At 45.4% G+C, this 576,716-nt stretch overlaps 1 protein-coding gene across 1 annotated transcript; it reads left to right on the top strand.

The window, feature by feature from the left end:
- The first annotated feature begins 191,071 nt into the window (after nucleotides 1-191,071).
- EPC2 (enhancer of polycomb 2) lies at nucleotides 191,072-491,059 on the top strand. Its single transcript, XM_086957254.1, has 14 exons — nucleotides 191,072-191,572; nucleotides 351,714-351,873; nucleotides 396,919-397,064; nucleotides 402,393-402,599; nucleotides 415,005-415,153; nucleotides 422,601-422,733; nucleotides 431,885-432,076; nucleotides 433,296-433,382; nucleotides 443,365-443,510; nucleotides 443,598-443,953; nucleotides 478,756-478,892; nucleotides 484,950-485,109; nucleotides 487,051-487,384; nucleotides 489,782-491,059. Exons 1-14 carry the CDS (start codon nucleotides 191,420-191,422, stop codon nucleotides 489,852-489,854), a joined length of 2,433 nt encoding a protein of 810 aa, XP_086813380.1. The 5' UTR covers nucleotides 191,072-191,419; the 3' UTR covers nucleotides 489,855-491,059.
- Nucleotides 491,060-576,716: the final 85,657 nt, after the last annotated feature.

Raw genomic sequence — 576,716 nt, 5'->3', positions numbered from 1 at the left:
CGAACTGAGCGAGGGATGGCGCGAACCCCCTGCAGCATGTGAGACAGGAGATGTGCACTGCGCTGGGCTGGAGATGTGCACGGCGCCAGGCTGGACGTGCGCGCCCACAAAGTGAAATCGCCGAGGGATTCGCGTGCACATCCCCTGTCTCACATTCACGGCAAGTCGCTAACAATAGATGCCTCCACTGTGCAGTGCTTTGCACTTACACAGCGCGACCTAAAAACACGTAATAGGTGCAAACACGCCCCTTGTGACACTTGCACGTGTTCAAGCCATTCTCCTTCGAGCTATACTGGAAACAAAGAGCCTTTCAACCCGCCTAGACATTACTGTATTTTTCCTGTTTATTTCCAACTTAATGTTTACACATTGCACTATTACCGCTGCATTCACAGTTCTTATGGAACGATAATAAAGAATGCTGTAGCAGTTCCCATCCTTATAAGGATTACAAGATGCAAAGACTGTTGGTGCGAATAAGATCACAAAGAAATCAGATGCAAGCGGTTAACAGTAAATTGACGACAGACTTAATGTAACTTTATAGATTGGATCCGGTGTTTTGCATGCCTACCTTCTCTGCTTAGGGGCTTCCTCTCAACATACTGGCGGACATCATCTTCTTTGGAAAGGTTCAAGAGCTTGCGGACTCTACTCGCTCTCTTTGGACCAAGACGACGGGGGACAGTGTTGTCAGTCAGGCCAGGAATATCCTTCTCGCCTACAAGGAAAAACTAACATTATTAAAACATCCACATATTGGCATCGAAAGCATGCATTATAAGAAAACTTCTTTGAAAAGGGGCTGAATTAAAGTTTTCCAAATCCACACAAAAAGCCAAGCAGGTATTAAAGACGCTATACGACTTTAACCTCCATTCAGCACAATGATCCTGCAGAATGGGATCCCAACGTAAAATCAGGGAATTTAAGTCTGCATCTTTAGAAATCCGGTGTTATATGACCAAGCTTCTTCAAATCCATAACCGGTATTTCACTGCTAAAATAGGCACATGAAGGGTTCTGAGATCAGCAAGTTACGCGCATTAGAATGGAGACTGGTCAAATAAATACAAAAACAACTGAGTTGAATAAACAGGCAACACAAAATAATGTGGCATGTATTTAGGCACAACAAGCATATTTCACACACTCGAGGCTTTAACGAAAACTTTAATACAAAGATTTCGCTTCACTGCTTTTTAAGCTGTATAGAAAATGGAGCAATACTATGCGCAACACTTTGATCCCCAAAACAATGAAGTTACACATCTTCAACAGCACATGCGACCCCTACCCCCAGTGTTACTTAATCATGCACTCTGAGGGTCATTTGCAAAACTCCACAAAGCGCATAGACACGTAGTCTCATCTCACCTTCCACTCATCACCTAAGGGATCAGCAGGAACTTCGGTGGCCATGCGCTTCTCATAGAAAGTTCGGAGTTTGCGCTCATCATCAACTATGGCACGCACAAAAATAAAAACCAGTTTAAGGCTACAGCTCCGCTGCCAAATGTCTTCACCCCCTCGAGAAAACTCTTCTGGAAACCTCCTTCCAATTCAACGCACAGCAACAAGCATGCGCGCGTATATTACGAACGCAGGCGAGAGAGGCGGGCTCTGCTTTGATAGGCAGGAAAGTTCTTTTGAACCTGCGAGGTTCCGGGAGATGCCCCGCCTCTGTGCCAGGCTCGCAGTGACATAGCTCGTCCGGAGCGCAGCACCTTGGAGGCAGAGGGGTGTGGGTAGTGGAGAGCCCAGAAGGAAGCAGGGATCCCTGGAGTGCTGGCGTTCCCGGGAGACAGCAGGAGGAGAGAAATCTGGTGATGCGACGGAATGAAGGAGCCAGCGACAAAAGAGCCCAGTAAGGAGTGGGGAGTGTGTGCGCGTGTGTGTGTGTGTGTGTGTGTGTCTGCACGTGTGTGTGTCTGCGCGTGTGTGTGTGGGTGCCTTCGGCCGGCCTGCGTAAGCGCGTCCACAGAGCCTGATCAGCTCGTGCACCGGTCTGTCTCCCTTGAGGAGCAACTCGGCCACAATAGGTCTCCAGAGCAAGACCTAAAAAACAGAAGCAAATCCAAGCACTGAAATAAGTGGGGGTTGAGTGGCCACTAAAGGTTAGGTGCAGGGTCTGACCACTGCAGGCTGTGTTCAGGGCTGGGTCCTGCAGCCAACTTCCACTGCACATGGCCACAGCATGGGTGCGGTGACTAGGGCAGGATGGACACAGAGTCTGGTCACAAGCCAAGTACTGTGCCAAACCCCCGCTGCCACAGAAAAACAAGTAAATCAAAGAAAAAAACAATCAAATTCACAAAAAGAAACCACAGTTCAAAAGTGACTTATGTTTGAGGCTCAAAAGCCTAAAACCACTGAAATTAACCAGTTATATTCAGGAAGGGAAAAAGCCATTACTACGCTTTTTTTTACCACGCATAGCCATTACATTGCATGCGTTACAACGCATGTGATGTAACAAGTGTAGCCTTTACTACGCATACCATTACATCGCATGCGCTTTTATAACACATGCAATGTAATGGCTATCCACATTGTTGTGATGAAACTGAGGCTGTTTCCTCACAACGACGTGCACCGCCCCATAGACCACGCTGGAAGCAGGAACTGGGAACAGAGACTGCGACTCTGCAGAGGAACCACAAGGTTAGAGAGGTAAGGGGAATTGCATTTGGGGTGGGGTTACTTTTGTAGGGTTTAGGGTAGTGTCAAAGTAGTGTTGTAATGTGTGTGTTGTGTGGTGTTGTGTTTTACGTTTTAGTGTAGTTGTAGGGTGTTTGTGTAGTGTAATGTAGTGTAGTGTCAGTGTTTTAGGGTTTAGTGTAGTGTTGTAGTGTTTGTGTGGTGTTTTAGGGTTAAGGGTAGTGTTGTAGTGTTTGTGTAGTGTAGTGTTTTAGGGGTTAGGGTAGTGTTGTAGTGTTTGAGTAGTATAGTGCATTAGGGTTTAGGGTAGTGTTGTAGTGTTTGTGTAGTCTAGTGTTTTAGGGTTTAGGGTAGTGTTGTAGTGTTTGTGTGGTGTAGTGTTTCAGGGTTTACTGTAGTGTAGTGTTTGTGTAGTGTTTTGGGGTTTAGGGTAGTGTTGTAGTGTTTGTGTAGTGTAGTGCATTAGGGTTTAGGGTAGTGTTGTAATGTTTGTGTAGTGTAGTGTTTTAGGGTTAGGGTAGAGTTTGTGTAGTGTAGTGTTTTAGGGTTTAGGTTGTAGTGTTTGTGTAGTGTAGTGTTTTAGGGTTGAGGGTAGTGTTGCAGTGTTTGTGCAGTGTTTTAGGCACCTCTCCCATAAAGATCAGGGCATTTAACCAGTCACTTTGTTCATTTCATAGAAGCTATTTGGGTCAGCTATTCGTTGAATAAGAGATACCTTCTGAACATCAAAAATATTTTAGTGATAGTTGCCAAACAATTCTACCTTATCTGCTGCATTGGTGATTAGCTTAATCAACAACCCCCCCCCCTCATCCTGGGCTTTCCCTTCCCTGTCAATTTTGTCCATTGGGTTGCCAGCCTCCTAATATCTCTGTCTGAATCGTGATAACCAGCTTTCTACTTTGTCATTTGCTAGCACTTACCTCTGAATGCTATAACCTTTCTCATTGGATCTGTGAGGCTGCTGTTTGTGATTTGATTCCAAGGATGCTAATGTTGTGGACACCACCAGCCAACCAGGGTCCCTTATTTTCCATAAGTTACTCATTGCTTGCAACAAATGACCCTTGCAGCTGCTCACATGAAAAGTCAAACCATTCGTAGGTCTCAAGTACATTGAAATAGAAAGCACACTCTACATCCATCCTGTCGACATGGCATTCAAATGTAGCAAATTTGCAATGGTTTCAGTGCCATCTTATTCTTCCAGGGGTAACTGGTTTCCAAAGCATCCAGAGTGAGAGGGAAATCATCTAACATTACCCTTGATCAGCATCAAAGGCCCTTCCTTGTCTGTTAAAGTGTGTTAATGCTGAAATGTGAGGTGTACCTCAGTCAGTATGCCTAGCTTCCCAGTTTTGGTCTTGGCCAAGGCAAAGTAATGGACTGGGAACCCTTTAAAGAGGCTCTTCTGTGCTCCCTTCTCAAAATGTGAGTTTCTTGAACAAGTGCCAGGTCAGCTTAGTTGAAGTGCAGCAGATGCAATCTGCGGATTCCTACAGGCTGGGAATCACGGGGCAGTGTACTGAAGAAGTATACACTAACCATAATCATTATATAAAAGGAACCTAATAAAGTAGGGCACCAGCCACTTCCCTAAACAGGGTATACTCTACACTAGCAGCATTTGATCACTCTTTATAAATGTTTCAACAGATTCATTAGGAACCCTTGGCCCCGGAGATAACTCCATCCGACTACGCTTCACCCCTAATCAAACCCCTCAACAACCCAAACACCTCGGAGAAGGCCGTCCTAACTGAAAAACCACCTGCTACCCTCACTACCCTTATAGTAAACAAAACCCTTTCACCTCCTTATTCAGGCACCCAGGGGACCCACAAGGACAGCTGTTCATCATCAGTCAAAGAACAGAAGTGTTATAACCCAAGCCCTAATTCGTAGAAGATTGCACCTATACGGTGATAGTGTCACATGTGAGAGGCTTCCATATAGGCCCCAACTACATCCCTGTCCACCCCCATCCTGGTACGGGCAAATGGGGCCTAATGCTGCGAACATCCTTCTTTTATGGTTCAGAAAGAAAGAGCCAAATAAGTTACTCCATTATTAGTTCAAAAGACTACAATAACACAAGAGTATGAACAATAGCTGGCCCAGCACCCATCACAAGCCCCACGGGCCAGTGTCCAACACATCCAGGACATTGAATCTCCACAATGTATGTCAAAAAGGACATGCATCCATCAAACAGCCAATACCTGCGCAAGCCCAGGTCAGGTTTTGCAGGTTGAGGACCTCTGTGGTTCTAGTATTCCTCTGAGAACCCCCCCTCTCATACCAAACCGACTTCCAGGGCCACAGGGTAGGAAAGCTACAACCTGAACCCTCTGTTCTCTGCTTCAGACTGCGGCTCAAACCCAAAACACTGCATTTCTCTTGTAGCGAGATAGTGTTGTGAGTGATCGCATTTCATTTAAACATTAGCTAAAGGTAAAGTCAAGTTAATTCGAGCGATAAGGATCATGTTGCCAACAATTCTCGAAAGGCTCTGGCTCAGGGCAAAAGTCTGAGTGCTTTATATTGCGCGACGGGGAAAATACACTTCCCGTATTTGCTAGAGGTCTTTCGCACAAAGATTTCAGCATCCCTGCTCTATGGTGTTGAATTAATTGATTTGGGGCGATGGAGTTTTCTGCATATTGTAGAGGGAAAAATCCTCAGACAATTAGCCTCAGTTAATACTGCCTGTACAACGGCCGCACTTAGATTAGAGTTTGGAATCCGCAGTAGTTGGGTGCAGGCTTTAGCAGGGATTGTCCGCTGGGTGTCGTGCATGGCTCGGGGGGAACCTGGGACCATGCGGAGTCTCATGAAAAAAGAAATATTGGGATCCTTAAAAGAACACTTGAGAATTGTGAAAAATTTCAGAAAGGCGGTTGAATACCTTCAATTAGATGAATTAACTTTATTCACACTGTCCCCAGGCCAGTTGAAGGCTTTTTTTTAAACTGGCCACCTGGAAATTGAGTTTTAGCCTAGACAGGGAGGCAATTCTTGCTAAAAAAGGCCCCTCACCATTTATTGACTCCTGCCTATATAAGAAAATGCAACCGTACGTGTCATGGAACATACCTCACGGTATACGGCGTTTTTGGTTTCTTCTGAGGCAGGACCTCCTTCCTCTAAATAATTTAACATCTAGATGGTATGGGTCCCCTGCAATTTGTCATCTTTGCAATATGTCCACCCAGGATACTGTACATGTTCTCTTTATATGCCCAGCCTTGCGGACATTACGTAGAAAGTGGTTTAGACATATATGTTTAAAATTGGGTCTCTTGTCGGCGAGCTCTTTTTTAAATGCCTTGTACAATCCGCCCAATGAAATGTTCTGTTTTAATATATTCAACTTTTTTAAATGTTTTTTAGATATTTATTAGAGGGCTTGGGAACCAAATGTCTAATAGTATATGTTTTTTATCTTGTTATGTAAAGTATGTGTATGTATAAATATATGTTGTATTTCTCTTATGTGGATCTCTTATGAGTTCCAAGACATAAATAAAGAATTGAATTGTAAAGTCAAGCTGTACTTCACATCCTCTGCTCTCATTTCTTTGTAGAAAGGTCACCTGAGGGAGGTCTCGATAGAGCTGGACCTTACAATCGCACAATGAGATCAGCTCTGAATTTGTAGCTCTTTACTGGGCCTTTGCCGTACTTTTGTAGCAACGGAAAGTCATCAAGATATTGTTGTTAAAATTTTCATTTGTTAGCCCTTCAGCTCATACTGTTCACTCTGCCCAGTACCAAAACCCCACTGCCAGTTCCAGAAAGAAAAGCAGGCATACATCTCTTATGCTTGAGGTGATTTATTATCTTCAGTGCCCGCCTACACGTTCCTGATGCGAACGCTATTCATTCTGCAGCAGTTCAACAAACTTTTGCACTTTTTGATACAGTAATGCAAATGTACCTCATCTCCTTTATGGTGCTTTTTTGTGTTTCAGCATTCAGCATGAGCTTGGAGGCTGGTATGTCATTGCCTTCTCAACTGTGTTTATGTGTTTGATTAAACTATCAACTTCCTTGACCACTGATTCTAGTTTCGCCACGAGATCATACTCCAACATCTTGAGGTCATCTTTCATCACAACTATAAAAACACTCCATCTTCATGAATGGAGTTGAATGGTCAACCATGTTGGGTGAACAGGTTCCGGATGAGTCAACCAGTGTCCCTGAGATTCCAAAAAAACAGCCTCCTCCTTTTTCAGCTCAGTATTTATTCGTAATCTGCTGACAAGGACAAATAGGACAGAACCCAGTCCTTCTCTTCCACTCCACTAGAACAACAACATTATCACATTCCCAAAAGCCACTCCGCCAACTAGGGTGGTCTGTAACATCACAGGCACCTAGTGGGGCACTAGCTAAATGTAGACTTTTGAGAGGTTGGGGCCGAGCTGAGACGCAACATCTTAGGTTGGCATCCAGGCCACACCCAGCTGAATCACTTGTAAGGCACTGTGCATGACATAAAGTGTACGCCAAGAAATTGTACTGCAGTTCCTCCAACTAAAATGTCAGACAATTTAACAAACCCACTCAGCGAGAACCTCGCTACTCCTTCTAAGCTAGCAAACATCAAAGCTCCCGCCCCTACCCTACATAAGGAAATTAAAAACATTAACTTCTAGAAGGCTGCGGCTCTTCGAGATCCACATCAATGAGTGATTCTTAAACGTTCTATAAGACACCACCAATCAGCCATGAAACACAGCAAGTGACAACACAATAGGCTACTGAGAGCAACTGTAGCTTGATACATGAATTATTTTATTTGATGGGAAAATATATTTTTCCCTTATAGGTTCGATGGATGATTTAAGATCACTCATTTACCCTCCTAATCTAAAATGTGTGTTCTTGCCTCAAAGAGTTTGATTCCTAAGTTTGCACACACAGCAGTTCATTAGCATTCAGTTACAGATATGAATGTGTTCTACTTTCATTGGACTCAAGTTAGTTGCCTGTAACGTATTCAGTTTGTGTTTGACTAAACCAGAGGATTTTGTCAATGATTATCTTTTGCAGGTCTCCTGAGATACCATTCATCAACTATTTCTAGTGTTCACTTCAGCTTCACTGTTTATAATCTACTACATTGAGAAAAGATTTGCTTACCTTCGTGGTGAATAACTCGTGCTTCCTGCACCCTGAGCTCATGAATACTAATGGTATGTTAAAGTGGGATACCCTCCCTCGCCACACCAAACATGCACAGAGTAAGGCAGAAGCACTTCAGGTTATCAACACTGAGAGAGATAACCGCAGGCGAGTACCACAAATGTACTCAACGCTTCTGTTGCAGGATTCAGTTGGTGGAATGTGGAGTGGTCCTCAAGGCGCTAGGGGCCTCATGAGCCACCACAACCACAGCCATATAATTAGCTGGGTAACCTCCCGTGAGGGATTTACATGTGTGCAGCAATCACAACCTTCCCTGAGGCATCAGGGTCACAGTGGCTCAAGAAACCGATAACACAGATCCACCATCACCAGATCCACCCTCACAGGAGTACCACCGCTCTGTTTTCACACTGAGAGAGGATAGTGTGGCCATTATTCTAACCTGTAATTACAAAAGTGTATGCTAGCCTGTGTACCAAGAAGTCCTAACTACTTCTCCTCAATGATTGTGTGGTTAGAGCATTTGTCTCCTGTTCCCTATTTGATGGGTGATCTAACCCTGATACCGATAGTGGGGCATGGTTCATCATGGGGATCCTCCACTTAGCACTGGGAAAGCAACCTGAGATGCTTCTCATGACCATAGTCGGTGTCCACTTCTTAAGCCTATGTGCCTAGAGGGGCTGCTCTTAACCAGATTAAATCCTGTGGTGGACCTTAGGCAGTCGAAATTTCGGGGGCCCGAGTGAATGATCTCCTAATAATGTTTTTCATTTTACCTACCAACAATTTTAATAAACCAGTTTTATTACACAAAACTAAACATTAACAATTATTAATGTTATTAAAGAAGAATTCATTGGAAATAATTTAAGAAGGCTTGAATGTGATTTTCTTTCAAGATCAAATTAATATTATTTTGATCCGTTGCCGTGGGTCCCTAAAAAGAGTAGGGCCCATAGGTCAGTGCCTACTTTGCCTATTTGGTAATCGGGAACTGGGGCTGCTACTTTGTGACACATTTCTTATTACTAAAATAGAGTGTCAGGAGGAAACCTATTAGTGCAATAGTAAGTGTCCAATTAAGTAACTTAAAGGTGCATCACTGTAGATTAAATTAATGTATTAATGTCCTTCTACGTAATTTAGTGTCCTTCTCCTACGTAATTAAAAAAGAAAACAAGTGAGTTGCCATTTGTTGATTATTTTTTCAAAAGTATTGTCAACATGATTCGGCAATCATTATGTGCAGAGAGATAAGGCCCACTTGTCCGGACAAAAAAGGTCTGTGTAGTCCCACAAGTGCCACACAGAAGGTATAACACTAATGACCCTGACGCTTTAAAAAAGATAAAGGGCCTGATTCACAAAGGGCCTCCGCACACGTGGCAGTCGTGGGGGAGTCTCCACACTCGGGGCGGAATCTCCGCACTGAGAATTCTTATTGCTGAGATTCCGCCCAGTGCAGAGACTCCCCCACGACTGTGGGGCCACCGCCATGAGTGCAGAGGCCCTTTGTGAATCAGGTCCAAGGTGATATAGACTGCAAATTGCCCGTCGTTAGTCACTGTCTTTTTTTCCAGATATCCTGCGAAAAAGAGAAATAAGATGCATTCGTAATCACTGTTTGTCTTGAGACTGTTGTATTGTGATCAGACAAATAGTTGGAAATTCTAACTTCAAGCTTGCATTCAGAAGTATATGCACGTATGTATATAGTATTTCTATAGTTAGATCGTAGCATAAAGGCAACAGAGCGAAGTACATGATCAAAGACGAGTGTAAGGTTAGAGGTCAATAGGGAGGAAGATGTGTTGTGGATGGTTAGTGTATTGTGATATAATGTTCTTGATAGAGGTAAGTCTGCAACTCTTTCCAAAATTAGAGCAGCAAGGGGCAGTCTTGATGGATAAGGGGATGTTGTTCCAGGTGCTTAGATGCTGTCTTAGTTTTTTTTACACTTTTTAGTCTGCAGTCTGATGATGTACTGGCTACGGGCGTGCTGAGGACCACCAGAGATGGTGAGCCTGTCTGCAAGATAAGAGGGGTACAGGTTGTGATAAGCTCGTAAATGAGGCAGCTAGTTTTGAAGATGGTGCAGATTGGCAGGGTTATCCAATGGAGTTCCCGTAGTATGGGGGTTATGTGATCATATTTGTTAAGGTCTTGGATGAGACATGCCTCATTGCGTAGGATGTTCTTAAGGGGGCCAGAGTGAAGCCTCGAAGGCCAACCAGCATTGTAATACAACAATTCAGATGTGATAGTATAAGGGGTTCAACCACAGTTCTAAAGCCGTTTTCACGAAGCAAAAGGCTTACTTTCTCTAGAAGAGAGAACTGTTGCCAGGTTATATTTATGTTTTTTTAATGTGTTTCTTAAGGTTCAGGTTGGTGTCTAGGGTGAAAATAAGTGACTTGGCATTTAGTGTAAGTTGGGGTTCGAATGCAGCAAGTTTCATGTCATTGGTCCATATTTGGCCACAGAGATGCACTCAGGCATTCTATGATGTCATCATATAATGTAACCAAGCTGTGTAGTGGAAAGAGCTAAGAAGTAGTTTACTACACACCCCCCTTCCATAGGGAACAAACAACAAGAAAGAAGTGAAACACTGGAAACATCATAGTAAGAGTCACAAGAAAAGAGGGAGAAGGAGCATTTTCAAAAATGTACAAAATGATTAGATATATTACATCAGGAAATAGAATTACATCAAAATACAAGAAGCATTTCCAAATGTACATAGATGAATAAATACATTACAGGGGAAATAACATTCATAAACAAAAGTGTAAATATCATTATTCCATGCCCCATCCCCCTTCCTTAGGGGAAAATGGGAGAAATGCAACGGAGAGTAGGGTAGATGCACGCCCACCACTTCCCCGAAACACCAGAGTGTTAGCCCAAAATGGGGAAGCACCTGAAACTGGAACACAACCTCCCCAAGAGGAGTGCTCTAGAGACTAATCACTCTGGAAAAGAACAAAGGTTCCCCTGAATAGGGAAGAAGGCATGCTGACACCGAAAATTAGGATAAAGATCCGTTAAGGGTAACGGAGGAGGTTTAAACACTAGTGAGAGGCTTCTCACTCAAAGTCCAACGAACATTAAACCCTTGGCCACAAGTCCCATGCAGGTGTACTTCGACCGAAGCATAGTGTCAACATGAAAAGATACAGCAGAGAGTACTTAGAATAAAGCAATAAAGTGTCGCTGACCACACACACTGTCAACCCTTGGAACTGACAAAACTACCTCCCCCAAAATAGGGTAAACCTAGAAGGGTACACCGCAGGATACTCACCTTCGTAACTGATATGGGCCTTAACTACCCACAAACAACACACCCTCCCCTACGTAGGGTAAACCTAGAGGGTACACCGCTGGATACTCACCCTGGGAACTGATATGGGCCATGACTATCCACAAACAACACACCCCTAAGTAGGGTAAACCTATAAAGGTACACCGCAGGATACTCACCCTGGGAACTGTTTTGGGCCTTGACTACACACAAACACCACAACCTCCCCTACGTAGGGTAAACCTAGAGGATACACCGCAGAATACTCCCCCTGGGAAATGATATGGGCCTTAACTACCCACAAACAACACAATCCCCCCTACATTGGGAAACTAGAGGGTACACCGCAGGATACTCACCCTGGGAACTGATAAACGGTCTTGACTACCCACAAACAACACAACCTCCCCTACGTAGGGTAAACCTAGAGGGTACACCGCAGGGTACTCACCTTGGGAACTGATATGGGCCTTGACTACCCACATACAACACAAACAATGCAACCTCCCCTAAGTAGGGTAAACCTAGTAGGGTACATCACAGGGTACTCACCCTGGAAAACTGAAAACTAAAATTAGAGGCATTGACAACCTCCACAACCTCTCCAAAGAAATTGGTACACTCTACACTCAAAGACTAAATAGGGACACACCGTCCAATGATACACTACACTTGTGAGCTATACGGAATGCTCACTGTCCCACAGGACACTTGAATTGAAAACTGAGTGGGAGAAGTCTACACACCCACAACTTCCTAAAAGAAAAGGGTACACACTGCGTTAACAAGGAAAAAGGGGAACCACACATCAATACATTTTTCATATTGTTGTCTGCACAGTGACCACATCTCCAGGAGCGTAAAACTTACCCCTGGCAGGATAGACCATATATCAAACAAGACATGCATTATGTCAATTCGCTGTGTCCCGGTAGAAGAGCTGCAGGTTCCTGTATTGTCCGTCCTGTTGTCTGCACAGCCACCACTGCTCAAGGAACATTGTTCTTTCCACCTGCTAGGATAGGGAACTCCCCTTTCATATAGGAGCTAATTGGATGAGAGGCAATATATATATACACACACAGTTTATAGACAATCAGTAATAAAACGTTAGCAGTGAGTCGTTTCTGGTCTTTTATTTCCAGATGTACTTGATATGCAATTGATGGAACCAGCAAACGCATTTCGGGCAATAAGAGTTTGCAATAAAATAGATCTTCAATGATTGTAAATTGTCCTGTAGCCAGTGTGTCAGACTCTACCAGACACGCTGGCTACAGGACGCGTTCCGGACACAGCTCTGATCCACCCCTTGGCAACTTCTGAAATGGGGTACCTTGCTTAAACTGAGAACTGTTCTCCACCACGAGAATTCTATATCACGATTCAGAATGGCATTTATCCCCGTTTTTGATACAGCCATTGAAGATCTATTTTATTGCAAACCCTTATTGCCCTGAAGAAGCCCATATTTGGGCGAAACGCGTTGGCTGGTTCCATCAATTGCATATCAAGTACATCTGGAAATAAAAGACCAGTAACGACTCACTGCTAACGTTTTATTACTGATTGTGTATAAACTGTGTGTGTATATATATTGCCTCTCATCCAACTAGCTCTTATATTTATTTCTGTGGTCTACGAGCAGCAGACCATTTGAGGTGGGCAATATTTATTTTCTAACGTAGTGACTAGTCCTGGGGGTGCAGTCTATTAAGACCCAGCTGCTTTCTTCTGTGCATTTCTTTCAACTCCTCGTTTCATCCTTAGACTCCTGGTGCTGATCAAGCAATGCTCTTGCCGGTGCAAAATCGTATGTCAGCTCGACGGCGTTACTAACTGTGGGCATCTCTGGCATTCAATTGGTGAAATCTTGGAAGTTTGCGTGATGCGTATATACAGCAGCAAGAGCCTCTGTGAAGACAAAGCAAAAATGTGCCTGGCAGACAAGGACTGAAAGCAAACCATCCAAATGATGTGCTAAAACTAAGCACAAGATGGCGGCACGCTACATGACACCGAGCCGGGAGGTTAACGGCAACAGCGTGCAGCAAATCGTCCACAAGGCAGTACTAGCAGACGTCACAGAAGACGGCTGGAGGCAACACAAGACAGGAACGCCTGCGCGCGTGGGTAGTACACGCGCGGTGCGAGGCTCGTGTGCAGCTTGAATGGCAGCGGTTAAACTGGTACGCCAAGACAACTGCATGAGCATCTGATCTCGAAAAGCAAAATGCCTCTACTCACTGCGAAACACGCGGTCACATCCACACCCCTCCAAACGTGTGCATTGGCTGGCCAGAGGTACCACCTCTCACAATGTCAGTCAGCAAATTATAAAATAATTCCAATGCCAAAGTTGACACAGTCCAACCCAGATGGCCCACAGGACCACGACAGTCGAGTTGTGTGCTACACACCTTTCAAGTGGTGGACGGATAAAAACACACCAACACTGCTGCTGTCACAGCGACACTTCTGACGTAGATCGAGGGCCAACACAAAAGAGGGAACACACCAGGATGGGCAAGCCCCTTGTTGGAGAGACCACTGATAGTATAAGTCTTACAGTAGACAGAAAGGTGACAGGAGACTCACCAATAATGAGGTGTAAAACGCCCAGGCTTCAGGCTGTCCAGATGGTACAGGACACTGGTGGGGCTGACCAGGGCGTAACCTTTAGTTCTCAGGTTTCATTAAAGTCCTTGGTACCTTGTCTCTTAGTTCCTTGGCTCCTTGTCTTTTAGTTCCTTGGTTCCTTAGTTGTCCTTACTCCACGTGGTAGTTCAAGATCGTCGCCATATTGTTGTAAAGGAAGATACACAGACCGGCTGTATAGTTGAATAATTCTTTATTGTAGCTTGGTTGTAGGATAGATGAGTAGGATAAGATAGAAGGTATAGATGCAGCCCCACCAGGAGCATGCTCCTAGCTACTCAGCCTGGGTTGACCAACTGACACTCAAGCCACAGAGAGGCACTCAGGCATTCTATGATGTCATCATACAATCTAACCACGCTGTGTAGTGGAAAGAGCTAAGAAGTAGTTTACTACAGTTTGCACTATATTTTGTTTTGTTCTTAGCTAATAGCAGAAATTCTGTCTTGGTTGGGTTGAGCTTCAGGTAGGCACAGGGCATCTAGGTCTGGATAACGTGAAAGCAGTGCTTGAGGTGTTCGACGTCTGAAGCAGAGAATACTTTGCAAGCAGAGGTGTGTATCATCTGTTTATTGGTACATTTTGATGCTCTTACTTGTAAGTAGTGCACCAAGTGTTTCCATGCAAATGTTGAAGATGTCAAGAAATAGTATGGAACCATGGGAGACTCCACAGATGACAGGAATCTTATGGGACCTGGAGGTGCCCATCTGAACAAACTGGTGTTGGTTGGAAAGGCAGGAGGAGAACCAGTGAAGAACATTTCGGTAAATCACATTTGAGACTCTGGAATGCATATGAGGGTGGGATGATTGATTGTGTTGAAGGCAGCTGACAGGTCCAGTAATATCAGGAGGAAAGGGTCATCTTTATCAGTGGACAGTCAAGCAGGACTAGTCTATACTGTGTAAGGCAGTGGTCTTCGCGATGCAGTATGATCCGGGGCCAAACTGGTAGTTGCGCAAGAGAAGCTTAGCACTGATATGATCTTGGAGCTTTATCTAGACTGCGTTTTCAGTGATCTTGTTGATGAATGATAGGGGACTGATGGGCCAGTATTTGCCAAGGTGATATGGTTCTAGTGTACGTTTCTTTAGGAGTTGGAGGATCTGGCCTGTCTTGAGAGCTTCTGGAAAGAGGCCTTGAGTGAGGGAGGCATTGGCAATCATAAGTAGGGTTAAGAGAGCATCCACAGAGAGAGCTTTGATGAAGAATGTTAGTAAGATATCAGCTTCATAAGAAGAAGATGTCTTGAGAAATGGAAAAGATAGGCCTCTGAAGGCTAACCTTTGTGAGATTCCACATGTAGGTGATGGTGAAAGAGATGTATTTTCAAATTGAAAGAACTTTGTACAAATCCAGCTTTGCATGTTCCTCTATCAAGTTAATTGGAGTTTGTGAGGGCAGTCTGTTCATCTAAGGGGCTCCTCTACTTTCCACAAGGTAGTACTCTGAGGAATAGTCATATACAGTAACTCCACATCTAGAGACATGACAAGTTGTGTACTTGGGTCAAATTATGTCCTTGATACAATTTTGGACATACTTTGTATTCATAATGTATATAGGCATCTTTGTCACTTCAGGACTCAAAATGAAATTACAGAAGTCTGACAGTGGCTTGAGTAGTTACCCACCCCTGACATAATTGATCTACCTGCTGTTGGAATCTCCTCTTGAAGTGTGGGTATGGTACACATGTATAGCATTCTAGGGCATTCTGCTAGAAGGTAATCAGCCTTTTGTCTTGTAATCTAGCCTGCGATCTCTCCATCAGCCCAGATCCAGACTTTAAGTGGATGAGTAGGATCCTCTTTGTGGATGATATAACTCTGCCTATCTAAGAGCAGTGTAAGGCATTGCATCCATATAGCAGAATAGTCTGGCTCACTATAGCACTCCTTTAGCTGGAAGCTTGATAATAGAATTACCCCTTCTCCTCAATATCTGAACCTCCAGTCTTTCTTCATCTGAGATAGTCATATACATCTTGTCTTCAGAGCACTCTACTCCTTCAAGTTCCTTTGTTAATGCCTTTTCAAAGTTAGCCACTTCAGGTGGCCCATATATGCTGGTAGATTAAAATGTAATTTCTTGTTAAAACCTGTGCTGACGGACAAGTTAGAAGGATGCATATTGCAATACATTTGAACTAGATGTTGTTAAATATTTCTTGCAGTTCTGTTCTAGTCTGAAAGGAATCAGGTATGAGAGTAGAGACAAACCCCGGGCCTTTATAAAGTTAAAATACCGGAGAGTCACTGTTTTCTGATGCTTTCTTTCACAAATATTGCTATCATCTTTCTGTGTTCTATTATCCACTGTTGCACACTGCCAAAGCTTTAAAAGACATAACAGCAGATCTTCTGATGACAATTGCTGTCCTGGATTCCAGATGTGGAAGGTTAGAAGGAGGAGGAAGTTTGACTCTCCATGAGTCCTGTCTCCTAGACACCAATTCATGGGATACATTGATACAGAAGGATGCTCATAGAGGGCTAAAGAACTGAAATGAATAGTACTACATTTGTCATGCACACACAGAGACTACTGTCTTCCGGTGCTTTTTTAAATTTAGTGCAATTCAGTTAAGTAAGTTTACTGTAAATTTAACAAAAATGAAATTTAGAGATATATGGAGAGAAAATGCAAAATGTCTGTGAACGTCCTGATACCCTATGAAGAAGCTTTTGAAAATTAAGGGGCACATGCATCATTGCTTTTTGCGGTCGCAAAAGGGCAGATTTACAGAATCTGCCCCTTTGCGACCGCAATTTTTGCATTTGGGATGCATCATCCCAAATGCAAAAATCGCTATTTAAGTAATTGCAAAATTGGCGATTACTTAAATTGCGATTGCATTTAGGGAATCGCAAATTGCGATTCCGTAAATGCAATGCAACAACAACCAGAAATTAGCAGTTTCGCTATTAAGAAATGCAAATTACCATCAGCTTAAAGTTGATGGTAATTTGCGAAAAATTTGAAAAATGCCCAAAAGTGCATTTTTCAAAGTTCTATGTTGCACACATACATGCCCTTGGGGCATGTGTGTGTGTACAACATGTGTTTTAATTGCCCTGTCAGGGGTGCATCAGGGTGTCCTTTTGGCCCCCCTATCACCTTTGAAAATGCATGCACAATTTGCAAGTTCCTATCTGGTACTCGCAAATTGCGCATGCAATTCCCATTGATGGCCATGATCCTAGGGCCCATAGGAATCAATGCGAATCCTTCATGCATTGCATTTTGCGATTTTTAAATAGCGAATCGGTAAAATTAGCTATTTAGAAATCGCAAAATGCGGGATTGATGCATGTGCCCCTAAATGTTTTAATTTTGTAGACATCATTTAAGTTTGTGAACTTTGGAAAAATATAGAAGGACCCATGCACTGCCAAAAGAGTCAATATAACTTCACAAAGACATGTTGTTACCACCAATAGAATATGGGACATGAGGGTATGTTCATCACGTATGAGAATGTCCTAATGTTTTCACGAAAAAGCATCTGATTACTTTTCTTGAGGACTTAAAAGCAAAGGAAGTTTTTTAACGTTTAAGGAACAGCTCTCTGGCCCTTAGGTAAGAAAAAGGCTCTTGATTCAGACCACCTAGCCGGGGACTGTCCACCTAACCTAAAGATCCACAGAGACTTGACCGGGATTGATCTTCCCTGCTCAATCTGGTGCATCATCCATGCCGTTATTGGGCAGAAATATATGTGTTGGATACCTCACATAAATGGGGTGTTTTTTTTGGATGCACTAACCCATTGACCTGTAGATCATGGACTGCAGGGTCATAGGTTCCCAACAGGAGCATCAGATAGGGCTCTAACATCAGAAACAGTGCAGCACTGACTGCTCCTAATCAGAAGGAACTTTGGGTTTGGAGTTCAGGTGCTTCGCCCATTTACAGCAGGACTTCCTGTCTGCCAAGCCGTAAATGAGGCTCAAAGTGCTCAAATACCTCTAAATTTGAGGGCTAAATTTGAAGGCCCTCTTATAATATTGCTATTCCCCATGCGTCCAAAACTCCATCCCAATCTGGGTGTGAAAGGGTTCTCTTTCTTAGTGCCGCAAGGGGCAACCTTTGATATCTTGTTACCCTTTTCTGCTCCTGTTTCCAGCAGTATGCAACCCCATTCTCCTTCTCTTGTACATATGTGTCACCCCAGGTAGGTCGCTCCCCCTCTGCTGCAGCGCCACCAGTGCCAGTGCCACCCTTCCGCTGCCACCTTGCCTGCTTACTCATGCTCCTGGTGCCCCCGCACCTGGCTACCGATCCGCGCCGTTGCTGCCGCTTCTACTGCTGCTGTGTGCCTGTGCCCCTGCCCGTTCTTCTCTTGACACCCTCACCACCGCCGAACACATGCACTTCAAGATCCACACGGACCCGAAGACCGCCCTCAGAGCCACCCTCGTCTACAGACCACCCGGCCCACGCCCCCAATTCTGCAACTCCATCGCCGATTTCATCGGCCCGCATGCACTGACCTCCACCGACTACATCCTGCTTGGCAACCTGAACTCCATGTGGAAAACAACGACAGCATCTCCTCCATCCTGATCGACAACCTCGCCACCCTCGGACTGAAACAGATCATCACAACCCTGACCCACATCGCTGGCCACACGCTCGATGCCATCTTCTCCTCCAGCCGACACATTGCCTTCAGCCACGCCTCCGAGCTCACATGGACCGACCACCACTGCGTCCACTTCACCTTCCAGAAACCCGTCACACACCACCACACCCTACAGATCCCCCGCCGTCACTGGGGCAAAGTCACCAAGGATCTACTTGAAACACACCTCACACTAAACCCTCCGACCAGCCCCACCGACCCTGAGGATGGGGCCCGCACCCTCAGACTCTGGATGGAAGACTGCGCCAAAACCTTAGCACCAGTAAAACAACCCACCGACAGAGACACCAGCCAGAGAGCCAGCTGGTTCACCCCGGGGCTCCTGGCCTCCAAACGCACCTGCCGGAAACTTGAAAACATCTGGCTCAGCGATAGAACGCCCATCGACCACGCAGCCCACAAAGACGCCATTCGCAATCATCATCACCTCATCAGGACCACCAAAAGAGCCTTTTTCAAAGACCGCCTCGACAACAACGCCCACAACAGCAAAGAGCTCTTCAACATCATGAAAGAACTCTCCAATCCCAGCTCCTGCACCAACGACTTCTCGCCATCACAAACCCTGTGCGACACCCTCGCTGCCTTCTTCTACCGCAAGATCTCTGACATCCACAACAACTTCAACCCCCGGCTGAACCCTACGAACCCCGCCACGATGAACACTCCGAACCCCACCGACCACGACCTTCTGACCACATGGACCAACTTGAGCACCGAAGACATATTCAAGACCATGAGTACCATCCACTCAGGCTCCCTGTTGGATCCTCTTCCCCACCACATCGTCAACAAAGCCGTCAGCCTCATCGCACCCCACCTGCGTAACATCATCAACCTCTCCTTCGAAACCGCCACCTTCTCTGAAAGCTTGAAGCATGCCGAGACCAACGCCCTACTAAAGAAACCCAAGGCGGACCCGAGCGTCCTCAAGAACGTCCAGCCCATCTCCCTGCTTCCGTTCCCAGCGAAAGTCATCGAAAAGATCGTCAACACCCAGCTCACCTGCTACCTAGAAGACAACAGCATCCTGGACCCATCCCAGTCAGGCTTCCGTAGCAACCATAGGACCGAGACCGCCCTCATCGCCGCCACAGACGGCATCAGAATCCTACTCGACAAACGGCGAGACAGCAGCCCTCATCCTCCGTGACCTCTCCGCCGCCTTCGACACCGTCTGCCACCACACACTACGCACATGCCTCTACGACGCAGGGATTCGAGACAAGGCCCTGGATTGGACCACCTCCTTCCTCTCCGACAGAACCCAGAGAGTCCACCTCCCCCGTTCCAATACGGAACCACCAAAACCATCTGCGGCGTCCCGCAGGGATCCTCCCTTAGCCCGACGTTGTTTAACGTCTACATGGCTCCCCTCGCTCGCATCGCCAGACTGCACGACCTCAACATAATCTCCTATGCCGACGACACCCAGCTGCTCCTCTCCCAAATCCAACCTGCACCAGGGGACGAAGGCCATCGCAGATTGGATGGAGGCAAGCGGCTCAAGCTGAACACGGACAAGACAGAGATCCTCATCCTTGGGCCCAACCCCTCTGTGTTGGATGATTCCTGGTGACCAGCCTCACTGGAGCCCCCCCGGCACCTACCAACCACGCATGCAACCTAGGAGTCATCCTCGACTCTAAGCTCAGCATGACTAACCAAGTCAACGCAGTCTCCTACTCCTGCTTCCACACCCTCCGTATGCTCCGCAAGATCTACAGATGGATCCCGGCGGACACACGAAAAACGTCACCCACGCCCTCGTCAGCAGCCGACTCGACTACGGAAACGCCCTCTACGCCGGAGCCCCGTCCAAACTCATCAACAGACTCCAAAGAATCCACAACGCCTCCGCACGCCTGATCCTTGACATCCCACGCCGGGACCACATCGCCCCGCACCTGAGAGACCTGCACTGGCTCCCCGTCGACAAAAGAATCACATTCAAGCTCATGATCCACGCACACAAAGCACTCCACAAGATCGGCCCAGCCTACCTCAACAGCAGACTCTCCTTCTACGCACCCAACAGGAAACTCCGCTCCGCCGAGCTGTCCCTGGCCCGCCGTCCCGCGCATCCACAGAACCACTTCCGGGCGCAGATCCTTCTCCCACCACGCCGCCAAGACCTGGAACGCCCTGCCCCTCCAACTACGTCAGACCGCAGACCTCCTGGCCTTCAGAAGACTGCTCAAGACCTGGCTCTTCGACCACTAGCTGCAGCTCCCCCCCCCCTAGCGCCTTGAGACCCTAGCGGGTATGTAGTGCGCTTTACAAACCCCCCCTGATTGATTGATTGATTGATTGACCCCCATGCCTGCTCAGCAATACCATGATCCTCTACCTCCGTTTCCATGGTAATACCCTTATGCTCCCCTTGCTGCCCTCACTCATTTCCCTTCTTGTCATCCTAAACTCTTCATTCTGTCGTACAGAACTCCATTGCTTTCCAGCTACATCACCACTATATAAATCACATACACAAATATACACATTATAGTAATGCTATACTTAGAAGGGCAGACCATTATACAAATAAACCTGTTTTTAATATGCCAATGGAATAATATTCCAGCTACTCAAAAATTATGGGACAAAACTTTGGTTTCCATAATCATTAATGGGGATGTGAAGGCCAGAGTTATGGAAAATAGATTATCAGGTGACTCTAGCCTTTTCTGTTATAAGAGCTATTTATGTTTGATGAAAATCATCCCGAGCTACTACTGTTATTAGAGTTGTAATAAAGACCATATCAAACAAGATTACATAACTGGCCCAAATATGCGGCATTTCCAGCACTGATCACCTCAGTACATAAGGCACTATTGCAAGCAGCAATGTAAAAAATGCTTTGTCAATGTGGAATGCTTCTACGTGGGTAGTACATAACAGCTACTGCAATGCCTCTGGCACCGACTTAATAATATTAGTAATAAAGCTTCCCAACGCCCCATGATCTATCACTCAAATATCAGTTATAAATACTTTTGGAAATGCAGGCATTTTTCTCCAAAATCAGCTTATAAAATTTGGAAATATACACATTTTTGTCTCAAGTACACACTTTTCTTTGATTTTGCAAAGTTTTTATTAGGTTTTTCAAAACAGAACAAAGTCGACAACTATATGATAGCATAGCACGATACATAGCAAACAAGATACACACATTGGATCAGGTGATGACCTGTAAAATCTACCAAAACAGAAATTAACCCCTTGCATGCTGATGACGGCCCCCGTCCGTCATGCACTACGGCGCTCGTGTGCTGATGACGGCTGGGGGCCCTCATAAACCCGCCCACCTGCGATTTTGCCGCACAGGCGCAGAATCGCGGCCGCGTGCAAGGGGTTAACTCCCAAAAGTAAAATAGCAACATCCAGAGCACAGCATTAACAGCACAATAAGGAAAAAGTTAAGAAATTGAAGGAAATTAAGAGTGGTTCACTGAGGTACCCCTTAATGTCCACAAACAGGATGCTATTATAACGGCTGAGTTGAGTGATATATGTGCCAGAGTATAACACATTTTACCAGTGACAGTATAGCCTACTGAGTCCATATTCATACATAGTTCAGCGTACATATTTGGTACGCAGAGTTTGAACGTATGATCTTAGGAGGGTGACCAGCTGTCCGTGTCTTGGTTTCTGACTCCAACCCAAAGCCCGGGTTTTTAATTTAGGCACACGTGTAGTAATTCAACCAAACAAAAGCTTCAAATGTATTATGCTGGGCTGTATACAGGACAGTTACTTACAGGTAACTAGATAACTACCAGTGGTTCATGAACTACTCGTTGGAAAAGATGGTATTACATGATGACAATGACCTGTCTCATGAGCTCTTTGACGCTGCTAATGTTCAACTCGCAGCCTAAGTCCAAGGTGTTGCTACAGAGGGAAAATGACAAATAACATCTTTTGGGAGGCTCACTTGTAGGCCATTCCATGCAGACACATGTATTCATGACACCTTTATTGACTACCTTTTAATAGATATTGAACATTTATTGAACTGTGGGAGGTTGTTAGTCCTAGTATGGGGAGGTACAGCTCATTTCCCACTTGCCTTATGATGGGCAGATAAATATTAATTTTAATATTTAATATGAATCTACCTTCATTGAGTCTCTGGGCGATGTTAACAGAGATGCAGAATGAGCTGCCATTTAGAAGAGCAACAATCAAATAATAAATCGCTGTACTCTAAAGTAACTATAACTTGCGCCCTCACCATTCACTTCTAATTTCCAAACATTTTACATCACTCATGACATGTTCTCTGACATCATTGATGTTAATAATGTTGAAGGAACAACTCAATAATGTAAAGAAAATACATATCTCTATAATTATTTTCTAAAATGTAATGATATTTTTGTACAAGCAGTATAATTAAAAGAGTATTTTGTAATTTTGGTGCCTAATAATGTGTACCAATCATAGAATAATTCTCTATGAAAGCAATAAACGTTGAGCAGGGTATTTGATATGTTGTAGGTCTTGCTTGCCAGGTGGCTTTTAGCTGTCTGGTTGCAAAAGATGATTTGTTGTGCCATACCAAAAACTAGCAGTGGGTTTAGAATCTGGCCATTGCTTACAGTTGGCTTTGTCACACTAAATCGCAGCCTTCTTATTCATTGGCTTTGCTCTTGTTTAGCCCTCTCCTGGAACATTTACTCTACACCTTCAATGCGATTGGTTGGTGTGTCCTTCCACTGCTCTCATTTAGGAAACTGCGTTTTTCTTAAAGTGCTCCCCTCGTGAGAGTGCATGTGTTTTCAAGATCCCTCCCTCGTCTGATGCTTACTCCTGCATATCCCCTCCCTGAGAGCTCCTGGTCATTCCTTCCTCCCGCTACTTGCTGTCTCCATGGTTTGCTGCTTTTATTTCAGCATGGGCTGTGTTGCTCCCACTACCACCTCTATGCCCCCACCCACCACCATCTCGGTTGTTTCCTGATCCTCCTTGGCTTTTAAAAAATATATAAATTGCTTCTGTCTGGTGTTCCTCCCTTCTACTCTCCATTGCTTCAGAAATCAGTTTTCCCTTCACTTTTGCTAAGTAACTCGCCAACAGTGTTGCAAGCTCATCTATTTACTAGCCATCAAGGAACTGCAGATCTGTCTACCCTGTGTTTTTCTGTGCCTTCACGCTCCTGGATGTAGGATGTTTCATGTGGAGAACCTTGGGAAATCTACTCTCCGATGGCTTGATGTGGCCCAGTTCCTGGCTGGTAAGCATTCCCTCTCCTCTGGTCTTTGTGCCCTCGGTCTTTGAGAGAAGCCAAAAATGTGAAACCTTTTGACTTTAATGTGGTGTACCATGCTTCTGTAACGTCATCGACAGTACAAATTTGCAAACCCAAATAACTGATACAACAGAGGTTGCATTGATTGGTTCATTCAACACACTCTGGTTTGTTTTGTAGCAGTGCAACCCTCTGTCACAAAAATGGGTAAAAATACACCCAACACAACTGCATGCTTCCTTACGCAGACCTTGTACACAATACTTAACTATATATGCAAGAAAGGAAGGGGTATCCCCGACTAGAGTTCCTAATTCGGGATAAGTACAATATTTGAAAGAACAGATTAATTAGGAACTGGTTTAACTAAAGGACAAGACCTGACAAGAGACAGCAATGACTATAGGGAAACACCGTGCATGGTACAAAAATATAGGCTTAATTTTATTAGATTATGACAATTTCTTTATAGTTAATATAAAACCATTTTTACTTTGTTTTGAGTTTTTCTGTGTGCGTGCCTCCACTATACATGTGATGGTTAATCTACATATATATACACTAATACATAATTTGGTTCTTGGTACAGTTCAGTACATTTCAAAGGAATTCATGGTTTGAGAACTGTATGGAAGCTTATTTCAACACACTATACATTAAGATATAAAAACATGGCTAAATGTAACAACTACGCGCGTTTCGGCTGAGGGCCTTCATCAGGAAGCCATGCGAATGTCCAAGTGAACCTATGCACATAAAGAAATATAAATAATAGCAAAGCATGTCAGTGTCAGTATGTTGTCCTAAATATTTACATGTTAAAAAGCAAAGAAACATATGGTGCATTTATACAGTGATGGAAAAAGGAACAATAGTGTCCTATAAGTGCTCAAACCTGTCCTAATATTTACAATTATGTACAATGTATTGCCCATTCTAACTTGTACATGCGTGATTATATATACAACATACTTGGGTATTAATCCTAACTGGCTGTACATAGGTATAACTACATGGAATAGTACATTGCAGTACGTTTCATGGTGGGAAAGGTGGAAAAGGGGCACACATGATGATTATACATACAACATACTACAATATTGATCCTAACTAACTGTACACACGGACAACTGGTGTTGTTGAAGAGAAGATGGGAGAAGAAAGAAAGGAGAAGAAAAAGGAAAACAAGGAAGAGGAAAAAAAGGAGAAGAAGAGTGAAGACCAGGAAACAAGGAAGGGGGGAAGGAAGAAAAGAGGGAAGACTGGGGCGGGCGGGTGGGTGAAAGAAGGAGGGGGAAAAAACGGGGAAAAAAGGGAGGGGGAAGGGAGAGAGAGGTTCGGATGCTATTAGGGAACCAGCATTGTACCTGAGTGGAAATGGTGCAGATTCTCACAGGAATGAGGATCAAATTTGTCTGGAATGCAGGACTGTCTGTCTTGAAATGCTAATGGAAAATGACAATAAAAGAGTAGGTATGAAGGTGTTACTATACCAGATAGTAAATTATGTGCATGCCCAGTTTCAGAAAGGGACTGAAGATAATGATGAAGCGTTTACCTATCTTGAAAAGCCAAATTGGGTATGACAGACAAATTATTCGTATAGATGGTCCTAGAAGAGTGCGTGGGGTCCTACAAGGGTAGAAATGTTGGTTATTATGGTGACAGTACTCTAGAGGGGAGGATGGTATCGGGGGACCTGGGGGCAAATAATAAAGAAAATGAAGAGACCAGATTGTGACCGTCTCTGTATATAAATGGGATAAGTATAACAAGGGAGCTCGGGAGTGGATGAGTACCTTTAGTGAACGTTTCACTCGTTTTTCCGTAATGGGGTTTTCTGATATCTGCAGATCCAGTCAAATTTGAGGACTGCTGGGTACAGAAGGACATATGGTACAATTATAGTTATCAGGCTAATGTCCAGTCACTGTCTAATTGGTAAAGTAGGATAAAGCAGAAAAAAGTACCTGTCGGATTAATCCTACAATATTGGAGGGCTGCGAGCTCCTGTCGCCAATGAGATGATATGGAGAAAATCTACGTGCCAGAAAACATAGATAACGGCAAGATTAGCAAAGACTATTCTAAAAGCGGCTATACTAGCTGGTGAAAAGGGCCATAACTAAAATATGAAAGAACAGGTAGATACCTTTTGAATTGTGTCCACTAGTTCTCCGATTGGGGGTCTGTGGGCGTCTCTGCGAACGCTGACATTTACCGGACGGGTGCCGTCATGACGGTAATGATACGGAAGGGTTCTAAACACCAGGGAAACAATAAAGTCGAAGGTGTATGTTAAAGATATGTTAAAGAACGGCCATGGACGCTGTTCAGTAAAACATAACGGCGGAATTCGGGAGCCAATGCATACCTGATAAGAGGGTTCCGTTCGCCTTCTGATAAGGGGATCTGCCGACGTCTTTGTGGATAAGACCAGGTGTAAGGGTAGCTGAATGGCGTGGGGTGAGTTTTAAAGGTGGTGCTCACACGAAGAGACCAATGCGCGAACGAGATTGAGGTCGTTGGTTGGTTTGGCATAGAAATCAAGGACAGACTATATGGAATAGCGTCAATAGGCAATGCTGGAAATGGGCAGACATATTGGAATGGGGAAAGGGTGAAGCAGGCCCTTATGTGCTGGGTATTGGTGGAATTTAGATGCTGCGGGTGGGGAGCTGGAACGTCCGGGGGATGCTGGACAAAATCAAAAGAGGGGCGGTGTTGAGGCTGGGGAAAAGGGAACGAGCAGACGTTCTCCTCCTGCAGGAGACGCACCTCCAAGGCTCTAAAACCCTCAGCTTACAGCGGTACGGCTATCAGCAAGTGTTTCATGCAGGCTTTGCGCGTGGGTCCCGAGGGGTGGCAGTTTTGGTGCATCGCAGGCTCTCCTATGTGCATGAGACGCAATGGGTCGATGCCCATGGTAGATATGTGTTTGTTAAGGGTACGATTGGGATGAGCCGATGGTTTTTGGTAGTGTGTATGCCCCACCCCCGCTGCAAGAGGCGCTCATTGAAAAGCTGTTTGAGGTGTGGGTCGAGATCCCGAATGTATTGTCGATTGTGGGAGGTGACTGGAATGATGTGATGGATGGACGGATGGACCGCTATAGGCCCGGTGGGGGGCTCCCGGTAGACGCCCCTACAAGACTTAGCGGCTTGGCTCAGGGAATGGGATGGGTAAATGCGTGGCGATACCAGCATTCCCAAAGTCGCGAATACTCCTATGTCTCGGCTGTTCACGGGTCCTTCTCCAGGCTGGATTACCTGTTCATTCCGTCTCCCTGGATAGCGAGAGTTGCCTCCACGTCTGTGCTCCCTCGTGGGGTATCGGACCACTCTCCGGTGACGCTAGATCTTTCCTTGGATAAGAGGCGACAGCCCTTCCGGTGGCGCTTATCTGCATGGCACTTGCAACAAGACCACTACCGGACACATTTCCGGGAGGCCATTTCTCACTATTGGACTGAAAACGACGGTCCTGAAACGGACGCCGTGGCCCAGTGGGAGGCCCTGAAACCAGTAATCAGGGGTGTTGACATTGCCTGGTGTGCAGGAGCCCGCAAGACCCGTAAAAAGGATATAGAGGAAGCGGCGAGGCGGGTTGGGGACTTAGAGAGGGACTGTAGCACTAGCGACACGGTTGAGGCGGTCGGGCAGCTGCTATTAGCACAGCAGTCGTATTCGTCCCTGTTGCTGAACGAGGCGCGCCAGCTATGGCTGGCTACGCAGAGTAGAATCTATCAGTGGGGGGACAAATCTAGTACCATGCTCTACAGACTCTGCCAACACACTTTCCAGGCTCAGACTCTGCCAGGTATTCGCGATGAGCGGGGTAATCCCGTGTCGGCTCCAGAGGACATAGCGGCCAGCTTCTCACAGTACTATGCAGCCCTGTATGCCCCCCAGGAGGTTCTCCCCGTGGAGGACGTGGATACATTTTTGGCAGACCTTCGCCACGTGCGCTCTCGGACGAGGGGCGCGATCAGTTGGAGCTCCCCCTCACATTGGAGGAGCTGGGTGTGGCACTTGGGGAGTTGAACACTGGAAAGGCCCCTGGCCCTAACGGGTTCCCGTGCGAATTCATGAAGACCTTTCATCTCCAGCTGGAGGTGCGGTATAGACTGGCATTAGAGGCGGCCAGGGAGCGAGGTTGCCTCCCGGCGGACTGGCGACACGATGAAATTGTTGTCTTCTGCAAGCCCGGGAGACCCCCCGAACATCACTCATCGTACAGGCCGATTTCCCTTTTAAATTTTGAGGCGAAGATCTTAGCGAAGGCCCTGGCCAATCGCCTCCTTCCTTATATCACTAACTTAGTCCACCCCGACCAGGCAGGGTTCATGCCCCATAGGGCGACGAGACACAATATTCGCTGCGCGCAGGTAGTGGTGGAAACGGCCCGGGCTGCTGGGATACCGGCGGCGCTCCTGTTAGCCGACATTGATAGAGCGTTTGATTCCCTCAGTTGGGTTTATCTCCAGGCGCTTCTGTCCCGCCTCAATCTTGGGCCTCGCTTTCTTTCATATCTACGGCTGCTATATACGGACCTGACGGCGTCTGTGAGAGTGGCGGGAATGGTGTCAGCCCCCTTTTCTATTGGACGGGGTACCAGGCAAGGCTGCCCTCTCTCACCCTATCTATTTGCGTTTGCCATGGAGCCGCTGGCGGCGTGGGTGCGGATGGATGCACAGCTGCGGGGACTCGAATGGGAGATGGGCCCGTCAGATCGCATTGCACTCTACGCCGACGATGTCTTCTTCTTTCTTACGGACATAAATAGGTCTGGGCCTAGGGTATTGGAGATCATGCGCGTCTTCGGGGAGGTATCGGGCCTACACTTAAACGTACGGAAATCCACGCTATGGGTGCTGGGAGGGGGGAAAGGCAGGGGCTCTGGGCGTCTATGTTACAGGAGGCGGCTGGCGGAATTAAATACCTGGGCGTCTTTCTGACTGAAGTCTCAGGTGTGCCCTGGGCACGGAACGTGGTGCCCGTATGGGACCGAGTGCGATCAGACATGAAAATCTGGTCCAGGATGCCCCTGAATATTTACGGCCGCTCGGCGATATTCAAAATGGTGGCCCTCCCGCGCCTCCTCTAGCAGCTGCAAAACTACCTGTATCCCATTGCGCCGCAGTGGTTCCGTCAAGTGAACTTGGCGCTGAGTCAGTTTCTTTGGGCCGGAGGAGTGGCGAGAGTGGCTCTTCGCACCTGCTTTCTTTCCACTTATTGTGGGGGCCTGGCCACCTCGGACATTTTGTCGTACTACCAAGTGTTCCAACTGCTGGTACTAAATGAATGGTGGTATGGGGACCGCAATGACCCAGCCTACACCCTTGAACGATACCTGATGGACCCGGACACTTTGCATACTATTCTATATTCGGCGACGGTCAGGAAGAGGCTTCCCGTGGTCACCCAAGTGATCTTCCAGGTGTGGCGTGGAGCCCTGCGCCGCATGGGGTGGTGGAATAAGCTAACGAGAGAGACTCCGTTGTGGCAGAATGGGCGACTACCGGCACTAGCGTCCCTACGGGGATTTCGGGGCTGGGACGCCATCGGCATCTCCATGCTGGGGCACGTTAGGGCGGGCACAACCCTTAAGTCGTTCCAGGCTTTGAGTGAGGAATATGCTATGCCCAAAACCCAATTTTTCAAGTACCTGCAGCTGCGACATGCCCTATCCCCCTCCCTGGTAGGTCTGGAGTCATTGCCTGAGTTTAGTCCCATTGAGGCTAAGGTGTTTATGGGGGAATTGGAAGAAAAGAAAATTTCTAACATATATCAGACCCTGGTCACGCACTGCTCCTCTTCCCTTGACAAACTGCGCTCTGTGTGGGGGGGGATGTTGGGGCTTTCGAGGAGGAGGACTGGAGGGAGGCCCTGGAGGTCCCGAGGTGCGCGGCGATAGCCATGAGATTGCGATTCATTCAATTTAAATACTTGCACAGGGCCTATTATACTAGAGACCGACTGTGGAAGGCTGGTTTGATTGTCTCCCCTGAGTGTTTGAGGTGCGAACGGGCGGTGGGTACATTTCTCCACACAGTATGGTCGTGCGAGAAGCTGTCGAGGTTTTGGATGGGTGTCTGGGATTGCTTGTCTGAAGTGTTGGGCTGGGACCTCCCCCGATCGCCGCAGCTAGGCCTGCTACGTATCATGGAACAAGTTGGGGGCAACATTTATAAACGTCACCTGTTAGTCCTGGGCCTCGTAGTGGCCAAACGCGATATAGCCCGGGCCTGGAAGGATCCAAGAGCCCCCTTGCTGGAAGTGTGGAGGAGGGGTTTGGACTATTGTATGGGGCTGGAGCGTCCAGTGTTTGAGGCCAGGGGCTGCCCCCGGAAGCACTTTAAGATATGGAAGCGATGGGCGGACTATAGGGAGCTGTGGCTGGAGCCTCCCAGCCGCAAGACGTTGGAGCAGAACATTTACTAGTGGACCGTGGGTGAAACAGAGCACACACTGTTAGTGAAACGATAACTTATGCCATTGGACTATGTAGACGCTGTGTGGGGGTGCGGGGGGGACCCGGGAGGGGAGTAGGGAGATGGGAGTTGGGGGGGTTTTTCTATTACCAAATGCTGATCGGACAGAATGTATAAGATGACTCATTATTTGCTCACTGGTCCTTTGGTGTGTTGAGGGACAGTGTCCCGTATGTAACTCGTCAGCAAAATAACAATAAAATTTGTTCTGAAAAAAAAAAAACAGTACGGTATAGCTGCCATTTTCCCCTAATTATAACATCCCTCTAACCTCTGATTTTCAGTGAGTTTCTACGTTTTTCTCACCTAAAGTAACATACTATTAAAATTCCGAACTATAACCTCACTTTGGTATTTTCAGTGAATTTCATTTTTTTTCTATTTTTTACTTTAAGTAAGATATCAAAGTCCATGTCCAGTGTAGAGTTGGGTGCCCATTCCCACGATGAGTGGCCAACTCCTGCCACACAGCCTTTGGCCGTATTTGGTGTGGGTTTACCCGCAAGACCTGGCATGTGGTCAGGCCCTGCACCCAACATTGATCTGCAGTGCACGGCTGACTATGTCATGTAACAATATAGAGAGTGTCATTTTAAGTAAGACGGACCTACTGGCTTTGCAAAAGGGTCAAAATACAAAACGTGGTAGGCCTATTGGTTCATCAAGGAGTCAACGTTAAATATCTATGGGATAACCTTTTGTTCCTCAGAACCTGGGAGTCTTATACTATATAGAATAACAATTGGTCCTGTTGGATAGTTATGCAATTAATCGTATGCAGAGTTGACACAGAAAAGAAGGACAATGGAGGTCCAGTAACAAAATTACTGAGGATGATGTATGGAGGTCCAGGCAGCAACATTATTGAGGTTGATGTATATTTAGCTGATACAGCAATATACATTTTCATAAATTATGCTTTAAGGTGCTCCATAGATGATGGATGAAGGATGGTGCTTGTGCCGTACATCAAGGAAAAAGGTGCCCTTACATTTGCAAAACAATAGTTTGAAACTTTAGTGATCCTGTACAGGTTATCAAAGCTATGATCTCTCATTGGTTGGAACAAGTTCATCAGTTTATTGTTTGCCCAGAACTCAGAATTAATTAGTACATGGTGAGGTTAAAACTGTTGACGTTTTATCCCTCGTAGGAAGAGTGTGCTGTCTCTACACCATAGCAGGTGTTCATCAGGACTGTATATGGAACGACCTCTGTGTTGGAATGCATCATGTCAGACCTCATGTTTAAATGATTGCTAAAGACCAAGGCAAACTAAGAAACCAGGGTTTGACTCACCTGGAATCGGACAACAGCTATTTTTCAAAAAGTTTCCCCGTTTTTGCAAAAAAACAGGTTGTAATGGATCATAATCAAATAACGATCTCCAAGGTTGGTAAAAATATATGCAGACACTCACCTGTGTCTGTAAGTGGACAATTCCTCACAAAGTCAGGACAGACGCCAAAAAAAGACTCATCCATCATGTCCCCTTTTAGCCTCTGTGCACATAGGCAAAGTTCAGAGTGCTTTAAAAAGTATAGTAAGTTATTTTTGGGTCATGGATTTAACGACCTAGGAGACTGACTGTTTTTGTTATTCCCAGGGGCTGCTGCACCCCCTCCAGCCCCCAGCATTAATAAATGTTTGGTAGTGCACCTGTTCCTTCTAGGAGTACGACCAGCATCCACAAATATAAACAAATAACCCTTGCTGAGCATTATGGGGAGTTCCTTGTCTGGAGCAGTAAATAATAAGTGAGGGGCTCTTGACACTCATTTATTCCTCTTTACTTTAAAAAATATATATTTTTAGCTGCCTTATGCCTACCCGAGGCACCCACACCTTTTTACAATGTTGGAGTCTGAGGAGGGAGCCCCCTTGTTCCTTACCTCTATACACCTATAGTGTATTAAGAGCACACGAGTTTTGTAAACATGCTGATTAGCTGGACACATGCTGTTCAAAATAAGGTCGAAAAGTTATGTGGTAGTTATCTGCCATTATGTAAACTATAAAACAAACAAAGATACTCAATGGATGATGTCATGAGTGATGTCATCAATTGTCATTTGAGATGTCATCAGTGATGTAATTGAACATGTCATGAGTGATGTCATATGTGAGGTCATCAGCAGTGCATGGCAGGGGCGCAAGTTCTAGTCAGCTCTGCTAACTATAACTAGTGCATTTCTGTGTTTTTTAAAAGTTCAGAACGTTACTGTTGTCACTGATAAATTCACCTAACAATAACTTTACTTTAACCTTTGTTTTTTTAAGTGAATTTCTATTAGTTTGTTTGAACTTAAAGTAATATTTAATTTCGATTTGTAAATCTACCCCCTTCCCGCTGCGCCTTTGGCCATGTGCTACTGAACACTGGCCGCAGGGCCAGGTCCTGCGGCCAACCCTCCACATGCAGCCAATACCACGCTGTCCTTTGGCTGTGCACGGTGTGGGATTGGCCACAAGGCAAGCCCTGTGGCTAACCCCCCCCCACAGTAGCCAATTGTGCACAGCACTCGGCCACGCACGTTGGTGGTTGGCCACAGAGCCTGGCCCTGGGAACCCCAGCTCCACAGCCTTTTTTTTCAAGAGGAAGTAGCTCAAGATGGAGGGGGCCCACATGGCCCCCTCCCAGCGACTCATTAGGTCCTGGGAACCCCACTCTCCTATGCCTTATTTCTTTTAAATAAGAGGGGGGCCACATGGCTCCCCATTCCTTAGCCTCATTAGGCCCTGGGGACTTCGTCCCTAGTGCCTTTTTTAATAGGGCAGGGGGCCTGCATTGCCTTCCTTCCCCAGCCTCATTAGACCCATCCCCAGGCCCACTCTTTTAAATAAAGGGGAGGGGTCGCACATGCCCCCCCTTTCAGGGTCCATTTTGGCCCGGAGACCCCATCCACTGGGGCCTGGCGTGACTTCTAGGGGGAGGGGGTACATAGTCCCCCACCCTTGGCCGATTTCGGCCCCAGAGACACCATTTTCCAGGGCCTAGTGTGCTTTTTAGATGGAGCAGGGAATATGGCCCCCCTTCCTGGGCTGATTTCAGCCCAAGGGACTCCAACCTTTAGGTCTCTGGGGCCCTTACAGTTGAAGATGGGCACCCTGTGCCCACCCAGGAAGCCCACCATACTTTTGTTGGGGGCCCGGTCGAGCCTCTAGGCTCCCAAGGTCCAAGCCGCATATAGTGGGAGCTGGCATTGCTCCCGCCCACAGGGAGCAACTTAAAATGCTGCTCCCTCTAGATGGGAGCAATCATTTGATCTGTTTCCCTGCCTGCTTCAGTTTGGGCAGGTAAACAGATCAAAAGTCTGCTCCAAGTGGGCGGGAGAATTTTCAAAGCTCCTGCCCACTGAAAGTGGACTCTATGTTTGCTCCTGCTTGGCAGGAGTTATGAAAATGCCCCCACCAAGTGAGAGCAAACACGGGTTTCCTTGCCTGATTGCCTGCAGGCAGAGAAAACAATTTATCCTGGGGATGGGTTCCCTGGCACATAGCATCTGAGCTAACCCTGTGGGGTGGAGTCCCCAGGGCCTTTAATGGCTCCGGGGGGTGGGCCTGCGGCACCCCTCACCAATTTGTATAATTTCAACCCCGGGATGGGCTCCCCGGGGCCTTTGGAGGCTTAGGGAGGGGGCAGTCCTGCCCGCCTCCCTATATCTCAAATTGCAGCTCCAGGGGTATGCTCCCCAGGGCCTTTGGGGGCTCAGGGAGGGTGGCCATGCAGCCCCCATCCCCCTTGTGAAATTCGGCCCCTGGGGTGGACTCCAAAGGGCAGTTGCCATTCTTTTTCCAATCCCGAAACAGGATTGCTGCATTTTTCCCATTGTTTGGGGGGTAGGGGACCCAGGGATGGGTCTCTCTGGATCTCCTCATGGGGCATAGGGATTCAGGGTATCCCTACCCTTCTCCCTTATACTATTTTTTTTCCAGGAATTGGGACTAAGTCTCTGAGTGCCGTAATAGCTGCAGCAAAATTTTCTCATGTTGCTGGTAGCCACTCAGAGCGCTTGCTCCAGCTGGAGTCTGACTCCTGTGGGAGCGAGATGGCCGAAGGGAAATAAAGCTCCCTGGGCCAATCAGAATGCATCACTTTTAAATTGGTGGTCCTGACCCAACCGTCCAGATATAGAATTATATTTTACCCTTAAGTTTTCAGAAACTACTGAATAAATTCACACCAAATCACAAAAAGCACAATCTGCAGACAACTATCTAGCTGCCTGCCAAATTTGGAATAATTACATTCAGCAGTTTTTGCTGTAGCCCATCTTCAAAAAATCTATGGAAAATGCATGGGGATTTTATGTCTTGGAAACCCTCTTTTTCTGGCTGGATCACTCCAAATCTTTCCAGGAATGAGCTGATGTGGATGAATTTTGTGTTTGGAAAGTTTTGTGAAGGTTTGTCAAATAAAGTCAAAGTTATTAGCAAACCAGAAAACGCTCTTTCAATGAAAAAAGCAGACCTAATTATATATATTATCTACTGTCGGTCGTCAGTCAGTAGTTATGGTTAAGACCTAGTTTTCATAGGAAAAGAGTATTTTGTTTTGGTGCCATTTAACCAACCTTCACAAAATCTTCATAACTAGTTTGCCAGCCACGTCAAGCAGGGATGGAGCAAAGGAGGGTCCCCATACAATTTCCCATAAGGATTTTAGACAAGACTATAGCTGAACCGCTGAACGGAATTACACCTCATTTTTTTTTTTATTTGGTGTGAATCTGTTCAGTAGTTTTTGGAGTTATTAATGTAAAAGACATCTAGAGACGCAGATCCACCGCTCATCCTCTGAAATAGCCAGTTGGGTTTGCGGATCCATGCACCAACAGCTATGCCGTGATTGGCTGACTGTAACCTAAGAGGATAGTTGTGGCCACCATTTTGTTCATCACGCCGCGCTTCCCAGTCGGGAAAATGACATTAAAAAATGATCGAAGGGGTCAGGGTAGAGGTACTCTGATTCCATGGGACTGATAGAGGGGTCTGTGAGGTACAACTCATAGGCAAGAAATTGTGCAACATTTTTTTTTTAGCGTGTACGGATCCACAGACCAGCCTCGATCCTCCTGGATGTGATTGGATCCACAGAACCAGACCGCAATTAAAGAAAACAGATACATCCATTTGCAAACCCACACACCTACTCACACTGCACACACACACTCACTTACACATCCACACAACCACTCACACACCCAAACAGCCACTCACACACCCAGTCACAGAGCCACAAATCCCAATGACACACCTAGTCACAGACCCTTACACCTACTCATACACCCACTCACGCACCTATACAGACACTCACACACTCATTCACAGACCCACAAAAGCACTCACTCCCACTCACTGACCCACACAGCCAGTCACACATGCATTCACACACTCACCACACAATCACACACCCACTTACACAACCACTCACACCCAGGTTACAGAATGTTATAGTTAGGAAATAGCATTAAAAAACCTAGAAATTCACTGACGTTATAGTAAGGAAATACAATTTTTAAAACCTCAGCAATTCACTGAAAAAGCCAAAGGTTACAGGGACGTTATAGTTACGTTCAGATTTTACGCACACAAAACAATAGAAATTCAGCAGGTATCTCAAATAACTATAACTCATGCCCTAAGGTAACTATAGCTTGCGCCCTTGTCATGTACTGCTAATTACCATTTGCAGTGAAATTATTGATGCGAAAACTTTGGATGATATTGGCATAGGATATAGTTACCTTAGGGCACGAGTTATAGTTACTTGAGGTAACTGACCGACCTTTCATAACATTATTCCACAGATTTGCACGTGCACCTATCGTTGACCGCCGGCATGGCCAATCATCCTCAATACAAGGGTAGGCAGTTTCCTCGCATTTCCATCAGATAAGCACGGCATGTAACGTATTGGGGTACCATGCAAGGTCTTAAAAAGAGCAATTGAAATCATAGCGATTTAATGGGGGCATGACAATCTCTGCGGCAGTTTTGTCACCTAGTTCATTCCTTATGACCACTACTAACCTGTGACCATGGGTACTGTATTTTAAAGTTGTATGCATGCATAAATGATAACCACCCTAGGCGTGTGCAGCCTCACTCACTAGGGTGATGGAGAACCTATATGCACAGGCACACAGGTCTACAAAAGGCGCATTTGTGTGTCACTGGGCATCTTACACTGAGCATGCCCATTCACAAGAATACACGATGCATGAGAGCATCGTGCGCCTCACATCATGATGAAAATGTCATTGTTTTAACTTATATGTGTTTCTCTATTTGGCTCTGTTCTTTTATATATTCATTAGGTTGGAACACAGGATTCTATTGAGGATTCTAGCCAGTGCTATTACGCACTGTAACCAGACTGTAGGTACAGTAGGAGTATAGGGTGTCTCTTCCCTGATTCCTATTTTTATTATCACTCTATTTATCACTTTTGCACCTGGTCCTGACAAAGCGCTCTAGGATCCACTCGGGACCGTCCGTAGCGCGAAACATGTTGACCTAAACAACACTTTTCATTCACATTTTAAATCACGGATGCAAGAGCAGCAGTAAAATACTCACCCCTCCTCCACATTTGTTTTAAGGAGGATCTCCACATCCTATAGATATTTTAACCTTGTCTTTGGGACCCCTGAATAAAACTAGGTTCTGGGTATCACCGAAGATAATTTTAACCCACCCACTCACTTCCCTAGGCCCACACACCTGCATGCACAACTAGGGCGTCTCCTTAAAAGATCTCCGCTAAAGAGCCCTCTTACGGGGCCCGTGGGGGACAGCAGCGCCACCCCCACGAGGAGCAACACCCGATGATGAAGCATGGCACTCACAGGAGTGTGTGAGGGCACTAAGTCCAAATGGGAAATTGCCCCACTTTTTCTAATATCCAACCTTACTGAGAGATTCACACTTTCCCAACCATAATAGGTTGATCTATCCTCTTCTCTATAGGAACAGCTACCCCTCAGTGATTATAACTATAACTGCTGCAAATCTAGGGTTTTGTGTGTGTAAAATCCGAACATAAATTCAACGCCCCTGTAATCTTTTTTTTCCAGTAAATATATATACACACACACACACACATATATAAATTTATGAAAAATACAAAGATTAAAGCAGAGGTATGTGTAAGTCTTGTAATAATAAAGCAACTACCGTTTTAACACTAAGAGAGCTGAAATTCACCAGTTATACTTAATTGACATAAGCATAACTTGGTAGAGACCTACGGATATGGGACCTGATACAAAACTATACTCCTGAGGCCTCACCCTTTGATGAGGCCTGATGCGTGAGATCTCTTGGTGGACCTGGGCGGCCTCCAGCTGCCCCCAGGGTATAGAGAGATGAAGCGGCTTTGAGGGTAATGGGATCAGGGGGAATTCCCCTCCCCGCTCATTGATCATATGGAGCCTTCCCATTAACATCAAGTGGGGTCCGCAAGGCAAAGACCGAGGGAAACTGGAACTGACTGCCCACCTGCTGGAGATTCATAAAGTGGAGGCTACACTGTTGTGGCCCTGTAGGGGACCTTTTCTCTACTGCCCTCCTGTCTGGGCCCATGCCCACTCTGCAGTCACAACACTAACCGTGCACTTGGACATGACTATAAACCACAGCTCCACAGGAATGCAGCCCCACAACTGATGTGAACTGGCAATCATTCTACTGTATAATTGCCTAGACAGGCACCACAACAATGACAACTGACAATTGGATCGGACACAGATCGTTCACTTGGCCTTTCTGCTGGGTTCCATAGACTGGAGGGATACATCTCTGCTCATGGGAAAGGGGGGCACTGCTCCAGCCCCCAGACTCCCCGATCATAGGATACAACAAGTGATCCGGGGGCTGGGAGTCATGACCCCCTGGCAATAGCTGACGGTCAGTAAATCAAGAGAGAGGTGGCCCAACTAGTTACAGGGAACAGGGCTCTTAAAACAATTAAGCAGAGAAAAATCCCCGGAGGTAAATTACACACATCATTCACTCTACACACCTTCACACCACTGGCTGTATATTGTCTAACATGGAAGAAAAAGCTTTTCAATATTAAAAAGCTTTTTCTTCCATGTTAGACCGTATGCAGCCAGTAGTGTGAAGGTGTGTAGAGTTAATGATGTGTGTAATTTACCTCCAGGGATTTTTCTCTGCTTAAATATAGCTGACGGTCTCCTACACAAATACCCTGTTTGCCCTTGATTCTGAGGAGGGTCTGAATTTCAACCTAACCCTCCGTGGGGGCTTGTACACTCCACCTCAACATGGTCCCAGATAAACCAATGCACGCCTCCAAACAAATCGCCCTGGACAAATTCGCCAGAGTGGGCGCTCCATGGTCTGCCACCCCGACTGCAGCACATCAGGAAGGCTCTGTGCCGATTGGTGAGTACTTGAACGTCTCCAATATACACACAGAACACTTTAACCCATTCAATCCTCAAAAGAAACATTAAAAACTAGTATAGGTGATGTATTTCTATTGTGCCAGGATCTACAACAGGTAGGTTGTTAAATCACAGCAGTTGAAACTAGTTCAAGTTCAAGTTCAAGAATGTATATAGCGCACTACTCACCCAGAGGGTCTCAAGGCGCTTGGGGAGGGGGTTCATCATTTATCGAATAGCCAGGTTTTAAGTTCTTTTCTGAAGGAGATGTGGTTCTGTGTAAGGCGGAGGTGAGTGGAGAGTGAGTTCCAGGTCTTGGCCGCCAAGTAGGAGAAGGTTCTACCTCCCATGGTGGATCTTTGGATACGCGGAACTGCGGCAAGGCCTTGATTGGAGGATCTTAGTTGGCGGGTGGGTGTGTAGAAGGATAGTCGAGTGTTGAGGCATTCGGGCCCTAGTTTGTAGAGGGCCTTGTGTGCGTGGGTGAGGAGACGGAATGTTATTCTCTTGTTGACGGGAAGCCAGTGGAGGTCTTTCAGGTGGCCGGTAATGTGATCTTGGCGAGGGATGTCCAAAATGAGTCTTGCCGATGCGTTTTGGATGCGTTGGAGTTTTTTCTGTAATTTGGCTGTAATTCCGGCGTAGAGGGTGTTTCCGTAGTCTAGTCGACTCGTAACCAGTGCGTGGGTGACGGTCTTTCTTGTCTCCGTGGGGATCCAATGGAAGATTTTTTTGAGCATACGAAGTACGTTGAAGCAGGAGGATGAGACGGCGTTGACTTGTCTGGTCATCGAGAGGGAGGAGTCTAGGATGAAGCCTAGGTTACGTCCGTGGTCTGCGGGTGTGGGTGCTGAGCCCAGATCCGAAGGCCACCATGAGTCGTCCCAGGCAGAGGGGGATGATCCTAGGATGAGCACTTCCGTTTTGTCTGAGTTAAGTTTTATTAAATCAATGGGGTATCACCCATAGAATCAAAGGACCTGGTATGAATTGGTATAAAGAAAAACAATGGTCCTTGACTATTGATCAGAAAAGTCCTTATATGAAAATCATTCCTAATTTTGGAAATGCAATTAAATCTGCATGCTTTGACTCAAGCAGGTGGGGGAGATATATTCGATTTCACACTGATTTTGTACACATTAAATGCAAAAAGAAAAGCAGTACCCAAGATTGAAGAATAAGAGCAAAAGGAAAAGGATTGTAACCACACTTCGGATACTTGTACTACCAAAATTTACATATTTATTTACAGTTTCATAAAACAATTATAGTCATGGACGGTGCAAGGACAGTGAGGAAGAAAAAAGGGTGCTCAAGTGTTTAGAAAGAAAGAAGAAAAGCGTATTATAATGTACAATTCCAATATTTACAACAAACAAAGCGGGAAACCTTCCGCTTTTAGATTAGCCTGTCCACACGGTTTAGAGGAGAAAAGGGGTGGGACAATATAGGTACAGGCACACAAGTTGAAAAGCGTCGACGTTTCGTCCCTGGTGCTCTTGGGATATTTGGGGCCTCGGCTGCGGGTCTTCTTCAGGACAAGGGACAAGGATGGGATAGAAGGGGAAACTTGGCCGTGATCAGGCAAGTAGTCTGGTTGGAACACCAATGAAGCTTGTCAGGGGAAAAACTTTGCCCTGGCTTCCAGGGGGTAGGTCACCTAATGTTTTGAAGGTGATCTGGTATGAATTCACTTGACTGTTCAGCTTGTTCTTTAGGTAAAGAGACCACTATAGATGGTTGAGATGGAGAGTCCTACCGGCGAACAGCGTTCGGAAACAGCCGTATTCGAACGTTGTTCGCCGTTTGGAGTGCATCACGTTAATAACTGCTCGTGGTTTCCAGGCATCCCAACCATTCCTGCCAAGGTGACGGAAGTACCGGACTTCATAAAAGAAAAGAAATAAAATAAAATACAGAGGAAACGTTGGTAATTCCAACCCCTTCACCACCGGGCCGCTCGTGGGGGCGCCGGTAGGACTCTCCATCTCAACCATCTATAGTGGTCTCTTTACCTAAAGAACAAGCTGAACAGTCAAGTGAATTCATACCAGATCACCTTCAAAACATTAGGTGACCTACCCCCTGGAAGCCGGGACGAAGTTTTTCCTCTGACAAGCTTCATTGGTGTTCCAACCAGACTACTTGCCTGATCACGGCCAAGTTTCCCCTCCTATCCTATCCTTGTCCCTTGTCCTGAAGAAGACCCCCAGCCGAGGCCCCAAATATCCCAAGAGCACCAGGGTCGAAACGTCGACGCTTTTCAACTTGTGTGCCTGTACCTATATTGTCCCACCCCTTTTCTCCTGTAAACCGTGTGGACAGGCTAATCTAAAAGCGGAAGGTTTCCCGCTTTGTTTGTTGTAAATATTGGAATTGTACATTATAATACGCTTTTCTTCTTTCTTTCTAAACACTTGAGCACCCTTTTTTCTTCCTCACTGTCCTTGCGCCGTCCATGACTATAGTTGTTTTATGAAACTGTAAATAAATATGTAAATTTTGGTAGTACAAGTATCCGAAGTGTGGTTACAATCCTTTTCCTTTTGCTCTAATTCTTCAATCTTGGGTACTGCTTTTCTTTTTGCATTTAATGTGTACAAAATCAGTGTGAAATCGAATATATCTCCCCCACCTGCTTGAGTCAAAGCATGCAGATTTAATTGCATTTCCAAAATTAGGAATGATTTTCATATAAGGACTTTTCTGATCAATAGTCAAGGACCATGAGTTAAGTTTTAGGCGGCTGTTTTTCATCGAAATGGCTACTTCTTTCATTCCTTCGTGAAGATTGGTTTTGGCGGTGTTGGGGTCTTTGGTGAGGGAGAGGATCAGCTGGGTGTCGTCAGCGTAGGAGATGATGTTAAGGTTGTGTTGACGCGCGATGGAAGCGAGTGGACTCATGTAAACGTTGAAGAGGGTGGGGCTGAGTGATGATCCTTGTGGTACTCCGCATATTACTTCGGTGGCCTCTGATTTGAATGGGGGAAGTTGGACTCTCTGAGTTCTCCCAGTAAGGAACGAGATGATCCAGCCCAAGGCTTTTCCTTTTATGCCGATGTTGTTGAGGCGTTGTATGAGGGTGCTGTGACAGACAGTGTCGAAAGCGGCGGAGAGGTCGAGTAGAATGAGGGCCACTGTTTCTCCGTTGTCTAGTAGTGTTCGGATGTCGTCTGTTGCTGCGATGAGGGTGGTTTCGGTGCTGTGTTTGGCTCGAAAGCCGGACTGTGAGGGATCGAGGGAGTTGTTGGATTCGAGGAAGGTGGCGAGTTGGCTATTGACGGCTTTCTCAATGACTTTGGCCGGGAATAGGAGGAGGGATATGGGGCGGTAGTTTTTAAGTTCAGAGGGGTCCGCTGTGGGTTTCTTCAGGAGGGCGCTAACTTCCGCATGTTTCCAACTTTCCGGGAAGGTAGCAGAATTGAAGGAGCAGTTGATGATATCACGGAGATGGGGTGCGATGATGGAGTCTGCTTTGTTGAAGATGTGGTGGGGACATGGGTCGGTTGGCGAGCCAGAGTGGATGGAATTCATTAGGCGGATGGTGTCTTCAGTAGTGATTGGGTTCCAGGTGCTGAGGTTGTTAGAGGGCGGTTTGGGTTCTGAGGGGGGTGGAGAGGATTGTTCGTTGGAGCTGTTTTCGAAGCTGTTATGTATGTCGACAATTTTGTTGTAGAAGAAGGAGGATAATGAGTCGCAGAGGTCTTGGGAGGGAGTGATGTCGTTTGAGGCTGCGGTGGGGTTGGTGAATTCTTTGACGATGTTGAATAGTTCCTTGCTGTTATGGGCGTTGTTGTCGAGTCGATTCTTAAATGCTGATTTCTTGGTGGATCGAATCAGCTGGTGGTGTTTGCGGGTGGCTGCCTTGAAGGTGGTCATGTTGTCGGTGGTTGGGTTTTTTCTCCATGTTTTCTCGAGAGTACGGCATAGCTTCTTAGATTTCTTAAGGTCATCGTTGAACCAGGGGGCCTTTTTGCTGTTTTGTTTGGTGTGATGGTTTTTCAAGGGTGCTAATTCGTCAGCGCTGTGAGTGATCCATTGTTTGAATTTGATGGCAGCTTGGTTTGGGTCCGATGAGAGGGCGGGTGGGTTTTGGTTGAGCTATGTGAGGAGTTGGTCGGTGGTGATTTTGTTCCATTTTCTTCGGGGAATAGGTTGTGGGGGGTAATGGGTCGAGGTTGTTTTGTAGCTGAAGTGAACACAACAATGGTCCGTCCAATGGAGAGCTGTGGTGCGATCGAAGGAGATGTGTTTGCTGGAGGTGAAGATTGGGTCGAGCGTATGTCCGGCTACATGGGTGGGGGTGTCAACAAGTTGTTTGAGGCCAAGATTGGCCAGGTTGTCAAGAAGGGTGGTGGAGTTACTGTCGTTTTTCTTTTCCAGGTGGAAGTTGAAGTCTCCTAGTAGAATGTAGTTCTCGGAGGCCACGGCATGTGGACTGATGAAGTCAGTGATGTCTTCGCTGAATTGTTTATGGGTTCCTGGAGGCCTGTAGATGAGGGTGCCTCTGAGTGTGGTCCTAGGATCGGTGTGGATCTGGAAGTGGAGGTGTTCGGCGGTTGTAAGGTTAACGTCGGAGCTGGTCGTGATTTTGATGGTGTACTTATGGACGATGGCGATGCCTCCTCCTGTTTGGACGGTGCGGTCTTTTCGAATGATCTTGTAATTGTCCGGGATGGCAATGGCGATGTTGGGTGTTGATGATGCGTTCATCCATGTTTCAGTAAGGAAGGCGACATCCGGTGATGTAGTGTCGAGTAAATCCCAGAGTTCAGTGGCGTGTCTGTGGACCGAGCGGGTGTTCAGCAGGATGCACTTCAGGTGGTTAGAGTCGTAGCTGTGTTTGGGGTTAGTGGATGTGGTATGGGTCTTGACGCTGGTAAATTTGCAGGAGTGGCAGGCGAAGGGACCGTGGGTACGTCCTGGGGCAGCTTCGTAGCATTGTGGTGTGTGTCCGGGGTTAAGGACGAGGAGAGTGGCGGCGTCATACGTTACGTGAGTGGGGTGGGTATGGCTGGGGCCAGGGGGTCTGGCGCTGGGCGCGGTCCAGGCGCGGACGGGCGTAGACGGGCTTACCTTTGGCGCATCTTCGGCGCGCATGGGGCACGATCGCTGCGCGTGAACGCAGCGCGGAGAGACATCTGTCATATGTAGGTGTATGGGGAGGGGCGAGGCAGGGTCAGCTGGGAGGCGGGCGCGGGGTGGAGCTACGTCCTAGGAAGCACAACAAACAACAAAATGGCTGCAAGTAGGGGAAAACGAAACTGGGCGAGCCTGGGGGGCAAGCAAAGCACAATCGGGCAAAAAGACAAGCACTCTACCAACAACAATGTGCAGCCCCAACAGTACAACACAGTGATGATTGAAACGCACAATGCACAAATTCCAGATGATATGTGATAAAAACAATCTATGCAGGCAGCGGCAGTACTGCGGGGGAAGGACGCGCTGTGGAATCAGCTGGAAGGCGCTACGATACCGCAGGGTAGTTATCAGGCGCTCCTGTGTCACGAAGCCACCAAGCCTTGGGAGCGTGGAGGGGAGCGACCTCTTCCCAACAGGTCAGGCACAGGACGTCATCAAAGATATGCAACAGAAACTGGACAAGTTAACAGAAGCAATGCGCTCCCTGCAAGTTAGAGTGGAACAATGCAGAAGGACGCTCAAATTGAAATAATTTCCGCTTCCTTGGATTCCCAGAGAGCATGGACACTGGCGACTTGGGCCAATTGCTCGTGCAGTGGACCTGTTAATGGGTCCCTATGATGAAGCTATCCCATTGCCTCATCATCGAACTTGCCCACCTCAGACTCATACAGAAGCCACCCTGGACACTCCAACACACTCAGGGCCTCATTTATTAAAAGTGTTGCATTGGTGCATGAAAGCTGCAATGCAACACTTTTCAGTGCCTCCTCCTTGCGACACGATGGATGTGCCATATTTATTGTACCGCACACCATGTTGCAAGGAATGACAGATACGTCAGGAATCCTGATGTATCTGTCGGCGCAAAACACACATGTAGTGTCGTTCCTCGTTACAGACTGCACAGGGACTCAGTTGTAGGCATCAGCTATTTTATTCAGCTCCTTCCTCATACAGGGCTATATGCTAACTGACCCTTTGGTCTCCCCATCTCCTCCCTTTCCGCCCGCCCTCATCCCTCACTCGGGCCGGTCCTAGTGCCTGACCAGTTAGGTCACTGGGCACTTTTCATCAACATCATTACAACACACATTGCTGGAGTTGTGTTCGAAGCATGACGCAACTCCAACAGTGCATGGGGGAGGCCTATTCCCATTGCACTGCATCATCCTTATGCCTGCTGGGAGGCAGGTGTAAGATTGCGACGCAGTAGGGTCCTAGAAGTGGCGCTGTGAATTCTGATAGATTTCACAGTGCCACTTCTACAAGGTTTTTCACTTGGGAACGCCAACACTGCATACATTATACCTAATGAAAGTGTAATGTATTGTATTGTAATTGCATTTGTCTAGCGCTTACTACCCCTGATGAGGCGTCAAAGCGCTTTTTCGGCGAGTAGCACGCTACTCCGGGACCCTTAGAGGATTAGTGTTGAATTAGTATAGTGAAACATACAAGTAAATTTTAAGTGGTGGATAGGTTAACCCCGGCTAACCCAGGACCATCTCTCCTTCAGGAAGCAACTCAAGACCTGGCTCTTCGAGCAGTAACGTACCCCTCCCCACCCCAGCGCCTTGAGACCCTTCCGGGTGAGTAGCGCGCTATACAAGTGTCATGATTGATTGATTGATTGGTTATTTGGATTCGGAAAGATAGCAGAAGGATAGATGGGGAAAAAAGGTTTGTATTTATATAGAGCTTGTTACCCCTAATGGGGTGTTGAAGCACGCTACTCTGGAAACCCATAAAGGTTTAGTGGCGAATTAGTATGGTGAAATATGAAAGTAATTTGAGTGGTGGATATTAGTCAGTTATTTTGAGTGAGAAGGATAGCAGAGGGATAGAAGGAGAAAAAAGGTTTGCATTCATATAGCACCTGTTACCCCTGATGGGTGTTGAAACGCATAAAGGATTAGTGTTGAAAACTAGTATAGTGAACTATGAAGTAATTTGAGTGGTGGATATGTTATTCAGTTATTTGGATAGAGAAGGGTAGGTGGCGGGATAGAAGAGGGAAAGAGGTTTGTATTTATATAGCACTTGCTACCGCTGATGGGGTTTTGAAGCACTTTTTTGGGGAGTAGCACGCTACTCTGATACCCATAAGGATTAGTTTTGAATTAGTATGGTGAAACATGAAATTCATTTGAGTGGTGGATATGTTAGTCAGTTATTTGGATTGAGAAGGGTTGGGGAGGGGTAGAAACCCTGATGGGGGTTTTGAAGCACATTTTTGGCGAGTAGCACGCTACTCTGGAAACCATAATGATTAGTGTTGAATTAGTATGGTGAAACATGAAATTAATTTGAGTGGCGGATATGTTAGTCAGTTATTTGGATTGAGAAGGGTTGGGGAGAGGTAGAAAAGGGAAAAAAGTTTGCATTTATATATCGCTTGTAACCCTGATGGGGTGTTAAAACGTTTTATTGGCTGGTAGCACGCTATTCTGAACCCATAAATGATTAGTGGTGAATTAGTATAGTGGAATATGGAATTTGAGAAGTGAACATGTTAGTCTGTTATTTTCATTGAAAAGGATAGTGAAGGGATAGAAGAGTGAAGGATTTGTTTTAATTATTTTTTTTTAGGTCATAGCAGTAGGAGGAGGCTTTTGGGTGAGTAAAAAGGGTTTTTGAAGGGGAAGAGTTTAGAAAGGTTTGTTTTGAGGGGTTCGGTACAGTAAAAGAAGTATCAGATGATGCAAGGAGGGGTAGAGTAGGAGAGAGTCTAGAAAGGGTTATTTTGGGGATCATAGTAGTGGTATGGGTTTGGTATAAATGAGTGGATGTATAGGATATATTGATAGATGTATAGGGTGAGAGATAGGGTAACGCATTGGAAAGAATAGTAGAACATTGAAAGTATATAGATGCATAAAGGAGGTATCTATATGTAGATTAAAGATATGGATAGAGGTACAGGATGAGAAATAGGGTAGTGCATTGGATATGCTTTTTCAGGAGAAAAGTAACAGACACACAGATCCAAGTACATGGTGGTACATAGATGCACAACGAAAGCAAGTACATGTAGACCAAAGATGTTTTTTTTAACAACATAATTATTCTACATGTTTATACAAAGCAATACACAAAGATAGGTACATATCTATAGTGAAAATAAATGCCCATAAACAGAGGAATATGCTGTACATTTCTGTTTGCGTATGGTGCTTACGTGGGGTAGAGCCAATTCTTAAGTAGTTTTCTGAAGATAAGGTTGTTGTCAGTGAATCTTATGTTGGGGGTAAAGAGTTCCATAGTTTGGCTGCTTGAACTGAGGATGTGCCACCCATGGTTTTTTTCTTGTATCTTGGGATTTTGAGGCCAGATGCCCCTTTAAAGCGGAGGTTACTTTGTTGAATGTGTTTGGGGATTTTATTCCTGATGATGAGAGGTCCCATTCCATTTATTGATTTGTGGGTGATACAAACTAACTTGAACAAGGATCTTCTGGTAACCGGTAACCAATGTAGGGCTTTCAAGGCAGGTGAGATGTGGTCTTGCGGTTTGATATGCAAGAGTAAGCTGGCAGCTGAGTTCTGAATCCGTTGTAGTCTTTTCATAGTCGTTATAGGTGATCAGTGGTAGAGGCTATTGGCGGAATAGAGCTTGGACAGAACAAGGGAGATGGTAGCTTGGACTCTGTGTGGAAACCCCAAATGAGGGAAAATTTGTTGCAGCTTTTTTATAGCGACTAAGCTTGATCTTGCTAGTATGTCCACTTGGGCATTCATCAACAGCTTGGAGTCCATGGTCATTTCGAGGTTTCTTACTTCCTCTAATACTTTAGGTGGTGATCCCAGTTCATCAGACCAGGCGACAAGCGGGTCATAATGTTTCCAATCGCCACACATGAGAATTTCTGTTTTGGAAGCAATCAATTTGAGATGGGTCCGAGTCAACCACTGATCCACGGCTCTGAGACAACTAAAAATTGGGGATTTTTCAATGTCTTTGGGCCATTCCAGTTGAAGGAGTATTTGCATGTCATCTGCATAGTTATAGCATGTCAGGTGAAATTGATTGATCAGTTCCGGTAATGACTTCATGTAGATGTTGAAAAGCATGGGCGAGATGATAGGGCCTTGAGGGACCCCTACTGTGGAGTATGGTATGGACGAGAAAGGTGGCATATGGATGACATTAGTTCTGTTTCGAAGGTAGGACGCGATCCAGTCTAGAGCAGTTCCCTCTATGCCGGCTTCATAGAGTCTTTGTTTCAGAGTGTCATGGTCAAACCGTGTCAAAGGCAGCCGAGAGGTCCATGAGGAGTAGCACAGCAAACGCGTTGCGGTCTACTGTATTCCCAGGTCTTCCCAGATGGCAAGGAGGGCAAATTCAGTGCCTCTTCCCAGACGGAATACTGTTTGGAAGTCTGAGAGTATATGTAGCGCAGGCTATGTAGCGCAGGCATTTACAAAGTGACGCATCTGCTTAGATGCGTCACTTTGTAAATATGGCGCAATGTGGCGCATTAATAACGACGACGCTGTGTCACAAAAAGTGATGCAACAGCGGCGTAAAAGTGTTGCAAGCCTACATAAATAAGGCCCTCAGTAATTTCACAGATTCCCAACTACAAGGACAGGGACGTGATACTGGTGACAGACAAATAAAATGTAAAAAAACATCCTCTGTAACTCTCACCATACACTGATCTTCACTGATTACACTACAACTGTCCAATCTCCGCAAATCATTTGAGGAGAGCATATGAACGTCTGCAATATGCAACTTTACCCTGCTAAATTGAAATAACTCTTTTTTCTTAAAAAACTTGTCAAAAAGAATGGGAGTGGGTGGAGGAATGACCAAGGTTGGGAACCTCAGCACCCAGGACTGCAATGAAATGTGAGACCAACAACTGACCAAGAGAAAATCACCAAACTCAACGAGGCAGAAACTGAATGCAATATCCTGAGAGGGAGGACTTGAGATTCCCAGGATGGGAGGAGGATGCAGCTCTAGTTGGAGATGACTCCTGGGAAGGATCGAGCAACTCAACAGAAAGCTGAGAGCCTCCCCTCCCTTACATCTGAGGACCGTGACCCATCTACAATGGTGCTGCAAGAATGAATGAGATAACGCTGCCCTGATGAAACCAGACACACCACTTAACTAACACTTAACTAACACAACAGCCACCTGGGATCCAAAGGAAGACAGAGCTGCGTGTCTCTGGGTGACACCACCTATTGGCTCTTATACAACCTGGACTGTTCTTAATAATCTGGGTTGAAACGTTCTGAATGTGTACTTTTTTCTGGTGTTGTCCTTTTGCTTTTTTGGGAGTGTTCCAGGGGATTTGGACGGGGGTGTCAAGCAGTGCCCCCCCCCCCCCCCCCCCCCCGCACACACACACTAGGCACTTTCGCTACTTACCCACAACAGATGCTTCATGTTAGGAAGTATGGGCTGGTTTGTAGGGAAGTTTCAAAGTACATATGTCTATGTTTTCGAAGGTCATTGTTTCAAAGCTATCACTGACTGTCATATTTGAAAACAGAAGATCTATTAAAGAAATGCATTAAAAAAAAGGGTGTACTAAGAGAAAAATCTCTTGGTGCGATTGTATCGTCTACAGAATTGTGATTCAAAATGAGACACCATGAAATGGCTATCCCTTTTACGAATTTCCCGAATCTGACAGCGCAGATTATAAATAATGAGATTGAATATTGTCTGTTCGAGGAATTGTTTTATGTAGGAATCGTTGGCAAATGCCAACAAGTGTGTATTATAATTTAATATGATATAAATATTTTTTCTATGGGGCTCACGTTATAATAAACTTTATTCTGATTGAGATGATTTTCACTCGGGTGCTCGCTCTTATTCCTCTGAACCCCCGTAAACCTCTCTCCTTTTCCCTTTTCTATAATTTCCATATACCAGTCACCAGATCCTCTCTTCCCACCCACTAATTTGTATTCAAAGAGGAACTACCTAAGCAGTAAGCAACCCGGAGGATTGGCTTATTTGCTGTACATAGCAAGTAGGTGCACATATTCAGATTGAGGAATTTCCCAGATCAATCCCTGACAGTACTTGTTGCAGTTTGCTACATTTTAAGACCTTTCTCCTGAATAATGTGGCTTATGTTCGTACACGTTTGTGCTACCATGATATTGCAGTTGCTCTAACGCCCGTTTTATATCTTACACCCGTTTGTCTCGTGCTGCCCTTTTCCTTGCCCAGGTTAACTTTTTGTGTGTCTGATAGTTTTGCTGCACATCTTGTTTATTGCTTATATATGCACCAATATGCCTACACTATACTCAACTAAACAACAGTCCACAAATGTAAACCGTTGAGAAACACAATGAAGTTGCTTTCTGATAACACGCCTGCAACACAAGCTCATTACAATTATTCCCTAGGATAACAGTTGAGGAGAAGGTTGAATCAAGCATTGGCAAAGCCAGTAAAACTGATCTTTTACTTTTTTGTGCAAAGTATGAGGTGTACAAAGTAACAACGTAATAAAGTGTAAGAAGGCCATGCATGTTTGAAAAGAAAGACCTATAACAAAAATAAACTTTAAAAAACATGAAAAGAAAGAAAAATACAAGCTCTGCCACTGAAGTGCACTACTTTTTAGGCGGATGCACAAGCTAAATATCACCACTCACAGTGAGGAGAGCCAATGGATCAAGTGTGCTGAATGCTGACTCAATCAATCAGTCAATCAATCAATCAATATAAACTTTATTTGGTCTTTGAAATAAAAATCATAAAAGTAAAGCAAGCCTTCGGATACCTGCCATCGCATTTGTCTGATCATCCAGGGATATTGATGGACCTCGACTTGGAGCTGGTCCAGCATCTCTGAGCCTGGACTTTTGATCGAACTTTACTTTTAGAGGTGGAAGAGATGTCTTATCTAGCTAATGAGACTGAATATTTTCTGAAAGTGAATCTAGGCTTTTGAGGGGCCTAATCACGAGTAGGGTGAGCTTCCGTAATAAAAAATACAGAGGGGAGGTGGCACTCATGGAGGCGGAAATGAAGGCAATAGAGTTAGATCTGAATAAGGGGGTTGGTTCGGAGAGACAGCAGAAGGATATGGCCAAACTCAGCAAGTTAAGAGAACAGTTGGACACTATTCTCCAATCGAGGGTTATGAGAAGATGGGAGGCAAGCAAGTTGGCCCTTTTTGAGTACCAGGAAGGGGCACGTAAGCTAATGGCATGGAAGCTCAAGTCCAATAGGCTTCAAAACCAGATTAACCAAATCAATGGTGATGATGGGGTAACTCCTCTGTCGTTGGACGAAGAGATAGGAGAGGCTTTTTTTTATTTCTTCCAGGATTTATATCAAGAAGATCGAGTTGTGGCTAAGACGGAGGCCAGGGAGTGGTTGGGCAGGACCACTCTTATCCCCCAGAGCTCTATGCAGCAGGAAGATTTAGAGCAGGATATCACACAGGAAGAGGTGAAAAAAGCTATCTTTGCTTGTAAGAGAGGGAAAGCCGCAGGGCCTGACGGGCTCCCATCAGAGCTCCATAGATCTCCTGCTCTGGTGATAGCTCCAGCCTTAACTCAGTTATTTATTGTGACCCTATCTGATGGCCTTAAGCTTCCAGGGTCTTGGGGGGAAGCCACAATCATCCTGATTTTGAAACCAGGTAAGAATCCAGCGAGGTGTGAGTCTTATAGGACCACCTCGCTGTTGAACGCAGATTATAAAATCTTTGACGGGATCCTGGCGACGAGGCTGGGCCTTGTGGCAGGTGACATTTTACATTCTGATCGGAAGGGGTTTGTTAGAGGTAGGAATTTATCTGACCTCACCTATGAATTTATGGAGCAATAGACATCGCGTTTACCCACTCACTTCCTCTTGCAACCATGACACTCTATGCCACTAAGGCATTCTACAGGGTCAATTGGGTGTACCTGTCGGCAGTCATGGAGAAATTTAATCTGGGTAGGAAGTTGCGTCGAGCAATCCAGTTGATTTATCAAGAACCATCAGCTAGACTTTTGGTTAATGGCAACCTGACCAGATCTTTTAATATCACCAGGGGGACCAGGCAGGGCTGCCCTCTTTCTCCTCTCCTCTTTGAACTATACATCGAGCCCTTTGCTCAGCGGCTGAGGGAGGAGTCAAGCATCTTGCCATTTCGAGCATGGGGCTTGGGAGAGGAAGGTGGCCCTGTATGCAGATGACATTTTGATTCTTTCTGCTGACCTTGCCACAACATTCTCTGTTTTAATCAGATTGGCACAGGACGTCGGGCAGGAATCAGGCTACGAGATCAATGCCGGGAAAACCGAGGTCATGACATGAATCTTGAGGGGCTCCAGCATCAGACCAACGGTAGTATGCACTATCTGAGAGTCAGAATTGTTCAGGACATTGCCAAGGTTACAGAGGTCAATTTAGAGGCTGTCTCAAGGGAGTGCCAGAAACTGATGAAATCTTGGGCCCATCTCCCTTTAACCATTCTTGGGAGGGTCAATTTGGTTAAGATGGTGGTACTCCCTAAGATAACCTTCCTTTTTAATTATCTCCCCCTACACTTTGACAAACCTGCCATTGACAAGGTCCAGCAGGCTATTAACTCTTTAGTCTGGTCAAATAGGTCCACTAGAATCGCCTTGAAGAAGCTGAGGTGGAGGAGGGAGAAGGGTGGACTGGCTTTACCCGACTTGCAATACTTTGCATGGGCTTTCAAGCTGTCGTATTCTAGGATGCTTTTAAAAAATCCAGTAAGCACAGGGGTAGGGGCCATGTTCTCTGCAATGCTAAAGGGGGTCAGCCTATCAGAGGAGGCTTTCCTGTTTACATTTGGAGAACCAACATTTTTCAAAAAGGTCAAGCTTAAAGTTCTCCAGGCAATGGCCAGATCTTGGGCCAGTCTTAAGCGCCTTGCTGGTCTTAATTTCTTTTCTAGCCTTGCCCTTCTTTGGGACTCACCAGGCACACCAGAGTGCCTAAAGGATAGGTTGGCATTACCTCTTAGAGCAGCAGGTCTAAAGGTGTGGGGGGACTTGGCCCAGGAGGGCACACTTATTTCCTGGACATCACTCAGTGAAAGGGTTGGAATGGGCCTTTCAAGGTTTAAGTACATTCAGCTGCAGAGCTGGGCCCAAACTCTGAAAGCCCCCATAGGTAGCGGTCATATCTTGGAAGATCAGCTAGTGGCAAGACCAGTTGGGGGGAAGGAGGTTTATATATTTCTGGTACTGGACCATCGAGGAGGTTGCTGATGGTGAATTAAAACTGGCCGAAGAACTGTGGGGGGATCTTATACCAAATGAACAGTGGGAGTATTTGTGGCAAACCTTGTTTAAGACCTTAGTCACCATTGTAAAACTAAGGCCTATCTATCACTGCTGAAGTTGACTAAAATGTCGAGGGGGTCTCCAGTTAGCTTAGGAAATGTGGTCTGTCAGGAGTTTCAGATGTACATATGTTCAAGGATTGCCTGGTCATAGCAGATTTTTGGGAAGGAATAGGAAATTCTGTGGCGGATATTCTAGGCCTCCCAATCCAAAAAAATCTTGCTTTGATCATTTTTGGTCTATCTAAGGAAATTACAGGTTCTGCTAGATCATTTCTATTTTATGCTATATTATTAGCTAGTAGACAAATATTTAAAAGATGGATAGATCCTGCACCCCCCTTGTATTCTGACGGTTGACCTCGCTATTTGAGACATCTAAGATGGATCTGTCAATTACTCTGGGCAGGAAAAAGACAGCTTTCTGGGATCTTTTGTTAAAATGGCCTGTGGCTCAGTCGGGTGTGAGGGACTAGGGAGTTAAATAATTATTTAAGTATCTTCAAAACAGTCTTTGGGTCCTATGATTATGCCTCAGCACTCTTCTGACTATGTTGGGCATCCACAGGCCGAGTGGAAGAGTGACCTCTCCCCCTGTTACCCAGGGTATTGACATCTGAGCCTGTCATGGTACCTGTAGGCAGGGCATAGCCCTGGTACTAAGCTAATAGCCTCCATTTTCCATCATTGGGCTTTGGTACGGTCGGCTTGTTTGTGTAGTAAGGTCGAAGGTGAATGAGGACAAAAAAAAGTCAAGCAAGCCATAACGCAAATTTCAAACACATCCTCAATATATACAATTAAAAAATATATTAAAATAAATACACAGGTCAAAAAGTCCTACAAAATCTAAATGATGGCGACTGTCCTACACACCAAGGAGATTTAATCACAGTGTTTCTCTGCCTAACAGCAACTTTTAAAATGCTAAGAATGTTAAGAATGATATCTCCAGAAAGCATTTGCAAGTATTTGAGAGTGAGGCGAACCTGTGTAAAATTAGCCTATTTCAATATGGAGAATGTAATGTTTCCTGAGTACTTTGTAAAGCTACAAAACATAATAAAATGTAGCGTATCCTGGGGAGACTTACTGTCGCAGACGCAGGATGTAAGATTAACGCCCCTATTCCTCCCACGCGGGTAGGCTAAGAAGAAGGGCAATAGGTCCAGCCGGAACCTAGTAAGTAAAAAGCGGTCACACCTACTTTTAACACACAAAAGTTAAGGCTCAGTAGAGGGTACGGTTTTCAAGAGGACATATTGACAAACACTTCATTAAAGCGTCCCCCTCCCTGTCCAACGGCGGCCCCTCTAAAAAATGTTCTTTCGCCCATTTATGGTCCTGCTTACAAATACTGTCCGGATTCCTAAATAAATCTCCCCTACCTAAATTTAAAAAACAGTCCATGATATATTTAAACCAGGGAATATAAAGGGAATTATCTAAGGCCAGGCAGTCCTTAATAATTTCTTTGCTCAGCTGGATCCCAGACCTGGTCCAGATATTTATCCAAAGGGAGAGTTACCGAAAGGCGGTGAGATCAGTTAGCTAAGCCACTTTCAATTTTTCATGCACTGAAAAAGTTGGGGTACTTTGCAGGACAAACCGAAAATGTCTCAGAAAGGCGTTTTTGACCATTTGCAACTCCTCTGATTGGTGTATCCCTAGATTTCACTCCTGTAAACTGCTTTAGAGGCAGACTTAGCCCTATAAATCTGTAAGAGAGCACCAGTGGGTCTACTGCCTAATTGTGTAGCAAAATTAAATACAGTGGCATTCGTCCTGACAATGTCCTCTTTTTTCTTGTTAACCAGGAGGCGCCAACTCATGGAGGAGTCGAACAACAGACCCAGATAAGAAAGCTCCCTGGTCTTTGGCGCAGGAGAAGACCCAACTTTAAAAGTAATCGATTTGGTGGATCGGGGGATTCGACTATTACGAAATATTTTTTATCGTTCACCTGACTCATTTCTAATGCTGTGTTCTGTAGGTGGGCAGAAGCAAAATGTGAATGTCAGTTGAACATACCAACGGATGAAAAGGGTTGATGAATGCTACAGTATTTATATATAATTTAATGCACTTTCGTAATGATTTTTTTGGAAAGCATAAGACTGGCTAGATAGCTAAAGCTCCAGACCATACCTAAGAAGGGGTCATGGTTGCAGAGTATGGCTAGAAAATGGTTCCCATTAGTGAAGAGGGCAATGCCAATATCTAAATGCCATTGGAAATAATATATAAATGATAAAGGTTGCTTCAATTGCGCTTACTGCCACAAGTAGCCTCATATAGATGAGCTGTATTTGAAAGCTTAACGAACCAATGTCAATGCAGAGGTATTCTCCCTATGGATACATATATAAACCAGGTTATATTTCTTTTATTAGGCAACATGTGTTAATAAGGGCAATCATTTGCAGCTTCAGTAATGTCAGTTATGTTGTCACTGGTGATATCACAAAACCTACTGTTTGAGGTGTTATTTGAAATGCCATGTGTGTGGCTAGGAACAGTGTTTGGCAGAATTACGGTTGTGTAACTTGCCGTAACCGACAAATTTCAGTGGCGTTCTAGGTTTTGGAGCATAATAACCAATACATCTCTTCAACTGTGACCCTGTGGAGATATTTTGATAGTGTTGGCTAGTTTCTCATCTTGGTAGACTTTAATAGCATCCCTTAGTTTATACTCTGTTATGAACTTGTAGGGTTTTGTTATGATATTTTTAAGTACTTAGAATTTTACCTGTACTCTTACCTTGATCCACAACTAGTGTCCTTTCTCCTTTCAATAAAACTAGGAGCAGTCTCCCTACAACTGCCTCCTAGATAGAGGCTAGAGAGAGAATCAGAAGAAAAGGGGAAGAGAGAGAGAGAGGAGAGCGAGAAAGAAGGAAATACAGTGAGAGAGAGAGCACTCTGGATGCAAGTGTGACCTTCGACCACACCCTATGCCCAGGCCCTTTCCAAGAACCTACTGAGCAGGGTCTTTGGCAGTTGCAGTTCAGTCGTGAAAGAGCTCTTGTTAAGGTTTTTAACTTTGATTTAATTTACCCATCAGGGAGAGGCATCTGAAGTAGGTTTTTACACATTTTTAAAGAAAAAGTATATATTTTTTTCTCTGGGGAGGGTGGGCTGCTCTCCTCAAATGTTTTCCCTTTCACTTTTCGGGGTAGGTTGGGGCTTCCCTGAAATACGGTTCTTCTTACTCTTTTTAATGGTTTTCTGTGTACGTCCGTGCAGATTATTGCTTTCTTCCACCATAGTGGTGACCTGGGATAACTATCTAGTGTCCCAATCCTCCTCAACCTGTTCTTTATGCCTAGCGGAGGAGGACAAAAGTAACTGGCCTCATGTGCAAATTGGGAACCCAGGGCCAGATGTACAACCCTGTTTTGCGGCCGCAAACGGGAGATTCTCCCGTTTGTGGCCGCAAAAAAAGGGTAATAGCATGTACAAATGTTATTTTACGAGTCACTGACTCGCAAAATAGCATTTGCGACTCTCGCTATTAGGAAGGGGCGTCCCTTCCTAATCGCGAGACAACATGCTATGTACTAATGTTTTGCGGCCGAACCTACTTCAAGTGTGGGAAATTATTTTTTAGGAGCAGGTAGTGGTCCCAGGGACCAGTGCCTTCCCTTAAAAAAATAAAACTGAAAAGTTTCATTTTTCTTTTTTAAATGCATCCCGTTTTAAACTGCTTTATTAAAAAAGAAGTTACAGTCGCCTCTGCAATTACAAACGAGAGTCTTTGGCCCATATTTTATTCTGCTGCCCTGCCATGCGGCTAGTTCGCAGAATCCACCGCCAGGCCCATTCTCTACAACTGGGCACTCCTACAGCAAATGAGGCAGTCCATCGTCTCAATACGTTGGATACAGTGAAGCCAATGGCCAATTTCGGCAAATTTGTCCACTACACGATTTTGATGGACATATCCCCCTAGGCTGTCAGGCGGGCGTCCGCTGGTGCTGTTGGCTGGCCACAATTTAACAACAGATTTATTTCAACCCAAAAGACTGTTATCACTTGTACTGTTTTTATCTAAGAAAGCAAACGAGATTTTAATAATGTTTTGTACATATACTTGTTCTTTTAGATTTCTTCTTTTCTCTCTTGCCATTTTTATATGTTGTATTGTGTAATGGTTTTTAGTAACCATATAAATAAACGAATTCATTCACTCATTCATTTATTCATTAATTCATTCAAAAGCAGTCACAGACATGGCGGTTTGCTGACCCCAGCAGGCCACCCTCCCTGTGAATGCTAGCCATTCCTAAATGGGTCGCAAATTGCGCCTGCCTCATTAATATTAATGAGGCATGCAATTTGCAACCCCATTAGGAATCACAAACAGTGTCTGAGACACTGTTGTGCATTCCAATTAGTGAGTCGCAAATTGCGAGTCGCAAATGCAACGCAATTAGCGACTCGCTAATTGGTGGATCGTACATCTGGCCCCTTGTCTCCCACTTTAAGTCAGGAGACTCCCAGTAATATTGGTAAGTGGGAATAGGAAAGGGGGCCAGACACATTGCTCCCCACCCTTTGGCAAGAATAGTAAAGTGCAAAGGTGAGTTAGGGGGTTCAGATATTGCACAGAGTTAGGTTATGAAACACTACTTCAACTCAAGAATGCGGAAGGCCAGAGGGAAAAGGGTGAGAATCTTTTTTTTAATCCTCCTTGGCTGCCACTTCATGGTTGGGGAGGGCAGATATATGGGTTTTGGATGCAGAGGGCAGACTCCCTGGTCCATAGGTTGGACAGGGAGAATAGGATTCTGTGTCAATACCGGGGGTGAGGATTATGCTCAACCTTCAGTCCTTTATTCATCTAAACCAGACTTCAACATGTAGACAATATCCCATAAACCTACGGGAAAGGGACTACAAACATTGTAACCAATCAGTCTCTATCTGTCATCATAATGAGCCTCTCCTCCTAAAACCTCCTCTTTCTTTTCTGCTCCATGAGGCAGATAAGTGCTCTTGATCTTTACTCCAAGTTATACTATTGTATTTTGCCATTTGTATTGTGTTTTCTGCTGTTTGGCTATCTGCGCCGCTCAACAGGACCCTTCGGGTTCATAAATCCGGGGACCGAGCGAGTGTGGTATGTGAGGTGGCGCGTTAGAAGGTATATTTCGCTCTGGTGGCGCTCTGCCCATCTCGATGCTCCGCGGCGGATGCACACTTCAGAAATGCTTGTAGAAGCCATCATTGCCACAGAGACTTGTGCCTAATAAATCTCCATGTAGCACCTAGAAGCCTTGTATGCCCAGTTGGGCTCTGTGATTTGTCTTTGGCAATTAGCATGACGCCCGTCACTGTGCGGGTCTGTATTGATCAGTTTTTTCTGTCAGTTTCACACGTGGGAATGCGCTGATTGCAGCTACTAGGGGGTCTGACCCACACATTGCATTAACCCTTGTGAGACTTATAAGGTGTGTGGGCCCAGAGTAAACCTCAAACTGAGCATTTTCAAGTGTGCCCAAATTGTTACTGGCACCACTCCAGTGCCATACTGCAACACCTAAGGTGCTTGGTGAACATTCAGTGCAACATCGCTTTGCATTACCAACTTTAACATTATACAATGTTTGCCATAACTAAACACTCTACTTTCCAGTACTATGGAGGCAGAATTTGTGGAGGAGGAATACCTTTGAGTCCTTCTTTTGGACGACACATTTTGTGAGGCTATAGATGTGTCCATCCAGCACACAGTGGCCTCGGTGATTGCGCCTTTAGAATGGCACTTACTGCATATCGCATATTCCTGCCCAGCTCCCTGAACATTAGACTAGACCCACCCCAATCCAGAGGTCGCATCAAGTCAGATGCTGAGAATGCCAAGCACCCAAACTAACCCAGTACCAAAGGGCGGCCCATCTAACCCCTACTTACCAATCGGGGAAAATGACGATTACCATGGGATGACAATGCATGCCCTTCTCGGCCCTGTCACCCGTGCCCAAAATCCACTCCCACTCCCTCCAATGATGGCCAGGATAACCCTTCAGACATGCTGGACCCCAATGATCTAATGAATGTTTTAAATGGAAAGTTATAAATTAACTTGTATTTATTCATGAATTTTAAGTCACAAGTGTTTACGTGTTTTAGCGGTTAACCCGCTCTTTTTATGATTTAAACCAAATCAAATAAAGTAATTTACACACGCTTAATGAATCCTGGGTCAGCAGAATGGGCCCCATCCGCTAAGGTAGCCAAGTATGTGGCGGTGTGCATACAGCAACCCCTCGAGAAGGAGGTGCAAGCTCGCCTATGCACTGAATGCCCACGAGCCTAGCAGATAAGGTTTCCCTCACCCGGGATATAGATTCGCGTATGGCCACTTTCTTAGCAAAATATATTAGGTACCCCAAAAAGGGAATAGATAGGTCATGGAAGTTCTACCAGGACAAGCTCCTGGATATCTTGGGGCATCTACCGAAAATTGGCAGAAAAGGCGAAGCCTGTTGGTGCCCTGCTCCCACCGGAATCCCATTCTGACTGGGTGCAACACGCTATAATTTTCTAGGACATGTGAAATGAGCATTATCTGTAGAGAAACGGAGGTCACAATTGATAAAAGTTGATCCTACACTAGGAGATCTGGCCTCCCCTGATGTGGGGTCGAAGGCCTAAGGGGGTTTACTTGGAGACCCACTTATTAAAGAGTTGGTCAAATTCATAGTCTCATTTACCTCTTTGGATAAGGCTCTAGCCTCAGTAAAGAAAATATTCCATCATAGAATTTTTTGGGAGGGTCGGTCATGGCAGGCGGCGCGCAACTGGCTGCTTCTATGTACAAGCCTCCCAAATAGGCCAAGATACTGCAGGAACCAGTGGTGGGACCTGCCCAACAGGGGAAGTTCTTCCCCTCTCGGAGAGGCCAGAAAGGTTGTGGCAGAAGTTCTCAAACCGGCAGTAGAGTTACTTTGAGCGCGGGGGTCCATCTAATTTTCTACTTAGATGACCTTCTCCTCATGTATCAATGCCCAGTTAGACTACAGGAGCAGCTGCAGAGGACTGTTTCTTTGCTGGAAGGTTTTGGGTTTCATTATAAACAAGCAAAATTCCCTGTTGAACCTGTCCAAACAGACAACGGTTCTAGCTTTTGCCATCAATTCCACTGCCAATACACTTTTAGTCAACCCTCCCGAAATATGTCAGAAATTTGGAGAGATTTGAGGTGCACCCTGGCCTGCCCATCGAAGTCACTGCTCCAAGTAGCTTGTGTGGTAGAGCTTCTATTGTCTTCCATTCAGGTGCTTTTTCTGGGTCTCTTGCATTACAGGGCCCTCCAAAGGCTCACAACATTCCTCCTCTGACGGAGGAGGTCTGGGAAGAGATGCGCTGGTGGCTGGCGCACATGGGAGCCTGGAATTGCAGGGCCTTTTACGGCTCCGATCCAGATATTGTTATCGATTCAGACACCAGCAAATCCGGATTGGGGGGGTGGGGGCTGGGGTCAGCTGTGGGGACTCCTCCACCGGTGGAAAGTGGTCCGTGGAAGAACAGCTCCACATGAACTGCCTGGAACTAATGGAAGGTTCCATTGCCATACGATGTTGGACCAAGGACAAGATGAACTGTTCTGTCCTTCCAAAGATGGACAATATATCAGCCGTACGTTAAATTAACCATCTGGGGGGTCCTCGGTCAAAACTCCTAGCGGATCTGGCCAAGGAAGTTTGGACTTTTGTCTATCCAACTGTATCGGTCATGGTAGAATATCGTCTAGGAAGCTCCATCGAGGTGGCAAATCGCTGCTCGTGGTCAGATTTGAGTCTTTGGCAACTAGATCCACAGGTTTTCAGGCTGATCAACAGCCTGTGCGGTCCATTTATGATGGATCTTTTTGCATCTTGTCTGGACCATCAAGTGGACCAGTACTTCAGTTGGAGGCTGGATCCCCTGGCGGTAGCGACTGATGCTTTCCTGCAGGATTGGTTGGAGGGGCGGGCATATGCTTTTCGCCTTCGAAATGATCATGAGATTGTCCACACACATGAAATGTCACGGGACCAAGGTAGTTCTAATATTGCCATATTGGAAGTCGTAAGTTTGGTTTCCAGTTCTACTGGAACTTTCTTGTGATTCTCCACTCCATCTACCCCATGCTCTGGATCTCCTCCGGGATCCTCTAAGGAATCCTCACCTGTTGATCCTTCAAGAGCAGTGGTTTGGAGGATTACAGGCAATGATTGAGAGCCCCATGCCTTTCAGGAGAGGCTGAGAAACTGTTGGCAACAGCCTGGGCCAATAGCACCAACAGCATATATAAATCCGGATTAGCAAGATGGGTACGTAGGTGTGTACAGAAAGGTTGCAATCCATTGGGGTTGACTGTTATACGAATTGTAAATTTCCTAGAGTTTTTGGCTTCAGAAGGTTTGACTTATAGAACAGTCAATACCTTCTGGTCTACTGTTTCTACTGGCCACATTCCAATCCAGAGTCACCCAGTTTGGGAGCACCCATTGGTCTGGAAGTTGATTCAGGGGATTCGTCTTTCACTGCCTCCAGAACCGAGATATTCAGCCTTATGGGATGTTAACCAATTGCTGCATCTTTTTGTCGCATGGACACATAATGATTTTTGTCTAGGAAACAAATTTCTGGTAAATTGGCTGTTACTGTGTTTGATTTCGTGCTGCGGCGTTTTTGATGTATGTGACCTTGTTGTGTTCAGCAGGATATTCACCCCAGATGGGGTGACTTTCCATATTTCCCTCAGGACAAAATCCAGTTCTTGGGCAATCTCCTACCCTGCGTTTGATGGATAGCCAAAAATGTGCATGGTGTGGTATCTGAAGACATATGAGAATATGAACGAGAAGTTGAGACTTCTTGAGGAGAGACAGTTGTTCATATCCCTTAAGAAACTGTTCAATGCAGTGCCTTCCCCAACAATTGCAAGATGGATATGTTGGGTCATGCAAGAAGCTGGTATTGATATCTCACAGTTTGGTGCTCACTCTGTGAGGGGAGCCATAGCCTCGAAAGCGTTCAGTCTGTGAGCATGATTGGAAGATACCCTGAATACAGCTGATTGGCCTTTGGGCTCAATGTTCAAGCTGTTTTACTTTAAACTGGTTTTGAATATAGCATCTTTGGAGGTTGAAAAGCTTTGAACAAGCATAATCCTCACCTCCGGTCCTGACATAGAATGAAAAATTTCCTAGCAGGAAAGTTTCAATTCTATTAAGGTCACAGAGGCAAGGATTATTCCCATCCACGGTTTCTGGGGATACATCCCACCCTTTTGTGCTAGAACTTGGCAGGGTATATCTCTATGTGTTTGTGCACTGGGTTGTTCAGGAAGTCCTTGATGTTCATTTTCTCTTTTGATGTATGCTTTCTCCATGGCCATTGTAGGAGAGTAGGGTCTGCAATCCTATGATCACCCAGATTTTTTTGCTTTTGTTTCACTGTTTTACGACTTTCTCTGGCTCTGGGCCTGCCAATCAGACCCACAGCCTGGCTGTTCTCTCTCTAAATTACAACATGTACCCTAGGTGCATTTACCAATTGGTACTGGGCCACCTTATCAGACCCTGTAACTCAGGGCATAGGTGTACCCAGGGCCTACCAGGGGCTGAAGCATGTATTATGCCACCCCTGGCTGGCCTCCTAAATTTGACACAACTGGCTGCATGACAGCTGGGGCAAAGTCGTGTAATCACCCTTTGCTGTAGATATAGTATACCTATATCTAACCCTAAAATGGACACACAGATTCCTATCAGTCACTCCTATGGCAGGCCTTAACAATCCTGAAGGCAGAGTGCTTGGAATCGTGTGAGATGGTGCTCTGGCATGAGCTGAGCCTGTCTGCAGCTTGCTGAATCAAGTCCTAATAGCTGTTCCATGATATCGCATACCATATACTCTTAAGTGCATTATAATCCTCGCGGTTAAATGCTATCTTTGGTATTGCTTTATCAAAACATGTCGAGTAAGGTGTCATACGAATTGGAATACTAACCCCTCGCCAATTCTGGCGACGGGGTTAGCATTCCACCCTTCTAGAGGGACACGACATGTATGTAACTGTGAACCCCGGTTAAAGTTAAACGAAGCCTCAGCTCCACAAAATGGATGCTGCTACCACAGACACGAGTCTGACCCCCTGCAGCTGGGAGTCCTTCCAGCGAGGGGAGCCTGGACAAAGGGTTTCCTGTCAGGGGCGGTGCTAGCACCGTCCCAGACATGGTTTTGTGTATCCTGGGTAGGCAGGGCTTTACAGGAAGGTGACTGCTGAGTGGCACCCCGGTGCTCACTACGCATAGGCCGGTCAGAACCAGTTCCAGGGGCACACCAGCCCCTGGCCTGGGGAAAGTCCGGCATGGCAGAGGGGTGTAACCACCCCCCTCCTAGTCCCACCCATAGGCAGGACCTAGTCACCGGGTCAGCCCCCTTTTTTAGTATAAAGATAGGAGCGGGCCCCCTGTTAAAATTAGATCATCTTTGGAATCAAGACACGACTTTCTGCGAAAGACATCAAGATTTCCTTCTTCAAGATTCTCCCTTGTGGCTAAGGAGTAGTCACCCTGCATCAAGCGGGCACCATCCTAAGAACACTGCGGTCTGCTGCAAGTCCTTCTTCACGAATCCGACGACCCAGCTCGACGAGACCTGGCTTCCCTGGCACCTCTGACCTCTACTCACCTCTGCAGCAAAGCTGAGAACCGTGAGTGCGACGAGACCTCGAGGGACTGACGATCGCCAAGACTGCACAACTTCTTTGCAACAAGCCCACCGTGTGCTCCACTGGTGAGTGCTTTGGGGTCCGAGAAGCCCCAACCCTGAGCAGCTCCAGCACCGAAGATCAGCCCTCCAGCATCTCCACGATCTGCGTGGGGCCCTTCTGCTTTTGCGTGCTCACCGCGCTGTGTGGCTACTAGCTGGCTGGCTTGTGGCCTTCTTCACGACGCCCGACAACATCACTGCTACTGGTCTGGTTGCTCCAGACTGGCCCTTGCTTCCTTCTTCAAGAGAAGCACCCCGGACCCTCCTGGTCCACTCCAGACGCCATTTTGAGTCCACCGCGTGGGCTTGAATTTGCCAAGGCTTTGTTGCCCAATCCTGGGTCCAGCGACGCCGACAGCTTCATCCATCGTGGGACAGCTCGCTCCTCCATCCTGGTCGCCGACAACGCCTCCTGGTCCGTGAGATCTGCAAAGCACAGCGTCACCCACTCACCTAGCCGAGGTGACTACCATCCGGTGCCCTCCTGGTGCCACCTGACTACTGGCTAGTAGTCTCGAACTTGGTCCCCTCTGCTTTCAGGTGTCATCTTCCTTCGATCCAGGCTTGGATCCATCGAACTTTCTTCACTGGTCGCCTGCCAGCAACTTCTTTCTTCCAGGCTCCTGGTCCGTCTACGAGGATTCCCGACGTCTTTTGAGACCTATGCAGCTGCAGCCCCTGGGCTAGGTAACTTCGGCATTTCGGTGCCCCAGCATAGCCTCACTATCCAAGGGTCAGGATCCACTTTCGTTTTCCTCCTACCAGGTCGGGTTCGCCCGAGAACACTAACTTTGTCATTACTAGCTACCATAGACTTTGTCCCGCATCACGCGTGAGAGTGCACACTCTGCACCCGAGTCCCCTAGGCCTCCTAGAAGTAATCTGAAGATTCTATAGTCAAGTCCTAGCGATTCCTAAGCCTATTAGTACTGTACTTACCTGCTAGTAATTTCGCATTCCACTTTCAGAGTATATGGTTTTCCGTGCCTCTCGGGCATTTGTATATACTGTGCTAACTTAAGTATTTTCGTAAGAGTTTTGTTCTGTGCTAAGTACCCTGTCCTCATAAAGAGTACAGGGCTGTTGTGATTCTTAATAAATATCTTGTTTATTTTCATAACACTTGTGTGGTGTCCTTTCACTGGGTATTCAAGGGGTATACGTGTGGTAAACAGCTGGCTTAACACGCCCTCTCGAGTCTTTAGCCTTAGACTGCTCGTATCCATGCTACTAGGATAGCTGGTCTATAAGGTTGACTTACAACCAATCATCAATAAGGGTTGCTGGACTGATACATAGTGTTCACTAGAATAGTGAGCACTGCATATCAGGCCACCTTCTCCCATTGGTGAGCAGCGGTTGGGATTTGAGCTTGCTGTTGTTTTACCACACGTATCCTAAGAATATCTTGTTGAAAGATCACATAAGTACTTCAGGTACATATAACTTAGCTTAGAATACTCTGAGTTCTACTGAACCAGCTGTTGCAGCTCCTCAAGGCTTAGCACACCTTGGCTGCAGCTCTTAGCAAGGGATCAGTAGGCAAACACATAGTGTAGGTAGGTGCATCACTTACACCACACTAGAATCAGCATGTCAGACAAAGGAGGAAACTCTGAGTCTCCCCTTGTGTCAGTGGACCCTCCACAGGTCCCCACTTCCAGATATGCTGCTCTTAGCTTCCAGGAGATGAGACAGGTGTGTACCTCCAGGAAGATAAAGCAGGGGTCTAACCCCACAACTTCCTTTCTGATTGGTCTCTTAGAGACTTATGATGCCAGGAAAGCTGAGAAACTTCTTAGCTCTTCTAATCCAGATGGAAGCACGCCTCCCCTTGAGGGAACCAGAGGAGACCCCGACCTAATCCACCTCTCAGCTGAGACTGAAGAGGGGGAGGAGGATGAGGATCCCTCTGGGGATGAGGCAGATAAGGGACAGGTAGAAGTCAGCACACTAACCAGGTCCAACTTAAGCAGACATGAGATTGGTACTGGGGGACCCCTGGGGCCACTCTCAGGTCAGCTTAACATTGGGAATGGACGAGCCAGATCTCTATCAAGAGGCTCTGGCAGATCTATTCAAACCAATGGCTCTCACAACTCTTCTCACAGAGGGATGACTTCCCCTCAGAGGAGAGTGTATGAAGCTAAAGAAAGGGCAGTCAATCTGAGGATTGAAAGGGAAGAACTTGCCCTGGCCAAAGAGAGGCTTGCCTTTGCTAGAGAGCAACAGTTAAGTGGGGTAGTCCCCACTGGTGGCAGCACTGTACCTAGCAATAGGGAAAGGAGTTTTGATACAAAGCACCTGAATAAGATAATGCCCCCCTTTAAGCAAGGGGATGACATCCACAAATGGATTACTGCTTTGGAGAGAGCCTGCACTGTGCAGGGTGTTCCCCAGAGTCAGTGGGCAGCTATCTTGTGGCTCTCCTTTGAAGGAAAAGGTAGAGACAAGCTCCTCACTACTAGAGTGGAGGATGCTAACAATTACCAAATCTTGAAAAATACACTGATTGATGGGTTTGGCCTAACCACTGAACAATACAGGTTGCTGTTCAGGGATACCCAGAAAACTCAGTCTCAAGATTGGTCTTACTTTGTAGATTGTGCCACTAAGGCTTTGGAGGGCTGGTTGCTAGGCAGTAAGGTTACTGATTACACAGGATTGTATAATTTGATCATGAGAGAACAAATTTTAAACAATTGTCAGAACCAGTTGTTGCATCAGCATCTTGTTGACTCAGATCTGACCTCTCCCCAAGAATTGGGAAAGAAGGCAGACAGATGGGTCAGAACAAGAGTTAAGCAGAAGCAGGGCCAGAATCAAGGTGGTCAGAAGAAAGCAGACCAGAAGGGTAAAGATTCTAAAGGGGAACAAAATGACCAGAAGTCTTTGACAGGTCCCCAACAACCCAAAGAGGGTGGGGGTCAGGCTCCCCAGAAGAAGAAAAACCAAGAAGGCCAATCTAAAAGGTGGTGCCAATACTGCAAAAGTAAAACTCACTGGTTTAGTGAGTGCACCAAGAAAGGAGGAGGGCAGACTCCTGCCACTGCAGCCCCTAAGGCACCTGTGCCCCCTAGAACAGTCAGCAGTGGTAGTGCACCTCCCAAGGGTTTAGTTGGGTTAACCCTGGGTTCTGAGGGGGGTGACAACTTAGTTGGCACACTCACTCAGGCTGTCCTTGTTTGTACAGGGGATGTGGATATGTCCCCTGATATAAGTCCCAATACTTTGGGCAAATACAGACAGACACCTTTCATTAATGGAAAAATGGCTCAGGCCTATAGGGACACTTGTGCCAGTGTCACCATGGTGACACCTAACTTTGTGGACCCTGGACAGATCATGCCAGGTACAGATTTCCTGGTGACCAATGCAAGCAATGTCACTACCAATCACAGTATGGCAATTGTAGCTTTCTCCTGGGGAGGGGTAACTGGCCAAAAGAAGGTTGTAGTTAGCTCAGACCTCCCAGTGGATTGTTTGTTGGGCAATGATTTGGAGTCATCACAATGGTCAGAAGTGGAGCAGAGGACTCACATGGAAATGTTAGGCTTGCCAGCACATGTGTTTGCTGTGACTAGGTCACAGGTCAGGAAATGCCCCACTGAACAGGTGCTGGATCCTGGAACAATGGACCAGACACCTTCCAAGAAGAAGAGCAGTAGGGTTAAGGCTGTGCCTTCCCCCTTGCCCGAGGTTGTGGATCAAGTCTCAGAGGAGGCTGACCTACAGGAATTGAGGGAAACTGAGCCTAGAGAGTTTGAACTTGATCAAGTTGAATTCTTGGGTTCAGGGGGACCCTCAAGGGAAGACCTGGGGAAGGACCAGTTAGACTGCCCTTCGCTTGAACCCCTCAGACAGCAGGCTGCTGCTGAGGCTGCTGGGAACGCCACAGGTACCCACAAGGTATACTGGGAAGATGGACTCCTGTACACTGAGGCAAGAGACCCCAAGCCTGGCATGACCAGGAGGCTGGTTGTACCCTTGTCTCAGAGAGGTTTCCTCCTTACCTTGGCCCATGAGATTCCCTTAGCAGGTCACTTAGGCCAGACAAAGACTTGGGACAGGCTTGTCTCACACTTTCACTGGCCTCACATGAATGAGGATACCAAGGAGTTTTGTCGCTCCTGTGTCACTTGCCAAGCCAGTGGTAAGTCAGGTGGCACAACAAAGGCCCCCCTTATACCAATGCCTGTGGTGGGGTTGCCCTTTGAAAGAGTGGGGATTGACATTGTTGGTCCAATGGAACCCCAGACAGCATCAGGGCACAAGTTTATACTGGTGGTAGTGGATCATGCCACCAGGTATCCTGAAGCTATTTCACTTAGGACCACTACAGCACCTGTAGTGGCAAGGGCCCTAGTTGGAGTGTTCTCCAGAGTGGGCTTCCCTAAGGAGGTTGTCTCTGACAGAGGTGCAAACTTCATGTCAAGCTACTTAACTGCTATGTGGAAGGAGTGTGGTGTCAACTACAAATGCACTACACCCTATCATCCACAATGCAATGGGCTTGTTGAAAGGTTCAACAGGACCCTAAAAGAGATGATTCATGGACTACCTGAAAAGCTCAGGCGTAGATGGGATGTCCTGATTCCCTGCCTTCTGTTTGCTTACAGAGAGGTCCCACAAAAGGGGTTGGCTACAGCCCTTTTGAACTTTTGTATGGGCATCCTGTGAGAGGCCCCCTGTGTTTGGTGAAGGAAGGATGGGAGAGACCTCTCAAAAAGCCTGCAACCAACATAGTGGACTATGTACTTGGTCTCCGTCCAGGATGGCTGAGTATATGGAGAAGGCATCTGAAAACCTTAAGGCCAGTCAAGAACTTCAAAAAGCTTGGCATGACCAAAAGGCTGTCCTGACTGTTTACCAGCCTGGACAGAAGGTGTGGGTGTTGGAGCCAGTGGCCCCAGCAGCACTCAAAGACAAATGGTCTGGGCCCCACACAATTCTTGAGCAAAAGGGTGAGGTCACCTACCTGGTGGACCTTGGAACTCCCAGGAGCCCCCACAGGGTGCTCCATGTCAACAGGCTCAAAGCTTATGTCGACAGGAAGGACATGAGTTTGCTCATGGCCATAGATGAGGGACAGGAGGAAGAGAGTGACCCTCTCCCAGACCTGCTCACTCAGAATCCTGATGATGGGTCAGTAGATGGTGTTGTCTTTTGTGGCAGCCTCTCTGAACATCAACAGAAAGACTGTAAACAGGTTCTTCAGTCTTTCAGACATATGTTCTCTCTGACACCCAGTCAGACCAATTGGTGTACCCATGAGGTTGACACTGGTGACAGCCTGCCAGTCAAGAGTAAAATCTACAGGCAGCCTGATCATGTTAGAGACTGCATAAAAACTGAAGTGCAGAAAATGTTGGAGTTGGGAGTCATTGAACCCTCAGATAGCCCTTGGGCTAGTCCAGTAGTTCTAGTGCCAAAACCTCACACCCAGGGTGGTAAGAAAGAGATGAGGTTCTGCGTAGACTACAGGGGTCTCAATGCAGTCACTAAGTCTGATGCCCACCCAATACCAAGGGCAGATGAGCTTATAGATAGATTGGCTTCTGCCAACTACTTAAGCACATTTGACCTGACAGCTGGGTATTGGCAAATCAGGTTAGCTGAGGATGCCAAGCCCAAGACAGCATTTTCAACCCCTGGTGGGCATTATCAATTTGTGGTAATGCCCTTTGGTCTGAAAAATGCACCTGCCACCTTCCAAAGGTTGGTGAATCATGTCCTCACTGGGCTGGATGACTTCTGTGCAGCATATCTAGATGATATTGCTGTCTTTAGCTCCACCTGGGAGGATCACCTGGTCCACCTGAGGAAAGTGTTAGAGGCTCTGCAAGCAGCAGGCCTCACTATCAAGGCCACCAAGTTACAGATAGGGCAGACACAGGTTGTATAACTGGGCCACCTTGTAGGTGGAGGCCAGGTTCAGCCACTGGAGAGCAAAATTCAGTCAATCAGGGACTGGGCTCCTCCAACCACCCAGACTCAGGTTCGAGCTTTCTTGGGCCTGACTGGTTACTACAGAAAGTTTGTCAGGAACTATGGATCAATTGTGACTCCATTAAATGAACTGACAAGTAAGAAAATGCCAAAAAAGGTTCAGTGGACAGCAGGCTGTCAAAAAGCATTCGATGACCTAAAGCAGGCCATGTGCACAGCACCTATGCTTAAGAGTCCAGACTACTCCAAACCATTCATTGTCCAAACAGATGCTTCTGAGTTGGGTGTGGGAGCTGTTCTATCTCAACTGAATTTTGATGGTCAAGACCAGCCCATTGCTTTTATAAGCAGAAGGCTGACCCCCAGAGAGAAGAATTGGTCAGCTATTAAGAGGGAGGCCTTTGCTGTGGTTTGGGCCCTGAAGAAGCTGAGGCCATACTTGTTTGGCACTCACTTCAAGATTCAGACCGACCATAAGCCCCTCTTGTGGCTAAATCAGATGAAGGGTGAAAACCCCAAACTGCTTAGGTGGTCCATTTCCCTACAGGGGATGGACTTTACAGTGGAACATAGACCTGGTACTGATCATGGCAATGCCGATGGGCTCTCCAGATATTTCCACTTAGAACAAGAAGACTCACCTGGTCAAGGTTAGCTTATTGTCCCAAAGTTTGGGGGGGGGGGGTCATGTAGGAGAGTAGGGTCTGCAATCCTATGATCACCCAGATTTTTTTGCTTTTGTTTCACTGGTTTACGACTTTCTCTGGCTGTGGGCCTGCCAATCAGACCCACAGCCTGGCTGTTCTCTCTCTAAATTACAACATGTACCCTAGGTGCATTTACCAATTGGTACTGGGCCACCTTATCAGACCCTGTAACTCAGGGCATAGGTGTACCCAGGGCCTACCAGGGGCTGAAGCATGTATTATGCCACCCCTGGCTGGCCTCCTAAATTTGACACAACTGGCTGCATGACAGCTGGGGCAAAGTCGTGTAATCACCCTTTGCTGTAGATATAGTATACCTATATCTAACCCTAAAATGGACACACAGATTCCTATCAGTCACTCCTATGGCAGGCCTTAACAATCCTGAAGGCAGAGTGCTTGGAATCGTGTGAGATGGTGCTCTGGCATGAGCTGAGCCTGTCTGCAGCTTGCGGAATCAAGTCCTAATAGCTGTTCCATGATATCGCATACCATATACTCTTAAGTGCATTATAATCCTCGCGGTTAAATGCTATCTTTGGTATTGCTTTATCAAAACATGTCGAGTAAGGTGTCATACGAATTGGAATACTAACCCCTCGCCAATTCTGGCGACGGGGTTAGCATTCCACCCTTCTAGAGGGACACGACATGTATGTAACTGTGAACCCCGGTTAAAGTTAAACGAAGCCTCAGCTCCACAAAATGGATGCTGCCACCACAGACACGAGTCTGACCCCTTGCAGCTGGGAGTCCTTCCAGCGAGGGGAGCCTGGACAAAGGGTTTCCTGTCAGGGGCGGTGCTAGCACCGTCCCAGACATGGTTTTGTGTATCCTGGGTAGGCAGGGCTTTACAGGAAGGTGACTGCTGAGTGGCACCCCGGTGCTCACTACGCATAGGCCGGTCAGAACCAGTTCCAGGGGCACACCAGCCCCTGGCCTGGGGAAAGTCCGGCATGGCAGAGGGGTGTAACCACCCCCCTCCTAGTCCCACCCATAGGCAGGACCTAGTCACCGGGTCAGCCCCCTTTTTTAGTATAAAGATAGGAGCGGGCCCCCTGTTAAAATTAGATCATCTTTGGAATCAAGACACGACTTTCTGCGAAAGACATCAAGATTTCCTTCTTCAAGATTCTCCCTTGTGGCTAAGGAGTAGTCACCCTGCATCAAGCGGGCACCATCCTAAGAACACTGCGGTCTGCTGCAAGTCCTTCTTCACGAATCCGACGACCCAGCTCGACGAGACCTGGCTTCCCTGGCACCTCTGACCTCTACTCACCTCTGCAGCAAAGCTGAGAACCGTGAGTGCGACGAGACCTCGAGGGACTGACGATCGCCAAGACTGCACAACTTCTTTGCAACAAGCCCACCGTGTGCTCCACTGGTGAGTGCTTTGGGGTCCGAGAAGCCCCAACCCTGAGCAGCTCCAGCACCGAAGATCAGCCCTCCAGCATCTCCACGATCTGCGTGGGGCCCTTCTGCTTTTGCGTGCTCACCGCGCTGTGTGGCTACTAGCTGGCTGGCTTGTGGCCTTCTTCACGACGCCCGACAACATCACTGCTACTGGTCTGGTTGCTCCAGACTGGCCCTTGCTTCCTTCTTCAAGAGAAGCACCCCGGACCCTCCTGGTCCACTCCAGACGCCATTTTGAGTCCACCGCGTGGGCTTGAATTTGCCAAGGCTTTGTTGCCCAATCCTGGGTCCAGCGACGCCGACAGCTTCATCCATCGTGGGACAGCTCGCTCCTCCATCCTGGTCGCCGACAACGCCTCCTGGTCCGTGAGATCTGCAAAGCACAGCGTCACCCACTCACCTAGCCGAGGTGACTACCATCCGGTGCCCTCCTGGTGCCACCTGACTACTGGCTAGTAGTCTCGAACTTGGTCCCCTCTGCTTTCAGGTGTCATCTTCCTTCGATCCAGGCTTGGATCCATCGAACTTTCTTCACTGGTCGCCTGCCAGCAACTTCTTTCTTCCAGGCTCCTGGTCCGTCTACGAGGATTCCCGACGTCTTTTGAGACCTATGCAGCTGCAGCCCCTGGGCTAGGTAACTTCGGCATTTCGGTGCCCCAGCATAGCCTCACTATCCAAGGGTCAGGATCCACTTTCGTTTTCCTCCTACCAGGTCGGGTTCGCCCGAGAACACTAACTTTGTCATTACTAGCTACCATAGACTTTGTCCCGCATCACGCGTGAGAGTGCACACTCTGCACCCGAGTCCCCTAGGCCTCCTAGAAGTAATCTGAAGATTCTATAGTCAAGTCCTAGCGATTCCTAAGCCTATTAGTACTGTACTTACCTGCTAGTAATTTCGCATTCCACTTTCAGAGTATATGGTTTTCCGTGCCTCTCGGGCATTTGTATATACTGTGCTAACTTAAGTATTTTCGTAAGAGTTTTGTTCTGTGCTAAGTACCCTGTCCTCATAAAGAGTACAGGGCTGTTGTGATTCTTAATAAATATCTTGTTTATTTTCATAACACTTGTGTGGTGTCCTTTCACTGGGTATTCAAGGGGTATACGTGTGGTAAACAGCTGGCTTAACACGCCCTCTCGAGTCTTTAGCCTTAGACTGCTCGTATCCATGCTACTAGGATAGCTGGTCTATAAGGTTGACTTACAACCAATCATCAATAAGGGTTGCTGGACTGATACATAGTGTTCACTAGAATAGTGAGCACTGCATATCAGGCCACCTTCTCCCATTGGTGAGCAGCGGTTGGGATTTGAGCTTGCTGTTGTTTTACCACACGTATCCTAAGAATATCTTGTTGAAAGATCACATAAGTACTTCAGGTACATATAACTTAGCTTAGAATACTCTGAGTTCTACTGAACCAGCTGTTGCAGCTCCTCAAGGCTTAGCACACCTTGGCTGCAGCTCTTAGCAAGGGATCAGTAGGCAAACACATAGTGTAGGTAGGTGCATCACTTACACCACACTAGAATCAGCATGTCAGACAAAGGAGGAAACTCTGAGTCTCCCCTTGTGTCAGTGGACCCTCCACAGGTCCCCACTTCCAGATATGCTGCTCTTAGCTTCCAGGAGATGAGACAGGTGTGTACCTCCAGGAAGATAAAGCAGGGGTCTAACCCCACAACTTCCTTTCTGATTGGTCTCTTAGAGACTTATGATGCCAGGAAAGCTGAGAAACTTCTTAGCTCTTCTAATCCAGATGGAAGCACGCCTCCCCTTGAGGGAACCAGAGGAGACCCCGACCTAATCCACCTCTCAGCTGAGACTGAAGAGGGGGAGGAGGATGAGGATCCCTCTGGGGATGAGGCAGATAAGGGACAGGTAGAAGTCAGCACACTAACCAGGTCCAACTTAAGCAGACATGAGATTGGTACTGGGGGACCCCTGGGGCCACTCTCAGGTCAGCTTAACATTGGGAATGGACGAGCCAGATCTCTATCAAGAGGCTCTGGCAGATCTATTCAAACCAATGGCTCTCACAACTCTTCTCACAGAGGGATGACTTCCCCTCAGAGGAGAGTGTATGAAGCTAAAGAAAGGGCAGTCAATCTGAGGATTGAAAGGGAAGAACTTGCCCTGGCCAAAGAGAGGCTTGCCTTTGCTAGAGAGCAACAGTTAAGTGGGGTAGTCCCCACTGGTGGCAGCACTGTACCTAGCAATAGGGAAAGGAGTTTTGATACAAAGCACCTGAATAAGATAATGCCCCCCTTTAAGCAAGGGGATGACATCCACAAATGGATTACTGCTTTGGAGAGAGCCTGCACTGTGCAGGGTGTTCCCCAGAGTCAGTGGGCAGCTATCTTGTGGCTCTCCTTTGAAGGAAAAGGTAGAGACAAGCTCCTCACTACTAGAGTGGAGGATGCTAACAATTACCAAATCTTGAAAAATACACTGATTGATGGGTTTGGCCTAACCACTGAACAATACAGGTTGCTGTTCAGGGATACCCAGAAAACTCAGTCTCAAGATTGGTCTTACTTTGTAGATTGTGCCACTAAGGCTTTGGAGGGCTGGTTGCTAGGCAGTAAGGTTACTGATTACACAGGATTGTATAATTTGATCATGAGAGAACAAATTTTAAACAATTGTCAGAACCAGTTGTTGCATCAGCATCTTGTTGACTCAGATCTGACCTCTCCCCAAGAATTGGGAAAGAAGGCAGACAGATGGGTCAGAACAAGAGTTAAGCAGAAGCAGGGCCAGAATCAAGGTGGTCAGAAGAAAGCAGACCAGAAGGGTAAAGATTCTAAAGGGGAACAAAATGACCAGAAGTCTTTGACAGGTCCCCAACAACCCAAAGAGGGTGGGGGTCAGGCTCCCCAGAAGAAGAAAAACCAAGAAGGCCAATCTAAAAGGTGGTGCCAATACTGCAAAAGTAAAACTCACTGGTTTAGTGAGTGCACCAAGAAAGGAGGAGGGCAGACTCCTGCCACTGCAGCCCCTAAGGCACCTGTGCCCCCTAGAACAGTCAGCAGTGGTAGTGCACCTCCCAAGGGTTTAGTTGGGTTAACCCTGGGTTCTGAGGGGGGTGACAACTTAGTTGGCACACTCACTCAGGCTGTCCTTGTTTGTACAGGGGATGTGGATATGTCCCCTGATATAAGTCCCAATACTTTGGGCAAATACAGACAGACACCTTTCATTAATGGAAAAATGGCTCAGGCCTATAGGGACACTTGTGCCAGTGTCACCATGGTGACACCTAACTTTGTGGACCCTGGACAGATCATGCCAGGTACAGATTTCCTGGTGACCAATGCAAGCAATGTCACTACCAATCACAGTATGGCAATTGTAGCTTTCTCCTGGGGAGGGGTAACTGGCCAAAAGAAGGTTGTAGTTAGCTCAGACCTCCCAGTGGATTGTTTGTTGGGCAATGATTTGGAGTCATCACAATGGTCAGAAGTGGAGCAGAGGACTCACATGGAAATGTTAGGCTTGCCAGCACATGTGTTTGCTGTGACTAGGTCACAGGTCAGGAAATGCCCCACTGAACAGGTGCTGGATCCTGGAACAATGGACCAGACACCTTCCAAGAAGAAGAGCAGTAGGGTTAAGGCTGTGCCTTCCCCCTTGCCCGAGGTTGTGGATCAAGTCTCAGAGGAGGCTGACCTACAGGAATTGAGGGAAACTGAGCCTAGAGAGTTTGAACTTGATCAAGTTGAATTCTTGGGTTCAGGGGGACCCTCAAGGGAAGACCTGGGGAAGGACCAGTTAGACTGCCCTTCGCTTGAACCCCTCAGACAGCAGGCTGCTGCTGAGGCTGCTGGGAACGCCACAGGTACCCACAAGGTATACTGGGAAGATGGACTCCTGTACACTGAGGCAAGAGACCCCAAGCCTGGCATGACCAGGAGGCTGGTTGTACCCTTGTCTCAGAGAGGTTTCCTCCTTACCTTGGCCCATGAGATTCCCTTAGCAGGTCACTTAGGCCAGACAAAGACTTGGGACAGGCTTGTCTCACACTTTCACTGGCCTCACATGAATGAGGATACCAAGGAGTTTTGTCGCTCCTGTGTCACTTGCCAAGCCAGTGGTAAGTCAGGTGGCACAACAAAGGCCCCCCTTATACCAATGCCTGTGGTGGGGTTGCCCTTTGAAAGAGTGGGGATTGACATTGTTGGTCCAATGGAACCCCAGACAGCATCAGGGCACAAGTTTATACTGGTGGTAGTGGATCATGCCACCAGGTATCCTGAAGCTATTTCACTTAGGACCACTACAGCACCTGTAGTGGCAAGGGCCCTAGTTGGAGTGTTCTCCAGAGTGGGCTTCCCTAAGGAGGTTGTCTCTGACAGAGGTGCAAACTTCATGTCAAGCTACTTAACTGCTATGTGGAAGGAGTGTGGTGTCAACTACAAATGCACTACACCCTATCATCCACAATGCAATGGGCTTGTTGAAAGGTTCAACAGGACCCTAAAAGAGATGATTCATGGACTACCTGAAAAGCTCAGGCGTAGATGGGATGTCCTGATTCCCTGCCTTCTGTTTGCTTACAGAGAGGTCCCACAAAAGGGGTTGGCTACAGCCCTTTTGAACTTTTGTATGGGCATCCTGTGAGAGGCCCCCTGTGTTTGGTGAAGGAAGGATGGGAGAGACCTCTCAAAAAGCCTGCAACCAACATAGTGGACTATGTACTTGGTCTCCGTCCAGGATGGCTGAGTATATGGAGAAGGCATCTGAAAACCTTAAGGCCAGTCAAGAACTTCAAAAAGCTTGGCATGACCAAAAGGCTGTCCTGACTGTTTACCAGCCTGGACAGAAGGTGTGGGTGTTGGAGCCAGTGGCCCCAGCAGCACTCAAAGACAAATGGTCTGGGCCCCACACAATTCTTGAGCAAAAGGGTGAGGTCACCTACCTGGTGGACCTTGGAACTCCCAGGAGCCCCCACAGGGTGCTCCATGTCAACAGGCTCAAAGCTTATGTCGACAGGAAGGACATGAGTTTGCTCATGGCCATAGATGAGGGACAGGAGGAAGAGAGTGACCCTCTCCCAGACCTGCTCACTCAGAATCCTGATGATGGGTCAGTAGATGGTGTTGTCTTTTGTGGCAGCCTCTCTGAACATCAACAGAAAGACTGTAAACAGGTTCTTCAGTCTTTCAGACATATGTTCTCTCTGACACCCAGTCAGACCAATTGGTGTACCCATGAGGTTGACACTGGTGACAGCCTGCCAGTCAAGAGTAAAATCTACAGGCAGCCTGATCATGTTAGAGACTGCATAAAAACTGAAGTGCAGAAAATGTTGGAGTTGGGAGTCATTGAACCCTCAGATAGCCCTTGGGCTAGTCCAGTAGTTCTAGTGCCAAAACCTCACACCCAGGGTGGTAAGAAAGAGATGAGGTTCTGCGTAGACTACAGGGGTCTCAATGCAGTCACTAAGTCTGATGCCCACCCAATACCAAGGGCAGATGAGCTTATAGATAGATTGGCTTCTGCCAACTACTTAAGCACATTTGACCTGACAGCTGGGTATTGGCAAATCAGGTTAGCTGAGGATGCCAAGCCCAAGACAGCATTTTCAACCCCTGGTGGGCATTATCAATTTGTGGTAATGCCCTTTGGTCTGAAAAATGCACCTGCCACCTTCCAAAGGTTGGTGAATCATGTCCTCACTGGGCTGGATGACTTCTGTGCAGCATATCTAGATGATATTGCTGTCTTTAGCTCCACCTGGGAGGATCACCTGGTCCACCTGAGGAAAGTGTTAGAGGCTCTGCAAGCAGCAGGCCTCACTATCAAGGCCACCAAGTTACAGATAGGGCAGACACATGTTGTATAACTGGGCCACCTTGTAGGTGGAGGCCAGGTTCAGCCACTGGAGAGCAAAATTCAGTCAATCAGGGACTGGGCTCCTCCAACCACCCAGACTCAGGTTCGAGCTTTCTTGGGCCTGACTGGTTACTACAGAAAGTTTGTCAGGAACTATGGATCAATTGTGACTCCATTAAATGAACTGACAAGTAAGAAAATGCCAAAAAAGGTTCAGTGGACAGCAGGCTGTCAAAAAGCATTCGATGACCTAAAGCAGGCCATGTGCACAGCACCTATGCTTAAGAGTCCAGACTACTCCAAACCATTCATTGTCCAAACAGATGCTTCTGAGTTGGGTGTGGGAGCTGTTCTATCTCAACTGAATTTTGATGGTCAAGACCAGCCCATTGCTTTTATAAGCAGAAGGCTGACCCCCAGAGAGAAGAATTGGTCAGCTATTAAGAGGGAGGCCTTTGCTGTGGTTTGGGCCCTGAAGAAGCTGAGGCCATACTTGTTTGGCACTCACTTCAAGATTCAGACCGACCATAAGCCCCTCTTGTGGCTAAATCAGATGAAGGGTGAAAACCCCAAACTGCTTAGGTGGTCCATTTCCCTACAGGGGATGGACTTTACAGTGGAACATAGACCTGGTACTGATCATGGCAATGCCGATGGGCTCTCCAGATATTTCCACTTAGAACAAGAAGACTCACCTGGTCAAGGTTAGCTTATTGTCCCAAAGTTTGGGGGGGGGGGTCATGTAGGAGAGTAGGGTCTGCAATCCTATGATCACCCAGATTTTTTTGCTTTTGTTTCACTGGTTTACGACTTTCTCTGGCTGTGGGCCTGCCAATCAGACCCACAGCCTGGCTGTTCTCTCTCTAAATTACAACATGTACCCTAGGTGCATTTACCAATTGGTACTGGGCCACCTTATCAGACCCTGTAACTCAGGGCATAGGTGTACCCAGGGCCTACCAGGGGCTGAAGCATGTATTATGCCACCCCTGGCTGGCCTCCTAAATTTGACACAACTGGCTGCATGACAGCTGGGGCAAAGTCGTGTAATCACCCTTTGCTGTAGATATAGTATACCTATATCTAACCCTAAAATGGACACACAGATTCCTATCAGTCACTCCTATGGCAGGCCTTAACAATCCTGAAGGCAGAGTGCTTGGAATCGTGTGAGATGGTGCTCTGGCATGAGCTGAGCCTGTCTGCAGCTTGCGGAATCAAGTCCTAATAGCTGTTCCATGATATCGCATACCATATACTCTTAAGTGCATTATAATCCTCGCGGTTAAATGCTATCTTTGGTATTGCTTTATCAAAACATGTCGAGTAAGGTGTCATACGAATTGGAATACTAACCCCTCGCCAATTCTGGCGACGGGGTTAGCATTCCACCCTTCTAGAGGGACACGACATGTATGTAACTGTGAACCCCGGTTAAAGTTAAACGAAGCCTCAGCTCCACAAAATGGATGCTGCCACCACAGACACGAGTCTGACCCCTTGCAGCTGGGAGTCCTTCCAGCGAGGGGAGCCTGGACAAAGGGTTTCCTGTCAGGGGCGGTGCTAGCACCGTCCCAGACATGGTTTTGTGTATCCTGGGTAGGCAGGGCTTTACAGGAAGGTGACTGCTGAGTGGCACCCCGGTGCTCACTACGCATAGGCCGGTCAGAACCAGTTCCAGGGGCACACCAGCCCCTGGCCTGGGGAAAGTCCGGCATGGCAGAGGGGTGTAACCACCCCCCTCCTAGTCCCACCCATAGGCAGGACCTAGTCACCGGGTCAGCCCCCTTTTTTAGTATAAAGATAGGAGCGGGCCCCCTGTTAAAATTAGATCATCTTTGGAATCAAGACACGACTTTCTGCGAAAGACATCAAGATTTCCTTCTTCAAGATTCTCCCTTGTGGCTAAGGAGTAGTCACCCTGCATCAAGCGGGCACCATCCTAAGAACACTGCGGTCTGCTGCAAGTCCTTCTTCACGAATCCGACGACCCAGCTCGACGAGACCCGGCTTCCCTGGCACCTCTGACCTCTACTCACCTCTGCAGCAAAGCTGAGAACCGTGAGTGCGACGAGACCTCGAGGGACCGACGATCGCCAAGACTGCACGACTTCTTTGCAACAAGCCCACCGTGTGCTCCACTGGTGAGTGCTTTGGGGTCCGAGAAGCCCCAACCCTGAGCAGCTCCAGCACCGAAGATCAGCCCTCCAGCATCTCCACGATCTGCGTGGGGCCCTTCTGCTTTTGCGTGCTCACCGCGCTGTGTGGCTACTAGCCGGCTGGCTTGTGGCCTTCTTCATGACGCCCGATGACATCACTGCTACTGGTCTGGTTGCTCCAGACTGGCCCTTGCTTCCTTCTTCAAGAGAAGCACCCCGGACCCTCCTGGTCCACTCCAGACGCCATTTTGAGTCCACCGCGTGGGCTTGAATTTGCCAAGGCTTTGTTGCCCAATCCTGGGTCCAGCGACGCCGACAGCTTCATCCATCGTGGGACAGCTCGCTCCTCCATCCTGGTTGCCGACAACGCCTCCTGGTCCGTGAGATCTGCGAGCACAGCGTCACCCACTCACCTAGCCGAGGTGACTACCATCCGGTGCCCTCCTGGTGCCACCTGACTACTGGCTAGTAGTCTCGAACTTGGTCCCCTCTGCTTTCAGGTGTCATCTTCCTTCGATCCAGGCTTGGATCCATCGAACTTTCTTCACTGGTCGCCTGCCAGCAACTTCTTTCTTCCAGGCTCCTGGTCCGTCTACGAGGATTCCCGACGTCTTTTGAGACCTATGCAGCTGCAGCCCCTGGGCTAGGTAACTTCGGCATTTCGGTGCCCCAGCATAGCCTCACTATCCAAGGGTCAGGATCCACTTTCGTTTTCCTCCTACCAGGTCGGGTTCGCCCGAGAACACTAACTTTGTCATTACTAGCTACCATAGACTTTGTCCCGCATCACGCGTGAGAGTGCACACTCTGCACCCGAGTCCCCTAGGCCTCTTAGAAGTAATCTGAAGATTCTATAGTCAAGTCCTAGCGATTCCTAAGCCTATTAGTACTGTACTTACCTGCTAGTAATTTCGCATTCCACTTTCAGAGTATATGGTTTTCCGTGCCTCTCGGGCATTTGTATATACTGTGCTAACTTAAGTATTTTCGTAAGAGTTTTGTTCTGTGCTAAGTACCCTGTCCTCATAAAGAGTACAGGGCTGTTGTGATTCTTAATAAATATCTTGTTTATTTTCATAACACTTGTGTGGTGTCCTTTCACTGGGTATTCAAGGGGTATATGTGTGGTAAACAGCTGGCTTAACACGCCCTCTCGAGTCTTTAGCCTTAGACTGCTCGTATCCATGCTACTAGGATAGCTGGTCTATAAGGTTGACTTACAACCAATCATCAATAAGGGTTGCTGGACTGATACATAGTGTTCACTAGAATAGTGAGCACTGCATATCAGGCCACCTTCTCACAGCCATGGTGAGGTATTGTGCCACTGACCTCCTTAGTAGCTTCTGTGATGTTTTAAGAAAAGTGTCATTTTATGGGAATCTTGATCTCAGCACGTTGTTTGTATTTCAGGTTATGACAACAATAATGGGGAATCAAGAAGTTGCTAGACATGCCACATGTCGCAAGAAAGAAAGATGAGGTGTCAGGAGGAGCAGCTCGTTATGATGACAGATAGAGACTCTGATTGGTTAAGGTTTTTGTAGTCCCTTTCCAGTGGGTTTGTGTGAAAGGTGGTTTATTGTCTACATCTTGAAGTCTGCTAGAGATGAATAAAGGACTGAAATTGAGCATATTCCTCACCTACATGTTCTTAATAGAATTCAAAATTTGCTTTATAAATGGTAGGACATTTTTCATTAATCCCAGTTCCTGGGCAGGCCTGGGACGAGGGAAGTTGACAACTCTTTTGTCATGAGTCCTCAGCAGTTGCCAATCTATGATTGGGGAAGGTAGATGTGCCCCTCGGACGTAGTTTAGTCAGTGACATTCAGGTGGTGTGAATCTTGTATTTTCCAACCAAAAAATCATTGAACTACAGAGTAGAGGGGTGAGAATAGCAAGGTTCAGGATGGACTGTGTGGTGATCTGTATTATGCAATACTTGTTGGAACTCCATGATGTCACCTGTGGGTTCTTCTTGTACTGTGATTCTCCTCCAGTGTTCCCTGTTTGGCAGTTGCAGCTGCCCTGTCTCTCCTTCATGATGGACGGCTCTCTTCTCTTGAATAAATCTCCTAACAGCAGTTCCTGCCTCCGCCTCATCTTTACATTGGCGACTGAGGATGGTCAGCTGTTCCTCAGCTGTCGGATCTACTCACTAACTAACTCCCAGGAAAACGGTTTGGACTCCTGAACATTTTCCATACCTACGATCTACTTTCTTGTGAGTACTTTTTTTTCTCAAACATTTCCCCCACGTTTCACCTCAGAGAGCCGTCGCAGCCAACAGACTCTTTTTCTACCATTTGCCTCGTTTTGCGCATCAATCAATCAAGCAGCACACCCTCTAGCGCTTTGTTAACTGTTACCCTGCTTCGCGCTATCTACCCTTCTTTCTACTAGCGCTACGTCTTACCTGCGCTCCCTGTGCCTTCACCGTCTAAAGTCTAGTCCTACCGAGTGCTGTCTGTGTCTTCGCTGCTCCTCATCGACGCTGCATATTTCTCCGCTGCTTGCTCCGCCACCTTCGAGCTCCGCTACAGAATGATGACGTAGTGGAATCCCTCCATTCAGCGTCATCATGTTTCCTGTCTCCTAACAACCAGCAAGACGTCCAGCGCCAGCACGCGTTTCCTCAGCAACCAACTAGACGCCCAGCGCCAGCACATGTCTCCTCAGCAACCAGCAAGACGCGTTCTGTTTATGCCTGTCACCACGTCATCTACGTCATAAATCCTTCGCGTCCACCTCATTCCTGTCTGCTTTATCTTGACTTTGCCAGCTGTCGACTTCAACCTACACAGCTTACTCATACAGCCGCATGCCGATGCGCACAACTCTGAATTTCTCTCTACACTGATGCGCACAGTTTTAAATACTTCATCGGATTCATTCGCTTTCAGTCCACACAACCGATGCACGCTGACGCGCACAGCTTTAAATAGTTCTCTACGCTGATGCGCACAGCTTTAAACACTCTACACGCTGACGTGCATGGTTCAAGCACACTATTTAACAATTCGACAAGGAAGCAAATCTCGCGCTGATGCGCACAGCCATAGTTCAGCCTGATTTTCCTCAGTAACACGCCGGAGTATTCAGTATCTACACGCTGACGTGCACAGCTGCTGCACGCATTTTTCTCTACACGCTGACGTGCACAGCTGCTGCACGCATTCTTTTCTACACGCTGACGTGCACAGCTACTGCACGCAGTTTCTCTACACGTTGACGTGCACAACTTTTCTTTCTTTCGACACACTGATCTGCACGCACTTTACTCCTAATAAAAGACCAACACATCCAATCTGCCATATTTACAACATTTTTTTTTGTACTTAAAGAAAAATTGAAGATCTCACAATGCAAAATGTATCTCCTCCTGCTCCTTTTCTTCAAACTCCTGGAGACCCTCCTCTTGAATGGAAACTTTGGTTGAGATCCTTTATGGCCTACCTAGGATCAATTGATGGTCTTAGATACCGTGCAGAAAGAAAAAAAAGTTTAATGTATTATCATCTTGGTGTAGAAGGGCAAAACGTTTTTGACCATTTACCGGTCTATGTTCCACCTACTGGCGAAACTCCCGACGAATTTGAAATAGCTATAGCTAAATTAGACAAGTATTTTGTTAAAACCAAGAATATGGTTGTACACCGTTATAAATTCTTTACTAGAGCTCAAAAACCCGAAGAAAGCATTGATACCTTTGTTACTGCCTTAAAAATACTTGCGTCTAAATGTGAATTTGACAATTTCACCTCTCAACTTATCAGAGACCAGCTTGTTGCTCGGTGCTCTTGCAAACAAATCCAAGGGAAACTTTTATCCTGCAAAGATCCTTCTCTTGACAAGGCTATTGATATAGCCAAAAGTATTGAAACATCCTTAGAAGATTCCGAACAATTAGAGGTTTCTCTTTCTAACACTTCCATCTCTGGTGCTGTTTCCACTAAGGTACCTTTTCCCACCAAATCTCCCATTTCCATTTCTCGTGACTCTCGTGGCTATTTCAAAAGAATGGGAAACACCAGTTTTAGAAGACCTTTCACGCCTAATAGACAATTCAGCCAAAGTACTTTTTGTTATAGATGTGGCTCTTCTTACCATGCTTCCAATTTTAAAAATTGTCCTGCTGCCAATCAACAATGCACTCAATGTGGGAAAAATTGTCATTTTTCAAGAGTATGCATGAGAGGTAGAAGGGGTAATGTACGTAGTGTCATGTGTGAAAATGATTCCTTTCAAGACTCAAATTCCCTTGAGCTTTCAACTGAACATTCTGAATGTGATGTGACCAATCAGGAATATGTTGTTGTAGTGAAAGACAATGACACTACTAGCCGTACTTTTCTTGTCCCTGATCCTGAAGTTGATGCCACCATTGACAATCACCATATCCTACTACTGGTAGATACCGGTGCTCGCATCACTATCGTTTCCTATGAGAAATATTCTCACCTTTGGCAAAATAAATGTCTACTTCCTCCTGATGTCCTTTCTGTGGCCTTTGAAGGAAGCAGAATCAACCTTCTAGGTTATTTCTTGGCCGAAATCTCCATCTTTAGCAAATCCATCAAAGGGAAGGTCTATGTTGCCAAACGTGGTATCAATGTTCTAGGACTCATACATCAGGCAGAATTTGGTGTCACCATTAAACCTGGTTTACCCAACCCTGTATTCATTGAAGGATGCAATCTCTCCTCTCCTGCATCTTCTACCCCTGTTTGCAACATCTTTAATAGTGAATTCTGGGAGCACAAATTTAAAAAAAATTTTGAAGATCGTTTGGGCAAGATTACCAATTTTCAACACTTTATCAAGGTCAAAGATGGTGTTTCCCCAATCAAACACAAGCTTAGGAACGTTCCCCTTAGTATTAGAGAAGATTTGTCCAAACACCTTAAGTCATTATGCGAGCAAGAAATCATTGAAAAGGTAGAATCCACATTATGGCTTTCTCCCATTGTTCTTGCCAGAAAAAGGTCTGGCGATCTCAGGATGTGTGTGGACTTACGCAGTCTCAATGAAGCTATCTGGGTCGATGGTTTTCCCCTTCCTCGCATTGAGGATTTGATAGCTAAAGTAGGCTCATCCACTTGGTTTTCTAAACTTGACTTAAAGGCAGCCTACCACCAGATTGAGTTACATCCACTCTCTCGTCATCTCACTGCTTTTGTAACTCCTGATGGAGTTTTCCAATTTCGTCGCCTTCCCTTTGGGTTGGCGTCTGCCGCCGCTGTTTTCCAGCGTATTATGTCTGAAATGTTTGAGGAACTCTCTAATGTTGTCGTCTTCCAGGATGACATCCTTATCTTCACTCAAACTGAACACGAACATAATTTAGTCATTGACCAAGTTTTCAACATTTTGGAAAAAAGAGGTGTAACCCTACAAAAGAGTAAATGTGTATTCAAAACTAGAGAAGTAGAATACCTTGGTCATACCATTTCTGAATGTGGTATTAAGCCCAGGCCAGGTCTAGTCAAAAGTATCATTGAGGCCCCTGTTCCTTCTAACAAAGAACAGCTTCTGTCCTTCCTCGGTCTCTGTGAGTTCTACTCCAAATTCATGAGAGACTACGCCAAGACCACTGAATGTTTTAGACTTCTACTCAATAAAGGCGCCACCTTCAGCTGGTCTGATGAGTGTGAGAAAGGTTTCCAGCTCATCAAAGAACACATCACCAAAGCTCCTGCTCTTCAACCTTTCAATGGCAACAGAGAAACTTTTGTCACCGTTGACGCCTGTGAATATGGCCTAGGAGCTGTTCTCTCACAATTGGCCTATGGTAAAGAATTTACTGTGGGGTTTGCCTCCAGGACTCTCCGCCCTGTCGAGCGCAAATATTCTGTTATTGAAAAGGAACTGCTGGCCTGTGCCTGGAGCGTTGAAAAGTTTAAATCTTATTTATGGGGCAGACCATTTGTTCTCCAAACCGACCACCGACCTCTTGTCGACATTCTTTCCGGCAGAAACGTCAAGCGCACAACCGCACGGTTGGCTAGACTCTCCACTAAACTGCTAGAATACAACTTCAAAGTTGTTTACATTCCTGGGGGCAAGAACAAACGTGCTGACTGTCTTTCCAGGTTACCCATACAAGAACCTAACGAAAATGAGTGGGAAACAGAAATTGAAGAGTGTTTTGTGGCCAACATTTCACAAATTTCCATCTCCTTCGCTGAGAATGATTGGGTTAATGCTGTTGAGAATGATACTGTACTTAGGGATGTTGTCTCTTTCATACAGAAAGGTTGGCCCAAGGAAAAATCTCTTTCTCCTGAGCTTCAAATTTATTGGAAAATCAATTCCGAACTTTCCTTGGAAAGTGGCAAAATTGTTAGGGGCAATAAATGTATTCCTCCCTCTGTTTACCGAGAAAAAATTATTGCTGATGCTCATTCTGGTCATCTGGGTGCCACCATTACCAAAAGAAATGTCAGATCAAACTTTTGGTGGCCAAGAATGGACAATCAAATTGTGGATGCTGTCAAACTTTGCACACGCTGTAACACCAGCGATAAAGTCCTTGTTCTGGAAGGTGTTTGTGATTCTGTTGTTCCCCCACCCAGCAGGGCTTGGCAAAAAATTGGCCTGGACTTTCTGGGTCCATTCCATGTTCTTCCCAACACTTCCAAGTATTTCTTGGTCCTCATCGATCATCTCTCTAGGTGGGTTGAGGTCGAACCTATCAATGTTCCCAATTCAAAGAGCGTTATTGATTGCCTGACCAAAATTTTCCTGAGGGAGGGTTGTCCAGAAGAAATCCTCACCGACAATGGGGTTCAGTTTATCTCCAAGGAAATGAGTGTTTTTCTGAACAATTGTTGTATCAAACACACCAGAACTCCTTTGTATCACCCTCAGAGCAATGGCAAAACCGAGAGGTTCAATAGAGTTATTGTTGAATGTGTGCAGGCCGCCTTCAATTCCAATAGCTGTATTTTCCAAGCTGTGAAAGATCTTGTATGGTCTTATAGAATTTCCCCACATGTTGCTACAGGCTTCTCCCCTTTTGAATTGATGAGAGGAAGGAAAGCTTCTTCCCAAGCTTTTCCTTTTTGGATGGTTAAAAGTCTCCACAAAGGTTGTGATTTGGAAGTGGCATGGGATTGTGCCAACAAGAAATCTTCCAGTTCTCTGCCTTGTGACGTGGAACATGTTAAGAGGTCTTTTCATAGTATTCATGCTGGTGACTGGGTCAAGATTAAGAATCCTGTCACTGTTAAAAAAGGTCTTTCCAAGTTTCTTGATTCCCAACAAGTTGTGGAAGTTCGCAAAAATGCTGTCAAATGGAAATTGGTGGAGCACTTCTCGCGTTGCCAGAGATCCCTCTCGTGCTTCTCGTGCAACTGTTCCTACCCCCAATGTCCAAGTTGACAATGGTTTAAGGAAAAGCTCTAGGTTGATTGTTAGACCCAACAGATTTCGTGACTATGTATGATTTACTATTCATTGTAGTTCAATCTTGTTTTTTTTTAGAAAGGGGGGAGGTGTGTGGTGATCTGTATTATGCAATACTTGTTGGAACTCCATGATGTCACCTGTGGGTTCTTCTTGTACTGTGATTCTCCTCCAGTGTTCCCTGTTTGGCAGTTGCAGCTGCCCTGTCTCTCCTTCATGCTGGACGGCTCTCTTCTCTTGAATAAATCTCCTAACAGCAGTTCCTGCCTCCGCCTCATCTTTACAGACTGTTTCCAACGTGAGTCACATGGCTCACCACAGGGTCAGTACTGATTTGTATTAGGTGTGCCTCTGTCTAAAGTGGCACAGTGGGTGAAAAACGATCGATTGTAATGCTACCTTGAGAGATTGCCACTGCATTAATGCCATCAACGTTGAGTGTTTGATTGCTAGTTGTATGCTTGGAAATGTTAGACTGGGGCAGCTTTCCAAGCATACTACTGTCAATGATTGTGAATTATAAAAAGTAATACATTTTCACCCATTCAAGGAGTACTTCTATGGGTGCAGATTTAGAACTTTTTGGTAAACTGATCACTGTATATATTTAAAATCCAGATCCAAAAAATGAAGAAGTTAAAACTCTTAGTGAAATGTGTACAACGAGAAAAATGGACACTGACATAGCAGACTTGACTCAGGGCACCAGACACAACTACTAAACCAAGAATGTATTTTAGGGGTGTCACACCCCTAACACCCCAGCTGAAGCTGCCCCCTGCCTGTCCAAACTGGGTCTGGTAGTTCTCCCTGGAAACTCCTGACTATGGTCACGTACAACACAACGGCCTTGAGTCCCTGGGATCACGTATTTTAAATGTATTTTCAATGCACACACTCTTCTTCGTCTGTGCTACAATAAATCCTAATGTTAGAGTTGTCAAATTGGCGCATGTGGACAGGGCTCCATGTTTCAAGTCCTCAACTTTCACAGCTCATTTCATCAAGTGCCTGACGGCCAAATGTACTAAGGCTGAGTCACAACTAAAAGAGGGCGTGCAGGAAATGGCGAGTTGTCAGAGTCGAGTCATGGGTCTGGCTTGGCTCTAAGAGTCCCTTCACGAGCTGAGCCATGAAAATGTTTGGCACGTATACTGCTGCAACAAACAATGCATAAATATGATATCATCTCTTCAAAATTCGAAAAGGTATATTTCTTTAACATACAGTAGCATTTCACCTAAGTAAGATTATATCACTGCATAGACAGGCATTTAAAAAGATTCAAAGCTCGCCCCCTAATGACAATGCCATTAGTGAACTAGGAGGCAAGCCAATAGTCACATAAACCCTAAACGCATCCTCGATTCTTGTTATAGATTGAGCAACATTATAGTCTTCTACATCAAATGTAAGAGAAGCTTGTACAGTGCACATTCTGAACTTAAGTATTTAAAAGTGCACTCATATGTGATAATAAGGAAAATGGAGGCTCTCTGAAATTAAATAGTTGCCTAGGCTCACACAATTGGGACAATACAGTCAGTGGGACAAGGAAACTTCTCAACTAATCAGAGTGGTGTGTTGGAGATGCATGTGGATTAGAGTGTGGAGTCATAGTTTCCTTATATGTCTTTAGGGAGCCCCTCCACCACCTGGCAACTGACATCATGCATATGCTCATTTGCTTAGGAAATATACGTTGTTATTCATTTCCCATAGCTGATGTATTTATTTTCATTAATGTGCAATGATGTGCATGACACTTATCATGAGTTTTGATAGTGTGCTTCTATTCATATATATTCATGTATTCATTAGAATATATGGTGACTAGAACAAAGCACAGCAGCTTTAGGCTTTAGTATTAGTGAAAGGGAATTCTGGCCACCCCAAGGCCATCTGTGGTGTATTTGTTCATACTGTTTTTCTATCACAAATGCACAATATAATCTAGTCTTGCTGACAGGCCCACACTGCAAAACATATGAAGCTCAGGTTCAAATATGTGTTAGCTCCATTGAAATATTGGCAATCATTACGGAAAACCTTTTGATGTTTAGGGATTAAACATGCAAGGATTCTTAACAAAATACTCCATATAGAGTATGTTGCCTGCTTTTATAGCATTTACATTCCGTACTTGCACTCCCCCAATGATTTTCACAATTATTTAGTTTCATTTGATCTGCACTGAAATGGGCTTAAAAGAAAGCTTTCAAAACAAGAGTTCTGGTTCAAGTGCACTTCTTGCAAAAGGTTGCCAGAACTCATGACAACAATAAATAAATATTCCTATCAGTCTGCAGGATTTTTACGCGCCCAGTATACATTATCTCAAGGTAAGTGGAAAGAGGTGCTTGGGTCATACCCTGGCCGTTTCTTCTGCTCAGAGTTGGTCCATACCTGCACTTTACGAAGGGCGCAAACGAACTACAGGGTCATGTTCTCAGAATGATTGTAAAATGGTAAAATAGTACCTGCATGAGGCTGCTATGTGAGTACCCTCAGGGGACTCACAGAAGAACTTGACAATTATTACTAATATACTGAGTCGGCCGAAGGGAACGAAGAGAGAAAAATGCTGTCTGAAAGAAAAATAAACAAAACGTTAAACAGAAAACGCAGACTGAATCGCCACCACAGCAGGAGTCCAGTGCGGGTGGTTATAATTTGAGGGACAGCAATGAAATAAGAAAGGCCATTCATTGTACTGATAACTTTTCTACACATTTTTCACAGGACTCTGGGGATAGTAGGTCCTCAGAGAATTACTCACCAGTGACAGCTCCTCCGCAATGGCGGAGGAGCGTTGCCCCACTGGCTCAGAGCCAGCAGCTGAAAAATAAAACAATATTTTATAATCATTTTATTTTTCAGTTGCTGGCTGAGACAGCATGTATGGGGAGGAGCAGGGTCTGGCAATGGGAGAGAGGAGGAATGGAGAGCTACGTGCACTTCTAAGCTTGCATGTCTGGCCGACCGTCTTCGGCCGGCCAAACAAACATGCGCACTTAGGTTTCCCTAACCAGTCTGTTTTCTACAGCCGGGTGAAGAAACAGCACAGACTCCCGGTGCCTGAGCAGAGCGTCAACCCAGCCCACTCAGGCCAATGCCGGCGCTGATCTCATAGTATGAGAGTAGCGTCTGGATTGGATGGGGAGTCTGTCCCAGGGACCTCCGGGAGCAGCAGGAGAACGGAGGAGTTCCAAAGCGCGAGGCTGCTGCAGGATTAGGTATGTTTTTTATTTTCTTCTATTAATTCTAGCGGCTGCTCTGCTGCCCCACCACTGCATCTTGGCAGCAGCCGCGCCGGTACTCAGCAAGAACAAGGAGCAGCTGAACTGACTATTGCAGAAGAGACAAGAAGGCTGAGAAAGGACCGTCTTGGAATACTGAGCATATTGTGAAGAAATAGAAGAAAGGTTCGAAATCAAAAGCTCAGTATAAATAGAATAATGTGGCAGGTCTGACCATTAAAAATGAAAAAAAAAATGCCTTGGAGAATTAGGGGCATATGTATCATCCGTTTTTTTTGTCGCAAACACTGCGATTCGCAAAAAAACAGCGTTTGTGACAAAAAAAATGGAAAATGATATGTATGATTAAAATTGCATCGCAAAATTAAGGAATCGCAAAATTTGCGATTCCTTCATTTTGCGTCAGCAAATTGCAATTCCTTCAATTCGATGTATGAAGCACCCAAGTTGTGCGATTTCTCATTAAGAAATCGCAATTTACCACCAACTTGAAGTTGGTGGTAATTTGTGATTTCTTTCACAAATGCACTTTTTGGCATTTGTAAAGGTGCCATGTGGCGCATTTACATGCCCCTTAGCACATGTATGTGCGCCATATGCGCACACATGTAAATTTCAGGGGTGCATCAGGGTGTCCTTATGACACCCTTGCACCCCTGAAATTATTCTCAATTTGCGATTCTCAAATTGCGAATTGCAAATTGAGAATAACTTCCCATTCATTCCTATGGGCCTCCTGGCCCATAGAAATGAATGGGAAAGTATTTCTTAATTGCGATTCGCATTTTGCAAATCGCAATTAAGGAATATTAAGAAATCGCTAAAAAATTGCGATGTTTTACATACATCCCTTTTTACAATTCTCAAATAGCGATTTCCAAAAAATCGCTATTTGAGAATCGCAAATGAGGATGTTGATACATATGGCCCTTAGAGTCTTTCTAGGGTATGAGCCAATTGCAGCGTTGACAGCGCAGTGGAAATAACATGGTTTATCAAACCCTCAAGGAGCTTCCAGCGATGGCTCCATCTGGAGAATATATTCAGATGGAAACACCGTATGGATTATCCAGGCAGAGTATATAGTGTAGAAATAAAAGTGAAGGCTGACGTATTGCGCCCTACGTCTTCAACACCCCATCAAGGGTAGCAAGTGCTAGATTAATGCAAACCTTTTTCCCCCTCTTCTATCCCTCTACTATCCTTCTCAATCCAAACAACTAACTAACATATCCATCACTCAAATTACTTCCATATTTTCACTATACTAATTCACCACTAATCCTTTATGGGTTCTGGAGTAGCATGCTACTCGCCCAAAAAGCGCTTAGATGCCTCGTCAGTGGTAGTAAGCACTATACAAATGCAATTACAATACAATACAATATAAAATAAATTTAGCTTTCTGTCACATTTGTTGGATGCTTATGATATATTTCTAACTGAGGATGATTGATACAATACAATACAATATAATACAAATGTAGCTTTCTGTCACATTTGTTGGATGCTTATGATATATTTCTAACTGAGGATGATTGATACAATACAATACAATATAATACAAATGTAGCTTTCTGTCACATTTGTTGGATGCTTATGATATATTTCTGGCTGAGGGTGATTGATACAATACAATACAATATAATACAAATGTAGCTTTCTGTCACATTTGTTGGATGCTTATGATATATTTCTGGCTGAGGGTGATTGATACAATACAATACAATATAATACAAATGTAGCTTTCTGTCACATTTGTTGGATGCTTATGATATATTTCTGGCTGAGGGTGATTGATACAATACAATACAATATAATACAAATGTAGCTTTCTGTCACATTTGTTGGATGCTTATGATATATTTCTGGCTGAGGGTGATTGATACAATACAATACAATATAATACAAATGTAGCTTTCTGTCACATTTGTTGGATGCTTATGATATATTTCTGGCTGAGGGTGATTGATACAATACAATACAATATAATACAAATGTAGCTTTCTGTCACATTTGTTGGATGCTTATGATATATTTCTGGCTGAGGGTGATTGATACAATACAATACAATATAATACAAATGTAGCTTTCTGTCACATTTGTTGGATGCTTATGATATATTTCTGGCTGAGGGTGATTGATACAATACAATACAATATAATACAAATGTAGCTTTCTGTCACATTTGTTGGATGCTTATGATATATTTCTGGCTGAGGGTGATTGACCTTCATCCTTTAAAAGGGATACATTTCATGGGGAGGAAGTAATATTAAAAAAATTTTCGCCTTTGAGTCTGAGAATCTCACAGACAAATGTGCACACAAGCGAGCTCCTAAACGAGCTCAAGCATTGTATTGAAACCACACGGGTGGGATAAACACACTGTGCCACACGTAATTTTTTTGAAGTGTGAACCAGAGGTGCACGCTCAAAATCCAGAGAACCCGCAGGCTAAGTGCAATTTAAAAATGAGCTTGATTGCAGTGTCTGAGTGATAGCGCCTTGATGCTTCACCATGAATGCTGCTCTCTTTCAGGTGGTAAAAAAGACAGTTGCATTTTACTGGATTATGGAAGTTGTGATTGTTATACATGTACACATGCAGTGCACAAATCTCACAGTGCTGGACTGATTACTCAGTCAGGAAAAATATAAGACAACTCTAGACACGACTAATGGTTTCTTTAGTAAGGACATTGAGCCTGTATCAGAAAACCTACTGGCGTTCACATTTGGTGGTATGCTGCATGCTTGTATGAGATTACCGGATGTATTATATAACAGTTCTGGTCTGTTCACAGCAAGAAACATTATGCAGGGCGCTCCTGATGCATTGTCATGCATTGATGACGTACATTTCACTAACAATGACTTGGGTGAAAATTTAGAAAGGGCGGACACATTTTTTTTAGTCTGACATGCATATAAAATTAACACCCATAAATCAAAGATTGGCTTCTTAGTGTAATCTTTTTGACATAAGAATTATCGAGCGAAGACAAAGGACTTCATACAGAAATGTGCATTTTTTTAACACTCGAGTACTAAGATAAATTACAAGCCTTAATGAGATTCTTGAATTTTGAAAGGATTGATGTGCCACACTACGCTGAGTGAGTGAAGGTTTCTTGTTGCTTACCTTTTCTGAAAGCAACTGGACAGATGTACCTACAGCTTCCTTAAATGTGCAACACGCAGAAATGTTGGAGACGAAATATTTGCAAACATATGACAATGAGAAAAGCCTAGTTATCAGGTTTATACCAAGCAATTCAGGCTAAACATTTGTTTTTTTAAATAAAGGGCAGACAACACACATAGCTACAAATCACATTTACGTTTAGCAGCTGAGGAACAAGCTGAGGAATAATTTACTCCAAAAGAGAAAGTTCTCACTGCTGTACAGAGAACCGTTTTTTTTTATAAACAACTTTATTGTTTGTCTTTACAACAACATCCCACATGACTTCAAGCTGACACTGGCCGTTAGCAAAAGAAAATGTAGCATCATTATTTCAGTCAAAGCAACATGTCCACAATGAACACCTAGGAAACGGCCTTATCCATATAGTTATCACATCAAGCCTAGCCCAAAGTGGTCCTACCACTTACACCAGATTTTGGCATGTTTCTTGGGGCAACCCATGGCCTCATATACAGTTTTTTCTTGTTGAGCACACCAGTCCACCCCACAGTGCCACTGAGACATTATGGCAGGCTGGTAGACTTAAATCTACACCTGTGTCTCTTTTTGCCACCATGGCGGCCACCCCCAGTAAAGCCTGATCGGGTATCGCACTCTCCGTACCCTCAAAGATGCCCAGGATGGCAATATGAATGGTCTTAAAGAGATGGGCGCCATATAACATCCTCATCATGCCCTCAAAGCCTAACAAGGTTACCTCCCCCCTATACGCCTGGTCTGACCACCCTCCAACAAGCCGATAATTTGTGACTTGGCTTTGCAATGCTAAATATTAGTGATATGGGTTAGCCATGCCAAATCCGCCATCATAAGGGGCCCTTTGACACCATGCAAGAACCACCTGTGGCGTAGATTTCTGCCAGAGAAAGGACATCACTAGGGAGTCCATCTCACTGAACCAATGTCGATGTATCAACTGAGGGAGGTTTTTGAAGAGATATAATAATTTTGGTAAGACCATCATTTTATAAAGAACATTCCATCCCATCAGGTTAAGAGGGAGGGGCTGTCACCTTCTCATGTCCACCCTCACATTACGGATCAACGGAGTAAAATTTAGAGACCACGCCATCTCAGGATGGCGTGCAACATGGATACCCAGATAGTAGAAGTTCAAACGTCGCACCGGTATGGTGTCTTTCCACTTGATACACTCATGAGAGGGATGAAGAGGAACCAGCACTCACTTTGCATGATTAACCTGCAGACCGGAGGTTTTCGAATACAGTTGAAGGAGAGGAAGGCAACGTGAGCTGGTTTCCACAGGATTGGATAGATATAGGAGGACATCATGGGCATATTGTACAGTGTGATCATCGTGTTCTGTATCCCCCTCCCTTCCCTGCACTTGTGCATCGCTGCGTATGATTCAGGCCAGGAGCTCAATGGCTAGAGCAGAAAGGAGAGGAGACAGGGGGTACCCCGTTCTAGTACCCCAACCATTAGGGAATGGGTTGGAAACTACATCATTGATCTGTACTCTTGTAGTCAGGTTAGAATACAATAGTTTGACATAGCCACAGAAACGTGGTCCCAAACACCCCTTCCAGAGAACCTGAGCCAGATAACTCCAGTCCACTGTGTCAAAGGCTTTTTCAAAGTCTATCAAAAAGAGGGCAATAGGAGGTGTCAGGAGATCTTGATGGGCCAAGGCAAAGTGGAGGTGTCTGAGGCAGCGTCTTGTGCCTTTAGCTGGCATGAAGCCACACTGATCTGGATGTATGAGAGTAGTGACAATCGTTTTCAGGTGCACGGTATAGTGGCGATAATCTTTATCTCACCATTAGTAAGCAAGATGGGCCGGTATGCCGCACAGTCAGTATCTGGACGGGTTGACTTTGGAATGACCACAATGGTGGGCATGTCTAGCTCCTGCAGAAAGTGACCCATTTCAGCAGCCTCATTGTAGAAGGCAAGCAAGTACGGATAAAGGATCTCTCTGTATTTACTATAAAATGTGTTAGGGAACCCGTCAGGGCCAGGACCAGAGTAAACACAGCAATAACAAACTCCTCCACCATGAGATGTTGCTTTAAAGCCCATCTCCGAGTCCGTGGCATCTGAGTCAGAGTAGCGTCACTTAGAAGAGGGGATTCCAACTCCGCCTGTAGCCTCTGGATCGCTGTGTACAAGTGGTGGTAATAATCCGCAAATGTTTGGACTATGCCTTTGGTAGAGTGCTGGGGAGTGCCATCAGCGTTTACCATTTAAGGGATCTCTTGAGCAGGCAGAGGTCGGGTAGCCAGCCAATATAGTAATTTGCCATTCTTTTCACCCCATTCCTATACCTTTACCGTGGCTTCACACCATGCTTGTGAGAGAAGAGGAATCTCGGTCCGGGTAAACTAACCTGTCGGGCAAACAATCCCTGGGTGTCATCGGGAAGGCAGGAAACCATTTTGAAGGAGCAGCCTCCTGCACAAGGAAAACCAATTTTAATAGTTATCCAAATATCGACTTTAGAAGCAGCTATTAAAGCTAACATCAGGAATGAGCACGCATTACACTTGTGCTGGGTGCATTTAAAATTTGAGTACGATCCAACTTTCATAACACAATAATTCTTACAATGTCAACAGGTCATACCGTGGACTCCTCACATACTACTGATACATGAGTACAAGAGTATGTTTTACACGGACGGCACGGCACAGCCTGGTGTTGATGCTAAAGAAAAATATTATGCTGCCTGTGCAGCAGTGAAAGAAGCTTTCCTAGGTGGGGACTTCAAGTCACTACAAACCTACATAAAAGTAGTAAGCGATTCCATTGCTCTAATACCTGAGATTCTCCCTCCTTCTAGCCATTCAGAAGACAGATCCATCAGTTCCCACACTTATCACGTCAGACTCTGCTTTCTTTGTCCAAGGATACAATGTTGACCTAACCCAGTGGCACTTAAGAGGATTTAGAGATTCATAGGGTAAACTATAAAGTCTAAACAGCATGGATGCCAGTCAGGGGTCACCTGGGGTTACAGCTGTGACACGTGGCTTGCCCCTTGTGAACCCTGGCATTGCCTTTGCATCCCTGACCTCAGAGGTGGCAAAGGGGCTTCCAAAAACATCAAGGTGGATTGCCCTTATGCTTTGCCATCCCTGCTTTCAACATATTTGTTAAATTATACTCATAGTGTATAAGAAACTTATATTAAATACATGTGTACGTGCCGGTAATGAGAGTGTGTTTGTCTGCGAAAGAGCGTGTGTATGTGTGAGCATGTGGGTCTGTTTGTGTGTGTGAGTGAAAGTGAATGAGTAACAGATTGTAAGTGAGAATGTGTGAGACTGAATGTAAGTGAGCATGAGTGATTGAGTGTGAGTGAGAATGAATAAGTGAAAGAGTGGCTACACGTGATTGACAGTGAGTGACTGTAACTATTAGTGGGAATAAAGGAGAGCAAAAGTGCAGGCAAGTGAATGTAAGTGAAGAAGTATGAGTGAGTGAGAGTATGAGTAAGTGAGAGTGAGTTCCTATGAATAAGAATGAGTGAGCCAGCATGAGTGAGAATACGTTAATATAAGTTGACATAACTACTACTGCTTTTATCTCTTTTTTCCTCTCCTATGGTTTATCAACACACTTCTTGTTGGAGTATAGACTGTCAGAGCTATTAAATCATGCCAGTTTTTGGTACAAACAATTTTGGTTCCCAGTGCTGTTCTCTGATTTGTGGCACTATGTCATCTTCAAGGGAAAAAGACGAGCTACTCACAAGTATGAACAAAGAGAATTATATCAGGACATCTTCCACCTAATTAAACGACATAGTGCTGAATTATTATCAAAAATATGTTTTGATTTTGTTTTATATATTATTTTATCATTTTTTTCCTAAAATATCAAAAATACATAATTCTATATGTTTTATAATCACAATGTATCAACAACATATCACAATGCATCAACAACATATATGACGTAATCACATACATTTAAAACAAACATGATACTGGTGTCAATTGATACAATATTATTTCTTTTATATTTCCAATAAGGTCCAGATCAACATGGACAGAAAGGAGGGTCAGTGGCAGTTGAGACTAGGTGCGTTTCAGCAGGTTGCCTTCGTCAGGACACCGTCTCAACTTTCACAATTTGTAATAATTGGACAGAAAAGTCAATCTACTTTCCTTGTTTGTAACAGATGAAATGCACAGGGTCCCTGAGTCTTATTTGATGATCAGTGTATATTTCGAAACTCTTGGTTATTTTAGGTAGAATAGATACACCACAAGGATATTGTGGGTGTAGTCTTAGGATCTGGTACAATCGCAGGTATTTTACTCTGTATGTGATCCCTATATGGCCAAGGGTTCTAATCGGATAGTGTTTGATATACTCAGGGCATCTTGTGCCGGCAAAACGCAGTCATACTCCGATAGGGTGCAGGTATCCAGCAACCACTAAATCCTCTTTACACAAACACATAATGGTTCCACTGCATACCTGCCAGCACTAACCCTGGGCAAAGCACTACGCTTGTGTAGTTTGCGAAGTTTGCGCTACTTCGCACTATGCGTATTGCACGTAGCACAGTGCAAACACGCGTAGCGTAGTGCAGCGGTCATTTTCTGCTTGCTCGTGGTCCTCAACGTCAAGTTGGCAACCGCGAGCAAGCAAAATGACCTTCCGGCGAGACTTTTTCCTCGTTCGCGATCAGCAATATCAAGTTGCCGATCGCGAGCGTGGAAAATAAATCTCCAGGCAAGATTCTCAACGCGGGGAGGTCAGGTTTCTCATTGCGAGTGTTCGTGTATGCTCGCGACCGCTCACGATGAGATACTAGCAGTCCGCATTGAGAAAGCTACTGCTTGAGTAAAAATCTACTCGAGCGGCAGTAAAAGACAGCTCGCACTGTGCAAGAGGCCGTTTTCAATGATTGCACAGTGCAGACAAGCATTCGGCACTGTGCAATCATCGCGAACAGCGCACTACCCATTGCGCGTAGTGCTACGTGTAGCTCGCGAAGTGCACCTTGCGTAGTTGCGTGTAGCGCTACTTCGCGAACTACACCGAGGCTTAGCCAGCACCCTAATATAGGTGATGTCTAAAATAGGCATTTTTCAATGTTGTAGTGTTCTATTATTGATGCAGGTGTTATGAAACATTAACAATGGCAATGACTGTAATATGGCATCATCTCCATGGCAGATTCAGGGTCAAAGGTGTATATGATCTCACTTCCTGAGGTATAATTTCAGTCAAATTGCGTGTGACAATTCACCCTTTAAATTTGGGTGAATGGAAATCCATGCTAAACAGCTTTGAGAAAGGCATCTGTCCAATAGGATAAACTTCCTTTAGTCCATTTAAAGCATCTGATAAACCATATAGGTGAAGGTCTTCATGGTAAAGGGAACCGTGTATCTGATGTAGCTGCAGACAACTGTGGTAAGGCTGCTCCTTTAACTTGATTTCAAACTCAAATCAATGCAGGTTTATCGTAGCAACACCGGCTGTATTAAAGGTGATAAACCCAAAAAGAAGAATGACCTTTTTACTATTCCTACAGTTTGACTGAGGGTAATGTCCCTATGGTTTTTACACCTGGAATTGGAAATAAACATGTTCCAAGTGAAGTAGGCAGGCTAAAACTTCTGAAAGCAGTGCATGATGGCATTGCATCTGCCCATTCAGGCATCAAGGCTACAGTGTTAATCCTATTGCAACAATATTGGTGGCTTTATCTGTCCAAAGCATTTAAGATGTATGTTTAGCAATGTACTAGATCTTTTGATGCCATCTACCTCGACCATGTTGGCTTGTTGCCAATCACCAACCATTACAAGTATATCTTTGCTGGAGTTGATTTGTTCTTTAGATTCCTGTGGGCATGCTGCTGTGCTGTATATATATTTCCTTTGTTCATTTGTATTATGTTCTCTGGCACCTGTACGAGTCAACGCACGAGTCAGCACCTGCACCTCGTCTCACATTCTATTCTAGAGTGGAAGGTGGAGATGGCGTGAGGGCTGGACGAGTAAAGGTGCATATTTCTGTGCTCCTCTTTACCAGTGTTTCACTTTTACAAATAAAGTATCTTAACACTTCCCAGGTGTTAGACTTTACAAAGTGGCGATAATCTTGTGAAGCACTGGAGGACATACGCATTACTTGGATATTCCATGCCTTCACGGATTTTAACTGAAGTTCCTTCATAAGTTTGTATTCTGGGAAGTAGTTGTCCTAAGAAATTGGAGCAGCGCTTATTTCAGGAGTACCGAAACGTTATCCTACAGGTCGTATAAAACCCGATCCCTGGGAACGTTAGCTTGTGGTACTTTACCATTAATTAATTGGCTATTGCTTCCTGCATGTTTTGAACGCTTTGTTCCTGCTCGTGGCTTAGCGCAGGCATTGTTGAACCCACCTTGTTCTGTGGCAACCATAGTCATTCTACCATTGCGGCTGTGAAAGAGTGGAATTGAGGAGCCGCCAATTATAGAGTGTCCTTCTCTTCTTTTTCATTGCAATGCATTGTGGGGTGACTTCAGGCTGCTGAGAAGTCATGTTTCATGAACTTTGCGTGCCGCTATTTTGAAAGCAACTTCGTACTGTGCATTTCGCCTCTGGAAAATTTATGAGTGCACCGTTTCTTCAGCACGTATGGTTGTGATATTCAACGGCAAAGCGTGGTGACGCGCACACGCCTCCAAGACACAGCAAGTATTTCAGGAAACTTAATATTCCTTTGGTATCATCGTTTTTGCACATTGATTTAGTCCTCCTTTTGGTGAAGGAAGGACACTGTGTTAAGTTTTCACTTACAAGCCAGACAGTTTAAATTCTTTCATCGCATGTGTGTTTTTTCACAGGGAACTACTCCCTCGTCCTGGTGAAGAAAGGACACTGTTTGAGGCTTTCTTGTATGTATTCAGTATGGCCACTCAGAATTATTCATTACAACCACCCTAAACCCTTTGGCCTGCTGATGACAATCCTTGCATGAAATGGATTGAATGGAAAGCTTATTTTTTTAATTTCATGTACACTATTGATGAAGATGGAAAGATGACACCCGAAAGGAAGAAAATGATTTTATTGCACACTGTGAGTCTGGTGGTCTTAAGGCTTATGAAGAAATGACAAAGGCACTAGGGGGTGGAGATGTTAATGTTTTTGATACTATTGTGAATGGTTTTGATAATTATTTTGCACCTAAGGTGTGTATTGGAATCGTTAGGTATAAAATATTTCACCGGAAGCAAGAAGCGAATGAAACAGTGGATGAGTATGTGGCTGCTTTGAGAAAGTTGTCTGCAGATTGCAAATGTAATCACCTTCAGGACCAATTGATCAGAGATCAGGTAGTGATGCATGGTTAGGACCCTGCCATTTAGTAAAGGTCATGGGTTAATAGGGATGCTGAATTAAAGGATATTTTGGCTATCGTAAGGAAAGCAGATATGTCTAGCCGGAGTGCCAAAGTTCTTAAACAGGAGTCTAAGGAAGGGTCAGAGGAAGTTGTTGGCCAAAAAAAAGCTAAAGGTTTAACAAAATCTAAGATGGAGACCGTTAAAAGCCAAGAGTATGTTAAGAAAGGAAATTTCAGATGTTTTCGCTGTGATAGTGCCTCATATTTAGCTTCCAGCAAATTCTGTCCTGCAACCAAGCAAAGGTGTTCAGCGTGTGGGGTAGTTGGTCATTTTGCCAAGGTGTGTAAGAAAAAGGGGGCAGGAGAGTTAAGCGTGTGGATGATGTGGAAGATAGTTCAAGTCTGGAGGAGGTTAGAATTAAGAAGCTTACTCTTAGTGATCGTAGTAATGTGGTCAAATTCTGATTCTAAGGAATTGTTCATTTTAGACATCAGCGATAATGTGGACATGCATAGAAGTAAACCTTTGTGTCCCATGTCTATCGGTGATGTAGTTGTAGAAATGTATGCTGATTCCGGATCTCCATATACTATTGTTGATGAAGAACGTTCATTAAACGATTGGGTGACAAATTGTTGGAACCGGATATCCACCCTGAAGTATTTTCTGAAGAGAAAATTGATATGGTGGGTTATAGATCTTTAGCTTTTTGGTTAAAAAATAGAGTCAATAGGCAAATTGTAAGTACCCAAAAGAGGTCCTGTTTTAGGGTGGACAGATCAAGCAAATTTGGAAATTATATTTGAACCCCAAAAGCCTGGATCTTGTCATGGTTTTAAATGACAGTGAAATACTTTGTGCAAGAATCTTAAAGAAATTCCCCAAAGTTTCCAGTGGTGAAACTGGTAATTTGAATGATTTCGAGCATCGTATCATTTTAAAATCTGAAGTATGCCCTAAGGTTCATAAGGTGAACTATATTCCTATTTTACTAAGAAAGGATGCGGAAAAGGAATTGGAGAGATTGGTTGAAGCAAATATCATTGAACCTATTGAATCTGCTGAATGGATTTCTGTGGTCGTATTTGCCAGACGTATCAATGGAACTCTCAGATTGTGCATTGACTTAAGGCATTTAAATAATAACATAATTGTAGACAGATTTTCACTTCCGAAAATATCTGACATGTTGTCTCTGGTTAAAAATGCCACATGGTTCTCCTCTATTGATTTATCTTCTGCTTACCATCAGATTTCCTTAAGAGCAGAGAGTAAGCCGTATACAGCTTTTATTACACCTCATGGGTGTTTTCAGTATAAAAGGTTACCGTTTGGTTTAGCTTCTGCAACTGCCATTTTTCAAAGACTTTGCACCAGTTTTTTGGGAAGGACGAGAATATAAGGTGTTTCCAGGATGATATTCAAATTTTTGGGTAAGATAGACAAGAGCATGATAACATTTTGGAGGAGGTTTTAGGAGTCCTGAAGGCAAAAGGTTTGACGGTGAAGCATTCCAAATGCAAATTTGCTGTGAAGTCCATTACATATTTAGTTCATGTACTTTGTGGTGAAGGGGTTTCTCCTAAACCTTCATTAGTGGATGCCATCCATAATGCCACTAACCCAGAGAACAAAGAGGAAGTAAGATCATTCCTTGGATTAGTGGAATTTTATTCCAAATTTGTGAAGGATTTTTCAGCAGAGATTTTTGTATTAGACAACTACTCAAGAATAAGGTAAAATTTTTGTGGACTAAGGAGTGTATTAAAGAGTTTGTGAACATTAAAACAAGCTACTGGGGAAACCCCTGCTCTTAAAGGCTTTGCTCCTGAACTGGACAACATTGCCACAGTTAATGCCAGTAATAAGGGATTGGGGGTGGTATTGTCTCTAAATTAATGTGGATTGTAAAGAGAACATAATTGTGCACACTTCATGTGATTTGTCTCCCACAGAGGAAAGATTTTCTGTAATTGAGAAAGAAACTTTAGCATGCATTTGGGCTTTGGAGCATTTCCGCTCATTTGTGTGGCGAAAGTTGTGTGTAGTTTGTAGTGATCACAAACCGTTGGTCAAACTTTTGACTACTGAGGGGCTTTTCACTGCGTCTGCAAAAATTACAAGGATCTTAATGCGCCTGCAGGATTTTATTTATAAGGTTGTATATGTACCAGGGAAGAAAAATGTACTCGCTGATTTTTGTCATGCATGCCGACAGATTTGCAATATTGTTCTGATCATGACTGAGATCATGTCCAGATTGCATTAATACATGATCATGGTTTACATAATATCAAGGAAATAGATTGGGAGAAACAGTACACCCTGGACAAAGATTTACAACAACGTATGGGTTTTTGTGGAATGTGACTGGCCGAAGAAATCATGTGTTCCTAAAGAATTGAGACCTTTTTGGGAAATACATTATGAGCTATCTACAGTGAAGGGTTTTATTCATAGGGGAAATAGAATAGTGCCTCCTTTTCTTTTTTTTTTTTAACATTTTTGAAAACCTTTATTTGAGAAACTGGATGCATACAAATACGGGCCTACAACCCGGGGGCCGGCCACGGAGCAAAACTGGAAAGCACCATCATCAATTAAAGACACAAAGTGGTTAGACGATATTACCCAGCGCTGCAAGTCAATATTATCAGCTAACTAGAACCACTCGTCACAGGATTAGAGGAGGTTAATTTTATATATTTAAAGAATAAAGGATCGGACGTATAGATAGCAACCTGGAGTACATGGCGGGGAATAATCCAACTGTGTCGTTGCAGTACAACAGAAGAGCAGTAATCAGACAGGTCCATAGCATATAAAACATAGGTCCGCTTATAATTCCACAATGGTAGTGTCCATGCCCAACCACATGTAACCAGAGACTAACTGAACAGCAATTCCGCAGTAATAAAAACCCATCAGGGAAACAGATAGGCTGCAATCACTATACATCCCAACCCCAGAAATAAGAAAACGAGAAAACTAAAGAAGAAAAGAAGTAGGGGGACTCCACGTTATTATACCCACCCCTCAAAAATAATGGCGAGCAATAATACAAATAGCGAACGTGTTTGGGGGCTGAGCAATAAATCAGGAGAAACAGTGCCATGAGTATCATGTGTCGTAAAATACCTATTCCTCCCCTCACAGTAACTCACCCCTCGGGGTTACAAACAGTCGTGGAGACCCAAGAAAAGGATACAAAAGAGCCATAGAAACAAAGAACTACCTAATAGACCCTACACCACCCATCCCACCCTGCACCCCTGCAGAAGGCTACGGCCTACCCCCCCCCCAGCAGCGTGCCTGTCGCCCTAATAATGAACCCGAAATATAGAAAAAGAGAATATAGGGAAACGGAAAAGGAAGGGGAGAAAGGAAAAAAAGGAAAGGAAAGGGCCTGGGGAGAGGAACCATTAGCATATGGTACGGCCCCCGCCCCCGCCCGCTTACGCTGTGAGTAATGCCCAAAACGAAACTAGCAAGTATTCAGCCACACGCAAATACTAAGGAATCAACAAAGTATCACAATGTAAGGCAGTCCATAACTCCATATACCAATCAGTAGTCCTCCGAAAAGAACCGGGTTCATCCTAGTCCCTTCTTGGCCATCGTCGCTATGTACGTAGATCCAGTGGGCTTAGGACATGGTGATGAAGGAAGGCCATGGAAAAGTTGCTGGAGTATCAACGGAGACAGCCAATTGGACCCCCTCTCACGTGGGCAATGCAGATACTGTTCACAGCAGCCGTATATACCAATGTCAATGAACTCCAGCGGTTCCATCCGTTCATAGGTAGGACCATCGCCTCCCCAGCCGGGAAGCGGTGAACAATCAACGACCGCACCGGACACATCCGCATCCTCAAAAGCTGGCCCGGGAGGAATGGCGGCCATTACTTCCCTCTGCACGCAGGAATCCCGGACCAAGGTCGACCTCCAGGACTTCAAAGCTTGCAGGACGTCGCTCACCGTGGGTTCGAGCTCACCAGTACAGGCCCAGGAGGAGTGCAAAGGCAAGAAATCGGCATCCCGGGACCCTGCACGAAATATGGCAGCAGCCGCCATTTTGCGACAATTACGCCGTCTCTCCGGATTCGTTTCCAAGGGTGAGCTCAACAGCAGAACCCCGGCGGGACCCCCCTTAGGTGCACAGGCAGCACCCACAGCGCTGAAATAGTGATCACAAGGGAGGGGGACCCGCCGGTGACGTCGCTCCACCAAGGAAGGAGCCCGATACGGCCGGACGTCAACAAAGGGGGGAGCCACCAAACACGGCGTCCCCAACCCACAACTTGCCGCACACCACCTCTGGAGCACCGGACGAGTGTCCCAGGCGCGTTCATTTGCCTCCGGGCTCGTCACACATCGGCATCTTCCGGCTGGCCCCAGACCTCCACCCGAGGCCGCCGCCGACACCGTCTCGCCGGCAACTCGCTAAGGGCGAGGCCCCGGTCTCAGCCCCGGGTAGGCCGCACTTTCCGGGAGGGCACCGCTGTGGATCCACCGAACACCGGACCCACCGGGATGGATGGTAAGTTGCTGCAAAGCTCCGCATATAAGTTGTTGTCCGTTTTGGGCAGGATAATTGACAGGATATTGGATTTCAGGCAGGTAGGGCGGCGGAGCCGAGCTAACGTGCGGCCATCTCGTTGTCAAGCTTGGCTCCTCCCCAGTGCCTCCTTTTCTTAAAGAATTAACATTGTTAAGCTGTATCATGACGAACATTGCGGAATTGTAAAAACCAAACAAAACATGTAACAATGGTATTAGTGGCCTGGTATGTATGCGTGTATTGAAAGAATTGTAAGGAATTGCATGTGGTGTTCTAATTCGGACAAATGATTAGTCTCCTTAAGACCTAATTTGTGTGAGCACATCATTTCCAGCAAACCGTGGCATACGCTATAATCGGACCCATTGGTAAGGAAGCTAAATAGATCATTGCTCTCATTGATGTGTTTTCAAGGTGGCTTGTTTTGAGGGTTGTTAACAAAATAACTTCTGAGGTGGTTTTGAAATTTCTTGATGAAGTATTTAGCGAGAAAGGGTTACCAGTACAAATTATATCTGATAATGGTGTTCAGTTCCTGTTGAATGTGTCCAAGGAGTATTTTAATAGAGCAGGAATAAATATATAATCCATGCGGTAATGGCAATAGAGTACTAAAAGATTCCATACAAATGGATGTTAAGAATGGCAGTGATTGGGAACTTCAACATTTTAAAACATTGTGGATGCATAGAACTGCACCCCATGAGGTGATGGAAGTATCTCAGTTTAAGGTTATGAGAGGTTGAGGTGCGAGAACCAAATGTAACACTGAGTGGATGTTGGAAACTTCATATAGCACAGTTCCTATGGAGCTAGTGAGATCCAAAATTGTAAATAAAGACAAGAAATATAAGGAAATATTTGATCGCAAGCATGGTTGGAAAGGTGTAGAGATTAAGGAGGGGTGTTGGGTTGAAGTTAAAAAACCTTGGAAGGGAGAAAGTCAATTTACGGAACGTTTGAAAGTCACAAAGGTTTTGCGTAAGTAATGCTGTTCGGCTAAGTGAAGGTAAAGCTTGGAATTTGAGACGTGTTGTGATTTGCATATGGCCATGTCTGAACTGCGGTGGTGTGGAGTGCAAAAAAACAATGGATTTAAGCCCAGATCTCTGTACTGGGGTGAATGTATGACATTGTTCTGCATTCTGCCCATCAACTGTGGTTTTTGCATTTGTCACCCCGAGTGGGATGGGTATGCTCAGACGTGAGTCCCATGCTCTCCACACCACTGGAGTCAAGCTATCCTGGCTGAAGACGGCTGATAGCCAGAAACCAGTCCTAGGATGCTTGATTCCGGTCCAGGAAAGACATGGCTTGGCAGTTCGGGCTGGACTGTTCCCATGAGGCACAGGGTCAAGGCTGATTTGCATATGGCCATGTCTGAACTGGGGTGGTGTGGAGTGCAAAAAAAACGATGGATTTAGGCCCAGATCTCTGTACTGGGGTGAATGTATGACATTGTTCTGCATTCTGTCCATCAACTGTGGTTTTTGCATTTGTCACCCCAAGTGGAATGGGTATGCTCAGACGTGAGTCCCATGCTCTCCACACCACTGGAGTCAAGCTATCCTGGCTGAAGATGGCTGATAGCCAGAAACCGGTCCTGGGATGCTTGATTCCGGTCCAGGGAAGACATGGCTTGGCAGTTCGGGCTGGACTGTTCCCATGAGGCACAGGGTCAAGGCTGATTTGCATATGGCCATGTCTGAACTGGGGTGGTGTGGAGTGCAAAAAAATGATGGATTTAGATCCAGATCTCTGTACTGGGGTGAATGTATGACATTGTTCTGTATTCTGTCCATCAACTGTGGTTTTTGCATTTGTCACCCCGAGTGGGATGGGTATGCTCAGACGTGAGTCCCATGTTCTCCACACCACTGGAGTCAAGCTCTCCTGGCTGAAGACGGCTGATAGCCAGAAGCCGGTCCTAGGATGCTTGATTCCGGTCCAGGAAAGACATGGCTTGGCAGTTTGGGCTGGACTGTTTCCATGAGGCACAGGGTCAAGACTCATTTGCATATGGCCATGTCTGAACTGGGGTGGTGTGGAGTGCAAAAAAACGATGGATTTAGGTCCAGATCTCTGTATTGGGGTGAATGTATGACATTGTTCTGCATTCTGTCCAACCGTGGTTTGTGATTTTTAACAAGGGCACAGATTCTATTTTGGAAGTTGGAAGTGGAGGCAGCAGTAATGATGTTACTTTTGGTGCAGGAATGGATTTTGATGATTTTGTAAATGGAGTTGTTGATAAAGCAGGGGTACACATGGAAGACCTTGTGGATGGTGTGGATAATACTGACAGTAGGGAGTTGGAGGTAGTAAGAAGTGTTGATGAAAGTGTAAATAAAGATCGAGTGGATGAGGGATGCTCAGAGACTGTGGTTGTTAATGATGAGAAAGGCAAAGAAAGTCGTGACAGGCAGTTGCGTTCAAGACCCAAGTGGATGTCAGACTTTATTTGTGAAGACATGTTAAAGTACATTTAATTGAATATATATTTATTTATTTTAGAGGGGGAAGATGTGTTGTATATGTATTTATTTCATTTCCTTTGTTAATTTGTATTATGTTCCTGGCACCTGCAAGAGTCAGTGCACGAGTCAGCACCTGCACCACGTCTCACATTCTATTCTAGAGTCGAAGGTGGAGACGACATGAGCGCTGGACGAGTGAAGGTGCATATTTCTGTGCTCCTCTTTACCAGTGTTTTACTTACAAATAAGGTATCTTAACACTTCTTTTTTTTTTTAAAACATATTTTTATTGTAGCGAAGGTATAAAAAAAAGGCACAAAGCATACCGACAGCAACACTGTTGATATGCAATCAGTAAGAGTATGCAGCTTCAATGACACTACACTGCCATGTATGGCCCACATCTCGGAGGCTGGGCGGCGTAGGATTAGGGCATGTTTAACAAAGGAGAAAATTGCATTCGTGCTCCAAGGATATGAAACCTATCAGTGTCTTCGCCATTTTTGTCATTTCACATTCTTATATTACATAACAGTTTAACAACAACTATTTACCCCTCGAATGGCATCGCTAGTACTGATCCAATAAAGTAGGACATTTGTGGGAGGGCCAGCTAAGGCCCAGTCAATTTAAGGCAGTATGGACCTATGGGAATCACAGCTATATACATGCATACATATTAAGGGATCTTAGCGTGGCTACGGGGGACACCTACACCATCTCACGGCCCTCCCCTCCAGCTCCCTCCCCTCCACAGTCAGACTCAGAGGCATCAGAAGAAAACAACTCAGCGCTGGTGGCATCTGAGTCATCTTCCGCCAGTCCTTCCATACACAATGTCCTCCAGGCAAGCAAATCATCTTGCAACTTTCCATCCTTGCGGGTGTGTTGCATGTGAGTCTCCTCAGCCAAGGCCCATTCCCTCGCGTCCCTCAGCCACATGGAAATCTCAGGCGCCCTCTGACCCATCCAAGTGATAGCCACTCGTCTCCTCGCCAGAACTAGCAGGAGTTGCAGGAACTTATAAGATAGTCTCTTTTTTGGGGGTTTGGGCACCAACTCGAGGAGACATTGGAGTGGGTCTAGCAGAAGCCTAAGTTGCGTAGCTTGGACAATATACCTCACCACCCTGCGCCAAAATTCCTGAAGAAGAGGACATTCCCACGCCAAGTGCAGGAAGCCCGCCTTCCCCACTCCACATCTAGGACAATTGTGGCGTCTATCCGCCGATACACGATAGAGGGAGACCGGTGTCATATATGTGCGGTGTACAAAATGAAAGTGTATAATTTTAAAACGTGCATTGCAGGAGACCTTATGGGTCAACAGCCCAATCTGCTTCCTCTGTGCAGGCTCCAATTCCACCCCTAGGTCTGCCTCCCATGCCACCCAGGCCGGGGCTATCGGGGGGGTCGAGTCCCGGCGCATAGCGGAGTACAGAAGGGAGATCAGGCGTTTACCTCTCCCACAGGACATGATGATGTCGAGGGTATTAGTGAGTGGAGGCGCCTCCGGGAATTGGGGCCACGTTATCCTGGCCACATCTTGAAGACTACCGTAGTGAAGGTATTGTCCCTCACCTAGATCAAAGGACTCCATGGCGCCTTCAAAGGACACAAAGGAGTCGTTCAGGTAGAGGTCCGCGAGAGTCTCACAACCACCAGATCCCTACTCCCGAAAGGACATGTTTTCCTCCAGCCGGAGTATCGGGGCCAAGATCCAAACTGGGAGCTCCCTGTGGAACGGTGCGCGCTGCAGCACTTTTTCGACAAAGCGCTGCCAAATATTAGCTGTGTGGCGCACCACGTAAGGTAGAGTGTTGTCGGCTCCGCGACCTTGCATCAAGGCCTCCTGCAGGGCCTTATCATTTGCCGTACCAGCCAGCAGTGCCAGTTCCCAATTCTCATCTTCAGCGAACCATCTGGCGGCCGGAAGAAGCTGCGCCGCGTAATAATACAGGTCAAACCTCGGGGCTTCGAGGCCGCCTTCATCCCAACATCTCGTCACTGTGCGTAAAGCGACTCTACTGCGTCCACCCGCCCAGAGTAGGGAGGTGAGGAGAGAGTTCAATGTGCGGAACACTCGGGGAGGAAACGGACACAGGGAGTTCTGCAAGACATATAGGACCCTAGGGAGCATCACCATTTTGGCAATTGCCAGTCGCCCCATGAGAGAAAGAGGATCTTAACACTTCTTTGGTTGGATTTTACACATGGGCACAAAAGTCTGCCAGTCTTTTAGAGTCTGCTTCAATGAGAAAAAACTGCTCTGAATTATGGTTTCATTCACGAGAAAGAAGTGCTGAAAGATACATTTCTGTAAAAGGTAACAGTTTTTGAACACTTTATTAACACGTGTATACTATTTCTACTATCACTGCTCTGAAGCATTAGAGAGAGCAGAAACCATATATACACTATGCCAAGAACAAAGTCAGACATTGTGTTGGGCTTTGTATGGTTTAAATCGCATCCAGTGACTCAGCCCTATTTTGGTGAACTGCATCCAAAAATCTCAATGCATGACACTGTTATTTCACCACAAAGAGGCATTCTATAATATATATATATGAACCGCTATCTCTAAACCCTATTGTTTACAATTGTTATAAGCACACTTGCACTTACCAAATGCGTTTTTTGCACTTATAGTAGCAGATTTGCACAACTATTGAATGAAATCATAATATGAATGATGTATATTTAGATATGTATATATATGATTATTTATTTATTGTGATTTTACTATATTTATTCATTTGCGGATATTTGCACATATTATTAAGGTGTATTGCAAAGTGAATTATAGTGATATGCATAACAAAAGTGACATTACATTATGGGGTTTATGAAAGCGGGGTTTTGTCATTTATTGGGGGGTAGATCTTTTTATAGGCAACACTGTTTGCGTATATAGTTTGTTTTACTCCTCGTCTGAAATGTTACTGAAATCAGGCGGTAGTCTGTTGCTTATGTTCTTAGGCCCAGTGGTCATATGACTCATGAGTGCACTTTAAAAGGTGGTGGTATGTTTAACTATGTCATGTGATCAAGGGCTCAAGGGCCCGAAACGCGTCATGGCGGTGGTTGTGTTGCACAAATAAAACTTGGCAAACTACCTGATTGGGTCCGGTTTCGTTTTTCCTGAAAACAGCAGAGGAAGCAAGGAAGTTCTGTGAATATTTCTACACCAGTGTGCTTCTTGGTGTAAAACGGTCCCCTCCTGCGAATAGGGCGAAACGGCAGGAAGCAAGCTCCTGGTAACCCGGAAGCATCTACAGCTCTAGTGACGGAGCAGCTGCAACAGCCCCCGGCTCGCAACATCCACCCGGAATCGACAGATTCAGACAGAGGACTCTCGCTGCTGTGATCGAGTCCGTGTCAGAAGTAATTGCCGATTTTGAGGGTGATCGTGAAAAACATCGTGCCGGTGCGGGTGTAAGGCCAGCAGTGCGGGCGGCGCCAACGGAGGAAGTGGGCTCGCTCTACTGGGTGCATTTACATTGGTGAAAACGAAAGGTGCAACATAATGGCTGCCGTTGACGTAGTTAGAAGCCTAGAGGAGGCGGCAGTCGGCATGTTTGATGACTCCCCGGTATCGGAAGCTCAATTACAAAGGTTCCCGACACAAACTGAAGCTGGGGGCTGCAAAATGAAAGACCTATTCAAGCAGCTGGAAAAGGCAATGCCGACGGAGCAAGCCAAGTGGTGGGAGAAGAAGTCCCTCTCCCGGTACTTGGAGGTAGGACGTATCCCACGCGGCTTGCGAATTATGCTAGCTCCCAGCTTCGAGTACCCAGACCCCAACATGTTACTAGAATAGGCTGAATGCAACCTGGACTCCTCCAGTCGCCTGTTGAGGATTTTAATAAAATACGCTGAGAGCGATGGTGCGAGCCTACAGAACAAAATAACGGATTTAAATGAGCAGATTACGACATTGGGTGATGCTGCTTTGGAGAAAAAATATAGAGATGAGATGATTGTGAGACTAGTCAAGGAGGAAAACGTAATCAAAAAACGTAAAACCTACAAGTTCCAGCGGGATAAACTGGACTATCAAAACGGACGTATATTTACGTTTGCAAAAAGATATGACCCCCCCCAAGGATAGACCAATCCCTCAAGCCCAAAACTTGACTATTGGTGTGAAGGAATCAGCCGCATCATCTACGTCGCAGTCAAGCCTAAATTCAGTACCGGAAAGCGACTCCGAAAATTAACAAAGAGCGGCGAGTGAATGATTGGGGTTTACCAAACGGTCCTTAGCTCAGGAAGTGGAATGCCTGAGACAAGACCGCAGTCAGACCCTGAGGTCTCACACTCTAAATTCCAAGCAAGACAAAGGCGTAACATCAAACGCAGGAGGCGCAGGCAGCGCCGGAAAATCAAGCAGCGGGGAGAACCCGGCACCAAAGAACAAGAGAAATCAGAAGAGATGGAATCGTCGATGAAGGGACAAGTAAATAATGCAATGACAGTAATTAACTTGACAGACATAAAGTTAAGCCCAAAGGAAAAAACTACGCTATCATTAGGCTTGTCATACTGCCCACCTAATAGTTTTGACTATGCACGAACAAGGTTGGACTTATTTAAGTACATCAGGAAGCTCAAATTGAGAAAATTCCATCTTTTAAATAAAAGCAAAGCACGAAGCACATTGAGACCAGGTGACACTGAAACATCCAGCTCTGCAACAGTACTTGCTGGGGATTATGAGCTTCACTGTGATTTACAGGATTTACTCAGGGAAGGTAGCACAGAGGATAACATTGCAGGGGTTACCATGCCTTTAAAAACTAATGCCCCAGGATCAACACACTTTAAACCTAAGTCAACATTTAATCCTGTGCTTATTCATGATAGTATGGATGTTTTTAATGAACTGGTGACATCGGAAATCATGAGCCTACACAAGACGATGGTAACAAATGACAACAGAAACCGCAAACGCAACAATGCATATGGAAGTCTAATGAAGAAATTACAAAGTGAGAACAAGGTTATCATCAGACAAACGGACAAGGGTGGTAACAACGTCCTATGGCCCAGGAGTTTGTATATGGAAGAGGCCTTGAAACATCTAACTAATAGGCAATGCTATGGCCGCAGTGATTGGCCAACGGTAAAAGCGGCATGGAACAACTTCCACTCTAAACTACTAGCCTGGAAGAGCAGAGGTTTGTTGAGCATGGATGAGTTCAAGTTTTTAAAGACCAATTACCCTGTGATTCCGGTATTTTACCTAATCCCTAAGGTGCACAAAGATCCAGCTAAACCACCAGGGAGGCCGATTATTTCGGCCAGACAGGGGACATTCGAGAACACTTCCCGCTATATCGATCATTTTCTCCAGGAACAAGTGAGAGCCTTGCCATCATATTTGCGGGACACAGGGGATTTTCTGGAGAAGATAAGACCAATAATTTGGCAGGAGGATTATTTGTTAATTACACTTGACATTACTGCTCTGTACACTAGTATCAACCATATGGATGGGATACGAGCAGTGGAACACTTTCTGCGCAGCAGACCAGCTCTAATGTTAAACCACAATGTTATGATCAGTGAGATGATCCAAGCATGTCTTACCAATAATTACTTTCTCTTTCAAAACCAGGTCTTTCAGCAGCTAAGAGGAGTGGCGATGGGGGCCTGCTTCTCTCCCAGCTACGCGTGCTTGCACATGGGGCTGTGGGAGGTGCAGGTCCTCAGAACCACATTTGAGGAGGTCATGTCAAATAACATCATAGCCTGGTATAGGTTCATTGACGACCTCTTCATAATCTGGAGAGGACCAGAAGTGGATGCAGAGAAGTTTATCTCAGACATCAATATCAACAACTTGAATCTGAATTTTACTGGTCAGATTAGTAGGTCTGTGGTAAACTTCCTAGATGTGGAGGTCTACATTGAGAGAGGCAAAATGGAGACAAGGTTGCACCGGAAGGGCACAGCGGGAAACACAGTCCTGCACGCATCTAGCCACCATCCGGCCCATCTGATCCGAAGCATCCCCTACGGGTAGATACTGAGGATCAGGAGGATTTGTAGTATGGAGGAGACATGTATCCAAGCCCAGAATAGTAGCAAAGAAAGATTTCTTGAAAGGGGATATGCGGTGTCAGTGGTGAATAAAGCCATCACCAAGGCCAACCAGCACCCAGGTCACCTAAACCGAGAGGAGGAGTTGGGGGAGACCCAAAGTAGAGGTGTTGTAGAACCAGAACAGCCCAGACTAATTACAGCATATAGCCGGCAACATAAACAACTACAGAATATCATCCGTAGGAACTGGCCCATTGTCAAGAGGGACCCCGTCAATGGCAGAACTCTATCAGACAAGCCGGCAATTACATTCAGCCGAGCACGGTCGATGAGTGATATGTTAGTCAAGAGTAGTCCTGAGGTTGTCAACAGCAGTGACTGGCTACAAACCAGCAAGGGTTTCATTAGATGTGCCGTATGTAAGGCATGTAAATTGGGGAAGAGTAGAACAACATACATGACCCCATTCAGTGAGACACCAAAACCCATCTCCAAGAAAATCACTTGTAAGTCGGAGTTCGTTGTATATGTACTGGATTGTGCATATGACCTGCAATATGTGGGAAGTACCAAGTTGCAGGTCCACAAACGCATACACCAGCACATACGGGCAATCAACAACCATGATGAGGCTAACCCGGTGGCTAGACATATCAACTCCTGTCATGAAGGTGATCTTGGGAGCCTTAGCTACTTTGCAATAGATATGGTCCCACCACTCCGAAGGGGAGGGGACAGGGAGGCCCAATTAAGGTTATTGGAGACAAGATATATTACAGAGTTAAACTCCAAGACACCTAATGGTTTGAACACCACTGAAGACTTGCATACGTGCCTATGACGGACCAAGATGAGTGATAAGAGCTTACTAGGCCTGTAAGATGTTTATAAATAACCCCATGGAGTAACCTTAGTGGGGGGGAGGCTAATATGTTGAGAAAGGGAGTCATCAAAACATGAGATTGCTTTTTAGAAAGAATAATGGTGTGGTTATTGATCTATTAGACACACGAGGTGACAGGAAAATTTATTCTTAGTTTTCTTTTTCTTTTACTCCGTTAAGATTGCATGATAGAGGGTTTTTCCACGTTGAAAGGGCAATTGGAACGCAGTGATTTCAAGTATCTATAGAGAGCCCACGTGGGCTGTATTTGAACCGCTATCTCTAAACCCTATTGTTTACAATTGTTATAAGCACACTTGCACTTACCAAATGCGTTTTTTACACTTAGAGTAGCATATTTGCACAACTATTGAATGAAATCATAATATGAATGATGTATATTTAGATATGTATATATATATAATTATTTATTTATTGTGATTTTACTATATTTATTCATTTGCGGATATTTGCAAATATTATTAAGGTGTATTACAAAGTGAATTTATAGTGATATGCATAACAAAAGTGACATTATGGGGTTTATGAAAGCGGGGTTTTGTCATTTATTGGGGGGTAGATCTTTTTATAGGCAACACTGTTTGCGTAAATAGTTTGTTTTACTCCTCCTCGGAAATGTTACTGAAATCAGGTGGTAGTCTGCTGTTTATGTTCTTAGGCCCAGTGGTCATATGACTCATGAGTGCACTTTAAAAGGTGGTGGTATGTTTAACTATGTCATGTGATCAAGGACTCAAGGGCCCGAAACGCGTCATGGCGGTGGTTGTGTTGCACAAATAAAACTTGGCAAACTACCTGATTGGGTCCGGTTTCGTTTTTCCTGAAAACAGCAGAGGAAGCAACGAAGTTCTGTGAATATATGTATATATATATATATATATATATATATATATATATATATATATATATATATATATTAAACTGATTTTTATTGTTCGCAAAACAAGACCAGGTCTCAAATGCAACAAGACATGATTACACAATATATGTTAATCCATTAGTCTGATGGTCAAGGCTACCTACCCTTTTACTAGACTTGGTGTGAAGAAATATTAGTACAGCAATTTATAGGTATCATGCTAATCCAAATACATTCACAAACGTGGGTGCACTTTTATCCATATCTAGGTAGAGGTTTTCCGTAATATGTATTGCAAATCAATATAATAAACAACCTAGCCCCAACATTCCCCTCCAGGCGCGCCATGGCTGGGTCAGTTGTCTTATCTGGAAAAAGTCTATTGTTATCCTAGGAGATACAACATATTAATGGTGTAGGATAGTGACCTATGCAGACTCATGTTTTCTAGTCCTTTAGCCTCCCCTCCAACGTATCATGCTAAGGCAAGCTACGTGGCTTCAGAGCGGTATTCCACATAGTAAGTAGATGTTCTACGTACAACATCAGATGGTATCCAGTGCCTTCTCAAGGGAGGTAGAATCTGGGTGCTTCAGTTACTCCACCAGTGCCTCTCATGCCCTGGCAGCCTCCAAGGATCCTCTGCCCCTTCTGGACTCTCTCAGAAGTACAGCCCCTTCATAATCCGCCCAGCGTATAACCTCTCTTTTACACCCCTCTATGGAGGGCCCCTCTGGGATTTCCAATGTCTGGCAAACTCTCTCTTGGCCAATAGGAGTGTCAGGTCCTGGAATCTGCTAGTCACTTTAGTATTGGAGGCGTGTGGCAACCAATGCAGCAAACCATGCCCCAGTATACAGTGAACCTCCCTCCCAGTCACCTCGGCTAAGGTATCTGTCACAGCCCCGCAAAAGCTTCCCAGCTCTGGGCAGCTCCAAAACACATGCAGGAATTCGGCCCCTAACTCCCCACAACAGGGTAATTTCGCAGTTTCTGTCAGGAAGTATCTGTTTATCCATCCAGGTGTGACATTTGCCATGTGGAGTATATAAAAGTTGATCAATTGAAAGGGCATTCCTAGATACACTGGGGGAGTGCTCCATCCAGGTGTGACATTTGCCAAGTGGAGTATATAAAAGTTGATCAATTGAAAGGGCATTCCTAGATACACCGGGGGAGCGTTTCACAAATATATCTCAGACTTTTTCTTTGATGGGAACCCCCAAATTTCCCTCCCAGCATAATCGTGAATTACTAAGTGCAGGTAATGCCTCAGGCCGAAGCTGGCAGTATAAACAAGTGACTGCCTTATATGTCCCAGAGGAAGCCACTGGATATTGACAACCTACTGAGAGTGAAGGTTCAGAAAGCCCTGTCCCCCAGTGTTTGTGAATCGCTGTTGTGAGGGCTCTATGTAACAGAAAGTAACCCTACGGCAAATCATAACACTCTCAGAAGTCTTCAAATGATAACAGTGAGCCATCCTCATAAAGTGCTCCAAGTGTTGTTACTCCGGCCTCCATCCATTCCCTCAAACCGCACCAGTTCCGCCCATGGGGAATTTCCTGGAGAAATTCCAACTGAATTTCTGGGGAGTATGGACACCTAATTTTCGGCTTTTGTAGAGTCCTGACCCAACATTTGTGAAGTACTCAAAATTCAGAGCTGTCCTCCACCCCCGGGGCGAGCAATCACAACACGATGTGGGACAGACTCAGCACAGAGAGGTCCAAGTGCTCTGTCCTGTGGACCCTTCCAGCCACCCACTGCGTGAGCCACAGCAGCTGCGTGGCTAAATAGTAACTCTCAAAGTACGGGAGTGCCAGGCCACCTGCTGCTTTATGTCTCTGAAGGTTTGTGAGTGCCACACTACGCCTGCCGCATCCCCAATTAAAGCTCGTTATCATTGATTGTAAGGTGTGGAATACCTCTGTAGAGATCCACACCGGGAGCACTACAAAGAAGTATAGCAACCTTGGCTAGGCCACCATTTTCAGTAGGGCGACTATGCCAATCACCGAGAGGGGGAGGGCAACCCAGAACTCCATATTTATCTTCACACCTCGGATAGCCTTCCCGATATTGCCCTCCAGAAGCTCCGCCGGATCGTGGTAAATTTTGACCCCTAAGTACTGGATGTATCTAGGTTCCCATATCTCTTCACCCACTACAGCTGGTCTATCTCCACCCGCTGCAGTAAGGAGGAACATGTAGGGTTTTCTCCAGTTAACTAATAGTCTTGATACTCTTCTGAGGTGTGCAAGGAGCTCTCATGCCCCTTCAAAATCCTCCCTCGCGGTCTAAAGAAAAATTAAGAGGTCGACAGCGTATATCGTAATATGTTGGTGCCTACCCATTACCTCCAGAACTCTGTAGGGAATCCCAGTTCTGGCTCGAGCGGCCAGAGGTTCCACAGCTAGGGAAAACAATAATGACAATAAGGGACAACCCTGCCTAGTAACTCTGCCCACCTGGTAGCTATCCGACATCATTCCCCCAGTCCGTACTTTAGCCCGAGATGCCACTTATAGTAAGTAGTTCATTCTATGAAGCCATAACCCAGTCCTAACCGTCGCATCACTCTAAAGAGATAGGGCCATTCAAGGCTGTTGAAGGCCTTTTCTATATCCACTGTGAAGATTGCGGTAGCTTCCTTACAATATGAATCCGCTTCCAACACTCGCAGGAGTCTCTGAATATTAGGGCCCTTATTACGGCCTGGTATAAAACCTGCTTGGTCCTGATGAATAATGTACGGGAGAAGTCACGTGGCCAGAATTTTGCTCAGGATCTTATAATCCAGATTGAGCATTGATAGTGGCCATTAGGCTGTTTTATTGAAAGCAGGTTTCCCAGGTATTAACAGTGGCACAACCAGGACTTCACTCGTGGTCTCAGGGAGTCTACCTCCTTTCCTCGCTAGATTATAGAGTTCTACCAGCTGTGGTCCGAGCACCTCGACATACATCGAGAAAAATTTGACTGGTAAGCCATTGTTCTATTTTTTATTCTGGGCCATTCATTTAATGGCAGCCTTGACTTAATGTATTTCTATATCCCTTCCCAGTAAATCCGCCTTCTCCTCGGATATGATCGGTAGCCTTGGAGCCCCCAAAAATGAATCGATGTCTGCATCCATGCCGGACAGCCTGCTGCGGTACAAATCGGCATAATAATCGTGGAACGCTTTATTATTATCTTGTTGCAGAAAGAGCATAGGAGTGTGTTCATCCCTAACTTCCAGAATGACCAACCCTCTCTTGGCAGGATTGGCCAACCACTCTAGGAGCGCCCAGGAACGGTCTCTCTCTGCATGTTCTCGAATCATGTAATTCCTGTAATTAAAGCAGCTCAGTCTTTCAACTTGCTCTGCCACCTTTTCTTTAGCTTCCAGCAATGTCTCCTGCAATTCTCGATGTTCAGGTCTATTTTTCTTGATCTCTCTTAGCTTTTATGCTGCGGCAATGTCTCCCGGACGAATCATTACTTTGAAGGCATCCCATACTAGGCTCGATGCTGTACCTTCGTTCTCTGAAAATTAGTGCTTTATGGGCCTTCGTATCACAGACTAAAGAAACAGGCCCTCTAGGGATTCCGGCTTTAGTCGCCAGGTTTGTGTCCAACAGAATCCCAATAGAAGGGGATTATGGTCAGATATTGTTCTTGCTAAGTACTCACTAGTTATGATGAGGTCATGTAAATCAGGTGTACAAAGGATAGCATCTAACAGGACGTGTAGATCATGTAGGTGTAAGAAAAATGAATATTCCCTGTCTTCTGGGTGTAACGTTCTAGGCATTCCATAATCTGTTATCTGTCCCACAGGTTAAAGAATATTGTTTTTCTCTTGCTAATGATCCTAATTTAATGTGGTTGATAAATGGTACTATTTTTCGGTCTATTGCCACTGCTGACTTTAATGGTTGTACACGACAAACTCCTCCGGGGTACTTTACAATAATTTTTTTCTCATAGAAGCGGTCATCATAATCAGTCTGCTAAGAGGGTAAATTTGCTGTACTCATCTGAGCAGCACTTTTGTTATGTAATGGCTTTCCACTTGGGAGTCAAACTGCTCTTGAGTTGGGAGGCCCACTTGCCTCTTGATTTTCACAGGGTCCTTCCACTTGCTGCTAGACCTCACTTCCAGTGCTGCATCTGCTTTTATAAATTGTTCTAAACATTCTTTTAGAACATCCAGCTTTGCTTCCTGTGGATCCAGGGCTGGCTCTCAGGTGGTGCGATTGGTTCCACCACACAGGGTGCTGACTTGGGGTGGGGGGGTGTTATTTTTGAAATTATATTATCATTTTAAAAGCACCTGCTGCCACATTGCTGGCCTCCAGCAATTTTCAGGCATCAAATAATATGTCAAGATAACTCTGGGGATTAATCGTCTTCCTGGAAAGAGACCGGAGGTTTCTCTAGTGGAAGTTTTGACTCATCCTAACGTAGTGCAGAGGGATAAAATGCCTGCTGCTAAGAACATGTATCATGCAGATAACAACGTGCATTTAATGTAAATAGGTCAGTGGGTTACTGCTTCTGTAAGAGAGCTCCTTTTGTTACTTGGGTTTATAAGTCAAAAACCTAATAGAGAACATTGAGTTATTAACAGTCATCAAAGAGTTGCATGCAAACTGCAAGGTATATGTCAGAGCTTTATGTTGTTTGCCCAGTGTTTCATCATCCTAATCTTGCGAAAAGGGTTCATTTGGGTAGAAAACAATTCTTATTATTCAAGAGAACCCCTAACAATGGTATTATGTTTTAAATTTAGAATTTGTGCTTTTCCAAAATAAGGACTCTTAAACTATATTGCCTACCAGTATCGATGACATGTCACCCCTAAACTACACCTTGTAGCCCTGTCTGATGAAACATTTCCTATATACTGATTTACACACATATGATTGTCCCTGCGCAATGTGTGTGGTGGTGTAAAGTGCTCTGTCACCTTACACTGGTATGAGTGGTGCTATAAAACAAAATGAATCTGAGAGACAGTGGTTATGGATGGTTATGGTCTGGCCTTTAGTGTGACCTCAGGTTCTCCTCTTGACCCCCTTCCTCATAAAATCTGGAAATCATTTGGACGAGAAACCTTCCCCTGGTTAAGGCTGATCTGTAAGCAATCACTAGAAGAAGGAATTGTTCCGGACTGCTGGAAACAGGCAGTGGTGACTCCATTGATTAAAAAACCCTCCCAGGACCCGTCAACACCGGCAAGCTTCAGACCCATCTCTCTCCTGCCATTCCCGGTTAAGATTCTGGAAAAGGTCAGCAGCACACTATCTTGCTTTCTGGAGGATAACCACCTGCTCGACAAAGACCAATTTGGGTTCCGTCCAGGCCACAGGACTGAGACGGCTCTGGTCACTATGACGGATAACTTGCGCATGCGAGCCGACAACGGGAATGCCACTGTTTTAGTGCTTCTCGATATGTCAACCGCATTCGACGCGGTGAGCTATCCGATCTTGGTGGAGAGACTTAAGAATTTAGGAGTGAAGGGAAGGGCACTTCAATGGCTTCAGTCCTACCTTATACGGAGACAGCAGGTAGTATCTCAAGCACCATTTTCCTCCAGCAAATCCCCGGTAGTACACAGGGTGCCACAGGGTTCTGCGATTAGCCCTATTCTCTTCAACATATATCTGCAGCCCCTGCTTCCCATCATCAAGTCCTTTCGAGTCAGCCTTGTTAACTATGCAGATGATACGCAGCTGGCATTTTCCGTAGAAGGCAAACATCCAATTTCGATGGATACATTCCAGCAGTGTATGCGGCAGACGGGTGACTGGCTGAGAAGAAATTCCCTACAATTTAACAGCGGGAAAACCGAGGTGGTGTACTGTTCCTCTACCAGGGTGCCTAAACCTCTACCATTTGAGTTCAAACTCACCCCTGAGGAGGAACCACTAGCACCAGTTAGTAGGGTGCGCAACCTGGGGGTTCTGATTGACGACAATCTTCAGCTGGAGTCACAGGCGAATAAGAATGCTTCTCCATAATGCGTACATTAAGAAAAATACTTCCACTCCCGCCACAAGAGTCATGCTCATTGGTGGTAAGAAGTACACTGCTAAGCAGACTGGACTACTGCAATTCTCTGTATTTGGGGGCCCCACAATGCATAATTCAGGGATTGCAGAGGGTCCAGTCTGCAGCAGCAAAACTAGCACTTAATAGGCAGCGACGGGCATCTACCATGTTGGCGCTGAGGGATCTACATTGGCTGCCTTTTAAGGAAAGGGTCCACTTCAAGTCCTTTTGTCTGGTATTCAGAGCGGTGCACGAGTTGGGTCCAGTCCCACTACAGGAAAAATGTGCATGGTACCAGCCTAAGAGGCAGCTTCGCTCTTCAAGTGCCGGTCTACTGAAGGTCTCCAGGCTTAAACGTTCCAAGTCGGGAGGGCATTTAATGTGGCCGGTGCCCGCCTGTGGAACAAATTACCCTGGAACCTCAGACAGACTGGCTCTCTGCTAGAATTTCGCAGGAGTTTAAAACCCTGTCTCTTTCCTAAGGCTTAACCTTCGATCTCCGTTCCCCCTGCTCTGACTTATTCCACTCTGGTCTACTTTCTCAGTCTGAAGCGCCAGGATACCCGTAGGGTGACAGTATGCGCTATATAAGCATTAAATCAATCAATCAATCATGGAGACTCGAGAGGCAGTGTTAAATGGTTCTAGTGAGGGAATCTGTGGCAGAGGTGGTCATTGGGGGAGGAGGAGCCAACAAACATTTTCGCACAAGGCGCCACCAGTGTAAAAGCCGGCCCTGTGTGGCTTGCCTATAGCTGATCTTTCCGCAGATTATTCATTGTTAATTCTGATGGGCTTTGCAACTTTCCATAATTGCGTCTGCCTTATATAGTGCACGTTTGCTTCTGCCATATGTACCACCAAGGTATGGTAAGTCACTGACATCTAAATCGTATTTAATGGTTCGGACTTTCGAGTTTCTGTTAGCTCTGTGGCACCTGACACATGCCACCAATGACTTCCTTTTTTAATGCCTTATTCACCTGCTGTCTTTTTGATTGCAAGCTTAGGTCATCTTGTGCTGATACCAACGCTGATTGCACAATCTAATGCATCTTCAATTTCTTCTATACTTTTGATCATGTGCTTCACATCATCACCTCTGATCACTGAATCAGCATTCAATACTATGGACTTGGAGGTGCAAGTCCTTTCTATGACACAAAACTCATTTTAAAAACAGAAGGGTGTTCAGAAATTGCTGCTGTTCCTCTTGTAGTAATCTTTTTAGTTCAGCATCTAATTTCTTACTGACCTTTTGCATTTTGCTGCGTAGCTGAATGATAGTTAATATTGCAAAACAGACTTATGGCCGGGATGCCTGTCACCCCCTCCCAACACAATCCCCAAGGATGGGAAGACGGACACAGTTCTGAACTTTTGGAAGGCGGGAGGGAGTTACCCTCCCGGCCGTATTTATTAAAATATGAAACAAAATTAAAACATTAAAATAACAGTTTCATATCATGTACAATTTTTCATTTATTACATTACGATGCAGACACGTTTATTGGCTAACCTTAACAAATCTCTAATACAAAGGTTCTCCTAGCCGAGTCTAAACATCCTGCAAATGCATACTTTCTAAATAAAAATTGTACATCCTAACATTACGGGACAACGGCAAGGTTGCAACCGGTGTCAGATCCCTAATACCAGAACTCCCCCCTCACTTGTGAGGGGCGGGCGCACAGAGGACTGTACCTCTGTGCCAACTTCCAATTTCCCTTGTCTTAGCGGGAGCCCCTTATTTAACTCGACGCCATCTTAATGGTCGTCCGAGGACTCGTGTGAGGTGTCTAGAAGGTAGCGTGGACCCCCCTCCCACCCCACACTGCTTATCACATCCGCCGTCGCGGATGTCCTGGCCCCGGGAAATTCGTAGGAGGGGCATCTAGCCGCCTCCTCCCCTGGGAGGGGCCTATGACCGCCTTCCCTTTAGGCGACCCCATACTTAGTGGGTGCCGCCTCCCCGTGTGAGGGGCCAATGGCCGCCTCCCCCCGGGCGCTCCCATCCATAATGGGTGGCGCCCCCCCTCTAGGGATCTTGAAATTACTGCTCACCGATCATGACCTTACCGCCACAGGCCGGATAGTTGACCGGCTATCCGGCCCCCCCACACTCCTACTAAGGTCATGCTTTTACAAACCCCTTAACCATGCCATGAAGTCTCCTATGAGTAAGACATTCCCTCTCCGGGACAAATGGACCCCATCTTCAAGATACATGTGATCCCCCCGAATACATCCATGCGGAATACAATGCAACTGTCCTGAGCGAAACAACCTACTAAGCTTGTTATTGACTTTCTTTACTGAATGATTCAAAGCTGATACAGAGAGGGCCCCCCGCCACACCTTCCTGGGAATCATGTGTGACCATGCTATCGTGCACCCCGGAATCCTTCTCGCCAACCAGCTAACAGTAGATAGAACTCGCTCGAGTAGTACTCGCCGACCGAGTGTCACCAAATCATTGCCTCCCGGGTGTACTATGATTACAGACGGCGGTGACCTTGTCCGCTCTAACAGTCCCTCAACAAAACATTGAAATTGGTCAATACAGAGCCCGCCCCTTCCGTGGAAGGTCACCCTGCACCCGTATTCCCCAGCCGCGTGAATCATGTCACCTGCTTTGAATACGTCCCCGGCACGCCTCACGTATGAGTGGCCAACGACCCACACCACTCTTTCCTCAGCCGGTGATCTTTGACCGCTGGTCCCCAGGTGTCGGGTCGACTGCACAGTCCGCCCCGCATAGCATGCTCGCGAAACTGTAAACCAAACAGAAGACAAGAAGCGTGAGTGCATGACATTGGCTTCACAACATGTGCAACTGCACATACCTTTTATAACAGTTCGAGGACCATCGTCCCAATTGTTTCACCTTTTCCACACTCAGACCCCTGGCTGTAGCCTCTGTAGCAGCCCCTATCCGAAAGGAATGGGTCCCAAAATCGCCCGGGTCCAAGCCCGCTGCCGCGATTGCCATTGTTAGCACCCGCTGAAACTGAAACCTAGTCAGTGGGGTGGCGTCGGTGTGTCTCAGCAAGCTTCCCCCCCATGCTACCGCCCTTTGCGCTAAATATTCCTCAACGCATTTCACCGGGCACATGGGGGACCCTCGCATGCGCTGGACAACAATACTGTCCCCCATAGCACCCTGATCGGTCTTGGACCTGGCTATTGTGACTACCATTGAATCACCCTTGATCAGAATGTGTTCCCGACACAGACCTCCCCCCGTATCCTGCTTATTTTTGGCCACCAGCTCGCTCACCCGCATAGCCCCATGGAATGCTAATGCGAAAGCGGCCCGGAACAGCACTGCCTCGGACTGGGAGGAACATGTCGCTTGCTCCCACGAGGTCCTGTAATCCGGGGCACGAGTAACCAGAGAGCTTCGGGAAATGGTGCCGCCACTAGGTCCGCGGACGGTAGATAACCCCTGAAAGCCTGCATGTGGGAACGAGAGAGCGCATCAGCCGCCTGGTTCAGTACACCCGGCACGTGCCTCGCCCTAAACTGAACGTTCAGTCTCATACAAAGTAGTACAATTTCCTTCAGTAATCTCAATATGCACTTGCAGCGTGCTGCCTGATTATTTATACATTCGACTACGGTCATGTTGTCGGACCAAAACACCACTGTGCGATCACGAAACTCATCTGGCCATGCCTTCAGAGCCACAAAAATGGGGAACAACTCAAGAAACCCAATGTTACCTGTGAGCCCACTGGTGTGCCACCACGTCGGCCATGTTTGTGCCGACCATCGATTACCGAAGATGGCGCCAAATCCCACGCTCCCTGCCGAGTCGGTCCACAAACCCAGCTCCTCCGAGGATGCTGGTGACTTGCTCCACACGACTCGACCGTTGAAATCTGCCAGAAATGCCAACCATATGCGCATATCCAGGCGAACCTCTGCAGACAGTCTTGTGCGGTGGTGCCCTTCCTTGAGACCGACCATGGCTTGTGCAATAGAGCGGGAAAAGGGGCGGGCCATTGGTATCACTCTAAGGGCAAAGTTAAGCTGTCCCACTGCTTGCTGTAACTGATGGAGAGTTACTTTTTCTTTGCTAATGCACAGTTCTAGAGAGGCCCTGAATTTCACCACTTTTTCCCTGGGCAAAGGGAAGCATCCCTTCACAGAATCGAGCTCAATTCCAAGAAACTTGAGTGAAGTCGAAGGCCCCACCGTCTTCCCTGGTGCCAATGGCACACCAAACTGCTTCATGAGAGTGCAAAATTCCAGTAAGGCCTGTGCACATTCCGTGTCACCGGCTGGCCCCAAGAACAAAAAATCATCTAGGTAGTGCATAACCTGGGTATAGCCCGTGGCTCTGGTGAACGCCCATTGCAGAAAACAACTGAATTTCTCAAAATAAGCACAAGAGATGGAGCAACCCATTGGCATACATCTATCCATGTAATAGCGTCCCTGAAACACAAAACCTAATAGACGCTGATCCTGTGGGTGTACCGGGAGCAACCGGAACGCTGACTCAATATCCGATTTAGCCATCAGCGCTCCGGGCCCCAGGCGATTCAACATGGCGACGGCCTCATCGAAGGATGCGTACCGCACCGAACAGATTCCTGGGTCAATCGCATCGTTCACCGAAAGACCCCTAGGAGCCGACAAGTTATGAATTAACCTAAACTCACCTGGGTCCTTCTTGGGGACTACTCCCAACGGTGAACAAACAAAATTAGTGACTGGCGGGTGCCTATATGGGCCAGCAACCCGGCCACGGGCAACCTCTTTTGCAATCTTACTCTCCACCACCGCCGTATGCTGCTGAACCGACAGTTGGTTTTTACACAGTGATTCCCCCCGAAAATCCCCCGCCGGGATGTGGAAACCATACGAGAAGCCGTCTCGCAACACCCCAGCGGAGACATGATCAGGGTATTCATTTAGCCAGGGGATCATTGCCATGATATCTACGGGGGTAGGTAGCGGTACCCCTTGGTCGACATTAGACCTTTTTGGCCCCTCCTCTACCCCCTGTATCACCATTCTTGGCTCTGCACGAACTCTCAGGGTGTGAAGAGTGTCCGCACCCTGCACACTCATGCCTGAACTTACATGTCCCTTGTGGCCTCGTGCACTTGCCTCTGTTAAAGTTCCAACAAACCCCTTTTTTACCCCCGTTCCCACCACTCCTTGGTTGGTGGTCACCAGCGGCGCCTGCTCGAAAGGGCGCCGCCGATTGATGGCGGGAGGGCGCCGACCCATTCCCGCCAAGCGAAGACGACTTCTTTGCGCCCGGCAGGAGCTGCTTCTGCCAAGAGATGGAGTCGAGACAATCCCACGTCAGAGATGAATCGTGCTCCTTGGCCTTACGAAACTGAGTATTATAACCCAACCATTCATTGCCCTCATATGTTTCATAGAAATGCATTATACGTGTCTGATAGCAGGCCAATTCGGACAAAACCTCGGGCTTACGTTCCCCCATGATCGCAGTAAACATCGCAAATGCCCTGGCCCAATTTGAGATCGTCTCATCCACCCTGAATCCCGCCATTTTTGCACGCCACACATTGGGGTGCCACAAATCCTTCTGACTTTTAACATACTCCACCTCGTGATGGTCAGTCAAAAGAGAAAACATATTCACATACTTATCAGCCCAAATCAATTCTTTCGTGGCCAGCGGAATATGTTGGACCACCTTTTCCCTTCTTGAGGGTAACGTTCCCCCCCTCGCCATTGGCAATGGCTGCTTACCCGAATCCATAGCTGGTCCCACTGTTTTTCCAACGCCAGACGCCGGTCGTTCTGAGGGAACCTGTGGGGAGACAAGAGGGAGATTCGCCTTCGCGGCATCTCTCGATTGCCGCAACTGCTTCATTAGTAACCTGGCCTCTTCGGCCGTGTCTCCTGGTGCCGCAGCACCATCATTATTTTTGCCGAGCCATGCGGCTAACTGGGCGGCCAACTCCGGAGGCATATCCTCCTCGTTAGTGGGCGTAACTACAACCGGAATCGGTTGGCCCGCGTCGGGGATCGGAACCGGGGCCTCCACTGGACTAACCGGGCTTGCCGGGGGTGCCTCTGGAACTGGGGCCTCCCCCCCTGCCGCCCTATTCCTGGCCCTTTTACCTCTCCCAGCGGGGACTACTCCCGGCAATGCTGGTCCGATGACTTTCTTTGGTCTGCCCGCATTGTTCATTGCCGCCATCTGTTTTTTCATGCTCGCCATATCCTTCATCAACATGCGAAGCATCTGGTCAGTCCCAGCCTTCTTTCCGGCCTTCTTGCCAGGCATCGTTGTCGGATATTCGATCCTTGATGCTCCACGAGGTCCTGGATCCGAAGGTACGGAGTCGCTGAAAGAGAAACACAATAATTACAAGTTCTCAAAAATTGCTCCTTGTTCCGTCGAGGGCTCACGTGCAACGAGGGGGTGCAGCTTCCAAGCACAGGAACAAGAGGATGCTTCTTTGGATTGTTGCTCCTTTTATCCCTCTTCGGGAGGGCGTGTACCCTCCTCCGGTCCGCCCACAGGGCGTGGCCAACGGTGTAGGTGTCTAGGACAACCCTTCTTGGGCGGGAAAAAGGCGCGCTCCGGCTACGCCGCTTCGGGCATACCAGCCGTGACACGCCCCCCGCCCAGAATGGTTTCCCGGGGGGATCCGGGCCCCCTACCATACGTTTGGGGGGACCGAGTGGTCGCCCCTTTCCAAAATTATCTGTGGGTCTAGATAGTTACTTGGCGCCCTAAGGCATCCTAAACACAAGTAAAGTATATTGAATCTTACACAGGGAAACCCTAATTAAAGGACGGAGTCCCATCACTCACTAAAGTGACATGCTTGATCATCTGGGATCTCTTCCCAGCTGTAACTCCTAGTACAGCCGAGAGCTGCATCTCCCTCACTGTGAGGGAGGAGCTCAGGGATGTTTTCAATGTTATAAGGATATACTAAAATCAACCGGATGAAGAGCTAGAATTTGTTACTTGGTGATGGGTGCAGTGCTCAAAGAAAAAACGTGAAGAGGTGTACTAAAACTAACTACCAGGAGAAAAAAGTTTTAATATGTATCTCATGGTGTCAGGGTTAAAAACAGTGCTAGCGCAGTTTGGAAAAAATAATTGCAACTATCAAGTTAGAGGGTCGGTCTACATGTTTCTGCTATCATGACCCACAGTGGGTCTAGCATTCCTCAGGACCTAAAAGTGTTAGCTACTGCAGATAAAGTGAAAAAATAAAAATACAAAACACAGGTGTAACTGCAGAAAGGTACAGATACAGCCATCCATGCCAAACCTCTGTGTTCTAGGTGTGTGTAGTTGTCAAACCTTTGTGAGAAGGAATACAGATAAAGGTACAATTAGATACTTGTGTAAATATAGTAACTGAAAAAGAGTAAATATACTCATTACTTCAACTAATGATCAAATTTAGTGTGCAAAGTAAATTTTGTAAACTTGAAACTCACCCATAGTGTGTGGGTAAGAAACCACCTCACCTGGCAACTGCTCAGGACATGAGGCACCACTCTAGAAGAGAATAGAGTTGACAGAAGAACAAACTCGATACTAATTACGGGTTTATCTGTAACATAACAATGATAAAAACTGACTCGTCTATTCTAAATCTAATGGTAAATACTGATGATGAAATGGCTTTTATACACATGGAGCTAGATATTGCATTATTGTGCAAAAGAAGAACGGATCCCCTAACAAAAGGCCTGCTAACATCAGACTGTTAGTATACAGCAGTGATACTCAAAGTATGGCTCGGGCCGCTTGTGGACCTCTTCACCTTTAAATGCGGCCGCCTTGGTTACATTTTCATTTAGTGGTTTTTACTTATTTCATGATTTTTCAAAAGGCATTTAAATATATCCAACCATAAAGAATACTCTAGAACACAAAGGTTTGGCGTGGATGGTTGTATCTGTTCCTGTCTGCAGTTACACCTGTGTTTTGAATTTTTACTTTTTCACATTATATGCAGTAGCTTAAACTTTTAGGTCCTGAGGTATGCCAGACACTCTGTAGGTCATGATAGCAGAAACATGGAGGCCGACCCTCTAACTTGATACTTGCAGTTATTTTTTCAAAACTGCGCAAGCAATGTTTTTAATTCTCACACCAGGAGATACATATTGAAACTTTTTTATCCTGGTAGTTAGTTTTAGTACACCTCTTCATGTTTTTTTTTTTTAGCACTGCACCCATCCCCCAGCAACGAATTCTAGCTCTTCATTTCCTGGAATTTAGTGGATTTTAGTATATCCTTATAACATTGAAAACATCCATGAGCTCCTCCCTCACAGTGAGGGAGATGTAGCCCTCGGCTGTAGTAGGAATTACAGCCAGGAGGAGATCCCAGATGATGAAGCATGTCACTTTGGTGAGTGATGGGACGCTGTCCTTTAATTTGGGTTTCCCTGTATGAGAATCAATATACTTTACTTGTGTTTAGGAAGCCTTAGGGCGCCAAGTAACTATCTAGACCCACAGATAATTTAGTCTGTTTTGCGGTTTTTATTGGGAAAGCATCTGTGCAGGTCTTTAAATTTTCCCACGGAGGATCCTGCTATCCCCTGTTTTTTTATAGTTAATATTGCCTTGTGTGATCATTTGTTAATGCACATAGTGAGACATAATCCATTTATTCCCTAGAAAACTCACTTTCATTCTACAGCATCATACAGCTTGCCTTATATTTCTTTTGAGCTGCCCTAATGAGTTGTTGATAAGTTTGGAGGGAAGTTTGGCGTGACAGATGCTTCTGGGAGGAAGTATGGTGAGAGGATATTGGGGGAACTTCGGGTTGTTTAGTTGCCTGTTGGTTCACAATATGCATCAGGTCATCCCAAACCTGGTACACATTACCACACTCCAGATCCAATTCTACCGTGAGACCTGTTAGAGCCTACCACTGCAAAGTGCACTTGTACTCTCTGGGCATGAGAACTAGTGTCCAGTACTATTTCTCTTGTCTACCACATATGGCTAACTTTACAATTCTCTCTTGTAACGTGAATGGCCTTCTAGATCAAATTCAGAGGACAGCTGTCTTCCAGTGTGCCAAATGGAGGCACCAGCAGGATTGCTCCTCCAAAAGACTCAATTGCTAGGCACTAAGCAGCATATTTACAGGAATTTAACACCGCTGTAGCATCAATTTTTTTATGTTACGGCAGCTTTTTTTATCGCCTTAGTTACAAAGTGCCAGTAGCTGTGGTTAGCAGCACTTTTTCAGCGTAAACAGGAATTTCCAAAATCGTCACTTCTGTTAGCGAGACTTAACAAAAATTAGATGCAAGGTAGGCGTTCCAGCGAAAAAAGTAGGTATTACTCTTGCAACTTGGGGCCCCAAGAATACCACCACCACAGAGGCAGCGCCGCAGAAGAAAGCAGGTCTACTGCCAATGGATCACCCTGATACACTTGCGGCCAGAGGAGGTGATAGCCCATTACACTCTAAACAGGTACTCCATCCTACGCCGACTCAACCTGATAGCGCCAAGGCTGCAGGCCCCATACAGCACAGCATGAACATCCCTCCACAGACCAAGCTACTAGCTGTGCTGCACATGTTGGGCTCTGGTACCTTCCAACCAACCACTGCCAGAGTAGCCGGAGTCTCGCAGGCATCCTTCTCAAGGTTCCTCCCCACTGTCTTGGATGCCATCATCAGCCTGACGGTGCAGCACCAATGCTACCCCAACACTGCATAAGAACTACTTGCCAACAAGCAAGGCTTCTATGCTATTGCTGGTTTTCTGCATATGTTGGGGGAAATTGACTGCACCAATGTGCAACTTGTGCTTCCTGCGGACACTGCACGGATATACAGGAACCAGAAGCACACATACTTAATGAATGCGCAGGCAATTGTGGACCATCTGGGCCTGTTCATTAATGTCATCGCCAAGTTTCCAGGCAGTGTACATGACTCATACATCTTCTGCCAATCTTTCATCAACCAGTGGTTCCAGAATGACCTCTATAGAAATGGACTGCCTCTTGGTAAGTACAAAATGAACACAATACACACCTCAAGTCACCAATCATGTAGCTCAAATATGTGAAAATGCACATGCAGCAAATTGAATTATGCATACATTGAAACTGGGCCAACTACTATACACAAACACATATTGCCAAAGAACAACATGCAAGTAAGTAGACCCAACAAGGGAGTAGGCTAGAAATAGTCACACAAACTACTAACTCATCAGACAAAAATTGCAAGGAATCAATGCAGCATGTGCCACAAGAAAGATGCTTGTGCTGTTGTGTATTAATCCTGAAACAAAGACATGTGTCATGTGTACAACAAAATGATAGCTCACTCTGCTATCCCATGTGCTGGTGCACATTTCGTTGACATGCACAAACACAGGTACCGATACACCATGCTGCAAGGGTGCCTGCGTCGTGGGTAGGAAAGCATTTCTCCATGAAAGGACACTTAACTGCACACAGAAAATCACAAAAGTGGAATTACCGTAACTTCGGGTTGTGCCAGAATGTAGCATGCATAGAAAGAGCATACAAATAAGAGAAATGTACATCTCACTCCATGTTCAGCATCCCTACGCCTCCCCTGGTGAGGTGTATAAATCTGATGCATTTATAGGTCTAAAATGATTACCAGATGCACAAATGTAGCCAAATAAATGTGTGTTGAGTGGGAACACACACAGCAATATCAATGGCCTGCCCACAACACGCATACAAGCAGAACCAAAGTTACCATATGCCCAAGGACATAAATAGACATGTGCGTTGTTGTGACATGTCCCAGTAAGTCGAGTGCACCATGTAGCAGTGCTACTGCATCTCAAACAGTGAACAACATGGTTTGCAAGGGAGATGTAACTAACCCACTATGAGTACAACATTTAGCATCCAAGTACTTCCGGGGCCAGCTACCCACACTACAAAAACTCACAACGAAGTATCTTGCTGATGCACATACATAGTAATGTGCCAAAAGTCATGAGTGCATCCTTCCAAGCCTCAGGTACTACAGGTGCCTCATTTTCAATATGTGCAAAAGTGATGTACTGGTGGTGCAATGGACTTGTAAATCACCCCCAAGGTGTTCTGAGGTACCCAGACATCCTGACAGTTACAACATGGTGGTTATACACAGGACCTGGCCAATGGCATCATGGTGATGTGTACGCTGCAAAGTATAGGCTATTCAATGTCAGCAATGAACGTCAATTGTATGTACCACAACATGATGAAGTAGAAAGTACAAAGCTGCACAATGGACACAAAGAAGCCCACTCTGCAAACACATCATTCCAAAATACTAATGGACACTTCTCTCCATTTTCTGTTTCAGGTGATCAATGATATGCACTGTCACCATGGCTGATGACCCCCATCAAAGTTACCCACACACAGGCCCAGAGAGACTACAATGTGGCACTGGGACGCTGAAGGGCCATTGTGGAACGGACTTTAGGGGTCCTTAAATCTAGGTTCCGGTGTCTTGACATTTCAAGGAGAAGACACCTGTACAGGCCTGAACTGGTCTGCAAAATCAAACTGGCGTGTTGCATTTTGCACAACATCTATGTACAGACCAACACACCACTGCCAGAAGACCAGGAGTAGCAGGACAATTCGGAGGATGGCCAGGACTAAGAAGCTGATGCAAGACACATCACAGCTTCTGCAGCTGGAACAGCAAGGAGGGATGCCATCATCCTCAATTTATTTTCATAATCACAATTAACAAATGTCTTGTCACAAACAATACAACCAAAGTTCACAACTTGTGAGTTTGCAAAATGAAATATCACTACAACAATGTATTGTATGCTTGGTTTGTGACTTCAGAAGGTGAACAATCATGTAAAGTCACGTCAACAAAACAACAGTGTCACACAGATCACTCAACTTGCAGGGGACATGACAACAATTAAAGAAAGAGTGGGTATGGGACTATAAATTGGGCATCTGAACCTATGTCTGTGTATGGTTTCTCACGCTGTGTGTTGTGTTTTCACAGGAGCACATTCAAGTCAATTTTCACACAAGAGTGTAGTGCAACTTACAATGTGTGTCTGATGCATCACTGTAGTTAGGGCCACACAGCTTCAAACCATAATAAAAATTGAAAGGCAACATCTCTGTAAATTCTGTGTCACAGGAAAAAAGGTAACTGACAATAGTCACAAAGATGCATGACAATTGTGGACTGGATCCACTTAGGGTGTGGAGGACGAAGATTCATTCAAAGGATAGTATAGCCAGACTAACGGGTATACCATTACAGTGAATGGAATGCTTCTACACTAAGCATACTCATTCATTCAACATTATCAAGTGGCACTACCTTCATACCTGACAATTGTCACTATAATGACAAATAAGTACGTCTTGCATCACTAACACTGTGCATGATTCATCCATCAACACTACACTGATCTAACAATGCTATAGTTTCATAAAGACAAACAATGGCACATAGGTCAGCCATGGGACAACTGGCACGGTATCAGCAATCAACAACATGTGTGTTGGACTACAGACATTGCAATGTAATGATCAGAAAGTGTTGAGGTAGCATGCACAACAACATGATTGTGGCATGGCAATGAAGGTAGAGATTTGGCTACATCCTCATCAAATAACACATATTCTGTGTTGACAACCCCAAGACAGAGAACAGACATACACATGAGTGAAGTGCAACCGGGAAACCAATAAGTACAGCCAAAACATGCAAGTAACATACAACCAGTTATATCAGGAATGGACATTGTATTGGGTTAGACAGACCTGAAATAAAATGGTAGCACCACGAAGTTGCACCACCTCTCTCTAGATGGTCACTACAAGTTAACTTAGGCCAAATGCATGATGCGTGTAATTCATGGATTCATCACAACTATCCACATCTAAATAGCTACACATCTGCAGGCACAGTTGAACACAGATACAAACATGCATCCTAAAAGAAATGTCAATTTCATAAATTGCTGTATCTCTCAAGGAATGTACAAAATACTATTGAAAACACATTGTTGCGCTAGATGGCCACAAACTATATCTAGGATTAGAAAGAGGTCCGCTGCACTCCAAGGTATAAAGATAATGCGTAAATCAAGCATTCCAGGAAGCCTTCACATGTAGCGCAACTGTCCGCAATTCACACGGGGTCACCAGCTAGCACTATCTCTGTTCCAATCCACTTGCTAGATTGTTCACAGCATTGGTTCACGCACCACTTCCAGTATTTCTTAGCACTTTGGCGTTCAACTACGATTCTCTCCCCGTATTTTTTTCACGTCGGCTCTATCTTAGTGCATGTTTTAGTCTCTCTTTATTACTCATCGCAGTTGTCTACTCCCGGGCTCTGTATTACCCAAAAACAATGTCTTCCGTTCATTTTCTTTGTAGATTACGGACCCCCTAAGCTCGAAATGCATCGGGCTATTAAGATACCTATGTCAATGTTGAAATTATACGCCTTGTGGATATAATTGTTTGGAAACAAGATGACTTTTGTTTTGGATCATTTGATTTCACATTAATGAAGCCACACCTTTCGTTTGAAATTTGAAAGATTACAAAGTGAATAAACTTTGTTTCTCATCCTGGACTACTGAATTTGGCTGAAAACTTCGCAAAAATGTCTTTTGCATATAGGTGTGCTCAAGAGTTCCACCTTACACTTGTAAGGTTTTTTCCTCATCATAAACTATATCTGGCATGTGTTGCAATTCAGTGTGGCCAACCAGACCCTCAACTCCAGTCAGTTGCAGGCTAGACAGAAATCTCTGTCTAGATAGCACCAAGGGAAATCCGTTGTACATTCAAGAGCCCAATAACATGTATTGGGGAAAACAAGCACCACCCGGTTGCCTCCTAGATCCCAACTTTGGCAAGCAAACTACATGTTCAACATACCAGTCGTAAATCTAGGTTGTACAAGCTGAGTGCCCGTGGCTTTCGGGCAGATACCACACCCGGGCCTCCTCTCCTTCACACTCAACCATCTCCCAACCTGGACAATGACACCAGGCCTCAAACCGCACTGCCCTCTCCGAATCAGTGACTCAGCCAGCTGAATCCCCTGTCAGTCTAGATTACACACGCCTGGGTGCAGCAGGGTTCTCCGAGTAATCAGGGGTACCCACAGGTGCAGGAGAAGCAAATGGCCCCTCTAAGCTCCCCAGTCACTGGTCCTCTGCCACACATGATTTGTCCAGGTCAGGGACCTCACCCTCCACAGCTAGCGGGCAGCACATACTACTCTGGCATGATGATGTTGAGAGACGCAGCACAAAATAGGATGTCTCCCCTGTCATCCCAGTTTAGTGTTGGTGCGTGTCATGCAATGCAGACTATCCTTTGTTCCTGATGAGGAGCACCTTGATTGTTCACCACTACAAGGTGCACTATGCAGGCTTCTCATGTCAGCAATGTGTCTACATCTGCTACCAGGTAAGGGTCATTGCTGATGCATCAATGTCTACAGCCTGCGCCCACCGGCTTGTGCATGACGCAGGCATCACCTTCAACGTCACTCTGCAGTAACTCTGCAGTACCTGTATCTACCACTACGGGTTTCATACTAAAGCACAGTATGGCCTCAAGTTAATGGGACTGTCTGCGCTTACCGGCATTGGACGCGATGCTGTTGTAAGGAGTGCGCATTGTAAAATGCTGCATTGCTGTTTCCAGCCAACAATGTACTGTCCACTTGGGACTCAGGGTCTTCAAAATATTTTACATGGCTTTGTGTGGCTTGCTGACCTCTGTATATTTTGGTCATCACTGCTCCTTCCTGCATTTTGGTCCATAAATCTCTGAAATAACCATCAGGGGTGCCTCTATAAGCTCTTGTATCCAACACATGCTGAAAAGTGACACAGTGCTCACTCACATCAAATATATTCTCCTCTACCTGTCCAGCCATCACATTGTTACTCTCCTAGCTTCAAGCTGTGTATTGCTGTCATGCTAGACTGACGGGCCATTGTTTCTGACACAAGCTGTTCCTTCCGTCATGTAACAACGTATTGTACCTATGTCGCTAACATGACAATGGATCTGCTTGATAGACACTGTTTAAAAATATTTTCATATTTGCAATCTCTCTATTGTGTCCCACAACCACTTTCTATCAAGCCCATGAATGATTTTGCACTGCCCGTTGTAAATGTGCACATTTGCAACTACAGCAAAGAAAATACTCAGATGTGAATCTGTGGTCAAACCTTTGCATTGTTTGCTGCATTTCAATCTGAACTTCAAGTAGTGAATGGATGATGTTCATGTGTTTTGCAAGCCCGTAAACAGACATTACAGCAATGTGTAATGTGGCAGTCACATATGTGGTCACACATACAACCTACGCTAACCATAATGACTGCCCCTGATGCATGCATGTACAATCACACATGACTAGATGTAACAAGGGCATGTTGACAGCTGTGGATTACTGACACCATGACATATCAGAATGACGGAAGTCACCTACACCACACAGATCCATCCCATAGTCATATGGTGTCATTAGTCATGCAATTTCATGAAATATGGTACATCTGATGATCAACTTTCACTTATCGTTAAACATTTTGCAGCGTTAACACATAAGAGACAACTTTTTTCATAACCGCCATTGAAAAGAATCGCAAAATACATGTTACAACCATGAAAATTCCCGCTTAGCCCTTAGCAGGTATAATATCCTCGCACAGTCCAAAAACATGCTGCAAACCCCCAAGAAGTGATGTCAGTCTGCATCCTGTGTCATGGAGGAGTACTGTACACTTTCACTTTCTCTTTTAACCACACTGTTAGTATCTGTGGAGAGTGTTGGAGGTGTTTAGATTTGTGTGATGGTATTGTTGGAGCAGAGAGTTGTTTTGTGTCCTGTGAACTGTCCCTAGTGTCTCTGTCAAGTCATGTGTCTCAGTCTTTACGTGTTTTTAGGTCGACCTCTGCCAATGCGCTTGCGCATTGCAGATGGTCGATCTATAGTGGCCAAAACAGGAGCTGAACCAGGCGGCCGGATTTCGGCAAGTGCACGTGCTCGTGCACGAGCTTGCCATTTGCTCCACAGACGCATTTTAAAGGAGCTCTCCCCCGCCTCCTCTCCCCCGCCCCCCTCTGCGCAATGCCTTTAAAGGGATCACCTCCTCAGCCCCCTGTCGCCAGGCTCCCCTCCCACTCTCTCACTCCCCTGCTCCTTTTGGCTCCCACGCAAAGACCAGCTCACTGAAAGTCTTTACTAAAAGAAATGCTGCTTGCGGAGTGCTCTTTTAAAAGAGGTTTTTACGAAAGATGGCAACATTTGGAAAGGTCAAGCTCCAAAATCACACAAACTTTGGCATGGTGACAGTCAGCATTTGTGTATGAACATGCATTTAAGATAATATTACACTGTCACAGTTTTCAGGAAATACGTTTTGTCTTTGAATTGCAATATAATTCCTTTCGTAGGACATCTCCTTAACAGTCCTTCCATCGCAAGTTGCGCCTTTTTACATGAGTGAAAGGATGGTGTAGGGATACAGCTCTGATAACCTTTATCGCTCAATGCACGGCATTCCCTGTATGCTATGCTTTTGTCGGGGTGAGTGTGTTTATTGAAACTGCAGACAGCAGTTCACTTGGAGACACCTAGGCGGGGGGCTGGAAGTGACTCGGCTGGAGCTGGGAGTGTCAAGGTCTAGGCCCGTTTTCATGCAGAATTGCCTGGGCAATCGCCAATTCACACCTGTTCCTCGTACGCCTGTAAGACAAAAGAAGCCCTGGCTTGCATATCTGCGGGAGGGGGGACGGGCGCCACGGAGGATGGGGCACCTTCTGAAAAGTGCTCAGGTTTGCAGCCACGGGGAAAGGGGGCTTCGACTCTCAGACGGAATAAGAGCATTTCAGCACACTACATGCTCATTCTAAAAATAGACACTATTATTTTGTGGGAAATAATACAGAGCCCATCCACAGAAAAAATGCAAAATGTCACATTTGAAATCTGTGAAAGGTAAATAATACCATCTCTGCACCTGCATTAGCCACTGGGAATTTATGAAAAAGTTGATATTTAAGCTTTTAGCATGTGCTGTACATTTATTTACTTACAATACTTTTTTTTAAAATTTGAAATTTACGCGCCCAAACTCGTTTCTACTTTTTTATGTAAACATGCTCACATTCTCATTCACATTTTACAAATCACTTTATAGACAAACATCACTCTGGGGCAACACTCATGACCAACACCGCATTACTTAGGGACACCCTAACCTCACTCATGGACACCGGCACACTACTTACGGACACCCCCACGCATCAATAAGGGACATCACCGCATCACTCAGGGACACTACCACATCACTCAGGGACACCACCACATCACTCAGGGACACCACCACACCACTCAGGGACATCACCACATCACTCAGGGACACCACCACTCATCACTCGGGGACACCACCTCTCATCACTCGGGGACACCACCACATCACTCAGGGACACCACCGCATCACTCAGGGACACCACTGCATCACTCAGGGACACCACCACATCACTCGGGGACACCACCACATCACTCGGGGACACCACCACATGACTCAGGGACACCACCGCATCACTCAGGGACACCACCGCATCACTCAGGGACACCACGCATCACTCAGGGACACCACCACACCACTCAGGGACACCACCACACCACTCAGGGACACCACCACATCACTCAGGGACACCACCACATCACTCAGGGACACCACCACAATACACTGAACATAACATTCACAAACGTTTTTTTAGTAAAGTTTAAGATATTGCCATTATAAATTAAAATTACTTTTATTTAAGTATTAAATATTATTTTAGAAAATCAATTGTTATTTGTTATATCAATACATCTAAGTCACGTCAATACTAAGCATGTTGCATTACAAATGCGATAACACTCTACCCTCTCAACACTCTTTCCTCTCTACACTATCACTACTCTCCCCATTGACTACTCTCCCCTTTCACCACTCTCCCCTTTCACCACTCTCCCCTCTCACCACTCTCCCCTCTCACCACTCTCCCCTCTCACCACCCTCCCCTCGCCCCTCTCACCCGTCGCCCCTCTCACCCCTCGCAATGCCTTATAATATTATAAAAGGAATTGCCATTAACAATGCCAATAGCTCAAAATCTCGCTATTGGGAGACCTATTGCATTGTAAATGCTTGTTTGCTTCTTGTTGATTATCTTATCAGGTGTCTGTCCAAGGGGTATATTTATCTTTCTTACAGTTTCATGGTAATTTTATTGGATTCTATTTTTCTATAGTGGGATTAGGTGTGTGTCCGGAGATGTTGGGTGTGGGTAGGGAGGCGATGATGTCAGAGGGGGCATTGGAGAGTTTCCTCTAGCTCGTAAAGTTTTACCTACCACTGATGGTGGAGAATGGGGGACGGGTCCTGCAGGGTTATGGTGTCCGTGTTCGACAAATGAGGTGGGAGCATATCTGCAACAACTTGATGCGGATCTTCGGGGTGGACAGGATTGCCCGGGAAGTGAGGACGACCTTTTGGACCATCTGGGAAACATCTTTGGCAGGCAAGGTGGTAAGTATGTGACAAAAGTTTCATTAAATCACAGTGTGTTTTCCCTGTAAACAAATGTAGTCAGTGACACAATGTAATAAACGTTACAGGATGATGCCATCCATCTTTTACTAAAGCAAAGCTGCCTATCTCTAACACAATCACACTTGCATCATTGTGCAAGTTTGCCAGTGTTGATGATGTTGTTCGACCAGGTGCAGGAATACGTTCCCCCTGCACATAAAAAATCATAAAGTGCTGTGTCACGTTTCAATGCGTACTGCACAGTGCAGCATATTGAGATAGTGTTTATTGATATTTGTATGTGAGAACTCGCAATGCGTTCGAAGTGCTCATGTGAGCTGCACAATGAAGCACACATGACAAAACACACTGTATGATGGACTAACATGTCTATCCCCGTTGTGCAAGGGTCTAAGCATTTGTTAACAGTTCCCAATGTAGGCGCTGGATCCCATGTATGCCACACTATTAAATCTGCTACATTGCAATGTGACATGGGTGTTGTTGTGTAAGGTCCATCGCGAAACCCATTCCCACTGGAACATTTGTCACTTTTTTCTGTGTGTAAGTCTGCCTCATACACAAAGTGGGATCAGACCATGTCAATTTTCTCAACACACCCTTGTGAATTTTGCTAAGCACATATTGACTACCCAACATCTAGAATCTGACGGTGTTGCTGGAAACGGGGCCTTGTGAATGTGTCACTCAAGTGGTGTGTTACAAAATGATCACATATACCTGTAGGATTGTCTTGTAGCCTACAAGGCTGCAATGGTCATGTTTTTTGTGTCAGACAGGCAAAGCAGATCCCTTCATGTATGCAAAATGAACAGAGACAGAACTGTTACAGGCCATCAAATTGAATGTAACTGAATCTGATGATGAACATGACACATGTGGAAAGTCACGTCTGATACTAATTAAAGTTTTTTACACGTCTCACAGCTGGAAGACCACTGATAACTCAGGGTGATATATATGCCTTCATGGACCCACATGCCACTGGTGAGAGCATACCTCATATATGTTTTTGTTTGTGAGATGTAAAGATGTTATGGAAATGCTTCTGTATGTAGTTGAACACCGTCGGGTTGTGTATCACAAGAAACGTCACCTCTAGTGTGATGAGGCAGCCGTACATTAAGATGTATGCACACATTTATGATGTTGTGATGGAGCACAGCATTTGACTTCTTGAATTACGGTTGCACATCCCCGGAGTTTGTCAAATTCATCTCTGCACCATATTACCAAATATCCTGCTCATCACTGGCTTTCGCCCTGTCTCTTAGCAATTTTCACGGCATGCCAAACATGTAGGCACTCTGCCAAAAATGTGCGAGGGGGCCTGCTTTGGTGCTACATATAGCAAATGGACAGAGTTGTGTATGCAAATTAGTGTTGCCATGTTATAATGGAACCTTGTTTGCACAGGAATATATGACGTTGCAATGCAATCGTTTACATCGCTGTACGTTACATCGCAGTTATTACAACGCAAGTCGTTACACCGACTTGCGCTAGAGGCGCTGGACTTAGGAATAGTATGATTTACTATTCCAACTCCAGTGTGTGTAAAAGTAGGGAAGGTGTTGGAATAGTAAATCAAACTATTCCTTAGTTTAGAGCACCATCCAGCGCAAGTCGTTGTAACGACTTGCGTTGTAATGATCGCGATGTAAATGTATCGCGGTGTAACAACCACGTTGTAAAAGTTGTTCGCCTTGCTAACATGCATTAGCAACATTTCAGACCCTTATTCCCGAGATGGTGTTATCTCAATACAATACAACATACATTTCCACGGGTGCCCATCTGAAATATGTTCCATCAGATGTGTGATCCTATGGAATCCATTGTGTCCAAATTGCCTCTATTCTTTGTATGCTCTGGCTGTGGCTGCTCATCCCCAGATAAATGCTGTATGCAGTTGTCACACATTGTGCCAGCAAAATGAGTAATATCATGATATCAGGTGTGAATTCATGTCCAAATCACTAAGTGTAGATGCCTTCTTGGTATTGTGTCATGTGTACGTGGCAGCTTAGGCTCAAGCTGCATGTCTACATCTAAATTCACATGTCATTTGGTCAGTCTGTACTGAATCAGTCAATGAAACCTGTGAAATCACACAGACACGTTCACTGAGGCCTGAAAATCACAAGGGTTATGCCACTCCAGCTGATGCATGTGGATTCCACAGTGTACCTACAGGAGAAGAAACCTGTGAGTGATGTTGGTGATGGGAATCGCCAGACACGGAATCCATGTACAGCCTGGACAGAGATAGCTTTCAACGATGATCAATTCATTGTAGTAACACTTGTCAGTTTTCTGTCTCAAACACAAGATGAGAGCTGGTGTACATGAGAAATTAGTTGGAGTGGCATGAGCCAGAGTCACACCTCCTTTGGATGAGTCAACGTCACTGTAAGAGATAGTTAGGTGCAGACATTTGATTTCTGCCTATAGTCACTGTCTTACCTCTAATCTAGTGTATCTTTGACATGTTGGTGCATATTACAAGGAGACCATTGCCTCCACAATATTACTTGGAACAACATTGTGGTAGCAAGAGTGGTTTAACCTTAGTCACAATGCAGCTTTAAGCCAACCACTTCAGATTAACGCACAATAGTGTTTTGGACACCTTTTCACACTATATTTTGGGTGCAAATGGTGGGCAAACTCTACCTGTACAGCCAACATTTCAGAGGTCTGGCCCCTATCTACAAGCCCAGCGTGAATATGCTGGAGTGCGTAATGTGTAATAACCTGGCAAAAATGTAATAAAAAATGCGCAGAAATGAGAATGGTTTATTTAATCATAATCTCTGCTGTTCTAATGTGTGCTGCATTGTGAGGCACACATCGAACCAGCAAGAGACCATTGATTGTTCATGTGCAGGAAGGTGAGCCATACAGCCTTACAGCATATAAACTATCTTGGAAGAAAATAACATTTTGTAACTTCAATATGTGATGCATGAAGCAGCACATATAGAAGTGACAAAACATAATTTAAAGATTGTTTATGTGCAGGAAGGGGCACCCTTCTGCACATACCAATCTTCCCATCAACTCTGACACCCGTGCACCATGGTGCAAGTGTGCCTGTGTAGGCGCAAGGCTGCTAATTTTGGTAGCAGCATAGGGGTAAACACCATTCTGCACCATAGTGCTGTAGAAAGTGGTGCAGACCTGCGTTCTTGAAGTTGCAGGGCATGGTGTTAAGCCAAGGAGGCCAATGCCATGCTCCGCCACTTCCTTGGGGTGATGCCCCTATGTCTTCTTCTTGGAATGGTACAAAAGGGGTGGTGGTGATGGACGGAGCATCTGAATCAATCAAACACTCACACCCAGTCAAAAGATCTGGGTTTAATCCATCACAGTTCTTCTTGGAATGGCATGGCCTGGCCTGGCTCTGCAATGAGCCTGTCAAGCTGTCTCCTTGAGGTCATTCCCCTGGTAGACTCCGTCTGAGTCTGTGTCCGCACCATTGTTTAACTCTGCTAATCTGCTAATGTTGTGAATCTACTCTGCCCTTGATATGTCCCATGCCATATATTGACATGTCAGTTTCACTATCAAGTTGTAATTTGTTCTTTCATTCACAATGCATAGTTCAGGTCATGTTGGAAGTACCATGAGAGTGTAGAGTCCATGTTTTCATGCACTTGTGTTTCAAACTTACATGGTGAACTTTGTCATTTATCTTGGATCTTACATATTGTCCTTTGTATTATTTTTCAGACAACATGTCACCTGAGGAGGTACGTGAATTCCAAATTAGGAAGGAATGATACTTACATATCCGAGGTGTTGGCAAGGGATATCACACAATGGCTACGAGGTACCGAGAAGACTGTGCAGCAGGACGCTATAAATCACTGCCCGAGTTTGCTCGGAAAAGTGTAAGAAGGGACACAGAAGCAATGGCAGGCCATTCAGAAGTCATACATGGGTCAAGTCGTTGTCACCAAGCTGCTGCTCACAGTCAGACACCACATGTCCAACCTGCTGCACCTGCCTCAGTCAGGCAACCAGGTGCCACCTCACAACCTCGCCCCCAAGGCACTGCATCACTGCCAGCTGCACCCCGGACAACCATTGTTATTTACACAAACAGGGACCTTCATTGTCTATTGGACCTGAATGTCAGATTGGCACAAGTTGAGAGGGACATATCTGACATAAACACCCACCTCCAGGACATCAAGGGTGCCCAGGGGCTCACCTTTTGAGCCCCCACTTTGTGATCCTTCCCCCTTGTGCAGTCCCCCTATTCCTTTTTTAATACTGTTTATTACTTAGTGTAGGAATTTAGGTGTTTTTTTTTTAAAACAGATTTTATTGTGTGAACTCACATATTATGCACATCTCTGTCACCCAGAGACAAATGCCACCATCACAGTATCAGCTATATTTGTAGTCACATTTATAACAATGAATATCCATTAACACCCCCCCCTAAAGAGATATTGCCACAGGATGTAATCAAACATGCAACCCCCCCTTCTGCACCCTCCCTGCGTGCTAGCTCGCCCACCTGATGCATAAATTAGGAAAACATTATCATGCCATGTATGATCCATACCAACTGCCACTGTTTATAGTCCGTGTCCTCATGTCGTCAGGAGGCTGTCCTCCTCGGGTGGCGGGTCTAGGTCCAGACCCCGGTAGTCTGCCCACGTTTCCAGATTTTGAAATGCTTCCGGGGACAGCCCCTTGCTAGGAATATCGGTTGTTCCATGCCCATGCAGTAATCCATTCCATTCTTCCAAGCTGTGAGTGACGGGGCCTGGGGGGCTTTCCATGCTTTCGCAACATCCCGTTTCGCCAATGTAAATCCTTACAACATTAAGTGGTTTATACCTGTTTCCCCCGACCCCAGCCATGACATGCAGCAGTGCAAGTTTGGGGTCCCTCTGTATCTTCCAGGCTAAGACCTCGTCTAGGCAACAATGGACCCCATCCCAAAACCTTTGCAACAATGTGCAGTCCCAAATCGTGTGTAGTAATGTGCCAACTTCTAGCCCACAGCGAAGGCAGTCGGGGACGCTACCAGTCCCGCCTTCCACAGCCGCTGTCTGGTGTAATATGTGCGGTGCAGGTATCTGAACTGGATTAGTCGCAGGCGCCTGGATATGGCCGCTCCCCTGGGGCTTTCGAGGGCCTCAACCCAATCCTTCTCATCCAGGTCCCCGACGTCCCGCTCCCAATGGGCTTTAAGGCCACTCAAATCTGAGGAGCAATGCCGCACCAACGTCTGATAGATACGCGAAAGTTTTTTGTCTGGCAGTTCGCCCATGATGATTTTCGCTTCGATGGGACTGAATTCAGGGATCTGCTCCAGGCCAACCAGGGAGGGCGCCAGGGCATGGCAGAATTGGAGATGTTTATAGAACTGGGTGCAAGGCATCCCGAAGTCCTCTTGTAAGTTCGCGAAGGATTTAAGAGTATCCCCAGACAAAACGTCGCCCAGAGTGGAAATGCCCCTGAAGCCCGTCAAGGCATCTAACTGCGGGAGCCTTCCATTGCGCCAGAGAGGGGTTTCCAGTGTAAGGACATTCCACCAACCCGTCCGCCACAGCGCCTGCCTCCACAAGTGAAAAACCACCTGCGTGGCTGATGGGAGGGACCTCCGAAGGGGTGCCGCATACAACAGCGTATGTACGGACGCCGAGCCCATTAAGTGTCTCTCCACGGCATAGGCCGGGTCCCCCCGGTTGCCATACAATCAGTCATTCAATACCAGAAGATGCGCCGCCTGATAATACAAGAGCACGTCCGACGTAGCCAGGCCACCGGTGTAGGTTGACAAAAAACACATCCGTAGAGCCACCCAGGCCACACCCCCCTTCCCACAAAAATCCGCTCAAAGCTGAATTAAGCTGCTGGAACCAGCGGGGGGGAATCACATGGGGATGATTCTGTAGTTGGTACACCAGGCGTGGCAGCGCTACCATTTTGAAAAATGCAGACCGACCGAGAATAGATAACGGCATCCGCGCCCAGACCTTCAGGTCCTCGCATACCCGATCCCACACTTGAGTGATGTTGCGTCCCCGGGATATAGCTGTATCTTCGGATAAGAAGACTCCCAGGTACTTCACCCCATCCTTCGCCAACCGGAGGCTCGATGCCCAGTCCCCCACACTCCGCCGGTCACCCAGCAGCCAAAGCGTGGATTTGCCCGGATTCATATACAGGCCGGAGGTCTCACCAAAAATCAGCAAAATGCGCAGCAGTCGCGACCCGGAACGGTCCAGGGCAGTGAGAAAAAAACAGGACATCGTCAGCGTACTATTTTATCTGTAAGGCCTGGCGCCCATCGGAATCCTTTGAGTTGAGCATCAATGTGCACCCATGCTGCGAGAGGCTCCATGGCGAGCGCAAACAAATATGGGGAGAGGGGACAGACCTGTCGCGTCCCCTTCTGAACCGGGATCGAGCGAGACACCACGCCTCCGACCCGCACCGATGCCGTAAGACCTGTATACAGCGAGTGGACATACACCAAAAAGCGTGGGCCGAGATTTAGGCGGCTCAGCAGGGAAAAGAGATACGTCCAGCTGAGGGAATCAAATGCCCAGTCCATGTTTGCTAGGAACAACGCGGCCGGCTCCCCCAATCCTCTCCAAGCTGACACCGCCACCTGAGCCCGCCTGATGTTATGATGGGTGGCCCGCTGCGACATAAACCCAGCCTGATCCGGATGTATCAAATCTGTAATATGCGGCTTGAGTCTGGTGGCAAGGGCCTTCACCAAGATTTTGGCTTCGGTGTTCAGGAGTGATATTGGGCGGTAGGACGCATGGCTCTCCGGGGGTCTCCCAGGCTTCAGGAACACCACCACCTCGGAATGGCGCCAATCCGGTGCGAGTGACCCACTCTCGCATGATTCTTCAATGACCGACCGAAGAAGCGGGCCCAGCTGAACCGAAAACCTCTGGAAGAATTCACTGGGGAACCCATTGGGACCCGGCGCCCGGGTTTAGCCTCGCCCAGAGCAGCACCCAACTCCTCGTCAGTCAGAGGCTGATCCAGCAGGTCCCTAACCTCATCCGAGACGGCTTTTGGTGGGAGATCATCGATAAAGCGCTGAACAAAATCCATTTCCAAACACTCCCGGGGGGCATATAGAGCCTCGTAATACCCAGCGAAACTCTCTGCAATCTCCACTGGATCTAACAAGGGCTCCCCCTCAGGGGTCACTATCCGCGGTAACGGCTGGGCATGCATGATTCCCTGGCAAAGACGGTACAGCATTTTGCAGGACTTGTCGCCCCACTGGTAAACCCGACTGCGGGTCGCCAACCAGGCCTGCCTCGCCTCGTCCATCAAAACCGAAGCGTGTTGTTGTTGCGCTAGTACCAGCTGTCGCCGTGCCGGCCCGCCATCCACCTCTCGCACTCTGCGCTCCAGTATCTCCAGCTCTGCCTCCCGCCGCACTAAGTCCCTCCGTCTCTCCCTTCGGGCCGCCGCGCACCAGGATATGTCCACTCCACGCAAGGTAGGCTTCAAGGCTTCCCAGAGAGTAGTCGGGGAGTCAACTGACCCCACATATGCAGACAGATAGTGGTCTATTTCCACCGTAAGGTGCGCTTTATAATCGTCTTGGTTCAAGTGCCAGGCCGACATCCGCCACCGAAACGGCTGCTTTGCTGGGCCCACACAAATCGCCGCAAGCACCGGCGAGTGGTCTGACAGGGCCCGCGGCAAGATCTCCACCGAGGCTATGCAGGAGGCACACCCCCTAGGGATAAGAATGTAGTCCAACCTGGAAAACGAATCTCGCGCCGCCGAGAAGTATGTATAATCCCGTTGCGTGCCATGTTTGTATCGCCAAGCGTCTAGCCAGTCCAGTCCTGTGATTAACGCTGACAGTCTGGTGGTGGGTCCCTCACTACCCTGATCCTGACCCGCTGCCCCCTTCCACCACCTATCACAGCTTTTATCTACAACATCGTTCCAGTTCCCCCCCACAACAGACAAGGAGGCCGGCACCTCACTCCACAGGGATATGATCTTTTCAACCAGTGGCCACTGAAGTGGCGGAGTGGCATAGACACTACCAAAAGTCACCCTGTCTCTGCCTATCTCCCCCTGCACCACCACGTATCTACCTTGTGTGTCTGTCCAGGCGCGCTTATGAATGTATGGCACCCTGCGGTGTATAAGGATCTCCACCCCCCTTGATCCTCTCGTAAAGCCGGAGTGAAACGTCTGTGTGCAACCTGAACGCTGCAGGCATAGTGCTTTGGTGCCTAGCAAATGGGTTTCCTGCAACAGAAGAACATCCACGCCCACCCTTTTGGCATACTGAAACACAGCACCCCGCTTAACTTTGTCTAGCATCCCTCTCACATTCCAACTCATGACTCGTAGCGATCCGGGGCCTACCCACCCTTCCTCCCTAACAGTGGACATTTGAACAATACAACAAGTACAGTTCTAGAAGTTCCAGCATCCAGCCAGCATGGTACATGGCAAACAGCAGGCAGCAGAGCGCATGCAAGCAATGCCCCCCCCAACATCCCAAGAACACCCCTCCCCCCATCCTCTCCCCACCCCGCAAATCCCAAACATGGAAGCACCTGTCACGGATGGATGGCGGCCAAGCTCCAAACCGGGGAGCAAGCGCCAAATCCTCCAATGGATCCCCCAGTAACAACCCATAAGAACTAGGCAGTCACTCCCACCCTCCCATACTGAACAGGACGGGCTCCCAGCCTAAATCAACATTGAACCTGGGCTTCCATTAATATCACATACATTAGTCAACGTTCATGTCTCTCTGTCATCAAGGCACTTCGGGCTGCTGATCCTGTGTTGGGTCAGCCTGACTTGCGGCCGAGCCTGAGCGCGAACTCCCGCCTGATTGTGATCCCCTGCCTCGCCGACGCTGACTCCGTAGACCCTCCCTGGCAAAGCCACTCGAGGAAGAGTCCGATTCTCCTTCCCTGGCGGTGTTAAGCTGAATTTTAACCGTCTCATCAGTCCACTGAAACACTTCTTCTGGAGTGTCAAAGAATAGTGTGCGGGACTTGTAGACAACCCGCAGCCGCGCCGGATAAAGTAGCGCATATTGGAGCTTTAGACCACAGAGACGGGCTTTGGCGGCGAGGAAGGATTGGGGCTGCTGCTGCACTAGCCTTGTGTAGTCTGGGAATATCATAATGGTGGCGTTGTCGTGCGTGAGCGTACCTTTAATTCTCGCCTGCCGCAGGATAGCATGCCGATCCGCATAGTTCAGGAATTTGGCTATGATCGGTCTCGGGCGCGCACCGACTGGGGGCTTCTGCACCAGTGCCCGATGGGCTCTCTCCACCACAAAGCATCTAGACAGGGCATCCGCCGGGATCCAGCTCTCCAGCCATTGCGCTATGAAGGCCTCCGCGCCGCCTCCCTCGCACCCTTCCGGAAAGCCAACAAAGCGCAGGTTGTTGCGTCGGGCTCGCCCTTCTGCATCCTCCACCCTCAGGACCAGGCCCTTCTGCACTTTCTCCATGTCTAAAACCTTCCATTTAAGGGTAAACACGTAGTCTTCTACTGCGGATATTTGAGTCTCCGCACCTGTAATGCGCTCCACTGCACTCCTCAAGTCCTGCCGGAGAAGGGTAACGTCAGCCCCGACCGCCACTATCTTCGCGTCAAGCATATCTCTCGATTGCGTGATCGCGGCAAGCAACGCCGCATTGTCCGGAGCGGGCGCCGAGGGCCAGCCAGTTCCCACCGCCGCTGTGTATTTGTCAATGGGCCCCTGTTTACCCTGTCCCCCTCCGGCTCCTCCTCGTGTCATGGCTCACTGACAGCGCCGTACGGGATATGAGTCCAACCGGTGGCTTGATTATTGCCGGCTACAGACCAGGGCCGGAGGGTCAGGTGCAACCGCAATCAGCCAGTATATGTCAGGAGTCCGCACCCACGTGCACCGGCACAGGGTCGCACCGGGTCAGTCCCGGCCGTGTACTCAAGTGTCTCAGGGACCCTCGCTCAGGTGCCCCCTGCTCGGATTGGCCCTCCGCAGCGCCCCTCCGGCCGTACACCGGCCTCCTTCCCACCGGGGCCCGATCTGACCCCCGAGTTCCCAAGTGGCGCGCACGTCACTCACCACTGGTCTCCGCCGTCCAGCGACTCCAGGCAGGGCTGCACCAAGCACCTTCCTCTCCACCAGGGCTCTCCACCGCCGCTGCAATGGGCGCGTGGTTCAAGATGGCGGCTCACGTCGTCAGCCCCACCAGGGCTCAGTCTGTTCCACAATGAGGGTCTCTCCTGTCCTGCGCCGGCGGGAGCCGCCCGTTCTGGGCCTGTATGAGGGGTCCGCAGCTCTAACCACCGCAGCCGACTGGCCCCAGCCTTCCGCCTTGAGTCTCTGGTCATGCGCCACATCCGTCTGGGCATGGGGATGTAGGGTGGCGACCCTCCACCAACGCAGCTGCCCCCGCCGCGCCCTCGCCGATTGTCCGGTTGTGCGCCCCGCAGCAGTCCAGGGCAAGGGAGGCAATGAGGCGCAGGAGGGTCTCGGGCCACCGAGCCTCCGAGGGAGAACAGGCACCAGGTCTCTCCTACCGCGGCGCCAGTAAGCCCATCCAGGCCGGGCAGCGCCAAAATTGAGGTCCTGGCTGCGCAGGCCCCACAGAGCCCCTCCGGACCAGCTGCACTGCCCAAAGAGGTCGTCTGTGCGGGGGCCGCCACAGGAGCACCCTCGGCGGAGATCCGCGCTCAGCTCCAGGCACCGGCGCTGCACCCCTCACCACTCCAGCGGCAGCGGACATGCCCAGACCCAGCAGCCCCAAAATCGAGGCCCCGGCTGCGTGCCTGGGCCTCAACGGACCCTGCGGGATCCCGCCGCGTCTCCGTCTCCCGGGCAGCTGCAGGGCTGGAAATGCTGCCGAGTGTAGCCCAATGCGTCTGCCACCGATTGTTAGGGCAGGAAATCCTCAGTGAAGCCCAGGGCCAGGATAAGTGATTAGTAGTGTGTCAGGCTTGTCGGAGCTCAGGCTCTAGATGACCGCCATGTTCGCCGGCTTGGCCACGCCCCAATTTAGGTGTTTTTAGGTGTCGTTTTAGAGTAGGCATAGTTAGTGTAAGGTTTAGGTAAGATTTTAATTTTAGATGTTTTATTCAATGTTATATATTGTTAAGGGCTACGTTTTCTTTTCCTTTGCGTGGGGGGGTTGATGTTTTTTCTTGAAAAAAAAAAGAAATATATATATATATTTGTTTTGGATATATGTATAGTAAGTGCATGTTTATATTAAGCTGTCTTTGTCCCGTCTACAGATGTGCTTTGAGGGGAGGAGGTGGGTTAATGTCTCATATGTTGTTGAGTGTATAGTATTAGATAAAGTAGTTAGTTTAGTGCACAATTTAATTAGTCTAAGTTAGTTTTGATTAGGTTAGCTAAAGTAAATAGTAGTAGTTTAAGTTAGATAGTATTTTTTATCATGAATAAATTGTTATTGGTTTGTGATTTGTGGCAGCACTTATATCTGAAGTGATTTGATGGAGTGGTGATTTGGAAGTTGGATAAAACAGATTAACCCCCAAAAAATCATTTGGATGTCTAAGTGTGGTCATGACATCATCTTCTAGGGAAAGGCTACTGTCATACTGCTGTTGGATTATGATCCGAAAACATGCATGAATTTTAGGTTGGCAAAGTTGACTTATGACCTTGCATATTGATAGTCTGCTGATTTAGTTAACATCTTATGAGGAACTGACGGAGTTGTTATAAGGCTTCATCATCTTTGTGAATATGGTGGGGGATCTATCTTGAGATGTGGCATGGCATGCCACCCATCACAACATCTATTGTCCACACCATTGATTATGAGTATATCTGCTAAGTATGACTTGTTAGTAATGCGAGGTGAAGCTACTTCTTATGGCATGACACTGACTTGAATATTGAAACAAGTCCCTATCCACATCCTGAACATAGGGAAATGTGAACTTCATGGATAATGTAGTCTTTAAGATATGAAGTATTGGCTAATTCACACATATCAAGTCATTCCACTGCCTATAAGGGACACAGACTCAGCAGAACGTCTTTCCCAAAAGGCCCTCTGGATTTGTTGTGCTGCTGTTGCAGGATGAAATGACTCACGGGAATACGAGGAGAGGGTAGTGCCGGTTTTATTGGTTTGAGTAAACGCTGTCGGCGTACTATACTGCGGTAATATGGTAGAGGAGGTTCAATGTCTTTCTTGGTTGAGGAGAGTCGCTCCTGCCACAGCTCCAGTCCTGTTCTCCTTCTCTCCAGGGTGCTTCTGGGGAATGTAGGCGCCGGACCGGCCGTCGTTGCCGCAAAAGATAAACCAAGAAAGGAAAAATAGACTTGCTTCAGTCTGGTGCGCTACTTTTATACAGTGACAGGGAAGGGAGTGAGGTATCACACTAGTGTACAATTAGTAAGAGAAAACAAAAGTTCTTCCGGAGTGCCGAATAGTGTGGGGGATAGGGGGTGCAGGGAAACGGTTGAGTGCAGCCTCAGGGGGGTTTAAAACCTTTCTACCCGCCCAGTCTATGATACGATAACGTACCTGGGAAAGCCACGCTTCCCTTGAAGCGTGGCTGGGCGAAGCGCCTTGACGTTGGCCTCCTGGCTTCTTTGGTCGACGGGTCGCCTCCACTTCCGAGTCCTCTCCGACCTCCTCCTTCTCCAAACCATCTCCGTCTCCTCCGCTCACGCCTTCGTTTCCTCCGCAGCCTCCTTCTCGTCCGCTCACGCCTTCACTTCCTCCGCCGTCTCCTTCTCCACCTCCGGGTGTAACACACACTGACAGGATGGGTCTTCCGGTATTTACCTCATCCGCGTCACCTTTGGGGGTGGGGCTCTGTTCGAGCTCAGCCCAATTAAAGAAACAGTGTACCCCTTCGCTCCCCGGGTCTGGTAATGCTACAGCCGTGTCTGCCAGCCTCCAGTACTCGGATTGCTGCATAAAAAGAGGTGAGATGGCATTGTTCACACGTCCTTGGGGCATAGTACGAGATGTATGTCCGTCCTGCTTCCCCCTGTCACAGCTGCCTAAACTGCTCATGTGTTGATATGTTGAAACTTGAATGGCCACAGGAAACACACATCTTTGTTACTTTAGTGCTTTTATTGACATGTGATTTTTAGGAGTTAACAGACTGGCCCAGGTATTTGGACAACAGCGCCCACATTGTGTACATGGCTGGTGGAGGGCCAGACAGAGTCCTTGGGGGGGAACATGTCCAGCGACATGTTGAGGAAGAAGTAAACTTCAGTCAGGAGGCTGATTGTAGTGTCATTGGGGATCAATGGCCACATTGGCAGTCCATTAAACGTCAAGGTGAATGTAGTAGACTCAATCTGAGGACAGTGAAAGCTGATGCTCCGAGGTATGATGGTAAGCAGCTAAGCAGAAAGTGTCTCTTTGACACAGATGAATGCTACTGCTGGCTTATCCTTCCAAATGCTGGTTCATCCACATCTTCCTCCTCTGATGTGTCATGTGCCTCCCATGAGGGTGATGGTGGATTGGTGGAAGCACTGGGAGGCAGTGGTATGAGTTGGATGCTGAAGGTGCAGCAGCATTCATCTGTGTCACCTGATGAGCTACAGTTCTTGCAAGACTCCAGCAATGTCTCTATGGTAGGCAGCCATAGCAGCCATGTGGGAATCCTTCTTCCGCTCCATGTTCCTCATAATCTTGCGCATTTCACGCAATTCCTTGGCAACATCGCTGGTGCCACTTTGACTGAACAGTTGTTCTTGTCTCTGAGTAAGGACTCTAGCGATGTCACCCATGGAATGCTGGAGAGCATGGAGCAGACTGTGTGGCCCTCTAATGGCTTCTAGGTGATCCCTAATGTGACAGAGGCACCCATGCATCCCATCCAGTTTGGCCACAAGGCTATCCAACCCCACCCGCACCTGACCAGCCATCTTGCGCTGGACTTCTACCGCACTACGTTGGAATCTTACCAGTGAGTCCTGAAAGTCCTGGGAGACAGCTGTGGTGGTAGATGGTGCCTACTGTGTGTTTTGCACTGCTGGATCTTTGCTTTTCGGAGATGGGCTGCCTATGGATTCGGGCAGCTCATGGAGTGTGTCCTGGTCAATGGTTGAGAGGTCTTCTTCCTCTTCCTCATTTAAGAGTGGGACAGGCTGCTGAGCAGGAGGTGATGTTTCATCCTCTGCAATGTAAAGGGCAGATACTGTTGTATGTGTTTGTCCACTTTGATCAGGCATTTAACACCTTCAGCGCGGCGCAAATTTTCGCGCTGTGCTGAAGGTTCTAAGAAACGGGCGTGGCCGTGACGGAAAGGTTCCGTCATAAGCACAGCCCAACTGGCGCTCGTGACGGAACCGTTCCGTCACAAGCATCGAAGGGGTTAAGCCGTTGACAATCAGAGTGCATGACAATTTCTATTCTCAATTTTTACTTGCTACAACTATTACACACAGCTTTGTAAATCAGTGTACATCACTGATGTAACATTTGGGTTGATCATAGTTTTGGACAGTTTCTTTGTATGCCACCAATGCAGGGCATATTTAAACACCCATGTTGCACCTGGTACATCATCCGTTCAAAACTAACAGTGGTGCTGGTTGACTCACATTATTGACAATTCAGAATTAATCTGATTCATGTGTCTTTATATTGCATTGTGGATGAGTCACCCTTACTCAATCAAGTTAACATATTGGTTTTAGTCACAAGGTTTTGAGGTGTAGATTAGACTGCACCCCATCTTGATGTTGGCACTGCCACCTAATTAGTAGTGGGGCATGAGGAGGGCACTCATGCATTTAAGATCATAGATACAGTGATGTACACGATGAGATGAGAAGTAGATGTGCTTGATTTCCCATAATGTGACAAGTGTATATGTGTTAGAAGGTGGCCAAATCACATTGACACATGTCATTCCCATTGATGGATGTTGATGTGCCGGGAGGGACACCTTCTTGTTCATTGCCAGGCATTCCCTCTATCCAGTCACCCTTGCACTTTGGTGCATTGGCAATGGTAATATGATGCACGCAGGAGGATACAGGACTTTGAGGCAGGCTTCTGAAATTGTTGCATTGTTGCACAGCAGCCCTTTTTTGTACCTCACAGGGATGGGCACATGGATAATACATGCTGTTCTGCTCAGACTAATTGAATGCCTTTGTTACTGGAAGGAGGTTTACAGACGTCAATAGCTATGCATTTGTTCACTGCCACTGTTGACTTTACATAAGGGTCAGTTTCCATGCATGTCAATGTGTCTTGGACACCCAGAACCAGGACCATGTTGACAATGACATACTGCTAACTGAACAACACAAGTAGATACTTTGATGTGGGTGACTGCATTTTGATTAATTTTGTTAAGGAGACGTGTAGCAAAATGAGATGCATTTGTGCCACATTGTGAATAGGGTCCATTGTCATGCTTCACTTAACATGCACGTGACAGGGAATGTGTGGTTCAGGGAGCATCGCAAACAGAACAGACATGTTGTGATTTTAGGAAACACATTCCTAAAATACAGAGGGCTTACACTGTACTTTTAAATGCATATCTCTTTTACTCAAAGGTGAACAGAATGTTAATTTTTGTCAATATGGAATATAAAAATAATTGACACAAGTGGGCATATTTACAATAAAGTGGCGAAGCGTGCCGTTAAGTCAAGAAGGCTAAAGACACGCGTTCCCACTTTAGAAATGCTGGGCTGCACCATATTTACTAGAATATGGTGCAGCCCTGCGTTTCCCCCTGCTCTGGCGCTAACATTAGCTGTCTAGCGCCAACGCCGGCACCCTTGCACCATTTTGCAAGTGTGCCTTTGTTGAGGAGAAGATTGTGTATGTGCAGGAAGGTGCCCCTTCCTGCATATGATCAATCTTTAAATTACGTTTTGTAACTTCTATGTGTGTTGCTTGATGCAGCACACGTAGAAGGTGCAAAATGGCACTTTTTAAAATGATTGTTTATGTGCTGGAATGGGGGCCTTCTTGCACATAAACATTCATTGGCACTTTGCTATTTCTATGTGTGCTGCACAACGCAGCACACATGAAAATAGCAAACAACGAACAGAAGTAGAGCATTACTCCTGTTTCACCTGTTTAAGACCAGGTTTTCCCTGGTCTAAATTTTGGCACTGCCTCCTATTTACGCTGCTCATGTAAATAGGAGGCTGCATCAAAATCAATGGGTGTTGCGGTGGAACGCCCACCACAACACCCATTGTCCTCCCCTTTCACGCTAAGTGTAGGGTGCAGCATTAAGCCATGTTGAGTGGCTTAACGCTACCTTGTAATAAGGCTATGCTCCTATCGCCACCACAAAGTCACTAGAAGTGACATGGTGGAGATAGGGGCTGGTAAATATGCCCTAAAGTGCTTGCAATGGCAGTGCAGATTTGGATATGGGCAACATGGATAGATGTACTTTGAGGGAGGGGTCTCCACCAGTTTTGTATATAGTTATGTGTGCTTCATTCATCTGCACACATAAATGCAGCAGTTACAGCATTACATTTGCTTTTGAGATTTCAATAATACTATTGCAATCGGACCATCATCAAGTTTTTGTTTAGTGAGGGCATGCATGCTTCACAAAATTTACATGGCAGTGTTGACCCACTTGATGTGGTTTTGAAATACCTTCTAGAGAAAGCACCCTTTCATTATGTACCTGTGGTCCTATGTACAACCCTGCAATGTAACGCAACATTAGTCGTCTTGTATTGACACCACTCTCAGCTACTTCTGTGAAGCGGGGCTCAGACTTATTTTCCACATTACTTTGATGCATGGAATTTTGGCATGCACATGCATTTAATGTTGCTGGCTAGCCCCAAAGCAGACACTTTTTTACCATTGTGCATGATTGCCTGATTTTGCACTAGTCAACTACTTGGATCACCTCACCAATTAATTTTGTGGCACAGGACTGAGCCATATTGTTGTATGTACAGTGCAGTGCTACTTTTCAGGTGTGGCAGAGGGCTGCGTTGAGCGTCTTGGGCTGACATGATGCTCAGTGACTTTAGGGAATTTTTACAATCCCCTAAAACCACGGGTACATCTCTTAGATTTCCTGTGGCAATAGGTGTTTCACCTTATTTACAATGTAGTGTCAATGCACTTAACGTGGCTTAACACTTCCTTGTAGATTACGCACTTTCATGATGTACTTTGCATGAAGGGGGAGGGCAATGAGTGTTGCATTGTGTGTTCTAATCCAAAACCTTTTGATTTTGATGCTGCCCTTTATTTCAAAGGGCTGCATGGTTAGGCGGCAGGGTAAAAATTAAGACTTGGTAAGACCTGTTCACCAACATGCAAAGCGAGGGGAGATGTGTTATTTCTCCTTGTTTTGCTGTTTCTATGTGTGTTGCGTTGTGCAGCACACCTAGAGACAGCAAAAGGTCAATGATTATATTTGTGCAGGAGTGAGAGACCTCCCTGCACATAAACATTCTTTGCCTCAACGCAAACACCCTTGCACTGAGATGTGAGGGTGCCTGCATTGGTGGTAGGCTGCTAACTTTTGCACCAGCACGGGGTGAAATGCAGGGCTGCATCATAGTGTTGTCAATAAGGTGCAGCCCTGTGTTACCGGATTGGCAGAGCGTGGAATTGAGCCAAGGAGCCTAATGCAACGTTTCGCCACTTCTCTAGTCAATATGCCTCTTTGCTTGTTGATTTTTTTTTAATTTGTTTATTTATTTGATGAGTTTTATATAGCCTAGGCTAGACATGAAGGTATCAGAGCGCTTTACATGAGGTTACATTATCACAAGTTACATCAGTTACAAGTTACACATTGTTCCAAGTGTAGACATAGGAGAGAAAACATGAGGTTATACAATAATATGAGTTATCAGCGTGTACGATAGCCAGGAAAACACGTCTTATGGGTAAAGGAGGGTAGGGGGAGATGGTAGACAGGAGGAAGGGATGTAGATTGAGTCAGGCGGAAAGCCAAAGAATCAAGGAAGGAGGAGGTGGGGAAGGGAAGGAGACGTAACAGGGAGACAGGGAAAACAATGTCAGGTGTCCGGCTTGGTAGGTGACGACCGAGGGGGTGAACCTGAGCCAGTCTCCTCTATAGATGCATAGGACAGCTCCACCGGGCATCGGCCAAGGTTGCTCAGGCTCCGTGTTAAGGACAACGTTTTAAAAAAAATGTACGTATTCGCCTGGGGGGCATCATCATAGGTCATTGGGAGAAGGATCATCATGTCCTGGGGCAGGCCCGGTGGCGGGAGGGGGTATTGCTTCCTGCTCAATGTATCAATGTATCCTTAGGGCCCCCTGGAGGAGGCTGGTAATCCGTTCAGGCTATTGCCGGGGGAAGAGTTGGTCCTGGGGCAGCACACTGTCCTATCACTGCTGGGCCTTCTGTTGCTCTCGCTGATTGGAGCGAGGGGGGACACTGTTGCTGGCCCCACCTGGGCGAGAGGGTAAAAGACTGCTTGTCTTTGCGGTGGGGGAGGGTACGAGGGTATCCCCGCTCTCTTACCGCAAGCAGTCTGGTAGGCTCCAAAGAGGTCGTATCGAGCGCTGCAGGCCCGTCGAGAGGTCGTCTTGACCCCCACAGGGAAAGGCCGGGGTCATCGCCGAGAAGGTCTTACTTTTGGCTGTGGTCACCGCCCTGGTGTTGCTGGTGCTTGGTCTGAGGCCAGTGGAGCAACCCCGGGCCCCTACCCTGAGACCGCAGGTTAGTCTCCCAGGGGGGTGGAGGGGAGAGTCAAGAGAGCTGCCGCTCCCGCTGGGAGCTAGACGGGGCCCGGCAGACGCACCGGGCCACTCCGTCCGAGATGGGGAGAGGGACCGGTGGTCTTAAGCCCAGCCCCCACACGCACCCAAGTGCCACCGCCCCCACCTCCCAGCGGCGTTTCCAACCCGCTTACCCGGGTGCTTCATCTCAGTTGTCCAGCGTCTCCGATGCCCTCGTTGCAGCAGGTCCACCTCTCTCGGAGCTGCGCTATATGCCGGCAGCCACCGCAGCGGCAGTTTCAGTATACTTTTTGACTGGCCCTGCCTCCGGCTCGCGGCCTCCACAGTCATAATCCACTGAGCGCGAGCCGCTGGTCTTGTTCTAGGTTTGCCGCTGCAGTGGCACAGCAACAGCCTCGGTGCAGGCAAGAGTGTGCGGGCCCACTCAAGATGCAGCCATCTGAACACTCGCCATTCACTCAGAGGTAAGGTCTCGAGGCCTGATAGCGGGAACTTGACGGATTGGGAGGAATGCAGTCCACCAATCCTCCAAGTTGATGTAGCCCAGAGTTAAGAGACACATGTTTGGCCAATTATCTATTTATTTACATATTTATGTGTGCATGTGTTTTGGATTACAAATCACTTACACCACCATTATGTGTCTGTATATGTATTCAAAAGCTAAAGTGACATGTGAATATACCCCCAAGTACCTTTGTACCTAGGGTTTGGTGTGCACACAGTGTGGGGGGGCACTGAGACATGTTTGGATGAACAGCAGCAACATTACTCCCCACCCCCATGTCCCTGGTTGTTACTTACCCTTTTGCTGATGTAGCTGGTCATATTCAGCACTATCCTGTCCCTCAACACCAACCACCGACTCCTCACAGATGACTGCGAGCACCTGTTTTGCCAAAGCATCATGCTCTTCCTGTGACCCTGGACTCCCACTTCCAGTGTGCAGTGCTGCCTGCCGATTGTTTCCACATAGTGTTGCACTTGGCATCATGCCAGCGTTTCTTGCAGTCAGTCCTCTTGACTTCTGCTACTGCATTCGCCTTGCTGACAATGGACTGCCAAATGGCATTTTTGGTCCCCAATGACACCTTGAAGCTGACAAAGAGCTGGTGTTGATTCTCCATCACCTCCATAATCAGGATATAATTTTTCTGCTGATTGTATCTTGTTTTCGTCTTCCTCTTCTCCTGGGATTCAGGCTGGTCATCCTGGCTGTTAGGGGGGTTGTTGTCTCATGCTGAACTGGGCCCAGCATGCTCCATTTTGCTTCCAGGTAAAAATTGTTTGGGGGGGGGGGGGAGATTCACTAGCTTTTTGTGGTTTATTTTTCCTGCGAAGTGTGAAAAAAGTGTCTGGTCGCTGACTGGCCGGCCATCACTTTTTTCACGTTAGCAGCAATATATATTTTTTTTGTAACTCTTTTTTTATTGAACTTACAACAGCTGTACAACAAAGAGCATTAATGGCATGGCCGCAGTTATTCTTGTTATTACAGTCATAACCACATCATCTTACCAAAATACAGGAAAATTAATGATCGATACAATTGGATCAAATGGTCTCTTCTATCCTCAGTCTTGTTCCCTCCTTTATATACCCGAATATGCCTGCCGTGCCCCCTGTATTTTCTCTCCTTTCTCGAGGCAGCCTCTACTCTTATAGATTGTTAACTCTGCTTGCCAGCACCAATCCTTATCACGTTCCCAATCTTCCAATGTAGGGGGTGCAATCACTCCCCATGCTCTTCTGATGTTGCGCTTTGCCACCACCGCAGCCAGAGTTAGCCATTAGACGTGTGTGTCATGGCCAGTCCTCATTCGCCCCTGTTATCAAAAGAAACCATTTTGGGTCTGCCGGCACCACTGTGCCCACCATCTCTCTCATTCTCAGGGCAATCCTTGTCCAATACAACTGAATGGATGGGCATTCCCAGAGCAAGTGGAAGAAGGAGCCCTATGCCCCGCATTCCTTATGGCATCTCGTGTTTTCACTGTGTCCCATTTTGAACAGGGCTGACCTAGCATAGTAAACTCTGTAAGTTGTATCCGGCAGAATCGTGTATGAATCGCCACCTCTGGTGGACCCTACAATGCTTCCACCCACTGTTCCTCTTCGAGTGTGCCAACATCTTGCTCCTATGTTGACCTGAGTGTCACAATGGGGTCTGGGGCGTTATTGACTTTCTTTTTATAAAATATGGATATAGTTTTGTCCCTGAACTGTTCAGTCAATACCCTATCTTCTAGTGGCGATGCCTATGGCAATGCATCTACTTCTCTCATATATTTCCGTATTGCGTGTCCCATCTGAATATATCTCAACCATTCTCCCTTTCCCATCTCATAGTCTCTTTGTAGGTTTTTAAACTCTATATATGCTTCTCCTTTCCAGACATCACCCACTTTTTCCAATCCAATAAGCTCCCACTTAGCACACCCCGCTAACTTACTGACTTCTAGGCAGTCGCCCACCCATAGTGGGGTCATCCTCAATAATTTGTTTTCCCATCCCAGATATTTCGCTGACGTCTTCCATACTTTCACAACTGCTTTGCTGTGCGCGGGGAGGTGTTTACCTATCCATTTTGTATATACTAGACCCAGCGGGCCCTGTGTCCCCAAGGTCAATATATCTACTCTATACCCCGGCTTGGTCCTGTTGTCAAATATCCAACCATTTACGTTTACTAATTGGGAGGCCCCATAGTATCCTTGCATGTCTGGTACCGCTAGCCTGCCCTCGAATACTCCCATCTGGAGCTTACTCAGTGCTGTTCTGGGGGCAGCCCAACTCCATATGAAAACCTTGATTTCTGAGTCTATTCTGCGAAAAAGGGAAGGTGGGACCTCATATAATAAGTTTTGCAGCATGTAGAGCAGTCGTGGAAGAGCCATCATCTTAAACAACGCCGCCTGTCCCATCAGTGTCAATGGGAGCGTGCGCCAGTCCTTGGCGTCGTTTATGAGCCTGTCCACTTGCCGCCCTAGGTTCTGAGTGTAGTATTAGTCTGGGTCCTGGGTAATATATAGTACTTAAAGCCACTCTCATGGATGGGCACATTGCATCTCGATGTTAAAATCAGAGCTACTCCTGTCAGGGGGGGGAAGCAGAGACTTGTCCCAATTAATCCAATATCCTGAGTACTCGCAGAATATACAGAAAATCTGTAATATACAGTTGATTGTCACAGTTTTCTAACCTATAACAAAATATCATCTGCATAGAGAGATATTCCGTCTTCCCCTTCCACACCAATTGGTATCCCCCAGATTAGTGGGTCTTGCCTCACCCAAGCTGCCAGTGGCTCCAACGCTAGGTCAAATAGGATTGGGGAGAGCGGACATAGCGGCAAGTTTTTTATTGCTCTGACATTAGTGTTAGCAGCAACATTTGCATATGCTATTGCCATGTAGCGACGTATTGTAAATACGTTGGTACCATGGCGATAGTTTACGGCGGTTAGAAAATTGCAGCTAACTAACGCTAACGCTAGTTAGCTGCAATTCCTGTGGAGAAGTGTGGCTCACGGTGTAGAGCAGGCAGACCCGGAAGCTGAGGTCAGACCCGGGACCAGGGTTCAATTCCCGACTCGGCAGGGTCTTGAGCTCAAATATCCACGGACTCGATAATTCTCGCTTCGGTGCCTGCTCTAATCATGGGTTCTCACTCTGCAACTCTGGGCATTAAGCTTGCTTAATCTCCACAACGGCCCCCTGCGGCGGGATGCCTGGCTTTCACCTTGGGGATGCCCTGTAGGGGCTATCTCACAGGGAAAAGCCAGGATGGGTTCCCAAGGCAAGCGCCGGGAAACCTCCGGGTAGCTGTGCGCTCAATAAATGCAATAATAATAATAATAATACCCCTAAGTGTCTGATGCTGAGCCGATATGGTTATGATCAGGTCTTCCACTCAGGCTTTTTCACGGGCTCTGAATCAGATACACAAGGTCGATATGTAGGGGTCACAGGGACCTTGGTTGGCACACAGTTTAACTTTGTGAGTGTATACGCCTCGTCCCAAGCCATTAAACAAACACTGGAGGTGTGTTCTGCCTAACTTCGCCTCCCACCCGGTACAATGAGGTTTGGGAGACTTTAATGCTATACTGACCCAGCTGAAGACATGATAGTCACCCCAAGGACATCCATACTGAATATCGCAAAAGTGTTGTCATCATGGATGTCATTCCTGGTTCTTTGCGATGCCTGGAGAGTCAGGCACCCACACGTTAAGGCTTAAGATCACACCTTGGCTGCACACAAGTCCCAATTGCGTAATGACTTAATTCCCAGCAACAGATGGCCTACTGGCTTCTGTTGTGGAGATCCTTCCAAGTGGAATCTCAGACCACTCTTCCATTCTAATATGAATTGGGACCCAACAGGGACGCTGTGGTCTAGATGGCGCCTCAAAGCCTGATATTTAATGGACTCTTAATGCACCAACTTCTTATCCAAAGAACTCCAGGCTTATTTCAACACCAATCAAAGTTCAGTGTCCTTTGCAGGTACCCTGTGTGTAGCCGGTAAGGGGATGATTAGGGGATAGACAAAGCCTTCATCTGCAATACAGAGAAGGAGAATTTAGTTCATATGACCGAGTTGGAAAGAGGAATACTGGTGCGAGAAAAGGTATACCGGGCACAGCAATCAGAGTCTCTTCACTGGCAATTAACCCTAGACAGAAAAATACTGCAGCACTTCGCCCTAGAAAGGCCCGTCAATGCTGGAGGGCGACCCACTATAGGGTTGGGGAACATGAATATAAGTCCTGTAAATTGTTCTATTGGCTGGCTACCCAGGATATGACTTCCCGGATTATAACCAACATCCTTGATATCAAGAGAACACCACAGACATTGCAGAAACTTTTGCTGCTTACTATCATGACCTCTACTCCTCCTAGTCTCCTCTAGATAGTGATGGCAATAGGTCCATCCTTAATGTTATTCCACTGCCATCTCTCCCTGAGATGGCTCATAGGGCCCTAGTGGCTAAGGAAATTGGAGAAGCCCTTTCTTATCTGAAATCTGGGAAAACTCCTGGCCCAAACAGATCCACAGTTGAATATTACTATAAATTCTGGGATCACTTGACCTGCCTTCACTTTGCTCTATATAAAGAAGCTCTGAAGGTGGGAATGTTCCCAGCGGAACTGGATTGGGGTACCACAGTGGTTCTCCACAAACAGGGATACCCCCCTGTAGGAAGGTGGATACCTGACTATGGTTGCCCCCAACTTTTTGCCTGGTGTTTTGCTGGTTTTTCAACTTAGTTGACCTGGGACCCTGCTATTCAGGGCCCCAGGCCTACTGCTCTCTCTCTAAAATGGATTCCATGTACCTTAGGTACATATCCAATTGGTACTGGGCCACCTTATCAGACCCTGTAACTCAGGGCATAGGTGTACCCAGGGCCTACCCGGGGCTGCAGCATGTATTATGCCACCCCTGGCTGGCCATCTAAATCTGACACAACTGGCTGCACGACAGCTGGGGCAAGGTGGTGTAATCACCCTTTGCTTTAGATATAGTATACCTATATCTAACCCTAAAATGGACTCCCGTATTCCTATCAGTCACTCCTATGGCAGGCCTTGACAATCCTGAAGGCAGAGTGCTTGGAATCGTGTGAGATGGTGCTCTGGCATGAGCTGAGCCCGTTTGCAGCTTGCGGAACCAAGTCCTAATAGCTGTTCCATGATAACGCATACCATATACTCTTAAGTGCATTATAATCCTCGCGGTTATATGCCAACTCTGGTATCGCTTTATCAAAACATGTCGAGTAAGGTGTCATACGAATTGGAATACTAACCCCTCGCCAATTCTGGCGACGGGGTTAGCATTCCACCCTTCTAGAGGGGCACGACATGTATGTAACTGTGAACCCCGGTTAAAGTTAACTCAAGCCTCAGCATCACAAAATGGATGCTGCCACCACAGACACAAGTCTGACCTCCTGCTGCTGGGTGTCCTTCCAGCGAGGGAGGCTTGGACAAAGGGTTTCCTGTCAGGGGCGATGCTAGCACCATCCCAGACAGGGTTTTGTGTATCCTGGGTAGGCAGGGCTTTAGAGGAAGGTGACTGCAAGGGGCACCCCGGTGCTCACTATGCATCTGCCGGCTAGAACCAGTTCCAGGGGCACACCAGCCCCTGAGCTGGGGAAAGTCCGGCATGGGAGAGGGGTGTAACCACCCCCTTCCTGGTCCCACCCATGGGCAGGACCTAGTCGCGTGCCAGCCCCTTTTCCTAGTATAAAGATAGGAGCGGGCCCCCTTCCAAATTAGATCATCTTTGAATCCTGAAACTACTTTCTACGAAAGGAACTCTCGACTTCTTCTCAAGATTTCTCCCTTGTGACTAAGGAGTAGTCACCCTGCACCCGCAGGCACCATCCAAGAACACTGCGGTTTGCTGCACGTCCTTCCTCCGGAATCCGACTGACCAGCACGACGAGACCCGGCTTCCCTGGCACCTCTGACCTCTACCCACATCGTCAGCTCAGCTGAGATCCGTGGGTGCGACGAGACCTCGAGGGACCGCCGAGGGATCCTCAAGTGAGTGCTTTGGGGTGTGAGAATCCCCAACCCCGAGCAGCTCCAGCACCGAAGTTCAGCCTCCCAGCCTCCACGAGATCTGCGTGGGGCCTTTCTGCTCTTTGCTGCTCACCGCGTTGTCTGGCTACTAGCCCGCTGGCTTGTGGCCTTCCCGACGACGAACGACGACATCAACACCGCTGGTCTGGTTGCTCCAGACTGGCTCTTGCTCCCCTCCAAAGAGGAGCACCACGGACCCTCCTGGTCCACTCCAGACGCCATTTTAAGTCCACCGCGTCGGCTTGCATTTGCCAAGACTTGTTGCCCCAATCCTGGGTCCAGCAACGTCGACAGCAGATACCATCGTGGGACAGCTCGCATCTCCATCCTGGTCGCCGACAACGCCTCCTGGTCCGTGAGACTGCAGAGCCCAGCGTCGCCCACTCACCTGGTCGAGGTGACTCCATCCGGTGCCATCCTGGTGCCCATCTAATCACTGGCTAGTGATTCAGAACTTGGTCCACTATGCTTACAGGTGTCTTCCATCTTCGATCCAGGCTTGGATCACTTCGAACTTCAACACTGGTCGCCTGCCAGCAACTTCTTCTTTCAGGCTCCATAGACTGCAACGAGGATTCCCGACGTCTTTCCAGACCTATGCATCCGCAGCCCCTGGGCTAGGTAAACTCGGCACTTCGGTGCTCCAGCATAGCTTTGCTATCCAAGGGTCCAGATCCTTTTTCGTTTCAGCTCTACCTAGTCGGATTCGTCCGATAACACTAACTTTGTAATTTCTAGCAACCATAGACTTTGTTCCGCATCCCGCGTGAGAGTGCACACTCTGCACCCGATCTCCCTAGGCCTCCTGCTAGTAATCTGAAGGTTCAGTAGTCAAGTCCTAGCGATCCCAAAGCCTATTAGCGTAGTACTTACCTGCTAGTAATTTTGCATTCCACTTTTAGAGTATATGGTTTTTCGTGCCCCTCGGGCATTTGTGTAAATTGTGCGACTTTACGTATTTTCCTAAGAGCTTTGTATTGTGCTTAGCGCCCTGTCCTCATAAAGAGTCCAGGGCTGTTGTGTTCTAAATAAATATACTTTTATTTTCATAACAACTTGTGTGGTGTCCTTTCACTTGGTGTTCAAGGGGTATATGTGATGGTATAACAGCTGGCTTAACACGCCCTCTAGAGTTTAGCCTAAAGACTGCTCTTGTCCATGCTACTAGGATAGCTGGTCTAACGGTTGACTTACAACCAATCATCAATAAGGGTCGTTTGGAATGATACACAGTGATCACTAGAATAGTGAGCACTACATATCAGGCCAACTTCTCACATTGATGAGCAGCGGTTGGGATTTGAGCTTGCTGTTGTTTTACCACACGTATCCTACGAATATCATTGTGAAAGATCACATAAGTATTTAGGTACATATAACTTAGCTTAGAATACTCTGAGTTCTACTGAACCAGCTGTTGTAGTTCAACAGGGCCTAGCACACCCTGACTACAACTCTTAGCAAGGGATCAGTAGGCAAACAAATAGTGTAGGTAGGTGCATCACTCACACCACACTAGAAGCATGTCAGACAAAGGAGGAAACCCAGAAGCCCCCCTTCTGTCAGTTGACCCTCCACAGGTCACTTCCAGATATGCTGCTCTTAGTTTCCAGGAGATGAGACAAATCTGTACATCCAGGAATCCAAAACAGGGTTCTAACCCTACCATTTCTTTTCTGATTGGTCTCTTAGAGACTTATGATGCCAGGAGGACTGCCAACACAGATCCTTCTCATCCAGATGGGAATATGCCCCCCTTAGAGGGAACCACTGGTGACCCTGACCTCCACCTCCAGGCTGCAGATGATGCAGAGGAAGAGGAGGAAGAGGAGTTATCAGAGGATGAGGCAGACAAAGGTCAGGTAGAAGTCAGTAGACTCACTAGGACCAACTTAAGTAGGCATGAGAATGGGTTTGGGGGACCCCCAGGGCCACTCTCAGGCAGACTTAACATTGGGAATGGACGAGTTAGGTCTCTATCCAGAGGCTCTAACAGATCCATTCGAACCAATGGCTCTCAGACCTTTTCTCGAAGAGGGATGTCATCCCCTAAGAGAAGGGAGCATGAAGCAAAGATGAGGGAGACCAATCTGAGGATTGAAAGGGAAGAACTTGCCCTGGCCAAAGAGAGGCTTGCCTTTGCTAGAGAGCAGAAATTGAGTGGGGTAGATCCCACTGGTGGCAGCATTCTCCCAAGAGAAAAAGACAGGAGTTTAGACACTAGACACCTGAGTAAGATAGTGCCCCCCTTTAAACAAGGGGATGACATCCACAAATGGATGACTGCTTTGGAGAGGGCCTGCACTGTACAGTGTGTCCCCCAGAGTCAGTGGGCAGCTATCTTGTGGCTCTCCTTTGAAGGCAAAAGGTAGAGATAAGCTCCTCACTACTAGAGCTGAGGATGCTAACAATTACCAAGTCCTGAAGAATACACGGGTTGATGGGGTTGGCTTAACAACTGAACAGTACAGGTTGATGTTCAGAGACACCCAGAAAACTCAGTCTCAGGATTGGGCTGACTTTGTTGATTGTGTCACTAAGGCTTTTGAAGGCTGGCTACTGGGAAGTAAGGTTACTGATTTTAAAGGATTGTACAATCTAATTATGAGAGAGCAAATCTTAAGTAATTGTCAGAACCAGTTATTACACCAGCACCTGGTAGACTCTGATCTGACCTCTCCACAAGAATTGGGTAAGAGGGCAGACAAATGGGTCAGAACCAGGATTAGGCCTAAAAACCAGGGTGGTGACCAAAAGAAGGAATCAACCAAGCCTCAAGAGAAGGGTGGGAATAAATCTTCTGATCAAACCACATCAGGGCCCCAAAACTACTCTGAAAAGGGTGGGTCCCAGACTTCTCCCAAAACCCAAAAAACCTTATTGTCATACCTGCAAACAGGTAGGCCATTACAAAAGTGACAGTAGTTGCCCAAAGGCCAACAACAATAAGGAGAACATACCCCCAAATAAAGCTTCCCAGCCTCCTGTTACTACTAGTAGTAATCCCCCAGGTGGTGGGAGTGCCCCCAAGAATCTGGGTGCATTTTCTTTGGGAGTGCCTGGGGACTCTGGCCTAACCAGGTCCCCTGGCTTAGATACTCTTGTCTGTGAGACTGGCATGGGGTTTGCCAACTTCACAGCTTGTCCCAACACTTTGGGCAAGTACAGACAGGAGCCCCTCATCAATGGTTCAAAAGTTGAGGCCTATAGAGATACAGGGGTTAGCATCACCATGGTGACTGAGAGCCTAGTCCCCTCAAGGCAACTTATACCTGGAGCCACATACCAGGTAATGAACATTGATGGAGTGCAGAGAGATCATCCCATAGCAGTGGCAAATCTCAGCTGGGGAGGTGTCACTGGTCACAAGAGAGTGGCAGTGTCACCAAACTTGCATGTAGATTGCCTACTGGGGAATGATTTAGAGATCTCAGCCTGGGCTGAGGTAGAGCAAGAAACCCATTTTAAAATGGTAAACCTCCATGGTAAGGTTAGTGGGGCAGTGATAGCCACAGCCCCAGTCCAGAATGTCTTCCCTGAACAGGTCAGGAGGGCTGTGCCAGTCACAGCCCTATCCCAGAAAGATGCCTTTCCTGAACAGGTTGGCAAGGCTGTGATGGTCACAGCCCACACCCAAACTGAGTCCCTTCCTGAAAAGGTTGGTGGAGTTGTGATGGCCACAGCTCAAACTCAGACAGATAACAGTGTTGTGAAGCCTGAAACTATGGATCACTCCACTCAGACAGAGAGCATTGAGGAGGAAGAGAAATCTCCCTCCCACCAGACTTTAGATAAGGATCAGCCTCCTCAGGGAACTGGTCTGACCCCTTGTGAAGGAACTGCCCCAGAGGTAGCCAGGCCTAGCCTGGCAGAGCCCCTGATGTCAGTGGACCCTTCCAAGGTGGGACCCAGTCTGGAGCAGGTAACCTGCCCCTCTCTACCCTGCCTCAGTCAGCCCAGGGCTGAAGAGGTCAGGGAAGCCAGTGGTGGACCCCAAAGGGCCCCCTGTCCAAAAGAACTCCCCAATCAACAGATTAGGATCACTGAAGCTAGTAGACCTAGCCAAGTGAAAATAAAACAGACTCCTGAGGGATCCCCCTTAAAAGTAGTTAGGGACCTCCCACCAGTGGCGGCTGGTGAAGTTTGAGAATGGTGAGGCTAGACTCGCCCTTTGGGGATTGGAGCAGGTAGGGAGGCCTCTCGCGGGGTGCGGCATGGTATTTTCGGGGAGGCCCGTCACCATTTTCTGTGCAAGTCTAATTTTTTAAAATCTGATAAAATTATGCATTTTCTAATGCACCAAAGTTACAGCTGTCTTCTAGTGCCCACACAATACCATGGTTTAATGGTATTGGTGGCATTAGGCCCCATGACATTCATAGCTAAAATGCATTCACCATAAGCAAGGGGACTACCTGTACCATAAAATCTGCTCATTAGTGGCTGATTTACACAAAGTAAAACTAGAAATAAGGGATAATTCAGGGCTTACACAACCTAAATTATGTGATCTCAGGCAAACATTTTATGTCACCAAAGCTCTTTTTCCTCATTTTCGGGTATAAAAGCACACTAAATCAAATATGTATGTTCAGAATGCCAGTTGGACCAAAACCATTAGGACTGACTTCAGGTCGAGTTCTGCTGTCTCTTTATAAAAACTACACAGAAATGCACAAATAAGTAAAAACCAAAGGCTTAACATAAAGAAAGCCTAATAGACACTCAATTACTGTCTGATTTGTAAGGTGAAACCAGAAAATGTGAATAAATCAGTGCTTCCTTACTTAAACTGTGTGATCTTAGGCACATGTTCACCTTCAGAAAACAAAAAAGCATTATCACAAACGTATGAAAGCCCTTTCAAATATGTGCATTCTGAAAACTAGCTATACAAAATTCATCATGAGTGGATATGAAAGTACTTTAAAATAGATGCGTGGCCGTGAAGGCCAGTATTACATAAATCATTACCGTCAATCAAAGCACTTTCAAATGGGTGCGTGAATGTCAGTTGTGTAAACAGACCATTAGCACTACCTTCAAGGTGAGTTCTAACAGTCGCATTATAAAAGCTACAGTGAAATGCATAGAGAGGAAAAACTAAAGCACACAAACAATTGCTAATCTAAAGTTTTCAGGGGCAGACGGAGCCGTAAAATCTAAACCTCTCACCTCGTCGTGGTCCACTGGGTTGGGGGCTGCAGAGCACCATCTGGAGTCTCCAGACACCCTCCCGAGTCACACACAATTTTATTGCGCATTAGCACCTCCTTAGCTAATGCTGCCGCGAGTCTCCCCCTAGCAGCCAGAGAGTATTGCTGTGCAGTGTCATACATGTGTTTTATACCACCACTAAACATGGCCCTTACAAAATGCAGTGTGGTATCCGAGTCTGCAGGGTCTTCAAAAATAACAAACTGCGCAGACTCGAGTTTTTGACTTCCCGCCGGCCTGCTGCCTTTTTCCTGCCCTTTCCCAACTCGTCACAGGGTGGGACCAACCCTGTGACGAGTTGGGAAAGGGTGGGGGTGACTGTGCTCTCAATTCCCTGAGTGACATGAAGCCCTAGCACTGCGGGGCTTCAATCTAAAACGCCCGGGGGAAATTTTACTTGGACGTCCTCGGGGGGTGGAGCCTGGCCCTCAATGCTATGTGTTTACCGAGCTGATGACCTCACAGGCCTCAGGGCTGTGAAACCATCAGCCCGGCAACTAGTGGAAATTGCGCCCAGGCACGAAGTGTCATTCAGCGTGATTAACGGTGAGTTGAAAATTAGAAGTGTGCAGCAGTCCCGGCTCCTGGCCCCAGAAAGAAAAAAAAACGAACGCTTTTTGTAAATGAATGCAGCGTTTAAAGCCCAAAAAATAAATTAACAATGAGTTTGGTTTTAAATTAATTTGGAGATAGTGATGGGGGCGAAAGTAAAGGGGGCGGAGCCCCGACGCCCTAGACAAGAAACCGCCACTGCCTCCCACAGCTGGACACTGTTGGGCACAGCCAAACCCGGGGCCTAAAAACCCCAAACCTGACCTGTCCCTCCAGTAAGCCAAACAGAGTGACTCAGCCTCCAGCTTTAGGTAGCCAGAGGTTGACCCTGAGAGCTCATAGCAACTCAGTCATGGAAAGAAAGACAGATTTGGTGAGTAGTGATTGGAGGAAGTTGAGCCCAAAAGTAGTGGAGCCTCACTTCAGTACTCCATCCCAGCACCAGACTTTTACTTTGCCAAAACACCCCACAGGTAGTGATTCCCTATGATGGAGACCCTCAGATACCCTTAGGGTGAGGGATTGCTTAGTGGACCATGATACAGGGGGTAAGCATGCCAGTGCATGTACCACCTCATATGGCCACTCAGGCAATATATGTAAAGAGGATCCCCGTAAGGAGAGAGGGTGTTGTGTCAATAGACCAACACTAAAGAGTACAAACACTTTCAAAAGCTGAAACAAAACACCAAGAAAAACGCAGAGTAGTCTTTCTCGGAGGGTACTGTAATTTATTTTCAATACCTCACACTGTTATTTTGCAAAAAAAGGTTTTTTTTAAAACCAAATAACGATAATGAGTGCCCCAGAGAGAAAGGGGGTGAGGAAGGGAAGGGAAGTGCTCGAGGGAGTGTAAGGAATAAATGAACACAGAGGCGGCAATCTGTTGGCAGTACTCAACACCCGTGAATCTAAATGGATGTCCCTTCTGGACTCCATTAAAAACGGCCTGAACGAGCAAGACAGCAGTTTAGCACAGTTGGCAGCTTTAGGCTAATTTCTTTGAACTGATGTTATTAACTTCCTATGAGAATTGTCTCTCCCCTCCTGCACAATGGGATCAAGGGTTGCGAGTTCATATTTTGTGGTACATCCCTTCACAACCTCTTGTTCGAGAGTTGCAGGGGCATTGCCGATACCTCATTGGATATATTCTGAATAAACGTGGAATATAATCAGTTATAATACCTAGCAGGTATAGGGTCAGAGGTCCTTTGTCATGCTAAACCATCTATAGTATCGACAGACCCGCCTTCAACCTCGTGTCTTTCGAGAGTTGCGCGGAGTGCTAATTTGGCAAAACACATTCATAAACCCTTATTGAGATGTGAGTAGTTCTATGACTATGTTTATGATTATGTTCGTCCTTTTCCCAAAAAATTATGTTTTTGATGTTGTTTGATGTAACCTGTCGATTGTAGTAATCATCATTTTGGTTTTCCTTAGATGTTGTATCACTACAAAACATATTCTTAGGCACCGCTTTCAACCTCATGTTTGAGAGTTGCGCGATTGCCTTAATGCTCAGCACTGTTTAACATATGAAATGTTCATACCTCCTTGTTGAAGTATGCGGGTGTATTTAGTCAACCCGTCTCAATTGACGCTGAAATATTTAAATTCTTTCTTGAAATGAGTGACAGTGTCCGACACGGCATCGCATGACATTTACATAACCCACTTAAGATCCTCTTTACATGTACCAGATACCGCCCAGGTCCCCGTGACTATTTGGGTAAAACCCCCCTTTTTGTAATGCACTCAGGCAATATAGGCTTACCTGGCCAAGGATAGCCTTATCTCCTTTCGTTGGGGGGGGAGGGTGGGGGGGGGGGTTGTGTAGGAAGGTGGATACCTGACTATGGTTGCCCCCAACTTTTTGCCTGGTGTTTTGCTGGTTTTTCGACTTAGTTGACCAGGGACCCTGCTATTCAGGGCCCCAGGCCTACTGCTCTCTCTCTAAAATGGATTCCATGTACCTTAGGTACATATCCAATTGGTACTGGGCCACCTTATCAGACCCTGTAACTCAGGGCATAGGTGTACCCAGGGCCTACCCGGGGCTGCAGCATGTATTATGCCACCCCTGGCTGGCCATCTAAATCTGACACAACTGGCTGCACGACAGCTGGGGCAAGGTGGTGTAATCACCCTTTGCTTAAGATATAGTATACCTATATCTAACCCTAAAATGGACACCCGTATTCCTATCAGTCACTCCTATGGCAGGCCTTGACAATCCTGAAGGCAGAGTGCTTAGAATCGTGTGAGATGGTGCTCTGGCATGAGCTGAGCCCATTTGCAGCTTGCGGAACCAAGTCCTAATAGCTGTTCCATGATAACGCATACCATATACTCTTAAGTGCATTATAATCCTCGCGGTTATATGCCAACTCTGGTATCGCTTTATCAAAACATGTCGAGTAAGGTGTCATACGAATTGGAATACTAACCTCTCGCCAATTCTGGCGACGTGGTTAGCATTCCACCCTTCTAGAGGGACACGACATGTATGTAACTGTGAACCCCGGTTAAAGTTAACTCAAGCCTCAGCATCACAAAATGGATGCTGCCACCACAGACACAAGTCTGACCTCCTGCTGCTGGGAGTCCTTCCAGCGAGGGAGGCTTGGACAAAGGGTTTCCTGTCAGGGGCGGTGCTAGCACCATCCCAGACAGGGTTTTGTGTATCCTGGGTAGGCAGGGCTTTAGAGGAAGGTGACTGCAAGGGGCACCCCGGTGCTCACTATGCATCTGCCGGCTAGAACTAGTTCCAGGGGCACACCAGCCCCTGAGCTGGGGAAAGTCAGGCATGGGAGAGGGGTGTAACCACCCACCTTCCTGGTCCCACCCATGGGCAGGACCTAGTCGCGTGCCAGCCCCTTTTCCTAGTATAAAGATAGGAGCGGGCCCCCTTCCAAATTAGATCATCTTTGAATCCTGAAACTACTTTCTACGAAAGGAACTCTCGACTTCTTCTCAAGATTTCTCCCTTGTGACTAAGGAGTAGTCACCCTGCACCCGCAGGCACCATCCAAGAACACTGCGGTTTGCTGCACGTCCTTCCTCCGGAATCCGACTGACCAGCACGACGAGACCCGGCTTCCCTGGCACCTCTGACCTCTACCCACATCGTCAGCTCAGCTGAGATCCGTGGGTGCGACGAGACCTCGAGGGACCGGCCATCTTCAAGACTGCACGACGCTTGCTCAGCACGACCGCCAAGGGATCCTCGAGTGAGTGCTTTGGGGTGTGAGAAGCCCCAACCCTGAGCAGCTCGAGCACCGAAGTTCAGCCTCCCAGCCTCCACAAGATCTGCGTGGGGCCTTTCTGCTCTTTGCTGCTCACCGCGTTGTCTGGCTACTAGCCCGCTGGCTTGTGGCCTTCCCGACGATGAACGACGACATCAACACCGCTGGTCTGGTTGCTCCAGACTGGCTCTTGCTCCCCTCCAAAAGAGGAGCACCCCGGACCCTCCTGGTCCACTCCAGGCACCATTTTAAGTCCACCACGTGGGCTTGCATTTGCCAAGACTTGTTGCCCCAATCCTGGGTCCAGCGACGTCGACAGCAGATACCATTGTGGGACAGCTCGCACCTCCATCCTGGTCGCTGACAACGCCTCCTGGTCCGTGAGACTGCAGAGCCCAGCGTCGCCCACTCACCTGGTCGAGGTGACTCCATCCGGTGCCATCCTGGTGCCCATCTAATCACTAGCTAGTGATTCAGAACTTGGTCCCCTCTGCTTACAGGTGTCTTCCATCTTTGATCCAGGCTTGGATCACTTCGAACTTCATCACTGGTCGCCTGCCAGCAACTTCTTCTTTCAGGCTCCATAGACTGCAACGAGGATTCCCGACGTCTTTCCAGACCTATGCATCCGCAGCCCCTGGGCTAGGTAAACTCGGCACTTCGGTGCTCCAACATAGCTTTGCTATCCAAGGGTCCAGATCCTTTTTCGTTTCAGCTCTACCTAGTCGGATTCGTCCGATAACACTAACTTTGTCATTTCTAGCAACCATAGACTTTGTTCCGCATCCCGCGTGAGAGTGCACACTCTGCACCCGATCTCCCTAGCCCTCCTGCTAGTAATCTGAAGGTTCAGTAGTCAAGTCCTAGCGATCCCAAAGCCTATTAGCGTAGTACTTACCTGCTAGTAATTTCGCATTCCACTTTTAGAGTATATGTTTTTTCGCGCCCCTCGGGCATTTGTGTAAAATGTGCGACTTTGCGTATTTTCCAAAGAGCTTTGTATTGTGCTTAGCGCCCTGTCCTCATAAAGAGTCCAGGGCTGTTGTGTTCTAAATAAATATACTTTTATTTTCATAACAACTTGTGTGGTGTCCTTTCACTTGGTGTTCAAGGGGTATATGTGATGGTATAACAGCTGGCTTAACACGCCCTCTAGAGTTTAGCCTAAAGACTGCTCTTGTCCATGCTACCAGGATAGCTGGTCTAACGGTTGACTTACAACCAGTCATCAATAAGGGTCGTTTGGAATGATACACAGTGATCACTAGAATAGTGAGCACTACATATCAGGCCAACTTCTCACATCGACCAATGCTCTTCCGATAGACCTATATCTTAATTAATGTAGAATTGAAAATCTTCACAAAAATACTAGCCCACAGACTAGTTCAAATCCTCCCGGATCTGGTTCACCCAGACCAATGTGGGTTTATACCTGGACGAAGCACCTGACATGGCTTTGGCTCATGCCCACACTACTAAAGGTTATCGGGCTGTCCTCCTAGTGGACTTTGAAAAGGCCTTTGTATCAAAAGATTGGTCTTTTCTCAGTAAGGTTCTGGAAAGCATGGGATTTGGGGCATGATTTTGTCACGTTGTGAAGCTCTTACACAAGAGGCTCTTAGCACAGGTGTGAATTAACGGAGTACTCTTGAACCCATTTCCTATTCGAAGGGTTACCAGGCAGAGGTGCCCTCTGTCACTTCTTCTCTTTGCCCTGGCAATTGAAAATGTAGCTAGATTAATCAGATGCAACGCACAAATCCGACGTTAGGTTTGGGGGGGACTTGAGGAGGACAAAATTGCTTTATATGCAAAAAAGTCCTATTATACGAATCAAATCCCCTTGAGTCAGGACCACGGATACCTCATAGCCTGGTTCTATACGGGGAACTGTCAAGCCTCCAAGTCAACTAGACAAAATCACTGTTGATTCCAAATCATGAAATGGGAAACATGGGTGGGTCAACTAGATGAAGAGGATTGGAGGGATGCACGAATGTCCCCTTGTACTCTTGTCTTGTCCTCCAGGTTAAAAGCTATTCAGCTTAATTACCTCATCATTACGTACTTCACCCCTCACAGACTGTGGCAGGCGAACAGACGAGCCTCCTCAAACTGCTACCGCTGCCCTGAGACGTAAGCAGATTTTTATCATGTGGTATGGTTGAGTCTTGTTATCAAGACATATTGGACTACCATAGAGGTTGTACGTTCTCGGGTGCTATAGTAATCGAAAAAGCTGACCCCGAGAATTGCCTTGCTAGGCATCCTAGAGGACTTGTGATGACCTTTGTGAGACCGGGTCTTGTGGGCCTTGAAACCCTATTAGTCAAAAGAGACATCGCTTGTAACTGGACCTCAAATCGGTCTCTCGACTTGTAAAACAGCCATGGATTGGCGCACAAAAATGAAAGAGCTAATCTTTCAGGCTCGCGCATGCCTACGTAAACACACAAAAATCTGGGGAGAAGGTGGGATTACTTTGGCATGGTTAATGCAACACTTTAGGCCTCAGAGTTTCGCTGACCTCAAGTTTCTGTACTGTTCCATATCTGCCACTGCTGTACTTGTGGGACCAAGTATGTACTTTGTCATGGTATTTATAGACTGCTTTATACAAACTGAAACACTACTAAAATGTAGTTATAAAAAAAATTAATTAGGCAACTCCAATGTTATCCAACTGGGGAGATAGGTCTTGCAGTAGTGGAAAACAAATGTAAAAGTTTTTCCCTACCAAGACATGTAAAACTTAAAAAATATGTATTACTTTTTAAATACATTACCATCCTGCACTGAGGCTTGTCAAAAGCCTAACATAGGAGTGATGTATATGTATTAAAAAGGAAGATTTGGGCCTCGCAAAAGGTTTATTTTGCCAGGTAGACATGGCAGGTTAAAACTGCACACAAAGGCTCTGCAGTGGAAGGCCTGAGACATTTTTAAAAGGGCTACTTAAGAGGGTGGCACAAACAGTGATGCAGGCCCACTAGTAGAATTTGGTATACAGGCCTTGGGCACAAGTAGTGCACTTTACTAGGGACTTATTAGTAAATTAAATATGCCAACCGTGTATAAACCAATGTCATCATGCTTTGAACATAGACCATAAGCACTTTAGCACTCCTTAGCAGTGGTAAAGTGCGCAGTCTTAAGGCCAGCAAAAGCAAAGTCACCAAAAACAGGTCTGAAGTCAAAACGCTAGAGGGTAACAACGCCAAAGAGGCATGGTCTAACAGGAAGACAATGTTTTTGGACTCAACTGTAATAGTGTCCTTAGTGTGGCTGCTGAAAAAGTCAAATGTAAGGGTATTTTGAGGTGCACCATAAGAATAGATTACAAAGAAAGTGGTGATGCAGGGCTCTTGTGTATGGTTCACTATTCTGCCAATGGCTTTAGTGCATACACAAAGGGAAATCAGATGTTAATTGCAAATAACATTTTCCCTGGATAAAACACAAACAACAAGACAGGGAGGATGTTTATGTGACTAAGAAAGAAGACCCCATCCTCAGGGTCGGACTGGGACAGAAAATAGACCCGGGAACTAAAATAGACCACGTTTTAGTGTATTAGAAATGTAAAGATATGGCTAATGGTTGCAAATTAAGGCAGTTTTGAACTTGCAAGATGTGGAAAATCAAATGCAATTGAGCCTACTGCTGATAATGTTTGTTTATTATCAGGGAAATCAAAACTGAAATCCAGCCCAGCAGATGATAAATCAGGCTCACAAACAGCCAGAAAACTGGCCCACATACTGATCTGGGAGATAAGTCTAGTCTAGTCTAGAGTTTTCTTAAAGCTCATGGCTAAACGGAGGCCCCCCAGCGCTAAAACAGACATCGCAAGTTATCAGATCATTATAGAAGGAAGATTCATTCTGAACAACCACGTTTTCAGGGCTTTACGGAAGGGAAATTCATGCTCCAGTTGACCAGCCATCGGGCACTGCCTGATTGCCATATAGGCCAGTCCAACCCTGCCCACCCTTGGCTGGCCTCATCAAGAGAAAGTAAGAATTTGGTTAGATCCCATGGCAGATGTCATAGATTGTGAGGAAGATTTGATGCTGTGGTAAAAAAAAAGTGATAAGAATTCCAGTCCAGTGCTTTTAAAAACAGATGCAAGGATGATAAGAGTGAATAGTACATTAAGAAATCAAAAGAGAGAACTGGAGTTATGTTTGGTAATAATTAGTGTTAATAAACAGTACATAATATTAAAAGAAAATGCTATCCAATTCAGGGACTGGGTGAAGAATATTTCCCTACGTATAAGGGGAAATAGAAAAAAATAGAAGATTTATGTACGAAAAAGATAGTAGAATTGATTGACTTTTGTCCCAGGGTGGCTCCAGTAGTAATTTCTCTAAAATAGTTCAGGAGACTTCAGATTATGCATCAACTTGCATAGTTTCAAAGATGTGATTTGAATTGGTCGCTATTACCTTCTGAATATCCACAAGAGGTATCAACCCTGAATGGGAAAAGTTATTCTTTGCACTTGATTACGCAAGCTCATACTACCAAGATGAATATGAAGAGAAGTCTAAACCTCTGCCTTTGTACCTCCTGAAAAAATGCTTCCAAGAAGTCCTGATTGACAGGAACGTGATAGTGATTTAGGAGTCTTGGAAGCCCTATCTAGGAAGGGATTAAAATTGACAAAATTGAGCAAAAACAAGCTTAGTTGTGCTGAAGTGGCATAATAGGGACATGGCATCTCAAAATATGGCATCAGACTAAAAGAATATTAATTTGAAGATGATCCCGGAGGCACTCACACAATGAACTACCAATTTGATTATTTCATGAGGCTGACTCAATTGTATCTGACGTTTGTGGAAGGGTATGCCTGCAAGTTTAACCATTCTGAGTGCAGTTAAAAAAGAAATCTGACTCTGTGTGGAGTCACAAATAGGGAAGACATTTTTATAGAAACTGACCAGGCTCCTTGTTGAAATCTTTTCTTCGTGGGAGGGAATGTTGCAGTGGTAGCAGATGCAAGTAACTGTGGCATTGGTGCCTTTTTGATTCAGTGTGATGGTAGCAAGGAATGAGTGGTGCCCTATGGAACAAAGACATCGAGGGAAGTGGAATAGAATTTTACTGTCACAAAGACTCATATGTACTTGGGCCATTACAATGTATGTGCAAATAGGTTACGCATTGTACTAATATATATGTTTATGTAAAGTGACAGCAGAAATGTAAATGACATACAAAGGCTGATACAATTTTATGAGCAGGTAATCATTCCAAAAGAGGACAATGTTTTAAAAAGTTTGAAATATTCACTAACTTAGTAGAAGTGATTCCTCCAAGAATAGGCCAAGAATTAAATAAGCTTTGACACCGATCTTTCCTCTACCTAAATGTGAGTTTGACAGCAAAGTGCCTGAACATTAAGCAAACATAAAGATTGCATCTATGTTTCTTTCTATCTGCCTACTATTTGTTTACTCTCCTCTCTCACTATGTGTGCCTGCCTGGGTGCTGACTGCATCTGTGTTGAGTACATTTGCAGGAATGCCTGTACTTTTGCTGCCTCTATGTATCTGCCTATGGGTATGGTTGCTGGACATAAGTACCTGGCCCTCTATGACTCACAATGGTATTCAACACTTTACCATGATTCCAAACTCTCGGTGCAGTCCACATTTAATCACAGATTTTGATGCTCTCCATACCTATTCATGTATACTTCCTGCCCTCTCCAGCAAAATATATTTCTCTTCCACTTCCTCCTTGCCAACTAGATGTTTAAGGTTGGTCTGTCTCTTGTTCCATCCTTTCCTATTTCCTGGCACATGCACATGCATTATTTTGAGACAGCCTTGTAACAGCATACTGTGCTCTACAATCAACCAACAGCAAATACTACATGCTCCTTGGCCTGTGTCTAAGAATGACAGCATGTCAGGTGGTCTATGTGTATAGGTGACTTAAGGGTTGTGTGTAGGTGAAAGCATGTGTGTAGGTCTGTGTACACACGGATATCTGAGGCTACTGCATTGTACTGTATTGAAATTGCTATCATATAGCACTTACTACCCCTGACAAGTCGTTCATGTGCTTTATGCTGGTCAGAATGCTGCTCCGAACTCAAGGTTAGTGGTTAGTCTAGTGCTATTGGGTATTGTTGGTTATTGGGCTTAATCTTGTATGCTCAAGCAAAGAATATTTCATGCATTCGCTTCAATTTATTTGTGTAGAATAATAAAATAGGAGTTAAGTGTAATCATTAGTGAGGGAGGTATGGGAGTTCATGCAGGTAGTTGGTGAGAGTAATAGCTGACTGAGAGGAGTATAGGTATTGTTAGATTTCAAAGAAGGTATTGTTAAGTTTCAAAGAAGAAAGTTGCGAACTTTGTTTTGGGCAGTTTGCAGAAATACATAAATAGAGCTTATAGCAAAAAGGTATGTGACTTAAAAAAGGTCTTAAGTAAGGGTCGGATTTAATGCCGTATTTTAGAAATATAGAGGATACTGTTAATATTCCCGGGTTAGGCCCGTGCAGTGAAGCGGCTTATTTCTTACATTATCCTATTTTTCACCATAACATTTCGGCTGTGACCTTTTGCACATTTTTGCGTGCACTACAATGTTGGATTAGTTTCTCTGAAACTGCACTGGTTACACATCTAACTACGCACAACATTATCACAATGCCTCGAACATCATGTACAAGGCCTCGTTACACACTAGGTACAAATGTCGTTCTATCTTCATCCACGGAGCTATCTACATATCCAGAACACCACTAATCTTCATGTACATCGCAAGGCTGCTTTCTATTATAAATAATGAGCATCCTGATAGATTAGCAGAGGAGGCTCTTTAGTTGACAACGGGGGTCCCTGTATGCTGAGACTTCACCACACAGCAGTCTCACAGTGAGGGGGTGCCTACATTCTCTCCCGCCAGGTATGTGTTGGATCGTCCTTTGGGGCATTCTTGGCTTCACACTTTCATACACTCTATGTACACTTAGAGTACACTTAGAGCAGGGTTTTGCATAGTAGGAGTATGCCAGATTACTGCCTTGTTTATAGGCCTGCATATATTCACTGTTTTAGCACCATGGTAGAACTGTAACTATTATTTACGTTCTTGGTGCTTGTAATCACGTTTATCAGCTTCTGTCTACTGATTATCCTAGCACATATATTCTGTACAAGAATAATGGTGGGTCGATAAATATATTGAAAACGCCCCACTGTGTATTCTGTATATTTCTCTGAGCACGAGTAAGTATGAGTGACTGAGCGAAAGGTTCTGATCTGTTTCCAATCAGGGTTGTCATGTTCGGTGGTTGCCGGAAACTATTTGCTCCCTGGTAAGGTTAGGTGGAATATGGTGGCACTATGAGCTAGCTGGACTATAGGCCAACATATCCTGGGGTGCTCGGAACCAGTCTAGGCACCTCCCCCAAAAGTTATGATATCCAACAAACGTGCAGGTCCCATGGATTAGAGGGAACTACACAACAATACTACTTTAGATAACATGCAATTGTGAGGGAGCTAGACTGTAGAAAGAAACATTACTTGTATGTGAAGGTAGTACTATGTTAGGCACTTTAGATAGGCTTTAAAATCAGGTGAATAGTCTGTAAACTGCTAGGTTAGACTACCATTGTAGCACTCCTTCAGCAAAGGCAGCTGATCAGTTTAGGGGTTAGAAGAGTGAAGGGATGGCTAGATGCAAATATAGGGGAATATCAAGAGCATTGGGATACACTCAATAGAAGCAGTAACCTAAAGGCCAAAGCAACATGAGAAAATATATGAGCTAATAATGCAGACTCAAGCTTGGCTACACATATCAATTAGAAAGCAAAATGGGATACATTTTGACTGTCTCTGTTTTGACACTGCACAAGATGGAGGGTGAGGATAGCTTTTTTTTGGTTGGGAAACAGGGGACTCCTATATAGTGACTAGACTAGCTATACATAGGGAAAGAAATTGGTAGGAAAAGGTCTATAGCTTAGTTTGGAAAAACCAGACTTACTCTTTGTAACTGAGACATGGCTTCACGATTCCTCCCTTCTGGATATTTCTACCACCGTGCCGTCAGATTACAAAATATACAGGCTCAATCGTCCTGGCAAAAGAGGGGGGGGGGGCACTGCAATTGTTTTCAAATCTGATATGAAACTTTATGCTAATGACTCCTACGTTGAAACTTGGGGAGAAGTGTGCATTGCCACCATAACGGCTGGCCCTAGGGCAAGATGGAAGTTGGCCCTTGTATACAGACCCCCGGGAGTAAAGACCAATTTTGTAAACAAATTAATGGAAGTATTACCCCCGCATGTGTTGGCCATGGGTAATTTTCTCCTTTTAGGGGATTTTAATTACCATGCGGAACAAACTACAGACCTGCAAACGAATGATCTTTTGTCAGGCATAAATTCCTTAGGACTAAAAGTGCTAAGCTTGGATCCCACCCACATCGTGGGTCATTACCTGGACTTGCTATGCTCCAACTCCCCACTGGTAGAAATTGTTGAAAATCTCCCCGTTTTATGGTCGGACCATCATGTGATTAGATTCACTATTTCCGACCTCGTCACCAGACCTCGGCCCGGCAACTCAATAAAATGTTGTAGATCTTGGAGTAAGATAAATCTAGAGTCATTTACCACCCACTTTTCCTACCCCCGGATTACAGATGTTACTGATCCTAATACTGCAGCCATCGATCTGGACCTCGCCATTGTGAAAACACTGGACAGAATTGCACCAGTAAAAGCCTCAAAATCCCTACCTAAAACCACTCTATGGTTTACTCCTCACCTACAACGAACTAAGCGAGATGTTAAGGCAGTAGAAAGGAAATGGAGACATACTAAAGCACCTTCGGACAGGCAACAGTATATAAAGGTGCACAGAGAATACATGAACAGCATTGCTATGGCCAAAAAAAGCCATCTCGAGGCCAGAATAACCCAGGCAGCAAATTTGCATAAAGAACTATACAGAATCGTGAAAGAATTTACCAATCCTGTCGCCTACCAGTCCTCCCCTACCCAGACTCAAGAGTGGGTCACTGCGGTTTCAGAGTATTTTTTCATGATAAAATAGATGCAATACATAAAAATGTTCCTCAATCTATTCCTTTGAATCAGCTGGTCCCAGCTGCAAATAGGGTAACCACAAATAGGAATCCTCCCAGCCCAGCCTTAAGTGAATTTAGGCTCTTTTCTGAAACAGAAGTTGAATCAACTCTTAGACTTATCAAATCCGGATCGCCGGACGATCCGGTCTCGGCGCAGGTCCTGGCTAAAATAGCACCAGCCTTAATAACGGACCTCACAAAGATTCTTAATCTGTCTTTATGATGCGCCTCTGTCCCCACGGACTGGAAGCAGGCCACCATCAGACCAATTTTTTAAAAAACCTTCGGCTGATCCTACACTCCTTGCAAATTACCGGCCTATCTCGCTCCTCCCCCTGTTTGGGAAAATTATGGAATCTTTGATCAATAAGCAACTAGTCTCTTTTTTAGAGGATAATAAACTTCTGGACCCTTCCCAATCAGGTTTTAGGGCTCGTCACAGCACCAAGACCGCCCTTCTCAAGATTACAGACAACGTCAGAACCCTCCTAGATAAAGGACAATCTGCCATACTGGTCCTGCTCGACCTATCTGCAGCCTTCGACACCATCTCGCACCAAATTCTCATTAAGAGGCTGGTGGAGATAGGTGTCGAAGGCCCAGCTCTACTCTGGATAAGAAGTTATTTGTCCAATAGGCGGTCTAAAGTGCAGGCCGGAGTGTATTCCTCCAGTTACCAGGTTAACGATAAAGGTGTCCCCCAGGGCTCAATATTAAGCCCAACGCTTTTTAACCTATACGTATCCCCCCTGGCGGAAGTCATCAAGTCACACGGCTTCGACACTGTATCATATGCTGACGATACCCGGCTGTTGGTTACCATTGGCCCAGACCCCGCTGAAACTAAATTAAGATTACAAAAGTGCACGGTTGACATAGAAAATTGGATGACCAACAACTTTTTAAAACTGAACGCCAGCAAAACGGAGATTGTACTTTTTGGAGCAGCCGACAAACGCTGGACTAAGGAATGGTGGCCCACCACTCTTGGACCTTGCCCGACCCCCAGGTCCTCGGTTAAGAACCTAGGGGTTATAATTGACAATAGACTGTCCATGTCAGAACATGTCAATAAAATCTCTCAGATATGTTTTGGCCTGATGCGCAGTCTAAAGAAAATCTTTAAGTGGGTTCCCCTCCCCTTCCGCATGGCCCTAGTTCAAGGACTTATTTTGAGCCGCATTGACTACGGGAATGCCCTCGTTGCCTCAATTAATGAAAACCTTCTGTCTCAGCTGCAGGTGCTGCAGAACACCGCAGCCAGAATGGTATTGGATCTTCCTCCTCGTACTCCATCTGCTCCCTCTCTCAAGACCTTGCACTGGCTCTCCATTAGGAAACGGATCCAATTCAAACTGTGCTGCCTAGTCCACAAGACGATTCATGGACAAGGTCCAGCCTGCCTGGAAAGTGAGCTCAAACCCCACCTACATACTAGAACCCTCAGGTCCGCTGGAAAACAGCTCCTAATGGTCCCTAAAGTGCGCACTGTGAGATACGGTCCTTTAGTAAATCAGAGCCTGACTTCTGGAACGCTGTGCCCTTATCTATTAGGGTGCAATCCATCTACCTCAGCTTTCGAAAAAATCTAAAGACATGGCTGTTCTAGTGACTCCCTCTCCCTTAATTAATATCTCTGCTTTCACGTCTGTATGTTGTTGTGTCCAATGCAAGCGCTCTGAGACCTTCGGGTGATTTATGCGCTATACAAAAGACAATTTACATTAGTCAAAAGCTGTGGCATTCTAAGAAAACCCAGAAGAGTATATCACAACAATGCTATGGCCTAAACATACATTGCTTCAAAAACTCATGATTTCAGTCATTTTTTTAAATTTATTGTTATTTTTATATAGAAAAAGGATTATAGTTTTTACAATACAATATCAAAAATATTTTGCTACTTGATCATGATAAAGAATTGTTCTTATTATATAGTACAAGTACACAGTACAGAATAAAAAAAAGACACAAATGATGATGGCAAGGCGGTAGTGTAGACTACGCGCGTTCCGGCGAGGTTGCCTTCATCAGGTCACCGTCTTAGCGTACTGTAACACCAGAAAAAAGGATATAGTTCGAAACTGTAAAATATGTGGCTTTGATGTCCGAATGATTCGGATATATATAGGCTGAATGGGCGGAGAACTTGGCCGTGGTCTGACACATAAAAGAGGTTATCAATATGTGGGCGATTGCATTTTAAACCGTCGCAGATGTGTAGATCCTGTATAAACAGCAGACTCCACCGTATTACGATTAAAGATTGCAGCCCTTAGTTTAGATAGGATGCTATTTTTAAAACGACCTGGATGTGCAGATCCTGATATGGCAAAAATGTGGACATAGGTGTACTGTCCACAGTTATGTGCTGTAGTTCCTAATGTGCAAAGGCTGGGTCAGCTGCAGTAGTAGTTAAATAGTTTCACGATGTGATAGGGCAGTATACATTAAATAATGCATGATGGAGAGTCTGCAGCTCCGGCACAACGCCTGTTGGGATGATGGTGAGTTCTTAGTGACATCTTTATTGATGTCTTATGTCCAAACCTTACATCAAACTTTGCACCTTTCAGGTATAAATATACCAACGTTGCCTTAAGCAAACACACGGTGGTGGTTTTGGAGCAGAGCAGCTATCTACTTGCAGACAGCCCAGCTGATGCGAAAAGCCCGCGGACGCTGCCTCTCCTCTTTGACGCGCTGAGAAAGACGCTGTCTTTTCTCCTGCCGAGAAAATCCGGCTCCGGCGTTTCCAGCCTACCCTTGCAGGTTGCTGGGATATCAAGTCCTGAAAGAGAGATACCAGACCTCCTACATTCTATTCCCAAGGTACAGTGCTGACTAAACCCTTAGAGAGAATTCTTGAGTCAGATTCTTGGCAAAACCAACTTAACTTAAACCGCTACTTACTTACTCCTTCCCACGTATTAGGCTTAGGTCAGGTACACCGGGGTAGGCATATTTTAGAAGCAGCAGTTGAGCACGTTAGCCAATGTACATATATGTATGTATATATTTTATCCATTTTAAAGTGTCTTATGGCTAAGAAACCATACCAATGCTTTTACAGTATTATTTCATAATACTCCTTTTACTGTACATACTTTACTTTATATTAAGTATTGCAATTGTGGCAATTCATTTCTCTTGCATGAGAAGGAAGACTGCTCAATAAATAATACCTTTTATTGAAAACGCCCGTCTCTCCCTTCTCTGCACTATGGTGAAACTAAGAACGCACATTTGACTGAGTGAAATAGCTGTCTATTGTTTTCACACGACTCTAGAGATTTACTCTTATTCTGAGGGAGCAAAGTTGTCATGTTATATGGTTGTCGGAAGCTGAATCCCTTCTTGTCTGAGCCAGGGTAGCTGATTTCTCCCTATTCATTCAAGAAAGTTTCCAGTGACCTCTGAACTAGCTGGCGCAAACCTAAATTAAGTTTAACATAGTCAGTAGAGACCTAGATGACCTCAGTCCTATGTCTACACTGCTGTTTATGTTATTCCAATGAGCAGAGCCTATTGGGAAAATAGGAACTACACTACGGTCTTCTCTTGGGGATAGATTGATTGGAGTGCTGCTAAAACAAGCATGATTATTTTAAAACGTCTTGACATGTACTACCTCCTTTTCTTGAAATGTAACCAATGTTAATCCTTGGAGTTTTGATTCTTGATTTGCATTTCAATGTAATCTTTTCACCATCAGGGAGAAAAATATTAGCTTTGTTACTTCCATCCCATCGTTATCCAATACAAAGTGAACATATTGTAAACCATGTCCCTGAATTGTTTTTTTTCATCTGTTCCCGATATGGTATGATCTGAGGCTTCAAATCTTCCCCTTCATACAACAACTTCTGTTTTCTTTTTGTTGATTCTCCTCTTAGGGAATGTATTCATTTGCAGAGATGTGAGATTATCATCCCACTGAACCTTGTCCCTCAGATGGCCCACCAACATTTTTTATGTGTGCCTCTTTGTGTTGGGATGTTTCTCAAGCTTCTTTATGGTAACAGAGGGATGCATGATTGGGAGACTTTTTACTAGTATCTGACTTCATTAAACTTCTATTCAACATTCTATGCTTTTTTAGATTATTTTGTTTTTCCCCTTTATGGTTTAATTCGTTTTCATTAAAGTCAATGCATAGTAAATAAAATATTCACCGCAGGTCCAATTAGTCAGGTGCTGTGAAGAAGTGACATAAAAGCATATTTTCCCCCTTTAGCGAAATTAAAGGAGCTGAATACCCCCTACAAAATTTATGATCACTTTTTCTTTTAATTAAAATATGTATAAACTGAAGTATTATTGCCCACTCCTTTCCTTCACGTTGATGTGCCAGATTCTTCATCTCCTGATAAGTAATTATCTACCAGCCTAACCAAAATTGTCATGAATTAATTTATTTGTTTTAACTCCTCTGCTATATTCTTAAGTAAGCCTGTCTGAGTCTACATTGCATCATTATTTAAAACCACTGTTTTAAAATGCCATGTAAACTTCACTATATGAGAAGAACATCCAGCGTTGAAGATGACACCACCGCAGATTTGTCCAAACATGATACTAAGATCTGGCTTCTATGTCTGTGATTACCTTTCTCAGATACCTTCCCATCCACCATCTATGTTGTCAGATTATCCAAGTATTGTCATTAGGTGATTGTTTGTAAAATGCTTAGGACCCCCCTTGCTATCGCTATCAAGGATACGCGGGGTTCTAAGAACTCCATTACTGAGTTTGGGAATAAGTGGGTCAATTCAATCTCTGAGAGGGTAAATGAATCAGCAAGTGCTGCTTTATTTTGAGACACTAGCAGCAGTGGTTTAGGAGAGATGTAATTTGAGCTTTTTGGTTTGAAATGTTTCCTAATACATTTCTGGGAGAGTTCTGTATTATTTACAACTCCCCTTGTGTCCTTGTGACAATCAGTCACCCCAAACTACTTTACACGTTGTGCTATTTTGTAAATTTGATTCAATGTTGAGAAAATGCTACTTGCTGTCCATCCTCCAGGTGGCAAATATTCACTACTGCAGAGCTACTTTTATTTGTTTACTAACATTGCCCACTATCAAAATCTGCATTTTTGTTGCTGTGTATATTAAACGTACCATTAAGCAAAGGGCTACTGTTTTTATGTGACAATTTATGAATTTTATATGGGTACTCACTAGATTTTTGTGCATTGATTGTTGTGCCTTTTATCTATGTATTGATTGTTTTTATACTTTATTGTCTAATTAGACTGAATAAAGATATTTGAAAATAATGTACTGGAGTAATCTTTGCTCCTACCCGAATACTGATTCTTTTTTTTTAATGTTTTATGGTTTTTTGTTTTACAACAAGTACCCGGGTTTTTCTCAAAAAAAGTGCAGCACAGGATGGCTTTGAAGACCAGTTTCCAATGGAATGGCAACAACACTCAGGTAAGTGTAGTGTGCAGGATTCTCTTCCTTGAAGCATTTGGGGGTAAGGTACAAGAGACACACTGGTACTGCTCTGAATTCCTCAAATAACTGCTGTTGATTGTTCCTTGGGCATGCATTTAATACAAAGTCAACATCCCAGATAGTCACTAAAACTTGTGTGATCTCATGAAAGTTCAAAAACTTGGAATGAATGCTTGTTGAGCACATTCATTGATCGATACACTACCCTGCCACAAGCATCTTTTGAGCCAGGGAAGGCAGCGGCCACGGGTCAGTCGCATCGTGGGTGGGGGAACGGCAGTGCTCAATTTGTAAAAATTAAGTGCCACGGCATTTCTCGGAAAGCCACTGCAGCCTGCACCATACATTGCCCCTGCTAGCACTGCCAACGACAGTACCAACATAACACCTAACCATTGCAGTCCTATAATTGAGACAATGCACTATTTCAGGCCACGCAAAGCTATAATGATGGCGTGACAGGCTGATATTATTTATTTTGAATACGATTTGATTCAATAAACATTGTTGCTGTGCTCATCTCAAAATTAAACAGACAGCGCTACCATGTGGTGAACTGTCACTAGAGTTGGTGCTGACAATTAAGTGTCAGTGCCGAGCACTGGAAACCACAGCTCAAATTAAGCATTGGGTGAGGAAGCATGACCAGCAGGAGCCCAGTACCGACCTGACACAATGATGTCATACATGCCAACAGATCCTATTCAAACGGGAGACTCGCCATTTTTTAAGCCAGAAATGGCTTATTTTAACTGTCTCCCATCTCAAACAGTAGCTGCTTCAGTAGAAGTCAATGGTGAAAATGCAGTACTCCAATTCTCTTTTCGAAATCTCCCACTATCCTGTTCTAAAATGTTGGCCTGTATTTAGGGTTGTTGGGCTTGCATTATACATTACTCAATATGTAATATTTAAATTGCCTACTCAGCTTCACTTACGTAGGAAATATATATTTATTTTAAATCAGAAACATGTGTATTTAATGAAGTGAACTGACTGTACTGTATGATATGGTGTTCTATTTAAAAAACATAGAAAAAAACGTTCATTTGAATTATTCAGTTGTGTGCACTTTCAGTGCATATGTTTTTGACTTTTGGAAGGATGTTGTGCTTGCACAAGTAAAGATTAAGCAATTGCTCTGCAAGGACAGCTAATTCCTTAAGGAAGAAATTCTTGTGAATTCTGGGCTTTGAAAATACTGACATTTAGTGCATTACCAGTTGTGGAAATTACAAATATTATTCTTGTGTATTCGCTTGTATACAATGCATAAAACATATGTAAAAATAAATAACGTGCATTCATTATTATTAATTAGCCGAGAGATCAATGTAGAAATCGTCCTGTTAGGTCCGGTTACATCTGCTGGGGTGTATAGCAGGTTTTCCATGGGCTGCTATATTCGTTCGTGAACTGGGTTACCCATGACGGACAGTCGTGCGTGCATGGAGGGGGTTGTGTGCATTCTCCGGTAGCATCTGCTCTAGACATAGGCAGTATAGCTATTCGTATAAAAGAGTATGGCCCAGTTGGGCCTTGGTGCTGTCAGCCCTGTCCCTGTGAAACAACAGCATCTCACTGTACGCTGCGCGCGCACCCCCCTGTGCGGCCGCCGCCTCGCGCTGGCTGCTGGGATCGCTCGCGCCTTGGTAATGTCCGCCATGTTTGCCATGGCGCAGGCTGAGAATCGGCCGAGCGGAAGCCGGAGCTAGGAGGGGGAAGACGCCGGGGCCGCCTGCTTCCTTCAGCCTCCCGCCATCCCCAGGGCCCTCATGAGCGCGCTGGGGGCGGCAGCGTGCGGGTGCCGGGCCTCCTTGTGAGCGAGACTTTTAAGTGATTTTACCCCCCTCGTCCCCGTCGGTGTTATTGTGAGAGGCAGAGGGAAAACAATGAGTAAACTCTCCTTCCGAGCGCGGGCGCTAGACGCCGCCAAGCCGCTACCCATCTACCGCGGCACGGACATGCCCGATCTCAACGACTGCGTCTCTATTAACCGAGCCGTGCCGCAGATGCCGACCGGGATGGAGAAGGAGGAGGAATCGGTAGGTTTATTTCTCATATTATATTTCCCAATTCCCCACCACCATTTGTAAATAGGGTATTGATATTCACGAAGCCTGATTACGCTCATGAGACTTCGCAGCTGCTGTGGTGTCGCAGGGACTGTGCGTAATTAGAGTAGCGTAAGTCACTCCACTGACGTAGCCGCCATGTTTTGCGTCCTGTCTTTACGTCCTGTGTTGTGATTAGCTCGGAGGAGTTACGCTGGGAAAGTAGCGTAAATGATGTACTGGAATACTAAGTTGGTGTATGCTGTTTAAGCGCATGCGCGGTGCAATTTGAAGGGCTCAGTGGGACCCTGGCTGGAGTTGAACTGCACATTATATAATAATATTTTGTGCACTTGTTATTCTGTCGGGTTATCTACTGTCCTAGTCCTTAACCTCAAGTACTACTTGCACACCTACGCCAAACAGGAATGTTTACATCTGCACGATTTAAGTTATGCATTTAAATTCCGCGTCGATAAAACCACTGGTGTACTTGAAGCAGTTTACTCGCTATACCAAATGTTAACGATGTTTGCATGATACCGGGGTTAGTGTTTATTCACAACGTGGAATGCATGTCACAAATGACAGGGGGCCAAAACGATGTGTAGTTGCAATGTGGATCTGTGTGGTCTTGCAGATGCCTCTGTGCTGTAGAGACATCCGATGAACCAAATTACTTACCTTAACAACCATAGGCATATCAAGTACGTAATTTGTATTTTTCATTTAACTCGTCCCGGCGTTATCACGAATTAGAACCTCGTTGTTTTGAGTTGTATGTGATTTATATCGCTTATTATACATTCTTTTGGTTGTTGGTGGATAATTAAAATTACAGACTAAGCATGTTTTAGTCTCTGCGTACTTTTCCCACTTGTTGGGGGGGGGTGCGGATAGGTGAACTTCCTGCCGCACATATTTAAAAAATAATAATAATGGCTTTAAGTAAGTTAGAAAAGCTGACCGGCAGATGCATTATAATGTCATTTTCCTTTTATGCACCTCACCAAGAGAAACTGTGTAAACTGCAGACGTACTAGTACATTGAAAACTTGCATTACTCTTTATCTAGGATAGCTGACGTCTCAGAGCAAGGCAACATCTGACCATTATACACTAGATTTACTATTTGTTTTTAATATGTGCCTTATTGTTAAGTACCTATATATTTAAATGCCAAGACGGAATTCCACCCCGAAATATAGTTAATCTTAGCTAATGTCCTTGTTATGTTTCCTTTCTTGGGTAGGAAGATTGTCTTACATTATGTGTCTGTCTTGTTTTGACCACCTGTATGTTGAGGCGATAGGTGATCTTTGTCCGACACATTCAATGAGAATAAATCAAACGGCTGTTCGTTTGACACATGAGTTCTCGTGCTCATTGGGTTTGCTGTCAGTTTGAGGAGGGTGCTTGTCTGCTGTGGCAATGTTTGTGTTAAGATTTTCAGACACGTGTCACCTTTCATGCAGCTGTTAAATACATGTAATGGTTATGAGACGAGTAATCTACTACGTGGGTTTGTGACCAATATGTATATGTTTTTATTTATTTATTATTTTATGAATGGGAGAAAAAACAGAATTTGTAGGAGTCATTTTTTTCAGTTCCCCATAGGTATCAGACAAGGAATCTTTCTTATTTGAAAGAAACAAAAGTAACTTCCTACACATAGGGAACGTTTGCAGTCCTACTCATGACTTTGGCCATGAATAGAATATTATTTATGCTGAATGTACTAGGCTTGGGTGATTTAGGCGTTCAATTCAAATGATTTGGTTACTGACCGTAACAATGCATTGGTGAGAGTTGAAATCCACTTCCCCAGGCGTTTTTTCTGTAAAATTGCCTACCCCACGATATGTTGAATATACCCGTGCCGAAGCGTAGTGATGCTCCCTTACTGTTAAAATTCAACGTTCACCCCTGATGTGTATAGAGAGCAAAACATATTGATGACAGTGCATATGCAAACACATATCCAGAAGTTATAATTTATTTGTGCAGTGCTCCGTCATTTCGTCTCAGTAAAATCATTAAATTAGATTATCCTGCACACTTCGCGGAACGTCACACCTATGAGCCTTTTTAACTTTAAGTTAATTTTTACACGTGGTAATTTCCACTGGAGCTGTGCCTCCCTTAATCTAACTTGCAGGTATTACTTCATCACATTCTGCATGCTGCATTTGGTCACTGTCGCATAGCTTGTTTTCTGGCTTTAGTTGAATTCCTTATTACACATTTGTTCTGAATCCCTGGGTTGTTTGTCCGATGTGTGGGTAAAGGTGCATGCTTTCGTCACTGACTGCTTCTGGTAATTGTGTTTAAGGTACTTAATGGTTGCTACCCCGTTGCCACACTGTGGGGCATATTATTAAGAACGGCGTTAAAAATCTTCGCCGGTTTAGCGGCAGGAAACTGCAGCTAAAGCGGCGATAATGGTCTTGATAATATGCCCTTGGGAAGTCCATTTTCTGGTGTGCACATGGGCTTCTATTGGAATTCTCCAAGGCATATTATCAAGCCCATTCTCGCTTGTTAGGAAAGCTAGTGTTGCCTGGAAGGCCCTTCCCTGGGCGCTTTGGAGCATTCAGGATCCTGTATTGTTAAAAAAAAAATCATAAAACTTTTTTTGTTCTAGCCTTATGGGTTCTGTCTGCCTTTACCTTTGCAAGCGCCGGGACACTCTCCAGAGTAGCTGAGCACAATATAAATGTATTTAACATAACATATTATCGCCGCTTTAGCTGCAGTTTTCTGCCGCTAAACCGGCAATAATTTTAATGCTGTCCTTGATCATGTCCCTGTGTCGGTTAAATTCGTGCTCGTATCCAGTGTATCTTGATACTGAACATTTTCTGGTGTGCATGATTGTTTGTTTGACTTTGTTGGGTCGACCTCCTCTGTTTTGGAGTAAAGTGTGCAGCTCTCATTATCAAAGGCAAGAATATTCCTTTCTTGGATGTGTGCTGTGTTTGTCTTGGCTAGTGTTTGCCTCCTTTACTAGACTAGGGCACTTTATCCTCTGTCTCGTTGGTATTGATACCACCCACTAGAAGGCTGCTGATAATACCGAAAGGCCTGCTCATCTATGTGGTGTTGAGTTCTTTGTAACAGAGTTTCTCCCGCTTGTCCAAGTAGGTCATCTTAGTGTTGCTAATACAGTTGATTGTTTCTGGAGTGAATCTGTGTTCAGTGCTTCTTTGGGGCACTTAAGTACATGTCTTGGGTGTCTAGGTGTTACACATGGTGTTTTAACTACTTATCTTGAATTGTTTACTGTGCAGTGTGACATTTTTGCTGGACGGCTTATGATGCTGTGCATTGTCGAGTATCCTATTGATACACTGTCAACGGTGTCTCACAAAGGTTTGCAGGTGCTGCTGTATTATAAGATCTCGGCCTGCAGGCTCTTAGTCTTTGACGTTATGCAAGATGTTTCTTGATACAGGGTTTCTACGTGCTAAAAAAGTCCATGGTATTGCTTTCCTTTAGTTTTCGTTGATTATATATACCTTCAATGCAGAAGAATATTACGTTGTTTTTCTAAATGCATTCAGGCAAGCACATCTGTGTTGTGAATAAAACGTAATAAACTGGATGGACTGCCCGTTCTGACTGTTTCCTGTTCTGCAGAGGTTTTGACTATGCTGGACACCTCCTGTTTTCACTGTGTATTGGGAATTTTATCTTACTCGATGTACAGTGTAGGTCATTGGGAACCCTATATATTTTAGCTATGCAGGGTCTCGCTGCATTATAAGTAGGAATTAAGCAGGGTAACTGGCTGCGTGGGATCTCTTGCACAAAGAACAGTGTTTTATTCTGCATTAAGTCGTCGTTTTCAGTTGCACATTATTTGCATATATTGTTTACCGTTACCTAATTATGATATAGCGTTTATTATAGATATATATTCCCTAAATAAAGTAGCCTGGCATTCTTAAGGGAAACTAGTTACCAAACATGGTGGTCGGTGAAGAAGCTGATCAGCTAGCAGAAGCAAGCAATATACTGATGAGAATAACAATCTTCAGAACGCTATGTTTGTCGTGTCAAAATTAATTTTGCCTGATAACTTTATTTGGAACAACATATATTTACTATCGTTGAGGGAGAGACCCCGTAGTAGTAGGTTAATGGGCTTTTCCTAAATTTGAACCATGTTACAGTCTAAGATGTGAAGGTAGTCTGCTACCTAGTCAGACGATTTCTAATGATACACGAGTTCTGGTTACAGGCTAGTCGATGAAAAACTTGGAGAGAGACTTTTGTGGGTGGACTTGTTACTTGCTGGACAGGGTAAAATGTTTTAAAGTTTAATATTTTCTGGGAGTCACCATGCTGAGTCCGTCCTAGTTTATGGTCTTGTTCTTACACAATATGCAAGTAGTTCTTGTTGCTGCACTTATGTAGAAGTTATTAAGTTGTGCCGCTGGACTCTGTGCCTTAATATGCAGTGTCACTGCATGGACGGTCTCGCGGTTGCATTTTAGACAAGGGGTGGGCCACTAGTTGCACAGTATAAGGGATGCGGTGGCTATGTAGGGGGTCTTGCAGGTGCGTCATGGGCTCATTTCTGTACTCGCAGTATGCTACCAGTATCGCAAGACTGGTGACTTGGTGCACAGTGTGCGTCTTGTCACATTTCACTTCGTGGTATCGGTCGATGGCCGCTACTGTCAGTGTGGCACACAATGCTGGGAATCGCAGTCTGTCTGCCTTGCGCCTCGCTGCTGCTCCTAACGCTCTGTTTCTAGCTGCGGAGACGCTGGCGTTCCCTGACTCTTTGGTCCTCCCGCTGCGCGCCGTGCACGCAGTCTGACAGGTATGCTGCCTTCGCCCCGTGCTCCAGTTCCGTGTCGAGCAGCTGCTGTAGTATCTGAACAATTTCCTTGAATGAATGTCTCCACACGCGCTGCATTGGTTGTTGTTTTTTTATGCCGCAGGTGGATTGGCTGCAGCTGTCTGCCGCGAGGCCCGGTGATTGGCCAGCTGTCTCATCATGCCTGGCTTTTATTGGCTCACATTTTCCGAGCTGTCAAAAGTGTGACGCTCGGCTCTGTTGATTGGCTTTGCTGAAAGCCCTGGAGAGTGGGGGCGGTAATCTGTCAGCAGTGAGTGCCGGTACCCGGCTCAGCTGATACTATGAGTCCTCCTGTCAAGCAGCGCGCCTCTCGGAGCCTGCGAGTGCACCTCTGGCCGCGGCGATCTAGCCTCCAGCAGGGTCGAGGGTGTCTTATGTGCTTCCCTAACTCCGCATCCGAGCTTTGCGTTGCGGCGGCTGAGGCCTGAATGAGCTGCACACAACAGGCGGGTAGCGCTGAGCCGAGTGGAGGTGAACCAGCGGAGGCTGCTCTCTTTTCTAATAATAACTGTCAGCATTCACAACGGGACCAGACCACTTCTTGCATACGTTTGCGGCTGATACCGTAGCACCAGTCAGTTAAACACGTGTGTTTCAATATAAAAATACACAATGTACGATGCTTTTCTTTTAAAAACAGGTTTCCGTTTTGGAGACTGATTTGCAGCTGCCGCACGTTTAGTCATTATTTGGTTGTAAATTCATAGTACATTTTTGTGGTTTTACGTTCACCTTCTTTGCTCAATGATCCCTGCAAGTAACCTCTCACTAAAACGTTTCTTACTTAGGAATGTTGTTACGCTTCTGCGATTCTCAGTGATAACACCTCAAGGTTTTAGGTACATACTTTATTCGAGCTCCGCAGAACAGGAAATAGATGGGCTCGGCTCCGCCGCATAGAAGACTGTGCAGTGGAACCGTGCCCATGTAGCACCGCACTGGCATTCAGTGTCTCCTGCCACATCATATCAACATAAAGCATGTTAAACCACAACAAATGGCCTGCCGTCACAATCCAGCTTAGTTTTAATATGTGGCAAATAAGAACACCCAATTTAAAGTTGTTTTCATTATTGATAAAACAATCAAATTCAAACAAGCAGAGCGGGATATTTCAGTTATGAAATGACATGCATTTAAAGGTTTTATATTTGTTACTAGTGGTACGCCTGTTCCTCAACAAATGCGTGGTGGCCGTTTACGGGCCTGTTCTACATTTTTAACGCGTACTATTGCCACACTCCACTATAACAAACTTGCATCTGGCGTTTCATGCGAGGCAGCTCTTGTGCTAAAAAATTTAATGTTCTGACAAGTGAGTTTATTAATCTTTTAATGGGTAGGAAATATGAATATTGTGTTGTGGACGCTTCTTATGGTTGCGCCTAGCTGTTTGTCTAGCTGCCAGGGCTTACTTTGCATGTTAACTTTTTAAACAATCGTCTGGTGGCATGCAGTAATCTTGCATTGCACCTGCGACCTTACTTGATTCCATTCACCCCCAATGCTTCCTGGTACTAAGCAATTGGGGTTGATGTATGGTTTATTTCTCCTTATTTTGTCACATGGGTGCTCTTTGACTGCCAGTTTCCACTCGCCAACTCGTTGTGTAGTTCGGTCTTCTTATCTCCCGCTAAACCCCCTGGGCTTCTTTCTGTAATATAAATACTTAGCAGTTACCAAACAACTTTCATCATCTCCATTGCAGAATTCAATCATGACTTTCATGACTTTAGCCCGTGTATTGCCGGGAAACTGCCCAGCATAAAAACTCTTGTGGGCTGAGAGTTTGCTGTTTACATTTGCTTTAATCTTTTCCTTTTTTTTTTTTTGTAAATACACAAGGTAGTTGGATCAAGTGTTTTATTATGCGCATAGTAATAAATAGAACAAGCCAATAATTGCAATGCTTGTTTTGGCAAAACTTTAGTGTTTGAGGGAGCTGCCCGGTCCGTGCCTTAAACATGCGTTAATAGCAACATTATTTGTTATAAAAACCACACGTAATCTCCAGCAACAAAGTAAACTACTTTGTGTACAGATGTTGTGCTTGTGAAGGAGCAAAATGCTGTCACAAACAGTGAAATGAGTGAAGGGCAGACATGGGTTTGACCCCAATCTTGTTCCATGTTGTATGTTGTGGGTGGAAGAAAACGAACTGGCACAACAACTGAAAAACTCAGCTGGCTAAAAGCCCCTGTAATTATGCATATTACATATACAGATTAAAAAACAAAGGTCTTGGCAAACGTCAGGCCTAATACATGTCATAAAGTTAACTGCAACAGATACTTTGATTTGAAATATTATACCTTGGTAGTTTTAAATTGATTAATAAAAATAAAGGCAGTTATTTCTTTATCCCAGAACGCCAGTGTGTATTCATTTGTCCAACCATAATTGCTATTCTAATTTACTAACTTGGAAAACCTAACCAGGAATGCAGCGAAACAAAAATTAAAGCTACGTGCATGTTCACATTTTTTTTTCTTCTAATATGGTCTTTCTTACAATAGTATCATGACTGCAAGTACTACTTTTGTCCTACAGTCTTTTAACGGACCTCTTAATCCCTAGTTATGAAGTCTACTTTTATTAAGGTGTTGGGTCGATCCATTTTTTTTAATCTTATTTTTTCTATTCAATTAAGTTAGGTAAGAAATTGTCAGTAGTTTCACCTGCTGCTGTTTCACTGGCTTTGTTGTGGGGATTCTGCTCATACACAGAACTGTGCACAGAGACCCAGGACCTCAGTGAATTGTGGTGTACCAAAAAACTCACCTCCATAGCCAGAACCGACTAGCATCAGTGTCTCTTTAGCTCTCCGTCCTATAGCGAAGCTACCAATGATTAGACAACCCAAAATACTCTCAGGAATGGTGGGAATCAAGAACACTTTTTCGTTTTAATTCTCATACCAGTTCACAACATGAGTAAATAGAGACACGGAAAAGTTTAAAATGTTTATTTTAACGACGTGCTCTAAGATGCAGTATTTTTGCTAACATAAGGAGGCATATGATTAAAAATAATACGATCAGCATTGTTACAATTCCATAAAACACAAAGGGAGAAATCCATATTATAATGACAGTGGAAAAAGGTCCTATAGCGCCTTGTGAACCACCCTCCCATGCTAGCTACTCGGTTTTATAATAATAGAAGGTCTCTTAGGCTTGAATGGGGAACCTCATACCTCCAAGATCAGCAGAAGTAAATCACATCAGGATCAGCAAAGCTCTCTCTGACTGGAAAATTATTTTCTCCAAGTGTCTGAATCATGCATGCAGTGCAATATTAAAGGCACTAGAATTTCAGTTAGCTGCAGCTGTGTTCCTGTTATGTCTAGAGCGGGGGCTGATCAACCTGAATAACAGCATACATTGTTATGTTGACCTTGAAGGCTTCTGCACACAGTGTACAGACTGAGATCGCGATGTAAGTCTTGAGATGTTGAAAACAAGCCTTTCTCATGCGTGAAAAATCAAGCAGTTTAACTTACAACAACACTTATATGTGGTGTCGTGGGCAAAAGCTGCAAAGTGGCAAAATGGCGTTTAAACTTCTAATAAGCTTATGCTAATATAGCAATGTGTGCAATCAGGGCCCTGTCTTCACTACAGCTTGCTTTCTATATCTGAAGGTGATCATTTCTTGCTACTGCTTGTAGTTGGAAAATTTACACTAGCTTATGTCTTTCTTAGTGGAGTTGAAATATTATCAATCAGTTACCTGGTGAGCTTTCTTTACAACGCCCATTTTTGTAATGGCCCTTTTTGAACTCCACATTTACAAATACCTCAATTTAAAGGGCTCTTATTGTCCAATCAGGCCTCCTATGTGCAGTATTGCCAGCCACACAAAACAATAAATCCTATTATCTGTTGATAATACTAACCACTTCCATAACAGTCCTATAATAGCCGTGAACTATTTCATATAAATGTGGTATATGCTATATCCACAAATGTTGTAGATGCCACAATCCATTTTTGCACACAGCCATTTAGCTGCATTTTTTCTTCTTTTATTTTTTGGGCCTCCAAAGAATTTTTAACCATTTTCTCTAGATCTTGGAAAGGGCCGAAAATGCAAGCCCATAAGCAATTTGGAGAGGGATTTTATTTTTTATGTTTAGCTTTGGATGTTTTTTTCTTTCCCTATAATTTCACACCATAGTGACGGTAATTTTCAACCAAATATGTAGTTCTATTTTCAAATCTAGCATTGTAGGCTAAAGCCTTAAGAAGTGGCTCTTAAATGAAATGTTGGCACAGTTTAGACAAATATGTTACTACCTCTTTTCTAATCTTTGAACATTTCTGGATATATTTATTGTAGATACATTTCATTTTAAGAAAAAAAATTATAACCACTATTGAAAACTGGTCAGTTTTTTTCTGCTGTATATATCGTTGTCAGGATGCAATTCTCATCTACATCTGGGTAAAAATGTATTTATTTTTTTGAAAAAGTGGAGCAGCACCAGAGCTAAGGTCTACCCTACCTGATTTCTACTTCCTTATCTACAGTGCCTCCTCATCCTGCTCAAAAATAATATAAGGAACTGCTCATCTAATGACCCTTTTTACCTACCAGAAAGTTTCCTCTTCCCTGCGTTGTTACATCGATCTAAATGGGGAACATTGAATTGGAAGAGAGAGAATCTCTCTCGTATGTTTTGGTCCGAAAACATTCCTGTTATCTTGAACTAAGAATGAATAATTTACAAATGCTCCAAAAAACCCTTCGTTACCAGAGTAATAGTATTCTAGTGTTGGTAGGTAGTCTGATACAAGCCTAGGTTTTTATTAGCGAGTCGCATAGGAAAGCCTGCCAGTGCTCTTTAATCAATAAGTGTCCTTTTTTTTGTTTAACAAAAATAGGTGCCTTTTTGTAACGCAGGTTATCGTGAACTGCCACATTTCCTTTTCTGCCTCTACAATGGATGTGCAAGTATGAAATCAACAGCATCTTTAAAAGAGGTTGGACCGATTCAGATTGTAGAGCTACATGTTGCGCAAAGTTCTGCTTTCAGTCTTCATTGTGATGCACTTTAGACTTTCTGTGAATATTAGTTTGAAAGAGCCAAACAAGGCTTCATCAAATGATCTTCACCTTGGAAGAGATTATATGTGCCATGAAGTCAGGGTTGAGCACGGCTAAGGCTCTTAATGCAAAATGCTCCCCAAATTCATGGCTAGTTGTATAGTTTTAAATGTGTGTTTTTGTTTATCTGTAAACGTATATCTTCTCTCACCTCTGTATGTTTGCCCAGGTTATGCTTGGTCCTCTGCATAACTTCAGTGAGTGCTCTAATGATGATAAATTGCGGACCACTGAGTACAGTCTTTGTGTTAGTCAAGGTGATGCTTCTCCTTTCTATGGTGATGGAATACAGTATGTTGAAAGAACTTTGAAGCCATCAGTGGAGTTACAAATGGTTAATAGATGCTGTCCTAAGTGATTCTTGCAGCTAGCGTTGTGGAAATGGTTTTAGTAGGTGCACCGTGGAACCCGATTTCTGTTTTAGTATATATTGGATTGGTATCCCATTCCCTTAATGCTTCAACTGCCAAGCAAATCCAGATAGCACTGACGCTCAGAATATGGTAGTGGTGATGGAACAAAGGAGGTACCTTATTTGAATCTGTCCTAGTAGCACCAGGACATGAGCTCCCTCCCCATGCTGTGGTCAGAGCTGAATAAAGTGTTGACTTCACTTGGCAATTGCTTGTCAAAGGTTTTTTTTAGGGGCTTACCTTTTATTTAGATCAGCTGTTAGCTGTTTGTTGCTGTTAGTTTGACAATACCAGTGCTTGACCGCGGCGGCAATTCCGCGGCGGTTAAGCGCAGTGGGCCGGGCCGCGTCTGCCAACGGACGTGCACAACACTATGGAGTTAGCAGCCAAGTTGTTAAAGTAGGCTTAGATCAGCCCATTACTTGGCATTGCTGGCTTCCTTGTCAATCTAATTTGCTTGCTTTGTTGATCGCTTTTCTCCTGCTCTCGTCGTGCCCCACCCCCATATAGCTTGTTTATGATATCCCCTTCCCCTTAATTAATTTCCTGCCTTTTTGTCTAGTCATTTAACCAAAATCGGGATTCCCTGCAAGTGTGTGGAATTTTATAAAATCTTTCCTTGTCTAAGGGACAAATGCTTCAGAAATGTGCTTGTCCTGTAGATAATTCCTCTAGTCCATTTTATTGCCATGCAGTGATGTGACCAGCTTACTATATCAGAGGCCTGATAATATCCTCTGATTATTTCAGAGTTCATTTTATATTGAAGTTTGGATCTCAGCAAGGCTCTGATTTTGGCACATATCTGCATTCGAGGTCTAAAAGTGGAAAGGCGGTGGTAGATATTCAGGATTGGAATGCCCTAGGATTCTCTGTGCGCACACAAACTAGCATATTTGTAATGGTTTTCACTAACTCCTCTCGAGCTCTTTGAACATTCCAAAAGGTTGAAATTGACTTCTGAAAAGGCAGGGGTAAAAGTGTTCCAGGGTGGGGGAAAATTATGTGCAAGAAAAATGAATTTGCTATTGTTGCATACGTCTCACACGAGCAAGTATAAATATACAGTTGCTCATGCGAAAATTGAATTCCCTAAAGTTTACTAAGAGTAAGATTTTCAGGCCCACTTTCGAAGTTCACAGAAGTCCAAAAAATATACCTGCAGCTTTTGTAACGCTCTTTAAGAATTGTCCCAATTTATATTTATATCTATCTCCAAGCCATTCTTGTTTTCGTTTATTGGCATATATTCGGGGGGCATTTTAGAGAGCTCCAAATTGTTAGTTGACTGCACATTTTAGGTCTCGACTATTCTATCCCCTAAGGGATAAATAGACAAGAGAATAGAGGGCAAACCTCTCTCTCTCTCTGCGACTCCTTCCTTATTCTTTCCCTCTTTTTCTCCATCTTTCTCATTTCGAGCATGCCCGCTCTTTCTATCCGGTAGCTCTGTCTTGCTTTGTCTCGTACTCCGTCTGTTCGTCCTGGTACAGCCCCTGTTTTGACTACTTATATGCATGAAGCATTCAACAACTGGTTCAAATATGTTCTCTCAATATTTCAAGCTTTATTACAAATGTCACAAAAAGATGTTAATATTTCACTTCTGTTCTTGGATTTTCATCACGATCTTCACTAAAGTTATCTACAAAATGTTAAGCTATTGCCATTATAAATTACAATAAGTTTTATTTAAGTATTTAAAAAAATTAAGCCATTGTTATTTGTAATATCAATACATCTAAGTCACGTAAATTCAACACATATTGCAATACAAATGTTATAGGTGTCACATTTGTGAAAGTTAAAACTATTGGCGTAAATGACAAAGCTATTAATTTCGCTATTTTCTAAACCAACACATAAATAACATTGTCATTTACAGTACCAATAGCTCAAACTTTCCTAATGCGAGACCTTTTTGCATTGCAAATGCTTGTTAATACAGAACCCAATGTCAAAAATGTACACTGAGCTCTCAGTATTTTCTGCAAACACTCATCCTAACAGTAAAAGTTTGCCATTAATGAGCCATTTATACAAGTTTGAACTATTTACACTTATGAAGTCTTGCCTATTAGCATACATTACACTTTCGCAGATCCAGATTTTGATACTGTAGAATGGTAGTCTATCTGCAGGGGGGTTGGGGTTATTTTGCCCTGTGGACAAAGTGAGCAGGAACACTTTTTGGCTTTAATGCCAAACAATGTGTTTTGGCTGTTGAGCGCTAAAATTTCAACCCCCCCACCCTGAGTTAAAATTTCTGTAGTAAGGTAAATCCCCCGTAAGAGACCTCCTTAGTATTAAGAAAGTTGTTTCTACTTGAAAGGCCCTCAGTTTTTACAATGCCATTTAGTTTGGTTACCCTTGGAGCAGTCTCTACTTTCTGTGTTGTTTTCAAACACTAAACAGTAGCTCAAATCACAAAAGGCGATTTTGAACAGCTAATAATTTACTCCCTTAGGTTTACTTCCGTTTAGAGTAGATTTCTGGCTTTCTTTTGATTCCCAAAGAATCTCGCAAATACTCCTGGCAAACTACTGCAGTATTTATTGTCTTGAAGCAAAGCACCAAATTACTCGTGCCACGTTTCTACAAGGTGCAGAAACCTGAAGGAGGTAATGTGAAAATATAGACTTACACTTTTTTCCTTAAGTGTACTATTTTTGGTGCTTTATTGCAGCCGAACAAATATGAGCCAAAATGCACCCACCCCGATTGATGCATTATCCACACAGAATTCACTTACATATACATCGTTTTTGAATAAAATATGAAAAAAGCCCAAATACAAGCTTTAGATGTTGATTTGTAACACACCTGAGTTCTCTTGAAGTAACAGAGAAGCTGTTCCATCTGTGCACAGCAAAGCGTGAGAAAGCTGGTGGAAGTTTTGGCTTTATGAAATGCAGGAGTTTTCCATTGAATATCCTTATTGTACACCCTTCTCCAACTTTGATCCTGTCTTCTAAATAGCTTGTCGGGAAAAGCTGGAGGTCTTTTCAGGTCTCTGACTTTCTGCCTAAGTCCAGGTAAATGTTGTAGAAAACCTGCTGATCAGGCATCTGCAATTTCCAATCGCATGAACTAAGTATACACTTTTGTTTGGTATGATTCTTACTTTCACAGTATATTTTTTGTGGTACTGATAGACGGCTTATCAATGTTCCTAACAAGTGCTTAACTCCTAACTATCTTGACAGCTTACTCTAAAGACCGACTCCATGCATGCTGCCTGCAGTCACTCGTCCAGCGAGAACCCATTTCCAAGTTACTTTCCTTTTTTTAATATTAAGTTGAGGTAATTTTCGTTACCCATGTCCCTAACTGTAAACCACTATTTTGTGTAGTTCTAATTTTGGTTAATATTGCAGAATGTCTACCTGATATGCGAAAGTAAGAGCTCTGCAGTCGCATGAGTCTAGCCCATCTGTTTTCTCCACAGAGCATATTTGATTGGTTGTCAATCAGGAAGCATAACATGGGTGTTTTGCAGTGACCCCCCCCCCTCTGTTAAGTTTGTAATGTATTGGAAAATGGTGTCTGCTACACTCTGTACTGCCACCAGCATTTATCTTTGGTGCAGTTTTTTTTTCTGCATCATTATAATCCAGCACAGTTATGAAAATCTTAATAAGATATATTCTTTGTTTTATTTCTGCCTGCGATGGAAACCTGCAAAACAAGCCTTCATACCACCCTATGCCTGCCATACACAGCTTGGTGCTGTCATTCTCTGGCAACATTTGTATGTATTTAGGATTTGTGCATGTGTATATACAGGGCACTGAGACCAATTAAGGGTGCTAAACCGAGTCCAAACAAGACTGTATGTGGTTCACAAACTACAGCTAAGCTGGGCATGTAGGATTAACCTAGATATGGCATTTTTTCGAACCATTGTATGATGATTGACTTAATTGAAAGCCTGTTTGAGTAGGTTGGGTTTCACGAGTTTCTGAAAATTATTTTATTGCTGGAGGGCCCTTTTCAAAGTGGTAGCTGTATGTACCCTTAGACACAATCGTGTACAAGCTTTAACACCTTGCATGCTCATGACGAGGTCAGCTCGTCATGAGCCACGGTGCTCGTGTGCTCATGACGAGCTGAGCTAGTCATGACCGTTGGAACGCTCGCATGCTGGGCTAATTCCCCTGTTGTGCGAGCGTTCCACACAAACTGGTGTGGTCATGACAAGCTCAGCTCGTCATGAGCACACGAGCACTGTGTCTCACGACGAGCTGACCTCGTCATGAGCATGGGGGCGCTGTGCGCGCCCCCAGCACAGCGGGGGAATATGCCCCGCACGGAAGGGGTTAAGCCAGTCCTTGGTCACTCGTGTATTGGCATAATTTAATGTTATTGAATGGTTTATCAGAAGCTCTAGTGAGCTGGTGATCTGCTGCCCTTGAGTAGACTCATTTATTGCGAATTGGTGGTCTAATTGCTCCTCCAATTGACTGATTCTCGGTCTCTCCTGTACCAGCAACATAGAATGCTACTCTAGTAGTTTAACAATTGATGGGTCCTATGTTGCATAATATATGAAACCAAAGAGCTACCCCTAAATTACAAAGCTGACGGAGTAAACCACTGAACGATTACAATGTTGCGCCCAAACTGGGAGCACCTAATAAATGACGTGGACTGATAAGTTTGGTGATTTATCTATATTTTAAGTTAAAATATTCATAGTAAATTTACTGTTAAAATGGTTTTGTGTAATTTCACATATAAATAAGGCAATTTCAGAAATGCTCCTTTGTAGGACTGAATTGTTATACAAATTACTACGTGCTGAAACGCGGACCCTGTTACAAATGTATCGATGCATAAAGGCGAACATCATATTCATCCTGTTGGAACCTTTTGTCTTGTCAGTCAGTCACACAGCATTTACAGTGCATTGGTCTCTGCATTGTTAAAGTTAGAGCTATTGGCGTTGCTCATGACATTGTTTTTATTTATGTTTGTGTTTTTAAAACCTATAAATAAAATTTTGTCATTTACAATGCCAATAGTTTAATCTCTCGCAAATGCGAGACCTATTGCATTTGCACCCACACACAAAGCCACCCCCACCCTCACACACATACAGAGCCACCCACAGTCATTCACATAGAGCCACCTACACACACACACCGAGCCACCCTCACACACACCGAGCCACCCTCACACACACCGAGCCACCCTCACACACACCGAGCCACCCTCACACACACCGAGCCACCCTCACACACACCGAGCCACCCTCACACACACCGAGCCACCCTCACACACACCGAGCCACCCTCACACACACCGAGCCACCCTCACACACACCGAGCCACCCTCACACACACCGAGCCACCCTCACACACACCGAGCCACCCTCACACACACCGAGCCACCCTCACACACACCGAGCCACCCTCACACACACAGAGCCACCCTCACACACACAGAGCCACCCTCACACACACAGAGCCACCCTCACACACACAGAGCCACCCTCACACACACAGAGCCACCCTCACACACACAGAGCCACCCTCTCACACACAGAGCCACCCTCTCACACACAGAGCCACCCTCTCACACACAGAGCCACCCTCTCACACACAGAGCCACCCTCTCACACACAGAGCCACCCTCTCACACACAGAGCCACCCTCTCACACACAGAGCCACCCTCTCACACACAGAGCCACCCTCTCACACACAGAGCCACCCTCTCACACACACAGCCACCCTCTCACACACAGAGCCACCCTCTCACACACAGAGCCACCCTCTCACACACAGAGCCACCCTCTCACAGACAGAGCCACCCTCTCACAGACAGAGCCACCCTCTCACAGACAGAGCCACCCTCTCACAGACAGAGCCACCCTCTCACAGACAGAGCCACCCTCTCACAGACAGAGCCACCCTCACACAGACAGAGCCACCCTCACACAGACAGAACCACCTACAAAAAAAGCGAGCCACACACACACAGAGCCACACACACACAGAGCCATACACACACAGAGCCACACACACACAGAGCCACACACACACAGAGCCACACACACACAGAGCCACACACACACAGAGCCACACACACACAGAGCCACACACACACAGAGCCACACACACACAGAGCCACACACAGCCACACACACACAGAGCCACACACACACAGAGCCACACACACACAGAGCCACACACACACAGAGCCACACACACACAGAGCCACACACACACAGAGCCACACACACACAGAGCCACACACACACAGAGCCACACACACACAGAGCCACACACACAGAGCCACACACACACAGAGCCACACACACACAGAGCCACACACACACAGAGCCACACACACACAGAGCCACACACACACAGAGCCACACAGAGCCACACACACACAGAGCCACACACACACAGAGCCACACACACACAGAGCCACACACACACAGAGCCACACACACAGAGCCACACACACACAGAGCCACACACACACAGAGCCACACACACACAGAGCCACACACACACAGAGCCACACACACACAGAGCCACACACACACAGAGCCACACACACACAGAGCCACACACACACAGAGCCACACACACACAGAGCCACACACACACAGAGCCACACACACACAGAGCCACACACACACAGAGCCACACACACACAGAGCCACACACACACAGAGCCACACACACACAGAGCCACACACACACAGAGCCACACACACACAGAGCCACACACACACACAGAGCCACACACACACACACACAGAGCCACACACACACAGAGCCACACACACACACAGAGCCACACACACACACAGAGCCACACACACACACAGAGCCACACACACACACAGAGCCACACACACACACAGAGCCACACACACACACAGAGCCACACACACACACAGAGCCACACACACACACAGAGCCACACACACACACAGAGCCACACACACACACAGAGCCACACACACACACAGAGCCACACACACACACAGAGCCACACACACACACAGAGCCACACACACAGAGAGCCACACACACACAGAGAGCCACACACACACACAGAGCCACACACACACAGAGAGCCACACACACACAGAGAGCCACACACACACAGAGAGCCACACACACACAGAGAGCCACACACACACAGAGAGCCACACACACACAGAGAGCCACACACACACAGAGAGCCACACACACACAGAGAGCCACACACACACAGAGAGCCACACACACACAGAGAGCCACACACACACAGAGAGCCACACACACACAGAGAGCCACACACACACAGAGAGCCACACACACACAGAGCCACACACACACAGAGAGCCACACACACACAGAGAGCCACACACACACAGAGAGCCACACACACACAGAGAGCCACACACACACAGAGAGCCACACACACACAGAGAGCCACACACACACAGAGAGCCACACACACACAGAGAGCCACACACACACAGAGAGCCACACACACACAGAGAGCCACACACACACAGAGAGCCACACACACACAGAGAGCCACACACACACAGAGAGCCACACACACACACAGAGAGCCACACACACACACAGAGAGCCACACACACACACAGAGAGCCACACACACACACAGAGAGCCACACACACACACAGAGAGCCACACACACACAGAGAGCCACACACACACAGAGAGCCACACACACACAGAGAGCCACACACACACAGAGAGCCACACACACACAGAGAGCCACACACACACAGAGAGCCACACACACACAGAGAGCCACACACACACAGAGAGCCACACACACACAGAGAGCCACACACACACAGAGAGCCACACACACACAGAGAGCCACACACACACAGAGAGCCACACACACACAGAGAGCCACACACACACAGAGAGCCACACACACACAGAGAGCCACACACACACAGAGAGCCACACACACACAGAGAGCCACACACACACAGAGAGCCACACACACACAGAGAGCCACACACACACAGAGAGCCACACACACAGAGAGCCACACACACACACAGAGAGCCACACACACACAGAGAGCGCCACACACACACACAGAGAGCCACACACACAGAGCCCCCCCCACACAGAGCCCCCCCACACACAGAGAGCCCCCTCCCCCACACACAGAGAGCCCCCCCCCACACACACACACACACACACAGAGCCACACAGAGAGAGAGCCACACACACACACACACACACAGAGAGAGCCACACACACACACACACACACACACACACACACACACAGAGAGCCACACACACACACAGAGAGCCACACACACACACACACACACACACACAGAGAGCCACACACACACACAGAGAGCCACACACACACAGAGAGCCACACACACACACAGAGAGCCACACACACACACAGAGCCACACACACACACAGAGAGCCACACACACACACAGAGCCACACACACACACACAGAGCCACACACACACACAGAGCCACACACACACACACAGAGCCACACACACACACAGAGAGCCACACACACACACACACACACACAGAGAGCCACACACACACACACAGAGAGCCACACACACACACACACACACACACACAGAGCCACACACACACACACACACACACACAGCCACACACACACACAGAGCCACACACACACACACACACAGAGAGCCACACACACACACACACACACACAGAGCCACACACACACACACAGAGAGCCACACACACACACACACACACACACAGAGAGCCCCACACACACACACACACACAGAGAGCCCCACACACACACACACAGAGAGCCACACACACAGAGAGCCACACACACACACACAGAGCCTACGCAGGCTGAGACCTAAAAATGAGGCAACAGAACAGCATACAAATGGATCCGGTAGAGTTTTTAAAAAGTACATAGCCACTGCCTAAAATTGTGATACCTCAGGATTGGGAGTATGAATGTTTTTGTCTTGTGTAAACAGTGTTCATGAGAGAATTTTTCTCAGCAGCGTTTCAGTGGTTTTGATCCAGGCTTGCTACCCGTCTCAGGCCTTGTAATTTTCATAGATCAGTCAGGGCAACATGCTAATGATATTTCTCAGAAAAGTTTAAAATAGCTGAACTGGATATCTACACCACTCTAAATAGAACCTATAGTAAATTAGGCTTCACCTTCTCCAAGAATATTTCATGGATGCCAGCCTAAACCGTAGTATCTTTAAAGAACTTTTAACACAGCAGCTCCGAACACTGTAAAATGCCCTCAAAGTTTACTTAATTCTTAAGGCTGTTGATAAATTCTCCAGATTAAACCAGAACAGCACCTTATTTTTGTCTAATCTGGCATTTCACAGGTGGCCTTGCAGTAGTATGAGGACCCATATGTGGATGCCACATGTCAAACCATTGATGGTTTAACAGTGCCTCCATTGAGCCACTCTTGTCTCGCTCCGATAGGTTCCACATAGCCCTCCTTGGTGTTTTTAAATAGCATTGCTAAGATGTTGGTCATCCTTCACTTCTGATTGAACTCAGTTAGGCATTGCATGTGGTGTTGTACAGTGCCTAAACTGGGTTGGGTCAGTGGGTAGCAATGAGTGGATTCCATATACTCTATCAGTCGCTCCCAACCTGTGGTATGTGGACCCCTTGGGGGGTCTGCAAAGTCTCTTGACAAAGTGTATATTAAAGAAGCTAAATGTACAACTGAAAATTTTCAAACTTACGGGGGAGGATCAAAAACGAGAAACCCATACAACTTGTGCAGCATCTGGTTTTGCCAATATCTCAGGCTTTCCTTTCCTCCCTCCCCCGCTGAATCTAGGTTCACCCCTCTTTTGAGTTGTTTTCTCCTCTCTGCATGCATAGGTTTACGAGTAGGATGTGCCTTTCCACTATCTTTGTTCGCTCATTATAACTCTGTTGTACCCTTCTGATGCATATCTGGTGTGATTCTGTCAAGCTCTGGGTCCTCCATACTAATGTATTATTTAACTCCAGTGTGGAGAAGAACCGATTATTTTTAAACCGGCGGGCTCATGAGTGGGTGGTAATTCCCCTCCCTCAATAGGTGTAATAAACAGGGCCTTAATCTTTGCAGATTGTCTGTAGAGCAGGGCCACTGGAATTATGCGGCAGGAGAGGGTCAAATTATGCGGCAGGATTAAGTAAGTTATTCAGCAAGGAAAGGCAAATTATGCAGCACCGTGCCGCATATTTTCTAACCGTATTACTTCATTATTTTGTCACTTTAAAGCTTGGTAACACTGTCCGGGCCTTGTTTGCACCTTTTTTAGTACCAGTTTAGCACCAAATTATAGCAATAAGCAACCAAGTTGACGAGTCCAGCTTTTCCGAACCTTCCACTGCAATACCAGACGCTGCATTTCTAGTAACATTTGACCCGTTTGAGCTAGAACCAACTTTTTTTTGGTTAAAATCTGCAGATTATGTGCCAGATATTATATGGCAAACGCTGCAAAACTATATTTGGGCGAAAATCGCCACAGCCTCACAATCTCCTAAAACCATGCCCCCTGGTATAGGGTCTACGCTGTCTTGCCTTGGTTTACTCATGGGTAAAATAAAGTAACGTTTGTTAATAGTAACTGGAGCACAGATTGATTGCTGCAGTGAGAAACTATCATGTAATAGTCCTTGTTTTTTTTTTTTACGATCGTTACTGGATTAAACCATGGCTCACTCTCATTGCCCGGGTCTCTACTCAGAGCAGCTCTCCCTCCCTGCCTTCTTCCTATACAGAAACCAGCCTTTCACACCTGTCCGAAATACTGTCGTAATTCTACCTGTGACTGACTCGCATTATCTGCAGCACTAGCTAAACCCCGCTGTCTCCAACCTGGCACTACTGAACCGGCCGAATTTAAAGAGAACAGTATCGACAGTGGAACGAGCTCGAGCACCGCAACTAATAAGTACATCTGAATTCTAAATGGTTCCCGTGAAATTGTTGCTACATTCACAATGCTCCAATCATAGGCCTTTAGGCCTTTTAACACGTCCTCCCCCTCTCTCCCTCCAGGCAGTGTTTCTCTTTTGAATTTTTTTTTTTTTAACAAATTGAGCACCGTCTGTATTTTATTCTCATTCAATCTCCCATCATTCTATCTCGCTCCCTGCTTCCCTCACTGTCTGCCTTCTTCCGTCTTCCCTCTCCTCTCGTTTACTTCACTTTCTCCCCTCTCTGTTTCTATTGTCCGTCTCTCTCGCTTGCCGTCACTCTTCCTTTTCTGTCACTCTTGCATGTTGCATTACAAATGCTATAGGTGTCACATTTGCAAAAGTTATAACTATTGGCATTGTAAATGACAAAGCTATTAATTTAAAAAACAGCACATAAATAAAATAAATGTCATTTATAAGACCAATAGTTCAAACTTTCCTAATGAGAGACCTATTGCATTTCCAATGCTTGTTTATGCTTGTCAGCACCACTCATTAGTTTGAACGCCTTTCCTTTATTGTAGAAGTATGAACAGTTTTTGTTCCCCCTTGCAGGCCAGAATTGTTTGCTTTTGCTATTTTATTCTCTTATTTTCTCTGAAGTCCTTTAAGTTTATTTTATTGTTTAATAGGAAGCAAAATATTCCCCAGACATCGAGCTCACCCACAAGATATTTTCAGGTCTCTGACAGGATTTCTCCCTATTCGGCGTTCAAAGCCCCATGTGTGCTTTTGAAGGTTTTGACTGCACAACATACCCCTTTTGCTTTAAATGCTTTTTCATGTCTGGTGTGTTCAGGTTGCGTTGTTGATGCACATCCTTTTTCAATCCGGGTAATACTTTTTTCCGAAGCACACCCACCAAAAGCAGTAATTTGTTCATCTTTGTCTTTTACATACTAAAAAAAATAAATGTGTGTGTGTGTGTGTGTGTGTGTGTGTATATATATATATATATATATATATATATATATATATATAATGTTTTTTTTTAATGGGCTGATTAACTATATATTAAATTCTGTAAAAAGTGGTGAAAAAGTAAACTTCTATGGAGTTTAAAGTTGCAGTGTAAAGCAAGGCCCTTCCTTTCCTGGTGCTTGTGCCCTGAATAATCATTGCTGTCTAGAGCTCTCTTTTTAGTTTCTTTTCGCAAGACACATTTTAACTGCTGATTTATGGCTTTCAGGAACAGTGTCCATACAATCTGAACGCCACAGTCTGTCACAAAGTAATGTTGTTGACTCATCACTCTTGTGTGTTCATATATTTCACTTTGCTCTTATCATGAAATGTTGGGTTTGTTTTTTTGTGACTTGTTTTGATCAGACTTAATAGGGTACAGCATGACCCTGATAATGTAGGTTGTTAAGCAAAGGGCCCTACTCCCAGCTTACATGTTTTGTAGCCCTACATGTGGCACCCCCTACCCTTCCAAAAAAGTCAGTCCTAGAACATAAAGATAATGATTCCAAAGAGGGCAACACTGTAGTCTTCGATCACCCAGTGGAATTGAGTCTTAAAGCTGCGAGATAACAACACATTTTCTACATCTCTAGTGTGGTGTGCCCGGCAGAGTTTAGATGTTAACTGGACATGAAGTCTTAAACTCCCTAGCCCCAATTAAACATCTGTCCAATAAATCGGTGTCAGTCTAAGTTTTTCTGTGTGTTGGGAGGGTCGAAGTTGAGGAGTGCTAAAATATAACACCCAGTTATGAACATTTTGGATCGGGATAGCTTTCACATGCTGATTACCATGGTCTGAGTTGTGTATCACTAGTAATGGTATGATTATTTTTGTGAAACCCCAAGCGAGTTATTTTAGTTAATATTGGTTTATATGTTAATGTATTGGTACAATGCCTATCTTGTATCTAGATATCATATGCATTTAAAATTATGAACATATGAACATGAGATATAGAAACCAAATAAAAGTAAAGTCCGTTTGATATACAAGTTAGTGCATGGTTTTAACTTAGTATTGACATGATCCATACATTTGACCAGATCCATACATTTGACCAATCTACTTCTAATTACAAACGTTTACTACATATGGCAGGAAAGCACACCATCCCACCAATTGGACTGTTGTAGTTGGCTTCTCTTTATAGAAGTGGAAAGGTTTTTCACAACATTAGGTAAACTTCTTTAAATAACCCTTCTAACTGAAACCATGCAAATTGTATTTCAAAGAAACCTCTGCTCTGCACTAATACAAGTATATATATTTTTTTGACCACACTCACCAGATTAAAGTAATGCGGACAGCACTATAATAGTTGACTGGATGTATTCAGAAACAGCAACTGCGCTCTTTGTCTTCAGGGTTTAATATGTAAATTAAGATTTTTTTAGAAATCCTGGAGCTTGCTCAGTTTTTTTTTTCCCCATTAAGACCGCAAAATAGTTATCTAATAATAATTACGTGGTTTCTAAATGTTGGTATGCAGCTGATAGTGAATGTATTGAATGACCAAGCCTTCCTCGCACAAAAAGCCTCTGAGTGAATTTATATTATTTTACAGCTATGCAACATTTTGTTACTGCCAGATTGCCAACCTTTTCCTAAACACTTAAAGCTTGACTGGATGTCCTCACACCCCCTACCAGGTGTCATTCTAGAATATCACCACGCTCTCCAAAAATGTTTGTTCGATGTAGAGCGGGCCGGCACCCTGAAGTCAGCGAGGCACTTGTTTCAAACCTAGGATCCAGGTAATGGACTAAAAACCAATGTCATAACCCAGTCCTGGTTTTTACTATGTAGGGCACCGCTTGGTGTGAAAAATTAGGTGTGGAGTATTGGAGAATTAGTATCCCAACCCCACTATGATGTCAACATATTTCTGCTTAGCAGGTCATCCGAGTCCATGGCATTATTCAGGACGGTAGTCGGATCCTCTTATATACCCATCCTATATATTCAAATGTACAGGGGAATATAACACTTATCGTCACCCAAAGTTCATAGGTCACTTAGTTACCTGGAAAACAGTAATAATGTGCGTTACAATGTATTTCTCAGCCACTCAGCAAAGGGGCCTCCTGGTGTACTACTGGTTGGCCGATGAAGTCCCCTTGGTTGCTGAGGGTCATGGGAGGACCAAGAACACATATTGTTGCCACATGTAAGTCCCCCACCAGCAGGATTGCTGAGACCTTGTTGGAGGCCCGCCCGCTATCTCATCCACTCTTGAAAGGGTCCTTTTGGGGCTCTACTGGTTGAGGGATGAAGTGTAGGGGTGAGCATACATGTAAACTTTGTTCCGCTGGCAAATGGTGGAGTTTTTACCAAAATCCGTGTTCCAAGCTATCGCGGAGTGGCAAAACTCCACTGGCGGAGTCAACTGTCCACCCCTATCAGAGACTTGCACACCCACTCAAACACTCATGGTTATACCCACTTACAAACCCACTCATACTCTCTCATTCCCAATTACAAACCTACTCGGACACTCATTTATTAGAGCAGTCCATGTTCTCCTTTTCCTTTCGAACACCAATATTGAAAGGCTCACTTTTATGGAATATATATTATTTTAAAGTGTGAAATGATTTTATGAGAATTTTTTTTCATGTAGGCACTATCCAAATTCCCAATCCTGGTTCATGGAATAATTGATGTTTGTGAGAAATACTTGTTACAAAGCACTGCCATAATGTGATGCACTAAAAGAACAGTTTCGAAATTTTGAGTTATTACTCTATAGCTGCCACCCTTCTGTCCTTGTATGCATTGTAAAGAAATTCGTTTACATCATATCAATGTTTGACATATTTTGCCAAATTGGGAAAATATTTAATTTGACCAAAAAATTAACCCAAAATATTTTCTTGGAGACCGTTACAAAGATCAATAAAAAAAACATATATTTTACATTAACATAGGTTCTGTGACCTTTTCACACTGTTCTGGCATTTAGCGCCTTAGCTGCGGCCGTTATTTCGGCGCAGTGCTGGGCGTTCCAAAGAGTGGGCGGGGCCGCGTTGGCCGTTGAAAGTTCGCAGCACCAGCCAGGTAGTGCTCCGAACGGCCAACGGCAGCAGCTATGAGGTTAATGGTATGTCCCTCTTTGTTCTCTTTCCTTTCACCTTGTTTGACCCTACTCTCTATCCCTTTTTGAACCTGAAGGCACATGGTAGTTGGTCTCTTGAACATTATTATCTCTGGCTCTCTCTTTCTCTGTGGGGACATGCTGGTAGGTACTCACCAGGGTGGTTACACGATGTTACAAGGGTGAACTCTCATTAGAAAACCCTCTTGCCATAGAAGCGAACTCTTGTTGTAGTGCAGTTGATAGGCTGGGCCATGCCTCTGATACCAATTAGTAGGGTCTTTCTTGACCTGGGAAAGCTTCGGAATTCATAGATAATGGGGGCGGGGGGGAATAGTTCTCGGCTCTGTACTCCCATTATCTTGACACACTGAGGTTAGATTGGAAACGTTTAAACCACTTCTACCTTTTAACCTCTGCTGTCGATCTTTAATTTCATGTTTGCTCCTCTCCGCAACATAAAAAAGTGGCCACGCTGATCGCTTGATTAGATTATTTTAAATAATTTTCTCCTAACTTTTTCGAAAATTGTTAAATAATTTGTAATTGCTTAATGAAAGGATCATTATTTGTACCCACTGTGATACAAATAAAATGGGGAGTATGATTCAATAAAGGAGAGAAGTTAGTGGTTTAATAATCGACATGTAACTCTTCACTTACAATTGGAACACATTTAAAATGGTCATGGCTGATATATTGTTTTAAATTTTACTTTTGCAAACCACTGTTTTACAAGTCATTTTACAACTTTTCTTGCATCACGTCTTTCCTGACCTGTTGTCTCATAAGAGAGTGAAGTTAAACAAAGCCACCTAGTGTTAACTGCTTTAGTTTGTTTCCCAGCATATTATCAAGGAGCCTTCACCTCGTGGTTTTATAGCGGGCCACACCGAATGGAAAATAAGTCCTCTTGATCACCTGAATTGGTTCAGCCAGTTTTAACTGTCACTATTAATAGAAGTGTGTGGATATATAAGCTTAGTGCCAAGCAACCTGGTACCTGTTTTCAGCTTCATTGCTCCTTCCATCTGCAATAAACTCAAGAAATGTGTGTGTCAAAGGTTCTACACTGGTAGAAGTTGTATTTTGTGTGGCGAATAGCAGCATTATTGGGGTATTGCTCTGATTTGTTTTGTGCCTGGATTTAGTAATTTCTTATGTGGTAAATGGAGAGGGTCCGTCATTTAATTGTAGTGCTGCCACTAAAACGTACCCGAGATGGACATTTGTAGAATTCTTGGTGTAGACGGTTACTACCTGTTGTAAAATTGCAGCTGTTGGATCTTAGTTTGTGGGAGAAACAATGTCCCAGGTAGGCAGTTTAAGTTGTGCTTTTGAATTAAAAATAAAAAATATTTCTTTATTGGCATTTTCATATTGTTGCATTAATAATCCAGACACTAGTATATTATTGTACTTATGTCAGCACACAGGACAACCATAATTGCGATAACGTAACAGGATTGTAAACCAATACAGAGAAGCCAGTTGTGCGACTGCACATCAATTTATTATGCCCCTCGAACAAGGCAGGTCCCCAGGGTGAAAGCCTCTGCAAAGAAACAATAAAAACCATCTGTGAATCCGGGTGCAGACAGCGGGAGTTCAGTAGTATGATCGATATAGAGGCGAACAGAAGTGACATGGGGGAGGTACCAGGGGCATCTATGTGTAATCGTGTGATGGTCGGCGGTCTCCTTCTTGGGTACCACTAGGGCGTCTAGTGGCAGGGTCCTTATTGCAGAGGGGTAGGTCAGATCGAACTTCAGGGGTTTCCCTGAACCAGTCCTTTAGTAGCCATTTACCTTGCACAAGAGAAGTGTGGTGTCCCGACCCATATCCGCGATCAAGTAAAAGGCTTCTAATCTGTCCTACAGCTTAAGCGCATAAGTGTCCCATTGGGTGGAAGCATTCCCCACCCCCCCCCCAACCCCCCCCCCCCCCCCCCCTCACCCCTCTTCCCCACCCCCAATGTATTTGTCATGGGCCATGACATCAGCGGTCTCCCATTTATGCACAACCCGAAGCCAGTAGTCTTAACAAGGGGGGTTGTACTGCCTTCCATTGCATAGCTATTAGCAGCTTGAAGAGGGCCACTGCTAGGTCAGCCAGCCTCAAATAAGGCTTAGCGCGTTTCATGTGCTCGGTGATTCTCAGCAAGCAGATCGGGGGGTGGGTGGGGTGTCTGGCAACAGCTGCTCGCTGATCGCTGTTGAGGTATGTTCCATCACTTGCACCGTTATCTGCTCTAAGGAGGGGCATACCCACACCATATTAAAAAAGTTTGTGTCGCGGTGGCCACATCTGGGGCATACTGGGGCCACCCCTGGGAACATCCTGGGCGATCTGTGCAGTGTGAGATGGGTTTGCAGGTAATTGAACTTCAGACGAGTATGCCTGAACAAGAGCACTATAGGCCAGAAATTGCCCAGCTCCCAGGCCATGGATCTCCTGCAAGTCCTGAAAGGAGCACAAGTCCCCATCATAGCACAAGTCTCCCATGCAGGACACCTCTGCCTCCTGCCAAGATGCCGGGTCATGTGCCCTCAGCTGAGCCTTCATCCCAAGCATACTCAAGAGTGATAGCTGTGGAGCATAGGGCGGCAAACCACACCATGGGAGAATACATGTTCTGACCGTGTTTCTTGACACATGCCAGTCTGTTCACCACTCTAGGTGGGCCAACAAGTGACAGCAGCCAATCCAAAATTCCAGAGTCGCCCAATTCCTCCCTGAAATATCTACTCTTGCCCTTGCATCTCTGACCCGCCAGCTCAGTGGCCATTGTAGTTGCGCTGCTGTGAAGTAAAGCTCAAGGTCCCTTACTCCCAGACCAACTTCCATTAACGGCCTCTGGAGTGTTTGGATGGAGACTCGCTCGATACGCCTCATATTAGGTCAGAGTAGTCTTCTCAAATCTCCCACAAATGTTCTAGTGGGGACCACCAGCACTGCTGCAAAAAAGTATAGGAGCCGCTGGAGTATTATAATTTATGCTATGGAGGCTCTGCATGTAGGTGAACAGGGTACACTCATCCAATAGGCTAAGGACTGTTTAAGAGCTGCAAGGGTTCTACCATGCTTCCTGTCGAGGAGGTTCTTGTTGGCATGATTATATATTAACCCCTCTATTGGAACGCCGTGAACTGCTAGGGCTGACGGTCAGGTTCTGGTTCCCCCTCACTGTGAACTCCAACCCTGCTCAAGAGGAAGATTCAGCGATCCCCCTCTGCAGAAATGAGATTCTGATCAGTCTCACCGGTGCAGGGACACCCTTCTTGTCTACGGGTTCAATAAATGAGGAGCAACACTGGAGTGGAAATAAACACAAATCTATTATATCTCATGAGATAGCTCCGTCATACAGACACAAGTACCTGAGAGGGAACAAAGTAGAACAGCTTGTAGTCTGCCTTTTATACAGTCTAGACACCATAGGAGTTCATCAGAAAACCCCTTAGTCATGGTTACATCACACATTACATAACCATCTAATGAAATTTTTACATAACGCTTACACAACCCCTACATGCTGCACTGTAGAATCCTGATAAACCCCTACCCACGTCACTTTCATAGATAAGCAAGGGAGGTTACAGGCGTTAGTGGGCTAACAGTTTAAACATCTGTGCACGTAGGCCCTTTGGCAGGGCAGCTTGCTCTAACGCACAAATGTTATCAATGTGACCAGCTTTCAGTGAACACGCAATTTCTAACTTAGAAAGTCTCCGTAGAAACACAAAATGGAGCTGACAGACAAAATGGCAGGAAGCAGAGGCTAAGTTAACAGAATACTATGTTTTACCGTTTAACACCTCCACCCAATTCACTCTAAAGCCTGAAATATCGCAAAAGAGGTCTAAAAGATTGAAAAGAGCTGGCAGCTCTCGCCCAGGGTTTCGTAGATAGACCAGGACATAGTCCTGCGTACAGTATAACTGTGTGACCCCCCCACAGTACCATGCCCCAGTTAGGTCCCATGTCCGTAGCAGGGGCTCCATGGCCAATGCAAAGATTATGGGGAGAGGGAGCAACTGTTGTGTACCCCTGCAAATGTCAAATTGACACAATATTTGGCGTCCCGTTCACACCTTGGCCTGCAGTGCTGTGTAGAGTAACTTAACCCATCCCATGAACTCTGGTCCCATTACCAGGGCTTTGAGGACAAGTAGCAAATAAGACTACCCGAGAGTGCCGAAAGCTTTCTCGAAGTACAAGGATACTGTGACTGGGAGCTCCGCAGATTGCTCAACTGTACCCATAATTTGGCCCAGTATGCAAGTTTTATAGGAGGTGGCTCTATGAAGGATGAACCTGCACTGGTCGGGTGGACCAGCGCTCGGAGCATCTGTTGCATTTGATTCACCAGGATTTGGCTCAAGATTTTATAATTGGAGTTCAGCATTGATAAAAGGTAGTTATGGGTTCACCTCCAAGTGGCCTGCTTTGGGCAACACTGCGATGATGGCCTTCCGTAGAGAGTCAGGACCTACCCTGCTTGTGCTCTACTCCTGATATACCGCGAGTAACTTGGGTGTGAGGGTAGCCCTGAACATCACTTAGTATTCATCCGGGAACCCGTCCATTCCTGGGACCTTGTTGCGGGCCATAAGAGTTCCTGGAACTGCAGGGGCTTTAGGCTGGGAAAGGCAGCCCCAGTGATGTAGGACTGGAGGCACTCCAGTGCTGGGGGGGTGGGGCGGAGAAGGAAGAAGGTTCTGGGATTCGTAGCACTGGGCAAAGACCTCACATTTGGCCGCCTGCGAGTTTTCAATAGCACCTGTAATTGCAAATTGCTCCGTTATTGGTTCTAGTGACCGTAGAGCACAAACGCCACACAAACATGCGGCCCAGCTTGTCTCCATCCGATTGACAAGCCAGTGATGCCTTTTAATCGATATTATTAAGGTGGGGCGTCTCCTCTCTACATTGACCTCGCAAGTCTCGCATGAGCCTTGACCACCGTCGCTATGCCCAGTTCAGTGGTATGCAAGTGTGCCTCCAAGATGAATATATTTTGAAGGTGGAATGCCTATTCTCTCGAAGTCTTGATGCAGTGTCCCGTCTTGACCAATTACATGTCCAGCACCCCTTCTCAAAACCGACCAGACATTGGTCTAATCTCTACATCACACATTGGAAAGAAGCCCTACAGGACCCAGCTCTGAGTCCAGATGGGGACGCTGCCACCGTCTATTTGACATTTGAGGAATGGATTAAGTCCACATTAGAGGCGCTCATACCAAGAAAACTCTAAGTCTTCCTGAACCAGCCCCTGTGCAAAATGGTTCCCAGCGATTAGGGAGCTAAAGAAGGGATGCAAGAGAGTAGAAAGAAAATGGAGACTCCCAATATGATGAAGTTAGGAAGACTACAAAAAAGCTTTGAAACGACATCAGCACGCAATTAGAAAAAAAAGAGCTGTATTAGCTGACTTTGCTGACAAGATCAACCAGTCCTCACAACCCTCGAATAGATGTATGCGATTGTAAACTCTTTTGTAAAACCTAAAGTTGCAGGAGCCGGCCCGTCTCCCTCCAAGGAACCATGTGAGCAGCTAACCAACTTCTTGCATAGAAAGGTCAGTCTTATGATACTCCCTGGTAGGGCACATAGACCTGCACTCTATCATGGAGTGTACCACACAAAAAAAACCTCTATGGGCTTTTTAACCTTCCCTCAACTTAGCTGCAACATCATCATGGCAGCAGCTAATACAGACAAAACTGGCTCTGGCTTCCCTTTGGATCCGGCTCTCATAGATTTCCTGCTGAAAGGAGGAGATGCCATTCTATCTGCTTTGACGACCATATATAATCTATCACTGGATAGTGGACAGGTCCCCGACTCCTGGAAGCATGCAATTATCAGTCTGCTGCTGAGAGAGCCCTCTTTTTAGATCGTGATCAGGCTGAGAATTATAGATCAATATCAATGCTCCCAGACCTTAGCAAGATTCTGGAAAAACTCTTTAAACTGTTACCAGACTCATTTTTTGGGGAAACTCACAATCTCACCCCCCCGACCCAGATGCAGTACAGAGATGGTTCTCTTACTGGCCTCTGATGACCTGAAGAGGACCATAAATCCAGGAGGGTCAGATACGCACATTCCGCTCGATCAATAGTGTTTTCCGCTCTATTCTCTGACACAAGCTGGATGCGGTAGCAGGGGTGTGGAATTTATTGAAATATCTACTTGTCCATGGGGCAAGTTGCTTCATAAATCTACTTGTCCTGTAACAAAATCCACTTGTCCCTTTGGTGCCATGTGGTTCGGCGACAAATTATGGCAGCAATCTCATTATATAAGAACTCTTATATAGCCTCTCTGATTATGCCAGGGCTCTTACCATAGTAGTTTTTGAATACTAGCAATCCCTTTATGTTGCCACGTTTCTGCAGATCTACCTACTGGGACTGAAGGTAGTGGTAAGCAATAGTTCCAGGGTTGGAATGCCCTTTAAGTCTGTGCAAATCTACTAACTTGCATGTTTTAAGGATTTTCAACAACTCTTCTCTAATCTTTTCCCATACTGAGAAATGTTGGAAATTTACTCCCAACAATGGCAGAGGTAAACCTTCTTCCAGAGTTAAAAAAAAAGAGGTTGATGGGGAAAATGACCTTGCAAACACTCGGGTTTTCGCATGAGCAACTATACACATGCATATTTGCTCATGATAAACTGCAGTTTTCACATATTTTCCAGGAGTACATTTCTTGCCCTACTTCTATAAATTCTTGTAAATTCACGAAAGCCAAACAGCTACACTTAATGCAAGGACATATACCAAGGGTGCACTTTTGAGACTTTCTTTAATATTAGGGCCCCTAATTTGGTCTGGCGTTAACCACAACCTTTTGTGTATGTTAAAATTCTCTCTCCCTCTCTCTGTATGGGCTGGCTTCACTGTGAGTGACGGCATTAAGCTCTTTCACAAGGAGTATATTGGCACACAAAGTAGTTTTGTTCAGTGGCAGTAACTAATATGCCAGTGTGTGCTTTTTTTAGACTCTTTTTTTTTTTTGCTTTAGCCAATGCTTGTTATGGTGAGGGCCCGGCAGCTCTCACATCAAGAAGGCTTTACAAAAACCATGCCAAAACGTATTGGCAAAACTAAAAAGCTGATCACTAATTTGACCTACTGGCTTTGCTAATGCTTGTTTATTTTTATGTTTCTCATAATCTTATTGAAACTGGTTACACTGATTTTCCAATATGAATATTTTTGCGAAATACTAGCATGCATCAACACATTTTACTAAATGATGCTGCAAAGAAACTGTACCTGAAATTTCACAGTAGTTTAGCAAAATGGTTTTTCCTACTTTCATTTTTTTAGGAACATTTTATATTGAAAGCAGAGTCCTTAATCTTGCTCTCAAGCTTCTGCAAATATTTGCATCTAATCAGAGAGCATTCTGGGAGCATTATGCATAGCATCATATTGCTTAACTTTGAAACCATGAGTACACATTTTTATACTTTAACCACTATCAATAGTGCGATCAGAACCTACATTTACTTAGAGCGTTCACCCTAATAATAAAGGCTTTCAATTAATGAACCATAAATACAAGTCTGAACAGCATTAACATAGGCACATAAATAATAACTTAACTTCAGGCATTGCCCTTCCCTGGCCCTTAATGTGCTACTGCAAACTGGCAGCCAAAGGGTTTGTGCTGCAGGGGGTTGGGCCTACTTGTCCCAAGGACAAAATACACATTAAAACTTGTTGCCCTTGACCCCAAACAATATGTCCTGGGCGTCGGGCTATAGGAATTCCACATCCCTGGGTAGGCATCACCAGAGGGGTGTTAAAATGTCTAACCTCGTTCCTTGACAATAGAAGTTTCTACGTCTGCCAGAGGTTCATTCGCTAAAGTGTGGAGTGCCCTAGGGTGCCTTTTTGAGCCCCTCTCTTATGTGTTTGTTCGCCCACTAGCAGACATTATTTGCTCATCAGGCCTTACTGTGTTGTACGTGGACAACACCCAGATCGTCGTTTCTTGTTCACCCAATATCAGTCTAACATCGAAGAAACTGTCCCATCTGCGTGGGGCAGGTGAACAAGTGGATGGCAACTATCTGTCTTAACCTCATGCGCGCTAGCGGAATTCCGCTCCTACGCTGAGATTTTTAAAAGCGCATGTTACGTGACGAGCTGGGCTCGTCATCGGCGTGCGAGGAGGCTACGCCATGACGAGTCCAGCTCGTCATCAGCGTGGAAGGGGTTAAACTAAATGGCCATAAAATGGAGAACGCGTTAATTGGAAACAACCCATCTCTCTGGAACCCTCTCCTCTGGCTCCTGTTCTGGGTAACCGCCATTCCCCTAAATCTAAAGTGAAGAGCTTGGCAGTTTTTCTGGATAAAGATCTTACCATAGCCTCCCAAGCAAAGAAAGTGGCAGGCATGTGTTTTGGTCTCCAAAGAGCCTTCTGAAAGAAGCTCAGGTGGCCCCCTGTGTAAACCCAGAGATTAGTGTTACGAGGCCTCATACTTTCACGTCTAGCTTATGGCAATCCTCTGTACCTAAGCAGCCCGCCCTACGTTATCATGAAGATGCAATGTATTCAAAAGGCTGCAGCCAGAGTATGATAAGCCTCCATTGGTTGCCAATGAGCAAAAGAATTTAATTCAAAGCTATATGCATTGCACATAAGGTAAAACATGCTCACGGTCCACACATTCATAGTCTTCTTATTACCTCATATAACCATGTGCGAGAGTTAAAATGAGACGCGAGAAGTGGAGAGCGATCACTTACCTACTTAGTGTCAAAACTTTGGAATTCCCTTCCTATTCACCTCAAAACTAAATGGCAATCTGATAATTCCAGGAAGCATCTGGAGACGTAACCTTTTCGTGTAATCGGCACACCTTCACCCTCACCAACCCTGTTGTTGCCGGGAAGCTTATTTCTGGGTAGCTATGCACTCTACAAAAAACTGTAACGTAACGTGGCGTCTCACTCTACTACTTCATTCTTCTCAAAAAAGTGGAGCAGATTAGTCTCCAGGTCAGTATCGGCACCCTGTCTCACCCACCTCCCCTCCCCTGCAACGAAAGGCAACCTTAAGGAGTCCGTGAGCTGATATCATCCAGTCTAAATATTCAGAGTTCAGCACACAAGGCCTGAACTCGGCATTACATAAGAGGTCGTCTGATCTAGGCTGTATCTGGCACCGGTCTCAGTAGCTCACCAGCGCTGCCCGCAATTCTTCCGGGCCGTGATAGGGTGCAATGCGGCTCACCTCCTCTGCTCCCTGCTTGCTAATTGCTTGGAAACTGGAGACAAAGGGAATAGAAAAGTACTCTTATTTCCTGTTTCTTGCCTGAAGAATCTGATGGGCTCACTACTTCCTGTTTCTCAGCGGTTCAGTTGCTCCACACCACATTAGTTGAGGAACAAGTTCGACTGGGAGGCAGTGGATGCTCCGGCTGCTTTATACCATTCCATGACATGAATCCACAGTGTAAGAGTCCCTTCTAAACTTTCTCAGGATTCTAAGATGTTCCTTCTATTTCTGGGAAAGTTCTAAATTGCCCAGGAACAGAGGAAGCTTGCTACTGGAGGTGGGGGAGGAGATAAAAGCCTACTTGACACCAGGGTTTTCAAAATGGCTGCATAAATAAGCTTAACAATGGGCCTGCCTACCCTGGCATCGAGCCATACCCCCCAGGAGGGGCAATAGTCTTTCTGCCCTTTCCGTCCCTGGGGCAGGGAAGAGATTTGTACCGATTGAGAAGAATGGCTATAACCTTTTAATTTGTATTGAATAATGGGGTGAAGTCTAGCCCATTCTGCCATCAGGCCCACCCCTAAAGGCTCAGCCCGTTCTTTATTGCCCCCTGGTGAGTAAGCATCTTCCTCCCTGAGGCATTCTTTTAGGCTTGGTTTTTCAGTTTAAACATTTAAAATGGGCCAGCAAGGGTGGGGGTTCTAAAAATGGGTGAGTTTCGGCTCACTTACCATGCTGAAGGGCTACACTTTCCTGGGTCTAGTTGCCCTCCACCTGGGGAAACCTATTAAAGCCAGACACTTCTGAAAACTAGAGACCGGAGGAGTCCAGCACAGTGTGCCTCTCATGGATCCAGTGAAGTTTTGCTACCCATGTTGCCTTTGACTAAAATCAAACATTCTCCTTGCATTTCTGGTAGGTCTGGAATATGCAGGGATTCACAAGTTCTACTGCCCCACGTTTCCCCAACTTGTGCCTATAAAAGCACAATCCCACTTCTGGGGCTGGTGCCCACGACTTCAACACATTTTAAGCTGTGGGAGCCTTCACACTGGACTGCCCTCGCATGTCTAGTTTTTGGAAATGACTGGGTATGGTATGTTTCACTTAGTTGTGGTGAAATAAGGCCCAGAACCCTCACATACTTACATTGTTTAGAAAACAAAAACACTTTTTTTGCTGGGTGAAATGTATATCTTCTGGTTATATTTTGGGATGTTGAGTCGCAGGCGCTTGATTAAACTTAGCCACACAAGTGGGGTACCCTTTACAGGTTGAGGACCTAAAGGCTCCGCTTGCGCAGTCTGGGGTCGGAGAATTAATGCTGCTTAGTAGGGCTGTGGAACCCGCCTCCCTGCCCAGTCTCTCCTCCATTGGCTGGCTTCCTAAACGGAGGCCAGCCATTGGAGGAGAGATCCGTCACTCCGATTTAGCCCCGTCTCTTTCGGATTCGGGGGCGTAAGTTTTGCTGTTCCTTAGCTCGTGACGTCGTCCGTCACTTAGGACAGCAAAACACGCCCCCGAATCCGAAAATTTTCGGAACCTTGTGGCCGCCATTGTTGGCCAGAACAGCCTCGCTGCCACAGGTAACATTTCTTCTGCCCCGATTGTTCCATGATTGTGCCGTTTTTATTCAACTCCCTCCGAACGTCCCTGCGCTCTTTCCTCCGCCGGCCCCACATCCCTTCCTCCCACTTCCCCTTTCCTCTCTCCCTCCCCTCTTCCTCGCTCTCTCTGCCTGCCTCCCCGGTCGAGTGGTGACGCACCCCCTCTTGGGCCTCCCCTGCACATCTTTACGTCTGGTGTCCTGTGCTCTCCCCGGCCCGGCTCCTCCGCATCCTCCTCCACATGGCTTGCTGATTTCTAAACTGCTGGAGCCACCGACTCAGTCTCTTAACTTTTCAGTAGAAACTCATCGAACGCTAAAGGCAATTGCTTTAATGTGTGCACCTCCCCCTAACTTTTCTTGGGAGGGGGGGGGTGTCTATGGGAATGCAGTGCGACTGTAGCAGAAAGGAAGGAGACAAACAAGTCTGCTCTTGTGGGAGGCTCTGATCACTTTCACCCGCCCCTGATCGCCACCAACCCGCCCACTCCCCTCTCCTCCATGCAAAGCTCGCGCAGGCTTGCATCAGTCAGTGCTGCTAAGACAAACGCTGCTGACCGCGGTCACCCAGCGTAAGGTGCTGCCTAATTTCATCAGACGAGAAGGCATCCCGGATAGGTTCGGACTCGCGTCCGGGACACTGCCGGTGGCCGTATCACGAGTGGATTATGCGTTAAAACACGTAGCGCAATACAACACCACATTATATGCGCGTGACCTCTCTGCAAAGAGTAGACGTGCGGGTGATGTCGCTGGTTTAAGTAGAACAATCGCGTAAATTAAGTGGATGCATGAACTTGTTTTCTACTGCACTATGGGCCATGTAGAAAAAAATGTAGTTACAAACCAAGATCGTATTGTATATAAACGTTGCGCTTAAGACCCCTTTGTGCATCGTTGTTTGTTTTTCTATGTTCATGTGCACCACCAGTTACATTATTCTGTGCACCTTGGTTCTATTCAAAACTGCAGTGCTGCTTGTGTTTATGGAATGTTCCAGTTGTTAAACTCTTGTAGCCCTAAGCAATGTGCACAGACCAGTGGTTGTAAAAATTACACTCTGCAGCGAAAACAAAATAATATGTATGGGGGACACAGGGTGAAGTGCAAAGGTGAGGGTTTGCAGGGGTGGACGCAGAGGAAACACATGGTACTGTGTGCCAGGGCAGCACACGGCAGTGCACACCTAACAAAAGCCTTGGGTGATGTGGCACATTTGAGCACTGTGTGCATCGGTAGACCACTGAGTGTTGGCGATCAGGGGAATAATGAGACCAACCCAGCTTCCTTTTCGTTGGCTAAAGCAGGCATGTTGCAGGACTTGTTTCTTTTTCCCACTGTTCCATTGATTTTCCTTTGTCTCTTTCTTGCTATTTCCTTCTGTCGGTTTTCTTTCTTTTTTCTCTACCCTTTTTTTCTTGCTTTTTTACTTTGTTTCTCTTCAATAATTTTCGAGGCTGTTTGTTGTTTTCCCTACTTCCCTCCCGCACTTATAGTAAAGCACAGTGGCCCGAAGGGTGCATGGTTGCTCCCGACACCATCTTTCGAAATGAACATAACATTCTTGTACTAGCAGACAGCCTTCTCCCCTGAACATCTAATGTGCACTATGTAAAGCACAACATCCTGCCTCTGATGGTTACAATGAAACACCCAGGCTCCTTGGAAACACCAACGAATGCAGCCAGGATTGACATCCGTGCGGCCAATGGCCATCAAGCTTCCAATTAATCAACACCTTCCTGCACCCTAAAACACACTTTCTGCATGCATAATTCTCCCTGTCAGCACCGAAATGCACACAATTACCATGCGAGATACGCATTCTCCGTAAACTTATTGCACACCAAGTTTGCCTATAATAAAACTGTTCCTGCATGTAAACAGGTTTCCACCATCGAAAGGGTCTGCCTTGCTGCGAGTGTGCAGACTCCTTTATGAAGCGGCTACCAGGGCTTCGCCACCCCTCCTATGAAGAACACACAGTCTCCGAGACGAGCAATAATCCAGGCATTTACAGTTAAAGGAACCCAAGACACAGTGTACACACACACACACACACACACACACACACACACACACACACACACACACACACACACACACACACACACACACACACACACACACACACACACACACACACACACACACACACACACACACACACACACACACACACACACACACACACACACACACACACACACACACACACACACACACACACACACACACACACACACACACACACACACACACACACACACACACACACACACACACACACACACACACACACACACACACACACACACACACACACACACACACACACACACACACACACACACACACACACACACACACACACACACACACACACACACACACACACACACACACACACACACACACACACACACACACACACACACACACACACACACACACACACACACACACACACACACACACACACACACACACACACACACACACACACACACACACACACACACACACACACACACACACACACACACACACACACACACACACACACACACACACACACACACACACACACACACACACACACACACACACACACACACACACACACACACACACACACACACACACACACACACACACACACACACACACACACACACACACACACACACACACACACACACACACACACACACACACACACACACACACACACACACACACACACACACACACACACACACACACACACACACACACACACACACACACACACACACACACACACACACACACACACACACACACACACACACACACACACACACACACACACACACACACACACACACACACACACACACACACACACACACACACACACACACACACACACACACACACACACACACACACACACACACACACACACACACACACACACACACACACACACACACACACACACACACACACACACACACACACACACACACACACACACACACACACACACACACACACACACACACACACACACACACACACACACACACACACACACACACACACACACACACACACACACACACACACACACACACACACACACACACACACACACACACACACACACACACACACACACCAAGCCGCATATTAACCAGCTTCCGTTTAAAGCCCACCTTTTATTCATTTACAACACCATTCATTCACCACTATTTCTTCATTTCCCTAGTTCCTTCATTCAGAGAGAAACCTTTCATCATGTTCACCATTCCTTTGCACAGTGGTCATTAATTCTTCATTTTCGCCTCCCTGCATCCAGAGAAAGAAGGACCAATGCCCCGTATCCTTAGTCATTTCCACCATTTCTTCTCAAGTGGTCCCCGTTTATTGATGTTTGCCATTCCTCCTGTCAGAGTCCATTATGTATGGGTTCGCAGCTCCTCTGTTTGGTGGTCATTCTTCCTTCATGGCAGGGTTTACGGCACCCAGTGTTCGTTCCTTGTTCTCTTGCCTTCCTTCCAGTGGTCAGTTGTCCCAACTTCACCGTCCCATCATCCCGTAGTCGTTGCACATTTGTAATAATCAGGTATCCACTATTTCTTCATTTTCACCGTCTTCTTATTAATTTTCACCATCCCTTCATTCAGTGGTTAACCTGTCCTTGTGTTCGCCATTCCTTCATATAGTGGCCATTCCTCCTCCATGATAGCCATCCCTTCATTCATTAGTCATTATTCTTCGACATTATTTTTTCGTGTCCTGTCTATTCTTTCTTCGCCATCAGTATCCCACGTGATCCGTAATCACAATTTCTCCATCGTCCCTATCCCTTGATTTAGTTGCGTCCCCTGTCAGCGCTCCTGTGCAGTTCTATACACAATTATATGCCTTCATTTATATTTTTTCATTGTTCTTTACAATCACCATCAAACTAGTCTGTAGAACACCTTCACAGACATTCAATAAGCCTCTACAGGTCACCCCCTCTCCCATGCACCCTCCCAGGCATGCAGTACCCACCGGCCCCCCTCACGGTCCCTCCCGGCACAGGTGGCACTGTGCCCTGTCCCCCCAGGCTGCGGCCTACCTTGGGCTCCCCGTGCAGCAGCAGCCCCTGGTGGCTGTCGGTGCGGCAGCCCTATGTGCCTGCATGCTCCCTGCGCCGGCTCCTCCGGGGCGGTCCTAGTGCAGAGTGCAAAGTGCATGCAATAGGTCATGCATTGCGAACAATTATGCTATTGGCAATGTAAATGACTGCCATTTATTTAACGATTACGCTATTGGCAATGTAAATGACAATGCCATTTATTTAACGATTACGCTATTGGCAATGTAAATGACAATGCCATTTATTTATGAATAAAAAAAAAAATACCCCCAAAAAAAGTTATGAGCAATGCCAATAGCTCTACCTTTAATAATGCCGAGACCATTGCATTGTAAATGCTTGTTTTAGGTCTCGCCTAATGTTGCTGCGCCCATGCGTAGCTCGCTCGGCGAGATTTATTGCTCATGAGGAGTCTTAGAAAAGGGCTGAAGCCCCGCCTCTTATTTCCATTGGCTGGCGTCACCGTTTATGCTAAACGGTGGCCTGCCATTGGAAATGAGGTATTTGGGGGGGCCTCATTTTCGCATTTTTTTTAGTCCGGCAAATCCGCACTGGATCGCCTGCTTCGTGAAGCAGTTTATCGCAAGGAGGCGTGCTATGTAAACAAGCTGTGCGATCCATTCCGGATGGGCAGGACAAAAATGGAGACATGGCGCCGCATGTATATTTTTGCATCTCACTTTCACTTTAAAGTGAAAGTGCGATGCAAAAATAAACAGCGGGTATGGCGAGCGCCTGTTTAAGCAGTAAAGCTCTACCCATAAAAATAAAAGTAAAATTGAACAATGTAAAAGTAAAACCAGTAAAAGGGTGGCCGAACATGGTCACGTGACCTGAGCACTAGCTATATTAAGGCAACCAATGGGATGGCCAGTTATCTGCCCATGTGACTAGGGTTGTACGAAAGTCTTTGCAAGCCATAGAAACAAGACAACGGTTGGTTGCAAAAGGAGCAGATTGTAAGGAGAGCTGAGATTGGAGAATCACGGGCAGCGTGGAGTCTTGAGTTCTAGCTTGGTTTACACCGGATAGCTTTGGCCCGTTAACAATAGATGGCTGGTGCCCTGCAGCTGGATGGGACACTTCAGTGAGATTACAATTAATACTGCCAATTTGGCCAAGAAATCCTCAAGAACATGCCCCGCGGCTTCTTGGGCCGCAGTGAGGTAATAGGTAAGCGGAGCTACCTGCTGCACTCCTTTAGGTTATTGCAAAGTTTGGCTGCTGAGACGGAATGGACAGAGACTGCATGCCTAGTTCTTTGGTGCCGCCCTGTCTCTTCCCTAGTGGAGTGGCGTTTCCTCTTCGTGAAATCTTGGCCGTTCACGTGCGGTAAAAAAAGTTATCTGTATACGATACCTTGAGTAAATTATTAGGGGTGCTGGCGGTATTGCAGGTGTGGGAGATAGATGCTTTTTCTTTGATAAGTTGCTGGGTTTCAGCTGTGCTGAGTCAGTCGTCTCTTGCGCTACTTTAGTTGTGATAAGAGCCATGGTCATTTAGACTAGCCATTGGAAGAGATTGGTTGTCAATCACTCGTTCCCTGTCACAACGCGATTCAGGGGCGTTTCCGTGTCTTTTTTAAGTCCCGCCCACTCCTCTTCCCATTGGTTGGAATTTTACCTTCCAGCCAATGGAAAGGGGAGAGAACGAAAAACACGCCCCCGAATCCCTACAGGGCGCGCTGTGCTTTCGCTTGTTTATATTATTTTCGCATATGTGCTAACTTCAGTCCGTTCTTATTTACACACTTGTTTTTTACTTTTTTATCCCGTTGTGGCTTTGTTTAACATTTGATATCATTACCTCTTAGCGCCACGTTAAGATGGCGCCCCAGAAACCTATTATTTAGCCAGTGTCATTTTAACAATGTTACATGGTTTTGAGTCGGCGCTGAATTTCCGCGATTTAAACCTACGCGGTTGTTTGCTGTGTCGATTACATTTCTCCAAACCCGGTTGAGCAGACACGTCGTTCCTTCATCTGTTTCCTGGTGAGTGTTTCGAGTTCCCCCGCTGCCCTTTTGCTCTGAGAATACCTGTTTTTAGGTCTCGGTAATATCCGGTCTGCCGAAGGCAGACCGGATGTCCGAGAATTATTGTCAGTAAGAGGGATGCTTTATCCCTCCCTCTTTTTGGCTCTCCCTCCATTGGCTGGCTTCCTAAACAGAGGCCAGCCATTGGAGGGGAGAGCTGTCCCTCGGAATAAGCTCCGTCTTTTTCGGATTTGGGGGCGTAGATTTTGCTGTTCTTTAGACAGTGACGTCGTCCGTCACTCAGGACAGCAAAGCCACGCCCCCGAATCTGAAAAATTCAGAAGCCGGCGGGCGCCATTTTTTCTCGTCGCCCTGAGCTCTCCCGCCTCCCGTTCCGAGCTCCAGGCGTCACAAACTCTCGCTTCCTCGTTCTTGCCTTCTGCCCCCAGGTAAGCTTCCTAACTGTTGTCTGTTGGGAGTGTCAGCGGGTGGGGGGGGGGGCACTGTTTCATGTCAGCGGGTGGGGGGGGGGGCACTGTTTCACGCAATGTGGGGTGTTTTGTTCGGTTGTTTAAACCTACTGTTTGTATGTAAAGTTGCATGCACGCTGTTAGCACTTCGAAGCGGTTCTATATAGTGATCGAGATAGTGAACACTTTTCAAATGTGAAACGCAACATTCTAAGTTGTAGGTAGTTTCACAAGCAAGAATGCGTGCGTGTTTGTATGTAAAGCTGCATGCACGCTGTTAGCACTTCGAAGCGGTTCTATATAGTGATCGAGATAGTGAACACTTTTCAAATGTGAAAACGCAACATTCTAAGTTGCAGGTAGTTTCACAAACAAGAATGCGTGCGACAGCTACCCATGCGCTGGTGGTGGATGTGTGTGTCGTCGCCCTGAGCTCTCCCTCCTCCCGTTCCTAGCTCCAGGCGTCACAAACTCTCGCTTCCTCGTTCTTGCCTTCTGCCCCCAGGTAAGCTTCCTAACTGTTGTCTGTTGGGAGTGTCAGCGGGTGGGGGGGGGGGCACTGTTTCATGTCAGCGGGTGGGGGGGGGGCACTGTTTCACGCAATGTGGGGTGTTTTGTTCGGTTGTTTAAACCTACTGTTTGTATGTAAAGTTGCATGCACGCTGTTAGCACTTCGAAGCGGTTCTATATAGTGATCGAGATAGTGAACACTTTTCAAATGTGAAAACGCAACATTCTAAGTTGTAGGTAGTTTCACAAACAAGAATGCGTGCGACAGCTACCCACGCGCTGGTGGTGGATGTGTGTGTGGGCGTGTGTGCGTGTCTGCAGCAGCCGAGCACTGATTTTATGGGCAGTCCTGAAAAGAGTGTGACACTAAAGGTGTTTCTGTGTAGCAGTGAGCCCTGATGGTGTGTGTGTGACTGTGTTGTGTGTGTGAGTGTGTACACACCAGTAGCACGGCCTCTGGCTGTCGGTGTCACAGCATCACTGGACTGCAAGCTAGAATCTGTAATTAAAAAAAAGTTCGGAAACCTAATCCGAACCAGCACGAGAGCCCCCTTCACTCTCCCGCCGCCCAGACCGGACCGGAAGACCCCTCCCCAAAAGACACCAGCTCTCTAATGTATGCGGCTTTCTATAGCGCCAAGAGGCGGCGGAGCGCTGTACAGGCCCCTAAACACTAGGACTATTCCAGTGCTTCCTTGCTCTCTAGCCAGGTTTTTTTCTATACAAACAAACACACACACGTTCAAAGCAACCCCAGCACTGACGTGTGCACGGAAACACATGTAAGCAGCAGAGCGCCGGTATCTGCAGCAGCCGAGCACTGATTTGATGGGCAGTCCTGAAAAGAGTGTGACACTAAAGGAGTTTCTGTGTAGCAGTGAGCCCTGATGGTGTGTGTGTAACTGTGTTGTGTGTGTACACATCAGTAGCACGGCCTCTGGCTGTCGGTGTCACAGCATCGCTGGACTGCAAGCTAGAATCTGTAATACAAAAAAAAGTTCGGAAACCTAATCCAAACCAGCACGAGAGCCCCCTTCACTCTCCCGCCGCCCAGACCGGACTGGAAGACCCCTCCCCAAAAGACACCAGCTGTCTAATGTATGCGGCTTTCTATAGCGCCAAGAGGCGGCGGAGCGCTGTACAGGCCCCTAAACACTAAACATTAGGACTATTCCAGTGCTTCCTTGCTCTCTAGCCAGGTTTTTCTATACAAACAAACACACACACGTTCAAAGCAACCCCAGCACTGACGTGTGCACGGAAACACGTGTAAGCAGCAGAGCGCCGGTATTTTGTTTGTGTGCACACAAGCGTCTGCAGCCTAGCTCTGATGGTGTGCTGTGCACGCACTGGTATGTTTGCAGCAGTGAGAGCAATCATTGTGTGTGCACACAAGCGCCTGCAGCATCGCTCTGGTGGTGTGCTGTGCACAACCGGATCTGCAGCAGTCGATGCACTGTTTGTGTATGTGAACACACGTCTGCAGCAGTAAGAGCAGTTATTGTGTGCACACACCTGTCTGCAGCAGAGCCCCGGTGGTGTGCGTGCACAGACACGCGTGCAGCAGTCCAAACACTGTGTCAACACACACGCCTGCAGCTGTGAGATCACGTATTGTGTGTGTACAGGTGTGGGCAGCAGTCCATGCACCGTGTGAACACACACGCCTGCAGCTGCGAGGTCACGATTGTGTGCACACAATTGAGTGCAGCAGTTCATGCACAAAGGCTTGTGCACTGGGCGATCAAGCATAATGCAGTGGATAAGGACAGGTATAATGTGAATAAGGAGATACAAAGATTTTGCAGTTTCATCGAAATTGGCTTTCCTGAGCCTAGCAACGTTTTGCAAGATGATTTCTGGTTATTTAGGCAAGGCGGGTGCATCTTTCCTTCATGAACAAAAAACTCAATTTTCTTGATATACATGAATCCTTGTCAAAAAAGGTGGCATATTATGGTGTTAAGTGTGTTATTTGAAGCAACTGTTTGAGTGTCGGGCAAAAAAGAAAACAGTAAAAAACCTTGTAGGGTAAAGCTTGTTTGTGGCTGTTGGAGCAATAGCCTCAGTTATGTTTCTCATGCCTCTGAAGACGTGATACAGTCCGGGCCTCTGTTTCCCCTTAAAGCCCCATTAACTAGCTTGGGCCTTGCCTGTTCGCTGTGGTGCCCTGGTCCTTCTTCACCTCCTGTTTTGGGGTTTTGGGAATGTGTTTGGAGGAGATCACTTTACAAAAGGCGCTGCAGCCTCTGAGGGATCCCTCTAACCCAAGGCCTGCTCCCAAGTGACATCAGGCTCTCTCGATAGAGACAGGCCAAAGTGGGCCCTCCAACTCCCAGGGGTGCTCCCCTCCCGCTGTCCTTGTCTTTTTCCCGCCCCCTCCCGCTGATGAGGTCGCTGCTCTCTTTTCTCTTGTGCCTGGAGAGTTTGGCGGTGTATCAGGAAACTGTTGCCTTTTATTCCCGGTCCATGATGTGCAGTGGAACGAGCACTAATGAGCCTGGGATAGATTGTTCTTATTTCGCCTGACAGCTTATGTGTGCTGATCAGCGGCATGAGAGGTAAGTGCCGGTCTTGGGGTGGGAGGTATTTGTAGCATGTTTGTTTGTTGCTTATTGTTAGCATGCACTCCACATCACTCTCAAACACACTACCTCACAACTTTACTCTCTTTCTATCTCACTAGCTCACTTTATTTATTTCTATCTCACTATCACTACCTCACTATATCACGACTCACTCCCTCAAAAATTCACTACATCACTCTCTCACTAACTCACTCTCTATCTCACTACCTCACAACTTCACTCTCTCTCTAACTCACTACCTCACTCTCTCTCTAACTCACCACCTCACTCTCTCTCTATCTCACTATCTCACTCTCGCTCTATCTCACTACCTCACAAACTGTTTCTATCTCACTACCTCAGAACATCCCTCTCCCTCACTACCTCACTCTCTCACTACCTCACTCTCTAGCTCACAACTTCGCTCTCTCTATCTCTAACTCACTACTTCAATCACTCTAGCTCACTACCTCACTCTTTCTATCTCACTAACTCACTTTCACTCTCTTTCACTACCTCTTTCTCCATCTCACTACATCACAACATCACTCTATGCTTATATCTCACTACCTCACTACCTCCCTCTCCCTCTCCCTCACTACCTCCCTCTCCCTCACTACCTCCCTCTCCCTCTCCCTCACTACCTCCCTCTTTCACTACCTCCCTCTTTCACTACCTCACTCTTTCACTACCTCACTCTTTCACTACCTCACTCTTTCACTACTTCACTCTCTCACTACCTCACTCTCTATCTATGTCAATACCTCACACTCTCTCTCTCTATCTCACTACCTCACTCTCTCTCTGCTAATGCAGTAGGTACCACATATGCAAAAAAGCTAATGCCAATAGAAATTACAATGCCATTTATTTAGGGATACAAAAAAGATAAAAAAAATAATGAGCAATACCAATAGCTCTACCTATAATATTGCCGAGACCATTGCATTGTAAATGCTTGTTTAGCAGTAGCGGCATTACGCTTATTAATTGCGTGTTTCTTTGCCTACTCAGTACTTTCACTTTTGGCCGTCCCCTGTCTGGTATTTCACTTCAATTCTGCCTAACAGGACACCAGTTCTTTGTGGTGCTGGTGAGTGACTACTCTGTACGCTTTCTGGGTACAGCTTCAAAACGCATGCATAGTGAAGTGTTTATTTACGTGTGCTTTTATTTGTGCACTGACATGGTGTCTTTTTTTGTTTTATGCAGTTTCAGATTCCCCTCATCCATTGAGGTATTTCCTACACTTAGGGTGTTATGATATATATTTTCTTGTGTTTCTCAGCACATTTTGGTTGTTTGTGCTTGTTTCAATTTCCAACTAATGCAGCTCCTCCTAATGACGAATGTCCGCTGGAAGCACTTGTGGATAGTTTCCCGCACTAGTTTCTAGTGTCACTGGCAGAGCCTATTATTGGTAGCGTAACGGCTAGAGCGGACGACTGTGAAGCTAAGGAACCGGTTCCGGTCTCGGCGGGAGGCTCAACATCCTGTAAATCTGGACAAATCTCTCCGTGCCTAAAATGAATGTTTCTGCAACGCAACTGGTGATCGCATAGAGCGCATCAATATCTTCGGGGCAAGTTCGCGCTACATTAAAAAAACTGCAAAAAAAAGTATTGTATTTATCGACCAGTATTGCAAATAAAGTCAGAGTTCTAAGGAGAAAGGATACTTTCCATGGTTGCAGAGTATTTTCATGTTTTTTAAACTGTGGTGTTTTGTAAGTTTCCCAGAATGGTTCAAATTCCGGAAGGTTGGTGCAGCTATGCCAGGCTGTAAGTCACTGCGCACACGGGGTGCCCTGATAGCTCATACTGCCCACAGCACTGTCCATTTCTCTTTGAATTCATCAAAAAGCTCAAATGTTCTCCAAGTGCACTATCGCCCTATAAACCCCCCCCCCCCTCTCCCTAGCCCTCAACGAGGCATCTGCCCGTTTTGTTAATTTATTGAATGCAGTTTGATATAGCGCAAACTTTACCCAAATGTGTCAGAACATTTTTACAGTAGAACCAAGTAAGTTACAAAAGGTACACATGATATAATTTTCATCCAATAAAGGGTTCTGACACGTTGCAGAGCCCTTCACAGACAACATTTACTGTAGCGGGTGCTTCTAAAAGAAGAGGCTCTATAAATAAAGTAGTACGTAGTATGCAGGTCAGTCCTTGTTTTTATAATCACGGCATGCTTTATATCACCTTCGCGCTGTTGTTTATCCTTGTATCTGGATGATATTGTCCCAACAGGTGTTGGGGACTCTGAGCACGTCACGCTACCAGGCTAGCTGTGAACCCCTGAGTGAATTATAAGTGTTGCAGTGAATTGTTTGCACAGTAAAGGGGCAGTGCCCAAAGGATGGGGCCGGAGGGGCTGGCACGTCTGTGCCAAGTTGAGCCAGAAAGTATTCCAAAGGAGGCGTGAAAGTCAGAAGGTGGGGGTGGGGGGTGGGGGGGGGGGCAGTGACCTATTATCTGCTTTACACTCTGCCTGTGCCTCGGAGGTCTGCCCCACCGCCTGACGCTCCCCTGTCCCCATAAACTAGATTTCAAACTCAGTTTGTCCCCAAAACTCACTCTCTCTGTCTAATGCGTATTCCTTTTAAACCCAGCGTCCGTCCGTCCTCCCCAAAACTCTGCCCGACTCTCTTCTAAAGTTTCTATTCTTTCTCAAGCCCAAAAATCTGCCTCTGCTCGACAAACTCTATTCCTCAAATGCACGCTCCCAACACCTATCCCCCATACAAAACTCTGTCCGTCTTTTTTCTAGTTTCTCCTCTCCCTCACTACAAACTCTCTCTGTTGGTCTGTGTTGGACAGGCCACGTGAAGGGCCGCTCCCCCTCTGCCCAACCAGGCCCGAGCCCGGCCCCTCAAGTGTCACACACCACCACTTCACGTTTTCCGTCCCCTCCGGGACCCTTGCCTCTGAACATATCGATCTCGTGGGCCCGATCCACTACCGGCCCGCGCACCCAGCCTGGGCGCCATCTTGGACCCTCCACCACGAGGCCGCATGGCTCCCGATCGACCCCAACCCTGGGCCTGGCCAGGCCTCAGACATCCCGGCACCACCATCCACCCAGGAGGTGAGCGGACTACTTGGCAGGTCAATGGGAGAAAGAGGTGTCGATGGCTCTCCCCCGCCAGGTACCGCTCGCCCACAACCTCCCCGGGCGCTGGCTCCAACCCCCTGCTGGGTGTCTGGACTCCTTCATCCCGGACCCCCCGACCTCCAAGTGCGAGGGTCCGGACATCAAAGGGCACCAGCCCTATAACTGGGGCAGCTCCAGAGCAGGAAGGCAGTTGTATCTTGGAGTCGAGAGACGCAGAGAAGAACTCATCCTTGACGGGCTATTGGCGCTGCCGTAGCTCTGCCTTGCGAACCATCGTCCTGCCTGCTGGCGCTGCCGCAACCTTCGTAAACCTTCATCGTCGTCGGGACCTGCTGGCGTGGCCGCGGACCGTTTGTAACCACCATCTTCATCGGGACCTGCTGGCTCCGCCGCGGACCGTCGCTTCCTTCATCCATCTCGGGACCTGCTGGCTCCGCCGCGGCCCGTCCATCTAGAACGCCGAGCTCGAGGATTGAGAGCTATTCCATCTATTTGGTAACAAGACTGTCCCGCTACCCCTTTTCCCCATCCAGAGACCAGAATCGAGGGGACCCCTGAGTCCAGACCTCCTTGTATCATTTCACCGTACTTAGAGAATTGCTTATAAAGTATCGTTAAACCTTAACCTGGTGTGGTGTCCGTCTGTGGGGGGGAAGTTACTTGTCTGTACGATCGCTGGAGACGGCTCTCCCCGGAGACCTCTCCCCTTATCCTCGGCCGACCCTCCCGGTCCGTCTAACAGTCTGTATCTATGCTATCCTACTGCCCCACACTTTGTCCCTTCGCAGAACTCTCACCTATCCCTCCGTCACGCTGTCTCAAACACTGTCCTTCTAGTCTACCCAAACTGTATTGGCTTTTTATTCACTGCAGCTGGTCACCCCTTTTTATGTCCCCACCCTTCCGACCCCCTAGTTTTACATGCCCCCTAGCAGCTCACCCCCCCCAAACTCATCCCCCGTGTGTGTGTGTTCAAAGCCAAGACCTTCAGAGCGAAGTCAAATTTTATTTTTTTAGCACCGTGTGCAAGTAACATTGGTCTCGGCATCACCAGACCCAACCTTTACAATAGGTTTGGGGTTCTCCCAGCCAAACAAAACGCTTTGTTGTCTGGCTTGCAGGCATTAGACCTGTTGGCGGTGGCATTTCTGATTCTGGCTTCTTGAACTAACAGTGGCTGATGGTGCACTCTATGGCACACTCTTCCTATTTCCATTAGGGTCCACCTACGTGTGTGTGCAGACGAGCAATGCCCGCGGTGCCTCCACCCTTCAATGCAGGGTCTCCTTCCCCCTCGCGCAGCTCTGTGCAAGGCAGCAGCCATGGTAAGGAGTCGTAAACACACTTGAAGCTGCAGAAACGTCCATCTAACCATACTGTATGTTTTCAGTCTTAAATCAGCCAGCGATTTTTCTTTGGGGTGAACAAGCTCTAGAACAACAGTTTGAGGCCAGTGAAATAGATCTGACTGGCTATAAATGAGTTACATATCCCTTTTATGGAAAGCCTTGTTTAATGTTCCTTTGGGTAATGTCCGCGCTATATAAAACTGCCCTAAATAAAAATAAATAAATACTGCTTTGCTGGTCCTTTCCAATCTCCGACCCTGCTGCCCCTCTCCTAGTACCTGCGGAAGTCGTTCCTGTCCGTTGCAAAGCCATAGGCTGTCTTTGAGCTGGAGGGGCGCAGTGTGCTCTGGGCCAGTGGTTTTGTGTTACCTGTTTTCGTTACTTTTGGTAGATATATATATATATATATATATATATATGTATATATATATGTGTTTGGTGCCTGTGTTTAGTTTGTATTTGGTGTTTTGCCATACGTGTCTTGTATGCTCTACATTGGTTGCCCATAAAAAAGAGAATAATATTCAAGGCCCTTCTCTGGTGCCACAGAATTGTTCACCACAGAGCCCCCTCCTATCTGCTTGACTTAGCCTCACCCTATGAACCTTCCAGATCCCTTCGCTCGAAGGGAACAGGTTTGCTTAAGATCATGCGCCCAAAAAAAGCCAGACTTGGAGGTAGATCCTTTCGCATTCTCGCAGCCAAGGAATGGAATACCCTTCCTATGAATATCAGACAGGAAAAAAGTGAAACATTCTTTAGGAAACATCTAAAAACATATCTTTTCACCACTTAAACTGTCTGATGCTCTGCTCCATACAAGCAACACTCTTCTCCACAGCGCGGGGACACGTCGAGAGACGTCACCAGGCGCTCTATAAGCTCCTATAATAATAAATAATAATAATATGCTTAACTGCATTGGTGCACATTTGAAAGTTTATAATTGTGTTCAATGTATGTTTTGGGTATGTGCATGTCGTTTTGATATGTACATGTCTATGTGACATAAGGGTTCCGTGTGTGTCGAATGTATGAGTGATTGGTTGTGCTTCTATCACTGTGATTTGTGTTACATATGTTTGTAAGTTTTTGTTTGTGTTTTGTGGTTGTGTGCCTACCCCGAATGCACAGGAGTTTGTATTGTTATAGGCGTGCATGGTTTGATTGCTGTATGTGTGTGCTTCGGTGAAGTATTCCTGTAATTGTGTTTTGGGCTCACACAGCCTTTTGAGTGTGTGTACTTGGAGTGTGCGTGTTTGCGTGAATGTTGGGTGTTCATGCTGGTGTTGTGCTGTTTGAGCGCCTTGCTTCTGTGTCCCTGTTTGTTTGTGTGTGTGTGTGTGTGTGTGTGTGTGTGTGTGTGTGTGTGTGTGTGTGTGTATGTGGCAGAGAAAGTGACGCGGGAGCAGGGATGAGGTGTGTCTTGGCCCAGGGGCAGCAGAGCTGGCCTTGTTTCTGGCCCTGCAGTCCCCTCCACACTACCCCAGAGCTGACATTACCGCAGGCATTATCTGTGTAATTGGGTTTGCTCGGTCCATCTCAATGGGTTTAAGGAAACGCGATAACACAATGAATTGCTTATGGAGTGGACCTGGGAATCTTAAGATTAGGGACAGGGGTAATAGGCATAACGATTTGATTTCATTCCCCTGCAGGCAATGACACTTTGGGAGCTCGGGGTTGACTCCCATGTGGTAATTTGCTTCACACCTCTTATTTTCGCAAGGGAAACAGACCCTACAGCTCACATACAAGATTTGGTTTTGGTTTATGTTTGCTTCAGTGAGTATGTTAATGGGAGGCCGAATATGCCGGACCACCTAGCTAGAGTGGTGTACGCATTATTCACACATTCAAACTCTATTACACTTGTGCATTCTTCCACAAATGCACACAGGCACACACTTACACGAGTGCACATGCACGAACACACACACTTACATTTTGGTTTATGATTGCATAGATGAGCAGGAGAATGAGTTGCTGACATTTGTTGCATATTGACACCAGCCCTTCAAGGCCTTTTGCACACTATCTATCTCTTTCGCACACTTAACCTCACACATGCACGCACCACTTTCAACACATTGCCACAGATACAAACATATGCATTCTGACATTCACTTGCTTTCACTCACACATGCAGTAAACATTGTTTCTGGTCCATGATTGCCTCAGAGGGCATGATGAAAAAATCCTTGCAGACCAACGAACTAGAGTGGCACATATTTTCATGCCTTGTGGATCCATGCATATGCACACTCACTCACATGCGCACATTCATACACACTCGTGAACGTTCATTCACACAATGATCATGCACACACCCGTGCACATGTGCATACTCACGGGCACACACACCATCACTCAGGGAGCTCCTAATTGAATGTGAGCATTGCATGTCAGCAATATATATATATATACACACACACACACACACACACACACACACACACACACAGAGCCTCATACACACACACAGAGAGCCTCATACACACACACAGAGAGCCTCATACACACACACAGAGAGCCTCATACACACACACAGAGAGCCTCATACACACACACACACAGAGCCTCATACACACACACACAGAGCCTCATACACACACACAGAGAGCCTCACACACAGAGAGCCTCATACACACACACAGAGAGCCTCATACACACACACAGAGAGCCTCATACACACACACAGAGAGCCTCATACACACACACACAGAGAGCCTCATACACACACACACAGAGAGCCTCATACACACACACAGAGAGCCTCATACACACACACAGCGAGCCTCATACACACACACAGCGAGCCTCATACACACAGCGAGAGCCTCATACACACACAGCGAGAGCCTCATACACACACAGCGAGAGCCTCATACACACACAGAGAGAGCCTCATACACACACAGAGAGAGCCTCATACACACACAGAGAGCCTCATACACACACACAGAGAGCCTCATACACACACACAGAGAGCCTCATACACACACAGAGAGCCTCATTCACACACACAGAGAGCCTCATTCACACACACAGAGAGCCTCATACACACACAGAGAGCCTCATACACACACAGAGAGCCTCATACACACACACAGAGAGCCTCATACACACACACAGAGAGCCTCATACACACACACAGAGAGCCTCATACACACACACAGAGAGCCTCATACACACACACAGAGAGCCTCATACACACACACAGAGAGCCTCATACACACACACAGAGAGCCTCATACACACACACAGAGAGCCTCATACACACACACAGAGAGCCTCATACACACACACAGAGAGCCTCATACACACACACAGAGAGCCTCATACACACACAGAGCCTCATACACACACAGAGCCTCATACACACACACACAGAGAGCCTCATACACACACACAGAGAGCCTCATACACACACACAGAGAGCCTCATACACACACACAGAGCCTCATACACACACACAGAGCCTCATACACACACAGAGCCTCATACACACACAGAGCCTCATACACACACACAGAGCCTCATACACACACACAGAGCCTCATACACACACAGAGCCTCACACACACACACACAGAGCCTCACACACACACACACAGAGCCTCACACACACACAGAGCCTCACACACACACACACACACAGCCTCACACACACAGCGAGCCTCACACACACAGCGAGCCTCACACACACAGCGAGCCTCACACACACAGCGAGCCTCACACACACAGCGAGCCTCACACACACAGCGAGCCTCACACACACAGCGAGCCTCACACACACAGCGAGCCTCACACACACAGCGAGCCTCACACACACAGCGAGCCTCACACACACAGCGAGCCTCACACACACAGCGAGCCTCACACACACAGCGAGCCTCACACACACAGCGAGCCTCACACACACAGCGAGCCTCACACACACAGCGAGCCTCACACACACAGCGAGCCTCACACACACAGCGAGCCTCACACACACAGCGAGCCTCACACACACAGCGAGCCTCACACACACAGCGAGCCTCACACACACAGCGAGCCTCACACACACAGCGAGCCTCACACACACAGCGAGCCTCACACACACAGCGAGCCTCACACACACAGCGAGCCTCACACACACAGCGAGCCTCACACACACAGCGAGCCTCACACACACAGCGAGCCTCACACACACAGCGAGCCTCACACACACAGCGAGCCTCACACACACAGCGAGCCTCACACACACAGCGAGCCTCACACACACAGCGAGCCTCACACACACAGCGAGCCTCACACACACAGCGAGCCTCACACACAGAGAGCCTCGCGCGCACACTCGCACAGAGAGCCTCGCGCGCACACTCGCACAGAGAGCCTCGCGCGCACACTCGCACAGAGAGCCTCGCGCGCACACTCGCACAGAGAGCCTCGCGCGCACACTCGCACAGAGAGCCTCGCGCGCACACTCGCACAGAGAGCCTCGCGCGCACACTCGCACAGAGAGCCTCGCGCGCACACTCGCACAGAGAGCCTCGCGCGCACACTCGCACAGAGAGCCTCGCGCGCACACTCGCACAGAGAGCCTCGCGCGCACACTCGCACAGAGAGCCTCGCGCGCACACTCGCACAGAGAGCCTCGCGCGCACACTCGCACAGTTAGTTCTCGTGTCATTACAGATTCTGTTCATTTTATACAGTGCTCTGGTTGATCGTTTAAATACACGGGGGATTCCCCCTCCCGTCCCGCACTCCACACCCCTCCCCTTGTACTCACTCCGGTGCGATCATACATACGCGCCTCCGCCCAGCCATCGTCTCGGTCGCACCGTATACTCGCCCCGCAGGCTCGGGAACAGGATAGGCAGTAGCGAGGATCTGAGCGCCAAACACTGGGGAGCGCTGTCACAGACTGCTACCGGGGACAGGGTCTGCAAACTGGCCGCGGGGTCTGTCTCCTGGGGATCAGGTATGTGGACTAGGCGCACTGTCTGTAGCCTGGGGGTGAGGTCTGCTGACTGGGCGCGGGGTCTGTCTCCTGGGGATCAGGTATGTGGACTAGGCGCACTGTCTGTAGCCTGGGGGTGAGGTCTGCTGACTGGGCGCGGGGTCTGTAGCCTGGGGTGGACTAGGCACTGGATCTATCCTAAGCCGGCTGCAGTTGGGGGTCAGTGGACTGTTGGTTGGGGTCCGTGGATCGGCGCTTGATCTTTACTAATCAGGCTGAGGAGTGCAGTCTGCACGTAGGTCTGTAAAAGGAGCTCTGCTTTAATAAACTTGGCTCGGAGTGTGTATGTAGGCTGGTCTGTTAAGAGTGGCTTGGGTGAGTAGACGTGAGAGTGGGTCTGTAGACTGGACCCTGGTCTGTCAAGTGGGCGTTGGGTTCACGAGCTGGGCTCTGGGTTGGTAGTCTGGTCCCTGGGAGCTTACAGTAGACAGTGGCTCTAGAGAGTGGTTGTGTAGAATGGCCATTGGGATTGCAGGTTGCGCCGGTCTGTATCCTGGGCATTGCGGGCATCCTTCAACTCTTAGACTGGGTCCTGTGTCCTTAGAGTGGGCGCTGGGTCTGTAGACGGGACGCGGATGGACAAACTGAGCACAGGGCTCCTCGAATGGGCACTGTGTTTACAGACTCGGGACTGAGTTCAAAGACAGGCTGCTGGGTCTGTAAACTGCGGTACAAAAGGGGGTGATGATGGACGGAGCATCTGAATCAATCAATCAAACACTCACACCCAGTCAAAAGATCTGGGTTTAATCCATCACCGTTCTTTAGCCCACTCTGCCACCCCAGTTCAGACATGGCTATATGCAAATCAATCTGACCCTGTGCCTCATGGTAACATTCCAGCCCGAACTGCCAAGGGGTCTGTAAACTGGGGACTGGGTGTGCAGAGCTGGCGCTGGGAGTGGCACGGTTGTAACCCAGGGGAACCAGTACACGGAGGTTCATTGAGCCATGCAGTGTGACCCGGAACCACTGATACACTAACTGATTCATCGAGTGGGATGCACCCACTGACTGTCAGTGGCCGCAGTGCCAGCATCTTTCCACCTGGAGTGAGTGCCACGCACAGACCAACGTCAGACCTACCAAGTGGCATTCAAATGCCCGCTGCAACCCCTGCCACAGCCCCTTTCCTCCCAGGCATGACCTGTGAACCAGCCGAAAATCCATTGCAGGAGGGCAGCGCAACTAAGGGCAGCAGCAGCGGGCTTCCCCGACCACCGGCGACATAGAGGGCTGACAGCGGTGCACCAGAAGCGTGGCTCTGTGTGTGTGTGTGTGTGTGTGTGTGGCTCTGTGTGTGTGCGTGAGTCTCTGTGTGTGTGTGTGTGTGTGTGTGTGTGTATATGAGGCTCTATGTGTGTGTGTGTGTGTGTATATGAGGCTCTATGTGTGTGTGTGTGTGTATATATGAGGCTCTATGTGTGTGTGTGTATATATGAGGCTCTATGTGTGTGTCTATATGAGGCTCTATGTGTGTGTGTGTATATATGAGGCTCTCTGTGTGTGTGTGTGCGTGAGGCGCTCTGTGTGTGTGCGTGAGGCGCTCTGTGTGTGTGCGTGAGGCGCTCTGTGTGTGTGCGTGAGGCGCTCTGTGTGTGTGCGTGAGGCGCTCTGTGTGTGTGCGTGAGGCGCTCTGTGTGTGTGTGAGGCTCTCTGTGTGTGCGTGACGTTCTTCTTTCTCGCTAAGCCCCGTCCTTTTCAGATTGGGCTCCTTGACTTACGTTTGTGGTAAAAGCTTTATCTTCTTTATGGGGCCATCTGTTTCGCCCTATGCAGAAGAAAAGAAAGCATTTACCACAAACATAAGTCAGGCCAAGCCAGTCTCAAAGGGACGGCAGAAAGAGAGGAGGGCATGTCCTTGCAGGTACAACAACCAAAGAAACAATGGCAATATTGTATTAATATACAATATTACTGTATACATTATACAAGAGCAATATTCTGCACATTACTAGTTTCTCATATTGTGAATAATTATATTGCACCTATTTAATGTCTGATTATTGCTCTCCAGTCTGTTCTGCATTTCGTTTGAATCTGCACTGTAATCTGGGGACCATTTTGGCAGGGTAGTGTTGTGACTCTCTCCCCCTTAACCTTCTAGAGTAGGTTGTTCAGGGTGTTGGATTTAGGGAGCCTCCCAGTAAATCCCTACCAAGTACGTTGGGCTGGCAGAAAAATCCTGGCATGTACCAAAAAGTGGCCTGCTTGGACACCTAATTGGATTTTGGCTTCTTCAAAGTTAAACATGTATCCCTATTGTACAAGTTTCCTGCAGCCCCCAAATAACCTGTTTTGTTTGAAAACAGTACTCTGTCTAACCGAAAAAATCAGACATTAAATATGTCGTTCCAGGACCAGCCCTTTTGGGAATCATAAACTGAGTTTCAAAGGTGTACAGCTAAGATGGTCATTTTTGCAGTCTGCTGGTCATCAGTCACTTCTCTAAGGGCCTGATTGAGAGTCTGGTGTTGCTTGTAATTAGGCAGTCAGACCGCCAGTGCGGTGGTGGCTAGGCCCCCACTGCAAGTCTGGCAGTCTAGGGCCACCGGCTTATTCGGCCCGAAGTGTTGTAGATAGGAAGTCAAAAATAGCACCACAAATCTGGGAGCACAACTCACCTAATTTTAAGAGTTTGAGAAGTGGTCAACTTGTTTTCTTGGGTCCAAACCAGTCATATTAAAGATTTCAGCATTCGATTGATCTCAATTTGGCTGTTATGCACATCACACATCCTGAAGAGCATATGGGCATTGAAAGATTAACACAAGATATTGGCAGCGTGTTTTCAAAGGAAATAAAACACCACACCATTCTTAGATCCTGCTGATGTTCAAGTCCATGATGGATTTCTGGCAGGGTTAATATAGACCTTGATTTAATACTCTTGGTTGCCATGTAATACTCCGTTCTGGCAGTTTCTGTGCTACAAAGCGAACCTTTGTCCCTAGGAGAAAGCCCTGATTAGATCAGTTAGGATGGAGGCTTCATACTTCACCATATTCATCACATATTTGCAGCCTCTGAGGGATCAATTTGTAGGAAATGATATCTATCTATTATCTTGCATGATACAGTGTTCCAGTTCTCAGAAACTTCTATTCGTGAAGTATTAAAATAATGGTGTGATTGCCTTCATCCTACTCGGCTATCCCATTCAAAGCAATTTAACACCTGTTGTATCAGTCATTACTGGTTATGGTTTATATTTCACTGTTTGCTGTGTGGGTTTGGGTTTGCGATGATTTTACATAAGTTAGTGATTTATTTGTTCGACTTAATTGAGGTTAGAGGTAAGGGGGTGGGTCCTTATAATCAGTTGCTCTCTGCAAAGTTTTTCACGACTGAAATTGGAGAGGGTGTCTCTTTTTTTTCTTTGTTGTTCTGGCAATTGTTGAAAGTTATATATAGATATATATCCAGAAGACCCATCGAGTACATGCAGCACAACCGAATGTTAATGGACATGTTGGTTTTTTGTTTGGAAAACAATTACTTTTTATTCAAAAAGCAGATGTTCCAGCAAGTACAGGGTGTGGCTATGGGGGGGGGGGGGGGCAGCTTCTCCCCTAGCTACGCCTGTTATGGGCTGGTGTGCGGAGCTGGTCCTAAGGAAGCAATATGATTTAATTTATAGGGGGAAGGTAGTGTCCTGGTTACGATACATTGATGATTTGATTATTCTATGGAATAAAACTGTGACGGAAGCTAAAGAATTCATTGACCAAATCAATGTCAATATCACATTTACATCTTGTTTAGGTGACCAGTAGGTTTCATTCTTAGATGTAAAGGTCACAGTAGCTAATAAAATCATAACTACTTCCCTATCCCGAAAAGAGACAGCTGGCAATACCCTGCTTCATGCGTCTAGTGCGCACCCCCTCATTTTATTCATAGAATCCCCTATGGGGCGATGCTGCGGTGACGCAGGGTTTGCAGTAATATATCAGATGTGTAAAAACACTAATCTGAAAGCAAGATGCGTTTTCTGTAGCGGGGATACAGGGCAAAAACCATTGATGCAGCCAGCCGTAAATCAAGGGCCCTAGCCGGGAAAGATCTGTTGTGATACAAAGACACGTCTCACAAAACTCTGAACCAGTAAGACTCATCTTGATATTTTCCAGACAGGAACAGCATTTGCGCAAAATCATCCAGCTCAACTGGCATATAAAGACCCCATCATAGGCAGCTTCCTTCCTAGATTTCCCTCAATCACATAGAGGAAATCCTCATCCATGGCCAATGTTCTGGTAAAAAGTAGTCCAGAACATAAGGAGTGGGAGGGTTGGCTAACTGCAAGGAAGGGGGGTTCTTCAAATGTTCCAATTGTAAATCGTGTGCAAATGGAAGCAACAGAACATCTTATTTGACTGCTTTTAGTGACAAGCCTCAGATGATCAAATAACATCACACATGTAGAACTGACTATGTGATGTATGTCTTAGAATGCAGTTGTAAGCTGGCAAACATCGGGAGCACAAAGCTGGCAGCACATAAAAGGGTTCTACAGCATATTAGGGCAATTACAAACAATGACCCTAATTACCCGGTGGCCAGGCATTTTAAAGAGCACCACAACAGTAATTTAAAGCATCTGAGATATGTTATTGACACTTTTCCACCACAAAGGAGATGTGGAGACAGAGAAGGGAAGCTAAGATGCTTAGAGACTCACTACATCCTCGAGCTCGACACCAAACAACCAGGGGGCTCAACATGAGCGAGGACTTGTATACATATCTCTGAATAGTGAGGCCAGCTTCCCAATGAAGCAACATGATGAGAATAACCAGTTGTACTTACATAGACTTTCGTATATTACTAGATGCCACTTGTTGTTTGGTCATAAATTGTATAAGGAATATGTCCCCAAACTTCGCACCTTTTCTTCAATGAAACATTTTGATGTCAGTTTTAGAATGGAATAACATCCTTTTTAACATTCACGGTTTTTTATAAGGTTTTAGGACAACTGAATTATATTTATAGATTGTATATGTATGTATTTATTTAATTACATATTTAAAAAAATATATTTGTGATTGTGGGAATCCTTTGTCTGAATACTGTAGAAACTTTTTGGGATTAGCCCCCATAAACTCAATTTTGAACATGCTGTCGTTTGCACATGTTTCTTTATGCCAGAATAGTAAACTAAAGGATAATGTATTCACATTGTACTATTTTTAGGCAATAGATATGACGTCTTCTATTTTTGCACTAACACTTTACAATGGAGGCACTGGTGGGGCACGGTTATAGTATAAGTTAGAATTTAGCGCACTTCATTTAGCTTTATACTTTCCTCCTTTTTTTCTTTTTTCTCCTTTTTCTTTTGCTCTATTGATTAAATTGGTCTTTACATAGTTCTGATGGAGGTAATTGAGAATATTGCATTTGAGCTAGATATTCTTACCTCCAAAGAAGAAGTCTAAAATTTGATTGTTCAGACAAAAATTCCATGCATCATTTGTATCTTAAATGATTTAAGACATAAATGTATTCAAACATTGTTTAAGTGTATGCATTTAGGCGAAAAATTACAGAGTATTTCTTCTATGTTCAGTACCAAGTAATCACACTGTCACTTTAAAAAGGAGGTTACACAAGGCAATGTGTCATGTGATCAAGGCAGGGATCTGCCGAAACGCATCATGGCAGCTGTTGGTGTGTTGAAATAAATAAAATTGAACCAAACCTGGGTCTACGCTAGTTTGTTTTGAAGAAGACAGTAAAGCGAGGTTCGTGGCATATATAGATATATATCCTCCATTTTCTGGCTCCCTTGGTTTTATTAACTGGCGATCTCCCTGTGGCGCGGGATCCTGTGGTTGAGCCCAACTGCTAAATATTGCCACAACTCCTTCCCGGCAGGGAAGAGAAATGGGTCACATACACGAAGGCTTTTCTTTTGCACTTTTTATTCTCGCTTCTTGCTCAGAGTGAAAGGCCCCAGATTAAGCGTTTCGGTCTGACCCACAGACCTTAGTCACAATCACAGTACTGTTAACAGCAAGGCAATCAAATAGATTTCAACCAAATTATGTCATTTCCTGTTAATACATGTTAACAATACTGGTGTCTTATGGGAGATGTAGTTACCCATTTTTTGAGTTTTTTTTGTATATTTTTACATTTTTTTATTAAAAATGTTCATATATTATCACTGGTGCTTTTAAGATGTTAAGTGATTTAGTCCCCACAGAAACCATGCAATGTTATACAGTTCAAGTCGTCACTGATGGGACTTTGTGATTTTTAGGTCTCGCCTGAGCAGCGCATGCGCCGCCCTGGCGAGACTTTTAGTAAGTGGGCTCAGAAAATTCAACCATAGCCGGTTGCTGTTACACGCTCGCTTACGGGCAGAGGCGCCATCTGGCCCTCCTCTCGCTCTCCTGCGCGGGCGACTCGCTCTACCTCTGTTTTGCTCGCTTCAACTCCCTCCCCCACCAGAGGCCGCACACCGAGACATCAAGGATGAGCGTCGCATGCGAGCGCTTTGTCATGTTAGTGCAGGCCAACAAACAGTTTGTGTAGTGGGCGCTCTATATTACCGTTATCCTTAATTTTATCGTTAATTATACATCAACATCTGCATACCACGGATACATTTATGTAACATGCATTGAATGGGCATAGTGCTGCTTTCCTGTAAAGTCATTTTCATCATAAATCCTTTGGGTTTATATTGCACCGGAAATGCTAGGATGCTTTCATACCAACTAGTGAGGGGTGCGCTACGGCCTCCGGGTTCGTCGCAAAATGCCAAAGTGCAACCCCACCAACAATTCTTGACAAAGGGCATTACTGGGTGGCGGTCGAGTGATGCAATTGTGATCGGCAACTGCGTTGGTTGAAATACTTCTGCCGAGAGCCACCTGAGCTGTGCAGTATGTCATAGACATGTTGCTTCCTGTGACCGCTTCTAACCAAAAGCATCTTTTTGTGACACAACTTTTTATTCTGTGCTTGTGTAGCCGTTCAGCGAACCTATTTAGGGCCCACTCTGGCTGCCTCTTATAGTCAAACTTCACTGGTACTACCAGGAGGGTGGTGGTGGGTGTGACGTGCTGTCCACGCCACACCTACTGCTGTATAACTATAGGCGTGAAGGGTAGGATGGAGTTACGCTCCCCTTTCGGCCATAGAACATCAATTGGAGGTCCTGAATTTTGCATTTGTAGACATATCCTTTATTTTTAGGTCTCGCTACAGCTATAGCGTAAGCGATGCTTTGTGAGAATTAAGTAAGGGGCTTTTAAAAATGCTCCCAAAGTCTGTAGGCGGATCGGGTACAGTGCATTTGTGCCAGGCGCGCACACCATTTGTTCGTCTGCAGGCTTTGGGAGGACTTTTGCTTTCGCTTTCACTTTTGGTATCATCTGTTTCCACAACAATAACAACTGCGTGAATGTTTCCTAAGGCAAGCATGCATCATGCTGCATGACCGAGTGTGTAGTAACTGTATAGCTCTTGAATTCCTGAATAGTGTGCTGCATGGCTAAACCCTTAATAGGTCCCAAAGGTGAGACCTATTGGTTTTGCCAATGCTGGTTTCCTTTGGTGACCAGACTTTCATCTATCAGTCGCTCTCCTTGATTTAATACCCTCCAGTGGGTCTATGTTAATTATGGTGCCATCTATTTCGTCTCGTTGGGGCCCATTTTCCTGTTGGCAGTTATTTTCCTTCGTTCATTGTATTTTCTCTCTAGTTTCAGTTTCTTCAATCTTTTTGTCTTGACGGAAAGATTTTGACATGAGTTTCTCATGGGTGATTGTATAATTCCACACTCTGGTTATGTCCTTTGGGGGTTAATGACCTCATATTAAAGATATGCTGTGATTACTTTTGTGGCATGGATTTTCCCCTCACGAACATTGACCTGTACTGTCTGTAGTTTCCAATCGCTTCCATGATGCTCTTCCATGTGCTTGGCCACCTCATTTGTTCGGTCTTTATTAACTGTTGCACTAACATGCTCTAAAATAAAAACATTTAATTTGCAAATTGTGCTCCCTATATATCTAAGGGGGCACGGACACTCCACCACATAGACTATAAATTGCGTTTTGCCTGTAATTAACTCGTTGATTTTCCACATCTTTCCATTAGCCATTCCTACCGAAGTTGTTGGTTTCGCTATCTGGCAGACCTTACAGTTGTGACTCTTCACGAAACCTTTTGGTTTTAGCCACGGTTCGTGTTAAGTTTTTCCTTTGAAGTGACTGTTTTAGACGATCTTTTAGGTTCCTGGCTCGTCTATAGGTTACTCTCGGGTGATTACCTACTAGTTTTCCAACTGTATTGTCCAATTGTAATAGCCTCCAATTTTTTCTCAAGATTTTAGTTCTTTCTTTTGATTGCTTGGAGTAATCCATGATTAGTCTTATAGGGTTTGTCTCTTCTGTTTATATATACGGAAACTCCGGTTTTATGTTTTCTTCTACTTGGGCACATCGGCGCACAAATCTTTTTATTTCAAAGCCGTTTTGTAAGATTGTTCTTGAATTAAATGCGGGTCAAATCCTGTTTATTAACTGCTCTTTATCCACCATCTTCTATAGTTTACACTTATTTTTCATTTTTTTATTTTTTGGTTGGTTTTAGCTGGCAAATTAAATGGTTGAGGATATTTAGGTGAATGCACTTTTAAAGCGTTTGAATAAATGTAGGCGGTTTGTTGGACCATCTTGCATCTTGTCAGATTTCCATTCCTATTGCATCAGTTTTATATTGATGCCAAAAGATAGACTTCTATAACATTTTGTTAGTTGTCGTGATTGCCCCTTGCTCTCAATCAGAGCCCCAAGACACATTTGTTTCTTTTGTGTCCCTTTTGGTGATTTAAAAACCCGTTTTTGATTAATTGTTAAAATATCCTACTGAGACCCTTTGCCTGGTTTACTTGAAATTACTACATAATTTAGCTACTTTTCTTGCAGATGCTACTTTTGCACTTGGCCCAAATGCGGAAGCTAATTATTTATATTTTCAAGTTTAGAAAAATGAGTTGCACCAAACTGTCAGGATGAATGCTACCAGGAACATGCAGGATCTCTGGTCCTGAGAGTAATGGTAATATTATCGAAGTGATGAAATATGCATGCTATACAAATATTAGTAAATTGATGTATAACGTGATGAACATTAGATATGGAATCGTTTTTGATACTTAGAGGGTGATTTATGGTTTGCAAAAAAATTGCACCTTTGCTGATGCACGTGAGTTGTGTGAGATGTCAACTAGCCCTCCAGTTGTTTTCTGAAATAAGTGTGTTGGGCCTACATCTGCCTCCACTGACATAGTGTTGATGTTCTGCAGCCAGTAACATGAGAACCATTAAGTTGAGTAGCACGGGTTATTGGAATCTAGAGAATTCCGGTTATAGTGCTGCTTTGCAAATGTATTTATGATTTTCTCTACAAAGGATCTTCCGTGTTGGATTGCTATTACGTGTGGTTTTTTACCCACACTGAAAGATGATCACCTTTTTTGTTTCGAATGTTTCATCAAGTTTTACTTTGTGATTATGTTGCTGGTGAGTCTAAAGTCCTCCTATTGAACAGGCGACTGTACTTTAACTCCTGGCTGATCCTGTCTTCTCTTGCGTAAGCCTGTGGATATCTCCATGTCTTTATTTATTGCTCACCTTCAGAGCATACATCTCTGCTCTACTGAGGGTGTAGTGTCCCTTCGCTCAAGTAATAGAGGGTGGCTACTACCCTTACATGGCTATGCAAATACTGATCTGTGATATAAGCTGAGATTTCTATTTCGGGCCCCAGCCCTTTGTCCTCTATTCCTGAAAGGAGTGTGTTCAGTCTTCCTAAATTGAGGCCTTTTTCTCCCTTACAAATACACACATTCAAAAAACAAAGTGGGTTATGTAAATGTTGTCCTTGAGATAGACATTCTCTATGCAGCGCATGATTGGTTCCATGCAAAGAGCGAGGTTCGTTTCTTTTCTCTGTTCTGAGAGGAGGCTAAATAGCATGGTTTGTTGTTGCAATCAAAATGCAGCTTAGTCTGAACTCCAGCCAAACCAGCTGTTGTGCACCTCCAACAGCATACCTGCCCAGAAAACGTGTTCCTGTGCTCAAGGTATTGAATTTGCGTGGTTCTCCATTAACCCCGCTTGGGCTTCCGTATCGTCTTCCCTTGTTATGGAAACAATACAGCCACTACACCTCAGTTGCATACCACATGCACATCCCTTTTTTTAGGTCGAGCCTAGCGGCAGCGCGCATGCACTCCTCGCCCTGCGAGGTATGCTTTAGAAGAGTATGCTGTACAAGCCTTGCCCACTCTCCTCCCATATTTTTCATTGGCTGGTGTCATTGTCCTTGGCTTCCGATTCATTATAAGGCTATTTAGTCCCGCTTTGTTGCCATTTGCTCAAAAGGACTGGACCTTTTACTTCACACGTTACTCTGACTGGTTTATCTAGTGAGTGAGCACTATGTTTTGTGATTGAGACTGATGGGGCAATGGCTTCTATGGTTCCATACAATTGATTTAACTAATTGTCAGTGTTAGCCAAAATTGTGCATAGTTTTAATTGTGAAAGGGAGTACAAGTAGACCACCCGAAATAAAGACCTTCAAACACAAATGTTTCAAAAGCTGTATTCCATTATTGACAAATGCCAAAGTTAAGGTGCTTTAATTTATTTGGTATAACCAGTGTAGTTGAATAGGATACATGGCATGACTTATTCGTATTTTGGTATTTCTACATAGAATGCTTTACTTTCAGATTTTTTTATGAAATGTAAATGATGGTCAAAGTGGTGATAGAGAAGCAAAATTAAAGCAGTTTCCATTTTGCACACTGTATGTGTAGCACGTGTATTTTCTTTTTTAAACTATGTATTTGAGATGCTGATACATGCCTCCTAATGTATTGAGCGTAGGTGTAGGCAGCTATTAATTTGTGTTTGGTTTTGTATGGTTTATTCATCGTATGGTGTGTCCGTACTAATTTAGAGACTTGCTGTATTTTACAATGGAGTAATCTATGAAGTTTATGTAATGTAGCTAGCATTTTTCTAGTTCAGTGTGCCATTGGTTTGGTCTTGACATTTTATGTACTAAAGAATATGAAAGCTTTTTATTTTAGAAATAAAATTGCTTGGACCTGATTTATATTGTGAATTCCCACAATAATGTGTCTGTGCTCAACCTCAAGCGGCTCACCGTTAAACCGCTGACAATAAATAGAAAACCAAACTGGAGGAGCACTAATATAGCATAGGTATTAACAATCAATTATTGTAGTCCATGAATAACCCAATCCAAATGCAAGCTTCTTGGTTCATCAACTGAGTTCAGTTTCTTTATTGGTATATTTCTTTTGACTCAAAGGATTACTTCATAAGAAAACCAAGAAATGAACCATCAAATGTATACAGCAAAACTCCATAGTCTATGCGTTCCGTCCCCTACGGGACATAATCAGGGCTGAAGGAAAAAAGTACAATAAATAATTGTCTCACTCCGCAATATCTAATGTTACCAAACCAAATTGGTAAAGACATGACTCATAGAAAATAAATCAGAAAATAAATCAAAATCTAACAATCAGGAAGTAATTTGTACACTTTGACACCACCATTTTGCCTATATAACAATCTAATGTTCAAATGGCTATTTACCACCATCCTGAGAGCATAGGGGACCATTCATCACATTCAATAAAGTATACGAAAAAAATATATATACATTTATTATAAAACTCAAGACAGTCTCCATGTCCTAAACTCAAACAATAATTCTCCCATCCATTTTCTGGAATCACGAAAACCAATTTTAATGAATAAATGAGCCGGAGAACCACTGTTAAAACTGTTTTTATTACTAGGTCCCTCAGTATAATATTTAATCCAACTTAAACTCACCAAAAATAATGTTCGTTTAAATCTTCATTTATGTGTATAGTAGTAGGTCTTCTTCATCCCCATCATATGTTCGTATCTGCAAAGAACCCCAACAAGAGGGCGATTATCTTCACACTTTGCACCCTATTTTCTTTTAATTAATTACTTTGCTATAATAATAAAACTTCATCTCACCTTGCTATTCAAATCCAAGAATTCTTCTTATTAATTCACTGGTAAGTCTTACATCAATGTGCCACTTGGAGTGTTCAAGTTTCAGAATTAAAAGTTCCAAAAATAAAGTAAAATCCTTGGAAAATGCAAGGAAACTGAGCAATCAGTCCATTGTACTATGTGATCCATTACGTCGAAAATTTTAACTGAGAGCCATGGGGGTCCTTGTTCTTATCACACCACCATGTTAATATTAATGCGCAATACTGAAATGCGCGCCCTTCAATAAAAAAGTTAATTTCTTAGGATTTTCGAGTGCTCATAGAACTATTAACCAGGTCCAAAATTACCACACCATTTCGAATTCACTAATCCCACCATCTATATACAGCAAAATAAATGCACACAGCAAATACCCCTGTTAGACAATTATTGCCTGTTCAGCCAGACTGCTAGAATTTATCCTCTGTACGTCACACCCCATTCTCACCTGTTTGTGGGTAAAGAAACGCTATTCAGATCACCCTCCGCGGACTACCAGGCTTGATAAATCCCGATGTCAAAGAATGCTTGCTCACGAACTATTTTTAAAAGAACTTCTGTCCAATCCCGAGACGGTGTTAATTAACCAATAGCGACTATTCCCCTGCCATAGTACTCATTTAGGTCCGCTACTGCCCATATTCTCCATTTGCAAACACCGGATATATCCTAGTTCAACTAATCACCGTCTTATTAGCCAAAGACACTCGTTCCATAAACGTTATGCCCGCCAGAAACCGGAAATTACAGCAAGCATTTCTGGTTGGCTACACTATAAACAATCATCTCTCCCTTTCAGTATTACGTGCACCCAGCTTCCTCTCCGGTCTGCTACCTATGTAGAATGATCCTACAGCTTTGCACGGGGAAGCACGTCTTAACGCAATTACAGTGTCATCTTTATTGAAAAAACAGACACCTTCAATGTGTGAGTCACTCGCAATCCGAGTGCGGAGTCCATATCACTGACTAATTATACTTTTGCAAACTCATTTTTACGAGGCACTCATTTCATAAATACTATGCCCGCCTGAAACCGGAAGTTACAGCAAGTATGTCCAGTTACTGTACTTTGATCAATCATCTTTCCCGTTCATTGATAAATGTACCAGGCTTTCTGTTCAGTCCGCTGCCCATCAGAATGATCTTTCAACTTGAACTGGGAAGCTCCTCATGACGAAAATAAAATACCTTCTCCACGGAATACACAAATGCCTCCATTGTATGAATCAGTCGAAATCAGAGTGCGATATCCTTTTACTGGCAGATTTCCCTTCTACAACTTCAGTTTTGCTCGGCTCGTATGAAATTAAAAAATGCATATTCACTAACCAGCAACTGTTCACCTGTGTCTTGTCTAAGATCCTGTATCCTTAAAGCTATCCCAACCTCTGTAGTCTCCATTATGCGGGCCTCTCGAACTAAATTAAAAGTGAATCATTCGCCTGCTAAACTGACATCAACAAAAGGCATTTTCTTTATGCCACCTACATGTTTGAGCAAGAATGCCACCTTGAATATATCCATTTTAGTATTAATAATTCAAATGAAGCCCATTCTCATGGAGACTTTTGTAACATGCTTTAGATAACAAGCATTTACAATGCAACGGTTTCGCCTTTGGAAAAGTTAGAGCTATTGGCATTGTAAATGAAGAAAAAAATTGTATTTATGTGTTGGTTTTGAAAACAGATAAATAAATGGCTTTGTCATTTACATTGCCAATAGCTTAATCTCTCGCAAATGTGAGACCTATTGTACCCTACGGACGAGCTAAGCAGACAGCAATTACTACCACACACACACCCAGAGCCAGCCACACACACCCAGAGCCAGCCACACACACCCAGAGCCAGCCACACACACCCAGAGCCAGCCACACACACCCAGAGCCAGCCACACACACCCAGAGCCAGCCACACACACCCAGAGCCAGCCACACACACCCAGAGCCAGCCACACACACCCAGAGCCAGCCACACACACCCAGAGCCAGCCACACACACCCAGAGCCAGCCACACACACCCAGAGCCAGCCACACACACACCCAGAGCCAGCCACACACACCCAGAGCCAGCCACACACACCCAGAGCCAGCCACACACACACACCCAGAGCCAGCCACACACACCCAGAGCCAGCCACACACACACACCCAGAGCCAGCCACACACACACACCCAGAGCCAGCCACACACACACCCAGAGCCAGCCACACACACACCCAGAGCCAGCCACACACACCCAGAGCCAGCCACACACACCCAGAGCCAGCCACACACACCCAGAGCCAGCCACACACACACCCAGAGCCAGCCACACACACACACACACACCCAGAGCCAGCCACACACACACACACACACCCAGAGCCAGCCACACACACACACACACACCCAGAGCCAGCCACACACACACACCCAGAGCCAGACACACACACACACACACACACACACACACCCAGAGCCAGACACACACACACACACACACACACACACACACACACACACACACACACACACACACACACACACACACACACACACACACACACACACACACACACACCCAGAGCCACACACACACACACCCAGAGCCACACACACACACACACCCAGAGCCACACACTCAGAGCCACACACATACACCCAGAGCCACACACATACACCCAGAGCCACACACATACACCCAGAGCCACACACACACACCCAGAGCCACACACACACCCAGAGCCACACACACACCCAGAGCCACACACACACCCAGAGCCACACACACACCCAGAGCCACACACACACACCCAGAGCCCCACACACACACACCCAGAGCCACACATACACCCAGAGCCACACACACATACACCCAGAGCCACACACATACACCCAGAGCCACACACACATACACCCAGAGCCACACACACATACACCCAGAGCCCCACACATATACACCCAGAGCCCCACACACATACACCCAGAGCCCCACACATACACCCAGAGCCCCGCAGCCACACACACCCACAGCCAGCCACACACACCCACAGCCAGCCACACACACACACACCCACAGCCAGCCACACACACACACACACACCCAGAGCCAGCCACACACACACACACACACACACACCCACCCAGAGCCACACACACACACCCAAAGCCACACACACACACACCCAGAGCCAGCCACACACACACACACACACACACACCCACCCAGAGCCACACACACACACCCAAAGCCACACACACACACACCCAGAGCCACACACACACACCCAGAGCCACACACTCAGAGCCACACACATACACCCAGAGCCACACACATACACCCAGAGCCACACACACACACCCAGAGCCACACACATACACCCAGAGCCACACACACACCCAGAGCCACACACACACCCAGAGCCACACACACACACCCAGAGCCACACATACACCCAGAGCCACACACACATACACCCAGAGCCACACACACATACACCCAGAGCCACACACACATACACCCAGAGCCACACACACATACACCCAGAGCCACACACACATACACCCAGAGCCCCACACACATACACCCAGAGCCCCACACATACACCCAGAGCCCCGCAGCCACACACACCCACAGCCAGCCACACACACACACCCACAGCCAGCCACACACACACACACCCACAGCCAGCCACACACACACACACACACACACACACCCACAGCCAGCCACACACACACACACACACACACACCCACACACACACCCACAGCCAGCCACACACACACACACACACACACACACACACACACACACACCCACACACACACCCACAGCCAGCCACACACACACACACACACCCACAGCCAGCCACACACCCACAGCCAGCCACACACACACAGCCAGCCACACACACACACACACACCCAGAGCCAGCCACACACACACACACACACCCACCCAGAGCCACACACACACACCCAAAGCCACACACACACACACCCAGAGCCAGCCACACACACACACACACACACACACCCACCCAGAGCCACACACACACACCCAAAGCCACACACACACACACCCAGAGCCACACACACACACCCAGAGCCACACACTCAGAGCCACACACATACACCCAGAGCCACACACATACACCCAGAGCCACACACACACACCCAGAGCCACACACATACACCCAGAGCCACACACACACCCAGAGCCACACACACACCCAGAGCCACACACACACACCCAGAGCCACACATACACCCAGAGCCACACACACATACACCCAGAGCCACACACACATACACCCAGAGCCACACACACATACACCCAGAGCCACACACACATACACCCAGAGCCACACACACATACACCCAGAGCCCCACACACATACACCCAGAGCCCCACACATACACCCAGAGCCCCGCAGCCACACACACCCACAGCCAGCCACACACACACACCCACAGCCAGCCACACACACACACACCCACAGCCAGCCACACACACACACACACACACACACACACCCACAGCCAGCCACACACACACACACACACACACACACCCACACACACACCCACAGCCAGCCACACACACACACACACACACACACACACACACACACACACCCACACACACACCCACAGCCAGCCACACACACACACACACACCCACAGCCAGCCACACACCCACAGCCAGCCACACACACACAGCCAGCCACACACACACACCCACAGCCAGCCACACACACACAGCCAGAGCCAGCCACACACACAGCCAGAGCCAGCCACACACACAGCCAGAGCCACACACCCACACCCAGAGCCACACACCCACACCCAGAGCCACACACCCACACCCAGAGCCACACACCCACACCCAGAGCCACACACCCACACCCAGAGCCACACACCCAGAGCCACACACCCACACCCAGAGCCACACACCCAGAGCCACACACCCACACCCAGAGCCACACACCCACACCCAGAGCCACACACCCACACCCAGAGCCACACACCCACACCCAGAGCCACACACCCACACCCAGAGCCACACACACACACCCAGAGCCACACACACACACCCAGAGCCACACACACACACCCAGAGCCACACACACACACACCCAGAGCCACACACACACAGAGCCACACACACACAGAGCCACACACACACACAGAGCCACACACACACACACACACACACACATCCAGAGCCACACACACACACATCCAGAGCCACACACACACACATCCAGAGCCACACACACACACACACCCACACACACACACACCCACACACACCCAGAGCCACACACACACACACACACACACACACACACACACACACACACACACCCACTCTCCCCACGCCTAACAAAACAAGCCCCCACCGCTTCATGGCACTCTACACTCTCTCTCTTGTATCAACTGGTGGTGCACTTTGGCCATAGAGCCTACTGTTCAGTGAACCAAATAACTACCTTCGGTGGGCACAGGCCCAGTAACACATTGTCCACTGAGGTAAACACGTCTCTAACCCCTGTATGGTGGTGGTGGCACGCTCGTCACTGTCCTGTACCGATGACCATCCCTCACCCCATGAGACAGTGCCCACTGTCCTGGCGAGGGAGGGACAGCGAGAAGACTTCGCGGCGAGAGTGTGAATAAGAATTCCTTACAAATGCACTAGGGGGAGACATGCGTCTGCAAGAACACATGTACTGCACTGCTGAAGTGTAACTTCCAGCGGTCGCTATTTCACTGACGAATGGCTTGTGATAGGAGGAAACATATGGGTACCAGATGCTACCACAATACTGTTACCAGGGCAAAGGTACCAACGCCCTGGTTCAGTACCATTCAAGAGCATGCACAGCTATCAGACAGGAAGAGGGAATTCAAACAGGGCAAATAGCTGGGTTAATGCCGCGCAGGCCAGACCGCAGGAAAACGGATCAAAAAACGCCTGCTGCAAACTAGCTTTGAATACAGACGCACAGCTGCAGGAGCCAGTATGGCTTCGGTTACAAGCATGCATTGATGAGTTTGCAATATGAAACTTGACGTGGGAGTCTCATTGCAAAGGCGTGCATGCAGAGAAAGTGTTTTCCAGCTGCAAGCAGCAGAGCAGGCTGAAGCCACAACCACAATGTTTACTACACACAACCCAATCTACCCCTCACATGCCCCACCTAGCTGTCAAGCCCAGGCCACCACAAGGGGTCACTGCACTCACACCTTTTTACCAGTCTAACCCCGTTAGTTATCACTGCCAGGTAGCCGCAAACTGCATTCTGGTCAATATAGTTTCCCCCCCGCCACCCAAGGTTTTAGGAGAAATGTGGCTCAAGTGGTTGGAGCTGCAGACCCTGATGCAGAGGTCTGGCCCGGACCAGGGTTCAATTCCCCGCCTCGGCGGGTCTTGGGCTCAAATTTCCCCGGACCTGACAATTCTCGCCTCGGTGCCTATTCCAATCATAGAGTCCCACTCTGTAACTCCATTGGAGTGGTGGGACGGCGACAGGGAGGGTGTGGGGGGCGGGCTTTGAAAAAAGACACGGAAACGCCCCCGAATCGCTTCGTGACTGGGGAAAGAGTAATTGACAACCATCTCTTCCAATGGCTAGCCTCCATTTATGGAGCTAGCCAATGGAAGAGAGAGGCGGGACAAAGCCCCTTACTGTACATCAAAAGATTTTGCCTGCGCGAGCACTGCTGCGCAGTGCTACGGCCAGGCGAAACCTAAAAACCCTCTGACCATTCGTATCTGAGCAGAGTGCTGTATGTTAACTAAAGTGGCTAGAGAAAGATCCATATCCAAGCTAAACGCTCCATGTAAAAATACTGTGTCCCACTACCAGTCGTTATATAGTAGTATTCAATTTTCGTGTATTCCTTCATTCCATCGAATAATAATCCCGAATGAAGACCGAACTTCCCCCTCCTCAAATGCAATATTGAAAATTTTGCTGTGGTTACACCTGACTCCATGAAATACATATTGACCAATCTCCTAATCAAACCCCCATAACCCGGAGTACAACCCTTACATCAATATTCAAAAAATATACACAACCATCTTCAAAAAGAATTATTACTAGTGTCCATATTGTTAAACTACGCAATCCAACCCAATTCCTAAGACATATATCCTAAACCTTGGAGATCCAATATACAACCAAGACCCGGTGAACCCAACAAGCCTTATTCCAGAAAATAATGTAATTCAGTATCGCTATTCAATCCCAGAGTGACTGCTCTGCAGCGACTAATCAATCTCGCTTCCTGTTTTCTAATCATCAGCTCCCACTCCCCTCCTCTACTTCTTGGAGCGATTTTCTGAATCCCATGAAACTTAAATTCCTATAAAGCACTGTTTTTCTAATATATGTTGATAAATTGGAGATTTGAGATCATGATTATTATTTGCCCGTTTATGTTACTGAATTCTGATTTTCAAATTTCTTTTGGTGCTTCGAATGTAGATTTTTCTACATGCACACATTGGATTACATAAATAACACCAGTGCTGTTACAATTTATGAATTAATTAATTCTATACCTTCTGCCTGTGTTATATTGGAACTCCTTAATCTTGTTGATGCCCAAATTACAAATACTACATGCCCCGCACACAAAAAAACCTTTCGGTGGCTCAGGTAACCAATTATAATTCTGTCTTACTGGGGGCTCGCTATAGTTACTCATTATCATGCTGCCTATCGTAGGACTTCTCCTGTAAATTACTCCAGGTTTGTCAATAATCACATTAACCAAACCTGGCACTCCTTTCAGCAAATGCCAATTTTTCCTCAAACATTTAAAAATCCTGTCTTTTTGTGTACTGAAAGTGGTTACAAAAAACAACCGTTGGCGTGACTGCGTCCTCTCTTTCTGCACCAATGTAGTTTCTCTTTTCACGGTCAAGATTTTCGATTTGGCTCTCTCGACTTTCTAGCATAACCTCTGTTTTAATAATCTATTAAGTTTATTCAGTTCCCCTCTAAACCCACTCTGTGCTGCAGTTCCGCGTATTCTTACCATTTCTCCAAACGGTATGCTGTTTATTACAGATGTCGGATGTGCACACTCTGGTCTTAATATTGAATTAGTGGCCGTACTTTTCCTAAACAGCCTACTCTTTATATAATAAAAGCACAATCCCTTTTATTTATGTTTTAAAAACCAAAACACAAATAAAAGGCATTGTCAGTTAAAAACTTGTGTGAATGCGAGACCTACTGCATTGCAAATGCTTGTCTTGACTAGTTGTTGCCTGTCCCATTGTTCATAAAACCACTTGGATGAAGCCTGGAAAGTTGCTCTCTACTTAAGTATGTTTTATCTATGATTTTTAAATGTGGCACCCCTGATTGATTGTTCTTGGCTTCCCAGAAGTGTCTCAATTTTTAGGTGAATATTGATAGCCTAAAGACAGTATTTTGTATTCACCTCGTCTTCAGCCTTTCTGCGTCATCATAAGTAGGTCTAATAGGACTGTACAGTTTGCAGAAGATAAAAGGTGTGAGCAGGATAATGACCTACTGGGCTGAAGCTGGCTTTGGTAGCTGTTTGCCACAGCCAACTGGAACCTGCATCGTAGGTTGGTCAGTGACCCGTCAGATGTTCCAGACCTGTGAGTACTGTATTCTGCATCAACCTGACAAACCTTTTATCATGGTTGATTCTGTGGGAGTCCATATCACCCATTTCGGGATGCGAACAAAAGAGTGATATTCCCTTTTCACCCTTGATATTATGGTAGGGTCCAGTGGGCTGAGGCCGACCTCCTGACTTTCGGGGAACTGTTCGGACCATCTTTCTAGACCTAAAAGTTGGAGACATTGGAGTAAGACTCAGTTGGACTCAAACCATAGATTGCAGAAATTAGTGAAAAATGGTCCATTTGGGGGGGGGGGGGGCTGGCATGCATTCATGCACGTGTTTGTGTACCATTTCCATCTGTATTCTTGAAATATGTTCCCCCTGTACTGGGCCCCGATGTATGGCTTCAGAAGAGAGCAGGAACATGGGCTAGTACCCACAGCTAATCTCCCCATGCTCCATTACCAGCACAAGATTCCCCCTCCCATATTCCGTGTGAATTTTAGCTTTATGCTATATCCCTCTGTTACTTACCACTTGAACATTGGTAGTTTTGTTTATTAGACACTTGGCACCTTTTTCTCTGTGTGTGGGGGTCTGCAGTCACTTTTAAGCTTTTTGCTTGTTAAAACATTGCTTTTGGCATATTCACAGCTACTTGGTTCAAAATCCCCCGCCTACTCACCCATCCTAAACAAAAAGGTAAGCTGGCCTAGTACACTTGATACATTTGTAGCATTCAGTCTGGTATTTTTGCTTTGACTGGAGACTGTAAATAAAGCCATAGTAAGATCACTGAAAGTGAAACTCATTGGACTGCAACAGCAAACAAAAATATAGTTCCCTCCAATACTATAACTTTGCCTGTAGCGTCTTAGTGCTTAGCTAGAAAATTGTTTGGGAGAGCTAAAAGCAGAGTTTAAGTGGGTTGGACATGGCAGTATTTGAAAAACAACATTGAAATGGATCCCTCTCCGGTTCTATATTCATGTCCTTAACTTTACAGCCAAAACATTAATCTATTTCTAAACAATTAGTATAAAAAAAGTTTAGATAATCCATGTCAGTGATGTAATTCATGATTATATTTCATGTTTTACTTGAATTGCACACAAGTGTTAGATTTTTTTCAGGATGTTTTTTCTGTAGTTTTTTTTTTTTATGCTGCATATTACTCTTGTACGATGCATATTTTGACCGGAGTCGTATCTAGGTGTTTTTAAAAGCCACAAAGGAGAATTTTGCAATTCAGGTTGAATGCAATGAGTTTCTCGCAGTACCTGTGAGTGGGTCAAAAGTGTTTAGAATACAGAGACATCCAATCGTTTGCTTCTCTGCTGAGCGCACAGAGCAATGGCCATGTGTGCCACTTGCAATTGTAATTCTATGCAAATGTGTGTGAAGGAGGTTCACGGTTGTCAAAATATTGACAAGGAAACTGTTAAAGTGCAGTGCTTGCAGGTGCGTTGTATGGATGGGGGTGGTGAAGTGAAGGAGATGCGAGAAAGTGCATGCATTAGAACCTGAAAAAGTGCCAAAGAGGAAAGAGCTGAGGTGCGAGACATGCAGATGGTGGATTTAAGAAATATTTGGGGAGAAAAGGGCTCAAGTGTCTAATTTGAACAGTAGAAGAAAGTGGTGTGAAGGGGCAAATTAAAGAGATTGATGCACAGGGAGAGGCACTAATATACTGGTTCGGTGGATACTATGGGAAACACAAACTATTTAGTTTACAATTTATATTTACGCCTTTACTTACATAGACCACGCCTCTTGGTAAAGATGCATAATTCCAGTTTTAGAGAGTCCCCACTTTTTTCATCCCCATACAAAGTCTTCGGTAGAAGCGACTATAATGTTCATAAGTATCTCTGAATTGCTAAAAATAATTCGTTTAAACTGTCCTATGAAATTAAATAGTCATATCTGAGCCCGGTGCACAGTCTAGAAATGAAACTAGCATTTGCAATGCAATAGGTCTCGCATTAGGAAAGTTTGAGCTATTCGTATTGTAAATGACACACTTTTATTTTTCAGTGTTGGTGTTGAAAATAGCGAAATTAATAGCTTTGTCATTTACAATGCCCATAGGTATAACTTTCGCAAATGTGACACCTATAGCATTTGTAATGCAATATGTGTTGTATTTACGTGACTTAGATGTATTAATATTACAAATAACAATGGCTTTTAATTTTTTTAAATTATTAATACTTAAATCTTATTGTTATTTATAATGACAATAGCTTAAACTTTTGTAAATAACTTTTGTGAAGATTATGTTCAGTGTATTTTATTGTGACGAAAATCCAAGAACAGAAGTGAAATATTAACATCTTTTTGTGACATTTGTAATAAAGCTTCAAACATTGAGAGCACATATTTGAACCAGTTGTTGTTGAATGGTTGCACAGATTGATGCTGTGATGGCGCAGAGTGATGTGGTGGCGACTAGTGATGCTGTGGCGTTCAGTGATCCTGTGGTAGCGCATAGTGATGTTGTGGTGCCCCTGAGGGATGCTGTGGTGGTGCTGAGTGATACTGTAGTGATGCGATAAAGTGCGATAGGGAGTGAGGGCAATAGATGGATGGAGTGAGGACGATAGATGGATGGAGTGAGGACGATAGATGGATGGAGTGAGGACGATAGATGGATGGAGTGAGGACGATAGATAGATGGAGTGAGGACGATAGATAGATGGAGTGAGGGCGATAGATAGATAGGTGGGGTGAGGGCGATAGATAGATAGGTGGGGTGAGGGCGATAGATAGGTGGGGTGAGGGCGATAGATAGGCGGGGTGAGGGCGATAGATAGGTGGAGTGAGGGCGATAGATAGGTGGAGTGAGGGCGATAGATAGGTGGAGTGAGGGCGATAGATAGGCGGAGTGAGGGCGATAGATAGGCGGAGTGAGGGCGATAGATAGGCGGAGTGAGGGCGATAGATAGGCGGAGTGAGGGCGATAGATAGGTGGAGTGAGGGCGATAGATAGGTGGAGTGAGGGCGATAGATAGGTGGAGTGAGGGCGATAGATAGGTGGAGTGAGGGCGATAGATAGGTGGAGTGAGGGCGATAGATAGGTGGAGTGAGGGCGATAGATAGGTGGGGTGAGGGCGATAGATAGGTGGGGTGAGGGCGATAGATAGATAGGCGGGGTGAGGGCGATAGATAGATAGGCGGGGTGAGGGCGATAGATAGGCGGGGTGAGGGCGATAGATAGGCGGGGTGAGGGCGATAGATAGGCGGAGTGAGGGCGATAGATAGGTGGAGTGAGGGCGATAGATAGGTGGGGTGAGGGCGATAGATAGGCGGGGTGAGGGCGATAGATAGGCGGGGTGAGGGCGATAGATAGGCGGAGTGAGGGCGATAGATAGGCAGAGTGAGGGCACCTAGAAAAAACGGGGCAATAAAGTCCCTCTGTTCACCAGACAAAATATCTTTGTATTCTCAATGTCTGCCATTTATTGACAATCATTTATGATGGCTGGAAACCATTGATATAAAGTGTAGAAGTGAGTTTTTAATCCCACTTATTTTAAACCACCGAGACGGAAAATGAAGTTTTTGATTACTATGGGAGGATAAGTGCAAAGTCTGCTGAAATGGAATATTTCGATATAGTGCACTGGCCCCAAAAAAAAGTTTGTAGAAAATGGCCCGAAAATGTGGGCTTACGGCCAGCGGTGCTGATTTTAGAAGTGGTGAGATAGGCTCTATTCTCCGCAGCTCAACATCCTGTGATTCTGGGCAAATCACTTAAAGTCTCGATACTTAACAAAAAAAAACAAAAAAAACAAATGAATGTGTGCCCTTGTGTAATGTAACTGGTGCTCCTGTACACTGCTCCAGTGCATTCGGGTTAAGTTCACGCTAAACAACATGTGTAAAAAATCATAAACACTCTGTTGAAAGAGTTCATTTGAAAGCGGTCTGCATGCAAATCCCTCTGTAAGTTTTTGTAATTTCGGTCAAATTCTTGTCAATGGACATGACAATGTGTAAACCGAAAAAATATATATGCCCCTATGTTGGCGGAGTGCGCTGTTGTACACATTAATCCATTGCCGTTTTCAACATTTCTGTTTCAGCCATTAAACACAAAATACCGAAATCACAATATTGCACCCATTTTAAAGTTGAGACCGAGAAGAAGGCGAGGCGCTACAGTCACCAAAGCTCTGCTTCATATGTGAAAGAACATACGCACGTGCATTTCCATATAGCTTCCGGTTGAGCATAGTGACATGAGTGGACAGCTACTGTCCGGTACTCAGTGCCTGCGACTCTAGAACTCATAAGGGAGAGTACCTTAATTTCTCAGTAGAGGTGTAATAAAACTTTGGGAGCGTACCAGCACTTTCAACACGGCTGGTGGCATGGGAGAGATGAGTGGCAGAAAGCAGGGGTGGATGGGAAAAGGAAAGTGAATGAAGAGGGGAAAAAAATAAGAGTGCACGGGAACGGAGAAGAGAGAGATGGTAAGAGAGGAAAAAGAGAGTGAAAGGGCAGTGAAAGAGAGTGAGAGGGGAAAATAGGAAGAAAGATAATGGTAAAATGGGAGCTGGAGGGAAAGAGGGCGGGAAAGACTGGGAAGAAGTGAAGGGAGAGAAGACGAGACAGGGAAGGAGAACAGTGGCAGAAGCAGCGCCAGTGGAGAGGTGGGGAGAGAGAGAGGGGGTGGAAGGGCGGCAGGATGGAATGCAAGAGAGGGGATGAAAAGAGAAATACTGAAAGGGAATTGGGGGGGCAAGAAGGGGAGGAAAGGTAGATGTGGAGAGGAATCGGACCGGAAGTGTGGGGTCCATGGGGAAGATGCCGCAGGGACGATGAAAGGGAGGGACGGGGAGAGGCTCGGAAGGGACCGGAGGGCTGGGAGGGATGGGGTGAGAGGCTGACAGGCACACGAGCCAACAAGAGTTCAGGAGGGTGGTGGGTGAAGTGGGAAAGCAGACTAGAGGGCACACAACTTGGGCGGAAAACGTAAAGGACAGCAACACACACCGTTGGGCAGGGGTTATGTTGGGGAAAGCACACTAGGGAGAGAACTGTAAATGTGGGGAGGAGAAATGCGAGAGACGGCCTGGCGGCCGTGAAAGTGATAGTGCCGTGGGCAGTGAATAATTAGGGGAGGAGTAATGCCTTCTGGCCTGAAGAGCGCGTGAATGGGAAGAGCGGCCGTGGGAGGGAAGTAGGAGAGTGCAATGACTGACAGACAAATGGTGGTTTGTGACGTAGCTGGTTTGTGAACGCGCACGGAGCACATGCACTGTGGCAAATCCGACGTTGGTTTCAAAGCTTCTTTGGCCTACTATACTCTCGTCCAATCCCTTGCGGGATTAGGAAGACGAGATCTAAAAACGGTCAAACCTTTTTTTTTTTTATTGCTAACTGTATATTAACTAACAGTACAACACATTCTTGTAGCTTATTTTAATGAAATATGTATGCATATATAAAATGGTCTTTTCAGTTGTTAATTATTCAAATAGTATTTATTTTTTATAAAAAACTGGGGAAAACCAATCCCAAAATGGAAAAATAATCCACTATTATAAAAGAAAGATGCCTCTGTGATGATGAGCTAAAAAGGAACACTCAAAGACCGGATTTTAGTTTTGGAGGAGGCGTGACTTTGCTGGACGTATTACAGAACAATAACCCTCTTAAGTGTGATTACCATGATTTAAAGAGGAATTGCTTTCTTATTCTGAAGAACAAGAAAAAATAAAGGTCTCCAATTCAACCAACCGGGGTGTCTTATCAACTAGTTTTGCATGTGCCCATTGCTATTTGTTAGACGGACCGGGAGGGTCGGCCGAGATTACGGGGAGAGGTCTCCAGGGAGAGCCGTCTCCAACGACTGTACAGATAAGTAACTTCCCCCCCCCCCACAGACGGACACCACACAAGATTGAAGGTTAACGAGACTTTATAGGCAATTCTTAGGTTACGTTGATATGATACAAGGAGGTCTGGACTCAGGGGTCCCCTCGGTTCTGATCTCTGGTTGAGGAAAAAGGGGTAGCGGGACAGTCTTAGTTGCCAATGAGTTAAATAGCTCTCAATCCTCGAGCTCGGTGTGTTTGCTGATCGGGCCGTGGAGGAGCCAAGCCGGTCCCGAGATGGACGAAGGATGATCGACGGGCCGTGGAGAAGCCAAGCAGGTCCCGGGATGGATGACGGATGGTCGACGGGCCGTGGAGAAGCCAAGCAGGTCCCGATGCAGATGACGGTTACAACGGTCCGCGGCCTCGCCAGCAGATCCGGACGACGATGAAGGATGAAGGTTACGACGGCTGTGGCAGCGCCAACAGGCAGGACGATGGTGCACAGGACAGAGCTACGGCAGCGCCAGTAGTCCGTCCAGGGTGAGTTCCTCTTTACGTCTCTCGACTCCAAGATACAACTGCCTTCCTGCTCTGGAGCTGCCCCAGTTATAGGGCTGGCGGGCTTTGATGTCCGGACCCTCGCACTTGGAGGTCGGGAGGTCCGGGATGAGGGAGTCCAGACACCCAGCGGGGGGGTGGAGCCAGCGCCCGGGGAGGCGATGGGCGAGCGGCACTGGCCGGGGGAGAGCCATCGACACCTCTTTCTCCCATTGACCTGCCAAGTAGCTCGCTCACCTCCTGGGTGGAGGGTGGTGCCGGAATGTCTGAGGCCGGGCTAGGCCCAGGGTTGAGGTCGATCGGGGGCCAGGCGGCCTCGTGATGAAGTGTCCAAGATGGCGGCCCAGGCTGAGCGCATGGGTCGGCAGTGGATCGGGCCCATGAGGTGATCATGTTCGAGGGCAGGTGTCCCTGAGGGGACGTAGGACGTACAATGGTGGTGTGTGGTGCTTGTATGACTGGGCTCGGGCCTGGTCGAGCCGGGGGAGAGCGGCCCGTCATGTGGCCTGTCCAACATGCGTCCCCCCCAGCTGAAGGCGGGGAGAGTTACCCATCCTCTTGGGGACTCTCTTCGTCGAGGCGGAAAAACCGGGACAGGCCATCCGCGTTGGCGTGGTCGGACCCAGGCCGGTGTTCAACCGTGAAGTCCATACCTTGCAAGGAGATGGACCAGCGTAGCAGTTTTGGGTTTTCCCCCCGCATATGCATCAACCACTGCAGGGGTCGGTGGTCAGTCTGTACCCGAAAGTGGGTGCCAAAAAGGTAGGGCCGGAGCTTCTTGAGGGCCCATACCACAGCGAAGGCTTCCCTTTCTATGGTGCTCCAGCGTTGTTCCCGGGGTAGGAGTCTCCGGCTGATGAAGGCCACCGGTTGATCAAGGCCTTCGGTGTTCACTTGGGACAGGACTGCCCCAATGCCCTGGTCGGAGGCGTCCGTCTGGACGATGAACTCCCGGCTGTAGTCTGGGGCCTGGAGCACAGGAGCGGAACACATGGCGGCCTTTAACTGTTCGAATGCCGCTTGACACTCTGGGGTCCAGTTCACTTTCTTGGGCTGATTTTTTGATGTGAGTTCGGTGAGAGGCCCCACGATGGTACCATAGTCTTTCACGAACCTTCGGTAGTAGCCCGTGAGGCCCAGGAAGGCTCGCACCTCAGTTTGAGTGATAGGGGGTTGCCAGTTCTGGATGGCGGCAATCTTCAGCTGTAGAGGGGCCACTAGGCCGCTTCCCACCTGGTGTCCGAGGTAGGTCACCGACCCTTGTCCAATTTGACATTTGCTGGCCTTGATCGTGAGGCCAGCTCGCTGAAGGGCTTGTAGTACTGCTTGGAGGTGGTGGAGGTGCTCGGTCCAATGGTGGCTGTACACAGCGATGTCGTCCAGGTAGGCGGCGCTGAACTCTTCGAGCCCCGCCAGGACCTGGTTGACGAGCCGTTGGAAAGTCGCTGGGGCATTTTTCATGCCGAAGGGCATGACCTTAAAATGATAGTGGCCATCGGGGGTGGAGAAGGCAGAACGTTCTTGTGCTCGGGATGTGAGGCCGATCTGCCAATAACCTGCCGTCAGGTCGAAGATGCTGAGGTAGCGGGCAGCGCCCATTCGGTCGACCAGTTCATCTGCCCGGGGGATGGGGTGTGCGTCCGTTCTGGTGACGTCATTCAGGCCCCGGTAGTCGACACAGAACCGGAGTTCTGGTGTGGTTCCGGGGGCGGCCGCTTTGGGGACCAGTACGACCGGGCTGGCCCATGGACTGTCTGAGGGCTCGATGACCCCGAGCGTGAGCATCTTAGCTACTTCCGCCTGGATGCAGGCCCGTACCCGATCAGGTACGCGGTAGGCCCGGTGGCGGATAGGAGGGTTGTCTCCGGTGTCCACATCGTGCACACACCAGGAAGTGACACCTGGGGTGAGGGAGAACAGACTGGCAAATCGTGATAGGAGGGCTTGGCACTCGTGGCGTTGTTCTCTGGTGAGGGACTCCGAGAGTCGGACCCCATCCACGGAGCCGTCTTGCTCCTGGGTCCGCAAGAGGTCAGGGAGAGGTTCGGAGTCGTCTTCAACCCCATTGTCTGTGGCCATCAAGAGACTGAGTTCTGTTCGCGCAAAGTGGGGTTTCAGTCTGTTGGTGTGGAGGACTCGGAGCGGATTCCGGGCGGACTCCATATCGATCAGATAGGTGGCAGGACCCTTGCGCTCGATTACCTTGAAGGGTCCCGTCCATTTGTCTTGGAGAGCGCACGGTTCTGTGGGGGACATTACCCAGACCTGTTGCCCCGGCTCGAATTCAATAGATGAGGCGTTCTGGTCATACCATTTCTTCATGTCCTCTTGACTTGTCTCTAGGTTGGCTTTTGCTAGGTCTCTGAACCTTCGGGACTGGTTGCGGAGGGTGAGGAGGTACCGGAAGACATCGGGCGGACTCTTGGCCGGAGGCATCTCCCAGCCTTCTTTGATCAGGCTGAGTGGCCCCCGTACTGGGTGCCCATAGAGCAGCTCGAATGGGCTGAAGCCTAGGGACTTCTGTGGGACCTCCCGGTAGGCGAAGAGGAGGCACGGCAGCAGCACATCCCACTGGCGACGGAGGGGCTCTTCCAATCCCCCGATCATCCCTTTTAGCGTGCGATTGAACCGCTCAACAAGTCCGTTTCCTTGGGGGTGATAGGGGGTCGTGAAGCGGTAGGTGACCCCACACTGTTGCCAGAGGGACTTCATATATTTGGAAATAAAGTTTGTGCCTCTGTCACTGACGACTTCTCGGGGGAACCCCACACGGGAGAAGATCCCCATCAGGGCCCGGCCGACCACTGGGGCTGTCACGGTCCGGAGAGGAATAGCCTCAGGGTAGCGGGTGGCGTGGTCCACTAGTACCAGGATGAAGCGATGGCCTTGTCTTGTACGCGGGTCTAGGGGTCCCACAATGTCTATTCCGACCCTCTCAAATGGGGTCGTGACTACTGGAAAGGGTTGCAGGGGGGCCTTTAATTTGCGGCCGCTCTTCCCACTGGCTTGGCACGTGGGGCAAGATCGGCAATGCTGGTGCACATCGTTTCTCATTTTTGGCCAGAAGAAGTGGGTCACTAGGCGGCTGTAGGTTTTATCTTGTCCCAGGTGCCCTGCCAGGGGGACATCGTGGGCCAGATTTAGCAGGAAGTCTCTAAAGCGGAGGGGCACCACTAGTACTCGGTTGGCCCCTAGCTCGGCGATTCGTTGCTCGCTGTACAATAGGTCATTGTCCCAGTAGACCCAATGAGTTCCGGAGGTATCCCCTGCGCTTTGGGCGAGCGCTTGTTGTCGGAGTCCCTCAAGGGAGGGACAAGTCTCCTGCTCCTGACGAAATTGTTCTTGTGTGGGTCCCCCTTCTTGAGCCCACTGGTCAAGATTAGCAAGGTCGGAAGGTTGGGCAAGTTCGCGGGGGATACCATGGTCGGGGGTCTCGGCGGGGGCGACCGGGGGCGGTGGCGCCGGCCATTCTGGTTCTTCGGGGTGAGGGTTGGCACGGGCGGCCATGGACCGGGTGGTGACGCACGCCCAGTCTGGGACGCCCAACATCCCCAAGTGTTCTTTTCGCTCCACGGCTGCCCACGGGGAGCTTTCCAGGTCATTTCCGAGGAGGCAGTCCACGGGGGCGTCGTCTCGGACCGTTACCTTCAGCATGCCGGAGACCCCTCCCCACTCAAAGGGGACGCAGGCCATCCGACACAGACTCTCTGAGTTGTCGGCGGATCGTACAGGGCAGAGAATGTTCGGTAGATATTGTTCTGGGGTCACCAGATGACAGCGGACGGCTGTCACACTGGCCCCGGTGTCTCGAAGGGCTTCGGCCCGTTGTCCATTGATGCTCACCCATTGGCTGTACTTCTGGGTGTTAGCGGGTAGGGGGACCCGCGGGACCATGTCTCTTCCCCCTAAGCACGCGAGAGTCATGGCTGCTGGCTCCCACTCTTGATACTCTTGCTCGTCTGTTTCTTGTTCCTCGGAGATCTGTTCTTCCCCTAGTGCCGCGGCGGCCACCTGGCGGGGTCTTGGACTCTGATACTGCGGGCAGCTTGGGTCGTTTGCATAGTGGCCGACTCGTTGGCATCGGTGACATGTAACATTGGCTCTGTATCCCGGTCGCGCCGGGGTGCTGCCCCGGTTGGCCGGGGGGGTGGTGCTGGTAGTGGGGGCGGCCGGAGTGTTGTCTCTTCCTCGTCCTTGGCCCCCTCCTCCTCCTCTGGGTCGGGGGTGACCATTGTTGTTCCTGTTCTGCTCGTAGGACCCATTCCGGCCCACTCTGGTGATCTCCCACCGGTCAGCTTCGGCTGCGAGCTGCCGGGGATCGGTTAACTTGCTGTCGAGGAGGTGTTGGCGTAGTTCAATGAAGCAATTGTTGGACAGATGCTCCCATACCATCAGATTGAACAGCTGCTCGTAGGTCGTGACGTTGTTCCCTCTGATCCAGCCTTCGAAGGCTCTGCTAAAGTACGTTACATAGTCCACCCAAGTTGTACCTGGAATGCGTGTGCAGTCTCGGAACCGCTGATGGTACATCTCGGGCGTGAGGCCATAGCGGGTGAGGAGGGCCGCTTTCATATGGTCGTAGGAGGTCATCTGGTGGTCTGGGAGCTGTAACAGAGTATCGCGGCCCTCATTAAGGAATTTGCCCCATAGGCCGGCTCCCCAGTCGGCTCTATCGATCCGGTGCGCAGTCATCGCGATTTCATAGGCCTTAAACCATTGCTGGATGTCGTCTTCTCGAAAATATTCTCGGACCACATCCTTGGGGATGTGCACTTTTTTCTCCGTGGTCCCTGGGGTGGACGGTCGGTCAGGCACCCCTAACTCTTTATTCTGTTTGCGCAGGTTGATCTCGGCTAGGTTCCGCTCGTGCTCGTACGTTAGTCTTTTTTCCTCGAGCTCCCTTTGCCTCTGTTTCTCCTCTCTTTCTTCTCGGAGGCGAAGGTGCTCTAAGTTTATTTTTTGCTCGGCCAATTTGAGTTCTATGTCCATCTTGAGTCGGGCCATTTCGAGTTCGTGTAGTCGGGCTTTTTCTCTTTCTTGGATCTCGTCTTGCGAGAGACTGGTTCTTTGCCCCTCAGGGCCCGTGCTGGTATTTTTCGCGGTGCTTTGCTCAGGGGCTTCGACATCCCCGGTCTCTGCCCAAGATTCTAGGGCATGCTTGAAATCGTCCTTGGTACTTAGTCCGGTGGTAGCGATACCTAGTTCGATGCAGAACTGCTTTAGTTCACGATGGCTGTATTCCTCGAGTTTTTCCATTTGGAACTTCTCAGTTGATCCGCTCTCTTTAGTTGACATTGTTGTTCGTTGTGGGGTGAGCTACTCTCTGTACGTTATGCGGTGATTCGGATCGCGCCGCTGGCCACCAATGTTAGACGGACCGGGAGGGTCGGCCGAGATTACGGGGAGAGGTCTCCAGGGAGAGCCGTCTCCAACGACTGTACAGATAAGTAACTTCCCCCCCCCCCACAGACGGACACCACACAAGATTGAAGGTTAACGAGACTTTATAGGCAATTCTTAGGTTACGTTGATATGATACAAGGAGGTCTGGACTCAGGGGTCCCCTCGGTTCTGATCTCTGGTTGAGGAAAAAGGGGTAGCGGGACAGTCTTAGTTGCCAATGAGTTAAATAGCTCTCAATCCTCGAGCTCGGTGTGTTTGCTGATCGGGCCGTGGAGGAGCCAAGCCGGTCCCGAGATGGACGAAGGATGATCGACGGGCCGTGGAGAAGCCAAGCAGGTCCCGGGATGGATGACGGATGGTCGACGGGCCGTGGAGAAGCCAAGCAGGTCCCGATGCAGATGACGGTTACAACGGTCCGCGGCCTCGCCAGCAGATCCGGACGACGATGAAGGATGAAGGTTACGACGGCTGTGGCAGCGCCAACAGGCAGGACGATGGTGCACAGGACAGAGCTACGGCAGCGCCAGTAGTCCGTCCAGGGTGAGTTCCTCTTTACGTCTCTCGACTCCAAGATACAACTGCCTTCCTGCTCTGGAGCTGCCCCAGTTATAGGGCTGGCGGGCTTTGATGTCCGGACCCTCGCACTTGGAGGTCGGGAGGTCCGGGATGAGGGAGTCCAGACACCCAGCGGGGGGGTGGAGCCAGCGCCCGGGGAGGCGATGGGCGAGCGGCACTGGCCGGGGGAGAGCCATCGACACCTCTTTCTCCCATTGACCTGCCAAGTAGCTTGCTCACCTCCTGGGTGGAGGGTGGTGCCGGAATGTCTGAGGCCGGGCTAGGCCCAGGGTTGAGGTCGATCGGGGGCCAGGCGGCCTCGTGATGAAGTGTCCAAGATGGCGGCCCAGGCTGAGCGCATGGGTCGGCAGTGGATCGGGCCCATGAGGTGATCATGTTCGAGGGCAGGTGTCCCTGAGGGGACGTAGGACGTACAATGGTGGTGTGTGGTGCTTGTATGACTGGGCTCGGGCCTGGTCGAGCCGGGGGAGAGCGGCCCGTCATGTGGCCTGTCCAACACTATTCTCTTTGTGAGATAATGTTTAATTAATTAAGAGTATACCATTCACTGAATTAGTGTCACCTCAAAAGTTTATGCCGAACACAATTTATTTACGAGTTTCTTTGTTTTCCACACTATCAATCACAAATTATGGATTTGTATCTTGTAAATAATCCTTGGCATTTTTGGTGCTCATCAATGGAATAATTGAGTCATGCAAACTCAGTGACTTCTTAAACTAGGTTCCTGAAGTGGACATTAAGTTACCACTATACGACTGCTTTCTGGTTGCTAATTTAATGGGCAAGTAGTCTAAACATTTGAATAGTTGACCTTTCAGACACTTGTTATTCAGTTACTTTATGACCTGAACATTGGTCCCACATTTTCTTACCCACAGTCTCAAACTTTGACTAAAATTGCACATTTTCCTTGCATTGCTCTGATGTAAACTTGCACAAACCTCCGGGATCTGTACAATTCCTACCATCCAGCTTGCCAATGCTTGTCCTGATAAAAATGCCACCCCACTTGTGTGACTTGGCCTATTGCCCCCGACAGGCACGAATCAAACCAGGGTCAATGAGAGTCCTGGCGCAAGACTCATTACCATGGTTTGATGTGTGCCTGTCGCATGCACTAAGCCCAGCAACACCGATGATGGAACGGTTTTATCGGGACAAGTGGAAGAATGCTGGGTGGTAGGAAGTTTGTGGATTTTATTACAGGACCAGAGGCTTACATGCATAATCTTTTATTATGCCTCTCCTGTGAATTGAAATTCTTAAAAACATCAAAAGTCTCTAACATGGAACTCTTCCAGTCTTTTCAATGCTGCTCCTGATCAGATAAGTAGCCTTTGATTTTGTCTATCCAATGTTGTGAGGTAATTTAGTATATGAGGTTTTGTGTTGGTAAAAGTGCTTCTAATTTTCAGAAGCAGATTGTATTTTTGAATGAGTGAATTTAGTTCATTAGAATTTAAGTGTTATTAAAAAATATTTATTGTATATTTTATGTTAAGAGTAGGATTTTAAATGGTGTAATGTTTATATTTAAGTAGGAGAATGAGTATTTTATTGCATTTTGGTTGAATCGGTAGGATTCAGAAGAATCTTACAGTTGATCAAGCGCAAGGAGGAGAGGGACGATTGGGCTGGCGCATGTTCTATTTTCGGGCAGTATTGCTTTAGGTAGACATGCAGAGGAGCGCATGAGTGCTCGAGCTTGTTTGTGCCCATTCTCTTCGCTTACGCGTTATATCTTAATGACGTTGAGTCTTAAAAAGCGAAAGGGGATAAAAGTGTTCACACATATGGAAGGAGATTCTGATTGGCTACCCTAGTTCTTGTGAGATTTCGGAAGCCATCTTGCTTTGGGCAAAATATAATGTAAAGTTGTTTTGACACAGAGAGAGGCAGTTTAACAGCGTTGCTAAGCAACCAGTTATGCTAGAAACGATTGAACTGATTAATTTACCGATCGGTGCAAAGAGCTTTAGATCTTCTGTGGTTGGGAGTAATTTATTTGTAGTTGGTGTTGAGTTTAAGAAGTATTTAGTAGAATTAATTCTGAGGAGAATGTTGTTCAATCACAGGTAGTAGAAGAGAGAGTTAGTGAGAATAGTTTTAAGAGATTCATTCAGAATGAGGTAAAGGCTTCTATGAGGGAAGTAGTGGAAATTGTTTTAGATAAAAGGTGATCAGTCGGAGGAGGATTTCTGGTCCTGTTCAGATGAGGAAGTGGAAAGCGGAGGAAAGCAGTAAATTAAATCAAAACTTTTGGATAAGAGAAGAAAGGATGGATTTAACTCCAACTCTAGGAATGGTGTCCATGGCGGCACAAAGAGAAAAGGTGTCCTTGGCACGCAGGATTAGTCTGATGATGATCAGATGGAAGCAGAGACCACTGTGATAGAAAGGTCAGGTACATTTTATGATGAATATATTTTTTATATGGATCGAGATGACGATTTGAATTAATATTTACAGGATGATGTAGCAACATCAAGTAAGTCAGTGATCAGAGATCCTTTGGGGGCTGAAATGTTCAATCCTTTTGAGTTACAACACCCTAGGAGCGCAGATTGATGGCTTTTGGACCACGTTAGTAAATTGATTAAGAAGTAGATTAGGAATGCACTTGAAAAGGTCAGGAATATTTTAAAAGCATAGTGTTCTAGCCCTCAAATTGAGAGAAAGGTCTGCTGATATACGCCTAACCTGGACCCTGAGTTAGTTACTTATTTGTGTAGGTTGGTCGGAGACCCTCGCAAGGGCCTAGAACGATTGTTAAAGCAATGCCAGGATAAGGTATTAGATATACTAGGTCCTCTGGCAAAAATAATGGACATGGCAGAGGAGGCTCACTTGAATGGTGAGAAGGTGGATGTAGAGTTAAGAGGCTGGAACCAAAGGGCAATGGTGTTTTTTAGGAAACGTTAATGCAGGATTGACAGAGAGAAGGACATTTTTATGAAAATTAACCCCAAGTTGGGTGAGATGGCAGGGAAGGAAACCAGCAGTGAAGCAAAAGGTTTACTCTGGAGAAGGTATGGTGAAAGGTTTAGAGAAGCATGTGGCTACTTATACGGCCTTAGATAAGGCACAATACGCTATGAGAAAGGTGTTCAGAAGGGTTTTTGGAAGGGCAAGCAGACTAGGATCTTATGCTGGCCTGGGATTCCAGAGATCTCAGTAAAACTTCTTGCAGAGGGGAGCAGGAAGAAGTTTCCAAACTCCTCTGGATTTTCCCCACAATGTGGTCGGTTTGGAAGAGCAAGGAATGGAAATCGAGGAAGAGGTCAAACACCTGCTGGTTCGTAAAGGTGAGTATGGCGATTTCTCTTGGTTTTGCCCAAGGAAAAGTAGGAGGACGTTTAACACTTTTTCAGGACGAGTGGAAAAGAATCACAAGGGATCCATGGATTCTCAATACAGTTCAAGGGTTCGAAATAGAATATGTGAAAAGACAAGAGCAAAGTTTAAAACCAAAAGAGTTAAATTTATCTTGGGAATAAATGAGTTTAACAGACCAGGAAATAGATTCAATGTTGCTTAAAGGTGCCATCTGTATGGTAGAGGAAAAGATTAAAAGGTATGTAAGCACTTTGTTTCTGGTGGGAAAAAAAAGACAAAGGATGGAGACCAGTTATAAATTTGAGGGTTAAAAATATACCTAGTTTACAGACACTTCAAGATGGCGGGTAACCATCTTTTACGAAACATCTTGCAGAAAGGAGACTGGAAGATTGGATGGTAAAATTAGATTTGAAGGACACATTCAGGGGTGTGGAATTTATTAAAAGATCTACTTGTCCATGGGGCAGGTTGCTTCATAAATCTACTTGTCCTGTAACAAAATCCACTTGTCCCTGTGGTGCCATGTAGTTCTCCCAAAAATTATGGCAGCAGTCTCATTATATAAGAGCTCTTATATAGCCTCTCTGATTATGCCAGGGTATATCCCATAGTAGTGTTTGAATACTAGTAATCATTTTATGTTGGCACATTTCCGCAGCTCCACATACTGGGACTGAAGATGGTGGTTGTAAGCAGTAGTTCCAGGCTTGGAATGCCCTATTGAGCCTGTGCAAACCTACTAACTTGCATGTTTTAGGGTTTTCAACAAATCTTCTCTAATCTTTCCCATACTGAGAAATGTTGGAAATTTACTCCCGAGAGTGGCATACGTAAACCTTCTTTCAGAGTTGGGAAAAAAAGTAGTTTGAGGGGAAAATTAACTTTCAAACATCCAGGTTTTCACATGAGCAAATCTACACATGCATATTTGCTCATGCTAAAATGCAGTTCACAAATATTTTGTAGAAGTACAATTTCTTGCCCTACTAATGTAAATTCTTGTGAATTCACGAAAGCCATATACCAAAAGGTGCACTTTTGAGACTTTCTTTAATAAATGGGCCCCTAATTTGGTCTAGCGTTAACCATGACCTTTTGTGTTTATTAAAATTCTCTCTCTCGCTCTCTGAATCGGCTGGCTTCACTGTGAGTGACAGCATGCTGCTCTTTCACACGGAGCATATTGGTACACAAAGTAGTTTTGATCAGTACCAGTAACTAATGTGGCAGTGTGTGCTCTTTGAGACCAAAAACTATTTTTGCGTTTGCGAATGTTTGTTATAATGTTGAGGGCCCGGCAGCACTCACATCAATAAGGTTTTACAAAAGCCATGCCAAAACAAGTCGCGCATTACCAAAACTAAAAAGCTGACCACCAATGTCAGACCTACTGGCTTTGCCAAGGCTTGTTTATTTTTGTTTCCCACAATCTTATTGAAACTGATCACACACATTTTCCAATAGGAATATTTTTGGGAAATACTAGCATGCATAAACACATTTTACTAAATGATGCTGCAAAGAAATGGTACCTGAAATTTTACAGTAGTTTAGCAAAATGTTTTTTCCCTACTTTCATTTTTTAGGAATATTTTATATTGAAAGCAAAGAAACATTAATCTTGCTTTCAAGCTTCTGCACATATTTGCATCTAATCAGAGAGCATTCTGTGAGCATCATGCATAGCCTCATGTTGCTAAACTTTGAAACAGTGTGTACACATTTTCATACTGGAACCACTGTCAGTAGTGCAGTCAGAACGTACATTTACTTACAGCGCACTCCCTAATAATAAAGGCTTTCAATTAATGAACCATAAATACAAGTTTGAACAGCATTAACACATGCACACACATATTAACTAAACTACAGGCAGTACCCTTCCCTGATCCTTAATGTGGTACTGCAAACTGGCAGCCAAAGGGTTTGTGTTTTTCACGGGGTTGGGCCTACTTGTCCCAAGGACAAAATACACATTAAAACTTGTTGCCCTTGACCCCAAACAATATGTCCTGGGCATCGGGCTATAGGAATTCCACATCCCTGCCTATTTTACAATACCAATGAAGGAGGAAGGTCAGAGTTATTTTAAGATCAGATGGAGAGGGAAATTATACTAATTTATTTGCCTTCCTTTTGGGCTTTCATCAGCACCGTGGTGTTTTACAAAGGTGATGACAGTAGCTGTGGCCTTTTTAAGGGAGAGAGGCTTCAGGTTGATTGTTTACTTGGATGATATTTTGATTATGTCTCAGGATGCAGAAGAATTGAGGATTCAGTTGCAGGAGGCAATCCACGTTTTAGAGAACTTGTGTTTCATAATAAACACGGAAAAGTCAGTTTTGAGTGTGTCTCAGAGTATAGGATTTTTGGGATTCACCATAGTTTCAGTTGGAGAGGTATTGAAGTTACCAATGAGGAAAGGGATTATGATGAAGAAAGAGGTTGTTCGAGGGTTGCGAAAAAAGGCTTTGTCCTTCAGGGATTTGACACGAGTTTTAGATTTGTTTTATTTTTCAATCCAAATGATTTTTCCAGGGCCTTTGCATTATCCGGCATTGGAGAAAGGGAAGGCAGAAGCTTTGAGAGGGGGTTCATAGTATGGAGATCAAGTGAAGTTGGATTTGGAAGCAAAGGAAGAACTGGGTTGGTGGTTACGCAATTTGGATGCATGGAATGGAAGGGCGATATTTGGTTGCATCCCAGATTTAATTTTGGTGATGGATGCCAGTGGATCAGGTGGTTGGGGAGCACGGTTGGGAACGAAAGAGACCGGTGATGCATGGTCAGATTTGGAGAAGCAAATGCACATAAATTGCTTACAATTAACAGCAGGTTTATTTGCTTTGAGGAGTTTCAAAAAGGAGGTTCAAGGACATACTGTTAAAAATGGACAATATTTCAGCACTTTGTTACATAAACGGGCTGGGAGGTTGCAGGTCAAAGGATTTTTCGGTTATTACAAAGGAATTTTGGAGTTTTTGTCTGGAAGCCAAGATTGCATTGAGAGCATAGTACCTTCCTGGGATCAGAAACTTAGTGGCAGATTGGAATTCAAGATATGTAAAAGATTACAGCGATTGGATGCTGAATCGAGTTTATTTTGCAAAGATAGTAGCGAGGTTTGGTCCAATTGTAGTGGATCTTTTTGCATCAAGATTGACATGTCCGGCGAAAGGATATTTCAATTTTTCCCAGTTCCAGGAGCAGAAGAAATAGATACTTTTCAACAGAGATGGATAGAAATGAGGGGTATGCTTTTCCTCTTTTTGCAATAATTCAGAGGGTTCTTCTGAAGGTGAGGATGGAGAAATGCCAGTTGGTTCTAATCATTCCTTTCTGGGTGTCTCGAGCGTGGTTTCCAGGGGTGTTGGAATTTTGGCAAGGGAAGCATTGCTGGTCAACAAAGTAAGAGGCGCATCCTCTGGTTTTGGAAGGAGTATTGAACCTTCTTGTCTGAAAGTGTCAGGTGTTCTGGAGCATTCAGAGGTCTTTCGCAGGAGGTGGCGGAATTACTTGAGTCTCGGGCTCCAGGACCTAGGAGAAGATCTAAGGGAGTTTGGAAATTTTGGGCGAGTAGGTGCTTGGAGAGGAGTTTGGATCCTGTGGGGGTGCTGTGGTAGAAGTAGTGAATTTTCTGGTGAAGAATTTTTAGAAAGGTTTAAGTTCTAGAACATTAAACTGTTACAGGTGTGTAATTTCTGCAGGGCATTCGGTGGGTGGTGGCAAGACACTTGGAAGTAATGCATTGGTTTGTAGAATTTTGAAAGGTATGCAGATTAGGAGACCTCCTAAAGCTAGGTATGAAGTTTTATCGGATGTTAATTTGGTTTTAAAGCTTTTAATGGTCTGGCCAACAAATGAGAATTCATCGAATAAGTAAAAAACAGTTAAGTTAGCAACTTTGTTGTGTTTAGTATCATGCAAGAGGGTTTCAGATGTCAAGTGTCTGGAGGTAAGTAATAGTGTTTGGTCCAGATGGGGTATTATTTGAGGTAAGGAAGAGAACAAAAACTATGACCAGTTCGTTTTTTTTGTATCCTTTATTTTTATCCAGGATTTGAAAATTCTAAGCATCTTTGCGTTGCAGTGTTTAAGGGACTATGAGTGCAGGAGAAGAGAGGTCATGGTGTGCATCAGTTATCAATTTCTTTTGTTAAACCCTTTGGAGAGGTAAGAACTGCAACAATTTCGAGATGGGTGAAGTTTGCTATGAAGGAGACAAGAGGGAATGTGGAAAGATTTAAAGTACATTCAGTAGGAGGTGCTATGGCAAGTAAGGCTTGTTGGTCTGGTGTCAGTATGGAAAGGATTATGAAGGCAGCAGATTGGTCTAACGTGGGTACTTTTGCAAAGCATTACTTCAGACCGATAGAACACATCAGATGTTGTGTTGAAGGGCTTTCAACATGCATAATGTTATCCTCTGGTCTTATAATGAAATGACGATTCTCAGATTAACATAACGAGAGAATCAGAATTTCATTAAAGACGCGGAGGGTAACATCCCCCCCGCTTCTTCCTCAAAATGTATTAAATTTGTTTAAAAAAAATAAATAAATCATAAGGTTATTGATTTAGAAATGGGGAAGTGTTTTTCATAGTTTAAGGACATTTTTGCAGGTTTTTGAGTAAAATTAGAGGTTGAAAGAAAATTGAAATTTTAATATTGTTATTTGTTTTCAGATGCACGGGTGTAAGAGACAAGAGTCATGGATAAATCGGATGGAGAATAAGAGGTGTTTATCTTCACAGTTTCGCATTTAAAGAAGGAGAGAGTTCCATATTAGAGACTTTTGCTGTTTTTTATTTAAGAATTCCAGTTCACAGGCGCGGCATAATAAAACATTATGCACAATGTTAGCCTCTGTGTCTTTAATGAAACCCTGATTCTCCTGTCATGTTGTTCTGAGAACCGTCCATTCTGCTGATTCTGGAAGTTTGTCACAGAATTGCAAGGAAAATGTGCAAATGTATGGAATGTTGGGTATTGTGGGTAAGAAAACTTTGTGGGACTGAACTAGACATAGAACCCTGGACTCTCCTGGGCAATTAGTTTCATATGTCTCGGTTTGGTTTCCCTGGGTGGCCTTTGATCCTTGGCCAAAAAAACAGACACCTCATCGTTAAATCAGACCATTAATGTGCGACGCGACAAACCCGAATTTAATTTAAACATATATCCTAGTTTGAATGAAAAAAAATACATATATATATGTCCCATGCGTACTTTTCAGAGGTTTGCATTTCTGATTCCATATCCAGGGTAGGTGATGCCTAGGTTGGAGAAACTTGGTTATACGGTACCAGGGCTTAAAGCGTGTCCTGTATTTATGGAACTTTAGAAAAAAAATCATTCACAGATTCCTCGTATCTAAAATGGCGGTCAGGGTCTGTGGTACCTGTAAATGTGCTGGACTTGTAAAGCGCACAGCTGCCCGTAAGCGTCCCGGCGCTTGCTTAGGGAACCCGTCCTGGTATTCCCCTGTGAGAAACCACGGCAGGGTGTCCACAAGGTGAAAACCAGGCATCCCGCCGCGAGGGGCCGTAGTGGAGATTAAGCAAGCTATTGCCCAGAGTCGCAGACTGTGACCCTGTGAGTTGAGTAGGCACCAGAGCGAGAATTGTCGAGTCCGTGGAATTTTGATCCCGAGACCCGCCGAGGCGGGGAATTGAACCCTGGTCCACGGTCGATCTCAGCTTCCGGGTCTGCCGCCTCTAACCACTGAGCCACGCTTCTCCACCTCGACCTGTGTCTGTCTTGCATACTCAAGCTATCATTGATGGTTCCATGATTCCCAATAAGAATCTGTGACTTTACCTTTTTTTGTTTTTAATATGTACTCTGAGAGTTTGGGTGGAGCTTTGAAGACTCTGCCCTCCAAACACAGCAGTGTGCCTAGCCTGCCCCCTTATGTCTACTTAGAATTTTTGGTTCAAGACACTGAGAGCAGTCCCGGCATTGAGAGACGGCCGTTGCAACAGGATTTTTTGTCTTGTGACCACTAATCTCATCACTAAGAGAGAATAAAATTTATTATACGAGCTGAAATGGAGCACAAACGCCTCCCATTAATGACAATTTTCTTTTTCTTTGACTCCTGCACGAAAAAGTTTGGCGCAAATCCGTCCACTAGGTCAATGCTGTAAATTAAAAAGGCCTTTTCAGTGGGAAGTGCAACAGAGTGCAGCTGCCACTGCGTAATAAAAATATATATAAAATAATTATTAATGCCTGTATATACATTGTTGGTGCTTCTGTTACACAAAATGCAGTGATATAAACACCATATTTTACAGGGTCTTGTGAAATGTGCAACATATTTAACATATCCCCGTGGAGTATGGATTATATCGTAATGACAGCCCATCAACTGCTTTTCAGAGCTTTACCATTGTCTTTTAAATATTTTTCTTTATTTAAATGATTTTTTAAATCTATTTTTAAGCTGTACCATTTTCAGGTTCACCAGGATTATGCAATATTTGAGTACCACCTTACGTAGAAGTGTATCTAGATTGTTTGAGAAGAAAATGCAAATTATGTGACAAATTTTCCTGCTGTGGTGTACATTGTTCTGTCAACCGTCTCCTCTTGAAATGCTAGCACTCTCAAAACTTTCGTGCCATCTCCACCTTTCTGGTACATGGACGGGGGGGAGGGGGTTAAAAAAGGAGTAGAGAAGACTTTGTTAGAAGGGCTTCTTTCCCTTTCCCTTTCCCTTTCCTTTTCTTTCCTTTTCCTTTATAGGTCGAGCCTAGCGCAGCTCGCATGCACTGCTCTAGGAGAAGGCCTCTTGGAATCACTTCAGACTTTCTGCGAACTTGTGCGTGTGGTGTTCGATTTTCCACACATACTATTGGCCTTTGCGTGTGGCTTTCAAAAATGAAAGCACTAAATTGGCCAAAGGCGGGTGCATGTCCCACCTTTTCTGAAAATGTTTGCTCCCAGTGTTTAGCTGTCTAGAGCGAGCAGCGGTGCACATCATGCCATCTGTTGTGGATCACGTTCATTTCAATATCTTGCACCTTTCCTTACACGGGGCGACCCTCCACCCCGGCCAAGGGACAGACCCCACCATCACAAGAGTGTGCGCTTCTTTTTCCAGCACTCGCATTTCATCTGTTAGCGCTCGCTTCCAGCACCGTCATCTTTGTAATAGTATGTTATTGTCAAGACATTTGCTGTACTCTGTAGTTGGCCTCTTATAGTCCCCTCTATTTCGTTACCATCTTAAAAAATGACCGCACCTTTTAACATTGGCGGTTTTTCATCACTGTGGTGCGCGCTTCATTTCACACCTCTGCGCAGCTGTGCGTGTTTCCTTTCCCCACATTGCTTTTGGTGCTCGCTCAATCCAGGGGCATAATGCAGGCCTTTGCTGGGCGCTTAATTTGAGCCGGTGCGCACATGGGCACTTAAGTATTAGCACTTGCTTTATGTGCATGCTTGCTGACACCAGCTGCTAAATAATGCCTCTTAGCTGTGGTGCGTGCTACCATTGACATCTCTGCACAGTTCACAGCTGTGTTGAGTGCTTCCTTTCCCCCCCATTGCACAGTACACAGCTTAAAAATTGACCGCACCTTTTAACATTCACGTTTTTCAGCACTGTGGTGCGCGCTTCCTTTCACACCTCTGCGCAGCTGTGGTGTGCTACCTTTCCCCCCCATTGCACAGTACACAGCTGTGACGAGTGCGTCCTTTCATCTCACTGCACAGTAGTGGCGTGTGCTTCCTTTCACAACACTGCACAGTGCAGATATGTGGTGTGTGCCTCCTTTCACCCCAGTGCACAGCTGCGGTGCATACTTTCACCTTCTTGCACATTGCACAGCTGTGGTGCGTGCTTGCTCTCACCCGACTGCATGTGCCCCCTCCATCACACCCACGTGGTTCTCTCGTTTTCTGTTTAATAAACACATTTTACACACAGATGCCCAGGTTCCCGGTGTTGGCATTTGTGAACTCACTGGACCGCGCAGCTTTTCTTACAAGGTGCTTCCCCTCCACCCCGGCTCAGGGACAGACCCCACCGCCATAAGCTGGATTATAAAGCGTCCTGGCAGAAGCACCAAGGCGCTGGACTTCTCAACTTTCCTTACAAGGCGCGTCCTCTCCACCCCGACAGAGGGACACACTCCTCCGCCACAAGCTGCTGTGATAGTATGATATTATACATTTTTATTATTCCTAGCAACTTTGGCATTGACATTATTGCCCTTTATTACACTATTTGTTAGTTTTTAATTCAGCAGCATTTGTGCCCCTGTGCTGCCCAGACAGGAAGCTCATCACTACCGCCACTGTAACAGGAGGCAGACCCACCACCCCATCCACACTTCCAACAGAGGGCTCTACAGTAAACTTGTCTGTGTATTGTTTCTTATCACTGCAATTTATCATCCTTCGTTGGCTTCTCACCCGCCCCCTTCGCTCTTCCCTCTCTCCATCCTATTGTCTCCTCCTCAAGATTGGTGCTACAGACGTAAGTGTTTAGGCTCTGTTAATCTGCAGGAACGTTAATACTCTTAACCGGCCCACGCTGCCACCGTTACTTTATTTTTCAGCTACACTGAATATATTGATATGCCAAAACCATCCAAACATCCAACAAGGTGCCTATTATACACAATAAAGGACACAGAGCATTAAAAGATGATTTGTTTTTGTGAATATTGTGAGTTTTCTGTGGGAATCCTGCACACGGGGACAGAACATAAGCACCAGTTCAGCTACACAACATCGTCATAACTCATCACCACAACATCACTCAGCTCCACCCCAGCATCACTCAGTACCACTTATGTATCATTCGGCATCACATAAGCATCCCCTTGGAACCAGCGCACCACCACTTCAGCATCACCTCAGTATTATTCAGGATCACCTGAGCATCACCTCTGCCACTCACAACCACCTCAGCATCACTCCATAGCACTTCTGTTTAGCATAACAATTTGAAATCTATTAATTCTCCACAAATAACTCTCCACTACTCCAACGAATTAAAATATTATTTCAAAACATCCCCCCTCCCGTTGTTTATATCCCACACCTAACAATAACAAGCATTTGCAATGCAATAGGTCTTGCATTAGGAAAGTTTGATGTTTTGGTATTTTAAATGATATTTATTTTTATTTGTTTTTTAATAATGAAAATATAGGAATTAATAGTTTTGTATTTTACAATGCCAATAGTTTTAATTTTTTTAATGTGACACCTTTTGCAATTGTAATACAATATGCGTTGTTTGTATGTGACTTATATGTATTGATATTACAAATAACAATGTCTTCTAATGAAATGTATGAATTAATTTTTAAATAAAAGTTATTGTAATGTATAATGGTAATTGGTAAAACTTTTGCAAATAACTTGGTGGACTTGTATTTGAAGGGTGGAGTTTGATTGTGGTTTTGTTTTTTTAGTCTGTTGTTCGATGGTGGATTTGGAGGGTGGAGGGTCGAGTTGGTGTTGGAGGATGGAGTGGGAGGATGGAGTGCTGAGTGTTGCTGTGGAGGTGCTGAGTAGTTTTGTGGTGGTACTGTGGTGGTGCTGACTGATGCTGTGTGGTGCTTAGTGGTGCTGTGGTGGTGCTGAGTGATACTGTGGTGGTTCTGAGTGATAATGTGGTGGTGAGTGGTGCTGTTGTGGTGCTGGGTGGTGTTGATTGAATTTGTGGAGGTTGTGCGTGGTGGTCCTGAGTGGTGCTGTGGTGGTCCTGAGTGGTGCTGTGGTGGTCCTGAGTGGTGCTGTGGTGGTCCTGAGTGGTGCTGTGGTGGTCCTGAGTGGTGCTGTGGTGGTCCAGAGTGGTGCTGTGGTGGTGATTGATAATGTGGTGGTGATTGATAATGTGGTGGTGATTGATAATGTGGTGGTGATTGATAATGTGGTGGTGATTGATAATGTGGTGGTGATTGATGCTTGGGTAACGCTGAGTGATGTGGCGATGCTGGGTGGTGCTGCGGTGACGCTGGGTGGTGCTGTGGTGACGCTGGGTGGTGCTGTGGTGACGCTGGGTGGTGCTGTGGTGACGCTGGGTGGTGCTGTGGTGACGCTGGGTGGTGCTGTGGTGACGCTGGGTGGTGCAGTGGTGACGCTGAGTGGTGCAGTGGTGACGATTGATGCTTGGTTAGCGCTGAGTGGTGCAGTGGTGACTCCGAGTGGTGCAGTGGTGACGCCGAGTGGTGCTACCGAGTGATGCTCTGGTTGCAAGGGGAAAAAAACGAGCATAACCGGGGCGAAAGGGCAGAAAAAACGGGTCTAACGGGCAAAAGGGCAGAAAAAAGGGAAAAAAAACGAGCCTAATAGGGGCAGAAGGGCACAAAAAACAGGTCTAACAGAGGCAGAAGGGCACATAAAACGAATCTAATAGGGGCAGAAGGGCACAAAAACGAGCATAACAGGGGCAGAAGGGCACAAAAACGAGTCTAATAGGGGCAGAAGGGCACCAAAACGAGCATAACTGGGGCAGAAGGGCACAAAAAACGAGTCTAATAGGGGCAGAAGGGCACAAAAAACTAGCATAACTGGGGCAGAAGGGCACAAAAAACTAGCATAACTGGGGCAGAAGGGCACAAAAAACGAGCATAACGGGGGCAGAAGGGCACAAAAAAGCGAGTCTAACTGAGGGCAGAAGGGCAGAAAAAAACAGCCTAACAGGGGCAGAAAAAACGCGGCCGCAAAATGAAAGTAAATAAACGCGGCCGCGAAATGAAAGCCTTTGATGCAGCAGGGTGCGAAGCGGATCCCTTTGAAGTGAAGCTGCTGGCGGAACCACGCTGGGGAAGCAACAGATGGCTGGCTTTGATGTGGTGATGTCAGGCAGGCAGGCGGATAGAAGCGCGTGCACGGGACACATGCACTTCTGGAAATCCGCATTTTTGAGAGCTTAGTTTAGCTCTTATTTTAGCCCCAATAGTCTCGTCCTATTCATTCCTTGTGGAATGGAATAGGACGAGACCTAACAATAACACAAATTAATTACAAGCAAGGAAAAATTGACAGCATTGCATAAACAAATAAGCGAAAACACATGTTTTGTATTAATTTTGGTTTTTAGTACAATATTTCAGTTATATAATGTTTTTTCGGTTAGATATAAGGTGACAAATAGTTAACACTTTTTATTATAACACATTTTCAACATGCTACACAACATTCACAGTGCTCTACAACACATATTAAAAACGTTAACAATGCCAATAGCTGTCTAAACACTTATAACGCTCCAAAGGCGAGACCTATTGGCTATGCCAATGCTTGTTCCTTTAGAGCTAAACATTTAAACTCAAAGTGCAGTCTGTCCTACTAGAAAGCAGTGCACACACAATCTGTAAAGGTAATAGCAATGGTGTAGGCTGCAACATCCAAAGTCTGTAACTACTTTAATCTCAGCCTGTTTGTATTTGTTGAAAAACATTGATTCCAATCGATACCTGCTGGCACATAAGTGAATTCCTGCACCCATAATTAACATGTTCTTTTATATTTTGGCCACACTAACAATTGCAGCATCATATGGTTTGACCAATGCATTTATTTGTTGAAAGTACTTTGTTACGTGCAACATTCTGTTTTAATAAACCTATTAAAGTGGTAAAAACAATAATTTTTTCTGACTGAAGAAATGGGACAGAGCATTGTTCTGGAATCTTTGCCGAATCAAAGATAACGCTTCAACACAATGGTTCTTTAGTGTTTACCGCCTTCTGAAACCATATGTGTGCATCCTGCTGGTCATAGGCAGGATTTGTAGCAGTTGAACTCGTTTCAAATGTTATAATTAACTGCTCTAAATTGATACACCAATTTGGCTGCAAGCACTATATAAAATATGGCGTGCAGGTTAGGATTAGCATAAGCCATAACTTTTTGATTTTAATGAAATTATGCATAACATACTTGTGTCTAGGGGCTTTCAGACGGCCCTCTTCATCCATTAGTCTTTTGTCATTCACAAGTTCCGTCCACTACAGTGGGTAGGCTGACTTCAGCCATTAGCTAATTTGACTCTGGGTTGACTGCTTTCTGCCTAAAATATTTTCCTTCAGTGCTAGAGATTGGTATGACACTGTATGCGTCTTGAAACTAAAACATTTTGAAATGTCATTCAAATTGCATTTATATAGTGCTTACTACGTCTGACACGGCATTGAAGTGCTATATACAGAGTAGCACGCTGTTCGGGAGCCTAGAGTTAATTGTCAGTTTATTGGTTATTGGGATTAGTCTTGTGCTATCAAGGAAAGAATTCCCTGCAATAACTCAGTTCCTCCATCGAGGAAACAAAATGAAAGCTTAATTCAAGGTCAGTTTTTCAAGCATTTTTAGGAATACAGCAGGTGGAGATGATTTGCAATGGTATACAATCTGAAACATGTAGAAAAAAGTTTTACATCCTGCTGTAAAGGAATGTGGCTTTTAGCATTCTTTCTACACCCTTTAAGTTTCTTAATTTTCAGACAGTTGATAAACACGTTGCAACAATCGTTGGGGTGCTATTTTTTTATTGACCCAAATATTGCCTACTTTGGAATGTGCTGTCCTGAAGAGCACCGGCCCCATAGAACAGACCACAGACCACGTTTTGCAGGATCAATGTGTCTGAGGTCACCGTGATCCACCAGTATACAACTTGCTTCGCAGTTAATCACACCTAACTTTAGTCTTTGTGTTTTTAAGTTTAATGTCCGTGACATTCCCCAACAAACTTAAGAAACCGTGAACAGCTGACAACGAGCCCTGAATCTCAACGAGCCCTGAATCTCTCGGTTTTGACAGTGGGTGATTCTTGCATACATTAGATCACTGGCATAAGTTTAATTCCTTTTGGACCTATTCCATTTCCATTTCAACAGCTTTATTCGACATTTGCAGTCATAAAAGCGATGTACAATAAAACAAATGTAATTGATTATATAAAATCATGGATGATAAAGAGCATACATAGATCATATAATAAAACTGCTTCGCATGCCCATAGATCAAATTGCATGTAGTAAAATCATTTAAAAACTCGTTAAAATAGAAGATAAAAGCAATTAAAATATGTAGAGGTCACAACATTAAGTAGAAATAGTTTTTTTTTCGTTTTCACACACTCTTGAGAAATTAGGCGAGCCCTCAAAATCCATACCCAGCCTAAAAATGTTGCCATGGCTAATACAATAGGTAAAGTTGTCAGTCCGCAGGATGCGTTCAGCTTCCACTACCCCCCTTGTGCCCAAGAGCCTACAGATTGTTAACAACCAAGCCCGTCGCTGGGCTGCATAAGCATCACAAACAAAGAGGATATGGGTCATGGATTCGTTGCAGGATCTACACCCCGGGCACCTAGTTGAAGATTGGGCTGACCATTTGATGGTAAACTATCTCACCAGGAGTGTTCCCACCAAGGCCCTCTCCAGCCCCCTATCAGTCACAAACCAGACATGGAATACACAAACCTAGCAAAGACCTACTGGATGGTTAGGAAAGAAAATACCTACTTTCTAAAAGTGGTATTTTCAAACCCAGAATGTAAAAATCACCCACACTAAAAGATGTATTTTAATATTCTGAATTCAGGCATACTAAACTAGTTTTTCTACCTTCTTCCCTGGGTCAGTTATATTTATAAGATGTTATAATCAAACTGCCCATTCTGGCCTATGAGAACAGATAGCCTTGCAATAGTGAAAAACAAAATTGGCTGTAATTCACTATCGGGAAATTCCGCACTAACCAGTGCATGGCCTACCTTTCACATACAATGCACCCTGCCCATAAGGGTGACTAACATGTAGAAAAGGGAAGGTTTAGGGACTGGTGCCCTTGCCAAGTCGACATGGCAGTCTCAGACTTCACACAGACTCTGCAATGGCAGGCCTGAGCCATATTTTACAAACTGCTCTGTGGGTGGCACGACCAGTGCTGCAAGCCCACCAGCAGCATTTGATTTACAGGCCCTGGGCACTCATGGTGCACTGTTCTAGGGTCTGACAAGTAAACCAAATAAGCCAATCATGGAGTCACTAATCCATTACAACAATTTACAATAGGGAGCACTTGCACGTTGGCAATGAATAGCAGTGGCATAGTGCCCAAAGCATCTAGACCAGCAAAAACACAGGAGACAACAGCAAAAAAATGGAAGGGAGACCCACGCCAATGGTGCCACGTCTAACGGTAACAATAAACATGTTATTCAGCGTCAAGATACCCTTGAGTGAACGTGTGCTTTACAAATGCACATTGTTCACTAACTCTGCCCATTTTCTGCCTTTTAGCAGTAGCTTGATGACCTTTCATGTGTGCCTTCGCAAGTTCCCCGCAGTGACTGATACTGCATATTAAGTCTGGTCAGAATTCACTGACTTTTACTCCACGGAATTCTGTGGAGTTGCAAAAAATTCTGTGAAATTCCGAAAACGGGCTGAAAAACCTCCACCTTGCCAGAAAGGTGCTCATTGTTCATTCACTTTCTTATCTCAATGTGCAACAATACCCTTCGCATTTAGACACATGTTCCTTTTTAATGCAATGCACAACCCTTCCTCAAGAGCACCATATGCACTGAGCCATTGTAGTGGTAAGCACTGGAACAACCTCTAGCTATTGTGCACACAACAGTATCTCCTTCTTGTCTGCGAGTCCAACGATCTCTCCAGCTGTATGCTGCACAAAAAATACACACCTTGCCTATGGTGGTACAAATCTGATTTGAAACACTCCTCCACAAAACTTTTTTTCCACGCATGTGCATTCAGATGCCTCTCCAGTTACCACACTAATTGCACACACACAAGTGACCCAGTAAAAACATTTGACACCAGTCGCACTCTATTTTAAAAACCATGTCACATTGGTAGTATAAATAACACACAAGGAAGGTCCCAGGGGAAAGTTTATAGACCCTACTGTTAAGCCCCCCATCAGCAAGGGCGCAGGAGGCTGCGAGTAGGCGCATGATGTCATCACGCACAGGGGGCGTCAGTCATCGACGCGCTCTGAATGCGGAAGTGAAAAAGGTTTATCTGCCTCGCCGGTGCACCGAGTCGGTTCCTCCCTACGATAGAGCTTAGAGGGACGACCGGTGCATCGACGGAGAGGTAAGACGGCGGACATGTATGTGTCTGCGCTACACTCTGGCATTTTTAGTTAAGTGCGGATGCTAGCTTATAATTGTTGAAAACAGTGATGACTCTAATTAAGCGCGGTCATCAATTCATAACTACCATTCACTAACTGAGGCTGACTGACCTAGGTGCTGTTCCACGGCGCTGGCAGGAATGTGATGCCTGATGTGGAGCATGCGAAAATCGATTAGTTTAGGATTACATTGAGATATGGATACATCCTTTGATTTGTTGTTTATTTTTAGTGCGGTGCATCCATTTACCTGAGCTCGAGCCAGGTGAGGTGGAGTGGTTCCTTCTCATCGAGTGGGTGAGTGAACCGTAATCTACAAATTCGCTAAATTAGTGATTTGTGACTAAGTTAGTCTGAATGCTGGGCAAGAGTAGTTTATGTCTAGCACATAATAATGGCACGCTTAGTGCACGTTATTATCAAAAAGCAATCATGAATCTGTACCCTTATACTATATTTTCTCCCCTACTTTTAGGATGAGAGGAAGTTGATACATACACTATCAGGTGATATGGTTCTTGTTATTTCTTATTCTTTTCTCTAGCAGTAGCATTAATGGTCCTGAGGAAGCAGCAGGAGATCACTAGACTCCGGGTGTCTGCAGAAACATGTCGACCTTTCATCTCTTAGTGGCTATTTGCTAATCCACTATTGCACTGTTTTTATTGATTTAGGAGTGTGAGGGTGTTTATTAAAGTTTTTTTCCCGACCACTACCTAATTTTAAAGCATCTTTCTTTACTTTCACAAACACACTTTTTCTTTCACGCACTGCTATCTCTAGTTCTCATCTAGACACGCCTTTTTCTGTTTCACATCTGTACATATCGTTGTGGTTTTTTCCTGTGCCTGGTTTTAGTCATCAGCCAGCAGAGGTTTTTTAACCGCTAATGTGACAGAAATTATGCACCAGAGATCCCAGATGATGAAGGGCGGTCTCGATGGTGGACTGATGGGAACTTGCATAGTTTAGCAACTATTTCCTGTATATTTGTATCTGGGTGCTTTGATTGCTTGTTTTCTGACTCTCTGTTAACTTTAGGTTGGTGTTACATTGGTAGTATGACACGAATCATGTACTTTTTAAACCTCTCACCTGCTGCTTTTCTGAACTTATTTTACCCTGCTAAAAGTTGTTGACTTACTTTCACGTTGCTAGCTCAACCTTGTATGCCTCGGAGACCAGATCTTGGGCTCAAGCTACGGCCAGTACCACAAAGCCTGAAACCAATTCTGAGCAGTGCAAGAGCCCCCATTGTCCTCCTGATCAACCATATGAGAGCAGAATCGTTTGGGGGCCTACCCCACCAAAAGGCGTTACAGACACAAGTGAACCGAAACGCAAAAGAACCGTGTGCACACCTCCGCCATACCAAGTACAAGTAGACCAGGCGGTATTTTAATAGAAATGGAAAAAGGAGAGGACTTGCCAAATGTTTCACTTCACGCTCACAGCCATCTTGGTTATCTTAAAAGCCTAGAGCCAATGATAAGCATATGAGTCCCTTTTCTAGTTCATTAGTAAACCGTGCTTGTGTGGCTTCCCTTTGACTCTTGGTAACTGTTGTATTACCAAACTGGTATCCAATAATGAGAGTCTGAGGTGGAAGAAAGCAACTGTGCGTACATTTTTTTTTTTTGTCCTCATTTGCCACCTTTGGTCTTTTATGGCGAGATCAGAAGGTTACTGGTGACATGCTATCTCAGTTTTACAACTGGTAGGGACAGAAAAGGAATGTCTGTGCCTCATCCCTCAGCATTACCGCTTCACCCACATATGATCCCAGTTAGAACCATGCGGAGAGGTGTAAGTTACAGCCTAACAGACCAGTTTTGACAACCGGAGCTTTAGCAGTGCCCAGGAACTGGGTCTTGATGGCATAATCATTGGACCGGGAGGGGGGGGGGAGGGAGAAGAACTGTCACTCAATGAACCCAATTCAACAGTTGCCAAAAAGCTTTTATTTGGATTTCCGGACCTAGCCAGGTCTAGTCTGGAAACCTGCAAAGCCGAGGCATACCAATCATCTATGGAGGGAGATAGCGGGTCTTTCCATTTTTTACATATCTCCCTTCTCGCAAGCAGGATGGCGTAGAAAACTAACTTCTTTGCTGGACTTGGAACACCTTCTAAAATTCCAAAAATCACAAGAGGGAGGTTAAGGCCAATATTGAAGAAGAGAGATGACGATCAGGTCTTACTTATGGCCTCCCAAAACAAGGACAGGTCGGAACACTCAAAGAACATGTGAGAATTAAAGGCGGCCTTCAACCCACATTTAGGACAGGATACTTCACTCCCCTCAGCGAATTTTGAGAGCCTAAGAGGGGAATAATAGGCTTGATGGATTGTAAAAAGGTGGTTCCTACGTAGCCATGCTGGCTTGACAACATCCCACAACATCTTACATGATGCACTCCAGAGGTCTTGCAAATTGTAGTCACTTGTAAGTGGAGACCAGAGCTCATCCGGTAGCAGGAATACACCATCCGTTTCGTCCACGATCAAATTGTACCATATTGAGATTTCCTTCTTGCCAGGGGGTTTATCCACCAATTGAGATATTAAGTAGCTATGTCCTCCTAGAGGAAGTTCACTTGCTCGGGTAGGCCGAGAGGTATATGCTCGGGACCAACTAGATATTTGCCTATACTTAAGCCTCGACAAATTTGGTTCAATTTTGTTTTTTACACACTACCAAGGAAGCAGATCCCCCTCCATAAATAAGTCGCCCCACACTTCTAGACCTGCTTCTTTGATCTGCACTGCACGCCTATCCCCCAACCATGAAGGGCTTTCCGGAAGATCTCATAAAGGCGTCCTATTACCATAGTAGCTTATTTTTACAGATTTAGTTAGCTGGGCCCACATTTTTGCCATCCCCTGAAAAATCTTCAATTTGATTTTTTTGAAAAATTTGGGATCCCCAAATTTAAATAAAAAACTTGACTGGCTAACCTCCTCTTAAGCAAAGTTGAATACAGGATCCTTACCCCAGAATCTAACGGCACTTTTAACAGCATCCTGGCGTGGGTAAGCTGAAAAGCCCATGCGTAAATCTGGAGGTCTGGGGCTGCAAGCCCCCCCTTTTCTCTACGTCTCCTAAGCTTCTTCCTGGAAATTCTTGGAAGCTGCTTATTCCAAATAAAAGTGCTAATATCGGCCTTTAATTTTTTTTATTAGAGATGGATCAAAATATAACGGAATGGTATTAAATAAAAAAAATCTTAGGTAAGATAGACATTTTAATTAGGTTAGACCTTCCTAGTAAAGATAGGGGAAGTTGTGTCCATAACTGCAGCAATTTACGACACTCCTTTGCGACGGCCGCGAAGTTTATTGCAGGGATCTTGTTTATATCCTTAACAATGTTAATGCCCAAATATCGCAACTTAGTCCCAGGTCGAATAGTAGTGGTAGGTGGATTCCAATCCACATTCCATGCCATCAGCTCAGTCTTTGACTCATTGATTTCATGCCCGGACACTTCCCCAAATTCTGAAGCCTCCTTAAGGATTGCCGGAAGAGCCTCTGATGTAAAAACGAGGACATCGTCCGCGTACAGGGCCACCTTTTTCTCCCATCCCCTGTACACAAACGGCTTAATGTTTACATTATCCCTTAGGCATTGGGCAAACGGTTCAATATATAAATCAAATAATAACGGGGAGAGGGGGCAGCCCTGCCGCGTTCCCCTCAAAATGTTAAAAGGCTCAGTTAAAGCACCATTAACCAGGATACACTCCTTGGGGCTATGATATATAAAAGACTAATGGCACGACGGAATCCCCCACCAACATTGAACTTAGCCAAGGCCTCCGACAGGTGCAACCAATTCACCCTATCGAAGGCCTTGGTGGCGTCCATCAAATCAAAGGTTAGTTCATAAAGCTGTCCACCCTTCACAAACCCTTTCTGATCCGAATGCAAGATCTCAGGGGCTACTAGTGCCAACCTCCTAGCGAGAACTGCGGCAAAGATTTTATAATAGACATTCAAAATCGAAAGAGGTCGATACGAACCAGGAGATAAAGGTGACTTCCCTGGATTTAAAAATCAACGTTATAGAGGCACTGTCCCAGGATGCTTGGGGACACGTACCATCCAGTAGGATTTGGTTAAATAATACTGCCAGGAAGGAGACTAATTCCTGCTCCAATACTCTATAAATTTCAGCAGGCAGGCCATCCGGCCCTGCCGCCTTCCCCTTCTTGGCATTCTGGATAGCTGTCCTGACTTCATCCTCTGAGATTTCGCTATCGAGGATCTCACTCTGCTCGATAGATGGGGCCGGAAGGGTAATTTGGCTTAGCCAGTCCTTAATATGTTCAGGATCCGGATTCTTATCCTCCTTATAAATGGATTGAAAGAAGTCCCTAAAGGCCTGCCTAATATCGCTATCGGAGATGAGCGAGACATTGACAGTGATTGCGTTGATGTTATTGCGAACCTGGTCCGTTTTGGCTTTCCATGCCAATAGCTTCCCCGCCCCCTCGCCATACTGAAAGTGAGCAATCTTACTAGCCTCCCATCTTTCTAGGATTCGTTGATTTGAAACTGAACCTAATTGGGCTTTCAGAGCGAGTAACTTGCTACGGAGAGGCGTCAGAACATCGTCCGCTGAATCCACATTGGCATCAATGTCTAGCTGGATCTTAGCTATATCCGCCTCGACGAAGACCACTGCCTCCCTGTATTACCTCCTTCTATAGGACACCTTGCCTGTAATGAGACCTCTCAGGAATGCTTTTAGAGAATCCCATATAACTCCATTGTCTACTGATCCTGCATTTACCCTCAAAGTGCTGTACTTCAGTTTTAAGAAACCAAGTATCCTCCGGATGAGAGAGTAGGAAGCGGTCAAATGACCAGCTCCTAGTTAATAATTTAAGAGTCATTGCAAGCTCTATAACTACAGCCGAGTGGTCGGATAAGTGTAGAGGGAAATCTTTAATACTCTTTACAGATTCTACTAATCTCTGACTAATTAATATAAAGTCGATACGCGACTGATGGTTGTGTTTATGATTCCTAAAAGAGACACCCTGCTGCCTACCCGACCTTACCCTCCAGATGTCCACATATCCAAACTGTTTCATTGCAGCTAGCAAGAGGGTCCTGGATTTTGACGGAGTCGAAGATCTATTATTTTGAGATTTATCCAAAACTGGATCCAACACAATATTAAAGTCCCCAGCAAATATAATTGGCTCTGGAAAAGACAAAAGTTGGGAAAAGATTGATTCCAGGACAGAGGGATCGTCCAAATTAGGGCCATAGTAGCCCACCAGTGTGAGCTGTACACCAAAAATGAGTGAGGCAATAACCCATCTGCCTCCTGGATCTTCTTTATAAGATATCAACCGGGCTTTTAACTGTTTTTTTTTTAAAACCAGGACACCCCCTTAGTATTTATAGTGTGAGAAGTGGAGACTGAAAAGTCAATTCACTTATTTTTCTTTACCAATACCTCAATTTCTGGCTCAGTCAAGTGGGTCTCCTGGAGGATAATGACCTGCGCATCCAAATCACGGAGATATTGCATCAGCTTTCCAGCCCTAGGTTTGGTGCGAAGGCCATTAACGTTCCAGGATATGACTTTTAGATTACTCATGCAATCTGACCCAAACTCCACCTATCCCCCAACGAAACCTAAGAAACCTAAAAATACTTATACCATATCCTAACCCCAATAAGTGCGACAGAACAAAATGGAGCACCAACTGATCCTTATAACCAAAAAAAACAAAAAACAGGCAAATGAGGATTTTCTTAATTTTTAACCCCCCCCACTTCCCCCTTTCTCCCCCCTACACCCTCCCGTAGAGAACCCTCGGTGTATCTAACCGGATCAAGTCGAGTAGATGGCACCCCACCACAAGCTCCCGCAAGTCCACCCAAAACCTGAACCATACTTACTACCCACATGACCAAAGTTGAAAAACAGATGTCTAATTTTTTTTTTAATTTCCTGTTTTGTTTTACTTCTTCTTTATTAGTTATGTTCCTCCTCTACTCAATACCACTGTTCTCCCACCTCCCTAGAGCAGTTTAGCTACACTAGTCTCATTTTCTAGTATGAGAACTAAAAGGAAAAAAGAAAAAAAAGCACACAACCCCTATTTTCCAAAAGAAGCACATATTACTCAATCTATTTTGCAGACACCTTGTTGCCCAGATCTAACAATAGCTCATCAGCAGCTTGAACAGTCCTGATATTGAACATCTTGTTGTTATGCATCACCTTTAATGCTGCCGGAAACTTCAACTGAGCCGTCACACCCAATTTCCTAAAGGCATCAAGCGCCTACCAAACTCCCACTGCTTCCTAAGGGTAACCCTGGCAAGATCGTACCTAATGAGAAAAGAGAAACCCTTCCCTGGTAAAGATTTCTGTTTCAATGCCAGGTTAAGAATCTGCTCTTTAAGGGCGTACGTGTGGAAATTAACAAGGATTTTGCGAGGTTTAGACCTTTGCGGATTCTGTCTGAATGGGTCCCTATGCACCCTCTGAATGTCGGTGGTCAGTACTTCCAATGATTGGTCTAAACATAGAGATTCTTTCAATAGACGAGTAATAAACTTTAATATCCGAGCCTTCCGACCCTTCGGGCACATTGAGGACACTGATGTTACTCCGTCTCGCATTGTTTTCCAACACCTCCATCCTATCCAGGAGAGCCTGATCTTCCTTCTTGAGCGTGATAATATCCTCCTCCGCTTTATCCAAATGGATAGACATCGCCACCACAGACTCCTCCAATTTACCAGTTCTTGATGCAAGCCCATCAATCTTATTATCAAGGGATTCACAGTAGTTCCTAATCTCAGCCTGAATAGCAGAGGACTCCTCAAACCCCTTTTTTATGTCCCGGGATAAGGTGGAAAACCTCGCCATCAGTGATGTTGCCGTGATAACCGAGGTTGTGTCAGAGGTTATGTCTCCTGACCAACTGCTAGAAGGCGTACCCAATGCTTCCAGCTGCGCCGTTACATGGAGCGGGCATTCCACCGCTTTAGCCCCCATCTCCAAATCCAATTCCAAACCATCTGTAGGCCCCCCAACCCCTTCTGCCTCCTCCTCTCCATCCTGAGCCCCCTCCATCCTGAGCCCCCTCCTGCAGCTCTACCGAGGACTCCACAAAGCCACCAGAATCCGAGACTAGAAGTGGACTATCTGCAGGGGGGTGAGACAGCACAACCCCCACCGAAGGTGGGGTCAGGGCAGACGCTGGGGTAGGTACCAGCACGGGGACAGGGGAAGGATCAAAAACGGGTCGGGACAACAGCAGGGGCACCAATAAAAACCGGGACACCCGCTGTATTATCCGCTGTATTATCCGTAATGCCCGCCGCCACTGCCAGGGAGGCGGACATGTCCTGTAGGTCTGAGAGGTGGAGCACCTGAGGTACAGCTTTGAAATATGAACGTAGGGATGGAGTGATTCTTGTTCCCACCTCCAATACAGTATTAAGATTTTTTTTTTGCCTTTGCTTTAGATTTACTGCTGTCAGTTTTTGTGCGCTTTGATTTGACCTCTGTTCAGAGATATGAGGAGGTTTTTCTGTCTAATGAGGGGGAGGTTTTGTTTATGGTAGGGCACACAGAAGAAACACAACCTTTCACCTGCGCATTTGCTGGTGTCTTCCTACTTTTCCGACCACAGTTACCCTTAGTCTGGCGAGCAGGCCGATGTAGCCTCTCAGTTGCCACGTCAGGCACCCCTCATTACTCTCCTTACCGCTCTCAGACCCTTCTGCAGCCTCTTCCCCCCTCCACTGTCTCGGGGAGGGCAGCCTCAAGCTTCCGAGTCTTCACAAGCCCACTGCAGGACGTACGCACCAAACTGCAGACCCTCCTGCCTCTCCTTAACTCCAGGGCGGCTGTGGACCACAGCTGCAGGACCGACAAAAAAACAAGTGAGCCTGTGGAGTCAAACGCCGCCACCGCTCTGCTGCAAGCATCAGCACTGGAAACGCCGAAAACGCTGCCGGGGGACCCAGGCATGGAAATGGAAAAAAGACCCCGACAGAGATATTACAGAGAAAAAACTTCGTTGCAGAAAATGTTGTCGTTTTTCCTAAAAAAGCATTTGGACACTATGCGATGGCCAGAGATTCTATCCGACTGCCTCAGGGATCAGGCGGGGTAAAGCGGGAGCTTGCCTCACGGAGCACCACGGCAGCTCAGCCGACTGCCACCATGTTCTCTCCCCGCTCCCTACTTACAACAAGATGTGCGTACATGTTATAGTTGATTATTAATGCCTTGTTACAGGAATAATGCGTAATTAGTAAATGACTCCAATTCCTCTGGTGGAATTAAAAACCCCTACTGCATATGCAGCTTGATTTAATTTGTTTGTGTCGTTTTGAACTGGCTGGTTCTGAAACGCAGGGTGACTTGCAATAAAAACATTCTGCAATTGTGTCAAATGTTTCATTATTTAAATCAGTGTTCCATCCTGGAATAATGCCGTTCTATTTCTTGCAGAATAACAGTTTGATTGTTGCTGCTGGCCTGCTTAATGCTTGGTCTAGAACAACTGTGTAAATGATTGTTGGTGATCAAAAGTTGTCTGCAGCATGGATGTGTACTCTTGGCTAGTGATTGGCTGAAATATTATGGCAACCTTTTACTATCTCTCCTGAGGGTCCTACATTGGTTACCGGTTGCCAGAAGATCCACATTCGAACTTCATTGTATCCGCCACAAAGCAATACGTGTAACAGGAATATAATCACCAAATACATTCAACAAAGGCACCTCCGCTACAAATAGGCACCTCTCCTCAAAATCCCATCTTTCTCTGTTCAAGCAGCCAAACTATGGAATTCATTACCCCCAAACATAAGATCCACAGATAACTATCTTATCTTCAGAAGACTACTCAAGAGTTGGCTCTTTCCTACGTAATCATCATACTCAAACGTACAGCATATCCCTGTGTATATAAACATTTAATTTAACATATGGATGTATCTAGTTAAGTTTATTTCTTGATATAAATGTGTAATATGCACTTATCTATCTATATATTTATTACTTTACTCTTACTGTTAAAAACAAAAACTTTCTCCAATGCACTCCCTATATTTCACCCTATACCTCTCTCAATATATCCTCTACCTCCACTCTGACTCAACCTAAAACCGCTTTCTACTACTATGATCTCCAAAATAACCCTTTCTAAACTATTCCCTCCTCTGTCCCTCCTTGATTACCCCAAACCTCATTTTAGTATAATGATATCCCAAACAATCATTCTAATTTCTTCCCTCACCTATTCCTTATTTCTCATCCCAAGCCTCTTCTTACTATTATGATATCCTTATAAACACTTTCTAGACACTTCCCTCTTCTATTCCCCCCCCCCCCCCCTATTGACCTCTTCAATCCAACTAACAGACTCACCACTGGTCAAATTAACTAAAATATCACTATACTAATTCACCAGTAATCCTTTTTGGGTACCAGAGTAGCATTCTACTTGCCGAAAGCGATTCTTCGTCTAGTCAGGGGTAGTAAGCACTATATAAATGCAATTGCAATATTAACCATCGTGGTGGTGTACCTACTAGTCCTGATGTGTAACTGTAGACTTGTTTCACTGGCATGCCGGTTTTCTCAAATCAGAGTTAACTAAGTGCGCTCATTTCCATGCAAGGGATCTGAAATTTAAAAATTTCAAATGTAGATTTTGTTTTGGATTGTCAAACGATTTCAGTTATCAAGATGGCAAGTTAAGTCCATCTTCATGGTGTGATGATAAATATTATTACCTTTCTTGTGTTTCTGCTGCTTAGCCACAATGTACATGTTCAGATGAGATCGTGCATGTTAGGGTGAGATTGTCTCTTGGGACTAGTAACATAAAGTGGCTGATCTGGAAAGATTGTGCTTCTTGTAAGCTATTTATCTGTAAGTAACTTGAACCTACTAAACAAGTATAATCTCTTTAATGCCTGCAGCACTGCTGGTTCTACCCGACTATGGTTTACATTGATAACTTAAGTAAACTAAAATATAATTCCCATTTTGTCTTTTTAAAATTGAATATCGTTTTTAGGTCTTGTGGCGTTGAACCACGCATAAGCGCGGTCTCGCCACAGAGACGTATAGTTAGCGACGCAGCTTTCCAGGAGACAGGAGCTGGCCGTGCGCATCTTGAAGAAGGCGATCGGAGCGGGCCACGCGTGCGCAAACGCGTTCGCTGTGACCATCTCCTGTCTCCTGCGAAGCGCAAACACACGCATGCACAGACACACACACGAGCGCCCATATACGCATGCACGCAAACATACAGAGACACCCCCCCCTTCTACAACTAAAGCCCATTTACTGCCACTCCGGACTTCTGCAGCCTCCACCGCTCACCTCTGCTCCTCCGGCAAGGCACTCCGTGGGCGCGGGCTTCACAAGACGGAAGTCCTGCCGCACAATAGGTTTCGTTTTCTCTTATGCACGGACAACTCGACCAGCTTCAACTCTACGGCAGAACCAGTTGAGGAGCTTATTGGTGGATTGTCGTGTCAAAGGCTCGCTGGTCCTGGGGTGTGGGGGCTTGGCTCACTCCAGGGTGCGTAGCTTGTGCTCAGAGGGGGCATTGAACATGGGCAGTGGCAGAGCCCTCTCTGAAGGAAAATGCCAGGATTGTTGATAAATTTCTATCTGATACTACCTTGCATCTGAAACCTTGATGTCTGATGCATGGAAAGGAAGCTGACGCGGAGGGACCTGTTTCAGGGCTTTCTGAAGGCCCCCAATGTTGATCCTGGAGAAGGATGCACCATACCCAAAGTTCAGAATAATCAGAGTATGAAAGGGATTTCATGGATAGCTTGAGACTCTGGCATGGTCTGGTGGTCGTAGTCCAATGTTTGACAGCAAGGGAGGTTTGCGGCACACAATAGATTAGTGTGTGGGTTCAGGAGACCACCCTACATGTGAAAGAACCTGGCCAGGGGTGATGCCTGAGAAGGAAGATGTTCCACGCGTGAATAGTAACAGCGGATTTGCGGATATTTCAATGCAGGGCAGACGCCAACTCTCTCTAGGTGCAGATGTTTGCCCGCAGTGATTACCCTCTGTTGTTTTATTATTATTTTATTTACGTGCCCACCCCCTTCTCCCCCAGTTCACCCATTCCCTCTTCCTAAACTGCCGGCCTGCATTTTTTTTCACATAAATCTGCTGCGGTTATTTACAAAGTGCAGTGCAGGTGGCGAAATGCCCTTTGGGAAGAGAGATGCAACACAAAGACGGTATTCCTTAAAAATGTGGTATCATTGCTGTATAGAAATATTATGCCACACTCCAAAAATTAGGATGGAGAATTGATGATAAAGAGGAAACCAGGGTTTTCAAAAACTATTGCCCTTGTAGTCAGCCCGGTGCGTGAGGTGCATCATCAAAGCTTTGTGAATAATAAAAGCTATGAGCCCGTGCGTGAGGTGCATCATCAGAGCTGTGTGAATAACAGCTGTGAGCCCGTGCCGGAGGTGCGTCATCAGAGCTGTGTGAATAATAACTGCGTCAGCCCTGTGCGTGAGGTGCATCATCAGAGCTGTGTGAATAATAACAGCTGTGAGCCCGTGCGTGAGGTGCATCATCAGAGCTTTGTGAATAATAACTGGCAGCCCGGTGCATGATGTGCAGCATCCACATTGCTCAGGTCACCCAAATTCCTCCACTTTCTACCACACTGCTTTCAAGAACAGCATACTCTTGCACACACTCTCACTGCTCAGCAATTCAAAGTTTGCTAAACATTTTATACAACGCAGTGTCATACACAATGCCAATAACTCATACTTTAATGCTGCGAGACCTATTGCATTGTAAATGCTTGTATTAAAAAGGTGTAGGCAGGTCCCCAGGCATCATTTTTACATTACATAGTGCGCTTTTGGAAGTGCCCTGCACCGATGATGGCATCAGCATGAATTAGGACCATTCATGGTCCTCCTACATTGACCACAGGTTCACTCTACAGAGTTACCACAACTTGGATCATGTGCTTTTCCATGCAATAATGTGTGCAAAAGTATGTTTTTGTTGTTAATGTGGAAGCCCTGCTCAGTATGACTTCCCCAGGTAATAACTTTTTTTGAGCACTGCATGTTAGTCAAGAGAACTTTTTTACTTATTTGTTACACTATTTCACATGTTAATATAACTTAAAGTTGACAGTGCAAAATTTGTGCATATAGAGCACTAATAAAGCAGATGTTCTTTAGGTGGTGTGCTGATAGTTCCTAGCTCTCTGGATGGTTCTGAAGTAGTCTTGATGTGTTTCTGTTGATACGCGTGAAACATCTATTGCAGAGCCATATGTTATGAGATGCCTGTCTAATCAGATTTTATGATTTGCAAAAAGTTTTACACCATAATCCTTTGTTTCTTTGCCCTTTTGAAAATATTTCCTAAGCTAATGCTGCACTTGATGAGTCTCTTAACCAGCTCACTACTTCAGCAGCGTGTCTGTAGTTCTTTTCCAATTTACATGTGCTGCCGATCTATTTACTACTCACACAGAAGGGGGCCTCAAACTATAAAGGGCAGAGAAATCCAGGGATACTCAGAAATACAATCAGAACTACATTTTTCTGCTTGTGTAAATAATTCAACGTGCTAATCGTTACTAATATAAGCACCGCAAACATGAAACACTGGCCTTCCAAAATATAATTCACAAGTACATTAAGTACAAAGTATCAAATTTCTTGCATATAACCTTGCAAATATATGAAAACAAGATATGTAAAACACTATAAGTCACCCAAGCTTATCCTACACTACACACAGTCGTTCATAGAGACCTATGCATACCCACACATACTCATACGTCCTACAAAATGAGGGTTCACAACTTTCAGTGTATTAATATATACATGGAGACAAAACCCCCCAACAGCGCTGAAGCTTCTTTGTTAACCTCCTTTTTTCTCCCCCAATATCCACCAATATGCTAATAAGAAACTGAATTTCAATGATGTATTGTATCATCAACTGCCCTTCATTTATTGATTAATTCTGGAATTGGCGGACTTGTTCCATCTTTGTGGTTTTGACAAAGTCCTCAATTGTCACATGTGGAAAAAAGGGGGGGGGGGGGGTTTGTCTCCATGTATTGATACACTGAAAGTTTTAGACCCTCATTTTGTAGGATGTTAGTAATGGTGGGTATGCATATATCTGTATGAACGACTGTGTGTGTGTGTGTGTGGTGAAGGATGCACTTGGGTGATTTATGGTGTATTACATGGTGTATTACATATCTTGTTTTCATATAATTGCAATGTTATATTTATTCAATAAATTTGATACTTTTTGTACCCAACGTACATGTGTAGTATATTTTGGAAAGCCAGTGTTTCATGTTGCGATACGTATATTAGTGACGATTAGCACTTGGAATAAAAAGCTAAATCGATAGGCAGAGAAATACAATCAGAACAAAATTTCTCTGCCTGTGTAAATAATCCATACTCAAAACCTCACCATCTAATCTTTGCTGCCTCAGCGCTTTTAAGTTCTGAAGTTCCTTAACCTCTTAATTTAGCTATGTCAGTAAGATTTACATAGGCTTAACACTTACCAAAGCCAATCCCAGAGATTTTCCTTTATCCTATCCTAAGGTCTGTCCCTTCACCATAACTATCTCTAATCGTTTTGTAACTTCTATCGTTTGTTTTGCTCTAACACGTTCCAAAGCATTTACTGTAGGCCCTCACTTGTTAACTTGTATGTGTTTATTTTTGGCTTTATAAATATATGTATATTTTTAAAACTAAACGTTTTTAAACATTTGGTCTTTATCACTTTTGATTTCGAACCTTTAACATAGAAGATGTTGACCGAGAGTTGCTGCTGTTACCGAATATGATAGTTCTCATCACACACACACCCTGTTGTCTGCAATGGCTTGACAAACCTCTCTACACTTTGTCAGTTCACTGAGTTCCCTCTCTATCAATTATTTCTGCAGCAATACGATGGTGACTGGGACCCATTAGTGCTGGTTAGTTAGAACAGGCTAGATATCTTGAGGTCTAGGACAATGCTTCTTAACATGTGGTCCGGCGACTCCTACTTCCTTGGGAGGGGAGGGGGGGCTGCGACTGCTTACAAGACTAAATATTAACAGATTAATAAAGTTTTGGAAGTAAAGAAGCCTAATTTCAAATTTTGGAACAGTAACATTGTGATAAATTTGCAATTAGAGGCTGAAAATTAAGTTGGTTTCCTCAGACTGGTTCATGGGAGCAGTTCAAATGCATCCAACAGATTATAGTTTGGGCAGTGAGTGTCCTCAGTTGAATTTCGAACAGCCCAAACCTTCCCATTAAAATGGTAATTCAGATTTTTTGAGAAATGTTTCTGATTTTAATTAAATATTTCACCATTTGTGCTTACGATAAGGTACCCAGCCTCAGATAATGACTCCCTAGGGATTCCCAGATTCTAGTAACTATTCAGTGGTGGTTTCTGGTTTTTAGTAATAATATAGCAAAGGTCCACAGAAGTCAAAAGGTTAACCTCCGGTCTGGGACTTAGTGCTGCAATTTCCTGACACCTGTAAAGCAAAGGATCCCTCCAAGCTTTACAAGAGACCTCTACCCCTCCTTTTTTTTGGGCGGGTGGAGGGTGTGGCCACACGCCGCCCATCTTCTTCCTCCCTTTCTTCTGTACTGTTTACCATTCATTGAATTTCCTATATCCACGATCACCACATTCAGGAGTTGTAACTGCCAAGGGAGAAGCTTCAGTCAACCTGCACAGCCCAGATGTCAGTAACTCATGCCCATGTGTCTGCCTGGCTCTTTTGTTGAGCAGTGATGATTACTGCATGTGAAGCCCAGGAGATTTACTGCGTGTCATTGTGGGGCCATGTGCATCTTAGTTAGCAGTTTTATCTTGGCAATTTGTTATTGTGGCATATGTCTGTGAGACTGCTTCTTACTGACTGTTAACAGGAATTCCTACTGCACCAAAACCTCATCAGTCAAAATGCACGTTCCTACTAATTGCTTCTGAATGAGCAGCGTGCACATTTAATTTGGTGTTTCAAGTATCCTCCCTTGACAAAACATGTTATTCTTTGACAGTGATCTATAGTTGGCATGATTATATGTCTTTATACAATAAAGTGTAGACAACATTACATTTGTGGGTTGGGGTTCTCTGTCAGATCTCATATTGTAATTTTGTTTTTGTCAGCTGACCACTTAACCTGATTACAAACAAGCATTTACAATGCAATGGTCTCGGCATTATTAAAGGTAGAGCTATTGGCATTGCTCATGACAATTTTTTTTAAGCATAAATAAATGGTATTGTCATTTACAATGGCAATAGGTGAGCATTAGAGAGTAGTAGAGAGTATTCGCGGACACTGAGCCCCACACACACAGAAAGCCACACACACACAGAAAGCCACACAGAGAGCCACACACTGCCCCACACACACACGCCCCCCCACACACACACACACAGAGCCCCACCAGAGCACCACACACACACAGAGCCACACACACACAGAGCCACACACACACAGAGCCACACACACACAGAGCCACACACACACACACACACACACACACACACACACACACACACACACACACACACACACACACACACACACACACACACCTCGTGCCTGGCGGGAGCTGATGCATTATTACCCACAGAACTCTACGCAATCAACCTCTAGTCTTGGAAAGAGGCAGTAAACTAGAGCGTGAACCCCAAAGCTCAGCCGGAGATGGAAAATGATGGGCTCCAAGCCAAAAGCTATCTGTGAGTGCAGCTACAGCAGCGGCGCTTCATTAACCCAGTCATCCTTCACGGAGAGCTGCACCCCGGGGATAGCCGGGCAGCTCCTCTGACTAAAAGAGAAGTGGGGGTGGGGGAGTAATCCCGGGCAGAAGTGCGAGGCGCTCTCTTACCTCACTGGCCCATCTCAGGAGGCCCGGGTACTGGGCTGTGTGTCAGGCAGCGAAGGACAAAGCTCTGGTGCCTGCAGCGCTTAGCTGTGCTCTCCGGGGATCATCTGCCCCCACTCCCCGCAGGTGTGTCTGTGTAACGACCCATGGGGTGTAAAGCGGCCACTCTGGTTGTGCGTTAGTCTATCACAAGAGCACTTGTAATGCGTGCGACACACAGGCACACAGATCATTACTGTTTGCTGTAAAGTCATGGCATTGCCGTCAGTGATAAGTGAAGATCCTGTAATGGCATCACTGTACATTTATGCACATCGCAATGTCATCAGTGTCCAAGCTGCACACTTGTAACTTCATCATACTGCGCACTTGTTACTTCATCATACTGCGCACTTGTAATGCCATCATAGACCAAGATGCATGCTTGTAACGTTATCATAGTGCACGCGTGTAATTTCATAATGCATGCTAGTAATTTCATTATAGTCCATGATTCACGTTAGTAATGCTATCGTAATGCAGGCTTCACATTTCATCATTGCCCATAATGCACGCTTGTCATTTCATCATAGTCCACGATTCACGCTTGTCATTTCATCATAATGCACTCTTCGAAATTAATCACTGCCAATAATGCACGCTTCGAATTTCATTACTGCCAATAATGCACGCTTCGAATTTCATCACTGCCAATAATGCACGCTTCGAATTTCATCATAGTTAGAGATAGGCGGATGTCTTGTATAGGCACAACGTCAAACACCACATGGATCTACACTTATTTCAGGGATTTTGCAAGGAGATTTTTTTTTATTATTCTAACTCTAGACTGAGTAAACCCCTGAACAAGCTCTCGCCATTTTTTGAAGCTAAGCCCCGTCCTTTTTAGACTGGGGGGGGGGGGCGCGTTTTTTTTTGAGTGACGGATGATGTCACGGTGCGAGAGAACGCAAAAAACACGCCCCGAATCGGAAAAAGACGGGGCTTTAAGGGAGTGACGCCCCGCTCTTCCAATGGCTGACCAGCATTTACGAGACCAGCCAATGGAGAAGAGGGGCGGGTTCAAGCCCCGTACTAAGAAACATTAAATCTCCAGACTGAACTGCGCAAGCGCAGCCTACGCTCCTCGACCTAAAAAATGAGTTTGGTTTAGGTATCACCGTGCAAGATGAATGCTTTTCAAAGCACAATGGAATTATAGAAGTAAACACGTGAATTTAAGGGCAATGTGAAATATGAATAGTCTCAAACCGAACTCTCATTCATATAGACTCGTCAAAGTCCTTGGAAGCTGTAGTCGCCAAGTAAGAGCGCAACTGGGAATTAACCATTTTGATAAAGTTCGTGGCGTGATCTGTTTTTAAACTCTGTTTCCCTTTCTCTCATGCTGGTGAGATGGGCATGTGGGGAGCGCCACCTGTTGAGCTCTGACTACAACCTCCATGGCAGAGACGGGTGCCGTACCACGGGGGCTGGCTAATCTGTTCATGCTGCCAAGAAGGATGCTTCGGTCGTTACGGAGTTAAGCAATGGAACCTGATCCGAGAGGCGAGCAAGCATACGCTCCATAAAGCCCCATTGAACGCCTGTGATTTAATAACTGCGCTCCATCAACTTCTTATGGAAAGTTGTCATTGGTTTAGAATGCTTTTAACATTTCACCTGCAGCAGTAACATAGGAAATGCGCAGGCATTAATGTGGAAAAGTCAACTATTATCCCGATGTTGCAGGGAAAAAAAAATACCAATGGCTACAAAGAGATCGGCACACGTAAAGCTGGTAGACTAAAAAGAATGCAAGCGTACAACAGCTGGCACAAAGTCTGTGTACAAATAAATTTATGAAAGACCTTCACAAAACCAAAAGGAGGAGCAGATCGAAATCTGTGATGACTAAAATAAGGCACTTTTTTTACGCACAGTGACAAAAACAAACCGAGAAAAGGCATGCATGTTTAGAGGCTGTGGACCGGGTAATCCAGTGACAGTGTAAAGAGTGCAGATTGCCGGCACAGATCGGCATGTAGAGCCGGTTAAATGAAAACCGCAAGGACCATCCGTATAGAAGCACAAACATGAGCGGTCTGTAACCATATGCAGAATAAACATGCACTCTACATGACAGCACAGGAGGAGCAGTCTATCAAGGCACGTAGTGCTGAGGCACATGTATACTGCAAAATAAATGTCTGCAGTGTGTGTATATATATATATATCTCCTGTGTGTACACAGATTTGATACACATATGCAGCCTGTATTTTTAAGACTCACAGAATCAGCCCTAGTAGCATGTAGAAACAGAGAGTACATTTGCACGTAATCGAAGATTAGTTACCTGTAAGGGTACACGAGACACAGGCGAAGCCTTAACAAAAGATCTGCTCATGAGATCTATGTTTGTGCACAGCCAGACAATCTATGCATATGCACAATGTATAAGTAGTTAGCACATGTATAGACTGAGCCTAAGGAGTGCAAGAGCAGAGAGAAAGTTATCTGTGCATGGTCAAGATGAAGTAGCAAGCTGTACATATACAGTTACAGTATCGATACTTGCGCATTGTATCAAACATACGCAAAGTATGAGCAATCGGTAGGAGGAAACTGAGCTATTGCAAGCAGACACAATAGCATCACAACATCAGTCCATGCATCACACAGAGATACACTTTCCTTGTAAACAAGGAGCTTTTGCCGTCTGAACATGTCTACATATGTGCACATTGTGGTAGCTGTACGCTCATGCATGGACTGTAAAATAAAGTCACTCAGCTGTGGCTAGGACTCTATGCTTGAACGCATGGCCCATTAGCAGTTCATACACATGCATTCTATACATGCACTTTCCGATCAGTCTGTGCATGTGCTGTTTACACACGTAGGTGGTGCGAGGCAAGTTCACATGCTAAAGGTGCTGTAATAGACCCTGAAGGCCGGTCTCCTCGTCACAGAGTGCAGTGTGCGTGCAGTTGGCCTTGGTAATCAGTGCGAGGCACACCGCGCTTTGTACAGCCCCTGCAGCCAGGAAGATGCCAGTGAGCCGCCGCACAACGCACTCTGGGACAAAGGCTGCGGCCTCAGGGAACGCAAAGAGTGAGGGTCGCCCTCCAGCCCTGAACTCGCCCGAAAGTTCTGCAAGCGCTGTAAGGTGACACCACGGGCACGTACACATGCATTCTATACATGCAGACCCGCAAGACGAAGTGTGGCCGTGACACGAGGTAACACGGCAACGGCACCCTGGCCCTCCACCCGCCCCTCGACCGCCGCTCACCTCCCACCCTTAATCGAGCAGCACACGGCCAGCAGGAGGAGCAACCCACCTCCCACACCTAGTCGGGCAGCACCCGGAACCGAGGACCCAGAGAGGGAACCCAGGACCCAGAGAGGGAACCCAGGACAGGGAGAGAGGGGAGGGGGGGGAGAGAGGGGAAGGGGGGGGGGGGGAGACCGGGAGGGAAAACACTCAACTCAACAAAACAAGCATCCCTCAGACACGGGGACATGAGTGCCTGCAGAGCCAGAAGACACACGACCACGTTTCTCCGCGGCGAGGCAGGAATGCCTTGGAGAAACCAGCGGCTTTTTCAGATTCGGGGGCGTGGTTTTCGTTTGGCTGGAAGGTAAAATTCCAGCCAATGGGAAGGAGAGAACGAAAACAAGAAAGAAGAGAAAAAAACACGCCCCTGAATCTGGAAAAGACGGGGCTTGAACCGAGTGATGCCCCTCTCCTCCAATGGCTGGCCTCCGTTTAGGAAGCCAGCCAATGGAGAAGAGGGGCGAGTTCAAGCCCACTACTAAGAAATATAAAATCTCGGCTGCGCGAGCACTGCTGCGCAGTGCAACGCTAGTCCGAGACCTAAAAACTATCCGTTTTGTTAAAGAAAATTATTTAAAAAAGCCATTGAGGTTGACCTTTTTCTCTTGTTCATAGGAACTTAAATTATAGAAAAATTGATTTCTCTGCATCGAACAGAGTCTAACGTCATTTCAGTTTCTACCTAAAATTAGAAGTACTTGTAACCAGTAGTTGAAAAAATAAACTACTTTGCTGCCCGGGAGTACAAAGCAAGAGAGGAAATTGTTGACCTACATATCAAAAGGGGATGGGAAAGGGATGGCTGGATGGATGGATGAATGAATAGTTGCTGAATTTGGGAGTGAGCATGAGGTGAAGCCTGGTCTTCACTTGGAGCTAACAGAAAGCACATTCGTCTGCTACTGCCTTAATATTGTTTAATAATTGTTAATGGTGGTCTCCATTGTAGAATCATCAACATTTGGATGGTTAAAGTAATTTTTGAAGACTTTTTCTGCACTCCATTTATTTTAAAGGATGTTTCCTAGACCTCTTTTAGCTTGTTAATGTTCTTCATCTGCATCTGTACTCCTCTGCTGCTTTTCCAGTGAGCGAGCTTAACTGGGGTATTTGTAATTCATTTAGAAGGTCAAGAATCTAAAACAATCAGAGTTGTTAGCCAAGTTCACTTTTCCACAAATTTTCCAAAAAGTGCTAACTTTTCAGACTCTTGTTTTTCACATTGTTGGAGACCAATCTAAGGTGTTTTTTGTGAGCGTATTAAATAATGGTCGCTGGTTGCAACTTGGTGACAATGCTGCAGTTGTATGCATTGCTTTGTCTATTGTGGAATAATCTGAATTTGGAATAACTATGTATACTGGTCTCTGCTTGCTTATAGAGCATTTTAATACTTTGTTTTGACTGTTTCGTGTTAGGCAGCCACATCCTCTCCTCCACTGTGCCTGAGTTGGGGCATCTGACATTTTAAAGCCTCCTTTTTAGGTCTTGTGCCTGCGATTGCAAGGGCGAAAGCACCTGCTGTCACAAAGCGAGTCTATTGTAATCGTTTCAGTCCTTTCAGCTTTCAAGGACTACCCAGAGGAGACAAGAGACTGGCACGCGCACGCAGCCTCCCTGAATCGGATCAGGTAGCGCGCGTGAACACGCGTTCCGATTCCGGCAGGCTCTTCAGTAACCATGGATCACGCACGCACACAGAGACACACACACGAGCGCATACAGACAGACACCACACCTCCCCATTCCCCCCCCACCGCCGCCCCCGCCCACACACACACACACGCGAGCGCACACACACAGACAATCCCCCCGCCGCCCACACACACACACACACACACACACACACACACACACACACACACACAATCCCCCCCGCCGCCCACACACACACACACACACAGACAATCCCCCCCCCCCCGCACACACACACACACACACAACCCCCAACTAACCCCACTTACCGCATCGCCGGACTCTGCAGCCTCTGCAGGGCTCTCCCTCTGGCATGGGAGCCCGCGTCACCGCTGCTCCTCTGACTCCGTGGGCTTCACAAGACGGAAGTCCCTTCCCACGGCAGGTTTCGTTTTGGGTAGTGCGCTCGCACGTCTTTTGTTTGTTTATTTAATAGATGTGTAAAAAAATTGAAAATGTTGAAGTAGCTCTTACTGCAGAAAAGATTGGAAAACCCAGATGTATAACCTTGTGTGATTTAATCTTATTCTCTTGGAAAGCACTTAAAGCAAGTTTGCGCAATACAAAAAACGGCAAAATAAGAATCACGGGGCCGCTATTGATATAGCCAGTATTGCAATTCGGATGGGGGTAGTCCCGCATTGTTTACCCCAGGGAGAACTACATTTTTGTGCACAGCTGCCAGATTATTGTGAGACTTCCCTCCTGTGATAGTTGAGGTGTCAAATGCTGAATTACTGATGTCCTTGGTTGTTAGGTCAGGGGGTGAGAGGGTCTCCTTCCCTTTGCGTGTCACCGGCCGAGTGACCTAAAAAAAGTCTCTGGTTCAAACTAAGGCGGAGAAGTGTCACACTTGAAACTTTCCTAGATCATTAAAACTAATACCGTTGATTTGTGGGGAAATACACTCCTAACATTCAGACACAGTTGGATGATTCAGCTGTGGAATGTGCTACATCATCATTTTGTTAGAATATGTGGGAAGAAGACTGTCATCGATTAAGGGTGCGTCTACAAGGACAACAGCTGCCAAAGAGAGGCTGGTGTTAACCAGGGAGTTTCTTCTCACTGGGTCCGATAAGGGGCTAATTATGGATGGTAGTGGTATCCGCCTCTCACGCAAGGTCGCCAGTCAGACCCCTCGTGGGCCACTCACCTCCAAGCCCCTCCTGCCGCTCAAGCCGCTGTACAGGCACAGCAAGCCGGCCCCTCCCGGCGGCATATGGTGGGCGCGGCTCGTGCCAGCCAGCTCCTCCTGCTGTCAAAGTGCGACTGGCAACCTAGCAAGGGCCCTGACCGGCTCCATTCAGAAAGGCTCCATCCTTCCTTATCTACCTTACGGTGATTATGTTTGAGGTGACATCGCCCTCTTACTCAAATGACGCTACCTTTCCGTGTAACCGCAAATAAGACCTCTGCCTGCAGCGCTTGCATACCCATCAGCGATCAGTGCACGCCTCCACCACACACACACACACACACACACACCATCAGCCGTCAGTGCACGCTCCCGCCAGGCGCACACGCCATCAGCCGGCAGTGCACGCTCCCGCCAGGCGCACACGCCATCAGCCGGCAGTGTACACTTCCACCAGGCACACACACCACCAGCCATCAGTGCACATTTTCTACAGGCACACACGCCACCAGCGCACACATCAATTGTTAACGCATCCACAATTAACTATTGTAGCAATCGCAGTATGGTGCACTTTACTTTTAAACATGTCAGTGCACGCTTTTCCACAATGCACACACACACACCACTAGCCATCAGTACAAGCTTTCATCAGGCATACACACCACCGGCCGTCAGAGCACACTTTTAACAGGCACCATAAGTCGTCAGTGCACGCTTTCACCGGGCACAAACGCCACCAGCCGCCAGTGCACGCTTTCACCAGGCACACACCACCAGCCTTCAGGGCACACTTTCACCAGGCACAAACACCATAAGTCGTCAGTGCACGCTTTCATCGGGCACAAACCACCAGCCGTCAGGGCACACTTTCACCAGGCACAAACACCATAAGTCGTCAGTGCACGCTTTCACCGGGCACAAACACCACCAGCCGGCAGTGCACAATTTCACCAGGCACACACACACACCACCAGCCGTCAGTGCACGCTTTCACCAGGCACACACCACCAGCCTTCAGTACACGCTTTCACCAGGCACACACACCACCAGCCGTCAGTGAACGCTTGCACCAGGCACACACACCACCAGCCGGCAGTGCACACTTCCACCAGGCACACACACCACCAGCCATCAGTGCACACATCAATTGTTAACGCATCCACAATTAACTATTGTAGCAATCACAGTATGGCGCACTTTAATTTTAAACATATTCATGTAAAGCGCAGCATGTCACCATTGCTACAGAAATAAATACACATTTTTTTGGCTTACAATTTATAGACTTTTGTTGCAATTGGTGTTGCAATATTTCGCAATGCCAATAGCTCAAACTTAATTAATGCGAGGCCTATTGCATTGCAAATGCTTGTTTAGGTGTTACCAACAAACTGCTTCTACAACTTGTTGTGGTAGAAGAAAGACCTATTATGTATTATGCCAGTGCTATAAGTCGACTTTGGGTTAGCCCATTGCTTGTCATTGGTTGGATTTCTGTAAGTCACGTTTGCTTCTCATTCAATGGGTTTCTTTCCTCTTCTGGGTTAGTCCTTTCCCTGAAGCATAGCTTCTTTACCATCCTTTTGATTAAGTGACCTGTATTCTTCCATAGCTCAATTCAAGGAACGACTCCATCCCTTTGTTTAAATTCACAGGAATGTATTTTCTTGTTTTCTCCCCTATGAGTTGCTACCCCACACATTGTACACGCACTCTGTTGACTGACCGTCGCCCACACCACCAAGCATTAGCTTGTCCCAAAAGCACAGCAACAGGTCAATTTTTGCTGGGGTTTGTCCCAAACACTTTTTGAGAGGGAGATAGGTTGTTTTATCTCTTGAGTTTCACATGCTGCTTGAAAGCTCATACAGCTGTGGAAAACTACATCTATGGCACTGAAGCAGGGATGGACTATTACTTAGTGTGACCATTTTGTCAACACATTGCTGGTCATTGGTTGGCTTTAATGTCTTGGCTTCCTTGTCAACCTTATTTGCTTGCGTCTGACTATGTGGCTTTCCTGCCTCTGCTCAAGTTGTCTCTTTCTTGGAGCATAGTTTCTTTACCGTCTTTTTGATTGGATGACTTGTATCCTTCCACTGCTTACATTCAGGGAACTACCTTTTAGGTCTCTCTAGACATGGCAGCTGTCCACCTTTGTCAGTTTTTTTTAAGTAAGGATAGTGGACTCTGCCTCCTCTTAGAGGAGTATTACTTTCACTGCATGCTGTTGGCTGTTTGGTGTATCATTCCACTTTCTATAGAGTTGCCTGTACTGCAGGTCATAAGGGACTACTTTACATCTCAGACGTGCACAGAATTATGACTCGTTGAATACAGAAATCAGAAATGTTTAGTATTTTTTTTTAGCTGCAGTTTTCAGATTTATTTGGGACTCAAAAAAACTTGCCTGGCTTCTTGGTTATCAATTCTTGTTTCCTTTACTTTCAACTTTCTATAGAAGTGCATGGGTGTGTTTGCTTTGTCCCTAGTCTGCAGCTTCTACTCTTAAATACCATTGACCCCCCCCACCCCCCCCTCCCCGACTCTCCTTGCTGTTAGCCCGACTAGTACATTACTTCTTCTGCCCTCCCCGGCATTTGGGCTTTTTTTTGTTAATATTTTCAAACCCCTTCACATCCCCACCCTCCTGTCTCTTTGCTTCTTTCCTTTATTCCCTAAATGTTTTAATTAACAGCTTTCAGATTGGCGTCCACCATCTTGGAAACTTACAGAAAAAAATGATTGGCATGACATTCTGCACATACCTGTTGACACGTGTGTATATATAGGCCTTCACTCAGCAGCAGTTGCTGTTAGGTCAAGTATACTAGACTGACCGTGTGCGGTTAAGAGGCCTATTGTGGGCTTACCCTTGACCGATTTTTGGCTTGGAGCCCACCGTTGTCTTACCAGTGATTCACATTCCTTTTGCTAATTTTCCTGTTTATTTGTGTCTTCCAGCTTGTCAGTCTTGTGTTTGACATCTCCTTTGATTTGCCAGCCTTCTGTGCTTCTATTGCTTGCAATTCAAGCACTACTTTTACTTTTGGGTTTATCCCTCCATATGTATTTTCCAGCTATCTCCCTCATGTATTTCTCGCCCCCTATGCTTCTCCATGTTGTGTCCTCCTTGTTGCTTTCTTGTTGTTATGCATCTGTGCGGCCGGCTACACGTTACCCACCCTCTGTGCTGCTTCTCCCAACTGTGCTCCTCTCGTATCTCACGAGAGGCTTCTCCCCCCACAAATGTGGCACCCCCCTCACCTTTTACCCTTCGCACATTTTTTGCTAATACAACTCCGATGTGCAAATAAATGGAGAGAAAAAATAATAGCCGCAAAATGACGTGTCTGGCTGTGTGATAGGCTTTTCCCCCCTTATTTAGCCATGCTGACCAACATCAAAGACCATTGACCAAGCCAGCGTGCTTTTGCTCTATTGAGACCTGTTAGTCTTCATTACGGTATCCTAACAAGGACAAGGAAAACTATCTCGAAGTGTTGGACACCCCAAAATCTTTCTAAATAACATTGTCTGGCTTTAAAGTTGCAACTATTATGGAAGTTATGTTCCCAAAATAAAGTTCCCAAAACCCATGTACATTCGAATACAGCATAGGGCCCCGCTCCTCACTCCGATCGAGCAATCGTGATTACATCCTGAGGTTTTTTTTTTCTAAATGACACCTATGCAAATATTATCTCACACTATGTAAATATCAAATGCTTGGTTTATTATGTTTTGTATAGCTTTTTTAGGTTTCGCTGGGGGGCGGAGCCGTTAGGCTCCTCCTCCAGCGAAATCTGTAGTTTCTAGTATGGGTGACTTTAACCCGCCTCTCTGCTTCATTGGCTAGCTCCATAAATGGAGGCTAGCCATTGGAACAGAGAGGCGTCCGTCAATGCCGGACCAGACACGGGGGCGTTCCCGAGAATCTTTGGCTTTTGGCTACGTCATGATACGTCAGCCAAAAGCCGGGAACGCCCCCGAGAAGAGCTGGCCCGATCGCTGTGCTCATCGGCACAGATTCAGGGGTGAGGGGAGACCCGTGGTGTTTCCCTGTGCCTTATAATCCCCCGTGTCGATCTGCTGGCGAGGAAGCAGGCTGACCGCGATCTGCGGCCCGAAAATCTCTGGCCGCTAAATCACCGTCGCGGCCCGGGGCCAGAAACACCCTCTGCAAGCTGTGTTCGTGACCGGGAGCTGCGGTAGCTGAGATCGAAGCCGCCGCGCTCCCATTGGCCACAGGAGTCGAGCCCCCTCACTGACGCCGCGACGGGATTGGCCCGTGCGCCGTCGCGTCACTACTGAAGCTGTGCAGGGATTGGCCGCTCAAGGTTCGTCATCGTGGGTTGCCCCGGGAGCCGCACTGCCGTTGGCTGACTCCCGGGTGGTTGTGAGGGCTCGCCTGCAAAGCAGCGACCTGATTGGGCAATCGGCGGAGGAGCTGCACCTGAAGCACGACGAAGAGCCTCCCGGAGGAGACCCATCCCCGCCGAGGAGACCGTGAGTGCCCCTGTGCCCCCGGCCTGCCGTCCCAAACGTCTTGACGAAAGAGAGCAGAGAGGCCAGCATGTTAAAATAAATGACGAGCGCTGAAGTGCATGGGTTGCTGAAATTGTTTCAGATGGTGGGCCTGCGATTGTGGCAGGGCAGAGGGTTAACTTATGGCAGTGAAAACGTCATTCTACTTTCACGTGTTTGAAAAACAGCTGGAGGCTAAAAGGATCGATTTAACCACTGGCCGACTTTCTTGTATAAAACGCGCATGCAATGGGAATGTGAAATACAGGTAAATGTCGGGACAGTTAAACAGCTGTGCATAATAAAATCATCAACCGCTGGAAATGGAGCACTCCTACAGCCAAATCTTTATTAAGATTCAGTGGACTAGCCGTAGCGGGGCTAAAATTAGCAGGAGTACACGCCCATGGGCTCTGCCCGAGGAAACAATGGGAAGGAGCTCTCCTCAGACAGTCATACTGTCTCAAGCGGCAGACACACGCACTGTATCTCAGACTGTCACCGTCTCCGAATCAGTCACAACGGCATATAACCACTTCAGATACGATAAGTATAAATTGTGCGTCAGACTTACCAAACCTAGTCAGTGCCATGGTAAGGCTTTAGGTTCAGCGCGTGAAGACCAGCTGCCAATGCGCAAAAAAGCGGTCTCCGCAGGAAATGCTGCACCAACACAAAGTTAAGGGCAAGTCAGCCCACAAAGGCGTGCTCTTGACTGTAAGCACCGCACGCTCAGCTGTGCCACGGGAAGCCGATCCTCATGGCGGCAGCGTCAGGGGCAGACTCGGGATACTGTAAGCGCCTGGAGCGGTGCGGTCACGGTGGCCGGGGTCAGGCAATCACTCTCGGGCTGAGGCTTGCACATGCGCTCAGACAGCATCCTCCGGACTCCGGGCAGCCATCTTGCCTTAGCACATGACCCGCCTCACATCCTGCAGCGGCGCTGCTGCTGCTTCGTTTCCATGACAACAGCGTACGGCTCCACTCCCATCCCCTGCCCAAAGCCACCGGCTGTCCACGCTGCTTCTCACGATTCTAGAAACTACAGTGGAACCGTAAGATTCCGGTGCGAATGAAAACAAAAATGTTTCAGTAGAACGTTTTAGAAACATTGTAAACGTGTTTTACTGTACAACGACGGTCCGTGGTAAGTGAGAAACGCAGATGCGTCATGCATCAAATGTTATTTATTGGGCGTGAGTTGCACCCCTTGTCCAGTTGTGTTACTGAATGGTGGCCAATGCCAGTGCCGTGGTTGTTGGATAGTGATAGTCTTGATGGAATTTTGTGCTCACCTACCTCGGATTGAATGTCATATACTCCACACATTCATGTATTTCAGTGCACATCTGTCAGCTTTAAACGCACGTTGCATTTAATATTGTTTAACATATATGCCATTTAACATTCGCGCAAATAAGGACACTCCACAGGAGCACAACATTTCCATGCTCCCCCCATCTGACCAAAGCTTCCATTCCAGACGACAGACCCCGGTATCTCACAGAGGATCACACAACACCACATACATAAGACCACACACACCACACAAACACCCCACACACACACTCACCAGGCACACAACCACACACACACACACACACACACACACACACACACCCAGTCGTCACTGCACGCTTTCGCCAGGAACACCAACACACACCCACACACACACCACCAGCTGTCAGTGCACGCTTTCACTAAGCACATACAATACCAGCCGTCATTGCACGCTTTCACCAGGCACACACACCACCAGACGTTTGTGCACGCTTTCACCAGGCACACACACCACCAGTTGTCAGTGCACGCTTCCACCAGGCACACACACCTCCAGCCGGCAGTGCACGCTTCCACCAGGCGCACACACCACCAGCCATCAGTGCACAATTTCTACAGGCACACACACCACCAGCGATCAGTACACACATCAATTGTTAATGCATCCACAATTAACTATTGGAGCATCGCAGTATGGCACACTTTACTTTTAAACATTTTCATCTAAAGCGCAGCATGCCACCATTGCTACAATTCCAATCATACCCACATAATTCTACTACACACCACATGCATACACTCCATAACACATGGCGAAAAGACATTGCCATTTACAATGCCACTCTTCTGTTATCTCTCTCTTCTACCTTCTTAGTCTCGACTGCCCTCCCTTTTCCACCTCTTTCTTTCACCTTCCTGTCCTCCATCTCCCTCTCCATTTACAATGCCACTCTTCTGTTATCTCTCTCTTCTGCCTTCTTAGTCTCGACTGCCCTCCCTTTTCCACCTCTTTCTTTCACCTTCCTGTCCTCCATCTCCCTCTCTCTCCTCCTCTAGCCCTCCTTCTCCTTTCCGCCCTCCCTCTCTTACCTGCCGCCCTCTCCTTTCTGCCTTTCTCACACTTTCCTACCTTCCCTCATGCCCTCACACTCCTTTATGCCCTCCCTCTCTCCTGCGTCTATTCCTTCCCTCCTGCCCTCCCTCTCTATCCTGCACTCGCTTCCTTTTGAGCTTTCTTACTCCTGGCCTCTTTCATCCCTTCCCTCTCTCTGCAAATAATTGCATTATAAATGCACTCCAGATTTCTGTGTAAAGTAAAACACATCAACGTTTTACACATAATTCAATGAAGATACAAAACACCATTTATCAAAAGCTCAAACTTTAACAAAGGGAGTGCAGAGTAGGGAGTGCATAGAGCAGGGGGAGTGCAGAGTGCATAGAGTGCAGAGTGCGTGCAGAGTGCGTGCAGAGTGCATAGAGGGTGCAAAGTGCATAGGCAGTGCAGAGTACATAGGGAATGCAGAGTCCAGAGAGAGTGCATAAAGAGTGCATACAAAGTGCATAGGGAATGTATACAAAGTGCAGAGTGCATAGGGAATGCAGAGTGCATAGGGAGTGAATAAGGAGTGCAGAGTGCATAAGGAGTGCAGAGAGAGAGTGCATAAAAAGTGCAGAATGTATACAGAGTGCAGAGTGCATAAGGAGTGCAAAGTGCATAGAGAGTGCATAGGTAATGCAGAGTGCATAGGGAGTGCATAGACAGTGCAAAGTGCAGAGAGAGTACATAGGGAGTGCAGAGTGTATAGAGAGTGCAAAGTGCATAGGATGTGCAGAGTGCATAAGGAATGCAGAGAGTGCATAGGGAGTGCAGAGTGCATAAGAAGTGCAGAGTGCACAGTGCATAGACAGTGCACAGTGCATAGGTAATGCAGAATGCATACAGAGTGCATAGGGAGTGCAGAGTGCATAGGGAGTGCAGAGTGCGTAGGGAGTGCAGAGTGCGTAGGGAGTGCATAGGGAGTGCAGAGTGCGTAGGGAGTGCAGAGTGCATAGGGAGTGCAGAGTGCATAGGGAGTGCAGAGTGCATAGGGAGTGCAGAGTGCATAGACAGTGCAGAGTGCATAGGGAGTGCACTCTGCACTCTTTAGGCACTCTGCACTCTCTATGCACTCTGCACTCTCTATGCACTCTGCACTCTCTATGCAAAGTGCTGCATAGGGAGTGCATGATAAGTGCAGAGTGCATAGGGAGTGCAGAGTGCATAGGAAGTGTGGAGTGCATACAAAGTGCACAGTGCATACAGAGTGCTGCATAAAAAGTGCAGAGTGCATAGGAAGTGGAGCGTGCAGGGTGCATATAGAGTACAGAGTGCATACAGAGTGCTGCATAGGGAGTGCAGAGTGCACAGGGAGTGCATATGAAATGCAGAGTGCATAAGAAATGCAGAGTGCATAAAGAGTACTAGGGAGTGCTAGAGAGTGCCAAGTGACTGCAAAAAAAAAGGTAATAGCAATGTAAATGACAATGCCATTTACTTATCTGTTTTCGAAACAAAAACATAAATACAAATTTTGGCATATACAATGCCAATAACTCTAACTTTTCCAAAGGCGAAACCATTGCATTGTAAATGCTTGTTGTGTGACTTCATGTCTGTTGGCCGAGAGCCCCTTTTTTAGGTCTCGCCTATTCAAAACCGAAGAGATGATAGGCGAGATTTATAGTAAGCAGACCTAACAAGTCTACCCACTGCGGCTCGTGTACAGTGCATGTGAGCCAGGCGCGTGCACATCACATCACACCATTTGTTATCAGCTTGGGAGCCTCGGTATCACACTTCAAAGGATCCGCTCCACCCCCCCCCCCCCATCAGACTTCAGAGGAATCCGCTCCACTTCCCCCTCCCCCCACGCCGAGAGCTTGTTTTTCACTGCTCTGAGAGGCTTCTTTGTATCAGCCTAACTGCTAGCTTGTTTAATGTGGTGAATACTCACTGCCATCTAGTGGCCATGTTTTAATGTGAAAAGCTTCAGCCTCCTGCCCGTCCCAGAGACTCGTCCTCTCCGCGCGGCCTCAAGCGTCCTCGCTCCAGGGCTTCCATCCAAAGTACCTCAACAAAAAAAGGGGCATATGTTTGTTTAAGCCGCTCAAAATAGTAGTTTTCAGCGACAAAAAGACTAAGTCAGGATGAAGAAAAAAATGCACAAACACCAAATGTTAAAACATGCATGGGTTGGAAATGCTTAGTGGGAAGGAGCCGCTCTCTTCCGATGCCCTCAGAGCTCAGCAGAAAGGCACCCACGGTCTCCAAATGGACGATCACTATCAAACCCGGTTTTAACAAGAAACAAATCTCCGCATCAACCACAACTGGACCACAAGTATTAAAAACGCCTGTCTGCATCCTCCTTCGAGGAGTGTACATAACACAATAAATACTTAGGCCTCAGATTCGATAGTGCGCTAAAATTGCGCACCCACTTGGAGGCACAAAAAGCAAAAGCCTTTTCGTCAATATGTGGATTCAAAAAGTTTAATAAAGAATACGGCAATATGACACACAGACCAATGCTAAAGGCATTTGAAGCAATGATTCCCCCACAAGTATTGTATGGGGCAGAGGTATTATACTTGAGTGGTAAGCAGGGGTGGGATCAGGAAGAAGGAACAAATTTAAAAATACTAATGTCTCTACCTAGCTGCACAATGGTTCAAGCAATCAGAATAGAACTAGGGATAACTTCCTGGACAGTGCAGTCTCAAATGGCATTGCTAAGATTTTGGAAACGCCTGGACCTAGGAGTTGCACAGAAGGTCTCACAATGGTGTAATGAGGAGATTCTAACAAGTAGCCTTGGTTGGGCAAAGGATGTGAGAAGAACCCTCCAGAAAATAGCAGGGTGCCTTAACGTGAGATTCTCCCAGCACTCCTTGGTGACCGATTTCACAAAGAGAATGCTTAGGGAACAAGGTCAGGCTTCTTCAAGGGCCCAGGACCTTGACTATATGTTATTGACAAAAATCTGCCCAGTGGCCTCCCCTCACCCTCACCCTCGCCTCCCCTCACCCTCACCCTTGCCTCCCCTCACCCTTGCCTCCCCTCACCCTTGCCTCCCCTCACCCTTGCCTCCCCTCACCCTTGCCTCCCCTCACCCTTGCCTCCCCTCACCCTTGCCTCCCCTCACCCTTGCCTCCCCTCGCCTCCCCTCACCCTCGCCTCCCCTCACCCTCGCCTCCCCTCACCCTCGCCTCCCCTCACCCTCGCCTCCCCTCACCCTCGCCTCCCCTCACCCTCGCCTCCCCTCACCCTCGCCTCCCCTCACCCTCGCCTCCCCTCACCCTCGCCTCCCCTCACCCTCGCCTCCCCTCACCCTCGCCTCCCCTCACCCTCGCCTCCCCTCACCCTCGCCTCCCCTCACCCTCGCCTCCCCTCACCCTCGCCTCCCCTCGCCTCCACCCTCCCCTCACCCTCGCCTCCCCTCCCCTCGCCTCCCCTCCCCTCGCCTCCACCCTCCCCTCACCCTCGCCTCCCCTCCACCCTCCCCTCCACCCTCCCCTCCACCCTTCCCTCCACCCTCCCCTCCACCCTTCCCTCCACCCTCCCCTCCACCCTCCCCTCCACCCTCCCCTCCACCCTCCCCTCCACCCTCCCCTCCACCCTCGCCTCCACCCTCGCCTCCACCCTCGCCTCCCCTCCCCCTTGCCTCCCCTCCCCCTTGCCTCCCCTCACCCTTGCCTCCCCTCACCCTTGCCTCCCCTCGCCTCCCCTCACCCTCGCCTCCCCTCACCCTCGCCTCCCCTCACCCTCGCCTCCCCTCACCCTCGCCTCCCCTCACCCTCGCCTCCCCTCACCCTCGCCTCCCCTCACCCTCGCCTCCCCTCACCCTCGCCTCCCCTCACCCTCGCCTCCCCTCACCCTCGCCTCCCCTCACCCTCGCCTCCCCTCACCCTCGCCTCCCCTCACCCTCGCCTCCCCTCACCCTCGCCTCCCCTCACCCTCGCCTCCCCTCACCCTCGCCTCCCCTCACCCTCGCCTCCCCTCACCCTCGCCTCCCCTCACCCTCGCCTCCCCTCACCCTCGCCTCCCCTCACCCTCGCCTCCCCTCACCCTCGCCTCCCCTCACCCTCGCCTCCCCTCACCCTCGCCTCCCCTCACCCTCGCCTCCCCTCACCCTCGCCTCCCCCTCGCCTCCCCCTCGCCTCCCCTCACCCTCGCCTCCCCTCACCCTCGCCTCGCCTCACCCTCGCCTCCCCTCACCCTCGCCTCCCCTCACCCTCGCCTCCCCTCACCCTCGCCTCCCCTCACCCTCGCCTCCCCTCACCCTCCCCTCGCCTCCACCCTCCCCTCACCCTCGCCTCCCCTCACCCTCGCCTCCCCTCACCCTCCCCTCGCCTCCACCCTCCCCTCACCCTCCACCCTCCCCTCCACCCTCCACCCTCCCCTCCACCCTCCACCCTCCCCTCCACCCTCCCCTCTCCCCTCCACCCTCGCCTCCACCCTCGCCTCCACCCTCGCCTCCACCCTCGCCTCCACCCTCGCCTCCACCCTCGCCTCCCCTCCCCCTCGCCTCCCCTCACCCTCTCACCCTCTCACCCTAACAAAACCAAGCATAGGATAGCATAAAGCATAGCAAAACAAAGCATATAGCCTAAGATAACAAAACATAGCAGAACTAAATATAGCATAAGATAACAAAACATAGCATAGCATAACAAATCAAAGCATAGGATAGCAAAACAAAACATAGCATACAGCATCACTCAGCACCACCACAACATCACTCAGCACCACCACAACATCACTCAGGGGCATCACAACATCACTCAGGGGCATCACAACATCACTGAACGCCACAGCATCACTCGTTCGCTATCACACCACTCCGCGCCACCACAGCATCAATCTGTGCAACCATTCAACAACTGGTTTAAATATGTTCTCTCAATGATTCAAGCTTTATTACAAATGTAACAACAAGATGTTAATATTTCACTTCTGTTCTTGGATTTTCGTCACAATAAAATACTTTATTTACAAAAGTTTAAGCTATTGCCAATATAAATTACAGTAACTTTTATTTAAGTAAAAGCCATTGATATTTGTAATATCAATACATGTAAGTCACGTAAATACAACACACATTGTATTACAAATGCTAGAGGTGTCACATTTGTGAAAGTTATAACTATTGGCATTGTAAATGACAAAGCTATTAATTTCACTATTATCAAAAACAAAACCTAAATAAAAGATCGTCACTTGAAATACCAATAAGCTCAAACTTTCCTAATGCGAAACCTATTGCATTGCAAATGCTTGTTTTATTTAGAGAACAATACCAATGTGACTAAGGCATAAACTCCATTGTCCATTGAATTTTTTCTTTAAGTCAACCTTCTGAACTTTATCCAGAAGTGATGTTTTTCTTGGATGCCCGTATCCACCACCAGCTCCTACATTTAGTGTTAAAGTATCGGCATGTGGCCATGCAGAGCGGATTCTTCATAGTTTAGTGTGCAATACTGCCTCTCACTGAATAGAAAAAAAATGCTTTAACTGAACTTGTACACTTTCTTGGCTGCCCATATATGTTATCAGACGTGGATACTTCCCACACTGGTCAAAATGTGTTCCTCTGCAGTAGATTCACAGTAGGCGAGAGGAAGTGGGGATCCAGGTTCCAGTCTCTACATCGGCTCAGCAACCTTTGATTCTGGGCAAATCACTTAATCTCTCCGTGTGTAACAAAATATAAAAAAAATGAACAGCACATGGATACCCTCACAGGTTATTGCCACGCTTTGCAAATCTGTGGATTTATATATTTCATGTGGATTGGTGCACACGAGTTATGATAGGTTTCCCTTATCTCCCTGCTGGCAACTGTTCCCTCAGTCTCTTGACTCCTGCTTCTGCCACCAAATTCTCTAGCCTTAAACACGATTTAGAATGTGCTACTCAGCTTGCAGAAAACTCTGAAGTGTATGCAGTGGTCACTTCAGTAGTTAAAGCAGTGTACATTTTTCGACACCATGTGTAATCTTGTGATCTTTTGGAGCCAGCAGTAGACCTTGTGTGTTAAGCCAACAGCTTACCTTCTCATAAGCCCCTTTTTGTCTTTAAACATAGAGGAGGATGTGGTGCAGCGGCCAGAGTTCTCAACTCGGATCTGGGTATCTTGTTGCAAAATACTGTGTTTCAGGGAAAATCACTTATCTCCCTGTGTCCATGGAGAGCACCTGGATACCCTCACGTGTGATAAGCTGCACTTTATAAATCTGCAAACTTAAATTTAGACTCTCGAAGACGCTAATAGCAGTCTAAAGCTTACTTTAATTCAAACCGCCAGCTGGTCACCGTCCAAACCACCCTATCATAAAAACTGAAGTCGCATACACTCACTAGTAACATGCCAAACACCACTACCCCAAAACCTAGGGGCCAGACATTGGTTTATGTGTAAGTGTGGACAATTTGGTTTCTTTGCAAGTGAGGGCCAAGTTAATGATTATGATTTATTTTTTTGGCCCTTGCTGAAAGAGTTACAAAATAAGTAACACAGAATAGCACAGTACCACAAAGGCTGGGCTCCTAAGTGCTTGTGTTCGTTCTTTTGAGGGATAATCTCAGAAAAACTGAACTGCGTAATTAGTTTTGATCCCAAGTTGCCCTCTCTCTCCCTGCCCCCCACTATTCCTTGCTCACTCTTTACGAGGTCATGAAAAAATTTAAGATTAGCAAGAAAGATTGGGATTGTAAAGAAACAATGCACATTTGACCTACGTTATGTTTGTTCTGAACATGTACAGATTATTTTCAAATAAAAAATGCATGCGTGTGGTTGCTTTTCTTCATTTAATTTGGCAATAGGAAAAAGAGCTCCAACTAGGGTAGCGCTCTCCTGCCTTGGAGTCCTTGCCAAGAAATAGCTCTACCTTTTATTTCATACCTACAGAATTAGGTTTGGTTATAGGTCATTTTATTTTGCCATGGACTATATCATTTGGATTGTATTTTTATTCATATTTTCACTCAGTATATTTGGAGAACCTGTTTGCCTGGTTCAAATTATGCCGGCCCAACAGGTAGGTATGCTACTAATACAAACAAGCACTGGCATTGCCAATAGGTCTTGCATTAGGAAAGTTTGAGCTATTGGTATTGTAAATGACGATTTTTTTATTTATGTGTTGGTTTTGAAAATAGCGAAATTAATAGCTTTGTCATTTACAATGCCAATAGCTCAAACTTTCCTAATGCGAGACCTATTGGCAACACCAGTGCTTGTTTGTTTAGTTACATGACAAAACGTAGGTGGTTATCATGGTAATCATTTAGAATTAAATTAGTCTCGCAGTAGGAAAGTTGGAGCTATTACAATTGCAAATAGCAATGCCTTTTATTTTTGTTTTCATTTTAAAAACATAAAGGGCTTTGTCATTTACACAAAACCAATAGCTCCAACTTTCCTACTGCGAGACCTATTGTGCACTGCACAGTGTGGGTGAAAGTGGCACTGCGTGTGTGTGAATGCCTTTGAGTGAGTGGCATTGCATGTGTGAGTGGTGTTGCATGTGTGAGTGGCGTTGCGTGTGTGAGTGGCGTTGCGTGTGTGAGTGGCGTTGCGTGGATGAGTGGCGTTATGGATGAGTGGCGTTGCGTGGGTGAGTGGCGTTGCGTGGGTGAGTGGCGTTGCGTGGGTGAGTGGCGTTGCGTGGGTGAGTGGCGTTGCGTGGGTGAGTGGCGTTGCGTGGGTGAGTGGCGTTGCGTGGATGAGTGGCGTTGCGTGGATGAGTGGCGTTGCGTGGATGAGTGGCGTTGCGTGGATGAGTGGCGTTGCGTGGATGAGTGGCGTTGCGTGGGTGAGTGGCGTTGCGTGGGTGAGTGGCGTTGCGTGTGTGGCGTTGCGTTGCGTGTGTGGCGTTGCGTGGATAAGTGGCGTTGCTATGAGTGAGTGGCGTTGCGTGGGTGAGTGGCGTTGCGTGGGTGAGTGGCGTTGCGTGGGTGAGTGGCGTTGCGTGGGTGAGTGGCGTTGCGTGGGTGAGTGGCGTTGCGTGGGTGAGTGGCGTTGCGTGGGTGAGTGGCGTTGCGTGTGCTGCCTTTATTGAAAGGGATAATCTAACTCCTGAAATGTTCTTGATTATATAACCCAAGATCAAACAAAAACTAATTAACTATTGGAAGAAAAGCACGAGATCTTTAAAAAACACTTTCCTCCTTCACTAAAACATGAAGGTATACACCAAGTTCAATAAACTGGGTTCTAGAATATTAATTTAATGTAAATATAACTGGTGTGGCTCTGATTTTATACTTTGCTTATACTTTTTTGTTAAACAACTGTGTAAACGAAGTGTTCTGGCATCTAGATGCGACGGACCACACTGTAGAAAACCTCAAATCCAAAACCGTGGCATAATGTAAAGAACAGGAATTATTACCACGATAGCCCATTTTATTGGCTTTATAGCTGAAACAAGCAACTGTTAGATCAGTAAAAGCTAAAAACACATTGGGATTTTGACGAGAACAAAACATTAAGTGCCCACATTTTGAAAATCACTGGGATTGTTCTCGCTATACTAATGTTTAAGAGGAAAAAAGGTCAATGAAACTCAACTGCGTGTACCAGAGATGAGGAAGAAGAGCTGTTAAACTAAAGTGAAGTAAATAATTACAAGGGAGGACGGGTGACGAGACGCACGGAGAGCAGCAGCCTTTGATGTGCTGGCCGGCCGTGCAGTGAATAATTAGGGGAGGAGAAATGCTGGCATGAGGCCGAGCGCACGCTGGGGTTTTAGGAAAAAAACAGAGGAGGTGGGCTTAGGATACGTGAAAGGAGAGACTGAGGTGGAGTGGACTGGAGGGGAAGGAGAGGCAGAGGGCAGAGAAAGGGCAAATGGAGGCAGAGCAAAGATGGAACGGCGAAAAGAGGAGGGGTGAGGTTACGTTGGGGATGGAGAACCCAGAACGGCGAAAGGCGAGGAGGAGCCTTGATGTAATATGGACTGCAGAGTGCGTTTGCTCCAATTTATATAACATAAGCAGCTAAGGGGTGCAAACAAGCATGTGCGCTATTTTTTGCACCAGTGCCAAATGTATGTGATCTGGCCCGGAAGTTGCCTAAAGAAGAGACACGTGGCTACACTACCATAACAAGGGAGGATACCCGGAGGAAAAAAACAGCAAGCTCGAGGGACAGACAACACGGCATTTTAGGACAAGTAAAGCACTCCAATTACGTTGGTCGAGTTTGCGCTTATTATTCTTAGAATTAAGAGAAAAATCTGCATAGCAGAATGATAGTGGGGAGGAGGAGGGGGGAAGGGGGGAATGCGAAACACAGCCTGGTGACCGTGAGAAGTGTGAAGTAGGGGGCGGGGGGAGTGGATGCCTGAAGTGAAGCTGCTGGCGGCACCACGCTGGGGAAACAGATGGCTGGCTTTGATGTGGTGATGCAATGGGGAAGCCTGTGGGGAAATGGGCTGGCTGGGCTCGTTCACGAGAGGCTTGTGGTCACGTGATTCTCCCGCTTTTCACATGCACTGTGAAGAAACTGCAGTCGAAACTGCAGTGGTTTGACTAGTGGATCGAGCACTTGAATTCCCGCCATTTTCCAATGGAAAAGGCGAGACCTAAAAAACAACAAGCGAAACCGCTTGACCTAATGCGCACTGTTGCACTTCCCGCTGGAATGCTACTGTTCAATTCATCAACACAATTCTTATCAAATGTTACATGACAGAACCATTATTTGATCAACATAGTCGATGCGAAAATAATTTTTTCATAACTGTTTACTTGTTTCTTTTTCAAAGGTAAATCATACATTTTAACCAATTAAGAATCTCATTGGATAACAATTTCACATTCAAAGTTTACACAAACATTTTTGTGCTTGTTTGACGCCCTATGCATTTCGGGCCCCTTGGCCCTTCCTCAGGGGCTGTATCTTGGCTGTATGTGCTTGAAAGATTATGCGTAGTATGCTGGGCGTGTTCTTATATCTGTAACAGATTCTTGACGCTTGCGAGAGAGTCTAAATCTGTCCTGATGAGGTTGCCGTCTTGCTTATTAGAGAGTTAGATAGGCTGGATCCTCGTGCTTGCGCTAGTCTAAAGCTCCGTGAAACTCCGCGGCGAGATGCCGGAGTTACTGCTGTCCCGTCAACAGCAGTAACTCCGGCATCTCGCCGCGGAGTTTCACGGAGCTTTAGACTAGCGCAAGCACGAGGATCCAGCCTATCTAACTCTCTAATAAGCAAGACTGCAACCTCATCAGGACAGATTTAGACTCTCTCGCAAGCGTCAAGAATCTGTTACAGATATAAGAACACGCCCAGCATACTACGCATAATCTTTCAAGCACATACAGCCAAGATACAGCCCCTGAGGAAGGGCCAAGGGGCCCGAAATGCATAGGGCGTCAAACAAGCACAAAAATGTTTGTGTAAACTTTGAATGTGAAATTGTTATCCAATGAGATTCTTAATTGGTTAAAATGTATGATTTACCTTTGAAAAAGAAACAAGTAAACAGTTATGAAAAAATTATTTTCGCATCGACTATGTAGATCAAATAATGGTTCTGTCATGTAACATTTGATAAGAATTGTGTTGATAAATTGAACAGTAGCATTCCAGCGGGAAGTGCAACAGTGCGCATTAGGTCAAGCGGTTTTGCTTGTTGTTTTTTTGTATTATTGATCAGCACAAAACGGACATTGTGCTAACCTAAGCAGCACGCATTCTAAAATAGAGTAACTCAAGTTATATAAATTTTAAAGATCAGGTGTGCCCAGCCTTCACTTCATTCATTTTTTCGAGGTATGCTACTAATGTCATCAGCTTTTAGAAAAGCCTTACGCAGGTTTGTGAGACGAACAATCGTCTTTAGAACATTTGTTACACCAGGGAAAGTGTCCTTGGTTTTACCTGCCCAAAACATAGACCTACATGTCTGAATTATGACGACTGCTACAGAGGATTATTTGCTAAATCATTAGGCAGGGTACTCCATATCTAGTGCAAAGAAAAATTCATCTGTTAGGGCTTCCTGTAACTAAGTAACTATCTCCCCCCTCTTTCACTCTCTTCCCCCTCTCCACGCCCTCTCGCCCTCCCTATGTATTCCTCATATACACATTCTTTTCTTCAAGTGTATCATGCATTTCAAAGATTCCCTACTTATTGTCAGAGTAAGCCCATTTCACCTACACCCATGAAATGTGTTTCTTTTAAATCAAGGAGTCCCAATTTCTTGGGTAACTTTTGCATTTAAATAGATTAGCGTAACTAAAAGAAACCCAGAATATATTTGAAGTTGAACTATGAACTTTCTGTGTTGCTATACTTTGTGAACATGCAGAGAAAATGAAAATTAAGAAGGTACTATAGAGCAAAAATTAAACCACTGATAAAACCGCTCAGTAAGCTTTTACTTTCACATCTTACTTTGCCTCAGTGAATCGAAATTTACAAGCAGGTTAGTTCGGTTAAATGATATTCAACAGCAAGAATATAAATGCTCTGATGTTGTGCTCCACATACAAAACTATTGCCTACATTTTACATTAGCTTATTTTGTATTAGAAATCTGATAGGATTTGTTAATAATTTAGACTGAAGGCTACTGTGTTTAAAAATGTTTAAAAATAAAGGGAGACCGTCTGGTGCGCAGCAATTGTTTTCAAGTTATTCATTTGGTCAAGGCTGCTTTCATTCTTTCGTTCTCGTATAGGTTGGTTATGCACACCATTTGTTCCTACTCAAAGTGTAAAGGTAGTGTTTTTACTTTTGGTTACCAGTTTGGACGAATGTATAATTTCTCAGTAGATATTATGCATGTTTACGCAAGTTGTGTTTCTGAAAGGTTGTTCTGAGGTTGTGCGACATAGTTAAGAGGAACATTATATATGGCAGCCCATAGAAACGAGTATTTTATTCTGGTTACAGTTTTTTTTCTACTGTCATATAATTTAGGAGGAATCATGGTAATTTCAGATATATTTTCTTATTGAAGTGCTTGTGATTTGCGCACCCTCCCCAGCTTGCTGCTCCAGCTGTCCTTGCTACATGTTTCCTCGCATACAGTTTTATCTTTGGCTTCAGAAATTGATTTTTGGGTCTCGCCTAGGCAGGGCATATGCTCTCTCATCCAGCCACCCATACAACCACCCACACGACACACATACGCACACGACGCACACACGCACACGACACACATACGACACACATACGCACACGACGCACACACACACCCACACACACCCACCCCCAAACAACCGCACCCAAACAACCGCACCCAAACAACCGCACGCGCACGACCGCGCGCACAACCACACACACGCCCGCACAACCACACACACGCACACACGACCACACACACGCACGACCACACACACGCACGACCACACACACGCACGACCACACACACGCACGACCACACACACGCACGACCACACACACGCACAACCACACACACGCACAACCACACACACGCACAACCACACACACGCACAACCACACAACCACACACACGCACACACGCACAACCACACACACGCACAACCACACACACGCACAACCACACACACGCACAACCACACACACGCACAACCACACACACGCACAACCACACACACGCACAACCACACACACGCACAACCACACACACGCACAACCACACACACGCACAACCACACACACGCACAACCACACACACGCACAACCACACACACGCACAACCACACACACGCACAACCACACACACGCACAACCACACACACGCACAACCACACACACGCACAACCACACACACGCACAACCACACACACGCACAACCACACACACGCACAACCACACACACGCACAACCACACACACGCACAACCACACACACGCACAACGACACACACGCACAGCCACACACACGCACAGCCACACACACGCACAACCACACACACGCACAACCACACACACGCACAACCACACACACGCACAACCACACACGCACAACCACACACACACAACCACACACACACGCACAACCACACACACGCACAACCACACACACGCACAACCACACACACGCACAACCACACACACGCACAACCACACACACGCACAACCACACACACGCACAACCACACACACGCACAACCACACACACGCACAACCACACACACGCACAACCACACACACGCACAACCACACACACGCACAACCACACACACGCACAACCACACACACGCACAACCACACACACGCACAACCACACACACGCACAACCACACACACGCACAACCACACACACACACGCACAACCACACACACACACGCACAACCACACACACACACGCACAACCACACACACGCACAACCACACACACGCACAACCACACACACGCACAACCACACACACGCACAACCACACACGCACAACCACACACGCGCACAACCACACACGCGCACAACCACGCACGCGCACAACCACACACACAACCACACACACAACCACACACACAACCACACACAACCACACACACAACCACACACACAACCACACACACAACCACACACACACACAACCACACACACACACACACACACAACCACACACACACAACCACACACACACAACCACACACACACAACCACACACACACAACCACACACACACAACCACACACACAACCACACACACAACCACACAACCACACACACACAACCACACACACACAACCACACACACACAACCACACACACACAACCACACACACACAACCACACACACACAACCACACAACCACACACACACAGACCACACACAGACCGCACACACACACAGACCGCACACACACACAGACCGCACACACACACACCCACACACACACAACCACACACACACAACCACACACACACAACCACACACACACAACCACACACACACAACCACACACACACAACCACACACACACAACCACACACACACAACCACACACACACAAAGACCACACACACACGCAGACCACACACACGCAGACCACACACACACGCAGACCACACACAGCCCCCGTCAGTGCACGCACAGGCACACACAGCCCCCGTCAGTGCACGCACAGGCACACACAGCCCCCGTCAGTGCACGCACAGGCACACACAGCCCCCGTCAGTGCACGCACAGGCACACACAGCCCCCGTCAGTGCACGCACAGGCACACACAGCCCCCGTCAGTGCACGCACAGGCACACACAGCCCCCGTCAGTGCACGCACAGGCACACACAGCCCCCGTCAGTGCACGCACAGGCACACACAGCCCCCGTCCGTGCACGCACAGACACCCCCCCCCCCCGTCAGTGCACACATCAATTAATAACGCACCCACAATTAACTATCGTAGCAATCTCAGTATGGCGCACTTTACTTTTAAACATATTCATCTACAGCGCAGCATGCCACCATTGCTAAAAAAATAAATACTCATTTTTTCGGCCTACAATTTATAGACTTTTGTTAAAATTGAAGTTGCAAAATTTAGCAATGCCAATAGCTCAAATTTAATTAATGCGAGACCTATTGCATTGCAAATGTTTGTTGTATGTTACCTCTGAACGCATGCTACAATTCCCAAGTGGGTCTTTCCTACTAGGGGAATCGCTTGAGTCCAAATATATTCCATAGGCCATTTTTACTTCTTCTCTTTTATGTGATCTACCAGGAGGAAAGCTTGAACTACCTAATTATAGCAGTGGTCTTCGTTTGTCTCCTTTGGAAAGCATACTTGTTTTGACTACTACTTGTGTGGCCAGCAGGTAAAGAAATCAGACTTATCATTTTCACAGTCCTTGTTCTGCATTTTACTAAAGAGCAACTGCCAGTCTTGATGTGACTTCGCACACTGGCCCTACTCCCCATACTCCATTTTCTTTGAGAACCCAAAAACAATTATTAAGTTTGAGGAGAGAGGTTGTTGTGGTAGACACAATGTACAATTTAGTCCCCTTTCAGTGCACCCAGTCTTGTAGTCTGTGGTGAAGGTTCAGTGGGGAGCACCACATCACTGCAGACCACTCGACTGGGTGCAACACATTGGAGTGAAAGGGGAAAATGGAAATCTAACAGCAGATTATACAATCATAGTCTGTGAAGTCTGAGGGTTCATGGGCTTATTAGAGTTACCAACGTTGTTGCTGAACTATGCAGTGAATGGAGATGAGGGTAGACAGCAGTTTTATATTGCTGCTTGTGTGTGGGGAGGCAATATGGCTGGGAGATGGACGTAAATAACCAGCAAGAGAGAACATAGGGGGTTGAGGAGAAGCAACAGACGATCAACGTGAATAGTAGGGTCAAAAAGGCAGTGAGAAACTTGGATTTGAGAGTGACACATGGGCGAGAAAACAGTGAGGGAGGAGAAGCATATGGTGGGTAGTGCATCACAAAGGCGGTGGGCAAAAGCACACGGTAAAAGAGCATAACTCAGTATGGACGGTGGGGGGATCAAGAGAACTACACGAGGAAGATGATAGGCAACGCATGCACTCTTGTCGAGCGATCAAGAAGTAGGCCTCTAAAAGTGAGCAATGGAAAGGCACAGAAAGAAGGGACAATGCTCCTGGGGTGGTGCAGACACCAGATGGACAAGTCAAGCCATTGAAAAAGAAGCAAGCAAATAAGTGACAGTAAAGCAAAACAATTTTTTGCAGCCAGAGGGCTCCAAGCCCCTGTAGGTCTTGATAAGCCCACAATGTTCTGCAAAAGACACTGCATGCTTTGTCTAGTATGCTCAACCTAAAAAGTGGAAAGGGAGATTGATGTTCTTACAGGGTGCCACAACAGTCAACCCAAAGTAAGAGTTGAAACCAGAGGTTTAAAAGCATTTCCCCTGTGTTGTTTGTGAATGGGTTATGCAGGCTGGTGGCAAGTGTTTCCTACGTGGAAAACGATCTGTGGTAGGTGACTAAAGTCCACTGCTGTAGGGCAATTGCACTGGAATGCAATTCTGTCAAGAATTTCCTGTTTTGCAGCGGGAATCTTTCTGGATTCACTATGCTGTGCATTATTCAGCGGTCTAGTGGTTGGGTCCGGAATCGTAGTCTTTTCTTTCTTTCTTTTTTTATTTTTTGTAGCCCAGGTGGGCGTCGACGTCCCACGTTTTGGTGTATTTCCTGTGACGTCGGCACGCTTCCTGCGGAAGCTCCCACCTTTGGGCGCCATCTTCAGATTCTTTTTTCCGCCGTTGGGTCTGGATCGTTCCTGAGGTGCTCCAGAGTTTTGGAGGAAAGAAGATGCAGAAAAGTTGAATTTGCACGGAAAAGACTGAGAAGACGACGAGGAACAACACCATCGGGCCGGGACGACGAAGGAGAAGGAGAACTTCGAGAACTTCGACGTCCAACGGAGAATGCGCATACAGGGGGCCCCCTGAGCGTAAGAAATGGACATGACACCTTTTAAATTTTGCCATAACTGCCACCACAAATACGCGCAGAAGGACCAGCACCTGGTTTGTAACCTCTGCCTACCAGTCGACCACGAGAGCAAGGACTGCAACGCCTGCTCCGCCTTCACACCGAAGACTCTCCGGGTTAGAGAGCGACAGAGAAGAGCCAACTACAACATGCAAGGCAAGGGACAACCACCGTCCTTTCGAGACCTGGAGCTCTCGAGCGACTAAGAGGACAACGTCGCCAGAGAAGACGGCGACTACACTGTCGTAAAGATCGATAAGAAGACTTCTAAAGAGGTAGGAGAGTCGACGACCCCTAAGCCCCCGATAGAACCTAAAGTCTGAGTCAGACTCTCGAAAAACAGAGTCTAAGTCCTCGAAGGGAGCACTGGCGTCGACAATCTTGACGGCCGCAGCTGCATCCAAGGACAAACAGCCCAGCGGATCCTTCGAAAAGGACTCCCAGGCGGCAAAGACCGGCGAAAAGCCAAGGTCGTCGAAGCATGCCAGATGACATTGGGGTCTACAATATGGTCATCAAGAACGTGGCAACAGCCTTTGGAGTCAAGCTAGATGACGAAAACTGAAAGCAGACTTCCTCTTGGAGACCCTGCTCCCCACACAAACTAGGAGCCAGTACATCCCCATGCTTGAGTGTCATGGCCCAGGGGAAAGAAACGTTCAAGGAACCGGCAACATGCCGGTCCGTTGCGCCTAGGATGGAGAAGAAATATAAACACTCCTCTAAGGATCCTCCCTACATCCAAGGATAAGTTGTGGCGGACTCCATTATTGCGGCGACTGCCAGGAAAAGGGCAAATGTGCCAACAACATCAGGGCACCACCAGACAAGGAAAGCAGGAGAATTGACCTAACTGGGAGGAAGATAGAAAGAAATGCAGCGATGCACTGGCACATGGCAAACTCAAACCCCCTGCTGTACAGGCACCAGTACCAAATTCTGGACGAGATCGGACTGCTGATCAAGCACCTCCCAGACGAATACCAACAAAGAGCTTCACACCTTGTGGAAGAGGGGAAAAATGTGGCAAATTCTTGCCTTAAAACAGCCTTTGATGGTGCTGACCAGTCCAGCATGCTGATGATGTTGGGAATCACGGAGAGAAGGCAGGCCTGGCTCAGGATCTCAGGCTTCAATCTAGAAGTACAGCACAACATTCCAAAGACCCCGTTCAATGGGGAGACACTGTTAGGGGCGCCGGTGGATGAAAAGCTCTCCCAGCTCAAAAAAGAAAACAAAACTGCAAGGTCCATGGGGGCCTTACAATTCAGGGGGATGAAAAGGGGTACTCCGTCACGGAGACCGAACGGAAGAGGGGGAAGCCAGCCAGGAACGTCACACCAGACTTTCCAACAGTCCGACCAGGGTGACAGCCAGACTCAACAGGGACATTAAAATCAAACCTGGCACTACCAGTAAAGGGGACAGTCCTTTCGCGGGAGGGTGAACGGACGTGGACAAAATAAGAGGGGGCCAACAACCCACCTTTAAGGGACTCCGTCACGCAATACGTGCCCACCCAAGCAACTCCTCCCAGGGTGGAGCACAACAAGACCAATACAGGGTTACACGGACAAAAAAAATCAACCAACATGTAACACCAGTAGGAGGCAGGCTAAGTTATTTCTTCCGGGAGTGGGAGAAGATAACCACAGACAAATGGATACTCGACATCATACAGTTCGGATACTGCATAGAACTGGAAAATACACCGCCAAACAGGAAACCAAAAAGGGAGGCGCAATCAGGAAAGGAGCTAGAGCTACTTCAAAAGGAGGCGAAGGAACTTCTCCAAAAGGAGGCCATCGAACCAGTACCATACAGAGAAAGGAACAAGGGAGTGTACTCAACCTACTTCCTGGTACCAAAGGTGGATGAAACACTGACACCCATCCTGGACCTAAGGTTCCTAAACAAGTACATAAAAACACAAAAGTTCAAGATGACGTCCCTACAAGAGGTCATTCCTCAGATAAGGGACGGAGACTTCATGACCACCGTAGACCTCAAAGATGCCTACCTGCACATCCAAATAAACAGGCAGCAAAAACATCTACTGAGATTTACCATCAACAAAGATCACCACCAGTTAACAGCCCTAGCATTTGGACTAAAATCCGCACCAAGGGTCTTCACAAAGTGCCTCGCAGCAGTGGCAGCGTACCTAAGGAGGGAAGGGATCCATGTATAAACTTACATGGACGACTGGCTAATAAAGGCAAGTTCACACAGGACATGCAAAAAACATGCATAGCGCGTGACAAGTACACTGGTGGACCTGGGATTCTCCATTCACTGGGGGAAATCCTCAATGGAACCAGAGCAAGTAAAAATCTTCCTGGGAGCACAGATCGACACCATACAGTGCAAGGTGTTCCCCGGTGACAAGAGAACACTGGCCCTACTGAAGGAGACGTGCCTCTACCAGAAGGGGCGAGCTCTGACAGTGAGGACAGCGAGCAAGGTCATGGGCATGTTGGCCTCCTGCATCCATCTGGTCCCAAATGTACGGCTACACATGAGACCATTCCAGGGATGGCTGCAGGAACAATGGTCACAAGCTACAGGAAGTTGGGAAGCTCTAGTGGTTGTAACGCACGCAGTGCAGGAGGAGATGTCGTGGTGGAACAAGGAGAACATAACAGAAGGGAAGCCTTTAACACCACCGACCCCAACGGTGACCATCACCACAGACGCATCCCAGAAGGGATGGGGAGCACACATGAGCAGGCTCAGGGTGAAGGGTCTGTGGACTCCAACGGATGCGGGCAAACACATCAACTACCTGGAACTAAAGACAGTGTTCCTTGCCCTGAAAGCCTTCCAGACAAAACTGTACAACCAGAGAGTGTTGATCCAGACAGATAACACAACGATGTTCTACATCAAGCAGGGAGGAACACTATCGGCCCGCTATCGAACCTAGCACAGGAGATATGGAGATGGGCCATCCGACTAAAGGTAGACCTGCTAGCCATACACCTACCAGGAAAGGACAATGTGGAAGCCGACTGGCTCAGCAGACAGACATCAGCATCCCACGAGTGGGAGCTCAATACACAGGAAACGCAAAGGCTATTTAGAAGGTGGGTAACACAGACAATAGACCTATTTGCAACACGCCAGAATGCAAAATGCCTAAACTTCGCAACCAGGGGAAGGATCCCTGGGGAATGCCCTATGGATAAGCTGGTCGAAAACATTTGCTTACGCTTTTCCCCCGATAACACTGATACAGAGTACTCAACAAGTGCAGGACCAGCAACCTAACTCTGATCCTGGTGGCACCCCAGTGCGCCAAGCAGACCTGGTACTCACAGATATTGGAAATGGCTCAGGGTGCACCCCCACAAGTTCGGGAAAAGGAAGGACTTACTCTCCATGCAAGACGGAGAAGTACTACACCCAGAGCCAGAGAGCCCCAGATTAGCAGCATGGCTCCTGAAGACCTTGAGTTTGCACACCTGAAGTTACCGGAGAGCACCCTGCAGATACTACGAGAGGCAAGAAGACCTAGCACACTAAGGTACTATGTGGCAAAATGGAAGAGGTTTACACAATGGTGCAGCAAAAAAAACTACACCAGAAGATGACAAGGGAATCAACAGTGCTAAGATATCTTGCGCACCTGCTGAAGGTAAAACTAAGTTCATCCTCACTAAGAGTACACCTAGCAGCGATAGTAGCCACCACAAGAGGAGAAACAGGGAAGAGTTTCTTTACATCACAGATAGTGAAGAGATTCCTGGAAGGGGCAAAAAGGATCGCACCACCAAAGAGGATGCCGCCACCGGCATGGAACCTCAATTTAGTCCTAACAGAGCTCATGAAAGCGCCCTTTTAAACCCATTCATAAATCCTCACTACAAATGCTAACAATGAAAACAGCCTTCTTGGTGGCAATCACCTCGCTGCGCAGGGTGAGCGAAGTACAGGCGCTAACGCTGCAAGAACCCTACATCCAAATACACAATGATAGGGTGGTGATGACAACTGACCCACACTTTATGCCAAAGGTGGTGTCAAGGTTCCACATCAACCAGACAGTACAAATACCAATCTTCTTTAAGAAACCGGCCACAAGTGCAGAGAGGGCACTGCACGCTCTGGACGCTAGAAGGGCAGTAATACACTACATAGAAAGAACCAAGGAACACAGGAAAACTTCTTTGTGTCCTTCGCAAGCAGTTTCTTGGGTAGACCAGTAACAAACGGAACCATCGCACAATGGATCGCACAAACTATAAAACTCTGCCACAAGCAGACAGGCCAAGAACTAGCAGAGGGGGCACGAACCCACTATACCAGGAAAAAAGGAGCAACAATAGCCTTCCTGGCTAACACACCCATTCAAGACCTATGCCTGGCGGCAACATGGGCTTCAGTGCACACGTTCACTAAGCACTACTGTGTGGATATACAAATGAACAAGGAAGCACAAGTAGGAGAGAAGGTGCTTCAACATATATTCAACAACCAACGCTCATCTTCCACCCAGCCGCCACAAACGTAACAAACCGCTACAAAGTCTATGCACAGCAGAGTGAATCCAGAAAGATTCAAGCTGCAAAACTAATAGTTTCTTACCTGTCGGTGTAGTTTTGCAGCTTGAAGATCTTTCTGGATTCACTAGCGAACCCACCCACCTCCGCCAGGAAGAGGAGGCTGGAGAAGCAGGTGGTAATACAAGGACAATACAGAAACAGACACCTTGAAGGACAAATTGGAAAAATCAATTACTTAAAAAAATACAGAACATTGCCAAAGGATTCGCAAACAGAGCACAAAACAAGAAAAAAGAATCAGAAGATGGCGCCCAAAGGTGGGAGCTTCCGCAGGAAGCGTGCTGACATCACAGGAAGTGCACCAAAAGGTGGGACGTCGACGCCCACCTGGGCTACGGGAAAAAAAAAGAAAGAAAAGACTACGATTCCGGACCAAACCACTAGACCGCGGAATAATGCACAGCATAGTGAATCCAGAAAGATCTTCAAGCTGCAAAACTACACCCACAGGTAAGAAACTATTTGTTTTCTCTGACGGCCGCTATCCAAATCATTCCTCCTAGTTGTCATGATTTAATGCTATTCCCCAGGGAAAAATACTCCTATTGGCTTGCATGTTAAATGTGTTTCTTATCTTTGCTGTACTCCGGTCGTACAACGACTGAGGAGTGTACTCATGAAATAATTTACATTATGAACATAATACTGTACGTCCAACTACTTGTTTTGACTACCGTTTTCAAATGCACCTTCCTCCTTCTCGGACTTCTGAAAAGTCATTAAATTAAACTTTCAGACTAAAAGTTTCAATGTCATTGCAAGTGCAAGCGGTGGGAACGTTTCATAACTCACAGTATGTGTTTATTGTGGATATACAACTTACTCTGCATAACTTCATTGGAGAACATTTTCTCAAAAAGAATGCCACACCTAAACCCATCCTTAGAATGCCCATTCCGCCCCACAGAACATAATTTCGACGTTTGATCTGACTGTTCTGGGATCTGTTAGCACTTTCTCATGCCAGGCTCAGACCACAAGTTAGTTGCCCTTTCCTTGCATTGTCCAATGTCTTACCTACTTTGTGTTGCGCATAAAGTATGGGTTATCTGCTTGGAATTTAATTAATCCTTCTGATATAAAGTCACTGAATGATTCCACAAATGTGACGAAGGCGAAACTGAATTGATAAACAGGCTGCAGGCATGAATGGTGGTATGGCTTCAAATGCTATAACTTCCTGCATTTAACCTGTCTTTTTTTCTACTAACCTGTTTTGAAAATTGTTTACACTTTCAAAATGATCACATGGAAAATTATTTGGCTACTGCTATATGGGTCAACTGTCCAAGAACTACAAGCTATGTTTAATTTAATTTCCCTCTACACTTCTCTTGTCATTGAAAGGAATTTTTAACAGCAGCAGAAATGCTCCAAATTTTAGAAAGATATGGAGCATTTCTACGCTCTCCTTCCCCTGGCACGCTGTTTGCTAACTAGTGCCAACGCAGGCACCCCTGCATTGAGCATGGGTACCTGCTTTACTGACAGGATTATTTTCCTTATTCCTCTTACAATGTTTGCTTTAGAATGCAACACATGGACAGAGGAAGTAATGAGGTGAAATAAAGATTTCTCCTCGTTACTCCTCTTGTCTGGTAGTCACACCAGTTTTGGCGCAAACCCAGGTTTACAAGTCTTTGTAAATATGGGTTTATGTCAAAATTCATGGGCAGATGCATGGAATGCCAGTGTTCCACCCATGCAACACCTACTTGTCGCATAGTAATGCAATACATCGCAATGTTGTGCGTTACTTTTGTATTTACTAGACAACGAAAACTGGCTTAGTAAACTCACATATGATCTTACGGCTTTTTTTTCTTCAAAAATAAGTTACGCTGGTCTATATTATTAACAGAGTAGAAAAATAGATTGGAAAAAACAAACCTATGAGAGGTGACCTTGCAAAGCTCTTGAGGCTGGCCAAGGATTAGCATGGGTTTATTATTTACTCTTTGCCTTGCCATACTGATGTGGTTTGAAATAGCTCCCCTCCACCTTTTGCCACATTCACATAGTAGTTGAGGGCACTTTGAGTTTACTAAGGCCTATAGCAAGGGTGTCTCGACGTTTTGCCTTTGAAATTCATATTTTAACTTTGTTAGCATGTCTTTGGTCATTGATCATGCACGGTTAAATTGGTGTTGCAAGTTGACTCTATTTGGCCCACCAAAGTCCGCTCTGTTGTTTGGCCTAGGGTATCGTGTTTGACAACCAACACGCACAAAACTTTCCTGCAACCAGAGGGGGCTGACATTCATAACTGTATTAATTTTGTAAATGGGCTACCAGGGCAGAAAATCAGGGGAAAATGTCACCAATGTATAGTCTCTTCTACCCCCCTTTTTTTTTAACCCCTTATTTTAATTGATACAATGATTGTCTTTGTTAAAATATTCATGACTATGAATTGCTTTCCAGGTTTATTCATGGATTTCACATATTTCAACCACACACCTCAGTTAGGTAGAAACCACAAAAATCGAAAAAATTGATTACTACTTACAAAAATGCTTTAAAGTATGCTTGAAAATAATTTATTCATTTTGTTTTATAAATATACTTGTTCCTTATAGCCGGAAAGAGGGTGATCCACGCACAATACTTTTGCTGATTCAAATAAAGTGTACTTTTTTTGCATATTACACAGCAACTCCCATTGTTTAAAAAAAAAAATATATCAAAATGTTGCTGGATGTTGGCAATTGCCCCTCCAGGGGAATCCACAAATCCTGGGCAACTATAGAACCACCAGTTTGTTTCTTGAATAATAGTTTTCTTTTTGTCATACATGAAATTATTAAAACTTAAGCGTGAAGTGCCTCCACCAAATTATAGACCACCCCAGAAAACTAACGAATTTAATATGTATTTTGGCATGATCACTAAGTAAGATATATTGCTCGGCTGTCTTTTCACCGTAGAAAAAAAAAGCTATGCTAAATTGTAACAAATATGATTGCGGGTCTTATGATGTAATGTTTGCATGATTATGCAGTTTTAATAATTTGGCTTGCTTACTGTATTAGTTAATTGTTTTAAAGCGGTCTTGTGAATTATCCTTTGATTTGGCTTGAAATATATAAATATTTGATTAAATTGTAAAACGTGCAATTTTCTGCTTTTGGCTTGCACTCGACCAGTAAATTTAATATATAAAACCCTATTTCTTTCCAGGAACACCATTTACAACGGGCTATCTCTGCACAACAAGTTTTTCGGGAAAAGAAAGAAAGTATGGTTATTCCAGTTCCAGAGGCGGAGAGCAATGTCATCTATTACAATCGTCTGTATAAAGGAGAATATAAACAGCCAAAACAGTTCATTCACATTCAGCGTAAGTGTATTATTTATATTTTAATGCTGAAAATTAAATCCTTTTGTTGCATATGGCTCCCACTGAAAGCCACTAGGCTGAATTTCAGGTTGTAAATTGAGCTATTCACTTGCTATGAATCAATAACCGTGAGAAGCAAAAGTTTTTCCCAGTGTTGCTACGTCATATGGAGTCCCCCATGCTGCTTTAACAGGTTTCTCAGAGCACTGCAAATCAGTGCAGCACTGCCTCTCTGCTTGGGTGGAGAGAAGATATCAGCTTCAGCTACATAGGAGAAGGGAAGGCAGAGGGTGTTAGTTGACAAGTAGGAGTCGAGGCTTTTTTTTTTAAAGCATTTTGGGATAAGAAAAAGGAGCCATGCTGAATGGCTCTCTAATTACTCATCTACTCCTGCCTAGAATTTTAAAGAAAGGGCAAAGTTTTTTTTTTAGGACCTTACGTAACCTAAAATTCTAAATGGGTAACAAGCGAAAAACCGATGTATTCGCCTTAGGGTTCTGAGTGACATCATAGGAAAATAGAGCTTTACAGTTATTCAATTTTATTTCTATAATTCTAACATGTCACCTCTTTCCCTTTCCTAGGCGTAAGAGGAGGACAATTAGTTAAATCTGTTTGGATTTGTTTGCTTTGTTTTCCTGTGATCGTTTTTCTGATACCAGTGAAATTTGCAGCTTTTTGCAAAGATGCATCAAATTCCTATTTCGCACCTTTCTTCGGTGCTAGAGCTCTGCAATGTATACATAAAGCAAGTAAACAAGCTTGGGAATTAGGAAAGGTATCTGTAGAGCCATTAGTTTATTTTGTGTTTTACTAGTGGAAGTACTACGTTGTTGGACTTGAGGTCTTGATTGGAGATTGTATTTTTTTTTTTGGATCAAATGTGTTTTTATTGGCATCAAAATAGTACATTGCAATGATAGGACAGTTGCCTTCCACCAAGCCCTTTATGCCCCTCCCAAGGATCCCGGCGTGGGGCTCCCAGTCCGTAGGGCCTCGGGCCATGCGTCCATGTATGCAAAGGAAGCGAATTCTAAGCAATGTGATGCACCAAACAACCCCCCACCCCAAACTGTACCCCCTCCATCCCAACAGAAGTATCCGTCTAAACCACCCACCCCCTCCCCACCCCCCCTCACCGGTGTGTTCTGCCAAGACTTTATTAGGGATTCACCTGGGTCTCCTTTGTTTTTTCGTTCCCTTAACTTCCTGAGGTTTGTGGAACTCCTCTACCAGTCTGAGAACTTTGAGATACTTGGGGCATGTCAGCTCATGGAATTCGGTGGTGAGCAGTGCAATTAAAGGCGACCATATCTCCCGGAATGTGTCCACAGTTTGTGTGAGAGGCCTGTATGCGTTCCATTCCCATTATAAACCATATTTTGTGGAGCCATCCCGTTTGACGGGGGGGGGGGGGGGGGGGGGGGGGGGGGGGGAGACCTCAAGATTTAGTTGGTCCCACCAGAAGGAGAAACCGCATCTGTTACAACTCTATGAAACTTTATCAGCAAAGTTGAACCTGATGGAATTGGTATGAAGAGGGGCTAGAAATCGAAGCAGCTCAATTGAAAGTGGCAGTTCCTAAAGCTACAATAGATATTTCAGTAAATATAGCAGTGGATAAATACACTGCCTGGAAAAATCAGGCATATGAGTATAATGAAAGGGTGGGGCACCTACTAGATAGTCGCACTAGACAGCAGACTGCTCAAGATGAGATTAGGGCGATACGTGATCCTCCTGGTTGGTATATGTGCTGCCTTTCAAAGATTTATCAACTGCTATATACCGAGGACGTGTGCATGTAATCTGGAGGTATAATAGGGTATCAGGATCTGGAGGCATATGAAGCGGTAAGTGAGGAGGATCAGGAATTTTTAGAGCACCATGTCTCAACATACATGTTAGAGATATTCTTGCAAAGTCAAAGGGGGGAGAGTCGATCCACCAGGGTCATGGACATCTGCAAATAATGATCTTCCTCAAAAAGGGCAAACCTGTGCAGGAATTAGGGTCTTACCGACCAATTACTTTAATAGTGATGCCAAAATCTATGCATAGGATCTAGCTACGCTATTGTCAGGGGTAATAAAGAAGATAGTTTCCTCTGTGCAACTCGGGTGTCACGGAAGACATCAACAATTGTGGAAGTGAATCTAGATCCTCTAATTAGAAAAACCAAGACAGTTTTCGGGAGAATGAATAACCTTGTGCTCTTCTTGATTGGGAGAAGCAATTTAGTAAAAATTACGTTTTTACACAAGTCTATATATTTTCAGGTTGATAATTTTTGGTTTAACCCCTTCGCCGCGGGGCTAATTCCCCCGCGGCGCGGGGGGCCACGCATCGCGCCGCGGTGCTGATGACTAGCCCAGGCTCGTCATGCAGCACGGTGCTCGTGTGCTGGTGACAAGCCTGGGCTCGTCATGAGCCCGCCCACGCAATCGATCGCTCAGCACAGCGGGGGAATTATCCCCGCGTGTGCGCGTTCCACGTATCATGACGAGCCCAGGCTTGTCACCAGCACACGAGCACCGTGCTGCATGACGAGCCTGGGCTCTTCATCAGCACTGAAGTGGTTAAGGTTTTGGACTGAATGATTTGGAGATTTTCATGGGCCTATTCTAGGACTAGAAAGGCACTGAAGTTCTGCAGAATAATAAGGCCCGGCTCACTCAATTTTATGGTCTTCCGATTTGCAAGCCCCGCATTTTAAAGCTTGGTTTAATCTCGATTTTACTCCAGGGAAAATTAATAAAAAGGGGAGCGTTATCTGGTACGAACTGACCTTGCTGCCTTCCTACTGGGCAGATTTGATGCATACATTTGCAAGATGCCCCTGTTTGGATGGATTAAAAAAAACTTAAGCGAATTTTGGGATATGAAACTCTGCTTGCAGATTGAGGTCACTCCTCAGCTGAATTTATCAGGGGTTCAAAAGGGAGAACCCTCCCACCCCCACCCCGCCTGCCCCATCTCATATGCTCAATCCTTTATATTCCGCGCAATGACAGTATTAGGGCTATGTTTAAGTACAGCGTGGTTAGACTTTGTCCCTCCCTCATGTTATCAATGGATGTCTAGACTTATCTCTACGTACCATATGGAAATGTCAGTGTATGCTCAGAAAGAGGGGCTGTGCAATATCCTGATATTAGGAAGTTGTCCGCAGCAGCACTTTATAATGGATATTAGTAATGATTATGGGATTAATTCCTAATTACTGTGGAATATTAAGTAGTTTATGCTGACTACTTTGTTTATTGTGCTATGATGACTTTACCTGCTTGGATGGGGTGTGTGAGTAGTGGCTTGGGGTTGTATCAAAAATGATTTTATATATATGTATGTATATATATGTATATATATATATATATATATATATATATATATATATATATATTGCAGCGTGAATCTTTCTGGATTCACTATGCTGTGCATATTCCGCGGTCTTGTGGTTGGGTCCGGATTCGTAGTCCTTTTTTTTTTTTTTTTTTTTTTCGTAGCCCTTGTGGGCGTCGGCGTCACACCTCCTCGGGTGCATTTCCGGTGACGTCGGCATGCTTCCTGCGGAAGCTCCCACTCTTGGGCGCCATCTTCAGATTCTTTTTTCCGCGGTCGGGTCTGGATCGTTCCCGTTGGGCTCCAGACATTTTGGGAGAAAGTACTGAAAAGAGTGAAAGTTGGAGGAGATATTGGAAGAAGAAGACTAAAGAAGACTTCACAGAACATTGACGAGGAGAAAAGAAGGTGAAAACCTCTAACTTCGACGATCGTCGACGTCCACGCGGTCAGGGAGGCCTGAACGCACGAGGATGGACAACACGCCGTTCAAGTTCTGCCCGAACTGCAGACACAAGTACGCGCAGAAAGACCAGCACCCGGTTTGCAACCTTTGCCTACCGGTAGAACACAGAAGCGAGGACTGCAACGCCTGCGCCGTCTTCGCCCAGAAGACCCTTTGTGTGAGGAAGAGACAGAGGGTAGCACACGCCACCCATCGCTGTACGAGCTGGGGATGTCCTCAGAGGAGGAGGACAACGCTGCCGCCGAAGACGACAGCTACACGGTCGTAGAGACCGATTACAAGAAGACACCTGATAAGGTAGGAGACTCGACGTCCCACAAGAACACGAGAGACTCTGAGTCTCGAAAGTACGAGGCCAAGGGCCCGAAGGCGCCGACGCAGCGACATCTGCCGTCCGCGACCACAAGCAGGCCCAGCGGATCCTCGGAGAAGGAGTCCCTGGCGCCGAAAGCTGTTGACCAGCAGAAAGCGTCAAAGATCGTCGCCGAAAGGGACCGATCGACGTCGAGGGAGAAAGACCCTAAAGCCTCGGCACCGTCCAAGGACCCGAAAGCCAGTTCGACGTCCAAGCCGTCGACCCCGAAAATCTCGCCGCCGAACCAGGCGACGAAGAGAGGGGCCGAACGTTCCGAAAACGCGGCCGAGATGGAAAGGAAAAAACGTCGGCTAGAAGCCGAAATGGCAAGCCTCTTACAGCGGAGAAAGGATTTCGCCGCCGAGATGAGTGCCTTCACGATTCCACACAAGACCAAGCACGCCGTACTAGATCTGGTCGAAGAGGAAGAAGAACATGTCGACGACCATGTGCCTAGCGACGAGATGGTCGGCGACCAGGAAGGTGAAGAGAATCCCTACGAGGATTACAGCTATGAGGACGAAGAGGGCAGTAGGTTGGACGCCGAGTCGGCCACCTCTGACCCACGCGAAGAGGATTACCTAGACGTCGACACCGAGAGCCCGGAAGAGGCGGTCGACTCATACCCCTCGAGACCCTCGCCGCCGGACGACATCGGGGCATACAACTCGGCGATACAATCTGCCGCAACTGCATTCAAGCTAAAGCTCGATGAGGAGAAGCAGAAAGCAGACTTCCTGCTAGAGACATTGCTCCCAACACAAACAAGAAGCCAGTTCCTTCCAATGCTCGAGAGCGTCTTGGCTCAGGGAAAGGAAGCGTTCAAAGAGCCCGCAACATGCAAGGCGGTAACTCCCAGAACAGAGAGAAAATACAAACACTCCTCGAAGGACCTGGCCTACATTCGAGGCGAGGTCTCCGCTGACTCCATTATCACGGCCACAGCTAGGAAGAGGGCGAGCGTATCCACTACCTCGGGCCCACCACCGGATAAGGAGAGCAAGAGGATGGATCTGGTGGGGAGAAGGATCGAGCGAAATGCCGCGACCCACTGGCGCATGGCTAATTCGAACGCCCTGTTAAACAGGCACATGTACCAGATCATGGAGGGGCTGGGGCAGTTGGTGAAGGACCTACCCCAGGATGCTAGGCAGAAGGCCGAAAAATTGATCGAAGAAGGGAAAAACGCAGCAAATTCTTGCCTTAAGACGGCCCTGGACGGAGCAGACACCGCCAGCAGGCTCATGATGATGGGTGTCACGGAAAGGAGACACGCCTGGCTCAGGATCTTAGGGTTCAAACCCGAGGTACAACACAGTATCCTGAACACGCCGTTCAACGGCGAAACGCTTTTCGGAGCAACAGTTGACGAAAAACTATGCCAACTCAAAAAAGATAACGAGACGGCAAGATCCATGGGGGCATTGCAGTTCAGAGGCAACAGAAGAGGCACCCCGGCACGGAGGCACGGCGGGAGAGGTGGAAACCAGCCAGGTACATCGCACCAGGCCTTCCAGCAGACGCACCAGGCAGACTCGCAGGCTCAGCAAGGTCACCAGAAGCAGTCCTGGCAATACCAGCCAAGGGGTCAGTCCTTTCGAGGGAGAAATGGCCGTGGCCAGAATAGAAGAGGGGGGGGCAGCAGCCCACCTCGAAGTGACTTCAGACACCTCCGGGTGCCCGACCACAGAAAAGATCCCAGGGGGCACCACGTACGAAGGGGTCAGGACGATCTAAAGACCTACGACCACATGACACCAGTGGGAGGAAGATTAAAGTTCTATCTTCAAGAATGGAGAGAAATAACATCAGACAAATGGATCCTAAACATCATCCAATTCGGATACTGCTTGGAGTTGGAGAGAAAGCCAACAAACAGAAAACCAAGGGGGAAGCCACCAGCAAGAGAACAGCTGGCGAGGCTTCAGGAAGAAGTGCAAGAACTTCTACAAAAACAGGCCATAGAAAGAGTTCCCTTCAGGGAAAGGAACAAGGGAATATACTCAACGTACTTCCTAGTACCAAAGGTCGACGACAAGATGAGGCCCATCCTAGACCTAAGGTTCCTCAACACATTCATAAGAACACAAAAGTTCAAAATGACCTCCCTGCAGGAGGTGCTGCCGCAATTGCAGGTCGGAGACTTCATGTTCACGATAGACCTCAAGGACGCCTACTTACACATACCGATGAACGAGAAGCACAAACATATGCTCAGGTTCGCAATCGGAGGAGGCCACTACCAGTTCACAACGCTGGCCTTCAGACTGAAATCAGCACCAAGGGTATTCACGAAGTGCCTCGCGGCAGTCGCAGCGCACTTACGAAGACAGGGGATACACGTATACCCTTACCTGGACGACTGGCTGGTGAAAGCAAACTCGTATCTGAAGTGCAAGCAACATGCACATACAGTGACGAGCACGCTCATAAACCTGGGGTTCTCCGTCCATTGGAAGAAATCATCAATGGAGCCGGAGCAAGTGAAGATCTTCCTGGGGGCAGAGATCAACACCTTACAGGGCAAAGTGTTCCCCAGCGAGAAGAGAGCAAGGGCACTGGTCAAGGAAACTCGCCTCTACCGTAAGGGACAAGCTCGGACAGTGAGGACTGCGAGCAAGATCATGGGGATGATGGCATCGTGCAGCCACCTAGTGACGAATGTGCGGCTCCACATGAGACCCATGCAAGAATTGCTCCAGGAACAATGGTCACAGGCTTCTGGCAGTTGGGAGGATCTTGTGGTGGTGACGCACGCAGTGCAGAAGGAGATGACATGGTGGACCTTGGAGAACTTAACAAGGGGACAGCCTCTAACACTCCCAACTCCGACAGTGACCATCACCACGGACGCATCCCTGAAGGGATGGGGCGCTCACATGGAGGAACTCAAAGTGAGGGGTCTTGGGACGCCAGCAGATGCGACAAAGCACATCAATTACCTCGAATTGAAGACAATCTTCCTTGCACTGAAAGCCTTCCAGACAAGACTGTACAGGCAAAGGGTGTTGCTACAGACAGACAACACCACTGCGATGTTCTACATCAACAAACAGGGTGGAACACAGTCAACAACGCTTTCGACGCTGGCCCAGGAGATATGGAGGTGGGCCATCCCTCTCCAGATAGACCTGCTAGCCATACACCTACCAGGGAAGGAGAACATACAGGCAGACTGGCTGAGCAGGCAGACCTCGGCATCCCACGAGTGGGAGCTCAATGCTCAGGAGACAAGGAGGCTGTTCAACAGGTGGGGAACGCCATCAGTGGACCTGTTTGCAACACGCCAGAATGCGAAATACCGAAACTTCGCAGCCAGACAACACGAAGAAGGGTCCCTTGGGAATCCCCTATGGATAGATTGGTCCGGGAAATTTGCGTACGCTTTTCCCCCCGATACCACTGATACACAGAGTATTGAGCAAGTGCAGAGCGAGCACCATGACCCTGATACTGGTCGCGCCACAGTGGGCGAGGCAGACATGGTACTCGCAGATCATGGAGATGGCGCAGTGTGCACCCCACAGATTCGGCAGAAGAAAAGACCTGCTCTCCATGCAGAACGGAGAGGTGCTGCACCCAGAACCAGAGAGCATGAGCCTAGTAGCATGGCTCCTGAGGACATAGAGTTCGCACATTTGAGACTGCCAGAGAGCACCTTCAGGGTCCTTCGGGAGGCACGAAGGCCCAGCACAAGGAAGTGCTATGTCGCAAAGTGGAAAAGATTCACGATGTGGTGCAGGAGGGAAAGACTCCACAATAAAATGAAAAAGGACTCCACGGTACTGAAGTACCTGACACACTTACTGGAGAAAAACCTCAGCTCGTCCTCCTTGAGAGTTCACCTGGCGGCTATAGTGGCGAGGGGTGAGATGGGCAGAAGCTTCTTCACATCACAAGTTGTAAAGAGGTTCCTCGAAGGAGCAAAAAGGATTGCACCACCCAAGCGGGTGCCACCACCGGCATGGAACTTAAACGTGGTCCTGACGGAACTCATGAAGGAGCCCTTCGAGCCTCTTCACAAGGCCTCCTTGAAGATGCTAACTATGAAAACTGCTTTCCTGGTTGCAATTGCGTCCTTACGCAGAGTCAGCGAGCTGCAAGCGCTAACACTACAGGAGCCCTACTTACAAATACACAATGACAGGGTGGTGATGAGGACCGACCCACACTTCATGCCGAAGGTGGTGTCCAAGTTCCACATGAACCAGTCCATACAGATACCAAGTTTTTTCCAAAAACCAACCACTAGCGCAGAGCGAGCTCTGCACACCCTGGACGCCAGAAGGGCGGTCATGCATTACATTGAAAGGACAAAAGGACACAGAAAAACGAAACAGTTCTTTGTGTTGTTCGCCAACAGTTACATGGGCAAGGCAGTGACTAAGAACACTATTGCACGATGGATCGCACAAACAATCCCACTCTGCCACAAAAGGGCAGGAGAAGAACAGGCAGAGGGGGCACACGCCCACTCCACTAGAAAAAAGGGGGCTACAATAGCCTTCCTGGCCAATACACCCATACAAGACATATGCCTGGCGGCAACATGGGCTTCGGTGCACACATTCACGAAGCACTATTGCGTGGATGTTCAGATGAACAAAGAAGCACAAGTCGGACAAAGGGTGCTCCAGCATATATTCAGAAACCAGAGCTCATCTTCCACCCAGCCGCCACGGAAATGAGAAACCGCTACGAAATCTATGCACAGCATAGTGAATCCAGAAAGATTCACGCTGCAAAACGAATAGTTTCTTACCTGTCGGTGTAGTTTTGCAGCTTGAAGATCTTTCTGGATTCACTAGCGAACCCACCCACCTCCGCCAGAAAGATGAGGCTGGAGAGAGAAGAGGTGGTCAAAAAAAAAAAAAAAAAAAGTAAAATAGGAGGAGAAGTAAGAGAATATAAGGACAAGTGGTAAAGAAATTATCACCTGAATAGAACTTTGCCATTGCTTCGGAAAAGAAAGAAACACGGAAAAAAGAATCCGAAGATGGCGCCCAAGAGTGGGAGCTTCCGCAAGAAGCATGCTGACGTCACCGGAAATGCACCCGAGGAGGTGTGACGCCGACGCCCACAAGGGCTACGAAAAAAACAAAAAAAAACAAACAAAAGACTACGAATCCGGACCCAACCACAAGACCGCGGAATATGCACAGCATAGTGAATCCAGAAAGATCTTCAAGCTGCAAAACTACACTGACAGGTAAACTATTCGATATATAATATGTGTCACATGCCTGAATCATTCCCCGTCGTCGGAGTGGGAGTCCCACGGTACATAAAAAAGAAAATATGCCATAAATATGTAGTAAATACTAATAAAAATAAACCAGGAAGTAAAGTAGCCCATGCTACAGTAGGAAAAACTTCCACATCTATGTCTATCCTAGTCATTTTGTATAGTCCAAACTACAGTCAATCAGGCGCCAGTACCCACCAGAATGTTCTCCCCCAGAGGCTCAGGCTCTCAGATTTTCTACCGCACGTCGTGTGAAGGGAGTCTCCCTGAGCTCTGCTCAGTTCTTTCTACTTTTCTTCCTTTTGGATCATCTCTACAAGTACTTCTTCAAAGAAGTCTCTGTTCAAAGCCTGTGAATCTTGTGGTAAGCTCCGGCTTTTTAAAGAGGACCCACACAAGAAATGTATTTATTGCCTCTACCCAGATCATCAAGTCAAGGACTGTAAGATCTGCAGAACCTTTCCTCAAAAGACTCTCGGGGACAGAGAGGGTCGGTTGCTTTTGTGGCTACAAAGGCTTAAGGATTCTGATAATCCTGTGTCTGAGGTTGGCAGTATTGCCTCGGGTTCCACTTCTGTGTCTAAAAAGAGGCCTGCGTCTGCGGTTTTGCCATCTCCTGGGGCTAAGGTTGCTAAGAAGCATCAACCTTCTAAAGGTTGGTTCTGACAAGCCTTCCTCTTCCAAGGTTGCCCCCTCAGGCAAGGACTTAGAGGTTTCTTCCATACCTCAAAAACGGTCCACCAACAGTGTGCCTCAGAAAGCTGACAAGATTTCACCTCAGGAATCTTCTTGCTCGTCAACGACGCCTTCTTCTGTTTATTCGTCGAAGACGACCTCCGTCGACGCATCATCCACGTCGACGATGACCTTCTCATCTCCTAAACCGTAGATGATTATGACGACAGCTTCTTCCCCTACCATGGTCTATGTAACGGTAAGACCAATTTCGTCGACGACGACTAACGTTGACACGTCGTCGTCTACTCTGAAGGCTCTGCCGTCGACAAAGAAGATGTCATCTACGTCTTCGTCGGCGAAGTTGCCACCGTCGACGAAGGCGTTGAGAAAGGTAGTACCTTCGACGTCGATCGTCCCGTCGGCGAAGACCATTCCGTCGGCGAAGACCATTCCGTCGGCGAAGACCATTCCGTCGGCGAAGACCATTCCGTCGGAGACTTTGATATCTGCTACTGAAGCAGTGGAAAACACACCGTCGAGCCGCAATTCTCTTCTTGCACTGCGTTGCAGGTATGGTCACCGTCTACGGTGTTCTATACGCCAAAGCCATCATCACAGGTGCCTGACCGGCTTTTGGACTCTGATAGTGAGGATGACGTGGTTCATACTTTCGGAGCGGCCACTAGTCCTTCTGAGCTGAATATCAAGTTGCAGGAGGACGAACAGGAGGAGGAACAACCACCCGTACGGATGGCTTCACAGGTGGACAGTTTACCTGTCGCACAAGTACCTGTAGCTTTACTGACCAACCTTCAATACATGTTGGACGATTACTATAGAAGGTTTCCGCCTTCCGAGACTACGGACTCAGTGCCTGCTACTCCAGCCACTGTAGTACCGGTGCCAGTATTGCAACCAACAAATCCTCCTTCACCTACTTCACAATCTCAGATGGAGGAAGTAGATCCTCAGTCTTCTGATGAGGAGGAGCAAAGAGAAGGAGAGGTACGGGATGAGTCGGAGTGGAATGAATATCAGGATCAAACACCTTCCCCTTCGCATCAAGCAGCCTCAATTTCACCACCAGTGGATGTGGTTAGCTTCCACCTTTTAATGGAACGTGCTACTAAACGTTTTCATATCAACATGGAGCATAAGGAGCAAGACTGTTTCCTATATGACTTTAAAGACCAGCCCAGGAAACAGATTAAATCTATACCCATCATTGATTTTATTTGGCAGGAGGGTATAAAGGTCATGGCAACCCCGGCATCCATTCCTCCAGTCCTGCCACATTTGGAAAAGAAATAAAAAGCACCGGACAAATCTCCTGCGCGCCTTATCGGACAGCCGAAACTTGACTCTGTGATAGTCCAGGCAGCACAAAAGAGGGCTCGGAATCCCTCTTTTCCGCTTACGGCCCCGCCAGACAGAGATGGCAAACGCCTAGATTCGATAGGGAAACGTTTCTCCACTATGGCGGCTACGACAGTTCGAGCGGCAAATTCATTGGCCATCTTAGGAAGGTATGACCGACAGATGTGGTCTGACATTGCACCATTTCTTGATCTCCTACCTGAACCTTCTAAGGCTGAAGCGCTCCAGATACTTCAGGAAGGTCAAAGAATCTCAGAAGAGATTATTGACTCAGCAATGGATGTTGCCTCAACGGGGTTTCGGCAGCTAGCGGGAGCTGCGGTTCTTCGCAGATAGGGTTGGCTACGGTCTACTTCCTTTAGACAAGAAGTCCAAAATAAGGTGCTGGACTTACCATATGATGGTGAATATCTGTTTGGCCCTCAGGTGGAGGACGCCTTACAAACAATAAAGAAGCATTCTGAAACTGCAAAATCCTTAGGTTCCCTTCAATTCCGTAAACCGCCCTTTCGAGGAGCGAGAGGACGAGGAGCGTCCTCTACCAGAGGTGGATATAACCAACAATCCTCTTACAGACAAAACAATCAGCGATACCATACTCCACGCTATCAATCTTACGGACAAAGAAAGCCCGCTTATGCCCAAAACAAGGGAAAGGCGAATTATCGCGGAAAAGATAAGCGCCAATGAGACTTTTCACCTGCCACCACCGTTGCCCTGCTCAAAAGAAAGAATTGGAGGACGAATATCCAAATTTTTCTCAAGCTGGCAGTCAATAACATCAGACAAATGGGTCCTGGACATTGTGGCCAGGGGTCATGCCCTAGAATTCGAGAAATTTCCTCCAAATGTTTCCCCGAAAGGACCACCCCCCAGCTCACTGAAGGAGCTATTTGCCCAAATAAGATTGATGATGCAAAAAGGAGCGATCAAGAGCGTACCTCAGAAAATGAGAGGAATGGGATTTTACTCCAGATTTTTTCTAATAAAGAAGAAAAACGGAGAGTGGCGCCCGATTCTAGATCTTCGCGTTCTAAACAAGTACTTAAGAAAATTAACTTTCAGGATGCTAGCGCTCCAGGAAATATTGCATCTGTTGGCAGTGGGAGATTTCATGGTCACCTTAGATCTCCAAGATGCATATTTCCATATTCCCATTCTACCTCGCCACAGAAAATTCCTGCGCTTCAGGGTGGCTGGCAGGGATTACCAATTCAAAGTTCTTCCTTTTGGACTACGGTCAGCGCCAAGGGTTTTTACCAAGGTTCTAGCTCCAGTAGCGGCGCACCTCCGGCTGGAGGGAATCCAAATTTTCCCATACTTAGACGACTGGCTTATAAAGGCGAATTCTCGAGGTCGTGCAATCTCATCTGCAACAGTGTCTACACCTGTTCCAATCTCTGGGCCTTTCTATCAATCTCGAAAAATTCCAATTGAGACCTTCTCAAAGACAAGCTTTCTTGGGAGCAACATTGGACACCCAGAAGCTCCAAGCCTTTGTCTTGGAAGAGAGACAAATAAAGATGAAAAACATGGCGCAGAATCTGTTATCAAAAAAGTCAGTTTCAGTTCGGATATACAAGTCCTTTCTGGGCATGGTATCTTCTTGCATCCCATTGCTGCCGAACTTTCGCCTCAGAATTAGGCCCCTCCAGGAAGAGCTAACCCGACAGTGGTTACAGGTCTCCGGAACGTTCGAGGATCTTTTCAGAATAACACCGCTAATGCAAAACTCACTACGCTGGTGGACACAAAAACGACATCTCCAGCAAGGTTGTGCATTTCTTCAAGAGTCACCGAGCCTCACCATCACAACGGATGCGTCTCTCGAGGGCTGGGGAGCGCACCTTCAAGGCCTGACAATCAGCGGCAAGTGGACTACTCCACAACGACGATGGCACATCAACCGTCTAGAGCCGAGAGCCATTTTTCTTGCACTCAAGGCGTTTCATGCAGTCATTCAGGATTCCAATGTGTTGATAAGAACAGACGACACAACAAGCATGCATTACGTCAACAAGCAAGGAGGAACTCTATCTCTTCTCCTCTCCCAGGAAGCCCAAGAATTATGGGCATGGGCCGTAAAGCACAATGTACATCTTCAAGCAGTGCATGTTCCGGGAATAGAGAATGTCTTGGCAGACGCACTCAGCAGGACGACGGTCTCCACTCACAAGTGGGAACTACATCAGCAGACAGTGGAAAGCATCTTTCGCCTGTGGGGTCGTCCAAACCTAGATCTATTTGCGACAAAAGCCAACCGCAAATGCCAGTTCTTTGCAAGCTGGCATCCCCACAAGGACTCTCAGGGGAATGCGTTTTCGATAGACTGCTCTCTGACATATGCATACGCTTTTCTGCTGATTCCACTAATCCCCAGGGTTCTGCGGAAAATGAAAAAGGAACCGTGCAGACTGATCCTGATTGCCCCCAGATGGCCACGCCAGTATTGGTTTACAGAACTTCTTCTGCTGTCAGAGTGCAAACCGATTCAGTTTAATCCAATCTCGAACTTACTCAGCATGCAGAACGGTCAGGTCTATCATCCAGATCCAACATCACTGAGATTAGCGGCTTGGCGCCTGAATACCGTGAGTTCGCCCACCTAAACATCCCAGAGGAATGCAAGGAGGTACTGGCCAAGGAAAGGGCACCGGCTACCATAAAGACATAGTCTAAAATGGAAGCGTTTCTGCATCTGGTGTCAGGCTAACGGGGTTCACCCGTTTTCAGCAACACCGGAAGAGATTCTACCTTTCTTCCTACATTTAGCAAAATCGGGCCTGTCTCACGCAACTCTGAAAGTTTTACTGGCAGCGATTTCGAGATATCGGCAGGATGGTACGAATTCCTTATACTCTGCGAGGATTGTACAACAATTCTTTAAAGGGCTCTTTAGGATGTTCCCTCCAGTACGACGACCACCTCCGGTGTGGCATCTTAACGTTGTCCTGGCACAACTTATGAGACATCCTTTCGAACCCATCCACAAGGCCGACCTCAAATATCTCTCGTGGAAGGTAGCACTGTTGCTGGCTTTGACATCCTCCAGAAGAGTCAGTGATCTTCAGGCCTTTACGGTTCAGCATCCTTTCCTGCAATTTACAAGTGACTCTGTAATACTTCGCACTAATCCGAAGTACATTCCCAAGGTACCTTCGGACTTTCACCTTAATGAACCTATCATTCTGAAATCATATTTTCCTGACCCGCAAACACCGGCGGAAAGGGCGTTGCATACGCTGGATGTAAAAAGATGTCTTAAATTCTATCTACAGAGGACATCCGCCTTACGCTCTTCTGACCAACTGTTTATCACCTACGGTGCTATTCATAAGGGGCAGGCAGTCTCAAAACAAACTATTGCAAGATGGATATCTTCTGCCATTGCCTTTTGCCATATGCAAGCAGGACGACCGTTGCAAGCAGCTCCTAGAGCTCATTCCACAAGAGCAATGTCATCGTCTACGGCCTTATTTGCTGGAGTTCCTCTTCTGCAGAACGGCTACTTGGACTAGTCGCCATACATTTACCAAGCATTACTGTCTGGAGGCAGCCAGCGAAGCTGATACTTCTGTGGGTCGTGCAGTTCTACGAAATCTATATATATATATTCCTCCAATCCTGCTTTCAGTTAAAACCGGTCTGACACATGCTCGGGTTGCCAAACTGAATTTTATTGCCACCGGTGCACTTTTGCCAACGTCGCGGTGTCCACTGTTACAGCGTCTGGCAGACGCGTTTCGGCATGTGCCTCATCAGTGCCAGGTAAATGCTGAATGTGTCATAATGAATCATTTCGCGGGGCTGCTGTTTGAATACTCAGTGTTCTCATTGGCTGGGACTCATAGAGGTAGAAAGCAGACAGGGAAAGTTCCTCCGATGATCAATGTCGCTGTAATCCCAACCACGAGACCTCGGGCACAGTACACCAAGTCCTGCAATGTGGAACAAACAAACCAAGCAGTCAGATTGTGGTACAGTGACCCATCTTCACACATGATAATGCATTTGCTGCTTCGCCTGCTCCTTTGAAATTGCAGGAACGAACGGGTGGAATATCATCACAGCCGGGCATTCCTTTAAGCAGACCGCCTGCCTGCTCCCTCTCCCCAGTACCTCCAAGACACTTCAGGCTGGGGGGGGGGCGCCGCAATGTGCCTTCTAAGCACTCAAAGTCAAAGGTTTGTTGGTTATGTTGCGGTGCTCCTGAACGAGGGGTGTGTCAAAAATTGCGGAGCCGACCTTCACCTCACATACTCCTCCAATCCTTCTTTCAGTTAAAACAGGTTTGACACCTGCTCGGGTTGCCAAAACTGAATTTTATTGCCACTGGTGCACTTTTGCCAACGTCGCAGTGTCCAATGTTGTATATATGTTATATATATGTTATGTTATATGTGTGTGTGTGTATATATGGGCGCGGTGGAGGTACCCGCTTCAATTGGGGTGAGAGCCACAAGGACAGCTTAGGCAACTTCTTTCTGTAATCCAAGGTATTGGACAGGCTTGAACCCACCGCATCCAATTTCAACAAGGCGCCGCTGCACACAAGGCAGCTCGTGACTCCACGAAAGAACAGTGATTAATATTTCACTTTTCAAGGCGGAATCCTGACGTTGGGCATATGCGGTTGAAGCGTTGGGGACCCAGGAGGATGAATTATTCCACAAGCACAAGCCTGCCAATCAATGCAAACCACGTTCTGTTCAGGGCCCGTTCAAGGATACAGAGACTGGAGGGGAGTGACTTACCTGCAAGCCGTGAGAGGTGCATGCTTGTCATTGCAGTCTGCACACGCGTCTGGAATGCTGTTTGTGACTTTTCCTCCGCCCACCTGAACTTCCACCAATGGAGTAACGTTGGAAACTACTTGTGCTGGTGATTTGGCAAGACTTGCTGTGATGGAGTAGGCATCTGATGAAGGCACAGTCCGAAACGAGTCATGCCATTGCTCCAGTGTTCAATAAATCCCTTCTAGTATTCCCCGTTGTGTGCCTCCGGTTCTTTTCAACAAGGAATCCTTTGTGTCGTGTGTGTGTGTGTATATATATAATTTATTTTATTTATTTCTTTATTTTAAATCCTCAAGAAAAATGGGTGTAGATTGAATAGCCAGAAACAGTTTGAGAAAATGAATCCAAAAAAGAGAGGACCTCTGTCTCTAGCAAAACTATACGAACTGAAATCCGCTGTTTTGGAATAGTTTCATTACAATTCTTAGGAAATGTTGTTTATGCATAGCCTGTGTAGGCCAACCCACAAGCGTAACAATGATTTATTAATGGATTGTTCATTAGTGGATGGATGTCATCACTGGGTTAGTGATGAAACTCACCCAAGTTTTTTTTTTTTTTTTAAATATTGTTACTAGATTCAGTCTGGAAGTAGATAGCCATATTATAATAGCTGGTTTGCGAAAGGTGGAATAAAGTGACACAGCTGAAAATGTAAGTGTAGGATGCTTCTCACCTTTACCTGTGTGCAAATTCTTATGTTCAAGAATGATAATGACTACAAATAGAAGAAAATAAAACAATATTGTGAAACACCAGCTGTTCTCATTATTGTCGAACTCTTTTTTCCATTTTTAAATTGGCAAGTTTGTGGATGTTTAAGGTAGGGGTTAAAAAAAAAAGTGGCATGCAACTAACGCAGAATACCCAAGTTACAGAAATCAATAGCTTTCATTGTTACTAACTGCGTCAATTATTGCAGGTATGGCAATACATTGCTATGGTAACTACTGGATTTCCAGTTCACACAGCATGTTGTGCTCTTCGGTCACTGACTGCTGTTGGTAGTGTATTGGTTAAACGTATGCATTGCTAGAGTAAAGGCTGTAAGTAGGTAACCAATATGAAATTATTTGCTGAGGCATGTCTTAGCACTTTTTTTAATACATAGTGACTATAGTTGTGCCCTTCACTAGCTCAGTTGATAAACATAACCACTTATGGTACTGCCTTGACTTACCGGGATATAGGACTATAAGATATCTTTCAAAGGTTTAGTCTTCGTTATACTTTTTAAGGATCTTAAACTTTTAACATTTTTTACTATATTTTTGATAGGAACACCTTCTGCAGTCAACTCTAGCGCATTTTTTTTAGGTTTCGCCTGCACAGCAGTTACGCTCTGCTTGCGAAATCTCTTGTATTTAAAATAAATTATAATCTTAAAAGGGGTTGGATTACCCATATTATTTTTCCTATACCTTCCATGGGCTGGTTGCCATGTGGCTCCAGTGTCACTCTTGTTTGCTATGGAGCCTGGACCAAGTACTGCTTCTGGTGGCCAGTGTTCTTTCACTGCAGGCTCTCCATTTTCTCCCTTCTCCTACTTCTGGACATGCACTCCAAGATGTTTCTACAGTCCCTCTCCTTCACCCCTGCTTACCCGGACAGCTTGCTCCCTGAAGACCATTTAAAGCACTGTTACTGTTGTGGTATTGAGCCCTCCAGTTGTCGGTGCATAATGAGCTCTGTGAGTGACACATCACTGCGTTGTCCTCAAACAGGAGTGCTGCATCTCTGCTTTCGCCCGGTCTGGAATTGCTAAAGTTAATCTTTCTTGGTATTCACCAGCATGTTTTATGTACAGACTAAACAGCTGAGGCGCAAGAAGACTGAAAATGTTGCAATATTAAAGTTACTTATCTGAGACTTCTGTTTGAGTTCTGAATAAAGAGCGTAAATATTCAAGAGCTCTCAATACCTCCGCTCTGTTTCAGTGGTCCATGGGCGGTTATTATATATCGCACACTATGAAAGAAAAGAAAATGTGGATTCATCCTTGCCGTTAAGTCTGTCATGTATGTAATTATTGTCATAGAATGCCCATGTTTCTTGTTGCTGGCACAGTCAATGATAGACTATGAAATGGGGAGAGTGTAAATGTGGCGTGGTGTGATGTACACCAGTGAGTTATGGGGACAGGTCACAGATTCATGGCTGTGCGTTTCATTAACCGTGTGCTTGCACACAACGCTCCATGCCTGTTACTTCCTAGAGCTCGGTTGTTTGTCATCCTCTCTCTACTCCTGTTGCTTTCCCACCTCTTCCCTTCATTCTTTTGGTCCAGATGTGAACTGAGTGGTTCCATGACCGGCTCGCTGGCAGAATTCGGAGGGCTCCAAAAACAAATGCAAAAAGTATAAAATACAGCAGTAGTGGAATATAATACCTCTGTACCTCTCCACGAGTCAGCCAGCACTGTGTATGTACTTAAAGAGACATCTACGACACACACAGGTATGCATTGTGAGCTATGGTTCTTGGAAGTTACTGTCATATCCAGGGTTCCTCACTTGGATCCCGATCCAGGCCTGAGTTTCAAAATATCTGCTGAAGATAACATTTGCATTCAAAGGATTTACAGAATTGTAGGCCGACCTTTGAAACTGAGAGCGAACTAACCATCCTAGATTGACTTTGCAAACACCGGCTATAAACAAGCTCCTCAAGTTAAACTGTACGTGAAGAGTTTACACAGAGCCGATATTGCTCACATTTGTTGCAATCATTGGCAAACCAATGTGTTTTGCCTATGGGAAAATCTAAGGACTTTGTCAGTGGTCGTTGCATCAAAGCTCTTTTTTTATTATTTTAAATTTTAAGCCATTTTGCACAGCAGCTCAACTGCTGTGCAACATGTAAAAAAATATTGACAAAGACAATATATTTCACATAGGTGAAACCTATTGGTGTTGCCAATGCTTGTTTTCACTGGATTCAACAGAACACCAACTCTCACTGATTTACCTGCTAGGTAAGCTATTTTAAGGCAGAAACTTCAAACTTGTTACTTGACCAAATTTAGTTAAAACTATTTGGTGAACACTGTTGGCATGAATGCACATTTTAGTCTCTTCCTGTCTGGTTACCTTTTGAATGATTATTCTGCTTTTATGTATGACTTGTATTTAGGATTACATTTACTACCAACAGTTGATTTCAATAGGCTCCCATATGTAAATGGAAAACAAACTGGATTTCTAAGCAATGTACTTCAATTCCAATCTTTTATTGTTAGATTAGTCTTGTACTGTCGAAGTGAAAATGGTCCCCAATTGGATTGCTTAGAATGTGAGTTTTTCAGAGGTTTATAGGGCTGTCGGATTTCCCTGAAAAAAGTGTTTTGTCGATGCCATAATCCACAAACGTTACTTGGAAGTGGGAGTACATTTTTGGTTCCAGCGCTCAGTTAACATGACTGTCTGCTTCCTCCCTTTGTTCTGCAGCAGCTTAAATGAAACACGTGGGGTCCTGTTAATCACATACACTTCAGCATTGAGGGTGTAGAAAGGCCATTGGTAGCACTGCACAACAATATAGATATTCCCAGTTACTAGGTTTTAGGCAAGTGACCGCAGACTTCTACTTTTCAAACACGCATTTTCAATGCAATAGGTCTCGCATTATTAAAGTTTGACCCAGTGGCATTGCTAAATAATGCAACACCAATAGTTCAAACTTTAATAATGCGAGACCTATTGCATTGCAAATGCTTGTTCTTTTTCCCCAGCAAAAAAGGCTGACATTTTTACCTACTCTGAGCTTGAATGTGTGAGCAGGAGGGATGATGGGAAAAGGTCAGATGAGGGGAGGTGAGGGGGACGTCTGGGTAGGCTTCTGTCTCCAGGTAGAGCGCTCTTTGTAATAAAGCTGTTTTTTCTGAAATGTAATGCTTTGCATGAATGACAATTTTTTACTTTAGCTAACACAGAGATGTTAGGCCCCGGACTGCAGTTTGCTGTGAGGTTCCACTGCATCACGTGGGTAAACACAATAGAATAGTGGTCGAAGAAAGCGGCCTTCACAAACTGTTCAGAATAAAAATTGAACTAATTTAAGGATGCACCTAGCGGATTTAATAATATTTGTTCTGGCACAGTTGGCATCTGTGAGGAGCTTCATGTGGTAGTATTATGAGAGATGTTCTAAACATATTCATCTGTTACTGGTTCTATGTGCTTAGTGCTTATTGTTTTAGACAATAAGAACCATGTACAACTGCAGTAAATGTATGAAAGCCTTTGTTCAAAAACCTATAAAAGTGTGTTCTTTTGCACATGTAACAGAGCTTTTCCCCACTGATAGTTGGAGTTGTATTTATGCAGGATTTCTCTCCCATTTTACACTTTGTATTCTTCTGACCTGAACTTTGAATAGTTTAATTTACCTTGAATTTTAATTGAGCTTTGCACTCTGATTATGGATTAATTTATTTTGGCACTTCCTGTAAGTGTGAGGCCAAAATTAATATGAGCGGTGACTTGATTTGTCTTGCACATCCGGTTGTATTTTTAGATATGGTAGTGTATACTTTGTTTTTCCCTTGTCCTTTATATTATCATTTCCGTGAGAGCGCTTTACTATACATGTGTCTGAAAAGTCTTTCGTATTTTTCATTGATGAAATTAAGTTTGCAACGTGCTCCTGTAGATCAGATTCTCTTCACTCTCCTGCCATCTAGTGTTGGGCACAGGTGTTTCAAGTTGTTTTCCTCCCTTTAGATCACGCCTCAAAACCCACAATGCACCGTGACAAAGACTCCATCTCAGATTTTTTTTCCTACTATCGAGCTGTAATGCTCCGTGACCTTCGAGCTCTAATCTAGTCATTCGTCACCAATGACTTTAATCGCCAGCAACAGCATCCTCATACTCTTATTTCAGCAACCATGCTTCCAATGTGACCAGTAGCAGACGTTGTCTCTAAGTGCTAGGTCATATGAGTATGACTCCTAAGAAAGTGGGGTATGGAAACATGCCCTTGCAATTTTGCCTCCAGTTTCTATGTTTGAGTCCTCAGCGAATTTGCCATCTCTGCTTACTTCGGGACCACAAGGAAATCTACCTGTTCGACCTGCCAGGCCTTCACAAATAAATAAACAAACTGCTACAGGAGAGAGTTAGTGAGCTTCTAATAAATTAGTGTCACAACCCTGCTGAACTGACACCAGTCTTTGGTCCAGAAGGCCTCGACTGATTTTCTTAGAAGGGAATGTCATTTTGGTTCTGAACGAGTCCAGCAGGACAGAGCTCCAAATTCCTCTCATGAGAGTTCTCCTGTGTAGGAGGAACAAGATTCAGGAATCCCAGGCAAGCATTTGTGCAGGACTCAGGCTACACCATAGACACCCATACCTCAACCAATATTGAAGGATCCCCCTCCTGGACCTTGCTTTTCTAAAAGGAGCTGCACCTTGAAATGTCAACCAAAAAGCTTCGATATTTGGCTATGGCCGTTGCCTCGAAGTCCACAAATTTGTAGATTTATATTGCGCTGCTTATCACCCTTGAGGGTATCCAGGCGCAATCTAGGGACACGGGGGAGATTAATTGATTTTTTTTTCCTGAATCCTAGGATGTTGAGCTAATGCTGCAACGCAAACCTGGCTCCCAAATCTGCAGCTCTCGCTGCTGCACCAGATCCTCTTCACTTGATGCTACTTCTGCTCCAGAGAAGCTTTTAACCAAGGGCTGTCCGTTTCTACTCCAAGCAATGCTTATAATAAGCTGAGGTGCCAGCCTGACAACTTTTGGTGTCAGGCTGATGTAATCCTCCCTCAGCCCGACGCTCTTCAACGTTTACATGGCGCCTCTCGCATGCATCACTAGACATCACAACCTCAGCATAATCTTTTACGCCGACGACACACAACTGATCCTCTCCCTCACCTAGGACCCCCTCACCGCCAAAGCCAACCTCCACCAGGGAATGAAGGCAGTCACCAACTGGATGGAGGATAGCCGCCTTAAGCTGAATACAGACAAGACGGAGATGCTCATCCTCGGGCCCAACCCCTCAGCTTTGGACGACACCTGGTGGCCCGCATCGCTGGGGACACCCTCCGCACCTACGAACCATGCACGCAACCTGGGAGTCATCCTCGACTCGAAACTCACCATGACCAAACAAGTCAACTCTGTCTCCTCCACCTGCTTCAACACCCTCCGTATGGTCCGTAAAATCTACAGATGGATCCCGACAGACACTAGGAAAACAGTCACCCAGGCCCTAGTCAGCAGCAGACTCGACTATGGAAACGCCTTCTACGCCGGAGCCCTGACCAAGCTAATCAACAGACTGCAAAGAATCCAGAATGCCTCTGCACGCCTGATCCTTAACATCCTGCGCCGCGACCACATCACCCCCTACCTGAGGAACCTGCACTGGCTCCCCGTCGACAAAAGAATCTCCTTCAAGCTCCTGATCCACGCACTCAAGGCACTCCACAAGACCAGCCTAGCCCAGCCTATCTCAACAGTCCACTCTCCTTCTACGTACCCAACAGGAATCTCCGCTCCGCCGACTTCTCCCTGGCCACCGTCTCGCGCATCCATAGAACCACAGCTGGAGGCAGATCCTTCTCCCACCGCGCCGCCAAGACCTGGAACACCCTCCCCCCTCAACCTACGACAAACCGAAGACCTTCTAACCTTCAGGAGACGACTCAAAACCTGGCTGTTCGACCAGTAGCAACAGCACCCCCACTCCCCACCCTCAGCACCTTGAAACCCTTGCGGGTTAGTAGTGTGCTTTACAAATAATTTGATTAAAGTCACCTTTGAAGCTGGCCTGAGTCAACTTTCAAGTCCAGCCAAAACATTGTACAACACAAACCTGTCCAGTAAGCTTCGGAGGCACCTGTAGTGAGAAAACAGAAACTTTATATTCCGCAAACTTCTGAGTAGATTCTGGCTTGGAACTCCACATCTGAAGGCAGGCCCATCAAAAAAGGGGAGACTTACATTTGAGGAGGTACTTTCAGAGGAACACACTCACTCTCTTACTTCGATGGTAGGACTACAAAGTTGACCCTTCAGGATGGCATGAACCTCAAGCCCTACTGAGTGAAGGCTTTGCCATCCGACAATATTACCACTTACCACACGGTCACCACAGGATTTTTTTCTTACTTTTTTTTCCCGGGGAGATGTAACCAGAAATTGAAAGGCCTGTGCCGCGTATTCCAGTGCACCAGAGCATGACTAAGTGCCTAACCGCTTATTTCAGAACTGGTTAAGGTCAGAGTGGTCCTATCCAGACATAGAATGTGAATGAGAGGCAATATCAATTATTAACAAGTAGATCAATGTAACAAGCACTGAATGGACAAGCAATCGGTAGTCGTTAATCTTTGTGTATATTTATTTCAAATGCGCCTGGTATGTATTTTGTTGGAGACAGCCAACGCGTTTCGCCTGAGCATGGGCTTCAGGGCGCAAGTTGAAAAGTAATGCATCTTTGAAAGGTAATGGACATCATGAGCCGAAGTCGGCGATATTTATCAGTGTATAGTCGTAAGGTACTAATAGGAGAAGCCTTGAAGCTGAGCGACCGCCTGTAGGTCGAATATAAGTAGGTCCAGTTGTTTCAGCTAAGCAGCTAGTGAAGCTTCAATTGAAGCGAGAATTTGAGTTTAAATTTCAGCGATGAGTAGTTCCATACTTGTCCGGACAGTGTCTTAAGCTTGGCGAGATGAGACGTGAACTATGGTGCCCCTGCTTTATCCCGCCCGGCTGCATTGTACCAGCGAGTCTACTTCTGGGTAGCGGATGACTAGACCGTCGACCCGAAAGTCACTGAAACGGACTATCCAGAGTTTATAAAAGGTACAAGCCGGTTCCGTAGGACTATCTAGATCAGGTTTCATATACCTTAAGTCAGAGCCCTGAAAAAGTCTTTGTTGGACAAAATGCGTTTGCTACTGTGTTTATCATTCACTGGCTTACTTTTTATAAGAAGAACATATATAAAGAACGGCTAAATAAAGAAACTGATCATATGCAATCCTTCTATGTTGTTGTTGTGAACAGAGTGAAAATTCGTGCTGAACCTTAAATACACTTTACTTGACACAACCACTAATTTTGAGTGCTGAATCATCGCTAATAAATTTGTTTTGGAAGCTGGTTTTCAGTTTGAAGTAGAGAGGGGCTGTAGTTCAGGTTTGTTGCACCATTAGAAATATTTATACTCTACGTGATATTCTTGTTGGTAAGTGTGGTCTTTTTATTGCCTCAACCCCTCTTTATCTTAACCAGAGGAATGTATGCATGTTCTGCACAATAATCTTGAACCAACTATGTGCAAGGTACGCTATGCATCAAAATTAAGTGTTTTGTCCATTCCTTCCTAAACAAACCAATAGATCCCCTGAAAGCGTGGATTCAGGACATAATATGCTAATTGTTACAGCTTCATGAGGCGGGGTTGGAATACACATCCATTAGACTTCATCTGGTGGCAGAGATCCCCTCATTCATCATTAAACTACACAACTCTACTTATGCCCGAGTAAGATGGGGACAACAAGGGGAGACAACAGAAAGTTTTATGGTTAACAAGGGAGTGCGGCAGAGGTGCGTTTTAGCCCCTACCCTCTTCTCCCTGTTTATCAACAATGTGGTATCGTATTACTCTGACTATCCCACGGATGCTCCGACTCGCTGGTTCGAGGGTTCCTCTATTAATGTTTGCAGACGATACTTTAATTTTGTCAAACACTCAAGTTGGTTTGCAAAGAGCCCTCGACCGATTCATCTTGTTTTGCGATGACCATGAACTTCTAGTTAATGTCGCCAAGACTAAATTCATGGTTCTGCATAAAAGTAAATCCGTGAAAGCACGAGTAGTAATGAATAATGTCCCCCTTGAACAAACTGATGCTTTTACCTTTTTAGGGGTCACTGTGGGCAAAAGATTTTTTTTTTTTATAACTTTATTTTTGTCGCAGATTCATATAGTAAACATACAATTGTGCCGACAGTTCCATTATTGATCCTTATACTCAACAGTTCTATAAGCATTCTTTACACTGCCCATCAGCCCACATCCCGAGGGCCGGGTGGCAGAAGGTGGCATCGTATCCAATCAGAGGAAGGATATCCTCAGGCTGCTGTACGGCAGGATGTCCTGATCTGCTTTTGGCTTTTCTCCCCCAATTATTTCACTGTGGGCAAAAGATTGACTTGGAAACCACAGATGGATCTACTGGTTGTAAAGCACAATCAACTAGCGGGGGCCCTCCTGAAAGAAAATTGTCTATCCTTAACCAAACCAGTGGCTCCGGCAATATCTATTTATCAAGGAAAGGTTAGAGCCTCCATAATCTATGGAGCAGAACTCTGGGGGTTCGAAAATGTAGCTTTTTTAGTCCAAGCTCAGAACAAGTTCCTGAGGACATTGACTGGTCTCCCAATGTCCACAACTTTAAGGCCGTTATTGATGGACCTTGGGTATATTTCTCTTGAAGAGGAAGGGGGTTTCAGACCTCTTGCCTATCGGCGACGGCTTTGGACTACCCCAGAGTTAGCAGACTATACGCAGGCACTTAAGAAAATTAGAGAGGATAATAATTCCAATAAGATGACATGGTTACACAAGATTAAGGTGGCTCTTTCAAGTATGGGCCTTACCCATTTATGGCGGGACCTAGAAGGGAACTCGTTTCCCTCAAAAGCGGAATTCAAAGCCTTATATAGGGAGATGATCTGGCAGAAATCCTTTTCTCAGGTGAATGGAGATTCCTTAACCCCTTCGGGGCTGATGACGAGCTGGGCTCGTCATGGCGTAGCCTCCTCGCACGCTGATGACGAGCCCAGCTCGTCACGTAACATGCGATTTAGAAAATCTCCGCGTAGGAGCGGAATTGCACTAGCGCGCATGTGGTTAACAGGCCTCTTTCTGTGACACAAAATTGAGCATATCATGGAGGCCTATTGGAACATCATTACTAACTTTGGAGACAAGAAGCTTTACCACCAATTTAGAGTGGGAAGCCTCCCTATAAAAAACTGGGGGCCTGTTCAAGACTCACTCTGGCACTCCTGTTTGTGGGAAGAGACTGTTGCATATCCTCTTCGTCTGCCCTGCATACAAGACGCCTCACAAAAATGGCTCAAGCCAATTTGCGCCAAATTGGGAACAAGATCATCCCAAATGGCTTTGCGTATTATAAAATCTGACACCAGCGAAGTCGTAGTGGTGGCTATGGCAAAATTTTGGAGTTGGACATGGGCCATAAGAAGGATCAGGATGCAGGGCACCACGTAACTATGTATTTATGTAATCACCTTAAAACTTATCTTCTATATTGTACCAGGGTGCTGAGTTTGGTGTTTCAGTACTCTCTAATATAAATAGGTTAATATGTGCTTACTCCTTGCGAATTTCCTGTTGCATTTAATTGTGGATCTATGTTTTGGTTTCGACCCTATTTACCCTTGATGATGGAAATTTTTGTATGTACTGAGATAAGATTTGAATATGGATTTTATTGATTTTATTTTTGATATTTTATGTTTTACCAGCCAGTTTGGTTTTTAGGTTTCGCCTATTATCATTCGCTTGCGAATGTAATGGGCGCAAATTCAAGGGCTCGATCCACTCGTCAAACCACTGCGGTTTCTTCACAGTGCATGTGAGTCACGTGACCACAAAAGCGGGTCACGTGACCACACGAGCACGCACATCTCCCTAATCCGCAAACAGCATTCATTCAAAAACACAGAAACCCCCGCCCCCATCCGGCTTCCCTCCGCTCATCTGCCTGCCACACTTCTCCTCCCCTCGCTCGCATTCCCGCCCCCCCACCAGGCTCTCCCGCCCCCATCCGGCTTCCCTCCGGCCATTTGCCAGGAGCTCTCCCCGCCCGCAGCTTGTTGTCTTTGCCACTTCCTGTTTTCTATTCCTGTTTCTTGTTTCCTTTGAAGCCCCTGGGACACCATGCTGCCAGGCGAGAGAAACGTGTTACATGTTTTCCAGACAAAAGTGTTCTTACAGAATGACCTCGTACTGTGAATGTTGTAAAAAGAAGCAAAGTGCGCCAAATACGTCTCCATCTGCTGACGTGAGCGTTTACAACGCACTGAAATCCCAAAAGTCGCATGGAGACTCTTGACAGCTTCGCTTTTTGATGAAACAATAGTGCCTGAAATAGCCACAGTTTGGGACAGTCCCGCTGTGTGTTAGAAGGGTACTTCCCCGGCGCCCAGCTCAGCGGTTCTATGGAGTGAGCAAGCCTCCAACACAACTGTGAATACATGATCATTCCTTGGATGGAGAGTTCTAGAGAAGTTACCACATGCGCTTGCTAAAAAATAAAAAAAACACTAGCAGCAGCACACATAACAAAAACGTGTTAAGCAGCTTTCTCCACTGTTACGGTGGCGCTGAGTGTCTTGTTTAGTGTTACCCAACTCAATGGTACTCGGTTTATCGACTTATGAAGGATAACATAACTAGTAGAACCGCCGAGATGTTTGTCCATACGGTCTAACACAGACAAATAAAAAGGTTGCATTAATCCACTCAGCAAGGAGACCGAGCCTTACCTACTCGTCTCAGTGTGCGCCCAGAAGCTGCCTACAGCACAACAAACGCACTCATGTGCTAACCGGTACATGTAAATATATATTGTGTGTACGCGTTTAATCTGTATATGTAGCCATTTCTCCATAGTTTTAACTACTCGTGATGTTTTGGTATTTCAGTGGGGTGTTTACTAATAAACAGTGAAGGCACCAGTAAATCTTGGGGTACCTTATACCTGCTCCAGGGCATACTTTGAGGTACAAGACCCTGTCCGAAAGCGATCTCATTCTATGAATCTATTTATGTAAACTATGCAGCGGGTCTTTGAAGTCGTGCTTTTCACGGCTCAAACAGCTCGGTATCTCCCGCCGCCCCCCTCGCCCCTCCCCTCTTCCCCCGTAAGACAACGTTTCAACACTTTGTTTTGGACTTTGTAAAGTGACATCTCCCCCTCCTTCGGCAAGGCCAGTGTTTGTTTGCACGTTATTGCACCTTCTTACTGGTTAGGGATCAGGCATCGGCCATAACCGTCCAAGGAGAGATGTTATTTCAATGTTAATAAACACTTGTGATGAAGCCCTGGGCCCCTCCCTATTTTCACCTTCACAGAGATGCCTCCGAGTTACGGATGTGACTATAAATCGACTTTTTGGGGGGTGAGGCTGTGGGGTAACAACAAACTCCTTCTCTTTCCTAACAAGCACTGGCGTTGCCAATAGGTTTCGCATTTGGAAAGTTGGAGCGATTGGTTTTGTAAATGACATTTTATATTTATATATCGTTATTGGCATTGTCAATAACAATATATAAATATAAAATGTCATTTACAAAACCAATAGCTCCAACTTTCAAATGCGAAACCTATTGGCAACGCCAGTGCTTGTTTAAAATTTCTTTTTGTACAAGTGTCTTTTATGATTGTTTATAATCGAATAAAGACTAATTGAAATTGGAAGACATTCAATATGTAGATAATATTGACCAGCTCTATTCAGTCGCTTGCATTAAATCATTTTGAAATTCAATTGGCTCATTTGTACTTGAACTAATCTGTTACAAATACATTTCTTGCAAGGGTGTACATATTTTCAAAAAATGAAATTCATAATGAAGCTTTAAAAGGGTACATAAACGGATATTTAGATAAAACAACACATAGCAACTGAGGTTTCCAGATATTTTGATGTTAAAAAAACCTCTTAGTCACTAGTGTGGACACCTCGTTCCAAAATAATACATACAGCAGGAAAATGTGACTGAGTAAACAGAAAACCGATCCTTAAACAAAAATTTCAACATGAAAGTAGGTTTGATTGTCGACGTCTCGGTCTAAATTATAGACATCAGCTAGACCATCTTCAGGACGTGAAATTCAAATGTTGGATGACCCTTATGAAGTTATATGTAATGATTCAGGTTGTAATTGAATCCCATTAAAATATTGGATAGAAAACTACGAAGGGGCTGTTGATTAGCAGCCACGGCTTAAGAATAGAACATGCAGGCACCAAGGATTATTTGTAAACCTACCGGTTTCCTCAAGGGGATCCGGTATGTCAGGATTTAGCATGCGTCTTGAAAATGGACGGGCCCGGATTCAAAAGACGTGCCACTGTCAGTAATATAATTACATAAGGGTCATAATTACATAAGGGTCATCCTACATTTAAATTTCACGTCCTAGAGGGGGTCTAGCTGATGTCTACAATTTAGACCGAAATGTTGACAATCACACCTACCTTTATGTTGACATTTTTTTGTTTTTGTTTAAGGGTCTGTTTTCTGTTTACTCAGTCACATTTTCCTGTTGTATGTATTATTTTGGAAAGAGGTGTCAACACTAGTGACGAAGAGGGTTTTGTAACCTCAAAATATCTGGAAACCTCAGTTGCTATGTGTTTAATCTAAATATCTGCTTATCTACCCTTTTTAAGCTTCTTCATTATAAAGTTCATTTTTTGGAAATATTTACACCCGTGCAAGAAATTTATTTGTAACAAATTAAAGTACACATGAGCCAATTGAATTTCAGAATTATTTAATTCAAGTGACTGAATAGAGCTTGTCAATATTATCTACATATTGAATGTTAAAACTATGTATGCATTAGAAAGTCCCTTGTAGACGCACTTAACTGCTAAAATATGGATTACCCAAGCCTCCAAGGGTCTATTGGGGTTCCTACTTACTCTTATACTTTTTAGAAGGCAGCATTCTTTGTGGGATTCACTGACTTGACAGGCTGAGTTGCAAGCTTAAACAGTGCAGTAGCCTTTCATCTAGGTTCACAAGGATAGAGATGTTCTGAGGACAAAGCCTCACTTCCACCCAAAGGAGATCGCTCTGTTTCATGGCAATCATAGCACTGATTTATCGGTTTTCTTGTCACACCCTTAGAGAGTATTGTATTGTAATTGTATTTATATAGCGCTTACTACCCCTGACGAGGCGTCAAAGCGCTTTTTCGGTGGGTAGCACGCTACTCCGGGACCCATAGAGGATTAGTGTTGAACTAGTATAGTGAAACATGCAAGTACATTTTAAGTGGTGGATAGGTTAGTCCGTTATTTGGATATGGAATGATAGCAGAAGGATAGATGAGGACAAAGGTTTGTATTTATTGCTTGTTGACACTATTCAGGAAGCCTATAAAGGATTAGTGGTGAATTAATATGGTGAAATATGAGGTAATTTCAGTGGTGGATATTAGTCTGTTACTTGGAGTGAGAAGGATAGCGGAGGGATAAAAGGGGAAGAAAGATTTGCATTCATATAGAACTTGTTACCCCTGATGGGTGTTGAAACGCTTTTCTGGCGAGTAGCACGCCACTCTCCGGAACCCATAAAGGATTAGTGTTGAAAATTAGTATAGTATAAATATGAAGTAATTTGAGTAGTAGATATGTTATTCAGTTATTTGGGCAGTATATTAGTATAGTTGAATATGGAATATTAATTTTGATTGAAAAGGATAGTGGAGGGATAAAAGAGTGAAGGATTTTTTTTAGTTAGCAGTAGAAAGAGGCTTTTGGATGAGTAAAAGTTTTGGAGGGGAGGAGTCAGAGGGGAGAGTTTAGAAAGGTTTTGTTTAGGGGATCGGTGTAGTAAAAAGGTGTCAGATGATGCAAGGAGGGGTAGAGCAGGAGAGAGTCTAGGAAGAGTTATTTTGGCGATCATAGTAGTGGTATGGGGGTTGGGATAAAAGAGAGTGGATGTAGAGGATATATTGATGTATAGGATGAGAGGTAGGGTAGTGCATTGGAAGGAGTAGTAGAAAAGTCTGAGATGAGTCAGAAAGTTGGGCTAGAAGCTATATTGGGCGAAGTATAGGCTGAGAAATAGGCTAGTGCGTTGGAAATGCTAAATTAGAAGAAAGTGATAAATATATAGATCCATAGGTACATTGAAAGTATATAGATGCATAAAGGAAGTAAGTATATTTAGATTTACTGAAACAACCATAGGTTTCACCCATGTTATAGTTAGCTGGACATTACTCTTACAAAACCATTGAAAATTCCTCCGTTATAGTTATTCAGCTAACTATAACTCGAGTGCCCGCAATGCACTGCTGATGACGTCACATATTGCATTACTCATGACATGGTCAGTGACCTCACTGGTGACATCACTGATGACATCTCGAATGACATCACTGATGAAATCACTGACATCAAGTGAATGTTTTTTTCTGAAATTTAAATAGGTTTTAAATATGTGTAGCGCAAGGTCGATGGAAGAATAAATGGGTATATAAGTGTCTAAAAGGATGATTTTGTTTGTGTAAAGTTGATTGTATAACTAATTGATTAAGTGTATCTTAGCAAATACATAGGTTAGTGAGTAATATTTAAACATGCCAATATCTGTATCAGTTGCTCACTTTGTGTATAAGTGACTGCATGGGTTTCGTGAGTAGCTATATGAGTGTGTATATGGGTTATTAGATGTTTTTTTGAGTATCAGTATGAGTGTCTGTATAGTACGGTGGGGGATATTACTTAGCACATAGAAGCATGAATGAGTGACTCACTGTATGTGTTTTGAAGACCGCATGTGTGCAGACTGTATGGGTGGATGAGTATGTGTAAGGTTGTGTTTGTGAGTGAATGACTGTCTCAATAGAATCTTTGAGTAATTACATATGTTTTAATCTAGTGTATGTGAGTATTGATGTATATAAGTAATTATATGTGAGAGTGAGAGATTGGGAGAGTTCCTGTATAAATAAGTATGTGTTTCTATAAGTGATTGTTTAAGAGAGTAAGTATGTGTTCGTTGCTGTAAAAGTAAGTGTAGTGGTGTGTGTGTGTGTATAGCTGTATATGCAAATGAATGGATGTTTGATAGTTTATTTGCATGTGTGAGTAACTATGGATGAGTGTCGGTGTGCAACAGGATGTATAGGTGTATGAGTACATATGATGAATGAGTACATGTATGAGTAACTACATGTATGAGTGACTATATAGAACTGTTGGTGAATGAGTGCATATGTGTATGTAGATGGTGGAATTACTGAATAGGTTGTTGTAACTGGTATTGGTATCCATTTAAAAAAAAAAAATAGATTCTATTTTTGAATGTGTGTATCAAAGATTATATTACGCTGAGAGGAGGTCTGCCACACTTTCACAATGATTGTCATCAGTGATGTCATTTAAGAGGTCATCAGTGATGTCATGAGTGATTTCACTGACCATGTCATGAGTGATGTAATATGTGACGCCATCAGCAGTGCATTGCGGGCGCGCAAGTTATAGTTAGCTGAACTAACTATAACGGAGGAATTTCAATGGTTTTGTATGAGACAAATGTCCAGCTAACTATAACATGGCTGAAACCTATGGTTTTTTCAGTGGATATATATATATGCACTTGAAAACTAAACAAAGAAATGGAAAGTTTGCATCTCTGCAACCTCTCTAATTTTTCACCTTAGTCATCATCCACTCAATCAACACAACAACCACAAATACACACACCTACTTGCTACCATTCTCGTCTTAGCTTATCAATTATTCTTCTTTAATTCAAATTCAACGTGCAGGCCCTTTATTCAGCCTTCTTGGTAACTACTACCTGTGAATAGCAGTGGGTAATTTGCACACTTCTGTCCTTTCTTGCGTCTTTTCTACCACACACTGCAGCAGGTTTACAAGCCCCTTGCGCCACTTTTGCATCATTTTTCCCACGACCTTGTAAATCTGCCCAACTGTGTGTACTTTATGCACTAGCTTTCTTCCTTAGTTGTTGTACTAGTTTCTCTTGCTCCCACTGCGGAATCCAACACCCTATCTGTGTAATGACCTAGAAATCCAAAGATCCATTTCACTGACAATGCAGTGGGTAGTTTGCATCTCTCCAGCCTTTCTTATTTTTCACGTTTTTAATCTTCCACTCAATCTACACATCATCCACACATACACACATCTAATTGCTGCATTCCTTAGCTGTGATTATCAACTATTCTATTTTATATTCATATTCAAAGTGCAAGCCCTTTATCAAGCTTTTTGTTGTAACTACTGTTCCAGGAATTCTGCTCATACACAGAACTGTGCATAAAGACTTAGGACCTCATTCAATTATGGTGTACCAAAACCCACCTTACTACACAAACCCCCTACCAAACTAGCAATCAGTGACTCATTGGTTCTTCGCTCTAGAGCAAAAACACCAATGACCAGTCAACCCAGAACATGCGACTTAGATTACATGAAGTAAAGTGGATAACAAAAACACTCTTTCAATATACTCTTACACTAGTCAAAAACAAGATGTAAATAAAGACACGTGCAACTTTTAAATGTTTACTTCTAACGCCATAATCTCATCCAAAGTACCTTAGAAAATACAACCACACATATTATCAGAAACAAGGTTGTCAGCATTGTTACTATTCTATGAAATACAAACGGGAAAAGCATCTTATAATGCTAAAGGTAAACAAATTTAAAATATACATACATTTCACCCTCCCTACCTAGCAGATTAGTTTATAACTACAGAAGGTCTCATATGATTATATGGGCAGACCCATACCTCTGGTACTCAGCAGTAGTGGATCACATTCAGTGCTCCACAAACTGTCAAGATACGAATGTTCTCCAACTGTGTGTAACTTTGCCTCCACAATGGATTATGAAACGCGTAAGTATCAGAGGTGGCCACAGCTCCATATGTATGATGGCTCGAACGTGCGAGGATCATTCTGAATAACAGACAAAGTATTCAAGATAACCTTGATGTTCCGTGCTCTCACTATACACACAAAACTAGCGAGGCAGTTTACAAACCTAGCATACCAAATTATTCTCATATAAAGCAAAATACTCAGCCTTCTATAAACAATATCACAAGTACGTGTCGTGTGCAAAGCAGAGCAGGAAAGCAAAAATAGCGTGGAAGCTTCTAATAAACCCATACTAACTTAACAGGGTGTGAGGGCAACGCTCAGCCCCATGGCACCCTGTCTTGATCAAAGCACGCGATATAAACGTGGGCGAATTAGGAACGCAGAGTCCAAGCCTAAAAAGCAGAGTCAAGTTCACATTACCCAAAAAAAGTTACTCGCTCTTTGATAGAAAGCTGTAACTAAATAATAAAGAATATGTAGAAAAATCAAAGAGTCGTAATGCAACAGTGTGTAAGCACAGTATGTAGCAACAGCCTTCCACAGGAAGTCGTTGTTCTCATCTGAAAACATTTCAGCCATCCAATTCAATAGTGGGAATGAACACACATGTTCCTCAACGACCGGAGCCTCTATCACCATTGGAGGAAAACTTGGTTAATCTTCAATGTAACTGCGTGCCAAGAACTCAAGCGCCGCTGCAAAAACATTCCAACATCCCATTATTCCATGTGTCGCTGCTAAAGCCATAATCCCGCCGCCAGAACAGAGCAAGTCATGAACCACTAAGGGGCTGATCAACTGGTCATAATCCGCATTGGGAGACACCGTACTGCAGACACACAAATCCAGGGCCCAGTCGAAATCGCAGGTCAGGCAATGGAACACCGGTTGAACGCATGTGAAAAAGGAGAATCGAAACGATAATCCATAAGCTGCACTCAACGTTGCAAGAGGCAGCGCTCCATAGAAACTAAGCATTCAGTTGCAGAGCAGCAACAGGCGAGACCTATGGTCTGCTGCAGGATGTCCATCCATATTTATGTAAACAAATTAATAAAAGCACACCGGCAACTAATGCGAGTATTAAGCACAATCCACCAAAGATGCTGGAAAAAATCGAATGAAAAAATCCCAAAAAGACACCAAATATACTTTCTACAGAAGTCACAAGGCCACTGCTTCTAACTTGAAAAAAGTAAGGTAACCCCGTAGTCAAGAACACATTAAAGATACTTTAAATTAACTCCCCAAAATTCAAGAGCACGTCTGTATTTAATAAATCATGCACTTCTGTGTGGGTGTTTGCTACATAAAGGACAAATGTTTCTGTACCAGATATAAGAGCGAGCTCTTTTTGAGACAATAGCGCTCTTATATGACTCATTTGGTTGACTCTGCTTTCAAGGCCGAAATCGACCGCCAGATGGAAACATCCAGCTTCCCATGCAGAGGAGTTAAAACAACTTTTTTTTAATCAAACCACACGCTCCGTTACCGTAATCATGTAAGCGATGCCTGCTAACATTGAACAACAATCTCCATTATTTCAAAGTAAATAACTCCTGTTTCCAGTAAATGGAACTTTATGATAGCAGGTGTCGGACTACCTTTCAAAACTCAGTCCAAATCGGGCGCATCTTGTATACAAGAGCCATGCAATTGTATATGTCTACAAATTAAGGAGTGATGTGGTACTATTGTGCAATCCTCGCCATTCACATAGACTTCTTTTCCCTCCCTCAGACACCTATATGTAAATGGTAATAACCAAGCTTCATGGACATAAGCACTGCCAAACATCCATATCTGCCTATAGCATAGTATTTCATGCAAACCTCAAACTTAACCAGGTTAAAAAATAACGTTTTTATACTGGGGATAAGCCACACACCTGAATTGGCTCTCCAATGAGTAACCACTTCTAACCATTCTCATAGCGCGCCCTGTGCTCTGATTTGACAGTGAGAGAGTGATCACACCATAGTTTGTACTGCTAATCATTCTCAGCATACGCTACGAATACGCTTCGGGGTTACGCGTCGCATCAAAGCCTCCGTGTGACGTCATGTACGGCGCCCCGTAGAAAACAGACGCAAATGTTTTTAATTGTTTTAAAACATATTCATGTATTTAATGAACATACTAACAGAAGACAATCTAGGATAATTATGGAATAATTTTTTTGTAAGTTTTAAAAATCCTATATTACCTCTATATTGTACGAGTCCAGCTGCGTGCCCCTCCGCCTGGTACCCTAGACTCCACCACGGCCAAACCCGGTTCATAAGCACGTGTGATCGTCACCTCAAAACCATTAGCACGCATATCGCTTTTCCACACATGCTTTTACAACTAGTATGAATTTACTACACATGATAAATGCATAATCTTAATAATGTTTTTTTATTGACCAACACGTGTTGTAATGCCTGTGCCTTACGTCCTTCAAATTAGTTTCTAGGTATACGTGTGACCAACTCTGATAAGATCAGAGCCCAAGGACAAACACCGTGGTATCTGTGGCACCAAATCTCATCGATCACAGAGAAAATATACGCAGGGTAAAATGAAAGTACCGGTATAATAAAAATAACAAAGGAAAACTACTAAAATGGCGGTTGGACGGAGTATGTAATCAACGTTTGGCGCCTCGACACTACATTTCAAATAAATATACATAAAATATGTTTATTAATATATTACAAAAGTATAGCACCGGATAACGCACATGACCCGGGAAAACAAAGCGGCAAATTTAATACCTAAAATCAGGAATGGTTTGCTTGGCGAACTTGAAGAAAAAGAAAAAAAGTGCATCTACAAAGAAGGCTGCGCATGCGTAGACAGTACAACTGATGCAGCAAAAAAAAAACCCTGAAAGTTTTACATACTGTCATAGAAATATAGCTCTAAAAATTACCCCCACAATTCCCGCCCCCATCCCCCCCCCCCCCGGGACCTAAGAAACAAAACGGACTTCTAGTTTTTTTTCACCTTTTCCACCGCGTACAAGTACTGCAGGAGTACCCCGCTATTTTTTATTTTTTTAAAATAAAAATTGAGCCTAAAAATCCATGAACCATCCCCCTGACCAAGACTATAGGGTAACCATGTTTCTACCTTGCCCCCTTTCCTTATATCTCAACTTTGTTTTACTGTTTTCTTGTGACTCTGTTCTAGCGAGGCACAAGATGGCTGCCAACACTTCCTGGTTTCGTTTGTTCACAGCCAATCAGCATACAGCTTGCGCTCGTAATTGAACAGATTTCCGTACGCGTGCTGAACTCAGTCTCTAGATATCGCTATGATTTTACTTGCAATTTTCTCAAACTACTGAACGAATTTACACCATTTAACAAAAAGCACAATCTGCGAACAGAACTCTACCTCTCTGCCAAAACACATTTTGGGACCCCCTTTTTTCTCGGCCCCCGCTTGACCAATGACCTCCAAACTTTCAGGGAAGGAGCGGAACCGAGCAGGCCATTTTCTTGGAGAAATTCACGATGATTCGTCCACCGGCGCCAAAGTTATGCCAAATAGAATGTTGTGGATTTCCTATGGAAAGTAGGTCCTAACTATAACTACCTACTGGCGGCCGCCAGTAGGTAATTAAATATATTGATAGAGGCACAGGATGAGAAATAGGATAGTGCATTGGATATGCTTTTTCAGGAGAAAAGTTACAGACACACAGATCCAAGTACATGGAAGGTGCATAGATGCACAATGGAAGTATGTACATGTAGACCAAAGATGATTTTTATTTATTGATTAATATTATTATTATTTTTTTTCTTTTCTTTTAACATAATTATTTTACATGTTTTATAAAGTAATACACAAAGATAGGTACATATCTATAGTGAAAACAAATGCTTATATACAGAGGGATATGCTGTAAATTTCTGTTTCCGTATAGTGCTTATGTGGGGAAGAGCCAAATCTTGAGTAGTTTCCTGAAGATAAGGTGGTTGTCGGTGGATCTTATTTTGGGGGGTAAAGAGTTCCATAGTTTGGCTGCTTGAACAGAGAAGGATGTGCCACTCATGTTTTTTTTCTTGTATGGTGGGATTTTGAGGCGAGATGCTCCTTTAGAGCGGAGGTTCCTTTGTTGAATGTGTTTGGTGAATTTATTCCTGATGATGAGTGTTCCTGTTCCATGTATTGCTTTGTGGGTAATACAAAGCAGCTTGAATGTGGATCTTCTGGCAACGGGTAACCAATGCAGGGCTTTCAAGGGAGGGGAGATGTGGTCTTGCGGTTTGATATGCAAGAGTAGTCTGGCAGCCGAGTTCTGAATCTGTTGTAGTCTTTTTATGGTCGTTAAAGGTGATCGGTGGTAGAGGCTGTTGGCGTAATAGAGTTTGGATAGAACAAGGGAGATGGTAGCTTGGCCCTTGTGTGGAAATCCCAAATGAGGGAAAATTTGTTGCAGCGTTTTTATAGTAGCAAAGCTTGATCTTGCTAGTTTATCCACTGGGGCATTCATCGACAGCTTGGAGTCCATTGTCATTCCGAGGTTTCTTACATCCTTCGATACTTTAGGCAGTGATCCCAGTTCATCAGGCCATGCGGCAAGCGGGTTGTAATTTTTCCATTTGCCACACCTGAGTATTTCAGTTTTTGAAGCATTCAATTTGAGATGTCTCCAAGTCATCCACGGCTCTGAGACAGATGAAAATTGGTGATTTTCTAATGTCTTTAGGGCATTCCAGTTGAAGGAATATTTGCGTGTCATCTGCATAATTGTAGCACGTGAGGTGAAATTTATTGATCAGTACTGGTAAAGACTTCATGTAGATGTTGAAAAGCATGGGCGAGATGATGGAACCTTGAGGGACCCCTGCTTTTGTGGAGTACGGTTTGTACGAGAAAGGTGGGGTATGGATGACATTAGTTCTGTTTCGAAGGTAGGCCGCGATCCAGTCTAGAGCTGTTCCCTCTATGCCGGCTTCATAAAGTCTGTTTCAGAGTGTCATGGTCAACCGTGTCAAAGGCAGCTGAGAGGTCCAACAGGAGTAGCGCAGCAACCCCGTTGTAGTCAGCTGTATTCTTTAGGTCATCCCAGAAGGCAAGGAGGGCAGATTCAGTGCCTCTTCTCGGACGGAATCCTGTTTGGAAATCTGAAAGTATGTAATTCTCTTCAATGAATTGTGACATCTGGGCGAACGCTGCTCTTTCTATCCGTTTGCCCAGGAAAGGTTCATTTGTAATGGGTCTGTAGTTGTCAGGGTTCAGCGGGTCCATGTTTGTTTTCTTCAGTAAAGGGCGTATGTATGACTTCGAGTTCTTCTGGAAATATTCTAGTAGTTAAGGAATTGTTTATGATTCTTCTTATTGGAATGGCAGCAGAGGTTGTTAAAAGAATTGTCTTGAAAGTTTGTGGCGGACAGGGGTCAGAAGAGTTGCCGGCAGGCATGCTTGCTTTGACCAGGTCCATACATTCATTGTGTGAGATGTGTTGGAAGGAAAGGAGAGGCTTGATTAGAGCATTCTTGGATATTTGTTTTGTACAAGGGTTAGTGCTGGTGCTTTGTTTCTGTTTTAAGTATGAGTCCAACGTGTCTGCTTTGTCCGTGTAATGATTTGCCACTTTATCTGTGAAATCTTGAGTAACAGGATGAGTTCCTTCTAGGCAATTTGGTTTGCGAAATTCATTGAGTATTTTATAGAATTCTTTATTTGCACATTTAGCGTTTTGAATTCTGTCTGAATAGTACCTTTTCTTAGCTTTTTTGATCGCCGACTTATATAATCTGTTAATTTTCTGTAGGTGAAGTTTGTATTGTATGGCGTTTGTTTTGAGCCAGGTACGTTGCAGCTTTCTAATTTGTTGTTTTATGTCTTTTATTTCTATGTTTCTCCAAGGTGCTTTTTTTCTTTTGTTCTGTTGTGTGGTTTTGAGTGGTATCAGGATGCCAAAAGCTTCCTGTAGCCACTCATATACATTCTGAACAGAATTTATGGTTTCTAGAGTTATACTGGATGTTAGTTGTGTTTCCAAGAGTTCCAAATTTTGTTTGTTACTCGGCCGATAAGTGGATGGATGTAAGGTAGTTTTAGGTGAGTCGCTTAGTGTTTTATGTTGGAAAGCAAGCAAGTGGTGGTCTGACCATGTGACTGGAGTTATAGTTTGAAAGGTAACTAGTTCAGTATTAGCAAAAATGACATCTAGGATATGTCCAGCGGTGTGTGTCTGATTGTGGACAATCTGATGCAGGTTCAATGCGTCTAGGCCGGGGATTGTTTTTGGATCGGTCATATTGGTTTTATCAACGCATAGGTTGAAGTGTATTGTTATCAGGTTTGAAACTGTTTCTAGAAGTGTGTCTGGGAATGTTGCCTTGCTAGGTGGTGGTCTGTGAAGTTAAAGGTGGAAGACGGTGTAGGATTGCATCTTGTTAGAAGAGCCTCACAATTCTTTATGGAGATGTTGTCAACTTTGGAGATGTTGTCAACTTTAGTGATATGTATTGTTTGCATGAATACAACAGCTAGACCACCTCCTTTTTTGGCTATACGATTTTGAGTGATTAATTGATAGCCTAGAGGAATGGCTTCATGCAGGATTGGAGGCATATCCTCTCCCAACCATGATTAGGTTATGAATAGTATGTCTGGTTTTGCATTGGTGAGAAAGTCGTAGATGTGATGCTTGTTTTTAGAGAGGGATCGAGCATTTATTAGTAGACCGTGTAGAGAGTGGCCTATGGTGATAGTGGGACTTTGTTTTGTAGAAGAGTGATCAGTATTTTGTGGGTGTGTAGCAGGTGTGTTTTTAGTGCTGGTATTAGCTGTGTTAGGATAGCAATCATGTAGCTGTTCTGTATCGTGTTCCTCATCCAGCATGCTAAGAAGACATTTTGATGGGTCTGTATGTGTTGGAGATAGTGTTTGAGAGCGAGTTGGAGTGCTGTGTTGCTTTCTTTTGTGGTGTAACATTGTTGTGAGGTAGACTTGGAGAAGCAAAGTTGTGAGGTGTGGCATGTTGCTTATATTTTTGCGTGTGTTTAAGGCGGAAGGTGCATGAGTCTGGGGAGGTGGTGCAGCATGTGGGTCATGTCGTAATGTTCTAAATTGTCCAATGAATGACAGGCGGTTAGAAGAGAGGTGATGTATTGCTGTATCTGTGTTAGGTGTGGTGGAAGAGTGAAGTTCCTTTGTGTGGTTTGAAAGGTGGGTATATGTATGCATTTTGTGATAAGTATTAGGAGGTGTTGTGCTCTGAAGATCTTGTTGTGCTGGTGTGTTATGTTTTGCTTTTGAGGTGTGGTGTAAAGGGGTGCTGATGTATATGTTTCATGCACCGGATTTGGTTGTGTAGTATTGTTTTTGAGAGGAGGTTGTGACGTAGAGGGTGTGGTGATGTGTTTGAGTAGAGTGCATGTTGTGTGTAGGAGGGAATGAAGTTGAGGTGAGTGTGTTCATCTTAGACTGGTTTGTTGCAAGAGCTACAAATTGTGGTGGTGTACAGTGTGTGTGTTGTGTGTTAGTGTTATTATGGTAGAAGGGAGAGGAGGGTGTTTGTTGGACAACTGATGGAAGGATCATTTTATGTTTGTTAGTGATAAAAGGTGGTCTGTTTGCTGTAATTACAGCAGGGAGAGTGTCTGAAAGGGATGTAGTTATGTATGGCGTTGATTGGCGTTGTGTTAGTGATGAGTGTATTGTTTAGTGGTATAGGATAGAGTTGTGTACTTTTTGTAGGGTATGGTGGATATGTGTGGTAGTTGGGATAGTATGGTGTGTAGATGTGGTTTAGTTGGGTTGGTGGTGCATGCTGGTACATTAATCTGTGCATAGTGTTGTGCGTGGTGTACATTTGGTGTGAGTGTGTTGCTCTGTTTGTGGATGTGGATGGTGTGCTGGGTATTGCTACATGAGAAAAAAGGCAGCATTTCTGGCCCTAGTCCCGACCAGTCTCGAACAGGCTCAAACAGGCAACTACCCTTGTCCTCTCTGCCCTTAGCCTCGAGGCCCGGGCTGAGTACCCCTAAGCCTGGCCTTTTTTATAGCCCTAGTAATCAGCTGACCCCTTCAGCCAATGGGAACCCTAGCCCTAACACTATCCAATCACAACACTAGCCCTAAAATCTAGAACCAATAGGAGACCAAGACCTTACTGCCAATCTTAGCCCTAGTCCAAGCACCCAATCAGTTCAAAAACCCTGATCTCTACATCCAATAAAGGCCTTAGCCCTTCCAGTAGTTCCACCCAAGTCCAAGCAGCCAGTGGTACTTGTAGCCCTAGTCCCTACTTCCAATAGAAAGCCTAACCTTGCTCTTAGTCCCACAACTAGTCCAGCAACCAATCACACCAGAAGCCCTAAATAGCTACTTACAATTAAATGTCTAACTCTAGCCCTAGTCCCACCCTACTCCCAACAACCAATAACCTAGAAAGCCCTAGTCCCTACTTCCAATAAAAATCCTAACCCCAACCCCACAATGATTGAATCACAGACCCAGAAACCAATCAGAACGTTCAAATAACCAACCAATGAGGACATTAACCCTAACCCAATAGAAACACCAGATACAACACCAATCAGTGTACACACGTGCCAACCACTAGCAGACCATATACGGTCCCAGCAACCTCAGACAAGGTTTGCCGGCCAGGGAGTTGGAAGCTGCTTCTCCTGTTCAGAATCTCCTAGGAGACAGACTGGCTCAATCCACACTTTGGACTTCTGCAGGTAAAGGCTTCACTAACAGAGTTATCACAGAAAGGGAAAATGTTTTTTTTAACAACTTTTGTTTTGGGAAGAGGCAGCACTAGTCTGTCTCCTTACCACTTCCTGGGCTCTGCTCACTGCAATCTGGGGCACAGGTAGGCTGCAATTCACAAGATGGAGGAGAATGATTTGTGGTGCACCCAGCAAGGCCTTAAGGGGCCTGGGCAGGGGTGAGAGGAGGGCTCAGACTTGCCTGGTAGCTGAATAGCCAATGGTCTGCTGGCCTGGGGGTGGGGGCTGGGGAGCTGCTTCTCCTGTTTAGAATCTCCTAGGAGACACAGGCTCAATCCACACTTTGGACTTGTGCAGGTAAAGGCTTCACTTACTCGAAATCTAACAATACTGTTTCAATAAAACGTTACTCCCCCTGCTGGCCAAAAAACGAAGTGCACTGGCCCCAGTAAATTCAGTTTAAACAGCTCACAGAAGCACCCTCTGATGGACTTGCAAACAAACATTAAAATAGGTCGGATTGATAAGACTGAATCCAATTACAAAGCAAAGTTTCTTTGTTGCATTTGCAAAACTATGCTCCGGAAAATCAGAGTGGTATTGGGAGGGGGATCTCAAGTGCATCCAACTCTGTGTTGCCAAAGTAAAAGAAAAGCTGCATTCTGTGCCCCAGAGCACACACTACTAGAATTAAGGGAGCTGTAGCGGTTTCAAGACCGCATACAGCTACGAGACATAAGGGAGACTGGTAGATGGTCCACACCGTACCCTCTTTCGCCAGAAAGTTGAGCATACAGCACATACAACTTTACCCCAGTCATCAACCCCATTTGGTCATTGGACTTGTTAGGAGGTGTGCACTGCCTTAGTCTATGCAAAGCACATGATCTACGGCAGCAAATGCTACTAACAAAAAATATTTCTTACCCTATAACCATGGGTTTTAGCTTGTAGTGGTGTCGATTCACATGTGACCAACATCCTCTAATTCCCTTTCCCCTGCATCATACACCCCCAGCTCCCACCTAAGCAAGCTCATGCTTATGTTTATACATTCCATATTTTGTACTTCTTTCTCAGTGCACCTGTACATCTTTTACTGTTCTGTGCTTCACTCCGGTTCTCTCCTGCTGGGAGGGAGGCAATCTGAAGTGGACACTTTGTCCTGGAGCATTGTGGATTTTCGGGCAGATATCAAAAACAAAACTTTCAAACTTCTGTGCTCAACACTAGAGTGCAGGAGTATGTGAATCTATAGGAGCACCAGCTAAAAACTGATAGTTACAGGATAAGTAACTTTTTTTCATACCTGGGCGTGAAAATGTGACTTGCTTTTGAGTTTGGACTGCGTTGGTTAAACGTGATGACTCTACTGTTCCTTATTTGTTGGTTTCTTTATTTTTTCTCCTTTCTTTTCGCTCTTCTTCCGTTCTTATGATATTCTTATTCCTTATTGATATCTTATTACTTTTAGTGTTTATGAAGTACATTGTGGGATACTCTTCAAGTTATTATAATTGTTTTAGTGTATTATAAAAGTCACACAACAAAACGTTTATTATAAAAAAAAAAGCAGTTTTGATGAGTAAGCAACGAGTAACGTCCAGTGGAATTGCACTTTACATTACCATGGTGCAAAACAAGAATATTCCTGAAGAGTCACTCAAGTGCCAAATAAGTCATCACTGCTTCCTTAACACCTTCAGCGCGGCGCAGATTCCTGCGCTGTGCTGAACATTCTAATGAGCCAACAGGCTTATGACGGAACGGTTCCGTCATGAGCACAGGCCAACCAACGCTCATGATGGAACCGTTCCGTCAATAGCATCGAAGGGGTTAAGCCCCTCCTACAGAGATTTGAAGGGCTGCCAAGTGCCTCACCAAACATTGCCGTGTTAATTCTTACTTTCGAGCTGACAAAATATTTTCATCTGATCTGACAGCAGTTGACCTCAGTCATGTCCCCCTATTGTGGATTTTTTTGGGGTAGTTTATTTGGGTAATATGAAGAATATTTTGTCATTAATTTAAAGAAACCACGTTGGAGCTTCACATGTGCGACATAGTGTCTGTAGGCCACCCCGCCCATCCACTGAGGTAAAAGGTGTCACTCGCCCTTTTGCTTGTCTGTCTGTAAAGTGTGTTCTTTCACGTTTAAAAAATGTGCTGTTGGTGTCCAGCAGCATGGGCTGTAATCTTTTGAGCATTTGACGGGAGGTAGAGTTTAATCGCAGGGAAATTAGTTGATGTGGTAACTAGACATTTAAAACCTCGAATGTGAGTCTGTAAAAGATTTTAAATCTTACCTATAAACAGGGCAGCTGCTGTGTTATTTTAAATGTGACTAACACCATAGATACTATTTCCCAACGAGGCAATTACTCTTTTATATGTTTCTCAACATATGTGATTCACTTCATTTCAGCATTTAACTTGGATAATGAACAACCCGATTATGACATGGACTCAGAAGATGAGACCTTGTTAAACAGACTGAACAGGAAGATGGAAATCAAGCCCCTGCAGTTTGAAATTATGATTGACCGGCTTGAGAAAGCCAGTTCTAATCAGGTAATGTGTTTTTATAAATTACTACTTTATTTTGCTTGCAATTTACCTACATATCAAATGTACTTTTACATTGTTAGTTCTGAAACAGTTTACTTTTTAGTATTTCCCCACTAATATTTGATTAATTGATTCAAAATAGTAGAAAAAATAAGTCTTCCTAGTATGCCAAAGCAATAATCTGTAAATTGGTTGTTAATTACATGTATCAATTTCGCACACATGTCTAAGTATTTCATGAGAAGCCTCTCGCTCTTGGTGCAGTTTTTAAACTTTTTAAAATATATATAGTCGCAAGTGCAGCAAGATTTTCTTTTTGTTTTGTTCACTTGTTCATAAGAAAAATGTTCTTATCTAGAAGAAATTCACCTTAATTGTGCTTGTGTTCATATTCTATACTGTAGCGTACTCTTCTTTTCAGGATAACTTAAAATGAAGTAAAATATGAAATTCTACTAAAGGGTGCACTACGGCCTGATGAGTTGTTTTCTCAATGTTAAGGCTACCTGAAACATTTTTGTGTAGATCATAGTGGAACAACTAATAATTGGGCTGCACCTCTCGATGTTATTTTTTATTTCATACTGATTGTCGGAAAATATGAATGATCATGCACTGGCTCCGGGCCATTGCAATTTACCTTGAGTATATATGATGTACTGACTAGTACACTTCCTCTGGTACTGTAGATGTAGACTCGGAACTGCTGTTGAACGATTTGCTTAAAAAAATTGGAATAGACTACACCATAATTTGTGAGATACATAGCAGTTGTACAGTCAAAAGGAATGTCACATGCGTTGTGAGGAAATGAATTACAAAAGCATGCCTAAGATGTGTTTTGACTCTACTCTTAATCATTGTATACCTCGGTGACCTGAATACATATGGGCAGATCTGAAATTGGGACCCAGGGATATTAGCGTTACTATTTGGCCACGCAACGAATAGACTCTTAGTCAGTAGTCAGAAATTTGCAATTAAAAATGCTGCTTTACAAATAGATCCAAGAGGTAAAGAAGTACAGTTGCTTGAGAATGTGAGATGGCTGTGACTGCAAAGCAGATTTGGACTAATGCTGTGTTTTTAACGTGGACGGCTCCTTGGCAGGCTAATTGATTTAAAGTTTGAGGCAAAAGATTTTCCAGCAGTTTCATAGTGTCTGTATTGTTCCCGTATGTAAATAATACAATTAGTTCTCTTGACCACTTTTTTATGTCTCCTACAAATTGGCCAGGGTCCTCCTCTCAAACTGGCCTGTCCATTGACGTGATGCAGGCCATTTATACTGGTGCTGGCTGGCTTTTACTCTCACGAGTATTGACTTATTTTGTCTAAGTAGCCAATGAAAATATAATCAAAATGTAGAGCCAAGCAGTCGCCTCTAAAGTCCAAAGAACACCCAGTTCTTAACAAGGTGCAGCTTCTCATGTATTCCCTTGGAGGAAACAATATGCAGGGCATTACAATAATCCACTCTAAGTATAGCTGTAGCTTGGACAACAGTTTTGGGGCTGTCAAAGTATAATAGACCATTTTTTTTGTCAAAATCTTTAGATAAAAAAAACGGGCAGGAGAGACTATGTTAACATGGATTCTTATTGTCCTTGAACTATTGAGACATATGTCCAAGCTTTAAACTGAACAGAAAGGGCTCCAATGTCTGAGTGCCTAAGGTGTCGGACTACTGTCATGAGAGGTCCATAAAATAAGGACCTGTTTCTTAAGTTTTTAAGCTTTCTCTTATTCAGAGGACTAGAGATGGACACTGTGTTTACATTTCTCTTCGATCTGACCAAGTTAAACATCTAAGCAAATTGATCTTGTTTAGAAAAGTTAAACTCTAGAGACCTAATGAAGTGGATCAGCGCTTGGGAATCTATATTGAACAGGTGCGTGAATAAGGAAGAGCCTTGAGTTACTCTGTGTAATGTAGTTGTAGAATAATGGGAGGGGATTTTTCCTGCTTGCCTTTTGTGTGGTTAATAAGAGGCAGTCAAAACAGGGGCAGTATTTCTATTCCCAGTCACATGAAGCCGAGTTAGTAGGGTGTGTAGGTAAATGTATTGAAAGTGGCAGAGAGATCAACAAGAGCCAACGCCGCCTTCAAGCATCGACTGCAACTCATCCATGATTTATAACAAGGCAGATTCTATACTGTGTAGTGGTCAGAAGCCCCACAGAGTGTAGTTATGAATTGAGTTTTGCTTTAGAAAAGGCGTAATGATACTCATTTCAAGAATTTTTGAGGCAACTGGCAATAGTTAAACGAGTAGATAATTACATATAATACTAGAGTCCCTGGAGCACTTATTCAACATAGGGAAGGCTACCTCATAGTTCTATCTGGCAGCAGTGCTGCCTTAGCTAGGCATTGCTTAGGGCACGAGTTGCGGGACAATATCTATCCAGTCCTGAATGAGTCAGGTTGGACAGACTTCATAAGGGAGCCCTATTTTATTTATTGACCTAATCTTTAATTGTGTCAGAGTGAATTTGAAAGGATTGGACCATTAAAGTGCCTTGTGGAGGAGTCCTGAATCTGGCTTAACAGAAATCAAATCTGCTATTGGCTGAAAAGCTAGAACAGATCATGTTGATATTTTGTGACAAAAGAGTCTGCTAACGAGTCCGAAAGCTCATCTGCACTGAATAGTGGACGAGCTACATTTAGAAAAGAGATAAGGATTGATTCTCAAAAATTGCTTTGTTGAAATAAATGAGACATTTGCTTTTCAAGGCAGCTGGCCATGACTATCTTTACAGGCTTTTTTTGTATTTATCTTTTTAATAGTTGTGTAAGGCAAAATACTACGATTGCTTCTTTTCTTTAGTATAATCCTTTGTCAAATCATATTGGACTCATTTGGCTTATCCAAACTCGGAAGAAAACCAAAGTGCTTTTGGATGAGCATGGTGATGGCATATTTGTTTAAATGGAGCGATCTGGTCTATGGTCTGGGTAAGCCAGGTCTCAGGATCGTCAGTCAGTGATTGTGACTTGGCACTGTAAGACGTTGGGGTATCAAGTCTAACTCTCGGCGGGGTATCAAGTCTAACTCTCGGCAGTGTCTCTTGAGTTAACTTGCTCTAGGCCCTGCTGGATCGCTAGATCAGGCATAGGAGTCATCATAAGAGGCTTTAACTTCCTAACTAATTTAATCAAATAATGCTCTAGCCAAATGAGTGGGAGATTCTCTGATGGACTATTGATAGGTAGCGAGCAAACTTTTTATTAAAATGTGTATATCTATGACTGGCAGGTCCTTCCAGATATGAAGTCAGCTTAAAATGTGCAAATGATTTATAGAATTAGTTTTAAACGGCTGAAGCTTATAGACTTGTATGAGTAATGTTTATAAACCGGATATTCCAAGTAAAACCAGGAACTCAGTTATACCATCATACTGATTATGCTGCTTTGAACAGGAAGCCCCTTTATGCAGTTAGCTGCAAAATATTTAGTGAGGGTAAATTCCTGCCCTGTCTGGACTTGGGTAATGACCATGTACTTAACATTATTTGAAAACGGAAAGGATGCTTATAGTGCCAATATGGTGCAGCTTAATTCTCATGGTGATGTATTAGTTAAATGTTTTAATTAGCGGTGTTGGGGAAGTGCTTAAACCGTTGAACTTTTACAATAAGTGCTCACTGTGTAACAAATATTGGGTGCGATTGTTTTTACTTTTTAACTGGATTAAAACTATTCATTTAAATACAATTAATTGAAATTGTTTGTGCCTATCATATTCTTATGCGATACGAAAGGGGATGATGGACGGAGCGTTTGAGAAAATCAGACACTCACCCCCAATAAACTGATCTGGGTTTAATCCATCACCATTCTTTAGCTCACTCCGCCACCCCAGTTCAGACATGGCCATATGCAAATCAGTCTGACCCTGTGCCTCATGGGAACAGTCCAGCCCGAACTGCCAACCTAACAACAAAAGAACCGGGGGTCTATAACGGAGCTTCAAGTACTCCGAGCTGCTGCAAAACTCCTACATAAGTGAGTTAGGCGCTAATAGAGCTATATAAGTCTCTATATCAGAATGTGTGCCAGGACAAACCTGTCGAAGGACCTACTGAGATTGTTGGTAAGACCCGTACAGAGATGTGTTGGATTCCCATCAAATAGGTATGTAGATTAAGTGTTCTCATTTGGTCATCCAAAAATGGGGTGGTATGTCTCTTGATCAATGAGACCCATCCATCGCCCTTACTCAATTGGGTCGCACCATCAATCGCTAAGGTACCCATGAACAAATGATAAAGATGGGATTGAGTGCAGTGCAAAAATCAAAAGATGTGTGAGTTAAAAACAAGGGGTAAAAGGATCAATAGGTGAAAAACTCTAATGTAATTTGTCCTTTCCCTCAAACAAACAAGAACAATGCAGAGGAAGCAGTCTAAACATATAACTGCATTTACAAGGCCAACATGTTTCAGCCGGTAGGGACAAGATCCCATGGCTTTCTTCAGGGCCATAGTTCTAAGCATTAGCTACTGCATACATAAAGTGAACGTAACGACAATCTGTAAAGGATATACATAAATAGTCCAAAATCGTGTTCCTCTGTACCAAACTGTGTCTCTTACATCTGAATAGTACAGGGAGTGTACCTCACCTCTCCTGGAACCCAGCTCAGGAAAAGGAGGCCCGCTCTGTCCGGCGTTGTCTCATTGCAGGACCCGAGCTTCGTGAGAGGCCATGTCTTCCCTGGACCGGAAACAAGTATCCTGGGACCGGTTTCAGGTTCATAACCCTCATCAGCCCGGCAATCTTGAATCCAGTGGCAAAGTGAGCAAGGGACTCAAGTCTGAGCATACCCTGCCAACTTAGGGCGAACAAAGCGATACAAAAGGGGATGATGGACTGAGCGTTTGAGCAAATCAAATACTCACCCCCAGTCAAGTGATCTGGGTTTAATCCATCACCATTCTTTAGCTCACTCCGTCACCCCAGTTCAGACATGGCCATATGCAAATCAGGCTGACCCTGTGCCTCATGGGAACAGTCCAGCCCGAACTGCCAAGCCATGTCTTCCTTGGACCAGAAACATTCATCTTGGGACCGGTTTCGGGTTCATAACCGTCATTAGCCAGGCTATCTTGAATCCAGTGGCAAAGTGAGCAAGGGACTCACGTCTGAGCATACCCTGCCAACTTAGGGCGAACAAAACGATACAAAGGGGGATGATGGACGGACCATAATCTTATGACATTAATTCTGTTGAACAAAAGTGTAAATATCTTGAGAAAAATATCGGTGATTTCTATTCGAAGCTGTTACATGCTGAATGTATTTGTTTTTCTTGATTGTAGCTTGTCACTCTTCAGGAAGCAAAGCTGCTGCTAAATGAGGATGACTTTCTTATAAAAGCAGTATATGACTACTGGGTGAGAAAACGTAAGAACTGTAGGGGACCTTCTCTAATTCCGTTAATCAAGCAAGAAAAGCGGGATGGCTCTACGAACAGCGACCCTTATGTTGCTTTCCGAAGGAGAACAGAGAAGATGCAGACACGAAAGGTGAGTTGTGATTACTTTGTTTGAAATTGAAATATTTCTACAGATGACCGATGTGTACATTGGATTGTTTTTATAGACGGCTTGTTTAATGTTTAACTGTTTGGTTTTTTTTTGTGTGGTCGTAGCCCTAGCATGTGTGGCTGTAGATATACATGCTTGACATGCGTCTGCCATCTAGTGTTGGGTTCCTATGTTTACAGGTTTTTTTCCCAAAAGTTTTTTGAGGCATGAAATGTAGTAGGATTCCTCCTCTTGACACACATTGCGCATGGGCACTGACTCAGTGTTCAGTTGGTGTTTGTTCTGCCAACAGGTTTGGATGCACACTGAATAAGCTCCTAGTTTTGCTGTAGTCTGCATGGTTTTATTGAACCCTTTCTGTGTCATTTCTTGATATTTTGGGTCTACTTCTTTGTCTCTAGCAAAAGACATTGAAGTCTCGCTCAGCTTTTGTTCTCCAAGAACTTCGAGGCTTAGGGCCTTTGAGGCCAACACAACTTTGCCACATTGCATTCCATCCAACAGTGAGCACAGACGCTGCTCCTATACATACCCAGTGCCACACTAAGTACCCCTGGACCAATCTCCACCAACTATGCCTTAATGCCTGTATAAATGTGTGGTATACAGGATCCCACTTATGAAGTCTTGGTAAATCATGCTTAAAAAAATTCTGTGCTTGTTAACAAATGTTTAGGACAGTTTCATTAATGTTCAATACTGTTGAAAATGCTTACAGACCACTGCCATCTAGTGGTGAGAATCATTCTAGCTTCAGACCCCCTCCCCCCTCTCCCCCCTACCCCTGTGGCTTTTAGTTATATTTAGTTTTCTCCTACAGCGCACTTGCGAAAGCAGTTTTTTTTGTCCCCCAAAAAATAAGATAAACTTACCTCTACTTATATTGGTTGGCTCCCTTGTCACTTGCGTTTCTTTACATACTATTGTTCAGCACTTCCTCCTTGCCTCCACTTCCTCCTGGGGCTTCTCTGTGCCCATGCCTTTTAGCATGGACCAAATACAGATTCCTGTGGCCAGTGTATTTTAACTGGCCCCAGGCTCCTGCTGGTAATCTTGGTTACTTTTAGACATCCCCTCTTATTAAGTGCATGTAAAAAAAAAAACTCCTTCATTCCGCCTGTTTCCCCACCATCTCCAGCACTCCATTGTTTTTCACCTACCCCCGCTTTCCGATTTGTTGCCCCACCCTGCACCCCCCACGGGTTTTAATGTCACGCAGCAGAGATGGTTGCTGTGCAACATTGCTTAAAGGGAAATAAAAGTGCCATGATGTGGTGGTTAACGGTGGCTGCGTCATAGCACTTGTTTTGTTTTTTCACTTTAAGCTATGTTGCACAATAGCTTGTGCTGCTGTACAACATGTAAAAAAACATTTACAAAGCCAATAGATTTTGCATATGCGGAATCGGTCGACTTTGCCAATGCTTGTTTTTAAAAGGGCTTTCTCCTTCCTCTATACTTTTTTTCCATGTCCGCATATAGGGAGATCCCAACCGGCCGGTTATTAAAATTAAGTGCTGAAGCTCTGACATTGTCGAATTTTGCACGCTAAGGGCTCTAGAACGATGGTAAAGAGCAGGGTGGACAAAGGACACCCTGCCTAGTGCCACGCTCGATGCGAAAGGGCTCCAATGTGAACCCATGCACTCCCACTCTTGCTGAAGCATCAGTATAAAGAGCCTGAACCCAGAGGGAAAAAAAGGGGGGAATCCCATTCTATGTAAAATATGCATCATATATCTCCATTCTATAGAATCAAATGCCTTTGCAGCATCTAAAAGAACTGCTGCAGCGGCCAAGTCGGGATTAAGCACATGGAACATAGAAAATATAGTGCGCAAATTGTGGGAAGTGGAACGTTCTGGGATAAACCCGGATTGATCCGGGAGCACTAGTAGTGGCATAAGGGGCTGCAATTTAGTGGCTAGTATCTTTGCTAACATTTTTGCATCTAAGTTTATTAATGATAATGGACAATAGGAGACGCACTGTGCAGGAGGCCTGTCTTTCTTCCAGAGTGTAATAATTAATTAAGGCCTGACGTAAAGGAGGAGGAAGAGCCCCAGGGTCATGCGCCTCTGCATAAATCCCCAGCCGATGCGTTATAAGTAAATCTGTATAAGCCTTATAGAACTCAGCTGTGGTACCACCTGGGCCAGGAGCCTTGTTGTTAGGCAAAGACAGGATAGCTTCCCCAATATCCGCTTCATCAATGGGCAGACTTAGATATTGTCTGTGCACATTTGAGAGCCATGCACAGGCCGTATCCTCTAGGTAGTTACCTATAGCAGACTCATCCACCCCACCCCGTGTGGTATATATATATCTGCATAAACACGCTGGAACTGTTCGGTTATGGCGTTGCGGGTGAAGTGCGCCCTCCCTTCTGCATCTATGATGTGATCAATTGGGGGGCTATCGATCCTGTCGTGCAGGTACGTCTTTGCCTGGCCTCCCACCCTCGCCGTAGGCTCTGGCCATGTGACGCTTAGATGAATATTTTACTTCTGTATCTGCTAGTGTCTTATATTGTAAATGTAAATTGATACTTGTATAGTGCACTACTCACCCGCAAACGTCTTAAGGCGCTTGTACGAATACCGCTGTGGAACCCATCCTGGCTTTCCCTGTGAGGTGTCCACTCCTGGGCACCCCCAAGGTGGAGGCCAGGCATCCTTAGCGTTGTGGGGGCCGTTGTGGAGATTAAGCAAGCTATTACCCAGAGTTGCAGAGTGGGACTCCATGATTGGAATTGGCACTGAGGCGAGAATTATCAGGTCCGTGGAATTTTTTACCCCAAGACCCGCCGAGGCGGGGAATTGAACCCTGGTCCCGGGCTAGACCTCTGCATCAGGGTCTGCCTCTCTAATCATTGAGCCACACTTCTCCATATTCATCTATTTGCTCATGTATCTGGGCTAGTATGTCCATGGACGGTGTGTTCTGGTATTGATTCGCTTTCGCAAGTTTAAGCAACTGACCTCTGATATCTTTAAGGATCCCCACACTTGTACTAATACACACTCCCATAACCGTCACCTTAAAGGCTTCCCATAAGGTTGCCTGCCTTTCCACTGACCCGACGTTAAATTCAAAATATTGTACGATAGCAGTCCTGATGGTCTCAGTGTAAATCGATCCAACAACCCATCTGCCCTAAACCTCCATGTGAATGGCCGGTGTGGGTTAACAGGGATGTCTACATCTAGAACGACAGGGTTATGGTCAGATAGAGTCCTTGGCAGTGTATGAACTCCCTCCACCCACCCATTGGCCTCATCATTAAGCAACCAGTAGTCCAGCCTAGACCAGCTGTTGAACGCTGGAGTAATATGCGTGCCCTCCAGTACTCCCTCATTTCTCACGCGCCAGACGTCATACAAGCCCATCTCTAACACGGCGTCTCGTATACACTGAGCCACTTAAAGCGTGCGAGCTCCTGCTGGGTTAGATTTGTCTACCTGGGGGTTCAGATGAGTGTTGAGGGCCCCCCTCCCCCCAAACTGCGGCTTCCGGCCAAGTACGCAATACATTAAACATCTGTAGAAAATGTGTTGCCCATTACTGGGCCGTACATGTTTACCACTGTCACCAGTGCTCTCCCCAATCTACCCTGCACAATAACCCACCGACCCTCAGTATCTATGCAGGTTTGTAAAGCTGTGAATGGCACTCCCAGCCGGTAAGCCGCCCATCTGTTTGCCACCTTACCCCTCCGTGTGTTTACTTAGGTGAGTCTCCTGCAGCAAAGCGATCTTCACAGCATGTCTATCTAGCTGCGCAAACACTTGTCTGGTCTTCCTAGGTGTATTCAAAACTCTAACATTCCTAGTTATACATTTATACCGTTCTCCCCTCATCGATAGCAATCCGTTCCACATGTACAGATAGCGACACAGATCATAGATGTCATGACAGTCCCAATCACAGTACCTCCAACGTAACACCCTAACCCAACCCCTCCCACCCTCCTCCCACTTCAGCATCCCCAATTTGCCAAAGATCAGACTTTTAGAACGCCCATCGCAGTATGCAAAACAGAACACAACAGAAAAGGTAGGGATTACCCATCGGGGTCGCAGCGGCTCAGTCCACTCCCAGATCTAGAAGGGAGGGGGCCGCCAACAGTGTCTTACCCCACTGTCATATCCCAACTTCTAGTAGCACAGTAGAAGACCTCATATGAAATGTCAAACACAACACCCCTGTCACTGACAGAAGTGCGAAAGACATATCGCAATAGAATAATAGCCTGATTCTCCCGGTCCCCAACGTTCCTGCAGCCAACTGTGGCATGCACACAGGCCTATCTATTTTAAGCACATGATCAACATTCAGTGCCGTTCGCGACATATTCTACGTGCAGATCTCTAATTCTAAAGCCATAGCAATGACAGTCATATAGAGCAACAATAAACTGGTGCAGGACATTTAAGCACAAAACATGTAAATGCACTTCGAAAGAGTCCTGAACTCCCTACTGCTCAGTCATCAATGTCCGAGGTGTGGAAAGGAGGACTACGCTTCAGTCGCAAAATTCTAGCGTGTTCCATCGCTTGTTTAGGGTTCGTAAAGATCTTGCCGCGATCCGCTTCTCCAATATGCAGCCTTGCCAGGTAAAGCATACTATACGTGATTTGTTATTTCATCAGTACCTTCTTCACAGCGTGGAACTCCTTCCGAGCTGCCTGCACCAACGCCGTAAAGTCTGGGTAGAACAATAGAACATTGCCCTGGTAGTTTATGGTGCCCTTTTGTCGTGTGACCCGCAACACAGTGTCTCAGTCCCTGAAATGAAACAATCTGTCGGTCTCGGGGAGGCGCCAGGCGGGGGGTGCGCCGCCAAGAACCTGTGAGCCCGCTCCACAGCAGATGGGTTGTCTGTACCACAGATATCCCGCAGCAACGTCTCCATGTAATCCTCCAGGCGCCCCACATTGGTGGATTCTGGAAGGCACAAAACGCGTATATTGTTGTGCCTGGACCACGCTTCAATGTCCTTGTTTTTCGCTTGGATGACAGCAAGTAGTTTCGTGATATCGGACGTCTTTGCAGCTACTTGTTGTTATCAGTCTTCAGCATCTGTGATATGCTGTTTCGCCTCCCCAATACGTGTAGCCTGCTTGTCCAACTTGGCAGAGAAATGATCCATCCTGCCATTGAGCGCCTCTATCTTGCCATCTATGGCCTGAAGACTAGCTTGAATCGCGGCCAGCGACTTCTCAAGTGCTGAAAGGGCCTGGGATGCCTAGTCCAGTTCCGAGTCAGAGGCTACATTTTGCACTGACTTGCCACCTTTTCTCAGCTTAATCAGCTCAAACGTGAGTGAAGGTTGATTTTTCTCCAGCTTGCCCATGATGTACATCAAAGGAGGGGGTACTGTATGGGCAGTATAGAGTCCCACTTGCTGCCTAATTACGTAATTGCCCAGAGACTGTTGTTGAATCAGCGTTTATCAACGTATTGGGATCAAGTGATGGCAGCGCAGTCTTTGACTGTCCCACTAGAACGTGAGCCGTCTGCAGCAATGCACACAATAGCGAACTTAAACGTGCGTAGGACCTAAATGTTGGTACCTTTCAACTCGGGGCTGTCACCCTGTGCCTTTCTTGTACAATTGTCCAGGTGCGGACAACACCGCTATAGATGTTCACATCGGCCCATCAATTCCAACTGCTCTCAGCGCTAGCACGTTGACTCACAAAATGGCGGCGGGCTCGCAATCGGACGGCCGCTCAGTGTGGAAAGCTTTCTGTACTAATAACACCGCGAAAACTCGAGTCGTAGTTCAGGCAGTGTGCATCAGAGGTCCGGCTTCACGATCCTCCCCCACCAGCCACATACATAGGAAGAAAGTCCGCAGATTCTCCAGCCGCACTCCTCTAACGCAGCGCGCCCCACCGTGTTCACTTGCACACAATTGGAGATTCTTCAGCGGGGGTCTCAAGGGCTCAAGTGTGAGAGGACACCCCAGGAAAAGCCTGCAACGCCTTAGGTGCACTCACAAAATGGCGGGCGCTCAGATAAACAGCTGCTCTCCAGTTCACTAAGTAACATAAACCATCTGAAGAGGACAGTGATGAATCATCCAGGCCTCATGAGAGCCAGATCCCATGAGGACACCTCTGTAGAGGGCAGGAAACACCTCAAACCCTCCCAGGAGAGCAAGAGCTCTAAAAAAAAGAAACATTTTAGTCTCCTCTGTGCCTACGTCATCCGTTCCCTCCACGCTTGTGAGAAAGGAAAAGGAACATCATAGAGCCTCTCCCTCAGATTCTGTGAGGCACAGAGACCAGAATTGTCGACAATGACAAGTTCACTGTGACCTCTTCTTCTCTGTTGATGGCAGGATAGATGACGCCGGTTGCCATCACCGCCCCATACAGTCCACGAGAATCTCATTGACACCATTAAAGTCGACTTCTCTCCCATTGACGTCCATTGCGAAGGCTTCATCGGTGAAGTCAATGAAGGCACTGCCGACTATTGTACCGTTAATTACAAAGTCGACGATTACACAGTCGACTGCAACACTGGCGGTGACTGCACCGTCGACGACTGACATTCTGCTATCTGTGGTTAGGATACCATCGGCACCACCGGCAATGGTCATCATTACTAGGGTATTGAAGACATTTCTGCATCCGGATGGGTCTGCATTTAGCAATATTTCCCCGTTACCTCCTTCGCATCTGTTGGACCTGCATGAGGATGAGGATGGAGTATATGGAGTTGCTCATAGTCCATCTGAAGTGCATGTAAATTGCCATGAGGAGTAAGAACTTTGAAGCCGAGCAGCAATACTATCTGGTTCCACCGTGCCATTACCAACTTTATGGCTATCCTCCAGAGCCTCGCCCTAGAGAGATGCCACATTTACTACCATCTCCGATTCAAGGCCTTTAGGCTATGCTGGCTGACTATAGATGGAGGTTTCCACCCAAGATATCCAAATAGAGCCACCACCACCCCAGCGCAGCCCCCAGGAACACCGGCTTTACCAGTGACACCAGCAGTATCTCGTCTTCCAATACAGGAACCTGATCTAGACAACCCTTCCTCCTCGGATGAGGAGAGAGAAGAGGGTGAGATCACAGGTCCTCGTTCACCTGCAGATCCCTGTGATGATTACATCATTCCTACTCCCTGTCCTCTGTTGCATCATCCAGCGCAGTCTCCACCAGAGGTTATCTGGTGGGGGTGGGTGGTTACACAATTTAATGGAACAGTCTCTCACCAGACTCCATCTTCCCATAGCTGTGCAACATACGGATTATTTCCTGTATGATTTCAAGGAGGCGGCTAGAAAATCCATTCGGCCGATAATTGATTGTTTGGCAAGAGGGTGTGAAAATTATGAAAACCCCGGCCACAATATCGCCAGTTCTTGCTCACATAGACAAAAAACTCAGTGCCCAAGAGGATTCCTCTTCTTGCCCGACTGATCACAGAGACCGGATTCCGTCATTTCACAGGCAGCGTAAAGAAGATCAAAGAACCAGACCACCCCAATCTCCACTCTCCTTGATGAGGAGGGGCATAGACTGGATAATATGGAGAAGCGTTTATTCACCATGCCTGCAATTACCATCTGGGCAGCCAATGCTTTGGCTATCGTCGGCTGTTATGATCGGCAGATATGGTTTGACATGGCCTTCACGCTAGACCTCATCCCTGAAGACTAGAAGCAGGAGGCTATGAAAATCCTCTTGGCGGGAGAGCGAGCAGCTACTGAGACAATGGAATTTGCTATGGATATAGCCAACACAGGTTTTCACCATCTTGCAAGTGCGCCAGTGTTGAGGTGCCAGGGATGTTTGAAAGCCACTACCCTTAGATCTGAAGTCCAGACAAAGATCCTGGACATGGCGTTTAACGGGGGACGCATTGTATGGCAAACTTATGGACAAGGTGCTATTATCCATAAAGACTGACATCGATGGAGCAAAGTCTTTAGGCACCCTCTGGTACAGAAAGACTCCTTTTAGAGGAGCAAAATGGCGCGGTTTTACCGCATACAGGGACCGTTATCAGAGGGCACAAGAATATCAACCCTATCAGCCGCAATAAAGATAAACCTGCCAACCTACCATCTGTCTTCTACGGCTGGCTTTTCTTGTCATGGGGGCTGCAAAAGAATAATGGTCCAGGGCAGAGATAACGGAAGGAAACCATGATCTAAGCAGGGTACCAGCTCCCCCTACTCCCCCTTCCCTTATATCCCTTCCCATGGGTACGAAGACCTCCAGTTTCTTCCAGCAGTGAGAGAACATAACTGACCAATGAGTATTGGATCTGATTGCATTTGGCCATGCTCTGGAGTTCGTGAAGAGACCACCAACTACTCCACCCAAGAGAGCCCCTGCCCCTCATCTTCACTGAGTGTTCAAAGAAACCAAAACCATGTAATCAAAAGAAGCGATTGAGGAAGTTCCAACCTCAAAGGGGTCAGGGTTTCTATTCCCGTTTTTTCTTAATAATGAAGACTTGAGGGGGGTGTAGACACATACTGAATCTCAGAAAGCTAAACAAATTCCTGAGAAAGTAAAAGTTCAGGATGGCTAAGATCTGCTTTGCTCAACAAAGGAGACTCCATGACCGCCCTCTATTTGGGAGACGCATACTTTCACATTCCTATCCATCAGAAGCATCAAAAATTCCTCGGGTTTATGGTAGCTGGTACCCACTATCAATTCAACGCTCTTCCCTTCGGTCTCAATTCGGTGCCCAGAATATTTACCAAGTGCCTCGCGCTGGTGGCTGCATTCCTGCGTTCTCATGGTCACCGAGTATTCCATTACTTGAACGTCTGACTGCTGAAGGTCAGTCAAGTGACCAGAACCGCAAATGCTTGGCTTCAGCTGTTCAACAAGCTGGGGTTGACAGTGAACCTCAAAGTCTTCATTTATTCCCAGTACGATAACACCATTTCTGGGAGCCGGGTTGGATACAGTCTAATGCAAGGCCTATTGGAAGAGTGCCAAATCAATCTACAACAGTTTGCTATGACTATCTCAAAAAAGTCAGTTTTAGTAAGGAGGGGTACAAATGGCTCCTAGGAATGTTCACATCAGCAATAGACCTAATGCCCCTAGCCAGGCACAAGATGAGACCTCTACACGAGGAACCTCAAAAACCGTGGCTGCAAACGTTAGGATACTGCGAAGACCTCTTTCGGGTCACCCAGATCATGAAAACTGCAATGCAGTGTTGGTACCACAGACCAAACCTTTCGAAGGGACTCCCTTTCCTGCAAGGGATCCGGGACTACATCCTGACAACAGATGCCTCCATGGAAGGCTGGGGAGAACACCTGCAGGACCAACAAATTTAAGGCAACTGGTCTAATTCTCAAAAGCTAAAGCACATCAACTGCCTGTAGCTGAAGGCTATATTCCTCTTTTTACAAGCCTTCTACCAAGGATTGCTGGTGCCTCCGTACTGGTCTGCACGGACAATAGGACCATTATGTTCTACATAAACTAAGAAGGGGGAACAAAATCTGTCACACTTTCGCAGGAAACGCTAGAGCTATGGAACTGGACAACAGAGCATGGAATTTCTCCCAGGGCTGAGCACGTTCCAGGCTTGCACCACACGCTAGCGGATGCTCTCAGCAGAGCTACATACAATTGCCACGAATGGGAACTCCGCTAATACCAACGTATTTTCACTTTGGGGGAACCAGCGCTGGACCTGTTTGCTATAGACATCCATGCCAACTGCCAGTCCTACGCCAGCAAGTTCCCCCCTCCCAGGGTCTCCGGGAAATGCCCTTGCGATGCGATGGTCAGAGGTATATGCCTATGCCTTGCCCCCATCCCATTGATCTGCGTGTTGACCAAAATGAAGCAGGCGAGTTGCTGCCTGATGATAATCATTGCACCCAGGTGGGCGAGGCAACACTGGTTCCCAGAACTTCATCTTTCAGGAACCAGATACGCACGTCTTCAGCTGTCCCCATCTCTACTCTACTGCCCATGGTCAGCAGAAAGGTGTGCCATCCAAATCCAGAGTCTCTACACTTGCATGCCTGGCATCTGAGTTCCTGGAATTTAGAGACATGAACACTTAACAGGAATGTGGAGGCATCCTCGCGAAAGCTAGAGCAGAAATGTCCAACAAAGTGTACAGGCTGAAATGAAAAAGGTTCTGTGTTTTTCAAGCATCCCTGCAACAGATTTTGCCATAGCTTTTCTCCTTGGCAAAATCTGGTTTAGTTTTTGCCTCAGTCAAGGTGCATCTAGCCTCCATCTCTCGTTATAGAAAAGCTTCCAACGCCCCCTTTCTTTGTGCCTCAAGCTTGGTAAAGCAGTTTACGAAAGGACTTTTCCACACTTTTCCTCCGGTGCGAGCACCTCTCATGGAATGTAATCACCACGTGGTCCTGGCACAACTAATGGAAGAACATTCAAACCAATTTATAAAGCGGAGTTCAAATACCTAAAATGGAATGTTGCTCTGCTGCTGGCCCTCTCATCAGCCCGAAGGGGGAGTGAAATTCAAGATTTCACCATCAAGAATCCTTTTCTGCTGTTCAAGGAAGATGCTGTGATTCTAAGGACTAATCCTATATTTATTCCTGAAGTACTGTCTCAATTCCACCTTAATGAGCCAGTCATACTCCTTTCTTTTTTCCTGCAGCCATCACCACCTGCAGAGCAAGCATTACATACGCTTGATGTTAGCATTGCCTTAAATTCTACCTTTAGAGAACGAAAGACATTTGGAAAACTGATCAATTACTAGTGGTCTACGGTCAAGGGAGAGAAGGGACTTCAATAGCGAAAGCCACTATCGCAGGAGGGATATCTGCAGCGATACAGTTCTGTCACATCAAGGCTAACAAGCCTTTGGCAAGAAGAATGAAAGCCCACTCCACCAGAGCAATAGCCACGTCGGGTGCCCTCTTGCTGGAGTGACTGGAAAAGGTTTGTCGTGCTGCAACCTGGAGAATCACTCATACCTTCACCCAGCGCTACTACCTCTAATCCGCACAAGATGCAAACTCCGCTGTGGGCCAGAAGGCGCTTGTCACCTCTTCCATTAAGAGGAGCCCCTTTCCAACTCTTAGATAGAGCCTTTTGTTTCATGGTGATTACATATGCTTACAAGTTAATGATTGTGTAAAGTATAACTTAATAGTTTGAATTGTTACGCTGTTTACATAATTACTCTATAAATGAAAATCCAAGTATACGAGAAATAGGTTAACTTTTCTTACATATGTTTTGTTGATTTTGTTCTCTTCTGTCCTTTTATGCAATAGTATTTTAAAGGAAAAAGGAGACATAGACCTCTTTAAATGTATCTATTGTATTACTGCAAATTTTTGGAGTCCGTATTCTTTAGAGGTCTCCCACCATCCACAACACACAATATAATATTGGATGTTACTGCTTGCTATTCTGATTCTAGCATGTGAATCTATGAAAGATACCCCAATACTAGATAACCAAATAAGTTGCTTACTATGGTTATCCAGTATTGGTCTTTCTCATAGATTCACATGCACCCACCCTTCTCCCTGTAGAGGCTTTTTCTATACCGTTTGAGATACTCACTTCTCACCTGTGCCTGGAAAATCTGACAGAAGCTACCAGTGCTAGCAGCTGATTGGCTGCATTCAACATTTGTTCCTTTTTTAAAAAGGACTTAGGCCATTTAAAACATGGCTCAGGGCCATTATAGCCTTTGGCATTATTTAAATACTGCTTGATTATGTTACTGTAGGGCTCCCATCTCGGCGACAGGGAATGATTTAAGCATGGGAATCTATGAAAGCTACAAATACTGGGTAAGCATAGTTTAAGGTAAGTAACTTTTTCTTATTCAACAAATAGTATTTTTCGATCTTCCAGACTAGATACCTTTTTCTTTGGCTGGAGAGTTAGCATATTATACATTTGTGGAGAGCTTTGAGGAGTTTTTACAATTTAGATTTGTCATATAGTGTTTTGATTATCGACAGTGCTGCTAAATCCACCATTGCCCATAAGATAGTCTTTTCATTTCACAGTTTCACTATATTACACTCATTGGAAACCTCTTCATTCCAACAGAGCAACAAAAGTATTGGTGACCTTACAGTGAAAAGTGCCTATTGCAAACATTTTTAGGGCAGCAACCTAGGCTTCTCTGCATGTTTTTGCAAAAATTACTTACTCGGTGGAAGAATCGTCAAGGAAAGATGAAGCTTTTGTACTGAAAGTGTTGCATCTTTGTTGGCTGTAGGCTGGCTGTGAATGTGCGGTTTTCCATCTCCACCCTTCATACCCCCTTTGACATGGTAGCAGTGTTTTGTTTCAATAGAAACACCATAAATTGTATTCTTTTTTTTTTGTAGTAATAATAATAATTATTATTATTATTATTTTTTTCCAGAATCGAAAGAATGATGAGGCCTCTTACGAGAAGATGTTAAAGTTACGGCGGGAGTTCAGTCGAGCCATAACCATTTTAGAAATGATCAAGAGGCGAGAAAAGACCAAGCGGGAATTGCTGCATTTAACATTAGAAGTAGTTGAAAAAAGGTAAAACCATGACTTACAGAATCCATTTAACCTGTTTTGTGATTCAATTGCACTTCTTGTGCTCTTTGGGTTTTGTTTCAGTATACATAATTAGTAAAACAGTATGTTCTAGGCATATGAGCTGTAGATCATATTTGTTGGCATAGATCGCCATCTGGTGTTGGGCCTGGATGCTTGCACTTTGTTTTTCTTTGAAGAAGTCTTGGTAGTCACAAGGTAGATGACTCCTCCTTTTGGTGATAGTGCACATGGGCATCAACTCCATCCTTAGATTGTTTTTTTCCGCCATCTGGTTCGGATGTGTATAGCTGCGTTCCGGTGCCATTTTTGAACCCCTTCGACGTGCAATCCTCCACCCTCAATGGTATTGTCTTTCGGTCGTGGTTTTCTACTCCACGCTAATCGTAGAATTTGTAAAACATTTCGATCGGGAACTGAGGCCGGCCGTCGGGCCTAACCGTGTCCATCACATCTACAGTCGATAAAACTGACTCCATTTAAACTATGTCCCGGGTGTTGTGCTAAGTCCCCACGCACTGACTGGCACGAGGTATGCAACCTGTGCTTATCCCCAGAACACAACGTGAAGGACTGCGTACCGTGTCGATCGTTCTGATTGAAAAAGACTCTTCGTGACCGTGTGGCTCAACGCCACGAAATGCCGTATATCTTTGGAGAAGATTCAGAGGTTCCCCGTACAGACGTAGAGGTCGAAGAAGAACCGGTCTCAGCCTCCGAAGCAGACTCAGACATGGAGGAAGACCTAAACATCACCCCGGGTCAACGTACCGTGAGTACAAATCCACATGTGACCACACAACCCAAAAATACTAAGGCTCCAGCATCATTCCTGCTCTCGAACTCTGGTCGACACCAGCAAAGTTTCTAATGCCCTGCCCTCCGGCCCGTTACGAAACATAAGGACAAGCCATCTGGCTAGCGCTCGAATCAGACCCATTCGGGTACTGAAGCACCACCTTCAGCTTCGAAGCATAAGCTGCCTCATATACCACTCCCTCCATCGCCGGCACAGAAGATGCCTTCGGCACCGAAGGCCTCGGAGCCGAAAAAAGTTTTGGAGCCAAAATAGTCCGCTCCGAAATCCTCTGCACCTAAAAGCTCAGAGCAGTCCACCTCCGCACGAAACATTTGCATCCTGCTTCGAAAGATTCACGTTCTAAACACACAAAAAGTAATAATTCGGACTTGGCACCTTCGGCGCAAAAGACCCTCATAAATCTTCCACGCCAAAACCCATTCCTAAGGAGAAAGACACTCCTTCCAAGAAACTTCCATCCGTAGCTACAGTTTTGGACCCAAAACAGAAAAGACTCTGTATTGATCCCAAAACTGGACACCTTACAGCCACTCTTCCCAAAAAATGGAAGCTAAATCTCTGAGGACTGTCCTATCCCTCTGAAAAAGAATATGGCTACTAACCCTTCTTCCGCTTACATACCTCCTTCTCCTAACCCCCATCTACTAATCACACCATCGAATTCACCACCACCCCTATTTTCACCTGAACCCACAGGATGATGGTGATGGGGACGAGGATAAGGACATACCACAGGACATTCCACATGACCCTGAACCATGGGACGATTATAATAAAGACCCGGATCACAATAATGACCCTGACCTGTATCCCTTCAGACCCTACCCACCTGATGATAATATAGGCTTTGTTCAGCCTATAAACAGGGCTGCTCAATACCACGGGGTGAAGCTACACTCAGACCCTCTAGAGGAGGATTTTCTTTTGGAAACATTCACGCATTCACAGAAATCCACTAATAATTTGCCCCATACTCAAGGGCATGATAAAACACGTAGACAAGGTTTTTAACGACAGAGCCAGAATACTGACCCCTAGAGTGGATAAAAAGTACAAGCCTGCTCTTACAGACCCTGTACATATTAGGGGACAGTTGCCCTTAGACTCTCTTGTCGTATCTAACGCCTGCAAAATAGCTAATTCCCAAACTACAGGCGACGCCCCTCCTCCTGATAAGTCTAAATTAATAGATGCGTCAGGCAAATGAGTGGCCTCACAGGCTGCTAATCACCAATGCTCAGGTCCTGTTAGCACACTATTGTGAAAAGCAGCGAATCTCCTAAGACCCTCAATGCTGCCCGGCACAGGGTCCCCTTTAATTCACTGGATTTACTATCAAAATAATGAGGCAGGCGCTGGAAACTGGAAGACAAGAAGCACGTTTTTCTCATGAGAAGAACCTGTCAACAGACACCGTGGTAATCTGCTGAGGTGTTCTAACAGCTCTCCTGCAGGTCACTTTTATACAGTATCAGGACAAAGTAATCTTTATGATCAGTGTCATGTAAGCTTGGTATACCCGCCACGGACAGGTTGTCACACAAGCCAAACATTGTTTCATCAACATGGTTGCACAAGCCCAACAGTTATACTCCTCCCACTCAGGCCAAGCAGACAAATTTATCTTGCAGCTTGACCTTGCTTCAGGGTCTAAAACATGTGAGACCGGCCAGATCTAAGAGTCCGTTCTGTTGATAAAAACAGGTCCCATTGTTGGCAAAAACAAGTCTTGCTGTGTTCAGTGCACTAAACCATGTTTGCAAGAGTCTGTTTGGTATTTGGAACCTGTTTGTGGAAGGGTGTTCATGGGCCTGCCTGTAAATAGAGATGAGGGGAAAAACGAGTTTGTGGCAGCAAGTGGTGTTGATGTTTGTCGTGGCGAAAGTTTATAGCCCCCAGCTCACCTACCAGGTTGGTCAAAGGGATGCTAGTATGGGCAGGGTGACGCAAAGGTGACCAACGGAATACAAAATGGCTGCAGTGGTCAGAATGACTGCAGTCTATGTGCGCGGAGGAACTTCCATCAGACAAGATGGCGCAGATAATGTTCATGATTGTCGTTTTTGCTTTTAACACTATGACATAGCTCACTGTGATGACTTAGAAAAACTCATACAACACTTGCCTGATGAATAAAAGACAAAGGTTAACAACCTCATTCAAGAAGGGAAGCTTATCACCAACACTTCCATCAAAGGCGCACTAGATGCAGCAGACACATCATCTCGGCCATCAACACCAGCATACTACTACGCAGGCAGGCTTGGCTTCGAATCTCTGGATTCAAACAGGAGTTCCAATCCTCCATACTCAATCAGCCCTTTGATAAAGAGCATCTTTTTGGGCCAAAGGTCGACACTTCACTTGAAAAGATGAAAAAGGACACAAACTGCTAAGTCAATTACCGTCTAGCAATGGTTCCTTTCGCCGCTCCTTTTATAGAGGTGGCTCAAAAACAGTGGCGTCAGACTCCCTCCTCTTATAAAAACAACCAATCCACTTCCTCCATCTGTTATTTTTGATGTGGTGACAGGGGAAATAATAACAAAGGACGAGGCAGAGGTAATTCGACCCGCATATCCCCTGCCAATAAACAATGACTTCCCTCCACTACCCCCCAATTATTTAACACCTGATGGGGGACGACTATCACAGTTCCTACCTGTCTGGAATTGAATCACCACAGACAAGATGGTATTACAAATTACCCAGTATGGTTATTGCCTTGAACTTAAATGTACCCCCTCCCCCCTAACTCCATAGAGCGTGCAATGTCACCAGAACACCTCACACTCTTACAACAAGAAGTTCTCTCCCTGTTACAAAAACATGCAATGGAGCCAGTCCATTTACACCATCAAGGAACGGGGGTATACTCCCTATACTTTTTAATTCCAAAAAAGGACCGCTCTCTCAGGTCTATATTAGACCTGAGACCGCTAAACCTCTATATTCTGGCAGATCATTTCCACATGGTCACACTGCTACAGGTGCTCCCACTCCTCTGCAAGGCGACTTCCTTTACACTCTAGATTTTAAGGACACCTACTTTCATATTACCATTCACCCAGCTCACAGGAACTATCTCAGGTTTGTGGTGGACGTACAACACTACCAATTCAAAGTTCTCCCGTTTGGCGTAACTACTGCACTCAAGAGTGTTCACCAAGTGTTTGGCAGTAGTCGAAGCACACTTGAGAAGACAACACATTCACGTCTTCCCTTCGACGACTGGCTAATAAAAGCCAACTCACAACACAGCTGCATACAATACACTCACAAAACAGTTCTGCTGCTTCATGAATTGGAATTCACTGTAAACCTCACCAAGTCTCATTTCCAACTCTCCAACAGCAAGCATACCTGGGAGCCACAATAGATACTTGCAAGGCTCTAGCATATCCCAAACCTGTCAGAATAGGCAACATACAAACTCTAATATCACAATTTCAGCCCCAACACTCATTACCAGCTCGAGTGTTCATAAAACTCATCTGAATAATGGCATCTTGCATTCTAATCGTTCCTTATGCAAGACTCCAAATGCGTCCCCTACAGGAATGCTTAGCACGTCAGTGGAACAAGGTTCAAGGTCAGTTAGCCAATCTGGTGTTGGTAGACGGCCGCACTCATCGCACTCTGCAGTGGTGGAATACACAAAACCTTTCCAAAGGGCGGCCAATCATCGACCCGGTTCCACAGATAGTGCTCACAGCAGACTCTCCACATAAAACATCTGGAACTGTTTGCCCTTTTTCTAGCACTGAAAACGTTTCAGATGCATCTTTTAGGCAAAGCTGTCCTAGTTTGTACAGACACCTTGACAGAAATGTACTACATGCAAAAAAAGGAGCGACTCACTTTCTACAGCTCACACCTAGCTCAAATCATATGGAGATGGGCCATACCTCACAAAATCTATCTGCTTGCAGAACATCTCCCAGAAGTAAACAATCAAATTGCAGATCTGCTCAGTCGTCAAAGACAACAGATCCATGAATGGGGACTATACCCTCATTACCTTCTCCCATTTTTGTTCAAATATGGGGCTAACCAGACATAGATCTGTTTGCCACACACCTCAACACAAAATGCCCAAACTTTGCGTCCAGGTATCCACATCCATTGTCCAAAGGCAATGCTCTATGGCTCAATTGGTCAGGGATATTTGCTTACTTACGCTTTTCCCCCTCTCCCCCTCTCCCACTAATTCCATTACTGGTTCTGAAGCTCAAGCAACATTCCCTCACAATGATCCTAGTTACTTCCACATGGGCTCGACAACCATGGTTCTCAACACTGTTGGAACTATCAGTAGTTCCTCATCAAAAACTACACCTCTCCCAGAAGCTTCTCACTCCGAACCATGGAGAGATAAAGAATCTAAATCCCAGTCAACTCAACCTTGCGATCTGGCACCTGAAATCATAGTTTGGTTACCTTAATCTCTCGCAAGACTGCATGAACGTCATTAAAGAGGCTAGACGCCCTACCACAAGAGCATTCTATGCAGCAAAATGGAAACGATTTATAATTGTAATAAAAACCAAATCAATAAACCTGATGCTTCAATTCAAAACATCTGTTACACCTACAACGGGCTAACTTAGCATATACATCAATAAGACTGCATCTTGCTACAATAGCAGCTTACCTAGAAAAAAGACAACACTTGCCCTTGTTTCGTGTACCCGCTATCAAAGCCTTTATTGAAGGACGCAATCATTCCTCCTAGACTTCCACCTTCTCCCGTGTGGAATACAACTCTCATGGGCCCGCCATTTGAGCCTTTGCACAAATGTGAACTACAGTGTCTTACTTGAAAGATCGCCTTTATTGGTGAACTCCAGGCACTAACCATACAAGAACCATTTTTACAAATTCACCACAATAAAGTGGTTCTTAGGGCTAACCCAAAATTTCTACCCGAAGTCATTTCTGCTTTTCATCTCAAACAGTCTGTTGAGTTACCTGTGTGTTTTCCTCAACCAGACTCCGTAGCAGAGCATGCACTTTACACATTAGATGTGACGAGAGCGCTGTTTTATTACATTGAAAGAACCAAATCTTTTAGGAAAACTACTCTTTGTTGCTTTTTCCCCACCACATAAAGGCAATCCCATTTCAAAAGCAGGTATTGCACGGTGGATAGTTAAGTGCATCCAAATATGCTACCTTAAAACTTAACGCACCTTAGCAATTCCCCCTAGAGCGCACTCTACATGCAAACTAGGGGCTTCTATGGCATTCTTAGGGAACATATCCTTGGATGACATCTGCAAGGCTGCAACATGATCTACACCACGCACATTCACAAAGCACTATTGTGTAGATGTGTTTGTAAAACAACAAGCTAGTGTGGGCCAGGCAGTTTTAATGCATGGTTGTCGAGCCCACTTTCAAACCACTCAACAGATACAGGTTAGCCATTGCTAAGAAGATAACTTCTGTATAGTCTATGCTAACACATATGATTTACAGCTCATATGCCTCGAACAAAAAATGCATCGGTTCTTGGCATAGCTGTAGATTCATATGCACCCATCCGCCTCCCTGGGTACCTCTATCTGTTGCAGTAATATCTTACTAATATACATTTTATATGGACATCTCTTTACTACTCAAGTTCAGTTAGTCTTTATTCGATATATTTCAATCATAAAAGACCCAACAACAAGTGTCACTAAAACAATAAATAACATCATAAGAGTTCACCTACTCACAAAGGTTAATATCAACATTATCGAATGCTCCTAACAATTAAAAATAGAAAGAGTATTATTATAAAATGGATAGTTAAAAAACAATTAGCAAAACAATAAAATATTCATCACAGAAGCCTGCATATCAAGGGGGTGAAAAATACTTCAATTAGGCTTCAGTTTTTTCCGTTTCAAGGCCCAGAACTGGCTTAGAAATTTCGCCATAGCAATAACTATGTCTAGGCGAGTGTTTGAGACCAATATACGAGAAGCTGTCATGCTTGATCTAGTGCTAAAATTAGAGCACAAAGGCCTTAGCCACCTTCGGCGAGGTCAGACAAAGAGTACATGAGAGATCAACTCCTCCTTTAAATTACACGAAGGACAAACCATGTCTGAGAGATGTTTCCAGTTTGCAGTAAAAGATTTTTCCATTTTGCAGTAAAAGATTTTATCGGGAGAGTACCAACTCTAAATTGGTGATATAGTTTCCTATCACCTGGAACAGATTCCAGTAATCCTTCCGTTCTGTCATAAGCTTATGGTCCATAAACAAGCCCGTGAGCGAAGTACTATCTACTAACGACAGGGTCTTCCTAGTAACCCTAGCCTCTTTACTACTCTTCCTAACGCCATCATCACCCGTTATGGCAAAACAATCGAAGGATGGAGTCAATGCCCATGCGCACTGTCACCAAAAGGAGGAGTCACCGACCTCGTGACTAACAAGACTTCTTCAAAGAAAAACAAAGTGCAAACATCCGGGTACAACACCAGATGGTGATCTATGCTAACACATATGAATCTACAGCTTTTTATGCCAAGAACAGATGCATACTGGGTAAGTAACATGTTCCTTCTTGTGCTCTAAATGTCTAATTTCTATATCTGAAATCGTGTCTAACAGGTATCATATGGGTGACTTTGGAGGTGAAATCCTTAATGAAGTGAAGGTGACCAGACCTGAAAAAGATGTACACTCTACTCCAGCATCTCTTCATAATGGAAACCACCACAAAGCCCCAGAATGTAAAGTCAAGGTATGTTCTCGTATTTTGATTGCTCATTGATATTGACTTAAGATATATTTACTTGTATAGATATAAACTACGTGTATAAAATGTTTGATTGAAGATTTTTTCTAACTTTGAATTCTCTGAATATTCAGTACCTAAATAATGATAAGGCGGTCTTCAGCAAGATTGAGAGACATTTTTGGAAGGTATTGTTGAGCTAGGAGATAACCACCATTCATACTCTGGCAAGCCTGCCCCCTGATTCAGGGTTGAATTTGTTGGACTGATGATTACTTTGCTAATTTCTGGATATGGTTTGAGTAAAGTAATTTGAGGTTGTACCATTCTCAGTGCTGACCATACTATGTGCTGTCCATTAATCTGCTTAAGTAGACCCTCCATTACTGTACAACATATGGCTTTTTGGAGCAGTAATACTATTACTTGCTTGCTCCTCCTATTGATACGTTTAATTATTTTGCTCAGCAGTTAATTTGGGTCTTTCATGTGAAACTAATATTCTTTTACGGATGAGAAATACTGGTTATGTACATTCCCCTTTTCTAGCTGGATTCTGGCATTTTCGATGATCTTTAATCTCCTCTACTATTAGTAAACCTCCTAGCTTAATAGATTTCCCTTACTGGTGAGGGGTAGAAATAACGTATGAACATTAATTCTAGTAGTGTGGATTTCATGTGTCATATTTGTGAACTTGTTAGTCTTTGGCTGCATCCCTCTTATGTATTCTCGTTTGTATTATATACTGTAGTGGCACTGTGGTTAAGATAACACTGGTAAACCACAAAGGCCATATAATGCCTGTTTATCGCGCTCCCGTTAACACTACACATGATGTATGGGACTTCTTGACTAAGAATAGATTTCTGACCTCACCGTACACTCCCATAAATTATTCTGCACTACATTGAGGGCTTTCTGATAGACTGCGAGAACAGGGATGTAGATATATTGTAAATATTTTTCAGTAGGAGATAATTGCATCTTTTGCTCAATGCAAATTAGACTTTAAATTACCGAAGGCAGAAATACTGCATTATATTCAGCTAAGGCACTTTGGGATGTGTCCAGAACATAAACAAGCCACTGCTACAAACAAAAACGCGGTTTAGGAAGGTGTTGGAGAAGCTCTTAATCCAGAAATGGCTTATCTCTAAATTATAAGCAACATTAATAAATAGTAAGCAAATCATGAGTGGGCTTATCAGAACAAAGAGGACAGTTCATTGGGTAGAGAGGTATTTTTGAAAGAGTGGGAGAAACTCTGGTCCTACATCCACAAATGTTCGATATCTATAATAAAAAGGGAATACATCCCATGTTGTTTACCTCAGCATTGTTTTATTCGGGGTTGACTCAGCCTGAGGTTAAATGTATGTCACATAATGATAAGGTGTTCTTGTGAAGCAGTTTGGAGCATCATAGTTGGCACTAGCCATGTGGTGGAAGAAGAGGGATCTTCTTTTGATCTTTCAGTGGTGTAGTCTCCTCTGGGACATGTTAGCCATTAAACACCTTATAAGTAACATTAAGCAGGAGCATTTGTGTTTTAAAGCCTGGTGGCCCCCCTGGGTGTATTATCTCTGGAAGGGGCATCTGAATATTGCATGTGCTCCTGCTAAATGACGTTACAAATTTTTCCATAGTTGATGGGCGGCATAGGTGGTCTAATATCAAGCTACCCTACAGATGAGAGAAACCCGCTCTGTTTATAAATGGGTGGCAATTTGCTGATTGGAGGATAATATATGGGAGATGGGTGAGGCAGTGGGAGGGATAAGGTTGGAACGGAGCTTTGACTGTTCTTTTTCTGTTGTGAAAATACTTGCATTGTCCCCTCAAATACGTGCACAGTGTCATTTTCCAGAAGCCATGTGCTTTTTGTCCAATGTGAACTGTTAGACGGGACCTGGAGGGTCGGCCGAGGACAAGGGGAGAGGCCTCCGGTGAGGGCCGTCTCCAGCGATCGTACAGACAAGTAACTTCCCCCCACAGATGGACACTACACAAAGATAAAGTTCAACGTTCTTTATAAGCAAACTTGAGGTACGATAGAATGGTACAAGGAGGTCAGGACTCAGGGGTCCCCTCGATTATAGAGTCTCGGTTAGGGAAAGGGGGTAGCGGGACAGTCTTGTTACCAATCTGGTAGTTCCGATGAGATGATGGATAGCTCACAATCCTCGAGCTTGGTGTTCTAGGTGGACGGGCCGCGGCAGCGCCAGCAGGTCCTGAGGAGATCGTAGGTGGCAACGGTCCGCGGCAGCGCCAGCAGGTCCCGACGAAGATGGAAGTTACAACGGGCCGCGGCAGCGCCAGCAGGTCCCGACGAGGATGAAGGTTGCAGAGAGCCGCGGCAGCGCCAGCGGGCAGGACGACAGTTCACAAGGCAGGGCTACGGCAGCGCCAGTAGTCCGTCAAGGATGAGTTCTTCACGGTGTCTCTCGACTCCAGGATACAACTGCCTTCCTGCTCTGGAGCTGCCCCAGTTATTGGTCTGGCGCCCTTTGATGTCCGGACCCTCCCTCCTTGGAGGTCGGGAGGTCCGGGATGAGGGAGTCCAGACACCCAGCAGGGGGGTGGAGCCAGCGCCCGGGGAGGCTGGGGGCGATCGGCACCTGGCGGGGGAGAGCCATCGACACTTCTTTCTCCCATTGACCTGCCAAGTGGTTCGTTCACCTCCTGGGTGGATGGTGGTGCCGGGATGTCGGGGCCTGGCCAGGCCCAGGGTTAGGGTCGAGTTGAGGCCATGCGGCCTCGTGGTGCAGTGTCCAAGATGGCGGCCGGGCCGGACAATGGAGCTGACAGTGGCCCGGCCCAATGATACAGAGATGTCCGGGGGCAGGAGTCCCGTAGGGGACGGGGAGCGGGTTGCTTCTGTGGGTAGCACCTGGAGGGCCGGTGTCCGGGCCCTGTCATGCGGGGAGGGAGCGAGCCCTTCATGTGGCCTGTCCAACATGAACGTTAATAAAATTTTGAAAGATAAAACCCCAGTATGCTCCATTCAAAAACATGTATGTGGAGTATGTATTATTTCAGACTCTTTATTCTTAACTTGGAGTTCCAGCTACTTCCCCCACACCACCTTTCGACTTTTAGCCCTGCCACATTTTTTGATTGAAATTTATACCTGCTAATTATAAAGATTTCAGACGGGGTTTCATCATTAATTCTAGGAATATTTGATGTAACAGCTACTGTGTCAATCTTGGGTCCATCATATGAGATTCCTTCCTTAGCACCTACACTGGTAGAAGTGACGGCATGGTAGGAAACGCTAGCAAAATGCAATCTCTGGATGAGGACTTTATAATTTTTATAAGCTTAACTGCAGTTTGGTATTTTGGAGCCTGCCTGTGTTTTACAATTGGCAAGCATCCCTTCCAGTTAGTAATGTTTCCTTTTAGGCTTAAGTGTGATTTACATTTCGATCATTTTATTTAGGAGCTGATCTTAGCAAGGAAAGCCTTACCATGTAACCATAGAGGGCTCTGTTGGGAAAGCAGCAATCGAATTTATGCAAGCAATCCTGAATGTGTTATTGTATTTTTGACATTGCACCAGTGCGATATTGTAGGATGGATTCCTTAACTCAGAACAGGATTTGCTTCTGACATGCACGTGCAGAAAGTTAAGGCTCTGCTGAGGCTGATGTTGTCTTTCCTATAAGTTTTACTAAGACCACTGCAGACATAGTTTGATGTTCAGTCGACTTGGGAGGATCACATCGAAGTGCCATCAAAGAAGCTGCACCCCTCCCGTCATAGTTAATCAGAATTTAGCAACGGTGCAGCCATCCGTGGGCAGTGTCCTCTCAAAGGATTTAATGAGTTGGCTGACGGGTAGTACAGAGTAGGTCCGGGACCAATGAGCGCTGCTAAGAGAATATCTCCCTTTATGCGTCAGACTTTACTGGTATCAGGTGCTCTAAAGAGTTAAGTCTTGAGCTCTCACCTTGTAGGTCGAAACTGGAGTATTGGAAAGCCTTAATATTTTCATATGTGCCACGGAGGTAGACTTTGAATGTTAATGGACAAACATCTGCTCAAGGTAGCTCATATAATAGGGGCACATTTGGTGGCAAACTGCTTTGAGGTAAGGTTGAAAATGAGTTATCAGTGGACATTTGAAGATTGGACAATTCTGCTATTAAGGCGAATGTGAAGAAACCATGGCCTAGAAAATAATTCATATCGGTGCCAGAGTACCCTTTGGCTAATTGGCACCATACACATTTTTGTGACTGACAAAGCTTTCAGTTTGGCAGCTTTGGAATGTAGTAAAGTCTTTCCTGTTTTGGAACTCCTGATTCGAATAACTGGGTTTTCCGATTTTATCTGTTTCGGTTTTTATCTGTGTTTCATGGAAGATGTTTGAACTTTCACCCACTTGACTGTGCTACTAAAAGAAACACAAGTTGTAATGAGATCACCACTCTTCCTTTAGAAGACTCTCTTCAGAGGAATGACTAACTGCAGTCTGGCTACTGAGCCATCACCATCTAAATAGATATGCACTCCACAGCGGTCAAAAACACTTCTTATCCACCAACACAAATGGAAACTAACTCATAAGTATGTAGCCAACCTTTTGCTTACAGAACAAAGCTGTCCTGAATATTTTACCCACACAATACAGACTTGGAAATGATGAGAATTTGCCATCTTAAGTAAAGGGAATGCCTGTGGACATGTACTCCACCATGAACCACTTCATAGGTGTGTGTGTGTTTCTGTAGACTTCAAAATCCGTACGGAGACCAGAAGACCTTTGATCAAAAAATATGTCCACACATAAAGGAAGAGTTTCTGCATTTGCGACCTTTTCAGTGGCCCTTTTTTTCTTCTGGGTTATTTTACACATGCCAGTCTAAACCGTGCTTTGTCTAGCCCATGGCATGGTTTTGTTAGGGTTAATTAATGATTTCTATTTTAAACATGGTGTTGGCACTGTCATTTCTGCCATGTTTATTTTTTGCATTTTCAGACCACTTATTTTTCACTGTTTTAATTCTGTCCTCCAGCTAAACATTCCTTCCACCTTCATACTGTGTATGTAAAGAAAGCTCAAGGCAATATTTTAATGAAACCAATACTCTTTGTGATGAGGTGGGTGGGAGCAAACATTTGTGGTGTGTTCAAGGGACTTAATGTGGGAGCACCTGAATACTAAGCATATTTGACAAATAAATGTCCGTCATTTTCTGACATACATGACCCTTTGTAAATCTTTTTCGGCCCCTGACTAAATTTAAATCTCATACATGTAATAAGTAGTGCCCCCTTCTGGATCACCATTTTCTTTCTGAAAATGAACTTCATTCAAACAGTGCCCCGCTCCGGGTGACCTTTTTTGCTTTTCACCTTTGAGGTCAACCCTGAACCATTGTTCTTTAAACATATTCAACTACCCCAGGTTCACATATTGGGGTCCCCTTGCTTTCTAAAAACCCAAGGTTAAGGGACAAGCTGCTCTAAACAGTGATTTTGTTATTCAGAGGTGGAACTTCTTGTGTGTGAAAATTGGACCTGGAATCCAATACTCTCTTTCAGGCACACACAAGTCTCATGCCTTTGGAGGGGAATTGCCATTGTAGCTTGAAGTAATGTTTTTTTATATACCCTGTATCGTGGAGTAATATTGTTAGTAAGGTATTAGATTTGGGTTTTCAACTCTATAAGTGGACCACTCTGGTCTGTATATCGTCCTGGGATTAATGGCATTCCTGCGCTGCTCTCATTTAGCAGTCTGGTATATATGTATTCCCACATAACTAGTATGTTACTTATAATTATTTTTTTGTTCAGCCTTTGCGAAATTTGCTTTGTAGAAATTTCATTAAGTTCTTAAAAACACTTTTTTTTTGTAATCACAAAATGTCCTCACTTTAGTTTGAGGGCTCGTGCGCAAAAAGTAAGTACATTGCATATGACGTGATCAACCAATACGTTCTGTGTTCGCATGGTTACCATGCTCCTGTATTACGATTTTTGCAGAAGGAAGCTCAATTTTGTAATGTTGTTTTTGGCATTTTGTATGAAACGCAGGAAATTATATTATGATAAAGGACATTAAATTATACCATGTCACCACCTCTGTGTGAATAATCGTTCCTCGCTGTTTCTGATACAAAAATGGACATAATAAAACTAGTGGACCTTAGAGATTACATGTTCTGGACTATTGTGCTAAAATCCTTGTTTTCTAGATCCTGTTTTGGCAACTGGTGGTATTTGATGAATGGTGCTGGTTTCAAAAGCAGAAGAACCATTGTTGCTGACTAGTAACCTTTATTTACCTTTTCAGATTGTTTCCTAATATAATTTTGTTTCTTTGTGGTTGTTGGTATTAGTTGTAATTACTGTTGAAGAACTGGTAAGACTGCCTCCTTTCAGGACCTTGGTCAGTGCCTGAAGCAGTCGAATTTGACCGTTTTATTCAGTGTCCCACATTGAGTGCTTGCAGCAGGGCTCGATACTGTTGCTGAGCTAGGGCTTACTTAGTACTAAGAAGGCCAGGTTTAGTGATTGAGTTGAAAGTACGGATGTTGCTTTAAATGCAGGTTTTATATAAATTAAAGTAGGAAGCTTTTTCGAGTAAGTGGGCCGTAGAAACCCTAGGCAAATGGCGAGTTTTCAGTAAATCAGTTGGATAAGTAACTGTCAAATGTTTACTTTCAGTCATTCATTATGTCATGTCTTCAGATTTCATAACGCCACAGTATTGAAACTGGTTAGGTTCTTACACCTAAAGCCCCGTTTTTATTATGTGCTACTTTACTTACTTTTTTTGGAGTAGCGTTTTTGCAAATTTGGCAAGTTTGCATTATTTACATTTACAGTCATTCATGTGGATTCTAAAAGCAGTAACGTTGTAAAATGTATTGTTTTGCTGTGTCATTGGTACAGATATGTCCTGAGACAATTGTAATGAGTCTCTAATAAAAGAGAGAGGGACCCCTAGACCAAAGGGATAGGGTACCAAAATAGACACAAGTCAGAAAAAGTCAATTCCCTTTGGGCAGATGAACATAAATACCACAGTACTTACAATAAATGACCTCACTAATACATAAACATGACAAAGAAGCAATGAAAAATGAAAATTCAAAAACGTGAAAACACTGTAATAGGATCAAAACATTAATACAATTTATTGACATAAATCATGGTAATTAAAAATTGGGAAACATACACAGGACGTGACAATAATAAATAAAAACATTCTAATTAAAAAAGGAGCTAGAGGAGAAGGACTAAATTCAAACACTATTATTATGAATTTTCCTTAATTATATAATCCTCATTCACTCCTTGGGCATCAACGCGTTTCGGCGGTGTAAGCAAAGTATGACCACCTTAATCAGGGTATTAGTATATCTGTTTCCCAATAGTTCTCGGGGATAAAATACTTAAATCAGTGCGTCATAAGGGGTATGTATCCTCCTTATCCTTTCATAGGGATATTCGACCAGCGAATTATCCAATAGTTTACTGAAGCTGAAAAGCGTTCAGAATTCCCAATACGTCCAGCGCTATAACTGGAGGTAGTATAAAAACATAATTGTTGCCGTAAAATCCGACTTCCAAAATACGTCTGAATTACGTCCGGCAATGTGGTTTAGAAGACGCGGTAAAAACAATGTAAGCATAGGACGCGGTACAGTCTGAATAATTATTCGACTTGGTAGGGACACAGTATGACTCCTGGTTCCCTTTAATATGGGCAACTCGATATGGGCAACTCGATATGAGTCTCTGTCCTCTAGCGTTTGCTTGACCGGCGTCCCGCGTCCGTCCTCAAGTACGTGTAGGCCAAAATAAATGGTTATTTTGCCCATATTAAAGGGAACCAGGAGTCATACTGTGTCCCTACCAAGTCGAATAATTATTCAGACTGTACCGCGTCCTATGCTTACATTGTTTTTACCGCGTCTTCTAAACCACATTGCCGGACGTAATTCAGGCGTATTTTGGAAGTCGGATTTTACGGCAACAATTATGTTTTTATACTACCTCCAGTTATAGCGCTGGACGTATTGGGAATTCTGAACGCTTTTCAGCTTCAGTAAACTATTGGATAATTCGCTGGTCGAATATCCCTATGAAAGGATAAGGAGGATACATACCCCTTATGACGCACTGATTTAAGTATTTTATCCCCGAGAACTATTGGGAAACAGATATACTCATACCCTGATGAAGGTGGTCATACTTTGCTTACACCGCCGAAACGCGTCGATGCCCAAGGAGTGAATGAGGATTATATAATTAAGGAAAATTCATAATAATAGTGTTTGACTTTAGTCCTTCTCCTCTAGCTCCTTTTTTAATTGGAATGTTTTTATTTATTGTCACGTCCTGTGTATGTTTCCCAATTTTTAATTAACATGATTTATGTCAATAAATTGTATTAATGTTTTGATCCTATTAGTGTTTTCACGTTTTTGATTTTTCATTGCTTCTTTGTCATGTTTATGTATTAGTGAGGTCATTTATTGTAAGTACTGTGGTATTTATGTTCATCTGCCCAAAGGGAATTGACTTTTTCTGACTTGTGACAATTGTAATGAGACCTATATTCTTGTTACTCCCTGTCCTTTCTTAACCAGGAACACTTCCTCAAAGGCCTTGTGAGCACTGTGAATTTCATAATGAAGTACGCGTCAGTCATTGCCCAAGTATCGATATTCGAAATTTATAGATTGAACTTGCCAAACAGTGATGACATCCTTATTTTCTAATAAAGCAACAGCACCTGTAGTCAAATGGCTTTTGAGTAGCAAGTGTCATTATTATTCCGGTTTGATAGTTAAAATGAACAGTGTGTTTCAGGTAGCAAAGGTGCATAATCATAAACCAGTAATTTAACCAGCAGTCCTATATACAACTAAATTGACATTTTATTATATATTGCTTGCAGCACTAGTGTGATCTAAGTTTACTGAAACTGCAGCTTGTGCCATTTGTCATATTTATTGCTGTTGACGTCCATCTTTATGCCATTTGTTAATTCCCTGAGAGTTCGTGTTCATTTATCTTATCTTCACATTACAAATTATACTAAAATAATGCAGTAGTTCAGATTACTGTGGATACACTAAAGCAACATTTATTTTTATCTAATTAATCCAATCTTGGATTTTTCCCTTCAGCATTCTCATCATTTGTCAATCAAGACGGAGGTTTCAGAAATTATCCGTCAGAAAAAGAAATATCCAAAGAAGCCAAAAGCAGAAACCTTGACAACCCCGCAGCAACCCACCACAGATCCCTTGCCTGTGATCAACAAGAGCGATATAAAGCAGTACGATTTTCAAAGTTCTGACGAGGATGAATATTCTCAGGTATTCAACGTAAATAAAACCTGCTTTCTTTTCCATAAACTGAAAATGAGTCTTTCTCCCACTGACAAAATTATTGCAACTAACTGCTGTGAACTGTTTTTCCTTTTTTTTCCCCATTTGATCTGCATGGTAAAACTCAAACCACCAGGATACTTTAGGAAATATTTTCATTATTAGTTCACTGATGCACTTTATATCACAATGCAACAATATCTTCCCCAAAAGAGCCCCAGAAAAAAAGAGGCGATACAGGAAATTTAGCAAAGTGGAAAACTGCATAAAGAGCAAATGCACACCTGAATCAATTTTCTAGTTTTATTTTATTTATTTATTTAACTTCAAACATCTAACTATTGACATTGGAAGAATAGAAGTCTAGCAAGTAAGGCCAATGCAATAGTTTGTGTATTTATGAGCATGCATGATGCAGGTGTGTAGGATGCAATACATTTCACAGTTGTAGTCATGTTTTATATCCATGTATGGCCACACTTATTCAGTTTTGAGTGCCAAGGTATATTTCTTGTACTGTGATGACATCTAGAACACTTGCAGATCCCTTGCGCTAAAGTTTGCTCCACCTAACATGCAGTCTTAATTGTATTTTTATCATAAAAAAGCACCTTCACTTAACGTGCAATCTTAATAGTGTTTTTATCATGAAAAGCACCTCCAAAATCTTCCACAACCAAACTAGCTGAAACTTCCACTGTAGTTTTGAAATTTAGCACAGGTTGTGAAACGTATTCTCTTTTTGCATCTGCAATTGAGTAGAGATTTTTACATATTTTCTTTGAAGTGAAACATGTTTGTTTACTTAAATGCACTTTTCAAAGCTTAATGTATTTACGCCTTTTTGTAAGACTCCAAAATTAATCATTTAAAATGCAACAATGTGAACGATGGGTTACGTTTTTGCTCATGGATTTTAGTATATGTGACTATTTTCCAGGTTAAAATAAAGTTTGGCTTAATTGCCAATCATAGCAGTTTTATTCCGTCAGCTCCTAACCTTTTCATAATCTATCTTGAAAGCACAGATGTGCAAATATGTGCATGCAGAATAACTTGTGCCATATAGTAAGGCTTGCTCTGAAAGTACTGTTTTTAGTTTTCTAATTATTGCATAAAACTAGTGTAGTCTTTTGTTTTTGCTTTATATGTTCTAGATGAAGTTCTGTTGTGCTTTTTTGAAGGATACGTTTTTTTCCTATCTTAGATGCCTTCACCAATGTCGGAACCGGAAGACAATGACCCAGATGGTGCATACGCATTTAGGAGAAGATTGGGGTGCCAGTATTATGCTGTAAGACTTTTGACAGTTTGTTTAATCTATCAGTGAGTTAGTCCGTTCCAGTCCACATGAACAGGTTTCAGCACACTTTATCCAGTAAATAAACAAGATTAGATTTTTTTTTAAGTACCTGCATGTAATTAAATTGGTCACATTTTCAACAAATAACTATCTTTTTAAGAAACGTAACTAAAGCTATCAATGTATGAGCATTATTTAGTAAAAAGAGAAAATTCATAGCGTCAATACACCTAACAGAATTACCATGAAACAGGAGGCCCAGATAGACTTAAACGTTTACGATGAACAAATCAAATGAACTCCAATATGTTTCGGGAATAGACAGATGGCCCACACAAAAGCTCAACACTCTGCCAAAGTGTTATATACATAAATGTCACTCTTGCTCCTCATCCAAGCCTTTAATAGGTTTTTCTTCATGGAATAATCTGAATCAGATTTTATAGACTTATAAAAAGCACTTACAATTAGCTGAGAGTTATATGCAATAGTTTTCATATTGATTTTGAACCAACATTGTTTCCCATTTGCAATTCTGGCAGTAAGGTTATGTCTATGTAGATCAATCATTGAGCAATTCTGAGAAACCAATTCTGCCTATTTTTGTACTGTTTTTGATGAAATTCGAATCAAATAAAATGGCATGTTTTACATCAAGTACATTAAATGATTCTATATAGAACAATGGGAATTATTTTTGCTGTATGCTTTTTGATTAATGGAGCACCTGACTGGCCTCCATACAGAGCATGCAATCTTGAAAGGCCTCTAAAGGTCATACATGTTGTTTAGTTTTGCTGCTCTGCCATTTCCAAGAAAGAGGGGATTAAAGAGCTAACCTTCCAAAAATTATTTTCATAACCTGTAGACACCAGCACTTTTTCATCTTTCCTTTCATAGAAATAATAGGTTGAGTCTTCAGTGTGTTAATTTCCAAATTGTTGGTGATACAATATTGGGATAAAAAATCTAATTGAAGTTAAAGGTCAACATTCTTTTAGCTCCAATTGATGGACAGGACCGAGAAGCGCGCAAATCGGATATACTCGTGCAGTACTGCGGCTAAATGATTTTGCATCCCCCAAATGAAAAGCAGCATGTCATCTGCATAAAGTGAGATAATAAGGGGTCGGTAATGCAGATTTATAACCGCCTGTTTGGGACATTGTCGAATCAGACATGCCAGAGGCTCAAGCGTCAGGGCAAATAACAGCAGAGACAGAGGGCACCCCCGTCAAGTGCTCCTGGTGAGGGTAATCGGGTTAGAGTTGTATACCCCTTTTCGGACCCGCGCTATTGGTTGCATATACAGCAATCAAACCCAATTGACAAAAAAGGGGGAGAAGGCCATGCGCTGCAAGATGAAGAATAGATAGCCCCATTCAACTGAATCAAACGCCTTGGCGGCGTCGAGCATAACGGCCACGGCCGGCGAGTCTTGGCGGCGTCGAGCATAATGGCCACGGCCGGCGAGTCTGGTGAGAGTGTGTGAAATAGGGCAAATAAAGTACAAAGGCTGTACGACGTAGACCGCGAGGGTATGAATCCTGATTGATCAGGAAGCACCAGGTTTTGCATTAGGGGCTCAAGTGTTCATTAATGAGTGGTCTGTAGGAATCACAATTCTTGGGAGACTTGTCTCTTTTCAAAAGCGTAATAATTAAAGCTGCGCGAAGGGACGTAGGAAGGATACCTGAATCATATGCCTCTGCGTACATCTCCAATAAAAAAGGGGCAAGTTCTTCTGCGTATGCTTTATAAAACTTCGATGTAAAGCGGTCCGGGCCCAGAGCTTTCTTATTAGGAAGGAAAGCAATGGCCATGCGTGCATCTTCCAATGCAATAAGGGCACTCAGGACATCCCACTGTCCGTCAGACAGCCAGTCAAGAGCAACCTTCGACAAATTTGCCTTTAATTCCACCCGATTGGTCTCTCCCTGCGACATATATAGCGTCTCATAAGTACGCCGAAATTGCTCCGCGATGTCTGGGATACTATGATTCTGACCCTATGCATCAGTGATCTTATTGATAGTGTCGCGGTTCAGACGGTGTGCGATCTTTTGAGCTAAGGGATGCCCAGGGTGTCTGTCTCCCCGTAAGAGCGAGTGACATATCGCTTGGATACATATCACATTTCTTCGTCCGCCAACTTCGGGTGCTCCAGTATGGCTTCTTTAAGAGAGGCCAGAATTGTCTCCGTTGGTGTGCATTCATAGTCTCGTTCAAGGCGACGTAGCGTGTCCTCCACCCTGGCAATCTTGACTGCGAAGATCTTTTAAAATGCCAGCTGTCTTACTAATGCACATGCCCTGTATGGTGGCCTTGAACCCCTCCCACAGTACCCCTGCTCTATCCACTGTCCCCACATTCTCAGTGAAGTAGTGAGTGATATGGTTTCTAAATAGAATCTAACTGGGACTCAGAGCGGCACCTCCATGTGAAGGGTCGCGGAAACGCCGCAGGGATGCATAATGTGAGTTGGACATGGCAGTGGTCGGAGAGAGTGCGTGGCAGGCTCTCTACCTCTGTCACCCAGCTCGCCACTCCATCTCCCACCAGCCAATAGTCTAGACGTGACCCACTGCCATGTGCAGAGGAGATGTGTGTTCCAGCCAGTGTATCCATATTGCTATATCTCCAGATGTCCAACAGCCCAAACTCCTAGTCCAGCATTGACCACCTGCGCTGCTTGCAGTGAATGCCCATCCCTGCCACTAGACTTATCTTTCCGAGGGTCAAGGTCCATGTTGATGCACCCCCCTCCACCCCCACCCCCCAAAGGATTGCCGCCTCCGGCCAGCTATGCAGCACCGCAAATAAGGTCATATAGAGGCCCGGGTCATCAATATTTGGGCCATAGCAATTTACTAAGGTGCCCAGCTTTCCAGCCAATGACTCATGGACAATAGCATAACGCCCCTCCGAATCTATGTGCGTGCGGTGAGCTGTAAAAGAGATGCCCTTCTTTATCAATATAAGAACCCCCACGACTGTAGGAGGAGGCAAGACTAAAGTCAGCCCAGCGCGCCCCGACTTGCGGATCCATGTATCGTGTCAGGTGGGTTTTTTGGAGGAGGGCAATGCCCACATTGTGGTGTTCTAGGTGAGCGAACACTTGACAGATTTTCTTCGGTGTGTTTAACCCCCCCACATTCCATGTTAAACAATGAACAGTCACACCGTTACTATGCATAAGAATAGTGAGACATATAAGTGACCAAATCTCCCAGTTGTCATGGATGCACATGAAGGAACTGAAGCAGTTTCCGAAAAAGTGACTATTTGCCCAGCCACATAAACAACCCACAAAAAAAATCCCCCCCCCCCGCCCCCCCTTCCACTTCAGCAACCCCAACACGCCAAAGCCATCTCGAACATCTACAAACACATCCTCCGCAGAGTGCCAAGGAGAACTCATGACGGGGAACACCCATAGCGGGAGGCGCCGAGTTCAAGCTCCCTGCCTGTGTACGTAGGAGGTGGCCAAGCTATCCTGAACAGTCAGCCTAAGAGGGATCCTGAGGGTAACCACGCTGTACATGCAGTGCAGTTATCTCAACACAATATACTAGACAGAACGGCAGCCATCGATGAGTCCACTGCCAATGTCTTCAGTCCTACCCTCCCACTCGTAGTCTCCGCATCGGCATATTTAAGGCAACAGCAAGGTCACAGGAATAAAAGGTAAGACCCCTTGCAGAACGGCGATATCAGCGCCCACCGCACCCTGTAGCTGTGCCCTCAGTGTCCCCAACATCCGGCTCCCCTGTGGCCCTGGGAGATCGATTGCGTCGGGACAGTCTTCGCAAACTCCAGGGCTACTCTCGGGCATGTGAAGATCTTAAATTTCCCGCCATCTTCCACCCGTAGCCGGGCAGAGTAGAGCATGGCATATGGAATGTGCGCAGCTAGCAGCAATTTCTTTGCAGGTTGGAACTCTCGACGGGCCCCCTGCACCGCCACTGTAAAGTCAGGATAAAAAGCCAGGGTGTTTCGTCGTGTGTGATGGTATCCTTCTCTCTGGCAAGCCGATGCACTGTATCACGGTCCCGATAATTTAAGATGCGAGCAATGAAGGGGCGGGGTGGCCCGCCCGGTGGGGGTCTTGGAGCCAGAGAGCGGTGCGCACGCTCCACAATGAAGACCTGGGAAAACTGTTCCCGACCAAAGATATCTCCGATGAGCTTCTCCAGGTACGTCTCCAGACAATGGGTTTTGTGGATTCTGGCAGGCCCGTAATGCGCACATTATTGCGGCGCGATCTGGCTTCTAAATCTTAATTACGGGCCTGGATAACTGCAAGAACCTTTTCAATGGAGTCCGCCTTCTGAGTGACCTGTTGAAGTCCATCTTCTGCGTCGGAAATGCGTGTCTCGGCCTCCCCCAGACGTTGCGCATGTTTATCTAGCTTGGATGACATATGATCTATACATAGATTTAGGTGATCTATCTTTCCATCAATTGTTTGCATGCTGGCCTGCACCGCCATGAGAGTTATGTCTATGTTGGTCAACTGGTCCGTTGGGGCATCCGCCTCAGAGTCTGAAGCCGCATGTTGAGTCGCTCTCCTAGTCTTCCGGGGCTCAAATGTGAGGCGTGGTTGTCTCTTCCCCATGGCTCTAGCCCAGGGCACCACTCTCCGCAGGGAAAGCAGCAAGGACGCAGGGGTCGTCCCCCTCAAGCAGAGTAAGTCTGTCCTGGGAGGCAGCTGCCTGAGGACCCCCTGCATCGTGGCCACGCCAGGTGTCCGAGACAACTACCAGTTAGCAGCGTTGGCAAAGCAGCAGGCTCTTTGCAGGATCAGATCACACCGCTCCCAGTAAGTTCCGGGAGCACCGCCCGCAAGATGTTTGCTGACAGGCAATTAGACCAAGCACACTAGTGACAGCAGAACGGGCAGCCCCCATTGCAGGTCAGTACTATCTCGAGGGAGCAGCAGGTTATCCGGCTCCGCAAACAACCGCACCAGATCTTGCCTCTACGCTGACTTCCCCGTCTGGAGCACTGGTGTGGAGGATAGGCCTAGGAACGGAGTGGAGGGTAACTGGCCAGTCGATCACCACCTAGTAGTCACCAGGAGTGCAGCTCCGTAGGCAGGTATTTAATAGCTCACAGTTCAGGCACAGCGGTCTGCACGATTTCGCACCTGAAGCCAAGGCAGGGTGTCCAGGCCTACCAGACCGCGTGAGGGCCTGCACCAGCACAACCTCCTCGGAGCCGATAATATCAGGGAGGAGCACCGGGCTATGGCGGGTTGTCAGGTGGGGTGAGCGTTACTGTTGGGCGGTGACAGCCCAATGCGCCCGAAAATCCCACCGGGCAGCTCGCAGCGAGGCTGGAGATCTGCACCAACAGGCCACGGGGCCCAGAAACGGGGCGCAGACCTATGTCTGATACGCGGCCGGAAGGCCGCAGGGCCTAAACTCCGATGACGGCCCGGCCCCCCAGCGTGCAGTTACAATGCCGCTGAGTGCTGCTGACAAATGCCCCGCCCCCCTCCTCCCTCCCCCCACACACCCCTTCCGGAGCCGCGGCGCAGCACACTGCCAGCCGGAGCAGAGGCCTGCACCCCCAGTCCTCGCCAGCAGCGGAACCAGTGAGGCTAATGATGATTTACAGTTCTGTGTCAGCCTCTTGAAGAGGAACCGTGCGGAGGACTGCCAGTTCCTTGTACTCTGTAATAATTAGTTTGCAAAGTACCACTTCATCTACATCAGTGTGTACATTGGGTAAAAACTCCTTCATCAAGGGATTCCCTCTAATATCCACAAAGGTAGAATATAATCTGTGTATATGGGAGATCCCGGAACACCAATTTAAAGTCATTTGCGTGTTTCCCAGACCAACCAATTAAAGGGAAACCTGTTTGAAAAAGTAACAATTGCTGGTTTGCTTCCTCCCCCCCCCCCTCCCCCCCCCCCCTTCCACAATTAAATTATCAGTATATTTGGCTGCAAAAAAAGGGCATGATGAAATTTGAAGGATGCTGCCCATCCAATAGTAAGGCAAATAGCGCCTCTCTTAGGATTAATTGCAACCTGCAGCTTCCTACTACTAAATACATGCCTGAACAAGAGACCTCTGCAACAGTGTCTGGAGGATCAGTGGGACCAGCTATCTGGCCCCAACAATGCACATATAGCAGTCACTCAGCTGGTGGTGTCTTCCAGAGAATGTACTCAAGGGCATGAGTTCATCAAGATGTCCCAATGCAAACAATAGTAATGGATGCCTCGTGATCAGGTTGAGGTGCTCACATAGGTCACCATCTGATTCAAGGCACTTGGTCTCCGAAGGAACAGACATACAACAACTACCTCCTAGAGAGGATAGCAGTACATCTAGCTGAATGCCTTCCATCAAGACCAACTCACTCCTTGTTCGGCCAGACAATACAACCCTCCTGCATTATCTGAACAAGCAGGGCGGGGATGAGTTTCAAAGCGTTGTCTCTGGAAGCCCAAACAATCTGGAAATGGCCAGTGCCCAGGAATCTCAGGACTATGGCTGTTCATCTTCCAGGCATTCATAATGTGCGAGTGGACACTCTGAGCAGGCCCATTCAAGAGATCCATGAATAGGTATTAAACAGCCCCTTTTAGCTAGGCAACTTTTGCAGTTGGTGTTTCCTTCAAATAGGCCTCTTTTTGCAAACTGAGAAAACAAGAAATGCCCAGACTTCGCCTTGAGGTTTTACCAACCAGGCTAGTTGGGGAATCCTCTGGATCAATTTTTCAGGCAAATTTCTTAATGCCTGTCCTCCTATTCCCCTACTGCAATCAGTGATCATCAAATTAACTCACTCGAAGGCCCAAATGACTTTTATTGCACCAAATGGCCCACCTTACAGGTTCACAGATCTTCTACATTTCTTTGAATGACCACATGCGAGGCTGCTGCGAAGACTAGACTTTCTGCGCAAGTTCATAAGACAGAGACTGTAGACTACCCTTCAATCCTTGAACTTGGCAGCTTGGCTCATGGCCATGAGAGAAGAGATTTTGCATTTGGTGTGCTCAGAAAACTTTTGATTCTTCCACCTTCCCAAAAAAATCTGTGCCTCCATTTCTTTTTCATTTAGCCAAAGCAAAGCTGCAGTTTTCTTCTATTAAGGTTTATCTTGCAGCTATCACAGCCTACAGAAAATATCCTTCACAAATTTCCTTTTTTTGAATTACTTCAGTTAAGGATTTCCTTGTATTTATTAAGAAAGTGTATCCTTCCATCAGGCGACCTTCATCTCACGGGCCTTCCTTTTGAGCCTATATATAACACTTCCCAACCATAATTGGCATGGAAAGCTTCTTTCCTAGTTGCTTTTACCTCTACATGCAGTCTTAATGAAGTTCAAACTGTTTGTTGTCTCTTACCTTACACAGTTTTTCACAGTAATTGGATAGTCATGGAATTCACCCCATATTCCTCCCTAAAGTGGTATCTGATTTTCATGTCAACCACGTTATTGCTTTACATACTTTTTTCAGAATCCCTCTACTCAAACGGAGGGGTCGCCACACCCCTGATTTAAGAAGGGGTTTATCTGTCCTTTTCCAAGTTCTTAATTTTGTCCAACCAATTGTTTGTAAGCTATGGCTCATTACAGACCGGGTTTACCACATCAAAACAACACTTATGACGAGTTTGGTAGTCTCTTGGATACTCTTGGCTACATGAAAGCTAGTAACAAAACCTTAACAAGAAGGCTAAAAGCCCATTCAACCTCAGGTTAATTAGCTAATGCTGCATCTCAAAGAAATATTCCAATCTATGAGATCTGCAAGACAGCAACCAGAAGATCTGTTCTCATCCTTACAAGGCACTATTTTCTAGATTCTGGCTGTAGAGCGTGTGCCTAAGTATGGCAAAACTCTTTGAGAAATGTTTGCTTAATGTTCTACCTTTTATCTCTCCCCATGCTGCTATGTGATGAGCTAGCCATTCTATTCAGTACTTATGATTATTACTGGTGATCCCTTAAAGGAAAAGGAATGGTTTCTTACCTGTAATCTTAGTACTTCTTCAGGGCACTCTTGATTGAAATCATAAGCAACCCTCCCCTATAATAGAAGAGGTGAATTTCTATTTATGCTTACCTGTTACTATGTCAAAAAGAACAGAGTCCGCTGCTACCTACAAGGCATGGTGGGACACAGGAGATGAAGATGCCCTTAAAGGAGCAGTGTTCTAATGTCTTTATAACATTGTTACCTTCTATACAATTATATTGCCATATCTTTCCCTATCATTCACTTAAAAGAAAAACGCTCTGTAAAGGTTGTTTTTAACATTTCACTTTTCTTTCATTTAGTGACCTTTTTAAGGCTTGATACATTTTCTTCATCCTTTTAAAGTATATTAATGGAATATTCAATGTAGTCTGTTCCTCGGCTGCGAAATTATAATTGTCATGTTTACTTCCTGGCCTTTCTGATGTACTAAGAAAATACTACACAAAATATGACTTTCAAAAAAAATAATCCAGGATCCCCTACACATTCTCTCTGCATAGTGTACCTCCCAAATGACAATAGTCTTGAGACCTGCAAACATTGCCAAAACATGGGCCGTCATGAAGGGCAGAAAATCCGGTCCCATGACCTGCAAGATGGATTTCAAAAGCCTGCCTTTGGGAAAGCTGGAGGTTTGAGGACAAGGTATTCCCTGGACTTCTGGTCTTTCTTTAATCTCCGAGTTTGCCTAGAGAGGTAGATCCTCTGCAAGGAGACATAGGCGGTCTAGGTAGAGACCTCTGTTTAAATTTATATCTCATTCGACATAGACCTCCATTGGTACCACCTGCAACATTTATTCCCAGAGATCGATCATTTTTAGCTTCCACTTAACTACAAATCAGACTCTCCAACATTATCCTTTCTGGGTCCTCCTCACTTTCAAGGCTTCGGCGTTCTTGTGGATGGCACCACCATCTTTAAAAAAACAAGGTTCTGCAGTCCTCTTACAATTCAAGTATATACTGTCTTGTTTAGTGGCCATATTGTAGGAATTGAGAAGCCAGACATCAAAATTCAAATTTTGGGGGTGCAACATTTGAGCCCTGAACTTGTACAGCAGGTCGCTCTGTGCAGCATCTTCCCGAGTGGCCTCTAGGAAAGATGTGTGAGATCCATGAACCATCTCTGGTGTGGCCATTCCAGGGCTACTAATATACTGGCATTGCAGTTGTAATACTTGGACAGTGTGTTCGGGGTGTGCTGCTGACTCTTATGTCAAATACAAATTTGATACAATGGCAGGCTTTCAATTTCTTTATCTAAAATGAAAAGCAAAGATTCTAGATTCTCACCTAAACATTGACTCACTTTTTGTTATAAATGTTACAATGGTGTTGAGCCATTATTTTTCAAGCATTACTTAGATTCTTGAGACCTCGGGCATCGCCCTGGCTTTTTTTTTAAAAAAAGTCCTTCAAACAATGCACATTTTGAATTGTCACTTTCACCAAACTGTACTTTCTCTAATGGCAGTGGGAGCATTCCAGTTAAAATTAAATTCTTTTTTTGCATAACAATACAATTCACTGCCCCAGAGTGCTTCATTCTAGGATCAGCGATGGACTACAGTTTCTGGCATCACAGATTCGACACGTTACAAGGGTGCCTAGGGATGGTTCACAATTAATCTGAGGAAAGTTGCCTATCCATCAAAATGTGTTACTAAGATAAGTAACTTGTTCTTATAAACTTCTACCATTAGTTGTGGGGATTTATCTTCCTCCCCTTAAAATCGAGCAAGCTTAGGCATAGTTATTGGGTATATGTATAAAAAAGTTGACATTTTAAGACTGCACTCCAGCTTGACCAGTGATAATTACCATTGGACAATATTGATATATCTGGTGGGCAAATAGCAACTTGTTCTTAATAATAGTTAGGTCAGTGAAGCTGTACGCTGTATTGCGGAAACTTAGTTTTAGCAACTTTGAAATTGATTACCTTTTTCTCACCTTCAGCCTCGATTGGACCAAGCAAATCACCAGTGTGAGAATTCCGATTTGGCAGGACTGGCGAAGTTGAGGTACAGGCATTGTTTAACAACTCTGACAGTTCCAAGACGGTGCATAGGATTTGCAAGAAGGCGACTTGGCAGAGGAGGAAGGTAATACTACAGTTTTCACTGTCATTTATAGTTTCGCTGTGTACACAGGAGTAATTGCTTCAACCTGAATTCGATCTTTTCTTTCAGGGTGATAATGGACCGAACTTCCACGGAATACGATCCTGTGCTGCAGCAACTTGACCCGGAAATGCTGAATAGTTTTTCAAGCTCAAGTTCCGGTTCTTCCCAAGTCGTAGACTTTAACTCCAATTTTTCACGGACCAATGCTTCCAGTAAACATTTTGAAAACAGACTATCCCTTTCTGAAATACTAAGCAATATTAGATCATGTAGACTCAAGTGTTTCCAGCCAAGGCTACAAAATTTACAGGACAGTGATAATGACGAATGTACCTCAAGGAAACTAGGACAAACTGTGAATAATAAAAGGGTTTCTGCTGCATCTGTAGCTTTATTGAACACCAGCAAGAATGGCATATCTGGTAAGCAAAAATATTTCTTATATCGGTTTCGATGGTTTTGCATAATTTTTTATTTATTACAAAACTTTTTTCTGTATTCAGCGTTTAAAATATGAACTGGTGACCGGAGTTATTTATTTTAATGAAGTATCCAGTTCACATCTTTTGTACGTCATTGGGGCCACATTGAAAGCCATGCTAAAGACTTCAATTTTTTTCAAGATAATCAAAGGCAGGCCTGTTTTAAGAAGAAATGTCGTTGTTTAAGGACTACATTTTTTGTTTTTCTGAAAATGATACTGTGATTTTGTTTGATAGTAACAAATATTAAAAATTCCCACCCCTATGTGGGAATCTTTCACACTTTTAATAAACATGTTATATTTCTGTGTATACACACACACCTTTACTTGGACAAAAAATGTAGAAAATTATTTTGTAAAGCCTGTGTGCTTTTCGAATTGGACAAATTAATTTTTTTCATAAACGGAAGGGCCAATTCCACTTTAAAAATCACAAGTGTAAAAGCAAGTGACCACTACATTGTTTTCATATGAAAAAACTTTGGGCCATCTAGAATTCAAAGGGTGACACCGGATAAACTCGCACACAAGTGCAACTTCAATAGAGTTAGTGTCTTTCTTTGTATTAACACCTGGCAAGTTGATATTTATTTGGCTGACTGAGCCAGCCAGCTGCTGTGCATTTTATCAAGGTGCGATTTCTGGTTTAGTTCAATCTTCGTTTTTAACATATAGCTTCTGGTTTACACTGAGTTAGCAAACCAGTTGTGTTTCACCAACATACATTCTAGTTTGAGATGCTTGCTTATTCAGCGCTCTCATCTGACAAGTCTTAAACGAGAGATCCATCTCAACTGTAAGTTGGTTCTGCATAAATATGGCAGCACTTCCATCGATGGTAAATGTTCTCAATGTAAATCTTTTTTACCCCACAGGCCTTAAAAAAATTTAAAAGAAAATGTAAAACTATTGATCTAGTGGTAAAACAAATAGTGCATGGTTGTCTGACTTAATTAACTTACTCTCCAAATTGCCTTACACAGACTCTTGACAGTGGATAACATCTCCACATTTAAAAAAAAGTCCTTGCTGAAGTAGCTTGATTACTGGCATACATTTCGATGTTCTTCAGACTAGGTGGTTCTAAGTATTTGAGAGTTTGCGTTTGAAAGTTCTGTCCAAACTTCAGATGTTTTTAGTCTCAGGATTATTGGATTCAACTGTAATGCTTTGCCTCACTCTGAATATGACAGCGCAATACATATCCTGTGAAAAAAACATGGTTTGGTAGCACTTCCTCTGTTGTAGAGCTCAGCCACTTGGTTTATTAGTGAGCTAGATATCACAGAAGACTGGCAGAGCTTTAGGAGGTAGATGAAACTTTCAGCTAATTAAATTGATTAGTATGTGAACTCCTTAGATGACTTTGTATTACCACTGTCCATGATGCATGTTCATTTGAGTAAGATTGGAGATGAAGTTTTTCAGAGGTTGGAACGTTGAACTTCCAATATTAGCCCATTAGTATGTCTTATTACGTAAGATTTGTAATTTTGGACACGTTGCAGGACATGGTAATCCTCTAAGATGACCTAGCAGCCTTTTTCTGGCCAGGCATGCAAATAGTTCATCTTGTATCAGGCTACCTGTTTTTGTAACTGAGCCTGTGAAAGGACCATTTTGGGACAATGGAAACTGGCAAATGGTCATGCCTTCATTTTACTGGCGTTTTCACAGGCCACAGCAAGACGCTTGAAAATGTAGTGCTGGTCCTAGAATGAGAAGAGATGGATAAGCATAGTTTAATGTCAGTTTGGTTCGAACTTTTTTGTCCCAGAAGACTGTCAGCATTCGTTTGTAATTTAATCAAAACTAAACAGGAGCCGGTAATATTGTACAGAAATATGCTTTTGCGAATGGGTGAGATATGCATCCAACAAAGTGCATTGCTGATTATTATGATACAATATGTGTTGGACAGTGGAATGTTTGCAACATTGAAGGTCCAATAATTGTATTGCCCCTGTTATGAGCACTCTTGTCACTTGGGATAAATAGCACATCAATGTATGTGTTTTACTGAGATCAGACAAAATTATTTGCAAAATCGCAATCCAGTACCTTGGCTCTTCTTAAATCTGTAAATTCTTCAGATGGGTAACTGCATAGCCTACAGTGGGTATCCAGTACATTTGTGTGGAGTATTTCTTTTAGTATACAGAATCGCTCAGCCTAGGATGGCCTTAGTTTTATTATATTTTTCTGAAGTTGCCATGGTTGATTCTCTTGTTTGTGCCACTTCTGGAGGTGCTGCTTTGTCCCCTGGTATGCGGGGTGATTACACAGTTTAAAACAAGGATCTTTATAGCAAAAACACTCTATTTATTCCACTTTAGTCAATTCTACCCATTGGAGAATTTCACAATCAAAAACTGTAATTTGTCCTAATAGTGTTTACAGTAGTACACTTGAGGGGAGGAGACAAACTAGAGGGTTTAACAGACACCGCTTTTCAGTGAATGCTGTTTGCCCTCTGTACCGGGTTCACACTAGTGATCAAGGTCAATTCAAGTTTGAGTACTGAAATGGTTTTGCATGAGTTTCCAAAAACAAGTTAGAAGTTTAGCATGAAGGTATTTTTTTCTCTGGAAGGGATCAAATAGCCCATTGACTTTACAGTGTCTCCCTTACATTGCTGCCCCAGCTGTTTCGAAGGTTTAGCAGCATGGGTTCTTTTCTGGATTCACATGCTGTGCATTATTGCACCATTTAGTGGCTCAAAATCTTCCTGGTAGTCCTATTTTGTTTATTGGGCCTCATCCAGCCATTTGGTGCTACAACATCAAATGTGCGACCCAGAAACTCCTATGCGTGGTTGCCATGTCCAGATTCTTTTCTGCTGTTGGTCCGCAATAGCCGAAATTGTACGGATGCTGAAAGGAGTTCTCAAGGAAAAGTGATGAATCGTTAAAAAAAGAAAGCGAGAGGGAGGGAGAAGAGCAGAAGGAGAAAATGTCCAAAACACTGAAAATCGCAGGAGAAGGGACGAAGGTCACCTGGGGAGGGACTGGACTTCGTAAGTCGTCGACCATGCAGTCAGAGAATGCAAGGAAGGTAGGGGAGAGAGAGAGAGACACCTGGGGAAATGGAAATGCTCCCTTTAGGCTCAGCTCCAAGTGCCACTGAAAGTTTGCCAAGAAGGACAAACACAAGTTCTGCAGCTTCTGTCTGCCAAACTACACTGGCACAAAAAAACTGCGATGTTCGCACTGATTTCAGACCAAAGACCATGAGAGCAAGCGAGAAGGAAAGGTGAGCACCCACTAAACCATGGAGCAACAAAAGAAAGGAAGCCCGTTGCTGAGGGTCCTCGGTCTGTCAAGCTAGGAGGATGATGCTGAAGACAGAGATGTGGGTCAAGCAGAACGAGGCTCCGATACTGAAGTACAAGATGTCAGCGAAATAGAGGCAAAACTGACAAACCCAAGGAGGGGGGAACCTGAAACTCCTAGTATGTCAAACACATTGAGGCCAAGCCGAAGTTTTCAGACTCGAAGATGCACAAGACGATGAAGTACTCTCTTACTGAAGGGAAGTCTAAATCAAAAGAACCCTAAGCGTCCCGATAGACATTGACCGCAGTTGCCCCTCTGAGAGAACTTCAGCATCGAAAGGCAATCGTGAGAAAAAGAGGGCAAGGGATGACTCCACAAAAGAACAGGACTCTTAAGAAAAGGGTATCGAAAACTCGACATTGAAAAATGAGCCCTCAAAATCATTAAAGACCGCTCAGAGCCAGAATTGCAGCAATCCTAGAGAAAAAGGAGTATTTAGAGTCTTCACTGAGGGAATTCTGAATTTCCTCAACTTCCCTGTGAGAAGAGAGAGTAGGAAGCTCTTTCAGCAACCCCTGAGCCGCAAGAAGAGTTGCAAGACCTCTTTCTCTGTGGGGAGGAAACAGAGGACCCCAGGGTATCTTACAAGAGCCGAAAGTGGCTGTACTGCAGATCACACTCTCCTGAGGAAGCTGTCATCGCCGCCCAACGACACTGCAATGTATAATGCTGGTATAAAAGGAGCAGCAGGGTAGTACAGTGTACAATTAGAAGAGGACGACACAGGCCTATTTCCTCCTAGAGATACTCCTAGCATCCCAGAGCAAAAACGAATAATTCCCCTTGCTGCCAAACACTCTGCAAAGCTGTAACACTAAGAATAGACTACAAGCAAAGTTGGCACTCTTCTGGTCCCATGGTCTGACCAATAGGTGATCACTTTTTCTTTAGAAATTAAGGAACACACCGGAAGGCCCGTTGAAACACTTAGGAAGTCCAGCTATCCGGACTGGTCAAAGACGAATTCACAGACCCTATTACATAATCTTCACGTATCCTATCCAGAACTTGCATTAGACAGCAATACAGCCTGCGATCAACTGAACGAGTGGATAAATGCCGCAGTTCAGGTGGCGGTCCCTCTAAGGAAAGTCACTTTCAAAAGGAAAACTCAGTCACAGCCATGGTTCTGGGAAACACTCAAGACTCAAAAACAGAGCTGTAGAAGAGCCGAGAAAAAATGGAGGTCAAATTATGACATCTGAAAGAAACACGTTAGTGTTAGATTCCTTACCTTAGAATATCCCCAGGCGTCAGTCTGGATCCGGAAACTTTTGCGTAGCAGTACCCCTGCGCGTCGGTAGGCGTCGTCTGCAGGCGTCCCCTGCGGCTCCGCGTCCGTCGTCGGCGTCGTGCGCCGTGATGACGTCGCTGGAGTATATAGACGCCGCCTCCGCACAGCCATGGTTCTGGGAAACACTCAAGACTCAAAAACAGAGCTGTAGAAGAGCCGAGAAAAAATGGAGGTCAAATTATGACTTTAGGCTTAAAGAGGAGTATAAAGTGTCCTTAGTCACTTATAAAAAACTGATTATTACGGAAAAAAGAAATTACTTTGTGCAAAAAATTAATGACTCAGAAGGATCCAGCAAAGCCCTCTTTTCCACAGTTAAGAAATTAGCAAAAATTGATAACCGCTCCGAGACAATGACACCAGAATTTTGCAATATACTGGGTGAGTTTTTTGTTAATAAGGTATCTTCAGTTTTCAACTCCTTTAAGAGCCACATTCCAGATAACTCAGATCAGGTTCTCTCTTATCCAAAAAAAGTAACTAAGGGGTCTATACAGATCCCAATGTTTCAATTTTCCCCACCTACAATAGAACAAATCGTACAGGAAGTGAATACTACTAGTTCAGGTGGCCCAATGGACCCTTGTCCGCCTAAAGTAATGCAGCTCTTCCCTGAATTGCTGAGCTCTTTTATGGAGAAACTCTTTACTCAAATCATAATATCCGGGATCTTTCCAGACGCTTGGGTAATTATTTTGGTAAGGCCTCTCCTAAAAAAAAAAACTAATTTAGATAATGAGGACCCTGGCAGCTGTAGACCCAGCTGTTCCGCGCTACCGTAGGAGCGCCATGCGTGTGGGTAGGCTTACAAGCCCTGGCTGCACGTACTAGAGGTACCGTACCTTACCGTGCTGTCCCAGGGGAACAGACTGCGGGGCCCATTAGGGCCACCCTTAAAGTAAGAATGAGCCTTCACATCTTATACCTTGTGACATCTTCATCCGATTTCTGTTTGTAAATCGTTGTTATGTACTTGTGTGTCCACGGACGTACACTGCTGAGATGCCCTATTTTTGTGTTTCCTTGTGTGTGTGAAATTATTTTGGAGAGCGGTGGTGATCGTTTATTAATGAGATAATGCCATTATAAATGTTTGGCTTATTTGCATACATTTCTTCTAGGTCACCACACTACTGCAGGACCTCTTGGCCTGCCCCCTTACAGACCCAGAGAGGTTGTATCTTCCTTTTCCTTTTTCTTTATTGTTCTTGTATCACTGTGTAGTACTGAGCACTTGAGGTCCTGAGGAATTGCCATTTGGGCAAGAAACATGTCGACCTGACCAGAGGGTTAGAGGTAGTTCGCTGTGCCCCTTACAGTCTCCATCTCCCCTCCCACCTTTTTAATCAAGGGAGTTAGCCACGCGAATAAATGTCCTTGTAAACGGACTTACCTTTTTTAATCACCAACCCCTCACGACTACACCTTCACTTGACCCCTCACACGCACTCAACCATTGGCTGGAACAAAAGAACTCCAACAAAGAGCGCCTGGTAGGCGTCCGTCAGACATTGCAGCGCCAGTCTGACGAGGAGCAGGAGGCCAATGACGAAGCATGACATCTAGCTCACTAGGTGTGTGAGGCCTTCTAGTTCCAACAAGGGAACTTCTTGTTCCCTGCCTTTGCTCTCCCTCTGTACAACATACACACTTTCTTGTCTATTCTCCGGGGAACTTTGTATCTTATGCTGATAATAGCTATAGACCCATAGCCAGGATCCCATTTGCTGCAAAAATCCTAGAGCAACTATTAAATAAACAGTTGTCCCGTTCTCTGGCGGAGGGCAACTGGCTGGATTATTCTCAATTTGGATTCCGTATGGGACCGGGTACGGAAACAGCATTGCTGACCGCAGTCGAAGAACTTAGGAGGGTGCTGGATGATGGAGGGAAGGCCGCCTTAGTACTATTAGACCTATCGGCGGCCTTCGATACGGTCAGCCATGGGATACTCTTGTCCCGTTTGACAGAGGCAAGGGTCCATGACTCCGCATCAGTCCTCATTGTCTTATACCTGGACAATAGAACTTTCTCAGTTGAGCTGGGAGAAGCAAAGTCCAAATCATTCAGTTCCCCTTGTGGGGTACCCCAGGGGTTCTCCTTGAGCCCTACCCTTTTTAATTTATATGTAGCACCTTTGGCAGAAATCATAAGGGAATGTGGCTTCATTCCAGTGTCCTATGCCGATGACACCCAGATATTGGAGTCCATCAGTAAAGAGGTGAATGAGACTGCAGATAAATTCAAACACTGTATGTCACAGGTCAGCCAGTGGATGACAGATAATTGCTTAAAGCTGAACGGGGATAAGAGTGAAGTGCTGCTGCTGGGAGGCGATGCTAACATCTGGTCCCCAGCCTGGTGGCCTGACAGCTTGGGCGGTTGCCCTGATCCGGTAGATAAAGTGAAAAATCTGGGCATGACCCTTGACACCAAACTCTCATTTGACGCTCAAGCTAGTAAACTTGCATCATCGGTTTGGTTTATCCTAAAGATGATTAAAAAATTATTGCCTTATATACCTGATGATACTCGAAAGACAGTGGTGACGGCATTGGCATTGTGTAGGTTGGATTATGGAAATGCTTTGTACACTGGGGCTAGAGTACAGATTTTAACCAAACTACAACGCTTGCAGAATGCAGCTGCGAGGTTGGTACTTGGCATCCCCAAATAGGAGCCAATCGCACTGAAATTAAAACTCCTACATTGGCTTCCAATTGCAAAAAGAGTTCGCTTTAAATCATTATGCCTGTCCTTCAAGGCTGTTCAAGGATCAGGGTCACAGTTCCTACGAACCAACCTGAAATTGTACGAACCTTCCAGACTGCTTAGATCAAGCCAACTGAAACTAATTAGGATCCGGAAATTCAGACGAGCCAATTGGGGTGGTAGGAGCTTTTTTGTACACACAGCACGTGCCTGGAACCTGCTGCCACTTACAATAAAAGATAATCCATCTCTAGGCTCTTTTAGAAAAGCAGTGAAAACCTGGCTTTTTACTGCGGCCTGCTAGGTTGTTTCCGTCTCAGAGACCTGCTGTCTGTCTCAGCGCCCCTTCGGGCATTCGCACGCTTTATAAATGGATAAATCAATCAACAAGCATTCCTCCAAAAACTCGGTTTAAATCTAGGGCAAAGCAATAGCGGATTCCCATCATTGTCATTGCCATGACGAGGAAGAGAGCAAATGTTCCAAAATCTACAGGACTCCTTCCCAAGAATGAGTGCAGAGAGTGGTAATGGTAGGTTGGAAAGTGGAGAGGGGGGCAGCAACGCATCTCCTCAATCGCTATGCCTATAGCCACTGGGATGGGGTTGGAGAATTCTTGAAACATTTCCCAGAGTAATACTGGTAGACGAGTGCAAAATAATCACCAGCACATGCTTGAAATTGGCATTAGATGCAGCAGACACAGCAAGTAGGCAGCTGGGAACATCCATGAGGAGACTCGCCTGGTTGCGGGTATCCGGGTTTCCAAATGAAGTTCCGGCAAACATCAAACACCTTTTTCAGGGGCGTTCCTGCTTGGAACCGTTGTAGATACATCAGATAAAAAAGGATGACGCTGCAAAGGCCATTGGAGGGTGGGAGGGGGATTGTGTTACAATTCCAGGATCAATCAAGAAGGGGGATCAACCCCAGTAAGAATACAGGGGAACAACCCCAGTAAGAATACCCACAGACTAAGGAGGCTTTCAAAGCGCAGCTCCACAGCCACCCTACCAACAGTCAGCTCAACACCAAGGAGTGCAGCAACAGTGACATTTCAAAACTGGGCAGCATTAGCCCTTTCGGGGCTGAGCCAGAGGAAGGGTTCTTCTTTCCAGGGGGACAAGGTTCTTAGCAAGTGAGTTTCTATCAACCTCCCTTGCACATAACACCAGTGGCGGGCAGAATAGAGACCTTCCTTCAGGAGTGGAGGAGGTTACGCCAGACAAATCGATCCTCCATCATCCAACATGGTTACATATTGAACTTCTAAAGACTCTATTGGGGGGTGCAAGGGGTCATCCTGTACCGCTGGAAAAGGGCTTTATAGCAACCATAGACCTAAAGGATGCTTACCTACATAATCACATGAACCGCAAAAATAAAAAATACATATTGTTCGTAGTCAGCAAGAACCACTATCTATTCAGGTGTGCTCCTCTTCGCTAATCAACTCTGCACCCATTGTATTCACAGAATGTTCAGCCTAAGTGGCAGCCCATCTAAGATGACTTGCTAAACTAGGCAACCTCGTTCTCACTATGCAAAAAGACACCAGGACAGTCATAAGCATGCTTCACGGACTAGGTTTTCAGAATCCCCCTAGAAAAGTTTTCGATGAGACCGGAGAGAGGGAAGATTTTTCTGGGAGCAAGAATCAATAACATGGCGAGAGTGAGAACTGTGGAGAAAATTATGGGAATGATTCCCGCATGCAACCTACTGATCCCACATGCACAGCTACTCGTGAGACCACTACATGGGTAAATCCAAAACCAATGGTCACAGGCAACTTGGAGTTGCAAATATCTATTGCTTGTAATGCAAAGCGTGCAGGAAGAGATGTCATGGGGGAAATGTGGACAACATAACAGTGGGCAGACCTTTAACACAACCATCTCCAGCAGTGACCATCACCACATGCGCATCCCACACAGGCTGGGGGATGCCCATGGGGAAACTAAGATTTGGGGCTATGGAAGCCAGACGTAGAACACAGAGAAGCAGACATGCCAAGCATCCGCATCACACAAGTGGGAAATAAATGAGCTAGTGCTCCAAGACTTCTTCTGTCAGTGGGTCTGCTTTCAACCCCAAATAAAGACCAAGTACAAGAAAATGCTACACTGCTAAATGGCACAGGTTTGCCTGTGTTACAGAGAACTATTCCACAACAGAGGACACTACAGTGATCAGATACCTGACGTACCTGCTAGACAAAAGTCTAACATATGCCTCAGTAAAAGTACACTTGGTAGCAATAGTAGCCTACACAAGGTCACATAAAGAAGCAGCTTATTCACAGCACCTGTTACGAAACGGCTCCTAGAAGGAGCAATAACTAATGGCTCCACCGAGATCAGCACTGATGCCAGTTTGGAACCTGGTAATAACACCACTAATAAAGGCACCTTTTTGAACCACTTTCAAAAAAGGAGTTTCCCAGAAAACCAGAAAGGACTGGGTGTCAAACAGTATCAAAAAGAATTCCTTTCTGTGTTACTCACTTTCTATTTGTGACCAGAAGGCCTACACACTAATATCACTTTTTTAGTGTTCAATAATGACACAGATAATTATGTCTGCACAAAACTAGGGTTACTTTTGTGTCTCAAATTTTTATTCTTAAGTTAAAAACATTTGAATTCATTTATTACATAACATTTTATACAAACATATGCTCAAATAATAGTTCTCTAATACATGTAATAATCCCTGTAATGGTTCCAACTCAAATTAAAATAATCAATACAGAGTAATATTCGCACATTAACACCTTGGCTGCTAGAGGTTTTCCCCTCCTGTGCTGCATATGCATGATCCCCATTGTTCATGACGAGCTCAGCTCGTCATAAGCACATGACCAGCTGCAAACACTAACCACCCAAGAGCACTACCTGCAAATACACTAGGACAGAGTAATCACGAAGACCAACCCATGCTTCCTCCTGAAGGTCATATCACATTTCCATATGAACCAAGCAATCTAGCTGCTGGGCTTCTTAAAGCAACCATAAACAAGTTGAAAGAACTGTGCAAACACTAGACGTACGCAGTGCTCGGATGTAGTACCTAGATAGGACAAGAGCGGCCAGAAGCAGAAGTCCGTTCTTTCTACCATTTGCAGATTCAAACAAAAGCTCACCAGTGACAAAGGGCACCATCGCACTGTGGATAGTTCAAACAATCCAATTATGCTAAAAAAAAGTATGTGTGCTTCTAGGCAAAACCCGTAGCGCATACCACAATGGAAAATAAGGAGCCACCTTGGCTTCCAGCAAATATGCCCATATGCAGCATATGTATGGCAGCCACATGATGATCAGTCCACACCTTCACAAAAAACTACTGTGTCACAATTCAAGTAAACCGGGAAACATGTGGGAAAGAGTACTGAAAGTTGCAAGCTCAACCTCATTTTAGCACCACCTTCAAGAATGATCGAAGATACCACCGCAAAATCAACGTACAGCATATTAATCCAGAAAAGGATTCCTGCTGCAAAACGAAATAGTTACCAGTAGGAGTAGTTTTGCAGTTAAAAGAATATTATGGATTTACATGCAACACTCCACCTCCCCAAGAAATGCGGTAGAGCAAGAAAGGGTAACATACTACAGTGCCTTAAAACCTAAAAGAACGGAAGAGTCGCCATGGGTAAAAAGAATGTAAAGATGACAACCATGCACATGGTCTTCCAGGACTTATGTCTGACGTCATGGGTGGATGGGCTTGGAAACATCCTCATCCAAGCTGCCGTTACCCACCTCAACACCTTTGAATTTCACTTCAGATCACTGACCATCCAACTTCACAAGTCCGCCAATAACCTTCCCCCCTCTCATCCTTTGCCCTCTTCTTTAACCCCTCTCTCTCATCCTATACTCCCCTCGGCAGACGTGCCCACGTCCAACAATGCCTTACAATTGCTGACATTCGAACTTCACAATTCCGTCAACAACCTTCCCCCCTCTCATCCTTTGCCCTCCACTTTAACCCCTCTCCCTTATCCTTTACTCCCCTCTGCAGACATGTCCACGTCCAACAATGCCATTCAATTGCTGACCATGTCCACGTCCAACAATGCCATACAATTGTTGAAACTATTCTTAGTGAATCCATTGACATCGCATTCCTAACGGAAACCTGGCTCAATGACCACTCGACAAGCATCCTTGACCTCCTCGCCCCTACGGGCTACTCTATTCTCAGGAAAGACAGGCCCATCCAAAAAGGTGGTGGTGTTGCCATCATCTTCAAATAGGAATTACAACTTTCCCTTGTCAATAACACTAGTTATTCCGCCCTTGAATACCTCGAAGCTGAAATCAAAATTCACGGCTCCCAACCCATTCGCCTTCACAACATATATAACCCTCCCGGCAATACACATCCCTTCGTTATCCGACCTTCTTACACAATCGTCACTTTCCAACTCCCAAAACATTTTCCTGGGAGACCTCAACCTCCTTTGGAATGAGACCAATAACCCCTCTATCACCCTCCTATCTAACCTTCTCGAGATCAATAACCTCGAGCAACTTTGTAAATCATCGACCCATTCCAAAGGAGCAATCGTAGATGCCACCATTACAAGCAAAGATCTAGCCCTCCTATCCAACATCGTTTCCATCGACTGGTCCAACCATCATCTCATACTGTTCTCTATAGCGGTCTTTGCCACCCCCCCCCCTCCCACGAAAATCATTAAACCCATGAAACTGTCCAGAAATCTTAATAATATCCCCCCGATTTACTGGAATCCAAACTCCATGCCCAACTTCTCGCCATCCCTCCCTCACTGAATGCGAATGAGCTTTACAGAACACTACAACAAAGCAGTCGTGGATACCCTGGACCTCCTGGCCCCACTGAAGCTTAAAAACCAAAGAACCATTCCTTCCAAATCCTAGTTTAATACTGAGCTAAATAATGAAAGACGCTCACTTAGACGGACGGAAAGAACGTGGAGACAGCACCCTACCCCTTTGCACCTAGCTCGCCTCAGACTTGCAAGATCATCTTGCAAAAAACACATCTTTAAACGAAAAGCATCCTTTTTCCGAGCACAACTGGACCGAGCCAAAAATAGACCCAGAGAACTGTTTAACATTGTTCGCAATCAAACCTCATCCACTCCTCCTATACTTCTGGCCTCGACCACTAGATGCGAAGAAATAGCCCTCTTTTTCTCTGAAGAAATTGCTAGAATAGAACAATCCTTCCTGCAGACTCCGACCCCCACCTCCATTTTGGACATCTCCCCTAACTCACCCGCATCCCCCAACCCCCCTTGCCCCCTCCATGATCCTACATAACGCTGATCTTCCGTTCCCCTCCATTCCTTCCACCCTCCACGATTCCAATCCCCCTAACACTCTCCTTAAAAATAACACCGCCTGGCATAAATTCCAGCCAGTTACTGAAAAAGTTGTCTTTGACAGCATTACGAAACTTAAACCCTCCTCCCACACCAAAGACCCCCTCCCCCTCTAAAATTGTCCAAAACCTCAAACACATCATTACCCTTTCCTGTACCACAATCATTAACACTTCCCTAGCCACCGGCTGTGTCCCCACCTCCCTACAACTGGGCCAAATCACCCCCATTCTAATAAACCCTACTGTCGACCCTAATGACCTCAACAACCTCCGTCCTATTTCCAATCTGCCCCTTCTCTCAAAAGCCCTTGAAAAATGTGTCCTTCAGCTTGACAGACACCTTGAACTTTTTTAACTTACTTGACCACCTCCAATCAGGCTTCAGGAAAGGTTGCAGCACCGAAACCGCCATGCTTAAAATTGTAGATGCCATTCACCACTCCCTCGACAATGGCAAATCTAGCCTATTGATCCTCCTCGATCTCTCCGCAGCGTTCGATACCGTTAACCATTCTGTTCTACTCAAAGTCCTTAGAGAACGATTCGACCTTAATGGTATGACTCATAATTGGTTTGTCTCATACCTGCAACACCGTGCTCAACAAAATAAAATCCACAACTGCTTATCGGCACCTCCCCCATTTCTCTAGGAGTTCCGCAAGGATCCATACTCTCTCCCTCTCTCTTTAACCTCTTCATGGAACCCCTCACCCTCATTCTCAAACAAGCTGAGATCAACTACCATCTTTACGCTGACGATACACAACTCTACCATAAGATAAAAACCCATGCTGACATCCTCCACCTCAACAACACCCTCATCAAAATTCAAGCCTGGTTCCACTCGAACCACCTCAATCTCAACCCTAAAAAACCTGAAATTATTATTTTCTCCCCAAAAAACAACCAGCTCCCCATTCAAAATTGGATCACAGACCTTAATGCCCTCAACTGCCCCTTGTCCCTAGCCACCTCAGTCAAATACTTGGCATCTCCCTTGACTTGCCTAACTCTCAACATAAATCTTTAAAAACTCTGCCAAAGGAGCCCTCCTTACCCTCCGTAACCTTAAGAGAATTAAGCCCTTCATCCCAATTGATGATTTTAAACTGGCAGTTCAATCTCTTGTTCTATCGCGCATTAAATACGGCAATGCCATCTTCACCGGAATTCCCAAAACCCACCTGGCACCTCTAAAATCAGTGCTCAACCTCGCGGCCAGGCTTATCACAGACTGCAAACGGGTTGACTACATCTCTACCGCCCTCAAAACCTTCAAATGGCTCCCCATTGAAGGCAGATCCACTTATAAAACCGCCTGCATTACGCACAAAATCCTCCACCAAAACACACCGACATACCTTGCTAACCAATTGACCAAAGCAGGCTGCACGCGATCCCTGAGAAACTCTAACACCCTCCTACTTATCCCCCCCCCCTTCAGAAAAAGAATTCCACTCAGTCACGCTCCTTTTCAGGCAATGCCCCACTTATTTGGAATGCCCTCCCAACAGACCTCCGTTGTAACCCGTCCTACCCCAGCTTCAAAAAAGAACTCAAACTTCTTCTCCTTAATAAATACGGGGGCTTCTAATCCCTCCCGAGTGGCCTCGCCCTCTCAGCATCCCCCGACCCAGCTGCTCCGCCTACGGCTAGTGACCCCTCTCCTTCCCTTCCCCTTCAATCTGATCACCTTACCTCCCCTCCTTGCCTCTCCTTTCCCTCCCGTTCCTTACTACACTTTATGACCTTCAGTTTTCTTTCACGTTTTTGTCCTTCCTGCTCCTAGGTATACTTTATTGAACCTTCCCACCAAACTGCGACCTCTATATTGTATATCTCATTGTGTTTAGCAATTGTTTTTTACTTTTTCTTCTAGTTTAACCCCTTCGTTGCGGGGGTTAATCCCCCGCTGTGCTGGGGGGTAGGGGGTGCGCACAGCGCCGGCATGCTCATGACGAGCTGAGCGCTTCATGAGCTACAGTGCTCATGACGAGCTCAGCTAGTCACAGGTGCATTGGCTCCGTGGAACGTTCAGCACAGCGGGGGAATTATCCCCGCGTGTGAACGTTCCACGGGCCATGACGAGCTGAGCTCGTCATGAACACCGGAGCGCTGTGGCTCATTTAAAAAAATTTTTTTTTTTTAAGACCTTTATTGTTAGAGGTGCATGTTACACAGCGTTCAGCTTACAACCCCTCTGGGCCAGCCACATTAGTCAATAATCGTATAAACTGTATCAGAAGAACACAGTCTTAAGGCCGACAGCCCTGAGCTTCTGCGGCGCAAGTTGTTCCATTGCAGCACTTCTCATTAAACAAACCAGTCCGTATTATAAATAAATAGGTCTGTAGGTTTTTCTTGTTTTTTTTCTCGTAATTCCTTGGTTACAGGGCTATGGTGATACTCATCAATGTCGCTAGATGGATAGTGGCCCTTTCTCACTATTGAGTGCTATGGGTAAATGTGTCGGCGAGGTCCGCCTGTTAAGTGGGCATGGTGTATTAGTGTTAGAAGATATGGCTGTGCGACACCGTAAGTGGGTCGATGAGCGAGTGTCTATGTAGCGTATTGTTCCTAGCAGGAGAAATTGATGTTGGTGGTGGTGCCGCCCAGTTGGGATCACCTCGACCATGAGTGTTATGCTCAGAAGCCCCATGATGTAATATGCTCAGGAACAAACCTCAAGGAGTCTGGTCAAAAAATAAATGGGACCAGTGTATCAATAAAACATCAGAACTATAACTTGGGAAGTAAGAGTTAAAGGGAGGGGGAGCGTGGGTTGAAGTATCCCTGTGTTTAAGGAAAGACGCGTGGTGTCGTTGTGTCCGTATTGGTCTAGTGGGCGGGTAGGAGGTTGCATTTTGCGGTTCGTGTGTGTACCAATATGACATGGGGGTGGGGGGGGGGGGGGGGGTCCCCACCATGAGGGCGTACCGAATGCAGCCTTGGAACATGGTTCGTGAGGTGGTCAGAGTACATAATAAGAGTTGGATATGTGGGGGTGTGGGCGGGGGAGGGGTACCGAAGGCATCACTGCTAAACAATCAGATATGTAACGTGCTTTTCTCGGAGCGTGGGTTCAGCATAGGCAGTGGTCAGCGCGGTATGTGCCATACGAAAATGGTGTGAGGGCGTGGGGGGGTGGAAACAGCCTATATGAGTGGGGGGGGTTGGCTGGCGGGTACAGACGCGCCCCATATTGTCTCCTGTACAGGGGGTCAGTGTGCGGCCCCTTTTACGTGATCCCCTGTTCCAGGCATTTCTGTTGGAAGGATTGGAGGATGTCATCCCATTGTTGTGCAATTGAGAATTTCCTGAGCCCCGCCGTCTCTTCTCGTCGTAAGACTGTGCTCTCCGCTCGCGCCCAGTTTGTGAGGGATAGGCTCCAATGCCGTATATGTGGAGGTGTCGGCTTTCCACCGCTTGGTAGGCAGCCGCTTAGCCGTGATCAGTCCGAGATCCCAGTACCGGGCCTGCACTTTGTTTAGTTTTGTGCGTTTGTATAGGCCCAGTATGCAGGCCTCCCAAGTCCTGGGCACGTGTTCGCTAGTGCATTGCGTGAGCATCGCAGTCACCCCATCCCAATATTGCTAGAGGTCAGGGCATAGCCAGAGCATGTGGAGGAGGTCTGCCCCCACCGAGGAGCAACGTTTGCAGGCAGTGTCCGTTACCGAGAAATATCTGTTTATTTTGTCTGGGGTGAGGTATGCGCGGTGCAGTATGTAGAGCTGTATAATTTTGAAGCGAGGGTTACGCGGGATATTAACCGGTCCGACCAGTATCATTGCCCACTCCATGTCCGTCCAATCCCTCCCTCGGTCTGTCGCCCATTTGTCTCTCAGCTGCACGGTGGTGGGTTGAGTGTGAAGGAGGAGAGCCTGCGCTAGCCAGTGAATTATGTGGGAGCCATTGCTCATAACGTGAAGGTATTGCATAAAGTGGTGCATGGGCAGCTCTTTGGACATGTCACCCCAGGCAGCAGTCAGTGTGCGTACGAGGGACGCGTGCAATAGGAACTGTCCAGCTGGGAGAGAGGTATCCTTTTAAAGGTTCGCGAAAGGGAGGAGATCGCCATCTGAGTATAGGTCTCCCAGTGTTTCCACCCCCGCAGTGGTCCAGCTGTCTAGTATTACTGTCTTCAGCGCCCCGGCTGTTGTCGGGGTGCCCAGTAGTGGGAGTATCTGGGCATTCGGTACCGTTGTTCGGGTGAGACGCAGGCAGCGTAGAAAACATCTGCGCGCTACTGCAAGATACAGCTGCGAGGGACGTGGAGTCAGAGTCAGTGGGTGAAACAGCACGTGGATCTGCAGCGGAGTCCAGACAACAGTGTCCGTGGTGGTATCTCCCAGGTTCTTACCACCTAGCCACCCGACACCCACTGCATCTGCCCCGCAAGGTAATATAGTTCCATGTTGGGAACTGCTAGTCGTCCTGCTTCAGTAGGCATATATAGCTTCGTCAGCGCAATGCGTGGTCGGCCTTTATTCCAGATCAGGTCGCGAAGCAGGGCTTCAAGGTCCTGGAACACCCGGTTGGGGACGTAGGATGGGATATTGGCAAAGGAGTACAATAGCCTAGGTAGGACTATCATTTTTGCCAAGGCAACCCGGCTGGGAACGTTTAGTGGTAGAGTTTTTCAAAACCCTATTTGCGACCGGATGGATGTAATCGCCTGCATCAGGTTCCCCTCCAATATATCCGCAGGGTTTCGGTAGATGTGGATTGCTAGGTATCTGAATGTCGTGGGATACCACTGCAGTCTTTCACCACCTATGTATATCTCACTCTCGGGTGCCTCCGGGTCAAAGGAGTAGGCCCCTGATTTGACCCAATTGACTTTTAAACCCGACATCTCAAAGGTGCGGAAAATGTCAGCAAGGGACGCCAGGACATTAGTCAGATCCTTAATATAGAGGAGGAGATCGTCCGCATATAGTGATACCGTATGAAGGCCATCCGCCATCGGTATACCCCACTCTGCGCCTCAGGACCTGAGTATTGCGGCCAGGGGTTCCACGGCCAAGGAGAACAGCAAGGGCGATAGGGGGCAGCCCTGTCTGGTGTCCCTCTGTACCCGAAAGGGGTCAGAAAGCAATGCACCAGTACGGCCGTGAATTGTGGGTCTACGGTACAATAGGCCAACCATGGTCTCGTAGTCTTCCCCCAATTCGAATTTGTCCATGACTGCCCGCAAGTATGGCCATTCCACCGAATCAAATTCTTTCTCAAGGTCCAGCACTAGACATCCGGCGAGCGGCCATTGGTGTGTAGCGTACTCTTGTATGCAGAATAAGCGGCGGATGTTATAGGAGGTGTGGCGCATCGGTACAAACCCATTCTGGTCGTGGTGTACTCGGGTTGGCACCAGGGGGGCCAGTGTTCGGGCTAGCGTGGAAGCGAGGATTTTATAGTCTGTATTGAGAAGGGCCAGGGGACGGTAGGAGCCCAGTCGTTCGCCATCTCTGCCGGGCTTGAGTAAGGATATGAGGGTAGCTTCATTAGGGAATCCTTACCTAGTCTAAAGAACGACCCCACAGAAGCTAACGCCCAACTCAATCAGTGGGTCGAAAATTCTCTAGACTTGACCCTCCCCAAGTCTCAACTCTCTCACAAACTAGGAGAGCAAAAAAAACCATGGTACACCAAAGAACTTAGAGCACTTAAGCGGTGCTGTAAACAAGAGGAAAGGAAATTAAGGAAAAGCTTCACTGTTGCTAGTAAGGAGAGCTATACGTTAGCATTGAAGAGATATAAACATGAAATTAAAACTACCCAAGCCAACTATTTCCAGGAAAAAATTAACCCCTCCGCCAATGCTCCCCGCGAAATTTTTAAAATCTTTAAATCACTGATTACACCACCTGTCTCTCTAGTCGATCCCAGTAAAGCACAATTACGCTGCAATGAGCTTGCCACCTTTTTCTCACAAAAAGTTATAAATATCTACTCGTCTTTCCCCTCCGGAATTTTGTGTTGGGCCGACAGAAGACATGGCAGAGCTTAAGGATTTCCCTCCTATAGATGGCCCGACCACTCAGGCACTGCTTAAAAATTTAAATCAGGTTCTCCTCTTGACCCTGCACCCCCTGTGTTCCTTCATCTGGTTTCAGAGACCGTTACCCCACTGGTTCAGGAGGTGATAAATTCCTCATTGAAATCTGGTATGGTGCCCCCTGTGTGGAAACAAGCCAGAGTAAAGGCACTCTTAAAAAAAAAAAAAAACGAATCTCAATCCTGAGGATTGGGCAAACTACCGGCCGATATCTCTACTACCATGTGTCAGCAAACTAGCTGAAAAATATGTGAACTCCCAGCTTTCGACCTTCCTGGAGGAAAGGAATGCTCCTCATTCCACGCAAACTGGCTTTCGTAGCCTCCAGGGTACAGAAACCGCCCTCATCACGGTAGTAGAGGAAACTAGGAAAATCCTCGACAACGGAGGTAACGCCGCAATACTTCTCTTAGACCTCAGCGCGGCTTTTGATACCGTGAATTATAAAATCTTGCTCCAGAGGCTAAGAGAAGTAGGGGTTGGGGCCAGGTACTTAACTGGCTTTGTTCCTTCCTAACGGAAAGGACCTTTGCAGTCTTTAAGGACAATGTATCCTCCCCTCAAATGTGTCTCCAGTGTGGTGTTCCTCAGGGCTCTTCCCTCAGCCCCACCCTTTTTAATATCTATATGAGGCCTTTGGCTGAGGTGGTTCTGCCCTGGGGAGTACAACTGGTGACATATGCAGATGACACACAATTGATCATCTCGCTATCATCTAAGAACGCCCCCTATAATAACCTCTCCTCTTGTCTGGAAAACATTCATGCTTGGATGGACAGTTCCTTCTTAAAATTGAATGGTGCCAAAACGGAGGTGATGCTTCTGGGACACAAGCCCCCGTCTAATATCGATGGTTGGTGGCCATTATGCCTTGGTCAGCCTCCCCCGCCAAGAAACCAAATTAAGAGCCTTGGGGTTTGGCTCGACCCCGCTCTTAACCTCGGAGTACAGGTTCGCAAGGTAGCTGGGACCTGCTTTGCCTTGCTGAGACAACTCAGAAAAGTCATCAAACTCCTCCCATTCGATTCCAGGCGGATTCTGGTACAAGCCTTGATATTATCACAGCTTGATTACGCTAACGCTCTCTACTTGGGAGCCCCGCAAAGTACCTTGAAAACCCTTCAGACTGTGCAAAATTGTGCCGCACGTCTATTGCTGGACATCCCACGGAGAACATCCGCCAGACCTGGGTTGCGCCATTTACATTGGCTACCCGTGCAAAGGAGGGTGGAGTTCAAGGCTTTGATCACTGTACACAAAGCATTCTATAAGACTGGCCCTGGACTAATTCAAGCCATGTTCTCCACCTACCTCCTTTCACGGACCCTCAGATCTAGCAATAAAAATCTGTTAGTGGTCCAAAAAACAAGGAGAGTACGTACGGGCGGGAGACGTTTCTCCCTTCAAGCGACCAACCTCTGGAACAACCTTCCTGACTCCATCTGGTTGGAATCCAACCACCATAAATTTAGGAGGGTGGTAAAAACTCACCTGTTTGCCTAATCTATTGAATGAGTGAGCGAAAAGGCGCCAGTATGCCTTCGGGTAGCTGTGCGCGGTACAAGTCCGTCATTCATCCATTCATTCATTCATTCATTCATTCATTCATTAAGCGTCGGGGGAAGGGAGAAGCCTTCCGTGGCTGCAGTATACATTTTTAACAGTTGGAGAATGAGGATATTAGAGCTGGCTTTGCAAAATTCGGCTGGTAAGCCATCTGGACCCGGTGATTTGCCATTCGAGAGGTTGAAAATGGTGTCGCGGAGTTCCTCGGGATCCAGTGGTGCACAGAGGTCATCCTGCTGCGCTGTCGCTAAGGCGGGCAGATGTAGGGGCGAGAGATACTCGGCTATGTCAGGCAGTGGGATACTCAGCCAGGAGCAATATAACCCCGAATAATGGTCTATGAACGCCTCATGTATTTGGCGCTGTGTGTAGAGTAACCTACCCCCCTCCGCCTGTATTGCTGATATGGGAGTCGTGCGGTCTTCTCGTGCAATCAGCCAGGTCAACAGTTTGCCAGGCCTTTCACCGTGGCGATGTGTGCGAGCAGAGCGTGCCGCAAAGTTAATGTTTCGTAAACGTTCCAGGAGGCGATCATGTTCCGCTTTGGTCTCAGTCAGGCGATCATCCGCACCCCCCACTGCGTCCCGTTCTTGGCCCAGCAGTTCAGTCTCTAGTCGTGTCAGGTCATCCTCTAACTGTCGTCGCATGCGCCCCTGTGTGCCCAAACAATGTCCCCGGGTTACCACCTTGAATGCGTCCCATTCTATCTGGGAGGAGGATGCCGTATCGGCATTGAGCTCAAAGTATTGAGCTGTTTGTGTGAGTAGGGAGTCGCGGATTTTCGCATCTAGTAGGAGGTATGGTTGGAGGCGCCAAGTGGGAATAGGCGGGTGTGGACGTTCCCACGCAATTGCCAGTGTGTGGGGGTTATGATCTGAATGTGTGCGGCCCATATATTGTGTGTCCGCGACTAACGGGAGAAGATCAGAGGTGACCATGTATCGGTCTAAGCGTACTTGTAGGGCATGCGCACCTGACCAGTAGGAATATGTCAGTGTTGTTGGGTTTCGTGTCCTCCATGCATCGTGGAGGTCCCACTGCGTGGCCCAGTTGATGAGGGTTTTCGTAGTGGTGTGTGCTTGGGCATTAGCTGGGGGTGCGGAAGACCTGTCTAGGCCTACATCTAAGACACAGTTGTAGTCGCCCCCTAGAACCCACGGGATCCCATGGCAGGCTGCTAGTGTTGTTGAGAGGCGAGCAAAGAAAGTGCCCTGATCGGTATTTGGGGAGTACAACGAGGCCAGCACTACAGGGTGCCCATCAAGTCTGCCTCGAGCCATTACGTACCTACCCTCTGTGTCTATCTGTGTGTCCATGATCGCCCATGGGGTACCTGGTCGGATCCACAGGAGCGCCCCGCGAGCAAAGGAGGAATACTCAGTGGCGTAAAGCTGTCCGCGCCATCTGCGGCGCAGTGCGTGTACCTCCGCCTTATTTAAGTGTGTTTCTTGTAACAGTGCCACGTGAAATTTGTGGCGTTTCAAGTAGGAATAGATCTGATAGCGCCTCGACGGTGTGTGCATGCCCCTGACATTCCACGTACATATCTTGATTTCAGCCAAGTCATCACTTGTGTGTGAATCACCCCCTCCACCCACTCTCCAGTTCTCAGGTGTGAACCCCCACTGGTCTCTTGGCATCTCTCCTCCGCTCAGATCAGGCACAGGCACTGTCACATGGAGGAATAACCCAGGCAATTCCCCGAGGGTGGGGTCGGGATAAATAGCATACAGCCCAAACGATGCAAAACAGTAACAAATACCAAAAGGTCGGCTTTGCAACATGTCGCCGTCCAAACACTCTAATGCAGGGGTCTCCAAACCGGTCCTGGAGGGCCGGATCCATGCCAGATTTTTGGGATATCCCCATTGAGATACATGTAGTTTTTTTTAAAAATCTGGCATGGATCCGGCCCTCCAGGACCGGTTTGGAGACCCCTGCTCTAATGAGTTAAAGAAGCTATACAAAGCTGGGGTGGTGGTAAGTGGTTGGCATCAATAGTGACAAGGTAATATTGTTCACTATAAGGAAAAGAGGAAAGGAACAGGGGTGGGGGGTTGTTGCTGCCCTCCCCAGGCCGTGGAAAGCTTGCCACAGCTGGTGGGTGTCCCTGGGTGCCAACCCACCCAGTTGAAGAGGAAGGTATGTCCGCTTGCAGTCACATGATGCAGGAGAGGCAGTGTGGAAGGCACGAGTCATTGGCAAGCAGTGTTCACACAGCTCCACAAGAGGATTAGCCCTAGCAACGGGAAGAGGGTCTTAGTGTCACCTGACAAGTGCGTGTGGTGGTTGCAAGGGATTACTAACTGAGTCTCGTCGGTGCCAGTGGTCGCAGAGCAAAGGGATCTCACCCTCACTCCTCTCCAATGAACCTCTTGTAGACCATGGTGTGTCAGGGCCGTGCCACTGAGGCCAGCCGCCGCAAGGCTTCGAATCTAGAAGTTTTGGTGATTTCCCCTCAGGCCAATAGGTCCGCCGTTTGTGGTGTGATGTCGGGGAGATCGGCAGATTGTTGAGAGTCCGGCAAACCGTAGATGGCTTTGTCGCTGGGGAAAGCTCGTGGGCTGGCATGTGGTGCGGAGGAGGGTGCTGGGGAGCTGCTGATCTCCGATACTTTGCGCAGTGCGTCACGTTGTTCCTGTAGAATCTGGTCCGCCGGGGGGAGAGCATGCAGTTGCCTCCTGTGAGTGTTGTGGTGTGGGCGATTTGTGGCGACGGCGTCGTCTCTGCCCTCTGGTGCGTGTCATCGTGGCAGTGCCTTTAGTCCTCCTGGGTGTCCCCTCCAGCCAGGCCTCAACCTCTTCAGGATCAGTGAAGAAGTGTTTTGTCCTGTGCCACTACGCGTAGTCTAGCCGGGAAGAGGAGGGAGTATTTAAGGCCCAACTGTCTCAGTCTGCGCTTCGCCGCCATAAAGGAGTGTTTTTGTCTCTGTACCTGGATGGTGTAGTCAAGAAAGAACATCACTGTGGCGTTATCAATCCAGATGTCCCCAAGTTTCCTGGACTCGCGCAGAATAGTGTCCCGGTCTCTGTAGTTGAGGACACGGAGGATCAGCGGTCTGGGGTTGGAGCCCGGGGGGAGGGGCCTTGTAGGGACGCGGTGCGCCCTTTCCACCACGAAATAAGGCGATAACACACCCTCCGGCAGGAGGCCTTTTAGCCAGTCTTCCACATGTCCGGTGGGGTCTGTCCCCTCCCATTTTTCCAGTATGCCAACTAGCCTGATATTATTCCGTCTTGCTCGTCCTTCCGCGTCCTCCGCCCGCTCCTCCAGGAACTCCACCCAGTTCAGGAGGTCGCGGACATGTTTTTCCATTTGACTCACTCTGGGTTCAAGGGCAGTCAGCGAGCCCTCCAGTGTCTTGGTACGATCCTGTAGTTTTTTATGGTCAGCTCTTAGATGAGTCAGGTCAATCGCCACATTATCTATTTTGGCCTGCAGAGAGGTACGAGTCTGTTGAAGAGACGCTTCCAGGCGTTCCATTACGGCAAGTACGTTGTCTAATTTCGACGTCACAGCGTCAGAAGCCATCTTGGGTGGCGATTTGGTCTGCTTCCCCTTAAGCGATGTGCCACCTGTGCCCGTACGTGTCCTTACTCCCCCAGACATAAGCAAGATGCGGCGTGGAAATGTCTTCTATGTTTGATGCGTGCGGGTAGAAAGGGTGTAGCTGCAGCAGGTGCGTTTGCGTGGCCGGGGCACTAGAGCGTTGATCCTTGGGAGGGACACCGAGCTGTGCCCAGGGGTAGAGCACGATAGCGGTGTTATCAAAGGCCCGCCACTTACACCTCAGACCTCGGGCTTGCGGGCAATGATGTACTCAATTGTGCCAGGAGTAGCAGTGTGGCAGTTGCTCAGTTTTGTCCTGTAGGCAGCTCAGCCAGTGAGTGGGTGGAGATCGGTAGTTCGAGCGGAGGGAGTGTCACCCGGCGGGGTAGCGTCGCAGGATTGCGCCTCGACACGCAGTGGAGGTGTCTCCAGACAGTCCTTCACATCCACAGGTGTGTGGTCGTGGACGCGGGCTCACCTCACCTAACCACCGAGTGAGGCAATCAAGTGGGCTTGTAGTGTGCGTCCACTTCTAGCAGGTGGGGGGGTGCGGGGGAGACCCCCAAGGGCCAGCGCCGCCGTGGTAGGGATCGGCTATCCGTAAACGTCTCTCCGGTGCCCGCTGCCCACGTGCCCAGTCTCCTTACCCTCGGAGTTCGTCTGTGCAAATGGCGGCCAGCAGGGTCGAGTTGTTGTTCGTGTCTCCCAACTCCCCACCGCCGCCAGGATCGGCCACTTGAGCGTGCAGTCCAGGAGATGGCCAGAGTCTCCCTCTCTCCGGCGCCGCTTCTATTGGCGGTCAAAAGAAGCTGGATCGCGCTTCCTCAGCCCCACGGGGGTCAGGGTCCAAGACAGTCCTTTGCATTTCACCGGCAGTATGATGCGTAGTCTGTGAAGTGTAAGGTCTCTCCACAAAATGTCCGTCGCGGGCAGGCGTTTCCCTTTGCCAGCCGTCTCGCAGACGCTCGCAAGTCTGTGCAGAGGCAGTGTGGCAGTGGCAGAACAGTAGGCGTGAAGGGGCCACCCAGCTATCGGTGATCTGATGGCGCCAAGTAGGCCGCGCCGCCGGGCCTACCGTAATTGCTAAGGCCTCGGCCTCACGTAGTTAGGCGTGCCGGAGCGGGGCCCGCCCAGTGCGGCCTCAGGGACACAGCTTCCGTTGTTGCGGTTCCCGGTGTGGGAAGAGCCGCAAACTCGGCTGAGGTGTTGGCGGGGGTTGTCCCCGGTTCTGCCCACCGCCGTGGTCCAAGCAGGATAGCAGTTGCGGAGAAACTGCCCCGGGAAGGGGAGCTAAGATCGGAGCTCTACCCTTCCACGCCCGTCGCCATTGCGCGCCAAGCCACGCCCCCCCGGAGCGCCGTGGCTCATGACGAGCTCAGCTCGTCATGAGCATTCAAGAGGTTAACCGTTATCCTATGTGGACTGCTCATTTATGAATCAACTTTCTTTACTTATACACACTGTACCTGTATTTAAACACCTTTCTGTTACAATTGTAAAGCGCTGCGATACCTCTGGGTCCAGCCAGCGCTATATAAAACCTCTAAAATAAATAAAATAACAAATGGCTGCAGATGATGCCCAAAAGCAACAAAACAAGAAAAAGAGAAAGAAAAAGACTAACCAGTTTATTCTTAACCCAACCACTAGATGGCAGAATAAAGCACAGCATGTGAATCCACAAAATTCTTCAAGCTGCAAAATTCCTAAAACTACTCCTACTGGTACATAACCATTTGGTTTCTGAGCAGCATTTCCCTGGCACTTAATTCCCACACTCTTCAACTTATCAAGAACTACATGGCATGCAAAATCATTTTGATGGCTCCTGTTTAGCCCAACATATTTGCATCCTAGGATCATGTCACCCCAGAATGATGAATGACCCCCCCCCTCTTTTTAAAATATTTTTACAATAGGAGGAATCGTTCATGTTCACACCTACGCACGCTTCGACCTTGCTGACTTTTGGTTAAAGTAAACTGGAAATAATTACATTGTGATTCACTCATTTCTAGTTATTGGATGTAATTGAACCTCCCTGTAAGTCCTTTCTGGTGGTAACCGTGACCTATTGACTCTCTCTTAGAAAGTTAACATGTTCCGGTTGACACATGAAGACCCTCCCTTTTAGCAATTATAGAAATGCTATGTTTTTGTGCTGCTAACAAAACACTTCTTAAGCCCTTGTTTTTGTACAATATTGCTCTGTCTGGAAGAAAGTCCATTGCAGCACTAGAATATTTTGGAATATACATGTTTAGAATCTGTCTGTTTCTTAGAAACCATCGTGATTGCAGGTGATTACACACTCTGTATAATCTGTGCTCCCCTTGGATAGCTTGGCACTGAGCAGTCAGGCTCACTACTGTGTAAAGCAAAGACACAGCAGCAACTCGCTATAAAGGCCCTGAGCTTCACAAAAGAGACTCCACACCGGATGAATGTAATTTTTTTATATTCAATACACATATTCAATCAATAGAACATTACCATAATATACTTTTGGGCATAAAACACAATCCGAAATATTACTAGGAGTACTAGGACCACTCGTATTGTTATGATTTCACTAGTATACACACTTTAAACAATTCCTTATCTAACCCCCCCAACCCCAATTGAGAGAGCACCCTTACGCAGTGCCCAAAATCAAAATGATGTATATACACAAAAACCAAACACTCTTTAGCAGCACCGCTGGCGAAGCCACACAGGAGAAACCTAGTGTCAATAGTTAATGTACTTTTGGCACCAATCATCGCATAAGGTGGCACCGCCCGGCAGTGTTGTGAATCACAGGTGGGCCACACACTCCCACTCACACACAGCAACTCCCCACCACATGGTGTGACCTGTATCAGCCAGCCAGTCCGTACGGCACGCTCTTAGACACACACAAACACACACCTATGCTCTCAGCACCCTAATGTGGTGCCGTTGATGCCCAGTAGGTAAATAGTTCACCCTCTGCAGACTTACTGAGCTCAAGCTCCCTCTACTCTAGTACACCCCACTTGTCCTATACCCCTGGATGGAAGATAACCAACCCCTACTCCCGGACCACATGTGGCCGAAGTCGCACATAGTCTGTGTCCTCGGGAAACAAATGAGAATATGTAACAGTTTTAATTAGGAGGTAGATGTGAACAGGAGAGGTTAGCTGAAGTTTACCCATGGGTCTCAGAGCACAAAGGAGTCACTCAGTCTCTTGATCTGCTTCCAAACGGTCTCGGAAGCATTTCTTTCACCCAGTCAATCTCTCGCACTACTACCTGGCACCAGTCTGTCTTCGGGACGGGCCAGGTGTGGAGAGGGCAGTTGGTTTCCTGCAATGAGGGTCAACAAGGTAACAACCGAGGAATCGGAAGTAACACAGGGGAGTCTCTCTGTTGGAAGAGGCACAGCGACTGGTGTGTGTAGGGAGGAGTTGCACCAGGCACTTCAAATTTTAAACACAATGAGTTGCAAATTTCTCACAACCCTGGTAGAAGGAACAATGACCGGTGCACGCCGAGTTGGATTCCACAAGTCAATTCCGGTCACACACAGCGAAGAGTTGCAATTCCGTACCTCTGGAAATGTGGCATCTCGTCTGATGCTCAATGATAGTCGCACACAAACAGGCACACGTTCAGCAAAGTCACATTAAGTAAAATGAGGCACTATGGGTACACCCCAACCTCCGAAGGTCGCACCCTGTGCTTCCGGCATTGCCCTCAATGAGTATGCAGTTGGCGCGTTGCACAAGAGTAATGCGGCACGATTGATGAAACTCGCTACACATTGGGTGGGAGGAGGGGGCGGGGGTCACCACCAATTGACGCTTGAGTGTCACAGTCCCTGCAGAATGGGAACAATACACCTTAGATGCTGGCAAGATTTCTGGGGCTCTTCTCTAGGCAATCCGGTCCCAGATATAAGTCTTAAGTCCACGCTCACACCACGCTACCAGTTTGGATTTAGTAGCTAATGTGGGCCCTTGGGTGGGCCAGCTCTTTAGATGTCCCAGGTAGATAGTGTAGGTCTCTCGGGGAAGATCTTAGATGCCCCTGAGACCTCCAGGAGGCCTGTCGTCGGGCCTTTGTAGAGCACACTTCAGAGCACCACACTTAAGCAGGGCCCCAGCTCAGGCCAGTCTCTATTCCGACAGTTGTACACCATGTGCAACAGAGTCCTCTGACAATGTGCACTACGCAGTCCGGGTTCTCCGGTCCCACGTCCCCACAAGCGTATCGACTTTTGCTGAAGAATGGCACCCGTCGTTCTACTGTCATGTGTCTTTGAAGTTCGGGTGGTTTCCCTTTGAACCACAGGTGTCTCCCCAGATTTGTAGATCCGTCTGCCATGGTGCCTTGGAATGCAGATCTTAATATTTAGTGGAGCCATGAACCGGCTCCTAGAGGCTGTGTCGCAACCCCTCTATTTGCAATCTATCCCATTCGTCCCTCAAATTACAGCGGTCTGGTGTTCCCGAGGTTGCCCATGTTGAATGGCTGTCGATTGGGGAATGCACAGATGTGCTCCCCTCGACCCCTAGTGTCCACTTAAGCCAGACACCATGGCCCCAGAGACTTTTTGAGCTTACAAATGTCCATACTGTATAAGTTGCATTTGTAAGCGAGTTATGCCAAAACCCTCTTTCCTGATGGAAAGGCTTTGGCACTGCAAATCCATTGAGATGAAACATCATGAGGCTGCTCCATTGGTGCCGGTGAGCTCTCCGAGCGGCCTAACCTGGCAAGCTGCTCATGAGTTTGCTAACGACCAATGTCAGTGCACATCCACCAGTCCGCCATGATAGAGATACTGGTGTTTCAGAAATGGACTCGGCGCCATTTCCCAACATGAACAGTATGGGTCTGCGCTTTCACGCTTCAAGGTACGGCCTATCGTGCCAGTGCGCGCACACCACCCTGGATGGCACCCTCATGGGTATGATTGTGCGCACCTGGCGAGCGATGGCAGACCGGGCACCTTGCCCCTAGCACCCAAAGGTTAGAACCCTTGGGATGCAGGTATACGCTCATAAGCCTGCAGTGGCAGGCCGGGGATTTATGCAACGTGCCATAGGTGCTGGGGCGCATTCTCCTGCCTGTCACGGCAGATGTGACATGTATCTGAAACAGCATCCAGGCCGGTGCATACACACCAGTCTGCATTGGCAGACCAGCCTGTGTACTGGAACATCACACCAGTGCCTCTTCCTAATCTGTGTAGGAAGGCACATTCACTTCCCCACTGCTTTGACAGTTAGGATGTGCGGGGGGTGGATCCTCCTGATCTGGGACAACCCACTCTGGTGTGGCAGTAGCTTAAGGTATGCCTACCTAGGCAGCGGCGCTGTGGCACCTCACAGGCCTACTTTTTGATGGGTGGCACACTACCTATTATATTTCACTATTTAACCCGTGCCTTGCTTGCCCTGGGTATGTAGGGTACCAGTTTACATGCAAGGAGGTACAGCACTAAAACCCAATCCTATCCTCATCCCCAGCCCAATGTGGGTGAGGCAGGCACAGGCATCTTCCCTCTTCCGTGCCCTGTTTCCTAAGGTTATTCAAAGAGTCAGCAGAGACGGTCAGCAAAGACTAGGAGGACAAAGCAATGTTTTGGGCTAATTTCCCCTAGGGAGTCCCTGTCCAACAAGAACGAATGAACAGAAGTCCTTTATCAGGTGGGATGATACGTACTACAGAGAGCCAATCTGGTTTTATTATGTTTTTTAATCAGGCAATTTGTTTTCAGACCGTTTTTGTCAGTGCTGTTTTGTAAGCTGGTCGTTAGGTAGAAGACTGAATGTTATCTATTTTGTTCTTTTGTTTATCTTTGTCTGACTTGACAGCACGGTTGTCTGTTGACCTGTTACCAGTTCTTATACATAGAGCGAGCCTATCTGCACCCAGAGGTGTATTTTTCTATTGCATATTATTTTATTCCCTGCTTTGTGTATCATTCAACCTTTGAAGTGCTTGATTAGAATGCAGGAGGTACTGATATAAAATCATTGAAAGTGCAATCCATCACCACACTGTCACATTGTTATTTTTATCAATATGCATTCTACGCAGAACACAGTTGGATTTTGCTTTTTTCCCCCAGATGTTCACAGTAGTTGTGAATGCTGTGTTTAAATGGCTTAGCATAGCTAGAAGCTGTGACTTTGTCGGTCCTTTTTGGGTGGCAGCTTACCAGACAGCACAACTGTCTGATTTACTAAAGACCTATTGGGGACGTTAAGAAAGTTGACCTAGGAATGCATTCCATCTGTTGCTTACCATTGGCTTTCTAGTTTGTAACTTAAATTATCTAGCTTTATTTGCTTAAGGCTGTCCAGCTCAATTTCACCCCTCCCATTGCCCAAAAGTTGTTTACTGTATTCTTCCACAAGCTTTCTCTAAACAGGCATTTTAATCTTGTTCTTATTTCGTCACTTTTGCTGTGCATTTAAAGACCGAGGTCAAATGTCAGCCTGTGTCTTCCAGGGAGCTTGGTGTTTATTTTTCTTTATTTCTTGCTGGGTACTGGTTTCTGCTTGGCGAAGGCTGTGCGATGTTTTTTTCCCTAGCTTACAATACAATTTAAATACTGTACATGAACTGTGCTGACATCAAATCAATACATTGGGTGATGACTTTTCCACACATTATCATTTGTGTGCTGTATACTTTTATCAGTAAAATTGTATGTAAATGTAATGGTCATTTCAGTTGAAGATGTTTTGTATATAATGGCAGTATGCTACCAAACCATGCATATACTCCAGGTGACCCCACTCAACTCTGCACCACTCAATGCCACTGCACTCTACTCTGCACCACTCCACACACACCACTCAGTGTCATTGCAATCTTTTCTGCACCACTTCACGTCCCTCTACTATGCATCACTCCACCCCACAATCTAATATGCGCCACTGCACTCTACATCACTCCACTCTTTGCCACCCTACTCTCCAACACTGCACTGTGTGTCACTACACTGTGCCTCAAGGCACTCTACTCTGTACCGCTCTGCTGTACGCCAGTGCACTCTATCCAATCCCCTCTTAACCACTCTACTCTGCACACTGCTGTGAAACAATCTACTCTACTGCCCTTGGTACCACTGCTCTTAGCACCTCTCCACTCTACTCTATGCCAGTGCACTCTATGCTTATGCACTCTACACAACTTTACACAGAACCAATGCACAATGCACCACTGTACTCTATGCTAATTTACTCTGCACCACTGCACTCTACGCCAATCTACTTTTAACCACTGCACTCTGCCATTGTATTGTCAGTGCACTCTATGCCACTTTCCTCTACTCTGCGCCACTCTACATCACTACACTCTGCCACTCTATGCCACTGCACTAAGCTTCTCTCTACTCCACGCCACTGCACACTAAGTCAGTCCACTCTAATCCACTTTGCACCACTGCACTCTACAACATTTGCCTTTACTCTGTGCCACTGCACTCTGAGCCTCTGCGCTCAATGCTTCTCCACTCTACACCACTGCACGTTATCATGCACCACTATACTCTACCCAGCACAGCTCCACTGTGAAACAATCTACTGTACTCTACGCCACTCCACTCTAAACCACTGCACACTTCGTAAATTCTTCCCGCGCCATTTTACTCAAAGCCGCTGCACTCTATGCCACTGCACGCTACGGCTCTCTATACCATTGGGCTCTAGATCACTACATGCCACTGTTCTACTCTGTACCACTGTACTCTACATCACTGTTCTCTGCACCACTCTATTCTACTGCACTCTACGCCACTGAACCACTCATCTTTGCGTCACACTACGCCACTCCAATCAACTCTGCGCCACTCTTTGCCACTGCACTCTACTCTGCACCACAGTACTCTTCCCTGCACTACTCCACTTTACTCTGAAACAATCCACTCTGCGCCGCTCCCCTCTGCAACAGTCTACTCTGCTCCCCTCTGCAACAGTCGACTCTACCCCGCTCCCCTCTGCAACAGTCGACTCTACCCTGCTCCCCTCTGCAACAGTCGACTCTACCCCGCTCCCCTCTGCAACAGTCTACTCTACCCCGCTCCACTCTGCAACAGTCTACTCTACCCCGCTCCCCTCTGCAACAGTCTACTCTACCCCGCTCCCCTCTGCAACAGTCTACTCTACCCCGCTCCCCTCTGCAACAGTCTACTCTACCCCGCTCCCCTCTGCAACAGTCTACTCTACCCCGCTCCCCTCTGCAACAGTCTACTCTACCCCGCTCCCCTCTGCAACAGTCTACTCTACCCCGCTCCCCTCTGCAACAGTCTACTCTACCCCGCTCCCCTCTGCAACAGTCTACTCTACTCCGCCCCCCTCTGCAACAGTCTGTTCTACCGCGCTCCCCTCTGCAACAGTCTACCCCGCTCCCCTCTGTAACCGCCTCCCCTCTGTAACCGCCTCCCCTCTGTAACCGCGAACCCTCTGCAACCGTCTCCCCTCTGCAACAGTCTACTCTACCCCGCACCCCTCTGCAACAGTGTACTCTACCCCGCACCCCTCTGCAACAGTCTACTCTACCCCGCTCCCCTCTGCAACAGTCTACTCTACCCCGCTCCCCTCTGCAACAGTCTACTCTACCCCGCTCCCCTCTGCAACAGTCTACTCCGCTCCCTTCTACAACAGCATACTCTACACTGCTCCCCTCTACACCAGCATACTCCACCCTGCTCCAGTCTACAAGTCTACTATACCCCGCTCCAGTCTACAGCAGTCTTCTCTACATCGCTCCTTTCTACAACAGTCTTCTCTTCCCCGTTCCAGTCTGCAACAGCTTTCTCTTACCCGCTCCAGTCTGCAACTGTCTTGTCTACCCCGCTCCAGTCTGCAACAGTCTTCTCTACCCTGCTCCCCTCTACAACAGCATACTCTACCCTGCTCCAGTCTGCAACAGTCTTCTCTACCCTGCTCCAGTCTGCAACAGTCTTCTCTACCCCGCTCCAGTCTGCAACAGTCTTCTCTACCCCGCTCCAGTCTGCAACAGTCTTCTCTACCCCGCTCCAGTCTGCAACAGTCTTCTCTACCCCGCTCCAGTCTGCAACAGTCTTCTCTACCCCGCTCCAGTCTGCAACAGTCTTCTCTGCCCCGCTCCAGTCTGCAACAGTCTTCTCTGCCCTGCTCCAGTCTGCAACAGTCTTCTCTGCCCTGCTCCAGTCTGCAACAGTCTTCTCTGCCCTGCTCCAGTCTGCAACATTCTACTCTACCCTGCTCCCCTCTGCAACAGTCTACTCTACCCTGCTCCCCTCTGCAACAGTCTACTCTACCCTGCTCCCCTCTGCAACAGTCTACTCTCCCCTCTCCCCTCTGCAAGTCTACTCTACCCTGCTCCCCTCTGCAACAGTCTTCTCCACCCTGCTCGAGTCTCCAACAGTCTTTTCTACCCTGCTCCAATATACAAGTCTTCTCTACCCTGCTCCAGTCTGCTCTACCCCGCTCCAGTCTGCAACATCTACTCTAGCCCGCTCCAGTTTACAACCGTCTACTCCACTCAACACCGTCTATGCCACTCCACTTTACATCACTTCACAACACTGACACTTTGACCCTATACTCCACTCTACGCCATTCAACTGTACGCCCTTCCTCGACACTCCACTTCCCTCCTCTCCACGCCACTTCATAACACTCCACTCTACTTTACAGCTATAACTTTTAGCCATGCTGAACAGCAGCCACTGTGGTGTACAACATTGCTAAAATATATTGGCAAAGCCGACAGCTCTTGCATAGACAAGAACTATTAACTTTGCCACTGCTTGTTTTTAAAAAAGAATGTTTAGTTTAATGATTTTTATTAGCATTTTCCTAAAGTAGTAATGCGTAGAGCCAACACAACAACAAAGGCAACTATTGAGAGGATTAAGGAAACTGGTAATGTAGGACATGTAGTCTTTGGGGGTGGAGGGTGGCTAGAGGGGTGAAGTTGGGACCATGACTGTATAGGATGAAATTAATCTAGGAAGTATGCATTTGTAGGTCATGGGTAAGCGCTTTTAAATGTTGTCTGGTGTAGCTGCTGTCCTTTACATTGTATATTGGATTCAGAATTCTTGGTGCTTTAACGAACAAGAAATGCCTGTGTTTTTTTTTTATACACACGTCTGTAGTGGTGGTCCTCAAGGCAGTCACTTGTGTACTACTTCTGTTTTCAGCATATCCTCAGTACACCTGCTTCTAAACAAAATCTTACATTTGGTAAAGTGATGTTTGATTGGGGTCAAGTTAATCATTAATGTTGCAATTCGGAAGTAGTTTTCACGATTTGCTACTTCGAGCTCTACTCCCGTGTTTGGAGGTTAGATACTCTCTCCAGTGCTCCTAGCTCTGAGAGTTCTTTCACTTTAACGAATTCACTGTTTCCTGTGTATTTGTGAGTACCTTCCTCCTATAAGTGCTAAATGTTTTCAGAAGGAGTCTGTAGAGGTTGAATGAGAACTAAAGAAATGTGTTTATTGTATTTGGCTGCCCCGCGGTCTTATGGTTTAGCTTGAAGCGTGTTCCCACGAAAGGACCTACAACACTTTGTGAAGGAAAGGGCCCTTTGGACGAAAAGTACTGCATTAACCGCTTTGATTAATTTGTTTCATATTCATGTTCAGCATTTGCATGCCACGTAATGATCTGAAGGCATACAGAGGCATCGGTCCTGATGCAAAACATGTAAACCCCAATTTTAGGTGTGTTGTGCTATAGTTTAAAATTTCTTGGAGCAAATTGTGTCAATGTCTCACAATTTGATTCTTTGAAACCACCTTTCATTGCTTCACCAAAGTGCCAGTGTGCTTTACTTTTGGTGAGCATTTTAGTCTGACGTTATTTTTGTCTCTAGTCACAGGAGGCATCACGGAGGAACAGTTTCAGACTCACCAACAGCAACTAGCTCAAATGCAACGGCAACAACTGGCTCAGCTTCAACAGAAAAAGCAGTTACAGCATTCCTCGCAGCAGACTCATCTAAAAGCACAGGTAAAGTATTTCATAAGGGACCATTTTGCCAATGCTTTTTGTGCAGGTCCTCTTTATTTCATAATTTACTTAAGATTTGGAATTCTGAAGTTCTTGACCGGGCCCTAATCGGTTTCCACTGCATTCATTGTAGTCTTTGAAAGCTCACTATGAGACCTGTGGCTCCAACAATAGGCCTCTTGTTGTTTGCATGCTGTGCAAAATGATCTTATAGCGGACACACTTTAACATTTCTCATGTTTGCATTTATTTAACATTGTCAGTCTGTTTTGATTGCAATTTTTCGTCTCCACATAAGTATCACGAAACGTCTTGCCTTTTCTGGCATTTTCGGCATTTTAAAGTATTTTTTGACTGCGTCTTCTATTTTTTGATAGCTTATTGTTTTTTCTATTTGGAAGCCTTGTCTTAAACCCTCCCGAGCCAGTATAATTTCCTTAACTTTATACTCTTCTATTTGAGCTTGTCCTTTTTAGTCTCGTTTTTCTGTTATGTAAGGTATAGAATACACCTTTTAAACTTTACGTCCTCTGTGCTGAAAAAAATGGTACTGTTGAGTGGGCAAGAGTGCAGGTGTTTAAAGTTGGTACAAAAACTTGCGTTCTGTTTCATCCTCCGTTGAGGTAATTTCGCTGGTAAATCATACAAAAAATGCAGCTGCACTGCATCAGAACCTTTGACTGGTGGCACATGATAGGTCTCAGAGATATAAGGTGAAATCTACTTCAGTCTTCTGAACTCTGTGTTTTGTATAAATGATTGACAATCTTACTTTTTATGCCTGCTCACCGGATTTAAAGAGCTCTTTGCGAACGCTTCGATATTTGGAACTATAATTTCTCATTTGTCTGTGTGGTACTATCAACCCCTCCCATCGCTGCAGACCCGCAATGATCACATTTTCCTGCATAGTTCACTTGATGTTTTACAGAGTCTACTCTCCTCTAATAATCTCCCTATTCCCAGGGAATAAAGGGAAATAAAATCCGACCTTGAGAAGAAGACTGATTTATCTGGGAACGGTGACTGTAGCTTTCCTACAGTTGAATATACAAGGTCTGTTCAAAATTAGATGATCGTGTAGCCTTTGTGGCCAAATGCCATCATCTCCTTATAGAGAATTACATGCCTCAGCCAAATCCTTTGCACGGTTTACTTAGATGTTCAGGGGCCTAAGTGACTTTTTACCATTATTAGAGGGCACCGTGCTCTGAACTCAGGTAATGCTAAGCTGGGCCCTACTGTTCGCTGATGACACCCTACTACTGTCAAAATCATCCATGGGCATACAGTGTACATTAGAGGCATTCTGCTCCTTTTGTAGTCTGAGGAACTTGGAGATCAACCTCTCTAAAACAAAGTTTATGGTCTATAATACCAAATTAGCCAATTGCCCTCATCCCCACATGAACAGAACGGCACTGGATCGAGTATCTACCTTCGACTATCTGGGGGTCACACTAAATGACAGAATTGATTGGGGGTAGCACATGGTGAAGGCCAACCTGAAACTGGCCCAATCATCTGGCGGTATTTTAAAGGTTTTTAACAACACTTCTTTTAAATTGGTGGGTCCGCCTATGGAAATTTATAAAGCCCAGGCGAGAGGAGGAGCGCTTTATGGTGCAGATTTATGGGGGTATGCTAGTGCTGACCCCCTATCCCTCACTGAGAACAGTTTTATCAGGCGTCTCCGGAGACTTCCTATGAGTACCCCCCCCCCTGACTCCCCTTCGGCTGGATTTAGGTTTGGTTCCTATCCAGGAGACTGTCTCAAACCGTCCCCTTATGTATTGGAGACGTCTATGGTCGACCCCCGAGCTCTTGAGCTTTAGGGAGGATCTGGGGGACCTTTTGTCCAGGGGGGAGTACGGGGAAAATTCCCTGGTTAACCTACATCAAGGAACTCTGCCTCGCTTTAGGCAGGGGGGATATGTGGTCATCCCCCGAGGAGACTTGTACCCTGTATTCTAAGAAATCATTCAGTATGGTCCTAAACCGTTACCGAATGGAACTCACAACAACAAATTCTACTGTGGGTAGGCTGACTAACACCTTTCTAGATATTAAGGCCCATCCTCACTTTGAACATTTTTTGGATGACATTCAGCCGCCCCTGGCTAAGAAATTATATATCCAGTTTAGACACGGTTCATTGCCCCTTAGGGGCATAACACATAAATGGTTAAATGCGCTACATACCGTGAGTTCCTGCCCAGGGTGTGCAAGTAGCAGAGAGACCGATCTGCACGTTCTGCTCTTCAGCCCCTTCTACGCCAAGGCAAGAGTGAAATAGATCATTAAACTTTGCAAATCCAGGGGCCTTAGGGACTATAGGGAGGTATTCAGAATCCTTAAATATGACACCACCCCCCTGATAGTGTTTGCAACTGCAAGATTTCTCCTGTCCGTGTGGTACTCAAAGTGTGCAAAATTAAAAACCGAAAGTCCACAAATTACCATCCCAGCGGTAGAATAAACATTGCAATGAATGTGGTTCCTTGTCCGCACTTTTTTTAGGGATTGTTTATTGGGAGTGCTTTTTCTTGTTTTAATGCACTTAAACACATTTTATAACTTTTTAAAAACTATTCTATGAATTCTTTGTTGCTTGGACTGTAATGTACGATCTTTTAATCATTCTTACTTTTTAGCTCTACTTGTGTATTTTTATCTGAAATATGTACATATGTCTTTTTATGGTTTTCTACCGATAATAAAAGCTTTTGACTGACTAAGCTGTGTGAATGAGTTTAGCCCCAAAAAATGATTCGCTTTGTTTTGGGAACAGAGTATTCTAGAACTAGATTATTGAAGAGGAGCATTTTTTCTGCTGTGTCAACCTGATGAAGTGTCACCTGCAATACATATTATTTTGCATAAAGAAGTAATGTGTTCAGTTGTTGCCATAGAAAATGCCACAGAGCTGTACAGTTATGGTAAGGACATTAAATGAGACCACCATTAGACTTTGCTGATCTACTAACGGCAAATGTGGCTCATGGAATAAAATTAGGAGATGTCCTTTGCTCTGTTTTTTCCCTTCTGGAAGTGCAAGAGAGCCGTCTAGTTTTCCATTTGATAGCAACACTTTTTCTGAAATAACATAACCAATTTTAGCTGAAGATTGTAGGGTAGATGTATTTCTTTCATATTTTGTTGGGCAAAAAATGTAAGAGGCAAATGATATTGTGGTTTTTTTAAGTCCAATTTATATTGAGTGTAATTACTAATTGATCAAACTTGTGTTGAAGTGGTATCTTGAATTGTTGCAACAGGAACTGTAAGCTGTTATTTTAAGACACAGTGTCTGATCCATCAACTTCAGCTCCAAATAACTTACTTGGATAGCTGGGTCTGTTTAAAGATGGTTGGCTGCACTTGAAGTGTCCCGCAAGATATTTTCTTATGCTGGTCTTCCATTGTTCTGTGGTTGGTAAATTGGAACCATTGTATTGGGTGATGGTGACTCCTGTTGCTTACAACTCCTTATAAATGTACAGGGGTAACTTGAAGCACTGCTCTAAAAATATCATATTTTCCTCAACTTAGAATTTCCATTTACTTGCAGGATTATATCATCCATTCTAATTTTTTCTATGTATTCTGTAACTTGTAGTTTTATTGATCTGGTTATAAATTCATTACTACAAAACTAGAATTCAAAGAAAATACACGGCCTGGATCAGTTACTCTTGCCTATCTTTCTAAAGTAGGTGAGGAAAGCTTTCTCCCATATGTGAGCTAGTTCTGAGTATCAGCCAAATTAGTTGTCCTCCTTAAACATTGGTCAATGTATGTAGAAGTATGCGAAATGGAAACCCATTTTCACTCGCTAATTTAGCTGGGAAGGGTAAGGACAAAAAATTGGCCAATTTTTCTTAAAACTCATCCATAACTGTTTCAGATTTCATTAGTTAACTAGTTTTTTCGCTGATACTTTAAAACCTGGTTCTGGCAAAATTATTTTAAATGATTTTCTAAAATGCCCTGCGATACTTATTTGACTTCCACTTTTTACAGTAGAAGTCTACTACAGTATTGCCTAGGGCAGACTTTCACAAGGATGGTATCTACTTAGTGTCTTGGATTACAAATTGCTTCTGATAGGCAAAACCCACACCCACGTTGTGCAAGGATTCTTTTCAAGAGAGACAAGTATTAGCACTCTTGAGCACCTTTCATTTTGCTAGATGTAATCTGGGGTTTTTTCCATATGGTCTATAAATCTGGATTATGTTAACATGCTACTTTCAAGGATGATTAATTGCAGAAGATGGATCAGGTTGCCTCCAAAAACTTTAATAAGTGTTTTATTACCCCTTTTTAGTATGTTTTTAAGATTTTAAAATGTCTGTGCAAGTAAACATTTTCTTCGTTACACAATGGCTTCTCTACTGTTATGTCTCTAGAGGGCACTGTCATGTTTTCCTATGCTGATTCTTCTGAAATGGAAAGCTAACTTTAGCCCATGGGCTGATTGTATCGTGACAGTGTTGTTGCTGGAAAATAGGTGGTTGTAGCAGTAACGTCATGATAATACAAACCTGTGACTAGTAAATGTTACAGTATTTTCTTCCGAAGGCAAGGGAGTTATACTAATGGTGAAACATCGTTGTACAGGTAAGTAATGCTCCCAACATATTAATAGTATTCATCTTGTGAAATAATCCCACGTTCCAGAATGCAATTTCATTGAGACCTGGTAATTTTTGCTTTACGTTCTGCTCTTTGACATTTATAGTTTGTTTCTTTTAAGTATGGTCCAGTAACTGCTTGAGGAATAGTGAGACTTTTGTCTCAAAAAGATCTTGGTTCAAGGTAATAAACAAAAAGGGCTTTTAGAGTTGCGACCAGATTAACAAAAGTACATATTTGCAATATTGAAATATTTCAGTTGTAAACATCAGGCATCAACGGTAACAATGAGTGGAGAAACAACTGCTTGAGCCTTTAGTAATTTTGGATAACCACCAGGCATACTTTTCTTTTTTTATTTAAGGAGTTTTATAAAGCTCTTGCATGTCACCAAGTAGCCACTTAAGAGCACTATCAAAGTAAGAGAAAGGAGCGAAAAAGGACTGTAGCAGAAAGGCAAAGATAAAGGGCCTCTACTGAGTAGCATGTTATGTAAATTAAAGAAAGGGAATGGCTATTTATTAAGCTGGATCTACAGAACGAATCCAGAAGTATGAGAATAATTTTTAACTGTTGATTTCAGGTGGGTTAAGAACAAAATTGCATCTGTGAGCAAGAAGCTTTTAGAGACTTTTCTGAATAAGTGTTGGCCATTTAAGGATCAATATGATGTTGGCCAAAGAGGGGAAGAGGAAGAAGCAAATTGAGTCTGAGAAACTTTTAATACTTGAAGTTGGTACCCGCCATTTTTTCCCGCTCTAGTTATATACATGTTTGTGTTATGGAGAACATAATTGTCCTGACTTTTCTTTATGAGCATACAAAAGGAGAGATGTGCAACCACTGTGTTTCCTGTCCCGTTGCTTTTAAAATCATTGCTTCATGGGTGCATTGGGTCAATAGCCTGTTCCCATCAGTGTTTGCTTGCATTTCTGTTCTCCTCTTCGTTAGAAGTAAGCTCAGTGGACAGGGAGTTACCTTCTGTGGATTACTGATGCCGCAGTTTGAGACCAATAGGTAGCAGCGTCCACCATCTTATCTTTTCTGTGCATGTAAAATCGTCTTGCATAATAATGCGTTGTCTGTTATTACTACTTTCATTTTGTTATGGAAAAGAATACTCTAATTCTATTTAAAGTTTTTTGGAGGTTTGAATTTAGGATCCCTGTGGTCTTATTGGCCATCACCTTTTATTTTTACCCTGCACATATTAAATGTGAAACATACGTACTGTATACTCAGTAGCCTGTAATGCAATAGTTTGCAGTGCACAGCCGCCACTTAATGTGTTCTGCAGTGTCACTATGCTAGTGAAGTATTTTGTTTAATGCTTGTGGGGTTGCTTTAGGTGTTCTTGGCTATACAATTGAAATGAGAAAACTAGTGTTTCAAAACTAACATGTTTTAATTGTTTTATAGGGCGCAAGCACATCTGACTGTATGTCTAAAACGCTTGACTCGGCCAGTGCCCATTTTGCTGCATCTGCAGTGGTCATCACACCAGCTCCTGGTCGAAGTGAAGTGACCAAGGAACAGAACTCTGGTCATAACAATATTAATGGTATTATTCAGCCTTCAGGTAAAGTGATTTGTCCTTCACCTTGTTTCTGAATAGGGCTAGTAGAAAGTAAGCAAGTACACATAAATGTAGCCTCCGTTCTTGTAATGAAATTAGTTGTAATATTTGATGTACCTTGTGTCTCAGCAAAGTCCTAATAATTCAATTTTGCAGAAAGGAAAATTAGTTACTGGAAGTCTCCTGTGCAAATTTCCAAAAGTTCCAATTAGAAATCACCCAGTTTATCTTGCACAAAATTGCCAGATTGCTGTTATACTGGCTTTGGTCTAACACAAATAAGGTTGCAGAACTATTACCACCCTGCAAAATTTGAACCAAAAGTAGGTTTGTGGCATATGCTAGTTAGGGACGTGTGAATTAATACATTAAGTTTAAGCGAAATGCAGCTTATTGAGACCAAAGTGCTTATTTGCCCACATTTTCATGAGCTACGATAAGACAGTATTTTCATCCAGTCTCTCTTGTTTATCAAGTGTGATAGGCATTAAGTGGTCAGAATTAAAATTGTTAGTACGTGTGCTGTTAAAACAAGTTACCTAAAGTGGATATTAAAAGTAATAACTAGTAGTTCATTTGAGTTGTGACAAGTGTTTAATTTACTTTGACTTTAAATCCCTCCACATTTTGCCACTGACTTTTACACGGATAAAATATCAGTGGGCTGCTAACCTGCTTAAGAGGGAGGACCCTCTTCTCCTCTGCTGGTTTTCTTTGGTCTCCTTCCCTCCCACCCCCTTGTCCAGTCACCTTTCCTCTGGTGCCTTTTATGATTTCAATTCCTCCTCAGTCCCTCCCGGTTTCTTTTTCTCACCACATTCCAGTTTTTGTGACCATACTCCTTCCAACCCATATACCAAATATCCATTCTCACCTAGAACTTGCTCTTCTGTTTCCTTGATCCTTTTCACAATGTTAGTCTCTCCTCCCTACCCCCGCGTCTGTTTGTCCATACCACCAGTTTCCATAAACATTCCTGATGCCAGTCTGTCTCACAGCAGGTTCCGCTTTTACAAAATGCATTTTAGTTCTTTTCGCTTGAACTATTATATTAAATGTTATGATTTTCTTTATCAGTATAACGAAACAGACATATAATTCTATTTGAAAAAGTAAATGATATTGAGGCAGCAGTGCTATAGCAACCGGTGACCAAAATATTTTTCTTTTTTTTTTCGGTCTAAACTTTATTTGCGTTCCACTTTTAGAGATGACTAGTGATTTGAATTTGTAAGTTTTCAATATGCGTTGTTGGTCTCACACTTGCCAATCTAGATAATGTGCACATTTTACTTACTTCCCCAAAGTAAAAAGTAACTAACCATTATTTGTATGATCATTACCCTCTGTTGCATACGGTTTGATGTTTTCTTTCACTGTATTTAAAGGACAGCGTAACATATTACTGATATTGAAGAGATCTAAAATAGAGTTTGACAACTTGTAGATCGTTCCATTGTAATGGGATTTAAAAGTCATGTTATATGGACTTTAATTTGCGTTTTTCTGTGCCACTTAATTCTGTTGCTTTCAATGTTGTGCTCCAGTGACTGGACCATGTATGAAGAACTGGTTGGAAATGCAGACCAACTGAAATCATCAATGAGTTATTGTGTTTAGATGGATTTCCTAATCTTGTAGACTCTATTTTCCACCCAGGAAAACTTAAATATTGGTCCCAAAAGCTCATCTGCCTTCCCATTGCCCCTATCAGTGTTTTTTGACTGTTTGAGCAAATTACATTAATTCCTTGTGCGTGTGATTAATCTCACCGGTGATTTTATACACAAAATGTAAAAAGGCTTCAAATGTTTCTTTGCCCATTTCAGCTTTTGATTTATTCTTACATTTTCAACCTTTACATATTCAGAAAATGAGTTTGTTTTCAAGAAATCTGTATAAATTAGTTAACTCGTAGCACTGTTTTTTTTCTCCTTTCAATAGGAACCTCAAAAACCTTGTACTCCACCAATATGACGCTATCATCCAGCCCAGGGATTTCAGCTGTGCAACTTGTAAGGACAGTTGGCCACGCCACCACAAACCACTTAATTCCTACGTTGTGCACAAGCAGTCCTCAAATGCTTCCTATGAACAATTCTTGTTTGACTAATACAGTGCACCTCAACAATGTCAGTGTTGTCACTCCAGTTAATGTACATATCAATGCAAGGACTTCAGCACCTTCGCCAACAGCCTTAAAACTTGCCACTGTAGCTGCCAGTATGGACAGGGTGCCAAAGGTGACTCCTAGCAGTGCCATGAGCAGCATAGCAAGGTTTGTATGTGTTAATTTCTGTGGGTTTTCCTGAAGCGAGTGTTCAATGTTTGTACTCCAATTGCAGCGTTTTCTTGTTTTTTAACTGAATGACTTGAGTTTGTACACCATTAAATAGGATGGCAGTTACTGATGCACACCTTGTGTGAAAGGAGAAAGGCAATTGAGCAGTAATAACTCATGTTAGTTATCTACAAGGGCATTAGCATCAGAAGAAAAGGGCTAGTTATACCTCATGATTAATCGTATTTATCAAGCAAAGGACTGTTGTAGTCTTCTGTGTGTGTTTACTGAATTAGTTAAAACAACGTTAGCCTTAATAGAGGCCACTTTGGATGGTTGTATGCTTTCCTGCCCTGTGGTGAGTGGGGTACTTCCGTCTCTTAACCCCTTAAGTGCTGCGTCGGTGCGTTGGCCGACGGCAGCACTACCTCCCCAGTGCTTCGCACGACCATTGGACGTCCATTCAGCACTGGTTCCAATGGACAGCGCAGCACTGGGGAGGGATGTTTACTCGCATCTATGAGGTTAACAAGTGTGAGTCCTACTTGGCTAATCTTAAATTGGAGAACACCTATAATTCATATGTGGTGCTTGAATTCTTAAATGAAGATGTTGGTATTTTTTTTAGCTTGTTTTCTGTTAATCCAGGGACTTTAGTCAGGCTTTGCTCATGTACTAAGTCCTACCTTCATGAGCAAAAATGTATCTATTCTACATCGTAGTGGAATGATTCAGAAGCAGTTCATGCAACTTCTTAAGAGTGACACACATCTCAACATTCCTGTCATACATCCTGATTAAGCCTGGCTTTTGCTGGAATAAATGTATCACTAACACACGAAGTAAAAACGGTATGCTCTTTCTCTTCTACACCGTTGTCTGAGAGTATACAGTTTGTTCACCCTAAAAGACTTTGACAGCATCTTGCAGTCTTAATTTCGCATAATGTTGCAGAGAGTTCTTGGTGTATGCAATGTTCTAAATTATAATAACTTTGAATAGTGCACTTTCATTAATGCTAAGGCACTTGGAGTATTCTCTAAGCAAGTGCTTCCCACCTGTTAGCAACGTAAACAATCTGAGCCAACTCTCAACACATTTGTGATTGTTCACTCACATAACCACATGTAGTTTACATATTTATTTGTGCTAATAGTGATCACATTCACAGTCTCCCTTTAGGTGCAGCTTGGTAGTCTGCTCCCAGGACCAACCTTAATTACTGCACCTCACATGTTTTTGCCAGATGAATTTTGCAAGGCAGAACGGACTAAAATTTTTCTGTTTCGCATCACCGAACGGGGGGAACCTAGCACTTTTACAGTGTTATCTACCTTTCAGAACTACGAAGGACGTAATGCTTTCCCTGGTAATTACTGCAATACATAGTATCACTATTTTCTAGGAGCAGTATTCCGTGACAAATTATGGAATGCTTATAATGAGGCTTTGATCATGGAAATAGCTCTTCAGAGAAGGAGAGGCTTTGTATGTCTGGAAAATCTGAATTTGATTGGAAATACATAACTGACTTTGCAGAGTCTTATTACTATTATGAAGAATCTTGAAAGCATCTTTTGTAAACGACTGCTATTGCTGATATGGGTAGAGAAGTCCCATGTAGTTAGTCTCATGTGACATGCCTTTCAGCCTTATTCCCTTCTTGCTAAATATCTTTTGAAAGAGACTACCATACCAAAGTGAAGTTGTGATGCGACTGTGGACTGCTTACTTGTCGTAGAGTCAAATTTAGCAGACTACAGTGTTGGGTTTTTATTATGGGCATTAGCTTACATCTACTAAGTCCACTTAATGCAGGAGAGTGTCGAATTGTGCAGCACTTCTTACACAAAGGCCCAGGCAAATCTAACATCAAAACGAACACACAGTTTGGTAGTCAAAGCTTTTGATGTCAAGAATCTCCTCAAAAGGCTTGACCCAAGTGAAGATAAATAAAACGTGGACTCTGGTGATTTTCGTTTTAGTAATTTTGGCATGGGCTGATTTAGCTCTTGTCCGTTTAACTTGCCTGATGTAGTTTGATCTTCTTTCTGTTTTCTTATTTAGCTTGTGTTTCACATTTTCAAACATGTTCACTGGGGTTCTTTACGCCAGTCAGTGTATTTTTGTAATTCTCAGACCATGATTTAGTAAATAATTTGTTTTTTTCTGGTTTCCTATTTGATTGTCTTCATACTGTTTTTTACTTTGTAATCATAACCTGAGAAAGTAAAACAATTACATTAGCATTTGCTTTCTAGACAAGTGGTCTAATGACTCAGTGAGCGGTTTGTCTACACTTAGTTTGTAATTCATTCTGAAACGTGTTAATAACTATGTTTTGATAAACATAAGTAGGTTTCTGAAGTTAACATCTATTTATTTTTTCTTCAGAGAGAATCATGAACCTGAAAGATTGGGTTTAAATGGAATCGCAGAGACTACAGTAGCAATGGAAGTGACATAACCTCAGAACTATTGGACTTAAGCTGTGCTGACAGTATAGGCGTTTATATTCCAACTGAATGCAAAATTCAGCCCTCTGTGGATCACAGGGAGCTAACATGGACCTAAATGGACTAATAATATATCGTATATTAAATCGATATATATATTGTAAATTTTGTAAATTTGGGAAAATCACTACCTTGTAAAATAGTTTATTTGTATCATCAATATTATTTCTGTTACTTGAATAGTAGATATTCATCATCATGCTTTTGCACTTGAATTTGCAACTGAATGGATTTAACAATAATTCTTTAACGGGATCATGAGCATGAAATGGGATCCTGCATCACTTGTTTTAACTATTTATTTTGCCATGTTTACATTTTGTATCTTGTACAAATAAATCCAACTTTGTGTCTAAAAAAAGTTAAAGATTCATAGCTAGGAAATGAAATTCTTGTAATTTTTTTCTAAAGGAAATGTAAAGTTTTCACTTGGTTCATTTTGTTTCCCAATTTGACTAGATGGACTTTTTGGTAAATAATTTAGTGGCATTTCACTGTCAAATATGAAGTTCAAGGCAAAATAGTATTTTCTATTACTGTGCAGGGGAAGGGATGGATCGATACATGCAAATTTAATGTAGTAATTCACTTTTCCATATATTTTGAATGTATATTTCTATTTATAAAACCAATTTATAAAAATTAATTACACACAAAAGCAGACTAGGGGGAGCAAAAATTATGCATCTTGCACATGAAAGCCGTGCGGATATAAACAATTTTCAACCAAGGACATTTTATCTGAATACTGCATATTTTAACCGGCTTTAAAACTATAACACACCAAGTAAAGATTATTTTACCAGTTATATATTGCATTATATATCATTGCAATAATTATTGGATGTCTAGCTATCGAGCCATCCCTGGTGTCGGGAGGGGGTGGGAGGGTTGTGGCAAGATTGTCTTTTCAATTTTGGATAGTTTTCCTGTGGCTACAAGGCAAGTAACGGGTTTGAAAAAGTCTGACTAAGTGTTGGACACCTTCGTAGTGTAGTGTTTTAGTGATTTTTTTTTTTTTTTTTATATACGTTGTAAACTAGATCCGTGTAGTGGTGTTTCTCAGAATGTTTGTTTATGCACTAGTTCAGACAACTTTCCCTGTTACTTGTTCTTGATAAGTGAAAACTACAGGGAAATAAAATACATATCAAAACATTGGTATTTTGCGCACCTGTTTATTGTACAATGTGCAAAGTTTTGTTGTAGATTGGGGAACGCACAAATAGATAGATTTTTAATATAAATCTATGAAATGTCTGAGAAACTGGGTATTGATTTTTTCCCCCTAAGATTAACTTGATAAAATAGTTCTAACTTCAAACATTAAGCCAACTTGCATTTTAAGTTTTTACTTCAGACATTGTCATCTACTTTTAATTATGAAAAACAATCTGAAAGTATATTTGGACGCTCTTGCTTATTGCATAGGTCGTGCTCATTAAGTTCGCTGGTTGGGATTGTTTTATCTGCCACGTATTTCTACAGTAGTTATACCATGGCAGAATTGGGCTAATCCTAGAGTAGGATGGGTACTTAGACTTTTAATATTAAATGTAAAACTGTTTTTTTTGTTTTTGTTTTAAACGAGAAGCTACAAAGTAATTGTTCCTGTGTTATATATATTTATAATTTTTCTGGCTACATCCTCTTCAAAGGATAGCATGACGTTCACCAGGAAGAAAAGGAGAACATTGGGATCCTCCTGAAATGCTGATCATGTTGTATTGTAGTTACCTATGTATGTCACATTCCTGAGAATCTGTTCTTTTATTGATGAAAATTATTTATTCTTATGATCGTGGATTTATTAATGTAAGCACAAGAAACTTTTATATTTTTCTGTACTGTTGAAGTGTGCCATGAACGGAGCCCATGTTTGTGTTCCAGAATACTAATCGGACAAACTAAGCATAACTTTTCATAGCTGTGACCATTTGATCTTATTTTAACTGCTTACTTGCTGCCAGTTACTTCAGTAACCGCCCCTCCCCCAAGCATTTTTAGAATACCGACTTTTCTACTTCTCTGGAATTGATCTCTGCCACTTAATTTCAGTGCATTTGTCTCTAGTTTCCATATCACTTGGGTTACCTAGTTGGGATCGCCGACTGGGTACACCTGATTAATGTATAATCCAATCCTGTGGCTGAAAGTCACACATTTGCAGCTTATTTTGCTGAAGATATCTTTACCAGAAGAGGAAGATGGGCTCCTGTTATTCTCCAATCAAACTAAGTATTGAAAAAATTAAACGAAGACCTGAAAGGGTAAAATCTTTTATGTGCTGCCTCAGCAACATCAAGTTTCTGTGAACAGTTTTCAGATGTCTTCACAGGTGTTAAGAAGGCTTCAGAGCAGCATTCAGTGCAATACCGTGGCCTAATAATGATTTAAGAATGAAGTATGTATTATACTCTTAAGTCGTATTTCATTATTGCTTTTAAAAAAACGATTTTTTATTTTTTGAGTCTTGCAGGTGAAAGGTAAGTTATGCTTCAAAACATGTATATTGCTTACTGAGGCTTTTTAATTTTTATATTTAAAATTGGTAGTTAATCACCTCCCAGAAACAGGGACACCAACACTGTAGAAACTATATGCAGCATGGAGACAGATGCCCCATCCATGCTATCAGCCTTTAGTAGGCCAGTGAAAAAATTATACATAAAGCAAAGGTTTTAAGGTACCTGATAGCTAACACTGACCTTTTAAAACGTTACCGAAAATGTGCATGTTAGGAAAAGTATGCAGTGAAGAACATTGCATTTATGTAGAGAGACACAAAGAGGAAAATCTGAAGGTAGAAAAGGTGCTTACTTTGAACTTAACCACATGGCTGCTAGGCGTTTTCCCGTCCTGCGCTGAAAAAAGTAAAACACCATAAATCATGACGAGCTGGCCTTGTCATCCGCGCACGGCAGGTACGCGCCATGACGAGCCCAGCTCGTCATTAGCTTTGAAGGGGTTAAAGAAAAGGTGCTTACTAAAACAGGTGTGGTGTTCTTGCTATCATCCTTATTATTCTTAAATTGATGAGTGGATTGCCAAGCTCTGAGGAAGCATATTGAACTCTGAGAGTGATTGACAGATGCCTAGTATACTTGACCTTCCAACTGCACAAGCTGCAATCGTGTACTTTCCTACAAAAGAGGAGTCCTCATTTAGTTGACTGAAATTAATGCAAATCAAAAATTCAATGGGTGATGTTTAGTCTTTATCATTTGCATCTGCTGGATACTTCTAACCGCAGATACCTACCCTTGTGAGTTTCCCCAGGCCCTGCACTGGTTGCAGGAGATTTACAGAGCATCTCCCTTATGTGTCGGAAGGTGGCATTGTTCCTCTGCGTCGGGTTTGCTCTGCCCTGGATGTGACATGTAGAACACTGTTTCTACTTCACCTCAGTGTGCTGACGTCACTTTTGGTTCCTTTTGACTCGAATCCTGTGATTGTCTCTCAAGTCTGTCAGACTTGATAGTTTTCTATTCAAAATGTTTTTCCAGTGCGCAAGGAACAAGTCTCTTCCAAAAACAACAGGGGTGAAACCATCCAAGGACTGCCACAAACAGATACCTGAGGCAGACCTTTGTGAGCTCTATCTCTTGTGCCTGGGCTCAAAGCATGACTCTGCATTGTATGATAAATGTCCTAAAATGAATAGAAAGGGCACCTGGGACCGCGAGGCCAAGTTGTACAATGTGGAACATTGATGGAAATACAGTTACCAATCGAGGGTGCGGGTGCACTCCCAGGGGCGATCTCCTGAACATTATTAATTGAAGTAGAGAAATTCAAATAAGTAAAAAAGAAAACAAGTCCAATAAATATTAAAAACCACTCCCGGCTCCCTATGGTTCTGTTACTTTAAATTTAAAGTTGTGTGTAACCCTGGGACCTGCTGCCTGTGAACGGTCTCCCATCCCCGAACTGATTCTGACCCAATTCAACCAACTTCCCTGGCCCCGTGGCGATGCCACGGCAGATTAGGGAATTGAAGAAGGCTATTGACCAAATCTTCGACACTCACCCACATCCATCTAAGTGGGCCTTAAAGGTCTGGGGTAGTCTACCGCCAGCAGATCCATTCTCAAGAGACTATGTAACCCAATGTCGCCAGAGGTCAGCACTGGCTTCAGGTTTGATCATACAGCTTTTGGTTACGCAGCCCAAAGCGTCCAGGCTGCTGCTGACGCCAGAAAGGGAGCAAATAGTCCTTTCAGACTCGGAAGAGAACCTAGTGACTTCTGTCGACATTGCATCAACCTGATTCATACCCTACTTAGATCCTCAGTCGCATTTGCAATAATTTCATGATAATGCATACTATGATGAGAATACCAGTAAATTGTATGATGACAAACTTCTTTCTAGACCTCCAGGATGCCAATGGTTTGGACACATAGCATGACTCACGCCTCTAGGTACCATTATCTAATGTTGCTAAAGAAGAGTTTGCCTTCTTTATCGCTGTTACAAGAAGATCAGCTGTAGTTTTGAACCTCACCTTTTCCACCACTGAGGTCATACAAATGTGTTAACCGAGGTCCTTCACACAGGACAGACTATTCAGGAACCTCTCCGCCCCTTAAATGAGGCTCTCGTGAACACTGTTGGAACCTGGGTGAAGCTAAGATCTTGCCCTCCAGTAAACGGAAATATTGCAAAGTAGCATAGGCCTGTCCTGGGGAATCCTACCTTTATCCCCTACCATCTTTCCTTCAGAAAAACTAGTGGTACAGGCCTCCACCGGAACCCCAATGCGTTTCAGACAACTTGACCATGTTCTCCATCACTCCTCTCCCCCTACAGATTGGAAACTCATGGAGACTTCAGTTAAGATAATTTTATCCTTAGCTAGCCTTGCCGTAAGTACAGCAAAGCGATTGTACACTTTCTTGGGTTGTCTTCGCCATGCAGCAGTTACATCCAACAGTTTCAACTCTTTTTTTTCGAGGCTTTGGTAGGGAATCAGAACAGAGCAACATCAAAACAGGTCTCAACAGCAACAGCTCTCAAATCTTTCAAGGAAAAGGCTTGGTGTCGGACCTCCAGGGAACAGCCCCAAGGGGCAACAACCTCACCAAACCTTCCCCACACACACACACAGATGCCGCAAAATTGCTTTGTCACCTTTGTTAGCACACAATCGTCCAGTTGTGTCTCCTTTTACCTTCCTGGGTGGGAGAATCTCAAATCTGACCAGTGGATGCTCTAGGTCGTACAGAGCAGTTATTAGTTTCCCTACACCACATCACCTCTCAGAGGACCACGTAGGAGAAGTTCAACCTTTCTTGGCCAAGGGAGTCCGAAAAGAGTGCAGGCTACAGAGGTAGGGACTGGTTGTTATTCCTATTATTTTGTTGTGGCAAAATAAGCTTGGAGGCCTTCGTTCTAGGGAAGAAAAATATCAAAATTCTCTCCCTTCCCAAAGTATTCTCTGCCCTAGTTACTGTAGACTGGATGGTGCTGCTGGGTTTGCAGGATGCACACTTCCACAATTCTCTCCCTTGCCAAAGTATTCTCTGCCCTAGTTACTGTAGACTGGATGGTGCTGCTGGGTTTGCAGGATGCACACTTCCACAGACCCTGCCTGCGGTATCCGTTACCATCTGCAGAGATTGGGTGTACCAGTCTTCCCATATCTCGACTATGAGTTGCTGGAATGCAGGTTTGTCTCAAACAGTTGTTTATCACCCCCAGACCAGAACACCTATTGACATCAACGGGTCTTTCCATCAACAAGACAAAGTCACACCTGACTCCTTCATGGGAGCAGTCTGGGACAAAATGCTCTTTTGATATTTCCCTGCGCCTCGAGTCTAGGCCAGTTTTGGTCTTTTGGACTTGATCAGTAAAATATAACTTCTGATGGATACTTCTAATTGCAGTTTCCTCGTTGTGTGAATGTTCCCAGGTATTTGCAGTACTTCTGCATATCAGTAGGTGGCATTGTGCTGACCTGGCATTGTTCAGAAGTGATATGAGGAGCTGTATATAAGCGCCATCCATGCATACCTCTTGGTCTCGCTCCCAAGCTCGTTCATCTTCCGAGATGTTTCTGACCTCTTCCTAAGGCAGCCCAAAATCCTGAGCTGAATGGCGATGTTGCAGTAGATAGAGTAATTTCCTGAAGGTATGCACCATTTTTTTGGAAGTTTACTGGCTTACCTCTGGTCCCCAAAGAAACGCTAGGACCTCCACCTGGAATCCTGCCAATTGTTTTGCCCTCCGCACTAGCTAGACCCTATGAATCCGCTGTGGGTTATGCAGTGGCTTTGATACTACTTTTGGTTCCAGCAGTGCAACATACTCTTGATCCATGACTGTCAATGCCATCGGTGCAGGAAGGAGAAACACAACCAAGCCTGCTCAGATTCTGAGACAAACTAGACCGAGGACATGCATGGATCACACCAGGCTACAGCCTTCCAGCAACCCATCCTATTCTGACATTGCCCCTAGCTCAAAGAGCTCAAACTCGCCACAATGTTTTTGTCCGAATCAGCCAAAGACCAATCAATGTGATGCGTTTATATCGCAATACTCCGATCAGATGACAGTTGGTATGGTAATGTTTAGGTTTTGGCTGCAGTACCTGAGGTATTTTGGGCGTCTCACTCAAACCTTTCATCACGGTCATGATGCGGCAAGGTTTGTGATACACTGTGAGCTGGATATTACTGATTGCTTGGGCTGGGCCATAGGCACCAGTGTATTCAGACGATATGCCTGGATGCCGTCTACCAGCTTTTCTGGTGACATCCAATCCTCACTAATGGTAATACCCTTTGTCGGTTCCCACCTCTGGTGAAAAAGTAGACTTCCATTGGAGTGATTTAAAGGTAGCAGGGACATACCCCCCCCCCCCTCCCCCCTGGGACTTTCTACCCCAGTGAGACAGTTTCACCAATAGTTTTCCCCCTATGTGTCTTTGGTAGGGGCTATATTTCCAACACCACCCTACACACCCAGCCCAAAAAGCTTCCCAGCCATTTTGTGGCTGAGGCTGCTCATTCCATAGAGAATATGGACATCAATGACAGCATGCAGCCTTGTTCTTGTGCCCTCCTGTTGCTGTAGTTTCAGTGCATCCTTTCACACAAGCACAGCCACTCTGTTAGAGGCAGGATCCAGCATTTTCACCCAGGGTGGTAAGCAATTAGTTTAGACAAGTGGGGTCCTTCAAATTGTCGGGGCTACACCCTTCCATTTCATTCCACTCCGCTGCACCTTCCACCATCCTCTGGATAGGTGACAGAGGAAATCTTGCCCATTTTGCAGCAGGAAGTCCAGGCCAAAGGGCCACAGAGATGTTAAGCATCAGAAGCAGACACTGGCTATTTTCCAGCTACTATCTGGTGCTAAAAAAAGGATGACGTTCTTCCTGTTTTAGACTTTTGCCCTCACTTCCTTTGCCTTAAAGTACAAAGTCAAGATGCCCTCCCTGGCCCAGGTCCTCGGATGGTAGCGTTGGACCTTCAGGGATCTTTTTTCTACATCCTGCCCTTCAGGCTCACAGATGTTATCTAGGTTTCATGGCGGAGCAGCAGCTTTTTCAGTTCTCAGTCCTCCCCTTTTGTGTTCGTAAAGGGGATGGCGGTGGTCGCAGCGCACATTCAGAGGTCAGCCGTTGCACTCTGGGCAGAGTTGCAAGCCTATCACTGCGAGGAAATTTTTTGTCCCAACAACATGTATCGACATTGGGGATTTTTAGCAAGAAAAGAGGATCTTAAACAACGACTAGAGGCAAAGATTGAACTAGCTCTAAAGAAAGTTAGTTTATATGATGATCCATCTGATCTGCTAAACAATGCCTTGAAGGTCATCTGTTTCTCTACTGGTAATTAATTGTGTTTTTGCAGAGAGGTCATAACAGAAGGTTGCTAACTAAGATCAAGAGACAGGAAGTGGTCCGGGGTTGCCTGTGTGCCCTTTTAGAGGGGACCTGGCAATTTTATTGCACTTATTAGAGCTGGAGCAAGAATGCATAGGGCTGGCTTCATCTGGAGTAATATAGTAAACAAAGGACTGACATGAGGCCAGACTCCTTACAAGTGGCCAAGATTAATGTAACCATTCCACCCATCATTTTTGTGGCCCCCGTCCTATTAAAAGCCCAAGTACGACGCATGCCCCAATGTGGGCCCTATGTGCTAACTGTGCTATTGGACTGAAGAACAAGTTAGTTACTATTTGATAACGCTCTTTCTGGGGTCTCCAACCATTATCTGCAGTGAGAACTACTTCTGATCAGTGAAAATCATTGTGAGCTACTGAAGGTGCATTGGTACCAGGCACCCCCTTCCCCCTTCCCCCCACACACACCTTCATTGACTTTAATCCTAGTGTTCTTGGAGCCAAATACTATGGTTTGAACAAAATACTTTTGACTAGGGGCACTATGACAGGGCTGCTTTATGTGTCTGGTCTTAAGAAATGTATGAGCGTGTGTGTATGAATGGGATATATGTACTTATGGAGAAAAGTAGGTTGTGTGCCTCATGTGGTCCTGTTACATGTATAACACAAACCTAGATACATTTAAAAGAAATGGATGGGAGGAATTTAAAGTGCAGAAAAATGTTCTGCAAAAATGCTCATAATATGGAATATTTTTCTGCACTTTAAATTTCTCCCACTTAAAGTAATGGCTTTATGTTTAGTTATAAATATGGCACAGTGTCTACCACCCACCAGGAGCAAGATTCCTGCTGTGGGTGAAGTAGACACAAATGGGAGAAAATGAAAGGGATATCTTTGTGTTTATATGGATTTGATACATTTCCAAGTGTCACATTTACAAACAGCAGGCATATTGCTCTGTGTCCTTTAGAGATTTATAACTGCACCCATGTGTTTAAATGGGAGAAGAATGTGTCATAAAACATCAAGACATAATTGGCTTAATGGAAAGTGGAGAAAACATTAAAACGTGTTGTTTCATAGAAATATTGTTTTTCACTTTAAATTACTCCCATGGGGGGGAAAAATGACTTTTTCAGTTATAAATATGGCAGTGTCTACTGCCCACTAGGAGCAAGAAGTCTGCTGTTTGTAAATGTAACACTTTGAAATAGAAAAACATAAATTAAGAGTTAACTTAATATTGAAGGTAACTTTTTATTTTAATTTTCACCCATTTAAAAGCATTCAGAAACATCATTTTGTTCTCCCTCCAATATTGATTTGACAAGGACTTTTATTAAAAGTCAAATACCTCATTGCTTTAGTGCTTTGCCTCTGTGCCCTAGCCTGGCTCCTAAAGCTGAATAAGCACTGCTCACAATTAGGCCCTGCTATCAGCAGCCTGATGATAATAATGTAAAATAAACACAGCGTTTCCTTAAGTTTAAAAGGAAATTTGACGCTGTGCTTATTTAAAAATAAACTCAAAGCTGTGAGTTACTTTGAAGAGGTCTGTGAGCTCTCAATCAACTGGTTAGAGACAGTCAAACCTCAAATGTTTTACCTTGTGATTATTTGCTAAACGTCAGACTGGATCCAGAAACCCATCAGTAGTAAGGTGGGCTCATGCACTTCCGAGCCAACATCATTCCCCTCAGGAAATGTCATGTGGAGGCTCATTCAAGCGCTACCCATGCGCACTGATATCAGTTATTTTATAGGTTGGCCCCGCTCCCAGACACAGCACAGCAGTAGTTTGGTTTGGGATGCAGACTTTGGGCCGTGTTGTTCCTGCTGATGGACATTTTGCCATCTGCACTGCAGCATCTAATTAAATAGCACTGCAGTTGTAGGTGCAGAAGTTTCTGTCAGCAGAGAACAGAGAGGTGGTAGGCCCATTACAAAACATGCATTTGCAATGCAATCGGTCTAGCCTTTGGAACCTTATATGTATTTAGCTATGCAGCACATTAGCCTGGGTGCTGAAACATCTCCTGTTCTTTAACATGGATGGTAAATAAGCACCAAGCTGCGTTACACGCCTGGTATGGGAACACCTGGAGAGAAATATTGTCTTTCAGCTGGAAATGGTATAGTCCAAAATTCTGTTTTTAATCTAAAATCAGGGCCTTCAGTAGTCATATACCTGAGAAAGAAAAAAAATTTGAAAAAAATATTATTGTCTACGGGTGCTCATGACAGACTATTTCTATGGACTGGAATCTAGAGAATGCTAAAGTGATTCTGGCATTTTTCTGACCTCTGCTGGTCGTTTTCTATCAAGAAAGTTAAATAGAGGTAGTTGCCAGAAATATAAAAAAGGAAAGTCCCTCATCAGAAAGCAGTTATGGTATTTTACTGAACTCTGCTGTTCGTTTTTTTATCGAGACATTTAAATAGAGGCAGTTGAACAGAAAAAAAGTCTTTAAGACATGTCCTAGGGCTAATCTCCAGAGCCCACAAAGTACATATAAGTATATACTAAAGTATATACAAGTGTTCTCGAATGCTCAACCTAAAAAATGACAAACACCAGCATTCAGCATGAGTTAATATTTGCCACTTGGGGAAATGTACATAAATGAATTGGGTTTGACCAGTATTCAGCTCTCTAGACATGGAATCTTTTCCGATGGGAAAAAGTCCAGTTCAGACAAATGGGGAGACTGGTGAGGAATTTTTTGATTTAATAGAGTAGCCATCAGAAAGAGAGTCACCAATGTAAGTAACTTCTGATGGATGCTTCTAACTGCAGATCCCTCACCATGTGAATAGATACGAAAGCAATGGCTCCCAATTGGTGGGTCAGTGAATTGTCTCAGATCAAAAAGTCCAGTAGGACCAAGCAGGAAAAATGCCCCTCTTAAAGACCTGGTTGTCCCGCAATAGTGTTTTGTGAACATATGAACTGACATAGTAGCCTGGCAGATGTTCAAAACGGGTGCACTTTGTGCCAATGCAGTGGCAGTATCCTTGGCTGTGGTGGAATGGGCTCACAATTCCTCTGGGGACTGCTTCTGAGCCAGATTTTGATGCAGAGAATCACCGAGCAGGAGATGGTCTTTTTCTGTTCTGCTTTGCCCTTCTGCCCGGCGAACCTAACAAAGAGCTGATCGTTCACACAATATTATTTGCACAATCAATGTAAATCTTGGGGCTCTTTTAGGTTCCAGAATATAAATTATTTTATTTTCCATAGAAGAGAAGGTGGGATGAAGCATGCTATGAGGGTGATAGTTTGCCTGACCTGAAAAGGGATGACTACATTAGGTAGTAAAGCAGCTTGCTTCCTTAACATCAGCTTTGCCAGAAAGATGGTCCTGTGTGGTAGGTCGACAAAGAGGGTTTTTAGCTCACTCTGGTGCAGTGCTGATATACCGATGAAGAAAACCGTCTTGAGTGAGGCACCGCAACTGACAGCTGTGGAGTGGTTCAAATGGAGTACACATCAGGAACTAAATACAACTCCCTCTTAAGCATGACAGAAGGTGTAGATGGGAACACATTTTGCAAACATTTAAAAAAGAAAAAAGCATAACAACCTGATTTAAATAAGAAAGGCTGGTCTGGCAACTGGAAAAAAGCTGAAGGAGCTGATCAGTAAGCCTCAACTGTGACCAAAGCAAATCCTGGCTGGGCTAAGGAGTACGCAAACAGCAATACTTTGGATAGTTTGACCTACAGAGGGTGGATCTGCCTAGAACTGCCCCTAACTAGAAACCAGTCCAAGCGGGGGCATATACTGATTTCTTAGAGAAATGCCTTGCTGCCAAGATGATATCTAAGACTTCTTGAAGATCAAACAGTTAGCTGTCACTTCTCAATCTCCAAACATGGAGAGGAAGTTTGTGCAGGCCTTGGTGCAGGACACTGCCGCTACAGAAGTTCCCCCCGAAGTGCAGCCTGATCAAAGGACAGATGCTCCTGCCCAAGAGTTCTGGGTACCATACTCTCCTTGCCCAAGCCGATGTCACTAGGATGATTTGGACCCAGTTGTTCCTGATCTTCTTAATGTAGGGCAGAAGATGAAGTGGCAGTAAGGCATATTGCTGTCGAAAGCTTCATTCTAGACAGAAAGCAACTCCCAGAGAGAACTATCTTGGAAACTCCAGCACACAAAATTGCTGACTGCACACTATGCGGAGAGGCGAAGAGAAAGAGGCAGGTTTCTCCATTTGCAGAAGATTGCCTGTGCCATCTCCTGGCTGTAGCTTCCTTTTGTGGTATGTGATTCGCTGGCTACTGAGTTCATCAGCCCTTGTTTTTAAAGATCCCACCAGATAGTGCGTCTCCAGGAAAGTCCCCTTGCAATCCAGCCACTTTTGAAGGCGTAATAACTCTCTACAGAGAACCTATGACCCCATTTCCTTCTGCGTGTAGCGGTACCACAGGGCAGTGGTGTTGTCTGTGAGCACTTGCACTGGCCTCCCTTTGATGGTGGGCAGGCAAGACTTTCAAAGCCATGCGAATTGCACACAACTCTGGCAGGTTGATGTGGAGCCAAGCCTCCAAAGAAGACCAGATACATCTGATCTCCACCGCTTCCAGATAGCTTCTCCAACCCTGAAGTGGTAAATCTGTCTCAACTGTTAACTCTGGGTGAGGTCTCTGGGTATGAAGAGAGGTTTGCCTCTGATCACATTGCTATTTAACAACCACTACTGCAGGTCTCTTGCAGTCTCCTTTGAAACCTGGACCTGATCGGAGAGATCCACCTGGTGCTGTACCCACTGGGGCTTTATATCCCACTGCTGAGCCCATGTACCCCATCTGAGATGCTTTACCAGCAAGATGCAGGCGGTCATAAGTCTCAAAGTTATCCTCACTGAGAGAGTGTGGATAACTTAGATGCATAGATATCTGGATTACTGGTACTGATTTTTCAGTCCTGGGCAAACTCAGATCATGCATGTGTGCCATGACATAGGCCTGTCTCACGGTAAAGCAGTCTGCTTAGACCTGGAGGGCACACAAAGTGCTACCCTTATGAAGGTAAAGGGCTACTGCCCATCTGGAGTTAAAGACATGAGTGGCTGGTGGCACCATACCTGTTTATGTGTTAAGTAGAAACAGTAATGAGAAAAATACTTTTTACCTGGGTAACTGGCATGGGGCCTGCTGGCCCAGTCGTTTAAAGTTCTCTGGCTGTGTACTTAACTCATCCTTGCCTACCAACACGGAAGGCCCCATAAACGGATAAAGGGAGCAGATGGGAATAGTAAAACTGGCATCAAAAAAAGCACCTCCCTTTAGAAATATTGCTTTAAAAATTCCTTTAAGGTTACTTAATAATATAAATCTACTTCAAACACCAAAATTAATTTCATTTGGAGTCAGATGTTCTTATCAAAATTTCCTTTTCATTAGGATAGGTTTCTCCTGTGCAAAATACATTTACGCAAATCATATTTATTATCCTTTAGAAAACATTTTGTAGTGACATTCTCAATCTTCCATTCCTGTGCATTCATCCTCTCATAAAAATGCATATCACACACTCATCACACATAAAACACACACTACATCTAGAAACCTACTTGCATACAGATAATCACTTTCAATAGACTTTACTTATTTAAAGTATTTCAGTGGTATACATTTTTTTAACCAAATAATTCTCTCTTATAAAACTAATTTACTTAATTTGTTTTGCTACAGGCCACAGAAACTTTAGCTAATTGTATCAACTATATATATATATATATATATATATATATATATATATTCCAACATAAAGGTTATCCCCACTTCAAAGAGCAGCCTTCAGGTAGGTATTCAATTTTCGTTTTTATTTGCAGGTTTTAACTGCGCAGAGAGGGACAAGCAGCAGTCCTGTAAATCATAGAAGCCTGACGCGTTTCATGCTCTCCTGAGCACTTCCTCAGAGGCTTTGGTCGACACTGCGCCGAGCATGAAATAATTTAATCACTTGCACCTGCCCCGGTGGGCGTTGGCACCCCCAGTGCTTGCTGGTGCATGTAGTCTTTTAATCATGCTGTAGTGCGCTGCTCACACAATGTCAGATTGTATTCAAAATGTAACCCCAGTGGGCCAGGAAAATGCAATCCTCTTGCCTGCGCCGTGAATAGTCCCCTGCAAACACGACCTTCCTGCCAATTTCACGCTGTCCGCCAATAGCTGCAGCTTGGACCACTTCCATGTGGTAGGGCTCTTTCCGACCGGGACCGGCCGTTAAACTATTCCAACATAAAGGTTATCCCCACTTCAAAGAGCAGCCTTCAGGTAGGTATTCAATTTTCGTTTTTATTTGCAGGTTTTAACTGCGCAGAGAGGGACAAGCAGCAGTCCTGTAAATCATAGAAGCCTGATGCGTTTCATGCTCTCCTGAGCACTTCCTCAGAGGCTTTGGTCGACACTGCGCCAAGCATGAAATAATTTAATCACTTGCACCTGCCCCGGTGGGCGTTGGCACCCCCAGTGCTTGCTGGTGCATGTAGTCTTTTAATCACGCTGTAGTGCGCTGCTCACACAATGTCAGATTGTATTCAAAATTTATATATATGTGTGTGTGTGTTGTGGTTCCAGCTTTTGTGCCAACGCTGCTTTGGTGAAAACGGACACACAGTCGACTTAGTTCAGGGCTACGTTTTCTGTGGTCTATAGCTAAACCAATGAGAGAGGTGGCTTTTTTGATGCCCAAATTCATCCTTGGCCTTCTGCATGCATGGGTTTTTATGTAGCGCTGAGCAGAGTCTGATTCTTGGTTCTCCCGTATTGAATCGTTCATAGATTCACATGCTTGTATCTTCCCCTTCGTCATGCTAGGAGTCTTGCGGTAGTTAGAAAAGAAGTACCATAGAAGTACATAGAAACCACCCAAAGGAAAGAACAATTTTGACATTCATCAGCATCTTTATGTAGGTTCAAACTTAGACGAGAGACCAGCCCTAGACCTCAACTCCCCAGTCAGAGCCATCAGACCTCCGATTTCTAACTGCATGTCGTGTGTAAGGGAGTCTCTCTGAGCTCTCCTCAGTTTGTCAGTAAGTGAACTTTTGACCCTGCTTGAATTAACCTCAAGGTATTGTTTTTCTACCTTATTTACTTCAAAGATGTCTGAGTGTTCTAAGAAGAGGCATTTCAGGACCTGTACATTTTGTGGAAAGGCAAGGCTTTTTTTTCTGAAGAGCCACATAAAGACTGCCTTATTGCCTTTATCCTAAACATACAGACAAGGACTGTAAGTACTTTAGAACCTTTAAAGCAAATACTCTAAAAGATAGAGAGGCCAGATTGTTGTTATGGCTCCAGAAAAATAAATCAAAATCAGAATCTTATGTTGAAGAGAGCCCTAGGCCATCATCAGTTGAGAGGAAGCATAACAATGAGGGTTCTACTTCATTAAAGGCCATTTAAAGAAATTAAAGGCAGAGAAATCCTCCACTGCCGAAAAGACATCCCTTAAGCCTAAGGAATCAGGCCTGAAGAAATTCTTTACTGCCTCTCACACCTCTCAAACAGGCTTCGTCGATGAAGAAAGCACTGTTGACGGACCCGTCGTCGAGAAATTCATCTAAATCCCCAACTTCTGTGGTGACGACTGGTTCGTTGACGGCCGTGGTGGCGGCATTGTCGCCGAGCACTGTGACTACTATTTCAGCGTTGACGGCCTTGGCGACGACGACGTACACTGTGTTGATGATTGCGTTTTACGACTTCGCCGACGGGAACACCGTTGCCATAGATGAGGGCGTCGACAGCCCTGTCGAAGGGCACTCCGTCGACAGTAGTGTTTAAATCACCCTCTCGGCCAGTATCGACGACGATAACTATCAGGTGTCTACTGTTGCCACCGACGGATCAATAACAGGATACTAAAAGTCTGCATTTGGTTCCAAAATCTCCAGGATTGTCACCTTTACCCAAGATTTCACTATTGCTTCCCTCTCACCTTCTTGATACGGAGGAATCGGGGGATGAAAGTCTTTTTGGTCCTGCTTACAGCCCCTCGCAACTCTGAGTTAAATGCCAGGACACTGATGAGGATGAGAAAGCGCAAGGGCAATCAGAATATATGGAAGGGGATTATTCATTTTCGGGTCGCTCTGTGGCCCAACGTTTTCAAGAGCACTATCCATATGAGGCTTATGAAAAGGGTCAGGAGGTTCAGAGAGATTCCATGCTGGTGCCAGTCTCCCTGGTCACAGACCTTAGGCATATGTTGAATTACTATTCTAAAAGATTTCCAGACTCTCATGCTCCGGTTCCTTTGACACCCGGCGGTCCAAATATTCAAGTTGCTCCGCCTCCGCCAGTGGCTACTCTGCCGCCTGTTGCGCAGGTTGAGAGACAGGCTCCTCGATGCATTACAATCCAGGCTGATTACATTAAGAGTGAAGCAGACGATCAACCAGAGGAAGGTAAGCTCACTCAGGATCTGGACCTACTTGGTCAAGAATGGGATGATTATGTGGCTCCATCTTCGTCGCCCTCCCTCCTCCGGTGACTTCTCCCCCCCCCCCTCCCGGGAGACATCGGGGGCTTCCATGAAGTGCTTGAGAGAGCCTCTAGAAGATTTGATTTGCCTTTGCCTGTGGTTCAAACCGAATGTTTTCTTTATGATTTTAAAGATGCAGCAAAGAAATTGTTCAATCCATTCCGTGAAGTGAAGGACCTCCTGCAGGAGGGTGCTTGAGCGTCTTCGGAGGTGATCGACTCTGCAGTGGATTTGTCTTCTATTGCTTTCAGGCAAATGGCAGATGCCGCAGTCCTCCGTAGACCGTGCTGTCTGAGGGCGACTTATTTCCGCCTTGAAGTTCAATCAAAAGTTTTGGACATGCTCTTCGATGGGGAAAATATTTTTGGAAAACAAGTAGACTAAGAGCTAAAGGGCATGAAAAAGGATATGGAGTCCGCACGTTCCTTGGGCATGCTGCAACAAAGTCATTTTCAGTCCTTTCGTGGAGGTAGAGGTCAGTTCCAGCAAAGACCGTCTTACTAGTCATACAGATATCAACAGTATGGTCAACAGAGTTACAGACCCCAATATGGAGGACCGCAACAACAATTTTGTGCCTCCAACCTGTCATGCAATCAGCTAGACTCAAGCCTGCAGGACGAGGAAAATTGCAGGATTCCTCAAGATGTCAGTGAAGTTTGTCTTCCGCCAGCCACCTCACCTCATTTTCAACCTCTTCGGTCCCATCAGCTCTCTCCATTTCTGAATCAATGGCAAAACATCATGAATGACCAAATGGGTGCTGGACATATACCAACACGGCCACACCCTAGAATTTGTCCACAAACCTCCTCGAACTCCACCTCCAAGAAAAATGGCTTCATCATCATTTGTCCTTGTTAAGACAAGAAATTTCAACTCTGCTAAAGAAAGGGGTGATAAAAAAAGTGCCTTACGGGCAACGAGGGAGGGCTTTTATTTTAAGTTCCTCCTAATAAAAAAGAAATGCAGGAAATGGAGGAAGGCCATGGACCTCAGGCAGCTAAACAAATACATCAAGAAGCAGTCGTTCAGAATGTTGTCCCTTCATGAGATTGTCTTATTAATAAATGAGGGAGATTTTCTAGTGTCCCTCGATCCCTCGGACGCATACTTCCACATCCCCATTCATGCAAAGCATTGCCAATTCCTAAGGTTCGAGGTGGCTGGAGATCACTAGCAGTTCAAAGTTTTGCTATTCGGCCTTCGCTCAGCTCCCAAAGTCTTCACAAAATGTATGCCCCCTGTAGCGGCTTTTCTGAGAAAGCAGGGACATCTGGTTTAGCCCCACCTGGATGACTGGCTAGTGAAAGGAGCTGCATTTCACTCTACCAGATATCTATGCTGGCTTGTCAGCTGCTCTTCAAGTCTCTGGGGTTACAACTCACATGGAGAAGTCGCATTTAATTCCAAGCCAGAAGCGGGTTTTTCTATGGGCGCTTCTAAACGCAGTCGATGAAGGCGTTTCATACTTCGGAATGGAAGCTCAAGATAATGCGCTTAGCATCCCTTCTACGCGCAAGAGAGTCTACTTCTGTGAGAGTATTCAAGTCCTTACTGGGGATTCTGTCATCATGCATCCAGTTGATTCCAAATTGTCGGCTGCACATATGCCCTCTCCAGGAGCAGTTAGACATGCATTGGGTGCAGGTGCAGAGCTCATTCAAGGACATCATCTCTCTCTCTCAGACAATGAAACAGACTCTGTCATGGTGGGAAAAAGAAAGCAATATCTCTCCAGGATCTCGTTCCAAGCAGCACAGCCTCATTATATTATGACAACAAACGGTTCAGTGGACGGTTGGGGGGCGCATCTCCAAGAATTGCAAATCCACGGAAAATGGTCTGCTCAAGAAGCGTTTTTAAAAACCACAATTGATGGACAGAATGCAGAACAATGTCATACATTCATGTCATACATTCACCCCAGTACAGAGATCTGGGCCTAAATCCATAGTTTTTTTGCACTCCACACCACCACAGTTCAGACATTGTGGAGAAGTGTGGCTCACTGGTTAGAGCAGGCAGACCTTGAAGCAGAGGTCAGACTCGGGACCAGGGTTCAATTCCCGACGCGGCAGGGTCTTGAGCTCAAATGTCCACGGACTTGATAATTCTCGCTTCGGTGCCTGACCTAATCATGGGTTCACACTCTGCAACTCTGGGCATTAAGCTTGCTTAATCTCCACAACGGCCCCCTGCGGCGGGATGCCTGGCTTTCACCTTGGGGATGCCCTGTAGGGGCTATCTCACAGGGAAAAGCCAGGACGGGTTCCCAAGGCAAGCGCTTAGAGACCCCTGGGTGATAAGCGCTATATAAATCCAACATACAATACAATACAATACAATATGCAAATCAGTCTGACCCTGTGCCTCATGGGAACAGTCCAGCCCGAACTGCCGAACCATGCCTTCCCTGGACCGGAAACAAGCTTCCGAGGACCGGTTTCTGGCATTCCAGCCGTCTTCAGCCCGGCTTGCTTGAATCCAGTGGTGTGGAGAGCGTGGGACTCACGTCTGAGCCTACCCATCCCACTCGGGGTGACAAGTGCAAAAACCACAATTGATGGACAGAATGCAGAACAATGTCATACATTCACCCCAGTACAGAGATCTGGGCCTAAATCAATCGTTTTTTTGCACTCCACACCACCCGAGTTCAGATATGGCTATATGCAAATCAGTCTGACCCTGTGCCTCATTGGAACAGTCCAGCCCGAACTGCCAAGCCATGCCTTCCCTGGACCGGAAACAAGCTTCCGAAGGACCGGTTTCTGGCATTCCAGCCGTCTTCAGCCCGGCTTGCTTGAATCCAGTGGTGTGGAGAGCATGGGACTCACGTCTGAGCATACCCATCCCACTCGGGGTGACAAATGCAAAAACCACAATTGATGGACAGAATGCAGAACAATGTCATAAATTCTCCCCAGTACAGAGATCAGGGCCTAAATCCATCGTTTTTTTGCATTCCACACCACCCCAGTTCAGACATGGCCATATGCAAATCAGTCTAACCCTGTGCCTCATGGGAACAGTCCAGCCGAAATGCCAAGCCATGCCTTCCCTGGACTGGAAACAAGCTTCAGAGGACCGGTTTCTGGCATTCCAGCCGTCTTCAGCCCGGCTTGCTTGAATCCAGTGGTGTGGAGAGCACGGGACTCACGTCTGAGCATACCCATCCCACTCGGGGTGACAAATGCAAAAACCACAATTGATGGACAGAATGCAGAACAATGTCATACATTCACCCCAGTACAGAGATCTGGGCCTAAATCCATCGTTTGTTTGCACTCCACACCACCCCAGTTCAGACATGGCCATATGCAAATCAGTCTGACCCTGTGCCTCATGGGAACAGTCCAGCCCGAACTGCCAAGCCATGCCTTCCCTGGACCGGAAACAAGCTTCCGAGGACCGGTTTCTGGCATTCCAGCCGTCTTCAGCCCGGCTTGCATGAATCCAGTGGTGTGGAGAGCATGGGACTCACGTCTAAGCATACCCATTCCACTCGGGGTGACAAATGCAAAAACCACAATTGATGGACAGAATGCAGAACAATGTCATACATTCGCCCCAGTACAGAGATCTGGGCCTAAATCCATCGTTTGTTTGCACTCCACACCACCCCAGTTCAGACATGGCCATATGCAAATCAGTCTGACCCTGTGCCTCATGGGAACAGTCCAACCCGAACTGCCAAGCCATGCCTTCCCTGGACTGGAAACAAGCTTCAGAGGACCGGTTTCTGACATTCCAGCCATCTTCAGCCCGGCTTGCTTGAATCCAGTGGTGTGGAGAGCATGGGACTCACGTCTGAGCATACCCATCCCACTCGGGGTGACAAATGCAAAAACCACAATTGATGGACAGAATGCAGAACAAAGTCATACATTCACCCCAGTACAGAGATCTGGGCCTAAATCCATTGTTTTTTTGCACTCCACACCACCCCAGTTCAGACATGGCCATATGCAAATCAGTCTGACCCTGTGCCTCATGGGAACAGTCCAGCGTTTTTACACATCAATCTTTTGGAGCTGAGGACTGTTTTTCTGGGGATGCAGGCTTTTCTTCCCAGAATACAGGGATCCTCTGTTCTAGTAAGAACAGACAACACCACAACAATGTTCTATTTTGCCGAACAAGGGGGCACCAGGTCTCTCACATTATCAGAACAGGCCCAGGAGATTTGGAGGTGGCTAATTCAACACAACACAACATTGCAAATAGAGCATGTTCCGAGTGTGGACAATGATTGGGCGGATTTCTAAGCAGAACCAATTCCCAATGTCATGAATGGGAGTTAAACGTGGACCAGCTGAGACGAGTCTTCAAATTGTGGGGCACTCCAAAACTGGATCTATTCTCGACAGAAAGCAACAGGAAGTGCGAAAAGTTTGCCAGCAGGTTTTCTCAAAGGAACTCTTGGGGGAACGCTCTGCAGACGGGGACTTTCGCCTATGCGTTTCTGCCGTTTGCCCTCATCCCAAGAGTGTTGAACAAGATGAAGAAAGAACCATGTCATCTCATTCTCACAGCTCTGGCATGGCCAAGGCAGTTTTGGTGCACTGTGCTTCTCCTGTGCTTGATATCTTTCCACATTCTCTTTCCTCCACTGCCAAACCTACTCTCAATGAACAATAGTCAAATTGTTCATCATCAAAGTCTCTAAGTTTGTCAGCTTGGAACCGGATGACTATGAATTCACAGATTTAAACCACTCCGGATTGCAGGCCCATCCTCCAATGGGCCAGAGCTGCTTCCACTAATAGGTCATATGCTGCAAAATTGAAGAGATTCTTCCATTGGTGCGAGGAGAAAGACTTGCATCCTTTGCTCTCAACTCCGGAACAAGTTTTGCCTTACTTCACTTAGCTAAATCAAATTTGCTCACTCCTCAATCAAAGTACACTTGGCTGCAATTTCCTGGTTTTGCAGGAAAACAGGAGAATTCTCTTTGCGGTCAACAAGAATTGATAAGGAGTTTATGAAAGGCCTCTTCAGGGTTTTCCCACCCTTAAAGCACCCTGCAGTCCCATGGTAATTAAACACAGTGCTAGCTCAACTGATGAAATTTCCTTTCAAGCCCATGCACCTTTCCTTCAATTCAGACAAGACAAGCTTCTATTGAGAACAAATCCTCAATTCATTCCTAAAGTTCCAACTTCATTTCATTTAAATGAACCAGTTATCTGATAGAGACATTTAGCCGCAGATTCCTTAACTTAGAAAATCCCCAGGCGTCAGACTGGATCGGGAATGTTTTTGGCAGCAGCGCTTCTGCGCGCCAGGGTACGGCGCCCCTCGACCCCGCCCTGACGTCGTCCACGTACGTGACGTCAGAGAGGTCATATAAGTCCCTCCCGGCGCTGTAATGCCAGTTTCCTTCTTTTCCGCGTGCAACGCAGATCCGGAGTAAGCGGTTCCTCTAGCCTGTTTTTAGGCCTCTTGACTTTTCGCGTCTGGAACAGTGTGCTATGCCTTTGGGCTTTAAAACTTGTACTTCCTGCTTGTGGCAAATGTCGGCGACGGACCCACATCTTATCTGTATGTGGGTTTGAACGAACACCACGACTCAACGGACTTCAACGCCTAACAACACCTCAAGCCAAAGTCCCGGTGAGAGCGCGGGATGAAGCTTCTTTTGGCTCGCCTGTCCCGGTTGAAGTCATCTAGTCCTCCGACCTCCTCCTCGCCGGCAGGCCCCTCTGGGTTTCAGTTGCGCCGTCTGTCGCTCTCTGGGGCCCGGGGACGTCGTTTGCCCCTTATTGGTAAGTCGTGGCACATGTTGCAGAGGTCCTCAACCTCATTTTCATATGTTGTCGGGGCACTGGTTCCCGAAACCCACTGGACTTGTGCCCCCGGCAATCGCCCCTCCCCTATCCGGGCACAGGGGCGACTCAAACCCAGATAGAGGCCTATGCTGCGGCTCTGCCGGCCTCCCTTGGGTCCTCTTCTGTCCATGGGGCATCCTCAGGGCTTCTGCTACTTACAGGGTCCCCTACGGACTCGCCGTTGGGTTTGCCCCAGGCGCCACATAGCCCTTGCCTTCCAGGGATGACGGAGATATGGTGTGTCAGGGTGCAGCCCGGCTGGGTCCCCCTCTAAGACCTATGACCTATAGCACCCTTACACCACTGTATAGTCCAGTGGGGCTCCCTGTGGCGTCGCAGGTGGTTGCTGGTGCTCGAAGCTGCACACCTCGGCCTTCCTGGCAGGCAACCACCTGTCCGGAGCCGAGGTTGACTCCGTTCCGGTGCCATAAACTAACCTCCCTGGCTCCGACTCCGCTTCTTACTTCGGAGTCTGTGCCTGTTGTACTTGAGGCTGATTCGGCTCCGGTGCCATCTCCTTCGGAAGCGGAGCTTGTCGCGGTGGATGTCAAATCGACGCCGGATGGAGCCGAGTCGGCGCCGGGTGAGGCACTATCTGTGCCGGCCAAAGTTGTTTTTGGTGCCGCATCGAATTGACTCTTCTCTGGAAGATTCTGGACAGAGTTTGGCAACGCCCTCACGTCCAACGACGCCGTATATATATCCTTACCTGTGCCCCCCTTAGAATATGTGGACCCAGCAGGATCCCGCCTCCTCAAGAGCCCCATCAGAACCCCCATTAGTCCATGGGGCTCCCTTCTATTGGGCATTGGTTGCACCCTCAGTGTCTTAGAAGGCTTAGTTTACAGCCCTCCCCTACAGATGAACTGCTGTTCCCTCCTCGGAGGGCTACCAAGGCTGGTGCGGCTTTTCTAAGAGTAGAAACCTTGGCCACTTGTGTTCTGAACATGCAGCCCCCTTGTCTGTGGACCCTCTGCTTGATGTCCTTCACGGTGGTTCAGGGAATGTGGAGCCGCTTCTGCCCTTTGAAGATTCTCTTTCTGATGCCCTTTTGGGCACCTGGGTTCGGCCAGCTTCTGATGATCCGGTGGCTCGTTCTGTCTTGCTCCGACACCATCCTGCTCCACATGATAGTTTGCTTATTTGTCCATCCTGACGTGCAAGGGCTTGTTTTGCAAGCTGCTTCCCTTCCTTGCCTCAGTTAATGCTTCCTCCCTCCTGGGAGTCAGATGACTTGAGTCGTGGTTTCGGAATATCTTTGCCTCCACTAGTGCTGCCTACAGTCACTAAATACAGTGTGTGTCCTCGCTCGGGCTACCTCTGCCCTGTGGGACTCTGCAGAGTCTCTGCTTTCCGCCACCTCTGAAGGCGCTCGTGTTGACCTTCATCTTTTCCGGGATGGTCGTGACCTTGCTGAATTTACGATCTGCTCGGCCTTGGATACTGCTGATTCCTTAGGCTAGGTTATGGCTGGTTCTGTTGCCTTGCAGCTCCATGCTTGGTTGTGGGATAGCGTCTTCCCGAAGAATATCCGGGAGCGACTTGTTGATCTACCCTTTGATGTGGTTTTATTGTTTGATGCCCTTGCTGAATCAGCTGTTCAGCTTCTCCTTGTGGGCTTTCGCCCTTCCCCTTAAACCTGCACCTCAGTTGGCATCCCCAGCTTACACTGCTTCCTTCTTGGTGTTCAGATACTGAACGATATCTCTCTTCTGGACGAGGGTTAATTTTTACTCCCAGTTGAAGGATGTGGTCTAGAATTCTGTGATTCTTTCCTATATTTATACGCCTGTTGGTACTTTGGTGCCTCTGCTGCCACTTCCTTCGGATGTGCTCCTTTCATTAGGTATTACCCTATACTATATCGGCTGTTCCTGTGGAACAACTCTTCTGAAGTCAGTCGTCCTAGGGTCTGCACCCTGCATATCTGTATTTCGTGAGTTAACCCTCACCTTAGTCTTTAAGCTGCCTGTTGGGCAGTGCTATGCTTATTTTAGCTACACCACCTTGTTGTCAGTGGCTGTCTGCTCTGTGCATGTTTCAGTGGTGGACCGCATCAGCGTGCTTCACATTGTTACTGTTCGCCCCTGTCCCCCACCTTTGGTGACTGGGTGTGCACTTGGCTTGTTTCTTGTTTCCGCCTGTACTTCTAAGACATTGCTCAGTTTCTACCTCTTGCCCTTTGGTTCCTTGCTGTAGCCTCTCCGGCCTTCGTTTCGTGGGCTAGCCTGGTAGGCTCTGGTTGTAGCTCTTCATGTTTTCCTCAACCTTTGGTTGGTGTCCACATAGTGCGCCTCTAAGCTGAGTGGTTCTTCCTCCTCCTCCTCCGTTCGGAACTCTCTCTCTCTTTTGTTCTTGTTTTTAGCTGGTGCTGTTTCTACATCTTATACTTCTACGTGTATGGTGTAGCACCCTTCTGGCATTTTTTAGGATGCCTTGCCTCCAGTTATCTTTTGCTCTTCCGAGCTAATTGGGATGCTGTCGGGCTGTCCCGCCACAGCTTTCCCCATTGTCTGTCACTCTGTTGCCTGCTCAGTGCTTGGGCATTTTCTGTTCTGTCGCAGACCCACTTCCCCTCTGGGGTATAGCTGTGGTATCTATTCCAAGTTAAGGAATCTGGCTAGATGTCTCTATCAGATGTAGGAGTTACTTACCTTTGGTGACGATGTATCTGGAAGAGACTTTGTCTAGCTGCAGATTCCTTAACGCCCACCCATCCACCATGTTCTGCCCAGACCTTGCCAAGTGGGTTTCTCCACTTGCCTCTTTCAGTTGCCATTGGTTTTTCTCTCACAGGTGCTCATATTGTTGCACCCCTTTGAGAATTGCCATGTGCGGCTAACTCCCTCCAAGGGGCTTCTTTCCTATAAAATGGTGCCTTTTGATTCACCTTCATCAGGAGCTTAATCTTTTTCTTCTTTCTTCTCCTGCTGCCTGCCCTCCCTCCCGCCTTCTCTATTGATTCTGGGCTCTTGGCTCCTCTATAGTCCTCTTCTTTGGGGATCTGTTGAGCTCTGTTTAAGACCTCCTTTACTATAGGGGAAGTGCCAGTCTTTTCATACCTTCCTGCAGTAGACTTTTGGTCTTTCTGTGCTCTGTTCTTGCTTGACGGCACAGTTCTACATGGTAATAACAGTCTATTTCTGTCTGTTGAGATATTCTTCCCTTGTTGTACTTGGGGAAGTGTCTTCGCTTCGCTTTGCGGGGTTCTTTCTCACAGCTTTTTCGCATATATGTAGACAGTGTCTGATTCTGTCTTTTACGATGTTTTCTTGCACCATCCTCCTTTATTTCACAGATTTTTCATCCTTCGCCCACTGTTCTCATACTTTCACAGTTTTTTGTTGGTGGCTCCTCGTGCCGTGGAAAAGTTTCTCAGAAGAAAACTTGGGTCAGCGCGCCGGGAGAGACTTATATGACCTCGCTGATGTCACATATGCGGATGACATCAGAGCGGGCCGTGTGGCGCTGTCCCCTGGCGTGCAGAGGTGCTCCTGCCAAAAAAATTCCGGATGCAGTCTGATGCCTGGGGATATTCTAAGTTAGGGAATCTGCGGCTAGACAACTTCTCTACCAGATACATTGTTACCGAAGGTAACTAACTCGTACGTTTTTACCACGTACTTTGGGAATCCTTCAACTGCCACGGAAAGGGCATTGCACTCTTTGGATGTAAAGCCATGCATCAAGTTCTACATCCATAGAACAAGGACTTTCAGTAAATCGGATCAGTTATTTGTGTCCTTTACCTCCGCAAAGAATGGCCAAACCTCTATCTGCAAAAGTATCTGCGCACTCCACGAGTAAGATTGCAGCCTCTACAGCCTTGATGGCCGGTGTATTACTTCCAGACATTTGTAGAGCGGCAACATGGTCCAACGTGTGTAAATTCACTAAGCATTACTGCCTAGACTCGGCATGGAAAGTGGACGCTGCAGTGGGTCAAGCTGCTATGAGACATCTGTTTGCTTAAGGTAGTCCTTCATATCCATCACTTACATTTGTCTTGTGTATTTGGTTTTCACAGATTTATTTGCTATTTAACGATTTACTTGGATTTCATGATTCCTATGTATTGGTATGTTTCAATATGTCTCTTGTATTGCATATGAAGGTCTTCGCCTAGTTGCAAACTAATGGAATTACACTGCTAACTACTCTGATACAAGCATGTGAATCTATCAAAGATTCAATACTGGAGAAAAAACAAGTAACTTACATGTTCACTGTGGTTCTTCAGTATTGATATCTTTCATAGATTCTCATGCGGCCCTCCCGCCTCCTCGTCTAGGCTTGCCACTTCTGGTCTCATGTTACTTCTTTACCTTAGCACACTTGTGCGCGAAATCTGAGGTTTGATGGCTCTGACTGGGGAGTTGAGGTCAAGGGCTTGCCTCGGATTGGTCTAAGTTTGGACCTACAAAGAGATGCTGACGAAAGTCAGTTTTTACTTTCCTTTTGGTGATTTCTATGCACTGCTATGGAACTTCTTTTCTAACTACCACGAGACTCCCACTATGCCGATGTTGAAGATACAAGCATGTGAATCTATGGAAGATATCAATACTGGAGAACCACAGGGTACAGGTACGCAACTTGTTTTTTGCGAGTACTGGCTTGCATGCATGTGGGTTCCCTTTTTATTTTTGGTAGCCAAGAGCCTGTAGAGGCAAGGACTGCATCCCCCAGATGGGACATATGTATTGATGACATTCCTGGGGCTAGGGTGGGACGCACATATTGAAAGGAATGGAGCAGAACATTCTTTGTGCACATCAAAGAGCTCTTCGATTCGAGGAAGAGTTACTGGTCAGTTGGGTCTGAGTTCATTGTATGTGAGATGGTGGGCCTAAGAAGATTGGCACAGGGAATGTTGATGGAGAGAAAGGCCTTTGAACCTCAATGGGGCATATTTCAGTGGTGGCTGACTGCCAGACCTGATCCCCTGTTGCTCCCTTGGCCTGTGTTTCACATCACTCCAAACTGGAGCTAATCCTGCTGTGTCAGATTGTCCCTATGACAAGGGGACAGTGCAGAAGAGAGAGCCCTTGAATGAAACTGACATCCTTAACATAAAATTAGATGCTAGACTCAAAACACTAATGTCTGGAGCTGGACCATAAAGGTGGGAGCATGAGCCACATTTCTTTTCTGAACAGCACTGTCTTGTCAGCAGAAAGAAGATCACCACAACTTGCTGCAGAAACCAAGCCAAGGTCTGCCAGACTCCCATCTGGTTGAGGGACCATCACCCTGAGCCAAGAAACACTTATCCTGTGCCCAGAGGACCAGGCTTCTGCATGCCTACTAACACCAGTGTGTTTTGTGTGGATTAGGGGAGAGCCTGGCAAATGGATCTTGGTGAGCAGAGTGTGAGATTCCCGGTCCAGTTTGGACCAGTATTGCAAGAGAGACCTTCGCTCTCTTCAGAAGTCAGCAATCCAGGTCTTGCTGCATTGAAGTTGTAGGCTATCTCCCACTATTGCGGTTGTTGCCCGTGTCTGTGCCTCCAGGCCACTGACATTGTTGGGACTGTCACCCATATCTGTACCACCAGTATGCCAGCAGGGGGCCACTAGGACCATTGATGCTGCCATCGTGTCAGAGGAGTCCCCCTGACCAGCAGAGGGGCTCTGAGCAAGTCCAGAACCCACCTGCAGAAGTGCCGCTGCTTCACCAATTTACTGCAGAATACTGACTGTGAATAAGAAGGAACAGTTGCACTTAGAAGTAGTCACCATTTATGACCCCTCCCACATTCGGACTACTCCACCTACTCTGGGAAGGGTCTGGTGTGAGCTGCTCGTTATGGATTGCAGGGGAGAAAAGCACCATAGGACTTTTCTAAAGGCCACAGTGGGGGTAAAGTGTAAGCAGGGCTGCAGACCTGTATAAGAATTGTTAGACTTTGTTGGTTTACCATCAGGAGAGTTCAAAACTGTCAGGGCCAAAGCTAGACTTTGATGTGCATCACTAGTGCAGGCAGCACCTTGGTTTGTTACCTAAAATCTGCCAGGGATACAGAGTATAGCATGGAGGAGGAGAGGGAGAGAGAAAGGGCCTGAGGGAAGAGCACTGCCCTGACCAGGGGGAGTGCGCTGGCCTTGAGAGACTACTTCTATGGATTATGTGGTGTAGATTGTTTAGGGTGTGTAATAAATACTGCTATATCTGATAGAGACTACTAGCCACAGATTCCTTAACGTAGAATTATCCTGAGGCGTGAGACTGGACCCGGAAAACTTTTTCCCACAGCATCCCTGCGCGCTGGGGGGGACGTCATCACGTGACACTGCCCAGGTGTTGTCCGGGTATGTGACGTCAGCGAGGTCACAGAAGTCTCACTCCGGAGTGCCTACATCAGTTTTTTCCTTTTCCGCGTGCAACGCGGATCCGGATCGTGCTCCGGGCCTATTCAGGCCTTTCCCTTTCGCTTATTGCGTTGTGTGAGGGAGCAGTGTGCGAATGCCTTCGGGCTTTGAGACATGCTCGTCTTGTGCTCACCAGATGTCTGCAACGGATCCTCACCTCATCTGCATGTGGTGTTTGGGGGAACACCACGACTCCACTGATTGTGAGGCGTGCCAACAGATGAAACTGAAGTCCCAGCGGGAGCGCCGGATGAAACTTCTCTAAGTTTGCATGTCCAGGTCAGTATTGTCACCACGCCCCGGCACCTGCAGAGGGTTTTTGGAACAGTCGCCTCAGTCTTAGACATCATCCCTCTCCGAGGTCGCAAGAGCGTCGCTCACCTGTCTGTAAGTGTCTCAGTTTGTCCCCGAGGGCTGGTTCTCGGCCTCATGGGTGGTGCGGCCCAGTGTGTCGTCCCCCTATCCGCCATTTCCCGGTGTGGGGGCGACTAGAGCCCAGATGGAGACCTATGCAGCGGCTTTGCAGGCCTCACTGGCTTCTCCTCCTCCTTCCTCCCCTCCTGGGACATCAGCGGATCCCTTGCAGTGTGCGTTGCCCTCCGTGGTGTTGCCGGCAGCTGGCTCGGAGGATGTGGTGCCGTTGGGGTGCGGACCATCGGGGGTCCATCCTTCGACCCACGGCACCTCTGCTTCACCGCAGTCTCCTGTGGGAGACCCTGTTGTGTCGCGGGAGGTCGCCGGGACTTGGGTTGAACCCCAGAGTCCCACTCGGTCCTCTGGACAGGTGGTGGCCTTGTCTGAGGTGATGGCGCTTTGGCGCCCGCGGCTGCTGGCCCTGGCGGCGCCACAGGGGCTGGCGGGCCCTTCTAGTCCAGTCACGGGCTGAAGTTGGCGGGGGACCCTTCGTCCTTCCCCGGGTCCCTCACCCCTCCACAGGTCCCTCTCACCCCTCCATGCAGGCGGCTGCCTCGTCAGAGGTTGGGTCGACGCCTTTCCGGTGCCGTTCCCTCACCGCCCCGGCTCCGGCCCCTAGTCCGGGTCTCCTGCGCCGAGCGCTGTGGTGGAGGTCGTTCCAGCGTCTCCCCTGGCATCGGACGACGATGTCCTGCCTCAGATAGCGGACTCTACGGTGCCAGGCTGACGTCGGACTGTTGACTCGTCCTCGGACGCCTCTTCTCCAGAGGTTCAACGCTTGCTGGTGTCATCCCACCGGAGACGGGCCGAAATGTCGTGGCTTTATCCCAGTCGTTGTCTAATGATGGCTTCTCACAGTCGCCGCGGCTTTCACCGGAGGCGCCGCAGGTCCCCAACTCCTCGGTCCCTCTTCCTCCTTTCCGGATCTGGCCCTTCCTTCCTCCGGTGGGCTTGGGGGAGGGCCGCCTTAGCTTGCAGCCGTCTCCTACTAAGGAGCTGCTTTCCCCACCACCTGGCCCTACGGGTGCGGCCTTCCCTTGCGCTGTTTCCATGGCTGTGGGAATTTTGTGCATGGGTGATCCAGCTGCCTATTTCCCTGCGGATCATCTTCTGGAGGTTCTCCATCAGTGCTCTGGTGGTAGGGAGCTGCTGCTTCCCTTCGAAGGTTCGCTCCATTAGTCTCTTTTGGGGGCTTGGGGCCGTCCCGCTACGGGGGACACAGTGCCCTAACACCTTCTGCACCGCCACCATCCGGCGCAGCAGGACCTGGTGTGCCTTTCCCTTCACCACTCTACCATAGGCCCTCTTTTGCAGAATGCCTTTCCCTCTCTACCGCCGCTGTTGTCTCCCCCATCATGGGAACCCCGCTGGCTGGACTCCTGGGGGTGCAATACATTCGCCTCTGTGGGCCCTTAACACGCTGTGTGTTTTTGCTAGGGCCACTTCTTGCTTGTTGGACTCTGCGGAGTCCCTTATGCCTGCCGCTTCTCTGGAGGGTTCATGTGTTGATTTGAGGCACCATGTGTTGGATGGCCGGGAGCTGGTGGCGTTTATTCTTCGCTCCGCTCTGGACATCTCAGAGGTGTTTGGTTGTGCCATGGCTTCTTTGGTTGCACTTCGTCGCCATGCCTGGCTTTGGGACAGTGTGTTCCCGGAGAACGTTCGGGAATGGCTGGTGGGCCTTCCTTTTGATGGTGCTCTTCTGTTCCACGCCCCTGCGGACTCGGCCATTCAGTGGTACTTGGCGGGGCCTCCTCCTTCCTTGTTCTTCCATTGGGGTGGGTCGCCCCAGTTGTGTGGTCTGTGTGCTTCCTGTGCATTCGAGTCCTCCTTGTTGGGACTGTGGTTCTGTTGGCTGCTGGCCGGCCCTTCTTGACTGTGTTTTTGCTTTGGGATCTACACCATGCTGGCCCTGAGACTAGGCCTTCTGTTTTTTCTTTTTGGCTGCTTGACAAGCCTTCTGCAGGTTTTTCTGCGGGTATTTCTGTTGTACTCTGCTACTGAAGTTTTTCCTAAGAGGCTCCCATGTATTGGGACGTAACATGCCCTATGTGGGGCAGAGGTAGCTGTTCTATAGCTCTGTCATGCGTTGGGGAGCTGTGGTCACATTCGGCCCTCTGCCCTCCATGGCGTTAGGTTATGTTGCGGATGCAATCCTCTTGCTGATGGCTTGGAATGGCTTGAGTTGCTCCTGGGGGGGCCTTCTCCGGGGTCAAGGCGCTATTTGCCTGGTCTGGCCTGCTGTCTGCGGCCTGGCGTCTTGGCTCTGTCTGGTTTCACTTCTTTTTGGGCTGTGTGTGTGGACTCCTTCCTGGAGCTTGTCCGGACCCTTCTTCCCCTTCTTGCTCTCTGTCTTCGGCTGAAGTCTGGCTTGCCCTGAGTGCATCCTTCCGTGGTGCTCTCGGTGTTTAGCAGTGCTTGCCCGAGCCGACCTACTGTCTTTCTGCACCATTGTGCCTTTTTGCCGCTTTAGGGGGGCAGTCATCCTTGCCTTGTCCGCTTCTTCCAGTGGGCCCTGCGTTCAGTTCTACTTCTTCTCCCTGGGGATGAGATGGTTCTTGGGTTCTTGCTCCCCTTCTCGGGCGCAGTCTGTCTCTGCGGAGTGTTGGATGGTTCTTCCTGGGTGACCTCGGGCTTTCCTGTCTTTTTCTGCCTGTTTATTGCTGGCAGCGCCGTTCTGTCTGGTCCATTGCCTTCTGGCTGTGATAGGCTCGGCTGCCCTCTTCACTGGGTGTGTTCAGGGTGGGGGGGGGGGGGGGGGGGGGGCTTGCCTTTGCTCTTCCTCTTCTCCTTGGAGTCTCTAGGTTGTTCTTCACCCTCGGTGCTCCTCTAATTGTCTTGGCCTTGGATGGAGGTTTTGTTCCCTTGTATGGGCATGGGGTGCTTTGGCCTCCCTTCGCCTTGCCCTCTTTTCCTCTGCTAAGTGAGGACGGGCTACCTCCTTTCTTGTCTTCTCGCATCCCCTCTGGGGTCGGTGGTCCTCTAAGTGTAGGGGTTCCCCTTGCCTGGGGGGGACGGAGCTCTTCACCCTGTCCACTTGAACCGTCCCCTGTGGGACTCTGTTATGTCCAGGCGGGTGGGGTCCTCATGCAGACCCTCCTCCCCTCTGGGTATGGCTAGGGTATCTATTCTACTAAGGAATTTGCGGCTAGTAGTCCCTATCAGATGTACGAGTTACTTACTTTCGGTAACAATGAATGTGGTAGAGACGATTCTAGCCGCAGATTCCTGAAGGCCCGCCTTTCCTCCCCGTTCTGCGAGGACTTTTGGCTTGGTCTTCTGCACTCGCCTCCCTGTGGGCGGCTGTGTCTTCTATGAGTACATTCTTTCCCTCTTTCAGACAGGATGTTCGTCCTGTTTATTTGTTCCCTTTCCACCCCTTTTGACATATTGGAGAATAGGTTTATAGGTACTTCGGTGCCCTTATGCTCTTGTTGCTCTAGGTTGGGGCCTACCTTCCACTCCCCCCCCCCCCCCTCCCCATCCCCCTTTATTACTGGGGTTCTGGGCCCTTTGCTATTCTCTAGGTTGGGGTCTTTTGGCTGTGCTTCTGCCCTTTGTTCCTTGTGAGGGTTGTCATACTCTGTGAAGGAGCTGTCTTGGAGTTTTGCCGTTCCTGGTTTGTCCCGGACTAGTCCCCTTCATTGTTTTGGTTGGGGTTGTAGTCCTGCTACATGTTATCATGACATTTTTACATATGTTCTTTGTCTCCAAGGGGGGCTATCTCCGTACTGGCAGCGTTGCAGCTCAGGGCTAGGCTCTGTTCTTTATTCTTGTCTCTGCCTTTGGGTACTGCAGTGCCTGGCTATGCTCTTTATGGTGTTGTTCCTCACCATTCCTTTTTGCCACTTTTTCTGCTCTTTCGCACACTGTTCCTATACTCTCACAGTTTTGCCTGCTGGCTCCACGTTGTGGCACAGAAAAGTTCTCTGAAGAAAACTGATGTAGACGCGCCGGGGTGGGACTTATGTGACCTCGCTGACGTTACGTACGCGGACAACACCTGGGTGGTGTCACATGATGACGTCCCCCCAGCGCGCAGGGACGCTGTGGGAAAAAGTTTTTTGGGTCCAGTCTCACGCCTGGGGATAATTCTACGTTAAGGAATCTGCGGCTAGATTCGTCTCTACCAGGTACATCGTTGCCGGAGGTAAGTAACTCATACTTTCTGTAAAGGTCAGTAATGGACTGGACAATATTATCTAGATCACTGTAGGTGGTCACTTTTGAGTTCTGAGTCCTCGCATACCTTGAGCCTACCTCTCTCTGAAGAGCTGTTGACTGCTTCACCCTTGCTACCACTGAGAGTCAAATGCTGAAGGTCATACTTTGCCCAGTTACTCAGGACCCATAGTAGGTCAGGCCCTGGTACATCTGCAGTAAAAGAGCACAAACCCCAAGGTTTGGACCAATAGCTCCTGCTTTCCCTGTGACCCTGTGAAAGGGGTTCTAACAGTTGATCCAACTCTTAGCATGGCGTCAAGCTTTAGAACATCCTCCTTCCAGGTTGCTGCACCATTGTGCATTTTATGACTCTACCTAGCTTTGTTTGCAAAAGCCTGTTTATTTGCATAGAGTGTAATGGCTGGACCACCTGAGCTAAGAGTTCACACTTCAGTGTTCATTCATTTGTGGCTGCTTCTAGTGATATGACAACAAAGAGCGAGACAGGGAGACAGGGAGAGTTACAGGACACTCTTATTCTTATTCCCCGGTTATATGTTTTAAACAAAAGAAGAGCGTTCTATGGTTTTAAGAGGACCACAAAAGGAGCAAAAGAACCGAGCCTCACTTAGGTTAGTTAAGAAAGCCCTCACTCACCAACCTGGTGGTGACATGCTTCATCATCGGGCCCCACAAAGAGGCAGAGTGCCTCTTTAGTGTGCTTCGAAGCCAGATTTACTGCGGAGCGTTTTTTTTTATGAGTTCAGGCGTGCAGTGAGAATAAAATTAAATGGTGGTGAGGGATTAAAAAATGTCTTCAGTGTATCCAAAAATATTTATTAATTGATCACTAGGAAAGAAGTAAAAACAGTGTAGGAAAATAGTCCACAATTAGTTGTGTGGTTATTTCCAAAATTATCTACTGTCAGTCAACATGTTTCTGCCTTGAAACGGTGTAATTTTTACCAGGCATTCGTCAGGACTTTAGAAGTGTAGTAACCCTGGTGGTATGGGCGCGCTAAGGCCCACCCTACCTAGGGACGTGAAATAGTAAAAAAGAAAGTGACAAAAAAAGTACAGGAAGGAGGTGTCTCCTCCTAAATACTCCTGGTTTAGGAGGCTCCAAAATTTGGTTTCCGCACCTGTAAAAGGAAAACAACATAGACATACACAAAGGACAGGACACACAGTTAATGGTTGATCCTATACACATAGGTAAATCCATGGTGCTCCATTTAATGTGGGCGGCGTTTTAGCAGTATATTTAACACCAACTCTGGTCACTGGGCACAAACACTAATAGTAAGGGAGTGTTGTGGCTACCAGTGAACTAGTGCAGTGAGTTAAAAGGGAACGTGTGTTCCTCGTCAGGATCAATTGACCAAAGGTCTAGAATCCTGTGCTCAGAGTAATAAAAATAAAATGTCTCACTTGTTAGGTGTATTCAGAGTACACCATGGGTCACGGGAGGGGGGTGGTAGCGTAATTGGCACACCCTTCAAAGGGGGAAAGAAAACAGAACAGGGTCAGAAAAAGGCAGAATGTTACTTATCTTAACGATGTTGCCACCAGGATCAGATTCACCCAAAGCTGGTTGTCTACTTACGCCCTCGACGCCAGGCACCCTCAGTATACCTGCTGAACCCTTGACCGGACCCCGAAGATACTGAGCGAAGCCGGCAATGCTGTTTAAAAGGGCTCAGCAACTAACGCGACTCATTTCCGGGGGGCGTGGCTACGTGGTGACTGGGTGGGTCTCACCGTGTAGTGCCAATGGGAGCGAGGGGAGGGTCATGACGCATGCAGTCACATGGGGTCCGTATCAAAGAGAGGCAGGACCCGGGCGTCCAGCTTGATGTTTTGACGGCGTTGTCGAGACAACGGCGGCCATGTGCTCCAGTTTGCTCAGAGACTAGAACGTAGACCTGATACCCCAAGGAGTCACGCGAAATTCAAAAGGCGTAAACTTTATTGGTGTTGGGCGTCTAAGTGCACTGCACAAGGTTTCAACCTCAACCGAAGTATATCCTTACAATGAATTTAAGAGTTCATGTTTAAACACAGGAATTAATTCCACTGAGATTTTTGGAGCTGGCCACTGGTGGCATTAAACGACAGTGGTTATAATAGCCCACGGTGATTGTCATGACAGGGACCACTGGAGAGTGTCTATTAACGGGACAGTCCGGGGAATGATTCATTCCCGAGGGGGATGACGGGAAGCTCTCTGTTTCCTAAGTGTTGGTACGGTGCTGGGAATGTTACCTGAGGCATATACTGGTCAAAATGCGGGGTCACACAATGGTGTGGTGAGAGTCCCTGGTGCCCGGGGTATGGTGAATTAAAACCACATGATAAAAGGGGGAGATTGGTCTTGGCATAGTCTGTCTCATTTGGTGGGTGAACACAGATGCAGATGAGGGCATACTGTTCTGATGTCAGGCAAGGAGAGGTTGTTTTAATACAGAGTTCCAGGGTATTTTGTCGTTCAATCCAATGAGGTGAGTCCCTAGTCTATACACCCACCTCTGCTCTTTTTCAAACTGGCGGTTGGTAATGTTGTTACCAGTATCCAATTGTTCTATCACAGTCCACCGCATGTCGTTGGTGGTGTGATTGTTCTCAAGGAAATGCCTTCTCATTTTGGTGGTAGCCTTTTTGCACCTGATGTTACTCCTATGCTCACAAATTCTCTGCTTGACTTTCCAGGTGGTCATAGTCATACCCACATAGCGGAGGTCACATTGGCAGGTGATGAGATATATTAGATTGGACGAGTTACAGTTGGTATGTCCTCTTTGTGTCCATGTTTTCCCCTCCTTGAATGTTAATGATTTGGATGCTGTGGTGAGGTGGCAGACGCTACAGTTTGAGCATGGGAAGTGCCCTGTCACTTTCGGTAAACCCCATGAGTCTGTCACGGAGGGTATTCCAGCCGGAGTGTTCATTTTAGGGCGTGTGTGGACCAGTGCGTCCTTTAGACTGCGCCCCTTCTTAAAGGAGAACAGTGGTTTGTCCCAGTCTTTTTTGATGCTTAATATTATCCGCCAGTTTTTATTAATGGATTTCTTCATGATATTCGAGAGGCTGCTATAAGTGGTCACGCAGGTGAGTGGAATGTCTTTGGGCAGGTTGATCTTATCCACCAGATGGGCTTCTCGAGGTTGATTACGCGCCCTTTTGTAGCCTTTGCTCAAAGTAGACATTGGGTAGTCTCTGGACTTTAATTTCTCGTTCAGGCCGAGTGTTTGTTCCTTGAAATCCTGTACAGTTGAGCAATTGCGCCTAATTTGTAGGTACTGGCCATACGGTAGGTTCTCTTTAAGTGGCCGGGGGTGAAAGCTACTAAACTCGAGCAAATTGTTTTTGCCGGTTGGCTTGTAGTGATTTTTGGTTGACAGACTGGTACCCGTGACGGTGATTATGTCCAAGAAGAACGCTTCAGTTTTACTGACGGTGTGGGTGATTTTCAGATTTTGATCCAGGGTATTGATCCATGTCAGGAAAGTAGCCAATTGTTCATCACTACCCTTCCATACCATCAGAACGTCGTCGATGTAACGCTTCCATATTTGTATGGAAGACGTAAAAGGTCTGTTAATTGGTAGGATATGCTTGGCTTCGAAGTTAAAAAATGCTTCTAGTGATGGCCAACAGAGGCCGTCTTAAGTTTACTCAAAAATTCTTGGTCAGAGCTGTGCTTGCTCTCATTAATAGATGCTTTACTGGATCTAAAGGTACAAGCTTTGCCTCAAAATTGCTTTTGATCTCAGAAAGGTGAACCTCCCCATCTTTCAGTAGCCTGTCAGCAATGCAATATAGCTTAATTTAGTTAATCTGAGAGGCAGGGACATCTTAAGGATTTAGGAAGCCATGGGCCAAACATATTTTGGGTCCACTGTTCGAATCCGCTTTTAAATTATGATCCCTTTTCGGGGGGCGTGGCTTGGATGGCAGCAGTAATGGCTGCCTGAACCCGTCGCTCGGCACACAGGGGAGTGATTTAGGGTACTTTTGGGAGACAATCCGACACACTTCAAGAAGGGAATACCGGGCCTCGATCCATCACGCCATGTAGCGCACCCTGATGCCTAATTTTCGAGTCTCTGATGCCAGGAGACGCTGAAATTGGCACGGACAGCAGCTGTCTGCAGATACTGCTGTGGAGCCTCAAGATGGTGCCTATTCCCGATAGAAAATAAGCCATAAATCTCACACCTTGCGATCATTTTGTCAGGCTGACCGGACTTACTTCATCAATGCAGTTCCAGCATTTTTAAGGTGGGTGCCTCATAACTGCGAAAAGAAAAAAGCGCAAGAGTCAACTTGGTCCCCCGACGACGAGCTGCCTGACCCAGAAATGGCGGCGGAAAAGACGAGAGTGGCGATTCGAACACTGCTGGTAAACTGAGCGCTGGGGGTGCGTCCTCTATATGCGAACTTGCCGGTAGCGAGAATTGCGGGAACTGCTCCTCACCTCTCGCCAGCACCCAAGAAATACGAAATGCCTTGGTAAGACCTTACACTGCGCTGTGATACATGCTACATCCTCAAAATGGCGGCAATATCGGGAGCGCACTAATTTCCTAGTCTTGCTCGGCGGCTCCAAGACGCTCTTGCGCCGCCTTGCCCCACTGCAACTGTCTACTAGCGCATTCTAACTCCCACTTGCGCTGGACAACTCCACAAAGTGGATTGAAGGTGGGTGCCCCTTAGTTTGCACACTATCAACATGCTGCACTTTTAAAATGGTGACACGCTGATCCTCTTCCAACTCGGCGCCCCCAGGACACCATCGCACCACGTGCCTCACCACCTGCTGGTGCCAGACAGTTCCACAAGTGGGGGCCCAGTGAATTCAGACGACCGACAGTTAGCAGCCTGCTCAACAGCAACACAATCCACATGTGCAGCGTCTACCTACCGACCAGCCTCAACTTGCTCTAGCTCTTCAGACTCGGGTGGCGGTATCGCTCTTCTCCCCCACAGCAAGGTAAATCTCACAGCCTCACGTCTTGCAATGTAGAGAACAATAGTCAATGATAAACCAGCAAGAAAGTGCAAAACATAAGAGAGAGGTTACCAACAAGACCCTTCGTAGTAGAGTTTGAACATATCAGGCTACTCCCTCAGTCACCTCTGCCCTGCCTGACGATGGCAGATAGGGAAAGCAGAACCAACAATAAGAAAGTAAGACCTGAACCAATAATGTCAGAATCTCCAATCAAAGCCAAATCAGACCTGACCAGTACGATGGACATGATTTTAAAAAAACTTGCGGAAGTCCATGATTTCGCTAAATCGACAAAAAACAATAGTGATACTATGCAATTGGAGCTTACAGCAATCCGGGCGGACATGAGCACTATGAACAAGAGCATCTATGAGGCGGAACAACGCATAAGCGACGTAGAAGACAGGACCTCCCAACCCTCCAAAATCATAAAGCACCTCCAGAGCGCCACAAATGATCTCAAGAAACAAAATGCTGAATTAGAGGACCGTAATAGAAGAGGAAATGAACGTATTGTTGGCGTTCCGGAGGAATCGGAAAAAGATGCGGGATCTTGCGTGGCCTTCCTTGAAGCTTGGAAACTGACGGTCACGGGGATCAAATTCCAACATGGCCTGGAACTTGACAGGGCACACATAATACCAACGTTCAATTTCCAAGGGAGGAAAGGCCCTTGACCCTTGATCTGTAGGCCACTCCGCTATCAACACGCTGAGGCCATCTTGCAATTCAGCAGGAAATTAAGATCCTAAAACAGTCCTCCTTTAAACTGCGGTGGTCAACATGTTTCGACCGTCTTGATGCGCCCGCTATTTAGTGGGTCACTGCGGTCTTCGTCAGGACAGTCTACCTGTCCCAGTCCAAATCCACCTATTACCTCAATTAGGCCTATTTAGAGGCAGTCCACGTGGAAGGACTTCCACCAACATGGAACAATATTACTGTGAAGAAAAAAAGGGAAAGAATACAAGGCTCTGTCAAGATGCATCTACCCCTCTACCCCTGATCGTATCACATATTAGGTATTTATTGCATTGTCTGTTCCGAGGCACTGCTCGATCTCTAGCCCCCTACTCCGTCCTATTTCCCTAAATAGGGCGATTTTCTTTTTTTTATATTTATTTAAAAAGAAAGCTATTATTCATACAGACTGGGCAGCTCCCCCACTCACTTCTTTCCGTGAGGTTACATGGCCTAAAAGTCCGTAGTCACAACCGTTCAAAACCCCCCATTGCGTGTTACAAAATAGCTGAAAGAATAATAACTGTGGGCACATATATTGGTAAAAATGCTAACATATCCCTTCAAATTTGTTTGTAGTTAATGTGCATTTATCTCTCTGATCATATCGATAAACCCTTTGTGACCCACCACGCCCAGTAAAAATGCAACAATCTTACCGAGTCTATATAGTTATAAGGCTCAGACTGGTGAGGGGTCTCCCAAAGAACACAACCTGTGTTTAAAAGAGACAACGGCACTTAAGACAGGTAAAGCAAACCTTCCGAATCCGCATGGTCTCCCCCTCACAATAGACACAGATGTTAGAGAGCGCACATGGAGCAATCACAATCCTTGGCGCTTCCCACGGGCCTGTAAACAGACCGGCACTCTATGGCAAAAGGTAATGGAATCAGGCACCTCCCCGTACCATAGAAACTAAACCCCGGGCCATTAAATACTCCTTTCTGTTCCGTCGGGTAAGACTGTCTCCTCTCGTGCCCGCTTTCTCAGACGCCGCGAAGGTGAGAGTGCTTCAATCCGACGCCCATTTAAAGCACCTCCTTCGACGTCATTCTATATGCGTATAGTCACGTGGGCGCCAGTGTGTAAGCGCGCCCTGGTTAGAACGTCAGCTGACGTGCAGAGGTGCGGGGAATTGTAGTTTTTCAGTGTTCGATTCCCATAATTAGTAAAACATGATTAGATGGACACTTCGCAGCCCTTCGACGGTGTTCTATTTGCGTATAGTCACGTGGGTGTCCGTGTGTAAGCGCGCTCTGGTTAGAACGTCAACTGTCGTGCAACGATATTGTAAATTGTAATATTTTAGTGTACGATTTCCATAGCCAGTTAAAAGTAATTAAATGGACACTTTGCAGCCCTTCATAAATACATTTTTAATTTACATGGGCAAACTGTTAAGCTCTAATAAGGACCTGAGGCCCCTCGCATAAAAAAGCCCTAGATTCTGGAATGGGCCCATGATAGTAACTGCACTCAAGAGACCCCCCTAGAATGCCCTGGCAAATAGACCTCTCCTAGACGTCATCCTACTTCAGGAGACAAAACTCTCAGAAGAGGATATTGGGTTCATAAAACATCACTGGAGCTTGCATACCCTATGCTCCCCATAAGAAGAGAGGGGTGATCACCCTAATTTAAAAAAAATCAAACATGTCAAGACCTGGATGGAAGATTATTAGTTACACACCTAATGAGAGATGTGGACCCCATTCACGTGGTAAACATATATGGGCCTAACGCTGACAACCCGGACTTTTGGGAATCTGTCTCAACCTCCATTGAGGATATTCCTCATGATGAACTCATGATAGTAGGCGGTGGCTTCAATCTCCTGTTAGACCCCCTATTAGATCGTCAATCCAAATGCACATACCAATCTTCCCGCTCTCATGAAACACTCAAACGTATCTGCTCCAAATTTAACCTAAGAGATTCCTGGTGCCTACAACACCCTGATGGGAAGATTACACATTTTACTTGGCACCGCATAACTCTTAATCTAGAATGGACTACATTCTAATCTTTAGCTTTTTCACACATCTTATAGAAGAAACGGACATAGCACCCAAACTAGTTTCTGACCATTCCTGCATCAGCACTAAACTCGCAGGTTCACCTTCTATCTTACCCCCGAAGCGCTGGCGCTTTAATGAAGACTTACTTTCAGACCCAGAGAACAAACCGCAAATAGAGAACTCTATTCGAGAATACATTGCACTGAATGATCTCCCAGATACAAACACCTTCGTCGTATGGGAAGGACTCAAAGCCACGATTAGGGGCGTCATTAAAGGTATTAGAGCACAGACCAACAAAAAATTGAACTTGGAGCTTGACGCTCTTGAGAAAGATATCAAATCACTAGAAATTTCCCACTCAGCTAATTTGGACAACAATTCTGCTCTGGACCAACTTGTTAAAAAGAAATATGAATACAACACAATTGTGAGCAAACGCGCAGGAGTGTGGATAAATAAATTCAAAGCACTCAAATTGTGTGAGGGGAATAGGGCAGGGAAACAACTTGCGTCGTACCTCAAAAATAGGCAGAAGCAATTCACTATAGCATCGATTAAAGACCCCACCAATAACATCCATACCAAACAAAATACAATTTTAGACACTTTCCAGGCCTTCGATGAAGACCTTTAAAAAAACAAGATGACATATGACCCGGAGGCGTGCTCTAATTACCCACACTCACTAAACCTCCCTAGAGTTTCAGAGGATGATGGCTCTAAATTAGGGTCCCCATTCAATGACAAAGAACTCTCTTCCTCCATTAAATCCCTCAAAAATAATAAAGCCCCAGGCGGCTTTTCGGCCAGTTTCTACAAAGCGTTTGATAAATCTCTCCGCACCACCCTACTAAAATTAGTCAACTCTTCTGCTATAGAGGGTTGCGTCTCTAAGTCAATGGGTGAAGCCACTATAATTGTCATCCCGAAAGAAGGTAAAGACCCCCTTTTAACAAAAAACTACCGTCCAATCTCGCTCCTCAATCTGGATTGCAAAATATATGCAAAAATCTTAGCCAACAGACTCAATGCAATCCTCCCAAAACTGATTAGCAACTCTCAAGTGGGGTTTCTTAAATACTGCATGTCCAATGATCACACCAGACTACTGTGCCATGTCCTGGAGAAAGCTAAAATAACAGCCACACCCTCTGTTGCTATCACCCTGGACGTGGAAAAAGCGTTCAACAGGGTGTCTTGGGCCTTCTTGCAACAATGTATGCTATCCTTCAACCTGGGAAAGACTTATATTGACATGGTAATGGCCCTTTATTCCTCTCCGTCCGCCCGGATTGCCATAAACGCACCCTGTCGGACCCATTTCGCTTAGAACAGGGCACTAGACAGGGCTGCCCTCGCTCGCCAGCATTGTTTTTCCTGGCCCTTGGACCCCTCATCACAGATATAAAGCGGAATGACAATATTACGGGTGTGAACTTCGGTGAAACTTGCCGCATATGCGGATGACATCCTGGTGGTTACAAAACACCCAGATACTTCCATCGAGGCTCTCATGACCACCATAGAGAGATATTCTGCTCATTCTGGATACAAACTGAACCGGGATAAGTCAGACGTTAAGCCCCTGAACATTTACGGCACCAGAGACATGCTGGGTAAATCTGGCCTTTCATGGCAGACCAGCTTTATTAAGTACCTCGGGGTTGAATTTGGCAGCACCCTACTTGAGACACTCCACTGCAACGAGAACATCACCCTAGAAAAAATTAAATCACAACTAGACGGTTAGTCTCCTAACTTCATAACATGGTGGGGGAGAGTCGAGGCCATCAAGATGATGATTTCTCCTTTGGTGAACTATCTTATCATGATGCTGCCCCTCTATCTCTGGATTTCCACCACAAATTGGATGCCTTTCTTACTAAATTTCTCTGAAGAGGAAAAAGCAAGGATTAGCATAAAGAAGCTCTGCCTGGATAAGTCTCTAGGAGGGGTCAACTTAGCGGATTTCAAGCTGTACCAAACAGCTTTCCTTGCCAAACAAGAGTCTTACTGGTTGACACCTCCCGTCGACTGCACCCCTGTTTGGCTAGACATAGAAAAAGAGCCTTAACACGGTCACTTGCTCAAAGTCTATCTTCCAGAACACAAAAATCGCTCTGCTGAAAATCGACAAACTTTTGGACACAAGTATACTGCACTCTAGTTGGGAATCGCTCTGGTATACACACTTCTGTAGTAGGGTATCTCTGTGTATAGTCATAATATAGTGAATAGTCCCGCCCATGTGCGTGGACCCCGGCAATCGAAAATAATCTCTTAAGTTGTCAAAAAAAATGCAGAACTGTAAAAACACTTAAGAGAGAATTTAAAGACAAATAATGCAGCCTATATCCACAGGCTACACTGTCCAGTACTTCAACTAGAAATTCCACCAAAAAAACCACACAAACAGCACAGCCTGCCCAGTTTCCTCCATAGAGAAACTTGCCTCTACCAGTAAAAGCCTCTGGAATGATAGAGAGGAAGGTATGGACAGACAAGCCCCATAGGCTGCCATTATGTGGCTTAAATAGGATACTGTGCCTTTAAGAAAACTTTCCAGAACTTCTCCCAGTATCCCAGAATGCACAGCAGGTCCCTTTTACTTTCAGTTCTTTTTTCCGGCTCCTGCTAACAGGACCCTGGTGCATTGAGCTCTCCCTTTTTCAAGGGTTTATTGGAATTTTGTGCACTTTTGGTTTTAAAAGTGTTTTCAGTTTGTGTACTTGGTGTTTCCCTTCACTCCTGTGTATTTGTTCAGGATTTTTAGGGCTCTAAAATGCCTGCTCTCTTCGACAAGTGACTAGCATGTGGAAGGAAGAAGTCCAAGTCTGATCCACACGACGTCTGCATACTCTGTCTCCCTGATGCACATGTCCCTGAAGAATGTGATATCTGCCAGAACCTTTCAGCAAGGACCCTGAGGGAAAGGCTGAAGATTAGGCTTCAAGGCCTAGAGGAGAGACGACTGCAGGCTGCAGGTGGGTCTGGGCAGGCTGGGAAGGCTCCCTCTGCCTCTGCTGAGGCCTCTGGGGGGCTCCCCAGAGGCAGGAAGTCTAGCAAACGGTCCCGGACTCCGTCGCCGTCGATTGCATCGACTACGACATCGAGAGGGATGACGACGGTGTGTTCCCCATCTCCCCGGGGCTCCGGGTCGAGACGGCGTGAAGGATCAACGTCGAAGGGCCTGGGTACGCCGCCGTCGAGATCACCGTCGACGGATTCTTCGTCGTTGACGTCGACGTCCGCGTCAAGCCATCGACATCGAAGAAGGAGCGACAGCTGTCGGCGCCCGCCGTCGAGGCGACAATGCCGGTCGCCGTCGAGAAGACGGTCGGGGTCAAGGGGATCCTAGACGTCGAGGACCTCGAGAAAGCTGAGGCGGCGTTCGGCGTTGAGGAAGAAGCGTTCAACGTCGCGGAGGTGGCGTTCGGTGCCGGAGTCGCGGAGGCGACGCTCGACGCCGGGAAAGCGACGCTCAGCGTCTAGAAGAAAGAGATCGGCGTCTCGGAGACTTTCCAACTCTCCTAAGCGGCGCAGAAGGAGTTCTGGCGCCAGAAGTCACGCTGGGTCTGGTGGAGGACGCCGGAGACGGCGATCACCGACTGGAGGGGCTGGTTCGCAGTCCCCTCCCCCGAAGAAGTCACCGGGCTCGGTGTACTCGGTGGTTTATACACCACCTCGGCCGAAGACGCCCCCACCTCCTGTACCTAAAGAGGATCCTCCACCACCACCGCTTCCGCCTCATGGGCCCGCTCCTCGGTCGGAGATACCTCCTGTTCCTCCGCCAAGGTCGGTGTCACTGCCTCCACTCCCTACACCACCTAAGGGGACGCCTAAACCAAAACCCAAGGATAGGCCACGGAAGACGCCTCCACGGAAACCTGTGGAGCATCCACGAACTGGGAGATCACGATCTTGTTCCAGGAGGAGGGAACGATCGCGCAACAGGTCATCCATGCGGTCGAGACAACGCCACAGGAGGTGCAGGTCTCGTTCCCATACGGGGTCTTCAGGGACCAGGGACTATTCTCAGACTTTGTCGGAGTCACCGGAGACAAGGGTGTCACCAGTTGAGGATCTGGTGTCCTTTCATGATGTCCTGTTAAGAGGTGCAGCAAAATTGGGCATCTCATTGACGGTGGCCACACCCAAGACATCTTCGAGACGCTGATCCAGAAACATCTGTCTCGGCCATTACTACCACTGGTACCAGTCCTGGAGGATCCGGCCATGGACCTTTTTCTCACCCCGGCGGTGACTAAGGCGGCCCCCTCGAGACTACAGAAAAAATACCGGGCTCCCGACTCTGATCCGGCTTTTCTAAGGGTGGAACCTCCTCCAGACTCTTTGATAGTGACGGCAGCTCTAAAACAGCATGCCACCACTCCGTCATCCACAGTCCCACCAGATAAGGAATCTAGATGGCTGGATTTGGCTGGGAGGAAGGCTTGTGGGACGTCGGCGACTTCCATGAAGGCTGCGAGTGCCACAGCCTTGTTGTGGCGTTATGACCGAGCCCTCTGGGAATCCCTCCAGCAGTTTGTAGAACACCTGCCTCGTGACAAGAGAGATTTCCAAGAGGTGTTGAATAAGGGGATGTTGGTGGCGAATCAGGTCATCAGTGCTGCAGCCGATTCTTCCCTCCTGGCGGCTCATGGCTTCTGCCATGGGATTAACCAGCGAAGACCCGCCTGGCTCCGCCTCACGTCGCTGAAACCTGCCACTCAACAAAGGGTTGAAATTTACCATTGTCTGGCGAAACCCTGTTTGGAAAACATGCAGATGACGAAATGGCCCGCATGAAGGCGGAGGCCGAAACACTCACAGCTGTGGGTCTGGAAAAGCCCAAGGATAACAAGAAATCGTACCGCCCGTTCCAGAGACGGTTCGGTGGACAGGGCAGAGGGCGTGGCCAGGCTTCGGGACAGCAGCAGCAACAACAGCAGCAGTTCCGAAGACCTTTCCAGAAGCGCCAGAAAGGCAGAGGCAGCCAACAGTCGGCAACAGCGACCAAAGGCCCGGCCGGGTCTAGGCCCTGAGCCCTTACTTCCCCTGCATCCGTTACCCACTCGGGTGGGGGGAAGCATTCAATTTTTTCTGGCAGAGTAGAGAAAAATTACTCGGGACAAGTGGGTGCTGAATATTGTTTGCAATGGATACAGTCTTCGGTTCACCAGCCAGCCTCCAGCAATTCCAGCTGTCAGCTCGCAGTTTCAGCTGCGCGAGCTCCAGGCGGAGACCGATATCCTGTTAAGGAAAAGGGAGATAGAAGACGTACCTCTGTCTCAAAGAGGAAGAGGTCTGTACTCCCGGTTCTTCCTGGTTCACAAGAAGGACAAGAACGAGTTCAGGCCCATTCTGGACTTGCGACAGGCAAACAAGTGGATTCGCAGAGAGAAGTTTTGCATGCTGTCGTTGCATCAGATTTATCCTCAGTTGCAACAGGGAGACTGGCTATGTGCTATAGACCTACAAGATGCGTACTTCCATGTGCCCATTGCACACAAGCACAGGAAGTTCCTAGGATTCCAAGTCGGCGCCAATCATTATCAATACACAGTACTGCCATTCGGACTGAAGTCTGCGCCGAGAACATTCTCGAAGTGCATGGCAGTGATAGCAGCACACCTGAGGAAGAACAAGGTGTTCGTCTACTCGTACCAGGACGATTGGTTGATCAAGGCCTCCTTCTTCTCGGAAGCTCAAGCACACTTCCAGAAGACGTGCGTTCTCTTGAACAAGCTGGGGTTGCACATCAACATGTACAAGTCTGTCCCGACTCCAGTCCAATGCATACAGTACTTGGAAGCCTCCATCAATACGCTGTCAGCAAGCGTGTCTCCTTCGGAGGTGCGACGATTATCACTCCTTCGGAAGGCTCAGCCTCTCATGACCACTCCATCTACAACAGTGAGGACGGTGTCTTCTCTACTGGTATCGATGGCCTCTTGTATCTTCCTAACGCCACACGCACGACTGCACATGAGACCGTTGCAAGAGTGCTTGGAGGACCAGTGGGATCAGAGGAAAGGATCTTGGGATGACAAGATACGACAGTCTCTGCATGCCCTTCAGTCTCTGAAGTGGTGGTGTTCAGCGGAGAATCTCCTCAGAGGGGTTCCCTTCCACAAGGACATTCCCTCTCAGACTGTCGTGACGGATGCTTCTCTCCACGGTTGGTGGGCGCACTCCGGAGACTTACAGATTCATGGAACGTGGTCCCCGATGGAGGCCACGTATCACATCAATTTCCTGGAACTCAGAGCTGTTCACTTGGCACTGAAGGCCTTTCATCCGTCCTTTCGGACCAACTCTCTGCTTGTACAGACGGACAATACGACCACGATGTATTACCTCAACAAGCAGGGGGGTTCGAGATCACGCACTCTGTCGTAGGAGGCGCAGGCGATCTGACACTGGCTTCTGGCCAGAGGACTGACGATAACGGCTACCCATCTGCCAGCTGTGCAGAATGTTCAGGCGGACGCACCGAGCAGACTGATTCAGGAAAACCACGAATTGGTCATAAATGACGAAGTACTAGGAGAAGTCTTCGCAAGGTGGGGGACTCCAGACGTAGATCTGTTCGCCACCGCCGAAAACAGCAAATGCCGAGACTTCGCCTCCAGGTACTACCAGCAGGGGATGCTGGGGAATGCGCTATGGATCAACTGGTCGAACAGCTTTCTGTACGCTTTTCCACCCATTCCCCTGATTCCGGCTGTGCTCATCAAGCTGGCCCGGTCCAGGGCGCGGATGATACCTATTGCCCCGGAATGGCCCAGGCAGTGGTGGTTCACGGACCTGCTTCACCGGTCTCTCCTTCCTCGCATACGGCTGCCGTGCAGGCCGGACCTTCTCACGAAGTTCGGGGGGCAGATGTTGCCCCCAACCTCTCGTCTTTGAGTTTGGCGGCATGGCTCCTGAGATAGTGCAATATGGCCATTTGAATCTGCCCGAAGATTGCATGGACATACTGAAGTAGTCTAAGCGACCTTCCACTCGGACTTCCTATGCTTACAAGTGGAAGAGGTTCTGTATCTGGTGCAAGTCCAAGAACTATGACCCGACGACGTGCAAGGAAGATGTCATCCTTCCTTACCTTCTACATTTGGCGTGGTCTGGCCTTAATGTTTATTCCATTAAGGTTCATCTCGCTGCATTGACTGCCTACAGGAAATGCCCTTCACAGACTTCCTTCTTCCAGATCCCTGTGATCAAAGATTTTCTGGAAGGCTTGAAGAAAGTATTCCCTCCTGTCAGGCTCCCTTCGCCTTCATGGGAATTGAATGTGGTGCTGTCCAAGTTGATGAAGGAGCCTTTTGAACCTATTCATAAGGCTACGTTGCAGCACCTGTCCTGGAAGGCGGCGTTCCTCGTGGCCATTACATCGGCCCGCAGGGTGAGTGAAATTCAGGCGTTGTGTTGCCAAGAACCTTATACTGTATTTCATGCTGCTAATGTTATTATGCGTACTCACCCTAAATATCTTCCGAAAGTTATTTCTGATTTTCATGTCAACCAGACCATAACTTTGCCTACGTTTTTTCTGAATCCTTCATCTCCAGCGGAAAGGTCTTTACATTCCCTGGATGTTAGGAGGGTGTTGAAATTTTATCTGGATAAAACCAAAGATATTTGTAGGTCAGACCAATTGTTTATCAATTATGGACCGGTCAGGACGGGTCTTGCTACCTCTAAGCAGTCCATCTCTAGGTGGATTGTGTCCTGCATACAGCTGTGTTACCAAAAAGCTAATAAGACCTTAGGGGGTAAACCTAAGGCTCATTGCACCAGGGGCAAAGCTGCCACAACAGCTTTGCTCCGTAATGTTCCAATTGCAGGAATCTGCAAGGCGGCCACTTGGAAGTCAGTCATACCTTTGCTAATCATTACAGCCTGGACAGTGATGCCAGGGCAGATGCTCAGATTGGGCAGGCTTCGCTGCGAAATTTGTTCGCACAATAGTGGTGTTAATTCTCGTTCTTCAGCGCCGCTTGGTGTGGGGATGGGCTTGCCATTCTATTCACTAGATTATGACTATACACAGAGATCCCCTACTACAGAAGGAGTAGTTTATGTCCTGTAACTCCAGTTCTGTAGTAGGGGTATCTCTGTTATAGTCCTAAGCGCCCGCCCTCCTCCCCGGTGGAGAAAGATATTCATTGAAGGAATGCTTCTGGTCTGGCGTGTTACGCCTTCAAAAAGAACTGAAAGTAAAAGGGACCTGCTGTGCATTCTGGGATACTGGGAGAAGTTCTGGAAAGTTTTCTTAGAGGCACAGTATCCTATTTAAGCCACATAATGGCAGCCTATGGGGCTTGTCTGTCCATGCCTTCCTCTCTATCATTCCAGAGGCTTTTACTGGTAGAGGCAAGTTTCTCTATGGAGGAAACTGGGCAGGCTGTGCTGTTTGTGTGGTTTTTTTGGTGGAATTTCTAGTTGAAGTACTGGACAGTGTAGCCTGTGGATATAGGCTGCATTATTTGTCTTTAAATTCTCTCTTAAGTGTTTTTGCAGTTCTGCATTTTTTTTGACAATTTAAGAGATTATTTTTGATTGCAGGGGTCCACGCACATGGGCGGGACTATTCACTAGATTCTGACTATAACAGAGATACCCCTACTACAGAACTGAAGTTACAGGACAGAAACTACTCCATCTTACTTTATGAGGGGAAACCACTACACAATGACTTATGGGTTAAAAAAGGTATTTACGTCCCACACCAATTGTTTAAAGACTCTTACCCTCTCTTCTTCAGGGAAATCCAATCCAGAAACAGCCTTGATCCGCTTGAATTTTATAACTTTTTGAAAATTAAGTCTGCGATTACTAAAGCAAAACTCTCTACAAGCCGTCCCTCCCTCCCAAATTACCTCTCTAAATTAAACAGACTCTGTCACCAGGTATCCTGGATTTATAAACTATTACGCCCGCAACATTCTAATCTCAATAAACAGCTCACACTGTTGTGGGAATCACACACCTCCTTTCCAATATCAGACATGGATTGGTCCAAAACCTGGGAGTCCACCATGAGACACAAAATCAGCCCTACACTCTCCCAGAAGAAGTTTTGGCTGCTCAATAGAGCTTTCTGAACTCCAGCGCGTCTTTACGCTCACAACATTAGAGATGAGGCAATCTGCTGGAACTGTAAGAATAGTGACGGTGATCTAGAACACCTCCTGCTCCACTGTGTGTGCGTGGTACCCTTTTGGGATAAAGTCTTCGCTTTTCTCTCTAACGTTTTCTCATACTCCCCCTCCAGAGAGATATCCACTATGGTATTTGGCTTCCTCAAAGCCGGGTCCCTTACAGACAATGATAGGGCCCTATTAGATCTACTCCTCATGGCTGTGGTAAAAATGGTCCTCAATAATTGGAAGGACACCCGCAAAGCCTCCTTTACCTGCTGGTTAAATTGGGTCACTAACCTAAGAGGAGCTGACAATATATCACTCCAAATCTTGCTGTGGCGTCCTCCTCATAGACGAATATGGGACACGCTTGACAACTACTTTAGCGCTCACAAGCCACCATGGACCTCCTAAACCTACACTCATGATCCCGTTCAACTTGGCTCTGCTTGAGCTCTCCATGACATTCCTCTGGTTATCTTGCCTTTGACAGCGGCTGTTATCATCTGTGGGCCAAGGCACTAATACTACTTATGCAACATGTAAGATCGTTGATATGTCTTTTCTTATGTTATTTTCTCGATTGCCTAATGTCTATTATCGCCCATTCAATTATTATCCTTAAAGTAATTATTTCAAGCTTGTATGTCTCAACCATATGTTTTTCTCTTTTCTGTGTTCAATGTCTGTATTACTTTTTATTTCGTATTTATTTGGAAACAACCAATAAAAACTTTTGAACACGGGAAATTATGATCCATTTTCAGTTCGTTTTTTTTGCCTCCTTTGGCAAAGTCGCTTACATTGCACAGGCACACTGGTCGAAATTCTAAATGTGTTTTCATTTAATATTCAGGGATAGTGACCTGTTTTCAATATTGTGACACAGCAGCCGCTCACTAATATTTCTACAAATAATATATTTAACTACATCCCATTTCTCAAATGTGAGATCTTGTTTTGGATCTAAAAGAAACTTTTTATGGATGTTGCATAAAACATAAACACATTTCTCTGCAAAATGTCTGTAATAGACTTTCACACATCACCCACATTAAAAATAAATGAAAGGAAAACGGTATTTAAATCAATCTGTCGAAGGATTATTTAGGGGCATCACAGTAAGACTGCAGGACAGAGCTGTCTCTATCCGGGCACACTACCCGTCCATGTTTCTGCTTTTTGTGAATTAAATCCCGTAACCTGGGGGTCTTTTGTTCAACAGATTTTTTCCCCACATACATTACTCCTGGAACAAGTGTGTTCTTTCTTCAACTATTCTATGCCTTTCGCTCTGGAACAAGATATTATTCGGTTTTGTGACCGCAATATGGCCAGAGAGCGACAGGCTGGTAATTTCAACAGTATCTCCCTGACACTGTACTCACTTAGTGTTGTTTTCGGGTAAAAGACACAATGTTTCCACGGACGAAATGATAAGGAGGGAGAAATCTAAACAGGCATTGCTAAGATTCTCTTTGTGTGAGGGGTTAGGGGGTGATCAGAGGCAAAACCCCATTTTAGGACCAGCTGACAAACAAGGCTGTAGTGTAGCGCAGGAGGGCCGCAAAATATTAAAAGCCTCATACAAGCCTAGATTGTCAGAGTAAGAAAGTCCATGACGTAGATGTGTGTGGTGACTCGACAAGTCAGCAAAACCAGTACAGGTCCATTCCACCACATGGCCATAGCCTTAAGGTTGCCTCTTAATGGCAGACACACATTCAGCATCACAACTATGCCAGAGACTTATTCTGGAGATGCTCTACGTCTTGTCTTGTACGTAGAGCATCACTGCACCAGGAGATCATAGGTTCAAGTACCAATTATGACCTCCATGCTGGAGAGGGCTGCATCACCAGAGTGAGTAGCATGGAGAAGTATAGATTTGAGATGGGTCGTAATCATGGGGCCCTATAAAGGAAGAAGTTCCTAAGTACTAATCGGCGTAAGTTTATGAAGGTTCTGATGCTTTTGACATTTCATCAAGACACAAGTTGATAAGTGTGTAAATTGGTAAGGACCATGTTTACTTGGACATGCCAAGTCATCCAGAGGTATCATCTTACTGCTCTAAAAAAAAAAAAAAAAAGCCTTGTTATTAGCGCAGCGCCAGTTTTTGGGAATTGACCATGGCCTTTTTGGAGGGGAGGGGGAGGCCATGGAATGCATCGTGGAGTGTGTTATAATTGAAAAGGCTCCAATGCTAAAAAAAATTCAGAGCTGCGCTATTATGTCAACACAATCATCTAAATGCATGAGTAAATAACAGGATGAACAGCACTGACTCTGAATGAAGGCCATTGAATCCTAGAAGAATGCCGCCTGATGTTTCTCAATTGCGATTTTGTACTCCATTTGTTGAAAATGTTATAGCAGACTGCGAAGAGACATAAGTGGCATTATACGCCCTACGAAGAACTTTATCGAAAAGATAGTATTGAGATTTAGCTGCACCCACGTTTATCATTAGCAATCGAGACTAAGAAACAGATAAGGTCTCTGCTCCTCTAGAGGTCTGTATAGTGTCAAGAAGCCCTACATAAATTCAGAATAAAAACTGTCACCATTTGGTTGTTCCAATGGTGGGAATCAGCCAAAGTTCTTCTAGATTTATAGCGCCCCTTTGCTTTCTGGGCTTTTCCATAATCTCAATCCTATAGTGTGAAAGCTACTTGGTCTTCACCAGAGAGTGGCCATCATGTGTGTACACTTTTGTTAATAAATTCCCAGATTATTCTGTCCTTGACCTGCCTTCTATATAGTGGTTGTGTCATATTCTCTAAAATTATTGGTGGCATACCGGTAGATTTTCTAAGCCCAAAGTTAATTGCAGCCTTTTTGGAGAAAAGGAAAACTGGCAGTTGTCTCATCCCTCTTTCTGAGTCGTTATGGTGTGGTGGTTAAAGGTGTTGGTGCCAAAACTAATCTGTTGGAGAATCTCATCTGGAGGTGACATTGTAAAACCCCGAAATCAGTAAACACAAAAATATTGGTATAGAATGTAATCATCATTATGGGCTGTTCTTCTAAATGTAAATTAATGTAAAACGTATCACCATAATTGTTAGCAACTCAGAAAACAAAATACTGAATGCTATATATGCCCCAAGCTTATTTCATCACATTTTTCTAATCAATTAGTCTAAACCTTACCTATCTTAAAATTAGCTGTTCTACATCTTAATTATACTAGACTTTATTATGCAGTCAGGTAAAGTCACCTCCTGCTGTATACCTTTATGAAGCTAGGACCAGGTTCAGAGTTCCATCTTTAAGCATTCCCTTAACAACTGGTCAAAGTGGCAATACCCTTTTTAGTTCCAAGCGTACCAGCTGTCTGGTTGAGAAAAGACTTTGGGATATTCTGAAAGCTTTGATAAGAATGCATTCCTCCCAATGCTTACCATTGGCTTTGAGGTTTGTAACTCATATTTGTTAGTTTTCTGTTTGCTGGCTTTATTTGTTTTAGGCTGTCCAACATTAGTTAGTCCATCCTGTGGAGCATAGTCTGTTCACTGTTTTCTTCCATGAATGCTCGCATTCTGTAGACAGGCCTATTAATTTTGCTCTTATCTTGTCACATTTGCTGTGCATTCAAAAACAGAGGTCAAATGTCAAGCTATGTCTTCCGAGGGAGGCTGGTGTTTATTTTTCCTTGTCTGACTTCGAAGGGAGAGGATTTAAGTGACAATCTTGTTTGATACCACTTTTTCTAACACACAACAAAAATGATATGTCTGTAAATGAACTGTGCAAATATTTCAGAATATATCAGAATTAGGAAAGCACAAACTAAACACATTTTTTGTAATTCTGAAGTGTGGTGGAAGCAAATATTTTAATCCAATCAAAACAAATTACTTCACTAGGCGATGCAAATTCCTCACATTAACGTTTGTGATTGCTGTATAGTTTTATTAGTAAAACTGTATGTGCAAATGTAATAGTTATTTCGATTGAAAATGTGCTATCTGCAATGACAGTGTACTACCACACCATGCATACTCCACTCTACAACACTCTACTTCACTCTACTCAATTCTCTAAATGTCACTCCATGCCATTTTACTTCACTCTACTCGACTCCATGCTGCGAGACTCTGCTCCATGACACTCCACTCAACAACACTGTACTCCACTTTAATCCACGTCACTCCCCTCAGACACTTTACTCCATTCTACACTACTCTGAAACTCCACTGTACCCCATTCCACTCTACAACGTTCAACTTTACGCCACTCCTCTCTACAGCACTCCATGACACTCAGTTCTATTCCATGACACTCGACTCCACTGTACTGTGTGACACTCTACTCCACTCCACTCCATGCCACTTTACTCCACTCCATGCCACTTTATGTGTTCCTAAAACAGAAGCACCCCCATTCTAGAATAAAACAGTTTATGCCGGTTTGCATGTTATCTGCTGAGTCTTTATACTGTTCAATTCAATGACAGTTAATGTTTTTCTGCAGTAAATCAGTCTTCTAAGAGCAAGGCTAAATTGGAACACATGGTTTCAAAAGAAGGAACACCTGATATTTATTAATAATATTATTTATTAAGTCTATGATCATCTGAAGCAGAGTCTAGTTTATTTGTCTCAGTCTCTATTCTCTTTTTCAGCGACTTTTCAAACATGACTTGACCATGGAGATTTAGATGAGTACAATTTATGCCAATTGGGCCTGAGGTCTTCAGATTCCTAGATGGCTTGCCTTCCGTGACAAATCAGAGTTATGAATGTGTCCTCCTTTTCCCTTTGACTTATTAGAGCTTTGAAATATCTCACGATATTTTCTCATTGCTATCTACCAGCTCCCCAGTTTATATTTTTTGCAACAGTGCCATTTTTAATTCTCTCATTTACAGTATGAGATGCATTTTAACAGTTGTTTGAACGTCACAGACCCTACATGTTCTAGTTAATATGTTAGATGCCTACAAACTGGCCATTAGCAGAAACAGTGATTGCTGATTGGCCTTTGGCCTACATGGTTGTCTCCATGCATGGCTTTTGGATTAACAAACAGTTCGTTGCAGCTTGATTCTGCTGCATTTTGCAAGCGGTTGTCTGAATCTTTTAGTAGTAGAGAAACAAACAGAAGTTTTCAGTTTGAATATTAGAGGCCTGTTTGTAATCCTTAACTTCAAAGCTGCCTCCCAAACTGCTAAACAGATTTTGTTAATCCATATTTTTGATTTTGCTGACAAAGACCATCATTGCGAGTGAACTTTTAATGCCAAGAACGGGCGCTACTGGTCCCATTGGAATAAGATCCGTTGTTAACTCAGCAATTCACGTCTGTCACCCCAAGAATTACATCTGGTAAAAGCATGTGGAATATCCTGGTGTAATACTGGCAGAAAATTAGAAAGAAAGCAAACACAAAGAGATGATAGACGGAGCGCTGAAACTTTTCAGACACTCACCCCCCAGTCAGATCTGGGTTGAATCCATCATCTTTCTTTAGCTCACTTCACCACCCCAGTTCAGACCCAGCCAAAATGACAAAGCACCTAGAAATTGTCATTACCGATGCCCTCAATAATGCCTCAGTTTTAACAGGATCAAAAGTGTACCACTTGTAATCAGCTCGTAATTACCCTTCCCCACGGAATTACTGCTGGGCTTGGTATTAGTCTATGGGTAAGGGAAGAAATGCCAGAGCACTAGTGTTAAGGCCCAGTCTGGTCTATTCTCTATTGCTTCCCTTCCTTATGACTCTTCTCCAGAAAGTGATGTCAGCCATTTTATTGAGTGCGCCTAGATTTTAATGAAAGGCCCCAAGACTGCAAGGAGAAAAGTATTTATCTAGAACATCTATTCTCCGTCCTGGGATGTTTCATGTAATTCATGAACCACCCTCCATCCTACCTGATAAGGCCTTTGGAATGGAAGCAGCAGTTGGCTTTTAGGTAGTAGATCCTTCAGAAGTCTGCCAAACTGGGTGGATGGAGCAGCTACCACTGTGACTCCTGCTTGGGATTTGTTTGAGCTCCTTGGCTACCTCAGAGGCCTGCAGGTTTTCTTCCCTCTATGTGAAGCTGTATGTTTCTTTTGTGTCGATTTAGAAGCTGAAAATTAAAAGGCTTTGCGCCGCAATGTTGCTTCATGTATTTGTGAACCATGTTTGTTTTTAGAGTGTTGTACTTTTGTTATCCACTTGGAAAGAGTTAATTTTTCGTATGACTGTCCCTTTCTAAGTTACATTACTTTTGTGGAAACGTCCCCACCTTCAAGGGAAGAGAAGAAAGGATGAAGGGCAGCAGGAGGCTATGGGCATAATTACCCTCATTACTACTCAGAAACAGAATATAAGGTTGCATGAAAAACTATGCCTACAATTCACCTATTCTGGTTGAAGTAACTGCCACTAGTAAAAAAAAATGTTTTTCAACAGCCTAAGAAAACAGGAAGCGAAGAAAGACGGAGCAAGATGGTGTCCGCGTAAGCCTGTGTGCGCTGCCGCCGCCACGCCACGCCAGCTACCGGAGCCGCAGGTAATTGGCTACCTGCCCTGTGATCGGTGATGCCGGGTTCCCAGGAACATTGTGCACATCGAGTGTTTAGGAAACGGAGCTCTCAGCGGAGCGCGAACGGAGCTGCACTCGGGATACTGGACAGAGCGCTGGAAAGACGAGTTGGAACTTGCCTCACGGTCCTGTTTGTTTTTCCCGCGGCTAACTTTGAAACACTCCTCTGGATTGAGGTCCTTGCTCGCTCTTGCCACGGAGCCGGAACCGGAGCCAAGACACTGACACAGACATCTGATGAGCACTCCGAGACTCAGTTAAAGAGACATTGCCTGGAAAGACAAAAAGTGCTTTCTTGGAGCTTTTTCTGTATAGCGCTGGTGTGGGCAGTATATTTTACACTTTTTGAATTCTGGGAACTGGGAGCTGGGAGCTGCTGGGAGTTGCAAAGCGTATTAGAGAAACTTGGCACTGGCGAAGAGATTAGAAGGAAAGAAATGAGCTATCGTGGCAAAAAGGTCTTAAAAGTAAAGACACCCACTATAGGAAAGGATTCCTCGGTGGGAGATGATGCTGGCAAGAATAAGTCCAGACAGGTCAGTGGGGCTATTGGGGGGAAAAAAACACTGGTCCAACAGTGGCAGGGACAGGGGTTTCCAGTAAAGAACTTAAGGACAATAAAGACAATAATGCTACTCTAGTGCAACCCCTTCCGGCCAAAATCTTTCTAGTGGCCAAAAGCCAGGCCACCAATGTTAAAAACAACATAACGAATGCGCAATGTCTTAATAGAACTGAAGACTCCCCTCAACAGAACTGCGAAAATTGTGATATCAATTGAGCACCCGCTGCTAGTACGGAACCCAGTAACGCCCCTCCCAGACCAGAAGCCATCCCCACCTTGACCTTGACCAGCAACCTGGAACACTCAGCAGAATCTTCTTTACCATTGCCCACTTCAATCGAAAAACATGACTGTATACTCGAACCTCCTCCGCCCCCTAATTGTCTTCTAACTCCACTCCCTAAGGAGGGTGAACACCTAGAAACTGATGAAGGAGATAGTGGCAATACCTTATGTACTCACTCTGAGAACTCGAAAACCAGTGACTATCCCACAAAGACGGAAGCTGCCATCCAAAACCTGGAAGTTCCTCCTGGCACTACTGCCCCTTGGACCCCAGAAGTTGGTCAAGAGGCCTTCTACTCGGTTTCAGACAGTACTCCGAGTTCATCAGGGGAAGAGGAGACTGAGGAAGACGAAGGCAACACTAACAGCACCAGTGAAGAAGAAAGTGAGACTTCCCGTGATAACACTCGTACAATTGTTCGCCCTAAAAAACTAAGAAATAAAATCAAACGGAGGAGCCAGCTTAAATGGGACTATTCAGATTTGCAGATGTCATACCACTTAGAAGAAGAGGAGCCGACCACGTCACAACCAATACCTCAAGGACGCAGCCCAAGAAGACTGCAAGCTAAAACTAGCGAGACATTGGAGCCCTCACTTGCTGCCATTCTTGCCTCGATCAAGGACTTTCAGGAGGAGGTAAGAAACAAAAATAAGGTAGCTAAAAACGCAGCAAAAAAACTCCAGGGTGGTCTCAGGCGATTAAATAAGACCTGTACAGACATCAGCGAAAGAGTGGGCATGGTAGAGGCTAGGACAGAACATTTGGAGACTGAAGCAGTGGCAACCAAACAGGTCACTGACTCCAATTCCGCGTGCCTCATGGACCTAATGGTGAAAATTGAAGAAAATGAAAACCGACAACGCCGGAATAACTTGCGCCTGCTGGGGATTCCTGAAGGAAAGGAGGGGGAAGACCCTAGACAATTCATCGTCAAGTTATTGCAAGACTCTTTTCCCGAAAATACTGAATGGGACTGGGACCGCGAAGTACAGCGAGCTCACAGGTTCCCCTTCTTTAAAAAAAAACAATACAAAAATGGTAACTTGACTGAAGGACAGCCCCGGGTTTTCCTTGTTTATTTTGGTAATTTCCTCTTGAGACAATTGGTTTACGACAAGGCCCGTCCTAACTCAAAAAAAGGGGCTCATGGAATTACCTTTTTCTCCAAACCGAATTTCTGCCATCAGACTGTTGAGCGCAGATGGCATCTGCGACAGCTGATCTCTCCCTTACAACAACTAGGTGCAGAGGTATACCTCATGAACCCGGCCAGGTTAAAGGTTATTCTACATGGCACCACCAAGGTCTTTACATCCGAGATCAAAGCCAAAGAGTACCTGGAAGAGATCAGACTCAAGAAGGGAAATAGAGGAGCAAACTGATAAAAATGGGCGGGGGGACAAAGCTATCTTCTATTTTATAAAGGGATAGAGGGATAGGGGAGAAAAAAAAGGGGGGGGGGAAATGAGAGAAGGTTACGGAAAGATAACTGCTATTTCTCTCTTGTCTTTTCTTTCCCATTTATCCTATAGTACCCCTGAGGATATGATTGGGATATATATATTTTTTTTAGCACATTCACTGTTCTAAGGCGTTTTGCGTGGTTGGCAGTAGTGACTTATGATTGACAACCATCATTCAGGCTCTGCCTGATTGCTCACACAAAGGGGGGGGGTGGGTGGGTGGACGGGGGAGGGTGGGAAGGGCGGATAGGGACACAAAAGGCACATACAGGCACTAACCATACATATACACATCAAATCTTGTTGACTAGTTTTGTCTTCTCTCCTTTCTTTAAAACACAGATGGGTACTGCTATACCCTTTAAATGGCTAGGATAGAACCATTAAGAATCGTCTCTGTTAATATTTGTGGTTTGAATGATGCTTCAAAGAGACAAAAAGTGGCGATGGGCCTACGATCACTTGGGGGTAACATCATATGTCTACAGGAAACTCATGTAGAACAGTCAGAAACACACTTACTAAACACATTAGGGTTTAAAGTAGTGGGTGCTACTACGCAAGGAGCTAAGACAAAGAGCGTAGGAATCTTAACTGATAGAAAGTCTGCTATTAGCAACCCATGAACCAAATCAGATTCACTAGGAAGGTGGGTCATCACTCAAATTCTACTCCCTAATAACATCTCTTTCACTCTTTGCTCATTATATGGCAGCAATGTTGACGATCTCGGGATCATTAACCAAGTTTCTAGCGAACTAGTGCACTGGCCTACCCCGATAGTCCTATGCGGAGACTTTAACATACATCTACCTAGCAACTGGGATGCCAACACAACCTGGAGATATAAAGGAAGGAAACCCCAAGTCTTTCAAGCTTTAACTATCCTCATTCAAACTCATGGTCTGATAGACGGCTGGGCAAGCAGAAACCCGTCACTTTCAGGGTACACTTTTTATTCAGCCCCGCTCCAAGTTTTGGTTAGACTAGATTATTTTTTTGTTTCTGCATCACTGGCCTCCAGCTTCACTATAGATACTGCCCCTCGTTTCATGTCCGACCATAACCCTATTATTCTCACCATAAGGGAATTCGGGCAACCCAGAGAAACTTCCAGATGGAGCTTTGAAAAAGCCTTATTATACGATCCTAGCTATATAAACCACATGCAAGGATGGATTCAGGTGTTCTTAGATATAAACATTGGCTCTGCCTCCCAAATGACAGTCTGGGACACCCTAAAGGCAGGGATCAGAGGCGAGACCCTTAGGTTCTCTGTGCAAAAAAATAGAGCGGAAAAAACCCAGATCAAAGATCTTCAAGAAAAACTAAGAAAAATCGAAATTAAACTAACCCAAGCAATTCACGCAGGGCTAGATTGTCAGCCAACTCAACAAGAAGCAATTTTGGTTAAGGCAGAAATAGGGGCAGTGTTTATGGACAAAATCGCGGCTAAGTGGGCAGCAGCAAAGGAGAAGACGTACGAGTGTAGTGATAGCATTGGGCATCACTTAGCTGTCAGGACGAGGCAACAAACTACCTCAAGTGAAATCCATAAAATCAGGCTTGCTTCAGGAACAGAGGTTACGGATCCTAGCCGTATTCGGCATGAGTTTCAGGAGTTCTATGCTAGGCTGTATAAGGAAGAAATTTGTTGCACGACCAGCACACTAGACAGAGAGATTTTTTAATATCTCAGCGAGATAGAACTAAGCAAATTAAGTCCAGGAGATAGCGAACTGTTAGATCTTACTCCTACATGGGAAGAAATCCTGGATGCCCTTAATATCCTCCCAGACGGGAAGGCTTCTGGCCCTGATGGCATCCCCATTGAGTTTTTTCAAATCTTTGCTAGTCAAATCAAAGTCATATTTACAGAGGTGATTACATCCATTTTCAACGGTATTCCCCCCCCCCCCCCCCCAGCGTCTTGGTCTAGGGCTAGGATTTCTATTTTTCCAAAAAAGGATAAAACCCCACTAGAAATGAGCTCTTACAGACCAATAACCCTTATCAATTGCGACTCCAAAATTTTTTCTAAATTATTAGCCTCCAGAATATCCCGAGTAGTGGAACCCCTTGTCTCAAAATGGCAACATGGTTTCATACCTAAGAAAGGGACTAGTGAACACGTCAGGAGAGTTATTACTCTGTTTGATGCTGCCCAAGTAGCCGGAGACCCGATGTCACTCATATTACTCGACGCCGAGAAGGCTTTTGACGGGGTCTCATGGCGATTTCTTTGGAAAGTTATGGACAGTATGGGGGTTGGTGACAGATATATGCAGGCGATACAGGCACTTTATCATAATCCGACAGCTAGTGTCACCATAAATGGACAACTGTCGGAACCCTTTAAAATATCACGAGGCACCAGGCAGGGATGCCCCTGCTCTCCGTTATTGTTCGCCCTTTACTTAGATCCGCTTATCAAAAAAATAGAGCAAACCCACAACATTTCTCCAATAACATACTTCCAAAGCAGCTGTAAAATCTTGGCCTACGCTGATGACCTTGCTATTTCCACTCCAGACCCTGTCAACTCCATACCGGCACTAGAGGATGAAGCCTACAAATTTGGGAGATTATCTGGATACGCCCTAAATAAAAACAAAACGCAGATATTAATAAATAGCAAAATCATCTGGACTGATACCAGAGTTGTATCACAGGCTAAATACTTGGGCATCCTAGTTTCACCTAGACTAGAGGAAATAGTTGCAGTCAATTTGGCTCCCCTTGCTGTCTAGACGAAGAAGGCATTAAAGCAAATTGATAATCTGCATCTAACATTGGTCGGTAGGTGCAATGTTATTAAAATGACTTATTTTCCCAAACTATTATATTTTTTTCGGTGCATTCCCCTTGAGTTTAGTAAAAAAGACCTGCTTAAATTTCAACAAATTTTTACCCAATTTATTTGGGCATATGCTCAGCCCAGACGTGCATTAAAATACCTCACATTACCAAAAGACAGAGGGGGGTGGGCTTTTCCTAACATTACCCTATATTACTGGGCGGCAGTCCTGCAGTATAGTTCAGTGCTGCTAAGAGATTCCACTTTTGGAATTGAAACATCTTTACCCTCACCCTTTCGGTCTTTGGTAGGGGAATAATATTGGGGCCTCCTACTACGAGAAATAGCTTATGGATATTACAATCACGTTAAATTTAAGACGCTAATGAATTCCTACAAAGTTTTTCGCCATGTCCGGAGAATTTTGGGACTTGGTAGGTATAACTTTTACTCCCCTATAACTAATAACAACAACTTACCGGTTCTATTTAGTTCATCTTATTTGTCTGAATGGCACAGAGCAGGGGTAACAAAACTTGGAGATATTATAACAACCAGGGGGATCGAAGCCTTTCCAAATTTACAGACTAGATTTAAACTAAAAAGTCAAGAATTATTTAAATATATGGCCATTCACGACTACTTATCTAGGAAGGTGGGAGGGACCAACGGATTTGCTGAGGTTGAGCTTATGAACACCCTCTGGAACGTAACCTCTGCTCGCATTGGGACTATTTATCAAATTATAAACACGGAAATCCCAGATGATTTAGAAACCATAGCCTCTAAATGGCACATTAAACTTGATTCCCCCAAAAGTATATTTTACAACTCCCTGCGATTATCACAACATATTTTAATTTCTGCCAAACTCCAAGCACAACATTTCAAAACTATATTCTTTTTGTACATGACACCTAGCAAAATCATCAAATGGGGATCTGGGAGAGGAACATTATGTCCACGCTGCTCTGAAGTAGGGGCAGACTCTATACATATATTTGCAACATGTCCAACTATCAACTCCACCCTACTCAGAATCCAGAAGCTACTTTGCGAAATAACTAACCAACCAATACTTCTAAATCCCACAACCATTCTTTTGGGAACACAATCTGACTCTGTAAGAGTAAAGGAGGAAGGGCTGATTTTTGTTGCAATGGCAGTATGGAGGATATGTGTCTCATCCGGCTGGTTAGATTCTGAGTCCCCCTCCTACGCACAATGGTTGGCTAGATTAGTCGCTACATACCATTTAGAAAAATCCGTATACGCCAAAAAAGGACGAAGGAAAAGGAGGACGGGGATTGAAATCTGGGGAGCATTTTCTGAATGGATAGGTCAACAAGGGCAAGGGGACCCAGAGACATAATAGGGATACGAGGCACCTATAACATCTTTTTTGTCATACTCTCTTCGTTAAGACATTATTTTCTTTAATTTATGTTCATTATGTATGTTTATTTGTGCCTGTATCATTGGTTTTCAACACTTATGAGAGATGGGAGGAGGGTGGGGGGGGTCCTGAATATTTCTTTCTTTTGTAACTCTGTTTGAGACTCTGCTTTATGAAAAAAAAAGAAAAAAAAAGAAAACAGGAAGCCATGTACTCAAAGAAATCCTTCTAGCAAATATCAACACCAAGTGAAAATCCCAAATGGGAGACAGTAAGGGAGTAGGTGGAATGCATTCTTTAGGCTTGTTTTTATTCGAAATATTCTTTATTCTACTAAAACATAAGAATAAAAAAGTGTAGGTACAAAATCGTATTCCAAACTCAAGCACAAGAAAGCGAATCAGGACTCCAGATTATCCCACCACTCTTTACCAAAAGAGAAGATGCAAGAGTTCCAACATTTCAGTCGGACTCCATTTGGATCTACTGTTGTTGAGCTTATTCCACATTTCGGATGAACATCTGTCCATTCTGTTGCAAAGGGTGTCAGATTTCCTTTCCAAATGAGCTGTTGAGGCCTGGACATAGAAATAGGAGAGTGTTGCTACTCGTTGCACCTGAGCGACAGGATGGTGTTCTTGGATCTACAGAACTTGTATTTTCATATACTCATCCTGCAGCCCCAAAACCGTTACTTTCGGTTCAAGGTAGGCTAGGATCATTTTCAGTTTGCCATGGCACCCTTCAGCCTCACCAATACCCTTCAGGTATTTATGGAAGTTCTTAGAGGCTTCCTTCCATCTGAGTTCTCCTGGTGGATAGTTCAGGATCTTCCCTCCATTTCAATGAGTGAAGGACATTCGGGCTCAGATCCTGATATTTTAGCCTTGGTCCTAGTTTTTAAGGATTTCAGTTGTGAGGCTTCATGATCTTTTGGCCTTTTAGCCTCTTGCCTCCTCCTTGTCATCTATGCCAGGTGGCATGTGCTTGCTCTGCAATGGAATCTAAAGTTCCAGTGAGCCCATCACCAAGGAAAGTTAATGGATACCATTCAAATTGCAAAGGAGACTGCACCCGTTATGCAGTAGTGGCTACTCAACTGCAATTGCACTAGTGGCAGGCCCCTGTCGCTTCCCCACCCAAAGTTGACGAATGCATCACTGCTGGTTTGGAGTTGTGTACTGCAGAGGTGGCAATCAGAAGACTCTGATGGAAGCCCAACTCATATCAACTTGCTAAAATTACAAGCATTCCCCTTGGCCATGATGGCCTTCCTACTGTCCCTCAAAAGGCAGCTGGGGCAGGTTCTTATGGACCATATCACTGCCATGTGGTATTGCAACAAACAGGGCAGAAAGGGTTCCTGGGCCCTGTGGCAAGAGATTCTGCACCTCTGAAGTTAGTTGGAGTGTCAAGGCATCTTCCTGATTGCAAATCACCTGCCAGGGTCCTTACATGCCAGAGAGGACAATCTTAGCAGACAACATCTGGCAGACCATAAGCGACTACATTCCGAAGTGGGACACAGCCTCTTCAGCAGTTATGAGGACCCTGGATAAATGTTTTGCCACTGTTGAAAATGCGCAGTGTTACAAGGTTTGGGAAATACAGTTTCTGTGAGAACATTCGCTATGTGGTGTGTTCCACCTAAATGGGACTCAGAACTCCTGTACGCTTTCCCACCTCTGCATTCATGAGCTCTAAAAAAGATTATGAGCAACCAATCCCAAGTCATTCTAATGGCTCCACATTGGGCAGGCAAAGTGTGGCACCCTGAACATCTGGGCACCAGCACCTGCCCTCCGATCATGCTGCCACTTCAGGAGGACTTTCTGTCTCATAAGGGTCCTCTAGCCGAATCTACACAATCCTCACCACTTATACTTGAAAATGAAGTGGCGGCAGTTGAATAAGTTTGATCTGCTGGCAGAAGTGGTATGTCATGTCATCCTCACCTCGAGACACCCTTCCACAAGGTTCATTTATGCCAGGTGATGGAAAACGTTTGTAGCTTGCTGCAGTAATCACAATATTGACCCTTTACAATCCAAGCTGTTGGATTATTTTGTTCATTTTTTCTTTGGCCCTCCAAGACCTTGCATTGGTCATTATTAAAAGGTATTTGTTGCCCTTTATACCTTTCATCATTTGCCGGACCAGCCATTCTTGTTTAAATCGCATTTTGTGATGTCGTTAATAAAAATCTTGAAAGACGCGCCTTCCTGAACAGTTTGTGATGCCCCAGTAGAACCTTAATTTAGTCTTAATGTTTCCTGCACGCACTTCAAGCCAAAGCATAGCTGCTTGTTGCGTCTCTTGAATTTCAAGACTATCTTCTTGATTTGTCACATGAGCGAGTGTCAGGCACTGCCTGTGCATCCGCTGTCTACTGCTGTTTTCCAGACAAACTAGTTTTGAGAACTCTGGCGGGCTTTTTGCCTAAAATCATGACTCATTTCCACATTCAGCATAGTGTCCCAGGTCATGATCGTCATTTGTCTATCAGTCCCCTGGCACTGTTGTTTAATTGCTTCATCTTCCATTGATGTCCATTTAAGAAAGTCAGAATTCCATGCAGCTGCCAAAGGTGTCCATTGGAAACTTCAGTTCATTGCAACTAACCCTTGGCAAACAACATTGCCAGGTCAATAAATTTGCAGTTGGATTTCTCAGTTTTGTAAGAGAGAATCAATCTCAAAAAGGTAAATTTTGTGTATGCATTCACTCTGCATAGCTGTCAGGATGGCTACCTGTTTAGAAGTCTAAACCCAAAAGCACTGAAGTGAGACACATTCCCACACTATTTGAAAGCAGGACGTTTCACCAGCCCCATCTAGTAAAATTTTGGGAGACTCACGAATACATGCTGTGCAGTTTTTTCACAGTTAGATAAGTGTGGTGGGTATAATTAAACTTGATAAGGTTGAATTTTACGTTTTCAGACCCATCGGCAATGCTTTCTAATGCCATTGACCATTCTTGTTCTAGAAATTAATCTCCTAGACCACTGTCCCATTTCTTTTTTTTCCCCTTCAAATCTGATTTAATAGTGCCTCAAAGTGAATGGTATGAAGAAGTTGCCAGTTTTCTAGAATCTCCTAAGGTCGATGCACACAAAACTTCATTAGTTTCTGGTTCAGTTGTCTTGAACCCCCTATGTCAATCTAGCCACTCTGATTCAACAATGCATAGCGAAAAATACCATACTGTTATACCATAGTCCTCTTTCACCTTCAATAAAGTTTAGACTTCCCCAGGAAAGTGCAGGTACATAGCCTGTTTTCAGAGTAGACATTTTTACATTCTGTTTAACAAGGAATGCCGAGCAGCCAAGACCGACCTGATTAATGCGGTAAAAAGCAAAGGCTCTGTAGAACTTAAAGTAAAAAGGAAAATCTACAATAAAACAATAGCTGCTGCCAAATCATCCTGGGATGAGGATCTATGGTCTAGTATGTTATCAGCTGCAAAAACTAAAGATCAAAGGCAGTTCTGGGAGCTGGTAGCTAAAGGGAATAAGCCAGATAAAGGCTCAAGGGAGGTTTTTCTAAATGAAGCTATATGGGTTGATCATTTCACATCATTATATGCAGCCCAAATTACAGAGGAAAAGCTCCCGGAAAACCCAAACCAAATAGTAACCCAGATAGAGAATGTTGAAAACCCATTGGTTATCTTTGACATACAAGAGACTGAAATAGCAATTGCTTCTGTGAAGCAAGGGAAGGCACCTGGTCTGGATAAGATCCCTGGTGATCTTTATAAGCACAATATGGAGATCTGGGCACCTTATCTAAATCATTTGTTTAATGTCATCGCAGCTGGTGACCAAATCCCTGATACATGGGATGGGGCTGAAATTATCACTATTTTTAAAAAGGGGGATAGAGGCGACCCAGCCAACTATCGCCCCATTAGTCTTTTAGATATAACACAGAAAATGTATGCCAGACACATTCTAAACCACGTAAATACGTGGTTGGAGGAAAACTTGGTTTTATCCAAGTATCAGGCAGGGTTTAGGGAAAAGACCGGGACCATCGACCAGGTACTAAGGCTATGCTGCTTGTACTGGAAATATGTCATCATCCGCAGAGGTAATCTATATGTTACCTTTGGAGATCTACGAGCAGCATTTGACCTTATCCCTCGTGATTTATTGTGGAAATCACTGAAAAAGCAGGGGTTCCCAGGTGAACTATTGAAATTAGTGACTGGGTTACACCAGAATAACTACGCTAGGGTAAGATGGGGCCCAAATGGTGAACTCACAGATGCAATCCCTATCAAGAGAGGAGTACGCCAAGGGTGCGTGCTGGTACCTACACTTTTCTCCCTTTATGTCAACGATATTGCAGTTTATATGGAGAATTGTGACAATGACTCTCCTCGCTTGGGGGGGGAACGAGTTCCGTCCCTCCTCTTCGCGGATGACACGATTCTCATTTCTCAAACGCCTCGGGGCCTACAGATTTTATTAGATAGGTTCCAGCAGTATTGTATCGCAAAAGGGTTAGAAATTAATGTAAAAAAGACTAAATATATGGCTCTTAATCCCCACAAAAGTTTCAGGAAAAACCTAACACTGAATGGAGAAAAACTTGATTACGAACTAAGTTTTACTTATTTGGGGGTATTATTAGACTCATCTTTAAATTGGAGACCCCAATTAGAAAAATCTAAAATTGTGTTCAAACAAAATTGTCTTCCGATACTGAAAAGACACAATAAATGTGCAAACAAGGCAGTTACCCCAGCGTTAGAACTCTTTAAATGCAAGGTCCAGTCAGCAGTTTTGTATGGGGCAGAACTTTGGGGACCTGTGTGTAGAAAGAACTTTGAAATCTTGGAGAATAAGTTCATAAGGGGATTATTAAAGGTACCTAATAACACTCCACTATTACCCCTACTCCTCGCTATGAACATACGACGCACCGATCTACATGCACTATTAAGACCACTATTGTTATGGGTCAGGTTGTGGATCACCCCTGAGCTAACTGAATACAAAAATGGATTGGTTGAAGTTTTGAAACTGGACGCTAACAGTAAGATTTCTTGGTTTAAACATGTTAAAATCTGGCTAACAAAATTGGGTTTATCCCATTTTTGGGGCCAGCCAGAACCATTGACTGTGTCCTCAAAGAAAATAGTCAAACTTTCTTTTTGGGCCTTTGTAAGCCATGAAGCTGTATACGTTGGAGCACATGGCCCCATAACTGAAAAATTTTTAATGGTAAAAAATGTAGCCCAGTTTGAAATGTTTCTTGATGAGATTTAGCCACCATTGGCAAAAACCCTGCATTTAAAGTATAGGTACGGTACATTAAGAACCCGGGAAACCGAGTCAAAATGGGGGAAAATTAGTAATGATAAATGTACCTTATGCACAAATAATGTAAGAGAAGACATTTTTCACATTCTGTTTTTCTGTTCAAGTTATGTAGAAACAAGAAGGAAATGGATAGTGCCATTGTGCCGTAATATCGGGACTACTTCGCATAAGGAAGCCGGAAGAATATTAATTACGGACACTAGTCAAGCGGTAGTGTTTGGCATCAGTAGATTTCTCTTGGCAGTAAAATTTATCAGACAAAAATTGTCTCTGCCATTTTAAGTGTCTGGCTGTTATAACCCAATTTAATGTTTTTTTAACCTTGTACATATTTTAAATAATCTTTTAACTATATTTATTGATGTGTGTTTCAAGCCCATCCTCGTGATTTAGTTGAGAAGAGTTATGGTTAGTATTTGGTCACGCACTAGCACTTTTTCTGACTGTATATATTTTTGTATATTGTTGATAATAATGTGGTCATGTATATTATTTATTCTCTATGTATATTATGTATTTTGTACATCTTTTATGATGCAATTGCAACGAAATAAAGATTATTGAATTGAACATTCTTTTTAAGTTTCAAAATAAAATTTATTTGGAATACAATGCAATGTATCATCAAATAACAAGTAATATAACATCAAAAGGAAACATTCAACATACTAACAGTGGCATCAAGGCAAATAAATACATAAGATAAAAAGATCTATAGCAAAGGACAACGAGAATAATAAACAAAAATGAATAAGCATAAAAAGTAAAAAAAGGTTACATGGGAGTTAATTGAGGTTACATCTGAATACATCAAGGTGGTTGAGTAACTTCCTGAGTAGATGGTACGGGAACAAAGGAGCTTTTAGCCCTGTTGTCTAAAAACCTTGTAACTAGGGACCATAAAAGTAATTGTTTGTGCTTCATGCACATGGGAAAAACAAAAGTTGTGTCAAGTCTATGGTTATGACAAACAGAGTAACACCAAGCCAGATATGAAAGTTTGGAGGAATCCTTCCAATTTTTTGTTATCTGTTGAAAAGCAGTGGCAATTAACAGATCAATGATCTGCGTTTGTAACTTCGGTTTATTCCAGCAATTAGCAAGGCTACCCAGAATGATATTAGCGAATGTCAGGGAGATGTTATTTTTAAAAATGATATTGATATGGGACAAGACTGCTTTCCCAAACCGCAATACTTGTGGGCATGAAAAAAGTAAATGTTGAAGATCAGCTTGTGGGAGTGAACAAGACCAACAAGTGTCAGGAATGTCAGAATGCATTTCATTTTTAGGAAACTGGTGTTATTACCAATCTATTACTAAAAAAAAACAACAACGTTTTTGTAGTACTGGCTGCCCTGGAAGTCTTCCTAATTTTCATCCAAATCGTATTCCAAATAATCAGTCTCCCAGGAAAGTTCAACCTTAGTTTTGGATCTCTGTAAAAGCGGGGATAATAAACATGAGTAGAGGATGGAGGCCATCGATGATCTGGAAATATTTAGCCAGGCATGATCTAATGGTGTAGGAACAAGAGGCAAGGAGTGAAAGTGTGTATAGGAATCTAGTATGGCGGACCGTAAGGCTAGAAATTTGTGTAAGAATGATAATGGTAGGCAATACAAGGAGCATGCTTTTGAAAAAGTGAGAAAATAATTATTCTCAAATAGCTGATGTACCCACAAGATGCCCTTATCTCTCCAGGATTTCCAGTAAACTGGTTTCCCTTTGATGCAAATGATTTTGTTATGCCATATGGAGGAGTTTAAAAATGTATGTAAATCATGTGGCTCAACATGTAGAAGTTTATTCAAACTGGTTCATGAATGTTTAATAATAGGTGTACGAACGTTTTGCGGTTTCCTTGTAAAAGAAAGATATTCTTGAACAGAAAACGGGGAAAGGAAGGAGCTCTCCAAATCGACCCAGAGAGGAAGATCAGGGGATGGAATTGACAACCATTTGGATAAATGTTTCAATAAGAATGCCCTGTGGTACTTAGGAAAATCAGGGAATTGGACACCCCCTTCAGATTTCGGTCACAAAAACTTTAGTAAGGACATTCTGGGCTTTTTATTCAGCCACAAAAAAGAAATAAGAATATAATTGACTTTATGAAACCACTTTGTGGGGATAGTCATTGGTATATTAGAAAGAAGATAAAGATTAAAAGGTGTCAGCATCATTTGATTAGTATCGAGACGACCCCCCCCTTCCAATCCCCCACAAGAGATACAAAGGGTGCCATTTGGTCGTGAGGGAAGTACGTTTCTCAATACATTTGTTAACATTGATTGGAATTGATGATTTGAGGGAAGATGTAAACCATATAACAAGGTATTTTATATGAAGGGGGCTCCAAGTAAAATTAGACAAGGAGAAATCTTCTTTAAAAGTGTATTTGGAAAGGGGCAAAATTTCACATTTGTAGTTATTTAACTTGTAGCCTGGAACTAAGGAGTAGGATTTAACTTCATTCAAAAAGGCTGGCATGGTAGTATGGGGCTGAGAGATAAATAAAAGAACATCATCAGCATACGCAGCTAATTTGACCTGTAGAGATTTAGAGGAATAGCCCGTGATAGATTGATTCTGTCGTATTTTAGACAGGAAAGGTTCAAGAGCTAAATTAAAAAGCAAAAGAGATAAAGGACAGCCTTGTCTCACTCCTCTATGTAAATTAAAATAAGAAGATGTGAGACAATTAGCAAAAATGGCGGCCTTAGGGTTGGAATACAATAAAGATATCAAGGAGATGATTTTTGGGCCAAACCGAACTATTTTAACGTCTGAAAAATGAAAGGCCAATAAACCCTATCAAACGTTTTCTCTGCATGCAGGGCTATGGCAGCGAGGGGTTCTGTAAGATTTGGCGACTTAGAAATGTTGTCAAAAAACAGGTTTGTGTTGTCATTAATAGATCGACCTTAGACAAAGCCCTATTGTTCTTTACCCAAGAGCTGGGGTAAAAAAGATTCCAATTTGAGAGCTAATGATTTTGAGAAGATTTTGTAATCTATGTTGACTAGGGAGATGGGTGTATAATTTTTGCAATAATGTAGGTCCTTCCCCTCTTTGGGAATAAGACAAATTAAGGCTTCTAGAAAGGTCCCAGAGGAATTACCAGAAGAAAGAAAAGAAGACATTAAAGAATGAATCTTAGGAATGATTTTTTGGGCAAAGTGTAAGAAAAATTCAACAGTAAAACCGTCTGGACCGGGGGCCTTTACTTTTTTAAGGAATTTAAGAGCAGTGAATAAATCAGTCGGAGTCAAATCTGTTTCTAAAAGGTCAACATTTGAAGAAGGATTCAGAGTTTGTGAATTGAAGAGAGATATAGGGAAATATCATCCTCAGATGGGTACATTTCAGGGGTATAAAGTTGCTCGTAAAATTGAACAAATTCTTGTAAAATATCAGCGTCTTTGTACTTAGAAGTGTTTGTGTTCGATATTATGGATTCAATATGCAATTTATTTTGTTTAGTCTTCAAATAATTAGCTAATAATTTACCAGATTTATCTTGTCCTCCGTAGAATTTAACTCTAGTGTTTAAAAGAAACAAAGAGGCATCGTCAGTTGTATCTTTATTGTATTGGATTTTGGCATTAATGAGATCAGTTAAGCATTCCTTCGATTTGGAAGTCCAATAAGTATGTTCCAATTTCTTTATCATCCAGAGGAGTGCATTATTTACGGCCCTGGCAGTTTTCCGTTCATTAGAAGTGTATTGAACACTAAAGTCCCGAGCAGAGGCCCTGAAAGCATCCCAAATTATATGAAAAGGCAGAGTATCATCATTATTAAAGAGGAAATATTAATTAAAGAAAGAAATAAAGGAAGAATTAAAATGAGGGTCCAAAAGCAAAGTATTATTAAATCTACATCTCCTGGGATGAGGCAATAAGTCTAACAAGATGAAGACAGAAGCAAGGTAAGAAGGGGGAGGCAAGGCCTTACCGCTCTTCCCATCCGCTGCCTATGAGAGGGTAAAAAAGTATGCCACGCCTGCCCCTCCTCTCTTTTTAGCTGGATAACCTCAGGTCACAGCCTGTTGAGGCTCACAGAAGGTTTCGGGCGGCTGAACAAAGGTACCTCTATCAAAGCATTGATCCAATAGTGTCTGCACTGGGTATCTAGGCAACACTTGACTCCCCTTCCTGAGCCTCCTGCTCTTACACCATGTACTTCAATTACACTTCTATGTACTTATTCCTAGGACTATCCTCATACTGAAAAACCAAGCTTTACTCATTGCCACCTGCCCAGATGACAAATCTTAACCTCAAATATTAGAAAAGTACCTAGTGTGGTCAATAAAAATACTTTCAATGTTTTAATCATGCTGAACTGTATGGCCGAACTTAAGGCCACGCCATTCTCCACCCAAGCTCCAGACAGAGAATTTTCTATATTAACTTTGGAGCCTGAGACAGTTGTGTGGAGGTCTAATCTAGTGCCAGACACCAGTTCAGACATTCCAGGCCAATATCACCAAGTTCTGTCAAAGCAATTTCCTTAAACCCCACTTAAATTAAAGAAAGAAATAAAGGAAGAATTAAAATGAGGGTCCAAAAGCAAAGTATTATTAAATCTACATCTCCTGGGATGAGGGAATAAGTCTAACAAGATGGAGACAGGAGCATGGTCGGAGATAAGGATGGGAACTATATCAGGAGAAATTAGTGACTGAGAGATATTATGTTATACAAAAACATAATCAATTCTTGTTTGGGTCTGATGAGGTGCGGAATAAAAGTAAATTCTTGCAAAGACGGATTGCATAGTCTCCAAGCGTCAATTAAATGTGAGTGTTTAATAACTTATGTGAAAGTTTTGTGTGCTTTGGAAGGGACGAAGGGTACTGTGGACTTCAGATCTTAAAAAGGATCAAAGACTTTATTGATGTCACCAGCTAGTATAACATTGCTAGAAAAATGGTGGCAAATCAGTTATTGGATAAGGGACCAAAAGGGGACATCACCAGAAGTAGGGGTGTAAACATTAAAGAGGGAGAGCTGAATGTCATCAATCCCTAACCTAGTAAACAACCATCTACCCTCATCATCTCTTTCTTGTGCAACAAGGGAAGTCCGCAAAGATTTGTGAATTAAAGTAATAACACCATTTTGTTTGCCATCCCCAGGGGAAAAAAAAAATTCACCAACCCAATTCTTTTTGAGCTTTAGAGATTCAGACTCAGTATGATGAGTTTCTTGCAGCAAAAGAATTTTAGCATCCACTTTAGATAAATAGGATAACACCCGTTTAAAATTAACATTCCCAGTAATGATTTTTAAAGCCACAGAACAGGGAAAAAAGAAGATTAAGATGAACCAACCATAAAGCATAAACCATTTACATACAAATAAGATGCCAATAATAAGGTTTAAAATTTGAAACTTAATAAAAATAAAGAGCGAGATAAAGGAAAGAGGGAAAAAAGGGAGTGACTAAATTGAAGAGGTCAATGGATGAAAATATGAAGAAATAACAAAACAGTATAGGAAAGAACTAGTGGGATGGAAGGAAAGAGAAGAGGGAAAAAGAGAAAGAAGAAAGTTAAAAGAACGCAATACAATAGAGAAAACACAAAGAACATACTCACAAATAATCCAAGACACATATAAGGTGGGGGAGATGGGGCCACATGGAAGAGTGACAACTCCAGACTCCAAGCAGGAATGGGAAGGGACGAGAAACGACAGGCTATAAATCATATGGGGAAATACATCTAAGGAACGGAACCGGTAATAAGAAAAAGAAGATAGTAAACAAGTCAACATGAACCAGCAAATACTAACATTGACTACAATCAAACAAAAACATATAGAACCTCAACAGCAATTATGAAAAGGTTGAATACGAAAATAAGTGATCAGTCAGAACAAGAACAATGTGAACATAACAACACAAACCATAAGATGGGATTCATTGCTACAATCCAACATGAACAGATAGAGACATCAGCAGTAATTATGGAGAAACTCAGCATTCAAATAGAAACGCAGTCTGACCAAAACAGCAACAACTATTTGTTAGTCAATGAGGAAGAGGTAGATGTATCCATGAAATCCGCGTGACAGAAGATGAGAAAGCTTTTCAATTGTAGGTGGTCTTCATATGTGGTAGTCTTGTTATTGAAAGTTACTTTGAAGAGGCATGGGTGAAAAAACCCATTGCGAGTTCCAATAGCTCGAAGTTGAGGTCTCATTGCTAAAAAGTATTTTCGTCAGTCATCAGTGGGTTTTGAATAATCATGAGAGAAGAACAAAGAATTCCCTGCCCAAGAAACACGGTTAGCTGTTCTAACTGCTAATAAAACTTTAAGTAAGTCAGTATACTCTAGGAAATACAAGATAACTCCTCTTGGCTTCCTCATACTGGTAGAAGACGATGCAGGAGCAGGACACAAACGATGAGCTCTTTAGATGTTTAGCTGGGTATCTTGAGGAAAATTAAGTACTTTGGGTAAGAATGACTTGAAAAAGTTGATAGGATCAGAGCCCTCCAAGTTTTCTGATAATCCTTAAATACTGAGATTATTGCGTCTATTTCTATTTTCCAAGTTTTTGACTTGCTTTTGAAGAGACAACACTTGAGAATGAAGAGCATCAGTCTTGCTACTTGCAGAAGTCAAGGATTTGAGGGACTGTTCTACTGTAGTGACTCTATCCTCCAAGCTTGACCATCTTTCCTTAGAGTTTGAATTTGTGAATTTGTCTCCTTAACAAATGGACGAAGAGCTCTAATTTCCTCAAGTAATAAGTCTAAAGAAACCAAAGACATTTGTTTGAGAGGAGAAGGAGGATCTTTCTTTAGACATTTACTTGATGTCTTTTTGTGCTAGAGGAAGTTGGAATATTAGTAGCTGTCACTCTCTTAGGTGAAGTGCTTAATGGGTCATCCATGTTAGCACAGGCTAATCGAGTTTAGAGCGGGTTGAAAAATTGTATACCTGAGACGATGAAATTGAAGCAACTTTGAGTATTTTGCCCATTCAGCTAAAGCAGGTTATAGAAACAGGGACAAACAGCCTTCAAGTTTGTGAAAATTATAAATAACTATAACCTTGCATGTGGTGCAGATAGGAGAAAAAATTAATAAGCAGCATTCAAAGCAACATACCACATGCAACGCCTTCTGACATCTCCATCCATAAGTGAAGTTAAAGGAAGGCCAGTAAAATAGCATATCCAATATGGTTAGCAATGACCACAATTAAAACAGAATAGATATAATCAGGATGAAAACAAAATAGCACTCAGACATAAGAGGAAGAACTTTGAGAGCGTTGAAACGAAAAAATATAATGCAGCATTGGAGGATATTTTCTCAAAAATAAGTAAATTGAAGCTTTCAGTAAAATACAGTAATTCTTGAGAGAGGCATTTGCAGGAAAGCATTCACGAAATGTAGAGCACAAAATGGTGGACAGTTCAGTGCAGAGAGTACTTCACCGCTCTCTTAAAAATGAAAAAAAAAATACAAACATTATGAGGAGAAAAAGAACTTCACAGCAACTCTTAGTTCCATCCGCGGCAATTCAAGGGCATGTCAATCATCTAACAACAATGCCGGTGAAAATGCTGGAATTTAATGAGATGCGAAGAGAGAAATGTCAAGAGCGAGCGGAACAGACAAAATGGTGGCAGAGTCTGTGTGAGAAGTGCTCAGGGTGTAAAAAGCAAAATACCTTCTTTTATCTTCGTTTGCGGAAGTTGAAAAGGATATTATTCAGCTCCGTGGCATTTCCGACGACAAAGCTGACAGTTTGAGACGTCTTGTAGCAGATTTGCCGCCAGTTGAAACCAAAATCCCTCTCGTCGTCCCGGGAGCGTCAGGCGCCCGCAGCCATCCTCCTCAGACTCTAGCCACGCCACCCCAGACATTTTTACATTCTATTCCAGCAATATTTAACCATACCTAGTAAAATAGAATAGGAAAAGTCTAGTTCTGCTCAGCCAATAGGATTTCAGAGATCATTTTTGTGTTTATTGTATTGCAGCTAAATCTAGGTTCTATTTTTCCTCTGAGTATAGATATTCTACCACCCATTGGAGCTGTGAGGTCAGACGCCAAGACGCCCACGGGCATTCGTTTGCGTTTTATAAATTGTAAAAATAAATAAATAAATAAATTAAGATTCATAGATATGTGTGCCTAAACCAACTTCCTCAATTGATAAACAAAATTGTTGAAATGATACTGTACTTCTGCCTGATTCTAACAGCACATCGGGTTATGGGAAAAAGTGTTGGTTAAGTTTCTGAAAACTTGTATAAGTGAAACTCATTTTCTTGCTCAAGCTAACCATGCTCACAGGAAGTACCCCTTCTGATAATGAACCACCTTGCGTTCAGGGGCGGCTCCTTCTCAAGAGTGGGGGAGCTTCTCTTCACCTGCTGTGAGTGCAGCAGGTACACACACAAATAAATAAAGTGGAATGGCAATGCCATTTTATTGCCATACCATTCTATTTCCACTGTCTTGCATGAGAGTGAGGGCAAGGGGCGGGGTAGAATCATGCGATTGCAGGATGACAGCTACCCTTGCCAGTGGGCTTTTTCAGATTTGCCGGCTGTCTTAAGATGGCCAGCCCGGCATGTGCATTGTAGACCAAGCAATCCCATGGCTGTGAAACAGCTGGGGTATTGCTGGCTCAGGCCCCAAACTTCAAAATGAGTGCTGAGTTAGTCTGCTTTCACCAATTCAGGAGCTTCTCTCATGCTGAAAACAGTGTGAGAGCAGGTACAGGATTAATTGGATTGGTGTTCCAATTGGCAGGAAGGAAGTCCTTCCATTCCTGCTTGTGGGTGCATCAGGGGAGCCGCATATATGGTGAGTTTTGTGCCATCACGGCCCCCCATACTTTAATATTGCTAGCTACCACTGTTTGCATTTGGAGTGCACTGATGTTAGAAGAAGAATAGATGGCACCCAGGAGTAGGTATAGCACTAGAGAGGATTAGAGGCTTCTCGGTGTCTTGAAACACATCTCGAGGGAATACGTGAGGTTTAGATCATGAATGGTTACCTGTATTTAAAGAGTTTCTGTCATGGTGTGCGAGGGGGAACGGGCAGCAAATCAAGCATCTCTTGATAATGGTGGCTCTGAGTTGAACTTGAGATACGGGTTCCATAGCTGCAGTAGGGGTGAAATCATACTGGCTGTTACCCAGACACTGGCTGCACATGAGATGTTTGTTGGGGTTCTTGGGAAGGTAAGCTATCAGCCCTGTCATATTGAGTATGTTCAAGAAGGTAGACATTCTGGACAATGCACAATGAGTAAAAGCACCTTCACTGACATTTGAGGAGTGGAAAAGTACAGCCGGGGGCAGAAGGTTCTCCATGGAGAAGGTTCTCTCATGGACAATTATCAGCTTTGTTTCAATGCAAGGTTGTTTTGGGTACATCTGTTTTAGATGCAAAATGAACAAACACCGAAAATGTTGTGTCACCTACCCAGCCATCCGTGGGTCTCTTGGTCACAAATTAAGACAGGCGAATGATGACAGACCAACAGATAAGCTGACAAAGGGACATTTTTTTCTTTTACGTAGACATATGTTTGTCTATATTTTTCATAGAACCATCTTTATGCTTGCTTATTAGTAAACATTGGTAAAACTACTTGATGGTTTTTGTTCCCATGGCGTGGGCCACTTACTCAAACTGTATCACCAAGCAGTAACTGCTGATTGCAGCCAATCAGCATAGTTAATACAGTTAGTATTAACCCAGCACATGAGAATGGTTTAGCTCTTGTGGTGTCAAATAAGTGACAAGTTTGATGAGCTAAAAACTGTTTACATTATTGTCAGCGGGAAATCTTGCCATGTGACCAACATTTGAGATATATGTGTTATAAAGTATAAACTTGATGCCTGCCTGTGTTTGTTGAGCTTCTCTTCACGAATCATTTTAGGGGGACACATTGGTGAATATACTGTTTGTGAATTTAAGTGGGGTTTAAGGAAATTGCTTCGACAGAACTTGGTGCTATTGGCCTGGAATGTCTGAACTGGTGTCTGGCACTACATTAGACCTCCACACAACTGTCTCAGGCTCCAAAGTTAATATAGAAAATTCTCTGTCTGGAGCTTGGGTGGAGAATGGTGTGGCCTTAAGTTCGCCATACAGTTCAGCATGATTAAAAAATGGAAAGTATTTTTATTGACCACACTAGGTACTTTTCCATTATTTGAGGTTAAGATTTGTCATCTGGGCAGGTGGCAATGAGTAAAGCTCGGTTTTTCAGTATGAGGATAGTCCTAGGAATAAGTACATAGAAGTGTAATTGAAGTCCATGGTGTAAGAGCAGGAGGCTCAGGAAGGGGAGTCAAGTGTTGCCTAGATACCCAGTGCAGACACTATTGGATCAATGCTTCGATAGAGGTACCTTTGTTCAGCCGCCCGAAACCTTCTGTGAGCCTCAACAGGCTGTGACCTGAGGTTATCCAGCTAAAAAGAGGCAAATGGGCAGGCGTGGCATACTTTCTTACCCTCTCATAGGCAGCGGATGGGAAGAGCGGTAAGGCCTTGCCTCCCCCTCCTTACCTTCCTTTCCCACCTCCTCCACAGGATGAGCTGCAACAGAAGCTGCACACAACCTAAATGTTTCCCTAGCTATGGATGATGGTGTAGTAAGGAAATTGGGGCCTGAAGAATATAACTTGAATATGGCCAGAAGTAATGGGACTCTTGCCAATTTTTTGTACCACCAGTATGACGAGAGTACATGCAGTTAAATATAGAATTGAATAGAGTACAGTAATTTTTTTTTTGTTTAAGAAATTTTTATTAGGCATTAATAAGTAATACAAACGACATGCCATGAAAAGTTAGAAAAAAGTACATAGGAATATAATATTAAATGACATCAGTCCAGAGGAGTTTTATGAGGAAAAGGGGGAGAAAGAAGAAGAGAAAGAAAAGAAGGAAAGAGAAAGAAAGAGGAAAACGAAAGAGAAGGAAAGAGTAGATGGGAAAGAGAAGAGAAAAAGAAGGTATCCAGAGGAATCATTTGGGAAGAATAGCACGTGGTAAGGGAGAGGGATTAGAGGAAAGATATGAAGTGAAGGGAAGCCATAACAGATCGGATTTAATTTTTAGAGGTACAGAGGTGGAGGAAGCAATAGAAATTCTGTGTTCATCACAAATGTAGTTCCACCATGTGTGGACAGACAGTTTAGAATTATCTTTCCAACACGATAAAATAACTTTAAATGCAAGAGCAATACACAGGTCTAATAATTTAGCAGATGAGGGTGTAACAATATCAATATCATCAGATAAAGAGCCTAAAAATATGTGTCAAAAAGATAATGGGGAAGAGAGAGAAAACATTTTCATGCAAATATTCCAAACATTAGTCCAAAAAGATAAAACAGGGGAGCAATCATATAGTTGGTGTTTTAGAGTGCCTGGAACTTTGGAACAAGACCAACATAAAGGAGAAGAGGCATGAGAAAATTTATGAATACTAACCGGGGTAATAACAACTCTATTATATATAAAAAGTAAGGATTGGGTAATGCGTGCGGCAATGGAAACTTTTAAAATCTTGGACCATAACCGATCCCACATTGCAGTATCGAGGGAGACATCAAGATCAGTCTCCCAAGCAGTCTCCACATTAGATTTTGAGCGATCAGAGGTATTAGATAATAAAATTGAATATACAAGAGCAGCTTTAGGGAGTTGAGTAGAAAATAAAGGATTAAGTGGAGTGACAGGAGTGAAGGAAGAGAAAGACTCAGAAGAAGAAGATAGGGAAGACAAGTGAGATTGAATAGCAGATGTTATAATAGTATATTCAGAAAGAAATGTTGAAGGTAAATGAAACATGTTTTGCAAAACTGAAAAGGAAATAAGAGAGGAGTCAAGAAAAAATTGATGTACAAACATTATATCCTTTTCCTTCCAGTGTTTGAAATAGAACGATTTTCCTTTGTATCTAAGAAATTTGTTGTACCAAACCACAGAGGATAAAAAACATTGAAGAGGGGAAAGGGTAGAGGAAAAAACTGTTTGTAATAGAGATTGGGAATATTTCAAAATGGGATATTTGGATAAAAAGGTACAATTTGACATAAAGGTGATATGTTTAAAGAGGAAATCTTTCAGAAGTGAGCGTTCCAGGAGAACCCACTTAGGGACAGGAGTATCAGTGAAGTCATATGCCAAGGAGAAGGATTGTTTGATCAAAAAGGCAGAGTGGTATGAGATAAAGTCAGGGAATCGAACACCACCTTCATGTTTAGGTCGGATCAACTTATGCAAACCAATACAGGGATGTTTATTATTCCACAGGAATTTGGTACATAGAGAATTAATACGTGAAAAAAAGGATTTGGGAATTTTGAAAGGAAGCATAGAAACAGTGTACAGAACATGTGGGGTGATCATCATTTTGATGGTGTCCAGTCTACCCCACCAGGATAGAAATAAGGGGGACCAAATTTGAAGAAGGGATTGAATTTTACTAGTCAATGAATCAAAGGTTAATTTGAGGGTATCCTTTAGAGAGGAAGAAAACCATATACCAAGGTACTTAATTTTAGATGGGCACCAAGCAAAATCAGTGTTATTAAACATATATTGAAAACATATTGAGTTAAGGGGGAGGACTTCCGTTTTGGATAGATTAAGCTTATAGCCTGATATGGAGGAATACAACTGAACTTCATTCAAAAAAGGTGGGAGGGAGGATTCTGGATTAGACATGTAAATGAGGACATCATCAGCATACGCAGATAGTTTAGTATCAACAGAGGAAAATTTTATACCAGTAATAGCAGGGTTGGAACGAATACGTTCAAGAAAGGGCTCAAGACATAAAATAAATAACAAAGGGGAAAGGGGACAACCTTGTCTTGTGCCTCTGGTCAAAGAAAAGAATCTGGAAAATTGGTTATTAACAAAAATACTGGCACGGGGGGAGGAATAAAGGAGCTTAACCAAGGATATAAAAGTTGGACCAAAACCAAACCATTGGAGGGTACAGAACATAAATTGCCAATTAATACGATCAAAGGCTTTCTCAGCATCTAGGGAAAGGGCTGCCAAGGGGACTTTGACATTCTTACTATGAGCAATGATATTAGAAAAAAGGCGAGCATTATCGGCAGCAAGTCTGCCCTTAACAAAACCCACCTGGTCAGTTTTGATTAAGCGAGGGATAATGGAATCAAGGCGAGAGGCAAGGATTTTGGCAAAAATCTTACAATCATAATTAATCAAAGATATGGGGCGATAGTTTTTGCATTGTGAGTGATCCTTGTCAGGTTTGGGGATAATGACAATGAGAGCATCCAAAAAGGAGCCAGAGGCTTTAGCATCTGAAATAAAGGAATTAAATAACTGAAGGAGTTTAGGGGCAAAAAAGGAATGGAAAGAGGAATAAAATTCGACAGGCAGACCGTCGGGGCCAGGGGCTTTTGATTTTTTGAGAGAGTGGATAGCTGTGGTAATTTCCTGGATAGTAATTTCACATTCCAAGTAAGAGAAGTCCACCGGGAGGGAAGGAGGGGAAGGAAGGCCATCAAAAAATGTCGTTAAGTTTGCATCAGAGGGGTGTGTATCATCGGAGTATAGGGCTTGGTAATAGTTGTGAAATACATCAGCAATGTCTTCATCAGAGGTAACTAATTTATTTAGAGAATCATTAAAGATTGGGCCAACAGCTTTGCGTTCTGACTTTATTTTCAAGTAATTGGCCAGCATTTTCCCTGCTTTATTCTGGCCACCATGGAATTTAGATTTTATTTTAAGGAGGGTGTGACAAGCTTCATTAGTGATAATTTTGTTAAGGTCTGTTTTGGCGAGAATCAAGTCCTGGAGGGCAGAAGAGGATTTAGAAGTAAAATATATGTGTTCAAGGTTTTTAATCTGTTTAAGTTGATATTCGTACTTTTGTCTATTAAGCTTTTTTTTGTAGAAACATATGAAATCGTAAAGGCTCGAAAAGAAGCTTTAAAAGCATCCCAGGTGATGGGAATAGAGGTGTCTGAGGGCTTATTAAAAGAAAAGTATTCATTGAAAAACTCAGTAAATTTTTTCATGAAAGTGGCATCAGATAAAAGAAAAGAATTAAATTTAGAGGAGGTAAGGGAGAGATCTAGGGTAGTGTAAACAGGAGCATGATCGGAGATAAAAATAGAGCCAATAACAGATTTTTGGATGGAGGGTAGGAGAGACTTACTGATCATAATATAATCAATTCTTGAGCGTGTATGATGAACATTAGAAAAAAAAGTATATTCCAATAAATCAGGGTTACACATTTTCCAGGAGTCATATAAAGGACGCGAGGCAATGGCAGATTGAAAACTCTTATGAGATTTGTCAGGTTGAAATTTACTAGAGGACAATCGGTCTGAAAAAGTATCTAACCATTGGTTAAAATCGCCAGCCACAATAAAATCAGGGCAATCTATGGATGCAATGAGAACTTTGATATCTTTCCAAATTTTTGGATCTGGGCGCACAGGGCCATATATATTCAGCAGAACCATCGTCTTATTTTGTATAACAACCTTAGCCATTACCCAACGTCCTTCATCATCATGTTGAGAGGAAATAATCTGAACATTCAAAGCTTTGTGAAATAATATAGCAACCCCTCCCTTTTTGTGAACAGCAGGAGAAAAAACAACCTGACCCACCCAATGTCTCTTAAGCTTAAGCGATTCAACATCCGAGCAATGTGTTTCTTGAAGAAAAACAACCTGTGAATGAAATTTGGTTAAGTGAGACAATACCTTCTGACGCTTGACAGGATGACCAAGACCTCGCACATTCCAAGAGACAAAATGACACATGTTGGGAGGAGGGGAGGATGGGCGACAAATGGAAGCGACACGTGGTAAGGAGATCACTACAAAAGGGAAGACAAAAAATACCAGTTAGACAGTGGATTCTGAAGACGCTCACAATAATCGAACCAGCAAGAGTCAAAAAACGAGGAAACAGTAATTGGAAGAAGAGAAATGAAAGTAGAGACCATTTAGGAAAAAGATAGCAAAGAGAGAGAAAGAAGAGAGAAAAAGAAGAAAGATAGGTAAGGAGAAAAGCCAGATCAAGGCACAAAGGCCTGATCAGAGAAGGAGAGAGTAAGCAAGACATCTGAGGCGAAGATGCGCCAGAGAAAGAACTCAGCCCATGAGCAACCAAGAAACAGGACGTACACAAAAAGGAAACACACAAGGATGTGAGGACAAAACCTCAAGAAGTAGATCTAGAATAAAGGAGATAAAGCAAAAGAGGTTAGAAAAAATCGAACAACAGCAGTTAGCAAAGGAAAGAAAAGAAAAACACTAAAGAGCAGTGTCCATATTGGACGGAGAGACACTCAGAAGATATTCGTGAAGTTTTTGCGGATCATCATAGGATCTGGTGCGGCCATTATGCGTGATCTTGCAGAAACAAGGATGCAGTATTCCATATTGAATGTTCAACTGTCGCATTAAAGGTCGAAGATTCAAGAACTCTTTTCGTCGTGCATTCGTGGCCAAGGAAAGGTCCTGTGAGATAAAAATGTTATGACCAGACCACTGGAGACGTCGTTTGACCCTGGCAGCTTTCAGGACAGACATTAATTCTGTAAATTCGAGGAACAGCAGAATGATGCCACGTGGTTTAGAGGAGTTGGAATTAGGGCGACCAAGCCGATGAGCCCTCTGGATATTAAGAGGGTGGGATGCTGGTTGGAGATCCAAAAGTTCCTGAAGAAATTTACGAATAAAGGAGACCATATCAGGGCCCTCCAAATTTTCCGGAACACCATAAACGCATAGGTTATTCCTACGATTGCGATTTTCCAAATCCTCAGTGTGCAGTTTGAGTTTGAGGATCTCCTGTTCCAACAATGAAATTTTAGTTGAGACATCATGAATATCGCTCACACGCTGTTCCAGGCTCAAAACTTTGCCCTCCATAACAACCCAGCGCTCTTCAATTTGTTGAAGTTTTGCATTAGTAGCGGACATAAAAGGTTGTAAACCACGCACCTCTTCAAGAATGGAGTCCAAAACAGGATTAGATGAAGATGCAATAGGAGAAGGCGGGTCATTCTTAGGCCTCTTAGGTTTGGTTCCAGTTTGTGACACTTTAGGAGAGGTGGAATTATTTGCCATAATGACGGACGCCTGACAAATTGCCGTATGCAGGTAGGTACCAACAGAGATCAGCAGGGTCCAATGAACTGGCTCAGAGATGCTTAGGCAGTAAGAGGGACATACAGAGCGTGGCTCAAAATGAAGCAACCTGAAAGAGGAGCCAAAAAGACGCACTACTCTTGAGTGCTGATACCCTCACTAGACGAAAGGCAAGAGAAAACCAGCAAGACTGTGTGATAAGAACCACAGCATAAATAGAGAGCATCAATGAAAGCCAGCACAAGTATAAAACAGCAGTTCATAAAGGCAAAGTCACTTCGAAGATGGTGTCACCAAATGATGAAAGTAGAGGCACACTGGAGAGGAAGCCTAGTAACTCCTAAAATGGCGGCCGTGGTTTCTCCACACAAAAGGAAAAAATATGTCCAATATAAAAAAGAAAAAAAACAGAGCACTAGAAAGACACAGGAGGCAAAGGACGTGAGCTCAATCAAAAAGAAAAAGAGCCAAGGAAGTCAGAAATAAGGTCTCAAAAGCAGGCACAGGAGAGACCTTCAAAAAGACATGCAGCAGTGCATATGTAGTGGACTTAAAATGGCGGCCATATCTCGTCAGAGAAAATGTAAAAACAGCAAAAATAAAAGGCTAAATGCAGTTGGCATCTAGTAAGGATTAAACCGCTGATAAAATGATAAGGCCACGTTGAAATAAGCATTCAGAATCATCAGCATTAATGTAGGCAGAAGCGCAGCATGAGAAGCAGATGCTGGGAGGCATTCGCGGTAAACATGAAACAAAATGGCGGCCACCCGATTTGAAGAGAGAGTTCAGATTACCGGAGCAAGTATCTGCCGTTCCGCTGCTGGGAGACACTGCAAAGTTGCATCTCCATAATCTGCATGCCTTCCGACGCCACTGCCGATGAGGAAAGCCGTTCGAGAAACGGCTGGGAAGGACCTCACGGCATCCGCGTTGTCGTCCGAAGCGGAGTTCACGGGAAGTCCGTCCTCTGCAGCCGGCGCGCAAGCCACGCCCCCAGAGTACAGTAATGATAGAAAAAATGATTTGCCGGAATAAGGCACATTTGATGTTGAGTGCCTGAATAATTATAATAAAAGACTGATAGAACCTGAAATTAAAACTAATCCTCAATGGTGGGTGGTTTCGTCAAAGTGGTATGAGGAAGACATGAAACACCAACAGAATCTCAGGCACAGGGCTTAAAGACACCCACAAGAAAATGAGTTATCAAGTCAGCCATTGGAGGGAGAGTATGAGGCTGTAGGCCTACTGCACAACCTCCTGCATACTTATTCACCCCAACAACTAATGATGTTCCTCAAATGGTAGAAGAAAAAGAGAAGGACATATTAGATGGTCTGAGCTTTCCAGTTCTGGCAGGCTTAGGCAAGGATGCCCCACCAAGCACACCCAGAACCTGTGCCAGACTAGCGATTGTGTATGAGAGTGGGGCACAGGCAGAAACCATGCAAGGGACTGAGCAAATTGCAGTGTGGCAAGTGGCAACACTAGAGCAACAAGCATTTGCGATGCAATAGGTCTCACAGTTGTTAGAGTTTGAGCCATTGGCATTGTAAATGGCACTGCCTTTTATTTATGTGTTGGTTTTTAAAACGTAAATAAAAGGCATTGTCAATTACAATGCCAATAGGTTAAACTCTCACAAATGCGAGACCTATTGCATTGCAAATGCTTGTTTATCTTCAAAGAGCAGCACAGTACTCCTAATTACAGCAAAGGCACCACAGAACTAAGTTGAAGTATTAGAACAAATATGTGTATGTGCCTGAGGAGCAGTGAACCTCCCACTTAGGCAGCTAAAGTGTCGAGGACTGACGGTCGGCCCCCGTGGCAGGAGATTTGGTTACCACTAAAACATTAGCTAGTTGTTTATGGGCGTTTTCTGTCTGCAGCTCTGCAGACATAAAGCTCATAAATAACACTGTTAGGGGATGCCATGACAGAGAGGCGTGGGAGGTGGGTTGGCATGTACAGGGAAGGAAACATACATTACATTTTTTTTAAATGACAAGAGAACAATGGGAAAATACAGAGGGGGTGAACAAATGCAAAAAATTCTACGTTGGATCTAGTCTTATTCCTACGCTGGATATTCCAGCCTTAATAAGACCTCGCTTCAGCCATGCAGGTGGAGAAACCTTTTAAGAATCTGAGAATAGCAACACCTGTTCGTTACTGTTTGAA

Source organism: Lissotriton vulgaris, chromosome 2_1, assembly GCF_964263255.1.
Source record: "Lissotriton vulgaris chromosome 2_1, aLisVul1.2, whole genome shotgun sequence".
Classification (NCBI taxonomy): domain Eukaryota; kingdom Metazoa; phylum Chordata; class Amphibia; order Caudata; family Salamandridae; genus Lissotriton; species Lissotriton vulgaris.
The sequence above is the reverse complement of the archived record's forward strand: the minus strand, read 5'-3'. Positions and strand labels throughout refer to the sequence as shown.

Coding starts and splice junctions, on each gene's coding strand:
- EPC2 (XM_086957254.1), top strand. CDS start 191,420: ATGAGTAAACTCTCCTTCCGAGCGCGGGCGCTAGACGCCGCCAAGCCG. Junction 432,077..433,295: donor ACGAGGATGAATATTCTCAG/GTATTCAACGTA, acceptor TTCCTATCTTAG/ATGCCTTCACCAATGTCGGA. Junction 487,385..489,781: donor GCCATGAGCAGCATAGCAAG/GTTTGTATGTGT, acceptor TTTTTTCTTCAG/AGAGAATCATGAACCTGAAA.